The sequence below is a fragment of the Podarcis erhardii genome (assembly GCF_964252035.2).
Source record: "Podarcis erhardii genome assembly, chromosome: 8".
Taxonomy (NCBI): Eukaryota; Metazoa; Chordata; class Lepidosauria; order Squamata; family Lacertidae; genus Podarcis; species Podarcis erhardii.
In genome coordinates this window covers 78,733,329-79,310,044 of record NC_138499.1, presented here as the reverse complement: position 1 = coordinate 79,310,044, position 576,716 = coordinate 78,733,329, and the positions used below count along the sequence as shown (strand labels likewise).

Sequence of the window (576,716 nt, the reverse complement as noted above, 5' to 3'; positions counted from 1 at the left end):
TATAATCCTATACTCATGTCAGGGAACTGCCATCGGAGAGCAGGGTGGTGGAGAGGCTCTCAGACGCTGGGGAAGGAACCAGCAGGGAAAGAGGGAGATCTTCCACTGAGGAAGAAGGGAAGGAGGAGGAGTCGGAGGGAAGGCGCAGGGACGCTTCCAGCGAGACCAGTGGAGAGAGCTCAGGACCTCCCCTGGGGACGCCCACTCTGCGCAGAAAGCTGTCGCGCAGGGAATCCAGGCGGAGACTTTCTGTCAAGGAGCTCTTATGTTGGAAGAAGTTCAGGAAACGCCCACTGACAGATTCTGCCAGTGATTAAGGCAGCCACAAAGTAAAGGCTGTCCGGTCAGGGAAAGTTTTAGCCAACTACTCAGCTTGGAGCGGTTTGGCGCTTACGCACAAGCAACCCCTAATCCCTTTACAACTCATGTGCCAAGACTCCATGACATGCAGTTCCCTAATAGATTAGTAAACACACAGACAAACAGATTGGTCAGGCCGCAAAGCCATCCACCAAAAAGGTGAGCGGACTTACCTGGCAGGTAACCCCATTGAACTTAATGGGACTTCCTTCTGAGTAGGCACATGTGAGATTACACAGGTGTCCTGCTAGCCACAATTTCATTATTGGTAAATCAAATGGTTTTCTTCGTGGGAGACTTGTAAAATATATCTATATTCCAAAACACGTTGCAGGTGACATTGCCAACAGTTGCGCAAAATATCCCCATAATTTCATTTCGCCAAGATGCCTTTTTGACAGTGTTAAGTGAAAATTTTCCAGACATCGTTACCAAACCATCTGGTCTCCTCTTCCATATGAATGCATTTTGCATCTCGCTGTCATGCTGCGCCACATTAACAAACAAATTTGTATGATACCAAATCATGTAAACACCCAGAGGTGCTTTATAACAGAAATGATTACCATCACTAGAAGAAGAGACCAATGCAACCTAATGTGGCATTAACACTGGAAAGCAATGAGTTACACAACCGCTATTGAAATCGATTGCTCTAAAATCAGCATTATTAAAACATGAAAGATTGCAGCCTGCAACCACAGCAGCAGCAAGCTTTGCATTTCCCTCTAGGCAGAAGCAGAACCACAAAATCCACCAAAAGAAGAAGAAAAAACCTTAAGATTGCACTGACCTGGAAGTAAATATAGTGAGAAACTAAACTCCCCCTTCCCCAAAAAAATAGAGTCCTTTTTGCTGGGAAAAACCCAGACTGAAATCCCAAGATACCAAGAATGGTTATTCACATACACAACAACTGCAGCCCATGTTTGGTTAGCCCAAAAATGGAAAGTAAACAAGGTCCCAACTAAAGAGGATTGGCAATTCAAGTTGACAGAATATGCACAATCTAATGGGGTATGGGGGTGCTTGTGCGTAAAGCGCAAACTGCTCCGAGCTGAGTAGTTTGGACAAAACTTTCCCCCCAGGCTGGACAGTCAGTACACCATGACTGTCTCAATCACTGGAAGAATCCGTCAGTGGGCGTTTCCTGAATTTCTTCCAACATAAGAGTTCTTTCACACCCAATCGTCGTCTCCCTTCTCTGCGCGAAAGCTGTCTGCGCAGAGTGGGCATCCCCAGAGGAGGTCCTGTGCTCTCCCCGCTGATTTCACTGGAAGAGTCCTGGAGCCTTCTCTCCGCAGCTCCCTCAGACTCCCCTTTCTCCCTGGTGTCACCTCTATCTCCTTCCCCAGTGGAAGCGTCCTCTCTCCCTCTGCTGGTTCCCTATCCAGCATTATCATTGGGGAGCCTCAGCGCCACCCTTGGCTCCGATGGCAGTTCCCTGACACACAACTTGCAGATTTAACATACAGAATGAGAGCAAGAAGAACATACGTTTAAAGAAGACTGGAAAACTCTCAAGGGACTCTCAAGATTCTCCTCCAGCACCATAATCCAAAATTGCAAAAGTAGTTCTGTGCTTAAATGGCACATTTTCAAGCACTGAAGTTCTGTTATCTCAGCCTTGCATATCTAAAGGCTTAGCTGAATGGGCTACATAGAATCAGGATAGGCTTTTGAATTATGGTGCTGGAGGAGACTCTTGAGAGTCCCATGGACTGCAAGAAGATCAAACCTATCCATTCTTAAGGAAATCAGCCCTGAGTGCTCACTGGAAGGACAGATCCTGAAGCTGAGGCTCTAATACTTTGGCCACCTCATGAGAAGAGAAGACTCCCTGGAAAAGACCCTGATGTTGGGAAAGATGGAGACCACAAGGAGAAGGGGACAACAGAGTACAAGATGCTTGGACAGTGTTCTTGAAGCTATTAGCATGAGTTTGACCAAACTGCGGGAGGCAGTGGAAGACAGGAGTACCTGGCGTGCTCTGATCCATGGGGTCATGAAGAGTCGGACACGACTAAACGACTAAACAACAACAACCACTTTTGCAAGCATGAAGCAAACCTTTTACTTCCTCTGTATGACAATGCAGTGGCATCTGATGTCCACTAGACTTGGTAGGGCTGCTAGATTGTCAGGGGTGTGTGGTCAATGACAATTCACAGGTGCATGCCCAGATTCTGGTTTTCTCAGCATATTCCTCCCTTAAGTGTTACTGTTTTACAAAAAGCGCCCAGTGAAACTGAAAAATGTCTTACTTTGGATTCAGAAGGGGTTCCTACTATAACTGTTGCTTCTGGGCTGAGAGAACAGTTTTGTGGCTTCCATCTATTCTGGTTCTCTCCATATCCTCCTCCTTTGCAAAGAAACAGTGGACATTTAACACACTGCAGTTTTAATAATACTTGGCATTTAAGGGTCTTCCCTAGGTAAAGAAGGGGTCTCTGCTGTCGCAATTTCTAGTGTGGAAATTGTGCATTTCTCAGACACAAGCCCCACAGAATTCCATAGGATTGCTCCCTGATATGTACAGGATTGTGGCCTAAACTGCTTAGTCTTAAAGGTGTAACACAGGACTCCATAGATTTCCATATCTATCAGAAACCATTATTCAGCAATCTACTCCCGTGATATTCATTTCTTTCCCCCCCAGAATGTGCAATAACAGACAAGGATATCAAGTGAACCAGGACTAGAGAGATCAGGATGAAAATCACCACTTGGCCATGAAATTCACTTTGTCTCCTGGAGTCAGCTGCTGTCTCCCAGTCTGTGGAATTCAAATTGCAATGCAAAAAAATGCAACGCAAGAAATAAAAGCAATAAATATATAATTTAAAAATCACACTACGTCTGGTACAATTACCACAGCAGGCATAAAAATCATTATGTGGTCTCAGCAAAGACCCTCAGCAATTTTCAGGTGGTCCCTGGAAGTTTGGGAACTACTGATTATGAAGGGACACAGTTCTTTCAGTTTTCATTGAATGTGGGTGAGAATTGCAATTGCTGCCATAAGTTTTTGCACCATGCCGGAGGTTGCAGGCAACAGCTGGTAAAGACGCACAGACACTGAACATCTTGAATCATTTAACACAACGAGACTTAAATCTGAATCTACATGTACGTGATTGCATTCCACTTAAATATATTTCAGTGTTTTGGGGGCCACAACTTGATAAAATACTTTTAAAATTTAAAAGAAAATGTTAAAAATGAGCATCTGTGGTCCCCCCCCCCGTAGGTAAAATCGAATCAATCTCACTGTAGCCTCAAGTCACAAGATGCTAGCCTTAAAAAGTCAGGTTGACTGTAGCTCTTACTGGTTTGCCCTAACATGCAACAAGCTTGAGATAAGCTTGAGGAGTGAGGATCTAATTAAACTTTCCTCTTGACACTAAGTGGGTATCGGGACAACTTTTGTTCCCATTTCCAAGGTGAATAGCATTTCAAGATATGAGGGAAAGAATCATGATTTACCCCTCTCTTCTACCAGTCATTCCCTCCCCCCCTCCCATATTCTTTTATTCTTTTCTCTCTTTTTTTGACAAAGTAATAAGAATAAATAAATAAGAATAAAAATGTGCACCCCACCACCGAGTCCATTCCATTGCAACTATCCAACCTCCAAAATTTCAACACTTCTTGCGATGGTTTGAGCCCTTTCTGTTTTAACAGTACAAATCCTACAAACACACCTTCCATATCTCCTCAAAATCATTTCTCCTGCGTATTCCCCGTCTTACCTTAATGGCACATGTTAATTTATCATTAAAAGCTATATCCCACACCTCTTTATACCATTTCCCATTTTATATTCTACTTGCCCCTTCCACTTCCTAGGTATCATAAGTTGTGCAAATGTCAATAAATTTGTGAGCAAGTCCTTCATAGCCTGCGAACCTTTCACCCCATCGTAAATTGATAATAATGCTACCCCCACCCAGATATCCTGTGTTCTTGTTCTCTTTCCTGTATTAGTGTGGGTTCACTGGCTGCGGAGTTGAAATTTCATCACAAGAATATGATCTAGCATGTTAATCAAAGTTAGCTCCGGCCCTCGAGCTGATACGGCTCATCTTGGCTTGAGCCCAGCAGAGTATAATCCAGAGTCCGCAACGAAAGGATGAGGCAGGTATGGCTACATTGCTAAGCTTTATTTCTAAGCTATACCGAGAACATACAAATATACATCTTGTCTCTGTGGAAGCAGAGAGCAACTCCAACAAAGAAACGACAGTACAAAGGAAACAGGAAAACAGTAAACGTCTGGACTGTGGAATGAAAACATAGTCTTGTGACTACCAGCAGCTGCTCAGTGAGGGAAACAGAAACTAACAGTAAGCAAGACATAAGCCCTACTCGTGTTTATGGCATGCTGCTTGGAAGACCTGTGTAAGCCAGCAAACAGCTCTGTCTACTGACCATTCTCCCTCTTAGCCACTAGCCCTGGGCAATGGAGAAAAACCAGGTTTGTGAATTTCTACTTGCACTGCATATTCTCGAGATAGCTGGATCACAGATGTCATGGGTCAATTTTGAAAAGCACTGAAAGCAAATGAACAGACCTTTTCCCAACCACTTAGTTGGAGCTTAGCAATTTATACATAACTCAGTGGCTTCACGAGAAAGGTTTTCTGAATTATGAAGAGCATTAAAGCCAGCGAGGGATTTTTTCCTCCAGCATCTACACTTTGGCCTTACAAGCCTACTTCATATTAATACAAAGTCCATCTCTAGTAAGGGGAGAGCCTTTGGCAAAAGCTGTGCATCTGCAGAAGACAGCAATTTTTGTAAGCGGTCTTGACAGGACATTTCAAACAGCTTGTGGGAGGAAAAGCTCATTTGGTCGCGGTGTGTATATATTAGATGGAATCTGACCTTGCTAGAGAAAATGTAGACACCTGTTGATAATTTACATACTGCAACTCCTGAGTCCAGTATCTTAGGGGGAAAGAAGCATTCTTCATGTAAGAGATATTTAAACATTATTGGCATGTCTCTCAGTTTGTGCATCAAAACTACAAATACAGCTGTCCATGGGAAAGCTATCTGCTGGCTGGGTGAGATACAGTGTAGACCAACATTGCCTTTTGATGGGTTCCCACTAGCCTCAAAACACGTACCAGCAATTATAAATGCCTCTGAGCTGACAATAAAATACTTTGCTCTGGTAGCAGCATTCACTAGCTTAACTGTAATTATAGCTGTGCCAAGAGGATATAACCAAGTCTTTGTACAATGGGATATGTCAGTTTAGATTGACACTTCAGGAACGAAGCATCTCGAGGATTGCTTTGGCTCTTGGGTAATGTTAATGCAATAAAAGGTTACAATTAAACACACTGTCTTCCAGTAATTGATCAATTGCTCTACCACAGAAACCATATTCAAAGCATAGTGCTGAAGCTTAAAATGTTGATGGATAGAGCCAGCTAAGTTAGAAACTATAGCTGCTTGGAGATTTTTGTGAGTTTTTAATTATCACCTGGTGTTAGCCAGGGACAGCATCTGTTTGCGAAAAATATTAGAAACTCAATGAATGTTGACATTTACTTGCAATTCTTATGCTTTATTGAGACCAGTGGGAAATGTCGTAATGCCCTGGTATTTATCTAATACTCATTTCCATCATTTACCAGTAGTGAACATTTCCCATGATTTGTTTATGATATCCATCAATACATCTCAAGAATCACCAGGTGCTTTCAAGAGCACAGTCAATTTTCACCTCTTAGCATTTACGAAGCATTGTCAGCATATACTATTGTTCTCATGACTAACAAGTTTATTGATTTCAGCAGGTCTACTCTAAGTATCACTTAGTTGGATATAACATAAAAGATCAGCTGTATCATGAGTGGTACGAACTGTTGACCTGACATTGGATTATCAAGAACCAAACTGTTACCATATGCAGGGATGAGCCAGAATTTCTCAGCAAAGAATATTATTAGAAATTCTCTGAGAATATCCAGTTGTGGGTTGACCCCAGGCTGCTGAAGAATTCTAGGCCCCACTCAAGAATATTCAGTGAAATGGCCTTCCCAACTTATCCACTCATATATAGGGTGGGGGACTTTGAGCACAACTATGGAGCAAACCTGTAGTATCTTGATATTGTTGGAGTAAGGGATGGGCTTGGACCTTATTCCCTACTGCTTCCTTTATCTATCATTATGAGCAATAGAATTTCCTTCAACATTAAGTGAGCCAAATTTTATTTTTTTAAAGGGAGTTTTCTCATAACTTTTCTGGGAATTTTCTTTTTTCACAGACACCCATCAAATAGTTGAAAAATTACATTTCCCCTCTCTAAGAATATTTGGCAAAATTTCACAAACATCCCCACCCATGAATAACATGGGTAACTGTGAGAGGCCACATTCATACTGTTCAGTTTTCAAAACAGCCATGCTCCTCTGAATATGAAAGAAAATTATATCGCTATGATCCAACAGGACACATATGAGGCCGAAAAACAAAGGCTTAACAAAGTAGCTTTCAGTTCAGTGTGTTGTGGGAGGACCATAGCTTAATGTTGGGACACATGGGTTACACGACTGAGGTTTCAGGAACGATCCATGCCACCTCAAGTTAAAGTATCTTAGATAACAGGGCTGTGAAAGGCTTCTGTCTGGAAAGTTGGAGAGCCACTGCATATTGGAGCAGTCAGCACAAATAACCTGACTCAATGTGCATAAGTGTGATAGGTAAAGGTAAAGGGACCCCTGACCATTAGGTCCAGTTGTGGCCGACTCTGGGGTTGCAGCGCTCATCTCGCTTTATTGGCTGAGGGAGCCAGTGTACAGCTTCCGGGTCATGTGGCCAGCATGACTAAGCCGCTTCTGGCGAACCAGAGCAGCACACGGAAATGCCGTTTACCTTCCCGCCGGAGCGGTACCTATTTATCTACTTGCACTTTGACGTGCTTTCGAACTGCTAGTTTGGCAGCAGCAGGGACCGAGCAACGGGAGCTTATCCTGTTGCGGGGATTCGAATCTCCAACCTTCTGATTGGCAAGCCCTAGGCTCTGTGGTTTAACCCACAGCGCCACCCGCGTCCCTATAACATAAGTGCGATATACTACAGCAATAGCGAACCTGTAGCATCTCCAGATGTTGTGGACTACAATTCCCATCACCCCCAAGCAGCATGGCCAATGGTCAGGGATGAGGGTTGCTGCAAGAAGAGAAGAAGAAGAGTTTGGATTTGATATCCCGCTTTATCACTACCTGAAGGAGTCTCAAAGTGGCTAACATTCTCCTTTCCCTTCCTCCCCCACAACAAACACTCTGTGAGATGAGTGGGGCTGAGAGACTTCAAAGAAGTGTGACTAGCCCAAGGTCACCCAGCAGCTGCATGTGGAGGAGCAGGGAATCGAACCCAGTTCACCAGATTACAAGTCCACCACTCTTAACCACTACACCACACTGGCTCCAACAACATCTGCAAAACCACAGGTTCAACATCCCAGCTAATTGGGAAGAGAATGGATTTCTTTGGTGTCTATTTGAAGAGTGGAGTCGTTCTTTCATAGATTGATTCCACAAGGCTGATGTGATATTTAAGCAGCTGCCACCACATGGATAAGATGATTCGGATGATGGTAAGCAGCTTCAGTGTACATTGAACAAGGACAGTAATATGATACTAAATTTATTAATTAACTCTTGGGTCTCTATTCCTTGGATGAGTTTGCAGACCCAGATGCAGTGCACCCGGGGACGGGAAGAGGTGAAGCAGTGGAGTGGTGCAACAATGTTCTGCAGTTAAAATTGGCCACAAATTTATTGATTACAGATGTAGGTAGGCCTTGGCCTGGGCACTGGGTAGGAATTCTGAATCAGCCTCCCATCTGATGGCTGAAATTTAAACAGGATTGTCCCTGGGTTAAGGGCCACCTCATGATGGAGGTCAACTAAGCTGGTCCTCTCCTAGCCACCACTGGATGTCCTCTAGCCCACCTGCTCACCTCGAGCTTCAGGGCAGGAACTTCCACCCAGGACCCCTTTACCAGGGTGCCCTGAGATATCACATCTGGTCAAGGGAATGGGAGTAACACACTAATTCACCCCCTCCCCAGAAAAAGCCTAAGGCCGGACAACTTTCACTCTTGGGTCTCTATTCATTGGGTGGGTTTCTGACACCGACACTTTTAGCCTCTCTCTTTATGCGAATGTCTTTGGCAGTTTCAACACTGCAAGTACCTTTTTTAAAAATCTTCAAATGAAGTTCTTCTTTGCTCCAACACAGCGTGACTTCCGGCCCTCAAGCGGAGGGGATTAATTCCACAGCTCCCCCTCCCCCCCCTTCTCTCTGATTTTGACAATCATTTGTGTGAATAGGTAATTGGGCAATTTTGTGGTCTCATTACAATCAGCTCAAGAAGTGACCTCATTGGGTGCTATTCACCATTCTCATCAGAGCCACAGATACAAGAGTTAAGAGATCATCACACAAATTTGGTGTCCTTCATCATATTTCCCCATGATTAGAGTGAGGAACAGGGCTTTCAAATGAAACATGCTCGCTATCACCTACAGCTGAGCCAAAACTACTCCCTGCTTTTTGTGGCTACATTTTTTGTTCAACAGTGTCCCCCTCCCACAAAAAACCCCTCCCTTATTTGATTATTCAAATAATAATCCCTGATTGGGTGGGATGACTCATGTGGACTTAATTCAGGAAGCAGCAGCTGCAAGTGATAACAAGGACTCCAAACAGAACCCCCCTTTTTCAAAATGTGATAAATAAGTTTAGTTTGGGTTTTTTGAAGGAATTAATTTTTACCTGACCAAAATGCTTAGTTGTATCCCCAGCCTCTCAAAGTGGAAAATATCTGGTGCAATTTTATTGTCACCTCACATGTGTTTCTCTGCCATTACTGCCCCCAGGCAATGGTCCAGTCCTTGCAGAGTTTCGCCTGATTCAGAAGACACTATGTGCTCACACTAGGCTTAAGTGCAGGCGCATGAATTACCTGGAGCAGACTCTCCATCTACTAGACTTTATTCTCCACTGCATATTTTAAAGGGGGGGCACATGTTTCTAGAGTGCAAAGAGGAGAGGGAAGACAAATAGAAGCAGTTTGTGTCACCTGAAACAGCTGGAACGTTTGATGTCGGAACAGCAGCACAGCTGTGCTCATACGGAGAGGTGTATAATTTTTTTTTTCTGGAGAAAGGCTGTCAAAGGCTGACTGCATTAACCTTGAAGCATTGTATCCTGAGGCTGTAAATTTTTGGAGCCCTGTGATGCAGAACTGTTTGGAAGAGACAGACTGAAGGGGGGGGGGTCTGATTTAACATTCTGCTTCCTAGTCAAACTGTGGGTGGAGAGAGTGATTGCCCAGAGAAGGAACCCAGTCTGATTCTTCTAGAGGAATGAACAAAAGGCTTGGAGACATAAAGTAAGCTTAGGAAGATGCTTGCATCCCTACTATTTATATCAGCCACAGAGAAACAAACCTGTCACCTGAAGACTCATAAAGCAAAGAGTGGGGTCCGTGATCCCTTATCTTAGAAGGGTATATGTCTGCTATCCTCCTTATCGGCTTCAATGACTTGCTACCATCAAGAAAAAATTCAACACCTCTCAGGAAGTGTCAGAATACAGAGGATGACTTCTAACAGTGTTCAGCGTAGGAATCATTGCCCGCAATGTAAATACTCTTTTCTTCTGTCCCACTGTGCTGGCAGTCAAATAGGTTTTGCAGGCTTTTTGAGAAGGAGAAAACCTGTGGGCAGAGATGGCAGTGGAGCACACCTTGGACAATGATGCCTTTATCATCTTAAGCACTCTGGGGGGGGGGCACTAGTCTTTCCAGACAACGTGCAAGTTTACTCAGAAGTAACACCCACTGCGTTCAGTGGGGCTTGTTCTCTAGATACATGTGTTTAGGACTGCACCCTAAGGACACTTGCTATGGGAGTAAACCACATTGGATTTGATTTATTTCTGCCTAAGATGGTTTAGGATTGCACTGCACACTTCATATAAATCCGCTCCCCTTCCCTGGGGGGTAAGTGTTGTGGACTGGAACCTAGGACCTCCAGTGACGCAGATTGGGGGTGAAGGGATGCTGCCCACATCATGGGGATTCCTGGTCATGTCACGCCCCCAACCGACCAATCGGGCGGCTGGGGCGTGGCCTCATTTTGTCTTCTCAGCAGGTCTCCCAGCCCACCCGCCCTCTTTTTATGTGTTGCTATGACAGTGACCTTGCTATGGACATATGTCGCCCGCCATATTGATGGCACCAGGTAGGAATTTTTCCCCTTGGCAAATTGGTACCTGCCACTTGGTTTTCGCCCACCTTGTCGCAATCGTCACAATTTTGTGAGGTTAGGCGTTGGGTAAGTCTTTGTGATGGGAGGGGAGGTTGTTGCCTCTGCCTGCCACTCCTTGATAAGGGTATCCTGTGAAAAGGATCCGGGGTGTGGATCTTGTATGAAGTGTGATCGTGGGCTAGGACCATACCACAACCCACCAGGGACCCTGATTTGACATATGTCAAAGGGCTCCCCCTACTGGTGGTTAACCCTTAGTGTGACTCCCTGCAGATGGGCAGGAGTCAGGATATTGTCTGGTTCCACCCAAAGCCCAAGCCAAACCACTCACATCTGTAACCAATAAAGTTGTGGCCTATTTTTGCCCATTAATCTAAATTATCGTGTCCGTGTGTGTTTATTATATATTAGGGAACTACGGGGCCCAGGGCCTTGTCACACAAATAACACTGAAGGCATTGGTAGAGCCAGTGTGACATAATGGATAGAGTTTTGCTTTAGACTAGGATTACCAAGACGGTAATCCTTTCTCAGTCATGTAACTTCTTTCAGCCCAACCCGAGGATGAAAACGGAAATATCTGCTGTCTTGCTACCCTGATCTCTTGAGAGGATGGATGGAAAGAAATGCGATTAGATGGACAGCTAGATAGGATGTGTAATTCTTTGATAGTGGACAGAAGGTGCAAAAGTCAGACCGCAGACAGATCCGGCTTACTTAAAAACCTACACCCTTGTGGATCTTACCTGGTGGAGAGGCAGCTGTCAGCAACCTGCAGCCAAAAGCATTGTTATGCTGTGCATCTCCCAACACTGTGGAAATACATTCTGAACAAATGAAAAAAACAAGGCAAACCACAGTCTGCAATAAAAAAATGGAATATTATTGATTTTTTTCTTAAACTGTCCAGCCCCACAATCACTGTAGACCTGATTGCTAATCATGGTGAGCAATCATGTTACTTCACCTACTTAAATCCGCTTCATTAGGAATCCTATTTTCACTGTATGCTATGGGCAACAAGGGAAGTTGATCTTTAGTGTAAGCTGTGAGCTAGGAAGTTGCCCATTCAAATTTCCCCTGAGCCAGAAACTTGGTGTGTAATCTTAGGCAAACCATAGTTTTCTCACTTCACCCCTGCATCTGCAACATGGAGATAATAGCACCTCTGTGCTCTATCCTTGGGGTGTAGCTGGGAGCTCCATCTCTTACCTGTTACTTCAGGGGAAGCATGGAGGGTCATTGCAGGTCCAGACATTTGTTCTGCAAAGCGCAGGGTTCTTTCTGAATCTGGAGCCAGTGGATGAAGAATAAGCAATGCTTTATTTGCATAAGGTTAACATAGCAGCAGGTGTGATGGCCTGGGATTCGGACTCAGAGGCTGAACCGGAGGAATCACAGCCTGTGCAGGAGTCCCCGCCTCCAGAACCAGCGGAGCCAGGGCTGGGGCTTGAGCCTGAAAGGTCCTCACCTGTGCTGGATCCTCAGGTGCAGGCACCAGCCGAGTCTGCTCTGGCTCCTGAGGTGATGGAGGACCCATTGCCTGCAGGTGCTCCACTCTCAGCCCCGTCAGGGGAAGAGGAGGTTGCCTCTGGGTCCGGTAACCCTCCAACCTCTCCTGAGCTGCAGAGGCTCAGGGCAGAGAGGCGGAGGGAACTAAGTTCCTGCAGGAGGAGTGCTCGCCTCCAGGCCAGGAGACATGAGTCACTTGTGGACCGGGGCTGCCCTATGCCTCTGGGCAGATAAAAGCCAACCAGCCCCAGGTTGCGGGAGCAACATTGTTGGTAGCCTGTTCTTGCCTGCACCCTGTCCTGCTCTTCTGCCAGAGTTCCTGACCCCACCCGACTTCCCGCCTTGGACCCAGCTACAGCTTTGACGGACAGCCTCCATGCCTCACCATCGCCCTTGGAGTGGACTCGGACCTCGCCTCTCGGTTAGCCCTCGGGACCAGCACATATTATAGCATACCAGACAGAAGCCACACACAATCTCCCCTTCAGCAACCCAGAGCTCTAGGTAGAGCAGCGAGAGAGACCTCAGCCAACAGTCTCACAGAATCTGGTACCTCGATCTGTAAATAAGCTCTCTGAGCCCCTTCAGCCTACAGCTCTTATAGCCAGCTTTGATTGACTTGATTGACTGCACCTGGTTAGCAAGCATCACTCATGATCAGCCCGGGACAAGGGGTGTGACTCAACAGGAATTATTATTATTATTATTAAATGTTATTTATACCCCACCCTCCCCAGCCAAGACAAGGCTCAGGGCGGCTAACAACTGATATAAAAACAAATTGATTGAAATACAACTTGAAAACAAGATTAAAATACAACATTAAAACATTAAAATGCAGCCTCATTTCAATGGAAACTCAAATCAAAAACTTTTGGGGGGATGAAAACATCAGGTCTTCACCAAGGCTAACTATCCAGACATGGGCCAGAAAAAATCCAGGGAAGTCCCCAAATAGGAGTTCCATCACAGGAGGAGAAAGGAAAAAAGAAAGAGGGGGAGGGAATCAAATTGATTCCAAGCCAAAGGCCAGGCAGAACAACTCTGTCTTACAGGCCCTGAGGAAAGAAATCAGATCCTGCAGGGCCCTGGTCTCATGAGACAGAGCGTTCCACCAGGCAGGAGCCAGTGTTGAAAAGGCCCTGGCTCTGGTTGAGGCTAATCTAACTTCCTTGGGGCCCGGGACCTCTAGGGTGTTGCTATTTATGGACCTTAAGGATCACCGTGGGGCATACTGGGAGAATGCGGAGCAGCTGAGAGTCTCCAAACCCATTCACTACACCCAGGGCCATCTTAAGCATATCTTGTGCCATGGTGCAAAGATCCCTCAGGTGCCCCCCCACCCCCCATTTCCCAGAGTTGTCAACCTAAGCCTCTGCGGGGATTGCTCTCCTCCCGCAGAGGCTTGGGAAGGAAGGTGCACACCCACCCGCCATATAGTCCGAAGCCTATGGAAGTGAGGGCCTAAGGCACGCCCCCTATCGGTGACTCCAGGAGAGTTCCTAGCTGGTTTGCATCAGCAGGACTCACCCAATGGTGGTTAACCCTTCCCGGACTTCAAGCGGATGGGCTGAAGTCGGATATAGTTGGTTAGGACCAATGCCTAAGTCAATACTGCTCATCACCTGTAACCAATAAAGTTGTGGCCTTATTTAGCCCATTAACCTTAATACTTGTGTCATGTGTCATTATTTCCATGGGGGAGGGGGTGGGAACTTGCCACGCAAACAAGTTATGCCATCATGAATCGGCAAACATTAAACCAGGGATGTAAAGGGAAAGAGACATGTCATCTAACTCCTCAAAATCACAATGGTCTTCCGTGTTTCCCCTACAGCATTGTGCTCTCCAGTCCCCAAGCCCCAGACAAATAAAAGACCACTAAGACTGGTTTGGGACGCGGGTGGCACTGTGCAGTGGCGTAGCGTGGGGGGTGCAAGGGGGGCCGGCCGCACCGGGCGCAACTTCGGGGGGGGCGCACTCGCTGCCTCCGGAGTCGCCGAGGAGCCGCTGCCTGCCATGCCGCCCTGGCTGCTTCAGCCGCGTCCGACAGCCGGCTCGAGGTTCCTTCCGGCCGGGTCTCCCGACGGGGCACTACGGGCGGAGGCTCCGGCACCAAGCGCCACGCCGCCCAGGCTCGGGTCGCTGTCTGGACGCGCGTAGCCCGCCAAACGCGCCACCGGCGGCGAATGAAGCGCCCAGCCGGAGCCACCTGCACTCTAGTGCCTGCGCGCCAAGACCGCCCACCCGCCCCGACGGGGCCCACCCACCCGCGCCGGATGCTGGCCGACGCACTGGCCCCAGAGGCGCCCCCTCCCCGCGCCAGAAAGAAGCTGCGTTGGGGCTAGCCGGGCCGGGGAGGGAGACCGAGAAGGCTGCGCCGCGACGCCCAAAGACGCGCGTCTTGGCGCAAAGGGGCCTGCGGCACTCAGACGCGGAAGGGACCCTCTCCCCCTGACCCGCCACTGAACTGCAATTCCCAGCTCCCTTGGCAAATCCCAGTCCCCAATCCCCAAGATGCTTTATTTGAGGCAGGGGTCCTTTAATTGCAAAAACAACACCACGGAGGGCAGTAGTCACCACGGAGTTTGCCCCAGAGTAGAGCCGTCAGTATTAATGACCATGGTTAGGGGGTAGGGGGCGCAAGTTACTTGCCTTGCCCCAGGTTAGGGGGCGCAAATTACTTGCCTTGCCCCGGGTGCTGACAACCCACGCTACGCCGCTGGCACTGTGGGTTAAACCACTGAGCCTAGGACTTGCCGATCAGACGGTCGGCGGTTCAAATCCCCGTGACGGGGTGAGCTCCCTTTGCTCGGTCCCTGCTCCTGCCAACCTAGCAGTTCGAAAGCACGTCAGAGTGCAAGTAGATCAATAAGTACCACTCCGGCGGGAAGGTAAACGCCGTTTCCGTGCGCTGCTCTGGTTTGCCAGAAGCGGCTTAGTCATGCTGGCCACATGACCCAGAAGCTGTACGCCGGCTCCCTCGGCCAATAAAGCGAGATGAGCGCCGCAACCCCAGAGTCGGCCACGACTGGACCTAATGGTCAGGGGTCCCTTGACCTTTACCTAAGACTGGTTTAGTTTGAAACAGATCACAACTTTATTGAATACAGATGAAAAAGGTTTGGCTTGGGCACAGGGCAATCAAAGTACTTCCAGCCCGCCTGCTGGAACTGACACATAGGTCAATTCAGGCAGGGGTTCCTGAAGAGAAAATGATATGAAAATGATATATTGGAGGTACCTAACACTGAGTATATACTTTATAGCGGGAAGGTAAACGGCGTTTCCGTGTGCTGCTCTGGTGCCAGTTTGCCAGAGCAGCTTCGTCACGTTGGCCACATGACCCGGAAGTGTCTGCGGACAGCGCTGGCTCCCGGCCTCTAGAGTGAGATGAGCGCACAACCCTAGAGTCTGGCAAGACTGGCCCATACGGGCAGGGGTGCCTTTACCTTTAACACTGAGTAAATTGGCAAAAATGTATCAATCCAAATCAAATACGTGTTGGAAATGTAAAGCAAAAGAAAGTTCTTTCTATCATATGTGTTTGTCTTGTAGCAAGGTTAGAGCTTACTGAGAAATGATATATAATGAATTGAAAAATATGTTTAAAATAATATTTGTAAAGAAACCAAAAAGCAGAAGCTTTCATTTTGGGAATTACAGTGGTGCCTCGCAAGACGAAAATGATCCGTTCCACGAGTCTCTTCGTGTAGCGTTTTTTTCGTCTTGCGAAGCATCCCTATTAGCGGCTTAGCGGATTAGCACTATTAGCGGTTTAGCGGCTTAGCGGCTATTAGCGGCTTAGCGGCTAAGTGGCTATTAGCGGCTTAGCGGCTTAGAAAAAGGGGGGGAGGTGAAAAACTCGCAAGACTCACAAGACGTTTTCGTCTTGCGAAGCAAGCCCATAGGGAAATTCATCTTGCGAAGCGCCTTGAAAAACGGAAAACCCTTTCGTCTAGCGGGTTTTTCGTCTTGCGAGGCATTCGTCTTGCGGGGCACCACTGTATAGGGACAGAACTACCCAAAGTGTATAGAAATTTATTAATGTATGGGACTACAGGAAGAATGTTACTTGCCTAAAAATGGAAAGAAGAAGAAGACGTCTCAGCAAAGGAAGAATGGATACAAAAACTTATGGAATATGCAGCAATGGCGAAACTTACCGGAAAATTTAGAAATCAAGATAACAAACTTTTTACATTAAAAAATGGAAATGGTTTATTGAATATTTACAGATAAGTCATAAACAGATAAGAAGATTGGCAGGATTATTGAAATAACCTGCAGTTTTATAAGAGTATATATTTAAATGAGATGAATAAATGAGCAAATTAAGTTAATTGGGATATGCAGAAAATATTTTAAAAATAAATTTAAGGAACCACAGAAAGGGGGGGGAGGAAGTCAAGTTTTGAAATGTTGAAATGATTGTAAAATTGGTGAAATGTATAAAACTGAGGATTGGCAGGAGTTGGCAGGAATGGGAAATATCAATGAAAATACCACTGAGCAAGCTTTAGGGTTCTCCAGAGCTCTTCATTAGGCTGGATGATAAGCCAAGTAAATGGGGCAGGGGAAATAAGCTGATTTGATATTGAAACTACCAAGTCTCCAATTAGTCTTAAAATGGAGCATAGGGAGAGATTGTTGGCATCCGTCTGTCTCAGGAGACAATGGAGAAATGTACCTTCGGTGGTAAAATCAAACAGGTACAGAGTTACTGCGCCTGCTGTGGCTGTAGAGACTGATACAGGAGATACATGTTTTATTGCAGCTGGGGCAGATGGAGGTGTCCAGTTTTGCTGGGGGGGGGAGTGCATTAGATTTATCTGCTTTGGGATCCACTTGAAGCTGTTCAGGTTTCAGGACATAGAAGCAAATAATGGCTGATACCCCATTTTTGAAAATATAGAATCCAGCAGCCGCCTGGATTTTTATCTAGCCTTAAGTGAAATTCCCAGGTTCCTCGAGTGACAGAAAACAAAAGGGAGAAAAATAAACCTAGCAGCTCCTCTTTTCAGCCAAGTGCTGATGCCTAGCAGTTCTCTAACTAACTCCTCACCGATGGCTCCCAAGTGTGTCTTTTGAAACATTTTATCTAAATCTAAAATTTCTATCATGTGCTGAATGTTTGTGTAATTAAGCTCTTATATTATTAGACTTCTTGCAAAAAATGATTAGACTTCTTGGTCAAAATGATTTAAATAAAATTATTCAAAATGTTTAGGCATTTCCTGCAAGTTCTTACTTTGTAAATTAGGGATGGGGATTCCGATATCTTCCATCAGCCCCTGCTAAGCTGTCAGTGGTCAGGGATGATGGGATCCCAGCGAGATCTTTGTCCCTGCTGCAAAGGCTACACAAATGAGCTTCTTTTAAAAAATAATAATGTTTTTTATTGAATGGTTTTATGTTACAAAAAACAATACAGCCATACTACCACTAAATATAATTAAGAAATAAAAATTGCATACATCGATATTTAGTTTATTATTTGTTATTTACCGTCTTATTTCCTCCCAAACATTGCATGCAACAACACACATATGTGCAGACACCCACACACCCGCACACAAAATGATAATAATGAAAGTAAATATTTTTTTTCCTTTTATCTTCCAAAATCTTTTCTTCAGCTTTGACTTCCTGTCAAGTCCCGTTGCATATAATTTATCTTACATTTGAATGTACACAATGGCATTCTGACAGAAAAAGGAGAGAATTCTACAACTGTAAAATCATCAACAGGTCAATAAAGATTAACGACTTCTATCTCTCAACTAAAGAGGGCTCCTCACTCCCCCTCAGACACCAATCCCCCAGAGAGAGCCTGAAATAACCTGAAAAAATATATAATCCCCTGTTCCTACTTTCAGCTTTCCCATCTCTGTAACAATACTTGCTGATCTACACCTGCCATGTCCCACAGCAGAATTTCCCACCTAGCTGCTTATGTCTTACTGGGGAGTTTTCCTCCTTGCTTCACATGTCACAATGTTCAGACCCCAGTCTCCGTGGAAACGAAGAAAGCTTTGTGGATGGTCAGGCTCAGTGTACAACCAACAGTTAGGGTGGATTACCCTGAGAGTCATGGTGAACTGAATGATTTACGAGATATTGTCCTGAAACTACCACCGGCAAACTGCATCATCTCGGCCTCTCAGAAATGGTAGGAGGAAATCAGGTCCTCAAAAGAGGCCAAACTCAGATCAGGTAAGAAGATTCATATGGCTAGAAACAGATTTTAAGGGGAGGGCTGGGGTAGGTGCAGGTTAGTTTGATGGATACAGGAGAATGGAAAACCGATGAGCGGATAGGGGTTGGGCAGCTTTCTATCAACAATGGTGTACGTGTGGAGTGGGAGATCTGAAAGCAACAATGAGAGGAAAGAGAACATCTGTGAAGAATAGAATAGAATAGAATAGAATAGAATAGAATAGAATAGAATAGAATAGAATAGAATAGAATAGAATAAAGAGTAGAGTAGAATAGAGTAGAATTTATTATTTATACCCCACCCATCTGGTTGGGTTTCCCCAGCCACTCTGGGCGGCTTCCAACAAAGTATTAAAATACAGTGGTCTGTTAAACATTAAAAGCTTCCCTAAAGAGGGCTACCTTCAGATGTCTTCTAAAAGTCTGGTAGTTTTTCTTCTCTTTGACGTCTGGTGGGAGGGCATTCCACAGGGCGAGTGCCACTACCGAGAAGGCCCTCTGCCTGGCTCCCTGTAACTTGGCTTATCACAACAAAATAAAAAAATTCCTTCCAGTAGCACCTTAAAGACCAACTGAGTTAGTTCTAGGTATGAGCTTTCGTGTGCATGCACACTTCTTCAGATACACTGTGTATTCTTCAGATACACAGTGTATCTGAAGAAGTGTGCATGCACACGAAAGCTCATACCTAGAACTAACTCAGTTGGTCTTTAAGGTGCTACTGGAAGGAATTTTTTTATTTTGTTTTGACCATGGCAGACCAACACGGCTACCTATCTGTAACTTGGCTTCTCACAGTGAGGGAACTGCCAGAAGGCCCTCGGCGCTGGACCTCAGTGTCCAGGCAGAATGATGGGGGTGGAGATGCTCCTTCAGGTATACAGGACTGAGGCCGTTTAGGGCTTTAAAGGTCAGCACCAACAATTTGAATTGTGCTCTTAAATGTACGGGGAGCCAGTGTAGATCTTTCAAGACCAGTGTTATATGGTCTCGGCAGCCGCTCCCAGTCACCAGTCTAGCTGCCGCATTCTGGATTAATTGCAGTTTCCGGATCACTTTCAAAGGTAGCCCCAAAGTGAAGAGATAAGTTCTTTCGTAACAACTTGTACATTGTTTTAATCGGTTTTAAATATTGTGTTTCGATGTTGTAACCAGCCCTGGGGCCTTAGGGTGAATGGTGGGTAATAAAGAAGAAGAAAAGAATCGGAGGGGAGGGGATATAAAGGCTGACAATGTACAGTCTAGGGCCTGTCATATATGTCAGTTTTGGGTATGTTCTGTCAGGCGGCAGTAACCCCCACAGCAGGTTGCCAGAAACGATAAAACAAGGGAAAGTTCTTACCATCTGCTTTTTATTCAATATTTACAGAGAAGGGCTTGAGAATGCAGCCTCTTGGAATAATGGTGTTACTCTGAGTAAATCTCCACACACACCCCCTTTTCTCCCACTTCCTCATTGGTCAACAACAACACCCCTTTATGCTTGCTACTTAGGGCCATCTGCATCCAAGCAATTTGCTCTCCTACTTTTAAGGCTCGCTGGGTTCTGGGAGATGGTGGGTCTGGAATGCTTTCTAGTGATAACGTGTCAGCCAGTTGCTCCAGCTGTGTCTCCTCCTCCTCTCCCATTATTTCCCAGCTTTCCCCCTCATCTGCCTCTGAGCTGTGACCTCCCTTGAACCCCTGTTGTAATTCTGAACTGTCTTCTGTTTGGGAAGCAATGTTACTCCTCTGCTATTCTGTTTGTTAAGGTAAAGGTAAAGGTAAAGGGACCCCTGACCATTAGGTCCAGTTGTGACCGACTCTGGGGTTGCGGCGCTCATCTCGCTTTCTTGGCTGAGGGAGCCGGTATACAGCTTCCGAACCAGAGCAGCGCATGGAAATGCTGTTTACCTTCCCGTCGGAGGGGTACCTATTTATCTACTTGCACTTTGATATGCTTTCGAACTGCTAGGTTGGCAGGAGCAGGGACCGAGCAATGGGAGCTCACCCCGTCATGGGGATTCAAACCACCGACCTTCTGATCAGCAAGTCCTAGGCTCTGTGGTTTAACTCACAGTGCCACCCATGCCCCTATATCCTGTATGTATCTAGTTGCTTTTTTTCTGAAATACTATGCTTTCGGAGTGTTTCCCGGCCAATGTGCTTTAATCCACATTGGGGGGGGGGACACCCTAGCTGTGTTTTTAAGCCTGAAATGTGTACGCAGCCACAGATTGACTTGACTCAGCAGTGGCTAAGTTCACCAACCAAAAAATAAAAATAAATGGCAGCAGTTACCCACTAATATTTTTCATTTGCCATTGTGACATCATAATAATTGAGACAATTACAGAGCAGAAGAAGTGATCATCATGGGGGAAGGGGAGGCCCACTCGTTTAAAGGAACACAGAGGAAAAATTGCTTCTTCTCAAACAGTCTGGCAAAATTCCTTTCTAAACCAGCCAGCCATTAGATGTCAGAGAAACAAGGAGGAAAACCAAAGCATTTGGATTCCTGTGGTGTTATTTCAATTATTTAAATGGCTCAGTACTTACAGACAAACAAATGTATGCATTTATTCATTTAATTCCTTTCATGAACCACTTCCTGTAAAATACCTCAAAATGATTTAACAATAAAAACATCAACAATAAAAACAATTGCATATAAAAAACAACCATTGAAACAATTTCATATATTAAAAGCACTTTGAAATCCAGTGCAAATACAGACAGGGATAAAAATTGCCACTTAAAAAACTTGTTGAGAAAGGAAGGTCTTCAACAGGAGCCAAAACAGAACATTAGAGGCAGTGCCTATCTCTTATGTAGCAGGAGATAATTCCAAAGGGTAAGTATTGCCACATGAAAGGTAAAGGTAAAGGGATCAGAAGATCGGTGGTTCAAATCCCCGTGACCGGGTGAGCTCCCCTGCTCCTGCCAACCTAGCAGTTTGAAAGCATGTCAAAGTGCAAGTAGATAAATAGGCACCGCTCTGGCGGGAAGGTAAACAGCGTTTCCGTGCGATGCTCTGGTTCGCCAGAAGCAGCTTAGTCATGCTGGCCACATGACCCGGAAGCTCTACGCCGGCTCCCTCGGCCAATAAAGCGAGATGAGCGCCGCAACCCCAGAGTCGGCCACGACTGGACCTAATGGTCAGGGGTCCCCTTTACCTTTACCTTTACTAGCATTCCGAACTTAGCTCAGTAACTAACTATTAGCAATATATCCAATATTTTACATTTACTATGTAAGCAAATGTTGAATTCTTCTGCACACTTACTGTACGGCTCTCTTGCTAAGTTCTGGCACTGACCAGTAAATATGGAACAAGGAATCTACACAGCTATAATAGGACCCTGGAACTTTTTTCAAACACCAGGACCTTAATTGTTGTTTGGAGAATCCAACTGGATAGTCTATTGACTGCAAATATTTTCATGCATGATGCAAACAGTATACCTGAAGGAGCATCTCCACCCCCATTGTTCAGCCCGGACACTGAGGTCCAGCGCCAAGGGCCTTCCGGCGGCTCCCTCACTGTGAGAAACAAGGTTACAGGGAACCAGGCAGAGGGCCTTCTCGGTGGTGGCGCCCGCCCTGTGGAACGCCCTCCCATCAGATGTCAAGGAAATAAACAACTATCTGGCTTTTAGAAGACATCTGAAGGCAACCCTGTATCAGGAAATTTTTAATATCTAATGTTTTAGATTTTTTTATTTTTATTATTAAACTGAATTATGGGAAGTTTGCACTGGTACGCATCCCTTCTCCCTTCCCTGTCACGCAGCATTTGTTGCCACACCATCTCATACATCTCTCTCATGCCAGAAGCCCTCAACAAAAACTTTCAAAATTCTCCACAGAACCCCAGATATGGCCCATTTTGCAGCCATCATATATGGTCAACGCTGTAACAGAACTGGGCTTCTTTACTCCCTGATTAGTAGAGATGTGCCTTTAGTACACTCTAGATGTGATACAGATAAAGGGAACTCTCCTTAAAGTCACCTGACACCACCTAACATCTTCAGTTGCCATGGCTATATAACATAGCAGTACAGTGGTAACTTGGGTTAAGAACTTAATTCGTTCTGGAGGTCCGTTCTTAACCTGAAACTGTTCTTAACCTGAGGTACCACTTTAGCTAATGGGGCCTCCCACTGCCACCGCTGTCCAATTTCTGTTCTCATCCTGAAGCAAAGTTCTTAACCTGAGGTACTTTTTCTGGGTTAGTGGAGTCTGTAACCTGAAGCGTCTGTAACCCGAGGTACCACTGTACTAGGGGTTCCTAACTCTGGTCAGTTTGCTCACCAACCCCACTTAACATTCACCCTTCCTCACTCTCCAACTTTTCTGTTCTGTTGTCATGCTGTAGTTTGTAACCCTACCTGTCAAACTGCATTGTGACGATATCCTTACATTTTTATTATATAGTAATATGGAATAACACCAGCAGCGGAGGAGGAGGAGCCGGAACAGCTGCAGAATAGGTAAGCTTTTACCATTCCCTATTCTGCTTTTTCTGCTGCTATCCCTGAAAGGAGAGGAGAGATGCAGTAACATCCATGGAGGACCACCACCACCCAGACTTACAAAAGCTGGGCTTGACACTAAACTTCTGGGTGGGTAGATTTTTAAAAAATAATGTTGTGTCGATATGCATATGTTTTGGGCCAGGAAGCAGGTGTCGGTTTTGAGTGTTTTGTTTTTATATGCTGGTTAATGGGTGGGAGTGTTGTTTTGTTTATTGTAAGTATGCTGCCAATATTTTCAATCACTGTTATGCAGGGTTTCTTTAACCCCCCACCAAAAAAAAATATGTTGCATGGAATATTAATGTGTTATATTATTTTGCTTATTTCCATAATGTGTGTTTGTGTTCCAGTGGAAGTCACTTAGAGATTGTTTGTGCAACAAATAAGGTTGATAACTAATAACAATAAATAATAAATGTGGCTAAGCACACTGCTTTTTCTTCAGCTTTTAAAATGGACCTTCTTACTAGGATGATTCGATTAAATGTGAACTTCTGAGCTCTGTTTTATAGCTGTCTAGGGGCAATAAAATGTGTCTTTTGCTTGAACTGCCCCATAACGGATTTTCAGGATGTAGCCGTATTCCATAAAGCCTATACAGTATGTCCACAGTGCCTCATTCCAGCAACCTCCAGCAAACCTTCCTCATAAAATGCACACCATTCTGATGAGCCAGCTAGGGTCCCATTCAGTTCATTGTTATAGCTCCATATTCTCCTGCGGTGTTTGGATTACATATGCAAACAATGACAGATACAATCTAAACAAGATGGCCTTTGCAAAGATCTCCCTGTGAGATCATCCAGTAAGAGGATAACATACTGCAACAAAATGTTGTTGTAATAATATACCCTGCTGACTTAAGTGCCTTTTTTCTTTTTTTTTGTAAGATGGCTTTTCTGAGGGTTTCATGCTAACGTCTGAAGGAAATAAGTGAACTTAATAGTAGAAGGGGGCTGGCTTGCCTCTCAGTGTTAATTTTTGGATGTTCACGCCCAGCCTCAGTAATCAAGTTTCTTGCTGGTAGGTGGAGCCGACAATAGCCAAGCAGTCGGCTCTGGAGATTCACCCTCCCAACCCTCCCTTTGTTTAATGTTTTCTTGTTGCAAGTTAACTTTTTCTTCCTGTGTAGCGGGTGCTGCTACAGTCTTTGACTGGTTGCTGTTGAAGGACCAGGAAGAAATTTTCCTGCATTGGCAGCTTTTGTCTTCCCCATAGCAATTCGTCACAGCTTTGGCAGTTATGGCCTTAAGTAGTGGTGCTGTGGGTTAAACCACAGACCCTAGGACTTGCCGATCAGAAGGTTGGCGGTTCAAATCCCTGCGACGGGGTGAGCTCCTGTTGCTCGGTCCCAGTTCCTGCCCACCTAGCAGTTCGAAAGCACGGCAAAGTGCAAGTAGATAAATAGGTACCGCTCCGGTGGGAAGGTAAATGGCATTTCCGTGCACTGCTCTGGTTCGCCCAAAGCGGCTTAGTCATTCTGGCCACATGACCCAGAAGCTGTACGCCAGCTCCCTCGGCCATTAAAGCGAGATGAGCGCCGCAACCCCAGAGTCGGTCACGACTGGACCTAATGGTCAGAGGTCCTTAGAATCCTTTAGTCTTTTCTTCCCTATATTGGGGGGGGGCATGAAGTGGTGACTCACCCCCCCCCCCACGCGGTGGAGATTCCAGGATCCCCTCTTAAAGGGGTTACTGGCCATACACTGAAAGGTTGTCAGTGAACTACCCTGCATGTGGGGTTGATGGGCTGGGCTGCCTGCTACACTTATGTCTCACAGAGCACCCCCATATCCCATTCACCCTGACGTGCCCCAGTTCCCCCGGCTGTGGGGCTTGGAGGGATACACACCCAAGGCCTAAGCCAAGGTCTTCCTACATTTGGAAGTTTAATAAAGTTGTGGCCTAATTTTAATTCCATAACACGTTGTCAGAGCCTTTATTCCTTTCTTATGATCTCTGGGGGCTGGGGCTGTCACGCCTGGTCACACAATGACTTTTATATTTAAATGAACCATCAGAGGTCAAACAGTATAAACAGAACTTTCATGTCACCTCAGATCCATTCAAGGTAGTAAATCTCAATGGAGGCGATTCATGCATTTAAATGCTAGTCATCAAGTGTCCAGTCCTCAAGGAAAGAGAAATGAACCGATATACCTTCATGTGTGAACCAGCTCTGTGACTATTTGATTTTGCACCTTCTGATTTTGCATCTTTTTCTCCTTCTGGTTCACAAACAAGATTGTAGTCAGTTCTATAATGCAACTGTATATATTTGCACATGTTCAGCAGAGTTCTGCTACTTACTCAATCTTTGAAAGTCACAAAGGATATATATTGTAAACTAGCATTAACATCAAAAGTTTGTACACTAAAGACATAACCAAGTTTTCTGGCTATTATTATAGGAACACAGACAGATCATGCTATATATTTTGAGGTATGCTACTGACACTGCCTGTTCACATGCTGTTTTAAGTATCATTCGGCAAGGTCACAAGTCCAATACAAAACAAAAACCCAACTCTTTAGATTTAAAGAATATCAAATCTACAGAGAATTTTTAAATAAATAAATAAATAAACAGCTAGAATGGGGCTGCAACATGGGCCCATGTCACTGAAATCGGTAGAACTTACTTGTAAGTAAATATGCATCAGACTGGATTGTAGGTATTCACTCCTAAACGTACTTACTAGTGCATAAGCTTCATTGCATACTCACAAGAATAGGATTGCTCTGCATCAGGACTGTTAAAATGAATTTGAAGGAAATTCCTGAGGCACAAGCCTCCTAAATTAAACTTGACGTAGAAAATTTCTTTTAGATTCTTCTTATTGACTATCAAAGATTCTGTTGGATTTAGCTGTTTTAGAAGAAACAAGTTCTCAAGCACCAAATCTAGCATCCATATATCATCGTGTACATTTCTATAGCACTTTTTCTAAAGTGTTGCACAACTGAAACAAACATCTGCACATGAAGAACAAACGTTGCAGGTAGCTAAAACATTATGATGGGGGGGGGGGAGATGCCACTTTTTGTGGTCCTTAGAACTGATAAAATGACACCATCCTTTGTCAATAGAATCCCCTGCACCAACTTTCAATTACTGCCTAAAAATGCAGCATCAAAAATATTATTTAAGCCCCTGTTTTTCCCCCTGTGGGGAAAAAAACAATGTGAAGAAGGCCTCTCTATCTTTTTCTTTGGCAGGGAAAGTGTTATGCACACCCCTTTTGACTCACTCTTCCTCCAGATCTTGAATGCAAACTTGGGTAGTGCCAGCCCTACCATTAGACAAATTGAAGTGACTCCCAAAATGGCAGACAATGAGGGTCATCAGTAGCAGCTGTTCTTTGGGGTCCCTTTCTGCTCAGTGGCCACATCTGGGCCCCCTAATCTGACGTGCTAGAGGAGGATGCTATCTTTTCACTGATATTGAAGGAAGACTCGGTTGACATATGGTGTGGCGTTCGTACGGAGCCCCCAGTCGTCTCACAGACTATTGACCACTAATCCGCTGCCACCAACCAGGTCCACCCCGGTAAAATCACTTCAGCCTCAGTCAGGTTCTCAATTAATAAAGAAGAGTACATTTTATTTCAGACACAAACAAACTTTTCCGGCATTCCAAATGTTGTTACTCTTTACTTTCTTATTTTCCTCTCTCTCTCTCTTCTACCTCCCCTCACTCAAGAACCCACTGCCCTAACTGTCTCTCTATTACCAACTGCCTGCCAACTGCTTCTCCAAATGCCTTTCCCAACCAGCCAACCCACTAAAACCAACCAACTACCCACCAACAGCTTCCTACAAAAACTAACACAAACCTCGCGCTAAGCCCTTTTATACACAGGTAGGCTCCGCCTCCGGCTTTCCTATTGGTCTATATTTTTAAGCCTATCTCTCCCCGTACAGACAGGCTCTAAACAAATGGGCAAACGCCACATATGGAAGTGAGAGGGGAGCACAGTCTTGTTCTTTGCCTCAGGCAGCAAAATGTTTTGGGTCATCCTCGTCTTGAGGGGGAATGTAAACAGATGTGATGGCCTGGGAATCTGATTCAGAGGCTGAACCTGAGGAATCCCAGCCTGCACAGGAGTCCCTGCCTCCAGGGCCGGCTGAGCCGGGGCAGGGGCTTGAATCTGAAGGGCCCTCACCTGTGCCGGATCCTCAGGAGCAGACACCAGATGAATCCACTCTGGCTCCGGAGGTGATTGAGGACCCATTGCCTGCAGGTGCTCCTCTTCCAGCCCTGTGAGGGGAAGGTGAGGTTGCCTCTGGGTCGAGTAACCCTCCAGCCTCTCCTGAGCTGCAGAGGCTCAGGGCAGAGAGGCGGAGGGAACTAAGTTCTCTCAGGAGGAGTGCTCACCTCCAGGTCAGGAGAGGCGAGTCACCTGTGGACCGGGGCCGCCCTAGGCCTCAGAGGAGATAAAGGCCAATCAGCCCAGTCCCAGGTTGCAGGAGCAACATCACTGGAAACCTGTTCCTGCCAGCACCCTGACCTCCTCTTCTGGAGTTCCTGACCACACCCAGCTCCTTGCCTTGGACCCCACTTCACCCCTGACGGGCAGCCTCCAGACCCTCGACCCAGGACCGGACTCAGACCACACCACATGGTAAACACCCCCCCCCCCGGACCAGCACAACAAACCTCAGTCTCACATTTCCTTTAGTCCTTCATCTCAGTCACTTAAACACACTTTGCACCCTGAAACGCAGCTGCTCTCTCCCCAACGGAACCGAACCCATGAAGATTGTGCTTCTATAAGACGCCTCACAGCGGTGTGGACGATGGCATTTCTTTATTAAAAGGCTGAGGATTTTACAGTTGGTATTTAGGTGTTTGATCACGAGAACGCGGGAGGCTATTTGCTTTCTGACACTTTGAAACTAATAGAACTGTATCGATGTGCTAAGGGATTTCGACAGCAATTAATGAAATATGCTCGTTCCAATCTAAAGGTCAGTCTCTATCTTTAAAAAAGTAGTGAGATTTCAATTAGGCTAAAGGGGAAATAAGGACGAACAGGGGAAGAGATGGTGTATCAATATTTCAACTGATGTTACCCTTTCCAAGGTTTCCACCCTAGGGAACATTGATCTTTTTGCTGAAGGCCAACACTTCTTTAAAATATACATTATCGTGCCATAAGTGGGAAGCTTATCTTTATACACCTGCCATCACTTCTGGTCTGGCTCTCCTGTCTAAGAATTCCCCATTGATAATGAACAGGAAGCAAGAAGTCATGTGACAGCCACCCTGGAGATTGGTGTCATCACAATGGGCTTTATGCATATACAAGACGTAACAGTTAGCAGGATCAGGGCCATCACAGACTGCCCTTCCCCCATCAGCAGAGGAGTTCTGGCAACTGATACTCAACGAATTAAGGCAGATCTGAAAAACGTTGTACAGTTCTGGGTGCTGCCTGCTCCGTGGGGGAAACTTATCTTTTAACACATTTGAGGTGAGCATTCCCTATGAGAGCCATTGTGGCATAATGGTTAGTGTTAGACTAGGAGCTGGGAGACCAGGGTTTGAATCCCGAATCAGCCATGAAGCTCTCTGGGTGGCTAGTCACTGCCTCTCAGCCTAACCTACCTCACAGGGTTGTTGTGAGGGTGAACCAGGGGGGAGGAGAACCATGTAAACTACGTTGAGTTCCTTGGAAGAAAAAGGTGGTTTATGTTGTTGTTGTTTAGTCGTGTCCGACTCTTCATGACCCCATGGACCAGAGCACGCCAGGCACTCCTGTCTTCCATTGCCTCCCACAATTTGGTCAAACTCATGCAGTTTGGTCAAGGTAATAAATAGCAAGAATCTAACAAACTGCATTGATCCAGTATTAGTTTTCGTTCACCAGGACTGCATACCTGTCAACATTTCAGGGGTGAAGGTAGGGAAAGTCTTATGTACATGGTAATCCTTTACATCTCACACCAAGGGATCACTGCCTGATTCCCCCTTTTCCACCCATATTGCATTGCTGACTCGTGTGCCATTTGCAATTGTCCCAACCCCCTCTCTATTCCTTGACATTTGGCTGTTCGGCATACGAATCAATATGGCTGACTTTCCTTTTTTCAAATTTGGTTTTACATACAGTGGTACCTCGAGTTAAGTACTTAATTTGTTCCAGAGGTCCTGAGGTACCTGAGGTACCACTTTAGCTAATGGGGCCTCCCACTGCCGCCACACAATTTCTGTTCTCATCCTGAAGCAAAGTTCTTAACCCGAGGTACTATTTCTGGGTTAGCAGAGTCTGTAACCTGAAGCGTCTGTAACCTGAGGTACCACTGTATTCAAATTTACAGTCAAACCATAACACATCCAAAGCTACAAGATTCCCACAAATCTCTGAACTTCCCACTTCCCCCTCCCATGGGTCCACTTGTTAAACTTTTCCTTCTGCATCTTTTATAATAGTCTAAATTTGTCATTCTTCTCTGGTAGGGACTTTGTCTTCTTTCCATCTCTGGCCTAGCAGCATCCGCACAGCTGTTATCGACGAATCAATATGGCTGACTTGACCCAACAACCCTCCCAAAAAAACAAATTTCACAGCAGCCAACCAAAGGCACACAACCATGCCCTGGGCCACTCCCCAACCTCTCTCACGACCAAGGAAATATAACAAGAGAATAGAAGAGAACCTACCCAAATGATGCTGACACAAAACTCCGCACTAAGTAAAAGATGATGAGCTTTATCATCCCCATCCCCTCTCCCCCCTTTCCCTCCCAACCTTATACTGAGTATAACACAAATGTCTAACAACAAATGTAATTGATCAGTAACTTGTAACTAGCCTTTATTGGCATAAGTTAATGCAGTAAAATCATATAAAGTCATCCAAATACATTGATAATCCAAATACATACAATATATAAAAGACTAGATAACCACCACTGAATAAATCGTGCAACTTTAGATTTAGCTTTAAAGATCTCAGCTAGGTACCCCGAAACAATCTTGGTAGTTTCAGGAGTATCATCCCTCAACAAATATTGAATTACAGACTCTTTGCAAAATTGATTTGTAGAAAACACAACCTGAAAAAAGAGACAATGCATGTACTTTTGTAAACTAAGAAAGAATTAAGAAAAAACATTTGGCTGCTCAGAATCTCCAAATGAGGAGCAGTCTGTTCACCTGTAACTCATCTCTAGTATCTCAAGCTCCCTCGTTCTGTTGTAAGCTCTCAGCAGAGAAGAGGCAGAAGCTGGAGACCACACATTAGACTGCCAGGATTGAAGCCAATATTATGCTCCTCTAAATTCTTACTAACTGACAGCTAAGCTAAGGGCTTGGGCATTCAGCTGAACTGCTCAGGCCCCTTTTAAGACTTTGAGAAGCCCAGAGGCAGAATGCTCATTTGAGGCAGCCCTTCCTCATAATGTCGGGTTGCCATATTTCAAAGAGGTAAAAATCTGGACACAAAAAGTTGCACTTTTTTAGGGCAATCCTAAGTCTGGCCCTTCTGTTTCCCTCCCCTTACGGTTTTGATTTATGGGCTACTTTTAAAATGAGGCTACATTTTAAATTGCATTTTAACCTGTATTTTAAATTGGGTTGTTTTTTTCTATTATGTTTTTATTGTAATTTTACTGCTGTTAGCCGCCCTGAGCCCGGCTCTGGCCGGGGAGGGCTGAGTATAAATATTATTATTATTATTATTATTATTATTATTATTATTATTATTATTATCAGAGCTGCCCGAAGTCCCAGCTCACAGAGGACCAACGCCAGGTCGTTGTTATATACAAAAGTCTTTATTGAAGTTCAGTCTCTATTTCAAAACCGTGGCGCGCAGCTCTACGTCTTAAACCCTAGACCGCCGAAGCTCCGTCTGAATCTCCTCCCCTCTGACACCAGTTTAAGACTCTAGACCTGCTCCACCTCTTCCTCTGCTCTCTCCTCCTCTGGGTCCTCCTGTCCGCTGGGGCATTCCCCTTTCTGGACTCTTCTGACGCTGAGTCCCCTGACTCCTCCCCCTGCCTCCGGGGGGCTTTAGGACCTGGTTCCCAATCCGGGTTCTCTGCTGTCCCGCGCGCCTGTACATTTGAACTTGGCTCTCGCGCCAACCCAGTGACCTTCCTCCTGACCATTACACTGCTTCTGTCACTACTTCCCTCTTCCGGGAGGCTAGCTGGACCTGACCTCCCCTCCCTTCCCTGACTCTCTGATGGAGGCGTGGTCAGCCCTGACTCATCTTCTCTCCCTGCTGGGGGAGACGCTGGCCCCGAGATCTGGGACTCTTCCCCCCCACTACGCTCTGGTGGGGAAGCTGGTCCTGATCTCCAACTGCTGCTCTGGGAGTCCCCGCTGGCCCCTTGCTTCTGGAGTGTCCCCTTTTGGACCCCCCTTGCCCTGGCCACCGGTGCCCCCTTCTGTGAATCTTCTGATTCGCTGGAGAGGCTCATGGAATCTCTCGGGCCACTGTCATCTTCTCCTACGCTGCCCTCAGATTCTTCCCCTTCACTCTCCATTTCCTCTCTTCCCTGTGCCTCTGCTCCTGAGCCCCTGACAATTATTATTATTATTATTAATCACCTGATAGCCCCTCTGCCACTGTCAAGTCCTAGCCTCCCATTCTCTCTCTCTCTATACACACACACACACACACACACACACACACATACACACACACATCCCAAAATCCAGGACATTAGCTTTAAAATGTAAAATTCCCCCCGGGTGGGCAAGCAGGACCCCCAAAAGAGGCCATGTCTGGGAATTCCCAGAAGTATGGCCACCCTACGTAATGTCAATTCTCCCTCAAATGGGAAGAAAGCCCAAAATATGCATATAATTCTTCTTATTAATTTATATTTGACATCAGAAAAAGTTTATTGAGATTTTAGGTTTCCAAATTACAAGGAAAAATTAGGTTGGATTGACTTGCAATTTATCCAAAATCTTTTTCTTGGTGTAGGACCCAAAAAATTCTGACGGAGTTCGTTATAATTCATGCACATTGTGCATGCTGCTGCAACATGTATTTAATTGCACATGTATTTAATTGCACATTGCGATTGTATTTAATTGCACATTGCTACAATATACCTGTACATTTTCCTGAAATGTTTGGGTACATGCACGTACTTCATTACTTGAAATTGCATCCCATGTCATTGAGAAGCCTATGGAAGATTGGCACAAAACCATCAGAACTGGGAATTAGATAGGGCTGACATGGAAAAGTGTCTAAGGTATTGTCCTAGAGACACAATGAATGTCAACCAAACCTGGAGTGAGTTAAGACGGTGGGGAAGAAACAGGTGCACAAACATATTACAGCAATCCCTGTTAAGAATGTAATGTTGGATATTTTTTGGCATCACTGCCCTTATCAAACCACTAACAACTTCATATGACTTGTCAGTTAAGGTGCTCCCCTGCTCTAGAATGATTTTCTACATCTTGAAAACCGTAGTGAATACTCTGTGGAGAGGAGCAATGTAGAATGCTTTTTCTCCTTCACGGTTGGAAGCTATCAGCAGAGAGGAGAGCGAGAAAGGCTCTAATTGGTCTCCCTTCTCTCTGCCTCATGTCTAGTTAACTCTTCCGTTTTCTAAGTCTGCCTTCAAATTTTGGCAGTGAGGGTTAGGGCTGTTAGGATATTGATGTTCCGTTCCACCCTAAAACAGATGTGCGGATTGTTATATGTCACATGTCTGTTTACTCTCCAGCACAGCTTGCTGGGAACTTCCGTTGTGTGTATAGCTTTTGCTTATGCTGTTTGCTTGGACATGAAGGGGAGAGGACATGTTTTTCCCTTTGTCCTGATGCTGAATAAAATGCCTGTAAGTATGCTTTACACAGCCTCGCTCTGCCCTTCTGTTGTGAAGAGTTACCGTATTTTTTGCTCTATAAGACGCACCAGACAACAAGACTTTTTGGGGGAGTTTTTGGAGGAGGAAAACAAGAAAAAAAATATTCTGAATCTCAGAAGCCAGAACAGCAAGTGATAGCTGTGCAGCCTGCATTCGCTCCATAAGATGCACACATATTTCCCCTTACTTTTTAGGAGGGAAAAAGTGAGTCTTATAGAGCAAAAAAATACGGTATTTTCTCTGCTAGCTTGCATGCTCAGCCTCTGAAGGTTTCTGAGGCTCGTGTCACAGTTACATGCTGATCCAAGGACCGGAGATCGCCCAGTTGCCAGCCAGTGGGCTGGAGCCAGCTGAGGGCCTGCCAATTGCCCCCGTTCCCTTGGACGCATCCCAACAAACGCGCCATTTTGTGGGTTGCTGTGAATCGTGGGGTTTTCACCGCCAAACGTCGCAGGGGGGCTTTCCCCACCATTTGGCGCAGCTTTGGAGTGAATCGGACGACATTGGATATTCAGCAAAATCTAGACCCCACGGGTTAGGACACTCATTTTGTGAGGTGCTGTGAAGTGTAGAGTTTTCACCGCTGAGCATTGCAGAGGGCCTTCTCCCTGCATTTGGCTCCGATTTGGTGTCAATCAAATGACATCGGGTTTTCGGCACAATGTTGATCCCACAGGTTAGTGTGCTGAGAGCTCGTTTTGTGGGGTGCTGTGAAATGTGGGGTTTTCACCACCAAACATTGCAAGGGGTGTTCTCCCTGCGTTTGATGCCACTTTGGACTCAATCAGATGATGTATGAATCATGTGGATGTTGTGTGGCGAGTTCCCGCCTCCCCCCAGGGGAAATAAAGACACATGACACAGATATTGAAGGCTAATGGGCTAAATATGGCCACAACTTTATTGGTTACAGGTGATGAGCGGTATTGGCTTAGGCATTGGTCCTAACCGACTATCCGGCTTTAGCCTGTTTGCTTGAAGTCCGGGAAGGGTTAACCATCAGTAGGGGGAGTCCTGCTGATGCACATCAATTAGCAACTCCCCCAGGGTCACTGCTCGGGGGCGTGCCTTAGGCCCTCACCTCCCTAGGCTTTGGACAGGGCCACACCCCCCGGAATCCTTTATCGGACTACCCTTCAATATGCGGGGGAGGTGATGGCGCTTCCTCCCCCCATTCCATCTACATAACAATACCAATACCAATGCCTAACCGCCAATACCAAGGAAGTTGTGACAATTTGCTACGAGGTAGGTGAAAAACCAAGTGGCTGGTGCCAATTTGCCAAGTGGAAAAATTCCTACCAGGCCCCTTAACGGTGACCAACCGAGGTCCATAGCAAGGTCAAAGACGAAAAACATTAAAGGGCAGGAGGGTGGGAAACTGGAGCAGCTAGAAGCGGCAAAGAGGGAGATCCCAGGCCGCCCCTGCGTTAAATGGAGCAGGCCATGCCCCCCAGGCCAGCCAATTGGCTGGCCAGGGGATGATGCGATTGGGATTCCTTCAATCACGCGGAGGCTGAGAGCCAGCCCCCGCACGCATGGTGGGAGGGTGAAGCCCGCAACCCCACCTCCTTCTACGTCGGATGTGGCTTTATCGCCAAACATTTCAGGGGGCCTTGTCCCACTCATAGATGCCACTAACCCAAGTGGAATTGCATGTCAAATGGCACACTGCAGCCAAGTTCAGTGATCTGCCATCTATGAGCTCGTGCTGAGCAATAAGTAAGAATGCACAGAGAGAAATTCAGGCCAGCCTCTTCCTGGATTTCACACAAACATTACTGGATTGTGGCCTAGAGGTGAAGAAATCTGGTCAGACCATTTTTTTCTGGCTCGTTGGGAACGCTATATCAGGGTGCCAGGATCGGGAAAAGAATACCCCAAAGGCCTCCTTTTTCCTTCCACAAAGGTCGCCTTTTGCCCACCGCTGGAAATTTGAAAATGGCTTGGCTCTCTGCAAGCGATGAAGCTGGTACATGAAGCTATCCTACAGAGAAATTCATCAAGAGCTGTGAAATTATTCCAGATGAAAATATAGGCTTTTCTCAATAGCTACGCCAAAGTCGTGAATATTTATGTCATTAGGAAGAAGCAGGACGGCACTTGTGTCACAATGGGCCGCCGGATGCCAGCTGGTAACCATGGAAACCAGTGGGCAACATCAGCTTAGTCACCTTTGTGTGCAACTTGGTGTTTTCTCAGAAGGAACCTAATGAAGAAATCTGTTCTCCGCAGCTCCAACAGGCTGTAAGCAAAGATGGTACCCTAATTTATGTGTATGTTCTTGGGGGAAGTTCAACTCAACGGAGATTCCTAGAACTAGCCATTCATGACTGGCTGATGAAGAAGGTACAAGGAAGCTACAAGGAAAATTGCCACCATAGAAGAACATGCCTTGACTTGACATTCCTCTCAGCAGTTTATCAGCAACTGGAACAGGAGCTGGGCTGACTGGGTTCGGATTATTATGGGAGGTGACAGTATCTGTAACCTCCCATAACCGCCACTGTAACCATTTAGCATCCAAGTCTTATTGCTGGATACAAAGGAGGTGCCCAATTAAACACAGAATGAAACATTTCTCCTCTCCCTGGTTTTGATGGCGGCACTTTAAGTCCCCCTTTTCCAAGGCATTGAAATATCCTCCTCCCTCTTCCTCCAGACATAATGGGGATGTTTTGTGACATGTCCACTAGGCCGATGTGAATGCTTCCATCGGAAACACTTTTAGCAACCCTTCAACACCTCCTGGCGATCTGGGACCAAAAATATAGGTCAGTGGAAAAGCTTTTTCCCGGGCTTTACCACTTTAGGCTCCAGATATGGGCTTGCGTGTTTTCCCACCAATCCCAACCGCCCATAAAAGTTCATGTCAGGGGAAATGTTTCAGTTTATGCGCTCTCTGTGCTGGTCTACCTTTTCTGAGTGCAGGTGGAGAGCTCATTGATTCAGCTGGTTGTACATATAAGGGTCTTGTAGAGACACAAGAAGAAAGTACTTTAAGGCCCCATCTGCACTGTAGATGTAAAGCACAATTGTACTGTTTAAACACTCATGACTTGCCCCTAAATTCTTGGGAACTGTAGTGTGCTGAGAGTTGTTAGAAAACCTACTCCTCTGAGAACAGGTGCAATTCTCAGATTGGCTAAACAACATTTTCCCATAGTCTCCAAGTGTCCCTATTTTCCAGGCATAGACACAGAATAATGGATACCACCCCAGCTTTGAGCAGAATTTTGGCGGACATCCTTACTTTTTAATTTCAGGTGTCCGTTGAAAACTTTTGTAAATGCCATGAGGCCTAGGCAATTGTCTAAAAGGTAGTAGCCAGCCATTTTTTAAAAAATGTTTATTTGGTTTTCAGATCAAAGTTTTACAATCACATATACAATATACAGCATAAAAACAAGATTCCAAAGAATTTCCTGGACTTCCCTCCTCCCCTTTGTGGGTCCTATTGCTAATCATTTCCTCCTGCATCTTTTTTGATAATCCAATTTTTTTGGCATCTCCATTATGTCCAAAATTCACCATTAAACTACAAGTGTTGTTCCAGTTCTACTAACAGTTTTAACTGTTTACAATGGTTTTTAAGATTATAAATTATCCCCATTCCTTATTAAAATTCTGGTCTTCCTGATTTCTGATTCTTCCAATCATTTTTGCCATTTTGGCATAATCCATCAACTGAATCTGCGAGTAGCCAGCCATTTTAACAGCCATTGGTAGTGTTTTCAGATGTTCTTAAAGTGTGGTGCACCATCTTGATGTTTTGCATGAGAGTGGTATAGAAATACTTTATACACCCTCGATTCAAAAATATGCAACAATAAGCAGAATGTAAGTGGAAGCAGGGACTGAGCAACAGGAGCTCACCCCATTCGAACCGCCGACCTTCTGCTCAGCAAGCCCTAGGCTCTGTGGTTTAACCCACAGCGCCACCCGTGTCCTGTTGCTCGGTCCCTGCTCCTGCCAACCTAGCAGTTCGAAAGCACGTCAAAGTGCAAGTAGAAGGTAAATGGTGTTTCCGTGTGCTGCTTTGGTTCACCAGAAGCGGCTTAGTCATGCTGGCCACATGACCCAGAAAGCTGTACGCTGGCTCCCTCAGCCAGTAAAGCGAGATGAGCGCCACAACCCCAGAGTCAGTCACGACTGGACCTAATGGTCAGGGGTCCTTTTACCTTTTTAAGTGGAAGCAGACACTTTGACAGCAGGGAGCAGATCCTTATCTGGCTGCCTAGCTAACTCCAACTAGAAAGTCTCAGCTCTCTTTCTCTCTGGTTCTGCCTGTTCAAAATCCATTCTGCACACCCCTGCCACCACTGGTCAGGAATGATGGAATTGTAGAACCCCAATATTTAGAGACTTATGAGTATCCCATGCTTCTTGTCAAGATTACAGACACCATGTATGTGAAATGGTTTGAACTCTCTAAAGCATTCTCTCAGTCTCCTACTATATTTGGACCTTCAAAATGAGACAGATTTCTTTGGACCATTCCAGCTGCATTTTTAAACAACATCTTCGCATGATGTGAATCCAGTGCTTTTTTTCCTGGGGGTACACAGAGGTACGCATACCCCTAAACATTTTGTGAATCTTTGTACTTTTGTCCATTTATACTGTATTTATTTTCCCCGATTTGAACTATAAAATAGTGATTTTCTTGAGTCAAAATGAGAGTACCCCTAAACATATTTTTTTTAAGAAAAAAAAGTACTGCATGAATCCATTCTGGGACATGCAAAATGACTAGAGATGGGATGAAGACCGAAAAACTGAAATCCATATATCTCGCCATGACAGCTGTGCTTGTTATTTATACAATTTGTTCATGCATGGATAGCTTCTGGAAGAAGAAGAAAACCCATTGCAATTGTAACAGTTGAGATAAAGAGGGTTTATTTAAAAGGGGCATTTTTAATTGAAACACTCAAATGAACGAAAGCTACTGGGTCATGCGCTGAGATGGATTTAACATTCCCCATGGCCTACCGACCAGTAAAAGAGCTAGTTAGTGCTGAATAATTTATCTTTTGTCAATGCAACATATATACTCTCATTGGTAAAACAAGTACTGCAAATATGGAGGATGACAAGTTGTTTAGAAAATGCTTGGAGCTTTGGATAGGCGAGACGGATAACAACTACACCGTTGCCAAGGTGGCGACAGGTGTTAATTGACTTAGCTAAGTCAGATCACTACTGGAAAAGTACAAAGCCAATTTAGTGCAGGACACCTGGGACAAAGAAAGTTACGTCTAATAATAATAATAATAATAATAAATTTTATTTATATCCCGCCCTCCCCCGCCGAAGCCGGGCTCAGGGTGCCTAACAACAATCAAATAATCCAACATTCTAAAAACATTTCATTATAAAGATTAATTAAAATCAAATTGATCACAACCATTAAGCAAAATTCTGTGCAGATTGCCAGAGGAGGGAGTCAGGCTGCGCCCTGACCAAAGGCCTGGTGGAACAGCTCTGACTTGCAGGCCCTGCGGAAAGATGTCAGGTCCCACAGGGCCCTAGTCTCTTGTGACAGAGCGTTCCACCAGATTGGAGCCGCAGCCGAGAAAGCCCTGGCTCTAGTTGAGGCTCTAGTGATCTCAGGGTGGAATCCTTTACTTCAGCGATGCCACTGGAGGGAGTTTAGGCAACAGTGGATTTGATTAAATAAAAGCAGACTCGTAAAGCTGATATGCTGATGGAACACCGGGATACGCCGGAGAGACATTCCACCAGCAAAGCTACATAATGTCTCTTCAGCGCAGCCAAGGTCCTTCTGGACTGGACATGTTGTTCAGATGCCTGATTATCATCTTCCAAAGCAACTGCTCTATTCCAAACTTAAAAATGGAAAGCGTAATACTGGAGGTCAACAAAAGAAGTTTAAAGACTGTCTCGAGGCAAATCTAAAAATATGTAGTATAAACACTGACAACTGGGAAACACTGAACTGCGAGTGCTCCAGTTGGAGAACAGCCTTCACCAAAGGAGTCATGGACTTTGAAGATGAAAGGGAGAAACGTGCTAAGAGGAAGGCACGCTTGGCAAACCCTCATCATGATCAACTCCCACCCGGAAACCTATGTCCCCACTGTGGAAGGATGTGTGGATCCAGAATTCGCCTCCACAGTCACTTACAGACTCACTGTTAAGACCGTGTTTATGGAAGACAATCTTACTTGGCTACGAGTGAAAGAAGGAGAAGAAGGAGAAGCAGAAGAAGCATGTTTTTATCCTATGTCCTACGTGCAGAGAATTGTCTCTCTTCTCAGCCCCATTTCCGGACAGATAGCACCTCTCCTGCTTGCTGAGGGCCTCATCAGCATCTCAAATGCATTTTGCACAATACATGTATGTTGCAGGCGCACCTGCCTACCCCCAACCAAACGCAGAGTATGCAGGCTGAAAATTAGAGTGTGTGGCTTCCCTTAGCGTGTGAATCTACACACACACACACCACATGTTCGCTGTATCCACTAGCCTTACATGCCACCTCTTGTAGTTTTAGCAAAAGGTAAAAATGGTGACGTAACAGTTACCACCAATGGTTACCAACAAAGCAATCCATCTTGGCAGTGTAAACCAACTTGGCTTCCAGCTTTATTTATTATTTACTTATTCCACTCACCCTAACCAGAAGAAAAAAACTCAGTTGCGTCGTGGAAAGCAGCAGTTAGCTTTGATGACGGATTCTGACTCCGAAATTAAGCTATTCTGCCTAAAGTTCCCATTCACATTTTAGTTTTTCGTGGCTGGCTTATCCTTGGATTTTCAGCTGAAAGTACCATGCTTTCTCATATAATGCCTCCCCCCCCCCCAATTAGGGCTATAAAAAGCAACTCAGTAGGGTGCTGGGATTAGATTGGACTCAATGCAGAAGCAGGGTGTGTGAGCATTTTTTAAGATATCGAGTGTGCTGAGTGGAAGGTTGGGAGAGAGAATAGCCAGTACTCTGTCATACCCTCCAAGTGTCCCAATTTTCCAGGGACAGTCGCAGAATGACAAAAGCCATCGTGGCTTCTGATTTGATCCCAGAATGTCCCTATTGTCTTCATCGGTGTTCATCCGGCATAGTGGCCCCAAGGGAGCATCTCATGGCCTCCAATGCTGGCCTCCTCCCTTGGGCAGGTCATAGCAGCTGCCGAAGGGCAGATGAGGAAAGGGGGCTGCAGCCGCCAAAGCCCACCCCTGCATGACACGCTGGCTCTGAGGATCGTGCAAGCATGCAGGGCATCCCTGGGCCGGAAGAAAGGGGCAGAGGAGCTGGGTGCAAGGAGCCTTGATTTATTTATTTTAAGTGCCTTGTGTATCCACATCTAACCTTGCCCCTTTCTAGAATGTTTTTTCTTTCTGTAAGCTACCAAATAATAAAATATAATAAAATTGGGATTAAGAGCTTTTCTCAGAATGGTGGAGGTTGTGTGTTGTGTAGTTGTGTTGGCACTCACCCTTCTTCTGATAGGAAATGCTTTGGGGGGTGTCAGGGAACTGCCATCAGCTCAGAGGCGGGAGGTGGAAGGGCAGTTGGGTTACAGGGAGCCGCCGAAGATCGAAGATGGTGAGAAGCAGCTCTTCCTCTGGGGAGGAGGGAAGCCAAGCTTCCAGTGGGGAAGGGATGCAGGGCTCGGAAGATGCAAGGGAGAGCCGCAACACCGAGCCTGAGCAAAGCAGGGGGGAGGCAGGTCCCCCTTTGCCCACGCCCTCACTGCGCAATCAGTTTACACGCAGAGAGGGGAGGCGTAGGATGGGGTTCAGAAGAATGCTCTGCTGGGGAAAGTTTAAAGACCGCCCACTCCCAGATTCTGCTAGCGACTGAGCAGTCATGGAATTAAGATGCTCTGCATTGTGAATGTTTTGGACAGATAATAAAGCCTTGAAAAGACCAGTGGGAGTCTTGCCTGTTCGCTCTCGAGCAACGACACCGGCATTCATAACGGGGGGGGGGGGGGGGGACGACGACAAAAATGCGGGTTCAAGGGAGGTCAGTTGTGGGGGAGTGAGAAATGTCCCTATTTTCATCTGAGGAATGTCATGGGGGGTTATGTACTCTACTCACCTTTTTGTCCTTTGTGACGGGTCCTGTGCAAGTTCAGCCCCCCCCCCCCCATGCGAAATGGAGGTCTTTTGAACCAAGGTGATGGGGCAACACTTCCTTGCGCTTCCTTGGCAGAAAAGAAATGGTGTAGCTAACCATCTATCAACCAAAAATAAAATAAAATAAAGGAGAGTGCATAGGTGAGCCATGTACGATGGAACTTAAACACATTTAGTTTTTTGGAAGCTAAGTTTTGTTTTTAAGCCTCTACTGTAGTTGGATAAAAATACAGCAGACACAGCAGACAAAACTCTCAGAGCATGACATAGCTTGAAGAGAGAGAGAGTTAGTAAAGGAAGTTTTTTTCCTCCGGATAGAGCACGACAAGGAACCCATTAAGGGTGGGGAAAAGCTAACCATATGTTCCACTAGAAGGGATACGTTTTGGAAAAACAAAGCACTAAAATGAGAATGGTCTTTAGATCGAACAGCTTGATTTTGCAAGCAGAAGCTGGTGACTGCTTTGTATGAGCCAACTGAGCTTTTTTTATTTCTTGGAGGGGGAAGGGTGGGATAAATAAATACTAAATGTAATTGAAAACCAAGTTGCGTCAACCACCCCTTGTGCTGCAGCAAAATGAACGGTTGTACTGTGAGAGAAGTCTGGACTCTTAAGATTCCTGGCAGATATTTCTCTGCCAAACTGGAATGCACTTGTTAGGAGTCTCAGCCAGGAGTAGCCAGCATGGTATCCTCTCGATGTATTGAACTACAATTCCCATCACCTCCAGCGAGCAGGGCCAATGTGTTAATGGGAGTTGTAGTCCACAACATCTGGAGTGCACTGTGCTAGCTACCACTGATCTAGATTAATAGTCTTCAACTTTGTCTGACCCAAGATTTGTAACACCAGAGGGGCCCAGCTTTGTATCCATAGCTCCTCCCACATCATCGAAGCACAGAATGATGATAGTGATGCTCATGTGGTTGACCGTAGGCTAGGATGGTCTTCAGCTAAAGACCAATTGGCTTAGTCCATGGGTAGGCAAACTAAGGCTACCCAGCCCAATCGCCTTCCAAATCCGGCCTGCGGACGGTCTGGGAATCAGCGTGTTTTTACATGAGTAGAATGTGTCCTTTTATTTAAAATGCATCTCTGGGTTATTTGTGGGGCCTGCCTGGTGTTTTTATATGAGTAGAATGTGTCCCTTTATTTAAAATGCATCTCTGGGTTATTTGTGGAGCATAGGAATTTGTTCATTCCCCCCCCCCAAAAAAAATATAGTCCAATCCCCCACAAGGTCTGAGGGACAGTGGACCAGCCCTCTGCTGGAATGTTAGAAGGAATGTTAGAAGGTTGTTGGAATGAAGTAATGTGGTTTTAGCAGAAATGATATAAAGGATTAGGTTAAAATTGATTTATTAATTGGTGAAAGACGAGAATTACAGTATATTAAGATAAATTATTAGGATAAAAACAAAGCTGGAAAGGATTTGCTGAAACATCTGACTGAACTAGAATACAAAAAAGGGAGGTGTGAGGAGGTCAAGGAAATAAGCAAAGGAAAGAAAGCTATGTAAAGGTTTGATCTGTTTTTTTAATTGTTTGTTTGTATTTCTTATGTCTTTTTATTTTTATTTTTATTTTTTTGTTTTTTGTTTCTCTTTGTAATCTTTAAAATTTGAATAAATACTATTTTTAAAAAAAGAAAAAAAAAGTTTGCTGACCCCTGCCTTAGTCAATATGGGGTATAATGCCAAACAAATTGCAGCAATTGTGTTTCTCACATCAAAATTTTTAGAGCCCATCTTTCCACAATATCAGGGGTATACTGATATCACACCCCATAATATTCCCCCTTTACTTTTTTAAATAACCAGCTTTCTTTTCTACTTTTGCTGTATAAACATGACTTGAAACAATTAAAATATACGAACAACTAAAAAAAACCTGCAGCAGAATCCATCTTCCTGTGCATTTTGGCATAAAAATGTTTTTGGTATGATTTAGTGGTGAAACAATATTTTCAGACTGTCTGGGTCCCGTATATGAGCCTGGGAGCCTGGTATGGATTATGCCAAGATTGTGCCTATCCACGTACTTGGTACCCATGAATTAAGGAGCTAATGAGAATGCTGGGTCTACCTTCAGCCTATTGGTTCCAACGCACATGTTGGCAATGACCGCTCCCTGCATAAAAATGGGGGGCGCCCTTTGCGTGGACGCGCGCAGCCCCTGGATCTGGAGCGGCTCCATCAGCATAGGCTTGGCTTCGCCTTCCCTCAGGTGGGATACCTGGAGGTTTCCGCCTACCTCAGTCAGTTGTCCAATCCCGCCTGGGGGAAGCGTTGCCAAGGAGACCAGGCCAGGTTGGGGAGGGACTACCTGCCCACACAATAGAGGGAGGATCTTACCTGGGAATCCTGACTTGGCTCCCGAGCTTCTCCCACCCTACCCACTCTCAGTTAATGTCTTATTTTGCAGGTTAACTTTTCTTCACAGGTTTTGCAGGTTAACTTTTCTTCACAGGTATGCGGGCACTGCTACGTTAAGGTCGCTATTAAAGGGCCGGAAAGGAATTCCCCTGCATTGGCAGGTTTTGCCTTTCCCGTAGCAAAACGTCACAACTTTGACGGTATCAGGCCTTGGGCGGAATCCTTTAGTCTATCTTCCTCTTTGCAGCGGTGATACCAGGGTTCCCCGTTAAAGGGGTTTCTGAAGGGAGGCTTTGACCGTACGCCGAAAGGTCATCATTGCTCTCTCCCTGAGACAGCGGCGTAACGGGGGCAGCTATCTCTGCTTGAACATATGTTCTCCAGAGCCAGCCCATCCCCCCCACACACACACTGGTTAACCCTGATGCTCCCTAGGTCCCCGGCTGGGGACCGGGGAGGGATAACACCCAATGCCTGAGCCAAGGTGTACCCACATCTGAAATATAATAAAGTTGTGGCCAACTTAATCCCATAGCACGTTGTCTTGAGTCGTTATTCCACATGACGGGGGGGGCTGCTGGGGATCTGGGGGGCTCCGCCTGTCCACGCAATGCCATCCCTGGGTTGCTGAAGTATGGTGGTGCTGTGGCCTAAACCACTGAGCCTCTTGGGCTTGCCAATCAGAAGGTCAGCGGTTCGAATCCCCACGATGGAGTGAGCTCCTGTTGCTCTGTCCCAGCTCCTGTCAATCTAGCAGCTCAAAAGCACACCAGGGCAAGTAGATAAATAGGCACAGCTGCGGCGGGAAGGTAAACGGCATTTCCGTGAACTCTGGCTTCCTTCACAGTGTTCTGTTGTGCCAGAAGCGGTTTAGTCATGCTGGCCACATAACCTGGAAAGCTGTCTGCGGAGAAATGCCAGCTCCCTTGGCCTGAAAGCGAGATGAGTGCCGCAACTCCATAGTCACCTTTGACTGCACTTAACCATCCAGGATTCCTTTACCTTTTTACCTATGATGAAGTTGAATTCAAACAACACACAATACATTGCTATACTTTCTTAAGCTGCTGTAAAATTAGGATTTCCAAATGAGTTCAAGCATCTTTGCTCCTAAGCCCATCACACATTAAATAGAAACAAATCAAACCTGTTAACAAAATTCTACCGTATGGAACACTCCTGTTCAGGGTTCCAGCCAGCTGTGCCATCTTCCAAAATACTCCATTCTATTTCTCCTCCTAGTTTTGCATTTTCCCTTTAAACAGCCAGTCAGCATTCTGTGGCCACTGGGCATGAACTGCTAAATTCCATTAGTGGGGGTACCTAAGCAAAGCTAACCGTATGCACTTTCACTGGGAAAAGCTGGTGGTCCTAACAGAAGACATTGCAGTGTTATTTATTTGCAACATTAAAATCCAAGTGGCATAGCTTGCAAAATAATTGCTCACATCACTGTTCAGCATTGTATTAAATCTTGAAAAAATATGCAGCTTAATTTAATATTATTCCATTTTCCTCATATAGAACCATCATTAGAGCTCGAATATGCTCTTGTGTCTGGACTTGGCAGAAACACTTGCTTTCAGCAGTAAAGAATGCAGTTTTAAAGTACTAGTTACAGGATCCGTTCTTCTTCCTTCTTGGCCTCCATATCATGGCTTTACAATGAGCTATGCTGTGTACATTGAATGCCTGCTTGGTATTCCTCAAGGTAAGGACCACTGTAGCATCAAATTGGCATGCAGTCTCTGTTGCAGATATTAATACTGAGCAGTCTGAAGCGACTGGAAGCATAAGAAGTGACTGCTTTTGGAAGGAAACATTGTCCGTGCCCATAAAAATATTATTCACACTTTTACTGGCTGAACTCTTCAGAAACAGAACATACAAGCATCAAACATACACTCCATATCTTGTGCTGTCCAGCACAGGCTCAGCATCTTAGAAAATACAAAATAGTTCAAATAGACCTAGAAGCAGAGGTCTGTCTCTCCCCACAACCTGCTTTCCAGCCTCTGTTGGCCTTAGGCTGTTTATTTGCCCTTCAGGAGAGCTTCATTTACATCCTTACTTATGAGGTTTGGGAGACAAAGACTCAAAGGCAACTCCTTTTCAAAATGGAGATTTGTAACTCAATACCTTCATCACGTGATCAAAGGTTCTCTCTTTTTAAAAAATTAGTTTTTCAGATTTTACAATTTACAAATTTACAAACAATTATCCAACAGCCAACATAAAAAGAGAATTCTGAAGGATCTCCTGAACTTCCCTCCCCCCCCCCTTTTGTGGGTCCTTATATTAACCATTTCCTCCTGCATCTTGTCTATTAATCCAAATCTTTTAAATCTCCATTATACCCAAAATTCAACATTAAACTACAAGTAGTATTCCAATCCTACTAATAATTTTAATGGTTTATGAGAGTTTTTAAGGATTGCAAGAAGATCAAACCTATCCATTCTGAAGGAAATCAGCCCTGAGTGCTCACTGGAAGGACAGATCCTGAAGCTGAGGTTCCAATACTTTCGCCACCTCATGAGAAGAGAACACTCCCTGGAAAAGACCCTGATGTTGGGAAAGATGGAGGGCACAAGGAGAAGGGGACAACAGAGGAAGAGATGGTTGGACAGTGTTCTCGAAGCTACCAGTATGAGTTTGACCAAACTGTGGGAGGCAGTGGAAGGCAGGAGTGCCTGGCGTGCTCTGGTCCACGGGGTCACAAAGAGTCGGACACAACTAAACGACTAAACAACAGCAACAAGGTAAATTATATATTTTCCCCATTCCTTATTAAAATTTTGGTCTTCCTGGTTTCTGATTCTTCCGGTCATTTTTTCCAGTTCGGCACAGTCCATTAACTTAATCTGCTACTCTTCTCTGGTAGGGATACTGCCTTCTTTCCATCTCTGGGCTAATAACATCTGAGCAGCTGTGGTCGCATACATAAATTGTCTTCTGATTCATTGGAATTTTGTCACCTAGAACTCCTGAAAGAAAAGCTTTGGGGTTTTGTTTTTTTAAAAAAAAAAAAAAGGTTATTTGAAACTTTTTTTTCAGTTCATATTATATCATCTTCCAGAATTCTTTTACTCTCAGCACAGAGTAGAAAACAATCAACAGTTACTCATTAAGGCATTAAGAAGCTCAGAGGCCTTTTGATAACAACATTGAAAAAAACCAAAATGTTCCCAATTATATATAATGACTTGAAAAGGATGTTCAAAATAACTTTGGTAAAAAAAAAACCCAGAAGCTTTTCTTTTGGGAATTATAGGGACAGAACTACCTAAATTGTATAGAAATTTATTTATGTGTGCTACTACAGCAGCAAGAATGCTACTCACCCAAAAATGGAAAGAAGAGTAAGTCCCAGCAAAGGAAAAATGGATACAAAAACTTATGGAATATGCAGAAATGTCAAAACTTACCAGAAGAATAAGATATCAAGTTAACAAACATTTTATAAAGAATGGAAATTGTTTATTGAATATTTACTGCTAAATCTGCAAACAGATAAAAACAATGGCAGGATTATTGTAATAACCTGCAGTTTCCTAAGAGTATATATTTAAAGTAGATAATTAAATGAGCAAATTAAATGAATTGGGATATGCAGAAGATATAAAAAAATAAATTTAAGGAACCGCAGAAAGAGGAGGAAGGAAGTCAAACTTTGAAATGTTAAAATGATTGTAAAACTAATGAAATGTATAAACCTGAAAAATATAAATAAAAACTTTAAAAGGGGGGGGGGACCCAATGTTGGCAACACACATTCAGCCATTTTCCATTTTAAACCTTCATTAATACACATACATTTTCATGTCAGTGTTGATTAAACCAGCTATACCTAACAGTCTCTCCTCTCACAGGGAGAGTTAAAGCATCCTGCCTGGTGACCATGTGATCTTGATCTCACCTTTGTCTTTCTCTTAAAGTTGAGGACAAGAGTAGTCCACCGGCCTTTGGCTTACCTTGCTGACACTTGGATAACCACTGCTGTCACAGGACTGAGGCACTTGCTGTTGTACTGTTTAAGAGCATGGTCTGTGTTAAGAGGTTTCTACATGAAAGCCCAATGACATCTCATCTCACGGGATAACAGCTGGCAATACAAAAAGGTTTACCCCCCACATTAAAGTCCTATTGATTTTCCCAGCCCTTGTCAAGAAATGCCTCTCCGCTCCACAACGTAATAAATGGTGGCATGAGGACTTGCCGAAAACTTCTCCAATTCTCACTCTGCTTTCAGAAAGCTTAATATAACTGTGGGGTGGAAGAAATTGCTAAATAAATTGTAACCCAGTCGTGATATCTTAAAGGAAGGGGATTTTTAGAAAGAGAAAATAGGAAACAGGTATGCTTCTCACTTTCTCTTTAAGCATGTACAAATACTGAAAAATGCACCCAAGCTTGCAGTGTTTTCGTAAACTTTTATGGTATGAATGAAGATGAGGTAGGAAATGACAGCAACTGCCAGTACAACGGGCCTCCTAGCACCGCCCTATTTTCCTCAGGTTAAACCATGCAGAAGTAAATACACTGCAGAAAGATTTCTACATCTTATCTGAAATAAAGTAGTATTACTCTCAGACGACATGATACGGCATCGCTAGATTTTGCTGCCACCAAGTGGTCACCCCTCATAATAATTATTGTTATTATTACTTGCAACAGCCTATTTTTGAAACTGGAAACCTTAAAGGGCCACAAATTGAACAGGCCAGATATTTATAGAGTACATGTTAAAGTTTTAGTTGCACCCACACCCTCGCAAAGGCGAGACATGACCCAAAATTTGGGAGTTTTGAACGGCAAAACATGCACTGGGTTATTTTTAACTGGATCTGCAAATGGGACAAAATCCTTCAGCCTCAGGTATCTTGGGCGGAAATTTGAGCTACCTAGGCCCAGATTCTATTGACACCCCTGTCTGGGACTGGCAACACCTGCCTGCCTCATGTACGTTCTATGGTACCCTTCCCAAACTTTCAAATTCAAGTCTCACATCATCAATTAATTCAATAGATAGCCTTTGGCAGGGCACTTTTCTTTCAGCCTAGTCCCACCCGATTTGGCAATAGGGAGATAATGGCCACTCCGCAGAGCTGCTAAAAGAATTATTGAAGTTGAAAGAAAGGCATGCACTGAAGGTGGCGAACGTGCTTTCGGCACACTTTCCACCCAGAAAGCAAATGCTTCAGAATGCCATGAAAGTGTTTCGAACTACTTCTACAGTCTAGAATGAATTATATTTTCACCATGAGGTGAAGCAGCCTGAACATTCGAAAGCGCTATAGAGATGCCCGGTCCGGTATTGTAACTGTTAGCTTTGGAAAAAAATCACAAAATGTTACAAAGTTTCCTAAAATGTACAGACGTGGGTGGTGGTGAAAGCGAACTTTTATCTTGTTATAAATAGAGGCTCCCAGACAAACCCATTCAGTTTGGTCAGGCTGCATTTGATTGAAGACCCAGTCATTCTCTTGTGGATCAGATGTGAAGAAGCTATACCTACCTGGTTAAATGACAAAGACACATTGGCAGCGGCTGAAGAAAGCCACAGAGGCCTTTTCTTCCTCTCCCAACAAAATCCAGCTATATAATATACAACGGTCCCAGTGTGGTACATCACAAAAACGTAACAGTGCAGAATGAATTCCAAGGCTGTGAAGACCAGCGTTCCATAATAGATTAGCACACACTTTGAAAAACATTATATGATCCAAGTAAAGGAAAGTTTCCAGTGGTGCTTGGGAATTCTTAGAAACCAGAACAATGCTGAGATTTGTGAATGGATAAGGCATTTTGTTAGTTCCTAGGGCTGTTAGCTCTCTCCATCACCACCCTGACCCAGGAAACACCTGCCCCTGATCCTACCCCAAATCAATTGTTAATGTTATTGTAGTCATTGTATTATAGAATAGACAGCAGCTGCAAATGAAAAGCAAGGCAGACAAATGTTATTATGACACCTCTTTATTTGGCATGGATAGGAGGACCAGTTGCGCAAGAGGGATGTTTACAGGACCTTTGCCATGCAGGAAGTTTATGGCAGACATTACTGATGAAAGCCTTTCGGTTATAATTGTCAAAACTACAATCCAGCCCTGCTACTGATTCTTCTTTTTAAGACTACTAACCTATTACTCCTGAAATAAAGATTTGCTGAAAGCGGCATTGCATCTCCCCGCACCCGGCATATTTTCTTTTCAATGTGGCAGTGCTCGACATGGTAATAATGTAGATACATGCACAAACGAAAGCTTCACAGTTTTCATTGCCCCAGAAGTCCTGTCAGTCAGGCTTCAGTCTTGTGTTTGACTTTTCCCTCCACCCCAAATAGAATAGGTTCTCACTGTTGCTCTGCTATCACCTTCTTGGAAGCTTTTTGCCTTAAAATAATGATAACATCTCAAGAAATCATATTCACCCTTCTTGACATCTCTTGCCAGACAAGGATATATAGGGCTCATTTGGTAATATTAGGAATCTGCAAGAGTTCACAGCAGAAATAATGGCTTGGCTGACAAGTCAAAGGTATGAGCCTCTGCTTCAAATGTTTGCTCTAAGTGGCAATACACTACACGTTCTTATTATGCTTATTGAGAATCATGCTGAGGAAAATTGTGGGAACTGGTACTGTGCATTGGAACTGACATACAAATGAGATCCAGTGATGAAAGAACCTCAGGAAATGCTTCAGTTTTAAAACTAAAAACAGTGCAGCATGGAAGCAACTTTATATTTCAGCATTTGCTCAAATATCCATAGCCCACCCCTTCCATCCAAATTATTGCCTTCCAAGCAAGGCAACACACAATTCACCATTTTCATGGAACAATTTGGCAACTCTCAGTCAACAATGAGTACACATAGCAAACATCGAATTTTTGAATCGGCAGCTCCCCACAGCTTCAAGGCCCTACCAGTTTTTTGGCCCCACACCTTTACACTCAACCCCAATAAAAATACAAAAGTTATGTTCCCCTACAATAGAACACAGTGGCCTGCTTTTGACAATTGCCGGTCATTAAAAGCCAAGATATAAAGAAGTATTTTAGCCACACCCATAAGGCCTTTCTCCTCCCTTGACATGAATGGCAATTAAACAAGAAGTCTCTAATTAACAAGGACTAGGAAACAGTCATTTGAAATCTTGCTTTGTTCCAAAGTTCCTAAGCATGGGGAAATTGGGGGCTTTCTAGTCTGAGAGCTACACACATGGGCAAAATGCACACTCATAAGTCAGATTTCTTACCCAAGATACAATCATTCATAGTAGACCAATATTGTTTGCTCAATTGGAAAAGCAATCTTTCTCAAGAATTCAAACCTAATAGGGTTAGGAATGTATTCTGGTGATCCCTATTAGAAGGTGCCACATCTATCCACCAGAGGTAAAATTCACACAGTCTTCTCAAGGTGATCACCATTTGAGGGGAAAGAATATCCTAGCGTACCACAATTGACACGCGCAAGCCTCATTCTAAAACCAAAAGCCTACCATTTCCATTTGGGGAACCCAGCCCATCCTTCTGGATGTTTAACACAAATAAACACTTCTGTGTGACAGTGCAGTTCACCTTTGAAATTCAATACCATAAGATGTGATAATGGTCATTAGCCTGACTTTTTTAAAGGATTAGAAAAATGGCCAGGGGGAGAAGTCTATCAACTTCCATATTCAGAGGCAATGCAGTTGATTTGATCCTGCAAGGCAAGCATCACATTCTTAAACCATTTCCCCCATAACTCCATATTCAAAAAAATACAAACGCCTTCTTAATAAGCAATGTTGCTGAAACGTGTAAATACCCGAGGCACACCTTTTTCCTGGCTAAAAACGGGAGAAACTTCACTCTTGTATCCAAAAGTGTTCACTTTTAGAGAGAATAAGGCTGGGTGCACACTATAAAGCACCTTCGAAATACGTTTCCTCCCTCAAAGAATTATGGGCACTTTAGTTTGTTCAGGGCTGCTGGGAATTGTAAATCTGTGAGGGGTAAACTACAGCACACAGAATTCTCTGAAGGAAAGAATGTGTGCTTTGAATGTGCATTAAACATATAGTGTGATGTACAACAAAACTTTGCAGTGTATTCCCACTCCCTAGGAGGCCTGCTCCTGTTCATAAAGGTAAAGGGACCCTTGACTATTAGGTCCAGTCGTGGACGACTCTGGGGTTGCGGCGCTCATCTCGCTTTATTGGCCAAGGGAGCCGGCGTACAGCTTCTGGGTCACGTGGCCAGCATGACTAAGCCACTTCTGGTGAACCAGAGCAGCACACGGAAACACCGTTTACCTTCCCGCCGGAGTGGTACCTATTTATCTACTTGCACTTTGACGTGCTTTCGAACTCCTAGGTTGGCAGGAGCAGGGACCGAGCAACGGGAGCTCACCCCGTCACAGGGATTCGAACTTTGCAGTGTATTCCCACTCCCTAGGAGGCCTGCTCCTGTTCATAGCTCCAACCAAAGCTGGAATTAGAGCACAATTGTGCTGACTAGGGACAGGAGCAAGTTTCAGAACTTCAGAGAGAATAAAAGTCACAATGCTCTATGGCTTTTACAGTCCTAAATTCTGAGTGTTTTATACCTATGTAACGGGGGTGGGGGACACACATTTCTGGAGATGTGAAAGGCATCACCCCTTTAAATCTAGTTGTCTTGCCTCCAAGATATGAACCATAATGGCTATGTTCTCCCTCCATCGTTGGAGGCTGAATGCCACTAGATACAAGTCACTGGGAACCATAAGTAAACAGAGTACTGTTGCACTCAGGTCCTCCTATTGCAAGGTTACCAGATTTTTTTCAATGAATAGGGGGACACTTTCCAATTTCAATGGATTTTGTATGGGGACTGATTTGTTAATCCGGGGACTGTCCCTGAGAAACGGGGACGTCTGGTAGCCTTATCCTATTGGGCTTCCCATAGGCATCCGGTTAGCCACTGTGAAAACAGATTGTTGGACTAGATGGGCCTTTGGCTTGATCCAGTCCCTGCTGTGGCCTGAATTTCTTATGTTCTTATACTTTGCTTCCAACTCCGGTGGCTGAGCGCATATTAGCGGGAATGTAGAAAAACAGCGAGAGCTATTCCGTGAGAACTTAAGGTGCTTCCAAACCGTCACTGTTTTGGGGTGGGATTCAATCATACGCCTGCAAATTCAGCTTGCACCATTGTAATTGATTAGGAGGTCTTGCGCAGCAAACCCGCTCCCCCCCCCCAAAGATCTGACTTTTTGTGGTAGGGAAAATGATGCAATGTTGCTGACGCAAATGTTGCAAGCACAACAAATCCGCATAAGCAAATCAGAATGAATGCTCATTGCTCAGTCGGTAGAGCACGGGGGACTTAATCTCAGGATTTTGGCATTGGGCCAAAGATTCCTGAATGGCAGATGCTTGGACCAGATGACCCTTGTGGTCCCTTCAAGTCTGTGATTCTGAGAATAGCCAGTGTCATCTAATCTCCCTGCAAGAAGAAGAAGAAGAGTTTGGGTTTGATATCCCACTTTATCAATACCCGAAGGGGTCTCAAAGCGGCTAACATTCTCCTTTCCCTTCCTCCCCCACAACAAACACTCTGTGGGGTGAGTGGGGCTGAGAGACTTCAGAGAAGCGTGACTAGCCCAAGGTCACCTAGCAACTGCATGTGGAGGAGCGGGGAAGTGAACCCGGTTCACCAGATTACAAATCCACTGCTCTTAGCCACTACACCACACTGGCTCCTGCAAAACCAACGAGGATGAATGCACAAGAAACGGGTTGTCTGGAAGCGCCCTTAGAACTGCACGAGTCACTGTTCTAGGCATGCCTCACTCTACTATGTCTCATCATTGGGAGGGATTATATGATCCAATCACCCTGAGTTGAGGCTGATTGGAAAGAGGCAATCCCAGTAAATCATGCAGAGATGTGGGCGTCAGTCTCTTCTGGGCACTTTGGGATCACGGGAGTCTTTTATTTCTTCTGGCACACTAGAAGTTCTGTTGCATGTGTGCCCTAGCACAGAGCTTGGGACTCATTGCGATAATGTAATGCATATACTGTATTGTTCACAATCTGGAAAGGAATTTACAGCAGTTTTAGCAATTCCTACACAGAGAGATTTTAAAACAAGACGAAACAATGCATGAATTAGTTAACAGCCCTTGAAGCTGATGTTCTTCTTCTTCCAAGTATTCGTAACGCATCATAGCTGGCTACCGTATGCATGCCACACACTACAGGGTTCAGAATCACATCAAGGAAGCCTCACAAAGCACACTTATGCAGAAATCAGGGAAGAAATTGCAAGCTGCATAGGAAAAGGAAAGCTGAAGTTTCTATTTACTAGTCAATTAGATGGCCAATGAAATAGCACTCCGAAAAGAAGACATTTCTCTGTACATTTAAGTGGGCAGAAAATTAAATTCTTCTTTGCCTGTCTGATCTGGGTTTGGGGGGAATGTATTATCATTTAACAATTTCTAAGCAGTGATTTCCACCATCACCGTCTCCTCATTACCTAATCATTTGTGCATTATTTCTACTTGAAATACTTCTGTTATTATGCTAACAAGTCGGGAGATTTGCAGCCTGGGCCAACGAGAAAGGAAACTTCCACGACAACTATCTGAGCTCATCATGACAACTTGTATCGGGGAGGTAATCAACAAAAGGGAGGAGGCTGTTCTGAGATGGATCCACAATATTAGAGGGGGGAGAAGACACAACAGCTGCCCAAGTTGAGGCTCTGAGTCAAGATCTTTGGGCAGCTGAAGACCCATGAAATACAAAGATCCCATACTCTGACCCACACTACCCATTGCCTACCACAGTTCCATGACTCACCCAAGGCTGAGCAGGGAAGGTAGCTGCATGGACGTTAGTGGCAGAGGAGAAACCAAGAACAAGCTAGGCTGGTGCTCCAAGATCTGAAGGGTGAATCCTAATCCATGTTCCAACACTGGTGCTTTAAGCTGCTGTCTACCCCACCACATTAGGTGGACCTGCCTTCAAAACAAGGCCTGTCCCATAACTCAGAATCTACCAGAGCTGCACTTAATACTGTTCATTTCCACATTTCTCTTCAATTATTATTATTTTTTAAATCAGGGTGGTGGCAGTGGTAGAAACCTGTTGTTATTCAAGACAACACTGACATAGGACAGAAATGCAATGCTTAGAACCCTGTTCCTGGGGTTCTGTTGCATCCCAGTGTTATTCTCTACAATCGTGGCCCAAAGCATCATCCAGGATAGGGTAGGCAAGGTTATGAATCAGTTCTCAACAGCTTTCACAATGTTCAACAATACAAAACGAATTAGCTGCTCTCCTCTGACACTCATGCTCTGAGTTGCCCTGACCCCTTCTGCAACTTCATTGGTGGGGGTAGGAAAACTCCAAAGCAAGATTAGGGTGCACCACATATTTTGTGAATTTGGATTATTACCAGGGGAAGAGGCAACAATAAGTTGGACTGGAGGAAATTCAATGACTATTTGAATAAATATTGTAATATAAAAAATTAGAAATTACTTGAAAGAAACAAATAGGCCTAGGACAAATTAAGTTATAATTAAATAAATGGGATTCAGAATGTCAAGAAAAGTGAATAAGATGACTATAATTGGAAATTGTTTTAGTTTAATAATGATATTGGAAAGCTGTTACTTTTAAATTACAAGGAAACTCAGAAGGGAGGGATTTGAGGAAGTCAATTAAGGTGTTTAAAAAGTTGGATTTGTGAAGAATTAAGTTTGTTATTATTGTCTATTTGTTTATTGTTCCCCCCCCCCCTTTCCCCTTTCTTTTTTGTTTTTTTTTTTCTTCTCTTTTTCCTTTTCTGTTTTTGTGTATCATTTTGCTTTGTGGTTTGTGTTATTATGGTGGAAAATTTAATAAAAATTTATTCAAAATAAATAATAATAAAAGGGGTTGGACTCCTGTTTTCCAGGGAAGCCCTGCATCTGCCACAACTGTCTTGTTGTGGTCCAATTTTCCTGATGAATCTTAATTATTTTAGATTTTGAGCAGCAAGGAAAGGATTGTTGCTTCCACAACACCATCCTTCAGTACTGCAGAGGCATGTACATTTCTTCAGTGAGCTGGAGGTGTAATTAAAAATAGGTGGTTGTATGAAGGACATCATACATTTGCCCAGCAGAACAATCCCTCTTCTTCCTCTCCTCAAGCACTGTTTTGGGGTTCTCCTGACCTTCCAGGGCTGATTTTAGGAGGGTGCAGTTGGGCATGGGAAATGGGGGTGTCCCTTTGCTTTAGAAGAAACTGTTGCACTTATTTCCGCTAGTGCAATTATTCATTTAAATACATCCCAGAGGTTCTACACAGTATTTAAAACATTATCTAAAACAGCCAAGCTTTTTCTATATTTATTACTCTCAAATAACTCTAGCAAGGGACCCTTTCCAATGTTAATTAAAGGCTTCCTCCTCATAAATTCTTGCTCTCTAATCTCTTCCTGTTCAGTGATGCATTTCCCATTGTCAGGTTTTGCTCACACAGGGAAGAGACATCATGTACTTATTTCCATCCATTAGTTTCCCCTTCTTATAGCAAAATAAGCACCAGAGTGGCTGGGGCAACCCAGTCAGATTGGGGTGGGGCAGGCGTGTGCAAATAAAATTATATAATTAATATTAATTATATAATCAATATTAATCATCATAATTATTAATTATTAAATTATTATTTAAGGTGAAGGAGAAATTATGGGAGGAAATCAGTAATTTTATCTACCCACCCATTGCTACGGGGAGCAATCCATCCCTCATCTTCCAGATATACTAAAGAGGAAATAAAAGAACGGGCTGATCTTGAAAGAAATAAACTTTCAACTGAAGACACAACCATCCTAAAAAAAAACCACCGGTAGCACCTAGCCCATGGGTAGGCAAACTAAGGCCCAGGGGCCGGATCCAGCCCAATCACCTTTTCAATCTGGCCTGCGGACGGTCCGAGAATCAGCGTGTTTCTACATGAGTAGAACGTGTGCTTTTATTTAAAATGCATGTCTGGGTTATTTGTGGGGCATAGGAATTGGTTCATTATTTTTTTTCAATATATAGTCTGGCCCCCCACAAGGTCTGAGGGACAGTGGACTGGCCCCCTGCTGAAAGAGTTTGCTGACCCCTGACCTAGCCTATCCACATTGGGCAGATCAGCCCTGCAGTTTATTTTATTTTATTTTATTTTATTTTATTTTATTTTATTTTATTTTATTTTATTTTATTTTATTTTATTTTATTTTATTTTATTTTATATTTTATTTTATTTTATTTTATTTTATTTTATTTTATTTTATTTTATTTTATTTTATTTTATTTTATTTTATTTTATAGCACTGTCATTGAGGTATGGAAAAAATGTGAGGGGACAACACAGAAAAATTTGGAGTGCAATAATTTGGCAACAACTACTTCTGGGTTCTCCATAAAAAGCGAATCAGCAAAACACGGCAATTTCAAAGAAAAGAACTAAGTGTCATGTTGCACAGCATAGAGACATGGAAGGGCTTCGCACTATCTATTCTAAACAACAAGAGAAATGTATCATCGAGGACGCAATCCCTTCCCAACATCATTGACTGCTTACCATGATTCTGCGGCTAATGCCACGGAATCCCAAGGACCAACAAGGCAAAGAGTTAAAAACTGGAAGAAATGCTGAGAAGCCTCTCGTCCCTCTCCCTCCTCTGCCCCTTCCTTTGCCGGCTGTCGAGGTAGTGAATGACACTCATTACACTCATCTCCCTGTTTTTGGACATAGGAATAGTTATTTAATTCACACACACAAAAGTCTACAGAAGCTTTACATTATTGGCAGGAGGCCTTGGGGGACAAGACACTGATTAATACGTTTCCCTCAATATTTTCATTTTATATTTTTGCATTATAGCATTATTTTAAGCTTATAATCCTGCAGAAACTAGTAGTGGATGAAGTTTTCCTTTTTAGCTTTTGCGAGAGAGAGAGAGAGAGAGAGAGAGAGAGAGAGAGAGAGAGATCTCAATACTTCAATTTTTGGAGTGTGGGGAAAGGTAAACCACACACAACAAAGGCAGAATATTTGTGATGTAGTTCCTACAGCTGCTGTTCAAATCTGCTGCTTCTTGTATGGACAGCATCTAACAACATCCAGCTAACATCTTTTGCCATGAAAACAGTTTTCATTTCACTCTGAATACTTTCACAAACACAGACACACACACACCCCTACACCTGTTTTAATTCAAAAGCTCCTATTTCCAGCATTTTAACCCTCCACACTTTTGTAATATCTGGCCCAAAAATGGGTTTAAGCAATATGTAAAATTTTCTGCCCTAACACGTACCATTTCATACTCCATGTATTCTACTAAAATAATGGAATTTCATCCTGCCTATCCAATGAGGGCCGGTGTTGTTTGTGTTTTAAGAGTTTCATTAAAATGGCACTGGAGTCTTTGCAATCACAGTGAAAGTGAATTGGGGGAAAGTGAAACACCGCAAGCCTAAAGTAGGTTTCTGAGGTAGGATCACCTCAACATATTGTTTATAGACATTTAGCACCTCAAAAGCCACCTTGTATTGATACAGAAGATAGGATAAGAAGGTATTAAATTATCCAGGTGATTTTGAGTTTCTGGAAAAAGTATTTGAGTTAAGGTATCAAGAACCTGTTATATCCTATTGTAATTTATATTACAGACCATTACAGACCTGCAGAAATTATTCCTATAAACCCTTGGTACTATACACAATCATCCGTAATGCTATCTTATATTACTGCATTAAAATTGGATATTTCTCCTTGGAGCTTTCAAAATCATGGCTATATTGGAGGCTGCTTGATCCTGAAAGAAGTGAGTTAAACTTAGCAAAGTACTTAAACAATTGCATAGGACGGTTGAACTTAGACAGGCCAATTAAAAAAATGAATCACCTCCATGTGCCCTGTGGTGTGCTGTTCTTTATGTCATCCCTTTTGCCCAGGCCTTTGGAAGGTGTGGGTGTAACAAGGATAGTTGCTAATGAGCACATAGATATCCTCCTGCATTACCATAACTTTGTGAGGAATTTTTATTTGATGTTTTAAAGAGTTTTATATCGTAATGGTCACCATGATCTTGATTTGTTGTGCAAGTTGTAAACTACCCAGGGATAAAATGAAAGGAAGGAAGACTTTTCCAGGTGTATGTCATCTAGCCTGGTGAGAAGTCCTCTCCCCTCTTAATTAAGCTAGGCGGCTGATGTTCCCTGGGATATTTTCTGTTTAAGAATTCTGAAATAATACATGCTACAAATATTTTTTTAGAACATTATTAGCCGAGTGTTGCCTGTGGTTGTTCCCTGGGATTCAGCAGCACTGGCACCTAGAATTTTATGGTCAACCTTTTTCTTTTGCTTTGTATTTAAGCCTAGTTCATATCTCCTGTAGTATCAAATATATTCTGTGTTTATTTTTGTCCTTTTGGAATTTATTGATATGTTTTGTTAACTGACTTCTCCCAACCCCATGCTCTGTATTTTGACATTTGGAACGCTTGTTGTAAGCTGCTTTTGGGCACCTCTCGCTATGAAAAGATGGCATATAATTAGACTCAACTGATCAATTCCGTATCACCAGCAATGACTTACCAAGAGTTTAATCGGTTAAGGAGTTAGCAAAACCCTGGCTTCTTAACACATTGTTCTTGGCTATTTTCAAACTCCTGCAGGGGAGGGGGGATAACTACAGAATACAATGAACCATGGAATGAGGAAAGGATGGCAAAATAAGATGAGTAAAAATCAAGTTTCATGTTGAGATGGGGCAAAGGATGTGAGAATAGAGATTAAGAGGTGACAGAAAGGGGAAAAGGAAGGGAAGAGCTGTAAAGAGAACAGTAAAGCAAATTTGCTGAAAAGAAAAGTGGACTCAATCTCACAATTATATTTAGCAATTACATTCTCACTCAGTGCATAACATACAGGGCAAGATAAACTCACAATTCCTGGGGGGTTTTCCCCCAATTATTGAGTAAAATAGGTCCTTTGCAGTCAGAATTCAATGGTGAATGAATTTCCTACCTGAACTTTAGACGTATATTTGTGGTGATTCGCAGGTGAAGGGAAGGTAAAGATCAGAGCTATATATTGCTTTTGAAAATAGCATAGTGCAGAATGGGGCTCCATGATTTCCTTGTGCTGCTCAGAAAATGCAGTAAAGGCAAGAAATGTGCTCAAAGACCACATGTGGACAGGCTCAAGCACAGCCTTCACTTTGATTTTTCTATTCCAAACTCTGTATTTGGAGCTGAATGGAGAAAGCAGGAGAGCAAAACAAATTTGAAAGCAGCCAAGAGCTACATGCATGTCAGGTTTGCACAGCAGGTGACCCACCAAGTCCAGATCAACACACCAGACATGCGCTGTGGTCTGTTAGGTTCTTAATACCTCCAATTTCTTGCAGTCTCAGGCACAAACAGGCTTTTCCTCCAAGACCTTAGTGGGCCACCTTGCATAGTTGGTTAGTTGTGTTCAGCTTAGTGAGTCACAAGCTCTCCAGGCCTGATGCAGACCAAGAACATCTGTCTGGTTATCTAGAACAGGAGCTGCCAATCCCTTATCTGCCTACCTAAATAACAAAGAGGCAATAGAAACTTTCTAAAAAGGACTTGCTCTCGTCTGGTACCATCAAAGCAGATTTGCCAGTGCAATCTGCAACATCCCATACTGCTGGAATAAACAAAAAACTGTTCACATTCTTCTTCGAATGTGTTCCAATATTAATAAATTTGACTTTGTATTTAAATGCTTTCCACAAGCACACAAATGGCATTCTACAATGTCAATCACTTATCAACACGCCAATTACAATCAGTGGTTCGAAAACAGATTTCAGCGTTCATTTTTTGTAAAAGTAAAGACTTCTCTTTTGCGCATAATCATAAATGGAAATGTTAGATTCCTACAAATTCGTGATTGTGTATTTGTGTTCATATACAAAGCAGTGTTTCCTCTGTTTGGTCGCTCTAGCTCTTGATGTTCTCCGGTGATATATGCAAGTCACTTTCATCCTACTACCTGCAAATATTTTCTGGATGCGAAAATATCCGCTAACCACTGCAGCACCCCTTACAATGATGAGTGCACTATGCTATATCTGCCTCAATTTCAGTCCTCATTCAGAATTTCTTTTGCCAGCAGAGTCCTGTGTCAAGTGAATCCATGTACAAAGTGTGACTAACTTACGCTGCTCTCCATTGTCAATGTCTTTAAAGATCACTAATCAATACAAAAGAACCAATAATTCTTCACCCTCAGGAAGGTGAAGCTCTATGCCAAGATAACACAGCAACTCACTCTGAATCAATTAGGCACATTTCCACAAAGTGTTTTGCAATATTTATTCAGTTTCAAAAGTTCAAATCATGAAAGAATTTGCATATAGGGGAACAGCTAAAGCAAGAGAGGGAAGACTAGGGTTTTTTATATAGGTATTTGGATTAAGAAGATCACTGAACAGTTGCTATGGGAGAATGGAGTCTGGAGGGCAGTGAAATGTCATGTATCAGCCGTGCCTTGTCTCAGTTTAGCTCCTGGACATTTGAACAATATCCATGCATTTCAGAGCTTTACCCTGAATATGTAAGGTGTCTTATATATTAAGTCAGACCACTGGTCTATCTGACCAATATTATCTATTGACTGGTCTTAAACACTCAAAGGTTTAAGGCAGAGGCATTTTGTAGTCACAGAATCACAGGGCTGGAAGGGACCCCAAGGGTCATCTAGTCTAACCCCCTGCAATGCAGGAATCTCAGCTAAAGCATCCATGGCAGAAGGCCAGCCAACCTCTGCTTAAAAACCTCCAAGGAAGGAGAGTCCCCAATCTCCCAAGTGAGTCCAAGGCTATTTCTAACTGGAAGTGTTGGGGGTTGAACCTAGAAAGTAATGCATGCCACTCATATACTGAACCACTGAAAAATGGAGGGCTGGCCACTTGGATTTTTTAAAAAAGTTCAGGGTTATCAAATATTTGATTCTGCAACGAGATAGGAAAACCACAGACAAGAAGCATATAAAAAAAGTTTTGAATTTTGATGCCTATGAACAAAAACACTGCACATTAATTTTAATGAGTTTCTTGCTATCCACAGGCTGCTTACATACATGGAAGTTTTAAAATATAATCAAAACACATTTGGGATTTGGACTTTTCTTTCATTGAGACTGAGCCAGGCCGCTTTGAAACAAATTCTGGACACTCTCACCCAGTAGCTTACAACTGAGAAATAGGATTTGACATGAAGTGTGACAGAGTCAAATTGCTTGGCATGATTTACATTTCTCTTCAGCTGACTCCAAACATGAAATGTTAACTACACTAGTAGTGAGAAAGGTTTGAAAAGGGGAACAGGATAGGAATGATGAAGAGTGAAGATACGAAAATAAAATGGCACAGAAAGAGATGGTGGTAGCGTCCCCCTTCCCCATTTTGGGGCCTTCAGTAATTCTGGTACAACAATCCAGAACTTTGCTTAAGGACTCCATTCCCTATAATTATGTCAGGGAGAGTGGGTATAATCCAGAGGCTGTTTGTGCATAACTTAACTCCTGATTGATTTCAACAGAGCTGCAGCTCTATCTGAATTGCAGCCCATTGAATTTCAAGTGTTCCAGAAAGAACTCCCAAACCTGGGTTAGTTGAAGAAACATCGCAAACCAGCCTTGACAATGCCAAGAGTTCGGTTTAAACTGCTGTGCGTATGGGGGGTACATTTTATGTGGAAAGTGGCACTCCATTTTTTTTCCTCTATAGAAATTGCCATTTATTTATCACACTAGAGGGTCACAGTGACAAAAAGCTTGCTCTGCGTATATACTTAGTCACTTAACTTGATGTTTACAAGCACACTTCAGCGACACACACAAAAAGTCCCTCAGAGATAAATGAGGGCATGTATTCAGCGAGCTTTCTAGTTCTGGGAAATTTGATAAAGCCTGTTAACCTTTGAAAGAAAGTCAAAGTAGAAGAATAGAGCAATACTCTTGATATAATTGATATTTAAAAAGCAACAAGCAACCCTGTGACCAGTCACCTAGCTATTTCCTTGTGATGTGGATGTTCAAATGAAGAATGTGAAGAAAAAAAAGGCTGTTCTAAAAGCCTTGGGTGGGTGGGGGGCAACACTTTAAGAACATGCAGGTGTTCTCTTAACATTACTTGACATCACACAGAAGGGCAACTCCACGCAATATCCAGTGCTCAGGAGGTTGGGTAGTCCGGAGGTCCACTGCGGCGATATAATTCAGATCTGTCCGAACTGGTTTTTTGTAGATTGGGCAAGAGTACAAGCGTGGATCTCTCGAGGCTAGGGAGATGAAGGAAGAAAACACTTCATTGTCATTGGGCTATGAACAGAGCAAACATCTTATAGGAAAAAACCCATATGAAATTAAAATCGGTGTCCTATCTGGAACTTCCAATTTAAAGAGAAAATTGCCACCGAAATGCAGCAACAAGAACGTTGGGCTTGGATGTGTCAAGATTTAACATCAGTTCCTTGTTCTTTCCCCTTACAGGAATACAATCATACAAGGGGGAGCAGAGGAAAATTTGCAAACTCCACCCCTTCTATAAAGGTAAAGGGACTCCTGACCATTAGGTCCAGTCGTGGCCGACTCTGGGGTTGCGGCGCTCATCTCGCTTTATCGGCCAACATTTGTCCACATACAGCTTTCTGGGTCATGTGGCCAGCATGACTTTTGGTGCAACGGAACACTGTCTCAGAAACCAGAGTGCACAGAAATACCATTTACCTTCCCGCCACAGTGGTACCTATTTATCTACTTGCGCTGGTGTGCTTTCGAACTGCTAAGTTAGCAGGAGCTGGGACAGAGCAATGGGAGCTCACCCCGTCACAGGGATTTGAACCGCCGACCTTCATATTGGCAAGCCCAAGAGGCTCAGTGGTTTAGACCACAGTGCCACTTATGACCCTACACCCCTTCTATAGCACATCACCATTCCTATATTTAAAGCCCTCCACAAATTGAAGGTCAGAGACCTCACGTACATTGTCTGAAGGGAGTTGGCATCAACACTACTTTTGAGAAGCCACAATGGGCACCTTCTTTTATCTAGCTACTGTAAGCAAATGGTGTCTAGGCACGTTAGAGACAGAAGTGTAAAATGAAAGCGTTGCAGTTTCGACGCAGATCTCTTCCAATATGGCATGAAATTCCTCTCCAGAAACACACAGCAGCAAAACTATTTTAAAAGTACTGCTTTTAAAACTGCAAACCAAGGAATTTTTAGCAAATAGTTAAATTTAAGTCTATAGCAGAACTCCAAACTGTAGTTAGATGCCCCTCTCTGAAGTCCTGAAGATGCCTTCCTATAACCAACAGGTAACATTCAGACTCATCTGATGCAGAGTTACCTCATTTCAGTGGGTAAAGGACCCCTGACAGTAAAGTCCAGTAACAAATGACTCTGGGGTTGCAGCACTCATTTACTGGCCAAGGGAGCCAGTGTTTGTCCGCAGACAGCTTCCGGGTCATGTGGCCAGCATGACTAAGCCGCTTCTGGTGAAACCAGAGCAGCACATGGAAACGCCGTTTACCTTCCCGCCGGAGCGGTACCTATTTATCTACTTGCACTTTGCCTGCTTTCGGACTGCTAGGTTGGCAGGAGTTGGGACTGAACAACGGGAGCTCACCCCATTGCGGGGATTTGAACCGCCGCCCTTCTGTTCGGCAAGCCCAAGGCTCAGTGGTTTACACCACAGCGCCACCCATGTTCACTTCTACATTGGATCAAGTTGTTGGTCTCTGACTGCAGGTTTCAGCACTAAGGAAGTTAGAAACAAAGACAGTGACCAAACCCTTTAGGGAAAGGTTTGCTTTGCTTCCAGGTGGCCTCTTTACTGCACATCCATCCTGATTTGTTTGCAAGGGGATTAGACAATGCTGACTATTTAATGAGCATTTGTTCTGATTTGTTTGTGGGGAGATTAGATGTCACTGCATCCCAGTGCATTTCCCCTTGACCTTCCTTACTCCAAAAAATCCAGTTTTGGGGAGAAGCAGGCTCATTGTGCAAGCAACTACAACTGCATGACCAAAATTTACCGGTATCGAATTGACCCCCACTCAAAAATAGGAAGAGTCTGGAAGCAACAAGGAATTATAAGATCCAGGGACTCAATCTTATGCTGACATGGGCAGATTTATCAATATGTCAGCAATATTAATTCCCCCCCCCAAGTGACTGCTATTCACTCTTATGAGGAAAATATATAATGCCGCACTTGGAAACTTGGTTGTGGTGGGGGCAAACCCCACTTCCTACTTCTGAGAGGGACCCTACAAGAGTCTTGCAATATTCAAGCCCCTCACATAGCTGCAACTCATACCTGAGAGGCTTGCTTACCTCTAATAATCTCCATTAAGCAAACAGCCTTAGCCATAGAGTTGACTGCACTAAAAAGACAAAAACCCAAAGTAGGAAAATAGCCCACAAGACTGTGCCCTTCACAGCTTTTATATTTCTTTCATGTTTGGTTTTATTTCTCAAACCAAACTGACTGTTTTCAGGCAAGCAGCACAGGCTGAATTCTACAACGCCAAGCAGCCTGGGCTTTGGGTGTCCATCTCTCCAACCCACAATCCATTTTGACAGCTGCTTCCTTCCTACATGAACCCCAGAGGTCTTCTCTTCACTTCTAAAGTTGCTCTTTCAATCTTTTGACTTGCTTGCTGAAGCAGATCCAAATTCCGTACATTTAGCTGTCAAGACTAGCTCCAGCCGACCTGGTTACAACTTGTAGCCTCCCCAGTATATATTCTTGCAAGAGTGAAAAGTTGATTTTAAGCAGATTGACATTCCTTCTTTTTTTAAAATAATAATAATAATCATCATTTAAATTAAACCATGAAAGAATGCATAATGGTTCCCATCTCTCTTCTGATATTTTGGATTTTCCTTTAGCACATTAACAAGTTTTTTTACTCTTCACTTCCTATCCCTGGGTGCCATTATGGCTTATAAAGCTGATCTAGCCTCCCAAAAGTCAATGCATAAATTCATGCTTATTAGCTACTTCCTGTTTATTGGCCAATACACTTCAAGTCGTTGCCAGGAAAGCCACCCAGCATCTGGCAGAGGGGGAAAGGAGCATCAGCCTTCTTGGACCAAGCATCACTTGGCCCCTTTCCTTCCAGCCCAGAGTGTCTTGGCAACCAAGCCCACCCCTGCAGTTGGCAAAAGGAGAAGGGAGCGTGAGGCTCTTCTGTTGGCCTACTGAGACCAAGGGTCTTTTTGTGCTTCTGCTCACACCAAGCAAACTTCTTCTGCCATCTGCGCTTGGTCTTAATCCTGAAAATGGACATGCAGGATTCAGGGGAAATATACTTACAAATAAATACACCAGGGCTGGTGGGCAGAACATAGATCAGGATCTGCTGGCAGATCTCTAGGAGACTGACAAGACTTTCTGATTCTCAGTTGTTTAGAAATGGCAGCAACAAAGAAGGTGGCTGTATCCCCTGAAACAAGGGTGCTGAAGCAAAGAAAACTTGGGGAAGTCCTGGAGTAGAATATTTTTTTAGAAAGGCTGGTAAGGTTAAAAACACCCTGTTCTTTTATTCTAACTATTTGTCTTTAGCACCTGGCTCTGGTTGAAAGATCTAGGGCTTCCAGGAAAAACAAAATAGGGCACACTAACATATAGTCCAATCTTATTCCCAGTTGTAAATGCTTAAAGGTAAAGGGACCCCTGACCATTAGGCAGTGGCGTAGCGTGGGGGTGCAGGGGGGGGCCGGCTGCACCGGGCGCAACATCTGGGGGGGGGGGCGCGCTCGCCAACTCCGGAGTCGCCGAAGAGCCTCAGGCGCAGGCTGTAGCAGAGCCCCATGTCTTGCGGAACCGACAAGCTGTGCGCGCATCCGGGCTGAAGGCGTCTGGCAGGCAGCGGCTCTCAGCGCTCACCGCGGAGGGCGCGCCAGGCAGCCCCTCCTCACAGCCCCACCGCTGCCGCTGCTGCTGCAGCTGCTGGGCCATGTTGCATTTTCCTCGCCTCTCTGCCCTCCTCCTCCTCCGGGCAAGCGGCATCATTTGGGCGGCAGCGCCAGCGGCAACTCGCCTCAGATCACCTGACACGGACCCGCCGCCGCCACCGTGGCTACCTTACCGTAAATACCCCAGCACAGGCAGCAGCAAGAAGAAGCTGGCAGCTGCGGCAGGTTAGGGGTTAGGGGCGTAAATTACTTGCCTTGCCCCGGGTTAGTGGGTGCAAATTACTTTCCTTGCCCCGGGTGCTGACAACCCACGCTACGCCGCTGCCATTAGGTCCAGTCGTGGCCGACTCTGGGGTTTCGGCGCTCATCTCGCTTTATTGGCCGAGGGAGCCGGTGTACAGCTTCTGGGTCATGTGACCAGCATGACTAAGCCGCTTCTGGCAAACCAGAGCAGCGCACGGAAACGCCATTTACCTTCCCACTGGAGCGGTACCTATTTATCTACTTGCACTTTGACGTGCTTTCGAACTGCTAGGTTGGCAGGAGCAGGGACCGAGCAATGGGAGCTCACCCCGTCCCCGGGGATTTGAACCGCTGACCTTCTGATCGGCAAGTCCTAGGCTCTGTGGTTTAACTCACAGTGCCACCCACGTCCCTTGTAAATGCTTAGGTCCATAGACTTCAGAAGGGCTAAGCAGTGTTGCATCCACAACCAGTGCACAATAGTATATTCCACAACGACAGAGTGTCATTGGCCAGGAGTCAGTTTCACCTGCTGAATGACATCCTGAAGGGGTAAGAAGGCTCAGCTGATCAGCCTTCAAGTACACAGAGAAGGTGCTGATGAGAACCAGCTGGCTTCAGCCTTCTTAAGCAGAGCTTCCAGCAGCAGTCAGATGCTGGAAACACTTGTAGTTCCCGGTCCTAACTTGCTGCTTCCTGCTCATCTTGATCCTTGATCATCAGATTCCCTGACCCCTAGACCATCCGACCACGTGGATTGACCCTAGGACTGGACTGACCGGACTTACTTTGGATGCGGACTCTGCCAACCAGAGACCCTTCTGGTGGGCTGGTCTCCCACTCCACTGAGCTCTGCACACTGTTGCTCAGCAACGAGACTACAACACCATTGTTCTCTAATCCACACAATTTGCATAGATAGATCCATAGACAGATAGATACATAGATAGGATAGTGGCATGCAAGACTATCGTTTCAAGGAGTATGACATTTGTTTCCTCCTCTACAGCGGACTCTCCTTTTGAATTCATGGCCAAAGTACTGAAACAATGGTTTAAGAACGACCTTTTCCCCTGCTGTACAAACCAAGATGACCAATTACCCTGCATTTTGTTCCTAACATGTGGTGAAGACATCCTTACCTCTTGGCAGGATGAAACAAATAACCAAGTGACCTTAGCTTGTGAGTGAAATAGAAGACCCAGCGGGAGGCCTAGCCTAGGCTATATGCACGGGCTCTGTGCTCATGAATGGAGAGGGGTTCCTTTTCTGCATTACTAATTATAAACACAGAACCAGATGGTGGCAATTATGATAATTAATCCATCTGGAACAAAAGATGTGGGTTTTGCAGAAACTTTTGCAAAAAAAAAATGAAGGCCAACGACTCCAGTTGCTTGTGCTTGCAAGTGCCCCTGAAGAAGATATTTCAAATGTAATTATGAGCTCGATAGATACATTTATGTGCACCTAAAGGCTACACACACACACACACACACACACACACACACACACACACACTTCCCTGTTTCCAGGGGGGACTTACCATTTTTATTTTTAGTGCATGTGCTTTCTTATTTTAGCTGACCTATGTTCACAGGAAGGAAGGCGATCTTGAAGGAATAACTAGTTCTGAACCCAGAACAACCTAGGGACGCTCACAGAACCCTGCAGAGGGTTCTTCTGCTTGATCCCAGTAAGCCCTTCTGACTGCAGTTCTGATCTTGGCTTATTGTATACAGATCCCGGTCAGGTCTTGAACGTGAGCAAGATGTTGCATTATTAATCCATTCTCTCACCCTTCTTAGCAATGTCCTAGTTCCTTTGTGAGCGAGGCCATAATGCATGCATGCTAGCACTACTGATGCCAGGGATACACTGGTGCAAAGAGTTGACACACAATTTGACAATACTATATGTAGTAAGGGCTACTTCTTAATAAGTCAGCACGTCAGATAAGACTTTTCAGCTGCCTGCATTCAGGAGAGGAAGCATCTAAATTGGTCCTTGGAGGAAGACATCATAACTCACTATCATTTGATTGACAGCTCAGCCATGCCATGAAATCTGTCGGCTATGAGATAATGGGCAGACACTGCCACAAATTTAAAGATTTCCATATTCTGATGTACCAGTATCGACTTAACACTTACTGTTGTTTTCTGCATATATCCTTATCACGGGCATCAGTTCGAAGAGGACCTTGGGCTTTGATTCTATTAGTTTCATGTTCCTTTTGTCCCATCCTGCTCCTTCTAGATAGAGGCCATAGACATAGACGCCCTCAGAGGGAGGAGCTGTGATGTCATCCTTCATCCACTTGGTGACCTCATTGCACAGAACTACGCTGTCAAGTGCCCATCCCTTGTTCGCTCGGGTAATTTCCTGTAAAAAGCAACACAGCAGGAGCTGAAAGGTGGGACCATAGATTTCAACGGGCAAAGGCATTACATAACTTCAGACCAATCAATAGGGCCAGGTGAAGTCCCATTTACCGTAGCTCACACATTCCTCTCTTTTCCCTCTGAGGCTTAGTCAAGGTGTTCATCTCCTAATAAATCATTTTCCCCACATTGCACATCAACATTCCTTACAGACACTCAAACATTTCATTAAATTTCTATCTGCCTTACAAGCTAAGGGAAACTTGACAGGCTCAGAGGGACACTGACACCTGATTATCAGTTTCATTGCCCTGCCACCCAGAAGCAAGGCATGTCAAGTCTGATCCGGAAAAGGCAGTTAACAGAACCCAGAAGTAAAAAGCGAGCTAATTTGAGTATTTCCTGGAGGGACCAAGAGTTAATTCAGTTTCACAAAGTAGACTTTTAATTACTTAATCATCACGTAAACAGAAGCCCCCATGTCCCTGTGGAAATCGCAGGCTGAAGCAACCTCGAAAGAACGAGAAGGGAATACCTGTGGTTCTTCAGATGGTGTTGGGCTGCTTCTCCCATCAGCCACTGCCAGCACAGTGCATGGCTAGGGATGATGGAAGCTGTAGTCCAGCAATCTACAAAGTGTTATGTATACAGTGGTGCCTCGCAAGACGAAAAGAATCCGTTCCGCGAGTCTCTTCGTCTAGCGGTTTTTTCGTCTTGCGAAGCAAGCCCATTGACGGCTTAGCGGATTAGCGCTTTTAGCGGCTTATCGGCTTAGCGGATAAGCGGATAAGCGGCTTAGAAAAAGGGGGGGGGAAACCCGCAGGAACTCGCAATACATTTTTGTCTTGCGAAGCAAACCCATAGGAAATTCGTTTTGCGAAGCACCTCCAAAACGGAAAACTCTTTCGTCTAGCGAGTTTTCCATCTTGCGAGGCATTCGTCTTGCGGGGCACCACTGTATATTATATAAATGTATTACTGTATTTTAATATTTGGTTGGAAGCCGCCCAAAGTGGCTGGGGAAGCCCAGCCAGATGGGCAGGGTATAAATAAATTATTATTATTATTATTATTATTATTATTATTATTATTATTATTACATTTTGATGATATGCAAAGTAGCAGAGTAGCTCACAGCTGGGAAGCTAAATAACTCTTCTAGTTGATTGATCGCTTCTTTGTAAAGACTATCATAATGTCCAGGCTCTTTGTATTCAAAATGACTTTACTTTCATAAACATCTAACTGAAAAAATACATTTGCAATCTCGTGCTTATTCCAGCATGGGTATATTCTCACTTGAATTGTAGATTGAAGTCTTCTTACTTAAGACTTATAAACAAAACTGTGTTAGGACTTACACCAGAGTTTTACCTCACTCGGTTCTTACAGTTTCTTATGAAAGATTCTTTACTTTCACCTCAGCAACACTCTCTTTGTTCCTTACAGAGAGATCCTGCACAAGTTTCTCCCTACTAACATTTAGGGATCTTCCTCTGTCTGTTTCACTGTCTTGTTTCACAACACTGTCCTCAGCAGTATCCTGAGAAGCCTCTCTCAGCAGCCCTTCTCCCTCTCTCACAAACAAACAGACAGAAGCAGAATGCAGTTAAAAATGACAGTTACTGGAATAACAGTCGCAACAGAATGGAATGCTTCTCTCCTTGCCAACTGCATTGCTGTGGGCAGCTTCAGCCTACTTTTATGCCCAGGGAGTGGACCTGAGGGAAGACTGAGTTCCTCAGGTCCACTCCCCCAAACCCCGCCCCCCAGGTTGCCACGGATAGAGCAATTTGAATTGTGGAGGGGCGGCAACAGCTGCTGGGAAAATGGCAAGGCTCCTCAGCGAAAGGTGGCAATGCGGCGGACCACAACCACCGCTCACCGTGGAGAGAGGTAAGCAGCCATTATATTAGGATAAATTGTTTGCAAAAATGTGTACATTAGTCAAAACTGCATACAAATATTTGTTTATGAGAAATTTTTATGTTAAAATGCTGAAGAATTTTCATACCAATCTTTTAAAAAAAATTAAAAATCGCAATTTGCTGCAAACTGTGCAGAACTGATTTAAAGAATGGACACATGAGAAACAGCGAACTGATATTGACAGATCCATCCGTAATGTGGGGTATAACCACACTTCCCAGAATTCCTTGGGGGGGATACCATATTGTCAGGGAACTGCCATCAGGGCCAGAGGGAGAGAGCGGGCTCCAGAGGGATTCCAGAGAGCGTCCCGGGATGGGGAGAGGCAGCCCATCTTCTGGGAAAGAGAATCAGCATAGCACCAGTGGAGAAGGGGGGCAGATGGGGGAATCGGCGAGGCGGTCCCATGACTCCTCGCCGGGGACCAGCGGGGAGAGTAAGGGTCCTCCGCTGTCCCACACCCTCCTTGCGCAGAAGGCTTCCGCGCAGGGAGAGTAGGCAGAGACTAGGCGTCAAAGAACTTCTTTGCTGGAAGAAGTTCAAGAAACGCCCACTGACGGATTCTGCCAGCGATTGAGACAGCCACGGGCGAGTGGCTGTCCGGACAGAAAAGCTTCACTCAGGCAACCCAGCCAGGTGTGGCGCCGGTTTATGCACGAGCAACCCCTAGAACCATTACACATATGCTTTCAGGAGGCAAAAGCAATTCTTTCCATATGAACAGATATTATTTCTGTTACTATCCATTTCAGATGGTAAGAAAAACATGAACATGAAAAATGCACACACACAAAAGATATTTTAAAGGCTTTCTATAACCTGTCTCATTGCAGTTAAAAATCCTTGCGGGTTGAAAAACCCTGTCATCCAAAAGCAGTTTGGTCGCCCTTCAAAAATCCAACAGTGAAACTGCTTATTCCTTTCAAGAAGCTCAGTAAACCAAAATCCAAGAGTGCTGGAAGCCCAAGATGCCTAGAAAGAGAGACAAAGCAATGTTTTGATGATGTAAAGGCCACAGACATGTCCCAAAAGATGATCATAGAATTTAGATTCCAAGGCCTAGTTCTAACCAATCCTCTAACAAACACGGGGATAAGGAACCTGTGATTGAAGGAACCCAAATATTGTCTGATTACATCTTGCATCAGTCCTACCTCATACGACTTAGGTTAAGAGACAATGGGAGTTGTAGTTCCTCAATAACTGGAGGCCCACAGGTCCCCCATTCCTTTTGCAACACAACTTTGCAGACCAGATCATCAAGAGCAGAAAGTTGTGTCAGGGTTGTACCACTTCAAACTTGAAGTGTCTTTAACACCAGCAGTCACATCTAGACCAAAGGAGCATTTCGGACCTGTTCTTGAGTTTGTTTAAAATCTAAAACAGCTTATCGTGTATTCCTTTCTTTGAATTTGTGCTATGTACTGTATTTTTCGATCCATAGGACGCACTTTTTCCCTCCTAAAAAGCAAGGAATGTGTGTGCTTCTTATGGAGCAAATGCAGGGGGGAGGCAGATGGGGAAGGCCCCCAAGAGTCGCACACAAGCTCCGTGCAGCTCTTGCGGGCTTTTCCTCAGGAGGGAGAAGGGACTGACTGGCCGCATCAGTCCCTTCTCCCACCTTGTAGAAAAGCCAGTAGAAGCCGCGCAGCCCCTTTAAAGAGTGTGCAGCTTCTGCAGGCTTCTGCAGAAAAGCCTGGAATGCATACAGGCTCTGCTCAGCGCTCCCTTTAAATAATATTTTTTTTCTTGAATTCCCCCTCTAGAAACTAGGTGCGCCTTATCATCAGGTGCACCTTATGGAGCGAAAAATACGGTAGGTTTTTTTAAACCTTTCTGGAAAGGCAATACTAGAGTTTTCACAGCTGAGTCCTCAACTCCTTATTACTACTGCTTGGCTTTCTTTAAATAGGGCTGTGTCTAAAACTTGCTATTTAGGTTTTCAAACCTTTTTTGTAAACTCAGGGGAGTGTTTCAACCCTGTTCTTGAGTTTGTTTAAAATCATTTAAGGTTTATGGTTTCTCTATTTCCTTCTGAGGAAACTGAATAGTTCAGTGAAACGAGGTTTGTAGCCGGCATCCCATTAAGGCTTTGTTCAAATCTAGGTTTTTCTAATTTTTTCCTTAAACTTTTTGATTTTTGTTACTTAGTTTAATTCTATAAGATAATATTTCTAGTCGATTACTTTTCATTTCAGGGATTTTCACGGTATTTCATTTGTTTGTGTAACTACATAGAAAACAAGCTTTCAGGAAGGATAGCTAGGTTTGGATCCTTCTCCCTGTATGGAGGAACATTAAATCATGTGAGATCTCACCTGTAGTCTAAAGCGGTACAGTCCAGAAAAAGATTTACCACCTCTTTGAGAATTAGGCCCAAGTGGATTTATAAGATTGTGCTGTCCATATGTTAAGTGCGTTTAAAAAAAATTGTTGTAGAACAGGGATTGGGAACATATAACTCTTCAGATGCTGAACGCCATTAGCTCCAGTCAACCTGACCAATTGGGAGATATAGTCTAGAAACATCTGGATGGCTTCAGGTTTTACTTTCCTGCTGTAGACTCTACAGACACTGAATTGATCTGACAGGAACAATGTGGGGGAGGGGGAAATCACATTTTACCATCCCTCCCATGTGATCTAGGATTCAGAGTGGCATAAGATCAGGGATGGATTTAGGTTTGATGAGGCCTATAGCTACTGAAGGTAATGGGGCCCTTTATATGTCCAGCTGTCCTTTGTCAACAACAAATTGTCACTGTTTTTTGTGTTGAATGTATGCTATATGGTAGTTTATGGATATCTAAAGCCATTTGCACATAACAAAACCTAAACCTAATAGATATCTAAAGCCATTTGCACATAACAAAATATGTATTTTATCAAAGTAATTGTTGAACTGAAATACAATTAAGAAGAAGTGATATTTTAGGGAGCAGGCTAGCCCAATGCTTACATCATAGGAGCCTACACAACACAAAACACTGTTGCTATATGTAGGTTTTATTTTATTTGTTTTTTTATCTTATATTTTGGAAATGTACATCCAGGGTTATTTTTTCCTTTAATTGTTTTGGGGGGGCCCCAAGCGAGTGGGGCCCTAAGCTACAGCTTGTTTAGCTTATATGTAAATCCGGCACTGCATAAGATACAACCATGCTGTTCAGGTAGGGCAAAATGAGTCATAAAGTCAGTCATAAAGAGTCCATTTCAGAAGTGTGTGCATGTTTAGATGCTCTGGAGCACATGATGACTAAATACAGCATATTTAGTGCAGAAGATTGATGATCTAACACCATTTTTTTTTCCCAGTGAAGGAAATAGTACCACCAACCTTCCTCCAGCGTTCAGGAATCCTTGCATCGTACATACAATCCAAAGCATCTCTGAGGTTCTCGCTCATGATGATGGTCCCATCAATGGCAAGTTTGAGGTCTGTCAGAGTGTTCCGCACCAGAGCAATAATCCTCTGCATTCTATCGATCTCCTGTCGCAGGAAGATGTTCATAGGCTGGAATGGGCCCATTTGCTGCAGCCTTTCCTTTACCTGACATGAGAGCACAGAATACAGCAAGCTGCCAGGAGTTGTAAACAGCTTCTGTACTAACTTAGATAAGTTTTAATTGAGTAGAAGGGGAGGCAGGAGGAGGCAAGCAGGATAGTACTTTAGGCTGGGTGCATGAACCACATTTTCCTCCCCTCTTTGAACCTGACACATTTTGCAGCTACAACTCATTCCTCAGCAGCTGGATTTATTTTATTATATTTTAAAAAAAACATACCTATACTTTTCAAGTTTATGCATTTCACTGGATTTACAATCATTTTGACATTTCAAAACTTGACTTCCTTCCCCTTCTTTCTGTGGGTCTGATTTATTTTTAATATCTTCTGCATATCCAAATTAACTTAATTTGCCCATTTATTCATCTCCTTTAAATATTTACTCTTATGAAGCTGCAGGTTATTACAATAATCCTGCCAATGTTCTTATCTGTTTACAATTTATCTGTAAATATTCAATACTGTATACCATTTCCATTCATATATCTGTGTGTGTGTGTGTGTGTGTGTGTGTGTGTGTGTGTGTGTGTTTTCTTGATTTCTTATTCTTCCAGTAAGCCATTTCTGCATATTCCATAAGTTTTCTATCCCTTCTTCCTTTGCTGGGACTTCTGCTTCTTTCCATTCTTGAGCAAGTAACTTTCTTGCCACTGTAGTAGCATACATGAATAAGTTTCTATACAGTTTAGGTAGTTCTGTCACTATAACTCCCCAAAGAAAAGCTTCTGGTTGTTTTTTTACAAAGGTTATTTTAAGCATCCTTTTCATTTCATTATGTATCATTTCCCAGTAAGCTTTAACCTTACTACAAGACCACCACATATGATAAAAAGAACCTTCTTTCCCTTTACATTTCCAACACGTATTTGATTTAGATTTATACATTTTTGCCAATTTAGATACCATCGATATATAATTTTCTATTAGACTATATCAGCAGCTGGATTTTTTAATGTAAAAAAATCCAAAAACAAACCCAGAATAGAAAGGCTTTCTTTCAATTGGGCAAGTCTGCAGAGAAAGCAAACCCAGCTGATTTTAGACACCTACCTCAAATGGAATGTAGTCGGGAGGAAGTTTCTCCACCATATCATCAGCCAGTCGAGCAACCACAGCCTCTCTGGTCTCACCTCCTCCACTGGAGCTGTCTTTGGGTTGGATGCTGAGGATGGTGTCCAACACATCTTTTGCAAGTTTGCTCTGGTAAGTAATGTCAGCATTGGGGTGCAACCCAAAGACTTCTGGCGTATCGTAAGCGGGCAAACCCTAGGTGGGTAAATATAAAGGTAAAGTCCAGAAGATCAAGAAATGCAAGCTTTACGAAGATAGGTGGCCAGTGTGTGTGTGTGTGTGTGTGTGTGTGTGTGTGTGTAGAATAGGTTTTCAATATGAACCAGATTTTTTCCCCTTTGCTTTCAATTAGAAGAGGAATGTCATCTTTGAAGAAAAAACAAATAAAACAATTACCATATTTTTCGCTCTATAAGACGTACTTTTTCCCTCCTAAAAAGTAAGGGGAAATGTGTGTGCGTCTTATGGAGTGAATACAGGCTGCGCAGTGATCCCTCTTGCTGTTCTGGCTTCAGAATATTTATTTTCTTGTTTTCCTCCTCTAAAAACTAGGTGCGTCTTATGGTCTGCTGCGTCTTATAGAGTGGAAAATAGGGTAGGTATCACCATGTTCATTTCTTACTGATAAAAGCCTTTACATTACATTTTGAAAAGGTCAGGGAAATAGTATATTGGAGTACAAAAGAATAATTCAAATAGATGCAGTTTAAAAGCCATGGCACTGCTATGCACATATCCAGGGCTTTTTTTTTCAGCCAGAACTTGCCAGACCTCAGTTCCAGCACCTCTCCGGTGGGCACCATTGCCATTTTAAGAGAACAAGGGAGGCGTTCGTGGTGAGCTCTGGCATCTCTTTTTCTAGAGAAATAGCACTGAAGTATCCACTAAATATATGAACTTTTGAATTGGTCTCTTACATGGTTTGTAAGAGTGCAGCAGTTCAGCTAATAATGCCTTCCATAAACACTTTCAAGAAACCCTTGAGTGAAGCAGGAGAATAATAATAATAATAATAATAATAATAATAATAATATTTTTTTTATTTATACCCCGCCCTCCCCAGCCAAGACTGGGCTCAGGGCAGCTAACAACCAATAATAAAAACAAGTTGATTAAAATACAATTTAAAAGATTAAGATACAATATTAAAACAATTGGGGAGCAATCTCATCATAGGAGGAGAAAGGAAAAAGAAAAAGGGGGAGGGAATCAAACTGATTCTGAGCCAAAGGCCAGGTGGAACAACTCTGTCTCACAGGCTCTGCGGAAAGAGATCAGATCCCGCAGGGCCCTGGTCTCAAGAGACAGAGCGTGCCACCAGGCCAGAGCCAGCGTTGAGAAGGCCCTGCCTCTGGTTGAGGCTAATCTAACTTCCTTAGGGCCTGGGACCTCTAGGGTGCTGCTATATATGGACCTTAAGGTCCTCCGTGGGGCATACTAGGAGAGGCAATCTCATAGGTACAAGGGTCCTAGGCCATGAAGGGCTTTAAAAGTCAAAACCAGCACCTTAAATCTGACCCTATACTCCACCGGGAGCCAATGCAGCTGGAAAAGCACTGGGTGAATATGCTCCTATGGCAGAGACCCTGTGAGGAGCCTCGCTGCAGCATTCTGCACCCGCTGGAGTTTCTGGGACAGCTTCAAGGGCAGCCCCACGTAGAGCGAATTACAGTAGTGAAGCCTGGAGGTGACCATCGCATGGATCACTGTGGCCAGGTCAGGACGGGAAAGGTGAGGGACCAACTGCTTGATGCGGCGAAGGTGGAAAAATGTCGCCTTGGCTGTTGTTGTAACCTGCGCCTCCATGGAAAGGGAGGCATCAATAATTATACCCAAACTCTTAACGGAAGGCAATGGCACTAATTGGGCCCCCGCAAGAGAAGGGAGTTGGTCCCTCATCCCCATACCATCCCGACCCAGCCAGAGGACCTCTGTCTTCAAAGGATTTAGTTTCAATCGGCTCCCACGAAACCATCCAGCCACAGCTTCCAAACATCTGGTCAGTGTGTCAGGGCTCGAGTCAGTATGGCCATCCATCAGCAGATAGAGCTGAGTGTCATCAGCATATTGGTGACAACCCAGCCCAAAGCTCCAGATAATCTGGGCAAGGGGGCGCATAAAGATGTTAAAAAGCATCGGAGAGAGGATTGCGCCCTGCGGCACTCCACATACCAAGGGGTGGCATGACGACAACTCCCTCCCTAGTGCCACCCTCTGTCCCCGACCATTTGATATTTAGCTCCACTGCCATTCTTCCCTAGCTCTTCAATAGTGGGAATCACAGACCCCATACTAGCCTCCCCAATAGAGGGGTAAGATCTCCTCAATAACAAGTCATCTCTGGGCCAGGACTCTTGGGTCAGAATGGTATGGGGAAGAGGTGAAAGTTTGATAGGGTAATTATCCCTAGAAGATAAAACCCAACCAACCGCACCCTGAGCAAAGAAGATGTTCAGTTCCTCTGCCAATGAGGCATCAGTCTTAGCCATGTTCCTTGTATTGCCCTTGTAGTTGGTTAGGTGCTGCAGCCGTTGCCACACTTGTTTCATGATGTTATCAGCTAAATAATTTTCCACCTTAAGCTTATACTGTTGTTTTGCTGCCTTAATGCCTTTTTTGAGATTTATTCTCGCCTCTCTGTATATGTCTATATTCCCTGTCTTAAAGGCAGAATCCCAGATTTTCAGGAGTCCTCTTACTTCAGCAGTCATCCATGGTTTACAGTTCCCATAGAGTCTAATGCATCTCTGCGATACTACATTATCGATGCACACTTTAATATAGGAGAGTATAGCATCTGTGTATCTATGCAGATCTTGATGTTCAAACACACTCCAATCAGTGCTTTCAAAACAATCCTGACTAAGAGCACCCTCTAGCCAAATTCTAACTGTTTTTATAACTGACTGAATTCTTCTCCTGAGAGGGATGTACTTCGGACATAGAAAAACTGAAGAATGGTTGGATGAGCCTAAGTGGGGGAAGGGGATTGCCCTGTATGCCTGTTTCAAGTTGGAATACGCGAGATCTAGAATATTTTGTCCTCTAGTGGGAAATTTCACAAACTGTTCAAACTTAGGAAAAACCGTCTTTAGGCAGGCTTGATTGAAGTCCCCTGCCACAACAAGGGCGCCCTCTGAGTGGATTTGCTGCTGCTCGGAGATGACATCATATAGCTTAGAAAGTGCCGCACTGACATTAGCATCGGATGGAATATAAACAGCTATAATAATTATGACAGTTACTTCTCTAGGCAAATAAAATGGCCGACACATAACTGCCATCAATTCTAGATCTGGGGAGCAATACTTGTAAGCTACTTTGCTGTTAATGCACCAACCATTGTGTATGTAAATACAGACTCCTCCGCCCTTAGCTTTACCAGAATCACTGTTTCTATCAGAGCAATAAATTATTCGATTTATCAGCTCCACTGCCGCATCTGGTACTGCTGAATGTAGCCATAATTTCTGTAATAATTACCACACAGCTCTCACAAAGAAGCTTGTTTGCTGCCATCAGCAACTGTAGTTCGTCAGTTTTGTGGACGAGAGATCTGGTGTTGGTCAGGAAGACACTTGGCAGTGCTGGTCTCGTGGGTCTTTTTCGAAGCCGGGTTAACAGACCAGCTCTGCAACCACCTTTTTGCTTTCGCTCTTTTCTCTTTCGCTTCTTTCAGCACTTCCCCCTCCCGTCAACAATCCACAGAGATCCTGGAGGTCTTACTATGCAGTTTGGTATACAGTGGGACCTTTGAAACTCTCTAGTTATCTCTATTTTTCTTGTGAGCCCGATGTTTGCCAGTTTTGTGCGTGAGTAGGTAAGGTATTGGGAGCTCAGAGCCGCAGCGTATGAACGCACCGCCATCTTGGAACGGAAATAGTACTTAACAGTACTTAACATCTGTATAACACTTTCAAACATTCAAAAGGCCCTACTCGCACTATTTATTTGTAATCCTTATAGCAATCCTACAAAGTATGTCAGTTTATCCCCTCCTCACCCTACAGAATGGGGGGGGGCCTTCTGGGAAATGATATATAATGAGTTGAAAAAGGTATTTAAGTATACCTTCACTAAGAAACCAGAGGCCTTCCTTCTGGGTATTGTCGGCCAGAGGGTGTTAAAGAAGGATCGAACATTTTTCATGTATGCAACAACGGCAGCAAGGATTCTCATCGCAAAAAATTGGAAAACTCAAGATTTACCCACACTGGAAGAGTGGCAGATGCAGCTGATGGACTATATGCAACTGGCCGAGATGACTGGCAGAATCCGAGATCTGGGAGAAGAAAAGATGGAGGAAGACTGGGAGAAATTCAAGATGTATCTACAAAAATATTGTAATTTGTTTGAATGTTAAGAAGGATGCTAGATTATAAAAAATTGGCCACCACTAAACTAGATTTAAATTTGATGTTAAGTGAGATTAAAGAAAATATAAAAATTTTATTGGAAAAAGTGTTAGATTATATTTGAATGTGTGGACATGTGACTGTAAACAAGTTGATAATTTGTTTGGAAAATTTTTTTTTTTTTAACGACGTAAATGGGAGAGGGGGACGTGAGGGAGTCCAAAGAAGCGAAGAATTTGTTGTGATAGAAGCAAGATTGTTTTATGTGTGCATTTTATATCTAAAAAAACCTTAATAAATATTTTTTAAAAAAAAAAACAACAGAATGGGGGGGGGGGTTTCAGGTTGAGAGAGTAGCTTGCCTAAGACCACATAGTAAAGAACCCCTGGATGGTGAAGTCCAGTCATCTTTGGTTACCAGATTTTTTTTTCAATGAATCCGGGGCCACTTTTCAACTTCAATGGATTTTGTAAGGGGACTGATTTGTAAATCCAGGGACTATCCCTGGGAAACAGGGACGTCTGGTAACCTTAGTCAAAGACAACTATGAGGTTGCGGTGCTCATCTCGCTTTCAGGCTGAGGGAGCTGGCGTTTGTCCACAGACAGCTTTCCGGGTCATGTGGCCAGCATGACTAAACCGCTTATGGTGCAACAGGACACCGTGACGGAAACCAGAGCGCACAGAATTTACCTCCCCGCCACAGTGGTACCTATTTATCTACCTGCACTGGTGTGTTTTCGAACTGCTAGGTTGGCAGAAGCTAGGACAGAGCTCACCCTATCACTGGGATTCAAACCACCGACCTTCTGATCAGCAAGCCCAAAAGGCTCAGTGGTTTAGACCACAGCGCCACCCACATCCCACATAGTGAATCATGACACAGGCAAGATTCAAATTGATGACTTCCTGAGCAGCAGTACAAATTTGTATCTGCCCACTAATAACAAATTCCACCCATCTCTACATCTAGGCATAGAGTCCTTTATATTTGAGACACCCTTGTGTATGTCCTCAGCTTTCCCACCTACAGAATTTTCCTACAGGAAACTAAATTAAAGAGCAAGTAAAGCAATATAGTGGCCTCACAAAGGAGGGAAAGCATTGGAATGGCAAATTCCGACAGAGCCTCTCTTAGGTTTTCCTTTTGAGAAGTCTCTGCTAACTATACAAACCTGTATATACTGAAGATACTGGTCCAGCGCAGCACACTTGGGTATGCTGTAACCTTTGTAGAAGGAGAAGTCCTGGCCAAACATGTTTTCGCTGAACCACACTTTAGCAAACGTGTTCAGCAGCCTTTTGTCGTAGTCATCCGTAACTCGGCCACCATACTGAATCTCCCCTATCATGTAACGAACAGTATTCCAAGACACACCCTGAAAGAAAAACAAAAAATGTGCGGCATGATTTCATGCAGCAGGACACTAAAAATGTGTGTGTATGTCTATATACTGATGGATATAAATATGCTGATTTTGAAAATTCCGAGACTTCTGAGAGTCAAACTCGAACCATTGCAGTCAGATCACTTCCCCAATCCATCTCCTGACCCCTCAACACCTGCTTCTTCACCCTACATAATCTGATCTCCATCATTTTGCGGGAGATGAAACTCTAGTATTACATCTGCTCAACAACCAAAGCTATTTTCCCCCCTCCCACTCTTATTTCAAAGCTATTTTTGTCTCTGTATCAGGAAGGCACCTGCCAACTTAGTTGCCAATAAATATTGCTGCAGATATTTCTGGGATCATAGTCTTTCTGATGAGTGGCTCTTCTCCAAGTTTGTTAATTGTCTTACTTTAAATGTTGTGAGGTTCTTGAGCCCTTTTAAAATGTGGTTTTTTGGGGTGGGGCAGTTATTGGGTTGTTGTTTTTATTTTGATTATGTATTTTGTGCTTTTATATTTTGATTTTACTCTGTGAACTGCCCTGAGACCTCCCCGTATATAGCGGTATATAAATTCAATAAATAATAATAATAAATAAGTTAGGCAGCAGCATAGACGGTAACAGTGCAGAGAGTGTTGAAGTCTCCACTCTGCACATCAAAGTTAATGGGCCTTTAATCTAAGTTTTAAAGGTGATGGTAAATGCACCAAATTCAAAAGGTGCTAGATTTTGACTACAAGGAAAGAACTGGGTGCGCATTCTCTCCCAATTCTTCCTTTGCAACCACATGCATCTGATGTCATATGACACGAGGAAGATATAAATGTGGCTGTGATTGGCCCCCAAAGGTGTGACAGCCCTAGTCAGGCCCACGTGCCATAGGTCACAACTGATCAACTTATACACAGACGTACAAGGAAGAATCCATTTGCTGAAACAACAATTTGATTGTCCACACTACAGTGGTACCATGGGTTAAGTACTTAATTTGTTCCGGAGGTCCGTCCTTAACCTGAAACTGTTCTTAACCTGAAGCACCACTTTAGCTAATGGGGCCTCCCACTGCCGCTGTGCTGCTGGAGCACGATTTCTGTTCTCATCCTGAAGCAAAGTTCTTAACCCAAGGTACTATTTTTGGGTTAGCGGAGTCTGTAACCTGAAGCGTATGTAACCTGAAGCGTATGTAATCCGAGGTACCACTGTATTTCAAATACCACCTAAGTTGCTAAACCGCGGAGCCAAGTACCTTTTTGATGTCCATGTCATCCAAATGGTTCTGAACAAACTGTACTGTGGCATTGAAATCAGCTTGGTTGAACTCGTAAGGAATGTTCCATCCCAGAGGTCCAAATTTCCTCCTTTCCTGGACTGTGGAGTGTAGGAAGGCTACAGCGTACAGCATTGGTTTCCACTGAACCATGTTGCTGATATCCAACAGATCCTGACTCACACCTGTTACAAAGACACTTCTACATAATATCCATAACACCAGAGGAGTGGCCATGTTAGTCTCATGCAGCAACATCCCATGAAGCGTCATGCTCCACCTTAAAGATGAATACATTTATTATGGAATAATGAACTCAAACCCACTTTGTCAAATGCGTGGATCTTAGCTGCCACACACACAAAGGAGAAGGTTGTATTGTGGGAGTTGAATGGCAATTTGATGCAAAAATGACATGTGGTAAGCTTACAAAAATGTTAAATAGGTACACCTTTCATAGTAGCAGATGGGTGATAATTTGCTCAGCATTACTGAGATAAATTAGGAACTTTAGTTTTTATAGTGCCTTATAAGAGGACCATATTATAGCAAGGTACTTACATTTTGTTTTCTAGAGCTACATTTGTTAGTCCTATTCCAGTTCTTCAAATACTTCCATATGACAACCACTTGTACAAAAATAATATACACCACTTTGTTTTTTAAGGACCCAGACTAAATATTTAAATATATGCACAGAGTATAATTCCTTGTAGAAACTGATCACTCATTATGCCCCTATTAAAAGCTACCGGGGGGTGGAATGGCAGAGATACTGAAGGGGAGAGGGAAAAGCAAGTCCCTCACCTCCATAGGTTCTCTTCAGGCCAGCTTTGAGTCCTTGGGGAGGCTCATTGGTGAATTTTATAGACATCTGTAGAAGGGTGATGGGGAAATGCTTGTGGACCTCCGTAGTCATCCACAGACGGAAGGCCTCATGAACATTTTCTGTTTCAACAATCGTGTCCATCAACTCATCCATAAAGTCAAGACCCAGGTGACAATTCTGCAAAAGTGCCCATCCACCCTAAGAAAGGGAAATCATTGAAGAAACTTGATTTGATATTAATTTTGGAAGTCAACACAACCCAAACCAATTTCGCGATTGTTTTCTGCTGGTGATACTACAGTTCATATGCCTACAATGCTGTCCTAGTTCTTTTCAATGCCAATGTGCATCCTTTTCTTGCTCTCCGTCCTCATACAGATGGAGACCAAGCCCAACTAAGCTCAGCCTCAAACCTCTTTCTCCCCAATCAGGGTGGATGTTCAAACTCTTACCATGTAGATTCTGTTCTTGAAAGAATATACTGTTCAATTAGAGGCAATTAGCTTTATTTGGGGACGGGGAATTAATTCAGACATGAACAACCAGCTGACTATTCAACCTAATTCAAACATGAACAACCAGCTGACTATTCAACCTAACATGCAGCACACAAATGTATGTCTCTACAAACAACAGTACAAATAGCAACAGAGTTAAAGTCTTGGTCAGGCTTCCTCAAACTCGGCCCTCTGGCTGTTTTGGGACTACAACTCCCATCATCTCTGGCTAACAGGACCAGTGGTCAGGGATGATGGGAATTGTAGTCCCAAAACAGCCAGAGGGCCGAGTTTGCCTATGCCTGGTCTTGGTTTTTCCTGTTGAAATTCCTCTCTCCTACCAAAGCTGGCAATTCCATTGTCACTGGTGAGGGTAACTGATGTGAATATATCTAGCCTTAGATGGAAAAGAACAATTGGTCTTACCTGAAGAGCAGATTTGATAGGTTGCTGATGACCTGAATGGATTGGGTATGATCCTGTCACGTGATGAGATTATGCCCAGCCCATTTAGGGCATCAGCAACCTACTCAATCTAGACATTATAGCAAGTGCATGAGTGCCAAACTGGCCATTCAACATCTAATTTAAAAACTCCATTGAAGAAGAGTCTGCCACTCTCTGAGGGAGTCTGTTCCACTATCAAACAGCTTACCTTCAGAAAGTTCTTCTTGATATTTGGTTGGGAAAAGATTCCCCACCCCTGCATTACTGTGAGCACGTGAATGAATGCAGCAAGCCCACACTATTTCCCATTCTCCCACTTGTAATGTGCATTTGTCATTTCCTTGCCCCACTTCATAAGCGGCCATGAGAGTAGGGAAACTCACAACATGATAACGTCATGCCTCCCATTGTAGGCTACCATTCTAACTAGCAAGTAAGCCACTCAAATACAATGGGACTTAATTCTGAGGAATCTCACACAGCATCATATCTCAAGTTTACTAGACATTACCAGGAGAAGGTGGTGTGAAGCTGTTTCTGTTGGTGGTGCAAGGTCTCTGTAACCATAGCTCTGGCCTTTGTGTGTTCCCGATTACAAATAATCTTATTTAGGTCTTATAGGAAGAAATGTAGGAACCAATTCTGCATGGATCAGCAGCCAATTATGCCTAGCCTAACCTATGTTGATGACCGATAAAATCCTGGAAAAATTCAAAGATTGATCTGCACTAAAAGAAAGTAGAGAATTTGTCTCACGTGTGCCATAGTTTGCTGCAGAAGTTTGCGGGCATGAACCTCCTGCCCCTGGCCCATGGACACATAGCGTGTCTCAATCTTCAGCCTTTTCCCCAGAGCAATGATGAAATCAGTGGGATCAGAGCCCATGGAAAGGAAGCAGATGAGAGGAGTGCGAGGATCAGATTCTTCCCAAGTCTTCTCCAAATCTAAGATGGCCCCTTCTGCATATTTCTCCCCCATGGTATCCATAATGTACTTCCTAGCCTAGTGGAAAAGAAAAGGAGATGTGACCAGTTTTCCCACACTGATTTTCATACCAAGTTTTCAGTTCTTACGAGACATCAAACCGTGGTTACAACTATATATCTCAAGAAACACAGGTTCCCATCTTCATGCCTTCCTGGTAACACAGGGTATTGGTGGGTGGGCATTTTTGGAGCATCAGCAGGTAAGAGAGGTACTGTTGGGAATGGGAAAGATTCCTACTGTGTTGGACTGCAGGAGCTTTGACATGTAAGGATCTCTTCATTTGTAATGCTCACTTTAGAACTGCTTTGAGCCACCACCTGTTGGCATTCTATTCCCATCCTAGTCAAAACTTTTGGCCTACCTGAGCTATCGTTCTATCAGGACACCAAGACCTTATGAGGAGGAGTCGTCTGAAGCAGTCCAGAGATTGGTCATAACCACTGGGAACAAGTTCTTCTTCTGGTTTTTCCTTATCAAACCAGATTTTCCACTGTTTTTCTGTCCGTGAGATCTATTAAGCACAAATAGGGGAATATGTTTATTAAATAGCACAGATAGCAAGATATATATATTTTTTAGTTTCAGATATCTTAATGGAGGACTAGGGGTGTCCCTTTCTAGAAAATGTCCATGCTAATGGCAGCATCTCAGCTTGACCACTGTAATGTGCTTTGTGCATTACCACTCTTGAAGACACCTCAGAAACTTCACTTGGTCCCAAGTGTGACAGTATGGCTTTTGTCTTAGGTAAGCCTCATGTGCATATTGAATCAATGCTTCAATAGCTTCATTGGGTACCAGTTAGTTTTTGAGCTAAATTTAAGGAGCTGTGTAACCTTGGACTTTACAGCCAGGGCCTGGGATATCTGAAGGAATGTCTTCTTCCATATATTCATCCCTGGGCTTTGGGATCTGTAAATGTTTTTATGGTTGCCACCATCGTGGAAGATGAGACTGGTCTCTATCTGCAAGAGGACCTTTTCAGTAGTGGTCCCACAATTTTGGAATTCCCTTCTTTCGAAAATGGTCCACCGGAAACAGAAAATCTGCTTCCGAAACATCTGTTCAGCATGGAGATTTAGGCCTTCCAACACGATTGTCTTAACACATGCCAGTCAAATGGAAAATACATTTTGAGGCAGACTTGGACTTCACTTTTCTAGGTTCACATCAGCAGTTCCTCTGAAGCATAAAAGGCATGACGACATTGAAATATCTACAGAATCCTTCAAGAGAATGAAACGTGTCACACTGCTTAATCCTTGCCTCCTGTCAATCACCTACTTGGTCAAGAACGTCTGAAAATTGTCTCAGTTTACTGAGCTCCACCAAGTTCAGCCAAGTCATATCCAGGATCCATCTAGCTGGTTTAGGTGGACAAGCTTTCAGATCCAAAGAAGCACCACCTGAAAAAAGACAGTACAGCAAAAACCAGTTGAAAAGAGCTGCTAAATATATAAAGCCAGATATTTAAAATTCTATTCATGGTGGATGGGCTGTGACTGCGCTGCCCACTTCCCATGGCACAATTGCTCCACCTGTACCTCATGTGTTGGACTTTGAGTAGAGGCCTACACTAGGGCAGAGCATTCTCCATATCCCCTACTGCAGAGATGGGGGCCCTGTAGTCCTCCAGATGTTGCCAGACTACAATTCCCATGACATCCATTCCTAGCACAGGCTGAGGCTGATGGGAGTTGTAGTCTAACGAGATCTGGAGAGCAACAGGTTGCCTGTCACGTTGCATGCAGAATTTGAACATTTGCACTGGGTTGAAACACAGTAAGTTGAAGAAGAAGAAGAAGAAGAAGAAGAAGAAGATGAAGAAGAAGAAGAGTAGTAGTAGTAGTAGTTTGGATTTGATATTCCGCCTTTCACTCCCTTTAAGGAATCTCAAAGCGGCTAACATTATCCTTTCCCTTCCTCCCCCACAACAAACACTCTGTGAGGTGAGTGGGGCTGAGAGACTTCAAAGAAGTGTGACTAACCCAAGGTCACCCAGCAGCTGCAGGTGGAGGAGCGGAGACACGAACCCAGTTCCCCAGATTACGAGACTACCGCTCTTAACCACTGCACCACACTGGCAGTAGCTCTGACCTTTAATCAGGGTCAAGAACTCCTCGTGCTTCACTTTGCCCCGCTGTAAGTCAATCTTCAAGGTGAGGAGCAATGTGAACAGGAACTTGTGCTCCTCGTAAAGCCCTCGTGCAGCGTACTTATATACTTCATAGGTCATATGCTCAATGATATTTGCTATTCTCTTGCTCGTAATGGGGCTCTTGACAGACCTGTTCAAAAGAAAGTGGGGAAAGGAGAGAATGAAAGCGTAATCTAGTGCCATTGGTGAGGTTTTTGAAAGCCTTTTCTTCTGAAAAGAAAGCATTTTCAAAGCTGCACTTCATAAGCCCGAACATGTGCAGAAACAGGCAGTCACAGTGGCCAAATCGACATATAAGCTGCTCAGTCACCGTGATCCAACAGAACTCTTACTACACTAGACCTAGTAAGGGAGCTAAGCTTACTACTTACTATGACCATGCAGGTGGCTCTGTGGTCTAAACCACTGAGCCTCTTGGGCTTGCTGATCAGAAGGTCAGCGGTTCAAACCCCTGTGTCGGGGTGAGCTCCCGTTGCTCTGTTCCAGTTCCTGCCAACCTAGCAGTTCGAAAGCATACCAGTGCAAGTAGATAAATAGCTGCTGCTGAGGCAGGAGGATAAACAGCATTTCCGTGTGCTCTGGTTTCCATCATGGTGTCTCGTTGCACCAGAAGCGGTTTCATCATGCTGGCCACATGACCCAGAAAGCTGTCTGTGAACAAACGCCGGCTCCCTTGGCCTGAAAGCGAGATGAGCGCCACAAGCCCACAGACGCCTTTGACTGGACTTAACCATCCAGGGGTTTTTTACCTTTTACCTTTGGACCTAGTTAGGTAGCTAAACTACTTTATCAATAGATGGAAGAATAGATGGAAGGGCACAGTATTTCGGCTTCAAATACTGAACTCTATTATCTTTATCCTTATCTGTTCTGCCTGATTTTTATTTTTTAAAGAAAACCTGGCACAGGTGAGCAGCTTGTGAAGACAGAGTTCTATCTAACAAAGTCACCCCACTGCAACACCGACTGCTACTGCCCCACTGGTTCCTTCCAATGCAGTTGGAAACACATGCCTCGAAGGTAAACTCAAGGGCCAGCAACAGGACCATCGCACACATTACTGTGTGTCTGCCTGCTGATCATATGGACAAATAAGTGAAGGGCAAGCCGTTATTTTGCCCTTTATAGACAAATTGCTTCTGGTTAACCAGGGTCCCCTAATCTCTGTGGATGACATATTATTCAGTTGCTTCTGAAGTGATTTCCCCGTCTTAAACAACGGAAGCTCAAGCCCTTGAACGCAGCTTTAAGCTTCCGATGTCAGTACACAGCTTAAGAGGATTTTTGTTTTCCGGGTAGGATTTCTGTTTCCTTTCATTACATTGCTCACTATCTCTCCCAAGCTCCTGATAGTTTGGAGACAAACACTGGGAGAAGACTCCAGCCCTTGAGAGGGATAGAGCGGGGAAGCTTAGCAGATGCAATCAGGAATTTACTTAAACTGAGAAATTGTGTGGAAATCAATACAAAAAGGATTGTACTATAATGACAGCATTAGGTTACTTTGCCCATTCAATGGCAAACGCGAACACAGGGGAAATAGTCATCAAGCAAAACCAAAGACTCTAGATCTTCAGACAGTTAAGACAAATGATAGTGCTGTCATGGATCACGGTTTGTGCACTGTTTTCCCTATCCAGCTGTCATTTCTGGTCAAATGGATTTGCTAAGTTTTTGTGCAATGTCCACGCCATGCCAAACCTGTTTGACAAACGAAAACAGTGGAGCAAAGTGAATGAAAGAGCACTCCAAACGATGCTGGCTTCCTTGCATCCCGTCCGACTCCTTGACCATCTGATTATATACTGTTATGAGAATTCTAAGGTTTCAAATACAGAATAAATATTCATAAATGCACATATATCTAAATATATGAACCGTGTGTCTGAAATAGAATGAGGAGTGCAATCCTGAAGCCATTCTGACGCTCCCAATGACCTCAAATATTCCTCTGCTGTAAGGGAGGCAAATGGAGGGAAAGCCGTCCCATTGTCTTTTTGCTTGCAAATCCTGTCTTATGGGCATATTTGTGTATGAATAGGTTGAGCCTATTACCTGGACTCAGGAACTAAAGTATTAACCATCACAAAAGAATGGCCAGGCTGCCCAGGTAATACAATCAGCGACCATTATCAGATATCCTGGCAGACAGGATTTCTGCTGTAGACCGTCTCCTTCTATGATGTATGTATGATGTTTTGGGGGGGCTACCGAGACGTGGGTGGCACTGTGGTAGGACTTGTTGATCAGAAGGTTGGCAGTTCGAATCCCTGCGACGGGGTGAGCTCCCGTTGCTCGGTCCCTGCTCCTGCCAACCTAGCAGTTCGAAAGCACCTCAAAGTGCAAGTAGATAAATAGCTACCACTCTAGCGGGAAGGTAAATGGCATTTCCGTGCGCTCCTCTGGTTCACCAGAAGTGGCTTAGTCATGTTGGCCACATGACCCAGAAGCTGTACGCCAGCTCCCTCGGCCAATAAAGCGAAATGAGCGCCGCAACCCCAGAGTCGGTCACGACTGGACCTAATGGTCAGGGGTCCCTTTACCTTTACCTTGGGCTACAGGGTGGGCCATTTCAAAAGTCTATATAAGGGATTGCACACCATTGTTCAGGGTTCGTCTCCCTCTGCGTGTGGTGAGTGGGAACCCTGTTGCAACAGTTCCTTGAATAAAGATCACGCTTACTAACCGCTTTGCTTCTCAATATAATCTGGTTGGCCTGTTTTCTCCTACCGATAGGAAACCCACTTAAAGACTCTACACAGGCTCCGGAATACCCCATAAGGGAAAGGGAGCAGTTCTTCTTATAACAATACCAATCTTCAGAAAGGGAAAGATCTCACTTGTCATAGTTACCTAGCAAGGGAAAGGTCAAACAGGCCCAAGAACTGTCGGAGTGAAGTCTGATACATGACATTGACCATACTCATCTCGGTTATCAGGAAATAGAGAATGCTGCCTCTTGTTGCAACTGAAGAAAAGAAAAGTTGGATATGATCAAAATACAGGAAGCAAAACAAAAGCTGATGGTCTTCTGATGGACAAATAATAACAAGTTGTTCGTGGTTAACAGAGGGCTCATTTGCACCACATTTTAAAGCTCTGTTGATGAATTTTATTATTATTATTGTCCCAGCACTTTCCTGAGGAAAAACACATATTTTATTGCTGTTTGCTCCAATTGCCTGGTAAAACATGGGTTTTCCCAGGCAAAGCACTGGGACCAAAAAAAAAGAACACTTGGATATGGGTCACAAAAGGAAGTCTGAATGAGACCTGATAGAACATTGTTTTCAACAATAAGCTCCATTGCCTATATACTGCAAATAGAAAAAGTCCAGACCTCTTTCTTTCTGTCTTAATGCTTTGCAGCAAGCCACACATCCACATATTTTAAAACTGCAGTGTGTGCTCCAGATTTCTGCTTTGCTGTTCCATGGGTGAAATTCCACCAACACACCAATTCAGGAAGTCGCGGAAAAGCAATGCATCGCAATGATGGCATGAACCCCAGGATTCTGGGAGTTCAGCCAATGGATTTTTGAAGTGTGAACTCCCATATCTATTTTTGATCAGGGCACTATGGGGTTTGGGAACCCGTTTCAGGTTGCAGCACATCTGAAGAGCCCACCCCGGCAGGTTGGAGAAATGGAGAAGGTAGAGGCGGGGCCAGAATCCTTGCAGAAATATCTTAGACTCTGGCAATCAGCAATGAGATTGGCAGCCTGATCCATTCCAGAATCAATTTACAGTTCAGATCATTTTCCGAATCTCCAATGGGCATTCAACAAAATAATCCAGTTTCTGTACATTTTCCCCTAGTGTGGATTAAGCCAGGAGCATCTATCACAGATACAGCTCTCCCCCCAGTGGCTTCTCAACAAAGAGCACGAGAGATGCAACATCAACACAGTAATAACGCTTTGCTGAATCTCTACTGTTCTGAACAGACTTCCTTGTTGTTTTTATAACTAACTGCTTTTCTTACTTTTATAACTGTATATTATATTATGGCAATCTGCCTGGGACCATATGGTGATGGGTAAGTAAAAAAAAAATCTCATAAATAAAATAAAGTAAAACAACATAAAATAAAATACACCATTGGATAAATCTTATAATGGACTTCATACATAAGACTGTACGTAATATGTAGATGTAACAAAGGCGTAGAACATTTTTGGCCTGGCAGCCAGCCTTGTAAGACATGGACCACTTATAAACACCATCTCCAACTCCTCAAAAGATTTCATCAATGGTGTCTCTGAAAATTTTTACACATCACTTGGGAAGACAGGCGGACTAATGCCAGTGTATTGGAAGAAGCAAAGATCACCAGTGATGAAGCGATGATTCTTCAATATCAACTTCGTTGGACTGGTCGTGTTGTGTGGATGCCAGATTATCGTCTTCCAAAGTAACTATTAAACTTAAACTTAAAAATGGAAAGCATAATGCTGGTGGTCAACAAAAGAGGTGTAAAGACTCTCAAGGCAAATCTAAAAAAGAAAATGTAGGATAAACACCAACAATTGGGAAACACTGGCCTGTGAGTGCTCCAGTTGGAGAACAGCCTTTACCAAAGGTGTCATGGGCTTTGAAGACGCTCGAACTCAGGATGAAAGGGAGAAAAATGTTAAGAGGAAGGCACGCTTGGCAAACCCTCACTGTGATCAACTCCCACCTGGAAACATATGTCTCCACTGTGGAAGGATATGTGAATCCAGAATGAGCCCCCACAGTCACTTCCAGACTCACTGTTAAGAGACAATCTTACTCGGCTACGAGTGATCGCCAAGAAGAAAAAGATTTCTCTCTACTTCTGCAGACAGGTGGGTTGTGCAGGTGTTTTTGCACAGCACTTTCCAAGTGCCCAACACCAGCTGGTTGACAGGCACTTAGGAACAGCAGCAGAAGGGGCTTTGACAGCCCTATGCCTAGGACTTCAACCCTGCTTTCTTCTGGGATCGGCTGCATGATTGAATTCCATGTGAGGAAATTGGTCATGCAGCTGTTCCATTAAGGATGAACTCCCTGCCCCTTAGCTGATGGGTTTTGACTTCAACCATGCTCCCTGCAGGGTTCAGCTGTGCGACCAAGTTCCCCACAGGGACCTCTGTCATGCAACCGATCCACGGATGTCATCAGGTGTGGGGCAGGTGGGCGTGGTTTGGGGGAAACAGCCTTATGGGCCAAACTGGGTCCCATGCCAGGCCACAACTAGCTCACAAGCTGCAGGGTCTGCATCCCTGCAGTAAGTACATACAGATAAATTAAAACAAATCGGTTGGGAGTGAAGAGGAGGAAAATGGAAGACACATGAAAAATGAGAGGCACAAATACAAGATGGGTGACACCTGGCTTGAGAGCAGTACATGTGAAAAGGATCTAGGAGTCTTGGTTGACCACAAGCTTGACATGAGCCAACAGTGTGATGCGGCAGCTAAAAAAGCCAATGCAATTCTGGGCTGCATCGATAGGAGTATAGCATCTAGATCAAGGGAAGTAATAGTGCCACTGTATTCTGCTCTGGTCAGACCTCACCTGGAGTACTGTGTCCAGTTCTGGGCACCACAGTTCAAGAAGGACACTGACAAACTGGAACGTGTCCAGAGGAGGGCAACCAAAATGGTCAAAGGCCTGGAAACGATGCCTTATGAGGAACGGCTAAGGGAGCTGGGCATGTTTAGCCTGGAGAAGAGGAGGTTAAGGGGTGATATGATAGCCATGTTCAAATATATAAAAGGATGTCACATAGAGGAGGGAGAAAGGTTGTTTTCTGCTGCTCCAGAGAAGCGGACACGGAGCAATGGTTCCAAACTACAAGAAAAAAGATTCCACCTAAACATTAGGAAGAACTTCCTGACAGTAAGAGCTGGAATTTGCTGCCAAGGAGTGTGGTGGAGTCTCCTTCTTTGGAGGTCTTTAAGCAGAGGCTTGACAACCATATGTCAGGAGTGCTCTGATGGTGTTTCCTGCTTGGCAGGGGGTTGGACTCGAGGGCCCTTGTGGTCTCTTCCAACTCTATGATTCTATGATTCTATGATTCTATGATTTTCAAGTACCCCATGGAATGGTGAAAGTATGTACTGATGAGGATGGAAGGATGCAGCAATGATATGGACTGATCGTATGGGCAAAGTCAAGCGGGACCAGGAAAACATCAATTCCCAAAACTATAGACTGCCAGACACTATTTTCAAAGATTAACAGATCTCTGTATTAGCTATATAATCTAGTTTTTCCCATGTTTCCTTACTGTCATCTCCCAGCTCCAATCATGATTCTGACCACTGACTTAAGACAGTTGGGTCACCATCACTAGAGGGCATTCCGCTCACCAGGTCTGTATTCCTCTCGGGCTGAATTAATCTGTACTTCAGTCTCTGCAGAAATTTGCAATTTCTGTGTCACCTCCTCTGCCGTCTTCTTTGTGTTGCTAAGTACAATGATGAGGCTCTCATCTTCCACCAGAGAGCCTTGTGTGCTTGTCAGCCGGTACAGCAAGTTATCTTCCAGTTCTTTCATCTTTCTTTTGTTAGCAGTCACATCTTCCATCAGATCCGTTCTCTCTTTCTCCAGCTCCTGTTAAAGTTCACCATGAAGCCACACATCAGCGAAATGCTTTGTCAGAAGCAGGCTCATTAATGTATACAATACACAAAGTCAAAAGTATAGGCAGTGCAGTAATGGGTATAACAGGCAATGTAACTGAGACCCCAAATGTGGCTCTCAATATATGATTTTTGGACTCCCCATTAGCCCCAGCTAATTAGCAGCCAGCAAATGGACAGGGGTTATAGGAGCTGTAGTCTATAATAATGTCTAGATGAGCACAGCTTTCCCCTTCCCCTTTCTACAGGGAGACAGGCATGCCTTGATACCTGATTTTTATTTCCACTAGGAACATGCATGAAATCCAGACTCCGAAGAAAACCAGAGTGGTCTGCAGAACTCAACCTTGCAACTCATCCATCAATGTGGCAAAGACCATTTCAAAGCCTCAGACCAAACCAGATCTCACTTCACATAGTGTTTCTGAAACAAAGCCCACTGGAAATTGATGGGTCCAATTTCACTCCCCGAAATGGAGCCACTTGCAAGTGGAACCAGAGAATCCATCCTGAACTCCAGATGGAATTAAATCTCCTGGCATTCCTAGTTCTAGCAGATCTTGAACACTATGGAATCCATGGCAAACACTTCACTAGGTAGCCAAACTAGATGGTGTGGCAGCTGTCATGTCACAACACCATGGGGAAAATTCTGGAGTTTTCCCAGCCACACTGCAATGACTGATCTTACAAGCAACCTGTTATGCTACATAATATTTATGCTTGGATAAAACACTACAATAGATCCAACTGTTGCACAGACAGGAATGATTAATTTCCCATTGTTAGTGCCATCAGAAAGTTAATTTGCATCTAATTCAAAAGTGGGCTTCATTCTGCAGGATGTGACTTGACCATAACGAGCTAAAAAATCTTCCTGCATGGAAGACAGACCTATGGCATGTACAATCTGCAGAAACAAAAGGAAATGTAATTGGGGATTGTAAAAGTAATTTATGAGAATTATGAGTTTTCTTTGGACAAGCCGTGATAGGAAATCTGAACATTAAAAATGCAAATACCTTTGAAGCAAAGGATGAAAAGGTAATCCAGAAAGAAATGAGGGAACATTTGCTCATTTCATTTGTTTTAATTAGTTTCCATTTCAAGATGAAAAGGTTGCAGAGGCAAAACGTCTCCAGAATACAAACAGGTGTAATTGCAACATTCTAGCACATGGTCTCATGTCTACAAGGTTTTCTTTTCTTCTTTTTTTTCTGGACAACAGCAGTAATTTTTTACACAGAATTTTTACATGCATATATATGGCCATTCTAGTACTATACTCCAAACATCATTGTGCAAGACAATCTCATTTTAATGTAGACATGTTACACGCCACTGCGTAACATAACCTGCTAATCGAGACACTTAAAGAAAGTATTAAAACTGGAAGCACAGATGTAGCCCATTACACAAATTTCCAAAACTGATACGCTCTTCAGCAAAGCCTCAATGAAGCAATTTTTTTATGAGTTGATTGCCACAAGTCAACAACAGTTAAGAGCATTAATGGGGAGCATGGGGAGGTCAATGCATGCTATCTTATGTCACTATGGTTTGTAGGGCAAGCACAATCCATAGTTTTTCAACTCAGGTACAATGGTTGCCTGAACCAGGAAATCACAGAAGAGATGGGAGGGCTCAAACCCAACAGCCAAATCATGGTTTGGCCATTATGTCAGAACCAACAGAGTGTCTGGTACACAGCCAGGAAGAAGAATATTATTTTCCTTATACATTGTGATACTAAAAAGCTTGTAAAATACCAACAAATTCATCATTACTCCCTGCTTCTTGGGAAACCAGTTCTAGGATGAGGCTACCAATGTCCCACTCTGAAGTTTGCGAAAAAACTGTGTCCTGTAGTGGTTAAACAGGTTTAGGGATGAAGGACTGATGTGGCCTTAACCTCTCAAGGTTAATAAAGAAAGATGGATGAGATTTTGAAATATTATGTGAAAGGGAAATGCTTGTGATGGCCATCCTTCTTCAAACCTTATCAGGTGCAATCCCAGGGTCAAGGCAGCCTTTGCTTTGAATATGTCTTACACACAGAATGTCCCCAATAAAGTCCCATGGCATCTGTTAAAACTCCGAAGCCTGTGGGCACTTTCTGAAGTCCTTTCGCATGCAACTAGGACCAGTTTCTTCACCTCTGAACGTCTTCTATGACGCACAACTTAGCAGAGTAGTGCAATTTTTCCTAGGCAACGATCGAGACTGCTCAGTCAGGAACAAAGCTGATGACTGGCTTTGTAGTTTATTATATACGACAGTAAACTCACAAGCTATATACAAGTTACTATATACAGACACAAACTTTATCCCTCTCCAAGCACTCCAGGTTACTCCTAACTAGCCAAACAATGCCATAGGCCATGATGCCTATATAAGAGACCTCAGCCAATCACCGAGCTGTTACTAGACCCTCTTATCTGCAGGCAAATTTCTCCTGCGCTCTTGTCTCCATAGCCTGTAGTTAAAACACTAATTGCTCACTTGCCAAGCTGCACGTAGACTATGAACTCCAACAGCATCATCAGTTAAAGAACCTCAGGTTGGAGGGATGGGGAAAGGGCCCTGAAGTGCCACCTGTCAGTCAAAATGGACAATGGGCATGACTCATGCAGATTCATATGTCCATATTCAATGTAAAAAAGTTTTTAAATATATATATATAAAACACAGAAATAGTAGGTGGGAAAGCGGAGGAGATGTATGAGAAAGAAAGCGCTGCTGAACTATGTTGATTCTGCTTCAAGTATCTCACTTATTTTACTGGAGTGTTGTTTTGTCTGGTCCCCACTACATCTCAGGGAGCTGTGAAGCTCATCATTCCAATGTTATAAAACAGAAAAAAATCACCACGGTAAACGGCAACAAAACTCTGTACAAATGATAGTTCCAGAATTGTCAGAGATTCTTTCTCACTTACCTGTTTTTCTGTTAGAATGACTCTCCCCAGCAGCTGGTCTTCTAGACCCTTCATAGTGACAGTAAAATCGATAATGGAGGTACGAGCACTAATCTCGGGGGTATATGCTGGATTCGGGAGCTTGGTGGTAATATAAAGTCTGAAGCCATTCATTACATCCATTTCTTTATCCCCAACTTTTACCTAATTAACAAAAGCGATGATGGGAGTAGAAGAGAATTAGAAGCCCCGAAAAGCTTTACTGTACTCTTTCAAGCATCGGCTTGTTATTTAGGGTACAACACCTAGCTTCAGTTATTGTTTTACTTTAGTAAAGCAACACTTGGTATTTCAGACAGTTGCCATGTAAGCAATTACACCTTTGTTAATGCAGCAGACAGTAAGTTTCAAGAACATTTTTACTTCCCTCACCTTGTATGTAGAGCCTGTTTTGATGAAGTTTCTTTCCAGTACATTGTCCAAAGCTGGATCCAGTTCTTCGCCAACATCTTCAATTAACAATGGCCTTCCAAGAGACAGGCTATCCTCCAAGTGGTTTCTAAAATACTTGTGATTCAGAGAGGTGATCTGAAAAGAGAACCATTCTGATCATCTATTAAGCTGCTTGTTCACCAGGGGGAAAACCAACTCTCTCCTCTGTCCTATGCTCCCCTTGACTGTGTGAGCTATTTTTTGGTGCTGAGTGGGATCATGCATGGTAGTCTGAAGAAGGGAGCCAATGTCACCCCAAGCCCAGTTCAAAGTGTTGGTGCTGTCCTTCAAAGCCCTAAACAGCTTCAGACCCATACACCTGAAGGAGCATCTCCACCACCGTCATTCAGCCCAGACACTGAGGTCCAGCTCCGAGGGCCTTCTGGCAGTTCCCTCACTTTGAGAAGTGAGGTTACAAGGAAACAGGCAGAGGGCCTCCTCAGTAGTCACATCCTCCCTGTGGAATGCCCTCCCATCAGATGTCAAGGAGACAAGTAACTATACAACCTTTAGAAGACAGCTGAATACAGGGAAGTTTTTAATGTTTGATATTATGTTTTTGTATATGCTGGAAGCCACCCAGAGTGCCTGGGGCAACCCAGTCAGATGGGTGTGATACAATTATTATTATTATATATTATTATTATTATTATTATTATTATTATTATTATTATTATTATTTTGCGAGGCACTCTACTTCATACTGTATCTAAGTTATGTACAGAAAGGGAGTTAGTCTTTGTGTCGTTTGCCCATTCCTTGTGATTTTGTTTGTACAGGTGGATGGAAATGGTTAATGTAGATTGACCAATGAGAAAGCTCAGAGCCGGAGCCTACCTGGTTTTGAGGCTCAGCCCAGGGGCTTTACCATTGGGAGATAGAGGAGTCAGAGCCAGACAGAGCCCGTAAAAGGCAAACATAGCGGTTGTGACAGCTAGAGTGAGAGACAGGGATAGAACTGAGAGAGGAGAATGTGACAGTGTGAGATAGTGCCACATCTAGTTAAGGGCGCGCATTTGAATATATTTAAAACTTGTTTGTTCTTCAATAAACTTTAATCTCCGTTGTTGACTTTACAACCTGACTGAGACTCAGTATTTCAGCAGAAGAAACCTGGTTGGTGGCAGCGGAAGAATAAAGCAGTGGTGTACAGGTCAACAGTCCGTGAAACGACCGGGAGCTCTGTACAAACGCCACAGTCTATCCCAATATTGATTATTTACAAAATGCACCCAAATTCATTTTTAGTACCCATACGTTCTTTATTAAAATGTTATTTTGGAATATGTGATGTATGCTACGGGTCGCATTTTCATCGCTGCTGACTAAAATGCCTTTACAAATGAGCAGGAATATAAGCAAAATGGAATCTGGTTTACCTGAAGTTCATTCCTGGTTTCCTTGTTTTTAATCCAGATCTTGCCTTGAGTCTGAGGGTCAATCAGCAAAGGATAACGAGCTGCTTTTGTCACTATGATGCCGTTTTGTATAGACAGGTCGTCATTTGGCAACCCTTGAAGGTTCCATTCGCTGACCGTGGGGGCATCTATCAACATCTCTGTGAGATTCAGATTGTTTCCAAATGGGATTTTCCTGGTTTTCATTTCTTTTTGCCAACCGGTTAACAACAGATTTCGGAACTCTTGGTTAAAAGGACCGGAATAGGACAGAAAGGCCGTGGCAAGCAGCACATCCCCTAAATTAATACACACAGAGAGAGATCACATTTGATAAATGCTGAAGGAGCAATATCAAAGCGCTGTTGAGCAAATTGCATGTGCTGGCAGTGAATACAAACACAAATATCTCTAAGAAGCGAGAAGCAAAAAAACTAAAATTTAATGGGCCTCTCTCACTCAATTTATGTGAATATCTGATCACTGTTCATGCAGAACAGAAAGCACGTAAGAGGCATTTGTAATGAGAATAAGCATTATGGCCAGTACAGATGTTAGATTCTCATTGCAAACATGCTCTCAGAATACAGAAACTAGAGCAGCTTTAAGCCTAATGTGTTAGAATGTTGGATCCAGAATTTTCATGAGCGGAAAAAAGACGGGAGCTAGTTTTTGCAGACCCCCCCTGGAAAGCTGTTCTGAAAGGTTGAAGGACCCTCTGAAATATGAGTGTGGGAGGTTGGTGTGTGTGTGTGTGTGTGTGGCAGCCTCTCAAATTTGCACTTTCTGAAGCAATAGAAGAACTGAAATACAGGCATCTTTCAAAATTCACACATATCTGAATTTTGCAATGCAATTTCCCAGCCAAACAATGGTGACAAAAATACATATGAACGGGGAAAGTGTGTATAAAAATTAAATACATAGGTGAAAATAACATATAAAAATGCATTATATTAAGAAAATCTGCTTGCAAAAATCACAGAATCATTGTAGAGTTGGAAAGGATCCTCTAGGGGTCATCTAGTCCAACCCCCTGCAATACAGGAATCTGAACTGAAGCCTGCATGACAGATGGTCATCCAGCCTCTACTTAAAAACCTTCAAGGAAGTAGAGTCCAGTACAGTAGTACCTCGGGTTATATACGCTTCAGGTTACATACGCTTCAGGTTACAGACTCCGCTAACCCAGAAATAGTACTTCGGGTTAAGAACTTTGCTTCAGGATGAGAACTTTGCTTCAGGATGAGAACAGAAATCATGCTCCGGCGGCGCGGCAGCAGCAGGAGGCCCCATTAGCTAAAATGGTGCTTCAGGTTAAGAACAGTTTCAGGTTAAGAACAGACCTCTGGAACAAATTAAGTACTTAACCCGAGGTACGACTGTAATGGGAACATTCATCCAAACAGGCCACAAAAATGTGCTTATTAGGAGAAATTCACACCAAAATGCTGATGAATTTTCATGAGCCCTCCCCTCCCCCAGCAAATTGCTGCGAAATTCTGAAGAACTGAATTTAATATTTGGAAGAACTGAATTTAATATTGGAAAAGTGAGAAATGAAGAACCAAAATTGGCAGGTCTTTCCATCCCTAACTGCCGCCTATGGGAGTGGGTCAACACTGATGAACTGTTGCTCTCCCATCGCTGCCAGTCACAGCTTATCCAAAAGAAGTATGCCTTCAAAAATTAAAATAAAACAGTGCATTCAGAAGACTGGCTGCATTAGCCTGTTTGTTGTTTGTATTACTGAGTCCTGTGACACTTAAGAGGGCTACGAAATGTATTGTGATATGATCTTTCATACGCTCAAGCAAACTTGAACATAAGTTGGATAAAGGCAGCTTTAGGCTACCAGAGCTCTCGTCTATTCAAGGTTATCACAAAGCTCTCAATTGCTTTTAACCAAGGCATTGAAAATGTCCCCAGCTAGACAATAACACAAGTTCTTGCAGTCCGCAGCTGATGAAACATAGCCATTGCGACTGACAATTTTACACAGGGCTGAAATGGCAGTGCATTCACCACATGTGGTGGACGTGCAAGATGACAAAAGTATTCTGGGAAATGATTTATAATGAGTTGGGTTGGGGGGAATGTTTAAAACTACTTTTGTCCAAAAACCAGAAGCCCTTTTTTATTAGGAATTCTAGGTCCAGAAGTACCAAAGGAGGAAAAGAGACTGTTTATGTACGCTGCGACAGTTGCGCGGATGCTCCTTGCCCAAAGATGGAAGGAAGATAAAGTACCTACAAGAGAAGATTGGCTGCTAAAAATGATGGACTGCGCCGAAATGGCAAAAAGGACTGGGAAGATCAGAGATCAAGAAGAGAACAAATTTAATGAAGAATGGGGGAAATTTGTAAGTTGCTTAAAAGAACATTGTAAACAATTAAAAACATTGGCAGGATCCTAAAAAAACACTTGCAATACAGCTAGAACTATGGTGAGAATTAAGTATTAAGGAAATTTGGAGAACGTTATAAGATGCAGTTGGAAAAGATGGAAACCATGGAATGGTGGAGGGAAGCCCGGGGATTCAGAGAATCCTATGTGTCTATCTATTGTGGGATGCGGGTGGCACTGTGGGTTAAACCACAGAGCCTAGGACTTGCCGATCAGAAAGTCGGCGGTTCGAATCCCCGCGACGGGGATTCAGTTTGAAAGCACATCAAAGTGCAAGTAGATAAATAGGTACCGCTCCAGCGGGAAGGTAAACGGCATTTCCGTGCGCTGCTTTGGTTCACCAGAAGCAACTTAGTCATGCTGGCCACATGACCCGGAAGCTGTACGCCGGCTCCCTCGGCCAATAAAGCAAGATGAGCACTGCAACCCCAGAGTCAGTCACGACTGGACCTAATGGTCAGGGGTCCCTTTACCTTTACCTTTTTATGTGTCTATCAGGCACATCCAACTCCCAAGAGACTGTGATCTACTTCCAGTATAAAACAAACTGGCAGTGATCTACCCATTGCCATTGAAGGGGGGAGAGACCAGAGTTACTGAGCTTTAAGGCAGCAGTTGTTGAGCTTTTTTGAGTGGGGGGAGCCAGAGCTGCTGAGCTTTTTTTGCGGGGGAAAGCCAAAAGTAGCTCACATGTCATATCTCGTCAGCTAATGACAACAAACGACCACCCATTTGACACAACGGAGGAACACAGAAAGGGCGGGGGGGGGAGACTTTCATTCCTCTTTTTTTTTTTTTTTTTTTACATCCAGCGATCAAAAGGGATCCCACGATCGACCATGATCGACTGCCAGCATCCAGGGTCATCTACCTGTCGATCGCGGTCGACCGGTTGGACATCCCTGGTGTATATGATTATGATTTATTTGTGATGATATTTGTTAAAGGCAAAAATATTTCAAAACCAGAGAAAAGAAATGGCACTGCATTCGCCTTACCCACAAGCCTCTTCGTTTGCGCAGCAAATTCTTTACTTTGATCAGTCCATCTCTCCTTCTCTCCGGCTAGCCCGCTAATAAGACTAGAGGCCGTCTGCATTTTGTGCCTGCAGCGTTCTGCGTCCTCAAGCAACGTCTGCCCAAAGCAAATACATTAGCATAGCTAAGTAGAGGAAGCAGCTTGACCCAAATGCCATCTGCAACAGTTTTATGGCACATGGTGTTTTGTAGATGATGCACTTCCCACTGATATAAGCAGCCTATAGTTCGCACCTATTTATACATTACATTTACATATCACCTTGATCTTCCATGGATCTCAAGGTGGGGTACAGGGTTTTCCTCCTCCCCATGAAGTACTTCACCCTGTGAAGTAGGTTAGGCTAAGAGATGGTGACTGGCCCAGCGAGCTTCACAGCTGAGTGGGGATTTGAACCCTGCTCTCCCCAGGTCATAGTCCAACACTCTAACCATTACACCACACTGGCTCTCTCTGCATCGGGATTTACTTCCTGCAGATACTTGGGATGCAGAATTTCATTGCCATTGGAGTTCTAGCAAAAGAACAGAGATTCTAGCCACAGTACTTTGAATCTGGATGGCACACAAGGATGGGCACTTGCCTGGGTGCCCAGATTATTTATTTATTTATTTGTTTGTTTATTTAAAGCATTTTTATTGCACTCTTCAGTCAAATATGCTCTCAGGAGTGCCTCAGATAAAATCTATAAAAACAAGATGGTATGCCTGGAACCGCAGAAAGAGGGGGAAGGAGGTCAAGTTCTGAAATGTCAAAATGATTGTAAAATTAGTGAAATGTATAAAATTAGTGAAATGTATAAACTTGAAATATATAATAAAAATAAATGCTTGTCTCTGTGAAACGCCTCCCGGGCAGAGTGACATACCTGTTTCTCTCTCATCGCCTTCTCATACTCAGCCTGCACAATATCTAGCTCAGTTTGTTTGGCGTCCAATTCGGCTTGAGCTTTTTGGAGATCCAACATGGCGGTGGCCAGACGGTTCTCTTGTACTGCCAGGTTAGCCTAGAATACACCCGTTCACAGAGAACAACTGTCATAAATTGCTAAGCAGGATTGAATCCCTTACCAAAAAGATAGATAGATATAGATATAGATATAGATATATACTGCTGTGCTAGTTTCTAGTTTTTGCAAAGAGGGTTTGCTTTAAAAAATATGTGTGTAGAGGAACATTTAAAAATTTGCAATCCTTCCCAAAGTCTAAGAATACCCTTGAGCCTCATCCAGAGGCTCCAATTGGTAGAAAATGCTTTGGCTAGGCTGTTGAGAGAAATAGACCCTCACCAGCACGCAACTCTGGTGCTCAGAAACTTGCATTACCAGCCCAAGTTCAGCATAGCATTAGTAATTTGTAGAAGCATAATAATTTGGTCCTGGATACGTCAGGAACTGCCCAATCCTTTATATCTCTAATCAATCACTGAGGTCCTGAGGAGAGTCACTGTTTGGTGGTCCGTTCGTCCCCCCCCCCATGGCACAGATGCACAGCTCATATCCACAAGGAGCTGTGTGTGCTCATTACTGTGGCCCAATCTGCTGAACTCCCTTCCAGTTGAGGTCAGACAGCCCCTCCTCGCCCCCCGCCCCTTGAACGTCCAGTGCTTACTGATGACTTTTTATTATTCCAGCAGGCTTCTTAAGTGAATTCTGATTTTATGCTTTAAACTTGCTTTTAACCTACTTGCATCAGGTCTTCTGTACCCCGTTTAGAGACGACTGTGATTAAGAGGTGTACAAATTGGGGGGCAGGGAATGGCACAGTTCTTTCTGCAACCCTAGGACTCATGTAAGTAAAGGTCAAGGGACCCCTGACCATTAGGTCCAGTCATGGCCGATTCTGGGGTTGTGGCGCTCATCTCGCTTTATTGGCCGAGGGAGCCGGCGTACAGCTTCCGGGTCATGTGGCCAGCATGACTAAGCCGCTTCTGGCGAACCAGAGCAGTGCACGGAAATGCCGTTTACCTTCCCGCCTATTTATCTACTTGAACTTTGATGTGCTTTAGAACTGCTAGGTTGGCAGGAGCAGGGACCGAGCAACAGGAGCTCACCCCGTCAGGACTCATGTACATCTAGCCTAGAAGGAAGGAAGGAAGGAAGGAAGGAAGGAAGGAAGGAAGGAAGGAAGGAAGGAAGGAAGGAAAAGAAAGAAAGAAAGAAAGAAAGAAAGAAAGAAAGAAAGAAAGAAAGAAAGAAAGAAAGAAAGAAAGAAAGACTCTCAGAAGATGAAGACAAATAATCAGCTTCTTGCACTGCATGTCCCAAGACCATATGCATCAGGTGATTTGGTTTCACTCCAGTTTCAGCTTTGTCTTATTAATTTGCGCTTACCTTTAAAGGCAGAACTTCCTTGTTGATCGCAAAGAAAGCAGCCATCGCTTTGGTCCACGAGCAAATGCCAGCCACGTTTCCACAAACCCGCCTAGCTGTCTCAATATTGTAGTCTGACATTTCAAAGTAAGGGCTCAAGAGCTCCACTACTTCTTCGTTTATTGTATCTTTGGGAAATTGCTAGAGATATCATGGAAAAGATAGTTTAGCTCCACTGACTCGCCCAAAATGAAACGTACTTTGACCATCCTAAATTAATCTCTATGCGCGCTCACACTAAGAAAGGCAAATGTTACTATTTTGCTTAATGTATGTAGGGTTTGGAATCAGTGTTGCTTGTGCAGGTTCTCTGCTGTTCACTTGTGTTCCTTTGGTGGTGAGAGAGGTTGGGGTTGGCCTAGGGTGTGGTTGCTTGTTTGTGATTGGCTGTGGTGATCTTTGTTTTCGTGTGTGAGTGGGGTGGGTGGGTGTTTTGGATCAGGTTAGCCATATTGATTTGTATGCTGTTAGTGGATTCTTGTCATTGTCTTGTTGGGCTGTGTATGTGATAAAGGGGAGCCATACCGGGGTAAAGGCGTCTTCTTCTGTTTGTCCCCATGTCAATTTCAGTTTATTGGTTAATTTTTCTAGCAGGGCTGTTTCCCATACTATTTGGTACCATTGGTCCATGCTTACTCCTGACAGGTCTCTCCAGTGATATCACCATCTTGTGAAACTGTTTTGCTAAATAGGCCCTCCCCCTGTGTACTTTATTTAGATTCTACGTTCTGTCAATAACATATCCTCCTTAAGGTCATGCTTTTGTAATTGCTGGGAGGAGAAATCCTGATTTAGCAATCACTAAGTTCATCACTTCTTTTAGTGTGATGTAGATGGTGATTTGAATAATCCTATAAATACCTACACACAAGAGTGTTGCTACTTCTAAATCAGTCCTAGGTCCTGTTTTTCTTCTGCCAAACCTCCATTGAATTACCCTGGGTGATGCCTTCGTATCTCCTTTCTTCCCTAGCAAGTCCATGCTGTTCTTGTAAACACAGTTTTCCATTTCAGCCAAGTGTCTAAATGGCCTCCTGAATCATCCTAAGGCTGTTTCCTTTTATTGCACTTGCAATACAATCACTCCTGTTCTGCATTGCATCTTATGTTCTTGAATTTTACACCTTTGTAATCTGAATTTTACACCTTGTTTTATGTCAACGCAAGCTACTATTTCGGTAACATTGCTGTCTGCGTTAATAAAACCTGGGCTATTTAATTTTCCACATATACGGTTGTCAGGGTTTTAGGGAGAGAGGAGACAGAGAGCGAGGGCGAGGAGGAAGAGGACGACAACGAGCCGAGGTTGTCCCAAAGTCCGTCTAGCGAATCAGAGGATTCCCAGAAGGGAGCCCCCCTGGTCAGGCCAAGGGGCAATAGAGAGGGAATCAGTCAGAGAAAGGGGAACGAAGAGGGAATCCCCAGTGGGAGTGGCAAAGCGGGACCAGCTCCCCCGTCGGAACGGAGTAGAGGGGGGGGAGTTGCCAGTGTGTCAGAAAGAGCAGGACAGGAAGGAGGAAGGGGGAGGAGTTCGGAGCAAGACGTCCTGCCTGAAAGGGAGGAGTGTAGTACCGAGAGCAGCGTAACTGTAGAAAGGAAGGTCAGAGGCAACGTACGCGCGCCAAGTTCAAATATAGAGGCGCGCGGAAATGAGGAGAGCTCTGAGGAGGAGCCTGGTGCCAAAGCACGAAGGAGGGGGGAGCAGGCGGGAGAAGACTCAGCCTCTGGGGAGTCCCGGAAAGAGGGAAGACAGGGGGGCAGGAAGACCCTGCGGAAAAGGAAAGAGAGGAAAAGGTGGAGCAGTACAAGCCTCTTAAATTGGTGCAGGGGAGGGACGGACTCAGAGGGGACTTCTAACATCTAAGGGTAACAGATGCGGAGCCACGGAGTTTGGATGTAATGACGACAATGATCTTCAATAAAACCTTTTGTATATAGCTTGGACTGGACTTTGGTCTCTTGTGAGCTGGGACCCAGGGTGGCTCTGACAGAAAGTCCCCTCCAAAGAACGCAAAATTTTTTTTTTTGCAAAGCTCACGAACGGTGACAGCCATGACTGCGGAGGAGCAGTTGACAGCGCTGCGAACTACAGTTTCCGAACTCACTGCTGCAGTCCTTGCGTCTCAGAAGAAGCATGACGAAATGGAGAAGCGCTGCCAGGACCTGCAAACAAGGTGGGAACGTGCAAGCAGGGAAGGGTTCCCAGGGTCCAGATCAGAGGGGATTGGACTTGGACGGAGGGGGGGCAGCCTAGTCACCCACTTCGATGGGAACCTGAAGCACTACCCCAGTTTCAGAGCAGACGTTTTGTATGCATTGCACTTGCTTCGTCATGACTTTAAAGATGAGGAGGAGAAAGTGGGGTTTATTGTTTCTCACTTGCATGGGCCGGCCAGAGACTGGTTGCGCAATTTGTGGCGTGAAGATGGCCCTGCCCGCCGCGATGCAGATGAATTCATTAAAGCGATGGATGCCTGCTTCCAGTCTACTGTAGATGTGGATCTTGCACGCAGGGAAATTTTTGGATTGCGGCAAGGCAAAGCCACTGTGCGTCAGTACCATTCTAGATTTTTTGCTTTACTGACTGCGCTAAGCTGGGAGAAGGATTGTGCACCTGTGAGGGATTTGTTCTGGGAGGGGCTCAGCGGTCCCATTAAGGATGAACTTGCCAGGGGAGACAGACCCCAGACCCTGGAGGAGCTTGTGCAGAGGGCTTTGGCGATTGGGATACGGCACGAGGGACGTCCTTGGCACACTGAGGAAGAACGTCAGGTGCGTCCACCAGCGAGGACGTCTTCTTTCATCCCCAGGGAGTTCAGTCAGTCACATCCTTCGCCACTGGGAAGGCAGGGGGAGGAGCCCATGGAACTTGGTGGTGCTAAGGCTCAAGCAACAGCCAGAGCCCCAGCTTCCGGTGCAGTGAAGGCAAAGCCTCCTAGAGGGACCAGGAAGTGTTACATTTGCGACAGTGCACAGCACATGGCGAAAGAGTGTCCCCAGAGGCTGCAGAAACACACTGCAGCTTTAGCAACTGTTGCAGCAGAAATGATGCAAGCAGAGCAACCTCAGGGAAACGACAGTGCCTGGCTGGAAGCAGAGCTGCTGGGGCTCAGCCAGGCGAATCTGTAGAGCAGTCCCCAGCGCTTTTGCAACGCACAGACCCTTTACCACCCAAGCCAGCGGTGCAGCTCACTGCAACACTTCAGTTGCCGAATGGAACCACCCTGGAAGTCCCCATCACGATTGATTCTGGGAGCAACGCAGATTTTGTGGGGACGCACTTTGTCAAGCAGCATCGCATAGCGCTTCTGCCAGCGACAACACCTCTGAACGTAGTCACGGTGGATGGCAGGAAATTGCTAGGAGGACAAGTTGTGCAACAGACGCCTCCCATGGTGATGAGGATTGGAAATCATCGAGAAGTCATCAGCTTCAATGTCACCCGCCTTTCAGACACGCCTATAGTATTAGGCATGAGTTGGCTGGAGAGACACAGTCCTGCTGTAGCGTGGTACCAACGGCAGATCACCTTTTGCTCATCGTACTGTGCTCAACATTGCATCCAGTCCAGCCAGGAGGAGGGAGCTGAGCAGCAGTTGCAACTTGGCATGGTGCAGGCAGTACCCCGCAAGTACGAGGGGTTCCTGGAGGTTTTCTGCGAGAAGGAAGCTGACCAGTTGCCGCCCCACAGGCCTTATGATTGTGCCATCGACCTGGTGCCAGGGGCGCAGTTGCCGACTGCAAAGCTGTATTCCATGTCTGAGGACGAGATGCAAGAACTCAGGGAGTTCATAGAGCACAATTTGAAGCGCGGATTCATCCGAGAATCGAAAGCGGTGGGGGGCAGTCCTGTTTTCTTTGTAAAGAAGAAAGACACGCCCCAGAAAAGACTCATTGTGGACTATCGATTCATAAACAGTAAGACCAAACCCAAGGCCTTCCCCATGCCCAAGATAGATGATCTCCTGGCAACCGTAAGGAAGGGGAAGATCTTCACCAAATTGGATCTGCGTGGAGCGTATAACCTCATACGCATCCGGGAGGGCGATGAGTGGAAGACGGCCATGTTCACGCCTCTGGGCACGTACGAATACAGAGTTATGCCATTTGGTCTCCAAAATGGATCTCACGTCTTCCAAGCATTTATGCATCACGTGCTAGCGGGACTTCTCTACAAGAAATGCGTGTGTTTCCTCGACGACATCCTGATCTTTTCGGAAACGGAGGAGGCCCATGAGAAGGACGTAAAGGAAGTCCTGCAGAGACTACGGGAGAACAAGCTCTACGCCAAGTTAGAGAAGTGCCAGTTTGATGTGACGGACGTGGATTTCCTAGGCTACAAGCTGTCCGACAAGGGGCTGGCCATGGACAGCGCCAAGGTCCGCGCGGTGTTGGACTGGAAGAGCCCTCGCAATCGGAAGGAAGTCCAAAGATTCATCGGCTTCGCCAACTTCTACCGCAAATTCATCAGAGGTTTTGCAAAGGAGACGGCAGCGATCACGGACACTCTCAGTTCCAAGAAAAAGAGGTTCGTGTGGACGGAACAGGCGGAGCGCTCTTTTCAGAAGCTTAAAAGCCTTTTCGCCTCCGAGGAGCAGCTGCTGCACGTGAATCCAGGCAAGCCCATACGACTAGAGACCGACGCGTCAGACAGAGCGGTTGGAGCCGTACTCCTGCAAGAAGATCCACATGGAAACTGGAGACCCGGTGCCTTTTACTCCAGAAAGCTCAGCAAAGCGGAGCAAAACTACACCATATGGGACAGGGAGCTGTTAGCCATTCACGCAGCTTTCAAAGCGTGGCGACACTTCCTCATAGGAGCCAAGCACACAGTACAGGTCCGCACGGATCACAAGAACCTAGAGTATTGGCGCACGGCGAAGCTCCAAAGCCAGAGGCACATGCGCTGGGCGGAATTCTTCGCGGATTTCGACTTTCGGATAGAGTACGTCCCAGGAGATTCCAACGTTATAGCCGATGCGCTATCCAGGAAACCGCAATATCTCGATGAAGCGGCGCCTGTAGCAGCCAAGCACATTTTCGCACCGCAGGCGTGGTCGTGCGCTGCCGCCACAGTAGATCTGGACGCGGTGCGACGCGCGTTGCAAGTGGATCAGTTCGCACAGTCCAAGATGGAGGAATTGCGCAGAGGTGTGCAGAGTGGCGAAGAGTTCCAACTACGCGACGGGCTGCTAACTCGCAAAGGTGCCCTCTACGTGCCAAGCGACGAGCTTCGCGCAAAGGTTCTGCAGCAGTTGCACGACGCCCCCAGTGCGGGCCACTTCGGTAAGGAGAAGACAATAGAACTGGTGGCAAGAGACTTTTGGTGGCCCCGGATGCGTGGAGAGGTAGCGGATTACGTCGCCAGGTGTGACACTTGTCAGAGGTTCAAGCCAGTACACCAGAAGCCAGCGGGGCTGTTGGAACCGCTGGAAACGCCACAGCAACCGTGGGAGAGGGTAGCTCTGGACTTCGTTACTGACCTGCCCAGCTCCAGGGGGAAGACGGCGGTACTGGTGGTTGTGGACCTGTTCACCAAGATGGCGCACTTCATTCCATGCGCAAAGGTGGCGACGGCGGAACAGACTGCCAAACTCTTCATCGATCACGTGTTCAAGGTGCATGGGCTGCCGCAGTCCATCCTGTCCGACAGGGGGCGCCAGTTTGTTTCCAATTTTTGGCAGAAGCTTTTAGGTATCCTGAACGTCAAGATCAACCTCACGTCGGCGAGACACCCACAAACCAACGGCCAAGCTGAGAGGGTCAACGCGATCATGCAGCAGTACCTGAGATGTTACGCCAACCAGCGACCAGCAGTTTGGGTGGACTACCTGCCGATGGCAGAGTTTGCCTATAACAACACGAAGCACGCGTCCACGGGGGTGACGCCGTTTTTCGCGAACAATGGTCGTCACCCCAGAACCTTCCCGGGGTTCGTGGCACCGGGAGAGGGGGTGCCGCAAGGAGCCGACCAGTTTGCAGCGGAGCTGCAGGAGGTGCACGAAGAGTTGCGGAGACATTTAGAGCTGGCCAAGCAAGCATATAAGGTGCAGGCTGACAAAAACAGGAGAGAGGGAGAGGAGATCCAGGTGGGGGACTGGGTGTGGTTAGCGGCCCAAGCGATGCCAGCCAAGTCGTTGGCCAAGAAGAAGCTGGGGCACAGGCAGTTAGGGCCGTACCAGGTGGAGGCTAAAATCAACCCTGTAGCCTTTCGACTAGCCCTCCCCGAAGGTTCCAGAGTGCACCCGGTCTTTCATAGATCGGTGCTCACTCCCTACAAGGCACCGCACAGGTTTCAGGAGTCTGACACAGTCACGCAACAACACACTAAGTCACAGGAGAGGGAGAGGGCGCCTAGGGCCGAACCACTCAACGAGGTCACAGAGATCCTGGACTCGAGATGGGGGCAAGAGGGAGTAGAATATTTTCTAGTCAGAGAGGGTGCCCCAGTCAGTGCCAATGGTTGGGTGCCGGGCTACGCCTTAGACGAACCTCTTTTAAAAGACGAGTTCCATGCCCTTTTCCCTCATAGACCCATGCCAGCCGAGTACTTTGATGACTGGCTCTTTACGCCCACATGTTCAGGCAGCACTTTCCACGGCTTTTCTTCAGCTGAAGAAAGGTCGCCGGACTCCAACTCGCCCAGGGGATCGTGTTCGGGGGTGGACACAGAACCCTCTTATTGGTGGGACGAGCAACCAGAGGAGGACTGGCGCAGGAAATGGCTGACGGGACCTTGGCAGGCAGCACCGGACCAGGTACCAATGGAGGAGGGAGAAGAGAACACCTTGGGTCAAGAACCCGAATTCGAACACTCGTACAACGAACTGCAAACAGAGGAGATGGAGGTGCAGAATCTGTATCCTGCGTCCGCCTCCAAAGAGCGGCAGCTTCCACAACCTGCACCCGATGAGCGGAAGGGGGGAAGGGGGGGCTTCGAGGGGGGGATGGATGTCAGGGTTTTAGGGAGAGAGGAGACAGAGAGCGAGGGCGAGGAGGAAGAGGACGACAACGAGCCGAGGTTGTCACAAAGTCCGTCTAGCGAATCAGAGGATTCCCAGAAGGGAGCCCCCCTGGTCAGGCCAAGGGGCAATAGAGAGGGAATCAGTCAGAAAGAGGGGAACGAAGAGGGAATCCCCAGTGGGAGTGGCAAAGCGGGACCAGCTCCCCCGTCGGAACGGAGTGGAGGGGGGGGAGTTGCCAGTGTGTCAGAAAGAGCAGGACAGGAAGGAGGAAGGGGGAGGAGTTCGGAGCAAGACGTCCTGCCTGAAAGGGAGGAGTGTAGTACCGAGAGCAGCGTAACTGTAGAAAGGAAGGTCAGAGGCAACGTACGCGCGCCAAGTTCAAATATAGAGGCGCGCGGAAATGAGGAGAGCTCTGAGGAGGAGCCTGGTGCCAAAGCACGAAGGAGGGGGGAGCAGGCGGGAGAAGACTCAGCCTCTGGGGAGTCCCGGAAAGAGGGAAGACAGGGGGGCAGGAAGACCCTGCGGAAAAGGAAAGAGAGGAAAAGGTGGAGCAGTACAAGCCTCTTAAATTGGTGCAGGGGAGGGACGGACTCAGAGGGGACTTCTAACATCTAAGGGTAACAGATGCGGAGCCACGGAGTTTGGATGTAATGACGACAATGATCTTCAATAAAACCTTTTGTATATAGCTTGGACTGGACTTTGGTCTCTTGTGAGCTGGGACCCAGGGTGGCTCTGACAACGGTCTTCAGGGGAATTCCAATTTAATAAACCGTGGCCAGTCCTGGAACTGGGGATTGTTTGTTTTCATGAATCTTAATCAGGCCCCTAGTTTTTAACAGTACTTCTGGAGGAATTAATTGGGGGCAAAATCCTCTGCGGGTTTACTGGGAATGCAACAGTCCTTTCACATGAGATAGTGGCATACTAAAGTGGGCACATGTATGCATCAAATTCCACATCACTAACACACATACACCTCAGTGCTGAGGGATCTCTATGGTTGGAAACAATCAAGAGCTGAAAGTGTGCTTCTGATAGTTCCTTGGCAAGCAGAGCTAGCTGACAGCACAAATCAGCTGATTGGCAGTGACAGTGAGCCCCTTTGAAATTGTCCATTTGTAGGTGCTCATTTGTCGGTTCAGTTTGTTTTCGAACAGCATCTACCAATGGACATAGCCAGGCTCAATGTAAGCACCAATCAGCTGACAGCATGCTCCTTTGAAGTTGTTACCCAACATCATGCAACATCAGGTGATTTACAGATGTGTGGCTCTTTTTTAGACCTGAGAAGCAGGTAAAAATGCTTTAAATAGGTTTGGGAGAAGGTATTTTGCTGAGGGACAGATGGCAAATTCTTTGGGAGGCTAGATTTGTCTTCCAGTTGTCTCAAGGCAAATCAAATGTAGTATAAACACTGACAACTGGGAAACACTGGCCTGTGAGCGCTCCAGTTGGAGAACAGCCTTTACCAAAGGTGTCATGGGCTTTGAAGACACTCAAACTCAGGACGCAAGGGAGAAACGTGCTAAGAGGTAGGCACGCTTGGCAAACCCTCACCGTGATCAACTCCCACCCGGAAACCAATGTCCCCACTGTGGAAGGACGTGTGGATCCAGAATTGGCCTCCACAGTCACTTACGGACTCATTGTTAAAACTGTGTTTATGGAAGACAATCTTATTCGGCTACGAGTGATCACCAAAGAAGAAAAAGAAGATATACAGTGTTTGGGCTTCAAAAATTCGCTGAATATACTTTGTTCCGATGCATCAGGCCCACACGCACTGTCTCGGGTTCTGATCGCATCAAGGCTTTTGACACACCTGCAGGTTCTGTAAGAAGTTCCCTGCTGTCATCAGCTTCAAGGACTCTTGCCAGGAGGGAAAGGTGCAGTTTTTCTCCTGGTCAATTTTGACAGCGTTTACCCTCCTCTGGAACAGCAGCAACACACAATCCATGATGCGCATGATAAGATGAGGTGGTCGACCCAAAGTGCGGACAGTGGCAATGTCTGCAGGCTTGATAGTCTGGGGTATTGAAAACAGCATAGAATTAGGAGGTGCAGTTTGACATCTGAACCATCTATCATTGAATCCTCACCGACAGATCTTCTCCTGACAAGTGAAGATTTATCTTCAAGTCTTGTGTAAGGCGTCCATTTTATCACAAATAGCTAACACTTTCTACTTGTCCTGCACAAACCTGCAAAGCAGCCTCAGCCTCTTCTAAGGCAGGCTTGGCGGCCTCTAGTTTTTCCTCAGCGATACCCTTGTCTGCCGAAATGTGGTCAACAATAACCTGGGCTTTGTCTTTCACTTTCTGTACTTCCGCCTTCACCTTTTCAGCAGCCTGTGCTTTTACAGTGACTTCTTTTAACACCTATTGAGGAAACCAAACACCAACAGAAAGAAAGCAAACATAAGAGATCTTTGCTATTACAATAGAAATGTTTCCTGGGCAAAATATTTAATTTTCTTTAAGGGTTTTGTTTTTTCATGTTTCAATAAACAAGCAACAAAATCCCCATGACTCCTCTTCATAGGGGCCTTTCTTTCCACTAAAGCATGAAAATCAAAGCTGGCCTTACCATATCGGCTTTTTCATTGGCAACCTGCAGCTCTTTCTCTTTGGCTTCCAGCTCTTTGCTCAGAGCAGCTACCGATTCAGAGGCCTCTTTCAGCTTCTCCAGTCCAGTATTCATCCTGTATTTTAACGTACATCAAATAAAAACAAACACGAAAATTCCAGCAGGATCAAAGTCCCCAAAAGGCGGAAGTATCTTTCAAACCTGACTTAGGTGAACTGATCAGAAGTCAAATTTCACAGTTTTGATCCTGAAAACAAAGTATTTATGATATATATTTTTTCAACTAATGCATCTGTTAGCAGCTCACCAGGGGGTGGGGGGCAGAGCCACAAACCACCTTTTTTTGACAATGTACAGCATCACTCACCAATTCACCACCATCACCGCTAACACACATTAACACTGCAACATATAGCAACTGTGGCCGAACGTCACTATTATTGACATTTACAATATTTCATCTAGAAGGCACCCAGGGCAATGCACAGTCAGTCAAACCATGTACACTCTTAGGTACATTTCACCTGACTCTCCGGTTTGGCCCAGAATGTGAGAATTCAGAGTAGTCCAATGAGAAGTCATACTGAGAATACTGGCTAATGTGTAAAAATATTTAGAGAAGAGTAAATGAAGGGGGAAATATTGAAGCAAACTCTTCACCTGTTGGCCAACGTTTGCACTTCAGCATGTTTCTCCTTGTATATCGCTTTATACCCCTGAATAAAAGACAGATAAGATTTGGGGGTCACGTGTGTAGACCGACGGTATCTCTGGAAGTAGTCAACACACTTCTCGGCAACTCCATCCTGGAAGGAGCCCATGCACTGCACCATCTCACTTTTGATCTCGTCGGTGCAATCAACTTCGTAGGAGGACAAGAAATGTTCAGACACTGGAAGGGGAAAGGAAAAGAGTTTCCTTCGTTTATGTACAGAAGAAACCTCAGAGATGTGGAACGTTTTTGAGCCACATTCACTTCTGGGCAGACATTTAGGGCCAGATGCCCGCAAGGGGCAGGACCAAAGGCAAAAATGGGTGGAGCAACAAAGGTTAACGTTACCTTTGGACCATAGGCCAGCTTGTAAAGGCACTCTCATTCCCCTCTGAATCCCACATCTTGATAAGCAAGAAGCATTATCGGAGTTCAAGAAAACATTCCAGGCACCCAAAAAACACTCAGAGTGAGGAAACAGTGGGGAGTGGCTTGGAGAAAGTTCAAAGGGCCAAGTGTAGATGATGATGATGATGATGATGATGAAGAAGAAGAAGAAGAAGAAGAAGAAGAAGAAGAGTAGTAGTCAGTGGCGTAGCGTGGGGGGTGCAGGGGGGGCCGGCCTCACCGGGCGCAACATCTGGGGTTAGGGCAAATTCACTAGTTAGGGGGCGCAAATCCACGGGTTAGGGGGCGCAAATTACTTGCCTTGCCCCGGGTGCTGACAACCCACGCTACGCCACTGGTAGTAGTAGTAGTAGTTTGGATTTGATATCACGCTTTATCACTACCCTAAGGAGTCTCAAAGCAGCTAACAATCTCCTTTCCCTTCCTCCCCCACAACAAACACTCTGTGAGGTGAGTGAAGCTGAGAGACTTCAGAGAAGTGTGACTGGCCCAAGGTCACCCAGCAGCTGCATGTGGAGGAGCAGGGAAGCGAACCCGGTTCACCAGATTACGAGTCCACTGCTCTTAACCACTACACCACACTGGCTCTCTTACCCCTGATTTATAGGTTTAATGCTACAGAGAAAATGCCTCAGGGGCTTCCCCCTTAATTTCACTTCAGCCACCATTGAGCTCACTCCAGAAATGAACTGTGAAGAAAACATGGATAACTAAGCCAACTCCTCCTCTTCCTCCAACCTGGACAATCCTGAAAGTTATCCTAGATTGATCCCTTACATCCCTACTCTCTTGGATCTCTCCTCTCCTTCCTTGTCAACTTCATTCCTGGCCTCATGAGAGCTGGGCCCAACATGCAAGCCTCTGTTTCCTCACAAGGCCTACTTTTGCTCAGGCACTACAATGCATTTCTAATTTCCCACCAGCAGTAATTCACGGATACGATATACGTGCAATTTTGCAACATCAATAATTTTAACCCAATGACAACCATGCCACTCCAAATAACTGAACAGTGTGCCCACAGAAATCACAATTTTTAATTGCTGCACTTGTTTGGGCAATGCTTGTTTCTTGGTTTTTTTCAATTTTATAAATTCTTATTTCTGGCTTTTTTAAAATTTGCATGTCACAAGGCTCTCTGGTTATCCTCCCAGAAGTGAAATCATCTTAGCGCTTATCTCTTTTCACTGCTGGGTAATCCTCTTTTTGTAATTATTGGGTAGTTATGCTGGTATTCTTGTCTTGATGGGATTAGGAATCCCTGTGCTGAGAGAACAGGTAAGTGGGCTTCACTATTTCTGGCATTTGCATTTCTCACATCAAGGCACTTGTTTTAAGAAACTAAAATGTGCAATAGGTTTTATAGATGCTCTCTCATTCACTAACATGCAGACTGCCCTCTCACATTTTAATAAATAATTTTATTTATTTATTTATTTATTTATACATACATACATACATACATACATACCCTGCCCATCTGGCTGGGTTTCCCCAGCCACTCTGGGTAGCTTCCAGCAAAATATTAAAATACAATAATTCATCAAATATTAAAAGCTTCCCTAAACAGGGCTGCCTTCAGATGTCTTCTAAAAGTCAGATAGTTGTTTATTTCCTTGACATGGGAGGGTGCTCCATAGGGCAGGCGCCACTACTGAGAAGGCCCTCTGCCTGGTTCCCTGTAACCTTGCTTCTCACAGTGAGGGAACCGCCAGAAGGCCCTCGGAGCTGGACCTCAGTGTCCGAGCTGAACGATGGGGGTGGAGACGCTCCTTCAGGTATACTGGGCTGAGGCCATTTAGGGCAGGGGTCAGCAACTGTTTTCAGCCGTGGGCTGGTCCACCGTTCACCAGACCATGTGGTGGGCTGGACTATATTTTGAAGAAAAAATTGAACAAATTCCTATGCCCCACAAATAACCCATTTTAAATAAAAGGACACATTCTACTCATGTAAAAACAAGCTGATTCCCAGACCATCCGCGGGCTGGATTGAGAAGGCGATTGGGCTGCATCCGGCCCACGGGCCTTAGGTTGCCTACCCCTGATTTAGGGCTTTAAAGGTCAGCAACAACACTTTGAATTGTGCCCGGAAACCTACGGGGATACGTAAATAAAATATTAAAGGCAGGAGTTTATGCAGGATTACTTAGAGGATTCTTAGAAAAGGTGTTTTAAGGACACATTGAATCATCCCAAACATTTCCAGAACCTAGTGAGCTATGTAAAAATATCAACTTTTAAATATATTGTTCAGATGGATTTGAGGACAAATGCTGACATAATCAACTTTATATATGAAATGAGAGATGTTCCTTGGTACCCTATCAAATTCTGCCACGATTTTTCAAAAATTATGCCACCAAGGAGGTTCCAACCTCATTTCCCAGAAGAAAACCAGATCCAAAGTGAGTTCAATTTGCTACAGGCACAATCCTTCTACTGCTGAAGCCATTACCTATCATCTATTGCAGAGATGGGATGCGGGTGGCGCTGTGGGTTAAACCACAAAGCCTAGGACTTGCCGATCAGAAGGTCGGCAGTTCGAATCCCTGCGACGGGGTGAACTCCCGTTGTTCAGTCCCTGCTCCTGCCAACCTAGCAGTTCGAAAGCATGTCAAAGTGCAAGTAGATAAAGAGGTAGCGCTCCAGTGGGAAGGTAAACAGTGTTTCCGTGCGCTGCTCTGGTTCGCCAGAAGCGGCTTAGTCATGCTGGCCACATGACTCGGAAGCTGTATGCCAGCTCCCTCGGCCAATAAAGCGAGATGAGCGCCGCAACCCCAGAGTCGGTCACGACTGGACCTAATGGTCAGGGGTCCCTTTACCTATTGCAGAGATGGCAAACCTGCAGCCCTCTGGACATTTTGGACTATAGCTCCCATCATCCCTGACCATTAGCCATGCTTTCTGGGGCTGACGGGAGTTGGACTCCAACACTGGGACTTTGCTCATCCTCTGATCCTCTGATCCATTGCAAATCGGCTACAACATAGATCATTAAGACTCACCTGCAACCAGAGCATCTTTCGGCCAGCGGCTGAACCAATCTATAGTGCAACCAGAAATCAGCGCAGGGAACTTCAGAGCTCGGTTCCGGAATTTTTCACCCACTGGTGAAAAGCAAAGAACTATGTGCAGGTTCTGACGCACGCGAGTCATGAAATAATCATACAAGTTCTCATTGGTCGGAGGCCGGCGTGGGTGCTCCTTCTTCATAACAGGTATGAGATCACCAGTGATTTCATCTATTTCATCACGGGCAAACAAGTTGGAAACCTTAGGGTGAAAATTTTTTTTTTTAATGCTGATGTATTTCAATTACAGCCAACTACTAGAAAATTGTGGAACTTTCAGTTGATTATGCATCTGATTTTTAACCGATCAGTAATTAATTCATATATTGCCCAAAAAAAGCAACAGAGGTGTCTTTTTGATATACTGGAGACAGAGTACTAATAGCTGAAACACCACCTTTAATTTTATTTTTCACTTGCTGTTATTTCAACACACTAACAGCTCACGACCACCACATATGATAAAAGATACCTTCTTTTTCTTTACTTTCCAGCAGGTATTTGTACTTGTTTTATACATTTTTGCTAACTCACTAGGAGTCAAATACCACAGGTACATCATTTTCCTATAGTTTTCATTCAGCGTCCAACATGCCAAAAATTTCAAGTCTGTTTTCCATAACCTTTCCCAATCTGAAAGCTGAATATTATGCCCCAAATCCCTTGCCTAGTGTATCATTACAGATTTAACCTGTTCATCTTTTGTATACCAGATTAATCATCTGATTTTTCAACTGATCAGTAATTAATTCATATATTGCCCAAAAAAAATCAACAGAGGTGTCTTTTTGAGATACTGGAGACAGAGTACTAATAGCTGGAACACCACCTTTAATTTTATTTTCCACTTGCTGTTATTTCGACACACTAACAGATCAGCTGGTAAGATCATGGTGCTGATTATGTCAAGGTTGCAGGTCCCTATGCGTGACAGCTGCACATTCCTGCATCTCATAGGCTTGGACTAGATGATTCTCAGAGTCCATTTCCAACTCTACAGTTCTAGGATTCTAGGAACCAAAATATCATCAACAAACAAATGTGTGTGTCTCTAATAAGAATTCCCACCAATTAGGATTTGCTCCCACTGATTAAAACTGCATCCCCCTAATTAACTGCCTAAAGCTTTACAGCTTTGCACTTTTACTCAGAAGTAGGTTCCATTGTGCTCAGCAGAGATGATTTCCTCGTATGTGTACTTACGAATGCTTCTTAATGGGTAAATCTGCCATCAAAGCATCTTGCCCTAACTTTAAGCAAAGCATCTAATCCCACTATCATTCGGAAGCATTCCCTCTGCAAGTCCCTCTCTTGGCTGTTTGGTCACCAAGGGCAGAAGGAAGGAGCAATGAACGAAAAAGGAGCAGGGGAGTGTGGTGTTGGGGAAGAATATCGTACTACCTAGCCGGAATTAAGATTGCCAGAAGAAATATCAACAACCTCAGATATGCAGATGACACAACATTGATGGCAGAAAGTGAGGAGGAATTAAATAAACTTTTAATGAGGATGAAAGAGGAGAGCGCAAAATATGGTCTGAAGCACAACATCAAAAAAACGAAGATCATGGCCACTGGTCCCATCACCTCCTGGCAAATAGAAGGGGAAGAAATGGAGGCAGTGAGAGATTTTACTTTCTTGGGCTCCATGATCACTGCAGATGGTGACAGCAGTCACGAAATAAGCGTGCTTCTTGGGAGGAAAGCAATGAGAAACCTAGACAGCATCTTAAAAAGCAGATATATCACCTTGCCAACAAAGGTCCGTATAGTTAAAGCCATGGTTTTCCCAGTAGTGATGTATGGAAGTGAGAGCTGGACCATAAAGAAGGCTGATCGCCAAAGAATTGATGCTTTTGAATTATGGTGCTGGAGGAGACTCTTGAGAGTCCCATGCACTGCAAGAAGATCAAATCTATCCATTCTTAAGGAAATCAGCCCTGAGTGCTCACTGGAAGGACAGATCCTGAAGCTGAGACTCCAGTACTTTGACCACCTCATGAGAAGAGAAGATTCCCTGGAAAAGACCCTGATGTTGAGAAATATGGAGGGCACAAGGAGAAGGGGACGACAGAGGATGAGATGGTTGGATAGTGTTCTCAAAGCTACCAGAATGAGTTTGAGTAAACTGTGGGAGGCAGTGGAAGACAGGAGTGCCTGGCATGCTCCGGTCCATGGGGTCACGAAGAGTCGGACACGACTAAACGACTAAACAACAACAGCATCATACCTCTCCAGAAGACAGGACATTGTTCATGTACTCCAAGAAAGCCTCATCTTTTATCTCATTATCTGTAAAGATGAAGCTGATGCCTTTTCCTTGCTGTCCAGCAGTCCTATACAGATGCTTCAAATCTTCCATTAGGTTGGATGTGTTATAAGACCTTTGGAAAGAGAAAAAACAAGGGCATTAGTAAGCGAAGCTCCCTGGCCCCACCAATGGAAAAATCCATGCAAGGAAAGGCGCCTCCCAGCAAACATGGCTTTTTTTTTTTTGCCAAGACCTTTTCCTTCAGATTATTCTTCTTTTATTGTCTGTTGTTTTTTGAGCTACACAATACAATCCTATGTCTCTTCACTTAGAAGTAAGTGCCATTCAGCTCAGTTGAACCTCTTCCTTGGTAAGGATGTGCAGAATCCCAAGTGTGCAGAACAGGCCAAGTGTGTAAAGCTGTGATTTCACAAATTAAATGTGCATGACTTGTGAGTCAGCTTGTGATTTTCTGTTCCACATCATCACCTGTCAAAAACTAGGTTAGTCATATTGCTGTCTGCTGTAGACAGTTGAAGGGGAAAGAAGGAATATGCTTCACTGGAAACCTTTGTCATACGAGCGGGCCTCATGCATGCATACCTCAGCAAACCTTTAGATTCGTTAAGAAACATCACAAACCTTTAAGTTAGAAAAAAGGTGGTATAAAATCACTATCTCTCTCCCTCTCTCTCTCTAAATGTAGGGGGGGGTTAGGACTTTCTGAGAAAAGGGGTTGGGGCACCTGTCATTTTTCATATTGATGAACATGAGCCGAGTACGTTTCCGAGCACAATTCAAAGTGTCGGTGGTGAGCTTTAAGCCCTAAACAGCCTCGGTCCAGTATACCTGAAGGAGCGTCTCCACCTCCATTGATCTTCCCTGACACTGAGGTCCAGCGCCGAGGGCCTTCTGGCGGTTCCCTCCCTGCAAGAAGTGAGGTTACAGGGAACCAGGCAGAGGGCCTTCTCGGTAGTGGCACCCGCTCTGTGGAACGCCCTCCCACCAGATGTCAAAGAGAAAAATAACTACCAAGCTTTTAGAAGACATCTGAAGGCAGCCCTGTTTGGGGAAGCTTTTAATGTTTAATAGGTTATTGTATTTTAGTGTTTTGTTGGAAGCCGCCCAGAGTGGCTGGGGAAGCCCAGCCAGATGGGCGGGGAATAAATAATAAATTATTATTATTATTATTATTATTATTTCCTTCTCAGAGTTCTTGTTCTTCCAGAAAGATGTCTTAAACATGAGAACTAGCACACAAAGAGTTTTCTTCCCTACTAGTAATTGGTTGTGTATCCTTGTTTTGATTTTTACAAGTTAAACCTTTAGTTGATATCCTGAACAGGCATGGCATCTTTCTTCGCATCAAACTTTTTTAATCTTTTTTTTTTTAAAAAAAGGAACATCTGATCAAGACCTATGCCAGGGAGAACAAGTTCCGTATGAGCCAAATGCATGTTCTTTCATTCTAAATGATGCTCAAACCACGATTTTGTTCGACAGCCTACCTTGTTAATGTGATCTGGAACATATCGTAGCCAGCTATGAATGATGCCAGCTTAGTCAAACTCTGCTTTCCAGACCCGCCAACTCCGACAAGCAGAGCATTTCCACGAGGAGTGCGGATGACTCGAGAGATCTGCAATACACCACAACATTGATGGTGAGGTACATAGTTCTAACCACAAGATACTAATCAGGCTTCTGCGATGGTTTTAGAAGACATCTGAAGGCGGCCCTGTTTAGGGAAGCTTTTAATGTTCAATAGATTATTGTACTTTAATATTCTGTTGGAAGCCGCCCAGAGTGGCTGGGGAAACCCAGCCAGATGGGCGGGGTATAAATATATTATTATTATTATTATTATTATTATTATTATTATTATTATTATTATTATTATTTTCCTGCAATTGCAGATCCCAGAGGCCTTGCCTTGACCCTTAAACCTAATCTCCAGAGCTGTCCAAGACATTTTGCTGCCCGAGGCAAAGGACAAGACGGCTCCCCTTCCATTTCATGAATGGACTGGCAGCTGAATTTCAAATTAACACTGGCAATGGGACAGTGTCTTCCATACCTAAGGGCAACAGACTAGCTTAGATATCATGCAGCTCTGCCTCCAATAAGTTTCTACCACCCACCCTCTCACTGCCGGCTCTTCAGACTTCCCCCAACCTGGTGTCCTCCAGATATTTTGGGCTGCAACTTCCATCAACCTTGACCACTGGCCACACTGGCTAGGGGGAATGGGACCTGTAGTAAAAAAAGTCAAAAAAATCTGGAAGCTGTGGATAATGACCTACACCATTTAAATATGGAACTCTAAGGGCTTAATCTAAGGGACGCGGGTGGTGCTGTAGGTTAAACCACAGAGCCTAGGGCTTGCCGATCAGAAGGTTGGTGGTTCGAATCCCCGGGACGGGGCGAGCTCCCATTGCTCGGTCCCTGCTCTTGCCAACCTAGCAGTTCGAAAGCATGTCAAAGTGCAAGTAGATAAATAGGTACCACTCCAGCGGGAAGGTAAACGGCGTTTCCGTGTGCTGCTCTGGTTCGCCAGAAGTAGCTTAGTCATGCTGGCCACATGACCTGGAAACTGTACGTCGGCTCCCTCAGCCAATAAGGTGAGATGAGCGCCGCAACCCCAGAGTCGGTAATGACTGGACCTAATGGTCAGGGGTCCCTTTACCCTTTAAGGGCTTAATCTAAAAGAGTCTATAACCTTTTTACTCTTTCTGTTTGAAGCAACTTCAGAGTTTGTAGATGTGAGACTAGCCTAGTTCACTTAACATTTTCAGGATTAAGAATTTCTGAAGTGAAATGGATCGCCATGGCCATTGGTACCTTTACTAAATGAATCATCGCATCTTCAAAAAACACCAAGTCCATTCCTGTCCCACGGACACTCTCATTGTATATTTGTAAAAACATGTTCAAACGTTCCTTCAGGTGCTCAAAGGAGGCAATGGGTTCATAGATTTTAGGCATGTCAACTTCTGTTTCATCCGGCTCCTCTCCTGTGATCAAAAAATAAATAAATGACAAGTTCATATCAAGGACAAGGGGCAATATTTTTTTTAAAACGTACTGCTCTGCTTTTCGGTGTCCTAATTGTAATGTCTTCTCTTGACCATGAGGAATTGAGGAAGAGACTACTGGTCCAAACAGAACCACCTGTTTATGAATAGTGGTGGTGTGGAAAGTCAGTGGCGTAGCGTGGGTTGTCAGCACCCGGGGCAAGGCAAGTAATTTGCGCCCCCTAACCCGTGGATTTGCGCCCCCTAACCCTACCCCTAACCCTAACCCCCAGATGTTGCGCCCGGTGCGGCCGGCCCCCCCTGCACCCCCCACGCTACGCTACTGGGGAAAGTAACAGTAATAGAAATAATAACAGTAGTGATTGTAAAGGCTGTTTCAATGAACATTTAAAGTGACTGATAAAACAAATTAACTAGATTTGTTTTGGGATAAAATGTCCAATTCAGGATCTTTAAATGAAGAGAGATGTAGGCCACAATTCTGTACCCACTTACCTGGGAGTAAACCACAATGAACTCAGTGGGACTTACTTTTGAGAAGGCATGTATACAGTTGCACTGTTAAATACTTAACTTTCTCATTTAAGTCAATAGGGGTGCAAAATACTTCAATTTGGCTGAATCATGGCTGTTATGCTTTACTGTATCGCAGAAACATGTGCATTTATTTCTGTGCTTGCAACAATTTATTCAACTCAGAAGGACCATGTGCTTTATGTCATTTCGGGAATAATAATAATAATAATAAACTTTGTATTTTTAATTAATTGCAATATTTGAATAGCTTAGTTCAACTTTTTATAGCTGCTGGTAAACATTTGTGTAAAATGCATTTTTCTCACTAAAATTGGCTCAAATAGTTTAGTTATTCTAATTACTTCTATAAACATTGATATAAACTCAGGGCATCATGCTTGTGATATTATTTATTATTAATTTATGCAACCATCCAACAGAATAATATGCATATAGATGTATTTTTCCCCCTTTGGGGCACGAATTAGGATTAGCTTTATACACTAAAATATGCAGAAAAGTGTACAGTAAAAGTTTAATTTAGACATGTGGTATTTAAAATCCCCCCAAGGAAAAATATTAGTGCTTAAGCATTGGTTTTTATCTTTTTAAACAAAAAATTCTTTTGAAAAATGTCACAGTAAATGTTTAATTGTATGTAAATTCAGCTTGTTTTGTATCAGGATAAAGCTTAAAATGTGCTCTTTCAGACAGTTTTTTATTCATTCATTTCAAGAGATAATTGCATTTTATATACAAGCAAGTCAAAAAGCTAAAAAGATACTGGATGGGGTAGTTTTCTGACAGCGGAGACAATTACAGAGAGGCTTTTTGCATGTGTTAGAGTACGTCTTCTCAAATATTTGGTAATAAAGACATGGTTTCCATTGCAAGTCACAGACATGGTTTCTGTGGCTTGATGCCCCAAAACTGGTCATGTGTTGTTTTGGCTAGCTCAGACACTGCCTTTCCAGATTATTCTATCCTGTTTCAGACTGGCTATATGTGTGAAAGTGCTCCCAGTTCTTTTACAGAATAATAGTGCGTACCAGCACACAGTTTTGCAATTTCTGAGACATGGGTGCTGGGAGATAAAAGGCAAGTTGGTCAAGTGAAGGAATAAGCTACAGGCTACCTTGGTTACTGAAGCATTGAGGGGAGGGATAGGAATAAGATTTTTATTATTAAAGGAGCCCAGGGCAGCAATTTGATTGCTGTGGGCGACTTGCTGCAGGTGGAGAAGAATCAGTAGAGCCTTTAAGGAGAGAGCAACAACGTCTGATCTAAAACAAAAATAAAAAATCGCTTTTGTGAAGTGTGAAGTTTTGCCATTCCTGCAAAAGACGTTTTAAACAAACAAGACTGAAGCATTTTTGAACATTTAAAAGTGAGCTATTGTTTTGCTGGTATTCAAGCCACGTTCCTGCACTTCACTTCCCCAAGAAAGAATTGGCTAATTCCCTTCCCACTTCACCTGCTCCTAATTCTTTCCGTGCCAACAACGTTGGCTGCTTCATGTAAGGAGCTACTGAGCACTTGGAGCAAGGCACAGCAACCTGGATGCTACAAAAGGAGGAAGAAGGAAGCCTCTCTCCCCAAGCATAACGTACAAATTCCAAAGAGTGCTGCTCTGCAAGAAACATTTCTCTACATGGTGTGCGTTGTTTGCATGCCAAAGCTCACTACTTTTAGCATAAACTCATGTATATGAAAGCAGGTCTGCATTTCCCCATTAACAGTCAACGAAAGTAAAATCCCACAGTTAGTAGCTATTGAAACATGCAAACGCAGGGCTTTACCTGCTGCTAATTGTACACAATAAATTCATCTCAAAAGCTGAATCAAGGATTTCATGCCGTTATTTAAATCGGCTTCTAAAAATGTTGGTAGTCATACCTTGGTTCTCAAACACCTTGGTACTCGTACGTTTTGGCTCCCAAAAGCTGAAAACCAGGAAGTAAGTGTTTTTGAACGTTTTTTGGAAGCTGAACATCTGACACAGCTTCTACTTGAGTGCAGGAAGTTCCTGCAGCCAATTGGAAGCCGCACCTTGGTTTTCGAATGGATTCAGGAGTCGAACGGACTCCCGGAACGGATTAAGTTTGAGAAACAAGGTTCCACTGTACTGTAAAATTATTCAGATTACAGAATTTCTGGTTTTATTCCTCCACCATAGGAAAGGTCCTATAAAATGCCATCCTATGAATACTTCGCAGTTTATAGTGGTTTGTGTAGTTTTTCTACTTCTTCTTCTTAAATGTTATTATTCATTGAGGCACATTTTTGAAGCAGTTACCTTTCCCTATATGGAGAAAGCTCAATTACAAAGCTGAAGTATTTACATCTGCTGAACAGGATAGCAATCCTTAAATACAGCTCTGCCCTTATCAGCCATCAAGATGAAGGTTGTGTAAGCCCAAACATGCTATGTGCTTAAGTTACTCCCTGTTTAAGCTACAGTTGTTTCAAAGCAAATAGGATAGTGATAATTCAAGACCACCGTCTCTGAACATATTAGACATGCTTAAGATGCACCGACTTCTATGAAACTAAACATGCACAGCTGGATACAGAACTCAAGCCCTTAAAAAAAGAAATTCTAGACAAATATCTAAATTCCAGCTGACTCAGGCACCTGCAGCTTACCTTTTACAGATTTGTCCTTCTCCACACCTAGTTTGAAATAAAATATGTTTCTTTTGAGGAAAAAGAACGAAAATCGCATCCTTTTTCCATAGAAAGCATTTTTGTGAAGAACAATGAGGGGTGGATGAAATGTGTCATTTTCAGATTCTTTCAGTTTCTCATCCCCCCCCCCCAATCTTGAGTTCAATTCGCCACATTCAAAGTGTTGGTGTTGACCTTTAAAGCCCTAAACGACCTAGCCCAGTATACCTGAAGGAGCGTCTCCATCCCCACTGTTCAGCCCAAACAGTCCAGCTCCAAGGGCCTTCTGGCAGTTCCCTCACTGCGAGAAGTGAGGTTACAGGGAACCAGGCAGAGGGCCTTCTCGGTAGTGGCACCCACCCTGTGGAACGCCCTCCTATCAGATGTCAAATAGATAAGCAACTATTTGACTTTTAGAAGATATCTGAAGGCAGCCCTATTCAGGGAAGTTTTTAATTGCTGATGTTTTATTGTGTTTTAAATATTTTGTTGGAAGCCGTGCATTGTGGCTGGGACAACACAGTCAGATGAATGGCACATAAATATAACAACCATAACCAATGTGGAAATAATAATTATTATTATTTCCACATTTGTTGTTGTTTCCACATTGGTTTTGAAGCCATCCTTTCTCCTAATGTGCACAATTTTGTATGTAATTTTGCCTGATGCTTATGATGATGGACTCATTCCTGTGTTGAATTGGAGATCTCCATTGCAACATTCAGAGGTATACATTTGACAGATGGCTGTGTCTCGTATTATTTGGGAAAACGTGAATTAGGCAGATTGTCATTAAAATTCAAACAACCAAATCTCTCCCCCATCCATGTTAACAACTATATTCGATAGAGTTCTAGCCTATGCATGCTTCTTTATACTCTGGTACCTACACCTAAGTAGCAAAAGCTACTTTCTGTAGTGTGACAAGACAGACTAGTGTGTTGTTTGCACCAACACATTAGTTGATGCCAGCAGCCCAGTGCTTCACTTTTGTGCTCACTCTGAGCTGGCAGTGCCAAGAATGGGAAAACTACTAAAGCATCCTTAGAATCACAACACAGTGCCTAGTTATCAAGGCAATGTTATACATTGTAAATATTATGATTTTATTATTTCCCCGTTTGCTGTCAAGATACCATGTCTTTCCAAACTAGACATCTTGTAGACATCCCCTGTCCATGACCCCTTCATTTTCCTTATGTCAGACAGATGGTTTTCAGTCTCGATTTTTACCTGTAGCTTCAGGGGCATCTCTTAAGAAATCCACAAAGTATGCATCCGTGCCAGGATCCACCAGGGTCTTTTTATCACTGCCAAGTTCCCCTTCAACAAGTTTTGCCAGTGCCAGATCAAACCAAGTAACATCTTCGGGAGTTGTGAAGCGGTCAGCGATAACACGCTTACATTCATGCTTCCACAGTTTTATGAGCACCTGTCCAGAGATAAAAAAGGAGAAAAGAAAAACTGAATGTTCCTTTTTGCTTCCGATTAGGTTTTTTCTTCCCCCAGCATCCAGATCTCTCTTTAAAAAGCAATCTCTATCTCTCTCTCTCTCTCTCTCTCTCTCTCTCTCTCTCACACACACACACACACACACGAATGTGGTCTACTAAAACATGATGATCATTACAATAAAAACATCACAAAGTGGTAACAACTGAGTAAGACCTGATTTGCAGGTGCATAATGTTCACCTAAGGGCATCCCCTGACGATCAACCCATGTTAATTTGCTAATTGGCCATCAAGGGTTTAACGCAACAGTGATCCGTTCCTTGGTGAATGGACTTACACAGAAAAACTTTTCTTGGCACCTGTGCTTAAGAAAAAAGGAATTTGAGCAGACTTTCTCGCCCTTCATCATAAGCTCCCAGGGTAGGTTACAGCCGTGGGAAGATACAATAGTGTATTACAATCAGACAAAACAATTTTCAATTGGAGAAATACGGTGTGTCAAAAAAAACACATAGGAAGTGTCAAAGGCCAGGGATAGGATGCCATCTTTGAATAGAATCAGAAGGGGGAAATTCACACACACACACCCCTTATTTGTCTTCTTTACCTCCTATTTTAAGCTGCTTCTTTATCTAATCTAATGTTTTGGGTCCCAATACTGCTTGATGGTTGTCTTCTTCTTCCCAAGTACATGACTGCAGTTTAACTGGTGATGTAGGGAAGACTTGGGGGCAGGAAACATTGCCCTTACTGAACATGGGTTGGGGAGGGGGGAGCATGGCCACCCGGCTCCATAAACATTCCTTCCAGCTGCAGACATGGCCTTCCAAAAATCATGGAAACCATAATCAGTTGTACTGCAGGGGGAAAAACCAACCTTCCAAGAGTAAACCTTTGGAACTCATCAGGGTCTTCTTCCTTTTACAGTGGTACCTCTGGTTACATACTTAATTCATTCCGGAGGTCTGTTCTTAACCTGAAAGTGTTCTTAACCTGAGGTACCACTTTAGCTAATGGGGCTTCCCACTGCCGCTGGCACGCGATTCCTGTTCTCATCCTGAGGTAAAGTTCTTAACCTGAGGTACTATTTCTGGGTTAGCGGAGTCTGTAACATGAAGCGTATTTAACCTGAAGTGTATGTAACCTGAGGTACCACTGTATTTTATCATTTGTGAATGTAAACCAGTGTTCAGTTTACTGAACAGGGCTGCTTCTCTGATTCCTACTGTACTGTGTTTATCATCAAAGTATCCCCAAAGTGCAAAAAACCCGAAGCATCTCAAATGAATCATGATGCCAATCCACAATATGTGAAGGCACCACATGCACTACTTACATTTGATTCATTGATTACTTCTGAGGTGGTATTCAGCATCCCTTGCCAAATCCTGGAAAGGTCTCGGAGATTGAACACATAATGAAATTTGGCAGGGGTTGGCAGCATCTTGATCTTAGTCATTTGCCACAGCTTGCGGGTCAGTGGCACCAGCTTGGAGACTGTAGCTCTCACTTCTTCCATAAAGCCTCTCTGGCTACAGTAATGTCCTACTCCAATCACACCTGGAGAACCCAAACATGATAGTTTGGAGAGAGAGAGAAACCATGCATCTCAGAGCCCCATGCCACCTTCAACTGATGCAATTCAGGCAACAGCACGGCAAAACTAGAGAGAGACTCCAGGAGACTCGAGGCCACACCTGCTACAGGTACCGTATTTTTTGCCCTATAGGACGCACTTTTCCCCCTCCAAAAATGAAGGGGAAATGTGTGTGCATCCTATGGGGTGAATGCAGGCTTTCCTCCTCCAGGCTTCAGGAAGCTATCCGCAAGCCTTGGGAGCTCCGCGGGAGTTCCCGCCGGGCTCCCAAGGCTTGCGGATAGCAGCCTCCAAACCTGACCCCCACCACCAGCCCCACAAGCTAGGGGGACAGCGGGGAGGCGGAGCGCGCCTTCCCGCTGTTCCCTGACCTGGTTTGGAGGCTGGCGGTGGGAGCTGCCTGCATCCCGAAGCCTGGGGCGCGCTGAGCCACGCGCCCCGAGCTTCAGGAAGATATCTGCAAGCCTGGGGAGACCGGCGCGACTTCCCGACGGGCTCCCTAGGCTTGCGGATAGCAGCCTGTTCTGGGGGCTGGGGTCGGGGGAAGCTCGGGCTTCCCCAGCCCTGCGCCTGGGGGGGGGAATAAAAAAAATATTTATCCCCCCCCCAAAACTAGGTGCGCCCTATGGGCCGGTGCTCCCTATGGGGCGAAAAATACAGTAAATACAAAGCCTAAGGAAGAAACAATACTCCAGGGTTCCCTGCTCCTATAAACAAGGGAAGCAAATTCTCAAGGTTGGCAGTCTCTTAAACTCTTCATCAAGTGTAAAGAAAACTTAAGTAGCATATACAGTACGAACAACAGAGTTTAAAAGCTCTCCACATTACCAAAGATCTTGTCGATGGACGAATTAGAAGGCAGAGTGCAATTGAAAACAGAGAATTGCCTCTTCAGTCTCTGAGGGATGTCATTGCGTCCGCCACCCGGATGAATCATGGCAGCCAAGAACTGGATGTCCACAATGTTGGTGAACTCTCCAGGCTTCTCCAGGTTATAAAAACCATTCTGCTCCATCAGTTGCCTAACTATCTCATTGGTGACCTGTGGGGAAAATGGGAGGCGTTTTATAAAATTTGGGGTTTGTGCTTTGCTCTTAAGAGGGGCTCCTTTGGGAAAAAGGGTGGGATATAAATTCAGGCAACCAATCAGTCAAAGACTTGGCATTAAACAAACAAACAGGCTGCAGTCCTGTTCCCACTGACCCTTTGAATTCAATAGGACTTACTTCTGAGTGGACTTGGTTAGGGTTACACTGTAAGTGAACTTCTAAGTTTTTCAGATTTGCAGAGCTCCTTTAATAAATTGACTCATCTCATATATTTTTATTCCTATATTGTCTCATGCAGTACTATGGTGTATTTACATAAGAATGAAATAATAGCATGAGCATATTTGATTGTGTCAGAACACTACTATTCCTTCCCCTTTAGGTCTTTGTAGGATAACTAAAACTAACCTAGGATTTTTGTCATTCCAAATAAAATCAGGCAATGTTCTCTGTCAACTTAAGAGGAATTGCTTTGAAGCAACATTGGAACATTTTCCATTATAAATAAAAAATCTTGGTAAAATATTATCATCTTCATACTGACTACTGATTCAGATCAATGCATTGAATTGTGTAAAAGAAATATCCTATTCATTTAAGCTGACCTGGTCTCCCCATTCGTTGATTACAGGCATATTCACATCATCAATGAAGACTGTCATTTTCTTTCCTGCCGGAGGACCATAAGTTGTGCCCATGCGTTTGTCCACATAACTTTCAATTGTGCGCTGGAAGAAGAACATGCATGTTTGCAAAAATCTAAGCATCTCCCCAAGCCTTTAAAATGACAGGCATGCCTTCTGCATGCTATTGCTTAGTCTATGAAGGAACGTGAAGGCAAATGGAGATAGCACACAAAACATGTTGTGGTTTTTCAATAGCTGTGCTTTATTTGAGTATCGTATACCATGCGAAATCCTAAATAAGAAGTTTCTTCTATATACATCATGATTAGAACTCTCATAGTCAGTTCAGTTATCAAAAGATATTCCTATTAAAAGCAAACCTATACACCAATTACATGAGAGGTGGGGAGAAATGCTGCTGCTATACCAGTGGAAAATCCACCTTCTCCCACTGTCACTAAAGCCAACGGGACCCGTGCAATGATGCATCATGGGTGGGAGAGTGACCATGGTTTGGGTGAGAACTGGATATGATGTAAGTGTCTCCTTCCTATGCCAACCCCATCTCGCCCACGACTCTGCTCCATTTTGGTCATCCTGCTGGTGTATCTCCTCAACTGGTATAACTCAAATACAGTGGTACCTTGGGTTACAAAAACCTTGGGTAACAAACACTTTGGGTCACGGCAGCAGCAGGAGGACCCATTAGCTAAAGTGGTACCTCAGGTTAAAAATGGTTTCAGATTAAGAATGGACCTCCAGAATGAATTGAGTTCGTAACCAGAGGTACCACTATACAGGTCTACAAACAGTTAATGAATGCTTCGGACAGCAAACTCTGCAAAACCAGAAGTAGGTGTTCTGGTTAGCGAACTTTGCCCCGGAAGACAAATGGAAGACGAACACCGGCGATGGGAGGCCTCATTAGGGAAAGCATGCACCTCAGTTTAAGAATGCTTTGGTGTAAGAACGGACCTCCGGAATGGATTAAGTTTGTAAACTGAGGTACCACTGTATAGAATTGCCCCCGAAGACTGCAATCCTTTACACACCTTCCTGGAACTAAAGCCCATTTAACTCAGGGCTTATCCACACTTGATTTTTTTCTTCCCCAGTTTCAATGTTATGGTTCCTGCAACACTTTTATGGCTTGTATCCTATTTAAAAAGGTAAAGTTCCCATGACAGTTAAGTCCAGTCACGAAAGAGTCTGGGGTTGCAGCGCTCATCTCGCTATACTGGCTGAGGGAGCCGACGTTTGTCTGCAGACAGTTTTTCCGGGTCATGTGGCCAGCATGATTAAGCTGCTTCTGGTAAAATCAGAGCAGCACACGGAAACACCATTTACCTTCCCTCCGGAGTGGTACCTATTTATCTACTTGCACTTTGACATGCTTTTGAACTGCTAGGTTGGCAGGAGCTGGGACACAGCAATGCAGGGATTCGAACCACCTACCTTCCGATCGGCAAGCCCAAGGCTCAGTAGTTTACACCACAGTGCCACCCGTGTCCCTTTGTATCCTATTTATTCTCCCCCCCCCCCCAAAAAAAAAAAAAAGTTAAGCAAAACTTAAGGAGATTTAAATTTGGCTGCTCTGCATTCCATAGAAAAGTCGGCAAAACAGAAATAGTGCTGGAACTGTCCTGGAATATGGAAACAACCAGGAGACCTGGAAGAGATTTAGGAATTAGGAATTGGATGCACTAACACATCTTTAAATGGTATGCATAAGGAAGAGATGGCATCCCAAGAGAGGGGCCATTTGGCCACCAAAGACACAAGAACAAGATTAGCAGGCTATGGGAAAGATGGACCTTTGACATTTAATAAAAAAAAAAAAATTGAATAATCTCATTCTGGTATACAGTCAGTGAAGTGAACCAAAAGGCTCACTTCACTTTCAGCTTAAAAAAAGATAATTCTAAGGAGTACCTGAAACATTAAAGGAGTTGTTGCCGATGAAAAGTTCAGACTCTTGGCCATGTGGCTTTCAGGATTATATTTTGACATGTAGCCTTTGATGATGACAGTCTTAGCGGTCCCTTGTTCACCAATTAGTAGCACTGCCTGGAGATGAGGAGAGAATCCAAATGTGTTGGGGAATACTTGAACTGAGGGCATTGGCAAAGGCTCAAGTCTCAAAATTATTCTTTTCAAGTAATATAGAAGAAGAAGAAGAACATTCCAAAAAAATACATCACCACTTGCAACATTAGTAATTTATTTTGGCAGCACCCATCCCTGACCAAAATGGAGTTAGCTGTACCAGCAAAATCTATATTGTAATGCACAAAGGGATTTTGTGATGAAGCCTCTGGCACTGATCAGCTGAGCTACTCTAATGCCAAGAAGGGGTAGCAGAGAAAGAAGGTTCACTGGCTCCTATTGATAGAGCACCTCTGGTCCTAGAGAAGAAAAGAGCAGGTAAAATGGCCTATGCAAAACGGTAGAGAAATAGGCGTCAAGGAGGAATCAAGAGCCTGGGCCTAAGAATACCATTGCATGGAAAGGAGGGAGAAAGAACAGTCCTGAAAAAATAATGAGGTGGAGAATGTGGCCATGGTAGAAAGAAGAAGAGGAAGAAAGAGTGAAAAAGAAAATAGGTAAGAAAATGGGAGGATGTATACATAATGGCATCTGCCCACGTTCTTCCCTTCCTCTCTCTGTCATTTCCCCATTGTTTATTTGAGATCTACAAGCTCCTTTGAAGCAGGGACCTATCTATGTTTTCTGTGTAACTCTGAAAGGTGTTGTGCACACACTATAAATAATAATCGTGATTTGAAACCGCCATACTTACCTCTAGTGCTACTCATAAATCCCATACTATACCATTTGCACAACTAAACATCTGCTATATTTGGTCACACGGGTTAATCAACTCTAGGAGAGCTAAACTGACATGAACAGAAGGGGGACAAAACAAGATATTTTGTTGTTGTTGTTTAGTCGTTTAGTCGTGTCCAACTCTTCGTGACCCCATGGACCAGAGCACGCCAGGCACTGCAGTCTTCCACTGCCTCCTGCAGTTTGGTCAAATTCATGCTGGTAGCTTTGAGAACACTGTCCAACCATCTTGTCCTCTGTCGTCCTCTTCTCCTTGTGCCCTCCATCTTTCCCAACATCAGGGTCTTTTCCAAGGAGTCTTCTCTTCTCGTGAGATGTCCAAAGTATTGGAGTCTCAGCTTCATGATCTGTCCTTCCAGTGAGCACTCAGGGCTGATTTCCTTCAGAATGGATACGTTTGATCTTCTTGCAGTCCATGGGACTCTCAAGAGTCTCCTCTAGCACCATAATTCAAAAGCTCAATTCTTCGGCGATCAGCCTTCTTTATGGTCCAGCTCTCACTTCCATACATCACTACTGGGAAAACCATGGCTTTAACTATACGGACCTTTGTTGGCAAGGTGATGTCTCTGCTTTTTAAGATGCTGTCTAGATCTTTTGTAGGCACAATGAAATAGCTAGTGCTGGATATGGATGCAAAAGTCCCACATTCAAATCCTTATTGAGCCATAGAGCTGTGGCTGTGAACATGTCACTATTCTTCAGCCTAGCCTGACTCATAAACCTACCCAAGGAAGTAACCATTGTAAAGGACTTTGAACAATTGGAGGAGTTCGATAAAACTGCATACAGCAATGTCAGTTGTGTTTACAAAGTAAAAATCCCCAGCCCTGTTGATCATCCCTCCACCAGGTGACATTACTGAAATCCCTGTGTGAAACATCAGAGAATTACCTTGCCTTGCTTTGCAATAGTATGCATAAGGAAGTCCGTTCTCACATTGTCAACATTTGGCACCAAGATGGAGCCATACTCTGGCGTGCTGTTGGTGGGATATACATACTCATCAATGCGAGTATTCCAGTGCATCCATTTGCCTAGTCCAAAGGAAAAGCAGTGAATTCCCCTTGAAACATGCCTTGTATTTAAACATATGTGTAAGAAGGTAGAAGGTAAGAAGGTAGTCAAGGAGAACTAGAGAGACATTTTTGGCAGCTTTCCAGATCTGAAATCTACAAAAGCAGGGATGCAACTGAAACCTCTAATCCACATTACGTCCAATTTAAAACAGAACTAAGTCATGGTGTGGTGGATATTCATGACCTATTAAGTGTGGTGGACATTCATGACCCATGAGAGTAAAAGGCATGGCACAACTTGGCAAAAGCATATGACTGGCCTATTTCTTATGTAACACTAAACATAGATTTGCATTATGAGGGCAAAACACACAGAATATCAGATTCAGGTAGGTAGCCATGTTGGTCTGACGCAGTAGAAATATATATATATTTTTAAAAATTGTCCAGTAGCACCTTAGAGACCCCTAAGTTGATTTTTGGTATGAGCTTTCGTGTGCATGCACACTTCTTCAGATACACCACTTGTGTATCTGAAGAAGTGTGCATGCACATGAAAATCATATCAAGAACAAACTTAATTGGTCTCTAAGATGCTACTGGACAAATACACACACACACACACACACACACACAAACACACACACACACACACACAGAATATCAGTCTTGCATTATTCCCCCTCCACTTTCCTACGGAGCAGCCACAAGAATTTCAGAAAATTCCACCTCCATTTTAGATTAACTTCAGTTTAGCATGTCATCTGAATCAGTGATTAATATTAACTATGGTTTGTTGAAACAAGGCAGCTTGATGAACTATGGTTTGGCCTGTTTCTACTAACTATATTCAAAATCAGTAGCAGTTTTCTGGGTTCGGACAGCACAGCAAGCTGAACATGAGGAGGGAACAAGGTGGAAGTGTTAGTTCTTATAAAGCTAAATTATGGATTAGCATTACTTCCACAGCAACCCTCTGCTTTCTCGTCCCAACAAAGTGTCTTAGAATTGACAGGGTGATGACTGGAGAAGACCCAAGTATAAACAACACAGGTTTTTCAAATCTGAATGATCTTCAGCTGGAGGTCTCTGATCGCTGGAAGTTACATCCAGCAAACTTCATAACCCAAAAGCTTTATAACTTATTCATACTAAACCTTTTGAAGCCAATAATGAGCCCCATATAGTGACTTCTCAGGAGTTCACTAACCGTCATTGGTAACATAGTAGTCAAACATAGTGTCTTCACTTCCTTCCGGGATGTTGGGGAGGTCAAGTTTTATAGTTTCGTGATTCCGAAGCCAGTGCTCCATTTTGCAACGGTCTTCCAGTTCCAGCAGTGCCCCAACACTCCACATCAAAGAGAAGATATACAATCTTTCCAGGTACTCCGCTGTTATGTCTCCACCCTGTTCCTGAACAGCAAAGCACCATTGCCATTAGTGACTAAATGGTAAAATTATTGTGCACCTACTATGAAAGCTTAGCTAATGAAAAAAATATTATTATTATTTTGTTTATGATTTTCAATTTTATACTTTCCAATAATTTTACAATCAATTTAATATTTCAAAACTTGGCTTCCTTCCCCCTCTTTCTGTGGTTCCTTCAATTTATTTTTTAATATTTTCCACATATCCGAATTAACTTAATTTGCTCATTTATTCATCTACTTTAAATACTGTATTTTTTGCTCTATAAGACTCACTTTTTCCCTCCTAAAAAGTAAGGGGAAATGTGTGTGCATCTTATGGAGCGAATGCAGGCTGTGCAGCTATCCCAAAAGCTAGAACAGCAAGAGGGATTGCTGCTTTCGCTGCGCAGCGATCCCTCTTGCTGTTCTGGCTTCTGGGATTCAGAATATTTTTTTTCTTGTTTTCCTCCTCCAAAAACTAGGTGAGTCTTATGGTCTGGTGCGTCTTATAGAGCGAAAAATACGGTATATGCTATTATAGAACTGCAGGTTATTACAATAATCCTTAGCTTAGCTAATGAAATTGTGGGAACCAGCTGGAAAAGTTAGCTTAACAGAGTATTTACCTATAAGAGATAGGGGGAGAAGGATAGAAGATTTTATCAAAAACTGGAGACCCTTTTTAAAGTTTATGGGGGAGAGATAGAAACCAACCATTAATAGATGCAATATGAATTAGAAAACTGTTAGTGGCATTCACATGACAGCGTTATACTTTACGTCATAGACTTGGGAACTTCCCTGAGGAGTGTTGACAATACCTTATTTGGGGACAGCCAGCGGACACAGATAGACCACTGTCCTCTGACTCAAAGGATGAATCTCCTGCAAGTCCTTCTATCTCTTTAGCCTCATAGGTCAAATAAGGAGAGGGCCCTTTCACAACCCAGCCACCTCCTCCACGGAAGAGGAGCTCATCACACTCCAGGGTCTTGTCAGTCTACTGAAGGTTTCAGTTGGCTGCCTACCTCCCTGCTACTTTCAGCCAGCAGAGCACCATTGGAGCTGTCCAAGGTCCTGTTTTTGCCTGCCTTTGTATATAATCAGACTTTGGTCGGCCTCCCTTGTGACTCAGCTATATTGTGTTTAAAAAACCCATTGATGCATGAGTAGGAAAAGATGGCTGCGCATTTCTTGATAATAACAAGTTAGTGCAAGGTGGATTGCATATATGGAATGTTGGGGCATGTATTTCCTCGATATTATATATAGAATCAGAAGTTTGTATATGAATAGACACAGACACTTCAGTGTTGCATTTATTCCAGCAGAAGTTGATTTATACTAATAGTTCAAGTTCAAGTACTTTATTACGGTCACAGACCAGGTACTAATAGAAAAGCTTGCCAGTATGTGTACTTCTTTGCTGTTATTTAAGGAAGGAGAATTTTGTACAAAGCACTTCAAAAGGCATTATGTATTCTTATTGAGGGATTAATAATATTTAATGTGTGCTATGCAACTATGCCTGATATAATGTATTAATTTAGAATACTGGTATTCAAATGAAGGGCCCTAAAGTATTTGCTCATTTGACTTTGCACACCCAGATACAAACAAGATCTCATGCTTATAACAAGGGTCTTTTCCAAAAATTGTTTTTCAAAAGCCTGGAACAGCTTACCTTGTAAGGGATCAAGCCCTGCAGCATATTAATGCTCTGCATTATCACAAAGGCTTCCAGCATCTCTATCTTATATTCTAAGGACTGAATGCTATACCGGTAGAGGTCTGGGAAAGACGTTGTGTACAGATGACGCAAAACGTCAGCTTCCTGTGTAGAGCGTTTCTTCAGGAAGCCCTGGGCAACCAAGAAAGAAGAGCCAAGTGACTTGCAAAAATATGTCCAAATTCTCACTATTAGAGCTGCTCTAAATATTATCCAGGCCTGCCACCAACCAAGTTCAGTAAACCTACTGAAATTGATTGGCCTAAAGTTAAGCATATCGATTAGTTTCAATAGGGCTATTTTGAGCAGAACATTGTATACAACCATCCATTTGGATTTTTAGGTGGAAATAAGTAATTTCCGCCCCTAGAAAACACTTAGATTGTGCAAGAAGCAAATCATCTTTTGGCTCTGGTGAAATTTTTCCTTGCCTGTTAGTCAGATTATTGTTACTGTTATTCATGTCATTTCTATACCACTATTTTTAAGGGGGCGGGAATCAAAGCAGTTTACAACCCACATTCAAACATCAAATAAAACAATCCAGAATGAAACCTTACTGACTAAAGTCAAGTAATGTATAAAAGGTAAAGGGACCCCTGACCATTAGGTCCAGTTGTGGCCGACTCCGGGGTTGGCCGAGGGAGCCAGCGTACAGCTTCCAGGTCATGTGGCTAGCATGACTAAGCCACTTCTGGCGAACCAGAGCAGCGCACGGAAACGCCGTTTACCTTCCCGCCGGAGTGGTACCTATTTATCTACTTGCACTTCAACGTACTTTCGAACTGCTAGGTTGGCAGGAGCAGGGACTGAGCAATGGTAGCTCACCCCGTCGCGGGGATTCAAACCGCCGACTTTCTGATTGGCAAGTCCTAGGCTTTGTGGTTTAACCCACAGCGCCACCCGCATGGTCATAGTAAGTAGCCCCCTTACTAGGTCTAGCCCCCTTACTAGGTCCCAAGTAATGTATACTTTGAAGTATATATTCAAAGCAACATTAATTAACAGGAAACTGAAATATTATCTTAGAAATTTCAAAATAAAACATTGTTAAAGGAAGACAAATATAAAATGCACATTTAAAACAGCCTAATTAGCAAGAGAATAATGTATAGGTGACAACACCCAGTTGCATGAATGAGATGATATTACAAGACATTGAGGCCTATCAGATTTGGATAATTGCAGGCAGACACAGGCAGGTGAGGACAACATTAAATCAACAGTATGACTGCTAAAAGCTCCCAAAAAGGCAGGTATATTTTGACACTGCTGAATTTATTTATTTTGTAACTTAATTCGTTTAAGTCAGCTGTAAACATGCCCTTGATCTGACATCCATCCCACAGAATGATGGGCTTAGATATGGGAAAGCTACATTTAAGATCCTGTCCCGCTTTTATAATCAGTGTATAGGGAAGAAGAATTTTTTATCAGGCTGCTGAAGGCAATATTCAGGATGGCAAACTCTCATCCATATTAGCCAGCTAAATGCACGTCCAGGAGACGTTGCAGATTATTCCACAGTTCCAGTTTGAACTGCCTGAAGGGAATTAAGGCGCTGATGGTGGAGTTGGCCCAAGGAACACATGTAAACATTTATACCTCAAGAATAGGACTCCAGTTGAGAACCGAGGAGCTCATAAACACCATGCCATTCCTTGACACAGTGGCGGGAGAAGCGTTGTCAATATTATGAGGTTCGAAGACAATTTTACAGTTTGGCGCCATAGGGATCCGATCTCCATTAGCAAGCGTTAACGTTTTGTTATCGTCAAGCACCGAGTTCAGGTTCTCAATCCAAATTGCGTCAACGGGACCATCAAGAACTATCCAAATGTGTTCCCCTATAATTCAAAGGTTCCAAAACAACAACAGCATGCCATGTCATGAGATGATTTTGTTATACAACAAGGGTGTTTAATCGCCTGAAATGGTTTGGCACCCTTGCATAAAGTTAACCATGACTAAGAGGGACATATACAATAATGCGCCTTTATTATTGGCATGCGATCCAGTTAAAATCCACTTGAAGTACAGGACCCAAATAACAGTACCCAAAAGATGCAATTTCTCCATTTTAACCAATGTTGTCTGCTGACCTCTTAGGTATGCCAGTGTGATCTAATAAGTGCACTATGTGTGAGGTGTATAGCTGGTTAGAGCCTTGTATGGGGCAGCTAAATTTTCCTGCATTTCAAGGGGTTGGACTAGATGATCCTCAGGGTCCCAACTCTACAATTCAAATAACCTCACAACCATGAAGTTCACTGGTTGACCTTAGATGAGTTGTCACCTTTCTGCCAAAACTAGCACATCCAATTGTTGTGAAGCTGAAATGCCTCTTGAGGTTATTGCGGGGAAAGTAGGATACAAAGTAGGAAACAAAATGCAGCAGACCTGAGTGCCATTAACACTTGACTTTGACTTCTAACCAGAAATCCCCCACCCCCCAAGCTCAAAAGGGACATTCTGTCTTAAGTGCATTGTTACACCTCTCAGAGCGAACAAGAGTACGTTGCTGGAAAATTATTCAACTTTCTTTTTCATACTGTATGTAAAAGGTAAAAAGGTAAAGGACCCCTGGATGGTTAAGTCCAGTCAAAGGTGACTATGAGGTTGTGGCGCTCATCTTGCTTTCAGGCCGAGGGAGCCAGCGTCCATCCACAGAGAGCTTTCCAGGTCATGTGACCAGCATGACTAAACTGCTTCTGGAGCAACAGGACACCATGACGGAAACCAGAGTGCATGGAAACGTTGTTTACCTTCCCGCCACAGCAGTACCTATTTATCTACTTGCATGCTTTCAAACTGCTAGGTTGGCAGGAGCTGGGGCAGAGCAACAGGAGCTCACGCTGTCACAGGGATTTGAACCGTCGACCTTTTGATCAGCAAGCCCAAGAGTCTCAGTGGTTTAGACCACAGCACCACCCGCTCCCTGTTTGTAAAGGTCTAATATGGCAGTAGCTCTCTTTGGGAGTTGGTAGCTCATCCAATGAGGGGAGAAAGGGGACCGTGACTGTTGACCATACCCTTATATTTCTCAGCTCTATTGCCCCTTCCATAAGCTGTGGGGAGGAAAGTCTGCATGATATTATTATTATTATTATTATTATTATTATTATTATTATTATTATTATTATTTCATTTCATAAAATGTATATACCGCCTGATTGTAAAAACTCACAGCAGTTTACAAGAAAAGCCCAAACAATTCAAATCTTAGTAAAAACTAATAAAACAGACAGAAAATTAAAATCAGCAATCAGCTAAACACACACCACTATTCTAGATATCTGTGTAAAGGTAAAGGGACCCCTGACCATTAGGTCCATTTGTGACCGACTCTGGGGTTGCGGCGCTCATCTCGCTTCATTGGCCGAGGGAGCCGGCGTACAGCTTCCAGGTCATGTGGCCAGCATGACTAAGCCGCTTCTGGCGAACCAGAGCAGCGCACGGAAACGCCGTTTACCTTCCTGCTGGAGGTATTTATCTACTTGCACTTTGACGTGCTTTCAAACTGCTAGGTTGGCAGGAGCAGGGACCGAGCAACGGGAGCTCACCCCGTCGCAGGGATTCGAACCGCTGACCTTCTGATCGGCAAGTCCTAGGCTCTGTGGTTTAACCCACAGTGCCACCCGTGTCCCTACTTATTTGTGTAGTCCTCTTTTAAAGCCATTCAAATTGCTGACCATCACTGCCTCCTGTGGGAGAGAATTACATAGCTGTTGTTGTTAATTTGTACCCTGCCCATCTCACCGCGTTGCTCTGTGTGGAAGTAATAATAATAATAAAAATTTATTATTTATACTCTGGGCGGCTTCCATAGAAACCAAAAATACAGTAAAATATCACACGTTAAAAACTTCCCTGAACAGGGCTGCCTTAAGATGTCTTCTGAATGTCAGGTAGTTGTTTATCACTTTGACATCTGATGGGAGGGTGTTCCACAGGGCTGGCGCCACTACCAAGAAGGCCCTCTTCCTGGTTCCCTGTAGCTTTGCTTCTCGCAATGAGGGAACCGCCAGAAGGCCCTCGGCGCTGGACCTCAGCGTCCGGGCAGAATGATTTATATGTACTTATAAGTACTTTATATGTTCTGAATCTTCCAAAATGCAGTTTCATTGGACGTCCCCAAGTTTGTAGTGTTATCAGAGAGGGGAGGAAAAACTTACTGGTATCCACTTTCTCCATAATTTTATAAACTTCTATCAAGTCACCTCTTACTTGCCTTTTAAGTCCCCGATGCTGTTGGTTGCTGAGTTTATCTGATTGCTGTGATGTTATGAGCCACAATACGGTGCTCTTTCCCCTTTGAATAGCCTGCTAGTTTGAGGGTGAACAATGGCTGCTTCCTTCAAGCTGGTGATAGATTTCCAAGCTATCTAAAGCCTTTTGTGTAAGGTACCTGAAACTGTATATCCATCTAGGTGCCGGGGGAAGTTCGGAAAGGAACAGCTTGCACACTTGAATATTTGGCTGAGGAAAGAGAAACTTTAGACTCTCTGGGTGCCAAAGCAGACCTGAAGTTAAATGAAGGCATCTTTGCATCTAACATGTAATTTTCTTTAAAATGCAGAAGGCAGCACCTGTGGGTTTTTTGGGGGGCAGGGGGCTAACAATTAATGGGATCAGAGCAGGGGTGGTGGAAGAGTTATGGTCCTGAAGAAAACACCTCTCTTGAAACTGGCATGGACTTTTAAGGAGGGAATTCCTCTACGCCAGCAGAAGATGTGTAAGTGAAGATGTTAGCTTTCCCCAAATATTTGTAGCTCACACAGTTGCCACCGCACAAGGGTAAGACGGGAGCTGTGTTCATTGCCTCCATCCACTCCACTAAGCTTCCGACTGGCATTGAAGCCTGTGCAATCAGGGCTCTAGGGTGGTGGCATCTTTGGAACTCCCTGCCTATTGATACCACTGTATTCCTTTTGGTGCCTGCTAAAAAGGTTTTTATTTAGACAACCCTACACAGATATCTGGGGATGCGGGTGGTGCTGTGGGTTAAACCACAGAGCCTAGGACTTGCCGATCAGAAGGTTGGCGGTTCGAATCCCCGCGACGGGGTGAGCTCCTGTTGCTCGTTCCCTGCTCCTGCCAACCTAGCAGTTTGAAAGCACATCAAAGTGCAAGTAGATAAATAGGTACCGCTCTGGCGGGGAGGTAAACGGCGTTTCCGTGCGCTGCTCTGGTTCGCCAGAAGCAGCTTAGTCATGCTGGCCACATGACCCGGAAGCTGTAGGCTGGTTCCCTTGACCAATAGAGCGAGATGAGCGCTGCAAGCCCAGAGTTGGTCATGACTGGACCTAATGGTCAGGGGTCCCTTTACCTTTACCTTACACAAATAATTAACTTAAAAGAGGACTGGACAAATCATGAGAAGGCCACCAGTGGGTACTAGTCATGGTAGTTATGCTTCTGAACAGCAACTGCCGGAAGCCACAGGAGCAGAAAGAGCTCTTTTGCTCAGTTTCTGCTCGCTGGTTTCCCACAGGCCCATTGGCCCCTGTGAGAAAGGGATGCTGGGCTTCAGGAGCCATTGGCCGGATCCAGCAGACTCTTCTTATGTTGTTACGAGTAGCTGATGGACTTCCTCTAGGGCGGGGTGTGGGGAATCTTTGGCCCTCCACATGTATTGAACTCCAGCTCCCATCAACTGCAGCCAGAATGGCACAATGGCCAAGATGGAGAGGAACTGTGGTTGAGCAACAACTAGAGTACTGGAGATTACCTGGTCCCTGATTTAAAGTTCAGCACTGAGGTTTTCGTTTTGTTTTTGTTTTTAATAATTTTTTTATTAGGAATTTAAACAAAACATATTATCTTGAAACATATCATCCTTAATTCCTCCCCATTTTTCTCCCTCCCCCCTCCCTCCCATAAAACAAGACCCTGACTTCCAATCTCTGGTTTCTCTATAAATGCAATTCTCTTCATGTTACAAAATTGTATAGATCCTTAATTTATCTAACTGGTTATTATCAATAAAAAGTTTGTGAGTCTTTATTCAAAACCTGCCAAGGAGTCCAGTTCACTTTCTTGCATCTTTAAATACTTTGTAAAAGGTTCCCATCCATCTTTAAAAGCACTGAGGTTTTAAGTACCTTTCTTAGCTCTCAATGTTTTCCTCCAAAGAGTGGAAAAAATCCCATCTGTCCAGTCATTAGTTGCGACATCGAGGCGTCCAAACATCTGTGGTGCAGTGATGGCCTTCGGATTCATTCTCATTTCACGATGAGGCTGCCCACAGTCTGTAGAAGTTTCAAAATGGAAGAGGAAGAGGAAGAGGAAGAGGAAGAGGAAGAGGAAGAGGAAGAGGAAGAAGAAGAAGAAGAAGAAGAAGAAGAAGAAGATTATTTCAGGTACCAGAGAATAGCATTACACTGGATTGTAACTCCCTTCAGCTCAATCACGTGACCTGGCAAAACTTACACTGGCAAAAAGAATGGTGTAAGTCAAACTTGTTTAAAGGCTTGTTTTCTCTCTTCCAGGTCTGCGCTGGCACAGGTAGCCAGAGCCTCACTCCTGAACAGAGAATCTAGCACACTTTATGTCATTTTAGCTTAAGCCGGCACAAATTATGCTGACTTCCAAAAGCTAGGTTTATACCCTGAATCGGCATGTTAACTTAAAAGCCTGCATTTATATGCTCAGGCTTTTAAGTGTATCACCTATACTGTACTTAATACTGATTTCTGAAATCCAGGAGCACTGCTGCCCGCCAGTATAGAGAATATTGAGCTAAATGAACCAGCGGTTTGCCTATGTGCCTAGCAAAGTCTCTTCCCTTTCCTTCTGCTTCCCACCCCAGAGTTTATCTCTTGCAGGCCTCATCACGGATTCTGAGTACATCTTTTGGGGAGAGGAGTCTTCCATAGGGAAAAACACCACTTTCCCAGTAATGAGCATGTGCCCATTGTTTTATTGGCCACCCTAGCTATCCACGGAGGTGGCCCTGGAGGAAACTGTACATCAACAGTACGTTGCCATCCTTTCCTCTCCCCAAGATTAACATCCTTTGTTGTTGTTGTTTTTACTATTATTACAAATTTTAATAGTATTTTCCACACAACAACACAAAAAATATTTAAAAAATACATAAAACACAAAAACCAACATTCAAAAACAAAAAAATTCCATATCTGACAAGTTAATAATATAAACACTAAAAAGAAAAACAAACATTGACTTCCACCAATCCCACAGCACCTCCTTTATCTCTCATTGTGTCTTCCTGTTTTCCTGTTTCCCTCATCTGTATCCTAGCATCTAGATATAAATCCCTACTTCTTATCCTTTCACTTCACAAGGTTATTCCAGACTCAGTCAGATTTCTGTCCTCAAACCTTGATTTTTAAGGTATTCATTTAGGCACTCCCATTCTTTTTTTACTTCACTTTTTGGTTTTTGTCTTGTTATGTCTGTCAATTTGGCTAATTCTAAATATTCTGAAACCTTACATAACCACTCTCCCCTAGTGGGTAACTGATTCCTTTCCAATACTTAGCCACCAGGATTCTTGCTGCAGATGTCGTGTATAAGAAAAAATTTGTTTTGTCTTTTGGAATATCATCATTTAAAATTCCTAAAAGGAATGCCTCTAGCCTTTTACTATATGATATTCTTAGTATTTTCTTTATTTCTTTATTTCATTAGCTTGCATCAGGCATCCTACTGGGAAGACCCAGTTTTCTGAGTGCATGTTCTGGAAGTTGGGCAATAGGGGCAGTACAGGATTCCTTTTGGTGTACCGACCTCCCCGCTGCACCAAGGATTCCCTGTCCGAGCTGCTTCAGGTCGTGGCGGATGTTCTCCTGGAGACACCTAGTTTGGTTGTCCTAGGGGATTTTAACATCCACACCGACACGACCTTACTAGGGGCCGCTCGGGACTTCGTGGAAAGCATGGCCTCCATGGGGCTGTCCCTGAATAAGTCTGGCCCAACTCATAGTCATGGACATGCCTTAGACCTGGTATTCACCTCTAGTGATGTGGGTGATCTAACACTAAGTAAAAGTGAAACAAAAGAAGTGCCATGGTCAGATCACTTCCTGGTGCAACTGGACTTCTCCACGACCCTTCCCCTCTGCAGGGAGGTGGGACAAATTTGGATGGTCTGCCCTCGCCACTTAATGGATCCAAATGGTTTCCAGAGAGTGGTAGGGGATGCTTTATCCCATGTTGATGACCTTTCAGCTGATTCCCTGGTGGCCCGCTGGAATGTGGAGTTAACCAGGGCTATCGACTGTCTGGCTCCGAAGCGCCCTCTCCGATTGCATGGAGCCCGGACAGCCCCGTGGTTTTCCTCGGAGCTGAGGGCAATGAAACAATCGCTGAGACGGCTAGAGCATCGGTGGCAGAAAACTCACTCCGAATCTGACCGGACACAGATTAGAGCTCAACGTCGAGCCTACCAAGTGGCAATAGCGACGGCGAAGAAGACTTTCTTCACCGCCTCTATTGCATCTGCAGAAAATAGTAGCAGGATACTCTTTCAGGTGGTCCGCAATTTAATGGAACCACCTTTACCACCGGGGCCTTGTAAAGACCCCATATCTCCTGCAATGATTTTGCAAAGTTTTTTGCAGATAAAATCACTCATATTCGGAGGGAGCTAGACACCACCGTGGGAGCAGGGCTGGGGCGGGAGAGTGCTAGAGCCCTGTCTGGTCAAGTTGCATGGAATCAATTTCAATCCGTTACCCCCGAGGATGTGGACAGGCTGCTTGGATGCGTGAAACCAACCACCTGTCTCCTTGATCCTTGCCCATCCTGGCTAATAAAAGCAAGCCGGGAAGGGCTGGGCGATGGGCTCTGCAGGGTGGTGAATGCTTCCCTCTGTGAGGGAACATTCCCAGATCTGCTGAAAGAGGCGGTCATTAAACCGCTTCTTTAAAAAACCATCTTTAGACCCGGCCAGTATGGCCAACTATCGCCCAGTCTCAAATCTTCCATTCTTGGGCAAGGTGATTGAGCACGTGGTTGCTGAACAACTCCAGGCACGCCTGGAAGAAGCGGACCATTTGGATCCCTTCCAGTCGGGATTCAGGCCTCATCATGGGACTGAAACTGCCTTGGTCGCACTGGTTGATGATCTCCGGCGAGCTAGGGACAAAGGTGAGAGTTGTTTCCTAGTTCTGCTGGATCTCTCAGCGGCCTTTGATACAATCGACCATAACATCCTTCTGGACCGTCTAGAGGGGTTGGGAGCTGGGGGCACTGTCATACAGTGGTTCCGCTCCTTCCTCCTGGGCCGTGTTCAGAAAGTGGTGGGGGGGGATGAGTGTTCAGACCCTTGGGCCCTCACTTGTGGGGTGCCTCAGGGTTCCGTCCTCTCCCCCATGCTTTTTAACATCTATATGAAGCCGCTGGGAGAGATCATCAGGGGGTTTGGACTGGGTGTCCATCAATATGCAGATGATACCCAGCTCTACCTCTCTTTCAAATCAGAACCAGTGAAGGCAGTGAAGGTCCTGTGTGAGTGCCTGGAGGCGGTTGGAGGATGGATGGCGGCTAATGGATTGAAGTTGAATCCTGACAAGACAGAAGTACTGTTTTTGGGGAACAGGGGGCAGGCTGGTGTGGAGGACTCCCTGGTCCTGAATAGGGTAACTGTGCCCCTGAAGGACCAAGTGCGCAGCCTGGGAGTCATTTTGGACTCACAGCTGTCCATGGAGGCGCAGGTCAATTCTGTATCCAGGGCAGCTGTCTACCAACTCCACCTGGTACGCAGGCTGAGACCCTACCTGCCCGCGGACTATCTCACCAGAGTGGTGCATGCTCTAGTTATCTACCGCTTCGACTACTGCAATGCGCTCTACGTGGGGCTACCTTTGAAGGTGACTCGGAAACTACAACTAATCCAGAATGCGGCAGCTAGACTGGTGACTGGGGGCGGCCGCCGAGACCACATAACACCGGTCTTGAAAGACCTACATTGGCTCCCAGTACGTTTCCAAGCACAATTCAAAGTGCTGGTGTTGACCTTTAAAGCCCTAAACGGCCTCGGCCCAGTATACCTGAAGGAGCGTCTCCACCCCCATCGTTCTGCCCGGACGCTGAGGTCCAGCGCCGAGGGCCTTCTGGTGGTTCCCTCATTGTGAGAAGCAAAGCTACAGGGAACCAGGCAGAGGGCCTTCTCAGTAGTGGCGCCCACCCTGTGGAACGGCCTCCCATCAGATGTCAAAACGATAAACAACTACCTGACATTCAGAAGACATCTTAAGGCAGCCCTGTTCAGGGAAGTTTTTAATGTATGATATTTTAGTGTTTTTTGGTTTCTATGGAAGCCGCTCAGAGTGGCTGGGGAAACCCAGCCAGATGGGCGGGGTACAAATAATAAATTCTTCTTCTTCTTCTTCTTCTTCTTCTTCTTCTTCTTCTTCTTCTTCTTCTTCTTCTTCTTTGTGGATCATGCTCCAAAATTTCCCAATTTTGGGGCATGTTCACTACAAATGGTAGAAGGTTCCTTTTTGTTTCTTACATCTCCAGCACTTATTATTATATGTTTTATTCATTTTTGCCAGCCTTTCTGGTGCCAGGTACCACCTGTGATTCATTTTCATATAGTTCTCTCTTATTAGATAACATGCTGTACAATTTATAATTTTTTGTCCATAGTCTTTCCCATTCATTATATTCAATTGGATTAACATCCTTTGAATTTAACATACCGTCTAACTCATCTCAGAGTTAGCTAAGCCAACCTATCCAAAACCAGACATTTAGGTAGGCGCTAATGTCCAACATTGACTATTTACTGGTAGTTCGCCGATGGGAAAACTATTATATTTGGAATCTGGCATTTTAAAAGAAAAAATACTGGTATCCCACAATACAAAAGTTCCTCAGCTTTCTTCCCATCTTCCAATCATTGCTACCCTTCGCAGGTACTCTCTGGTTACCACAAAATCCTTAGTAACAGCGATCCGTTTAGATTCTGCTGCTACCATAGTAACTCACTTCTGACACCGTCTGTCACCACCATTCCCCAAAACAAAGAAAACTCAGCATCTTCAGAATCTGTCTCTACACTGTTTAAAAATGGGATCGTCCTCAGAAGGTGGTCCTTCTTGCGACTGGGCCCCTGGACAGACCCCTGACTAAGTAGGTGTCCTTTCTAGGTGTTTCATTTCTCTAAATAGGCATCATGGGTCACAGCCAATCAGGAAAGGGGTGGGGGTGGTTAAGGAATTATATAAGCATCAGCGCAAGAGTGCCCTAGGCACTTGATTGGCGCTGCTGAACACCCACCCTCCCGCCCTTAGCGTAGGTTCTTGGCCTTGCTTTGAACTATGTGTGAGTCGCCTGCCTTGGGACAGGGACCGGGGAGGGATTTTTATCCATTTGGCAAATTAGCACTGGCCACTTGTTTTTTTGCTACCCCCTTAGCAACCGTCACAACTTTCCAGGTTTGGAGGTTAGGCATGGGCTTAATTTTGTGTGTGGAGGGGAGATGTGGCCATTACCTGCCCCTCAATGATCAAAAGGTATTCCGTTAAAGGAATCTGGGGGTCCCGGATCTCATCCGAAGTCTGCTTGATGGGCTAGGGTCGTGCCAGCATCACAGGAACCTCGCAGTAAGCTTCTGTCGGTCAAAACCCTGATGTTGCTGCCCCGATGGTTTTACCTACATAGACTCTGTCAACTGGGGCAGTAGTCCGTTATAGTCTTCAGCCAATGCCTATGCCAATACCACTCACATTTAATTTGCAGTCAATAAAGTTGTGGCCTTAATCGTACCCATCAACCTTAATTCTGTGTCCGTGTGTAGTTATTTCATGGGGGGCTGGCTTGGGGTCCCAAGATGCAATATGTTTTAGTTGAGTAAGGCTGGGTCCTTTGAACACTGAGATCCAACACGTACCTCTAACCCAACGTTACCACAGTTACATCCTTTAAAAAGGCATCGTTTTACAGATCCTGTGAACAAGCGTGTTTTGCATACCTGTCATAGATTTCATCAGCGTGTGGATGCATGTTGTTTTCCCTGCACCACTGGGACCCAGAGCCATCATGCCATGCCTCACCCTTTGCGTCTCAAACAGCTGGATAACTTTCAGTCTCCACGGAGGGTGGTTAATTAAGCCAGCCTCTTCAACCTGTCGTGATCACCAAGAATCATATTGTGATTGACTGCTCCATCTACGCAGCTCATTGGCAGACACTTCCATTGAATTCAATGAGAGGGAAACTCTGTGTCAGATGCAGAGACGCAGAAAAGTTGCACCATCACTAGGGTCTGGTAGAGGATCTGGTGGAAGCGTGTCCCTCCCCCTCTGCTGCTCCTATCCTGTCCACGACTCAACCCTTTTTTTAGCCATTCTGCCAGTTTATCTTCACCAGTGGGGTTTATCTACACCAGCAGAGGGTTCCACCGCCATATCCAGGCAGTTCCACTGGCAAATCTGCTGGCCCAGCAGGCAGGGCTTCTGCCAAACCAGGAAACCCTCAATTGGTGAGGACAGGATTGCAGCCTTAATTATAAGTTTCTCTCTTTTTTGTATAATTTTTTACTACATTTTCTGTTTTACAATTTAGAATACTCATTCAAGTCTCCTTAAAGTATGAATGACTTCCCTTCCTCTCTTTCCATGGTTCATTTTGCATATCATAAATCCCTGCATATGTTACATAAACTAAACCATTCAATATTACATCCATCAGAACTTATTTACATTGTTGAATTTATCTTAATGCTACCAACGTTTTCAAATGTACACAGCTTTTCCCCATATATTCAATAAACATTTTCCAATCTTCTCTAAGCATGTGTTCTCCTTGTTCTCTTATTCTATATGTTAAGTCTGCAAGCTGCACATATTCTGTCAGCTTAAGTTGCCATTCTTCTTCTTTTGCTCGTTTTCCATTTTTGAGCTAACAGAACATGGGCCGCTGTATTGGCATACATAAATAACCTTTTTTGACACCTGGGAATTTCAGTCTGAATTATTCCCCAGCAAAAAGGAATCTGGATTTTTGAGCGGAAGTACTTTCAAACATTTTTTTCAATTCATTATGGATTATTTCCCAATACTCTTTTAGCCTTTTACAAGTCCACCAGATGTGAAAGAACATTCCCTCAACCTCTTTGCATCTCCAGCACTTATCTGATTCAGCCTTATACATCTTAGCAAGCCTAAAAGGTAAAGGTCAAGGGACCCCTGACCATTAGGTCCAGTCGTTGCAGTGCTCATCTTGCTTTATTGGCCGAGGGAGCCGGCGTACAGCTTCCGGGTCACATGGCCAGCATGACTAAGCCGCTTCTGGCGAACCAAAGCAGCGCACGGAAATGCTGTTTACCTTCCCGCCAGAGCGGTACCTATTTATCTACTTGCACTTTGACTTGCTTTACTCGGAGTTAAATAACGTTAATTAGAAGTTTCAGACCCTGATACAAAATACGATCTTACAACACTTGAATCTTTGCTAAGCAAGGAGGGGAATGTGGTACGCATGAGGTGCAAGTAGGAATTTAAGATGGCATCCTTTTCCATTCGCCTTCTTTTCTCCCATGCAACACCACTTCCATTCCACCACAGCTTGCCTTGCATTCAGCGATATGCTATTAGGACCCGCTGTCTGCTGCGGCAAAATGGAATAACTGGCCCAATGTAAGCAATCACATAATTCCATTTTCATTAAATTCTTCCACTCTGTTCATTTCCGTGCAAAGGAGACACAATGCAAATAGAAGAGGGATGTAATCAATTATGTATTGTTTGTGCACTTAAAGCAATAACAACAAATACTCATATTTGTCGGACTCTTGCCCATTTTGGACCTGGGATAAATAAGCGAACTTCAGACATTTCTGCTCCCACTGCCATCAGAATTCTCTGACATTCCTAGAGGCAAGAGCATGCTACTTTCTCCTTTTCTAGCATGGTGTTATGTACGAGTGTGAGAGATGAGTGTGAGTGTGTGTGTGTGATCAGGGAAGAGGAAGAAAGAGACTGTGTCTGTGTGTGCATGTCCTCAAACATAGCCCATTTTGAATATTCATTTATAATCCAAAGTGAAGGGACACGGGTGGTGCTGTGGGTTAAACCACAGAGCCTAGGACTTGCCGATCAGAAGGTCGGTGGTTCAAATCCCCGCAACGGGGTGAGCTCCCATTGCTTGGTCCCTGCTCCTGCCAACCTAGCAGTTCAAAAGCATGTCCAAGTGCAAGTAGATAAATAGGTACCGTTCCGGTGGGAAGGTAAATGGCATTTCCGTGCGCTGCTCTGGTTCGCCAGAAGCAGCTTAGTCATGCTGGCCACATGACCCAGAAGCTGTACACTGGCTCCCTCGGCCAATAAAGTGAGATGAGCGCCACAACCCCAGAGTCGGTCACGACTGGACCTAATGGTCAAGTCTCCCTTTACCTTTACCTTAATCCAAAGTGAAGATAAACTTCCTGGGATTTTTATTCATGCTTTCAACAAAGCACCCACTCAATTTATTTTTTGTGTGTTGGGGATTCAAGTTTTTCCCCTCCCAAGGGATTCATTCATTGTGTCCAGCCGAAGAAGCAGTATGTAAACATTTGTAATCATTACCTGTTTGCTAATAGCAGCTTCGAGCTCCGGATAGCCTGCCTTGTCAAGTTGAATACTTGGGAAAAGGTCTTCAATCAGACTCAGAAATAAGGGCTCGTCTTCATCGATCTGCCAAAGCAACACAGAAATGTCAATAGAAAAGGTATTGCTTTCTGTAACGCAATGCTTAGCTTCATTAAGATCCTTAACAATAATGTGTTGCCAAATCCACTATTTTGTACCACACAGGAGAGCGTCAACTCACCAATATGCCTAACATTTCCACAGCATTGCTGGCAAAGATAAGACACAGTTTCCAGTCTAAGCAGCCTGGAGAGGGCGAAAAGGGGAGGACATTGATAGGCAAGAGGAAGGACAGTGCAAGAAAAAATAAAGCGGAGAAGGTGAGGGAAATATCTGAAAATGACGGGATCCAGAGGCATTAAATGAAGAGGTCTGGAAGCTTGTGATACAGCAACCCTATTACTGAAAGGTCTGCTGCATCAGGCCTCATCTAGCTCAGCTGTCACCTGGAAGCAGACACTCCAACAGGTTGTCTCATTTCATCAGTATCTCCCGCTTGGACTACTGCAATGCGCTCTATGTGGGGCTACCTTTGAAGGTGACCCGGAAACTGCAATTAATCCAGAATGCGGCAGCTAGACTGGTGACTGGGAGTGGCCGCCGGGACCACATAACACCGGTCCTGAGAGATCTGCATTGGCTCCCAGTACATTTCCCAGCACAATTCAAAGTGTTGGTGCTGACCTTTAAAGCCCTAAACGGCCTCAGTCCTGTATACCTGAAGGAGCGTCTCCACCCCCATCATTTAGCCTGGACACTGAGATCCAGCGCTGAAGGCCTTCTGGTGGTTCCCTCATTGCGAGAAGTGAGGTTACAGGGAACCAGACAGAGGGCCTTCTCAGTAGTGGCACCCACCCTGTGGAACACCCCCCCCTTCAGATGTGAAGGAAATAAGCAGCTATCCTATCTTTAAAAGACATCTGAAGGCAGCCCTGTTCAGGGAAGTTTTTAATATTTAATGCTGTACTGTTTTTAACATTTGATTAGGAGCCGCCCAGAGTGGCTGGGGAAACTCAGCCAAATGGGCGGGGTATAAATAATAATAATAATAATAATAATAATAATAATAAGAAGAAGAAGCCCTGCCGCAAGACCAGTTCCATTGGGTGCTTCCTGCTTTTGCCCTGTTTCCATTCCAGCTGGTCATTATAAGAACTGCTGTTTAACTTTCAGAATTCCCCCCTGTAGGGATGGGTCTCAGGTTGAGGGCACACCCTCCCCTGCAGTATAAGACAAGCCACAGCTTGTCTAGCCCCCATGCCCACTCCTTCACCTTTCGTCTCCTCAGCAGTGTTCCGTGCCCTGACCTTTACCTCCTTTGCAAAGGTATTTTCCCCTGCAGTGGAAACATGACATGGTGGAGCAAGTTGCATAGATAACTAGGCAACACCCAGGGGGCTCGGGATTGGATAAGTGTCATGGGCAAAGCATGCTTTTGAATTCTGGTGCTGGAGGAGACTCTTGAGAGTCCCATGGACAGCAAGAAGATCAAACCTATCCATTCTTAAGGAAATCAGCCCTGAGTCCTCACTGGAAGGACAGATCCTGAAGCTGAGGCTCCAATACTTTGGCCACTTCATGAGAAGAGAAGACTCCCTGGAAAAGACCCTGATGTTGGGAAAGATGGAGGGCACAAGGAGAAGGGGACGACAGAGGACGAGATGGTTGGACAGTGTTCTCGAAGCTACCAGCATGAGTTTGACCAAACTGCGGGAGGAGGTGGAAGACAGAAGTGCCCGGCGTGCTCTGGTCCATGGGGTCACGAAGAGTCGGACATGACTAAGCGACTCAACAACAACAAAGGGCAAAGCCCTGAATGTATCTTGCTGGTTTTGCATATCTTGCTAATAAAAAGAGGCTCTGCGTAGCTCAAAGCTAGCTTGCTCCTGCACAGCTCACTTCCATCATCAACTCCTGTGTCGTTTGTGTTATTTCTACACACACCTCTTCCCTCCTTGTTCCTTTTTCCTTTTGTGCTGTCTTTAGAATTGTAAGCCTAAGGATTGGAACTCTGTGTGTGACAGAGAGGGGGGAGGGAGGGAGGGAGAGCAGGGTACAAATGCTATAAATACATATTTTATATCTGTAACACTTAGAACCAGCACTTTGCACTCTTTCTCAAAACATATTCTATCGGCTGTCACTCATCTCATTGACAACACTAACATGGACACAAGGATGGGTGCATTGTGAGTGAAAAACTGAGTTTCAGGAGCCGCCATTTGGTGGCAGCGAAGGAGGAAGGGAAAGGTAAAGAAGTCTAGAAAAGATAGAAAATGCTCCTTCATCAATAGAACAATGGATTTAATACTCACAGCTGCTTAAGCAAATCAGAGGATAAGTAGCCAGCTGTTACATAAGTTATTTTGGAAGCACAAATTAAGACAAAGGAATTGCCTAAGAAAAGCTTGCTGCATTGATTATTCCAACCTATTTCTCCATTCAGCTTTCCAACAGACCAAAAGACTGAATTTGCACAATGTATTCATTCACTCACTTGCTATGCCACCTGCAGAATTGCTACTACCAAGGCAACTAGCACAAATAAGCATATTAACAATAAAACATAATATATGCCTTGAAAACAATGTTATCAAAAGCCGCAAGGCCAAGGGAGGTGGGGGAGGGAACCCTGAATAAAATCGCAGAAATGGAATAAAGCCTCAAAACTCAAGCCATCATTTTGAAAGGCTTGCAGAAGTCAGGAGACCTTCTTCACCTGGCACCAGGAGGACACTGAGCGGGCACCAGACCAACTTCCCTGGAAATAGCATTTCATAGTGGAGAAAGCCCTTCCTTGGATTCTGGGAAGAGAAGCACTTCGAAGTCCTTTCCAGCGACTCATGAGAGGGTACATTGTGTCAAACAGGCAAACAACTTGAGCTTTCTTTCCTCTGTAATCCCCAGTGTTCCCATCACAGCCCAAGGTACAACAGTATTTCCTAGCATTTTTAAGGGAGCTCTCCTCTCCTTCCAGTTCCATAACCTTGAATGAGTCCACAAAAAATCCACTTATTTCTTAACCACCATCACAAGCATCTGGGGGTTGTTTTCGGGGGCTTTCGGCTTCTGTTTCTCTGAGGAGGGTGAGAGGTGACCATGCCCACAGCCCTGGTCCATGTTTCCAAGCACAATCTCCTCCTCCTTTTGGTGGCCCTGTTGTTCTCCAGCCATGATTCTCCTTCCCTTCCTGTCTTCTGTCCCTTCCGACTTCTCTTCTCCATATCTGTTGACTCCAGCCTTCCCATTGCCTTTCTCTTATCCTGCCTGACTCTGCTCCCTCCAGCTCTCCTCTTGGCTCTGGACCTCCTCCCCTCCTTCTTCCCACTCTCTCATTTCTTTCTTCTTCTTTTTTAAAATAATTTTTATTGGATTTTCCACTTAAATCATATTCACATTTTGTTACATAATTCTATAGCTTAATATATTACTCTGTAAGAGCATCGACCTCCTTCCCTCCCTCTTTCTGACTTCCATATTCTTCGCATTTCTATAATCACTTATTTCCCCTTAATCAAATTATAATGTTTCCCCCTAATTATCGGTAAATCAGTTCCTTATATTTACATTACAAAACATTTCAATTCAAGCCTACAAACGTTTTCAAATGTTTACAATTCTCTTTCATATAAAAAAAATCATTTCTAGCTGGTTTTAAAGACAGTGGTACCTTGGTTTACGAACTTAATCCATTCCGGAAGTCGTTCTTAAACCAAAGCATTCTTAAACCAAGGTATGCTTTCCCATAGCAGCGGGGGGACTCAGTTTACAAATGGAACACACTCAACATATTCTGCTTCCAAGGCAAGGTTCACAAACCAAAACACCTACTTCCGGGTTTGCAGCATTCTTAATCCAAGTTATTCATAAACTAGGTAAAGGTCGTGGCCGACTCTGGGGTTGCAGCACTCATCTCGCTTTATTGGCCGAGGGAGCCAGTGTACAGCTTCCGGGTCATGTGGCCAGCATGACTAAGCCACTTCTGATGAACCAGAGTAGAGCACAGAAATGCTGTTTACCTTCCCGCCAGAGCGGTACCTATTTATCTACTTGCACTTTGACATGCTTTTGAACTGCTAGGTTGGCAGGAGCAGGGACCGAGCAATAGGAGCTCACCCCGTCGCGGGGATTCGAACTGCCCACCTTCTGATTGGCAAGCCCTAGGCTCTGTGGTTTAACCCACAGCACCACCCACGTCCCGTTCATAAACTAAGCTGTTCTTAAACCAAAGTACCACTGTACCTCTGGATGACTGGCTTCCCATACTACCATAGCCTCTCTCCACCAGGTTGGTCCATATCCAGGAAGCCCTAAAACTCCTGGTGCTCATTCCCAGAATCACTTGCCAGTTTCCAGCCCAAGGTGGCTCCAGAAACATCAGGGAGGTAGGGCATACCAAACACAGCGACAGCTGATGCCCAGTCTTGGTTCATTAGTGGTACTGCAATATATCTGGTAGCACATTTGCAAAGCTAAGCAGGGTCCAGTATGGTTTCAAATTGGATGGGGGCCATGTGTTGAGATTCCTGCATTGTAGGAGATTTGGCTAGATGGCACACGGGATCCCTTCCAACTCTACAATTCTATAATTTTATGAAATTAATCTTTGAGGATTGGGTCACCTGATGAAGGACCTCCAAAACATTTTTACTGCACAGGCAGATCTACGGCAAACTTACCAGCTTAGAAAGATTCATGTCTCTCAACACACGCATGACGATAGTGGATTCCGTGTCATCAGGGTTTGACCTTTTGGCAGCTCCCAAGGTTCGCAACACTGACAATATATTCCTCAGTCCAAAGTCATAATGTACCTGAGAACAGGTCAAAAGTTTTTAGAAAGGCAAGCAAAACTGGCCCCCCTTTGCACCAATGACAGATCGCTCTATAATCTGTGACAGAAATTTGCAAAGAGTAAATGACAGCTTTGTTCTAAGGTTTGCTTCTGAGCATGCAATCCTCGTTTCAGAAATCTCCACCAAAAAGGAAGATGAAGGAGATGATTTAACGCCACACCATAAGTGCTGTCATGACACTTCAGTCTATCATGAAGTGCAATTGACTCCCACTGAGGATGAGGACCCTCTATTTCCTTTTTAAACATTGAGCAACTGGCTTCATTTGTCCTTTGTTACATCGTCATGACATAGCCCAATAGCCAAATCTGAATGACTGCATAATGCCATGCATGCATAACTGTCAAGTGTCCCTTATTTGAAGGGACAGTCCCTTATTCCAGCACCATGTCCCGCTGCTGTCCCTTATTGATAGATGTCCCTTAAAAGATGTCCCTTAAATTTCAAAGCAGCTCCTCTCCCTCCCTCCCTCCCTGCCGGCCAGGGAGGAGGGAGGCTCCAACTGTGTTGCTTGGCTGTGTTGCTCACCCAATAAGAAGTCTAAGAATGACTGGGGGGGTGGAGCTTGCATGCCTTGTGTGTGGCTAGTTAATGCAAGCTGAGGGAGTTTTTGAATGCTGGACGCCATTTTGTTGCATGTGCTGCTACAAACTTTGCAATGCAAAGCCAGGCCGGGGAGCCAGCTTAAGTTGAGGCTGCATAGGCCTTGTGGTGCATGTGATTCAGATTCTATTCAGTTGAACCTCTGGTTACAAAGTTGGTTGGACAGTGTTCTCGAAGCTACCAGCATGAGTTTGACCAGACTGCAGGAGGACAGGAAGACTGGAGTGCCTGGAACAGGTGAGGCTGCAGGTCCCTTATTTTGGCTGCTGGTCCCTTATTTTCAAGGCTGCTGGTCCCTTATTTTCAAATCTGTAAGTTGACAGCTATGCATGCATGACATCTTCACATTCACCACAAAGTGGGTAAGGTCAAACAGAGAAAGAAAAATTGGCTGTAAAAAAATGGCGCCAATGGCAGCAGAAGATCAGGGCAGGGAAGAGGCAAGAAAGACCTCATATTAGGAAGTTTTTCCAAGGAGATTTTTGTATCCCTCAAGAACACTTCTTGCCCTAATTTTACCATTTATTACACATGTATCCAAGGAGAATAAGCCATTCTATATTCACAAACAAGCATTAAGCTGACAGACAGTGGCTGGTTTAGGGTTGCCCAGTGAGAATGAATTCAAAAGCAAGTAATATATTTTTTTTAAGTAAGTAAAGCATTTCAGTTGGGTGGGGGTTATTTTTCTTCCAGATGAATGAAATGTTCCAGTGCTATAGCAAGAAAAACAATTAAAACAACAAATAAAGCTTTCCCAGAAGAAAATGAATTCTTTTTTGAGTTTTCATATTTTATTATTCTACTTCCCCCCCCCCCCCAGAGGCATGCAGCAGCACTGTGGATTTTTTTGCCCACTTTTTATTAAAATAACATTCCTGCGGAAGATGGGAAACATATTCAACTCTTTTGTGCACCAAAACTTTTTTAAAAAATAAAAATCTTCCAGAAAACAGGGTCTTGCTCTCCCTTCTTTTTAACACTAGTACACTGTTGCACACACACACACACATACACACACACACACACACAAATTTTAAGCCTCAAAGGATCACATCTCTCAACATCACTATCTATTTAAAATCCCTTCCTGCCGCAGCTTCGGTTCATTTTCAGTTAGAGTAAAAAAAATCATTGATGTGCTATTCCTTGAACATCAAGATAACCCAAAAGGAAACATCTCATGGATGTTCTATAGCACTACCAACATTAAACAGCAGATTATCTCCAATAGTGTGTCCTTATGCAGTACTGGTTGTAATTTGATTACTATCTATCTGTTCAGTGATTCATATCCAGAGGCAGTTTCTATTTCTTGGTGTCTGCTCTTCCATCCTTAATATCCTCAAGTAATCCTATCCTTTTCAATTTGATCAAAGCTGACAATGTAAGATTTTTGGGGGTTTTTGCAAAGTATTACTTTTTTAAAAGGTAAAGGGACCCCTGACCATTAGGTCCAGTTGTGACCGACTCTGGGGTTGCGGCGCTCATCTCGCTTTCTTGGCCGAGAGAGCCAGCGTACAGCTTCCGGGTCATGTGGCCAGCATGACTAAGCCATTTCTGGCGAACCAGAGCAGCACACGGAAACGCCGTTTACCTTCCCACCGGAGTGGTACCTATTTATCTACTTGCACTTCAACGTGCTTTCGAACTGCTAGGTTGGCAGGAGCAGGGACTGAGCAACGGGAGCTCACCCCGTCGCGGGGATTCAAACCGCCGACCTTCTGATCAGCAAGTCCTAGGGTCTGTGGTTTAACCCACAGCGCCACCCGCATCCCTATTATTATTTTTTACCCTAATGTTGAAGAAGGAGGAGGAGGAGGAGGAGGAGGAGGAGGAGGAGGAAGAAGAAGAAGAGGAAGAAGAAGAAGAAGAAGAAGAAGAAGAAGAAGAAGAAGAAGAAGAAGAAGAAGAAGAAGAAGAAGAAGAAGAAATAAGCCAGCCAACAGCATCATCTACATTGCGGTCACAACATATAGAAAGGCTACTGGTTCTTCAGCTTTATTGGTAGAATGAAGCTTTCCATAGCGCATGACTACGCCTACCTGCTTAGATAACTGTTCCTCGCAGAGTTTGTACAGGGTAAAGAACTTCCTCGCAAGCACAATGTTATCAATGAAGCCGCAGCTAGCTAGCTTGACACGGATGATGATCTGCCGATCCGGAACCATCATTGCCACCGAACGGAAGTTGATCTTCAGGTTTTCAGGCAGCTCTTGACGGCCCGCATACCCTGGGTTCTGGTTTATCAGATCATTAGTTATCAATCAGACTACTACTATGGCGGCTATTCACATCATCCTCAACCTGAGAGCAATCCCCACTGGCTGCACCATGGACTCAGTCTGGTTTAAGTGTGTTTAAGGTGCATTATACAAATGTATAATGCACATTAGGTGCATTATATTCTATTATAATGCACATTAGGTGCATCATACAAATGTGATTATACAAAGGAGACTCTTGAGAGTCCCATGGACTGCAAGAAGATCAAACCTATGCATTCTGAAGGAAATCAGCCCTGAGTGCTCACTGGAAGGACAGATCCTGAAGCTGAGGCTCCAATACTTTGGCCACCTCATGAGAAGAGAAGACTCCCTGGAAAAGACCCTGATGTTGGGAAAGATGGAGGGCACAAGGAGAAGGGAACGACAGAGGATGAAATGGTTGGATAGCGTTCTCGAAGTTACCAGCATGAGTTTGACCAAACTGAGGGAGGCAGTGGAAGACAGAAGTGCCTGGCGTGCTCTGGTCAATGGGGTCATGAAGAGTCGGACACAACTAAATGACTAAACAACAACAACAACATACAAATGTGACACTAGATGGCGATGGTGAGCTTTTGGCAAATTCAATATATTTTTCAAAATGTTGTTTTTTTAAAGCATTTTCAGCGTTTTCTATATGTGTCTAGATTCTACCTAGGAAGTTCCTTAGATGACCCCAGACATGTCTTATGTAATATCAGGTACGAGGCAAGTGGAGGTGTTTTCGGAAAATGGCCTCCCTGGCCGAGCCTAATTCAATAAATGTGGGCCAGAGATTCCCTACTGCTGGTTCACCAAAGCACTTCCTTGACAGTGTTTGAATCACTTGCACTGAAAAACTGAGTGAATGAGCAGTACAGCACAACTAAGGAAATACACAATACAGTTGTACCTTGGATCCCAAATGCCTTGGTACTCGGACATTTGGTCCCCGAACGCTGTAAACCTGGAAGTGAGAGGTCCGGTTTGCGAACGTTCTTTGGAACCTGAATGTCCGACAGCACTTCCACAGCTTCCAATTGGCTGCAGCCAATCGGAAGTCTCGTTTTGGTTTCAGAACGTTTTGGAAGTCGAACATCTGGAACGGATTCCATTAGACTTCCAAGGTACAACGGTATCTTCCTCTCAACAACAGGTCAGTCAGCCCTCATTCTTCCATGGTACATAGGCAAGGGCTTCTTGGTCAGGGATGTAACTTCTGAGCAAAGTTCAACTCTGACACATATTTCATGAGCTAACCACAGAGACTGCAAATTCTGCAGTTTCTCTGAACTGACAACTATCGCTTATCAAAATCTTCAGAGTGCTTACCATTGTCAGAAAGAGTCCGAATTCGGGATTCATTTCCACACTGTCACCATCTGTAAAAATGAAGGTCTTCTTGCGCTCCTTCTTGCATGTCAGAACAATTGCAATTTGTTGTGCGGCGACGGACAACACCGGTAGGTCAATGCGGTTAAACTCGTCAAAGCAACCCCAGGATCCAGACTGAGCAAGACCTGAAATCAAAGCAAAGCCTTATGATAAAGAAGCCAGTGTTGTGGTCATTTTACAAGATTTAGAGATAAAGGGCACTTTGAATGCTTTCAAGAGGGGAAAAATACATTAACTCGAAGTGAGTTCTAATGAATGCACACTCAAGAATGGAACACAACTTCAGATGATATAATATTGAGAGCCAGTGTGGTGTAGTGGTTGAGAGCGGTAGTCTTGTAATCTGGGGAACCGGGTTCTCGTCTCCGCTCCTCCACATGCAGCTGCTGGGTGACCTTGGGCCAGTCACACTTCCTTGAAGTCTCTCAGCCCCACTCACCTCACAGAGTGTTTGTTGTGGGGGAGGAAGGGAAAGGAGAATGTTAGCCGCTTTGAGACTCCTTAAAGGGAGTGAAAGGCAGGATATCAAATCCAAACTCTTCTTCTTCTTCTTCTATTATATATAGTAGTAGTAATAATAAAAATAATAATAGTAATTTATTATTTATACCCCGCCCATTTGGCTGGGTTTCCCCAGCCACTCTGGGCAGCTCCCAACAGAATATTAATAATAAAAAGCAATAAAACATCAAACATTAAAAACTTCCCTAAACAGAGCTGCCTTCAGATGTCTTCTAAACATCAGGTAGTTGTTTATTTCCTTGACAACTGATGGGAGGGCATTCCACAGGGCAGGCGCCACTACTGAGAAGGCCCTCTGTCTGGTTCACTATAACCACATTTCTTCAAGTGAGGGAACCACCAAAAGGCCCTCAAAGCTGGACCTCAGTGTCTGGGCTGAATGATGGGGGTGGAGACGCTCCTTCAGGTATACTGGACCGAGGCCATTTAGGGCTTTAAAGGTCAGCACCAACACTTTGAATTGTGCTCGGAAACGTCCTGGGAGCAGTACTCGGCAGCCAGTATTTTATAGCCTTATACAAGTAGGATTCTACTCACGCAAATATCTATCATCCTACATACAAATGATTTGGTAAGAGAAGTTTTGTGAGCTGAAGAAACATCATGCAACAGGAATTGAGAAGGCCATGGTGTTAGAAATTTTAAGTGCGTGGTAAATCGTACCTTTGAAAATGTCTGTTCTTTCACATCACTCATTTCCACTCCCACAAGCAAATATAACATGCACGTGGTATGTCCTAACTTAAATATGAACACCACGTTTTATCAAAGGTCATGGTTTCTATAGCAGAAATCATCCTGACCTTTAAAGATTCTCCCCAGTCCTCGAAAATCCATCTGGTCAGAGCAATTGAAGACCACAACGTATTTCCCAAGGCATCTCCCCATGTCTTTCGTCGTTTCTGTTTTGCCAGTTCCTGCGGGACCTGCTGGTGCTCCCCCCATGCTCATGCCTAAGGCTTGCGCCAACGTAATGTAACACCTGAAAGAAAAGGAGCACAATAGAAATATCCCTTTGCCATTTGGGCATATTGTGCCCAGTTGGAAGTCTTAAAAGCAGGGCTGGTGCTGGATTGCAAGGGGCCCTCAGCGCACACACCCCAACACAAACCACTGTGTTTCATGGATCTATGGACTGGGACATTGCATTTTGGCTGAATTAAAATGATGGGTGGCCACTGCAGATGCAAACTGAGCTTGGCTCCCATTTAAGTGTGTCGCCACTGCCTGCCCAACACTAAGATAGCCATCTGCAGGCCCAAAGGGGAAAGGTGGGGCCAGCCCAAGACATTTCACCACCTGAAAGGCAGAGAGGCAGCATCACCCTAAATGCGCCCGGCTTCCTGGGTTGCACGTGGTCTCTTTGGAGACCCTGCCCAGTGCCGGAAAGAGTGCCCTGTCTCCGGCGGAATGGAGTCGCTGGGAATACGAAGGCCGAGGGCCCCGCTCTCCCATTTCCCTGCCCACCTACCCAAGTCCCTTCTCGCTGCCTTACTCCATGATGGCACCCTCTGTTCCCCGGGCAAAACAAAACAAACTCCTCCTCTTCCTTTGTCTTTCTTTCTCACCCACATCTAAAGTACTGATCCAGCCCAGATCCACTCACTGCGTCCTGGAGAGAGAGAGCCTCTGGATGCAAAATAAGTTCGGGAATCAAGGGCTTTTTTTGCCCCCTCCCGGGTATCTGTTGTCTCTCTTTGCTATGTCTCTGTCCCTATAGGAAGCTCAACCCTGCCAGGCTGAGCAGAAAGGATTCCGGAACATAGCTGTCAACCGTCCCTTCTTTGGCGGGAAAGTCCCTTATCCCAGCACTGTGTCCCGCTGCTGTCCCTTATTGATGATGTCCCTTAAATTTCCCGGGTTTCAAAGGCCAGGGAGGAGGGAGGCTCCAACTGTGTTGCTTGGCTGCACTGCTCACCCAATAAGGAGTCTAAGAACGACTGGGGGGTTGAGCTTTCATGCCTTGTGCCGATCAAATTGGCCGCGTTGCCTGGGGACTCGCCTTTGCTCAGTACTTCCCAGCAGAGAGGTGACGGTGGTTTTCTTTGCTGCACCCCCTTTGCCGGGTTGCTGTGCTATGGGAACCACCGCTTGAGGCTTCGTTTGGCTGCTGGCTGGGCTTTCTGCCTTTGGCTTGGAGGGGCTTAGAAGTTGAACATACCTGTGCTTGGAAAATCCCTTATTTTGGCTGCTGATCCCTTATTTTTGAGGCTGCTGGTCCCTTATTTTCAAATCTGTAAGTTGACAGCTATGTTCCGGAGGGCAAACTCCTCCCCTCTCCTCAGTTCCAAGGCAGGAGTTGGGGACCATCTGGTCATCCAACAGCCAAGAAACATGATTTGTGGCAGCCACAAAGACTTCTCCCCCAACAATCGACCGCCTTCTCAACCGACCAGCGCAACCCTTGTCCGGTTAGCTGCATGGGTACCCGGAGCGGCAGTCATGTCGTGCACCTGGGGGTGTGGGGCGAGCTGTGCAGGGGGCGCCATCCACCACATGGGGGTGGCGGGGCGAGCTCCCCGCGGTGTGCCTTTTTGTGACCCCCTCATGGAAGACACCTGGGGCAGACCACCACCACCCCTTCCTACGCCCCTGCCTACCAGTGAAGAAGTGAGTCAGGGAAAACTGACATCAGGAACAAGTGGTGATGGGGAACAAAGATCAACATTGAGATCTGCTGCGCCTGTGGACCTTGCCGCCTGAGGCAGCTGCCTCGCCTCATAGGTAGGCCGGCCCTAACAGGGACAGAATAGTCAGGTCAGGCTGCTGAAAGGCCCACCTGAGCCACTGGGGTCCTCAAGCAATGTTTGATTTGACTGGCTGTGGCTGCCAAGCCTCAGTTACATGCAACTCAGTTACACGCAAAGAAAAGCCAGAATACTGAGGAATTACAAGGTATAATACCTAAGAAATCCAAAACCTAACATGCAGACAGGGAGGGAAGTTAGATTGTGCCCTCTTTTACTGGGTTTATTTTTAACATCTATTCTAGTGCAAATAGCAGTACAGGCTACAGAAAACGCTAGCTTCACATAAGACATAATATTAATACTATTGATGTTCTACTAACCTGCTGATGTCTTGATTTTTACTTTATATTTTACTATTAGCTATCTTGGGTGAGAAGACCAAAGGCACATTTAATAAATTTAAAGATAAAATAAATGTGTCAGCAACAAGTTTTCATTTTTAAATTACTGTAGTCAAGCGCTAAGAAAACACATAGTGATTAGCAAACACACCCAAATCTCTTCTGGTTTTAATCCAGAATAGCCAGACTAATTCCCATAATACCCACAGGTCATTAGTCCCTGTTGTATTGTGCATTGTGGTAAACTCTAGATGGTCTGAGTTTCAATCTGAAATGGATCCCCCAATTGGACACTTGGAATCTAGAATCCAAACCCCTCTCCTTCCTAGAAATATGCTAAAGACAACCACCATATATTGGCATTCCAGAGTGAAACAATGCCTCTTTCATTGAAGGTGAATATGAATGTACTGGTACTTCTTTTTTTAATATATAAAAATGTTGTGAATTATAAGGAAATCTTTCTTCTCTGTCTTGATTTCAAAACCTTGCACAAACCCTCGCAGTTAATGCTCCACTAGAGTAAGACGGAATGAGACTCCGAAATAATATGCTGGAGAATGACATTGGCATACAGAACATCTAATCCTTCAAGCAGGCGGAAGGACAGAAGTATCTCTCACCTGTCTGTGAGAGGGGTGATGACAAGCCTGTCTGTGCAGCCCAGAAATTCATTCTGATACGTGAAGGCCACATCCGTGATGTTAATCATCATCTTGTCCGCATCTTCATTGAAATAAAATCTGCATTGCTTCAGCCACTCAAAGTCTGTGGGGTTCTTGATATGCATACGGCACTAGGAACAAGAGACCATGTTGCCATAGGCTTTATAAACAGAGTTTCTGAGAAGGAATCTGGCAGAACTAGCAACTGACTCGAGTGTGTGTAAGGGAGAGGGAAACCAGGTGAATGCCAACTGTGGAAAAAGCCTTGCAATGATAATGTCTCTTGGAGAGCAAGGTTGCATGGGCAGTGGCATCAGAGCACAACAAGAGGCAGATCTGATAATAAGGTAAAGGTAAAGGTACCCCTGACCGTTAGGTCCAGTTGCGGACGACTCTGGGGGTACGTGCTCATCTCGCTCTATGGGCCGAGGGAGCCGGCGTTTGTCCACAGACAGCTTCTGGGTCATGTGGCCAGCATGACTAAGCTGCTTCTGGCGAACCAGAGCAGGGTACAAAAACGCCGCTTACCTTCCCACTGGAGTGGTACCTATTTATCTACTTGCACTTTGACGTGCTTTTGAACTTTTAGGTTGGCAGGAGCAGGGACCGAGCAACAGAGCTCACCCCGTCGCGGGGATTCAAACCACCGACCTTCTGATCAGCAAGCCCTAGGCTCTGTGGTTTAAACCACAGCGCCACCTGCGTCTCTGATAATACAAGACTGCAAAGCCTTACATATGAACCATAAGCTAAAGCAGTGATGAAAACACGTTCACAACTGGTCTGCTAGGACAGCACCAAAAACATATTTTTGCCCTAGTGGATTATATTTACTGAACGGATTTAATGTACATTCCCTATTGAGCATACTTCTGCTTTTCCCCTTTGGTTATTTTCAATGCATAAAAAGTCATTTTACCAGGTCGTCAAATATATCCCGTTGATGCACATGAATTGTGATCAGTGTCTCATATTTGATGCGTTCTATGGGGCTCAGGTCCTTTGTCGTCATATCTATCAGAGTATTCAAGAGGTCCAAGAAAAACTGGTTTGTTTTGGGCATTATTTTCTTGTCGTACTTTGCGTTGGTCAAAGCTTCTTCAGCGTCTCTGGTCCAGATCATTTGAATTCCCAACAAGCCAACCTTAGGGGAAATTTTTTTTCCAGAAAAGTTATTTAGAGTTCAAGTCAGGTTCTTCAAAAAGCCATTTCTGCTGATCGACAGAGCCGGCCCACACATGAGGCAGGGTGAGGCAGCTGCCTCAGGCAGTGGAAATGGAAAAGGCAGAACTCCTGCAATTGTCCTACCCTTATCACCACCACCGCAGAAGCAACCCAGGTAAGGGAGACTTTAGCAGCGGTACAGCATTCTGCCGCCTAGCTTTGCCACCAGGCAGAAAGGGGGCTTCAGAAAGCACTTCTTCTTGTGGAGAAGTGCATTCTGAAGCTCTTCCTTGGCAGATTTGGTGAGGGCTTCTCCTTGAGGACTTCACACAGACTCCACCACTACAAAAGCTTCTGTAAAGCAGGAGTGCAAGGGGCAGCAAAGGAGCAAGCTCTCCTCAGGAAGAACACCCGCCATCAGCTTGCAAGGAGGTGGCCCAATCCATGATCCCTATTCTGCCTCTATGTTTGGAAAAAATAAGGTAAACGGTCAAAAAAGCAACTCTGAAAGGAAAAGGTCACACTACAAGGTAGGAGTAAAGGCCACTCCTCTGTGATATGAAGAGGGCCAGTCATGGAAACCAATGGACAACTTGGGTTTCTTTTCCCTCTTACAGCTGTTCCAATTCCTTGTTTTTGTATTTTGGCAAGTCAATCATCACCTTTGCCAGCTGGGATCTGATGGTTTTACAGAAATCCACTCCAAGGATCAAAATGGGTCTTTGGCTTGAACTTTGAGGTTGGCTAATGAGAGGATTTTCTAGGAATAAATTCTGTGTGTGAGCGAGAGATACACACACATACTGTATATGGAGCTGTTATGAATAATTCTCCAAGCCCCTGACCTTGAAAGGGATTGATTAAATGAATGAAGAATGAGCGGAGAACTGTTTACTGACAGAGAAACCCTGAAAAGTACATAACTTGTTTACCAAAGTCTGAAGCCCATTTGGCAGAGAATCTGTGCTGTTTCGCATGAATTTTATTATTACTTATCTATTTCTATTATTAAATGTCTATCCCGCCCTACCTCGCAAAGGAACTCAGGGCAGCAAACAACCAGCAACAAAAGAATGACAATATCTTAAAGTACAAAACCTTAAGTTTTTAGAGCTACCGGAGTAAACTTCCTAAATGACCACTAGAGTGGGTGTTTGAGAAGTAAATATCTGAGAGACTTTCTGGCAAGTCTAGGACTTCTTGTGCCAGAGACAGCTTCTATTCACATACACAGCAATATACTTTGCTCTTTATATCAAGCGTAATCCTTGGAAAAATTGGAACCATCATCCCATAACTGTTTTTTGTTGTGGGGCGGGGATTAGAAACTTGCCTGGGCAGGGTAGGAAGAAAGAAAGTCAATCAGCTGGAAGTCCGCTTCCTGGATGCTTGCAGCTGCCTGCCGAATCACGAGATGTAAAGAGCCCTGGGACTCCTTTAAGAGGGAATTGAGCCACACCTCCACATTACCTTCTGCCATGACGGGCTTTTCCAGCTCAATTGTCTCACCTTCCCGAGAGGAGATTGAAAGGATCCGATCATAAACCTGAAAATTATGCATCTTGTGTGACAAAGTTGCACGGAACCAGGGATAGCAATTGTACCCTTCCTGATGTTGTTAGAAGAAGAAGAAGAAGAAGAAGAAGAAGAAGAAGAAGAAGAAGAAGAAGAAGAAGAACAACAACAACAACAACAACAACAACAACAACAACAACACAGTTGTACCTTGCAAAGTTAAATGACGACTGGAACAAATTTATGGTATATATTGAAGGTAATTTTAGAAACTTACCAACTATAGCAGGTATGGTTTAAAACTTCTGGTGTACAAGATAAATACCAACACCAGCGGTAAAAAGGAATCTAGTAAAACTGGAAACCCGAAATCAGCAGGGAAGGAGGTCAGGCGATATGTGTCAATTGTTATATATTCTAAGTTTCTTTTCTGTATTTTTCTCGGCCTTTTTGCCTTTTTTCTTTGTGTGTGTGTTGTTTTTTTTTTCTAAACTCACTTGTTACTGGGATAGTGAGTAGCCGCACTATGTGTTTTTTTTTTCTCTTTGTTTTTCCTTTAAATGTTTTTTCGTTTTTCTGTTTTGGTGATGTTTGTGTTATGATGAAAGTCACTCAATAAAAAGAATTTAAAACAACAACAACAACAACAACACAGTTGTACCTTGGATCTCAAATGCCTTGGCTCCCGAACAAATCGGCTCCTGAATGATCGAAATCCAGAAGTGAGTGTTCCGGTTTTCAAATGATTTTCGGAAGCCGAACATCCGGCACGGCTTCTGATTGGCTGCAGGAGGTTCCTGCAGCCAATTGGAAGCAGCGCTTTAGTTTTGGAAGTCAAATGGACTTCCGGAACGGATTCTGTTCAACTTCCAAGATATGACTGTAATACTAACAACAATAATTTATAATATATATTTCGTGGAGATTGGGGTGGCATGTAACAGTATCCATTCCAGCTTTGTGGGAAGGGAAGAGGAGTAGGAGGGATGGGTTCTGATATTCAAAAGGAAATAAAAATCAGTCAGTGCTGTTTTGTGCTCTGCATGACCTGAAAAGCCAACCCCCCTTTTCTAGCCTAAGCTCAACAGAGGAGCGAGAACACAGGTGAGACCTGAGCAGCCAGGTAAGTGCTTTCATTAGGTTCCAAGATGGCTTCCTGTGTTTTGGGTCCTCTGAGGTTAGGGCAGGGTGTATAAAGGACTGGCAAGTGTCCAGGAATTCAGATAACCACCGCTTCCTTTCTAAGAATTATGTTACCAGCTATGCAAACCTTTTCATGAAATTTCACAGACTTGATGTTATCAAAGACATTGAGCAAGTGGGCCTGTATTGTGTGAGAATCTGAAGCCTGGCCCAGGATTTCCAGCAGGGCAGGGTCTGACACAAAGAAGAAACGTGGAAATGAAAGCCGCTTTTTCTCCAGGTACCTGAATTTGAACAAAAACAGAATGAGTGTGGTGGTGAGTGGTGCAACACAGCTCTTGCCTGCCAAACTTCATCATAGCCTCTCAGAGACCCAGATCTTCTCCTTACCCATTATAGACTTCCCTGTTAATGGCAGACAGTGAGTCTCACCTTGCTCCTAGGGACTTAAAATGCTTTCATCTTGCTGCCTGGTATTACAGACCATTTGCAACATGAACTAATGAAGGCTGCTGATCCCCAAGACATGCTTAATTTAAATGATGAAGAGATAGCAAGAGAAAGTCAGAGCCACTCCGCAGGAAGATGAAGAGGCAGGCAAGAAGGGATGTGGAGGTTGAGACAACACAGCGAAGGAAAGCCCTTCCCTGTCAGACAGAAACACAGGTGGGATTCAGTTGCATAGTGGCAAATTCAGGTTGTACACTTAAAGTAGATTTGGCACTCTTATGCAACAACCCTGCTTCACAAAAACAAAACAGCAAGCATTTTGCTGTAAGAAAAGTGATGAAGAAATGTAGTAGAAAGTGTGGGAATAGCTGCTTGATACAACATTGCAAGTCCCCCGCAAGCATGCGAGAAGGAAAGCTCAGATAATCAGTCTGTGTTATATAATCTCCTTGCAAACTTTGTTTGAACAGTTCAATAAACAGATCATCTAGAAGCAACTGCTATCTTGCTTCGCAGAGATTGCTGTGAATTAAGTTTTTTCTCTGGCATAATTGCCTCAGTTTCTAGTTCTGACCATGATAATATCGACAGTTGCAGGCCTGATCTTTTTCAGCCACTGAAGGGAACGGCAAGCAGTGGCAAATCCTAGCAATAAGCAGGTTTCAATTTCCTCTGTTGTAACTGATTGCCCGAAGCTGAAGGGTTTCTCTATAAGCAGCCTCACCCTGTAAGAGACTTTTGACAAATTTCCAGCTGATCCAACAAATGAGGCAGGAGTTGTCCCATAGTTTCATCTCCAACACAGCACTGGACCACATTGGGTATTTCATGGGCTCGCGTCATAATCTTCACCCACGATTTGTCAATGTTGGAGAAACGCTTTGCTTCCTGTGTTAAGGTACAAACAAGGGAGGCATGGTTTTCAACAGTTTAGCGTCTCGTGCTATTCTCTTGTGGCCACACAAAGTACATGTTCAGGGGTGTGTTATGTTGCAAGGGATAATCATTTTAAATACTCAAATTGCCCTGAACACACCTGCCGATTCCATCAGACAAAATAAAGACATTTACCTTTGGAAGCTGTTTGGCAATGTCTCCACCTACAAAGACAGCCTCTAAATAGATCCACAAATTCTGCACTGTCATCCAATTCTCAATGATATCAGTAGTGTTAGAGAGGTACTGTACCCACTTTTGTATTTGAGCTTTGAATGGTGTGTTGTACCTGAAATAAATGCACATGTTTAGACAGATTATTAAAAATGATCACATAAATAACTTACCAGAAGAGAAAAGGAGTCTTCCATATTACCTGTTGCTCATTAGGGAACCCAAAATCATCAAGCTGTCCTCCATGCTTGCAATGGTTTCGGAAGTGCTGTCTCCCCTCAAGAGCAGCTCCCCACGAGTTTTAAAGTTAGCAAAAGTAAATGTTTTGTTGTCCCACTCTGCAATCACTTGTTTCAGCTTCTGTTCAATGTCTCTCTCCTTTACTGCACTGATGCAGATATCCTATCAAATCAATCAACATTTTTTTGCATAGAATTTAACAGCTTGTCATAGCATCACCCAATACGCATGACTTAGAGGGGCTGCACACATCACTTCAGAGAAGACCCCCAAGACCTGGCCGTGTGGCTGTTTCAGCTCTTGATGTGGCCAGCAAATAGGTACATGCAGTGCTTTTTTTTTCTAGGGAACGCAGGAAGACGCATACCCTAAACATTTTGTGAATCTCAGTTTGGCCTCATTGAGGGGCAGTATTTCAATATGAGTTGGAAAATGAGAGTACCCCTAAACATTTTTTTAGGGGGGGGAAGCACTGCGTACATGATTAGTGCTCAGCAGCAGCAGTTCCCATTTAGAGAATGAGCTGATGCCCCTGCTGGATGACCAAGTATAGTGCTACACTGGAAGTTGGTGGCTTAACTCTGCATGAATTGGCAGTATGCAGTTAATCTTGGCTTAGCCCAGACTCTTAGCATTCTTTTTCTTAAAAAGCAGGTCAATCCAATGTCTATAAAGAAAGTTAGAAAGCAAAGTGTGGAGGCAACATTCAAAGATTTATTATGCAGATATGGAGGTGCTATAAGCAATCAGGAGGAAGGAATGGAAGGCGTTCCCTGCATCTTCCCTCCTGAAGAGACTCACTCTCTTCCAACAGGACTTCTTCCAACAGCAAGAAGTACAGGTAGAGGAATGAAGCAAACAATGCTTTGTGTCTTTAACAGCTGTGTGACAGGCAGAAATCAAAGTGGGTAACCAGTTGACATTCTCACTAACAGACATCTTACTGTATCCTTGGTTTAATTTCAGACCCTACATGTCAGTACAGCAGCTTGTAACATTCTGAATACTGAGGGAAACGCCAAGAATAAACCTTTTACAAACTAAACAAGTTTGCCTGGATGAACTTGGATGGAACTAGTTTGTTTTGTAAAAAAAAAAAAAAAACTTTAACTGGAACTAATTCCTTATTGGACAGGATTAGACAATTTATTTATTTATTTATTTATTTATTTATTTATTTATTTATTTATTTTATTTAATAAAATGTATATACTGCTTGATTGTAAAACACAAGCAAACATCAAACTGTTTTACAAAAAGAACTAAAACGGGGCTTTTTTCCCCAGCCAGAACTCAGGTGGGTGCCATTGCTAAGAGAATAAGGGAGGTGTTCATGATGAGTCCCACCACCTCTTTTTCTAGAAAAATATCACTGACTTGAACCACTTCCTTTTTAACATGAACTTTCTTAACACTGGGTATGGGTAGGAATTCTTTCTGCCCTTTCTTCCCTCTCATGGTCCAAACCATGTACGAGCATGTGAATAAGACAAGTGCAGGTATCATTCTAAATATAACAAGATAGCGTTCCTGTCCTACCTTCCGTTCTTCTGGTACAGAAGCATTTGCTGACAAAGATGCTAATGTTTCCTTTGTGATTGGATGCAAAGGAAGATTAAATAGGTAGATCCTAAATTTAAATACTGGAGACGTCACGTCACTTACCAATGGGCTCATCTCAGTACTGCCAGCATTATTCATACCTCAATTTCCTCTTTGTATTTCAACAAAGGTGCTTCCATGATGTTTCTCAGTTTGAACGACTCATTTTCAACATCGAAACTGTGATCAGTGAGATCAGTGATGCGCTTCCAGTGACGCGCCATCATGGCTTTATTGGACATCAAATCAAGCAAAGGGCAACATTCATTGAAGTCGTCAATTGTTTTCTTAAGGTCCAGAAATGCTTGCCACTCCTTCAAAGCTCGAGGCAGCTTGCGGCACCTAGAAACACACACACACACAACAACCACCCAATATTTTAACATGATTTCAAATATTTCCACAGTGCAATTCAAACGTTATGGTCCACAACTCCCATCATCCCTAGCTAGGAGGACCAGGGGACAGGGATGATGGGAGTTGTAGTCCAAAAACAATTGGAGACCCAAGTTTGAGAAACACTGACTCAGATGTAAACCCTGCTGGGTTCAAATTCTTCCTAGCCTGCAATCCCATACACATTTACCTGGAAATAAATCCCTCTGAATTTAGTGGGACTTTTTCAACAACAACAACAACAACAACAACAATAATAATAATAATAATAATAATTTTATTTATATCCCACTCTCCCCAGCAAAAGCTGGGCTCAGAGTGGCTAACAACAATAAAATGATACAACATTCTAAAAACATTTCATTATAAAATTAATTCAAATCAGATTAATGGCAACCAATTGGGCTACAGTTCTGTGAGGATTGCCAAAGGGGGGCGTCAGGCTGTGCCCTGCCCAAAAGCCTGGTGGAACAGCTGTGTCTTGCAGGCCCTGCGAAAAGATGTCAAATCCCGCAGGGCCCTAGTCTCTTGTGACAGAGCGTTCCACCAGATCGGAGCCACAGCCGAAAAAGCCCTGGCTCTGGTTGAGGCCAGCCTAACCTCTCTGTGGCCTGGGACCTCCAAGATGTTTTTGTTTGAAGACTGTAAGTACCTCTGTGGGACATACCAGGAGAGGTGGTCCCATAGGTATGAGGGTCCTAGGCCGTATAGGGCTTTAAAGGTTAAAACCAGCACCTTAAACCTGATCCTGTACTCCACCGGGAGCCAGTGCAGCTGGTATAGCACCGAATGAATGTGATCTCGCAGCGAAGACCCCGTAAGGAGTCTCGCTGCGGCATTCTGCACCCGCTGGAGTTTCTAGGTCAGTCTCAAGGGCAGCCCCACGTAGAGCGAGTTACAATAATCCAGTCTGGAGGTGACCGTCGCGTGGATCACAGTGGCTAGGTCAGGGCGAGAGAGGTAAGGAGCCAACTGCTTAGCTTGACGGAGATGAAAAAATGCCGCCTTTGTTATAGCTGCAATCTGCGCCTCCACGGAAAGGGAGGTGTCAAATATTACATCCAAACTCTTAAAATAGCACTGGCAAAGAGGTTTCTGGCAACAGGTTGTCGTTGTTTTTTGGCATTCCCCCCCCCCCCCCCGGAAACAGTAACTCCATATTAAATGGGAGGTGGGATGCAGGTTGGCATTTTGATGACAACAATGTGGTGGGGACATCACAAGAAATGTGTTATCTATAGCAGGGAAAGGGAAGGGGAACTCCAGCTCCCATTAGCCCCACTCACACTGCCAGTGGTCAGAGATTATGGAAGTCATAATCTCTGGGAGGCTCCAGCTTCCACGCCCTCCTCCGCCAATAAGAAAATCCAGTTTATGGTTCTCTTAAGAAGCGGTAGCACAATCAATTTTCCTATTTGTACTAAAGGCACAACTGCTTCTCACATTAAGAAACAGTCACAACACCTTTATAATTATCAGAAGTGTTGAACACTTAATCGGAGAGCAACACCTCGAAAGATGAAAATGAAATTGGTGACAGATTCTGCCTGGCAAGTCAGGGACTAAAGAAGATTAAGTAAAAAAAACAATCAGCTGAGGCTCAATGTTTGTTCCATTGCTCTTTCAGAGATTTGCTGTAAGCAGCTAGATATTAGCACCAAATTTGAAGGAGTAAATAACATGGCCCATGTTTAATGCTCAATGCAGTTTTCTCACCTGTTCTGAAACTCAAGGAGTTCATTGTTGATCTTCTCGATGTTCACTTCTGACCAGAGGATATCATAATAGCCATTTACTGTTTCAATGATATTGTTGTACAGGCTATAAAGCTTCTGCAACAAGTTCAGCTGCTTCTTTATTTCCAGAAGCTGAGGGTACTGCGTCACAGGTAAACCGAAAAGCTCTTCGCCCCCAGTGTAGGTGATGTATTTCCGATAAAGGTTGTCAAATCGGTTCTGGAGTTTAAAATCACATTTGATCATACGGTGCTTGAAATTGCGAGAAATAAAACGAACACAGCTCAAAGAGGCCACTTATCTAAAATAGGAATAGTTAGCAGCTAAGGGAAGCAAGAGCTGTAAAATGGAATGGAGAAAGGACCCTGCAGCAGAGCTAAATTCTGCATGTGGAAGATCTCACATTCAACCCTGGGCAACCTCAGTTACAACTGGGAAAGGTGATGAATGTCTCTGCCAATCATTGTAAACTTCTGACCTAGGAGAAGGTGGGTTCTTCTGAATTTGTCACAGGTTTAGTCTTCCTTCCTTGCACTAAAAATTCCTCTAAGTTCCCAAGAACATGCTAGTTTTAAGACACACTGAAAATCAAGCCAATTTAGTTCAGGGCTGGTCAACACTGGGGAAGGAAGTGGGGTGCGGTGGGTGCGGCCCCACACTGGGGAAGGAAGTGGGGTGCGGTGGGTGCGGTGGGTGCGGTGGGTGCGGCTCCCTCGGCCAATAAAGCAAGATGAGCGCCGCAACCCCAGAGTCGTCCACGACTGGACCTAATGGTCAGGGATCCCTTTACCTAGGTGAAATATACTCAGAGTCGCAAAGTGATTTCATGCTCTTTATTCAGCTCATAGTGGTGAGGAGGAATGAATGAATGTCCCCTCAAAGTATCTGCTTTATATACATTATTTACACAATGGGCTGCACATGATTGGCTAATTCCAGGATTCTACTGTAGGCCAATCAGGTTGTGGATTCACTTCTATCTGGAGCATGATTGGGTGGTTCCTGCTAACCAATCATACTGCTGCATTGTTCTAGGACCAATCAGACTGCTGCATTCTGAATCCTATTGTTCTAGGACCAATCAGACTGCTGCCTTTTGGAGCCTATTGTTCTAGGACCAATCAGACTGCTGCAGTTTGGATCCTATTCAACTCAGTACATAACACCCCTCCCCTCTAAGTTCCAGTCCTGCCCGGAAGGTCGCATTCATAGTCCTCAAGGTACGCCGGTGGCCTACGTGTGCGTTGCGGCCTGGGGTGTTCCCTGGTCCGGGGTTCAGGTTCTGGCTCGTGTTCCAAGGATGGGGCTGTTTGGTCTGGCGCAACCGGCTCGCTCAGTCGTGGTTCTGGTTCCGGTGTCCTTTCGGCCTCGCGGGTCCTCTCTGTATTTACTGATTCTGCCTCTCCTGCTTGCCCCTGCTGCTCTATGGGCCTCACTGCCCCACTGTTCCCTTGGGACTCCTCTGACCTGTCCTCCTCCTCCTGGTTTTCTCCCGGGAATCGTCGCCGTATCTGGTCGCAGTGGCGGCGCCAGCATTGCCCCCCATCTGTTAGCACCTCGTACGACACGGGGCCCGTGACCCTGGTGACTGTGGCAGGTACCCATGCAGGGCCTGCCCCAAAATTCTTTGCGTACACTGGGTCCTGGGCCTCGAAGGTCCGGGGGTTCCTGCCTTCCCCCACCACTACCTCATCCTGAGCTCTATCGGGGTGAAGGCGGTCCAATCTGATTGCAAGGCGCCGACCCATTAGTAGTTCAGCGGGGCTCCGGCCAGTCGTTGAGCTGGGGGTGCTGTGCTGTGCTAGAAGGAATGTGGCAAGGCGGTACTCCCAATCCCCTTGCGTCATGCGGCGAAGGGTGTCCTTGGTGGTCCGCACCATGCGTTCTGCTTGGCCATTGGTGGCAGGGTGGAATGGCGCCGAACGGATGTGGCGGATGGCGTTCTGCACTGTGAAGGTTTGAAATTCTCCTGATGTAAATGCAGTCCCGTTGTCTGAGACGAGAGTGTCAGGGAGCCCGTGGGTTGCAAACAGCCTGCGTAGTACCCGGATGGCTGCGGACGTAGAAGTGGACGGTACCAGTGCGACTTCCAGCCATTTGGTGTAGGAGTCCACCACTATGAAGAATGTTTTCCCCTGAAAGGGGCCAGCGAAGTCCACATGCAGGCGTGACCATGGTGCTCGGGCGGACTCCCAGGACTGGACTGGGGCCCTTGGGGGATCTGGGCGGGATTCCTGGCAGGCCTGGCAGTGTTTGACCCAGGCCTCTATCTCTCCGTCGATCCCCGGCCACCACACATAACTCCTGGCAAGGGCCTTCATTCTTACTACCCCTGGGTGTGTCTCGTGTAGGGCTGTGAGGACCCTTTTGCGGAGGGGCTGGGGAACAACGACCCTGCTTCCCCATAACAGGCACCCCTTGTGGGCTGACAGTTCATGTTTGCGGGTTGTGTAGCCGGCGAATTCTGGCCCGGGGCTGCGGCTGGGCCATCCCCTCCACACCCAGTCCAGGACCCGGGAGATGACCCTATCTTTCTTGGAATGGTGTGCAACTTCTTGTGCCTGAATGGGGCGGTCAGGAAGCAGCTCCAGGCTCATAACCTCTTGTGCAGGTGCTGGGTCGGGGCCTGTTTCCGGTAGTGGTAGCCTGCTGAGGGCGTCTGCATGGCCCATCGCCTTTCCAGGGCGGTGAATCAGTGCATACTGGTAGCTGGCAAGGAAAATTGACCACCTGAGGACGCGAGGAGACAGCACTTGGGGGGTCTGCTTTTCGGGGGCAAACAAGCCAAGCAACGGCTTGTGGTCAGTCACCACGGTGAAGGGCCGCCCGTACAAGAAATCATGGAATTTTTTTACTCCCTTCACGATTGCCAGACCCTCCTTGTCGATTTGCGAGTAGTTCCGCTCGGTTTCGTTGAGTGTCTGGGAAAAGTATGCTACCGGTACCTCTCTTCCATCCGGGAGTTGGTGTCCCAGGACAGCGCCGATGCCATAGGGCGAGGCGTCGCATGCTAGCACCACCGGCAGCCTCTCGTCGAAGTGTGCCAAGACCGAGTTTGAGACAAGCAAGTCCTTGACTGCCTGGAATGCGGCCTCCTGGCGCTGGCCCCACACCCAAGGGGCCCGCTTGTCCAGGAGTCTGTGTAGGGGCTCCGCTACCGCCGCCTTGTGGGGAAGGAAGGAATGGTAAAAGTTCAATAATCCCAAGAAGGCCTGAAGTTCAGTCTTGTTCTTGGGCGCTGGGGCATCACAAATGGCCCGTACCTTGTCCCCAGTCGGGTGAACCCCTTCTGCATCCACCATAAATCCCAGAAAGTCCACTTGAGGCACTCCTAGTAGACATTTTTCCCGCTTCACCTTGAGACCCGCCATCTGGAAACGGTGCAGAACAGTGCGGAGGCGGTCCTCAAACTCCTCTGGTGTGGGCCCGGCAATCAACACATCATCAAAGAAGGGGGTGACACCAGGAATCCCTTTAAGGAGAGAGTCCATTAGATTCTGGAATATGCCTGGTGCCACGCTGACCCCGAATTGCAGCCGCTTTACCCTGAACGCTCCTCTGTGCGTCACAATCGTCTGTGCCTCTGCTGTGGCCTCATCTACTGGCAGCTGTTGATATGCTTGGGCCAAGTCCAGCTTGCCAAAAATTTTCGACCCAGCCAGGGTGGCAAGGACATGGCTGACCACTGGCACTGGGTATGCATGGGCCATGAGGGCCTTGTTTATGGTACATTTGTAGTCTGCGCAGATGCGGACCGAACCATTAGGCTTGACGGGTGTGACGATTGGGGTTTCCCAGGGGGCATTAGGCACCGGCTCCAGCACTCCTTGCTCCACGAGTCGGTCCAATTCCTCGTCTATACGGGGTTTCAGGGCGAATGGGACCCGGCGGGCCTTGAGCCTGACTGGTCGTACTGCGGGGTCAAGCTGTAGAGCAATGGGGGGGCCCGTATACTGTCCCAATTTCCCATCGAAAACCCCCGGAAACTCCTTGCATATGGCGTCCACGTCCACTTGTAAGCTCATGTGGTTCACCCCGGTGATGGCTAGTCCCAGTGGTCCAAACCATGCCAACCCCAGTAAGCTAATGTAGGGGCCCTTGACCACAAGCAAGTCCAGTTGCCGCGTCCGCCCTCGGTATTGCACCCTGAAGGTCCCCACCCCCATTGTGGGGACCTTACGTTTCTGGAAGTCCCGGAGGGTGAATGGGGCCGGCCTGAGTTTGGGACCCCCAGTAGGACACAGTTTCCTTAAGGTCCTTGCCGAGATTATGGATAGAGTTGAACCCGTGTCAAGCTCCATGCGGCATGGGGCCCCCTCTATCTGTACCTCTACATAAATTTTCTCTACGTTGGGGTGGGGCAACTGGTATACCTGGAAGTCTGTGAGCTCCGTCGAGTTGCCTTGGTGCGTTGGGCCCCGGGACCTGGGGCTCTTGGATTGGTCATCTGATGCCTGGCTTCGGGTGGGCCGAGCCCGACACACCCGGGCGATGTGTCCCAATTTTCTGCACTGCCTGCACTCTGCGTTGCGGAAACGGCAGGTCCTCCTCTCGTGACTTTCTCCACAGCTTGCGCAGTTCCCTCCTTCTCGTTGAGGCAGCTGTGGTATGTGGGCTGCTTGAGTGCGCTGCTGTACTCGGTGCACCTCCTCCCTGTCGGATCCCGAGTCGTTGGTGAGGTCTTCGTGGTGGACCCTCGGTTGGGACGGCTGGCTCAGCCGTGCCTCTTGCGTCGACCTCTCAGCAGCTTCCGTTGCCAGGGCCTCCTCCAGAGCGACCTGGAACGTTAGGTTCTTCTTAGCGTAGAGGCGTCGTTGCAGCTTCTCATCCTTCAGGCCACCGACGAGGCGGTCACGAAGCATGTTCTCCAGCTCTGAGAAGTTGCAGAACCGGGCAGCTTGGCGGAGAGAGGTCACAAACCCAGTTATGGTTTCCCCAGGGGCTTGCCGCTTTGCGTAGAAGGCATTTCGACGAGCCACCACTGAGGGCTGTGGCGAAAAGTGCCCCTTCAGCTGTTCCATTATTGTTTTGTATGGAACAGTAGCGACGTCTTCAGGCGCAAGGAGAGCCCGGGCGATTTCAAATGTCTCCTCTCCGCAGACGCTGAAGAATATTGCCCTCTTCTTGGCGTCTTCTTCATCGGTGACCCCTTTGGCTTCTAGGAGGAAGGTGAAACGGGAGGCGTACGCTTCCCAGTCTCCAGATGCTGGGTTGAATGGCGAGAAGCTGCTGTCAGTTGCCATTCTGAGTTCCTTGTGTCCCGGAGCTGAAGCCTGGATACACGGTGCGAGGCAGCGGTGCGGCAGGTGGCGGTGCTGCGGTGCTGTGTGTGGCAGTCAGCTCAGCGGGATCCCACCTTCGTCGCCAGTGAAATATACTCAGAGTCGCAAAGTGATTTCATGCTCTTTATTCAGCTCATAGTGGTGAGGAGGAATGAATGAATGTCCCCTCAAAGTATCTGCTTTATATACATTATTTACACAATGGGCTGCACATGATTGGCTAATTCCAGGATTCTACTGTAGGCCAATCAGGTTGTGGATTCACTTCTATCTGGAGCATGATTGGGTGGTTCCTGCTAACCAATCATACTGCTGCATTGTTCTAGGACCAATCAGACTGCTGCATTCTGAATCCTATTGTTCTAGGACCAATCAGACTGCTGCCTTTTGGAGCCTATTGTTCTAGGACCAATCAGACTGCTGCAGTTTGGATCCTATTCAACTCAGTACATAACACTAGGTATGATTTATGTTATGAAAATAAGGTATTGTGTTGTGTATATGTAGTGTGTAAATGTAAATGTATGTGTTCTATATGTTAATAAAATATTTTAATAATAAAAAAGATAAGGGCTAAAAGGTCAAAGAATACCTGGAACATGATGAGTCTGTCACTAGCTTCCTGAGGTTCAATACCAGTCACCATGGGACCATTCTGGAAGAGAGAATTGACATATCCTATAAATAAAAGTCCCATACATTTGTATACCTTTCAGCAAAAATAAATATCATTCTTTGTTTTAAGAACCTCTCCATTCTGCCACCCCATTCTGTCTATGTCATAATTTTTTTAAAAAAAAAGTTTAGTAAGTTTCAGATAATCTGTAGAACTGTTGAAAGATTATTAGCTTTATTTCCCTTGTCACATGTAGACAACTGCTTCAAAAGCTCCCAGATTTGATAGTGGAGTGGAAAAATCAAGATCTCCCTCAGTAAAATAATTATCTCTTTTCCCCACTCCAGGACACCCTCCTGCATTCCCCAAGGATGTCAGTCCCATAGATTAAGCTCTGGGCACATGGATCAAACTTGAAACCTGTACAGAATGGAGCTACAGGGTACTACAATAACAGTGAGTTACAGAGTGAAGTTGGGAAAGATTGAGGGCACAAGGAGAAGGGGACGACAGAGGACGAGATGGTTGGACAGTTTGACCAAACTGCGGGAGGCAGTGGAAGACAGAGTGCCTGGTGTGCTCTGGTCCATGGGGTCACGAAGAGTCGGACACAACTAAACGACTAAACAACAACAACAGTTACAGAAAACTGGTTCGCACATACAATGGTGCCCTATATGAGGGAATGCATCCCTATAAATTGAACACTCCAACCAGTATGTTCGACGCCACTTCTAACACAAAGCTTTGCAACAGAGTTGGTTCACATATTTAGCTACAAGTCACCAATTGCACAGTAACCAGGTGTACAATACAGTGGTACCTCTGTTTTCGAACAGCTTAGTTTCTGAACAACTCGGAACTCGAACGCTGCAAACCCGGAAGTAGGTGTTCCAGTTTTCGAACTTTGCCTCAGAAGCCGAATGTGCTCCTGAGCTTACTGTTGTGCAGCTAATTTGAGTCCCCCCCCCCCCCCATGGTAATTAAGGCTTTTTTCCGCCCGTTTTTACCCTTGTGCAGCTAATTTAAGTCCCCCGCCCCATCGTAATTAAAGCCTTCCATTTCTGATTGCAGTGTTCTGAGGTGATATTTGGTGCTTTTGTTTCTGCTTAAAAAAAAAAAATGTGTTTTTGTTTCTGTGGCTTGCATTTCGTTTTATGGGACTCTTGACTTGTGACTTCGTTTTTGTAACTTGTTTTTGTGACTGGAACCCAGTTCAGCCACTGACTGATTGGTTGTGTGACTGTGGAAATGGATAAAAGCCCCCCATCCAAACAATGACTATCATCAGTACAGATAAGGGGGGGGGTTAATTTTTATCATCTACAATACTGTCTTATTTATTTAATATTACAGAACATTGATTATTGCTTTCATTTTATGGATCAGTGATCTTGTTAGATAGTAAAATTAATGTTAAATAGCTGTTTTAGGGGTTGTTTTTAAAAGTCTGGAGCAGATTAATCCATTTTGCATTACTTTCTATGGGAAAGTGCGCCTTGGTTTTGGAATGCTTTGGTTTTGGAATGGACTTCCAGAATGGATTAAGTTTGAGAACCAAGGTACCACTATATAGTATATGCATGTATATATGAACCAACCCTTATCTAAAATCAGGAGTGGGGAGTCTTTGGTCCTCCTGATATTGCTTGACTGTAAGTCCCATCATCTTTGACCACTGACCTTGCTGGCAGGAGCTAATGGAAATTTGAGTCAAACAACATCAGAATGGCCACAGGTTTCGCACCTCTATCTTAGAACCATCTGACAGTGTTAACCCTTCCCAAAGGCTTAAGAAAGGACACAATCTTATTGCATGACTTTGGAATACCTTCCCTATTAGAAACTTCCAGAGCCTGACCTGGAGATAAAAACATTCATATAGTTATAGTTTTGTTTGTCGGCTGACGTTGGCCTTTTAAGACAATGCTGTTTATGTATGGGACTGTTTAAATGTGTGTGAGTGCTTTGTTTTGTTACAAACTGCTTTTCCATAGGGATGAAAAGGCAGGTTATACATTTTAAACACACGCTATCAATTAGAGAAGGCTGCTTCGTTGCAACCCATTAAAAAGAAGGCATCCAAAGACCAAAAGAACCTAGCCAACCTTTTGCCTGAAGTCTAGCTATTTTCAGTCCATAATCCAATCCCCTTAATGGAATTTGGGTTATCAACACCCATACTGGTTCTGTATAAAAAACAACAGCCTGAGATTATTCTTCAAGACAGAACATAGAATTGTGGAGCTCGAAGGGACTCCAGGAGGATGTATTCAACTAAAATATACTTTCAGTGTTTAACACTTAGCGCCTTTTCAGGCAGCTTCCCCAAAAATCTATACCTTACAAATAACAAAATGATACCCCACCCCACCCCAGTTTACTATGATCCTTCACCTTCTCATAATCCAAGTAGTACTGATCGCAGTCTTCCACAAATATCTCCACTGTGCTTATGAGCTCCCCTCTGAATTTGGGTTGCAAGGCTACTAATTCATTCTGCACTTCGTTTCCTCGAACCAGTACTTTCTCCCAGGTATAACGCAACGTATCCACCTTTTCCATCTCTTCCTTTGCCACCAAGAGCTCATACTTGTTTAACATTGCATAGGACTCCTGCCGGGACAAAAGGTGGTTATCTATGACCATCAAAAATAAATAAATCTGCATGTAAGTATGTACATAATTAAACGTTCTTTGGGGAACTCAAGATCAAAAATATAGCAGGTGGTCCTGCTAGAGATGCAAAGGAGCTAGGCTGGTGGAACAGGTAACTTAAAATTGACGGTGACATGGAATTTTAATTAGCTGTACTTCTAGTTCGTCAACATGGCACCAGGGATGCAACGGAAATCTAAGAATTTCAGTTCTGAGAGTGAATCGTATTTACAGCTACAGATATGTGCCCCAGCGGTACCAGGTTGCCCCCAGGATTGAGGGGGCCCGGAGCTCAGTGTGTGCACCTGATGTCACACGAGCCATACATCACACGAGCCCTCTATCAAGAACAATTTTCTGTTTATGATGAATGATGGGCATATGTAAAAATAAGAAGATATCCATGCCAAATGAATAGAGATATATAAATTGGGTTAGTACAGCTTAATATTGGTGTTGGTGCTGACCTTTAAAGCCCTAGATGGCCTCAATCCAGTATATCTGAAGGAGCGTCTCCACCCCCATCGTTCTACCTGGACACTGAAGTCCAGCGCCGAGGGCCTTCTGGTGATTCCCTCACTGTAAGAAGCCAAGTTACAGGGAACCAAGCAGAGGGCCTTCTCGGTAGTGGCGCCCGCCCTGTGGAACACCCTCCCACCAGATGTCAAAGAGAACAACAACTACCAGACTTTTAGAAGACATCTGAAGGCAACCCTGTTTAGAGAAGCTTTTAATGTTTGATGCATTACTGTATTTTAATATTTTGTTGGAAGCCGGGGTATTATATAATAACTCCATTTGCACAAGCAAGCAAAATAACCAGATAGTCTTCCATTAATGATAATTTCTCATTTCACTCAAATTGGGAAACATGGATCAGTGGTTTCAGAACAAGACAGAATAGTGTTCTAAACCCACTAACCATAGTTACCCAATCTGGGTGATATGAGAAACTATAGTTAATGGTAGAGTTCTTGGCTTGTTTGCTTCGTCATGCAAAGGGAGGAACAAATGGAGTATGTACGCAGCCAAAGGCTTCTTCATATATGATTGTCTGAACAGTAATGCTAGGAGGATCTGAAAGGATCTGCTAGAAATCAGAAAAACCTGCCTTGCAAAAATTGCATATCCTGTCTTTTTTCTAGAGAATTCAATGTCGCTTTTCAACATCCACCAAAGCAAGGAACATTTTGCACAACCTGTCATGTCACTAAACAGTTAAATAGTGACCAAGGTAAAATCATTAACATCTCATGTGAAACACTGTTGTCCAAAATGATTTCAAGCCATCCTTTCGATGGACCCTGTACTACTGTGTTAGTTGAAGCGATAATGAGCCCCATCATAAACATACAATAGCAGATTAAGCCGTGGAGAAATATATAAAATACCTAATTTGTTTGTAAAATGGAGGGGAGGTATAAAGGAGTCCATAACTTTGCATCAACATCAGGTATGGGGAGGAAAATTGGTTTGATCAGCATTTAAATTTAATTTGTTTTTTTATGTGCCATTTTATTGTTTTGATGTTCTTAGCTGCCTTGAAATTTCACTAGGAGAGAAAGGCAGGATATTAAATTGCATTGGGGGGAGGGAATATATAAAATAAACAAAAGAGCACAGCAGACTGTGATAGGACCCTGAGTTGAGGGCCAGGATGGGGCCGCAGGGGACAGACACAATTCAGCACCAAAGATCACATCAGGAAATGGGTACAGGATCCCTTTCCAACTACCTCAATTGGTCCCACTTGGAAGTCTATGGGGATCTGCTGCTCTCGGATCTCTTTTAAGGCGGCCATTGCTATCCTTATGTCATCCAAGTCTTTAATCGGACGGTTCAGTTTCTTGCTGATTTCCTCTACAAAGGTAAATATGTTTTCCATCTCTGTCCTGTACTTCTTGTTACAGTGACGTCCAAACGCAACCATCCAAGCCTTGGTTTCTGTTGTTAGGGCCAATTTCAGATCCGCTGAGGGAACAAAAAAATCATTCAGTGACAGCTAACTAAGGAAGTAGTGACACACCCCTTCCTGAATCCACCCCTCCTCCTTTTTCCATTCCATGAATTTGGAGAGAAGGGACCAAAAACAAAATAGCTTTTATAATGCATTGTAATAATACAGTCATGGGATGCGGATGGCGCTGTGGGTTAAACCACAGAGCCTAGGACTTGCCAATCAGAAGGTCGGTGGTTCGAATCCCCACGACGGGGTGAGGTCCCATTGCTCAGTCCCTGCTCCCGCCAACCTAGCAGTTCGAAAGCACGTCAAAGTGCAAGTAGATAAATTCCCGCTCCAGTGGGAAGGTAAACGGCGTTTCCGTGCGCTGCTCTGGTTCGCCAGAAGCGGCTTAGTTATGCTGGCCACATGACCTGGAAGCTGTACGCCGGCTCCCTCGGCCAATAAAGTGAGATGAGCGCCACAACCCCAGAGTCGGCCACGACTGGACCTAATGGTCAGGGGTCCCTTTACCTAATATACAGTCAACCCTTGGTTTCGGAACAATATAACTCCCGAACATGTTGGCTCCCAAACGCCGCAAACCCAGAAGTGACTGTTCTGGTTTGCAAACTATTTTTGGAAGCTGAACGTCTGACGGGGCTTACACAGCAGCCAACCAGAAGCCGTGCTTTGGTTTCCGAATGTTTTGGAAGTCAAATAGACTTCTGGAACGGATTCCATTTGACTTCCAAGGTACGACTATACGTTCATTAGAACCAATAGGTAGAGCAAAAGGAGTGACATTTACAACACAAATGCTATATATGAGTTCAATGGGATTTACTCTCAGGGAGGTGTGTGATGGATTGCACCCTTTTTGTTTTAAGCAAGATTCGGAAATGCAAAGGAGACTAGCATGAATTTGATGGCATTTGAATATTAAATCACCATACCTGTAAATAGCGCAACTGTTCCCACACATATGTATTCAGGCTCAGAGTTAATTTCGAGTTCTAAATCTCTGTAATATAGAATTTGGGATTCAAATTCAGAGAGCAGAGGGCTTCCTTTGATGAAGTTTTCAATGGTTTCCTCTTTCTCTCTCTGCCAGATGTGATGGTAACATCTGAAGCGCTCCAAGGCTGCAAGGACTTCCTGAAACATTAACAAGTCACAAAGTAAGGCGGCTGAATAAGCTAGCTCCACTACAATGTTTTACCTGGTTCCTAGGAAAAATGTGCAGGAAGAGTTAAGATTAGAATGAAAACAAACCCAAATAAGTTGTGAACCTTCAAAAAGGAGTATATTTAATTCTGATCAAAAGAAAGGCTTTGCAAAAGAGGACTCAAAATTCAATATTACAATAATTCAGAATAATAAGAAATTGTTATCTAAAACATATAATCTCCTACTGGACTAGGAATTGATGGATGAAGAAGTGAAAGAAACGATGATAAAATGGGCCCAAGATGTTGGCCATACTATTTATCTAGAGCAATGGGAGAAACTCTGGCAAGAAGCTATTCGATTTACCACCTCATACACAATCAAATAAAATTTTGTTAAGATGTTCCACAGGTGGTACCTAACATCAGCTAGGTTGGCAAAGATATATAAACTGAAATTTGTTGGAGATGTGGTAAAGAAATAGGAACAACAATACATATGTGGTGGAGATGTGAGGAAATCAAGAAATTCTGGACAGTAATACATGAAGAATTAAAGAAGATGCTGAACATATCAATAATTTTAAAAACCAGAGGTATATCTCCTTGGATTGATGGAGAAGAAATAGTACGACAGCTAGAGTAGTGATTGCTGCTAAATGCAAATCACAAACTCTACCTTCAAGGGAGGAATGGATTTGTAAATTAAATAAATACTTAGCTTTGACAAAACTAACAGATATTATAAGAAATCAATCGAATCAAAAATTTAAAAAGGAGTGGAAATGTTTTGATGAATATATGGAAAAATATTGCTCAAAAAAAGATATGCTAATATGCCTAGATGAAAATGTAAAGTATCTGAGGGAATGTAAGTTAGTAAGGAAGGACAATAAGTATACATAGATGAACTGAGAAGTTTGCAGAATGCAAGATAAATGTAATCTCAGAATGTAGAGGAAATCGAGTGGGGGCGGAGGGAAGGGGGGGAGGAACAAAAGAATATTACGTTTGATTGAGGATATAAATGATAAATATATGTGGGGATGGGGATGATGTGAGGATGGCTTTGGTATATTTGCATTGTGATGTAATATGGAATAAAATCAATTTAAAAATATTAAAAAGAAGTTGCAAACCTTCAAAAAGTGTTCTTAGGAAAGGTTTGTAATGTTGCTTTTATTCAAGTAGCTTAGCATGGAGTTGTGTGCTCAGTCAAAGCAACATCCACAATCACAAAAAAAAAAATCTAATTTACAGTATACATAAATTGCAAAAGGTTAAAACTACATGCTCCCAAACATGCAAACAGACCAGCATTGCGAACCAAGAAAAAGGTCCTATCTCAACTGGCTCTTATATAGTCCAAAAAGGTCACTATTTCTTTCTAGCTCCTGTATGCGAACCCTGCAGTCTTGAAGGGCTTAACGAACAAACAAAGATGCTCTCTGCAGAATGGCGGAATCATATGCCGTGTTGCAATATGGGTTTGGTTGGCTGGAAATGGAAGGGACCCAGAACAGCCCTTCCATTCCTGGTCTGGTACAGAAAAGGCCTTCAGGCATGTATTGAGACAAAGCTCTTGATAGGGTGTTTTCCTTCACAATGTAAGGAAAGTCACAAAGCCAAAAGCAAAAGTACCGTATTTTTCACTCTATAACACGCACCCGACCATAGCACGCACGTAGTTTTTAGAGGAGGAAAATCCGTAGGCATGCCACCCGTAGGCATTCCCTCCATAACACGCACAGACATTTCCCCTTACTTTCTAGGAGGAAAAACGTGAGTGTTATGGTGCAAAAAATACGGTAGTTAAGCACCTATAGCCAATGAGATTTATTTGTTGTTTTCCCCCCCATTTTGGTGACTGTGGAATTCTGCTAGCTCAGAAGGCTGCCCAGGTCAGACAATAGTTGCATTCTGCCACCCTCTCCTTGTTATGGAAATTCTACTCAATATTGATCCAGAGCAGATTCCGACATATAGTAAAAACTTAAATACGTGACAGGATTCCCAAAAAATAGACCAGAGGCAATTGTATTTAATCCAGCAGAACTTTACTGCTACTGAAGGCAAATGAGCACAATGGTAACAAATCCAATCCAATCAGGATTGGCACTGTCCGTAAGAAATCCAGTTGCAGCAGACTTAAACTTACAATAACTTATAACAAAGCTGGAACTTAACACTAAGCATACTATATACAGAACACACCAGAAGGGAAGAGATAGAAAGAGTGAAACCCAGGCTCCTTCTGGCCTATTACTATAGTCAGCATGACCTTGACAGAAGAGATAACAGGACCAGTTTAAGCCAGCTGTACTCAGCTTCTCTGAAGGAATAACCCAAACATCATGAACCTTCTGCTTGTTTCTTTCACATAGAGAAGCTTCCAGAACCCTCTTGAACTAATTAGAATAGGAAAGATCTCTACACATCAGATCAATACTTTCTGCACTAAGAAATGCAAACTGACACTCCTTACAATGCTTTGCAGTCCCATTTTTCCATTGACTTCTGCCAATTCCTTCCTCCTCCTCCTCTTCCTCTTGCTTTCCATGTACTTTCCTCCCCATCCCTTTCTGTGACTCTTCCCAATTTGGTTGCTTCCTTTTCACCAGCCACCTCACTTAAAGATCCCCTGTACACATTTACTTACCCTTTTGGTGGAATTGATAGATGTGCTAAGAACGGACATCAGCTTAATTATTTCCTTATTCTCTGAAATGCTTTTGTAGTAGTTCTTGTTTTGGACAGAAGAAGGCAAGATCAGAGAGGCTGTATCTGAAGCAGTGTCTTGAGCGGGAAAAAGTTGCAATCGTCACATTAATACATTAGGCCTCAGAGACAAAATCACGAATTTCAAAACACATCTTCATTATATATTGTGCTGACCGTTCTAAAAACTTAAGCACAGCCTAAAATTACATGCTGATAGCTTTGCAGTATATTGATGCTAAGTTAAGTAATAGGCTCTTGGTTCAATTGCTTCCTTGAGAGCATTTCAATCTTCTCCTGGTGATTCTGTTATCTTATTTATTTGTTAAATATGGATTCCAAACCAGGTCTCTTGACATTTATTTATTTTTACGTTGACAAGCTACACCTCACTTCAGGCTTTGAGGGACTCCATATATTATAGAATGTGGCAAAAAATACACATGGGGACTAGTGCATCTGTTTTTGCTGATGTTTTAACATGCAAAAATCATCCTGAGTTGAACACGTCAGCCTGCTTGCAGGATCCTGCTCAGGAATTCCTCCAAAATTATGCAGAACCCTTGTAAACTCCACTTGCTTAGGAGATCTAAGTTACCGTGAAAGTTCCTTAAGTTTTAATAACAATTTTAAAAGTACAGATTTCTGCCAGTATATCTAATAAAGGCAAGATTCATACAGAATCGCTGCAAAGTATTACCAAGGATATTTCCAACTTCAGTTTGTCTCATTTCAGTCTCAGAATCGCTGTCTCCTTCATTTCGCAAAGCAGCCATTTTACTTTCTAGCATCTTTTGCTGGGCAGAAACAAAGGGGAGAGGGAGATTATGTGGTACCCAAACCTGAATGTATCTTATCAGGAAAGTTATCAGAAACACAGAGGTGCCATACCTTGGATAGCCTCTCCTTGCTCCACTGGCCAACTCCTTTCATGACGCTTACAATGCAGTCCACAGCCTTGTTGAGCGTTTGCTGTACTTCCTCGAGTGTGGGCATCATAGCAAAATTTGGAATGGAAAGGATAACACTAGCCTTAAAGATGGGCTGAGCACTCTGTCTCTGCTTGGAGGCACTCTCCTTATCTAAAAAGAAAGGCTAGTGTCAGGCTTCGGGGAATCAGCTTTCTCCCCCATGGCAGTAGATAAGCAGGACAAAGGAAAAGAAGTCTTCTTACCAGTTAGAAGCTATAATAATCATAGCGAGAGAACAAAGAACACATCTCCTAGTAATGGCGGTGCTCCCAATTAAGGATTCCACCCCCTTCTGTCCCTATTAATCTACGTCACTTCTGTATCCCATAATCTGAGTTTATACCCTCTGTGTTTTCTGTTCTGCCACTTTCTGAGCTCTTCTCGACTTTGGGGAGGGCGGTGGAGGAATGCTGTCTAGAGACTGTGAATCTGTTAACCCTCTCCCTTCCAGTTTTTCGCCTTCTAGCTTCTGCCTTCTGAACTATGTCCCTCTGCAAACCACTGTTCCAAATCTATATTGTCCTCCTGCTCCTGGGAAGATGCAAGATCCAGATCAGGAAAGGGGGGGGGCAAGGCTCCCAACATTCCTCCTCAGTACAGCCCTCTGCAGCACAGTCCCTGACAGCAAGACAGACAACCCATTATTAATTCAGGACAGTCTGCTGAAGAAAAATAAGAATCTCCCAGGTGTCAAGACGTCAGGGAACCCTATCCCTCCCCCAGTGGCAGCCAAAAATGCAGATAAATACAAAGAGTCCTTACCACATAATTTATTCAGTATTCACAGAGAGGGAGAAAAAATGTAGCCTCTATTCAATGATGGTGTTGCTCCAAGTAAAGTCCCACCCCCACCCCCCTATGTCTCCCTTATTTGACGTCACTCCTGCGTCGGTTAATCTGAGCTTTCTGCCTCTGAGCTCTCTGTTCTAATACCCTCAATGCCCATCTGGTCTGGGGAGAGCAGGGGCAGGAATGTTTTCCAAGGACACTGAGTATGTCAGCTGGCTCTCCCCGGTACTTCTCCTTCTTCCTGCTCTCCCCTTCCAGTATTTCCCAGCTTCTGCCCTCTGCAGCCTCTGAACTATGCCCTTCTGCAAACCACTGTTCTAAATCTATACTATCTTCCTGTTCTCAGGAAGGTTCAGGAGAAGGGGGCGGCCCCCACCATTCCTCTTCAGTCCAGTCCCTGACACAGATGACTTGGTGACACTCCAAAAGTGTTTCCACTGGAGGTGCGCTTGGTTCTTGTTTGGCTTGGGGTGGTAAACTAAAAAAAGAAATATTCCTAGTAAATCCTTATATGACTCAGCACAGACAAACCCTGCACACATGATGCCCATTATCCACGTCCACCAGCTCATGCTAGCCATGCAGCCCTGAAGAGGAGATGACCACCATAACAATCTGACAGTGGAGATTAGATGTGCGGCAGAAGCACACCCAACACCCACCCAATCCTCAATAGACGTTCCCATGATGTGCCTTCACTAGAACAAATCTGTATTGCGGGCGTATGCTAGGATTTGCAGCACTTGCGTTGTGGCCCACACACTGTGTCTCAGTGTGCTGGCAAACAAGGTTGCGTGTGGTGTCCATGCTGAGAGAGCATAAGTCTGCTTGACGCCATATCGTCTCTGATTAAACAGCAGCATTCTGTCAACATAGACATCTAGGATTATTTAACCATGCTCCTCATCAAAACCCACAGCGGTTCATAAAGAAAGCACTAGCATGTATTTTCAATGCACTGCAGAACTTCAAAGCACCTTTGTCCCCAATCTGTCTGCATTCTTTCCCCCTTTTGCATGAAAGAGCAATATTCAGGAAGCTACAGTCCACCTCCATTAGCATCGGAGGAGGTTATCCCACTGATGTCAAGGGGAAGCAGATTGTGTGCCCTGGGAATCTTATCTGCTCTGTTTGATTGCTAAAGTCTGCTTTGTGCATAGACTATGGTGTAGCACACAAGTCGGTGGGAAGATGCAGAGGATGGAATAATCAGCCTCAATGCTAAAAATTAAAACTTGTCCAGGAGATAACGTATTTTTTGCTCTATAAAACGCACCAGACCATAAGACGCACCTAGTTTTTGGAGGAGGAAAACAAGAAAAAAAATATTCTGAATCTCAGAAGCCAGAACAGCAAGAGGGATCGCTGCGCAGTGAAAGCAGCAATCCCTCTTACTGTTCTGGCTTCTGGGATAGCTGCGCAGCCTGCATTCGCTCCATAAGATGCACACACATTTCCCCTTACTTTTTAGGAGGGAAAAAGGGAGTCTTATAGAGCGAAAAATATGGTAAGTCCATTGCCGGTTCAAATAGCAGCATGCAGCCTGTTCTGTATCCCCTAAGGCAGGCTTCCTCAAACTCAGCCCTCCAGATGTTTTGGCCTACAACTCCCATAATCCCTAGCTAGCAGGGCCAGTGGTCAGGAATGATGGGAATTGTAGTCTCAAAGTATTTGTGATGATCAGATGACGTTTGTAGGTTTGCAAGAAGTTCTGTGAGGAATAATATTAGAAATATTGCAAAAATGGAGAAGAGATGCGATATGTTAAGAGATGTAAAGGCAATAGTAAGTTAGGAAATGCGTAAGAGGTGATTAAGACGGAGGATTATCAGAGGTGCTCATGGAAGTCCAATAAGAATGTGTTTGTGATAAATTGTGTGGTATGTTTTATAATTTTGTATGTTAAAAACCAATAAAAATATTTTTTTAAAAAAAAACATCTGGGGGACAGTGAAATACAGTATGTTAGGGGAAAGATTCAGCTGCCAGCCTAATGAGCTTTTCAACATGGAATTGGGGAAGTAAGGCAACAGCTAGCCCTTTGCCTCAGGTGGCAAAATCTCTTGAGCTGGCCTTGGCTGATCTGGTAAAGCTTTAAGCAAGCCAAATATTGTACCACTCAACTGTGCAGTCTCACCTAAGACCACCAACAGCCAGTTCCATCAACAACAGCTTGTAAGAAGATGGGATGTTTGAAATTTTAACCGTGGTTTTGCTATGCCCAGCTGTTTCTGCTGAGCATGGCGCGAGACTTACCTAAGAAGCTGAACATAGAAGAGGCTTGGATGCGCCTCCGCATGGCCTCCAGGGTGTTGCGAGTAACTTTCAGAAGAGCATCCACGTTGCGGTGGTTGAAATGGGACAGCAGCTCTTGGGCTTCTTCCTCTAGCATTTCCATTTCCCTCTTCTTTTTCTTGGTCAAGGGGGAAGACAAGCCTGCTGACATCTGGCTAGCTGTGTGCGAGGATGCTAAGGGATCTGATGGCCCATCCTCTTCCGCTCCTGGGAACAGTAATCAGTGAGTGTTATGTACTGAGTTGAATAGGATCCAAAATGCAGCAGTCTGATTGGTCCTAGAACAATAGGATTCAGAATGCAGCAGTCTGATTGGTCCTAGAACAATGCAGCAGAATGATTGGTCCTTAGGAGCCACCCAATCCAGCTCCAGGTGGAAGTGAATCCACAACCTGATTGGCCTACAGGAGAATCCCGGAATTAGCCAATCACGTGCAGCCCATTGTGTAAATAATGTATATAAAGCAGATATTGTGGGGGAACTTCCATTCCTCCTCACCACTATGAGCTGAATAAAGAGCATGAAATCCACTCTCGACTCCGAGTATATTTCAGTGGAGTTAAGTCAGTAGCCTTCTGAGCAGACAGTCCTTAATCTTGACTGTGTTGCACAGCAAAGGTGCCTGAGTCCTCAGTCGCACAGAAAGTTCTGTGTGGATATGAATAGAAGCTTTATGCAGACCTTCCCTGTGCAATAAGGGGAGGGGGGAAGCACTCACAATGAAATTGGGACTAGTGATTACACATGCACCCGCCCCCTTACAGATCTTTGGTGTGTGTTTGTCTGTCTGTCTCTGTCTCTTTCTCTCACTTTTTCTTGTCAAACACTTATGTAATTAGCTAGTTAATATGAGTCAGAACTGATATGCCCCATGTTATACATTGGGCTGTTCATAATGGCTCGTAACGATACTGTGATGCTTCAGGAGTGCAGACAATCCACACACAAAATTGACCAGGTACAGAATTGCCTGAGAACCTCAACTTTCCTTTCTCTTTTTAAGAACAATTTTTTTAGAACTTTTGGTTGCAGATATAAGCCTGAAAGTGTATGAGCAATGCCTAGTGCAGTTTCAGACAGGAATTACTATTTCTTTTTCTCTTTTTAAAAGTTAGTATTATTATTTTCATTAAACATTACAAAGAGCAACTACAACTGCACAGAATTATTTCAGTTACTAGCTTGTACAAAACACAGCACAGTACAACAAGGAAATTATCCATCAATGTCATATTATGAGCACTCTGCTCGCATGCATTTTCTGAAATCTCAGTGTTGAGTTTCTCTGCATGGGGCGCCCACCTGTCAAAACCTCTTTTGCTCTGATCTTAAAAGGCAAGTGGGAAGAAGCCTGCGCAAGCACTTTTGCGTGGACAGGCGGAGCCCCCCAGATCCCGAGCGGTCCCGTTCCCCCCGTCATGTGGAATAACGACTCTAGACAACGTGCTATGGGATTAAATTGGCTACAATTTTATTAAATTTCAAATGTGGGTAGACCTTGGCTCAGGCATTGGGCGTTCTCCCTCCCCAGTCCCCAGCTGGGGACCTAGGAAGCATCAGGGTTATCCAGTGTTTGTGTGGGGGATGGGCCGGCTCTGGAGAACATATATTCAAGCAGAGATAGCCGCCCCCGTTACGCCGCCGCAGGGGAGAGCAATGACGACCTTTCGGCGTACGGTCAAAGCCTCCCTTCAAAAACCCCTTTAACGGGGAACCCTGGTATCGCCGCCGCAAAGAGGAAGATGGACTAAAGGATTCCGCCCAAGGCCTGATACCGCCAAAGTTGTGACGTTTTGCTATGGGAAAGGCGAAACCTGCCAATGCAGGGAAATTCCTTTCCGGCCCTTTAACAGCGACCTTGACGTAGCAGCGCCCGCATACCTGTGAAGAAAAGTTAACCTGCAAAACCTGTGAAGAAAAGTTAACCTGCAAAATAAGACATTAACTGAGGGTGGGTAGGGTGGGAGAAGCTCTTGAGCCAAGTGAGGATTCCCAGGTAAGATCCTCCCTCTATTGTGTGGGCAGGTAGTCCCTCCCCTACCTGGCCTGGTCTCCTTGGCAACGCTTCCCCCAGGTGGGATTGGACAACTGACTGAGGTAGGCGGAGACCTCCAGGTATCCCACCTGAGGGAAGGCAAGTCAAGCCTATGCTGATGGAGCCGCTCCAGATCTAGGGGCTGCACGCATACACGCAAAGGGTGCCCCCCGTTTTAAGTGGGGAGCGGTCATTGTGGGTCCCCCACCCCATAAAGATCGGAGCAAGATCGGGGACTTAAAAAGGAAGGCGGGAGACTGGCAAAGGTGTATGCAAGTCTCCTCCCATTTATCTTTTAAGTCCTTTTCCCTCTGAACTTCAGGGAGAGGAGACTTGCAAAAGCCTTTCTGAGTCTCTACCCTCACCCATTTAAGACTCACATTCTTCTCTTGCAAATGGCAGTGACAACAATAAGGTAGGGGGTAACCTTTCTTCCGACCACCGACCACCCACTTTCAAAAGAAATATTTGAAACCTCTTGGGTAATGTTTTTGTGAAGCATTTTACAGCAGCTTCCACAGCCCCATTTCAGCTGAAACGAGACTGAAGGAGCTGCCTTAAAGCGCTTCGCAAAAGTGCTGTTTGAAGCAGCTCGCGTGCTTCTCCAGTTCAGCTGACATCCTGCTGCCTTGGCTATGCAATCCTCTTCTCTGCTGGGAATAGGGCATGCAGCGAATGCCCCATCCTCTCACCCCTCAGCTGACATCACTGGTGACGTCAGCTGATGGGTGTGTGGGCGTGGTTGGAGGGGAAATAGCCTTGCAGGCCAAGTTAGAACACATGGATAGCCAAGACTGGCCCACAAGCCAGAGATTTCCCATACCTGAAATAGACTATGAGTTAACATATGGTGGAATGCCAGTCCTTACCTTCATGCATTTCCTCATTGCTGCTTCCACCCAGAAACTTATTGCCAGAATCCCCTCTGATTTGCCCCTCCGTGTCCAGTAACATGTTGATAAGCTCATTTGCTGCTTCCTCCACCAATGAGCTTTTCAGGTGCAAAGTGCATGCTCCCTTCATACAGAGTTCCTGCAAAAATGCCAATATCATTTAAATTTATTTTATTCTTTTCTTTTTTCTTTTTTAAATCTTCTTTTTTATTTTGACAAAGTAATAATAATAAACAAATAAGAATAAATGTATGCACCCCACCACCGAGACCATTCTGTTGTAACTATCCAACCTCCCAAAATTTCAACACCTCTTGCAATGGTTTGACCCCTTTCCGTTTTAACAGTACAAATTCTACAAACGCCTTCCATATTTCCTCAAAATCATTTCTCCTGCATATCCCCGTCTTAGCTTAATGGCACATGTTAATTTATCATTAATAACCATATCCCACACCTCTTTATACCATTCTTCCATTTTATATTCACCTAGCACCTAGACAGAGGGAAGCGGGTGGCGCTGTGGGTAAAACCTCAGCGCCTAGGACTTGCCTATCGTATGGTCGGCGGTTCGAATCCCCGCGGCGGGGTGAGCTCCTGTCTTTCGGTCCCAGCTCCTGCCAACCTAGCAGTTCGAAAGCACCCTTAAGTGCAAGTAGATAAATAAGTACCGCTTCATAGCGGGAAGGTAAATGGCGTTTCCGTGTGCTGCGCTGGTGCTGGCTCGCCAGAGCAGCTTCGTCACGCTGGCCATGTGACCCGGAAGTGTCTCCGGACAGCGCTGGCCCCCGGCCTCTTAAGTGAGATGGGCGCACAACCCTAGAGTCGGACACGACTGGCCCGTATGGGAAGGGGTACCTTTACCTTTACCTTAGCACCTAGACAGCATCTTAAAAAGTAGAGACATCACCTTGCCAACAAAGGTCCGTATAGTAAAAGCTATAGTTTTCCCAGTAGTGATGTATGGAAGTGAGAGCTGGACCATAAAGAAGGCTGATCGCCAAAGAATTGGTGCTTTTGAATTATGGTGCTGGAGGAGACTCTTGAGAGTCCCATGGACTGCAAGAAGATCAAACCTATCCATTCTTAAGGAAATGAGCCCTGAGTGCTCGCTGGAAGGACAGATCCTGAACCTGAGGCTCCAAGACTTTGGCCACCTCATGAGAAGAGAAGACTCCCTGGAAAAGACCCTGATGTTGGGAAAGATGGAGAGCACAAGGAGAAGGGGATGACAGAGGACGAGATGGCTAGATAGTGTTCTCGAAGCTACCAACGTGAGTTTGACCAAACTGCGGGAGGCAGTGGAAGACAGGAGTGCCTGGCGTGCTCTGGTCCAGGCTCTGCCTAATCTTCCTCTCCCATTATTCCCCAATTTTCCCCTTCATCTGCATCTGAGCTGTGACCTCCCTCAAACCCCTGTTGTAAATCTATATTATCTTCCTCTTCCTCCTCCCTGGAAGGGTCAGAATGGGGAGGGGGTCTCCACCATTCCTCCTCTATCCAGTTCCTGACAATTAGTTTTCTTTAACAGTGGAAGCAGGTTTTCAGATTATACGCAGCTCTTCTTCAGGCTTTGATTATGAGAGCAAAAATTAAACATCCAATAGTCTAGATAGAAACAACTGGGTAGTCAGCCTGATGGTTACTTGGCTGCAGAAGTTTACTGGCCATTGCTGTTGGCATGGAGATAGTCTAGGAGGTTGAATGCAAACATAACATTCTGATGTCATGTGTGATGTCACAAAGGGGATCTGCTTTAAGTCTTGGTTGGTAAAGCCAGAAACAGTTAACAGTCAGACTGCATCTCAGCCCTGTCAAGATGGAACTCCATAATAGGTGATGAATAGTTTTATTTGGGGGATATATAAACTTTTACTATTGGGGAAAAGTTTTAGATTGTTTTGCCAGCTTGTGCCCCATCAAGTTGAGGCCAATAGATATACACACAGCCCTGTACCCATCAAATAATCAACTATATGTGTGACTTTGGGACTGATTCATACAACCACATTTCCTTTATCCACTCTATAGCAGCTTTTTCTCTGTATTTGAAAAAATAACGAAGGAGAAGATAAGGAACCAGGAATAAGATTTGGATGAGGATGGTGAGGATCTAAGCTTTACAAGTGAGGGGGCTAGGAAGATAGCTTTGTGGTCCAGCATAGGAATGATGGGAGCTTCATATATCATTGAATTCCTGTTCCACAAAGAAGAAGTCTTTGAACTCTTTGCTCTCCTACTTTTAAGGTTCGCCGGATTCTGGGACAAGTAGGGTCTGGAATGCTTTCTAGTGACAATGTGTCAGCCAGCTGCTTCTCCGCTCTGCCTGGTCTTCCTCTCCCACTATTCCCCAATTTCCCCCCTCATCTGCCTCTGAGCTGTGACCTCCCGCAAATCCCTGTTGTAAATCTATACTGTCTTCCTCTTCCTCCTCCCTGGAAGGGTCCAGATGGGGAGGCAGTCTCCACCATTCCTCCTCCTCTGTCCAGCCCCTGACAATAGAGAACAATGGGAAACTAAAGCTAATTTTTACTATATTTCTGATTTTGGGGGAGTAGATAAAAGCCGGATGAGAATCATAATTGTAAAAACTAAAAGAAAGGTAAAAAAAAGAAGAAGACTAAATTAAAATGTTAAGTCCTGTATACCCTTATATACTCCATAATGACCAATTTTGGAATAAATTTTAGAAGCAGGAAAAACCAAGGGGTAGAATATGATTTTCAACATGCAAATCAAGTATAAAATTAGGTAATTGGCATCTTCATACCCACACCGAAATCAGCTGAACGTTTTTTATTGCACACTTATATTTCACTATAAAGCCACCTCTTTGAGTCCCTGTCTAGGGAAAAGGTGGGACATTAACAACAACAACAACAAATTTCAATGGCCTGCAATCATTTTTTACTATGAGTATTTGCATGAATCCAAAAGAACCTAGCTCTGTTCAGAAGGAACCTATGACTCCATGATCACTGCAGATGGTGTCAGCAGTCAGAAAATTAAAAGACGCCTGCTTCTTGAGAGAAAAACAATGACAAACCTAGACAGCATCTTAAAAAGCAGAGACATCACCTTGCCAACAAAGGTCCATATAGTTAAAGCTATGGTTTTCCCAGTCGTGATGTATGGAAGTGAGAGCTGGACCATAAAGAAGGCTGATCGCTTAAGAATCGGTGCTTTTGAATTATGGTGCTGGAGGAGACTCTTAAGAGTCCCATGGACTGCAAAAAGATCAAACCTATCCATTCTGAAGGAAATCAGCCCTGAGTGCTCACTGGAAGGACAGATCGTGAAGCTGAGGCTCCAATACTTTGGCCACCTCATGAGAAGAGAAGACTCCCTGGAAAAGACCCTGATGTTGGGAAAGATTGAAGGCACTAGGAGAAGGGGACGACAGAGGACGAGATGGTTGGACAGTGTTCTTGTAGCTACTAAAATGAGTTTGACCAAACTGCAGGAGGCAGTGGAAGATGAGTGCCTGGCGTGCTCTGGTTCATGGGCTCATGAAGAGTCGGACACGACTAAATGACTAAACTGTCAGGAGCTCATCCTACACTTAAGTAGGACCCTGGCAGAGACACATGCCCACTGGCATGTTCTCTCCCTCCTGGTCATTTGTATGTTAGCTTCAAAAGCTTTCTTCTGCCCAAACATCACAGCGACCGATGCTAACAGACATCGGCACACTTAGGGATTCACAGAGTCTTCACAGCTTGCGTAACAGACCTCAGCAACTCAGCATTTTGGCTAATCTACTTTATTTACATATAAACACACACAGAGCACTGCAACATGGCTCCCTCTCTCTCTAGCATCAAACAGCAAAGAGAAAAAGAACAAAGGACAATAGACCCACTTCACGGAACACAGTAACACAAACATCCTATCTCCATCACTTCCCACTCTGTGGAGTCAAAACATACACCATCATGTGATAGACAAAAACCCCATGACTGCAATCATGGAGCAGGAATTCTAACAACAAACAACAATGACTCTGTAGTTTTATCTGAGGTCATAGTTCTACACCTGATCTGTTACACCATACTGCAGGTAGGCAATCATGTGATTTGTAGACTTCACCATGCAAACAGTCCCTTTTTGAATGCATTTATGCATTTATGAATGCAAACTCCATTCATAAAACTAGAAGTAAGGAGGTGAAGCCTAGTCTTTTCCCTGACATGCTTAATTTCTATGTGCAGGGAAGTGTGTGTGTATATTTAAGGACATGCAATAATGCAAGCAGCTGAAAGTGGCGCAGCTCAGGCACAGGTTTGATTCCTCAGTGAAGGCTAGGTGTACATGATGACTATACCTTTGTCATGTGAAGGAATTGCTCGCAGGTCAGTGGATCGTCTTCAGGGAGATTGCAAAGGGGCACAGTGCTCATTTCTTGAAGAACAGCATTGATACGAAATTCTATTAGGTCATTTACTCGATCAAGCATCAACTCAAGGTCAGCTTTAAGGGCAAGGAAGAGAATGAATATAGTTAGGCCAAGTACTTTCAGAAGCCACTTTCCCCTCCCATTTAAGCATGAATGGACTGATGTGTTAGGAAATTCTTAAAACCATCATTATGGGGTTTAACGTAACAGCCAACTGAGAGGGCAGAGAGGGTTTTTCATCATTAAAATCTTGAAGAGGACAGTTGAAAAATATAATTTTTTTATAAAAGTATGGAAATAGTTTATTGAATATTTACAAACAAACTGTAAATAGATAAGAACATTGGCAGGATTGTTGTAATAACCCACAGTTTTATAAGAATCTATATTTAAAGTAGATGAATAAATGAGTAAGTAAAGTTAATTTGGAATATGCAGAAGATATTAAAAATAAATTTAAGGAACCACAGAAAGAGGGGAAAGGAAGTAGAGTTTTGAAAAGTTGAAACGATTGTAAAATTATTGAAATGTATAAAATTTAATAAATAAATGTATAAATAAAAAAAATTAGAAGAAAAATATAAAAACCAATCACTTTTTAAGAGTTTCAGAAGTGAAACAAAACTGCACAGGCTGAGACTTAGACGGGACTCAGCTACACGGCTGCAAATACAGTGTTTTAAGTGTGTTGTAAGTGTATTATACAATTGTGACACTAGATGGCACTGGTGAGCTAATGGCAAATTCCACATATATTTTATTTTTATTTTTTTATAAATATTTATTAAGGTTTTTAAATATAAATGCACACATAATAAACAATCTTATTTCTGTCATAACAATTTCATCACTTCTTTGGACTCCCTCACGTCTCCCGCTCCCATTTGCATCGTTAAAAATTTTTCCACACAAATTATCAACTTGTTTTCAATCTCATGTCCATTCATTCAAATATAATCTAGCACTTCTTCCAAAAAATTCTATATTTTCTTTAGTCTCACTTTTCATCAAATTTAAATCTAATTTAGTGGTGAGCAGTTTTTTATAATGCAGCATCCTTCTTAAGATTCAACCAAATTACAATGTTTTTGTAAATACATTTTGAATTTCTCCCAGTCTTCCTCCATCTTCTCTTCTCCCAGATCACGGATTCTGCCGGTCATCTCGGCCAGTTGCATATAGTCCATCAGCTGCATCTGCCACTCTTCCAGTGTGGGTAGATCTTGAGTTTTCCAGTTTTTTGCGATAAGAATCCTTGCTGCCGTTGTTGCATACATGAAAAATGTTCGATCCTTCTTTAACACCTTCTGGCCGACAATACCCAGGAGGAAGGCCTCTGGTTTCTTTGTGAAGGTATACTTAAATACCTTTTTCAGTTCATTATATATCATTTCCCAGAAGACCTTCACCTTAGGGCATGTCCACCAGAGGTGAAAGAATGTTCCTTCATTTTCTTTACATTTCCAACATTTATTATCAGACGAATGGTATATTTTAGCAAGTTTAACTGGGGTCATGTACCATCTATATATCATTTTCATAACATTTTCCTTCAGAGCATTACATGCGGTGAAGTTCAGCCCAGTGGTCCACAACCTTTCCCAGTCCTCAAACATAATGTTATGCCCAATGTCCTGTGCCCATTTTATCAGAGCCGATTTAACCATTTCGTCTTGTGTATTCCATTTTAACAGCAAGTTATACATTCTAGATAGTACCTTAGTCTTTGGTTCTAACAATTCAGTTTCTAACTTCGATTTCTCCACCTGGAACCCTAACTTTTTATCATTTTTAAAAACTTCTTTAATCTGAGCATAATGTAACCAGTCTCGCACCTTATCCTTCATTTTCTCCAAACTCTGCAATTTCCAATTGTCTCCATCTTTTTCTAATATTTCCCAATATTTTGGCCATTTGGCCTCCATATTGGGTCTTTTTAGGGCCTTAGCCTCCAGAGGTGAGAGCCACCTTGGAGTTTTATTTTCCAGTAAGTCTTTATATTTTGTCCAGACATTAAACACTGCTTTCCTGACAATATGGTTCTTAAAGGCCTTATTGATCTTAACTTTATCATACCATAAGTATGCATGCCAACCAAAAGCATTGTTAAAACCTTCCAGGTCCAGCACGTCAGTGTCTTCGAGAAGTAGCCAGTCTTTTAGCCAGCAAAAAGCTGCGGCTTCATAGTACAACTTTAAGTCTGGCAGGGCAAAGCCCCCTCTTTCTTTCGCATCTGTTAATATCTTAAACTTAATTCTGGGCTTTTTGCCCTGCCAGACAAATTTGGATATATCTTTCTGCCACTTCCGGAAGCACTCCGTTTTGTCCACAATCTGCAATGTTTGAAACAAAAACAACATTTTTGGCAATACATTCATCTTAATAGCAGCAATTCGGCCTAACAAAGAAAGCTTCAATTTTGTCCAACTATCCAAGTCTCTCTTAATTTCAGACCAGCATTTTTCATAGTTATCCTTGAATAGACTCAGGTTTTTTGCTGTTATGTTTACCCCTAGGTACTTTACCTTTTTAACCATAGTTAATTCTGTTTCTCTCTGAAACCGTTCTGACTCTATGTCTGTCAAATTTTTTCCCAGCACTTTGGTTTTCTGTTTGTTTAATTTAAATCCCGCCACCCGACCAAAGTCCTGTATCAATTGTAATACTCTTTTCGTACTAGATTCTGGCTCCTGCAAGGTCAAAACTAGGTCATCTGCAAAAGCTTTAAGTTTATATTGTTTCGCTCCGACCTGAATCCCTTCCACCAACCGGTCCCCTCTGATCATGTTCAAGAGCACCTCCAGAACCGAGATCAAATTCCACATATATTTTAAAAACGTTTTTAAAAAGCATTTTCACAGTGTTTTTTACATATGTGTAGATTCAGCCATAGAATGGCTGACACTACAAGACGTGGAATGGCTGATGCTGCCACACAGCAAAGCAATACGGGGAAGGTATGATTTGAAGAATGGAAATAGCAGGCAATGGATCAGGTCTTTAATCTATTGCTTTCCTCTTTTCCCTACACATATGCACAGCTTCTCTGAAAATAAGAAGCTTTCTTATTGTTTTACAATGGTTTGGTCAACAACTGGTTTTCCCAGCCCCATGTCTTCTCCTAAATATCTAGTTTGGCTTTAAAAATAAAAAACCTATCACACTCTGTATCGTTATAATTTCCACTCATAAGTAAGAATAAAAGAATGAGTAATCCAAAGAAATAGTGATAAGCTTTCTGAACTCCTTCCCGGAGTTCAAAGTCTTTAACCTGGCACTAGAGAAGACAACAAAGATCAAACAAAAGAACAATTGTCCTATAAGTCTAGCTGGCCAAACACTAATTTCTTCTTGATGTCATTTAACACACCAATGAACGTCTGTGCTTTGCACTTAACAGTATACAGTAAGTCTGCAACTTATGCACATTTAACATGTGTGCATTCAGCAAAAAAAAAAAATGAATTAATTTAAAAGGGTGGAAAGAAAAAATGACTTTGGCAATCTCACCCACCATTGAATCTGATGGGTTTTGACCATACATGATTATGGCTTTGGGTGCGATCCCCGGAACATAACCCCTGTGTTGCAGGCTTGCAGTACCACCAAGACTGAACAGATCACATGCAGAGTTTGAACCGCAGTCCTGATCATTAACAAGGCACTAAATTTGTGTGCTCATTGGTTATAAAGGTCTTATTCCTAATGATATGACTTACCAAGCTTATCCAAAATATTCTGTAAGTACTTCTCAATATTCAGGGATGTCCAGGTCAGTGTGGTCAAACCAGGCTGGATCGCATCATCCACTTTCGCCAAATGAGGAGCCATTAGCACATGAAGGGGAGTTTGGATTTTTGATTTCACTCTTTTGTACTCTGCCAGCATCATCTGAAATGAGGCCCAGGAAGAATTGTAAACATGGAGCATGAGAATGGCACTCAAAGGTACCAGCATCCCTTAAGATACCCCAAAAGAATCTCAGTATGTGCATTATTCCCACTGGTGGGTCATGTCCCCCCCATTTCATAGTCCTGTCTCTTTTCAATGCGGCCACCATTTTGTGTTATGCCGTACACCCTACGGCAGCCATTTTGTATTATGACACACCGCACAGCAGCCATTTTGTGATAGGCACCCACAACATGCTCTTAAAATCCCATATGTGCCTGCTGACCCCCAAAAAAACTTTATCCACATTATATTGTCAAGTTCTGCTCTACAGATTAAAGACATATTTAGACTACGTTCAACTGACTGGGTCACAAGTTGTCCATCAACCATGTATTGTGGCCTGGCAAGATATTTTATAACCATCTTGTTTTTGCTTTCCTGGACAAGCCACTGTTGGAACTCAGCTACATTAGTAAAAATAAAACATTATAAATGTGTTACAACACTGTGACACCAGATGGAGCTGTAGAGCTGAAATTGGAACTCTATGAAGTTTTCCATTGTGAGCTTTAAAACCGTTTTTTTCAGAGCATTTTCAGAGTGTTTTTTATAGTTGTGTAGATACAGACTTTGTAAGCCATCTATATCTGACAGGGTGGGTCACAATATGTCGAGACCTGGTTTAAAGGCTATCAGGATACAAAGAATATGACAATTTGCAAGGATACTCTTTTATTTTATTTTTTAAAAGGTGGGGTCAGTTTTGCTGTAGTTCATCTCATCATTATACTTGATAAGCCTCCCAAGTTTACTGGAGGGAACACCTAATCAAATTTAGTGACATATGAGGATATAGTTTGAGTTCCTCACTTGTAGTTTTATAAATAATTTAATGTGTCAACACGAATAGAAGTTACGAATATTGCAGTTGCTGTACAAGGGATTATTATTATGACTGGAATGTAATGGAAATTAATAAGATTTTGGAACACAGAAATAAAGCAAATAATCCATCCATCAATTCTAGCACATGGGGGCCACCTTATCTAAATTATGTAATTCGGTATTTGAATTATTGGTATTAATAATTGAATTATAAATTGATATTGTTATAATGAGGCTGTTATTGAATTGTAACTGAAAATGAATAAAAATGATTATCAAAAATAAAAATAAAAATTTAGCGACATATAGATAAATTCAGTAGGAAAGTCAACATAGCAATTTAAACAAGACAGGATTTCAACCTGCTGGCACATCCAGGAGAGCCTTAAAAACTGTTTTATCTCTAAACAGTCATATGTAAACAGCGCATGAAGTAAACTAAAAAGACTGCATGAGGATAGTTTATCCTGAGACATCAGGTATCTTCTTAAACCAGCAAGATGACTTTCCCATAGATGCAACAGTTAGGTGGAAGAAATCCAAGAATACCTGCAGCTTATTGAAGTTCTGTTTGTAGGAGTCACGTTTCTGTTGAAGTGCAACAGCAAAGGGTGGAATGTCTAGTCCCATGCGTGACATGCACTCTGTTTCCCTTATTAAGGTGAGGATCTCTGGGTCAAAATTGACAAATATTTCTCCTGGCTCTGGAGCTTTCACCAATAACGAGGCCTGAAGCCCGGCTCTAGTTAGGTGGACCTGCAGACAAGAAATGTTACATACATTAATGTCATCAAGACTAGCTCACATCTGGCTTTGTCCAAAACTATCACCTTACACCAGAGGTTTTCAACCTTTTGGGGTCCACAGCTCCCTTGACCAACTGCATTCTTTCTGAGGCAGCCCTGTGGGGCTCAGGAGCCGGCAGCCCTGCACCCTTTTTTGAGCACCCTCCCTTGTGGGCTCAGCCTACTCTCCACTCCCCTCTCCTTGGGAGTCCTCCGGGCAGCCGCAACTGCCACCCCTGTCTCTAAACTGCCCCAGCCCCACCCCAAAGAGTGGTGCCTCCTCCCATGACCCCACAAGGGCCTGGGAAGCATCCCCTGGCCAGCCCCAGAGACACTATTCACCTGAGGAGCTTTTAGCCAGGGCTGCTGCAACAAACAGCTGTGCAAGCCTTTGGGAGGCAGAGATGCCAGAGGGCATCAGAGGAAGGGAGGGAAGGAAAGGGGGACAGAGGCCTGTGTTGCCCGTGGCTCCCCTGACCATCATTCAAGGCACCCCAAGGTGCCATGGCTCACTGGTTGAAAACCACTGCCATGCACAAAAGCAGGCGCAGCCCAATCTAACCATCTGAGCAACTGGGATGTAACCAGTCTCAGAATCCTGCTCTTCTAACTATCTGGAAGCTTTCCATAGACTTTTGATTGCTATAGACTGGCTTGAGGATGAAGTTAGAAGACACAACTAGTTGATGCCTTTTACGCTATGCACTTGAGGAAGCCATCCTGCATGGAAAATACAGTCCCAGAAGCCCTTTTCGGTAGCCTGGAACCCCACAAAAAAACCTAGCAGAATCCTTCATGTCTGTGGGTGGGATTCAATGCTCCGCTCTTCCAATTGTTCTGTCTGCGCAAGCGTTTCAGATTTCCAGATGGAATGATTCCCCTCTCCTCCACCCGTGTGTTGCTATGGGGGTTCTCCCAACACACACACCCAAGTAAATTTATGGGGTCGTAGGGGAGGCGAGGGGGAAAACCCCATTGGGCAAGCAGAAGTCCTTGCACTGCAATTCCACCGATGGGGCTCATTAGGTGAATCCCACCCCAAGTCATGAAGCAGAGGCAACATCTCAGCAAGCTACTGAGCAGTTCTGTAGTTCTATGGTTCTAGCAAACTGCAGTTCAACATTCACATCCAGCAAGGTTGGAGAATAAATGGCGCTTGCTACACTTCATGGCGGGACATGGGTGGTGCTGTGGGTTAAACCACAGAACCTAGGACTTGCCAATCAGAAGGTCAGCGATTTGAATCCGCACAATGGGGTGAGCTCCCGTTGCTCGGTCCCAGCTCCTGCCAACCTAGCAGTTCAAAAGCACACCAGTGGAAGTAGATAAATAGGTACCACTCTGGCGGGAAGGTAAACAGTGTTTCCGTGCGTTGTTCTGGTTTGCAAGAAGCGGCTTAGTCATGCTGGCCACATGACCTGGAAGCTGTACGCCGGCTCCCTCGGCCATTAAAGCGAGATGAGCGCCGCAACCCCAGAGTCGGCCATAACTGGACCTAAGTGTCAGGGGTCCCTTTACCTTTACTTTACACTTCATGGCTACACAACAAGCCCAGCTCTGAACGAGTGTTGATCTTGGTTCTCCTCTCCCACAGTTCCTGAAGCAAGGAGCCCTATTTCTGTGCTAGCTGTGCTAGAGACAGAAGCTGCTGTTGACTCATTGCATGCACATTCTCACATGCTGTATACTCAGAAACCTTTCACTGAATAACCCATGTGAACATAGAGGAAAAAATCATACTGAGTCAGAACACTGGTCCAGCTAATCTTATACACTTTAATCTCACTGATCATGGCTCTTCAAGACCTCAATCAGGAGTCTCTCTGTCCTGCTATTTGAGAACCTTTTAAGTCAAGATATAAAAGACTGAACTTTCCACAAGCAAAGTTTATATTATACCACTGAATCCTGGCAGCAATAAACCCACCCAGATTAGTAAACAATCTAATACAGTGGTACCTCTAGATAGGAACGGGATCCGTTCCGGAGCCCCGTTCGCATCTAGAAGTAAACGTAACTAGCGATGGCACGTCTGTGCACACACGCGTCGCTTTTCGCCGCTTCTGCTCATGCGCGTGATGTCATTTTGAGCATCTGTGCATGCGCAAGCGGCGAAACCCAGAAGTAACGCGCTCCGTTACTTCCGGGTTGCTGAGGAGCGCAACTCGAACACGCTCAACTCGAAGCGTATTCAACCCGAGGTATGACTGTACTGTATAGTCATTCCTGCTGAGCAATTTCACTCAATATAACACTTTTTGTGTACTATTTTCACCAATCTACACATTAATGTACCCACTTGTGTCCACTAGACATTAATGTGCCCATTGTGGTACATGCTACTAGCTGGAGAACCGCATTGCAAAATTCAGAGATGTGTAAATTTAAAGGGGACAACTGTGTTTCTGTTCATGTAGTGTTTCAGAAAGTGTGAATTGCATCAGCTTGCCTTAAACAGGAACTCAAATTTCTCCCCATCTCTAGCATCAATTCATACCGCTTGAATTCCACTACGGAAACAACAAGGATGCCATCTTACCTGTTGAAGCCATGCCCGGTGGTAGACAACCTCAAACTCCAGAAGGACTTTGGCCACCCTGTTGTAGTTGCGGATTATGGACTTGGCTTCTGCTGTCTGCAGAACGAGGGGGTGCTTCTGGAAGAGATCCATGGGTTCCCGGATCCTGTGGAACAGCTGCCGAGCCCACAAGATCTTACCAGCCACGGGAGGAAGGTTGCGCCCCAGCGGTGGGTCGTTCTTTTGCTTGGAGTACAGCTTGGAGACCATCTCAATGTCATGACCATAGTTTTGAAGGATTATCTTGTATTTCTCATCAATGCCGAGGTTAGGAATTCCTAGTCTGCACAGAGAAAGCATCACCGTCAGGAGAGGTTTGTGAAGACGGAGTTCGTTCATCAGTTTCTCTTCATAGAATTATCGGACAAGGTTGCGTACTAAGGCGCTGTCTTGCCAAATACAAGGTGGTTCTTACACCATCAAAACTTAACACAAGAAGGAGGGAGGGGGAAGGAACAGAGCCAAGAAGGGTAACCATATTAGAATTACTACCTCCTCGATATACAATTGGTCTTCCACATGGGTTTCCCCATACTGGCACCCGAGCCACAAAGTTCCCAGGAGAACAATAAAACACACTGACATGAAGTATTTTGGTTTATGGCTTCAATTAGGCAACAAGTTTATTTATTACAGGTGTGAGCGGTTTGGCTTTGGCATTGGGGTGAAGCTAGGCTATATCTTGACTCCTGCCCATCTGCAATGAGTCCACTTAAGGGTACACCACCAATAGGGGGCACCCTATGACTTATATCACATAGGGGCACCCCAAGGAGTCCCCATAGGGGCTGTGACATGGCCCTAGCCCACATCCAGGCTTCTGACAGGATTCACACCCCAAATCGCTTTAACAGGATACCCTTACTGAGGAGGGGCAGGCAAAGGCTACAACCTCCCCTCCATCCAAACAAAGACTTTAAAAAGGTAAAGGACCCCTGACAGTTAAGTCCAGTTGCAGATGACTCTGGGGTTGTGGCGCTCATCTCGCTTTACTGGCCGAGGGAGCCGGCGTTTGTCCACAGGCAATTTTTCCAGGTCATGTGGCCAGCATGACTAAGCCACTTCTGGCACAACACAACACCAAAAGCAGAGCAGCACACGGAAACACTGTTTACCTTCCCGCCAGAGCGGTACCTATTTATCTACTTGCACCTTTTGGCATGCTTTTGAACTGCTAGGTTGGCAGGAGCTGGGACCGAGGAATGGGAGCTCTCCCATTGCGGGGATTTGAACCGCCGACCTTCTGATCGGCAAGCCCAAGAGGCTCAGTGGTTTAGACCACAGCGCCACCCGCATCCCCAAAAACAAAGGCTTACCCAATGCCTAACTGCCACTCGAGCCAAAAGCCCACCCTGAAAGCTGATTGGCTGAGGCAGTCTCAAAGGGGGCAGACCCTAACAACGACAACAAGAGGTGGCATCCTTCTGCCCCCTTGGCCAGTAAACCGTTGAGACCTGGCCGCCTGGCCACAATGCTGCCCACCAGGAAAGGTGAGCAGACTTCACAAAACAAGTCTTATCAGTGGAAGCCCTAAACGAGGACTTTGCTTACAATGGGACTTTCCTTCCTCTCCACCCCCGTGAACCCCCAAAATTGACTCCAGGGGGCACAGGAGGACCCTCAGAACAGCTTACAGAGCAAGGAGGGGGTCATTCCCTCTGGCAAGCTGAAATGCTTGGGTAGACAGGACATTTATCCTAGGATGACATTGCATTCCACCTACAGAGTTGGAAGGGACCACAAAGGCCATATAGACTCTAGATGATATACTCATACGCCATGGGAATTCACATTCTTTTATCTGTGAGCAATTAATTCAATAATAAAGGATGAAAGGGTTACAGAAGTACTGGTAGTTTCACATTAAACGATTATAAGTAATCATCTTTACCTTTCGAACTTTGTCAGCATACTAAGGGCTCTTTCAGTGTTTGTAATCTTTTCAAAGGTAATATCCATAAATGCCTGTAATTGTTGCTGCAGGAGGAAAATATGAGGATGGAAGATGTTTATTAATTATATTCTAAATTAACTATCACAACGAAAGGGCCGCCTCTTTCCGTATGAACCTACCCAGACCCTGAGATCATCTTCTGAGGCCCTCCTTCGTGTGCCCCCTCCTTGAGAGGTCCAGAGGGCAGCAACACAAGAACGGGGCCTTCTCTGCAGTGGCTCCCCATCTGTGGAATGCTCTCCCCAGGGACATTCACCTGGCGCCTTCATTACACACCTTTAGGCACCAAGCAAAAACCTTCCTTTTTAACTAGGCCTTTGACTGATTTGATTGACATCCTAGGCCCTTTTAAAATGTGGGGGTTTGGGGGCAGTTATTGGGTTGTTGTTTTTATTTTGATTATGTATTTTGAGGTTTTGTATTTTGATTTTCTTCTGTGAACTGCCCTGAGAGCTCCAGGTATAGGGCAGTAGAATAATAATAATAATAACAATAGTAATAATAATAATAATAATAATAGTTATGTAGGGATGTGTTTATTCTCAGTGACGAGGGTGATCGAGAATAAAATTTGTGAGTATCAAACTTACATGAAGATCATCTGTTTGCTTGCAGAACTCTTCATAGTCTTGATCAAAATCAGTTTTCCTCTGATCTAAAAAATTGTACTGCTTTTTCTTCATGGTGGCAACAATACTCTAAATATAATTGGGAGTGAATATTGTTATAAAGGTGCATTAATCTCATCAGCATAGGACTAAACATTTACTTTTTCTCCCCCAGTGCCCAACTAAAAATAAATCTTTCACATGGGGGGTGAGGGGACCTACACAGCTTATATTTACTATAGTGTAGCTGATAATGCTAAAACGCAGGCAGCATTCATTAACTAGATAATAAAGTCTTGCACACAAAAAAGGCTCAGCCCAATGAGTTCTCATTTAAAAGCCACATTTCTTTCAAGGAAAATAAATACTCAAACATGCAAAAATGTGCAACACTTCTGTAGAACACACACTGGTGCAATTATTTATTTTGACAAAGGATATATAGAAGTAGAAACATAAGAGTTGAAACACAGCGTCCCAGTGTTCTTTCCTTTCATTCAAAGGCCTCCAGTGAGAAGCAAAAAAGTCATATTCATAACTACAAATCACAGCATTAAAAACCCTGGCACAAGTTACCTCCCATTGCTCCTGCATTGCCGTGGTCTGTACAAATGAAAGTACAATAAGATGTCTTACTACATTAATAGTCAGCAACTGCAAGGGGGTGAGAGGTCTCTAACGGATTTCTTGACAACCTCGGCAAACTACAATTCCCATGATTCTTGAGCAAAACCTATTACTGTTCAGCTGGTTGAAGACCAATATAAAATGTGCAGCAAGTGAAACACTGGATTTGGATCTAAAACCCCCTCTTTGGGTCTTGTTCTCCCTCGGGTGGTGAACTATGCAATGCATCATGTTTTACTATGGGAGGAAATGACTGAGAGCCCCTTTATACAAATAATAACCAATTCCCATGGGGAAACCGGCCAGTGCAGTGTTCCACAGCACCCTGAGGTGCTTTGAATGATAGTCAGGGGTGCTGTGGGCAACACTGGCCTCTGCCCCTCTTTCTTCCCTCCCCTCCTCTGATGCCATAGCTGTCAACTTACAGATGTGAAAATAAGGGACCAGCAGCCTCAAAAATAAGGGATCAGCAGCCAAAATAATTGATTTTCCGGGCTCAGGTATGTTCGACTTCTGAGCCCCTCCGAGCCAAAGGCAGAAAACCCAGCCAGCAGTCAAACAAAGCCTCAAGCGGTGGTTCCCAAGCGCAGCAACCCGGCAAAGGGGATGCAGCAAGGAAAACCACCGTCACTTCTCCGCTGGGAAGCACTGAGCAAAGGCAAGTCCTCAGGCAATGCGGCCAATTTGATCAGCACAAGGCATGCAAGCTCCACCCCCCCCAGTCGTTCTTAGACTCCTTATTGGGTGAGCAACACAGCCAAGCAACACAGTTGGAGCCTCCCTCCTTCCTAGCCAGCAGGGAGGGAGGGAAAGGAGCTGCTTCCTTTGAAACTCGGGAAATTTAAGGGACATCATCAGTAAGGGACAGTAGCGAGACACGTGCTGGGATAAGGGAGTTTCCCGCCAAATAAGGGACAGTTGACAGCTATGCCTCTCGTGTTTCTGCCTCCCAAAGGCTTCCACAGTGGTTTGTTGCAGTGGCAGCCCTGGCTACAATGTGCTCCCCAAGTGAATGGTGCCTCTGGGGCTGACCAGAGGGTGTTGGTTGCCAGCCCTCGCTGTTTGAAATGGACAAACAAGCGGGAGGCTGGGAAAGTAGGCTGACCTTTCTTGTGCTTGCTGTGTGCATGGCCTACCTGGCAGCCAGGTGCCCGGTGCTGAAGGGGAGCCTTTCCGCCATGCAGGGAGGGCATTGCCCACCGCTGCCTCCCCAATCTTTGGCCAGTCTCTGTCAGGCCGCTAAGGCTGGGGGCATCCTCTTCCCAGACCCTTGTGGGGCAGTGTGCAGGGGCACCTCTCTTTGGGGCAGACCAGGGTAGTGGCGGTGGTTGCCCAAAGGACTCCCACGGAGAGGGGAGAGGAGAGGAGGCCGAGGGAACCCCCCTCCCACAAGGGGAGGGTGTTCAGGAAGGGGCAAGGGGCCACCGGCTCTGCAGGCAAGGGGGCACATAACTGGGCTCCTGAGCTCCACATTGGTGCCTCAGAAAGTATGCAGTTGGTCAGGGGAGCTGTGGACCCGAAAAGGTTGAAAGCCTCTGAACTAGAAGCAAGAGCTCATGCCTAGCATTAGGGAATTAATGCATGGAGAAATTTAGACAGGCTTGGTGCCAGCTTTTGGCATACTTAGGCAAGTGTTTGGCTGCAGCGGTCCTGTCATGAGCATGACAGTGGCAGAAAGCTGGAAAATATGGCTCTATGACACAAACATCCTGGGCCTAGAGGGCTCGAAACCCACTATGATGATCAAGGAGAATCAGGGGGAAGTGAGGCAGGAAAGGCCTTCCCTTATCCCAACAGCATGCCATATCATCGCCTTGACAAAATGCTACCTTATCCTAAAATGCATTTTTTCTTAAATTCTGTCCCTTAAGATGTACATCTGAGGATCTACAGGTTTGAAGGTAGGGACAGTGCTTTGGGGGGGGGATGATGACAACAACAATAATAATAATGTGCCGGTACTCGCATGTTGATGAAAATGCAGTGGGTGCCAGCACAAAATGGCTGCCTTGGGCAGCGATACAAAGAGCTGGCTGTAGTGTAGGAGAGAGCGAGAGAGCGAGAGAGAGATGAGGTTGGGCTCAACTAAAGGTAAAGGTAAAGGGACCCCTGACCGTTAGGTCCAGTCGCAGACGACTCTGGGGTTGCGGTGCTCATCTCGCTTTACTGGCTGAGGCAGCCGGCATACAGCTTCTGGGTCATGTGGCCAGCATGACTAAGCCACCTTCTGTTGAACCAGAGCAGCGAACGGAAATGCCATTTACCTTCCTGCCAGAGTGGTACCTATTTATCTACTTCAACTTTGACGTGCTTTTGAACTGCTAGGTTGGCAGGAGCAGGGACCGAGCAACGGGAACTCACCCCATCACGGGGATTCGAACCGCCGACCTTAAGATTGGCAAGCCCTAGGCTCCGTGGTTTAACCCACAGTGCCACAGCGTCCAACTATAGATGACTAAATCCATTTAGGTTGGCATTCTGCATACCTGGTATTTAGTGGCCATCACTTCTAGTCCTTCCATCTTGGAGTCTTGCAAAACTGAGTAGGTTGTGATGGTATCGAAGATGTGCATAATCTTAAGTAGGCGGCGGTGAAAGGTTTCAAATTTTCCAAAGATATACATCTCACTGAAATCGAACTGGCGCTCGGATGGACTCTGTTCCAGTTTTTGTTTGGTCTTGTGGAAACAGTTCTGGTACTCCTTAAGAACGTGAGCCAGGAAATAAATAAATAGATGGATAAATGGAATTGGGCACCATGACAAAAATGACATGCTTGTTTATGACACACATGATCAGCAGTATACTAGGTTGCTTTGATACACTGACTTTAGGTATTTCTTTGCGTAAGTCAGAGAGGCTCAGAAAAAGATATATCTCTTGATGAAACACTACTACAGTGGTACCTCGGATTAAGACCTTAATTCGTTCTGGAGGTCGGTTCTTAACCTGAAACTGTTCTTAACCTGAGGTACCACTTTAGCTAATAGGGCCTCCCACTGTCGCCGCGCCGTCGCTGCATGATTTCTGTTCTCATCCTGAAGCAAAGTTCTTAACCCGAGGTACTATTTCTGGGTTCCAGAATCTGTAACCTGAAGCGTCTGTAACTCCTGTGGGCCCCCACCCCACATTTTAAACTATTCTTATTCTTATTAGGTTTGTATTCTGCCCTTTATCCAAAGATTCCAACATTAAAAGAACATAATTTATGCAGCATAATAATAAAAGCATGATACAGAGTATTATAATAGCATAATAATAAAATAATCCTAATAACAGCCTCCGCCCCCACATTTAACAGGCCAGACTATTTAATATCCAAAGTCTTGAAGAAAAAGGAATGTGTTCACCTGGCACCTAAAAACAGACATGCAATGATGGAACCAAGCGGGTCTCTCCAGGGAGAGCATAATGAATAAGGAATGATTTTAAAATAGTGGGGAAATGTCAGATAGCCTTGAGGACTGCAGTACTCTCGACACCCACTTTAACCCTTCAGCCACACCCACTTTGACATGTGACCCACGCAGGGTCAACCATGGCTCATTGTAACGGTTAGCTACCCTGTCTTATACCACGTTATAAGGTTACCTGCTTAAGTCGTATAGCGGCCTGTATTTTTTCCAGAACCACATCTTGCGGCTGATCCCAGATGGTTGCAGTGTTATTATTGGTGATATAAGCTTTGCAGGCAGTTATCATTTGATTTGTAACCTGCAGGTAAAACAAGAAGCTTAGTAGTCTCAGTCAGCTTTTTTGTGAAATCAACAACTGTTGTTTTGGCTTGATCCAGGCCATGCATTTCGCTTAGTGTAAAAAGCATTCCATCCCCGGCTGCTCAGAAATATAAGGCTCTATCCCCAGTCAAAGAAATCTGGAGGGGCTTGAAGTCATAATGATAAGGGAGGAGCCAGCCACTGGATACATCCCTCCCCCTGGTGCTTATTTTTCATGAGCACCCTTGATGCTACTCCAAACTACTAGGAAAAAGAACACACAACAAGAGACATTTCACATGATAAGCATAGTGTGAAGCCATATCCAAAAAAATGCATCTAGCTTCAGTAGGCTGCAATGAAATAACATACAAGCTATTGAAAATTAGGTCTAAGAGATTTATCAGTGACTCAACGGATCTCCATCCCAAAACTGAACGGATCCTAATTTTGGCAATTTAGCTTTCTACTTTGCATCTTTTCGCATTATTTCTTCATATGCTATATTTTCTATTGAAAGAAAGCTCATTTATCCAGTCATATGATTAATTATGGCTGTGTTTGCACATAATCCTAGGCCACGGTTGCTTTAACCATAGTTTGTTCAAGAAACCATGAGTTGTTTCACAGAAAAGCAAACAAGCCATAGCTTGTTTCTCAAAGCTTGGTTTCTTTTCCTGATGCTCTTACCTTGTGCATCTGTATGCAAGACTGTTTGGTTCAGATATAACGCCATTGTTAAAACAAGTGAGGTTCAATAACCAAGAGCAAGCCATGGTTTCACATCATGATGTGTTGTCGGAAAACAAACCATGGTTTAGGCATTCAAAACACATATACTTTTGCTAAACAAACCGTGGTTTAGCATTCTAAGTCTTTTAATTGTTCACAATAGCCAAACTTCAGTTCCCAAGAAAAAGGAAATAATTCAGCACAGTCTTTGTACCTACTTTCACAAACAAAGACGTTATCTTCTCCGAGGTGTTATAATAGCGTGAGATACTGTGGATCATTTTGATAGCATGTATGAGTCCTGGAATAGCATCTACCATCGTCACCTGAAATGCCAACATGTCAGTAAGTGCAAATTCTTGTGTGTGTCATTTGGCCAAAGTGATCACTTAATAATATTATTCAACATGGACCAAGAGAGGTATCATTTTGAAGACACAATGCCACATGCTGTTAAAAATATAAGGTTAATAAGCAAAAAATGTAATGTTTGTCTGCATTGTGTATGAAAAGATTTTGCAAAGAGAAGATTGCATTAGGCAGTAGGTTAAACACTAGGTAAATTTAACAAGGAGAAACTGGAGATTTTCCATTTCACTGAGTATGATACTGTAACTGATTACTCATTTCTGGAGGTGAAACTTGAGAACTCAGCATTACAGCAGGAGAAAAAGCCAGCAGCTGCAGCAGTAGGAACTTAGCTTGTTGAACAAGCAATAATAATAATAATAATAATAATAATAATTTATTTATACCCCGCCCATCTGGCTGGGCTTCCCCAGCCACTCTGGGCGGCTTCCAAAAAAATATATTAAAATACTGTAATACATCAAACAAGTTACTTAGGTTCTCTCTCTGGGAGCAGAGAGAGGCAATTATTGAACTGAATTAAGCACTTAAATAAGACTGGGATCCATTATTAGTATGTTTAAGAGCAATGTTTTACATTTTGTAAAGTTTATTTGTAACTATTGTAAGACTGTTTTCAGTAAAGCTTTGAAACCCATTCTTGTGGACAACAAATTCATTTTTCTACTCTGCACAAGGTCTAGATCAGGGATTTAGTTAGCAGTGACTCTATTTGCAAACAGTTTAATTAAATGTTAGGATTCACTATCATTCACTTGTGGCCTGGAAACGCCTTGGCTATATCTTTATAACACTGATTTGTTTTTTAAAAAACTTACAGGGTCACTGTTGTATAGAGGGTCACAACATTTCTCAAGCGTATACAGATACTTCACATTATCTTTTGCTTCATTTGCTGCATCTGTGATCCGAGTGTCCAGCTCTCGCCAACTCTTTGAAAATTAAAATGCAAAAAATATACTTTACTTTTTTTAAAAAAACACCACTTTTTTTTTAAAGGGAGAATTTCTGAAATGCTTTTGCCCTCAACAAATAATGAACAGAAATCTCAGGTCAAAGAACCACAATAGCTCACCCTGTGAAAGCAATAAGAAGCTGATTCAGACCAGCCTTCCTCAATTTAATTATTTTCACATCTTTTGAACTACAATCCCCATCATCTGCAACTATTGGCCATGCAAGCTGAGACTGATAGGACTTGTAGTCCAATCCATGCGGATGGCACCAGGTTCAGGAAAGCTGCTCTTATCAACATATATTTACCCCTTACCTATGCGCTAGGAAATTGCTGCAGGTCAATTAGGTATAATTAGGGGTGTGATTTATTAGGGGTATAATAAGGCCGAAGATAAGGGACATGGGTGGTGCTGTGGGTTAAACCACAGAGCTTAGGGCTTGCCGATCAGAAGGTCAGCGGTTTGAATCCCTGCGACGGGGTGAGCTCCCGTTGCTCAGTCCCTCCTCCTGCCAACCTAGCAGTTCGAAAGCACGTCAAAATTCAAGTAGATAAATAGGTACCACTCTGGCGGGAAGGTAAACAGTGTTTCCGTGTGCTGCTCTGGTTTGCCAGAAGCGTCTTAGTCATGCTGGCCACATGACCCAGAAGTTGTACACCGGTTCCCTCAGCCAATAAAGTGAGTTGAGCGCTGCAACCCCAGAGTCGTCAGCGACTGGACCTAATGGTCAGGGGTCCCTTTACCTTTACCTTTAAGGCCAAGGATATATCATTCATTTTATTGTATCAAAGTATATATCAAGCATAAGGAACATTTAAGAAGCAAGTTAAAGCCTTTGTTTTTCAACAGGCATAATTTCCTGTGCTAATCTTCATGAATTGTACAGCAGTTTTATATACAGTGGTACCTCAGGTTACAGACGCTTCAGGTTACAGACTCTGCTAACCCAGAAATAGTACCTTGGGTTAAGAACTTTGCTTCAGGATGAGAACAGAAATCATGTGGCGGCAGCAGGAGGCTAAAGTGGTACCTCAGGTTAAGAACAGTTTCAGGTTAAGAACGGAGCTCCGGAACAAATTAAGTACTTAACCCGAGGTACCACTGTATATTTGTAATAGTGCAATTGTTCTGTTACTGGAATGTTGTACATTATACTATCAGCTCTTTTACATTTTATAAACTGAGCTGAAAGGCTCTCCCTGTGTGTTACTATATATATGTGTTATTTTTTTATTGTTCTAGTCCTGAAATGTACATTTTATTACGAGCTGCCCTATGGACTAACCCCAAGTGAAAGGCTCAGTGCGTGTTGCTATATACAAGTATTAATTTTATAGTATTTTATTGTTCTGTTTATGGAACATGGCACATTTTATTATAAGCTGCCTTGTGAGCTTATTGGGTGGAAAGTCTCTCTGTGTGTGTGTGTTTGGAAACAAGTATCACCTTTAAAGAAAAAGGAACGGGGTTCTAATTCTTATGAACACACCAGCAATTAACCAGCAGACTTACTGTCAGGGAACTGCCATCGGAGAGAGAGGTGGTGGATAAGTTCCATGAGAATAGGAGAGAATCTGCAGCAGAAGGAACCAGCAGGGGGAGTGCAGGAGTCACAGCGGAGGGGAGGCTCTGGGATACTTCCAGTGACGACAGCGAAGAGGTAACAAGACCCCCGTTAGGAACTCCCACCCTGCGCCGGAAACTGTCACGCAGAGAGTCACGAAAGCGCATGTCTGTCAAACAGCTTTTATGTTGGCGTAGGTTCCGTAGACGCCCACTGTCAGATTCTACCAGCGACTAACGGAGTCATGCTTTGGGGAGCTCCGTTAGTGCCTAGGTTGGGATGACCAACCAAACCCCAGAGGGATCAAGCTTTACGCACAAGCAGCTCATTATCCCATCACAGCAATCTGACAGTCTCTGAAAGCAGCTTGTGCAAGCAGAGGGCATCATGAGCGAACCAGCTGGAACCGGAGGTGCAGGAGCTGGGGCTGGAGGAGGTCCAAGCCTGGAAGACAGGTACAGGGCGTTGGAGGTCCAGCTCGCGCTGCAAACGGCGAGGCTCGAGGAGAGGAGGGCTCAAGATGCGGATAAAGGGAAACCCACCCCACTTGCCAGAAAGGTGCCTGGATTGGTGCAGAAATTTGGGGGGGATCCCAGGAACTATCAAGCCTTTAGGACAGAGATGCAATATGCTCTTAACCTACTGTTTGATGACTTCCCTGATGAGAACTCTAGAGTGGCGTACGTGATCGGCCATCTAGAGGGAGGGGCGAGGGACTGGGTGCGGCCCCTGATGGCAGCCAATAATGAAATCTTAAAGGACACTATGAAGTTTTTTCGCGCCATGGACTTGATGTTTTCCAGTGAGATTGAGCAAGGGGTGGTGCGGAGGCAGTTAATGGCGTGTAAACAGGGGAGCCGATCTGTACGTGAGTACTGGACTGAGTTCAGCATGCTGATTCATAGACTGGGGTGGGACCTTGCGAGTGAACCTATTCAAATGCTGTTTGAAGAAGGGCTCTCTCCGGCAGTGAAAGATGAACTTTCCCGGGCGCCCAGGGCGGAGTCTATGGATCATCTGACTAAATCAGCGCTGTCCATAGGAGCGCGCCAGGAGGCAAGGGCTTTGGAAAAGCGGGAAGGAAAAGGGGAACGTTGGAAGGATTTCCGCATTCCAGAGATTCCGGAGCAGCCTTTCCCGCCAGCAGAGCCGATGGAAATTGGAACAGCGTGCGCGCGCGCAGTTTCAAACACCAGTGAAGGGCGGAAGAAGGAGGGGAAGGGCGCCAAGAGATGTTATCTCTGCCAACAGCCAGGTCACTTTGCCAGAGTCTGTCCGCAAAGGAAGGAATGGCAAGGAATGGCGGGAACTGTTGGGGGGAAGGAGGAAGGAGAAACAAGCAGCGAGCAAGTAAAAGCCAACGCCTGGCTGCCAGCATCAGGGCACCGCAGTCAGGCAGGGGAGAAGTGAATGTGCCCACGCCGGAACCTCCAAGACCAGCGCTTGTGATAGAGGTGTTGCTGGAACTGTCCAATGGACACCCACTAAAGATAAAAGCGCTATTGGATTCAGGCAGCTCCTGTAATTTCATGAGTAAGGAGTTTGCAGCTGAACACCAGATACAGACTATCCCATTAAGTAAGCCTTTGCAGGTTACCACGATTGATGGGAGGGAACTGTTGGGAGGAGAAGTGAGCCAGCAGACTGTTCCAATGGTAATGAGGGTGGCAAGACACACAGAACTGATAGCGTTTAACGTAGCCACTTTGGGAGGAGCTCCCATTATTTTGGGAATGAGCTGGCTAGCACTACACGATCCTCTAGTAGGCTGGCATCAGAGAGTGGTTTCCTTTGGATCAGCACATTGCCTAGAACACTGCAAAGAGGGAGAGGTTCAGGCAGGGGCCAGGGCCACTCTAGCAGGGGTGGAAGTGATGGGCAAGGGCAAGGTGCCACCACAATATGCTGACTTGATTGACGTCTTTAGCGAAAAGGAAGCAGATAGACTGCCCCCGCACAGACCCTTTGACTGTCAAATTAACTTACTCCCAGGAGCACAATTGCCAGTGGGCAAGCTGTATGCAATGTCAGACAGTGAAATGCAGGAGTTAAGGGAGTTCATTGACAAGAATCTCAAGCGAGGTTTCATCAGAGAGTCACGAGCGGTGGGGGGCAGCCCAGTGTTCTTTGTGGACAAAAAACACACGGGCAAACCGAGGCTTGTATGTGACTTCAGAAGCCTAAATGCAGTGTCAGAACCAGTGACTTTCCCTATGCCTAGAATTGATGACATTCTGACACAGGTGAGAAAAGGGAAAATTTTTACCAAGCTGGACCTTAGGGGGGCATATAACTTGATACGTGTGAGAAAGGGGGATGAGTGGAAGACCACTATGTTCACCCCCTTGGGGGCTTTTGAGTATTTAGTTATGCCTTTCGGATTACAAGCGGGCTCCGCCTGCTTTCAATCATTCATGAATCACGTCCTGGGGCCACTGCTCTACAAGAACTGCGTAGCGTTCTTAGATGACGTCCTGGTGTACTCAGCGAATGAGGAGCAGCATGTGCGAGATGTAAGAGAGGTACTGAGCAAGTTGCGAGAAAATCGGCTGTGGGTGAAACTGGAGAAGTGTCAGTTTCATACCAGGGAGGTGGAATTCCTGGGGTACCGGTTGTCTGACAAGGGGTTGGCCATGGATCCCAGCAAGGTTCAAGCGGTACTGGAATGGAAAACACCAAAGACCAAGAAGGACGTGCAAAGGTTCCTGGGCTTCGGAAACTTCTATAGGAAGTTCATCAAGAACTTTGCCCATTTGACAGCGCCTATCACAGATTGTCTTAGTAGCAAAAAGAAATTTGTTTGGACGGAAGAAGCGCAGCGGGCGTTCGAACGCTTAAAGCAGGCGTTTGCGTCGGAAGAGCAACTGTTGCATGTGGATCTACAACAACCAATGAGAGTGGAGACTGACGCGTCAGACCGAGCGGTGGGGGCCGTTCTTCTCCAGCCGGGAAAAGATACGTCTGAATGGAGACCGTGTGCATTCTTCTCGCGGAAGTTGAACAAATCCGAGAGGAACTACACAGTATACGACCGAGAACTGCTCGCCATTCATGAAGCCTTCCGGAAATGGCGGCACTTGCTGATTGGGGCGCAGCACAAGGTTCAAGTCCGAACTGACCACAAAAATCTGGAATATTGGAGAACAGCCCGAGTGCTGAACCAGAGACAAGTACGATGGGCCCAGGAGTTCTCCAAATTCCACTTTGAGATTTGTTACGTGCCCGGATCCGAGAACGTGAGGGCGGACGCTCTTTCCAGGAAACCTGAGTACTTAGAGGGGGAGGGAGCGCCCGAGGCAAGGCATGTAATCCCTGAAGACCGCTGGGTGTGTGGGGCGGCATTGGTGGGGCAGAGGGAACTGATAGAGGGTACTGAGAACGATGAATACGCCCAAGGGAAACTCAGAGAGCTCCGGAGGGCAGAGGAGAACACAGGGGGGTTTGAAGAAAAGAACGGGGCGTTGTATTACAAAGGGGCACTGTACATACCCGACGGGGAACTGAGGGGCAGAGTACTCAAGCAGTTGCATGACAGCCCCACCGCGGGACATTTTGGACAGCACAAAACCATGTGGTTGGTTACCAGGGAGTTTTGGTGGCCCAAGGTGAGGGAGGACGTACGGGAATATGTCAGGGGTTGCGTCAGGTGCCAGCGAGCAAAAGGAGAGAGGGTGGCGCCAGCGGGGCTATTACAACCCTTACCCACGCCCGAAAGGCCATGGGAGGCAGTATCCATAGATTTTATGACGGACCTGCCAAAATCCAAAGGCAAAACAGCTGTCATGGTGGTGGTAGATCTATTAACCAAGATGTGTCATTTTATAGCTTGTTCACATGCAGTCACAGCGGAGGAAACCGCCAAGTTGTTTGTAGAACATATTTTTAGGTTGCATGGCGCCCCCTTGAGGGTTTTGAGCGACAGAGGGAAACAATTTACTTCCAGGTTCTGGAGGAAACTGATGAGCTTATTACACGTAGAACTCAATTTCTCAACTGCTCGGCACCCAGAAACCAATGGGCAAGCGGAAAGGGCAAATGGGATTTTACAACAATACCTGAGGTGTTATGTAAAAGACAGAGAAAATGATTGGGTGGATAAGTTACCTCTAGCAGAATTTGCCTACAACAACGCGGAGAACGTGTCCACAGGGATGAGTCCCTTTCTGGCAAATTATGGGTGTCACCCCCGGGCATTCCCAGGAGAGGGAGGGGAGAGGTGGAGCGTGCCGGCGGCGGAATATTTTTTTGAAGAGATGGAAGCGATCCACCGTCAGCTTCAACTTAACTTAGAGAAAGCCAAGGAAGAATATAAGAAGCAAGCAGACAAAAATAGGAGGGAAGGTGAAACCATAAGGGTGGGGGACCGGGTGTGGTTATCCACCCAAGGACTACCGTTCAAAGGAGGGTGTAAGAAATTGAGACCCAAAAGATTGGGACCCTTTGAGGTCATACAGCAGGTCAACCCAGTAGCATTCAAACTCAGGCTGCCCAGTCACATGAAGTTACACCCAGTATTTCACAGGTCATTACTGTCGCCGTACCGAGAGGGACGTGAGTGGGGGGAGCATGAGAGAGAGGCCACCCAAACGCCCGTGATAGAAGAGAGAGAGCGCGACATGAACGTGGCAGGAATCATTGATTCCAGGTGGAAGGGGAATCAGGTGGAATATCTGGTAGAATGGGAGGGGGAAGTAGAGTCGGAAAACACTTGGGTACCAGCAGAGGTAGTCAATGACGAGGTTTTAATAGAAACATTTCATCAGCGTTTCCCAAGAAAACCGCAACCCGTGGCACGATTTAGAAGGGAACACTTTGGTACCACCGATGAGGAAGGAGAGTTTGAAGGGTTCCCTGAGTCAGGGGTGGGTGAGGAAGCCGACTCAGACGAAGAAGAGGAAGACGGGGAGAGAGACGGTACGCCGTGGCTAGAAGTGTTTGAATCCTCGGACGACGAGGAGAGTTCCTTCAGGGGCTTTCCGTCCTCACCGCCAGTGGGAGAGGAGGCGGGAGGGGGTGAAGGGGGCCCTGGGGGGGAGGTGGATGTCAGGGAACTGCCATCGGAGAGAGAGGTGGTGGATAAGTTCCATGAGAATAGGAGAGAATCTGCAGCAGAAGGAACCAGCAGGGGGAGTGCAGGAGTCACAGCGGAGGGGAGGCTCTGGGATACTTCCAGTGACGACAGCGAAGAGGTAACAAGACCCCCGTTAGGAACTCCCACCCTGCGCCGGAAACTGTCACGCAGAGAGTCACGAAAGCGCATGTCTGTCAAACAGCTTTTATGTTGGCGTAGGTTCCGTAGACGCCCACTGTCAGATTCTACCAGCGACTAACGGAGTCATGCTTTGGGGAGCTCCGTTAGTGCCTAGGTTGGGATGACCAACCAAACCCCAGAGGGATCAAGCTTTACGCACAAGCAGCTCATTATCCCATCACACTTACCTTCAGAAGTTTCGATTTAGCAGCCGTAAGCACTCCGAGCACAGCCTTCACATCTGAGGTCTTCAGCTGGTCCACCAGGTAATTAAACTTGGACAGACGTTTCTTCCAGTGATCCAGCTCTGCGCGTGGCCCCAGATCATCTGCTTCCTTCCGCAGCTGGCTATTTTCCGCAATGACCTACAAAGTCACACAGGGGGTTATTACCAGGCGAATATACGAAAGCTAATTGCTCTCAGTGGACTGTGTGCAACCTGCTGGGCTTTCAGTGTTAACATCTTGAATCTGGTTGGATGCTGAGTCTTAATGCTAAGCAAGCTAGGAAGAAATTGATGGTTTACTTGAGAAATGCACTTTTCTCCTAATGAATTTCCATTAAAACTTCTGTCAGAAAGATACACGCAGTCAGCAGTCAGCAAGGCCCTTAGTATCATAATGATGAATTATAGGTTTGGTTTTTTAATAATAATCATCACAATGTATAGTAAATTATTCAAACCTGGAATGCTGTGCCCAGTTCTGGACACCACAATTTAAGAAGGATGTTGAAAAGCTGGAATGTGTGCAGAGGAGAGCAACCAAGATGATAAAAGGTCTGGAAACCAAGCCTTAGGAGGAACAGTTGAAGGAACTGGGTATGTTTAGCCTGGAAAACAGGAGACTAAGAGGAGCTATGATAGCCATCCTCAAATATCTTAAAGGGCTGTCACATGGAAGATGGGGCAAACTTGCTTTCTCATGCTCTGGAAGGTAGGACTCAAACCAATGGCTTCAAGCTACAAGAAAGGAGATTCTGACTCAACAAGAAGAACTGTCCGACAGAGACTCTCCTCCCTGGAAGAGAGGGGAATGGTTGTGGGTGGGAGCCCGAGCTCCGCCTCTAGCAGGGGGCATTAGCCCCCTGCCTCCCACTCACCTGGCTGGCGCCCACGCCCATCGGCAGGCACCCAACCAGGTGCCTCCGAGGGGGCGTGTACAGCAGCCTAAATGCTGTGGCGCCAGCCCCTCCTCGGCCTCACTCTTCGTCGTCCCGTCACGAGTCACCCACCCTCCACTCCCTTTGAGCTCAGGGTCTTAGTTTTTCTTGGCCTTGCTATGGACCTTAGGTTGGTCGCCCTGGTTGTCCAGGGGGGCTGGTAGGAATTTTTCCATTTGGCATTAGGCTTTTTGGTTTTTTCGCCTACCTCGTAGCAATCGTCACAACTTTCGTGGTATTGGTGGATAGGTTAGGCATTGGAATAATGTGTTGTGGTGTGTCGAAGGGCTAGGTGTGGCCATCGCCTATGCCTTCAATTTTGGGGTATTCTGTTAAAGGAATCTGGCGGTCGAGTATTCTGTCCGATGCCTGCTTGGCGGGAGGCCATGGCATGACCCTCGGTGACATCAGGGGAGAGCCTATAGTTGGATTAGCATCAACAGGCTCCACCTACTGGTGAATAAACCCCCCTGTTTTAGACTCACCCCTCTCTGAGGGGGTGGAGTCAGCTGACGTAATCCAATGCCTAAGCCAATACCTTTTCACTTGCTGTAATCAATAAAGTTGTGGCCTTTTCTTGCCCATTAACCTTATATCACGTGTCCTTGTGTATTCATTCCACATTGCGGGGGTCGGGTCCTCGAACCACAACGAGAGCTTTTTGACAATGGAACAGTCTCCCCTGGAAAGTTATGGCGTCTCCTTCCTTAGAGGTTTTTAGTAGATGTTGGTTGGCCATCTGTTGTGGATGCTTTAGCCGAGATTCCTACATTAAGTATACCTGAAGGAGCATCTCCACTCCCATCATTCTACCCAGACACTGAGGTCCAATGCCAAGGGCCTTCTGGCGGTTCCCTCGCTGTGAGAAACCAAGTTACAGGGAACCAGGCAGAGGGCTTCTCAGTAGTGGCACCCGCCCTGTGGAACGCCCTCCCACCAGATGTCAAAGAGAAGAACAACTACCAGACTTTTAGAAGACATCTGAAGGCAGCCCTGTTTAGGGAAACTTTTAACGTTTAATGCATTACTGTATTTTAATATTTTGTTGGAAGCCACTCAGAGTGGCTGGGTATAAATCATTAATAATAATAATAATAATAATAATAATAATAATAATAATAATAATTGATGACCCTTGGGGTCTCTTCCAATTTTACAGTTGTAGGATTCTACAATTCATCGAAACATCACCTGTTCAATTTGCTTAATCCACACTTTCATGCAGGCCTCTATCCGTTCCAGAGTCTCCGTACTATTTGATGCCACCAGGTAGTCTGCAGGTCCCTTGAGCGTTTTCAGATCATAGGTTTCACACTTCTTCAGATTCACCTAAGCAATATTTTAACCAGTTATTGTTCCATGTATACGTTCAGTAACCCATTCACCCAAGGAATTGTGGCTGTGCACAGACTCACCCCAAGGCTATTGTCTCTGCAAAACGTAAGACCCAGTCACTTTGAACTTCACACTGCCCTGCTCTAGACTTCAGCTGAATAAGGTGAGGTAAAGGTAAAGGACCCCTGGATGGTTAAGTCCAGTCAAAGATGACAATGGGATGTGGTGCTCATCTCGCTTTCAGGCCAAGGGAGTCAGCGTTTGTCCACAGACAGCTTTCTGGTTCATGTGGCCAGCATGACTAAACCACTTCTGGCACAATGGAACACCATGACAGAAGCCAGAGCGCACCAAAACACCATGTACCTTCCTGCCACAGTGGTATCTATTTATCTACTTGTGCTGATGTGCTAGCTTGGCAGGAGCTGGGACAGAGCAACAGGAGCTCACCCCGCCACGGCGAGTCGAACCACCGACCTTCAGATCGGCAAGCCCAAGAGGCTCAGCGGTTTAGAACACAGAGTCACCCGCTGAATAAACTGCATTAGCAGCATACCTCTGCTGCAGAATAACAATGGGCCGTTGCCCACCTGACCTGCTTATGAACTTCCCTGAGGCATCTGGCTGGCCACTGCAGAAACAGGATGCTGGACCAGACAGGCCTTTAGTCTGATGCCACAGGGCTGTTCTGACATTCTTAGCATATAATTTTCAAATGATGCTCCCAGTAAATGCTGGCAATGGACACTCAAGAAACCTTGGGAGCTTGTCCATTACTTAATTCAAAGAGTACAATACCATTGGTGCATACTTCACAACTATGTCCTGTTTTAATAATAATAATAAATAATTTTGTTATTTATATCCCGCCCTCCCCAGCCGAGTCCGGGCTCAGGACGGCTAACAACAATAAAATAATACAACATTCTAAAATCATTTCATTAAAAAATTACTTCAAATCAAATTGATGGCAACCATTGGGCTAGAGTTCTGTGAAGATTGCCAAAGGAGGGAGTCAGGCTGTGCCCTGGCCAAAGGCTTAGCGGAACAGCTTTGTCTTGCAGGCCCTGCGGAAAGATGTCAAGTCAAGTCCCACAGGGCCCTAATCTCTTGTGGCGGAGCATTCCACCAGATCTGAGCCACAGCCGAAAAAGCCCTGGCTCTGGTTGAGGCCAGCCTAACCTCTCTATGGCCTGGGACCTCCAAGATGTTTTTGTTTGAAGATCATAAGTTCCTCTGTGGGACATACCAGGAGAGGCGGTCCCGTAGGTACGAGGGTCCTAGGCCATATAGGCAGTGGTGTAGTGTGGGTTGTCAGCACTCGGGGCACGGCAAGTAATTTGCGCCCCCTAACCCGTGGATTTGCGCCCCATAACCCTACCCCTAACCCTAACCCCCAGATGTTGCGCCCGGTGTGGCCGGCCCCCCCTGCACCCCCCCCCCATGCTACGTCACTGCATATAGGGCTTTAAAGGTTAAAACCAGCACCTTAAACCTGATCCTGTACTCCACCGGGAGCCAGTGCAGCTGGTATAGCACCGGGCGATGTGATCTCGCAGCGATGACCCTGTAAGGAGTCTCGCTGCGGCATTCTGCACCCGCTGGAGTTTCTGGGTCAGTCTCAAGAGCAGCCCCACGTAGAGCGAGTTACAATAATCCAGTCTGGAGGTGACCATCGCGTGGATCACAGTGGCTAGGTCAGGGCGAGAGAGGTAAGGAGCCAACTGCTTAGCTTGGCAGAGATGAAAAAATGCCGCCTTTGTTATAGCTGCAATCTGCGCCTCCGTGGAGAGGGAGGTGTTAAAGATTACACCCAAACTCTTAACGGACGGTGCTGGCACTAATTGCGCCCCCGCAAGAGATGGGAGTTGCCCCCTCAATCCCATATCGTCCCGTCCCAGCCAGAGGACCTCTGTCTTCGAAGGATTTAACTTCAACCGGCTCCCACGTAACCATCCAGCCACAGCTTCCAAACATCTCGCCAGTGTGTCTGGGGCCGAGTCAGGATGGCCATCCATCAACAGATAGAGTTGGGTGTCATCAGCATACTGATGGCAGCCCAGCCCAAAACTCCGGACAAGCTGGGCGAGGGGGCGCATAAACACCTATGCACCTTGCTCAGCTAATATTCTTCTAATACAAAAGCAAGAAAGTCTACCTTCTCCATCAGGCTCTGCTGAGCCCCCGAAAGGACACTAACAAATCCCTCTAGAGAAGCAATGAAGTCCTGCTTGATGTTAGCCCCTTTCTGTGGTCCACTCGACTCTCCCCAGCCGTAGTTCATTGTCTTCAGAGCTGGGATGAAGATATCAGACAGCAACTGCTGGACACTGTTCAGTAAACCCCCGTGAGCTGTATCCATCATGTTGAAAGCCACTTCCTGGCAACAAAACAAATCAACACATCACATTGTTAGCTTGGGGCTTATTATACTACTGAAAAGAACACTGAGGACTAGAGCCTTGAATGAGGAGATCAAGCATGCAATCCCAGTCTGTTTTGCTTGATAAATGGCAAAGTGCAAATCAGACTCAAGATGCACAGAGGGCAGTTCCCCTACATGCAATCATAAGTGCTCATGAATGCGACTAAAAAGCGGGACATACTCACTCGATTAATATTTTCCACAGTGATTGGTTTGGATGGGTTAGTTCTGATGAAGAAAATGCATATGCCAGTTAAAGCGACATCCTTGCCTTCCGTCACAAATAATTTAGGCCCTTTGCTCTTAGCCGAGTGAGGGATAGCTGCCGTAGAGCCTCCATGTCCTGGAACATTTTTTGGGGGGGGGACAGTATCAGTGCAGCCAACTGAACACTATGCTCTGGTTATCTCCTGCTTGGACTACTGCAATGCGCTCTATGTGGGGCTACCTTTGAAGGTGACCCAGAAACAACAACTAATCCAGAATGCAGCAGCTAGACTGGTGACTGGGAGTGGTCACCAAGACCATATAACACTGGTCCTGAAAAACCTACACTGGCTCCCAGTACGTTTCCGAGCACAATTCAAAGTGTTGGTGCTGACCATTAAAGCCCTAAACGGCCTCGGTCCAGTATACCTGAAGGAGCATCTCCACCTCCATCGTTCTGCCCGGACACTGAGGTCCAGAGCTGAGGGCCTTCTGGCGGTTTCCTCGCTGCAAGAAGCCAAGTTGCAGGGAACCAGGCAGAAGGCCTTCTCGGTAGTGGCACCCGCCCTGTGGAATACCCTCCCACCAGATGTCAAAGAGAACAGCAACTACCAGACTTTTGGAAGACATCTGAAGGCAGACCTGTTTAGGGAAGCTTTTAATGTTTAATAGGTTATTGTATTTTAGTGTTTTGTTGGAAGCTGCCCAGAGTTCCATGAAGGAGATGGGGGGAAAAGTCTCGAGATTCAGAGCAATCTCTAGATATGGATATGCATTTGGATTGTTGTAAATTTATATTTATATTTGTAAAATCAAATAAAAATGATTTTAAAAAAATAAAATAACCTTTTAAAGAGCACGTCCTGTGTGTGTAAAGAGCTGATGGGTTGTATCTTTGACTGCCAAATAAGTATGGGCAATACTTTCCCTACCTGTTTCCATTGCTTCCATCTCTTGATAGTAGAACATGACGTGACGAAAGCCACCAGCAATGAAGAATTTATCAATACGCTCTATCTGTTAAAAGTTCACCATTTGTAGTTAACAGTTTAAAGTTAAATGTATATCAGTGCCTTGCTATGAGAAATAGCAAGAGCTAAACATGTCCATGTGCCAGATTTATTTGCATACATTTGCAAAGAGTATGGAAATCAGGTCTTTCAACAACCTGCACATGCTTTCAACACCTTGGGGGCCTATCTGCTCTTTCCAGGCATGGGTCTGTGCTTAAAAGCTCTGTGCCGAAGCATTGCATTTTATTTTATTTGCACCAGAGCTTTCTCCGCGAAAACCCACTCTTTAGTGCTTCATCGGAGCAAACATCATGTTTCCCACAAATTGCCGTTTCCTCCGATTGAGCTTTAAAGAGCGGGTTTTCACAGGGAAAGCTACGAGGTGAAAAGGAGCAGAGAAAGGGTTAGTGTGGACACAGCCATGGAGCAAGCTGATCAGGCGCCTGGGGTGGCACACGTGCCCTGCGCATAGGGTTGCGGCCAGCCGCCCATGGGGTGGGGCAAGCCAGGGTAGGATGTTCCGCAGGGCCTCTGAGGCGTCTGCCTGGCTCCTCCCACTCAGCCGCCCTACAGGTGGCAGGCAGACCATTTGAGGCAGTGGGCCTGCGGGCTCCCAAGCCACCACGTCACTCCCAGGAGAGACATGTGGCTCGGGCACACTGCAAGCCCTGCAGTGACTGCCGCCCGGCATTTTGTCACCCCCCTCAATGGTGACACCCAGGGCGGACTGCCCCCACCGCGCCCCCCTTCCTCCACCCCTGTGTGAACAAGCCCTGATAGTGTAGTTGAGCCTGCTGAAGTTTTAAGCTCATTCCAGGCACAACTAACTGTGCACGGGTCAACGTTGCCCGATGGTGTGTGACCAGGAAATAATTGGGGAGGTCTGAGTGGCACTTCCCTGTGCTCTTGTCTGCTCTCATGGGAAGGAATCGTACCACAGGATCTCACAAGGAGAAGAAGACCTTAAAACAGTGGTTCTCAACCTGTGGGTCCCCAGATGTTGTTGGACTGCAACTCCCACCATCCCTGAGCTCTGGCCTTGCTAGCTAGGGGTGTTGGGAGTTGTAGTTCAACAACATCTGGGGACCCACAGGTTGAGAAAGGCGGCCTTAAAAAGGCCTTGCCCACAAGGGTTTGGGACTGTTTTGACACCCAGGCTTCCCACTCACCCTTGGGTAAGGCCCTCACTGAGCTACTCAGGTCACGGGTTGATAGGATGTCAGAGACTGGCTGGATGAGGAAGAGCGGTGGGAGCCACCTGCCCAAGATGGCAACTTGGACCCCAGATCATGGTGGTGGAACTCTGAGGGTGTGCTAGAAGCAGAAGGTTTGAGCAATCAAGGGCGTCAGGAGAAGGGCCTTCCAGGACAGGATTAGAGGCTGAAAGTCACAGTGTGAGTGGCGACTCAGACAGAGAGCAGTCAGACGTTGCCCTTGCTACACAACACCAGGGCAGCCCCAGTCCTGCTGGCTCTCTTGCCAGACAGGCCCACAGGGAGAGCCCACCGAACTCAACACAGCCTTCGTCTGCTCAGGAGGAATCCAAAATGAGAGGCTAGAGAGGGAAGGGTAGGGTGAGTGGTCAATTTTAGCAATGTCCCAGTTAAATTAATACAAGCCGGAGGACTCTGCTGTGTTATTTTCTGCTAATAAAAAGCTAATTGCCATTTCATGCCTCCAGTTCCTTCCTGCCCTGTGGATGACCTGGGCTCGCTTGACAACCTCTCAACCTCAATTGGCACCTTAGAAATTATGGATTTTTGAGAGTGGTGCAGAAGAGTATTAATCCAAACTCCCCTTAAATATAACAAAGCCACAGCCCCAAGGAGCCTCAGTTGGCCTCGGGTAGCCAAGGTGTCCGGCCGGCTACAGCGAGCCATCCCTCTTGGAAATGGCTCTGTAGCTTTGTGACATCCTCACACTCACAATGTGATTTGTACCAAGGCATAAACTGCCGTCCTGGAATCCTAATAGGATGAAGGGTGATCTATAAATATTTTAAATTATGTTCCTGACTCACTAGGATCATCTGTTTCCAGGAAGATGACCCAGAACTGAGCAGGAGGAGAGGAGGAATGCTAAAGCATCAGCAGAAGCAATAAACTGGCGTACAAAACATCTGAAGGGATTTTTCGAAAACCATTTTGCTCCATTTACAGTGAAGCGAGTGAACATTTGGCGCAGGCCAACTTGCATGTTCTTAAATGCATCCACAATCAACATGGCATTAAATCCGTTCCGCTCCCAGCAGGTTTCTGCCTTCTGAAGCTACAGCCATTAGCCTACCTGATTTCCTTCAAGGATTGCATCTTCCACTTCAGCCTTCTCTAAATCCACGCAGGAAGCAACAATCGACAGGATATAATCATGCCTGCCATCCAGGTGAGCACGCTTGGCCTCTTTTTCCTCCTTCAGCTTTTGCTGGAAGGACAAAATTCCCATTAGTACCTTAGAGGGAACTTAGCGTTTCTTTCCAGGCCCTGCATTAGAAGCTCAAAAATTCCCGATGCTTGAAAAAGCAAAAACTCCATGTGATATTCTTGGGGGAGGGGAAAATCTCACTGTTCACTGGGTAGGGCTGCAGTCATATGTAAGTTCCTTCGGATTCATTCAACGGGAACTTTCCCCCAAGTATAAATGTGTTATGTTATGTACTGAAGTTCTCACCCTGGGCAAGCAGGGGGATACTGTGGATAGTTTTCACTCAGGTCCACATATGTAAATAAAGGATTGAAAGTGACGTTCAGTGATTGGACAGTTACAGAAAGTGGTTACTGTTGCATTGTAGTGGAGCTCTATATAAGCAGGCTGGCTGAACCCTTCAGTTCTGTTCTGTTCTGTTCTGTTCTGTGAATAAACAAGAGCTGTTTGAAGAATCGCTGTGTCGTCTGATATGTTCACCCACAACTTAACACGTTATATGAAAGGCTGCCTCTGAAGGTTCGGAAACTTCAGCTAGTGCAGAATTCAGCAACCAAGCTGCTCACCGGAGCAAGACGGTTTGAGCATATTACACCGATCCTGGTCCCACTGCAATGGCTACCAATTAGTTTCCGGGCCCAATTCAAAGTGCTGGTTTTGACCTATAAAGCCTTAAATAGCTTAGGACCGCAAGGACCGTCTCTTTCCATATGAACCTACCCAGAACCTGAGATCATCTTCTGAGGCCCTTCTTCATGTGCCTCCTCTTTGAGAGGGTGGCAACACGAGAACAGGCCTTTTCTGCAGTGGCCCCCATCTGTGAAATGCTCTCTCCAGGGAAGTTCGCATGGCGCCTTCATTATAGACCTTTAGGTGCCAGGCAAAAACGTTCCTTTTTAACCAGGCCTTTGGTTGATCTATAACCTTTTAAAATGTGGCTTTTTTCTTTGGGGGGGGGTGTTATTGGGTTGTTGTTTTTATTCTGTTGTTGTGATCTTTTCTGTGAACTGCCCTGAGACCTCTGAGTATAGGGCGGTATATAAACTCAATTAATCATCATCATCATCATCACATCATGTATAGAATTGGGCTCTGAAGCTGTCAAGGGAGTTAGGAATGCAGATGGACTCCAAATCCCCAGTGGCGGAGGAAGGGGGGTGGTCCGCCCTGGGTTTCATCCCTGAGGGGGGTGACATTGCCGTGCCGGGCCCCCCCCCCGGACACTCACTACAGGCAGCACACACACCCCCCCCGGGATGCTTGACGCTCACCGTGGGCAGCAGCCCCCTGGGACGCTCGCCATGGGCAGCACCCCCTATGGTGGCTAGCCCCGCCCCCATGGTGGCTAGCCCCGCCCCTGCAGGAGGCTAGCCCCACCCCTGGGTACACAGCATGTGTGCCGCACCAGGTGCTTGAGCAGCTAGCTCCGCCTCTGCAAATTTCATCAGCCCCGGACAGTATGGCCAATGGCCAGAGGTGATGTGAGTTGTAGTCCAACTACCTCATGGTGCAATGAATCAGTGTGTCCGGCTGTTAACCAGAAGGTTGGTGGTTCGAGCCCACCCAGGGACAGCTGTGGGCAGGATTCCTGCATTGTAGGGGGTTGGACTCAATGACCCTCTTCCAACCCTACAATTCTATACATCTGGAGGGCCACATAGGCTTTGCCATGTACCCACAGGAAGGGATTGGTTAGGCACTGTTTTCCTGACAGCTGAGGGGACAGAATGATTTCTTCGTTTATTTCCAATGGATTCCAAAATGCCTGCTTCTCAAAATGAGATCTAAGCGGGCTTTCGATTGTCGCCCAAATGAGCCATGCATCATTTGACTTCCTGAAAACGTCCTCGCCATGGGGTTGGAAAACAAAAGCCAATCATTTGATAAAAGCAACCTGAAAGATGGAGAGATCTCATTTCACCCGGGCAGCAAATTGCCTTCGACCGTTTGACAATAGCAGCAGCAGCTGCCAGAGCTGCTAAGCAACAGGTTACCCAAGCTGCCACAAACAAAACATTACAGAGGGGGTGTGCCAGTTTCTAGTCTCAGGCTATCGTTTTCGGTCGTGGTCCAAGCTTCAGAAAGCCAATAGGGGTGACGCAGGGGGGTGTCTTTGCATTCAAAAAAACATGAGAAAGGATATCACATTTAAGAACTAACATACTGTTCCCTTCAGTGGCTGGCAGGAATCCTGACAAAGCCCACAATCAGCAACATGAAAACAACAAAATTCTCTGTAGTTTTTGGGTTTACATTTAGTTACCATGGCTAATAGACCTATTTCGCTTATAACAAAAGGAGGGGGGACTGCAACTCTCCAATGAAGGTACTGAGACAAAAAGCAATCCATCATGAAATAAATAAGACTGCAATATCAGCTCATGAATCACAAGATACGGTATTATAAGGATTCCAATATACACAGCTCACTCCATCATCTACGTTAAGTATCTCAAAACAAGCCGTCATTCCATATCTAAAGACCTTCTAGAAGACGCGGCGGTCTTTACGGTGGGAATTTTTTCCCATTCAGAATACATAAATCATCAGAGCCCATAATGGGCGGAAGTTTAATTCATGAGGTAATAATAAAAAATTATGCACTAATAATGATCTGTCACTCTTCTTCAAATGGAAAAAGGGGAAAGGATTAAAAAAAAAATAAGAAAAAGAGAAGAAGCTTCACGCAAGAAAACAACCATCTATCTGTTCTCCAGGAACTCTTTACCTCATGTTAAAACAAGAAAGTTCTAAGCAATCCTGTGCTTTCTCTCTGTGTGCAATCGTTTACCATCTTTATTGTTTTGAATCAATAAAATGGTTATTTTGGGGAGTGGAAGGGTATCCTTTGGGATTCTGGATGTAGAAGGGGAGATTTAGAACTAAGAGGCCCAAAAGAGCATCCCTACCTTTTGCGATGCCCATCCCCCACCCCAGCTACTGGTTTTTGAAGAATAGGGGAGAAAATCACATGCCCATACTTCCACTTGCAGCTTTTCCCCAGGAAAACCCAATCTTTACTGCTGAATTGGAGCAAACACCAACTGGGTTTTCTGCATATTGACATTTGCTCTGATTTAGCGCATATTTTCTTCAATAATTATTTTTATTTGGACCATTTATATACCGCTCGTAGTTAAACAAAACTCTTAAGTGGTTTACAGCATAGGTCTTAAATACCTTAAATAAATAGCAAATACCAAAACAAAAAAGAGAGAATTTCTACGTTCTATAAAACTTAACTAAATAGAGCATCAAAATAAACATTGCCACATAAAAGTCAGCTGCAAAAAAAATGCTAGGAAAATCCATAGTAAAGGACTAAATCCAAGCATCCTCTAAAGATCAGGAAGCAAAATAATTAAAAATGAAAATGAGCTTAAAAGTATAAATTTCACCTTTTTTAAAAAAACTAAATTAAAACCTCAGTCACAATGAAGCAAAAGAAAATCAACTCATTCTTCCCCACCGCCATACGTCAATCAATCATTCCATTAAATGCTGATTATTGAGCATTCGTTCCCATTTGCTCTCCTGTACTTTTCAGCACATTTCCCCCTCACTTTCCTTACTGCAAAGGATTCAGGGAGGGAAGTAGGTTTGTTGCCCAAGAGCACCGAATCCACTTGTATTGCACAACCAGAATCGGCTGGTATGCAATTCCCAGCCGCAAAACAGCAAGGGTCTCTGGCGCTTACCTTCAAAACTCTGCTGATGCTTTGTTTCCAAAGTTGTCTCTTCCCACTTCTGAACATTTTGCTAGCTAAAGTTCACTAACAGTTAATCGGAAGCCAACATTTGCTTTGTTGCTCCAAGTCCCTTAGTCGAAACTTTTGGGGCACGAGGATCTCTGGCTAAGATTAGGTGCCTTCAAAATTGGTTTAGATTCCGGAATGTGGCCAATGTTCACAGCTAAAACAGATTGTGAACAGAGCCTAGCCCACCCAGAGAAGCCAAACGTTGCTCTAGAACTCAAGAGTCTGAGCTGCTGAGACAAGCCCAACATAGGTGTGGTGTTGTTATGGTAGTGTTGACTTCTGAAACTACACCACCAAATTTGCATATCAATCTTAGCTGTCCCTGTTCCAGTCCTCTCTTTTCTAACCACACTTCATCCTTGGTCTTGTTTGCTCTATGGGTCTTGGGTAAACACTTTCCCCTTTCTTTCTTTCTTTCTTTCTTTCTTTCTTTCTTTCTTTCTTGTGCTCTGTGAGGCAAGACAGGTGAATGGCTGTCAAAAGATGTCAGACCTTACACTGGATTTAATTAATACAGCCACAAACAGAAGCCCAGTCTCTGACTCAGAGCTCCATGAACGTTACTACGATCTCTGGCCATCTTGATCAGCCTGCCTCACAAAGCTATTCCCATTCCTAGTGACTGTGTGAAGTTTAAATACCAGCCAAACTGACAACTCTCTATCCTCATGGGAGATGGACATGAAACATTGACAGGTTTGTTCCCTGAGCTGTTGTAAGGTTTATCAATGTTATGTGCCATCAAGCCAGCTTAACTGATCAATGTCAGAGAAGCGAATGGCCTTGATGCATTTTGAGGGGACGAATTCTACGTTTCCTGTGTTCAGAGACTAGTTTTGCAAACATGGAAAAGACAGAGCCAATAGCCCTTAAGTTTGGATATAAAATTAAATTGGTTCATGCTGTGCAGTACTGTGATAATATTGTGCCAGGACGAACAGCTCATTGCAGCTAAAACCAGCTTTCGCTTTAAAACACACAGCCAGCAGGATGCCACCTACAAGGCTATGAGAAGGCACTTGAAAAGGGGTGAGTTTCTCTTGCCCTGCAAAATGCAGAAAAGCAATACTGTGGTGCCCCCCAGTGGCAAATACATTGTATTATGTAAACTGCAGTATAAAGAAACAACTCACACACAGTTTAAGAAAATGATTTAATATTCCTTTGTGACATGAAGATTACAGCTTAAGCTTTCCATGAAAGTCAACAAGACTGTGCCAACACAAGAAAAAAATCCTTGCGCCCAGATATGTGGTGAAACATTCAGAATTTTTGCGCCTGGGCATATAGAATAGGTAAGTTGAAATAGCAGGCTGGGTGTAAACAACATCATACCATGGTAGTCCTGATCTTTCTCTAGGGACAAGATGCATCAAACTCCCAATTTATGCCCAGTTTAGAATCTCTCCCTCATTATAACTGGGAGAGCATATGGATTCTTCTTCTTTAAGACTGGAAATCAAGTCACACTCTCTGGTTAATTAATTGATCTAGATATCTAGATTCATCACACTCTTGTCTCAAGGAGCTCAGAGCTATCTCCCACCCCTCACCCTCACAAAAACTCTGTGAGGTAGGTTAGACCGAGAAGGTGGCTGGCTCGACGTCACCTAGTAAGCTTTGTGGCTGAGTGTGGGTTCAAACCCAGATGTCCTTGGTCTACTACTATTAATCCTTCCCTGACTTTGACTCCAGTTTTATGTTCCTGCTGGTTTTCAGCATCGTCTCTCAACTCCTATATGATTCCGAGCAGAAGAATTGCACTGAGGGCCATTTGCTTGCTGAGTAATAAAAATTGTGGCCTCCTTCTCTCTCTCTAATTGAACTTATATATGTTCAGTTGCAAGGATGTCGTGGGAGATTTCAACAATGGGCAAGATTCAAGGAGGTGAAAAGGATTGTGGACATGCTGAGTGTGGACGTTTGATAACATTTGTTACAGGGTTTAAGAGTACTTATTGATTATTTCTTTAGGGTGGGATTCAGCTAATAAGTCCTGTCAGCAGTAGCCCTGTGCAAGGGCTTAAACATCCAGCCTACCTTCCTTAACGAAAGGCAAATTGAAATTGAATGCCTTGAAAGCCATTCTTCTTTTTCTTCTTTGGCAATCACTCGTAGCCAAGTAAGATTACCTTCCATGAACACGGTCTTAACAGTGAGTCCGTAAGTGACTGTGGAGGCTAATTCTGGATCCAAAACCCTAAAATGTATTTTATATAATTGACTTTTTATCTGTATTTCTATTCTTTATGCATCATATTTTTTTTATTGCTATGGCCAATGGCTGATGCAAATAAAGATTCATTCATTCATTCTGCATCCACACGTCCTTCCACAGTGGGGGCATAGGTTTCTGGGCAGGAGTTGATCAAGGTAGTAAAGGTAAAGGGACCCCTGACCATTAGGTCCAGTCGCGGATGACTCTGGGGTTGTGGCACTCATTTCACTTTATTAGCTGAGGGAGCCGGGGTACAGTTTCCGGGTCATGTGGCCAGCATGACTAAGCCGCTTCTGGCAAACCAGAGCAGCACATGGAAATGCTGTTTACCTTCCCGCTGGAGCGGTACCTATTTATCTACTTGCACTCTGACGTGCTTTCGAACTGCTAGCTTGGCAGGAGCAGGGACTGAGCAACGGGAGCTCACCCCATCGCAGGGATTTGAACCGCCGACCTTCTGATCAGCAACTCTTAGGCTCTGTGGTTTAACGCACAGCGCCACCCGCATCAAGGTGAGGGTTTGCCAAATGTGCCTTCCTCTTAACACGTTTTTCCCTTTTGTCTTGAGTTTGAGCATCTTCAAAACCCAAGAAACCTTTGGTAAACACTGTTCTCCAACTGGAGCACTCACAGGCCAGTGTTTCTCAGTTGTCGGTATTTATGCTACATTTTTAAAGATTTGCCTTGGGAGAGTCTTTAAACCTCTTTTGTTGACCACCAGCATTAAGCTTTCCATTTTTAAGTTTGGAATAGAGTAGTTGCTTTGGAAAATGATCATCAGGCATCCACACAACATGACCAGTCCAACGAAGTTGATGTTGAAGAGTCATCACTTTGACAATAGTGATCTTTGCTTTTTCCAGTACACTGGCATTAGTTCGCCTGTCTTCCCAAGTGATGTGTAACATTTTTCAGAGACACTGTTGATGGAATCTTTTGAGGAGCTGGAGATGATGTTTATAAGTTGTCCATGTTTCACAAGCGTACAGTAAGATTGGTAGTATGATAGCTTTGTAAACAAGCATACTGGTTTCCCTGTGAGTGTCCTGGTCTTCAAATACTCTGCACTTCAATCGGGAGAAAGTTGCAATCGCAGAGCTCAGGCGATACTGGGTTACTCCGATGAAAATAGGAAAATCCTATTCCACACCCTCCAACGTTTCTCTGATGAAAATAGGGACATCCTACCACACCCTCCAACATCTCTCCGATGAAGATAGGGACGTCCTAAGAAAAAGCGAGACATTCCAGGATAAAATCATAAACCAGGATGGCTTCTGTAAATTCGGAACTGTCCCTGGAAAATAGGGACACTTGAGGGGTCTGGAAGGCCCACCTAAAAGAAAACAAGGAGACAAATGTGCCTCCCTCCAACTCTATGAATCTATGGCTGGCAGATCCACATCAATGGTGCCATCACTGAAAAGGCCCTGTCTCTCGTGCCTGCCAATCTGATTGTGTCTGCTGGTGGCTTGCAAGCAAGCCCTCTGCAGTGGATCATAAGCCCCAGGCAGGTTCACATGGAGGCAAGTGGCACTTCAGACAAGCTCCTTGCAAACTATCTGGGGCCTTAAAAGGCCAACATTGGCCTTTTAAATTGAGCTCACAAGCAGTCAGGCAACCAGTGCAACTGATACAGAATGACTGTATCATTAATTATTTCATATGTTCCAAGGTTCAGCCATGGGACTGAATATCAGTTTCTGGGCTGAGCCCAGGCACAGATTCATAGCTGTTTCATCCGTGGTTTGTACTGGAGCTGATCTGAGCTTTCTCAGAAATAAAAAGCTCCCATATTTTAAAAAGAAGAAATGCAGTTTCAAGGAGGAAAAAAGTGAAGCCACAGGATCGACAGTATCTGCAAGAGGTCCTCCCCATTCCACTCCTACTTATACCAGTGGTCTTATATTTCATAGAATTGTAGAGTTGGGAGGTACCCTGTGGATTATCTAGTCCAACCCCCGCAATGCAGGAATCTGCAGCTGTCCCGTACGGGGATTGAACCTGCAACCTTGGAGTTATCAGCACTACGCTCTAACAAACTGAGCTATCCAGCCTTCCACTATTTAACAGACGTTTCTCCACTGGCACCTGGAAATAATGTGGAATAGATCAAATACAGGATAGACTTTTACAGGCTGGGAGCTAGCACATCAAAAAGGGATCACAGTTAACTGGGGAAACAGGGGGTACTTCAGAGCTCAACAGACCTCAGTCATGAAAGTGAATGCAAGTAACAGATAATAATACATGCACCCTGGTTTATGGTAGTGCAAAATGCAGGTTGCCACCAGCAGACCTGATAATGAAATTGATTTGCACTCTGCTTTCTTTTTTTATGAGCAATTGACCGACATTAGCTAACAAGGGTGGCTTTTAATTAGAGGCTGTCGACAACTAGAGTTTCATGGCCATATTGCCAGATGCAACTCTAAATTTAAGAGGGCAGGTGGTCTTGTATGAAGAAGCGCTCAACGGGGGGGAGAGTTGGATTTCTTGGGAGACTATTTCTGGGCTCACTCGTTAAGTGTAGTAGAACTTGCTCAGGGAAGAAAGAAAATACAGTGGACCCTCCACATCTAGAGGTGCCACTTCTGCACACACACACACGGCGCAATAGAGCATTTCTGCACATGCGTGTAGGGTGAAACCCGGAAGTATACACTTCCAGGTTTGCCGCGTTTACAACCCGAAAGTTATGTTATCCAAAAGTAACATAACCTGAGGATCCACTTTAACTTAATGCATTGCAAGGCAGCTCAGTGGCCTGACTGGCACCTTTTTTTGTCCTTCAGATCTCTCCTCAAAACCCATTTTCCTTAAAGCGTTTGTTTTTAACTCCTTAGACCCAGTTCAGGTACCTTTTGACCACCATGGAATCATTCCCCTGTGAGAGACCCCTGGGCATCTTTTGCAACTCAGACAAGATAATGCAGTGCTTTGAACCAACGTCTTCCCCATGGTGAGTGTGTTGTAATATACAGGTACTGAATCACACTTGCGTGCATGAAAGGGTTAATGAGCCCTGAGCTGAAATTACTAGAGTGGGTGCGGCCTAGCAGGCTCTCAGCATCCTCTGATCCCCAGCCCTTCTCAGTCTCTTTCGCTGTGTGTTTCCTGGAACAAGCAAAGGAGCCATGCAGCCATGGCTCCCTGTAAGTGAAATGAATCTCTACAAAATGAGATTTTATAGCCTGCACTTTTGCTAACCGAAAGATTGCACAATCCTTTTTGTAAGGAAATTAAGCACTTATTTTTTAAGTTGTTTGGAACCTTTCTTCTTCTACTTTGTTTTACTGCCAAGGGATGGAGATTGTTTGATAAAACTTCTAGAAGCCCTGAGTTAAAATTTAAAAAAGCCTCACTTATTTAAAAAGCAAAGCATCTGTGATTTATTCTAGCCTAAGTATTTCATGGCAAACTTTTGTTTAAAGGTGGATGAGGGCAGATGCGAATCTAACCAAGTTTTAATGTGCTTGCTGCAATCACCCTTGTGTTTAAGTCTGCTATGCGAGAAGTAGAGATCTCTCTTCCAAGCCTCTCTCTCCAGCAGAATGGACATGTGGCTCCTGTGACTTACATTATAGCAGCAACTTAAAAAAGGTTTGCCAAAGCGTCTTGTTTTGTTTCAGTGACCAAGGACAGGAAACCTTCAGCTAGAATAATTAGCAAATTGCTGACCCACTCTGAGCCCTTAGAAGGTGGTAGGTTCATAACCAATCTCATCTAATGACTATCCTGCTCCCATAGTCAATTGCATGGGAGCCAAGAAAACACCTCAGTGAGGTCTTGGTTCTCATTCCAAACTACAGCAAGGACTAAATATATGCTGAACTACAACTCCCATCAGCCCCTGCAAGCAAGGCCAATGGCCAAAGATGATGGGGATTGTAGTTCGGCAACATCCTCTTCTCACAGTAGCCACTAGATGCCAACACTTCAGCATCCCAAGTCATGTGGCACCCCCATAATCTTCAAACCACCATAAGTGAAATTTTACTCTCTTCCTTTTGGAATTATAGGACTTTGTGTCATGGAAATCTACTCAATATTGATCCAGAGTAGATTCCAATATATAATAAGCATGATTCCCAAAAAAAAGACCAGAGGCAATTAATATTTCATCCAGCAGAGCTTTACCGCTACTGAAGGCAAATGAGCATAATGGTCACAAATCCAATACATTCAGGATTGGCACTGTCCATAAGAAAACCAGTTGCAGCAGACTTAAACTTACAGTAACTTACAGTAAGTCTAAACCTTAACACTATAGCATACTATGTATAGAATGCCACACCAGAAGGAAAAGAGTTAGAAAGAGAAAGCTCCTTTTGGACCTACTTTTATAATCAGCATGACCTTCACAGAAAGAGATAAGAGAACCAGTTTAAACCAGCTGTACTCAGCTTCTCTGAAGGAATAACCCAAACAACATCAAGTTTCTTTCACACAGAGAAGCTTCCAGAACCCTCTTGAATTAATTAGAACAGGAAAGATCTCTACACATCAGATCAATACTTTCTATACTAAGAAATGCAAACTGACACTTTGACCCCAGAAACCACAAAAAGCCACCTCACTTTTAGCCTGTATTGTCGATGCAACACACTACCACTGCAGCACAGACACCTGCTTTTGAGTCACCCATTTTTTTCTGGTTTTGCTATCTGTACTGCCCATCCTATGCTCAAGTTTGAGGATCATATCTTAGGGTGGAGCAGTCCCTTATCCTTGGAGTATTTGACCAACCAAAACCCATATTAATTCCTTACAGCTCAGACAAGGCTTCCTTAACATATTTCCACACTCAACATTTGTACACTTAAGTTTAAATTCCTCCTTCCCCTCAATGGCCCTATCGTTTCATTAGCATCGTATTGCAATTGTAGCACTGAGGCCTGTGACAGAAGAGGTAGCAGTAGGTGTAAGGAAACCTCAATGTTGGTGGAAATAAACTAAAATTGGAAAGGGAAAATCCCTAATGAGGGAAGCAGCCCCCCCCCCCAAAAAAAAAAACACAGAGAGAACTATATGTGCTCAGTGTCCACAGAGTATTGATGAGGTGGGAGTAGAAAATCAGATGGGGAAGTGGGCATAAAGTTGTATGAGGGGACATCGCTAGTTGATAGTGCAGTCCTATACATGGCCACTGGTCCCATCACCTCCTGGCAAATAGAAGGGGAAGAAATGGAGGCAGTGAGAGATTTTACTTTCTTGGGCTCCATGATCACTGCAGATGGTGACAGCAGCCATGAAATTAAAAGACGCCTGCTTCTTGGGAGAAAAGCAATGACAAACCTAGACAGCATCTTAAAAAGCAGAGACATCACCTTGCCAACAAAAGTCCACATAGTAAAAGCTATGGTTTTCCCAGTAGTGATATATGGAAGTGAGAGCTGGACCATAAAGAAGGCTGATCGCCGAAGAATTGATGCTTTTGAATTATGGTGCTGGAGAGAACAGACTATGGACTGCAAGAAGATCAAACCTATCCATTCTGAAGGAAATCAGCTCTGAGTGCTCACTGGAAGGACAAATCGTGAAGCTGAGGCTCCAATACTTTGGCCACCTCATGAGAAGAGAAGACTCCCTGGAAAAGACCCTGATGTTGGGAAAGATGGAGGGCACAAGGAGAAGGGGACAACAGAGGATGAGATGGGTGGACAGTGTTCTCAAAGCTACCAGCATGAGTTTGATCAAATTGCGGGAGGCAGTGGAAGGCAGGAGTGCCTGGCGTGCTCTGGTCCATGGGGTCACGAAGAGTCGGACACGACTAAACAACAACAACAACAACAACCTCTGAGGTAAGCCCTATTGATTGTAATGGGACATTACCCAGGTATGTGCAGCCTAAAACGCTAAACAGAAGCACTCAAACATTTTGTTGCATATGCCACTTGAGTGGGGGTAAAACGTATTTGGCCAAAATGCTCCTTCACATTACAGGTGGCTGAATCTTTGCATAAACAGTGCAAGAGAGGCTCAAAGATCATTTTGCTTTGTCAACTATTAACCAGACTTGTTAACCTGCCGGCCCTTCCTCCAGGGAACTCGGCAATAATTTTCTCCGATAGCTTGGGCTAACGCAGGGGTCAGCAACCTTTTTCAGCCATGGGCTGGTCTACCGTCCCTAAGACCATGTGGTGGGCCAGACTATATTTTGGGGGGGGGGGGAATGAACGAATTCCTATGCCCCACAAATAACCCAGAGATGCATATTAAATAAAAAAGCACACATTCTACTCATGTAAAAGCACACTTATTCGCGGACCGGATTGAGAAGGCGATTGGGCCTCATCCAGCCCACGGGCCTTTGGTTGCCTACCCCTGGGCTAACGGATACGAGCTGGCTTTGCACCCAGCAAGTTTCATCACCAAGAATCCAACACTCCAGCCGCCACACAATAGCAGCATCCCCTTTTCACACCTCTGGCACATAAGCATGTGAGAGAGGGGGGGAGGGAGGGAGAGACAGAGGGAGAGAAAGCATGCCACAGTTTACCATCTGCATGCCCAGATCTTCTAACATTAGAAGCTCTGGATTCATCATCTACGGTAACTATTGTGTCTGCTTGATCCCTTTTAACCAGAGCAGTCCACATCCAAATTACATCGTCCTTACAATAGCTGGGTCAGGGCCAAAGAAAGCGGGCTCTTAAATGAGCAAGAAGCTGTTCTCAAAAGTAAATAATGTGCACACATATTCAGAGGTATTTGGCAACATCTAGCAGTCCCCTTGGCAGAAAAGGGTTGCTAGTCAGAAAATTGGCAAAGGAGATTGGAAACCACCAGCTCAGTCCCAATATCCAGAAGGATGTACTAGGGATAGTTGGAGAACAGCCTTTACCAAAGGTGTCATGGAGTTTGAAGACACTCGAACTCAGAACGCAAGGGAGAAACGAGGAAGGCACGCTTGGCAAATCCACACCGTGATCAACTCCCGCCCGGGAACCAATGTCCCCACTGTGGAAGGATGTGTTGATCCAGAGTTGGCCTCCACAGTCACTTACGGACTCATTGTTAAAACCGTGTTTATGGAAGACAATCTTACTCGGCTATGAGTGATAGCCAAAGAAGAAGAAGAAGACTAGGGATAGTACACAGCTCAACTATAGACATCTGGTTTTTTTCAAATAAAAATTGGTGGTTCTTCTGCTTTTAAGTAACCACAGACAACCTCTGTCAAATGGATTTGTGAGAGGGGGCTTTCAAATCCCAAAGTATTCTTTGCAAGCAAGTTTAAGAGATAGTGTCTCTCATTTTAAAAACCAAGCAGTGTTTAAAAATTAGAGCCAGTAGAGTGATCAGGTTATTGGAACAGGGTTGGAGAGTGCCAGATTCAAACCCTAATCAGTCACAGAATCAGAGAATTGTAGATTTGGAAGGGAACTCTGAGGATCATCTAGTCCAAGACCCTGCAATGCAGGAATATGCAGCTGTCCATACGGAAATTGAACCTGCAACCTTGGCATTATCAGCTTCATGCTCTGACCAGCTGAGCTATTCAACTGGCAAAGAAGAGATCCTTTAGGGCTTGAAACCCACAAGGCAAACACCACAGAACAATTGCCTTACCACTGAGCCACAGCAGCAATCAATGGGAGTTCCTTCAGATGACCAACTTACTGAGCATTAATCCTGATTTGTTTGCACCAAGCTTATGCAGTGGTTACACTACATCCGGTCTTCACTGAGCATTCATTTTGTTTGTGGGGTAATCATATAACAATGTGCATTCATCCTGTTTAAATTGCAGGGTGTTTACACATCCTTCCACAAATAATTTGTTCATTCCACACTTTTCAGTACATTTCCCCGTTACTTTCCTAACTGCAAAAAGTCTATGTTGTGTGTGTGGTTCTGGTTTTAACTTGCACTAGGGCAACAAAGCACTTTATTCCATAACTGTTAGCTGCACAAATCTAAACTTCTGGCATGGGCTTCAGTCCTTTCCACAAAATACTTGGCAATCTGGGGCCCTTGATCTAGTCACTCACTCATTCTCAGCTTGAACTAACTCAAAAGATTATTGTGATGCTTAAAAATAAAAATAAGAAGTGGGGTGGAGGGAGAGAGTCAGGGCCGCTGTCTTGAGCTAACAGGGCTTCCCAAATTTGGGTCGCCAGCTCCTTTTTGGGACTATAACTCTCATAATCCCTAGCTAGCATGACCAGGGGTCAGGGGCAATGTCCAAAAACAGCTGGAGACATAAGTTTGGGAAACCCTAAACTAGAAACTAGGAAACTAGGACGTGGGTGGCGCTGTGGGTTAAACCACTGAGCCTTGAGCTTTCCGATCAGAAGGTCGGCGGTTCGAATCCCCACGACAGGGTGGGCTCTCGTTGCTCAGTCCCTGCTCCTGCCAACCTAGCAGTTCAAAAGCACACCAGTGCAAGTAGATAAATAGGTACCGCTCCAGCGGGAAGGTAAACGGCATTTCCGTGCGCTGCTCTGGTTTGCCAGAGGCGGCTTAGTCATGCTGGCCACATGACCTGGAAGCTGTATGCCTGCTCCCTCGGCCGATAAAGCGAGATGAGTGCCGCAACCCCAGGGTCAGCCACGACTGGACCTAATGGTCAGGGCTCCTTTACCTTTAAGCTAGACGAAAGGTTAGATACAGAAATGAATATACTAAATTCTAAACTCCCCAAAGTTCCTACAAGCAGTTGGGAAAGATATGACACACAGCAGAGGTAAACACCCTCAGGGAAATAGAGTGATCAAATTTCAAGGTGCTCTTGCGCTCAAAACAGGTAAGAGCCTCTCCTTACACGTTTCTGGGCAGATTGTGTGCAATACAGTGTATGGGACTCTTCCCCAGCTGACATTGCCGGAAGGCAGTCAATATTCTTCAACCACCTTCTCAAATGCCCGTTTCTTTCTTTGCATGTTGTTTTCCAAGTTCCCTCCCTCCAGCCCCCCACCTCCTTCCTTGTGAGTACATTTCGTAGCGAGGCAAAGTTTGTTCTCGCGCAGCAAAACAGCACCAACTCCGAAGAGGTATGGGAAGAAGGAGTTTCTGCGGGTGCAGCTTCTGACGCCCTGGAATGTCAAGCAGCTGCAAAAATAAAAAAAATTTTAAAAAACTCTTCCCCAGTTCTAATAACAAGAAGAAATCCCTACCCTACACGTCCACAGGTTCAGATTGCCACCCGGGAGGAGGGAGCTGTATCCCCAGAAATCCCCTCTTTTTGCATGCTTTGTTAAAGACCCCGGAACAAACTCGGCTAGGAGATCCGGGCGCAAAAGCAGCTTCCCCGCCCCTGCGTCTCCAGGGTCCCCCTGGAAGGGTCTTCTTCGCGCAGCAAAAGCATCCCGGAGAGCAAGGAAGGACCAGCACGAAGATTCTCACCTGCATCTCTTTGATGTTCTCCATCGGCGCGATGGGCTGAGTCGGTCTGGGATGCTGCGCATGGGAGCCCAACTTGCTCGCGGCGGTGGCGGCGGCCGACGCTTGGCGACCCCCTTCCCCCGTCTCCATCTCCGGCCTTGGAGAGAGAGAGAGCGAGAGAGCGCAAAACGCCTCCTGCCGCTGCCCACTTGGCTGAAGCGCCCGCTACCCGGGCCTGTTTGCTGCCGCTGCTGTTTCCATGGTGAGCCTTGAATCCTCAGACACTTTGCAAGGCTGCTGCTGCTGCCGCTCTTTCTTGCTTCTCTCCAACCCGCTTTTCTTGGCCTGCCTCTGAGGTGCCCCTTCCAGAAACATTCCTAGTGAATCCTCAAAAAAGGCCTGTCTATCAAGTGCAACCTTCTTTTTTAAACGCTGCTTGCACACACCCTCAACAAAAACATACAACCTTTCTCTATTTCTTATTATTCCTTTGCCTGCCTCTGAGCTTTTTCTCTCCCCATCAGGTTGCTGGAGAACATACAGCCTGGAAAATGGCCTGTTCTACCAAGAGCATCTATGTGTTTTATAGATGATAGATAGATAATTTTTATTAAATTTTCTGTTTTTTCACTATTTCAAATACTCATTTTACATCCTTAAGCTGTCAAGAACTTCCCTTCTTCTCTTTCCATGGTTCACTTTACATACCCTAAATCCCTGCATATTTTACAAAAACTGTACCATTCAGTATTCCATTATTGCATCCATCAAAACTTGTTTACACTGTTTAATTTATTTTAATGCAGCCAGCATTTTCAGCTGTGCACAATTATTTCCCATATATTCAATAAACATTGTCCAATCTTTAAACGTATGTTCTCCTTATTCTCTTATTCTATATTGTGAAGTCTGCAAGTTCTGCATATTCTGTCAACTTCTACCAAGCGCATCCATTGCTTCGTCCACAGACTTGCAAGAATTCCAGCTATGCGTGTGCAACATTTTCATGCTGCTTCTGGCCACCACTACAGCCCACCCCATTACAAATTTGCTTAGCAACGTCAATGAAATTTCAAAGTCCTGACCAACCCTTAGGAAGCTGCAGGTAGAGGCTTTGAAAGCGACCTACCCCCCGCCGCCACCGCCGCCAGCTCCCCATGTACCTTTTAGCCTGGAACTGAAAATACAATCCAGCCAAGTCAAACTTTTCATTGATTAGTTGGGATCAAAAGCGTGTGTTTCAGTCTTGTTTTTTAAATCAATGCACACTTCACTGGGTTCTTCACTCTTCCCAGAAGGAAGGCGTGAGCCACAGAGTAGGAAGAAAGAGACAGGGAACTTGCATACCTCCTTTGGAAATCATAACATGCAAGATTCTTCAAAGCGCTGTCACCAGACTAAACAGAAAGCAGCATTGAAAAAGAAGATTAGAAGCCTCTGGAATTTAATCCTTCTCTCCTAACTTTTTTCATTTTAGCAGGATGAGGGTCCGCATTGATTTGCTGAAGAATGAACACACAAACGCACACCACTGGCACCAGGATTTGTGTGCGGCGCAGAGGATTTGGTGATGTGTTCCAGTCCACATTTTCAGGTCCTATGACTGATAACTTAACTGCCCCAGGGTAGATCTCTCCCTGTCAAGTGGCAGAACTGTGCATCAGGTGGAGAGGTGCGATAGTCCAGCTAAGGAGGACCTTACATCTGATGATATATTATGCCGTAATAAATATATAGCAGCCATCTAACGTATTATTAATTATTGTTATTATATTATGCCATAATAAATGTGTTTAATATAAACAGGATAAAATAAAATTGTTAATTTAGAAAAAGTTAAAAACAACAATTTAAAACCTTTTTTATAAAAAGATCAACAATTGTCAGTAAAGCATGAGACTCTTAATCTCAGGGTTGTGGGTTCAAGCCCCATGTTGGACAAAAAGATTCCTGCATTTGCAAGGGTCTGGACTAGATAACCCTCATGGTCCTTCAAACTCCACAATTCTATTATTCTAATAAGCTAAAAACCAGGTTAGCACTCATGTAAACATTCTACATGTCTTCAGTACCAGGCTATTTTGTGCCCTGGAAAAAGCTAGCTACTTGCACGCACACACGCACCCCAACATTTGCTAATTTCAGTTTTCAAAAACAGATGTCTTGTGGGGGGGAATGAAAAGCACAAAACTTGAGACCGCTGCATTTATTTTAAATTGCAAGAATAAGTAATGCAATTAATAATGTTTAATTTTCTTTCTCCAATACAAAACAAAATGTTTTAGTGCACCAATCGTTTTGAATAGCCTTGTGAATGGTGATGTTAAAATTTAAGTTTCTTAAAAGTTTTAATTTCAGGCACATCAAAATCTCATTTTGTGTGCCTTTTCCCTTGCAATTCCTTCAGTTCAAGCACTGTTGCTTGGGCGTGTTAAAGATCTGTTGAACCAATGTGGGGAAAAACTAGTTGCTTTCAGACAATACTTAGCAGCATCATTAACTACAAAGTTTAAAGAGTGTGCATTGCAGGGCCCCAAGAAGGCAAGTGGGTTTATGTCCAGGGCTCTCTTTGGTACACCACTCAAATTCGACTATGGGGTGCAGAGCTCATCTCTGCTTTCAGGCCGAGGGAGACGGTGTTTGTCCACAGACAATTTCTGAGTTATGTGACCAGCATGACTAAACCACTTCTGGCACAACGGGACACTGTGACGGAAACCAGAGTGCACAGAAACGCCATTTGCCTTCCCACCAGAGCAATATCTATTTATCTACTTGCATTGGTGTGTTTTCGAACTGCTAGGTTGGCAGGAGCTGGGACAAAGCAACAGGAGCTCACTCCATCACACAGATTTGAACTGTCAACCTTACAATCGGCAAGCTCAAGAGGCTTGGTGATTTAGACCACAGCACCACCAACGTTCCTCTCTTGCGATAACCTCAGGCTCAGATATCTAATTATCTATTGGTTTGATAACATCAACATAATATACAGTCATTGCCATTTGATCAAGGATTTTAACAATATAGCTGCTGTATTGATGACAGCCAAGAGAGGAGCCTGATAGAATTGGAATTCCAACATGCTGATGGTAAAAGGTAAAGGACTCCTGGATGGTTAAGTCCAGTCAAAGGCAACTGTGGGGTTGCGGTGCCCATCTCACTTTCAGGCCGAAGGAGCTGGCGTTTGTCTACAAACAGCTTTCCGGGTCATGAGGCAAGCATGACTAAACCGCTTCTGGCACAACAGAACACCATGACGGAAACCAGAGCACATGGAAATGCCGTTTACCTTCCCGCTTCAGTGGTACCTATTTATCTACTTGCACTGGCGTGCTTCCGAACTTATAGGTTGGCAGGAGCTGGGACAGAGCAATGGGAGCTCACCCCGTCACAGGGATTCAAACCACCGACCTCCCGATCAGCAAGCCCAAGAGGCTCAGTGGTTTAGACCACAGTTCCACCTGCGTCCCTCTCCTCTAGCCTGATAGAATAGTTGCAGTAGATGGCAATGACAACATAGACAATTTCAGGTCCAGGGAAGGTCTATGCTTTTCAGCCTGAGGTAATACATCAGGCATTTGTCAGCACCTGTCAATCCCAGTGCAAGCTCACTGGGGAAAACTAAGCCCTCTCACTCCAAAAATCATCTCTCTGCCATTCTGTTCCAACAAGCATCCAACACAGTGGCTCAGTGTTTCAAGGCAAGCTTTGGAGCCTCTGAAGGCAAGTTCACACTACCTAGCAAACATTTGGGGATCCCTAAATTGTGTCCCTTAAAAGCCTGGTTCTCAGGTCCACCTAGAAAAGCAACAAAGCCTATGTGTTTTTAAAAAGCAGTGTTACATGGGAAACTCTTAATTTCAGAGACTTTGCAGACTAGCCACTAGAGGGGGAAGAAGATCCCAGCAGGAGAGCAATCTGTAGCTATGTCACAATTCAACACCACAGTTCCTGATTTAGTGGCGACAGTAGCCCTTTTCTGCTGTTCTTTCAATGGGCGGGGGAGCAGGATTCGACTCACTGCTGCCTTTCCTGTGTTCATTGCAGGAAAGGAATAGAACCTACTTGTATACAACTATGCTTAAAAAGGTAAAGCTAAAGGGACCCCTGACCATTAGGTCCAGTCGTGGCCGACTCTGGGGTTGCGGCACTTGTCTCGCTTTATTGGCTGAGGGAGCCAGCGTATAGCTTCCGGGTCATGTGGCCAGCATGACTAAGCCGCTTCTGGCAAACCAGAGCAGCGCATGGAAACGCCGTTTACCTTCCCGCCGGAGTGGTACCTATTTATCTACTTGCACTTTGACGTGCTTTCGAACTGCTAGGCTGGCAGGAGCTGGGACCGAACAACGGGAGCTCACCCCATTGCGTGGATTCGAACCGCTGACCTTCTGATCGGCAAGCCCAAGGCTCTGTGGTTTAGACCACAGCGCCACCCGCATCTATGCTTACCTTATTATAAAGTGACAGTGTACAAGGGATTTTCAGTTGCGCACAGATTCTATCCTGACCTTCAGCGAATGTGGGGGCAGCTGTTTTATTACAAAAGAATTTCAGAAATAGACTTGAAAGAGAAGTTGCTGAATTACAACTTATTACTAAACTGAAAGAAGGGACGCGGGTGGCCCTGTGGTCTAAACCACAGAGCCTGGGGCTTGCCGATCAGAAGGTCAAAGGTTTGAATCCCTGCGACGGGGTGAGCTCCTGTTGTTCGGTCCCTCCTCCTGCCCACCTAGCAGTTCAAATGCAAGCACATCAAATGCAAGTAGATAAATAGGTACCGCTCCAGTGGGAAAGTAAACGGCGTCTCCGTGCGCTGCTCTGCTTCGCCAGAAGCGGCTTAGTCATGCTGGCCACATGACCCGGAAGCTGTCTGCGGACAAACGCTGGCTCCCTCGGCCTATAGAGCGAGATGAGCACCGCAATCCCAGAGTCATCCGCAACTGGACCTAACAGTCAGGGGTACCTTTACTACTAAACTGAAAACTATGGAGAGACCTGGTCTGAATAGAGATATTGGATTCTTGTCTCATTACACATGCTAAAGCTATTTTTGCTCATCTGCATACTATCCCTTGCTTTTTCCTGTAGGACTAATTGCAGTCGTTAACAGTCGTCAACAGGTTTACCATATCCATTGAGTCAATCACCCATCTCCCACTACCCTTCTGAGAAAAACCCCAGCCCACCCACCCACTATATATAAGGGTCTGGTGACTGAAATGGAGCTCATAAACTGCTAATTTGTTTCATGGTTTCCCCCATATTCTGCATGACATTAACGTCGCATAGAAGCTGCCAAGAGAAACCAGTGCTGAATAGCTACTCAAGCCTTTTTGAATTATAAATATATCAGTTCGTTTTTCAACTTGGACTGAGCTCATCCTGAAGGAATGAAACTCTTCTGCCTGGTCCAACACTGCCCTCAAGAGGCTTTTCCTCACCCTTATACCAATTTGCAATTCTCAGCTCAAAAACATATCCAAATTGCCTGTTACATGCTGTACTGTTTTTGTTAAAACGAATAAAACGTTGGCTTTTTTTAATCAAAGAAAAAAACATGCAAAAATGTGTTGTTGTTTTTAAAAAGCATGTTTTAGGATAAAATAAGGCTAGAAACGAATACACTGAAATAGAATGCGCAAATAATAATTGCTGTGTGCGTTTTAATAATCTGCAGGCAGGATAGAAGGAACTTATAAATGAATATATGTGGAATTGGTATGCAGACAAAGAAACCTGGAAACTGTAGTTTCCATTTGTGTATCTCCACCTTCACACCTAGTTTCGCATTGAGAACTGAGGAATCATTGATTGTGTGTTCAGACCCAGAGACCTCCCCCCTAAATAAATTCACACTTGACTCAAACTTTAGTTTTGGTTTTTGGCAGAATTTAGGCCACAACATTATTGATTACAGAATGTGACTGGTTGCATAGGCTCTGGTGAAAAGCCAGGAATAGACTATGTTCACCACCCAGATGTCCCCCTGGACGTAGGCACGGGCACAAGCCCCTCTCAGGGGTTGACCAAACCAGCTGAGTCCCTGGATTCCTTTAATGGAATACCCTTCACATAGGGATGGCAAGACCGCTCTCCCATCCCTATCACCTGAACCAGTGCCTGAACCAGTGCCGTCTGGAGGCAGTTGGAGGATGGATGGCGGCTAACAGATTGAGGTTGAATCCTCACAAGACAGAAGTGCTGTTTTGGGGGGACAGGAGGCGGGCAGGTGTGGAGGACTCCCTGGTCCTGAATGGGGTAACTGTGCCCCTGAAGGACCAGGTGCGCAACCTGGGAGTCATTCTGGACTTGCAGCTGTCCATGGAGGCACAGGTCAATTCTGTGTCCAGGGCAGCTGTTTATCAGCTCCATCTGGTACGCAGGCTGAGACCCTACCTGCCCGCGGACTGTCTCACCAGAGTGGTGCATGCTCTGGTTATCTCCCGCTTGGACTACTGCAACGCGCTCTATGTGGGGCTACCTTTGAAGGTGACCCGGAAACTACAACTAATCCAGAATGCGGCAGCTAGACTGGTGACTGGGAGCGGCCGCCGAGACCATATAACACTGGTCTTGAAAGACCTACACTGGCTCCCAGTACGTTTCCAAGCACAATTCAAAGTGTTGGTGCTGACCTTTAAAGCCCTAAACGGCCTCAGTCCAGTATACCTGAAGGAGTGTCTCCACCTCCATCATTCTGCCCGGACACTGAGGTCCAGCGCCGAGGGCCTTCTGGCGGTTCCCTCGCTGAGAGAAGCCAAGTTACAGGAAACCAGGCAGAGGGCCTTCTCGGTAGTGACACCCGCCCTGTGGAACACCCTCCCGCCAGATGTCAAAGAGAAAAATAACTACCAAACTTTTAGAAGACATCTAAAGGCAGCCCTGTTTAGGGAAGCTTTTAATGTTTAATAGGTTATTGTATTTTAGTGTTTTGTTGGAAGCCGCCCAGAGTGGCTGGGGAAACCCAGCCTGATGGGCGGGGTATAAATAATATATTATTATTATTATTACTATTATCTGCCACACGAGCACCGCACTCACCGCCAGCCACTCACACATGTAGCCAATCCCTTAATCCCACTGACACGGAGGTCAGCCACAAATCATTCCCAATTACAGACAGATGAACCCCATCAAGCCTGTAAAGGGACGCATCACGGAAGGTAATGTCTGGGTGACGGATCACCAGACCCTTCTTGGCTACTTTGTTCTGGACGCGCCTCCATCTCTACGCCTCTTCGCCTTGCATTTGGAGCGATGACTCCTCTGCCGCTTGCCACCAGATGAAGGGACTCTAGGCACCGGGAGATCCTGCTCAGAAGACTGGACACTGAGTGCCTCCCTCGAAGGTACAGACCGAACCTGCACAGAACTAAAAACATGTGAAGAGCTTGGCAGGGAGAAAATTCCCCCTCCCACATGCTGTGCTGGCTGAGGCCCTGAGCTCCCAGAACCTGGGGGTGCTGACTGCGAATGAGGTAGCCCTGACAGAAAGATCTGCTGTACCAAAGCACCCATACTCCTAGGATGACCCCTAGGACTAGCTGGGACTGGGATTCTGGAAGGCTGAAATTGGGAGAGCAAGGCCCCCAAAGGGTCATAAACCTCGCTCCCTTAGCTCACATCCGAAGGACCATGAGCCCCGAAAACAGTAGACGACGTGGAGGGGCCCAGCTGAGCGTCAGGCTGCTTCCCAAATTGTTGGGCCAACAACTCAAGTTCTGAATTGAACCTAGTCATGGCAGCAGGGTCTGAACCAGTATTAGCCATAACTGCACTTAAGCAATCCAGCATAAGCTGAGGGACCGCAGGGGCCGGCGCTGAACGCAGTGACTGAGACAGACCTCTAATCACCCTCTTAGAAGGAAGAGCAGGACTGCGATTCCTTTTAATAGGCATTGCGAACCCTTCCTTACCGGGTGGGGGTGTACTAAATCAATGTTCACACAACAGGACCCAGGCCATTAAGATGGCGCTCCCGCCAAAACTAGGCAGGGACGAACCTGTCCTTGCAAAAGGAACCCAAAATGGCGGCCGGAATAAAAGAAGGGGGATGTCCTGCCTTTAAACAATACCCAACCAGGCTTATTCAAAAGGGAACACACAGAAATCGATATTGCAAGGAGAGGGAACTCTCAATGCAGCGAAACTACTTAAAGCGCTTAACGAAAGTGCCCAGAGAGCGACAATCGCAAATTGCCCCAAAGTTGCGTTAACTAAAAACCCCAAAGCTGCAGCCGCAGCCAGGGACACCAGCTGTTGCAAGGAGTGCTGAGTAGGCAAAGATCAACAGGCAGCGGCAAGCTCCACAACTGGGAGCGCTCAGGGGCTGGAGCCCCTGTGGGGCAAAGCCCCATTAGAAGGAAGGGAAGGAGAAGGAAGGGGGGGAGAGGACAACTCAGAAAAGGGGAAGAATAAAGAAAGCAGTAATGAAAAGGGGGGAAATAACAGAAAGAAATCACCAAGTCGATCCGGCGAAGGTAAATCTGTCGGCTGCACAGAGGACGTGCTGATAGCTTGTTCCGAATGCACGAGCCGAAAGAGGAAGCTCTGGGTCACGTGCATGGGTATATATAGGTCCCTCGATCCATTTAGACTGCGCCCCATTGGCCAGATTGAACCCAACATCAAGGGACCTACCAATCGGGTGTTGCGGCTGACCAATCCAACTCACCCACAACACAGGGGGTCAGTCTCCGGGTCTCACCGCAACAAGTGCCCTCTTTTAGGGAGGACACGGGTTTTACTCATAATCATTGCTTAGTTTGCCTTGGGTAACCTATATAGGGTATCTTTTTGTTCATCTAGGTGTTGTGCAACTTGAAAGCTACGTCTTACGATTCCAAGGCTATAAGGAGTCTGTATGAAGTCACCATGGTTGCCTCTCTCCCTTTCACAGCTGGTCTTTCTGAATAATGTGTAGCTAAGTTTTTCTCTTACTACCCCAAGTCTGTATGACTCTTTCTATAAGGGTGAAACCTTGGGAGGCTGGAATTCCATTGTCTGAGGATGCTTGGCCGAGAGAACAAACCCAAGCTTGATAGTCAGATGACTGAGCCCCTCCAGTCAGCGACAGCATTTTGACGAGAAGAACTACATAACCACATGGTTTAATTTTTGTGGCGCCTGGAAGCTTATGAAAAAAGAAATGTACATATCATGTGGATGATGGCTGTTCTGTTAGGTTAGGAAGCAGAAGTGAAATCGCCGTGTGCTTCCAATTTTACCTGATCAGAGATTATATTCATGAATTTTAAAATTCTGGCCGCTTTGCTGTTGCATTCCAGTGTTGAGTGTATAACCAAAGAGGCAAATTAAAAATGAATTGGAGCTTTCAGTTCCCCCTCCTGTGTAGCTATCCCAGGTGAATTCAAGTGGAAAAATGAATAAACCTCTATTTAATGAATGCTGATCTAGCATGGAACGCTTTAACAGTCTGGTGCCATTGGATGTTCGGATTTCTTTCCTACCCGCCGCCCCCCCCCCCGCCCCCAGCCCATGGGTTATACAAGAGCCAGTCTGCTGAGGTTCTCAAAACATTGCTTTGAAACCACAGCAGCTGCTTGACCTGAACATCCAATCCTACAGTGAATATTGTAAAGAACAGACACACACCGCTTCCTCTGGGAACACTGAACGCTGAAGGGAGTCATTGAAGACTTCCTCGCCAGAGTGGTGCTTTGTATTTGGCAGAATCAGATAGGAATGGAATGACAGAGACCCAAGTGGTAGACATGGTTATAGCCCTATTCATGTAGTACACATCTAATTCGACCTTCAGGTTACAGGTTGGGAATTGGTTCCTCTACATTAGAGAAGCCCTGCAAGTAGAAAGGGAGCACAGCAGGGAGACTGCTGTCTGACATGCTCACTCCCTGTAATTAGGCTCCTTTTATTTCATCTTGGTTTCCTTAGAAATCTCTTGTTGTTGTCGTTTAGTCGTGTCCGACACTTCGTGACCCCATGGGCCAGAGCACGCCAGGCACTCCTGTCTTCCACTGCCTCCCGCAGTTTGGTCAAACTCATGCTGGTAGCTTCGAGAACACTGTCCAACCATCTCGTCCTCTGTCGTCCCCTTCTCCTTGTGCCCTCCATCTTTCCCAACATCAGGGTCTTTTCCAGGGAGTCTTCTCTTCTCATGAGGTGGCCAAAGTATTGGAGCCTCAGCTTCACGATCAGTCCTTCCAGTGAGCACTCAGGGCTGATTTCCTTCAGAATGGATAGGTTTGATCTTCTTGCAGTCTATGCGACTCTCAAGAGTCTCCTCCAGCACCATAATTCAAAAGCATCAATTCTTCGGCAATCAGTCTTCTTTATGGAGAATTCTCTTAATTTGGTTAAAAATAAGCTGAATTTTTTTTCCCTTGAGAAGTACACAACGGGACAAAGTTGAATCACTCACATCATTTGGGGGCATGTACAGAGTTCCAGCCGAACTGAGCTACTCGGTAACACAATTCGCTCTGGGTAAGCAGCCTCTCTGTAATGAGTAGATCATGTCATTTCCCAGAACGTGACGATAAAGCAGTGATCATTTGGACAAGATTGTCAGATGCTAGGCTCTCTGCCATAGCGTAGAGGCACAGATGACACATCAGTGTAATGACAAGAATTCACAGTAGACAACAAGAGGTTCTGCTAGAGGTTATAGGGCGGCGAGCTGCGGTTTTTGTAAATCTGGGTTTGAAATTACACTCCACTGGGTAACACCGAACCAGTAAGAAAGACTGCAAATTCAGAACTGTAGCTGAAACAAATTAAACAGTTTGTTGAAGCACAATGCTTGGTACAGAGACAGTGGAGGAATTACAGTGTGACTAAATAATCTATCATTTCTATTATCTCTATTTTATTAAATAGGCATTCGAGTTACAATATTTAGTCACACACTATGATTTCTCTACTGTATCTGCATTGAGCTTTCGGCCTCGATAAACTGTTTAATTTGTTTCAGTTACAATTTTGAATTTGAATTCTCGCTGGTTCAGCTTTGCCCGTTTTGCAGTGTAATTTCAAACCCAAATACACGCAAACCCAAATGTCAAAATACAGACTCAGGGTGGGTGGGCAAACACCCTGGAAATATACAGTTGGGGGCGTGCAGATACCATGATGTTGGGACAGAGACAAACAACACCATTTCAGCCACATCCTTACTATACATGTGGACCAGGAAAAAACCCTCGAATCCTACTAAGGTGTTTATCTTATACTTATCTTATAATTAATTCCTAAATTTAGATGTCACTTGATTGTTGTTGCTATTTTAAAAACAAACAAACAAAAAAACCTCAAAGTGTGTTAGAAAAGGGTAAAAAGTTAGAACAGAATAATAAAAAGATAGAACAGAATTTTAATACTCTTAAAGATGCATTGGTTTGAAATGCCTGCAAAAGTTCTACCTTTTTTTAAAAAAAGTTTTTTTTATTTATATTTTTTAAATTTATACATTTCATTAGTATTACAATCAATTTAACATTTCAAAGTTTGACTTCCTTCCCCTTCCTTCTGCGGTTCCTTAAATTTATTTTTTAACATCTTTTGTATATCCTAATTAACTTAATTTGCTCATTTATTCATCTTCTTTAAATATATGCTCTTCTAAAACTGCAGGTTATTACATTAATCTTGCTAATGTTTTTATCTGTTTACAATTTATCTGAAAATAGTCAATAAACCATTTCCATTCTTTTATAAAAAGCATGTTATTTCGATTTCTTATTCTCCTGGTAAGATTCGCCATTTCTGCATATTCCATAAGTTTTTGTATCCATTCTTCCTTTGCTGGGACTTCTGCTTCCTTCCAAACGTAATGCCTACCTACATTCACACACAATGCAACTAGAGGTGAACCAAATTGGGATGGATGTGGGGAAGCATCTGATTAAAATCGTAGCTTGCTGAAAAATGTGGCCCCCAATTTGGTTGAGGGCGGGCTGTGAAACAGGACAAACATCTGCGTCCAATCAGATTGAGGACAAGAAACACTGCCCTCAGTCTGATTGGCTTTTGTCACCATGATATCATGAGTCGTCCATCTCAGTGGTGGCTGATGCCTATTGGGAGAGGGTGGAAAGCACTGGTAGGAAGACCAACAGAAGCTGTCACCGGATCCAGTTAATTCTAGTTTTGTCCCCATCCGCCTCTCTGCTGAGTTACAAGAGGGGAACGATGAGGCTAAAGAGAAGAAAGTGATATGTAATTCCACTTCCTGGGCTGGTTGTAAGAAGGTAGGCTGAGGGCAGAGTTGAGATTGGTGGGGCAGTGCCCCATTCTCCTTAATGGGGTAGCCTCCACTGCTACAACTAGCTCGAAATTCCAAAATTAATGGTCTAATCCAATGGTAGTAAAGGTAAAGGGACCCCTGACCATTAGGTCCAGTCATGACCGACTCTGGGGTTGCGGTGCTCATCTCACTTTATTGGCCAAGGGAGCCGGCGTACAGCTTCCGGGTGATGTGTCCAGCATGACTAAGCCACTTCTGGCGAACCAGAGCAGCGCACGGAAATGGCGTTTACCTTCCCGTCGGAGCGGTACCTATTTATCTACTTGCACTTTGACGTGCTTTTGAACTGCTAGGTGGGCAGGAGCAGGGACTGAGCAACAGGAGCTCACCCCGTCGCGGGGATTCGAACCGCCGACCTTCTGATCAGCAAGTCCTAGGCTCTGTGGTTTAACCCACAGCGCCACCCACATCCAATCCAATGGTGCTGATGTTTAAATAGCACACAAAAACAACCTTGCACCCAAGATGCATTTTTTTCTTTATTGCAGCTAACACCAGCTTGGCCACAATGGTGGGTTGTCTATTTGTGCCCTTGGGGAGCTGTATTCATCAACTATACATGCGAATCAAGGCATTTTAGCAGATGGGCCTGTCTGAAGATATCCAGGAGGTTGCATGTGTACCAAATGTGGATGAATTCTGGCAGGACTCCTGCCAGAATTGGCCAAACAGCTGCCCATTCTTAATTTACACGCTGGTGCTTTCATCAAACCCGGGGAGAGTCGGAAACACGACGGAAAATTATTCCTGTAAAGCAGAGGAGAAACTGTCAATTTGCGAGATCAGGGTTAGCAGTAGCGTTGCATCTTTTCGTAAACTGTTTTACAGGATATACATGTCAAGTTCATATATAATCTGTTCTTCAATATAAAAAAGCAACGAGATGGCTACATTAAATTAAAAGCATGCACATTTGTTGACATGTCTTCTTGTGCCAATAATGAATAAAAGTAAGCAAATTCCCAGGTGATTCATTATTGCCTTCCATCTTTTGACTTAATATGGAGGCAATTTCAACAGCACAGCATTCAGGGAGTTTAAGTTCCAGCATTTTATGTAGCTTACCATGCAATATTATGCATATTTTCTCAGAACTCCGCTGAATTCATTGAGACTTATTTCCAGTTCTGCGTAGGACTGCAGCCTTATTCTTGTCATTTAGGAAATAAATTCCTTAACATGAATGATATAAATTATATACAAGATAAAGTCAGGATAGCTGCAGGAGATTGTGATTAGAGCAACAAAAATATGAGTGGATCTCAAGGATGCTTTATCACTGTTAACCTAAGCATGCTGGATCAGACTAATGGTTCATCTAACAGGGTAGGCAACCTAAGGCCCGGGGGCCAAATGTGGCCCATTCGCCTTCTAAATCCGGCCTGCAGAAGGTCCGGGAATCAGCATGTTTTTACATGAGTAGAACGTGTCCTTTTATTTAAAATGCATCTCTGGGTAATTCGTGGTGCCTGCCTGGTGTTTTTACATGAGTAGAATGTGTGCTTTTATTTAAAATGAATCTCTGGGTTATTTGTGGGGCATAGGAATTCGTTCCTCCCCACCCCCCCAAAAAAGAATAGTCCAGCCCACCACATGGTCTGAGGGACAGTGGACCAGCCCACAGCTGAAAAAGGTTGCTGACCCCTGATCTAACCAACATCCTGTTTCTTAGAATGGCCAGGCAGATGTTTTTGGAAAGTCCACTAACAGCTTTTTCTGCTGTTTGTTCCCCATCAAACAGCATTCAGAGATGGTCTACCTCCAAACATGGCTACAGTGGTACCTCAGGTTAAGTACTTAATTTGTTCTGGAGGTCCGTTCTTAACCTGAAACTGTTCTTAACCTGAAGCACCGCTTTAGCTAATGGGGCCTCCTGCTGCCGCCAAGCTGCTGGTGCACGATTTCTGTTCTCATCCTGAAGCAAAGTTCTTAACCTGGGTTAGCGGAGTCTGTAACCTGAAGCGTATGTAAACTGAAGCGTATGTAAACTGAAGCGTATGTAACCCGAGGTACCACTGTATTCAGTTTAGCCAACATGGCCAAAACCTGTTGCAACATGAATTTATCCAATCCAAAGCTATAAGCCGGCAGCCAATCAGTACATCTTTGGACAGTGAATTCTGGGCATCAATTACATCTTTGGGGGGGGGGATGTACTTTTCCCCATCTGTCCTGAATCTTTCCAATATATCTCATTTGGGTGACCCTAAGTTGTAGGGTTATAAGGGGAGAAAAATATTTCTAGTAACTTTCTCACATTCACATCATTATGAGTGCCTACTATGTACCAGTTTAGTCATCCCTTTTTCTAAACTAAAACAGGTGGAGACAAGAGAGCGATCAAAATTGTTTCCCATCCTGGACTACCTCTACCTCTGTTTTATCCCAAATGTATAAAGGTAAAGGTAAAGGGACCCCTGACCATTAGGTCCAGTTGTGACCGACTCTGGGGTTGCGGTGCTCATCTCGCTTTATTGGCCGAGAGAGCTGGTGTACAGCTTCCGGGTCATGTGGCCAACATGACTAAGCCGCTTCTGGCAAACCAGAGCAGCGCACGGAAATGCCGCTTACCTTCCCGCCGGAGCGGTACCTATTTATCTACTTGCACTTTGACGTGGTTTCAGACTGCTAGATTGGCAGGAGCAGGGACCAAGCAACGGGAGCTCACCCCGTCGCGGGGATTCAAACCGCCAACCTTCTGATCAGCAAGTCCTAGGCTCTGTGGTTTAACCCACAGCGCTACCCGCGTTCCACTATCCCAAATGTAAAACAAATTACTAATCAATAGTGTACTTCTAATACTTGATTAAAAAAGTATTAATTAAAAATATCAGCTGGAACGGCTGGAAGTCAAGTCACTTGGTGGGTGTCCGTGTGGGGTAGGTGTGTAGGTATGTTGATATGTATAGTATAGGTAGATATTTTATAGAGTAATGTAGGTATGTTTTATGTTATGAAAATAAGGTAGTGTGTTGTGTATGTGTATTGTGTATATGTATATGTATGTGTTTTATATGTTAATAAAATACAAAAAATTTTAAAATCAGAACAGTATGTTTGTGTGTTTTGTTACATTATATACCACCTTTATCTTCCAAGGATCTCAAGGTGGTTCTCCTCTTCCCCATTTCATCTTCACAACAACCCTGTGAGGTAGGTTAGGCTAGGAGGTGGTGATTGGCCCAACGTTACATAGTGAGCTTCATGGCTGAGTGGGGATTTGAACCCTGTTCTTGCAGGTTCTCTAGTCCAGCATTCTATCCATTAAGCCACGCATTGTTGTTGTTTAGTCGTTTAGTCGTGTCCGACTCTTCGTGACCCCATCACTCCAAATCATATTCCTGGTTTCTGTTGTTGTTGTTGTTTAGGCGTTTAGTCATGTCCAACTCTTTGTGACCCCATGGACCAGAGCACACCAAGCACTCCTGTCTTCCCCTGCCTCCCGCAGTTTGGTCAAACTCATGCTGGTAGCTTCGAGAACACTATCCAACCATCTCGTCCTCTGTTGTCCCCTTCTCCTTGTGCCCTCTATCTTTCCCAACATCAGGGTCTTTTCCAGGGAGTCTTCTCTTCTCATGAGGTAGCCAAAGTATTGTAGCCTCAGCTTCACACATAAACCCATACAATTAAAAAAAACCATATAGACATTTTATATTGCAAACATACATTCCACTTAGTCTAAGTAAGATTTGTAAATTAACAGAGTCATTGTTCAGTTTCTACATTGGTCTTTTGACTTATCATTTGCTCATTCCATTATACCATTGTAAGGCAGTCTCATGGTACAGTTCAATATCTGGCATAGCCAAACCTTCTTTTCTAGCATTTAGCGTAGCATCACTTAGCCTTCCGATTCTCCTAGGAAGAGCCTAACAAAAACCTGCCTGGACAGGCTTTTATACTTGAATAAGTTAGCAGAGGTAAAGAAACTTGTTCCGCAGGCTTCTTGCCAGCATAAAGTAAGTGATATAGCTTGTTAAGAGCAGCTATGTGGAATCTATGCATTTCCGCATGGCAGAGTTCGGTCCTTGTGGGACTCATTATTCATTGCTTTCTGTTGGTAAAATTGTCACCGTCCCACTGAAATTAAGCATTCCATTTTGTAGATTCGGGGGGGGGGGGAGGTTGAGTATAGTAATTTAATTCACTGAAATTGTAAACGCTTGTATGCATTACTATGTGTTTAAATTTGATTGGTCAGTAACGGAATTATTATTATTGGTTTTTCAGTTATGCTTTATTATACTTACAGCTGTACAACATAAACTAAAATTCATTGTTACCAATAAACTAATACATTAAAAAACACAAAAAACCCAAACATTTTGACAATCAATTTTCTTCCAAAGAACGGAATTCTAGAGTTCTCATACAACTGGCTAACATTGGTCACAGGGGAGGTATCTAGTAAAGGAGAGACTCCATTTTATTTGAAGCAGTATGGTGGTGTTTTAGAATCCACTGTGAACACTGCTAAGTTGAATGGAGTGTTGGAGTGCTTCTTCTCTGCTTGAAAGAGAGTGAATGTGCTGGTCCCGAGGGTTAACTGTGCAGCGAGGTCTGAGTCCAGTCCGAGGTCGAGGGTGCGGTATGGAGGCTGTCCGTCAAAGCTGAAGCTGGGCCCAAGGCAGGGAGTCGGGTGAAGTCAGGAACTCTGGCAGAAGAGCAGGACAGGGTGCAGGCAGGAACAAGCTACCAACAATGTTGTTCCCGCAACCTGGGACTGGTTGGCTTTTATCTGCCCCGAGGCATAGGGCGGCCCTGGTCCACAGGTGACTCGCCTCTCCTGGCCTGGAGAGCACTCCTCTTGTGGGAACTTAGTTCCCTCTGCCTCTCTGCCCTGAGCCTCTGCAGCTCAGGAGAGGCTGGAGGGTTACCGGACCCAGAGGCAACCTCAGCTTCCCCTGACGGGGCTGAGAGTGGAGCACCTGCAGACAATGGGTCCTCCACCCCCTCAGGAGCCAGAGCAGACTCAGCTGGTGCCTGCACCTGAGGATCCAGCACAGGTGAGGACCCTTCAGGCTCATTTCGTATTTTCCCTGTTACAGTCATACCTCGGGTTGAATGCGCTTCGGGTTGAGAGCGTTCGAGTTGCGCTTCTGGGTTTTTTTGGTTTGGTTTTTAAGAAAAAACAAAAGCTATTTTGAACATCCCTTTCTATTCATTGTATATGATTTTGGCAAGGTTTATTTGTGAACCGTTATTGTTCTGGTAAATGAAGGGTGGAGAATTGGATCTGGCCGAAGACTGGATTTGTAACACCCCCATGGGCCAACTTTGACAGATGAAAGCAGTCATTACAATCAGCTCCTCTGAAGACCATCTGCAGGTGTGGTGTGATGGCCTGGGATTTGGACTCCAACGCTGAACCTGAGGCATCCCAGCCTGCACAGGATTCCCCGCCTCCAGAACCAGCTGAGCCGGGGCTGGGGCATGCGCCTGAAGGGTCCTCACCTGTGCTGGATCCTCAGGTGCAGGCACCAGCTGAGTCTGCTCTGGCTCCTGAGGGGGTGGAGGACCCATTGCCTGCAGGTGCTCCACTCTCATCCCCGGCAAGGGAAGAGGAGGTTGCCTCTGGGTCTGGTAACCCTCCAGCCTCTCCTGAGCTGCAGAGGCTCAGGGCAGAGAGGCAGAGGGAACTAAGTTCCTGCAGGAGGAGTGCTCGCCTCCAGGTCAGGAGAGGCGAGTCACCAGAGGATCGGGGCCGCCCTATGCCTCGGGGCAGATAAAAGCCAGCCAGCCCCAGTCCCAGGTTGCAGAAGCAACATTGTTGGTTGCTGGTTCCTGCCTGAACCCTGTCCTGCTTTCCTGCCTGAGCTCCTGACCCGCCCTGGCTCCCTGCTTGCATGCCTGTTCCTGACTTCACCCGACTCCCTGCCCTGCACCCAGCTTCAGCTACTACGGACTGCCTCCATGTTGTGCCTTTGACCATGGACCGGACCTGGACCTTGGCTCAGGTAACCCATGGGACCAGCACATGTGGTTTGGATTCAAACTACACCTGCAACTGGACAAAGCAGAACTTGTTGACAGCACAGATCAGCTGACTGGCGCTGGCAGTGAGCTCCTTTGGCTGCAATGGAGAATTCCAAATGGGCAGCTCTTCGGTGCAGCCGATACAAGTGGAGCTTGCTATTGAGGAGCCCCATTTTGTTTGTTTGCATGCGTGGGTGGTATGAATCCAAGCCACCACTACAAAGGGATTTGCTGTAATTAAGTGGGGAGTTACTTAATACAGCTCATCCTTGCATGTCGAGGTCCCCAAGCCACCCCCTAAATAAATCACAATTCACACAGAAATTTTTGCTTAAGGTTTTTGGCATAATTTTGGCCACAACTTTATTAAAATACATAATGTGAGTGGTTGCTTAGGCATTGGTTACGACTATCTGTCCCCCCGGCTGGGGACAGAACTGACTTCTGGATTCCAGCAAAAGCCAGTATGGGAAAACAATACAGTGGTACCTTCGGTTACATACGCTTCAGGTTACATACGCTTCAGGTTACAGACTCCGCTAACCCAAAAATGGTACCTCAGGTTAAGAAGTTTGCTTCAGGAAGAGAACAGAAATCGTGCTCCTGCGGTGTGGCAGCAGCAGGAGGCCCCATTAGCTAAAGTGGTGCTTCAGGTTAAGAACAGTTTCAGGTTAAGAACGGAACTCCGGAACGAATTAAGTACTTAACCCAAGGTACCACTGTATTGGGGAGAGAATGGGGCTGGGCACCATACCGTCACCCCTCCCTGCATGCTCCCAGGGGCCTGCACGGCCCTAGCCCCTTGCCGGGGATACGGACAAAATTATGGCAAACCCCTGGATTCCTTTAACAGAATTCCCTTGCAGCAGCAGCATTGGAGGGGCAGGCATAGCCAACCCTTACCCCTCCACCAACCAATTTTTAACCAATGCCTAACCGCAACCTTACAAGTTGTGACGATTTGCTACGCAGTAGGCAAAAACCAAATGGCACCAGCCAATCTGCCAAATGGACAAAATTCCTACCAGGCCCCTGCCCCCAAAGCAGGCGACCCCATGACAGGCATAGCAAGGTCAAACACAACAGCCCTAAATTAGGGAGGGTGGGCGGGCAATCTGATGCACGCAGCAAAAGAGACTGAAAAAACTGTGTGCCAAGAATATAAAACCTTCAGGCCATCCCTCTAAATGGTAACATCAAAATCTCCCCATCAATCCAAATTGGCCCGATCACAATCATGGCCATCCAAACAGTCCTGCCCAGTAACCAAGAGGGGGTGTCCTGTTAGACCCCACTGCAACACGTGCTCTTCTTGAAGAAGACGCTTTGTATGATCACTGACTAGTGGTGACAGCGAGCTCCCTTGGCTGTGGTAGGGAACTTCCAGTTGGGGAATTCCTGAATGCAGTCAATTCCAGTGAGGCTGACTGGTGCTACTGCAAAGTGCTGCTTACAAAGGAACCAGACAGGCCAAATTCGTGGGCCAAATTCGTACTCTTGTTGGGCTCACCAGTTAGCGGTTCCTTACCCCTGCAATATATATTTAAAAAGGGGGAGGGTAAAAGTAATTTCTCCTTTGAAATTGGCACAGGACACAGTATTGCAGCGAGTATAAAATAAAGGAAGGGGGAATTAGCAGCAGAACAAATATAAATTTGCATTATGTGGACCACATCTTTAAAGTATGGCATGAGAAACAACATTTTACATATGAGCAGGAAAGCTCCAAAACCACAAGGTGGTGTTCTCAATGTTCTGTGGCAAGCTGGTCCATCAATCTGAAAAGTTATTAAATCAGGAGCAGAATTGGAGCGAGTACCGGCAGTGGATTCAGTTCTGTTTCCCCACTGAAAAGGCACAGCAGCTAACAACAGGAAATCTGTTGTGCATCTCTCTCCATAGCTACACCCAGACAATGTTCCTCTTAATGTTGCATGAGATCATCTACAAATAAAAATGTAGTAAGGCTGCCATATGGTCTGGCTCTCTATATGCAACATAATAAATTAAGATTTGCTTTTGTTCTTTTTTAAGTACAATTTTACAGCTTGAAAAATGAAGGAAGATTGAAGAGACCTGTGTTCTGGAAAGCTGAATTTGTGTGTGAGAGAGAGATGAACAGTATAAGCTAAACAAGCTATAGCTTAGGGCCCCACTCACTTGGGGGCCCAAAAAAAATTAAAGGGAAAAAACTGGATGTACATTTCCAAAACAGAAGATAAAAAAATAAAAATAAAACCTACATACAGCAACAGTGTTTTGTGTTGGGTAGGCTCCTATGATGTACGGTAAGTAATGGGCCCCGCCTGCTAGCCTGCTCCCTAAAATATCACTGGTTTGCTCGTTTATATATATAGGGTGCCTACATTCTGCATGGACTAGTTGCATGGCAACATGTGCAAATGGCTTTAGATACCTATTAGGTCCATAAATTCCATCTAGCATATATTCAACACAAAAATCAGCGACAATTCGTTGTTGACAAAGGACAGCTGGACATATAAAGGGTCCCATTACCTTCAGTAGCTATGGGCCTCATCAAACCTAAATTTGGCCCTGAGCATGGGCCAGCTACAGTATCTCTTGCCTTCAGGCTGTCAACAGTTGCAAAACCCTTTCTCTGGTAACTCCCATGGAGGTAACACAGTTTATCAGATCTTTATATAATTGATTTAATGCGTCATTCCCCAATATAAGTACCTTATACAGGGTATAAAATCGGGAGCTGCTCCCTGTAGAGCCTGCTGCAACACCAATGAGAGGTGCTTAAGGTAAAGGTAAAGGGACCCCTGACCATTAGGTCCAGTCGTGACCGACTCTGGGGTTGTGGCGCTCATCTCGCTTTATTGACCGAGGGAGCTGGCATACAGCTTCCAGGTCATGTGGCCAGCATGACTAAGCCGCTTCTGGCGAACCAGAGCAGCACATGGAAATGACATTTACCTTCCCGCCAGAGCGGTACCTATTTATCTACTTGCACTCTGATGTGCTTTTGAACTGCTAGGTTGGCAGGAGCAGGGACTGAACAACAGGAGCTCACCTCGTCGCGGGGATTCGAACTGCCGACCTTCTGATCGGCAAGTCCTAGGCTCTGTGGTTTAACCCACAGCGCCACCCGTGTCCCTATGAGAGGAGCTTACTTTGAACCAAATAATAAAGACATGTTGTACCCTCAAGAAAAAATACTCAAGAGAATCTCTAAAGATCAGCTTGTAAACAGACACATGCGAGGACTGATAATACATTCTCAAACCCTGTGATAATAATTCTAGCAAAAGAACATATAGGTGACCATTTCCACCATAGTCCCATTATAAGGGCAACCAGTGCTTTTTTCTGGGGGGACGCAGGGCTACACATATCCCTAAACATTTTTGTTAATCTTTGTACTTTTGTCCATTTACTGTATTTATTTTCCCCCATTAGAGTTATAAAATGGTGCTTTTCTTGAGTCAAAATGAGAGTACCCCTAAACATTTTTAAAGGGAAAAAAAGCTGTGAGAACAACATCTGAAGGAACTCCAGCAGCAAATTTACAACCTAGAAGGTTTGAAGTTAAACCATTAAAATAGGCCAATATTTAGGTACAGATTAAAAAACATTAAGACATGTATTCAAGAGTAGACCCAAGCCACCCCCTGTGACTGCCATATATGACCCATTGGTTAATGTGTTTAGCTTCTGCAAATCCCTTGTTTTAATTTTCTTTTTAGCTATACAGTGGTACCTCGGGTTAAGTACTTAATTCGTTCCGGAGGTCCGTTCTTAACCTGAAACTGTTCTTAACCTGAAGCACCACTTTAGCTAATGGGGCCTCCTGCTGCCGCCGGGCCGCCGGAGCACGATTTCTGTTCTCATCCTGAAGCAAAGTTCTTAACCCGAGGTACCATTTCTGGGTTAGCGGAGTCTGTAACCTGAAGTGTGTGTAACCTGAAGCGTATGTAGCCCGAGGTACCACTGTACATTTAGCTTGCTTCAAATCCACCGACACAAACAAAAGGGAAAAGAAGCAAGGCATTTCTCCCTGTTAACTCTTTTACATGTAGACACTTAAGAGCCTTTCAACTCCCAGTGACTTGGAGGCGGCAGGAGAATAAATTCAGAGCCAATAATTAAGATATATCTGGGCCAAATAAACTTATATATGGATAAACTTATTTATATGTATACACTTATTTAGGCAGATAAATAGAACCCTCCTCTGTACCTGGCTCAGAGCTGCCCTTGTGTTGATAGTTTCAAGAAAATATTGGAAAGGATTCAGGTATTCCACCTTACCTCCTCCTTCCAAGTCCCTATAGCACTGTTCTCCTTGATATCACTGAAACACAGAGCTAAACACTTGGTTTCATATCCAATCTCTCAGCGGTTATCATAATTCCCTGTTTTGCTGTCTTTGTATCTCATGTCAGATCTCATGAGAAATACCACCACAAGTGACCAGGACAGAACAAGCCAGCATTGCCTTTTATAGGCTAAAGTCTTGTGATTCCTTTCTTTTTTTTTAAATTATACTTTTTCTTAAATTTCTGTTTTACATTCTAGAATATTCACGTAAACACCCTTAAAATATCAGTGACTTCCCTTCCTCTCTTTCCATGGTTCAGTTTGCACAACATAAATCCCTACATATTTTGTACAGACCATTCGGTAGTCCATTATAACATCCATCAAAACTTATTTACACTGCTGAATTTATCTTAATGCTGCCCACGTTTTCAAATATACACAGTTTTCCTCCACATATTCAATAAACATTTTCCAATCTTCTTTAAACGTATGTTGTTCTTGTTCTCTAATTCTATATGTTTGATCCATAAACTGCGCATATTCCATCAGTTTCAGTTGCCATTCTTCTTTAGTTGGGACTTCGTTCATTTTCCAGAAGTCTTGTCATTCTTAAGATCCCATTTTTAAAATGGCAGGCTTTTCTCGACCCTTTATCCTTCAGATGGAGGCCTCTGGTAGAAGCCTTTAGGTGCCATCCTCACAGAAGATTGCAAGGGACCAGAACACCCCCTTCTATATTTAAGTCACCAATTACTTCCCTGTGAACAAAAACTTCCCACCATAAAATGAGAGGCCCTAGCCATAAATTGGGCCTTTCGTTCCCTGCATTATTCTCCATTTAGTTGCTGACCACACCCCTCCTTCAATGGAGGAAAGATGCAAACCCCCACATTACTTGGTGGTATTTGTCATTGCAGCTCTATACTTTTACTATTGCCCATCAGAAAGGCTCACAACCAGCCCACTCCACTTGTCAAGGATCTTGGGATGACACTTTCCTGGCAGAGAATCAACACGGCCTGATGTCCCTCTTGTGTGAAGTGGTACCTTGGCGTTCGCTGCCACCAGATGAGCAGGCTGCCCCAATGTTGTCTCTGCTGAAGTTCCCTTGAGCTGGATGCGAGTTTGGCTGCTGCCCAACAGCAGGGGAGCCAGTTGTTTACTGGCTGCTACGCCAACCCAGGAACTAGGAAGGAACCCAGCTGCTCAATATTGAAGAAGGGGCAGGGTTGCCAAAAAAGCGCAGCTGAATGCAAACAGTGGTCAGTGCTGCAGAAAGGAAGCAGAGTTAAAGGAAGCAGTAGAGGACAGGTCTAAGGAATGCGGGTGGCACTGTGGTCTAAACCACTGAGCCTCTTGGGCTGGCTGATCGGAAGGTTGGTGGTTCAAATCACCGTGACAGAGTGAGCTCCTGTTGCTCTGTTCCAGCTCCTGCCAACCTAGCAGTTTGAAAGCAAGCCAGTGGAAGTACCACTGCTGCAGGAAGTTAAATGGCGTTTTTGTGCGCTCTGGCTTCCATCACGATGTTCTGTTGTGCCAGAAGCAGATTAGTCATGCTGGCCACATGAGCCGGAAATCTGTCTGTGGACAAATGGCGGCTCCCTTGGCCTGAAAGCGAGATGAGCGCCACAACCCCATAGTCACCTTTGACTGGACGTAACCGTCCGGGGTCCTTTACATATTTTTTTTTAAAGGACAGCCACCCACCCAAGCAGAATGGGGAGAGAAGGAAGGGAATAAGAGAGTCACTGAGCCAGGAGCAGAAGAGGCAGGCTTGGGTGAAAGGGAGCCTAACATAAAATGCAAGAGGAAGGATGGAAAGATTAGAAAGAAGCAAACAGGGCTTAAGCTACCCTGCTTAGGACCACAAGCAAGGCACTCACCTGTTGCTGGAATTGTAGGAGGCTCCTCCCCATCTTGAGTACATAGGAGGCAGATGGGATACCTGCAGAGCCTGTGCAGAAAAGGGACTGTGACTGGCTGCAACACCCCCCAGGCAGTTGGTCCAACTTCCCATATGGACAACATCCTCTGCAACACTTACAGGAAGCTGGACTAACTGCATGTGTTGTGGTAGATGGCCCCTTTTCTGCACAGGCTTTGTCCACAATGGTCACTGAATGCTTCGATTCGCCTCTGCTTGCTGACTACTTTGCAACAGCCAACATCTAATGCAGGCATAGGCAAACTTGGCCCTTCAGATGTTTTTTGAGACTACAATTCCCATCATCCCTGACCACTGGTCCTGTTAGCTAGAGATGATGGGGTTTGTAGTCCCAAAAACATCTGGAAGGCCAAGTTTGCCTACGCCTGATATAATGAATTGTCCAATGATGGATTTAAAGTGGTAATTCTACAAGTCATGCAACCGGTTCTAATGCAGGAAATACGCTTGATGAGCTTTCTTGCCAACTTAAATTGCAACCTTCGCTGCCCCAATCTTGGTTTGAAGAAGAGCAGGGAAGGGACTTCTGTTGTCCTGCAGCCATCATCACTGACCCATTGGTCATGCTAAAATTGTAGAGTTGGGAGGGAGGGACCGGGAGGGTCATATAGTCCAAACTGTGCAATACAGGAATCTTTTGCCCAAGGTGGGGCTTGAACTGACAACCCTCAGATTAAGAATCTCATGCTCTACCGGCTGAGCTATCCACAGGGCTAATGGAAGTTGGAGTCCAACAACATCTGGGTGGCCCCAACTTCTGCATCTCAATGTACAGATGTAAACACTCCCTTAAAAAAGCCACCGGACCTTTAAGGTGAAATAAATCAGATTAGCAAAGTGGGGTTTTGGGGGGCCAGCAAAGTGTGTAGATGACCTTTTAAGACTGATAAAAAGAGAATTGGGTTAATAAATTTGGGGAAGATTTCCGGCAAGCTGTCATCACTCCGCAGGTGGCAAAATTTGTTAAGGCCGCTGTCGCTCCTCTCAGACTTTGCCAGCACGTAGCTTGTCACTCTCTTTAATCTGCTTTACTTGAGGCTGTGATTTTTGCATTTCGTGTTAATGGCCCGTTGGCAGTAATAAACGAACTGCTACTTACTCCCATAATTGTAATTGCACACGTTGACAACTGATTCGGGCATCTTCCTCAAACGAGGCTCCTGCTAATAATGAAAGGTTAGATAGCGGGGGAGGCTGCGAGCACTTTCACCTTCCAACGCTCCTCACTGCTCTCGGCTTTAAGAGTTTCACTTCTTCCATAAAGGAAAGGGGACTTGACCTGCGGCTTCGCTTTATGGGCTCCCCTTGGGGGGGGGGAGGAACCACACCTTCCAATGGCCTCCCCAAGAGAGAGGGCGCGCTCTGCTCCCCACCCCCCTGCCATCAAGGCGCATTAAATGCATACTCAGGCGCTGAGGCATTAAAGGGGTTTTCCCCGCTTGCACATAATGCACCCCCCCCCAGCCAATAGCAAAATGATCTTTCGCTCCGCGCCCCAACTGCCTCTTTCCTGTGCAGCCTCGCCGAGCGCGCACGGAGCTGCCCGGAACTTCCCGACAGGCTGCCGCTCCCCTCCCTCTCTCCTGCCCCGCTCCGAGGCTGCTTTCTCTCTTCCCCCAGCCAACCCCCGGCTTCCCTGGGCGGGGAATCGCCTCTCTTCCTTCCTTCGCTGTCCCCACCCACCTTTTGCAATGGCAAGCAAGATGGAGGAGCGGGGCGGCTTCGGCGCCCTCCCAGGGCGCTGTTGTTAAAAAAGCGCAGCTGCTCCCCAAAGGCTGCGGCGCCCTTGCTGCCCCCCACAGCGCCCCCCGCTGCCCCCGCTCTTCCCGGATTGCATCCCTCCCTCCCCACCCTCTCCCCCCATGCGCCCTCCCTCCGCTCCTTCCTGCAATTGTCTTTGCTTCTCCTCCCCCCGATCCCGCATGCACCCATTGCTTATGCACGCGCTCTCTGGAGAGGCTCTGCCAGAGCTGTGATCCCTCCACGCGCGCGCCTCCATCTATTATTATTGCGATCCTTTGGCTGCCGCCGGTGCAACCGGATCGATCCATCCACCCATCCAGCTGCCCCTTTCTTTTCTCTCTCTCTCTCTCCCCCCCCCCCCCAATTTCCCCCTTCCTCTCCCCCTCCCTCCTTGCGCCATCGTCATTGCCAGCGCCGCCGCTTGGATGGATTTCTTCTTCCTGGGTGTTTTTGCTGGAAGGTGAAGCCGGAGCCCCGGAGCCCCCCGAGGTTTTAGATCTCCTCTTCTTCCTCCTCGACCCCCCCCCCAGCTCCTGTCAGCGATCCAGGCCGAGAAGGGAGCGAGGAGCCCGGTCAGCGTGGCGGTGGCAGCGCGCTCGGGTCCGGAGGAGCCACCGACCGCGTCTCGCAGCCATGAGCGGCTCCACCGCCGCCTCCTCCACCAGCGGCAACGCGGCCGGCGAAGGGGCGGAGGACGCCGCCAAGGATTCCGCGGACATCGCGGCTTTCTTCCGATCGGGTGAGCGCTCCGCTTGGCCGGAGGGGAAAGGCGGTCTGGCGTTGGGGAGGAGAGGGTTGGCCTTTCCAGGGAGTTTGGAGAAGGAAGCGAGGGGGAAATCTCGGTCGTTCCGATTTGATTTTCCCCGTCCGGTGGTTTTGTGCGCTTTGGAGTGTCGCTGCTTTCCGTGCCCAAGAGCTAAAAAAAAAAAAGGGGGGGGGAGGGAGGTATCAATCCTTGCCTCGGCAAGCCTCATATTTTTGCAGGATTTCTATGGCCGTGCGTTGAAAAAGGCCAAGTGTTCCTGGACCAGCCATATGTACCGCTGTATGCGTTTTACAGGGTCTCTTTAATATTTGGTCGATGGATCTGGCTGTCAACTCCAAAGCCCCGATATAGATTCTCTTTTAGCCAGTCGGGGTACCTTATCGTGCCCCATTCTTCAGAGCAGCCTCACCTCCTTTAAAGACTAGATTTCCCCTCCTTGATAAAGTCAATAGACCACAGAAGGCCAAGACTATCTGTGGACTGTAGCATGCGTTTGGGTGTCATAATCCACAGCCTTTGTCACTGTTTCTAGACAGCTGCTGTAACCAAGGAATGGCAACCCAGCCGCATCCCCATCTTTCCCTTCCTCCATGGGGGGGGGGACCGAGCATTTGTTTTCTTGTCTAGCTTTTGGCTCCAGCTCTGGGTGTGTGTTTATTTCTATTAAAATGAAAAGCTTCTCTCTCTCCATCTCTGCCTGCCTGCCTTTGCGGTTCGAATGCAAGTCTTGGAAGAGCAGGGTGTAAATAATCTACAGAGAGGCTAAGATAGAGTTGGCTTTGTTTGTCTGTTTTTTTCTTTTCTGGGGAGCGTGCATTTTAATTTTTATTTTTAATACAAATTTGGCCTAAGGAGTGGACAGTTGATTGTCTTTGTGCATTGATTTTGGTAGATGGTCGGATTTGGGGGGGGGGCTGTTGGCAGAGGAAGACATGCATCTTGCATAGTTAAGCTGTAAGGGAAATACTTTGACACAAGGCAGGTGCTGGGAGCCTCTCCTTACATGGTCACTCCAGCTGTTGTCCAAACCTCCTTGTATCCTGTTACCCTAGGGTGGTAAAACTTTTATTATTATTATTATTCTCGTTATTGAGTGCTTGAGATGGGGTAATGGCTGCAGCTGGGAAACAGAATGGATAAGGCGCAGAAGGCAGGCGATTCCTCCAAAACAGAGCTTTTCCAGAAACCCTACAAGTGCAGAAAGGTAACCTGTACATTAATGATGCCTGCCCTGTGTGTGAAACTGCCATGTTGCAAGGCTCCCAATGAATCCATTGCTTATGGCCACAGGGACTGTGTGATTTGTATAAGACAGTAAGGGGTGGGAAAGGAGTAGTTAGTTGGGCCTGTATGTTTCTGGGCTTGCAGCTGAACTGAAAAATCACTTTCTCCCCTTGGAAAATGGGGTGGGGGAAAAGGGTGGTTGTTGGGTCATATGTGCAAGTCACAGACATCCCTTTGCTTCTGGAGCAAACCTACCCGGTTCTGACAAATCCAAGTAAAAAAGGAGGAGGCTCTGTGGATTCAGGTGGGGAGGGATATCTCTGGAAGGAGGGAGGGAAAAGGCATGGGGTTGTCCCAACCAATGCCTGCCTGCTGTTGGGGGGGGGTAGGGGGAGGAGGCTGAAGGGGAAGCCCAGCAGAAAGGCCCCCTGTAACGGCTTGCCTGTCAGACTTCTCCCGAACACTGCTTTAGACAGAAGCTCTCGCTTTGGGTTTTCCTCCCTCTTGCCAGAATTTGTTTGGTTCCTCCTCCTCCTCCTCCTCCTCTGCTGCTGATATGCCGCTCATCATCATCCTTCCAAGGAGGTGGGGAGAGGGGGAGATAGGACAGCGGGCTTCTTCACTTGCTTCATCTGCATGCCTTTAAAAGGACCGAGCCTAGGAAGTGGGGATAGGTTGGGGGGGGGGGGAGAGAGAAAGAGAAGAAATGCAGACTCATCTCTGGAGAACCGAAGGGGCGTCTGAGTTAGGTAGGTATTTTGCCTCTATTAGTGAAGGAGTAGACCAGGATTGCTTGGAATAAGTGTTCGTTTGCTAGCGTTTGCCCTATTTGACGGAGAACTGGGACAGTGGGGGGGGGGGAGGCATATGGAGAAGGGAAGGATGAAAACTGTCAGTCGTTGGGTCTCCCCTTTATTCTCCTCCTCCCCACTCCCCGAGTTGGTTAAAGTCAGGGAACTTGTATACAAGGGTGATCACAAGCTTCTCGGCTCACAGTCCCTTAATCTGGGCCAGATATGATCCTTGAGGGTGGTGGCTATGTGGACAGGTGGCTGCTTTTCTCGTGAGCTCTGTTGTTGTTGTTGTTGTTGTATGAAATGGGCTCCCAGGATAGACTGCATGGATAATGTTCCTCGGGAACCCATAATCCCTGTTGGACATCACTGCTGTGGTTAGACTGTCTCGTAGCACTGAGTTGCAGGGAGACCCATTCATTCTGCATGGCTTCAAGGGTGAGTGTTTTGCTTTCCTGGGCATTTCTGGCGTCGTGGGAATTGGGTGAGTTGCTGCCTAGGTACACTAACCAGCCCAATTGAGGTTGCTTTCCTCTAGGTTTGATCTGTGCTGCGTGACAAAGATGTTCTGGTGTGTGCCCGTTGCGAGACATAAGTGAATTTTTTACTGTTGAAAAGACTTTCTGCACTGGGGTTATGTCAGAGCGTTCTGGCTTCTCTTCAAGACAGGCTTTCAAATTCATCGGCAAAATTTACTGGCCTTCATACCTGTCTATAGATACTTGTTTTGGGCTGTATCCACTGTCCTGGGGTTAAGACTGTTTAATTCAGCAGGATTTGAAACCTGACAAAGGCAACATATGATTTCCCTGCCCTGGGCCACCTCCAGTTGATTCTTCTTGCCTCAGAGAAGTGACTACAGTATTTGCAAACCTTGTACAGAATGTGTTATGCCTTGGTGGTTCTGCTTCAGGTTTTATCTAATTTCTGATTCACCTGTATTGCTACCCACTTTGAGCCATTCTGCAGTGAAAGCATCCCTGAGAATATTGGTAGTGAGAAGACTGGGAGAATTAGAAAGGCTGTTAAACAATAAACACAGGAGCTAATCATTGACAAATCCTTCTCTTTAGAATCCACTTAGATCAGGCATGCAGAGACACACACCAACTTGGGCTGTGTGTTAGATTTAATCCCACCTAAATCATGTTTTGGGACGCGGGTGGTGCTGTGGGTTAATCCACAGAGCCTAGGACTTGCCGATCTGAAGATCGGCGGTTCGAATCCCCGCAATGGGGTGAGCTCCCGTTGCTCAGTCCCTGCTTCTGCCAACCTAGCAGTTTGAAAGCACGTCAAAGTGCAAGTAGATAAATAGGTACCGCTCTGGCGGGAAGGTAAACGGCGTTTCCGTGCACTGCTCTGGTTCGCCAGAAGCGGTTTAGGCATGCTGGCCACATGACCCGGAAGCTGTATGCTGGCTCCCTTGGCCAGTGAAGCGAGATGAGCGTCGCAACCCGAGAGTCGGTCACGACTGGACCTAATGGTCAGGGGTCCCTTTACCTTTACCTAAATCATGTTTTATTTTTTTTTTGTAAAAGACCTGATTTGGCTTTCTTTGTGTTGATTAGCTATTGACTTTGGGAAATAGGGAAAGGCATTCAAATAAATACATGTCTCTGTAGGAAAGTCCTGGTGGTATGGGTAATAATAGACAATGAATGGGGTGGAAAGTGCAGCAATAGGAAACGAAAAAGGGGGGGGGGACTGGGAAGAACAGGGATGGGTGGATGGAATACCAGAATGGCGTTTCAAGCATGCAAGTAGGAGTTTGGGTGGGCACCATGACTGGTCTTCCAGGACCGGCAAAGAGGGAGGGGGCTTTGATTTTGGAATGGTGCAGCTGCTATGGGAGAGTATCTCTGAGTCATTGGGATGGGTGAACTTTTTATGGCGTGGAATGTACTAACTGTGGACTGCTGGTTGCTTCCACTTGACAAGCAAATCAAAATAGGTCCTTGGAGCCTCAATGCTGAGGCCTGTAGGTGCTGCTGAATAGCTTGAGGACCTATTAAGATAAAGCCAGAGATGGAATATGGTGGGGCCAGCATGCTGTACAATGGCTGGTTTGGTGCAGTTAATAATGGTACGTCACTCCCATGACGTTTGCTTGTTGCGGGAAGTGGGAAGAATCCAAGAAAGCTACTAAAATCATGCTTTAAAAAATAAATAATTAAAAAAAATCAGATGGCTCTGTTGCATATTGGAGGTAGGAATGCCTCGTTTCGCCTATAATATAGGAATGACCTTTTTATTTAGCCTTAAAATGTTGGTCTCTTGTGCTATAGGAACTACAGACTTTGTGACCAAACTATATGAGATGCTCTCTGATTAGATTTCCATAAATTTTCTGGGGAAGGTGGAAAATAGTTGTGGGGGGCCCTATAAATTGGATTCTTGGGGAGAAGGGGTTTCTGACTTCCTTTGCCCCCTACCCAGTCTGCCTCCAGGGTTAGAAACTCAGCTATATAAGCTGGGTGCCAAATGGGTTGCAGTCACTAAAACAGAAAGCCAAGGTGCCGTTTTGGAGCCAAGTGGCTCGAAAGTCGTATTTTTCAGTGCAACTTTTGGGTTCCTGAAATTCATTCCCATCGTGCAGATAAAATATAATGGATAGAATTCCACAGGGTGTGTCGCTAGCGTGTGAAAACAGTCAAGGTCCACGGATTTCCAGGCAGGCACCTCCAATTGGTGTAGATGTCAGGTGCCATCCTTGCGCCCGGGCATCTTCACTTGGTCACAAACGGCCAATAAAGGTAAAGGGACCCCTGACCATTAGGTCCAGTCGTGACCGACTCTGGGGTTGTGTACTCATCTCGCTCTATAGGCCGAGGGAGCCGGCATTTGTCCGCAGACAGCTTCCAGGTCATGTGGCCAGCATGGCTAAGCCGCTTCTGGCGAACCAGAGCAGCGCACGGAATCACCTTTTACCTTCCCGCCGGAGCGGTACCTATTTATCTACTTGCACTTTGACGTGCTTTCGAACTGCTAGGTTGGCAGGAGCAGGGACCGAGCAACGGGAGCTCACCCCGTCGCGGGGATTCGAACCACCGACCTTCTGATCGGCAAGCCCTAGGCTCTGTGGTTCAACCCACAGCGCCACCCGTGTCCCTTTAAATGGACAGGTGCAAAATGCGCCTGGCGAATTTCAAGCATGGTTTGCCGCCCATGGGAAGCATGTGTGATTTTCCCAGCTGGGCAAACAGCAGATTTGGCATTGTGGAGGTGGGCAATTTATTGATCAGGATAGTGGCACGAGTGGAAAAGGGATAGCCCTTCTTCCCAGTGCCATAGCCCCGGTCCAGCGTGGCTGCTTTGTATAGATCAGAGCTCTGATCTCAGCTCATCTCTGTTGGCTTTCCGGTAGTAGGCCGTGGTACCTCAAAAGGAAAGAAGCACTTCAAAGCAATGCAGTGCTTCCCGTTTTCTTGGAAAGGGTAGACGTATTTCTCAGCATGCTGTAACTTGGGTGGAAATGTTTCCTTAATGCTTGAAATAACAGGCACAGTAACACTTTTGGCCCAATCCAATACGCACACTTTGAACGGATGTTGTTGCGCTTGTGGGCTTAATACTTTGGCATGCGCGCTGTTCCTGCCACTTTCAATTTCCTTATTTTTATTGGCAGAGATCAATATTGGTAGCACGATACTGCCCTCCACATTAAAAAGGCGGTGCGAGGGCCTTTCATGCGCTGACTTTTCGAGCCTGCTGTGATGTAAGCGGGACCAGGAGAAGCGAAGACTTCCTGTGCTCTCGTTCTCCCCTCGTTCTTTCTCGTTCCCTGCAATTATATAACTGGGCCCACTCGGTTTGATGTGCAGTATAGCACTTCGTGGTCTACATTTTTTAAATGCCTCCTAAAAATAGAGGGAGGGATGACTTTGAAACAAACTAGATCGAGGAAGTTGTGTAACGCTAAGAGTTCTTTTGCTATTTCAGTGGGTAATTTGAACTACTTTGAAAGCAGGGTTTTTCCCCTCTTGGGGGGCCACATTCTCTTGCGGGGTAATCTATTTGGGGCCTCATGCTGGCTGCGGTCAGAGCTGCTCCCATTTCTCTCCCCCATTTCTTTCCCTTTTCTTCCCCAACTCTTTTGGTTGCATGCAGAAGGTCAGAGGTTTGAACTGAGAGTTTGCAGAGAGCTTTGTCCTTCAGTCCATTTCAGTTTTGCTTCCTTTCCACCCTCCTTGTTTCCCTCTGGGTTTTCCTCACCTGCATGGAAACAGGTCATTTTAATGGAATTAGTTTACTTTTATTAAACCTTTTTTCAAAAAAACCCAAAATGCCCAAACTTTTGAAATACACAGCGCATTTCAACTCTTGTTTGGATTCGTGATTCCTGGATATAAAGTAAATATTTGCCCGGACACTTTCTAAGCCACTAGCAATCAAACTTCCTACATTCAGATAACATCAACTTGTCTCAAATAAATGCTGCATATTGCTGAGAATTCTAGCATGCCCAGTTGCAGCTGATTCAGAACTAACACCAGACCATAGTGCTGTGTGAAAAAGCAATCAAAAAACCCTGGGCGGCTCTTCTCAGATGTGGTGATGATTCCCTATCTCTTTTCCTGTAAAAAAAACCAGCTGTAAGTAAGTCAGAAATTAAATTGCTATAACAAATGAAAAAAAACCCCACTATGTAAAAATCAGGGTTTTTTTTGTTGTTTTTTTTTTTTGCTCTCTGGCACCATTTGGTGTTGCATGTTTGTAGCACATTCCAAACCTTGTGTGTGAGGTTTTTTAAAATATATATAACTAATGTAGCTGAGTCCCTGGTTTGAAGTCAAAACACAGTTTGCTGTTTCAGCCAACCCAGCAACCTACAGTTTGTACTTCTGCAAGCCATAGTCTGCTAGTTTGGATAAAGTATGGTTTGCCTTAATCCTGGTGTGTGAAACCAAGGCTTCTTGACTGCTTATTCACAGAACACAGAACCATGGTTTGACATTGCACCAGAGTTTTTTGGTCTCACCGTCTTTCTCTCTTAGTCTTAAGGTGGGGCATGGCAGGAGCACAACTTCTCATTTTTATGGCTTGATATCTTTTCAGATAAGAGAGAGAGAGAGACTACCAACAGACAGAAAAGTAAGAACAGAGAGAGGAGAAGGGCAAAAATGTATGGTAAAAATGGTCCAATCTTTCAGGCTAGGGTGAAACGTGGATCTAGGAAAGTTTAGATATTTATTACATTTGTATATCACCCTTCCTTAGACAGTCTCAGGGCAGTTCACAACAAAATAAAACACAAAATGAATAATAAAAATAAGAGCAAAACACCCCCCAACCGACACATTTAAAAGGACCTAGAATGTTGATCAGCCAAATACCTGGTTGAAGAGGAACGTTTTCACCTGGCGCCTAAAAATATAAATAATGAAGGTGCCAGGTGAGCCTCCCTGAGGAGAACATTCCACAACTGGGGGGGCCACCACAGAAAAGGCCTGTTCTCGTGTTTCTCACGGAGGAGGTGCATGAAGAAGGGCCTCAGAAGATGATCTGAGAGTCCAGGTAGGTTCATATGGAAAGAGGTGGTCCTTGTGGTATTGCAGTCCTGAGCTGTTTAAAGCTTTATAGACCAAAACCAGCACTTTGAATTGGGCCCAGAAACTAATTGGTAGCCAGTGCAGTTGGACCAGGATCAGTGTAATATACTCAAACCGTCTTTCTCTGGTGAGGAGCCTAGCCACTGAATTCTGCAGTAACTGAAGTTTCCAAACCGTCTTCAGAGGCAGCCCTATCATAGAATCATAGAATCATAGAGTTCGAAGAGACCACAAGGGCCATCGAGTCCAACCCCCTGCCAAGCAGGAAACACCATCAGAGCACTCCTGACATATGGTTGTCAAGCCTCTGCTTAAAGACCTCCAAAGAAGGAGACTCCACCACACTCCTTGGCAGCAAATTCCACTGTCAAACAGCTCTTACTGTCAGGAAGTTCTTCCTAATGTTTAGGTGGAATCTTCTTTCTTGTATTTTGGAACCATTGCTCCGTGTCCGCTTCTCTGGAGCAGCAGAAAACAACCTTTCTCCCTCCTCTATGTGACATCCTTTTATATATTTGAACATAGCTATCATATCACCCCTTAACCTCCTCTTCTCCAGGCTAAACATGCCCAGCTCCCTTAGCCGTTCCTCATAAGGCATCGTTTCCAGGCCTTTGACCATTTTGGTTGCCCTCCTCTGGACATGTTCCAGTTTGTCAGTGTCCTTCTTGAACTGTGGTGCCCAGAACTGGACACAGTACTCCAGGTGAGGTCTGACCAGAGCAGAATACAGTGGCACTATTACTTCCCTTGATCTAGATGCTATACTCCTATTGATGCAACCCAGAATTGCATTCGGTCAGTCAGCCAGTTACAAATCCATGAGTGGTAGCATAGTCAAGTCTGCATTTTACCAGCTTCTTTACAAGAATATCATGGGGCACCTTGTCAAATGCCTTGCTGAAATCAAGGTAGGCTACATCCACTGTGTTCCCTTCATCTACCAGGCTTAGATGAAGGCTTAGATGTATAACGCGATGCAGTAATCTAACCTTTAGGTTACCAGAGCATAGACTACAATAGTTAGGCTATCTCTGTTCAGATAGGGGTGTAGCTGGGCCACTAGCCAAAGCTGATGGAAGGTGCTCCAGGCCACTGAGGCCACCTGAGCCTCAAGTGACAGCAAAGGATCCAGGATTTTCCCCAAGCTATGAACCTGCTCCTTTAGAGGAAGGATAACCCCATTAAGAACACGCAATCTCCCACCCGTCTGGTCTGTTTCTATTATGTAGAATAGCAGAGTAGCAGAGTCTGGGACAATTCCTACTGAGATAGGCGGTCCTTGAGTAATAATAATAATAATAATAATAATAATAATAATAATAATAATAACAATAATAATTTATTATGTATACCCCGCCCATCTGGCTGGGTTTCCCCAGCCACTCTGGGCAGCTTCCAACAGAACATTAAAATACAATAGTCTATTAAACATTAAAAGCTTCCCTAAACAGGGCTGCCTTCAGATGTCTTCTAAAAGTCTGGTAGTTGTTTTTCTCTTTGACATCTGGTGGGAGGTTGTTCTACAGGGTAGGTGCCACTACCAAGAAGGCCCTCTGCCTGGTTCCCTGTAACTTGGCTTCTCGCAGTGAGGGAACTGCCAGAAGGCCCTCGGCACTGGATCTCAGTGTCCGGGCAGAATTGCGGCCCTGAGCCATTTAAGACTTTATGGGTCAAAACCAGCACGTTGAATTGGGTCCAAAAACTAATTGGCAGCCAGTGCAGTTGAGGACTGCTACTCAAGATACACACAACATTTGTCTGAGGTTGCTTGTTGCAGGCGAAGTTCGGTGGTTCTGTGCAAAGCTATATATGCTTCTTGGGTCATTTGCAGTCTTCCAAATGAGTAAGCTTCTGAGAAACATTGGGGTTCCCTGAAACATAACTTTGAAAGCCACTGCTTGTGAATGGAGCCAACATGCCTTCTGATTAAGGAAGGAAAACCTTTGGTCTTCGTTTTTTCCTTGGTTATTTCCCCAGGACATCAGTTCTGTTGCCAGATACTGCCATTATTTTTTGCTATTTCAGAAACTGTCCGTTTTTGTTCACACTTCGTTTCTCATCTTGGTTATCATCATCATCATTTTTAATTTGTATACCGTCTTTCTATCTTACAATACTCAAGGCGGTTTACAAGCTGAAGAAACAAAAAATGTACATCTTACCACAATCTAATGCTATACAAAAATGTGATAATAAAACATAACTTTAAAATAGGCAACCTACATCAAAAAAGTAACATTCAACAATCATTAGAATAGTATAAAATAATAATATTAACATATAAAAGTTAAACAGAAATCCACTCAACTGTTACAATAAATAATATCTAAACTATAGTCAATAAAACAATGGCAAGCCACAGTACATAAAACAATACAATGCGCATTGAGAAGCGGAGACTAGAGAGTAGACTAAGGCAGGCGGAAGGAGGCCTTGCCTGATGGAGTCTTTCCCCTCATGATTCGTTTTTTCTTGGGGGGGGGGGGGACTTCCTTCCTCAATATAATCTTTTGTCCGCAATTCTGCACTTTGTCCTGCTCACCATGAGATGCTGCTAGTACTGTTAATATTACAGTGGTACCTCGGGTTACAGATGCTTCAGGTTACAGACGCTTCAGGTTACAGACTCCGCTAACCCAGAAATAGGACCTCGGGTTAAGAACTTTGCTTCAGGATGAGAACAGAAATTGCACGGCGGCAGCAGGAGGCCACATTAGCTAAAGTGGTATCTCAGGTTAAGAACGGACCTCCAGAACGAATTAAGTGCTTAACCAGAGGTATAGGTAAAGGGACCCCTGACCATTAGGTCCAGTCGCGGACGACTGGGGTTGCGGCGCTCATTTCACTTTATTGGCTGAGGGAGCCGGTGTTCAGCTTCTGTGTTATGTGGCCAGCATGACTAAGCCGCTTCTGGCGAACCAGAGCAGTGCACAGAAACGCCGTTTACCTTCCCGCCGGAGCGGTACCTATTTATCTACTTGCACTTTGACGTGCTTTCAAACTGCTAGGTTGGCAGGAGCTGGGACTGAGCAACGGGAGATCACCCCGTCGTGGGGATTCAAACTGCCGACCTTCTGATCAGCAAGTCCTAGGGTCTTTGGTTTAACCCACAGCGCCACCCATGTCCCATTAACCAGAGGTACCACTGTATTATTAGTTAATAATAGTTTAATAGCTGTCCTCCACCTTAACTTCCAAGGGTAGGTTGCAACAATTTAAGGAATACAACACAAAAAGTGGTTTAAAACAAATTATAATCACAAGAATAGGGTGGGTTCTAAACATTTATATTTCAGGTGTCTTTGGGTAAAGAAGTGTGTGTGTATGTCACTCTCATGTCACTTCCATCTTTTATTCTAATCACTGACATCCAGTTTTGTTTTGTTTTCTTCAGTTTACATGGTTGCGCCCTGCCTTTTGGAAATTCCCCACAAAGCAGCATTCTAGCGTTCTTTGATTCAGCTCCCCTTTGATTTCTCATGAGGTTTCAGTTTTGACTGTGGCTCTTTTCTTGTTAAGGCAAAGATCTCGTGTTCCACATGCTTTTTTCTCTGGCCTCTTCCTGTGCTGGAATGGTTGTTCTGAACATATTTTACCATATTTAAAAATGACGTTTCCAATTTATCCAAATCGAATCTTTTTGAACATGTCACCCTTGATACTGCTAAGAAATTAAAATTACCAGGATGTCATAGATCCACTTTGCCATCAAATTCCACTCTTGAATATTAATACAGTACATCATTTTGCAAACTGCTGATTTATTCCCTTCTAAACTACAAATGGAATTTTCTACAAAAAAGCAGAAATTGACCCGCCCAAATATGAAATACAACAAACGCGTTATCTGCAGTTCACTATGATATTCCTGTCCTTGCAACTCTTCTGAGCTTTTGAGCCTCTTTGGAGATAAAGGGTGGGCTTTTAGTCACAGGACAACTTGTTGCTTGGTTACATGAATTCTAAGGGACGCGGGTGGTGCTGTGGGTTAAACCACAGAGCCTAGGACTTGCCGATCAGGTCGGTTGTTCGAATCCCCGCGATGGGGTAAGCTCCTGTTGCTCAGTCCCAGCTCCTGCCAACCTAGCAGTTTGAAAGCACGTCAAAGTGCAAGTAGATAAATAGGTACCGCTCTGGCGGGAAGGTAAACGGCAAAACTGCTGTTGAACAAGTCTTGAGAGATTTGAGGTGGTGGAACAATTATTTTGATCTCTCGCAGCTTCATGAACCATGGTTTATATAGTGGGGGACAAGCATCAGGACCAAGTGCTTCTCCCATGATCCCCCACCTCACGTTCTGGAACTTTATTCCTGACTTTTATTAATCCAGGGTTGCTGTTACTATCTGAACTGTGAACTATTGCTTAATCTTGGGTAGCAAACCAGGATAAGTCAGCCGATACGCGAGTGAAGGGGAAGAGTACTTGAACCCAAAACTTGTTCCTAGCTTCAGGAACAGCACTTAATCGTTTTGTCAACGCAGACAAAACACATACCGGGGAACTAATTGGTTTGTGAAGCTGGGAAAGATCACCCAGACGATACCAACATGTGATTTTGTAAGAAAACTCTGGAAAGAATTGGGGTGCGGCTGTGTTAGACCTGTGAAGGCAGCCCCAAGTGTACCACCCTAAATTATGGAGGAAGGGTGCAACAAAAAAGCAGTGTCATTAATCTCAAGTGTAAATAAGGTCACTGGGCACCTTGTAATTTTACTTTTCCAATTCTTGAAGTGAGGAGAAGCCGCCATCTTGCGGGATTCCTGTTCTCCAAGGCTACGCTGCTTATGAATAGAGCCAGATTGTCGCCTGACTGGACTCTTGGAGCTCTTTGTGGCAAAAGGGATGGGTTGGAAGAGGAGCTATGGGAAAGCATAGCCTACTTTTTATGAGCCCAGTCATGTGACCATTACATCACCATGTGGAGTTTTGAGCCTAGCCATGTGGCTGTTGCATCACAAGAGGAGTGGGTGGGGCTACAGCAGGTTGAGTTTTTCAGCCATCTTTCTTTAGCCTAGTGAGCACTTGGTTACTTGCTTACATTGAGGTGAAGTACCCCCATGTGATTCACCACTCCAGCAAAGGACCAGGGCTACTGCTGACCTGATACTCAGGCAAGACGCCAAGCAACCATGTACTTCAGTGAGGGGCACATGCTTCTCAGGCTCAGTTGTGGACATCTCTGTTTAAAGGCATTCTGGAAGTGGGAATGGGCAGAATCTGTTCCTGAAGCCTTGGAGAGTAGGGTAGTACAGTGGTGCCTCGCAAGACAAAATTAATCCGTTCTGTGAGGCTCTTCGTATAGCGGTTTTTTCGTCTTGCGAAGCAAGCCCATTGACAGCTTAGCGGATTAGTGCTATTAGCGGTTTAGCGGCTTTTAGCGGATCAGCTGATAAGCGGCTTATCAGCGGATCAGCTGATAAGCGGTTTAGCGGCTTAGGGAAAGGGGGGGGAAAGGGGGAAAACCCGCAGGAACTCGCAAGACATTTCGTCTTGCGAAGCAAGCCCATAGGGAAATTCGTTTTGCGAAGCGCCTCCAAAATGGAAAACCCTTTCGTCTAGTGGGTTTTCCGTCTTGCGAGGCGTTTGTCTTGCGGTGCACCACTGTACTAGATTAGGTGGGTGATTGGTTCAAACTCTACGTAGATCAGCTGCTTGCATGTTTGGTTTGCAGTCGTCTTACACAGCCAGAGAATGTGAGTATTGCATAGTTTATTTCTAACCTCTCTTTTTCTTGGATATCTTTTTGAAATAATTCTAAATGGTTCTTCATCCCAACAGATTCCCTCAGTGGTGAACAATAATAAGTATTCAATAGAAGCAAAATGTGATTCATCATAAAACAATAAAAGCTAAAAGGCAGCAGCAAAAAGCAAGCACTGTGCGCAAGACAAATGGAGCACCTTTAAAATGCCTGAGTAAGCGAGAAAATCTTAACCTGGCATCTAAAATATTGTAATATTTTTGCCAGTTGAGCCTCCAAAGGGAGAGTGTTCTAGAGTTGAGGTTCCATCTCAGGAAAGGTCCTCTCCTTGTTGGGAACGTATTGCAGATCAGCAAGCGATGGAACCTGGGGAAAGGCCTTAGCTGAACATCTTAATGCGTGAGTAGGACAAACATGGGATGAGCTATAGGGTTCCCAAGCTGTTTAGGACATTAAAGTGAATGATTAACACTTTGAATTGCTCCTGGAAGCAGATTTGCACCCAGATTAATTCTTTGAGAATTGGCATTACACAGCCCCATCTATGCACAGGAACATTTGGGTGGACTGAAGCTTTTAAGCCATCTTCAAGGGCAGCCCCAAGCGTGACCCATTACAGTAGTCCAACTGGGTGGGCACCAGAGTATGGCTCACCATAGCTTAGCAATCCCTACCCAGGAATTCTAAGCGTACACAACTGTTCAGTTCTATCGGTGGCTGTTGGTTACAATAGTCCCAAACAAATACCGTACTTTTCTGTATGTAAGACGAGGTTTTTTTCCTTTAAAAACCATTTTAAAAATTGGGGATAGTCTTATACATGGGTAGTGCATTGTGGGGATGTGGGATTGGTGGCCGCAACGAGTTGGAGAATGTTGTTGGTGGCTGCGTCAAGGGGCTGGTGTTGATTGGCTGTCGTTGTGACAATTGGGTGGTCGATTTGCTTCTTTTTTTGACGAAGGGACAGAGGATAGGTGTCTTTTGCAATGCCAGCAGCGGCGGATTAAGGAACATATACATTTCCCCCCAAATAAATAGGTTACCTCGATAGCCTTGGTGCATTTCTGTGTTTGATTCAGCAAGGGACCTTTCTAAGTTCTAAACAGAAATCTAAAGCCAGTTCTTTTTGTGTAACTTTTATTATTTAGAAAGCTTGAGGTGCTTCCCCCCACCCCTAATTAAAACAGGGATTGGTGTGCGAGTCGGAACTGTGAGAGGGGAAAAAATAAAAATAAAATGGTGCTTCTGTTAATGCTTCTGAAACGACAAGTTGTGTTTTACCAGAAATCTCCTGCAGAGAATTATTAGCACTTCATTTTTATATTTCTGGGAAGCGTATATCTGTGCGGATGCCTTCCAAAAACATTAACTCTTTAGGAAGAAAAACCTGTTGTGGTTTTCATTACCAATATGGGAAAACATTTTGGATCTTCAGAGCAGAGCTTGGGCCTGTTTCTTACTGTGAGGGGTTGCCACGGTGAGAAGGAGGATACTAGGCTAGATGTGCTGTTGTTGTGATCCATCTGGCTGGTAATGTTCATCTGTATCCTGGTTCTGGTCTTGTATGTCTTCAGCCTGAAAGTTCTCACATCCCAGAATGTTCCTCCACATGGAAAATTGCTTCTTGCTTTTTCTTCAGGTGTCTGCAGAGGGTTCCTCCTGGGTGGGAGAGCTGTCCAGAGAACAGGGGCCATAGCAAAGACCCGCTTCCATGTTGCTTCTAGATGGGCACAGTTAGCGGAATCTCCTTTGATGATCTGGGTGACCACAAAGGTGTCTCTTGGGGAAGGTGGTCCCACTCAATCATCTGGTTCCAAGTTGTTCGTGTGTGTTACTAGCAAGAGATGGAAAGAAGATAAAGTCCTGTCCGGAGAAGAATGGCAGATTAAGTTGATGGATTATGCCGAAATGGCAAAAATGACCAGAAGAATCAGAAATCGGGAAGACTAAAATTTTAATAAATGATAAATTATTTCCCCATTCTCTATCTTAAGAACCATTGTAAACAGTTAGAATTGTCAGTAGAATTGGAATAACACTTGTAGTTTAATGGTGGATTTTGGATATAATGGAGATGTAAAAGATTTGGATTATTATAAAAGATTCAGGAGGTAATGACTAACAATAGGACCCACAAAGGGGAGGAGGGAAGTCCAGGAGATCCTTTGGAATCTTGTTTTTATGTTGTATGTTGAAGATGTGATTGTAAAACTAATTTGAAAAGCCACTGCATTCTGAACTAGCTCTAGCTTCCAAACCATGCTCAGGAGTTCATAAACACTATTCAAGTTGCAAAGTTCCCAGTGTGGACCGCAGTCGCTAAGCTCTCTCTGTCCAAGAAAGGGTGGTTGATGTGTCAACCAAAGGTGACCATCTATTCTCCTTTCCTAGGGACAATAGTGGAACCTGGAGAACGCCCCCCCTCCCCAAAGTACGGTCATTGGGAAGCTCTCCAGCTCATTTCTTTGTGTGCAGAAGTTCCAGGTCCAATCTCCTTCATTTCTAGGCATCAATTCAGGTCACACACAGCGGTTTTGGATTCCGATGTTACAGACAAGTAGAACTGGTTGTCATCAGCGTTCGAAATTCGCCAGGCGCATTTTGCACTTGGCCACTTGCGACCAAGTGAAAGATGTACGGTGTCTGACTCCATCTCCTCCACCTGGGGATCGTTGGATGTTGACTGTTTTCACACACTAGCAACGCATCCTGTAGAATTCTACCCTTTATGTTTTATCTGCGCAATCAGAATGAATTTCAGGAACCAAAAAGTATTGAAAAATAAGATTTTCAAGTCGTCTAGCCCCAAAATGGCAACCAGACATTCCATTTTGGTGATTGCAACCCTGATTTAAGGAGCCATTTGGCACCTAGCTTATATACCTGAGTTTCTAGTCCTGCATCATTGCATGGTGATACCTTGGTTCTCAAACTTAATCCGTTCTGGAAGTCCGTTCCAAAACCAAAGCGTTCCAAAACCAAGGCATGCTTTCCCATAGAAAGTAATGCAAAATGGATTAATCCGTTCCAGACTTTTAAAAACAACCCCTAAAACATGAATTTTACCATCTAATGAAACCGTTGATCCATAAAATGAAAGCAATTATCAGTGTACTGCACTATAAAATAAATAAGACAGTATTGTAGATGATAAAAATAAAAATTATTATTTTTTCTTACCTGCACTGATGATAGTTATTGTTTGGATTGGGGGCTTTTATCCATTTCTGCAGTCACACAATCAATCAATCAGTAGCTGAACTGGGTTCCACACAGTCACAAAAACAAGTTAACCGAAAAAGCCTCAAAAACAAAAGCACAAAATAAATAGCAAAAACAAAAGCGCCAAACTTAATCCGTTTGACTTCCGAAATGTTCAAAAACCAAGACGCAGCTTCCGATTGGTGCAGGCACCCTGGAAACAATAGCCGACAGCCACATTGGACATTCGGCTTCTGAAAAACGGAACACTGACTTCTGGGTTTTCGGCGTTTGAGAACCAAGGTACCACTGTACTCCAAAATCTCCTAATGACAGCTCCCTGCATCTTAATATTAGATAGCATCTGAGTTACAACAGCCATACTGTACCATCAAGGTTTGTATTGGCTCCAGTTATCCCTCTTTGCCGGTTCCCCATCTTCCTTGAGAAGGATGGGGAAATTGGCAGTCAACCCATTGCAAGTCAGAACTAAAATTTAGGAGGGGTTTAGGCTCAGTTTATAATGGGACCTCCCACTTCCAAAATTTGCCATCATCTGTATTGGCAACTGTTTTCTTATTTTCCCCACATGATAACGTCTAGTTTGAGTCTTTCCTATGGATACTTTGCTTACTGGCAAGCGACCCAATCAAAAGCATTGTGAAAATGAAGGATTCTGTTGCATATTGTACCGCTTTTCTCAATGGGATGCAAAAAGAAGAAAGTGTTGTTGTTGTTGTTTAGTCGTGTCCGACTCTTCGTGGCCCCATGGACCAGAACACGCCAGGCACTCCTGTCTTCCACTGCCTCCCGCAATTTGGTCAAACTTATGCTGGTAGCTTCGAGAACACTATCCAACCATCTCGTCCTCCGTCGTCCCCTTCTCCTTGTGCCCTCCATCTTTCCCAACATCAGGGTCTTTTCTAGGGAGTCTTCTCTTCTTATGAGGTGGCCAAAGTATTGGAGCCTCAGCCTCAGGATCTCTCCTTCCAGTGAGCACTCAGGGCTGATTTCCTTAAGAATGGATAGGTTTGATCTTCTTGCAGTCCATGGGACTTTCAAGAGTCTCCTCCAGCACCATAATTCAAAAGCTTAAGGGCCCTCAATTTTCACCCTCCCTGCCCAGCCTGTTTTCTCTGAAACATAGGTAGGGAGTTCTCTGACGCAGCTAAACTTGGAAGTTCTAAATGGAAGTAGGTAGGAAGAAGGACTGTGATTCAGTTTGCTACCAGCCCCTGGAAAGCTGAATCACTTTGTTCAGGAAAAATGCTGCATGACTAGGAAGTGATTCATAGTGCTGGTGACTTCCTTGCAGCTCTGGTTTGGATGCTCAATGTTACAGAAGGAGAAAAGGGGGGACTGGAAGGGGAGGAAAACCTGGGTTGAAAAAGAGACTCCAGTTTGCACCTTTAGACTGTATGAGCTATTCTGTTTTTTTGTTGCTGGGGGAAGTGGGCAACGCTTTCTTTCCCACGGGGGTGGAAATGAGTCAGTGCAGCCAGGTAGGGAACATGCAAGCTGACTTTTGGCTAGTGGGAGTGTATCTGCGACACCAGCCCACCTTTCAATAATATGAGTGGCTTAAGAACTGTAATTTTTCCAGACCAGATGGCTTTTTGGGTTGGGCTTTTATTATTACACGTGTTTCAGGCTTTCTTTCTTTTTTAGTGTTTTGTGCTAGGTTAGGGTGGATCCTAAATTCCACTAGCTGCAGTGCTTTTGTTCTGGAAAAAAATGGTGGTGGTGCTGCATACCCTTGCGTTGAGTTGAGTTGGTGGTGGTGCTGTGGTCTAAACCACTGAACCTCTTGGGCTTGCTGATCAGAAGGTCGGCGGTTTGAAACCCTGTGATGGGGTGAGCTCTCGTTGCTCTGTCCCAGTTTGAAAGCACACCAGTGCAAGCAGATAAATAGGTACTGCTGTGGCAGGAAGATAAATGGTTTTTCTGTGTGCTCTGGCTTCCGTCATGGTGTTCCTTTGTGCCAGAAGCGGTTTAGTCATGCTGGCCACATGACCCGGAAAGCTGTCTGTGGACAAACGCCGGCTCCCTCGGCCTGAAAGCGAGATGAGCGCTGCATACCTTTAGTCACCTTTGACCAGACTTAACCGTCCACGGATCCTAGCTTTACCTTTTACCCTTGAGTACCCCCAGAAAAAACCACTGCAGCAAACACTCTGTGAGGTGCGTGAGGCTGAGAGACTTCAGAGAAGTGTGACTAGCCCAGCAGCTGCATGTGGAGGAGCAGAGACATAAACCTGGTTCACCAGACTACGAGTCCACCGCTCTTAACCACTATGCCATGCTTGGCCTGGTTGTTGGGTCCTGCTCGCTCCATTACGTGATTGTGATAACTTGAGGAGATAATGACTGAAGGGGGCTTATGAAGCTCACCAAGTGGCTTTGGGCCAGCCACCGTCTCATGGCTTGACCTAAACCTTGATGGTTGTGAGCCTAAAATGGGACAATCGTTTTGGACACTTTCCTGAGCTCCTTGTAGAAAGGGCAGGTTAGGAACAGGATACATTTGTATGTGTGCGTTTGTCTGCTGCCCTTTTTGCATGCGACGAAAACGTCAGCATTTGGTCTGACTAAGAGGAACATAATGTATGTCTGGCTTTAATCTGGTCGCTCATGTCAGAAAGCAATTTCTTCACCAGGTTGGCTGCAGATAGGAGCAAACTACTGTCCTGGGTCCATGAATTAAAGAGTCTGGCTCCAACTATAAAAGGGCGGTGTGGGGAAAACAAAATAGTTTTATAGCTCCTACAGCTAAGTGCCTACTCAGTTGCTTTGACCATGGAGGTGGAAAAGCCAGGTGAGATGTGGTCCAGGAACGAGCCCTTTGTCTGCCTAAGGACAGGTCTTGTTCTCTTCACCCCTTTAGGGGAAGTGTTGAGGTAGAACTCCCTACAGTGATGAGCTTTCTAGGATCTCTTCCTGATAGATTGATCTGCTGTGGGTGGGAAGACTGTTACTTGACATGAGCTCTTCCCTGATGTCTGGAGAGGAGAGTGCTGTTGCCCTTGAGTCCTGTTAATGGACTTCCCGTAGTCATCTAATTGTCCTCTGTGAACTCAGGATGGGCCACTTTTCTGATCTGTCAAGCAGTTCCTACATTCCACTTTGCAGCAAGAGACATGGAGGGCTCCAGATTCGAGGTGCTGATCTTCCTAGGACAGAACCCTTCCATCCTTGATTTCATGTCCCTTCTGGACCACACAGGGGCCTGTGAATGTTCCTCAACCAGCTTGCTACTGGTGAATATGTCTTTTAATCTGGCGAGATGAGCTCAGTGCAACATTGGGTAGGGCTAGGCGATATCTGGTTTTCAACATTGCGATCTATCACCAGCTAAACATCGCGATACACTGATATATCACAATGTTTGAAATAAGGATGGAGTTATGTAGACGCATTGTCTGGCTTCCTGATTCGCGATATATTGCCAGGTCAGGAATTTCGAAACCGATATCAGGATATGGACTTCAGACCAGTTTTGGACGATATATTGGTGTATAGCCCAGGCCTAACATAGGGCAGAGTTCTTGTCCTAAAGACTTTGGAGAAAGGCAGTGGTGGTGGGGAGGTGGCAGCCTACGTGATGGGCGTAAGGTTTAGCGGACTACCAGGGCCAGCAACTCATTCTCCATACAGTAAGACAAATCTGTGTTCAGGAGGCTCAGACCCAAGAGAAGGTAGGTCCCTGGAGATTTAACTCCCCTACAGGGATCAGTCTGTCTCAGTGTGAGAAATCCTCTTTCCCTGCCACAGCGTGTGGAAAGGTTTTTGCCGGGTAAAACATACCATTTAGGCTTGATGAATGAAAATAGCTACTAAGGTTTAAAAGGAGGCGAGGATTCCTTGAACTTCAGCTGTTAGCTCTGATTGCTGTGCTTTGCTTGTTATGTGGTTCAGAGCACACAAATGGACTGCGGAATGTAGAACGAAAGCATTAAAGGCATTGGGGGAGGAGCTGCTGGAAAGATTAATATAATAATATTAATAATAATCCCACAACCCACCCACTTGCCTGTTAGATGTCCGGGAGAATACCTACAGCAAGCAAAAGGATTATGAAAGATGGGCAGTGTTTTACCGCGAGATGAAAGGTTTAAAGAGATAAGATTCTGAAGCCTTGTTTATCCAGGCTAGTCCCTATTAAGTTGCAAGCCCATCCATTAGTGCGATATGTCCAGTAAAGACAACTGTATGGGAAGAATGTCTCGGATGCTTAGTGTGCAGTTTAGGAGACAATATAGCTTTTGTGTGTTAATGGCTTTCGGAACTGGCTTGCCAAATAGCTACACAACTAGAGATGAGAGTGTCTGGGGGAATAAAACAAAAAGAATACCAGGGTGCTTGTGTGTGCATAAGAGAGAGAGGGCATGTCTGTCTGCTTTCTCTGCTTACCCCTACTTTGCGAACCAGTGTTTGTAGAAATTATTTCACGTCACGGACATAAGAACCTTTTTTTCTGGAACATGACAAATCTCCAGGCTTACAATGTGTTTTTAATGCACTCACCATTTATGTATGGAATACAGTGGTACCTCGGGTTACATACACTTCAGGTTACAGACTTCGCTAACCCAGAAATAATACCTCGGGTTAAGAACTTTGCTTCAAGATGAGAACAGAAACCGTGCTCCGGTGGCGCGGCGGCAGCAGGAGGCCCCATTAGCTAAGGTGGTGCTTCAGGTTAAGAACAGTTTCAGGTTAAGAACGGACCTCCGGAATGAATTAAGTACTTAACCCAAGGTACCACTGTAAGTTTTAGATACTAAAACATTACTTTCCTTTGTTATTGAAATGTTGAGTGTCTGGTGCTTGCTGTGTGTTTTTGCTCCTGAATCTATAAAGTCCCATATACACCGACATAGTAGCAGTCATACAGAACAGGCACCAAATGCTATAGGTTTGTGACTGGGGCTGCAATCGTAGCCCGACCTACCTGGGAATAAACCCCATAGAAATCAGTGAGATTCACTTCTGAGCAGCTGTGGCAAGGAGTAAGACTTGTGCTGTAAGCTTAGTCTTGCTGTAAAATAGTCCTTTTTTCTTAATTTGACGTGAGCAACTCCCTGGCATATGGGGAGGGGGGCGGTGTATGTCAGACTTGGTACATCTCTCTCCCATTTACCCCAATGGCATTATGACTAGAAGGTTGATCCCATTTTTTATTCTCTACCTTGAAACGGGCAAAGCTCTTGGGTTCCCCTTTTGAAATGGTTTCTGTACTTTCCTGAGATATTTCCCTATTTCAAGAAAATGTATTCCTTGTTTCAGTATTCTTTAGTAGCTAACCGGTTCTTTAAAAATGCCCACTCATCCTGCAGCTGGCTTCCTCCTAAGGAACTAGAAACGTGAAGGGAACAAAGCATGTGTGTGTGTGTTCAAATGTGTAAAAATTGCTTATGTACAGGTGGCAGATCATTTGAAATGAAATACACCATCTTCTTAAGCTCCTTAGCGTAGCTTAATTTTGACAAAAGCTATTTATGTATGACCTTACTGCCCCCTTTTTATTCCGGAGGGAGGGAACTAGAAAATAATGGCTTTTCCATGTCTTCTGGGACAGATTTGCCCTGTTATCTATTGATTCGCACTGTTTGGCCATGTAAAAACTGGACTAATACTGTGATTTTCACCTTCCTGAAGTTACTTCATCTTTGTGAACAAACAGAAAATCCTGGGAATTTTCTACCCCATTTCCAGTTCTGAACCACAGTAAGGAGAATATGATCCAGATTCTTGGTATGTTCCCAGTTGATGTCAAGGAGAGGCACTTAAGGATTCTCTTTGGACCCCATTCAGTTATTTTTGGCTTGTAGTTTTGCCGCTTCTAATCAGTGCAGAATCCAAACTTCTGTTGTGTTTTAAAAAATGGAGGGGGTGAAGCATGCATACTCTCATCTATATTTTACGTGCTTTGTGGGTGAGGTACATAAACGCTATCTGGAAACTGAATTACCTTCTTTACGTTACTTTGACATGCCAGTCTGGATTTAGCTGGTATTAAAACTACACGGGGAGGTGGGGGAACATTATAGCTGCATGGCAACACAACGTCAACTGTGGTTTAGTGTTAACATGAACAAGCCTAAGGCTTAGGTGCTCCCCCATTCCTCTAGTTTGCCCACAACAAGGATATTGAAAGCTTTTGTGTCTACTTTTAATTAACTTCAGTTCTGTGTTATGTCCAAACGTAGACAAAACTGTGGTTAGTATTTGCTTATGGCTTAGTGAAACAAGCCAACTTCAAACTAGGATCTACAGAGTTTGGCTTGTTTTAACAAACCCTTGTTAATATTAACCACAGTTTAGGGTGTAACAGTAAACTGCGGTTAAATGAAAACACCACTTGTGGTTCCACCAGAAGAACAGAGAGGGTGGAGAGCACACAAGCCAGAGACATAACATGAAACAGCAGCTTAGCATCACATTCGAATCGGGTGATTGACCAGACTTGCGCTGGAACAAAAGTTCCCCTAACAGTAATCTGTACCTTGGATTATGACTTTGGCCTGCCTACATAAATGGAGCATCATATGAAAAAAACTGTTCCTGTACCACTTCAGAATGCCGATGTAGGATGTATATTTAAAAACTGCTTTATGGAAGAAGCAGACAACAACAGTTTCCGTATGGATATTTATACTCTGTAAATGGCCCTGTAAGCTACAACTTAAATTTCCTAAGTGGGTGTGGGGTGGGAGGAGGAAATTTAAGAAATTGGTGAGGGAACAGGAAATGAGCAACTTCACTTACACCATATTGAGATTTGTTGAGTTTGGGGAATGAATTTCAGAAGTGAAGCCCTGCAGGACAGAGATTATGGCCTGGGATCTGAAGGTAAAGAGTATTAGTTCTGGGAGAAGTTTCCAACCAGAAATGTATCACCAATCCTTTGATTGCCTTGTTAGCATGGAACGAACGCCATTCGCGATTGCTGTTTTGCGATAATTTTTTCACAAAGTGGTTATGTGCCGATTGCGATTATCGTCACTTTTGTTCTGGAGGTTCATACTTAACCTGAAACTGTACTTAACCTGAAGCACCACTTTAGCTAATGGGGCCTGCTGCTGCGCCGCTGGAGCACACTTTCTGTTCTCATCTTGAAGCAAAGTTCTTAACCCAAGGTAATATTTCTGGGTTAGTGGAGTCTGTAACCTGAAGCGTATGTAACCTGAGGTACCACTGTACTGGCCTTCGTACGAGAGGAAATACTGAGGCGTTCTTCTCAAGACGTTCCATGTTCTGACTTAGTACATTTATTTAATTACTGTTTCGTCTAACTCAATAGCCTGAAACCTGATGTTTTGAGGGTGGTTCTTCCTGTTCACTGATGCTATTGCTTACTGGTTTGTATGAAAAAGACCATTATCTGCCTTCCTCTGAAGATTCTGGCTGATTTCATCATGGCCGAGGACTGTTGTATTCTTTCATTTCCTTTTGGGTGTTGGGAGCGTTAGTTTGTTATCCAGCTTTGCCCAAACAAACCTTGTGCGTTGCTAAAAATAGGACACTCCGGGTGCCAACTTTCTCTTTGAGTCATGTCCTACACAGGTCATTCAAAAGAGGGAAACTTGTGTGAGAGAGAAAGGGAGCAGCTGCAACTGTAGACTAATGACTTTGACATCGTTCTTGAACGCCTAAGTGTAAATGGTGTGCATCTGTTGGGTGTGGCCCTATGTTTGTAATCATTCATTGATTTAGTTATAAAAGGTAAAGGTAAAGGACCTCTGGATGGTTATGTCCAGTCAAAGGTGACTATGGGGTTGCAGTGCTCATCTCACTTTCAGGCTGAGGGAGCCGGCGTTTGTCCACAGACAGCTTTCTGGGTCATGTGGCCGGAATGACTAAACCGCTTCTGGTGGAATGGAACACTGTGATGGAAACCAGAGTGCACAGAAACGCGGTTTACCTTCCCACCACAGCGGTACCTATTTATCTACTTGCACTTTGTGCTTTCTAACTGCTGGGTTTGCAGGATCTGGGACAGCAACGGGAGCTCACCCCTTCGTGGGGATTCAAACCGCCAACCTTCTGATCGGTAAACCCAAGAGGCTTAGTGGTTTAGACCACAGCGCCCCCCTTTTCCCATGTGTGTGATAAATAGGTACTGCTGCGACGGGAAGGTAAATAGAGTTTCTGTGCACTGTGGCTTCCATCACGGTGTTCTGTTGCGCCAGAAGCAGTTTAGTCCTGCCGGCCACATGACCCGAAAAGCTGTCTGTGGACAAACGCTGGCTCCCTAGGCTTGAAAGCAAGATGAGGGCTGCAACCCCATAGTTGCCTTTGACTGGACTTAACCGTCCAGGGGGTCCTTTATTTAGTTATATACCTCGACATCAAGGAGATAGGATGTTGTGGTCACAAATGCCCATTGCTGGATCTGGATGCTGGCCTTTTAGATCAAGAGGCAATTGTTCTTTCAATGGACTCTTAGAAGTGGGTACATTAGCTGTAGATCAGGGGTCAGCAACCTTTTTCAGCCATGGGCCGGTCCACCGTCCCTCAGACCATGTGGTGGACTGGACTATATTTTGAAAAAAACCAATGAACGAATTCCTGTGCCCCACAAATAACCCAGAGATGCATTTTAAATAAAAGCACACATTCTATTCTACTCATGTAAAAACACCAGGCAGGCCCCACAAATAACCCAGAGATGCATTTTAAATAAAAGCACACATTCTACCCATGTAAAAACACGTTGATTCCTGGACTGTCCACAGGCTGGATTGAGAAGGCAATTGGGCTGCATCCAGCCCCCAGGCCTTAGGTTGCCTACCCCTGCTGTAGATTATTTGTCGTTGAAGTGGCATCCTGGGGTCACTCGCACAGAATCCCCACGCTAACAGCACAATGATCCACATTTCTCTTTATTGCACACCTGGGACAGCAATAGTACACCTTTGCTGGGAGCAACCAGTGTTCATCATCTGCAGCCCAAGCTTCCTCAGAATACATTTTAAACCTTATAAACCTTTGCGGGGCAGAAGCATCTGTTCCCCACCGAGGTTCTTCTTCTGCACCTTTCACTTCAGTGCTGTTCTCATCGATCTTCCCCTCACAGTTTTGCTTTCAGCCCTTCTGCTGGCTGGCAGGATAGGTGGACATGGGGTCATGTAAACCTCACAAAGTGTGTGCCATCCAATTCTTTCCTGTGGGGCAGCTTCAGATATGAGGGTCAGCACCATAAACCCCTGGCTAACAGTTTAATTAGATTAACTCGCTTTGATCACTCAACAGGGGGTGAGTTTTAATTAGCTTTCAATCCTCTGTGTGTGCAGTTGTTTTGCTGTTCCCACACAATTTGTCTGTCTTGCCCTGTTTCTTGCCCACTTAATTCTCTGATGCAGATTGTCAAACCAGTTCTGCATTAAATCCATTTTTTCTCTTAACACCATGTGCCTACTGTTCTGTTTTTACTGGAATGGTTTTACTTGTTCCTTTAGCTGTATTTTTTATTATTATTAATTACTGTACAGTGGTACCTCGGGTTACATACGCTTCAGGTTACATACGCTTCAGGTTACACACTCCGCTAACGTAGAAATAGTGCTTCAAGTTAAGAACTTTGCTTCAGGATAAGAACAGAAATCGGGCTCCGGCAGCGCAGCGGTAGCAGGAGGCCCCATTAGCTCAAGCGGTGCTTCAGGTTAAGAACAGTTTCAGGTTAAGTACAGACCTCCGGAACGAATTAAGTACTTAACCCGAGGTACTACTGTATTATATTATTGCAACCTGCCCTGAGACATGATGATGAAACGCAGAAAAAGACATCTTATCCATCCATAAATAGGTAGCTTGAAAACTACATTCTCTCCTTTCCAGGATATCTGTTTTGCAATGGAAACTTTTGAGGCTGACTTACCTATGTTACTGAATGGGCTTGAAAAAAAGGACCCAGGGAAAACAGGGAAAGGAATTGGGAGAAATTTTGTAATGTATTGAACTTGCTGTGACAGCAAAAAACCCACTTCTGATAGTACGTATGGGAGAAGCGGAAGATGGGACAATTCCATCCTGACTGAGAAGAGAACATTTAAATGGGGCATCCACTTCGTTCCCTTCATGCCTTCTCTCATACAGTGCATAGTTATTCGACATCACAAAATACGGTGATGGTCCCAAATTAGATGGCTTTAAAACAGGATTAAACAGATTCATGGAGGATGAGATTATCAATAACTGCAAGTTCCTCTTGAGGTTGGGAGACAGTATGCCTTCAAATTCCAGTTGCTACAGAGCAGGAAAGTGCTATTGTGACCATATCCTGAGACACCTTATGGGTCACTATGGGGTGCTGGGCTAAATAACATCTCATCTGATCAAGCAGACCTGCTATGTTGCAGCATGGTGACTGAGGTTTTAGTTCTGTGGATTTATGATTAGAAGAAGGGGGTTCAGTTGTCTTCTGAGACTTAGGTTGGAGCGAACTGGTCTCAATTTTTTATTGTTATTATTTTAAAAAGTTGATGTGATAAAAAATATTAGCTGTGGTGTTTAGCTCTTAGAATCATAGAATTGTAGAACTGGAAGGAACCCTGAGGTTCATCTAGTCCAGGGGTCAGCAAACTTTTTCAGCAGGGGGCTGGTCCACTGTCTCTCAGACCTTGTGGGGGGCCGGACTATATTTTGAAGAAAAATAATGAACGAATTCCTATGCCCCACAAATAACCCAGAGATGCATTTTAAATAGAAGCACACATTCTACTCATGTAAAAACACCAGGCAGGCCCCACAAATAACCCAGAGGTGCATTTTAAATAAAAGCACACATTCTACTCACGTAAAAACATGCTGATTCCCAGACCATCCGTGGGCCGGATTTAGAAGGTGATTGGGCCGGATCTGGCCCCCGGGCCTTAGTTTGCCTACCCATAATCTAGTCCCAACCCCCACAGTGCAAGAATATGCAGCTAGCCCATACGGGGACCGAACACATGAACGTGGCGTACCAGCACCACACTCTAACCAAGTGAGCTCAAAGCACTTGGTATTCACTTCAGCCATCCTTAAAACAGCCCCGCAAAGTAGGTCGCTGTTATTCTCAGGTGTCTGAATAGAGGGATGAGATTGATTGAATGATTGCTTACTTGGCATCAGCTGGTGGCCCAGAAGATGCTTCCTCTCTCTCTTTTTTGTAAATATTTTACGAAAACTAAACCATTCAGTACAGTGGTATCTCTAGTTACGAACTTAATTCATTCCGGAGGTCCGTCCTTAACCTGAAACAGTTCTTAACAAGAGGCGTGCTTTCGCTAATGGGGTCTCTTGCTGCCGGCACACAATTTCCGTTCTCATCCTGGGGCAAAGTTCTCAACTCGAGGTTAGCGGAGTTTGTAACCTGAGGTGTTTGTAACTCGAGGTACCACTGTATTCTATTATTGCATCCATCAAAACTTGTTTACACTGTTGAATTTATCTTAATGCTGCCAGCGTTTCCAGCTGTACACAATTGTTTCCCATATATTCAATAAACGTTTTCCAATCTTCTTTAAACATATGTTGTTCTTGTTCTCTTATTCTATATGTTAAGTCTGTGAATTGTGCATATTCTGTCAACTTAAGTTGCCATTCTTCTTTGGTTGGGACTTTGCTCGTTTTCCATTTTGGGGCTAACAAAACACAGGCTGCAGTAGTAGCATACATAAACAACCTTTTTTGGCACTTGGGGATTTCAGTCTGAATTATCCCCAACAGAAAGGACTCTGGGTTTTTTTTGTTGGTTTTTTTTGGAGGGGAGGAGTACTTTTAAACATTTTTCAGAAGATGATGCTTCTGCGGTTCAAAGAATCAGCACTCCCAATCTTTCCATACTGTGCTCCAGGGTGGAAATACTTATTTATTTATATCACCCTTCCTCTCACAGAGGGGTAGGGTGGGTCATGCAGTAAAAAAACACACCAATTGCAGTGGTGCCTCGGGTTACATACGCTTCAGGTTACATACGCTTCAGGTTACAAACTCCGCTAACCCAGAAATATTACCTCGGGTTAAGAACTTTGCTTCAGGATGAGAACAGAAATTGTGCTCCGGCAGCACAGCGGCAGCAGGAGGCCCCCGTTAGCTAAAGTGGTGCTTCAGGTTAAGAACAGTTTCAGGTTAAGAACAGACCTCCAGAACGAATTAAGTTCTTAATCCGAGGTACCACTGTACAGTGAAACATAATAGTAAAGAAATCCATTTGCAGCAACTAAGCTAACAGTAATACTTCAAACCCTGTGTGTGTGTGTGTAAAACCATTTTATTGGCAGCGTGATCCCAGTCTACATTTACCCCTGGCACCCCAAAAATTCTGGAGGTTCCTGAAACCCTCTGGAGTAGTTTTAGGGAGGTTGCAGGAGGGGAGATATGCTATGCATGCTGAAATATTGCATTGGTAGAACATCTTGGTTGAATACCACCCATGAGAGACAGTTCTTCTTACTGGGGGAAGAAATGGCTGCTCTGGAACCCCAGAAAGCCCTGGCTTTCTCCTTTAATTAATAGCTGTGTTCTTAAATCATAAGATGAGAATATCGGTGAAGGCCCTAACCCACCAATGGTCCATTTGTGTGGGGAGGAGGAACTGCATCCCTGCATTGAAAGCTAGCCCTTAACTTGTATTTTTCAAACAAACGTGAGGCAGAATTTTTCTTTACGACCTCTGGAACTTGAAGCAGAAGTGAATTCCGTAAAGGCTTATTTGCTGCCTCCAAAACGGCCGCCTTCGTACACTTTGACATGTCGCCTCACTTCTGAGTCTTGTGTTTTTGGGAGTGGGTGGAGGCAAATGACGTTGGGCTTGCCGTTCGATAAATAGAAGTATTGAGACCCAGCCAAAACACGGGTCATAAGGGAAGTACTGAATCAGAAGCTCATTCCTAAATAAGGCGTCTGTTTTTAAAAACACAAACCTTTTGCCTCCTGTATCTGCTGCTCCCTGGATGGCTGAATCGCTCGTTTTTATACATGAGTAAAGTGTGACTGGTGCTGTGAATCATCATTTGTTAACTCTCCATATCTGGTCTGTGTTGAAACTTTGCTTGTAAAGACCTAGAGAAAGTCTTTGTGCCCGAGATTAAAAAACAAAAATCAAACCCATGCTCAAAACTCTCCCTGTTTTGAGTTGGTGAAAGAATCTTTCTTTTCGCAAAATCCTCTGAATCAATAATTGCTTATTTGCCTTGCTTCTGCTCCTCCTCATAAAGACGCATTGTCTGTTTGGCATTTAGTGAAATAATCAATGCTGGGTATGTTTGAGTATCTCCAACGAGGCGGCACAATTTGACGAACAGCCGTAAGGAAAACGGAAATATCAAACTTTCGGCGTAGCATTGCTCTGAAAAGGGTAGATTTTGATAATGACAATGAAAGGAAGTGTGCTTGTGTATGCATGTTTAGACTCCATTGTCCGTTGGTGGCGTTCAGTGAAGTCGGTGGGTTCTGAAACTTTTTGGGAAGACAGCAGGCCTTGCGTCCAAGGGGAGATCTTGAGTCTCAGACTTTTCTTTCGTGGAAGCACCTCCCATGAGGCAATGAGACAAATCAGGTTCTACGAGGGATGGGAACCTTTTTGACTTGAGGGCCATGTTCCTTCATGCACCCATTTCTGTGGTGCATTGTGGCCAGAGGCAAACAGTGGGTTGAGCAACAGATGCAACTCCTCCTTTAGGTGACTTTCCAGCTATGCAGGAGTCAGATATTTCTACAGAGAGACACATCTCTCCTTGCCCTTATCCAGGCAAGCTAGAAACATGTTCGCGGTTCAGGGATGCATTCCTGGCAGGCAAAAAACACTTGAGGGCGGGGAGCAGGGCTGATGAGTATTGTTATTATTTTCACTGTTACATTATCTCGTTATTTCCTCCAGGAAGTTCAAAGTGGTGTGTAGGGTGTCTCCCTCCCCATGTTTTCTTCACAACAGCCCTGTGAGGTCGGTTGGGCTGAGCGACAGCGATTGGCCCAAGGTCATCCCAGTGAGCTTCATGACCATGTGGGGATTTGAACCCATGTCTCTCGTGTTTCTAGTCTAGTACCACCCAGCTTGTGTTATCTCTGAGGAGATAGACCCACTGACTTGGAGGGTTTCCTCCCCTCTTCATAGAAAAGGTTCTGTGTGTGTTTGTGTACGAATGCAATAAAAACTACCGTATTTTTCGTCCCATAGGACGCTCCGTCCCATAGGATGCACCTAGTTTTTTTTGGAGGGGGGGAATAAAAGAAAAATTTATTCCCTTTATTTCCCCCCCAAAACCAAGTTGGGGAAACCGAACCAGGTCGAGGAACAGTGGGATGGCGGCGCTGTGCCTCCCTGCTGTCCCCCGAGCTTGTGGGGCTGGCCGATGTCTGCCCGGCACGCGGGGCGCTCTGCTTCAGCGCGCCTTGCCCGCCGGGCGGCAGGCTGCTACCCGCAGCGTGGGGAGCCCTGCGGGGAACTCCTGCAGGGCTCCCCATGCTGTGGATGTCTGCCCGGCGCGAGGGGCGCTCTGCTTCAGGGCACCCCTCGCACCGGGCGGCAGGCTGCTATCTGCAGCCTAGACAGCCCTGCACACCGACCCCTCTCGCTCTCCAAGCTTCAGCGAAAGCCTGCATTCACCCCATAGGACGCACCCAGATTTCCCCTTCATTTTTGGAGGGGAAAAAGTGCGTCCTATAGGGCGAAAAATACGGTAGGTTAAGATGGGTAAATGTTAAATTGTAGGTTTAAAGGTGATGCAATGAGATATGGGCTGCTTTTATGAACTGCACAACTAATATCTTCAGTATCTCTTTGTTAGGTATTATGGACACTAATTAGTTGGTGTCTGATTTGTACTCAGTGTTGCCATGTACTTGGGTTTAATTTCTTTGGAAGAACTTGTATTAATTCATCTTGTATTTTTATGCTGAGATCTGCGGATGAAAATATAATTTAATACATAATAATATCTCATTTAATATAATGAAGATGATATAAATGGTAGTAAAATGCTTGGGCCCTGATCCCGGTGAAGTCAAGCTCCTGTCAGCAGCAATGAGACTTGAATTATTTTTATTTTTTAAAACAAATTTCATATATACACCACTTGATGGTAGGTAAGACAACCTCTAAGGAGTTTAAAATATATTAAATGCGTACTGCTGATGCTTAAAGCTGCACGCTAGGCAGCAGAAGGACGCGGGTGGCGCTGTGGTCTAAACCACTGAGCCTCCTGGGCTTGCCGATTGGACGGTTGGCGGTTCGAATCCCCATGATGGGGTGAGCTCCTGTTGCTCTGTTCCATCTCCTGCCAACCTAGCAGTTTGAAAGCACACCAGTGCGAGTACATATAGAGATACCGCCGTGGTGGGAAAGTAAAAGGCATTTCATTACAGTCTTGCTTCGTTGCACCAGAAGCAGTTTAGTCATGCTGGCCACATGACCCGGAAAGCTGTCTGTGGACAAACGCCAGCTCCCTTGGCCTGAAAGCGAGATGAGCACCGCAACCCCATAGTCGCCTTTGACTGGAGGTCCTTTACCTTTATTTTTTATTTAAAAACCCCAAAACAAACAAACAAACAAACAAAACCTGCTAGGCGATGTGCTTCTTCAACTCTGAAACATTTTCTAAACGTCTCGTTTCCCATGCTTTATTGTTTGCCTTTGAATTATCTGGATTCACCTTTTCTGTGCTCCTAGGTTTGTGATACACAAGCAGTTGGCACCCTAATGCATTCCTGAAATATCTTGGTGTAACCCAGGAAGCTGGATGGGTTGTCAGCTGCTTAATTGTGTGTTGAGTATCTTTTGCCCATTGCCAAAGGTCTTTGGCTGCAATCCTAGATGCACTTACTTGGGGGTAAGTCCCACTGAACTCAATGATGCTTCCTTCTGGGTAAGCATACCTAAGGTAGTCCTACATTACTTAACAGCAGTCGGGAACTAAAAAGGGGTGGGGGAGAGAAAGGATACTTGCATCATTTTGACTGATGGCACTCCTTCTGAGAAGCTATTCCAAAATCAAAAGCAATCTGAAAAACAATTTGGGTGTAGCTAAAGGTGAGAGGTATGAGTTAACCTGTTCCAAATCAGGAGGTCTCTATAATATTCTGAGCCAATCAAGGCTGCTGATCAATGAAAGGTGGCAATTTTTTCTTCAACAGGAAACATTGCATTTTCACTTGACGGTGCTGTGCTGGCTTTTGCACACGCGACTCCTAGTAGCAAGAAAATTGCATAGCTTGGCATTTTCTAAGGCTTCGCATTAGTAATTGCCCCCGCTTCGTAATTGCACTGCAATTCACTGGCTCAATTGATTGTAAACACACTAAAAACAATACTTCCCCACATCCCAGTTGCCAGCATAGCACCTTGCCTTACGGGGGGGGGGGGGGAATGCCTGAGGGGTGTTCACTGAATAATTACTACCATTTAAAATTTCTGCGTTGAGCATATGTAAGAATTTTGTTCGAGGAAAGTAAATCCATCTTATATGTAACATAGATTGACTTCAAAACTGCTTCCTCCAACTCTCCCCTCCATTTAACTGTTGTACAGTGTTAGGTTGCCTTTGACATCACGGAATCAAGGTTTGAAGCTGGTTCCAAATCGTGATTGATTGATTGATTGATTGTACTGCCCTTCATCACAAGATTTCAGGCTGAAGTCAACAGTTGTGTTGGCAGAGTGACCCTCCCTGAGGCACAAGCCTAGGCACTGTGTCTGGAGGTCCTGGGCTGCCCAGATGACAACACCCCGTTCCAAGCCTCGCTGATGTGGTCCACAGGAAAACAGAACAATACGTTTGGCTCCAGCTTGGCCACAGGAGTTGGCAGAAGGAGATATACAAGGTGCCTTCCAACCGTCATAGATATTCCACTTTGGATTTCTGTAGGGTTTACTACTTCTCCTTTCCTTCTCCCAAAGATAGCCCCCGCAAAGCGGCAGAGATTTAGGGTGAGAGTTTTCCTTCTCTTGGATAGGCTGCCTTCCAGTATATCTGAAGGAGCGCCTCCTCCCCCATCGTTCTGCCCGGACACTGAGGTCCAGCTCCGAGGGCCTTCTGGCGGTTCCCTCACTGCAAGAGGCCAAGTTACAGGGAACCAGGCAGAGGGCCTTCTTGGTAGTGGCGCCCGCCCTGTGGAACGCCCTCCCATCAGATGTCAAAGCGATAAACAACTACCTGACATTCAGAAGACATCTGAAGGCAGCCCTGTTCAGGGAAGTTTTTAATATGTGACATTTTAGTGTACTTTTCATCTTTGTTGGAAGCCGCCCAGAGTGGCTGGGGAAACCCAGCCAGATGGGCGGGGTACAAATAATAAATTATTATTATTATTATTATTATTATTATTATTATTATTATTATTCCCAGGTTGCTGCACCTTACTTTCCTATACAGCATGTGCAAAAACTGCCTTTGTGACCCACAAATGGTCCCGTCCACTCAATCCGCCAGAGCCTGTCTTTGTATGCAGAGCCAGTCCCTAACTTGGCTACCCTGTCCTGGTTTAGCTGCCCGGTTGAAGCCATTCCTGCGCTGTCACATGCTGACAGCTTCTAGGAGCCACAGATGAAAGTTGAATGCAGACTGTGGACCAAAGCTGGACAAAGTACCCCAGATGGAGCACGACATGTTCCCCACCAGATTTAGTACCCTGCCTTCTTCTTTCTTTCTTTGGCAATCACTTGTAGCCGAGCAAGATTGTCTTCCATGAACACGGTCTTAACAGTGAGTCCGTAAGTGACTGTGGAGGTCACTTCTGGATCCACACGTCCTTCCACAGTGGGGACATAGGCATAGCTGTCAACTTACAGATTTGAAAATAAGGGACCAGCAGCCTTGAAAATAAGGGACCAGCAGCCAAAATAATGGACCTGCAGCCTCACCTGTTCCAGGCACTCCAGTCTTCCTGTCCTCCTGCAGTCTGGTCAAACTTATGCTGGTAGCTTCGAGAAGACTGTCCAGCCAACTTTGTAACCAGAGGTTCAATTGAACATAATCTGAATCACTTGCACCACAAGGCCTATGCAGCCTCAACTTAAGATAGCTCCCCAGCCTGGCTTTGCACTGCAAAGTTTGCAGCAGCACGAGCAACAAAATGGCGTCCAGCATTCAAAAACCTCCTCAGCTTGCATTAACTAGCCACACACAAGGCATGCAAGCTCCACCCCCCAGTCGTTCTTAGACTTCTTATTGGGTGAGCAACACAGCCAAGCAACACAGTTGGAGCCTCCCTCCTCCCTGGCCAGCAGGGAGGGAGGGAGGGAGAGAAGCTGCTTCCTTTGAAATTTAAGGGACATTTAAGGGACATCCATCAATAAGGGACAGCAGCGGGACATGGCGCTGGAATAAGGGACTGTCCCTTCAAATAAGGGACACTTGACAGCTATGGACATAGGTTTCTGGGCAGGAGTTGATCAAGGTGAGGGTTTGCCAAGTGTGCCTTCCTCTTAACACATTTCTCCCTTTCGTCCTGAGTTCGAGCGTCTTCAAAACCCATGACACCTTTGGTAAAGGCTGTTCTCCAACTGGAGCACTCGCAGGCCAGTGTTTCCCAGTTGTCGGCGTTTATACTACATTTTTTAGATTTGCCTTGAGAGAGTCTTTAAACCTCTTTTGTTGACCACCAGCATTACGCTTTCCATTTTTAAGCTTGGAATAGAGTAGTTGCTTTGGAAGGCGATAAATAATCAGGCATCCGCACAACATGACCAGTTCAATGAAGTTGATGTTGAAGAATCATTGCTTCGGCACTGGTGATCTTTGCTTCTTCCAGTACACTGGCATTAGTTTGCCTGTCTTCCCAAGTGATGGAATCTTTTGAGGAGTTGGAGATGGCGTTTTTAAGTGGTCCATGTTTCACAAGCGTACAGTAAGGTTGATAATACAATAGCTTTGTAAACAGGCATTCTGGTTTCCCTGCAAGTGTCCTGGTCCTCAAGCGCTCTGCACTTCAATCGGGAGAAAGCTGCAGTCGCAGAGCTCAGGCGATGCTGGATTTTGGCATTAATGTCGGCCCTTGTGGAAAGATAACTGCCGGCGCCCATCTCACCTGGTTTCACTAAACAGAGAGCCAAGACAGTGAGGCCCTCTACTTCAGAATCATAGAAACATAGAATTGTAGAGTTGGATGAAACCCTCTAGACTAACCCCCTGCAATGCAGGGATATACAGCTGTCCCGCACAGGGTTCGAACCTGCAACCTTGGCATTATCAGCAGCGTGCTTGAACCAACTGAGCTATCCTGACCTGTCATGTGGCTTTTGCTCTGCTAGGACCATTTCATTTTGATCACAAGTAACATCATGAAAGTGCTAATGCCTAGAGGTCCTTCTTTGTCTCTCTACCAAATTCTTCACGCTTTCAAAAATGCTGCACGAGCTCTCAAAATCCACTATTGACAAGCAGCACAAAAAAGAGAGACACCCCCCCCTCAAAAGAAACGGCTGGTTATCCTATTCCATTAGAACAGTTTCCTGCTTTGCATGGATACATAAAAGATAGGAGTGAGTCTAATAATCTGAAAGTGGCTGCTCAGCTCTTAACAGGTGGCACTATAATATCTGTATTGCGAGAGATTCTGTATAATGCGCTAGTTACTTAGGAACTGGGATATTGCTTCTGTGATTGTGTAAACTAGCTTAGAGAACATGCTGGAGAAGAAAAACAATTTAATTGTTTTTGGTAGCGTACTCCTGCTGGACTGCCGTTAGCTCTGGGAAAGGCTAATTGCAGGAGCAAGAAGGCTTCCATGGGAAACGATATTCTTTTAGGTACGTATTCTGGACCACACCACCACATTTCAAATATTCTTCGACACAGAGCACATTGCAGTTATTTAATTTAGAGGTAACCAAAGGCATGTCTCACTGTGGCCAAGTCTGATCTTCTTAGCAGTGGGTTTATTTAGATGCTGGACCTAAGCATCCTTGGCCATAACTTCTACTGGAGTATCCAAGAGCACTCCCAGACCAGAAACGTTTAATTTTGAGGGGAACACAATGGCATACAAGACAGGCTGAAGCTCTGCTCCCAGATCAGTTGACGGCCTTTGTTCTTCCTGATTAGGCTTCGTTTTGTTAGTCTTCGACCAGTCTATTTTTGCTTCCCAGAACTGATTCAGAATATCAGCAGCTTTTCTGAAACTGAGAGAGAAAGCCGTGTTGGGTGTATTCATGGGAGAAGGTCACGTCCATTTTATAACAGCTGCACTGGCTTCCAGTAGGTTTCTGGACACAATTCATTAAAGACCTAAAATGCTTTGAGCCCAAAGTAGCTAAAGGACCAGCTTCTCCCATATAACCCTGCCTACTTTTTAAGACCTGCAGAGCAGGGTTTCCTCTACATCCCATGATTTGGGGAGACACAGCTGGCTGGGGCACTAGAGAGGACCTTCTTTGAGGCAAATTGATTTGGTCCCCTTTCTTGGCATTATATTTGCTTCCCTCACCACCACACCAACCTGTCAGTGCACGTTCTCCAGACAGATGACAAATGCTGGGGTTTGGTGCTTTGTTTTTGAAAATTGAATATTACTTGCCTCACCAGGCATTGATTCTTTCCCCCCGCCCCCCGCCACAAACACATACATAGGCTTTCTTATGAGAAACAGGTCACTTAGTCAGTGCTTCCTGGTCAAATAAAACAATGTTGTGACACGCAAACTGGCTTCATGATGACGCCAGTTCCACAACCGTAGCAGAAGCACTGCTTTGAACCCGTTTGTGATGTCTTTATGATGCTGCAATGAATACACCTGGTTTTCAAACTTTCTGTAGTGTCTCATATGCTAAGGACCCCCTCAAGCATTGCAGGGGATTCTGGGCAATTTCGACGCATATCATGTGGCAAATTGGCCAGGCTTAGGCCTCTCGGTGGCCTTGTGTGAGGATGAGCACATGCAGTGCTTTCTGCCATGTTTGCATTGGGGTTTTTCAGTGGTGGGCAATGTTTCTTTTTTATAATTTTTTATTAAGTTTTCTGTTTTACAATTTAAAATACTCTTTTTTCCTCCTTAAGATAGCAACGACTTCCCTTCTTCTCTTTCCATGGTTCATTTTACATATCACAAATCCCTGCATATTTCACGAAAACTTGAACTGGTGGAGCTGGAGTGGTTGCTGCAGCTTCTCCATAGGGCCCAGAACTGGAACTAGCTGCCCGACACTAGGTTGGTGCATATAGCCACCCAGAGCTATAGAAACAACTGTGGTGTCTTTGACCATAAAGAGTTAACTATCTGCCGTGTGCATTCCTTAGCTTCCATGCTTCAGGTGAAATACTTGAATTTCTGTGCTTGGAAGTTCAAGTTAATAAGGAAGCTGAGCCACTGCTGCAAAGGAGGTGAAAACGTCTATTCTAGTACAAGTGTTTTACTAGGAAGAAAGGGGGGGGGAATGCTTTCGGATAGCAAATGCTCCAGTAGAAAGCGCCACTTGATGACTTTATTTTCCTTAACTTGGTGTTGGCTGAGATTTCAGAAATTGCCTTTGAAATCTGGCGAGAATATGCTTCTGTGTAATAACAAAAACGTCCTCCAATTGCTTCCTTTTGCATGCTCTGTAACCTATCATTATCAGAAAAAAAATTAGTTGGTTTTTTTACTGGTCAAGCTCATCTGTCTGTAGTTAGGCGGAGAAATCTGTACGCCATAGATGAGTCATTTTCAGCACTGACTCAGATCCTTTTCTCGACTCTTTTGGAAGGAGATGCTCACTTCAAAACCTTCTGGAACTGAAGGCTTGGCTGCCGCGTTTGCCTCTTAATAATGCGCCATGTGAGCAGAATCCGCTTCTCTTCCTGAACAGGCCTCTAGGGATAGGGAGTGGGGCTCCCTGTCCCCTAAAGCAGTGTTTCCCAACCTTTTTTGGGCAAAGGCACACTTGTTTCATGAAAAAATTCTCGAGGCACACCACCATTAGAAAATGTTTAAAAAATTAACTCTGTGCCTATATTGACTATATATACAGTGGTGCCCCGCAAGACGAATGCCTCGCAAGACTAAAAACCCGCAAGACGAAAGGGTTTTCCGTTTTTTGAGGCACTTCGCAAGATGAATTTCCCTATGGGCTTGCTTCGCAAGAAGAAAGCCTATAGGGAAATCTCCAGGGACCTCTTTTAAATGCTGGCGGTGGGGAGCAAAGCCTTCCCCCCCCCTCCGGCCTTCAGATGAGGTCCAGGAAGGCCGGCGGGGGCCGAAAGGCTTTGCTCCCCACCGCCAGCATTTTAAAAGCAGTCCGGGATAGCAGGGAAGCGCTTCCCGCTATCCTGGACGGCTTTTGAAGGCAGGCGGGGGGAGCAAAGACTTTTGTTCCCCCGCCCGCCTTCAGAAGAGGTCCAGGACCTCTTCTGAAGGCGGGCGGGGGGCAAAAGTCCTTGCTCCCCCCCTGCCTGCCTTCCCGGGAGAGCGGAGAAAAGCAGCGTGTTTCTCCGCTGTCCTGGACGGCTTTTGAAGGCAGGCGGGGGGAGCAAAGACTTTCGCCCCCCGCCCGCCTTCAGAAGAGGTCCAGGACCTCTTCTGAAGGCTGGCGGGGGGCAAAAGTCTTTGCTCCCCCTGCCTGCCTTCCCGGGAGAGCGTAGAAACGCAGCACGTTTCTCCTCTGTCCCAGACGGCTTTTGAAGGGGGGGAGCAAAGACTTTCCGCTCTCCCGGGAAGGCAGGCACGGGGGAGCAAAGACCTTTGCCCCCTGCCCGCCTTCAGAAGAGGCCCTGGACCTCTTCTGAAGGCGGGCGGGGGGCGAAAGTCTTTGCTCCCCTCTGCCTGCCTTCAAAAGCTGTCCGGGACAGCGGAGAAACACGCTGCGTTTCTCTGCTCTCCCGGGAAGGCAGGCAGGGGGGAGCAAAGAGGTCCTGGACCTCTTCTGAAGGCGGGCAGGGGGCAAAAGTCTAATTCTAATTTCAATGAGTGTGCCCTCCCACGGCACACCAGGCAACGTCTCGCGGCACACTAGTGTGCCGCGGAACACCGGTTGGGAAACACTGCCCTAAAGCCAAAATGGGCAAGGATTGCTTTGGGTCAGTTGTACTGCTTTGCATTGCAATTTCCTTAGGTAAGAGCAGGGGTCGGCAAGGTTTACCTCGCCTGGGCCGGTTCACTCCAGCACCGACCCCTCCGTGGGCCGGATTGCACGCATGCCCTGGATTTCTGGCGCAGACGTGATTCCTGGTGCCTGCGGAAACAAGTCCACGTGCCGTGCTGCGCCGGTTTAGCGCAGCGCATGGGGACTCGCCAAACAGGCGACTCAGTTGGGGGGCGGCTCATGGGCCGGTTAAACGACCCCCGTGGGCTGCTTGTGGCCCATGGGCCTTAAGTTGCTGACCCCTGAGTTAGGGCATAAGGAACCCCCCCCCATTCAGTAGTGGTGAGGTTATGTTGTTGTTGTTTAGTCGTTTAGTTGTGTCCGACTCTTTGTGACCCCATGGACCAGAGCACGCCAGGCACTCCTGTCTTCTACTGCCTCCCACAGTTTGGTCAAACTCATACTGGTAGCTTCGAGAACACTGTCCAGCCATCTCGTCCTCTGTCGTCCCCTTCTCCTTGTGCCCTCCATCTTTCCCAACATCAGGGTCTTTTCCAGGAAGTCTTCTCTTCTCATGAGGTGGCCAAAGTATTGGAGCCTCAGCTTCAGGATCTGTCCTTCCAGTGAGCACTCAGGGCTGATTTCCTTCAGAATGGATACGTTTGATCTTCTTGCAGTCCATGGGACTCTCAAGAGTCTCCTCCAGCACCATAATTCAAAAGCATCAATTCTTTGGCGATCAGCCTTCTTTATGGTCCAGCTCTCACTTCCATACATCACTACTGGGGAAACCATAGCTTTAGCTATACGGACCTTTGTTGGCAAGGTGATGTCTCTGCTTTTTAAGATGCTGTCTAGGTTTGTCATTGCTTTTCTCCCAAGACGCAGGCGTCTTTTGATTTCGTGGCTGCTGTCACCGTCTGCAGTGATCATGGAGCCCAAGAAAGTAAAGCACCCGCAAAGGTGTTCCATGAAGCTGCCTCCCTATTTAAATGTTGCTTGCTGTGGGTGCTGGGCCACTTGCTTCTGCACCGGTGGAATATCCTCCTGTGACCCAGGCAGTCTGCATGCTGCGCCATTTGTGTTGGACAGAGCCTATTAAAGTCTTAATAAGACAATAGCTGTGGGAAACATTTGGGCTCCATCTGCACGAAGCATTTAAAACAGCATCGTACCACTTTAAATGGTCGTGGCTCCCCCCGCCACCGAGTACCCTGGGAACTGTAGTTTGTTAAGGGCGCTTAGGGTTGTTAGGAGACCCCCGTTCCCCTCACAAAGCTAAAATTCCCAGATTTCCCAGAGGGATTTATTGTTACACCACTCTGGGAACTGTAGCTTTGTGAGGGGAACGGGCGTTTGCTAATAACTCTCACCTAGTTCCCCTACCCGCTTACCAGGCAGGTGGGGTATAAATAATAAAACTGTTATTATAATTTTTATTTTGCCTTCTTGGGGCAGTTGGGACTCTGCTCAGATAATGAGCGGAGGAAGTCTATAAGGTAATCTTGGCGGTTTTGCTACTTGCCTTCTCTCATTCCTTCAGCAGAAATGATTTAGTACAAAATGTTTAACTTTCTCCCCTGTCCAGGCTTTGTTTTAAAACGAGCTGCTTAAACCAATGCGTGTGTGTGGTTGTTGTTGTTTTTTATAGTACAGGTCCAACCAGTCTGAACCTTTCTGCTTTCCGTAGCGTTTTAAGGATTGTGTAGTTTAAGATCCAAATTGTCCTGAAATTGGCAACTGCCTGGCGCCTAGGCCTTACTGGGAGGGGAGTAGGCCAATTTCCTGCAAGTACCTTATAGCAAAGTTTCCTACGTTTACTGTAAATCATCTCTCTAAGGTCAGCTTTTAGAAGCTGTTTTGCATAACATGAAGCTGCATGTGGGGAGAACATGTATGCGCTTTGCAACTAATGTGGGTCCAATTGAGACCACATGGAGATCTCTGAATACCAGGCTGGTGACTAGGGAAAGCAAAATGTCACTTAGAGAAGGATCTGAAATATTTTCCTTTAATTAGTTTTATTCTGGATTGTTTTGTTTGATTTTTTTTTCTTTATGCGTTGCAAACTGCTTTGGGATTTGTTCTTTGAAATATAAAGCGGTATAAAAATGGAATCAATAATAATAATAATGATAATGATAATATCAGGGAAAGGGGAACAGTGTCTAGACCATGGGTAGGCAAACTAAGGCCCTGCGGCCGGATCTGGCCCAATTGCCTTCTAAATCCGGCCGGCGGATGGTCTGGGAATCAGCATGATTTTACATGAATAGAATGTGTGCTTTTATTTAAAATGCACCTCTGGGTTATTTGTGGGGCATAGGAATTCGTTCATTATTTTTTCCAAAATATAGTCCGGCCCCCCACAAGGTCTGAGGGACAATGGACTGCTGAAAAAGTTTGCTGACCCCTGGTCTAGACTTTCCATTGTGGTGACTGCAGCCCAGGTTTAAGGTGTCATTTGGTGATTAGATTTTATGTCTTGAGTTTCTAATCGTGTGTTTGTGTAGCGCTGAATAAAGCACGTACTGTTGGCATACTGTGGGCAGATAAACACTGACCAGCACTCCTTTCCAAAGCAGTAATATTAATGATAACAGAAAGTTTTAGCTTAAGGCAAAGCATTAACAGCAGACCAACCAGTGGGTAAAATGTTTGCATGCATAGGCCTTAGTGTTCACACATGCATAACCCTCAGTGTTCAGTGCACACAAATTAAACCTAAGCGAGTTTCTTTCTAGCGTGTTGGTTAGCATTCTTAATTCCTGCAATTCAGTTCTCCTGTCAGCAACCTCTCTTTCTACAAAGATTTGTTTGCAGCCCTTTCACTACCCCGGTCTGGGACCTTTCCCTATAGCAGTACTGGCCATGTCCTGTCGTTAGCTGTGAACAGTTGCAGCTTGGTATTACCAGGGGATTAAAAGCAATCATTGCCAAAGCCTATTTGGTAGCAAATCCAGTCAAAGCAACTGTTGAGCAAGCTGACGTCCTCACAGGGTCTGGGAGGAAGATGTCGAAGCAGACGTTGTGCGCCGGGCTATGGGTGTCGTGAAGACCCCAATCTTTAAGGCACAGCCATGGTGGAAGAAATACTGTATCTTCAAGATCTGCTGTTTCAGGAAGAGAGCAAGACAGAAAGGAGGGGAGGTAATTTAAGTTCAGCAAGAATTGGCTTTGGCTAGCCAGACGTTTGGCGCTGACCTAGTTTGTGCTTGCATTGAAGCAGTGAATTCCTAGAACCTGAAGCTGCCCTTGTCTTCCCTTTTTAAGAAGGGACCGTTTTGTTTTAGCAGTGAGCTTCAGGGTCTATAAGCAAGTATATTGATTTTTTTTTAAATTTAAAACCCCGTTTTTAAAGTTGTTGCTTTGATTATGCTTGAGATTTAGCCCTGTACTCAGCTGTTGCGTTTAGCTTCGTGTGTGTGTGTGAATGCTAATTAGCATTAAAGGGCTTGGTATAATTTCCTCTATCTTAGAAATATGTGACTCTCTTTTTTTACCAAATGGAAGCCAAAGAAAATGGAGGGTTGGTGATACTCTAAGAATGGCAGGCTGGTTTGTTGGTTAATAGTCATGTAGCTTGCTGAACCTATAAATGTATTTAGTGTTTCATCATTTCTTCAGTTGCAGCCTAGGATCCATTGTCTTGGTGATTTTCTTCAGGTGATTTTATATTATACCAAATAGCAATGGTTCATTCCTATATGCTGTATAGAACATGCTCTATATATTATAACAACCTTATTATTAATTGAACAGTGATTCATTTTGATGAGCCGTTTTAAAAAATATAGTGCTGTCAATGTACAGGTCGTTTTGTTGAGTACCACAAGCCAAAACCCCATTGAGTTTCCAATTTAAGTGTTGACAAGCGGAGGGGAGCAAATGAATAAATGCCTACATCATTTCCAGTTTGGTGCAGGGTATTTGTGTGTGTAACTGTAGAGACCATACAATGCTTTGTTGTTAAAAACGTAGAAAAAAGAGAATCCTGGCCCGGTGACGGCATTTGGTTTGGCCTAAGAGGTGTCAATGCGCGTCTAATTTTAGAAAATGGTGGCAGCATTCTTACTTGACACTGTTTCCTGGTAACCTTTTTGTTGATCCTTTTGAAAGGCATCTGAGAAGGAAAGTTACGCGAGAAAATGCCTGGTATGTGACCTCATTTTCCATTTCTGTTTCCAGATGTAACACTGTAGAGTCTCTTGAAAAAATAATAATAACGGGACTCTGGTCGTGTGATGGAAATGGCTACAGGTTTAATAATCTGATATTGCGGGCAGAAAAGAGCTAGGAAGTAATCAAGCCTATAAATGGCTTTTTCGGGGGTTGGCATGATATGTGCTTCATCTTTGCCATCTGATAACCTTCTATGGATATTTAAAAGCATAGGTCTGAGAAAGAGTAATACAAATGTGATCTTTGTTGGAGTGGCCACTTATGCCGGAAAATTCCCAGCCAAGGAGACTCTTGGAAGATGAAAATGCTGAATAAAAATATTGACTTTGCCACTAGGCTGCATTAATGCGATTTGCTTTTTAATCTTTTCATTTTGAGTCCCGGCCTTAATACATATTATAACATGAAAAACTGCAGTCGGGATTCCTGTGCTAAATATTACTGGCCTCAGATGCTGTGCGAAATTTCTGCGGCTTTCACAGTCAGGTCCTCGTCTTTTTCATGCGTGTGTTCCTGCCTATCGACTTATCTTTAGCAGCTCTCCGCTCTTCTTTACTGTCTCATTATGCAAGTATTTTCAAGTGAACATAGATCTTCAGACAGATTCCCCCCCTTCCTTTCCCAACTTCCTTTATGCATCTGTATCTAGGCCAAGCATTGTCGGACTCCAACTCCCATTAGCTGTAACCAGCATGGCGAATATTCAGAGCTGTGTGCTAAAAAGCAAAACAAAACATGCCACTGCTGGTTAGGAGGAATTAAAACTATTTCCTTGTCTAGAAGAGGGAATCAACTTGAAGATGTACCACACACTTGTAGGTGGCAACTTCTAACATTAAAAAAAAAACACACAATCTATGCTTCCGTGCTTGTGGTCAAATGTTACCATGATTGGAGTAACCTCACGGCTTTCCTGATAGTCTTCAAAGTGATTGCTTGATAAGCAAGCTCAGGTGGAGGATTCAAACACGTTTCAATGATAATTCAGCTGCTCCTGTTAGATGCTTAGCAAGCAGCAGCTGCTTACAGGCCCTGCCCATTGTTTGATACAGTGCAAGGCTTTCTCTTTATGTTGACTATCGGTGCAGCCCAGCAGCACGGTTTGCAAGCATTTGTTTACCTGGTGGAAGGTGAGGAGTTTGCTAAGTGATGTGTGTGCAACTGATGTATCCTGCTTTGGAAAGTGTACTTCGAACTTTATACTCTCGGTTTGCCCCACCCCTTGCTGCAAAGCCACAGGCCCATATTGGTGATCTCAACCTGTTGGTTTTACTGTTGTGTTGTGATTACAGTCCTATTACAAAGCTGTATACATCTGTACAGACACAGCAAATGAATTTGGGGGCATTGGCTGGTACTTTGCATCGGGATTTGAAGTTCAGTGGGACCACCAGGACTTTTTAGTGAGCACTCGTCTCTTTTCTCTCATATGGAAGCCGTATTTGGGGGTCCTTTGAATGATGCTATAACCTGCTTCCTTTCTGGTCTGAAGTTGCGGGGGGGCAAGAGGTGTGAATTTTGCTTCTCTTTGTGCTATTACAGTAGTACCTCAGGTTACGAGCTTAATTTGTTCCGGAGGTCCGTTCTTAACCTGAAACCGTTCTTAACCTGAGGCGCGCTTTCGCTAATGGGGGCCTCCTGCTGCTGCGCGATTTCTGTTCTCATCCTGGGGTTAAGTGTTCTTAACCTGAGGTACTACTTCTGGGTTAGCAGAGTTGGTAACCTAAAGTGTTTGTAACCCAAGGTGTTTGTAACCCGAGGTACCACTGTATTACACTTGACGGTAGCGTGCATATTTTGCTACAGTGAATTGGCTCTACAATTTTGTGTTGTTGTGGATTAATAGCATCTGATCGTGTTGACTTAGCACAGCGTCCTTAACTTTTCTATTGTGAGTCTTTTTCCATTGACAAAAAGGAAGGCCAGAGGTCAGGTTAAAGCAGCGATCGTATACAGTGCCCCAGACATTAGCAGTAGCATTGACACATAGCTTATATTTGGTTCTGGATCATGTCCCCAAGGTTCTGATTGTTGCTTTCCTTTTCCTCCTGTACGATTGTTGGACTTTTTAGGTAGCTAGGTAGTTTTCCTTTGCATATGACCTGGCAGTTCAGCCTGGCCATAGTCCTTCCGATGGCAAATTGTGAGCAGGCGTAGCTGTCAAAACTTCTTGTCTTGCCACAGTCCTATAGCATCACTGTGTAGTTTACCTGTTGCTTGGAAACGTTAGCTGTTACCTCTTTTGAGTTAGGTCCACAATCCACTCTCTTTTTCTTGTGGGTAGAAGTACAGTGGTTCAACAGTTTCCAGGTGTTTGTATACTTTTGGAATTAGACATCTGCTTCCATTGTTTATGATCAAAGTTGTACTCTAGTCTTTTTTTAAAAAAAACCAATAGCCCCTTATAATAGGTCTGGTCTCCATTTTCACTGTAGTACAATTGCCAATAGCTTCCAGTATGGATGAGAGATGCTTTGGGCTGCATCCATTTATGACAACTTAATGGTCAGCATCTTAAAAAGCAGAGACATCACCTTGCCAACAAAGGTCCATATAGTTAAAGCTATGGTTTTCCCAGTAGTGATGTATGGAAGTGAGAGCTGGACCATAGAGAAGGCTGATCGCCAAAAAATTGATGCTTTTGAATTATGGTGCTGGAGGAGACTCTTGAGAGTCCCATGGACTGCAAGAAGATCAGACCTATCCATTCTTAAGGAAATCAGCCTGAGTGCTCACTGGAAGGACAGGTCCTGAAGCTGAGGCTCCAATACTTTGGCCACCTCATGAGAAGAGAAGACTCCCTAGAAAAGACCCTGATGTTGGGAAAGATTGAAGGCACAAGGAGAAGGGGACGACGGAGGGCGAGATGGTTGGACAGTGTTCTTGAAGCTACCAACATGAGTTTGACCAAACTGCGGGAGGCAGTGGAAGGCAAGAGTGCCTGGCGTGTGTCGGCCAGAAGGTGTTAAAGAAGGATCGAACATTTTTCATGTATGCAACAACGGCAGCAAGGATTCTCATCGCAAAAAATTGGAAAACTCAAGATTTACCCACACTGGAAGAGTGGCAGATGCAGCTGATGGACTATATGCAACTGGCCGAGATGACTGGCAGAATCCGAGACCTGGGAGAAGAAAAGACGGAGGAAGACTGGGAGAAATTCAAGATGTATCTACAAAAACATTGTAATTTGTTTGAATGTTAAGAAGGATGCTAGATTATAAAAAACTGGCCACCACTAAACTAGATTTAAATTTGATGATAAGTGAGACTAAAGAAAATATAAAAATTTTATTGGAAAAAGTGTTAAATCATATTGGAATGTGTGGACATGAGATTGTAAACAAGTTGATAATTTGTTTGGAAAATTTTTTTTTTAATGATGTAAATGGGAGAGGGGGACGTGAGGGAGTCCAAAGAAGTGAAGAATTTGTTGTTATAAAAGTAAGATTGTTTTATGTGTGCATTTATATTTTAAAAAAAAAGAGTGCCTGGCGTGTTCTGGTCCATGGGGTCACGAAGAGTCGGACACGACTAAACGGCTAAACAACAAGAGTTGGAACGGACCTCAAGAATGTATAATTTGCTGTTGAAATGGAATACACGGGATGAAACGGTGAAATCAGCTATGATTAAATGGGCACAAGACATCGGTCATGACATTATGTTTGCTGACTGGGAACAGTTATGGACCACTGGTGTTAGATTTACTGCATGTAATGCCTTGAAAGAAAATATAATGAAAATGATCTATAGGTGGTACATGACCCCAGTCAAGCTTGCAAAAATCTATCATTTGCCCAATAATAAATGTTGGAAATGTAATGAGACTGAAGGTACTTTTTACCACCTTTGGTGGACCTGCCCGAAGATTAAAGCTTTTTGGGAAATGATCTATAATGAAATTAAGAAAGTCCTTAAGTGGACCTTTCCTAAGAAACCTGAGGCTTTTCTCTTGGGCATGGTTGGCCAATTGGTGTCAAAGAGGGACAGGAATTTTTTTATGTATGCTACCACAGCAGCAAGAATTCTTCTGGCAAAGTATTGGAAGATGCAAGAACTACCTACTCTGGAAGAATGGCAAACAAAGGTGACGGACTTTATGGGACTGGCTGAGATGACTGGCAGAATCCGCGACCAGGGGAAGGAGACAGTGGAAGAGGACTGGAAGAAATTTAAAATATATCTTAAAAACTGTTGTAAAATTGAGGAGTGTTAAGATGTCAAGGGGTAAGAAGCAAAGAATTACAGCTGTAATTAACAACTTAAAGAAAACTTAACGAAAGGGAATTATAGATAAATTGACTAAAGGGTTGCTAAAGAATCGTAAAACAAGGATGCAGTGATGGGGAGGTATGGGGAAGTCGAAGGAAAGAAGGTGCATGAAAATAAGATTATGAAGTTATACATGTTTAAATGTTTTGTATGTTTTTGTTTTGTTTTTCGTTTGTCTTTATTATGTGTTTGGAAAATGAATAAAAATTATTATAAAAAAAAGAAGAGTTGGAACGGACCCTGGGGGTCATCTAGTCCAACCCCCCAGTGTTGCAGGAATCCGCATGTAACTCACGGGCTCTGCCACTGAGCAAAGCCCCCCATCGAAACACAAACCAGAGTGAATAAGTCTCGCTACTCACTGCTGCATTGGTCCTAAATGGATTCCATTTGGGAGATGTACCAACATAGGCAAGCTTTTGGGTTTGTTGGGTTAGGGGCTCCCCAAGAAGGCAACCTTTTCCTTCAGGATGTGACAAACGTTTTGGCTTGGTTTGGGATCAGATTGCATTGCCTAAAAGGGAGGATTAAAAGAAGCTTTTTCCAGCAATGCTGTACAAGTGAAAAATATGTTACCTTGGAACTATAGCAATGATTATTAGCTTGGTTAGGAGTTAGTATCAGGGTGCTTTTGAGCCCCAGAGAGAGTTCCTGGATTAGCAGGAAGAAAAGTTTATGCAGGTTCTTGTGTGGCAGGTGGTATGGGATGGATTTCCCCCCTTAAAGTAAGGTGAAAAGATTCTCTTCTCAGATAGGAGTAATAAGCAAGCTCAGAAGAAGTTTTCTGCACTTTCCAAGAGAAGTTTTCAGCAGTCTTTCTTCCTGTTAAATGTTAATCCAGTGCCCCCAACAGACTGTGAACTTTCTGTGGGAACAAACCTAACCTCCTTCCTGGCTTTTGCGTGTTCCCCTTTTCTTCTCTGATGCTGCTGTGAGGAGGAGCTCAGCTGTTTCTCCCTCCATTTTTTATTAACCACAGTTTGTCCGAACCAGAGAAACCATGGTTCACCTTAACTGCTGTTAGCGGAGACGCGCTTATGAAACTGGCTTGTTTTCATGACGATTACCCACCGGTTGTGGTGCACCAAACTGCACTTAATCTAAAGGAGATGCTTCTGGTCTCCCTGAAGCCCGTTTAGGAGATGAAGAGGGGAACGGTTGAGCCTGGGATAGAGGCTCCATCCTTGTAATGCTGAACTGTGGTTTAGCATTTGCATCTGAAGGAAGCTGCCAGTGGGAGGCTTAGGGGTGGGGAGGGGAATATGGTTACAAAGCATTAGAATAGTAGGAAGCAGTGTTAGAAACTTAGGTGTATAGCTAGAGGGCGCATGGTTCCTTAAAACAAGGTCACAGTCACCAATATGGAATATCTCGTTGCTGTTTTTGGGCAAGACTGTTTTCAAGTCTTATTTTTCAAAGGATGGACTGATCGATTCAGAGTTAAACATCTGGCTAGCTCTGATGACAACCTTGAGCTAGGTTAAGAACTTGGAGAACTTAAGGAAGAAAAGTCACTTGATCCAGGGAGAGTCCACACAAATATTAGCCTATTCCTACCTCTTAATGGTAGGACGCAGGTGGCGCTGTGGGTTAAACCCACAGAGCCTAGGACTTGCCGATCAGAAGGTCGGCGGTTCGAATCCCCACGATGGGGTGAGCTCCCGTTGCTCGGTCCCTGCTCCTGCCAACCTAGCAGTTCGAAGCACATCAAAGTGCAAGTAGGGAAGGTAAACGGCGTTTCCGTGCACTGCTCTGGTTCGCCAGAAGCGGCTTAGTCATGCTGGCCACAAGACCCGGAAGCTGTACGCCGGCTCCCTCAACCAATAAAGCGAGATGAGCGCCACAACCCCGGAGTTGGCCACGACTGGACCTAATGGTCAGGGGTCCTTTTGCCTTTACCTCTTAATGGCTGCACAGATCATTCAAAACGTAGGAATATTCTTCACAACTGTGAGCAGGGCAGTGGGGTGGGGTGGGGGAAAGTGAAGACAAGCTACAACAATTAACTATAATGTTGCTCCCTGCTTCCGCTCAGGTTGCACAGAAGCTGCATTTTGGTTCCTGAAATGCATTCTGATCGTGCAGATAAAATATAGCTGATAGACTTCTACAGGATGTGTTGCTTGTGTGTGAAAACAGTCAAGATCCAGTGATTCCCAGGCATGCACTTCCAGATGCTGGAGACATCAGGCACCATTCTGGCACCTGAGCATCTTGGTCGCAGGTGGCCGATAGTCAGGTGGAAAAAGCGCCTGGCTAATTTCAAACGCCATTAGGAGCTGATAAATTACAAAGCAATTTACAAAGGTGACAGTTGTGGCTGTCCTCACTTACAGTCAGGGCTGCTGTGGCTTTCCTCCCTCTCACATATTTATAGAAGAGAGCTATATTTCTATTTATCGATCCGTTGTTATAGCTGTAACTCTTGACCAAGTGCCTAGCAGACAAAGGTCTTCAGACATTTATGGTTGCTGATGATAACCTAAGAGGTACAAACAGAGGCAAAACGGTGTTAAAGTTTTGCAGAAGGAATGGTTCATAACGTCTCTGTGTGTGTGTGTGTGTGGTGCATTCACTCGTGAATAACGCAGGAAAATGCACACAGACTATTTCATCTCCAGACAGTGCTTTGCGTAGCAGAGGTGGATCTTAAGAAACTAGCACAGACCATGCAGACCTTGTAAGAGCCACATGGTTAAACAAAAGGTAAGCGCTGCATTTTTGTACTGATGAGAGGGCTGATTTGTGTGTTCTCTGAGCAGGGAGCTGGCTACAGCCGACTGAATTCAGGCAGGCAGCAAGAGCTTGGAAAAAATGGGTGTTCCCTTAGTGTGGCTTATGTCACTAGTGTTCGCCACTGGCCAGAGCGCTGACTTAATAGGCAAAGCACAATGTAAGTGAAGCAGCCGGCTGGGCTGAGCAACAAAGGGAGTTGCCACCAGTTTTTTTGTGTGTGTTTTTTAATGCACATCTGGGGAAAAGAGTGTTTAGTGCAGTGGAGTTGCCTCACCCTTAGGAAGGAATTTTTTTTTTTTTAATGACAAATGGAAAAGGGAGTGACCTTCCTGTCCTCCGTTTACAAAACTCCACCCTTTGAATTCGTCCAGAAATCAGGTTGCCGTCCCAATTTTGCTGTGAGTTTAATGCCATCTGTGGCTCTTGCTTGAGGTTTTAAAAGCAGGTTTCATCAGATTGCTTTGTTTGGGGTGGGAGAGGGAAAAACAGGTGTGTTTTTTGTGTGTGCTGAGTTCTTTCTGACATCTGGAAGCCCACGTAAAAAGAGGGGGATCAGGGCAAGGGGGATCTCTCTCTCTCTTTTTTATTTTATTTTGTGACATTTTCAGCTCCAAAGGTAGGAGGAGGCAGGTGATAACTGCAGGAGCAGAAGAGGCAAAGCAGCTCCATCTGGCTGGGTGCTTTTGGTTTAAGCGTATTCACTGGCTCAGCTCTGCAAAGCGATGATGTAATCCGTTCTGCTGCAAGGGCTGCTGACTGTGGGTAGATGTTCTGTTGCTGCATTTTGCGCGGATACCCGTGGCATTGTGCTGCTTCATTATCCAGAGTGGTTTCAGAGCTATCGTAAAAGGCGGCAGGTAGATTTTTGCCCCTTTCCCTTTGGAGTTTTGAATGATCTCCAGCATTGCGTCGCCTCTGACTTCTAGCAGGGCTGTGTTTGCTTATTAGAGAGGCGAGGGTTATCCCATGTCCTCACAACTTGCCACTGTCAACATGGAATCTTTGGGACATCTGCCTGGGGATTGGGTGCTGCCCTTATCCTCGGCTTTAGGGTGAGGCGGGGGAAGAAAGATGGGTTGCTCATAGCAACCACTTGCCTACATAAAAAGTGCATTTTTTCCTCTTTTGTGTGTAGCTCATTTTTCTTGGGATCTGAAAACATGTCACATATGGGTTTACTGCAGGAAAATCACGGATTTTATTTTTTATTTTTTTGCAATAAAAATGTGTTTTTCTTTTAACCAATGCATTTTTTATCGGGATTCAGATGGTGCTTTTGAGATAGGGATATTGGGGTGGCAATTTTCCAGGAGTGGTTTGAAAGGAATTCTGCAGTTTAGCACCAAACCTTTGTGCACAAATGCACAGCAACCAAAACTCTTCAAATCGTAGCGGAGGGAAGCAAAAAACTGATAAGAAGGAAGATGAGCTAGCGCAAAATGAGCAAATTGGGGGAAGAGTTCAGGCATCAAATTGGGTTTCTTTACAATTGAAATCGGGGCGGAGGGCTCCTTAATCCTTACATGATTGTGCTTCTCTTACTCAGTTTTGCAATTGCTCTTAACCGTTCCCAATACCACTTTCAGTAGGGTGGGTTTTTCCTAAAGCATTATATGGGGAGTTGGTGTTTCTCCAGCAGAGATGGCACACTGACTTAGAATCATAGAGTTGGAAGGGAGCCCTGAGGGTCATCTAGTCCAACCCTCTGCAATGCATGAATTTCAGCACATGGTCTCCCATCCAATTTGAAACCATACTGGACCCTGCTTAGCTTTGTGAACGTGCTAGTGGTTTTATCGCTGCACCGCTTTTGGTGGTTTTATAAAAATCTGACAATGCTTCAACCCTCCCCTAGTCAAAAAAAGACAGGATGTTTTCCTTTGGTCCTTAGGACAGAAATAAGTTTTTAATTGTTTGGACAGTGTTTGGTGAAACTTCTTAAGCAGGGAGCAGAATGGCCAGCAAGCTTTCTAGTGATTGGAGAATGAGATGTTATTGTCTACCTTAGGACAAAAAGCTAGGAGGGTAGTAATTCACACGATTCATTGTTGCAGAACTGCACTCTTCTTGGTGTGGAATGTCAAGAGCACACAATCCTGAAAGGATTGCCAGTTATGTAGCTGGGGATCACATAAGAAACATTTATAGTCCCCGAAAGGGGTTAGAATTTGAACTCACAGATTTATGAAGTGTAGTGTTTATAATTATCTGGGTTGCTGTGTTTTGAAGTTGGAGCAAACATGGATATCTGACACCTGCTTCATCCCCTTAAGATGCTCCAAAATTTTAGTTACACGTCAAGTAGGATTTAACTTGTTCACCCAAGACCCAGTCCCTTGCACTATTCTCCACAAAAATCTCACCTAGAAATATAACTCCATTTCTTCAATTTCCCATAATCTTTGACCTGTTGGTGTGTTTGCAATTTCTTTCTTTTTAAATAATATTTTTATTAAATTTTCAACAAAAACAAACATCAAAAACACAACAACCACCAAAAACAAAGAAAAATATACACAAAAACAATATCAAATCCATAAAATGAGATTCTGTTGGACTTCCCTCTCCCCTATTGTTAATCATTTCCTCCTGCATCTTTTATGATAATCCAAAATCCTTTATCTCCCCATTGTGTCCAAAATTCACCATCAAACTACAAAATTCACCATTTTCAAGTGGACCACTTGGGATTGCTGGCTACCAGGACTCTTGCAATGATTGCTGGGCTGGGTGGACCTTAACCTGACCTGTTGAGGAACTCTTTATCATGTTAACAAAGAAAGCATGTGAAGGAACATTTAACACTGATTAGTTGTGCCTTCAGTACTTCGTTGTTGTTGACATCCATCTGTCTTAAGAGGGCGCCTCCAAGGGTGAGGTCAAACCACTGGATTGGCAGTACTGAAGTGACCTTCCATGGTACACGAGGCTGATCAGTGTGTCTGAAGGTCCTGGACTGGCCAGATGACAAGACCCTCCTCTCTGCCTCACTGATGTGGTCCAAAGAAAAGCAGAACAACATGTTTGGCACCTGCTTGGCTGCAGGAGTTGCCGGAAGGGGGCATGGGGGCATCGTATTAGGGATTCCACTCTGGATTTGTGTAGGATTTACTCCCTATCTTCTCCTGAAGATATCCCACAAGGCGGCAGAGTTTTACTTTACTACTAAGGGATAAGAAATTAAGAAGAAAAGGTAAAGGACCCCTGGACGGTTAAGTCCAGTCAAAGGCAACTATGGGGTTGTGGTGCTCATCTCACTTTCAGGCCAAGGGAGCCAGTGTTTATCCGCAGACAGCTTTCCAGGTCTAAATTACTTCTGGTGCAACAGGACACCATGATGGAAACCAGAACACACAGAGACGCTGTTTACCTTCCTGCCGCAGCGCTGCCTATTTATCTACTTCACTGGCGTGCTTTCAAACTGCTAGGTTGGCAGGAGCTGGGACAGAGCAACAGGAGCTCACCCCGTTGTGGGGATTCGAACCGCCTACCTTCTGATCGGCAAGCCCAAGAGGCTCAGTGATTTAGACGGTAGCGCCACCCACGTCCCATTACATCTTGGGGTATTTCACTATGCTACTGCTCTGTCAATTCAAAACTAGTGCTGAGAGAATATGGCCTTCTAAAATTCTCAGAAAACTGAGAAACTCTGATTCTCTTTATGTTCAAAGGAACTCTGTCTTGGTTCATATTGTTGGAAGAAGGTAGCTGGCGTTGACCGGAAGGAGTAGGGGCCATGCTCATTGTTTCCCTTGCCCATATTTAGATGAAATTAAGACTATTAGGTGGCGCTGGGTGGCGCTGTGGTCTAAACCACAGAGTCTAGGGCTTGCCGATCAGAAGATCGGCGGTTCGAATCCCTGCGACGGGGTGAGCTCCCGTTGTTTGGTCCCAGCTCCTGCCAACCTAGCAGTTCAAAAGCACGTCAAAGTGCAAGTAGATAAATAGGTACCGCTTCGACGGGAAGGTAAACGGTGTTTCCGTGTGCTGCTCTGGTTCGCCAGAAGCGGCTTAGTCATGCTGGCCACATGACCTGGAAGCTGTACGCCGACTCCCTTGACAAGTAAAGCGACATGAGCGCTGCAACCCCAGAGTCATTTGCAACTAGATCTAATTGTCAGGGGTCCCTTTACCTTTAAGACTATTATAACTGGATCTAGTTTGCTGGATCCAGATTTCTCCACCTTCTTACCTGGTAAAATGGGAGCTACAGTTTCGCTGATTATTATCCAGGGGATGACTGACAATCCTCAAAAGTTTGGTAGGGCCTTGAAAGAGAACAATTTTTTTTAAATTGTCAAGATTTTCTGGTAAATGTCAAACGCTTTGGCAGTTTCTGGGGGTTTGACGGTGAAAAGGACTGACTGCAAAACTGAGGAGTGGGCTGGCTTCTATTTTTGTGTGGGCGGCTCCCCCCCCTCCCTCTAATCCGTCTGTGGCCCACCAACCTGTTTTCCAGCTAAGGTAATATTTAAAAGGCTCTGTGTATCTACTTCATAGTGGGTGGAATTTTGTGTGCCTTTTATACAATCTGGAACCAAATGATCTCATCCTGGTCGGATGCTGCATTACGAGAAAGCACGCTTTTATCCTGACTTTCAGATGAGCTAGGATTATTTTAAATATTATGCTTGGTGGGGGTTTTTGTTGTTGCTTTTGGCAGTAGTGGTCTCCTTGGCTTTTTTTTTGCTCAAGAAGAGTTGGAATGCTTCCCAAGTTTGGATTGACTTGCATGTTACGTTACGTTAATTTGTTTGAGGTCGAGACGGCATTATTCACTCAGATGGCACAGTTTAGTCTTGGTTTTCTCTTGTATAAATCACGAATTTGGAATGACTGACTCTCAGCAGCGATGCTCCTTAGGAAGGAAAATGGGCAATAAATCTGCATTTGGGGCCGTTCTGTGTACTTATCTTTACATTGTGGCGATTACAGTAATTGACTGATAACAGGAAAGTGTGATGCTCTGGTCCCAGTGCTACTGGTAAGCTGAGCATTTCCTCTCGCTAAAGCAAGCAGGTTTGCAACTTCAAAACTCCTAATGTTGATCTGGCCATTGCTGATGGGTTTGCACAGCCAGCAAACTAGAAATAATATAAAGGGCAATATGGTGGCATGCTCAGCTGCTAGAAACTACAGTCCTTTGATATCAAAGTGGGGAGGAGATTTGCAGGGACTGCGTTTAGTGGGCTTCCTCCAACTTGGCCCTCCAGATGTTTTTGGCCTACAACTCCCATGATTCCTAGCTAGCAGGACCAGTGGTCAGGGATAATGGGAATTGTAGTCTCAAAAACATCTGGAGGGCCAAGTTTGAGGAAGCCTGGCGTGTATGGTGCAATATCCTCATTGCACGTAAAAAAGAACACCATGCATTTAGATAATGCATATTCAGCTCCAAAATTTACATCCTCACTTTGCATAATCCTGGTTTTGGTAGCTCTGGGGAGATGCAAGGAACTGTGCCAAGATGCTTGCCTCTTCCCTCCACCCTTCCATGTGTGTTTCATCCTAAAGTTTTGGTATTTTGCTCCATTTGTAAAACGGGCACATATGTGCTGTGCCACTGGCTCTTGCTTAAATATGGTGGCTCATTCTAGACCAGAGTCAGATGGAAAGTGAAGGTTCTGTCCATAACAGAATCTTCATCCGAACCAGCAGCCTATTGGAGCTAGTGATTCTTTGCAGATTCAACCTTGCTGCTGAATATAAACCTGGCGAGTTCTGATTAAGAGACATCTTGTTAACAGCTGCCTAAAGGTGATTTCCTCCACCCTATCCTTTCGGCTCTCCAACTTTGAGTCCAATTCTTGTGTGGAGCCAGGGCAACCATCCCAAGTTGCCAACTCTCTTTTTTTGCTTAGGAAAGCTTGCCTGTAGATTCCTGTCCCCCTTCTTGATTCTTCCTTTCCTGCTATTGCTGCTACTTTCTCTTCCCTGCTGTCCACACCTAGTCCCTTTCTAGTCAAGCTTGTGGCTATGCAAGTTGTGTAATATTCACACTGAGTGCTAGTAAATGGAACTATATATGGCAGCAGGAAGAAGAAGAAGAAGAAGAAGAAGAAGAAGAAGAAGAAGAAGAAGAAGAAGAAGAAGAAGAAATATTTATACCCTGCCCTTCCCGGTTCAGAAAACCGGGTTCTGGGCGGCTAACAACAAATTTAAAACACTTAATTGATGCAACAAAAAAAACATAAAATACAGTATGAAACGTGAATAACAATCAATTCAAAATTCAAAAATCAATTTAGGGGGGAAATCCATCCAATAAACATTAGATGATCACCAGGACTAGCTGGCTAAATTAGTCCTATTTGGGCCAACGAGGAGACCAGGGGAGAATTAGCTGTGGGATCCAGAGTGGGTAATCTTCATAAAAAGGGGAGGGGGAGGGAAGGAAGGGGAATAAAAGATCAGGCTAAGTTCAAATTGAAAGCCAGGCGGAATAGCTCTGTCTTACAGGACCTGCGGAAGGAAGTTAAATCCTGCAGGGCCCTGGTCTCATGGGACAGAGCATTCCACCAGGTCAGAGCTATCGCTGAGAAGGCAGCCTCCTGCAGGTTTTAGTCATCAGAAAAAACTGCTTCAACCCAACCTAACAATATGTTGGACTAACTTTGAGCCTGATCCTCAAAGTGTGATACTGATAGCTCCTTGTATGCAAACTAAGTAGCCGCGGTTCTGTGGCTTTTGTGACTCTTGAAGGAGTTTGGGCTGTAGTATCAAAGTTCAAACACCAGTTACACCACCACCACTTTATGTCCTCTAAGAGTCTAGGTAGCTGAAATTGTTTAAAGAGTTTGGGGAATAAAGGCAGCCAAGCAAATTAAAACTTTTTTTTTAACAGAGAAATTAACTGATTAAGAAATCCAATTAATCATATTTTCTGATCCCTTGTCCCCAATGTTCCTTCTCCCCAGCATCACCATCAAAAATGGAAAAAAAAGCTTAAAAAAACAAGACTTTTCTGGCATGAGTATTCCAGAGTTGGTTTCTGTTAGGGCTGGTTAACAGGCAGAAGAAGACTTTGGGCGCCCTAAGAAAATTTGCAATGGTTTTTCGTCTTTCCCTTTTTCAAGTTTTAAATCACTGTACTTTTCCATGTATAAGACGAGTTGTTTTTTTAAATAAAAAAGTATGTTAAAAAATTGGGGTCGTCTTATACGTGGATTGTCAGTGGCTATTTGGTGTGTTATTGGTGACTTTGTCAAGGGCTTGTGTTGACTGGCTGTCGCTGCGGCAATAGGGCGGACGATTGGCGGCTTCTGCCGGCGCGGGGACAGACGATAGGTGGGTTTTGCGACAAGTATGAGTGGCAGTGTAGGTCAGGCTGGTGAGCGATTTTTGGCAATCCCCCCCCCAAAAAAACTCAACAACTCTGGGCCACCCCCTGCAAGAAAAAGCTCAATAATGCTGAGCAATCTCCCCCCATTTTCTTAATTTGGAGTCCCCCAAAATAGGGGGTGTTTTATACACGGCGACGTGTTATACACGGAAAAATACGGTAAATCGTTCAAATTCAACCGAGCATATCGGATCCAGTCCATACCATCTACTCTCAAGAGTATCTTATTGAAAATGCACCCACAGAGCACCCAGGATGGTGATCTGTATGGCTATCTCTATGTAGCTTTTTTGGAGTGGTTGGTCATTTACCAGAGAAGGTTGTAAGATGGGGGGTCTGAGTTCAGTCCCGGGTCCAGAGTGGTGAGTAAAATCAGTGTCAGGGAACTGACATCGGAGCCAGGAGTGGAGGCAGAGCTCCCAAACAATGCCGGAGAAGGGGCAAGCAGGGAGAGAGGGAACTCTTCGGCTGGGGAAGGAAATCAGCGTAACACCAGGGATAAAGGGGGGCGGTCAGGGGAATCAGAGAGGGGTCTCCAGGACTCTTCGCTGGAGACCAGCGGGGAGAGCACAGGTCCTCCTCTGCCCACAACCACCCTGCACAGAAGACTTCTGCGCAGGGAAGGTAGGCGTAGACTTGGCGTCAAAGAGCTTTTGTGCTGGAAGAAGTTTAAGAAACGCCCACTGACGGATTCTGCTAGTGACTGAACAGCCACGAAGTGAAGGGCTGTCCAGCCAGGAAAGGTTCAACCAGGCTACCTAGCCAGGAGTGGCGGCAACTTACGCACGAGCAACCCCCATACAACCATTACAATCAGGAAGTGCTTAACTGGAGTTGGTAAGAAGCCCCTGCAAAGATCTCATAGAATCCATCCAGAATAAATTGGAAAAAAATGTTTAAAAGTACTTTTCCAAAAAAACAACAACCCAGAGTCATTTTCATTGGGGATAATTCAGACTGAAATTCCCAGCTGCCAAAAAAGGTTATTTATGTATGCTATTACTGTGGCCCATGTTTTGTTAGCCCAGAAATGGAAAACGAGCAAAGTCCCAACCAAAGAAGAATGGCAACTTAAGCTGACAGAATATGCGCAGCTTGCAGACTTAACATATAGAATAATTCTCATGGGGATGTGGTGGCCACTGTGAGAACAGGGTGCTGGACTAGATGGGTCACCACTAGGCTCTTTTGGGTGTTTTTGTTTTATTGTGAAGTGGGGACACTGCCCTCCATTAGGACATCACTGTCAAGATGCTCAGTGAACTGATACAAACATAGGGCATGACTTTTCTAGATGGTTCAATAAATTCAGTATTTGGTGAAACTCCCAAGTACTGTTCTTAAAAGCTTTCTCCTAGTCTTCTTCTTAGGTTAGTCTTGTTTCATACCATTATTGCAGCTTGTAAAGGTAAAGGACCCCTGGAAAGTTAAGTCCAGTCAAAGGCGACCATGGGGTTGTGGCGCTCATCTCGCTTTCAGGCTGAGGGAGCCGGCGTTTGTCCTCAGATAGCTTTCCGGGTCATGTAGCATGACTAAACCACTTCTGGTGAAATGGAACACCACAACGGAAGCCAGAGCACACAGAAACGCCGTTTACCTTCCTGCCACAGCACTACCTATTTGTCTACTTGCACTGGTGTGCTTTTGAATTGCTAGGTTGGCAGGAGCTGGGACCGAGCAACGGGAGCTCACTCCGTCGCGGGGATTGGAACTGCCAACCTTCCAATCCGCAAGCCCCAGGCTCAGTGGTTTAGACCACAGCGCCACTCACGCTTGTACCCAACAGTGAACTGATTAGGGTTGCCAGATTTCTAGAAGTAAAATTGAGCTTTTGGGGGGAAATGAAATTCAAAGTTGCTGAACTTTTTTAAGGAAAAAATTCTGGATGTATGGCAACTCTTGTACTGATGGGATATTAAGAATTACAGTGTTAGTGGCTCACTTTTGAAATGTACATAGGATTAGCATTGATTTCATATATCTAAAGGAGATTATAGCTTTATAGATCTTAACCTTTTCCTTTTAGTTGTCTGAAAAGCTTTGAAGACCACCACAGATGGGTTAAATATTTTTGCTGATAGTTTTAGTTGCTCTGGCGTGGCTGCACATGCATGGGTGCTGCATTCATTCACATAAAACAACAACAGGAGATTCATCTATGTAGGTGAAGGAATGTATGCTTGAGTTTGGCCGCTGAAATGCTTCATTGACGGAACGGAAATATTAGTTCATTGACTATATTTCTATCCTGGTTTTTGCAGGTGGGCAGCGAGTTTGCCTCTCAGAACGGCTTATGACAATCTAAGCGCTAAAATGCATCTTAAAAAATTATAAAATACCCAACAGTAGTAGCGAATCAACAGTAATAAAAGAGGAAAGATTGGGATCTGACTGGTTTAAAACAGTGAAGATAAATGTTCATCTGCTGTGAGTTCTTGGACATCACAGAATGGTTTCTCTGCTTTTTCAGGCTTGGCTTCTTAGGGGATCCTCATTTTGAGCATCGGCTCATCTGTCTTTCAGCGGAAGTGACTAGTATTTCAGAGAGTTGAGTGTAGCACCCTTGAAGTATAGCTTCTCAATTGCAATTGCACCTTTCTTCTCTGAAATAGAGATTTGACATGAGATGTGATGAGTAAGTTTTAGAAATGAGTCCTTGGAAAGTGCATGCAGTCATACCTTGGGTTAAAGACGCTTCAGGTTGCATCCTGCGGCGACTCGAAAGTAACGGAACGGGTTACTTCCGGGTTTCGCCGCTCATGCTTGTGCAGACGCTCAAAATGATGCCATGCACAGAAGCAGCAAATCGTGACACGCGCAGACACGGGTTGCATTCTGCTCAGGTTGCAAATGGGGCTCCGGAATGGATCCCGTTTGCAACCAGAGCTACCACTGTAATTCAAAAAGCAGCCAGACCCCTGAAATGGAGGGTAGAGGAAAAGCCCATGCACAGTTGTTGTTGTTGTTGTTGTTGTTGTTGTTGTTGTTGTTGTTTTTAAAAAAACAAAACAAAACCAGAGGCCAGTCCATCTAGTGTAGGCATAGGCAAAGTTGGCCCACCAGATGTTTTGGGACTACAACTCCCATCATCCCTGACTGCTGGTCCTGTTATCTAGGGATGATGGGAGTTGTAGTCCCAAAACATCTGGAGGGCCGACTTTGCCTATGCCTGATCTAGTGCCTAGAGTGGATTGCTGCTTCCCTGCTCTTTTTGTTCCTCCAAACTTTGGGCTTGGGAGGACAGTTTTGCAGGTGATAGAACTTGAAAGAGGAGAAGCCAGCCAAAGGGGTGAAAAACAAACAGGATATATGCTATAATATTGTATGGGAGCAGAACAAAAACATCTGTAAAGTGATGGGCAAGGAGATTATCCATGCTTCCTCCAGGTGCTTCCCTGTGCTCAAATCCTCCTGAGATGGCAAGGCAAATGGACAAAAGAATTATTATTTCCTTGGACTTTTATGTCCGATAACATTACTGTTGTGAAATATGGACACAGTGTGTAGAACGAAGCTTAGAGGGCAGTTTATTCCATTTTCACGACTTTTCCCCAGCCTAGCTGTTAAGTTCCGCATTGTATTTGAGGTTTCACGTGACGTAAAAGCTACTTCTGGAACTGTAGTGCTCATTTCCTTGTTACTTGCTTCCAGAAGCAACCCATTTGCAAATAGTACAGACATGCGTGCTAAACATATTCCACTGTAGTTGCAGATAAAATATGGAAATTGGAATAAACTGGCATGTGAATGCAGCCTTAGAAAATACTGGCTGGAGTGGCTGTACTGCATTGTAGGGCTCTCTTAGCCAAATCTTTTGCAGGATGCTTAAGGAATTATTATACCTGCATTTAATGGTAGATAAGAATGTCATACTAGAATGTTAAAATTGCTTAAAGAGAACAGATATGGGTGTATGAAGGCATACTTTTGTGATTTTAAAAAATGTACGTGATGTTCAAGGTTATATGCATTGAACGGCTCAGGACCGCAATACCTCAAGGACCTCCTCTTTCCATATGAACCTACCTGGACCCTGAGATCATCTTCTGAGTCCCTCCTTTGTGTGCCTCCTCCTCGAGAGGTCCACAGGGTAGCAACATGAGAAAGGGTCTTCTCTGCAGTGGCTCCCTGTCTGTGGAATGTTCTCCCCAGGGAAGTTCGCCTGGTGCCTTCATTATACACCTTTAGGCGCCAAGCAAAAACATTCCTTTTTAACCAGGCCTTTGGTTGATCTGATTGACATCCTATCCCCTTTTAAAATATGTTTTTTTGTGAGGAGGGGCTATTGGGTTGCTGTTTTTATTTTGATTGTATATTTTGTGGTTTTATATTCTGATTTTGTTCTGTGAACAGCCCTGAGACCTCCCCTCCTTGGGTATAGGATGGTATATAAATTCAATAAATAATAATAAAATGATAATAACGGGGGTGGGGACGAAGTATCAAATAAGATCAAACAAAGTTTGGATCGCTTATGGGGGGGGAGTGTGTTGCCTAAAAGTACTATTCCTTGCCTACAGTGGGGTTTATTATCTTGGCTGTTTATAGCGGAGAGTTTGTTATCTGTGACATTTGTGGTTTGCGAGGATAAACAGAAAAGAAGCATTGCAAAAATGGGCAGTTCTCGCCACACTCATGAAGCAAATTAGTTGTTTCATTGTTCCTGCGGAAATCTTGTGGCCCTGTTAAATTCAGGCTTGTCAAAGCATAAACGACTGTGCTTTGTTAGGTCAGGTAGGAACGACGTGAAGCCCAGTTCATGAATCGATACGGTTCAAGCGTCGGCATGGAATAATGAGAGAATAATTTCCCTCCCGTGTGCTGCGTGCAAGCGGGATTCAAATAAGGGAGCTCTTTCTGAGCTCCCCAGCTCGGATCTCGGCTGCACTGCCTTGCTCTCTCGCAAATCCGGCGAATACTGCAGGCATTGCAGTGGAATCAGGAGCTGCAGACTGCCCTGATTTTGAAAAGATGACATCATCTCTATTAATGTGCGGTGCTGAGGATGCTGGAGGGAGGGATGCCGAGCCAGTGTGTGAGTAGAGATGGATGCAGATATTTATGGATCTGTACACGCATGCAGCAATTTTCAGAAACCCTCCTTGTTCAGACCTCAGCTATAGATGTTCTGGTGTTATTTACTTTAAAAAAAACAACAACCTTGTAAATGGCTGGTGCTTGGCGTGAATTTCATGGAACACTTAGAGGGGGGGAAAGAGGCACAATTTGTTTCTGGGTAAATAACTAACAATGAAATGCGGACTACTTTATTTGGTAATGGTTCTTGCTCACCTGGACTGGCATCCATGCTGGAGGGAATCATTTTAAGGCAACCTTTTAAAAGACATGGAGTGTTGATATATTTATTTTATTCTTGGAATTTAATGAAAGGGCATCCACAAAACCACCCCCTCCTTTCCCCTTCAGCATGTGTAGAACATGTTAATTTGGCCATAAATGGGTATTCTTGTATTTTATTAAGGCATTCCTCAAGAGTTGGGAGATACTGATTTCTTTGGATATCTGGAATAAACGAGCTATATATTTAAAAAAGGGGGGGGCGGGACTTACATGCTTTTACCAAATGTAAAAAGCTGGTCAGAAGAATTGCCCACAAAAATGCAAGTATGGAAAAGCTGGCTGCCTCCCAGAACAAAGGAAGCTGAGAGGGGGAATAGAATTAACAGGTAACACTGAGAGTAATGCACTAGGGAGGAGAGAAGTGTGCAGATTTAAAGCTCGTTGATTTGCTACTGACCATCCTCTCTGGGTCCAACTCCAGATAGTTGGGTGGAAAGTCTGAAGGCTAGGGGATGGTGCAGATGATGCATTTGTGTGTGTCCCCCCCCCCCCCAATGATTTTCAAAGTATTTCCAGCGGAAAAGTCTGAAATCATTTTGTGTGTTGCATAAACGTATGTCATTCTGGGGTACAGTGGTACTTCGGGTTAAGAACTTAATTCGTTCTGGAGGTCCTTTCTTAACCTGAAACTGTTCTTAGCCTGAGGTACTGTGGGTTAAACCACAGAGCCTAGGGCTTGCCGATCAGAAGGTCGGCGGTTCGAATCCCCGCGACAGGGTGAGCTCCCGTTGCTCGGTCCCTTCTCCTACCAACCTAGCAGTTTGAAAGCACGTCAAAGTGCAAGTAGATAAATAGGTACCGCTTTGGCGGGAAGGTAAATGGCGTTTCTGTGTGCTGCTCTGGTTCGCCAGAAGCTGCTTAGTCCTGCTGGCCACATGACCCGGAAGCTGTACGCCGGCTCCCTCGGCCAATAAAGTGAGATGAGCACCGCGACCCCAGAGTCGGTCACGACTGGACCTAATGGTCAGGGGTCCCTTTACCTTTTACCTGTACATGTGGGAAACTCCCAGGCTCCTTCGCTCACCATTTCAGGGCACCTGGAATGTGAGAGGCAATGCCTCATAAAAGATATTACATGGTGCAGGATTCATACAAAGTCAGTCTGGATTGGATCAATTTTAAATCATCGGCAATTTCCATCCGCTTCTCGCATTTCCAAACTCATACATTATCCCAACAAGCATGAGTACTAATTGGCCGCTAGAAGAGTTGAAATCTATTTTCTTGCAGCTAAATAAAGCATGGGTAGCTACCAAGGAGCATAATTCGGAACATCTGGCCGTGTTGCCCGTTTCCCTTTTGTGCCCTGGAATGCATGTGTGTTGGAATTGATGAATTGATATAGAACGATGCTGTTGCTATGCAAGCACTCTCCCCATCATAGGTGAGGCCTTGTGCAGGGCTCAGGCTGGGAGCTATAAGACAGCTGAGCTTTGATGTTGCTTTGGCGGAGCAGCAGTCCTCTCCTTGTTGCCAGCTCCACCTTTACTGAAAGGTGTCCCTTCAGTTAGAGGAGCCCAGCTTGCTCCAGCAGTCATGTATGTTAACAGAGTGAGGGAGATCCTGGTGGCAGTGGGGCTTCTAAGATGGAGTCCTCTGAGGGACGGCAGTGTGACATCCTTGGGCCAGAGGGGTGCACTAATATCATAGGCTCAACTCGCAGATGTGGCCGCCGAGATCATATAACACTTGTCCTTAAAGATTTTCATTGGCTCCCAGTAGGTTTCCAAGCACAATTCAAAGTGCTGGTGCTGACTTTCAAAGCCCTAAACAGCCCTAAACAGCCTTTTTTAAAAAAAAATTATTAATTTTCCAACACAATTATACATTTTTATCCAAATTTTAACAAAATAACCTCGGCCTAGTACAGTGGTGCCTCGCAAGACGAAATTAATCCGTTCTGTGAGGCTCTTCGTATAGCGGTTTTTTCGTCTTGCGAAGCAAGCCCATTGACAGTTTAGTGGATTAGCGCTATTAGCGGTTTAGCGGCTTTTAGTGGATCAGCTGATAAGCGGTTTAGGGCTTAGGAAAAGGGGGGGGAAGGGAAAAAACCCCGCAGGAACTCGCAAGACATTTTCGTCTTGTGAAGCAAGCCCATAGGGAAATTCGTTTTGCGAAGCGCCTCCAAAACGGAAAACCCTTTCGTCTAGCGGGTTTTCTGTCTTGTGAGGCGTTTGTCTTGCGGGGCACCACTGTATACCTGAAGGAGCGTCTCCAACCCCATCGCTCAGCTCTGAGGTCCAGCTCTGAGGGCCTTCTGAATGTTCCCTCCCTGCGAGAAGTGAGGTTACAGGGAACCAGGCAGAGGGCCTTCTTGGTAGTGGCGCCCACCCTGTGGAACGCCCTCCCATCAGATGTCAAGGAAAGAAACAACTACAGTGGTACCTCTAGTTGTGTTCCGCTCTTGTTACGGACTTTCAGCTTACGAACACGGCAAACCCAGAAGTGTTTACTTCCTGGTTTGCCACGCACACATGTGCAGAAGCGATCTGCATGCTTCGTGCATGCGCAGAAGCGCTTGGTTGTGCCGCACACATGCATGGAAGAGGCGCTCTAGTTGCGGACTTTTTGGGGTGTGAATGGCACTCCAAAACGGAATAAGTCCATGACTAGAGGTACCAGTGTACTTGGCTTTTAGAAGACATCTGAAGGCAGCCCTGTTTAGGGAAGTTTTTAATGTTTGATATTTTATTGTGTTTTTAATACTCCGTTGGGAGCTGCCCAGAGTGGCTGGGGAGGCCCAGCCAGATGGGAGGGGTATAAATAATTCAGCATCATCATCATCATCATCATCATCATCATCATCATCAGGGGATTGCCCCGCATGCAGTTCCCCTTCTGACATTAGTCCTTAGTTTCATTCCCTGAAGAAAGGCAGTCTGCTTCCAGGATCATGACATGCACAAGGCAGCTTACAAAAGAGGTGAACTGTACAACCTTAACACCAAACAAATTAACAAGCAAGCAGAGGTTTTAAAAAGCAAATCACACAACAGAAGATTGAAGGCGATGGGATTGCACTCTCCTCGCCTTCCCTGGCTTTAGTTTATCCTGCCAGCCGTAACCAGCACTGTTTGTTTACGGAAGTAAATGTGAGATTAAGAGGTTGTGTTTTGCCATTCCATAGGTATCTAAGGACACTAAGCAAGATCACTTACTCGCAGACTAAAGGACCGAAAGTTTGCATGAGGAAAGGCTGTTGGTTATCTGGGCAGTATAATGTGCCTGTCGTGAAAAATAAAATGTCCACGTTGTTTTGGATAATGATTTTAATCGATTATCTGCACTTTCTGGAAACAGTTGAAGACATTTTGTTCTGACAAGCTTACCCAGCTGGATAAAAGAGTTTTTACCATCAGGGTTTTAGTCTTGCTTTAAATATACTTGTGTTTTAACTGTTATTAATTATCTTACCTGTAAATTGCATTTAGAAGGTGATTTATAAGGGAATTAATAAATGTAATTATAATAATAAATAACAATTTTGCAGCCTACCCTGAAGAGTGTCACACTGTCTTCATTGGTGTTTAGCTCCTATTAAGTGTGTTTTTGGATTGCAGCCTAAATATTTGCAGCACAATGATAAATACGTGGCAATACGTATTGTGTCATACTTATAGTGCTTGACCTCTCGGCTCATATTTTGGACCTGTTTATGTTCTCTTACGGGCTTTTAACTCAAATATATGTGAGAGGATAATGGACTCAGATTTAAGATTTTATAACTGCAGTTGTTAGAGTATGCTTTTTTGCATGTGGATGACATTTAAACTAAGCTGTTTTTTAAAAAATCTGATTTTAGGGCTGCTGTTCTACTATAGCTGCATTGAATAGGGTAGAGTTTTTCATGGGGAACTGTCCAATAAGCAGTCTTCTTCGCTCTCCGCAGTGTAATATGAAATGGTACAATCCATAAAAAAAGATATACCATGAAATGCTATAGTCCCAGAAACTTTTGTCTTTGTTGAATATGTATAGCTCAGTTCTCTTCTGGAAAACACATATTGATTTTATTTTATTTTTTTAATAATAATTTTTATTGATTTTACAACATAAACAAAAAACAAACAAACATAATGCGACTTCCCCAAACCTCCCCTTCACTGCATCCAAATTTCAAAATTTTTAGCAATTCTTCATCCCATTTTTATATTTAATTCTCTTTAAAAAGAGTTTCTGCTTTATAAATTTCGATTTATAGCTGTAATTCTTTGTGTCCAATCCCCTGACATCTTAACATTCCGAAATTTTACAACAATTTTTAAGATAGATTTTAAATTTTTTCCAGTCCTCCTCCACTGTCTCTTTCCTCTGGTCACGGATTCTGCCGGTCATCTCTGCCAGTCCCATAAATTCAGTCACCTTGGTCTGCCATTCTTCCAGAGTAGGTAGTTCTTTAGTCTTCCAATACTTCGCCAAAAGGATTCTTGCTGCTGTTGTTGCGTACATAAAAAAGGTCCTATCTTTCTTTGGTACCAATTGGCCGACCATGCCCAGGAGAAAAGCCTCCGGTTTCTTTACGAATGTCCACTTAAGGATTTTCTTAATTTCATTATAGATCATTTCCCAGTAGGCCTTAATCTTTGGGCAGGTCCACCAAAGGTGATAAAAGGTTCCTTCACATTCATTACACTTCCAGCAATTGTTATTGGGCAAATGATATATCTTTGCAAGCTTGACTGGGGTCATGTACCACCTATAGATCATTTTCATTATGTTCTCTTTCAGGGCACTACATGCCGTAAATTTAATACCTGTGGTCCATAACTGCTCCCAGTCAGCAAACATAATATCATGGCCAATATCTTGTGCCCACTTAATCATGGCTGATTTAACCGTTTCATCTTGTGTGTTCCATTTTAGCAGCAGATTATACATTCTAGACAAATTCTTAGTATTGGGTTCTAGCAATTCTGTTTCTAACTTTGACCTCTCCTTCTGAAATCCTAGTTTTCTGTCCTGCTTAAAAGTTTCATTAATCTGGTAGTAATGTAACCAATCTCGGACTTTAGGTTTCAATTTCTCAAAACTCTGTAGTTTCAACTTTTCACCATCATATTCTATAATTTCACAATATTTTGGCCAGTCTGTATCCATGTTCAGTCTTTTTACCGCCTTAGCTTCCATTGGTGACAGCCACCTGGGGGTTTTACTTTCAAACAAATCTTTATATCGATTCCATACATTATACAATGCTTTCCTAATAATATGATTTTTAAAATTTCTATGTACCTTTACCTTGTCATACCATAAATATGCATGCCAACCAAAACTATTATCATAACCTTCCAAGTCCAGAATGTCTGTATTCTCAAGAAGTAGCCATGGTTTCAGCCAGCAAAAAGCTGCTGCTTCATAATAAAGTTTTAAGTCCGGCAGGGCAAAGCCCCCTCTATCCTTTGCGTCAGTCAAAATCTTAAATTTAATTCTGGGTTTTTTGCCCTGCCAGACAAATTTAGATATATCTTTCTGCCACTTCTTGAAACAGTCCATCTTATCTAAAATTTGCAATGTCTGGAACAAAAACAACAATCTCGGCAATACATTCATCTTAATTACAGCAATTCGGCCTAACAAGGAAAGTCTCAATCTTGACCATATATCGAAATCTTTCTTCACTTCAGCCCAGCATTTCTCATAGTTATCTTTAAATAGGTTCACATTCTTAGATGTTAAATTCACCCCCAGATATTTTACCTTTTTAGTAATTTCCAAACCAGTTTCTCTTTGAAACCTGTCTTTTTCCCCCACCGTAAGATTTTTTTCCAACACCTTTGTCTTGTGTTTATTCAATTTAAAACCTGCTACCTGACCAAATATTTCAATAAGTTCCAGAACTCTTTTTGTGCTAGTTTCTGGCTGTTGTAATGTCAAAACTAAGTCATCTGCAAATGCTCTTAGCTTATAATGTTTAGTTCCGACCTGTATACCTTTAACCAGCTGGTCTCTTCTAATCATATTAAGGAAAACCTCCAGTACCGATATAAACAATAGAGGGGAAATTGGGCATCCCTGTCGTGTCCCTTTCTCTATTGGAATTTCATCCATAACCATACCATTTACAATAAGTTTAGCCTTTTGCTCAGAATAAATTGCACTTATACCATTTTCAAAGTTCTTGCCTACCCCCATTCCTTGGAGATTCCTCTTCATAAAGCTCCAACAAATATTGTCAAAGGCTTTCTCTGCATCCACAAAAATCAAAACAGCTTTTCTATTTATATCAGTTTCCAAAAGTTCTAGAATATCTATAATATTCCTCACATTGTCTGACAATTGCCTGCCTGGTAGAAAGCCTGTTTGGTCCCTGTGAATCTCCTCTAACAAAACTTTTTTGAATCTTTTTGCTAGAATGTCTGCAAAAATTTTATAATCCACATTCAAAAGTGATATAGGGCGGTAATTCTTAACTTGATGTTTCTCAGTTTCTGTCTTTGGTATAAGTGAGATGAATGCTTCCTTCCACGATTCGGGAGCCTTTTTCCCCTCCAAAATTTGATTGCAGACTTCTTTCAGTGGTTGTATTAACCAATCCTTCAATACTTTATAATATCTCGCAGTTAGTCCATCTGGTCCTGGTGATTTTCCCAGCTTCATATCCTGGATGGCACTCTCTATTTCTTGATCTGTAATTTTCTCATTTAAACTCCTTCTGTTGTTTTCAGAGATTTTTGATAGTCCGTATTTTCCAATAAATTCTTCTATCTCCTGTTCATTTTTTGGCCCTTGTTTGTATAATTTCTTAAAGAAACTTTGAAAACAATTACTTATCTCATTTGGTTTATTAATAGACTTCCCATCTACTTCGAGTGATGTCACTGTATTCAGTTTTTGTCTCTTTTTCAGTTGCCAAGACAGTAGCTTCCCACATTTATCTGCAGACTCAAAAGTCTTTTGTCTCATTTGTTTAATTTTCCATTCTATTTCCTGGTTCATCAATTCCATATATTGTGTTTGATAAAATTTTATTTCTCTTAATATCTCCTGGGATTTAGGCTTAGATCTCAGTTTCTTCTCCCCTTCTTTTATTAGATTCCAAATTTTCTCTTTCTTCTCATTCTGTTTTTTCCTCTTTATTGAATTCTGTTGTATTAGGAAGCCACGCATCACGGCTTTACTTGCGTCCCAAATGATTCTTTTTTCTGTGTCTGATCTCAAATTGATCTCGAAGTAGTCTTTAAGTGTTTTTTGGGCCTTTTTGCAAATTTCCTCATCTCCAAAGAGGGTGTCATTCATTCTCCATCTAAAGGTTCCAGCTGTTGTCAGTTTCATTTCCATCTTGACAGCATTGTGGTCAGAGCAGGTCTTTGGGCAGATTTCTATTTTTTTAACCTTTGATGCCAGATTACTAGAAATCCATATTTGATCAATTCTAGTCCATGTCATTTTTGCTTCAGAGAAGAAGGTCCCCTCCCTTTCCAGAGGGTTCCTAGTTCTCCAAATATCAATCAGATCCATAGTGTCAGTCAGGTCAAAAAAAGTCTTTGGTAGTCTTCCATCATTAGATATTGTTTGTCTTTGGGCCTTATCCATATTTGTAGAGACGACTCCATTCATGTCACCCATCATTATAATTTTAAAGTCCAAAAAGTCCATTAAAGTCTCATGCAACTTCTTGAAGAATTCAGCCTTCCCCTCATTTGGTGCATAAACTCCAACAATCAATATTTTTTCTCCATGAATTTGGATTTCCACTGCCAGGTATCTTCCTTGATCATCCTTAAAGATCAATTTTGGTTCAAATTTTTCCTTGACATAAATCACAACTCCTCTTTTCTTGACTCTATCTGATGATATAAATTCTTGTCCTAATCTCTTGTTTGTTAAAAGTTTTCTATGTATCCTGGCAATGTGGGTTTCTTGTAAACAGATTACATCTAGATGTTCCTTCTTTAATAAATGAAATACTTGGCCCCTTTTTCGAGGGTGGTTCAAACCATTGCAGTTCCAACTGAAGAGTTGCAGAGACATTTTGGTTACTGGGTAGATCTTCCACCGACTGCACCAAGTTGTTGTTCCTCCTCGGTCGGTGCTCGGTTCAGTCCAAAAGATAGATTTGAGATGTCCGGTACTTCCTCCTCACTGACAGTTCCTTTCTGAAGATCCTCTTGATTTCTTTCCAAAAAGAACTCTTTATCCTGGTTTGTTTTTATTTTAATTTTCTTCCCTTTGTAGCTAAAGGACAGCCCTTGTGGAAATTCCCACCTGAATGGGATATTATTCTTCTTAAGTAGATCAACTAGTTCTTTAAATTGAGATCTAACCTCCAAAAAATATTTAGGAATATCCTTGAAGATTTGAATCTGAGAATTTTTAATGACCAAGGCCTTCTGGAAGTGTAGGTTCAATATTTTGTCTCTTTGTTCCTTTGATCCTAAGGTAATTAAACAATCTCTTGGCTTCTTCCCTTGCTTCCTGCCAATCCGAAAGGCTGAAGTTATCATAAATTCATCTTCCTCTCCATCTAGCTCATCATTCCAGAAGTCTTGAAATTTATCTGTGAGGAATTCCCCAAGCTTGTCCTCTTCCTCTTCTGGAACCAGTCTTAATTTCAGATTCTTACTTTTCCTTTCCAGTTCTAGTAGGGCTAATGCTGAATCATGTTCATGTACTTTTTTTACAATAGGCGCAAACTTTCCTTTGGTTTCTTCAGCAGTGGACCTAGCACTCTCAGCTATTCTCCTTGTTTCCGTAGATTCTTGAACCAAACGGTTTATAGAATCTGTATTAGATGAAATTGTTGTTGTATTCAGGTCTAGTCTTGTTGTCAACTCCGTCAGTTTCTTAGAGTTCTCTGTAGACTGTTTGGTAAGTTCTGCAGATTGCTTAGTGAGTACTTCTAGTGACTGATTTATTTTAAGCAGGGCCTGTGTCATTGACTCCATTGATGCTGCTGTTATTTTTTCTTGTGCAGCTGCTGCTCCTGATAAGGAGCCTCTTTTTTGAGCTTGTTTTTGAGCCTGCTTTGTTTTACTTCTTGTTGAAATCTCTTCTGGCGGGTTGCTCATAACTCAAGGTCATTCACACAGGAAAGTTGCAAGTGGAAAATCCCACTGGATACACCGTAATGTAACTAAAGCCCTCTAGAGGAGGAAATTGTAACCATCCAAAGGCACCCAGAACAAAGAAACAGAAAGTCCAAAGGCAGAAGTCCCATTAAAAGTCTTTAGTTTGTAGCACTTTACTGTTAAAATTGTAATCCACCAAAGTCCCGAGTATGTTTCAAAATAAGTCTTATTTTGTAGCCGCTGTCCTTTGACAGCTCACTTGACAGTTCCTTTTTTCAGGCGATCGCTGCTCCGGCAGCCTGGCCAGAAGTATCGGCAGCAGAGGTTTTTTATTCCTTATCCCTTTCTTTTGCAGGTTAAATTAATTCTGTTTCCTCCCCCCCTTCTCCTGCACAACAGGGGGGAGATCCTTTCGATGTCTGGTTTAATAAGAGTTAAAAGGAAAGTCCATTTAAACACAGCTTAGTCTTTTCATTGCTCCGTTAATCATGCAGTTCCGGGAGGCTGACTTCCTTAATTTTGCCTTCCCGTTTTCAGCCAAATCTTCTAAATTTTTTAAGTCCCGTTTTACTTTTGCGATCTTACTCACGGGTATTGTTGTTGCCAATCGTTGATTTCAGAAAGGAATCGGCGCTCTCCGTTAATGGCGACGCGGCTTCACTCCGTAAGCTGGGTAGCGATCCTCAGCACCGCGCTCACCCCGATGCCGCTCCGGAGCCTTTAAAAAGGCTCTTTCACGATGCCGGGGGGGCGCAAAGGTGCCCACCGAATCTCCTTGCTCACAGGCTTCAGCGCCTGTGATTTTAGGGGTCCCCCGCTTGCCGTAGCGGGTAAGACCCGAACTTACGGAGCAGTCCTGCCTCGGAGCTCGAGGCTAGGACCGCCATCAAACGCTGGCGCCGACCGGAAGTCCCACATATTGATTTTAAAGCCAAATAACCTCCATTTTATTTATTTCTTCAGGATTTCGTAAAAATGATGAAATGAAAGCTATGGAAGTCCTGCCAATCTTGAAGGAGAAAGTTGCATACCTGTCAGGTAAGGCGATGCATTTTGTGTACAACCCTCATCTGTATTTCATGGATATTTATTCAGTGCTCACCAGCAACACAATGTTGTCCATTTTTTACTCAGCAGTCAGGCTCAGTTGGGTCAGTTGAATTTACCTGCATGGGAACGTGTGTTGGGCTTGCAGTCTAGGACATGAATGAGGTGTTGGCGGCAATATAAAATATAAGATGCTTTGAAGAAAAACTTAACCAGGTTTTTCTCAAGCCATTCTCCTTTCCATGTAAATAACAGAAGTGTTTAATTTGTATACATCGGAACCTCAGTTTTCAAAAATAATCTGTTCGAAACGTAATCCGTTCAAAAACCTAAGGATCAGTGGGCGGTCGGCAGAATCCATTGAAAATGGAAGCAATTACTTCCGGGTTTTCGGCGTTCATGTTCCGAATTGTTCGACTTCTGAAACGTTCAGAAACCGAAGTTCCACTGTATAAGCAGTTCAAACAACTTAATATTTTTAGAAGTGTTGTCCTGTTTTTAAATTTACCTATCTAACAAATATTTTTTGTCTTTCTTTGTTTTGAGGTAGGGGGTGCATTCCAAATACTCATTTAAGAGTGGATCACTCCTGCATAAAATTGCTCAGGAATTTTTAACTTAAAAAAAGGATATATATTTTTTGTTTCTCCCGATATGTATACTCCATAGTGCTACCTCTGAGAATGTCCGTTTGGGGTAGCCATTAGGGTTTTAGACTGGAACCTGGGAGACCAGGGTTTGAATCTCCACTCAGCCACTGGGTGACCCAGAGCTAGTCTGGGTATCTCAGCCTAACCCTATGGGGAAACACCATCTTGAGCTCCTTAGAGGAAAAGAAGGGTGTAAATGTAATGAACTGTTCTTCATTCCTCTGAATCTTCTCTTTTTGAGAGAGGTTAATAGGACAGTCTCTTCTGTATTCATTTGTTGTCTTGGGCTTATTAATCCAAGAGCCAGGTGAGACATCCTAAACAGTTTCTGATGGGTTTGCCTTACTGGTAAAAAAGAAAGAAAAAGGTTAAGGACCCTTGGAAAGTTAAAGTCCAGTCAAAGGTGACTACAGGGTTGCGATGCTCATCTCACTTCCAGGCCGAGTGAGCCAGCGTATGTCCACAGAGAGCTTTCTGGGTCATGTGGCCAGCATGACTAAACCGCTTCTGGCACAACGGGACACCGTGATGGAAACCAGAGCTCACGGAAACGCTGTTTACCTTCCCACCACAGCAGTACCTATTTATCTACTTGCACTGGTGTGCTTTTGAACTGCTAGGTTGCCAGGAGCTGGGACAGAGCAACGGGAGCTCACCCTGTTGCGGGGATTCGAACCGCCAACCTTCTGATCAGCAAGGTTCAGTGGTTTACACCACAGCACCACCCACGTCTACCTGAAGCTGTTACGACATTTCAAAACAGGCTAGTTTCTAAATCTGTGGAAGAGCGGGAACTGAAAGCCAGCTGGTGAAAGAATCGGACCCTAAACATTGAAATGAGCTTTCTACGGCCCCATACGTCGCTAGGTAGCTTTCCAGAGAGCAGCACTCAACGTGTTTTAATGGTTTGCGGCTGTTAAATAGACTACGTCTGTGACATTCTTTCAAGTTTAAACACTTTAAAAGCTGTTGGGATTATCGTGGAGCAGTCTTTTTGCCCACAATCCCTAAGCAACTGACTACTTAAAAGGATGTGTTCTGCCTCCCAGCTCTGTTTGGTTTAGCGGTGTGAAATTGCAGAATGCAAAAAAAGGGTTTTAACTCTGTCCTATCGCCGCGGCCCAGATTTGCTTGAAAAACCCACTTGCTGGGCTCAAAACAGCACCCTCCCCTTTGACGCATCCCAACAACAAAAAAAATAAATGTGAATGCTGCTTATATAGTTGTGTTATTGTGCTCATAGGAAAACATTTAGCTCTGTATACGGTAGTACTTTTCAAACTCAGAAATTTCTGGTTTGAATCTCATCTTATCCATAAGTAGGCTGAGGAAAATTCCAAAGCCGAGTTATGAGGATAATTATTCTGATTTAGAGACATGAAGCTCCTTTTTTGAAAGGGGGGGGATGCAAAAAATAAATAAATAGGGAACCCCCCCCCTTTCCCCTAAAAACTGAAAAATGTTGGACTATGAGAAGCTTGTTTCAGTCTGGGCAAGCTTTCAGTTGTTGTATTATTATTATTATTATTACTATTACTATTACTATTACTATTATTATTATTATTACTACTACTACTACTACTACTACTATTATTATTATTATTATTATTATTATTATTATTACTGCCCTTCATCTGAGAATAACAGGGTGGCAGGGTGGTTTACAATAAAAAAACTCAATAATACACAACAAAGTAACAAAACCAGTAAGACCCTGCCACACACACAATTTAAAAGGACATAGATTGTGTCAATAGCCAAAGGCCTGAGACAAGAGGAGTCCTAGAAATCCATGATAAATATAACAAATATGAAGAAGCAGAAACTGAACGATAGCTCAGGAAAGGGGATTTATAATATTTCATGTAATATTTCATTGAGTCTTGGTTTCCTCCCTTCGCAGCTCTTTTTATGGAAATAAGTGCTTTATTTCTGCTTGACACTTAGCTCATGGTGCCCAAGGTTAGTAAGGGTCACGTGTTCCATGTTCTGCCACCGTGACCAATGGCCCCGACAGGAGTTACCACCTTTTAGTGGAGGAGAAACAATAGAGAAGATTTCTGAGATCCCCAATTCAAGCATGATTTGTCTGATGGTTGCGCAGGAGCCCAGAAAAGCACTGACGCCGTAAGTCAAGACACACAAACTCCCTCCCAACCCCATAACTGTACTTGGGGGGTGGTGGACTCAGAACCTTCAAAGTGCTACATGATCAAAGTTAGCTCCGTACCCCTCGCCCAAGTTTGGGGCTGGCAGTGGGGTATCCGATTTGTAGACATTTTGAGTGTTAGGAATATGGTTCCGTCTTTCTCGGTTTCTAAAAGTCAAGGTGGCGTATAATAGCCATTTTTGTTGACCTTTGTTTTACTCCAGACACTGCTTGTGTGTTGGTTAGGACAAGCCTAGACTTGTATGGGCCCTCAAAGTGTGAGATAGAAATTTCTCTATAAATAAGTCAGTCAGTCAGTCTTATACCAGTGAACTATTCCCAAATCAAGCGGAGCTCTCAAATCAGCCTACACACACACAGTTGTACCTCAGAAGTCGAACGGAATCCGTTCCGGAAGTCCATTCGACTTCCAAAACATTCGGAAAGCAAGGCGTGACTGGCTGCAGGACCACATTGGACGTTCGGGTTCCATAGAACGTTTGCAAACCGGAACACTCACTTCTGGGTTTGCGACAGTCGGAAGCCAAAACGTTCGACTCCCAAGGCGTTCAGGATCCAAAATACGACTGTACAGCCTAGGCTTTAGTTAGGGTAGTTTATGGTTAGCAGAAGATATGCACCCTAGATTCCATGTTACATCTTTCACCAAGATGGACCTCAGTTTCTTACTCAAAATGTCTGCCTTTTGCTAGAGATCTTCTGTAGCTGCATAAGAGGCAGCCTACCTGCCTTTTATGTCAGCCGGTGAAAGTATATGGAGCTAGAACCATTTTTCTCTTATTGTTTCTTGGGCTGCAGTTCTGTGGTTCTTTTGTCCATTGTTCTTGGTTAAACAAGACTGTGTTTTCTCATCTGGGAGAGTCTGACTAAGCTCAACTCACCCTAGGTGTAAGTCTTTCTCTGCTAAACCAAGTTAATGGAGCAGCTGGGTAGTTAGACTTTGGAAGTTTAAAGTTTCGCTTTGTTATCCCGGTAGTGCCTCTCATGATATATGAGTCCAACAATGCTTTAACCCCTGTAAGTGTTGGTATCTATTGACAATGTCTCTCTCCTGTGTTAGAATATCTTTAGTTTTGGCAGTAAAGCTGGAATAACTGAGCACCCATCTAATCTGGGCTTCTACATGACCCCTGGAGACCCCAATGGGTTCTTTCTGTTGTGTTTCAGGGCAGAGGTGTTGTTGCCCTGTGTGTAAAACTGGGTGGCACCATTTTTTCTTGGTTTACTGTACCCCAGAAATGTGTGAATCCTAATCAGATATGACTGTCAAACATTAGTGCTGGAGAGAGATCAATATCTTATTGGGTTTGGGTTAATTAACTGTTGCACATTCCTTTTCTCCCCCCACCAAACCCACATTCCTGGAGATTATAATTTTGCAGTAGCGTTAAAATAAAGAAGAAAAATACCCTTTCCCCCCGTTTTTTAAAAAAGGCTGTGTAACTGTATAGATAGGTTTGTTTAATTTAAAACATTTATTATGAGCTTTTCATTGCAAATACAATTCCTGAGCAGGTTACAAATGAAAGCAGTTTAGTACCTGGATACAGGTACTAAAAAGCAAGGCAGGTGGTTAAGAAACCAGCTGAAATAAACCTCAGTGCTGGCACCAAAGTCCACAAACTGCTGTGTTGAATAACCAGGCCGTCATCTGGTTTCGAAAAGCTAAAGTAGTGGGTGAGTCTCCATGACAGAACTCTACAAATAGCATGGATGTGCCATAATTGATTGGCTAATTTAAGTAGAGTGAGCTGGAAAATTGTCCTGGGGGAGATAATAAAAACAGGTAAAGTTGCGCAGTTGTGGGAGGAGTTGAAACTGATGAGATTGCTTTTTGTGCCTTTGCTCCACTGCAGTAAGTCCAACAAAAATTGTCTTCTGGCATTGCTTCTAAGTCATGGGTCGGCAACCTAAGGCCCATGGGCCAAAGGGGCCCACAGGGGTTGTTTAACCGGCCCCCGAGCCTCCCCCGAACCAAGCCACCCGCTCGGCGAGCCCCCACCCGTGTTCTAAACCAGCGCAGTGACTTGCTTCCGCGGTGCTGAAAATCACGCATGCTCTGACACTGAAAATCGTGTCTATGCAGACACTGGAAATTGCGCACACATGATCCGGCCCACAGAGGGATCTCCGCTGGGCTTAATGGGCCCAGGCGAGGTAAACCTTGCTGACCCCTGTTTTAAGTGGTATAGTAATACTGATGTTAGTGATGGATGCCTCTACTTCCCCATAATTGGATCTTAAGTTAAGCACGTAGCATCACCAGGAATGCAAATAGTCCCCTGGACGTAAAGGAAATAGTCAAAGCAGTGGCCACAGACTTTCCATGTCAGGTTTGGCACATGTCCTTTGTCCTTTCTCAAAAGGGGGCCAAGGTAGGAGATGAAGGAATGTTTGATGAGGTCATAGCCAGTTCTGGCTCCATGTCATTTCTCACACTGTGCATGCAGCTGACTCCACCATGTGTTCATTGCTGCTCAGTGTTTTGCTGTCTTTTGCAAACGCCTCAGCTTCTATCTCTTGTAGCCTTCAAGAGCCCCAGTAATGGAGGCAGAATGCGCATGATATAGTTGCTGCTGTGAAGCTAAGGTTTCTGGGATCAGGCCAGTGTCTGCATGGAAAACTAACTGGGAACTCCGTGCAGCCTTCTCTATAAAGTCCTTGGAAGTAGAGACAGGGTTGTTGGTTTTCTAGCTTCGAAGAACAATCCTGGTCTGCATGTTTTTGTAGTGGTCATGTTGCTCCAATGAGTAGCTTTCTGTTCTCGGCCTTTCCAAGTGGTATGAGAGGCATTGTAGAGTGTTATTAGGAGTACCAGTAATTTATCTACCACTGTAAGTGTGCAAAGTGGTTTATAGACTCCCAGTTAGCTTGCCATCAAGACTGGGCAGTGGGGACAGGAGGGAGAGATGGAGGGAGCAACAGAGGGGTGTGGTCAGGGACTGGCTGGACAATGAGGAATTGTAGGAGGAGCCACCCTAGGGAAGCTTCAGAAGAGGACACGGTGGGACACGGGAAGACAGATCAGAGGATGAAGCGGGGGCAGAATGGCTGGATGCTGAACAAGTAACTTGCTCGAGTGAGAGAGAGGAGGAAGAGGCAGAAAACACTGCAGACGTAGGACAGGTAGCTGAGGAGGAGGCTGAGGCTGCAACAAATTCACAGGAGCCTGCCAGTCCTACTGTATTCTGCTCCTGAGAACTCGGAGACTTTTTCATGTAGCAGAACGACGAGCACAGAGGTCTCACTGCCCCCTCCCCGAAGGAGTTTTAAGACTGCAAGGAAAACAGCTGGACAGGGAGGAGACTTAGGGGGAAGTGGGAGGCTGGATTGTCAGTTCTGGAACCTGCTTGCCGTAGCTTTCTTTGTATTCTGTTTCCTTGAATAAGGAATCAACTTTACTGCTCTTCTTTTAGTCTCCATGCTGACCTGCAGCTCACAGGTGTGAACAATAGATAGTGTCGGCATTGGGAGTGGAAGATCTGGGTTCAAATCTCCATTTAACCTTCCAAGCTTATTGGTACAAGGTCCCAGGGTATGGTTTGAAGGCACATGAGGCCACCACCTTGCTAAAAACTAAGCAAATTGTAGTCTGATCCATGGCTGGATGGGTCACTGCCTGAGAATCACATCTACGCTTCCTTTGGTTCCATGATGGAAGGAAGGCCAGATACAAATGCAATAAAATAAAGCACAAAATAAATGTTCTGCGTTGTTTGGGGAATTAACAAAGGGTTGCTCTGTGAATGCTGATCTTGAGTCCTGGGACAAAGGCTGGAATGCCAATGTGATCAGATAAATATTAAATATTTACTTCCAGCATGTTTAGCATGGTTCTTGTAGACCTGAAAACAAGACCTTTTGTAAACTGCTTGTCCCCTGGTGGTGTGTGTGTGTGTTTTTGTTTTCAGCAAGATCTTAAAACATATTGGCAACATCTTTTTATTGAGCCAAAGCCACACTTGTAGAAATGAACATGTGTAGAATCCCGTGCTGTCTTCTCAAATGCGTACTGTCAGATTTCATCCCTCCCCTGGGCAGAATCTCTTATCGCCAGTGCACACCGTAGCCTGCAGTTGGCACTCAATATGTTTCTTTTTCAGGTGGAAGAGATAAGCGCGGAGGCCCCATTCTAACATTTCCAGCTCGCAGCAACCATGATAGAATACGACAAGAGGACCTTAGGAGGCTCATTTCATACCTAGCTTGTATTCCTAGGTAAGTGCATCTTCCCTATATTATGATCTGAAGCTGTGCTACTTTGCCTCGCTGTGTCAAAACAGTTTAAAAGGGAGTCCTGTGTGGGTTCATATCAAGTTCATGTTCCTCTAACCTTCCAGTTGTTTGAGGAGATGTAACTCAGCAACCAGGCATGCCGCTCTGGAGAATTCAGAATGCTTTCAAAGAAGAAGCAGATCGCCATAAAGTTGGAGTAAGGTTGTTTTTCTGCACCACCTCGCCCTGAACGATCGGGGCTGCAATTAATAATAATAATAATAATAATAATAATAATAATAATAAATTTTATTTATATCCCGCCCTCCCCAGCCGAAGCCGGGCTCAGGGCGGCTAACAACACTAAAACAGTACAACATTATAAAACATTATAGGAATGGATTAAAATGAATTAAAATCAAAATTGATGGCAACCATAAACTAAAGTTTTGTAAAGATTGCCAGAGGAGGGAGTCAGGCTGCGCCCTGACCAAAGGCCAGGTGGAACAGCTCTGTCTTGCAGGCCCTGCGGAAAGATGTCAAGTCCTGCAGAGCCCTTGTCTCTTGTGAGAGAGCGTTCCACCAGGTTGGAGCCGCAGCCGAAAAAGCCCTGGCTCTAGTTGAGGCCAGCCTAACCTCTCTGTGGCTTGGGACCTTCAATATGTTTTTATTTGAAGATCGTAGGTTCCTCTGTGGGGCATACCAGGAGAGGCGGTCCCGTAGGTACGAGGGCCCTAGGCCGTATAGGGCTTTGAAGGTTAAAACCAGCACCTTAAACCTGATCCTGTACTCCACCGGGAGCCAGTGCAGCTGGTATAGCACCGGATGAATGTGATCTCTAAGCGAAGACCCCGTAAGGAGTCTCGCTGCAGCATTTTGCACCCGCTGGAGTTTCTGGGTCAGTCTCAAGGGCAGCCCCACGTAGAGCGAGTTACAATAATCCAGTCTGGAGGTGACCGTCGCATGGATCACAGTGGCTAGGTCAGGGCGTGAGAGATAAGGAGCCAACTGCTTAGCTTGGCGGAGATGAAAGAATGCCGCCTTTGTTATAGCTGCAATCTGCGCCTCCATGGAGAGGGAGGTATCGAAGATTACACCCAAACTCTTAACGGACGGTGCTGGCACTAATTGCACCCCCGCAAGAGATGGGAGTTGCCCCCTCAGCCCCCTGTCGTCCCGTCCCAGCCAGAGGACCTCTGTCTTCGAAGGATTTAACTTCAGCCGGCTCCCACGTAACCATCCAGCCACAGCCTCCAAGCATCTGATCAGTGTGTCTGGGGCAGAGTCCGGGTGGCCGTCCATCAACAGATAGAGTTGGGTGTCATCAGCATACTGATGGCAGCCCAGCCCAAAACTCCGGACAAGCTGGGCGAGGGGGCGCATAAAGATGTTAAAAAGCATTGGGGAGAGTATTGCACCCTGGGGCACACCACACACCAAGGAGTGGCGGGATGACAATTCCCCCCCAAGCGCCACCCTCTGTCCCCGACCGGAGAGAAACGAGCGCAGCCATTGAAGGACTGTGCCCTGGATCCCCACGTCGGCAAGGCGGTGGTCCAGGAGTTCGTGATCGACCATGTCGAAGGCTGCTGACAGGTCTAGAAGAATCAGCAGCCCCGACCCGCCTCGATCCAGCTGCCTGCGGAGATCATCTGTTAGGGCGACCAGAGCCGTCTCAGTCCCATGACCAGCGCGGAAGCCGGACTGGAATGGATCCAGAGCCGATGTTTCATCCAGAAACCTACCAAGCTGTTCAGCAACCGCTCTCTCAATCACCTTACCCAGGAATGGAAGATTCGAAACCGGGCGGTAATTGGATAGATCTAAGGGATCTAATGATGTTTTCTTTAAGAGCGGGCGCACCACTGCCTCCTTCAGTTCCCCTGGGAATGTCCCGGTGCCAAGGGACAGATTGATGATATCCCCCAGGGGGGCCCGCACCTCGTCTGGACACGCTCTAATCAGCCAGGACGGGCACGGGTCGAGAGGACATGTGGTGGGCTTTCCAGCTCGGAGGAGTCTGTCCACATCGGCTGGGGATATCCGGTCAAAGTGGTCCAATACTGAACCCGAGGGCAGTCGAGGGGCCTCCAGTTCCTTTATTGTATCCAAATTGGCAGGGAGGTCATGGCGGAGCAACAAGACCTCCGCAAAAAAGCTCGCAAATGCCTCACAGCTGTGTGTCAAATTGTTATTTAAATTTGGCTGTCCTTCGAGGGACGTTAAAGACCGAATTATACTAAATAATTGCGCCGGGCGAGAGCTAGCGGATGCAATGGAGGCCGAGAAGTAAGACTTCTTAGCGGCCTTCACTGCCATCTCATAGGTTTTCATAAAAACCCTATAAGATGTTCTTGAGGCTCCGTCACGGGCACCCCGCCATACTCGCTCTAGCCGTCTGAGGTCCCGCTTCATTTTCCGGAGCTCCTCGGTAAACCAGGGAGCCCGGTTTCTGCGGGGTCGCAGAGGGCGCTTAGGTGCGATCTCATTGATGGCTGCCAGGAGCTGGGTATTCCAGGCCTCAACAAGCTCAGTCAATGAGTCAGTCAATTAACGACGACAACAACAGCAAATGCATTATTCCAAGAGGATTGCCCTTAACCAGGAGTGCAAAGTGAATTGTGGCGTGCAGCCAAAGTCTGAATCACTATTGCTGCATCTGCTAGTGTTTTTCAGGTTGCAAGACTAGTTTATACAACTTGTGATAAATTCAGATGATAAAAACAAACCTATCCTTGGACTGTACCACTTCCTGCAGCGGGTTTGTGGTAGGGGGCACTTGTCTCTGTGCATGCATATGAACACTATTCCACATTTACACACAGAATGAAAACAGCATGTCAGGGAAAGAGTTCACCCTAGTCATCTCTCTGACGTAATTTTCCCTGAGGGGTGGGAGTGTGTGTGTGTGTGTTAGCACTGAACTGGGCAACCTCACACCTGCTGCCTGAAGTGGCAGAGTCCGGGAAAAGCTTCACCACTCGATTCTGTGGATTTATAACCTATTCCGAATTTATGAGCTTTCTGGCAAAGGAAGAAACCAGTGTTCCAAGGAACAAGGGAGAAAGTGGCTTTTTGCGAACCGTAGCTTCTTGAGGACCAGCCTTGTTGAGAGTTATTTGTGACTTTGGCCAGTTTCGGTGCTTTGGCAAAGTGGCAAGACTTAAAAGATGTTTTTCCTGGTTCACACTAGGCCGAAGCTGCTGCTGCTTCTTTTTTAAAAGTGCCAGTTTCACAGGGGGAGGACATTTCGTTGAACCGACTATTAATTCCAGAGTAAAGTTTGCACCTTATAAATGGTACTGAACATGACTCTGCAAGACTGCTCTTCAACCCAGAAATAGCTCACATCTGAGCTGGCTGCCTCTCCTTCAGTCGGTCAGAATAATATTGAGTGAAGTGTAAATTTCCTCCTAAGGGCCAGCTGGCCTTACTGTATCTGGTTATGCTTTCAGAGCTTTCCAAAAGACTTGGCGTGGACCGAATGCCAGGCTGACTTTAGGCACTGGTAGCATTTGACTCGAGTAGTCAAGCACACAGCTCTTTGTTTTTTCTTTTGCCACTTCAGTAGGTTGTTTGGACAACGGGGAAGTCAGCAAGGCACCTTCATGAAGGAGGGAGCATTGTGGGATGGCTGACGAACATTAGAGAGTAGTTTTTGTCAGCATTGGAAACTTGGGCAGCTGGTTTAGCCGCTCATTTGGAGGCAGCTGATAGCTGCTAACTTGAATGGCTTTAAAACAGGGTTAGGGAGATTCATAGGATTAGGCCAGCTCCTGTAAGAACAGGGTGCTGGACTAGATGGGCCATTGGCCTGATCCAGTAGATTCACCCTAAATTGTTGCATACACAGGATGAGGTCCACTTGCACAACCAGACCTCCCTGCCTCCTTCCCCTCTGCCCCCCCCCTCCACCCCCTGAATCTGCTCTTGAGGGCTGGAGGGAGAACTCAGAACAGGATTAGCAGGGCACTGGGATAAGAAAGGGAGGGGGAAGCCCTGCTAGACTAGTGGAAACCCCTGCGCTGGATACAACCCACCCCTCCGCCTGCGCACCTTTTTAATGCTAAAAAGTAGAGCATTAACATCGTTGCTGTTTCTTTGGCGATCATTCGTAGCAGAGTAAGATTGTCTTCCATGAACACAGTCTTATTAGTAAGTCCATAAGTGACTGTGGGGCCAATTCTGGATCCACACGTCCTTCCACAGTGGGGACATTGGTTTCCGGGTGGGAGTTGATCACAGTGAGGGTTTGCCAAGCATACCTTCCTCTTAGCACATTTCTCCCTTGCGTCCTGAGTTCGAGCCCGTGACACCATTGGTAAAGGCTGTTCTCCAACTGGAGTGCTCGCAGGCCAGTATTTCCCAGTGTGGTGTAGTGGTTAAGAGCGGTAGTCTCCTAATCTGGGGAACCGGGAACCGGGAACCGGGTTCGCGTCTCCGCTCCTCCACATGCAGCTGCTGGGTGACCTTGGGCCAGTCACACTTCTCTGAAGTCTCTCAGTCCCACTCACCTCACAGAGTGTTTGTTGTGGGGGAGGAAGGGAAAGGAGAATGTTAGCCGCTTTGAGACTCCTTAAAGGGAGTGAAAGGCGGGATATCAAATCCAAACTCTTCTTCTTCTTCTTGTCAGTGTTTATACCACATTTTCTTAGATTTGCCTTTGAGAGAGTCCTTAAACCTCTTTTGTTGACCACCAGCATTGCGCTTTCCATTTTTAACTTCAGAATAGAGTAGTTGCTTTGCAGTTCCGCCTTGACTGATCTTTAAAGGAGAAACATCCACCACGGAGCCAAGGCCCTATAGCAGATGGCTGAGAGAGTTGAAGCAGTAGCAAAAGTCTGTGGAAGGTCTTGTGAAACAAGCAGCTTGCAAGGATGCCTCTTCCGAATTCTTCACCCAACCAATATAACATGGAGGGGTGGTGCAGAGGGGGGAAGGCGGGAGAAAGCAAGACCTCGTTGGCTGCACACATACTTAGTGGTACCCCAGCGTATTTTTATTGGGGAGCGTGGGGAATATGAGTGCTGTCACCCTGGCCTAGGGGACGAACATTGCAGTGTATTTTCAGCCCTCACAATCCCAGAGGGAGAGATAAATAGGTTTTCAAGGAACTAGGACAGTCCATCAACAGACAATTGGTTTTTTGTTTTCTGAATCTCCCTAGGCTGAGTGTCATCAACATTCTGAAGTCAATAGGTCCTTGTTAGACTATGTAGGAAGTGTTTAAATTAGAGGGCATCTTAACAAAACAGAACTATTGTCTCACTGATATCTGGCTCTGTGACGCTACGGTTGCCTCTGTGCTGAGTTTTAAATGAACTGTTAAAATTTTACTGAAACCTATGTTGTGCTTTATCCACTAGTGCAGGGGCACTCCAATAATAGAGGTAAACTAGGCAGGTGCCTGGGAATTGTAGAGTCATAGAATTGTAGAGTTCAAAGGTACCCCAGGGGTCATCTAGTCCAACCCCTCAGTGCTTGAATCTAAACTAAAGCATCCAAGACAGATGGCCTTCCAGCTATGAATACCTGTTGCATACGTTCAGATGTTCTGCGGAAAGAGGGAAGAGAGTGCCCCTGAATGTTTGAGGAGATGCACCAAGACATCTTGGCATCTGGTTGCCTGGGTGATGTACATTATGTATGTGTAAAATGTTCATTCATCTAGGGCTGGCCGTGCACTAGTGCGTAATCCTACCAGGTTGTGCAAAATTCCAGTGAGATGTCCCTCTTCTACAGGTGAAGCTCCCACCGAGTTGACGGATGGGAACGAGAATAGAATTGGCAGGCAGAGTAGCCAGGTTGGTGCCTGGGGACCATTCCTGCCTCTATTAACTGTTGTCTTGTTTGCTTTCTAGTGAAGAAGTATGTAAACGAGGTTTCACCGTTATTGTAGATATGCGTGGATCTAAATGGGACTCTATTAAGCCACTTTTGAAGATCTTGCAGGAATCCTTTCCCTGTTGCATTCATGTTGCACTGATAATCAAGCCAGATAACTTTTGGCAGAAACAGCGGACTAACTTCGGCAGCTCCAAGTTTGAATTTGAGGTAAACTTCTCGATAACCAATGTTGGGTGCCCAAAGTGCTGCAGGGAAACCCGGCATTTGAACAGTATTTTGGGAAATGTTGTAAAACTAGCATTTGGTACATTAAAGTCTTCCATTTCAACGTCGCTGAGGAAACTTACGGAGCTTAAACTCCTGTACTCCTCCATTGATGCTCAAGAGGGCAGGCGGGAAAAATAACCCCAAATGGCAAAACAAGCAAACTAGAAATAATTCCTCAGTGGCCCTGGGAATGCTGGCTGTGTCAGCGATGACTATGTCAGCGATGATGCCCATCATAGTTGTCAACAGTCCCTTTTTGGCGGGAAACTCCCTTATCCCAGCGCCGTGTCCTGCTGCTGTCCCTTATTGATGATGTCCCTTAAATTTCCCAGGTTTCAAAGGAAGCAGCTCCTCTCCCTCCCTCCCTGCCGGCCAGGGAGGAGGGAGGCTCCAACTGTGTTGCTTGGCTGCATTGCTCACCCAATAAGGAGTCTAAGAACGACTGGGGGGTGGAGCTTGCATGCCTTGTGCCGATCAAATCGGCCGCATTGCCGGGGGGCTCGCCTTTGCTCAGTGCTTCCCAGCAGAGAGGTGACGGTGGTTTTCCTTGCTGCATCCCCTTTGCCGGGTTGCTGCACTGTGGGAACCACCGCTTGAGGCTTTGTTTGGCTGCTGGCTGGGCTTTCTGCCTTTGGCTCGGAGGGGCTCAGAAGCTGAACATACTTGTGCTTGGAAAATCCCTTATTTTGGCTGCTGATCCCTTATTTTCGAGGCTGCTAGTCCTTTATTTTCAAATCTGTAAGTTGACAGCTATGATACCCATATGTTGCTCACACGTGGAAGGAACCAATGAACTCAGGTTGCTATGGACACATAGCAAAACTCCCTCTGCACCAACACATACTTATGACATCATAATGCTCATCAGACCATCAGTTTCAGTGGCCCAGCCATGCCAAAGCTTAGGTGATCCCTACAGGCAGAGGTTCAGATCTCTCTACATGGTTAACCACAGCTCCCCCATAGCTCCCTGGAGTTTGGTTCAATGGAATTGTACATTTCCAGCGCTTTACATGTATCTCGTTGTGTGGTTAACCTTTAACCGTTGTTGCTTTTCAGACCAACATGGTGTCTCTGGAAGGCCTTACCAAAGTTGTCGACCCTTCTCAGTTAACTCCCGAATTTGACGGCTGCTTGGAATATAACCACGAGGAATGGATAGAAATCAGAGTTGCCTTTGAGGATTACATTAGCAATGCCACACACATGCTCTCCAGGCTGGAGGAGCTGCAGGACATATTGGCCAAAAAGGACTTGCCTCAGGACTTGGAGGCGGCTCGGAGTATGATCGAAGAGCACTCGCAGCTGAAGAAGAAGGTCATCAAAGCGCCCATTGAGGACCTGGACTTGGAAGGGCAGAAGTTGCTGCAGAGGATACAGAGCAGCGAGACCTTCCCCAAAAAGAACTCTGGGTCTGGAAACGCGGATCTGCAGAACCTCTTGCCCAAAGTGTCCACCATGTTAGACAGGTTGCACTCGACGCGGCAGCATCTGCACCAGATGTGGCATGTGCGGAAGGTGAAACTGGACCAATGCTTTCAGCTCAGGCTTTTTGAACAAGATGCAGAAAAGGTAAAATGGCGGCAGGGGGTGGGAGTATTTCTTGGTCAACTTCTTAAGTTGATGGGATGCGGGTGGTGCTGTGGGTTAAACCACAAAGCCTAGGACTTGCCGATCGGAAGGTCGGTGGTTCGAATCCCCGTGACAGGAAGAGCTCCCGTTGCTCGGTCCCTGCTCCTGCCAACCTAGCAGTTCGAAAGCACGTCAAAGTACAAGTAGATAAATAGGTACCACTGCGGTGGGAAGGTACATGGCGTTTCTGTGCACTGCTCTGGTTCACCAGATGCAGCTTAGTCATGCTGGCCACATGACCCGGAAGCTGTACGCTGGCTCCCTTGGCCAATAAAGTGAGATGAGTGCCGCAACGCCAGAGTCGGCCACAACTGGACCTAATGGTCAGGGGTCCCTGTACCTTTATGTGTCAGCACCCAGTGGCACTGTGGGGGTCCGCAGGATTCTTTTCCAAGGAAGGGGCCAAGTAAAGCAGTCAAAAGATACTTTCTCAGAATAGAAATGTGAAGGAGGATGTCTGTACATTTTGCCTCGCATTTCAGGTTCTACAAATGCTAGAAACTTTCTGTTTTTAAAAAATGAAACCTGGGATTGGCGGATTTTGGTTCATCGGGAAACAGGGTAGAGCTGTCCCCTCTGTACTGCTCGCCATGCAGATACCCATTGATTGCTCTGTGCAATGGACAGCTGTTGGAACACCCAGTACGGCTGGACGTGTTCCCCTTTAGGAGCCTTGGATTTAGTGCCTGTGTGACCGCTCAGGCTTGAGGAGGAGCTGGCTGCTCCTGTATGGAGCCAGTGTGGTGTTGCCCAGAGCCTGCAGCCCATAACCTCCAGGAAGCAGATGTGGTCCATCAATTGGCCCTTTAAGTCATGCTAAAATGGAATTCTGAATGTTTATCTTTTTTAAAAAAGGTAGGGGGGCAATCGGCAAGCATAAACTAGCTTCCAGTTTTCATAGGCGTGAAGCCTCAAGCTTCATTATAGTCATTGAGACCTATCCATGCTTAATTTAGGATTGGGCCTCTCAGACTGCCGTCACGCACTTTGGGGAGTAAGTCCTCTTGAACTCTGCATGCTTCAACTTCCAGATAAAACACACACATAGGATCTGCCCCTAGCTAAGCGTGCCGTTGTGCAGTTTCATGTTGGTGGCCCCTTTTTTCCGTTGCCGTAATGACTTATTTAGTGGGACGCTGGTGGCGCTGTGGGTTAAACCACAGAGCCTAGGATTTGCCAATCAGCAGGTCGGCGGTTCGAATCCCCGCGATGGGGTGAGCTCCCGTTGCTCGGTCCCTGCTCCTGCCAACCTAGCAGTTTGAAAGCATGTCAAAGTGCAAGTAGATAAATAGGTACCACTCCGGCGGAAAGGTAAACGGCATTTCTGTGCGCTGCTCTGGTTCGCCAGAAACGGCTCAGTCATGACCCTGAGCTGTATGCCGGCTCCCTCGGCCAATAAAGCGAGATGAGCGCCACAACCCAAGAGTCGGTCACGACTGGACCTAATGGTCAGGGGTCCCTTTACCTTTACCTAATGACTTATTTAATGCAGATACCTCTATGATTTAGGCAAATTAATCGTAACAACTGGGATTTGAGAGAGATGCTTTACGTTCTCACACTGCTTTTCAGCGCAGATCGGCTTTCGAAACAGATAACAATTAAAATCTGGCACGCAACAAACAAAACCCTAATAAAACAGCAAGCCTCTCAATGCAGTAATTGTGGTTTACATCCCATGACCCCAGACTCCTTGTTCTAGTTTTTACCAATTTCTTTTAACTCAACTCCTCTTTCACTAGAAGGGTTGGGGGTATGCAGGCAACTGAAAGCAACACCTTTGACCTGAGTCTCGAGAGAATAAACGAACCAGGGGTCATGCCCTTTCCCTAGCTTGCTCCTAAAGTGACCACCACAAAGGTTGTTGCTCCTTTGGGGTGGGGTGACCTGCCACCCTTGGTGGGCCCAGTGTAAATAACCTCTCTGGAAGTAATTGCAGAAGCAGATGTTACAGCAGGGGTGGGGTAGGGCAGGCCTTCTCTTCTGCCATGATATTTGCTCATAGTAGACCACATAAGCAGCACACAAAACACTACCAAACCATTCTACGTTCTAAAATTTACATTAATAATCCAAAACTTGAGAAAACAATGTACAAGATCTACTACAGAAGCCACAAACAGAAACCTCATTCAAATTGTGTCCAAAAGGAAGATTCAGTCTTTAAAGTTCCTTTAGCCAGGCTCCTGTAGATTTCAACAAAGGTAAGTTTGATCAAACGAAGCATCGGCCATGTTGCGCTCAAGGGTTAGATATCAATGAAGATAAGTTTGATCAAACGAAGTGTTGGTGATGTTACGCACAAGAATTAGACAGGGTGCCGGCGTTTGTCACCTGTTTCACCCATGAGGAGTCTCGGGCTTTTTCAGTAAATTCTCTCTCATGGTTTTGATATATTTATAAACATTCAACTTCATATGCTAAGTTCTTTCTTGACTTAAGCATTTATTCATTTACATAAACTGGCAGTAGATATCACCACAGCATCAGCGCTGTAGTGTTCTGGATTTTCATGCCACTTAAGTTGTAAGTGTCAGCGCTGCTTGTCACCGGAATAATGTACGGATTATTTAGTAAGAACGTATGGACCACCCTGCTTGTCACAGGAACATGCCGGTCAGTTCAAAGATGGAGTTAACTCTTTATTAGCAAAAACACGGTCTCTGCAGACTTGGCTGAGTGTCAGGCCTAATGAGCAAAGCAGCTCATTTCCATTGATGATCTTCCATGAAAATCACTTGCCAAGACTGAAAGGCCCCGTCTCCTCAGGGCTTTCCGCAAGCAAGCGGAGACTGTGCCTGTATGCAGCCAACCTCCCCTCCACCCTTTTCACGCCTCTCCTGGTTCTAGGTTCATTTTGCCTTCCTGACTCATCTCTGCCTCTTGGCCTCCCTCCTTCTAGTCTCCTGCTTCCACTTCTGCCTCTGATTCTGAACATCTCTCTGCCATAGACTCTCCCCGCTCACTGAGCCCTGTTACCTCTTCAGCTTCTGATACCTCTTCTTCTCAGTCCTCTCCCTCTAACCACTCATGGTTGTCCCACCATCAATCCCCGGGCTCTGAGCCTTCTTCCCTTGGTGGTTCCTCAACTGGTTCCTCCTTCCTCTGCTTCCAACCAGTCCATGACACTGTCGGATCTGGCCAGGGACCAACCAGATGCCCATGGAGAAACAGAACCTAAGCACTACATGCTCCCCATGTGCAACTCTGCAACTGGTTTCATCGCCAGTAGCTATTGATTTATGTCTCCCTGTGCCAGGCTGCGTAGGTACAACTTCTGCGCTGTTACTGAATATATGCAGTCAAGGATGAATCTAGACCCCCCTAATCTATCTTGATTCCCACCATGGCTTTGCAAGAGGCATTTCACTAATCAAATAGATCCCAAGTAAGTTGTAGATTAAATAAAAGCCCACGTATATTTGACAGTGACTCCAGTTTAATATTGAAACATGGAATTGTGCTAAGCATTATTGCTTTATGTTGCAGGGTTACAACTACATAGGGATGGTATCAAGGGTTTGTAATAGCCCCCAAGAGTAATTCCAGTGGGGCCTTACTCATACCTTACTCATACATTTTATCCTCCAACTAAAAGGTACCTAGAGATAGAAATTAAAAATGTGAATAATGCGCATATTTCAATTTTTATTACAAAAAAGTAGGTATTGTGGAATGAATGTTTGGGGTCATTTGGACCGCAAGTCATTTAGACATGCAGTTTTCAATTTCGCATTTTCTTTCTGTTGCAATGGGGGTGTAAATGCTCGCAGTGCGCTCTCCTTAGTGAAACCCTCAAATTTAAGATAGAAAGCCCTAGAGGAAGCAAAACGATTGGCTTCTTTCACCGTAAAGTGTGCATAGACCTCAGATGCTTGGGAGGGTTTTAAAAGGTTAAAGCTGAATATTGTTCAAAGCTCAGGCCTGCTTGTCTAAGGACCAGTTCCAAAATCAGAAAGCCACCTCTCTCTTATCTGTATGCAATTGGCGAGCCTCTCAGGTTAGAACCCTGGCCATTTTCACTTTGCTTCTGCTGCAGTTAAAACGATGACTAGCAGGGGATTTCCTTTTGCAGAACGCTACGAAGCTATAACACTTCCTTTGGGCTCTTTCTGCAAAGAGAGTAGAGTTGAGAAGCTCCAGGTGTACTCATACCTGTTTTGCAGCCGAACCCCGCGGGGAGAGATTTTCCTATTTTAGAATATGCACATCCATCTAGCCCTTCCGCCCAGCCAGGGAACTCCTCCCAAGATTTAGGGCTCAACAGGGGCTGAGAAGCAGCATATGGAAATAAGAGATTCGTCCTCTCTGCCAATGACAACAGGAGATGATAACAGGAATTGGAGCCAATTCTGACATCATATTTTTTCCCCTCTAGCTGAATACCCGTGGAGGATTAACTATGAGAAAAGAAAGTTGCTAGAATGGAAAATGCATGTGGATTTTACTGTTTTTATCCTAAACGAAAGCATGTGTATATACAATGGTATTTATATTGAACTTTTGCTTACTAGTTTGGACACTCTTCATTAAGTTGGGAATGCGAGGGCCTGATTCAGTGCCTGCCCGTCCCAAGCAAATTGTTCCTGCCCGTGAAGTGCCATCCATTTTGACAGTGGTTAAAAGCAGGGGGAAATTAAGTAGACACCGTACAGAGGTGGGTGGAGTACAGCGCAAATTATATGCAAATCACGGGAATCAGAGAACACCCTGTTCCGCCCAAATGTCTCAGTTGATCTGCACAGATCACCTCAGGAGGAGAGGGGGACAGTGTGCCTGGCCTGTGTGTGTATGACAGAGATCCTTTTTCGGTCTACGCATACATTGCAAGTTTTGTCCGCAAGCTTCTTTCACAGGTGTTTAAGCCATCTGCAGGACCAGGGTGGTGATGAATAATAAAGCATGACGAAAGACCAACATTGGCAAAGGAATAAGACAGATTCTTTCACACAGGGGGTGGGGAATCTTCTGACAACTGGTCCTTCAACGTTTCCCTACCTTCCATGTAGCTATAGATAGGCTCAGGCGACCAAGACACAGAATCATAGCAGAGTTGGAAAGGGGGGTTTATATATATGGTTTTTCATATTAAAGTTTTACAATCACATATCCAATATACATCATAAAAAGAGGATTCCAGAGAATCTCCTGGACTTCCCTCCTCCCCTTTGACGGTCCTAATGTTAGTTATTTCCTCCTGCATCTTGTATAATAATCCAAATATTTTACATCTCCATTCTATCCAGAATTCGCCATTAAACTACAAGTGTTATTCCAATCCTACTAACGATTCTGTTTACAATGATTTTTAAGATAAATTATAAATTTCCCCCATTCCTTATTAAAATTTTGGTCTTCCTGATTTCTGATTCTTCCAGTCATTTTAGCCATTTTGGCATAATCCATCAACTTGATCTGCCATTCTTCTCTGGTCGGGACTTTATCTTCTTTCCCTCTCTGGGCCAATAACATCCACACAGCGCCTAAAATTCCTAAAAGAAAGGCTTCAGGTTTTGGTTTATGTTTTAGAAAAAGTTATTTTAAACATTTTTTTTCAATTCATTATACATCATTTCCCAAAATACTTTTACAACCTTACACGTCCACCACATATGATAAAAGGGGCCTTCTTTTTCCTTACATTTCCAGCATATATTTGACCCTGTTTTATACATTTTTGCTGGTTTACCGGGAGTTATATACCAACGGTACATCATTTTCATATAGTTTTCTTTCAACGTACAGTGGTACCTTGGTTATCAAATTTAATCCATTCCAAAACCAAGGCATGCTTTCCCATAGAAAGTATTGCAAAATGGATTAATCCGTTCCAGACTTCTAAAAACAACACCTAAAACAGCAATTTAACATTAATTTTACTATCTAACAAGACCATTGACCCATAAAATGAAAGCAATAAACAATGTACTGCAGTCACACAAGCAGTAGCTGAACTGGGTTCCACACAGTCACAAAAAGAGCCGCTTAAACAAAAACACAAAATAAATAGCAAAAACAGGCAGACCTCAGCTTAACACTCAAAATGGAAGCATAACACTCAAAACGGAGCATGTTCGACTTCTGAAAAAAGTTCGCAGACCGGAACACTTACTTTCGGGTTTGCAGTGTTTGAGTTCCAAGTTGCTTGAGTACCAAGGTACCACCGTATAACATGCTGTAAATTTTAAATCTCAATTCCGTAATTTCTTCCATGCTGTAAGTCCAACCCTCTTAAATGCATGGGCTGCAGATCTGCTCGGAATCCAGGATCAGATTGCAAGCCTTCTCTCCGAAGTTCTAAGTTTTTGTGACGTGAGGGCACTTGCAGGCAAAGCCTTTGCTATGCGAACCTTCTTTCTGGTATAGCCCTTGCCTGAAGACTCTACCATCTTAGAGCTGGCTGAGATGTAATAACATATAGGAACACTGAGAGCATGATGGTATCGTGATTACTATGCACATGTGCAAGCAAAGTGCATTAGTGATCATGCCAGTGGGGTTGGGGAGGAAAATTCACCGAAGAAAGCATCGCTTGGCAAGTGTTGTCTTTTCCATTCAGGGATGGAGACTTGCTGTGCAGAAATGAGGCCCTTTCTAGACCGGCCTTAGAAAGAGCACTAATTAGTTATGGATTAAGCATCAACATTGCTCACTTCAGGTGAGACGGAGTGGTACATCTCAAACCCAGATAAGGGATCTGTATTGGAGAGTTTTTGTGTTAGCCTGCTTGTTGCTAAACCATACCAAAAAAAGAAATCAGACAAATAACATTGGAGTTTTGTAGTGGAGCTCAAAAACATAGTGAAGGGGAAGAGCCGGCCGAGACAAAATAATTGGATGTTTTATAGAACTCTATAAAATTGCAGCTGTGCCATCTAAAGCACACTACTGACAAAGAAGCAAATGTAATTCATTGACTAATAAATAATTGCATCTTTTTACACAGACTGTGTTTATTCTCTCCCCCACCCTCCACCCCCATTTCTAACTAGCTGTGCCACTGTTTCACATGGGATTAGCTCCCTCACTTACAGCCAGCCTATACAATAAAAGGCTAAAAGCCAAATTAAAACAAAGATTAATGCCTAAGATGGATGCGCACGCACAGGGAATCGTAAGGTTGGCTTGTTAAGCGGAAGCGTCAGTGTCAAATTTTCACAGGAAGCTGGGTGCGTGGAGCTTAGACGTATCTAAAAATCACAATTTGATGCCCTGAAGATTTCACTTCAAATCTGCAAACTTCTTTATTTTAATTTTTTTTAAAAAAATAACCTGGTGAACTCTGAAATGCTGTGAAGTAGATTATTAAAAAATCCAAATTGAAAATTTCTCAAGGGCTCTCTTGAAGCCAGTCTTCCATGTATGCTGTTTGTTAAATTACTCTTCTTTAACGCAGGCAGGAAGAAATGATGTTTTGTGACTGAAGGAAATAGCTAACCCATTCCTTGCCAAACTGTACCAATTGATTAAGAAGGGGGTTTTTTTGGGGGGGGGGATCTAAGTCTAAATAGACCTTCAAGGCCATTTTGCCTGCTGCAGAAGCATAGCTGTTAAGCATCCCTTATTTGGCGGGACAGTCCCTTATCCCAGCGCCATGTCCCGCTGCTGTCCCTTATTGATGATGTCCCTTAAATAAGCTACTGAAGGTAATAGGGCCCTTTCTATGTCCAGCTGTCCTTTGTCAACAACAAATTGTTGCTGTTTTTTTGTGTTGAATATATGCTATATGGTAATTTATGGACCTAATAGGTATCTAAAGCCATTAGCACACAACAAAATATGAATTTTATCAAAGTAATTGTTGATCCCTTATTTTGGCTGCTGATCCCTTAGTTTTGAGGCTGCTGGTCTCTTATTTTCAAATCTGTAAGTTGACAGCTATGTGCAGAAGGCACAATGAAATACTCGAAGGGAGTAACTGATGCCCGAAGAGTGCAAACTATTAACGATGGCGGTGCGCGGGGCACCATTTGTGCTTGGGTTTCAAGCAGCGAAATGTCTCGGGCCTGCATCTGTGCTGGTAACGAACATATTGCTCCCCATTAATTAGAGCTGAAATGTTTAATCAAGCTTAGCTGGGCCAGCTCTGTTGCTGGGGGTGGTTGCCAAACGCCACCGGAAGCCAAGTTGGCCCAGAAATTTCTGTGTTTTTTGTGTCCGCCATTGCTGCTCCCCACATTTCCACGGCGGATGGAACTGAGAGTGAGCCCAGAGCCCAGCCAGGCAGGCTTTGTTTTGCTGCCAGTCCTAGAGACTCCTGGCTGCCAGGCAAGGATGCAGCTGCCTTAGGTTTTGTGTAGGTAGTGCCACAAGCGCTCACCTTCCAGCTCCCCAGTCTGCCAAGTTTGCACCATTCACAGATGTACAAAATAAAACGAGGGTAGGTTTCTTCCTCTGTGAACCCTCCATTCCCTGGTCTCTGGAAACGATGCCTTATGAGGAACGGCTAAGGGAGCTGGGAATGTTTAGCCTGAAGAAGAGGAGGTTAAGGGGTGATATGATAGCCATGTTCAAATATATAAAAGGATGTCACATAGAGGAGGGAGAAAGGTTGTTTTCTGCTGCTCCAGAGAAGCGGACACGGAGCAATGGATCCAAACTACAAGAAAGAAGATTCCACCTAAACATTAGGAAGAACTTCCTGACAGTAAGAGGTGTTCGACAGTGGAATTTGCTGCCAAGGAGTGTGGTGGAGTCTCCTTCTTTGGAGGTCTTTAAGCAGAGGCTTGACAACCATATGTCAGGAGTGCTCTGATGTTGTTTCCTGCTTGGCAGGGGGTTGGACTCGATGGCCCTTGTGGTCTCTTCCAACTCTATGATTCTATGATTCTATGGACCAGACATTGAAAAACAAGCTGGTTGGCTAACCCTTGTGATGTCGCCAAGAAACCCCTCTTCTGCCCCCCCTCCAACCCTCTACATAATCTTGTTTTCTAGCAAGACGACAACTTGCATGGACACTTTCTTAAAAAGCCCAGAGCAGACAGCCCGTCCGAAGCATGTCGGAAGAGGCAAGACTGACAGCTGTAGCCATGCTCGGTTTGATGTACGCTGGTCTGTCATCTCAGCTGCAAAACTAGTAAATGGACGTGCTGTGACCGGTCCTTTTTATATTGCAGCTTGTCTTTCCTCCGTATCTCAAAATGCAGACAACTGGATGTAGCATTCCCGCTGTACTTTAACTACTGCAGTTCCGGGTGGTCCGTGTGAACTTTCATACTGTATTCATTAGCAATTACTTGTTGTGGCCCTTTCAATGTACTCAGTTGCCTCGCAGTCCTTACGACATTTATTTCTGTGCTGGCCTCTGAGATGTCTTAGAAATGTGATGTCCAGTGCAACTGAGGCCTCCTTTGCTTTTCGAATAGTTCTGATGACTCCTGCTGCTGCTGCTGCTATTATCCTGAGTTAACCTAGTGTTTGTTGGTAGTATTCCTGCATAACTGGCCATCTTACTCTAGGTCACTGTGCATTTGTTTAATGTTCTTCTCCCTGCCTCTCTTTTAGCTGTAGGTTTCTTGTTTTTGTTTTACATTAATCTCTTCTTTCACTCAGTTTTCAGCCCAATTTTCCAGTTTATTAAGAATCCTTTGGACCCTGTCCTAACCCTCAGTTGTGATAATGGCATTTCTTCCCAGTTTTGTGGAGCCCTTGGGGAGCGCATGTTTGCTCCCTTTCAAACCAGAGAATTTGAAATGTTGGAACAGGATAGACACCCATAAGGCCCACCCTAATGCTTGCCCCTGTTGTTTTAGTCCATTGTTGAGCAAGTTGAGGAGTGTGGTGCTCTCACAAGTTAGGTATCCACCAAATAATATGGCCTTCTTCATAGTGTTTCTCTGTTTTTACTTGTGCTTTGCAAATGGGTACATAATGGACATTACTAGTAGTCCAAACAATGTCTACTTGCTTCACTAGTCACTCCTATCATTTACCATTTGGGGCATGTCGAAAGAGCCGACTCATTTCTTTGCAAAAGCTTCTCCCAGCTGGTTGCCTGGGGGCAGTTCTTCCTCACCACAGGGGACTAGGGAATTGGTTATTTACAAGCCCGGCTGGCAGAACTCTGTGCTTAAAGCTTTGCTAATTTGGAAAGTCTTTGCTTGTAAACATGCAAAATATGTTGTTGTTGTTGTTGTTTAACCTGGTGCCCTGTCCTGTGATGAGCATTAATTCCTGTTTTCTTTTAGATGTTTGACTGGATCACACACAACAAAGGCCTGTTTCTGAACAGCTACACAGAGATTGGAGCCAGCCACCCTCATGCCATGGAGCTCCAGACACAGCACAATCATTTTGCTATGAACTGTATGGTAAGAATATTGGAACTTGCAACGGCACTTTGTATTTGGCAAACATCTTGTATTTCACAGTGCAGAGACTCATGAAAGTCTGACCCCAGGTGCTGGCCCTGTCCGTATGCAGTGTGCTGGAGAGGAAAGAACAGAATCCAATCTAAATAAACAAGGTAGGAGAAGAGAAGGGAGGAAGACAGACTGAGAACAACATAGTTGCTTCGGGTTTTGCAGAACTATTACAGCTGCCATGGTAGCAACTTGCAAGCGACATGTGAACAGGTCCCCCTACCCAGAGGGCCTGTAATCTTCTTATTCAGTGGAGGCAGGGAGTAAACTGAGAGAGAAATAACTTTGTACATTATGGCATGAGGACTAGGGAGTTTTGCCCATGGCTAGTGAGTCATGCTGCATAGAAGTAGCCAGATTATAACGTATATGGACTCCTTCCAAATTCAGCGAAAGTTGGAGGCCTCATTCCTGTGTATGTGTGCTTTTGCCACAGGGATTGTAAATGGCTGTGCAGCGATAGATTAGCTAATAGTAATAATTCCGTAAGTTGCGAAACTCCGCTGAAACAGCTCAGCTTTCAGGAACCGTGGTCCAGGCTGTCATTTTTAAATGAGGGTAGGTAAATTAGAGCCTGATGGAGTTTTGTTTGCACTCAAGAGAATGGGGACAACTACATCACACACAGACACACAAACACACACACACCCTGAGAAGGCGCATGACAGTGTTACATGGATAAAACGAAACCAATCCTAATTTGATCCATGTTTGAACAGGGGGCAGCACTGATAGAAGAACATTGGCAGTTCTAAAAAACAGTTTGAAATGAACTAATATACCAGTAAGCTAGGATTTGCTAAAGCTTTTGTGGTTTGGGTTTGTCCTTGCTTGCATTGCTTTTGGTTTCAGATTAGGGATTCGAATGTGGCCTATTTTGACATCGTTTTCTAACGTCTTAATGATAGCAGTTCGTTGCAGAGTCCTGCATGGGCTTGCCTTTTATCAAAAGGCACTAATTACTGAAGTTAATTAGCATTTTGGACACCCTAAGCTGAGGATAGGGATTGAGATTGAGATGGAAACAAATGCTGACATGTCTGAAGAGTTCGTTCTAGGTGAGAGTTATGCAAAAGCCGAGCATTCTGCTTGTGTTTCTGGCTTGACATTCAGCCCTCAGGAGTCGAGTGAATAGAGGGGCCAAGCGGTCACTTGCCCAGAAATGTTGTCACTAACAAATCGCAGAGCAGGAGTATTCATCAGTCCAGCAGGCCATAGTGAACTATCTGTGAACCAGTGAAGGCAGTGAATGTCCTGTTTGAGTGCCTGGAAGTGGTTGGAGGATGGATGGCGGTTAACAGATTGAAGTTGACTCCTGACAAGACAGAAGTACTGTTTTGGGGGGATAGGGGGAGGCGGGTGTGGGGGACTCCCTAGTCCTGAATGGGGTAACGGTGCCCCTGAAGGACCAGGTGCGCAGCCTGGGAGTCATTTTGGACTCACAGCTGTCCATGGAGGTGCAGGTTAATTCAGTGTCCAGGGCGGCTGTCTACCAGCTCCATCTGGTACACAGGCTGAGACCCTACCTGCCTGCGGACTGTCTCGCCAGAGTGGTTATCTCTAGTTATCTGCCGCTTGGACTACTGCAATGCGCTCTACGTGGGGCTACCTTTGAAGGTGACCCGGAAACTGCAACTAATCCAGAATGCGACAGCTAGACTGGTGATTGAGAGTGGCCGCCTGGACCACATAACACCGGTCCTGAGAGATCTGCATTGGCTCCCAGTACGTTTCTGAGCACAATTCAAAGTGTTGGTGCTGACCTTTAAAGCCCTAAACGGCCTCGGGTCCAGTATACCTGAAGGAGCATCTCCACCCCCATCGTTCAGCCCGGACACTGAGGTGCAGCTTCAAGGGCCTTCTGGCAATTCCCTCACTGCGAGAAGTGAGGTTACAGGGAACTAGACAGAGGGCCTTCTCGGTACTGGCGCCCGCCCTGTGGAATGCCCTCTATCTTCTCTTTAAAAGACATCTGAAGGCAGCCCTGTTTAGGGAAGTTTTTAATATTTAAGGCTGTATTCTTTTTAACATTTGATTGGGAGCCGCCCAGAGTGGCTGCGGAAACTCAGCCAGATGGGCGGGTTATAAATCATCATCATCATCATCATCATCATCATCTCCCAGGCTGCGCACTTGGATTCAGTTAACCAGTCCTATCAGCAGAAGCGCTGCTCAAGGACTTTCACTTACGCAGTGAAGCTTCCCCCCACCCCCTGGTCACACACACATACACACACACACCTGGTGCAGCCCCTGAAATTGGGTCTCAGTGGGTGGCAGGAGAATCCCCCAGAACAGCATGCAGAGCAGTGGGAGGAACATGTCATCTGGCAAACAGGAATGCTTGCACAGGTGGCACAATTGAAAGAGTGAGGCATTGAAAATGACCCAGTGGGTACCTAGTAGTCTGGGATGCAACTCTGCCCTGAGAGTGAGGAGGAAGTTCTGTGCAGAAAGCCCTGAAAATGGGACTCCTTTTTGGCCATATCCTTTTTATTAACTTTACAATAATGCTTTCCATTACAATCTCTCCTCTTACATTATACAATTTGGCTTTTTAGGGCCATGACTTCCTTCAAACCTTCCTTATGATTTTCTATCTTTCATTTCAAATTTCTGCATTTTCACTACTTAACCATTGCTTTCAAATCAAAAACATCAAAGCATCATATTTTCTTATTCTTCCCTGCAGTGATTTTTATACATTTCCTTACAAAGCTTCTTGCAATCCTACCAACGTGTTTGATTGACTACAATTGTCTTTTAAATAATTTACAAATTTAGTCCAGTCCTTGATGAACTTATTATTATTTGAAAAATGGGGCTCCTTTGCTTTGTATAATGGTGCGTTTATATAGTATCGGTCTATAAGGTGTTGTTGTGGCCAATAGTTGATAGCCTCCTTGGATTTGAATGGAAATGCTACGGTAAAATCTCACATCCTAGCAATCTTATTTGAATACAGCATGAAGCAATGAGGTCAGATAAGGTTTTTTTAAAAAACAGTCCAAGAATAGGCAGTAAGTAGTTCTCCCTGAGCCCTGTTACAGTCCCTCCCAGACCTTCTGAAGGCTTAAGGTTTCTTTTTCTTTTTAAAAAAAACTTCTAATATTCCCTTTTAATTCACAAACCCGTCAGGCTGATTTAATAAGCTGTTTTTAAGCCCTCCCAAAGTTCCGTTTGAGGCCGCAGCAAACAAAAGTCACAGTGTTAATGGAAATCTGTGTAAATGAGATCAGTCCAAGGTACAGGGTGATTTTGCTGTTTCTGCAATGTGCTTTACTTGATCAAATAAAAGTAGGCTTTTGCTTGAGAGAGAGGTGCTCATTTTTCCGCCCTGCTTTGAAAACATGTCGCGGCAAAGGGCTTGGAGAAAGCACGATGGCATTTCGCTGTTGCTTTCCAGAAAACAACAGGGGGTGCTGAAATTGTGAGCAGTCAGTTGCATTTTGTCCCTGATGGAATAGCGAATGCTGTTTACCTGCTAAGTGCACACACCCCTTTCTTCCTGTTTTTAAAAGGGAATATAGGAAGCTGTGAATTCTGCCAGAAGCCTTGGAGTTAAGAGGGGCTGTCTTGTGGTATGCCTAATGGCTAGAAAAAAACCTTCCCCAACCTAGTGCCCTTGCTGGCTGGAGCTGATAGGAGTTGCTCTCCAAAACACCTAGAAAGCACAAGTTTGTGGAAGGCTGGCCTGCAATCTTGGTCCATGGTGTTCTCTGAAGAATAGTTCTCATGAGGGGTTGCTGCCCATTTGATGCCCCCATTCTCCGCAGCCCTTGTGCCTCGCCGGGCTTTGGAAAGGAGTTGTGGTGGCTCTGACAGTATCCCAGAGTCCTCCCTGCTTCCCAAAGTCTATTTAGTGCTTGCCCAACTTTGGGAGCCAATGTGGTGTAGTGGTTAAGAGCAGTGGACTTGTAATCTGGTGAACCGGGTTCGCTGGGTGACCTTGGGCTCGTCACACTTCTCTGAAGTCTCTCAGCCTCACTCACCTCACAGAGTGTTTGTTGTGGGGGAGGAAGGGAAAGGAGATTGTGAGATCACTACCTTAGGGTAGTGATAAAGCGGGGTATCAAATCCAAACTCTTCTTCTTCTTCTTCTTGGGAAGGAGATGGGAGGGCTCTAGGACCCTGCCAAAGCCTCGCGCCACCTTCCCAAAGCATGGTACCTAATTTATCCGGCTTTGGGAAGGCAGCATGGGGGGTGGGGAATTTTGTGCCAAGGTGACAACCGTTGTGGTTGAGTGGGTAGCTAGGGAGCAGCAGGAAGCCATGTTTTCCTCTGTTCTAATTACTTTGCGTTTAATGAAAGTTTAGATTTAATATTGCCCGTGTAAGCTCTGAATATTGCACCATACGAGTATTTAGCATCCTTCCAGCCTACTCGCTTGCTTTTTAAAATAATAATAATAATAATAATGGATGTTCAGACTTTCTGAGGATGTCAAATTCAGGATACTGAATTCTGAACTTACACAAAATGCGCACGGCCCTGGTTATCACGGCATAAGGATATGAGCGAAAAGCTGGCTTGCAACACAATAGACTCTTGCTTTCTCAGAGAGGTCTGCGGTATGCCTGGCATTCTTGTCTAATGTGTTTTGTTTCCTCTCTTTCCAGAATGTGTATGTAAACATAAACCGCATCATGTCTGTAGCCAACCGTTTGGTGGAATCCGGTCACTATGCCTCGCAGCAAATCAAGCAGATTGCTAGCCAGTTGGAGCAGGAATGGAAAGCGTTTGCTGCAGCACTGGATGAGCGGAGTACCTTATTGGACATGTCGGCCATTTTCCACCAGAAATCAGAGCAGGTCAGTAATTCTGCACAGCAGCGACAGCAGACTAAGCATGCACGGTCTCATTTAATCTTTAAATGGGTTTTGCCTCTCATGAGCCCCAGTTTGTATGCTTGCCTCTTAAAAGGGCTTTGGGACAGGGCAAGTTCCTGGTTTCTTTTTTCTTTTAGAATAATTTTTATTAGTTTTCAATTATATCCCAATAATAGCCTCATTATAGCAATGCCAAGTGATAATGCAATTATTAATACCAATAATTGTAATACCAATAATTCAAATACCAAATTATATGATTTAGATAAGGTGCCCACCCCCATGAGCTAGAATTGATGGCTTGATTATTTGCTTTATTTCTGTGTTCCAAAATTTCCATTGCATTCCAGTCATCATAATAATCCCTCACACAACAACTGCAGTATTCATAACTTCTGTTCGTGTTGACACATTAAGTGATTTTTAAAACTACAAGTGAGGAACTCAAACTATATCCTACAAGTGAGGAACTCAAACTATATCCTTGTTCTTCCTCTGTGTGGCAGTTATCTTGTCCGTGGTGTTTCTTCCTGTCCTTGTAAGATGTTATGCCTTTCTTTCCCCCGGTTGTTGCTGTTATCTATCATGCCTTGGGCGAAGCTGATATCCCATTGTTGTTCCAGAAATTTCTCCATTGCTCCGGCAAGTTCCTGGTTTCTGTTGATCCTCAAACCTGCTCCAAGTCCCTTTGGCTTGAGATCCTTGCTTTGGACAAAGGATAAGGGCCATCGCTCCTCAACACATCCTCACTGTAGCCGTAACACCTCCTAAGGAACAAGGAAATCCTCGTCTTGATTTTGGTTTTTCTTGTTCCCTCCAGCAAAACACACACAAGCTGCATAGGTCTGCCCATCGTCCTCAAAGCATGGGCAAGTTGAAGGATTTCATGGCAAGCCTGCCTGTAACTTGCCTGTAACTGCTTTGGGAATTGGTGGTCACTAAAAGCTGTGGGTTAAACCACAGAGCCTAGGACTCGCTGATCAGAAGGTCAGCGGTTCGAATCCCCGCGACGGAGTAAGCTCCCGTTGCTCGGTCCCTGCTTCTGCCAACCTAGCAGTTCGAAAGCACGTCAAAGTGCAAGTAGATAAATAGGTACTGCTCCGGCGGGAAGGTAAACGGCGTTTCCGTACGCTGCTCTGGTTCGCCAGATGCGGCTTAGTCATGCTGGCCACATGACCCAGAAGCTGTACGCCGGCTCCCTCGGCCAATAAAGCGAGATGAGTGCTGCAACCCCAGAGTTGGTCACGACTGGACCTAATGGTCAGGGGTCTCTTTACCTTTACAAGCTACAAATAAGCTTTTTTAAAAAATGTGATGCCTTGTTAAGAGGCAAACGTACGACGTGGTCTTGGAACTCACCTGCTGGTGAGTAAAAAAGCATAAGCAAAAGCAGTTGTTTGTGCCAATAAAGTTCCAGCGTCTTGAATGGCATCATGATAGTTCCACCGTCTACATTATCCATCAAACGTTTTGCAAGGATTGTAGAGGATAACTAGAAAGCTGAGGACGCTGGGATGCAAGATTAAAATTAAAAGTTTAACCTGAGGCAAGCGTTTGACTAGGGTCTCTAGCTGCAGGCGTTCTCGGCTATTTAAAGTAACAGTTCTAACTTATGCGTAGCCACAAGTGAATTAAAAACCTGATTTAGTGAGAAGCAGGCATAAATGTTCCTCTTATCCCCTGGAGGGCTGTCTCTATAAGTAGAGCATGTCTTCCTTAAGGGAATGAGCTGCTCACTTGCAAACTCGGCTTTGAGTTGCCCGTCAGTTTTGTTTCTGTTAGTGGTGTTACTTAATTGTCCTTTTATTTAGCTAAACGAAAGAGTGAAATATACGGAGCGGCTCACTTTGACTTGCTGCGGTTGAAGTTTTGTATTTGACTCTCTAGATGTGATTTTTTTTTTAATTCCATTTTACAATTAAGATTAACATTCAAATGAAAATCATAATCATACACTTATAAGATTCCCTGAATCTTTGGGCTTCCCTTTGCCCCTCCCTGGGTTCCATTGTAAGTCTTTTTTCATCTGTGTTGTATAATGTTCTCCATTTATCAGTTAACTTTCATTTTTATCACAGTTCTTGTTACGTTACAAGTGTTCTTAAAATCCTGCCAATGTTTTTAATTGTTTACGGTGTTCTTTAAGGTAACTTATAAATATCCCCCATTCTTTATTAAATTGGTTGTCTTCTTGATTTTTGATCTTCCCAGTCATTTTTGCGATTTTAGCATAGTCCATCATCTTTATCAGCCATTCTTCTCTGGTAGGGACTTTGTCTTCCTTCCATCTCTAGGCCAAAAGTAACCTCGCAGCTGTTGTTGCATACATAAATAGTATTTTCTGCTCCTTTGGTATTTCTGCACCTAAAATTCCTAACCAAAAGGCTTCTGGTATTTTCACAAAAGGTTATTTTAAATGTTTTTTTTTTAATTCATTTTAAATTATTTCCCAGAATGCTTTAGTGATCTTGCACGTCCACCACATATGAAAGAAGGTGCCTTCCTTCTCTTTACACTTCCAACACGTGTTTGTAGCAGTTCTATACATTTTTGCTAGTTTAGTAGGAGTGATTTAGCCCATCAAACAGCGAAGAGGACCAGATTAAAGGAGAGCAGGCGTCTCTATACCTTCAGTAGTTGTGAAGAATAGTCAATATTTCATATAGTTCTAGAAGAACTATATGAAATATTGCAGAAAAGATTTATGAGACTGGATTTTAAGCTATGGGTTATTAGAAGTAATAGTTAGGATAACAAATGTAAGATTAAGAGATGAGGTTTGAAAATCATTAGACGTGGTTGATGGAAGTCTCAGGCTAAAATAGCCAAAATGTTGCATGAGATGAGATGATATGTTCTGTTTGGAAAATATATGTAAAAACTAATAAAAATGTACCGTATATTAAGAAATAATAATACTCAATTCTGGCAGGGGCAGCTTCTTAAAATAGCTGCACATAAAAATGCTGCAACCTGCCAAGGTAGTATATTAATCTTGTTTTTAAGTTGTATTCATTCAACTTGTTTTTATTATTGCTTATTGCTTGTTAGCCACCCTGAGCTTGTTAGCCACCCCTTGGCTGTGGAGGGCGGGGTATAAATAAAATTTATTATTATTATTATATTGCTATTAGTAGAGCAAAAGAGGGATGAATGTGGCACAGATGGGAGACTTTGTACCAAAACTGAACATGGAACTGGGTTGATTTTGCTTGTTGTGGAGCAGTGGCTAATAAGACATGGAAGACCCAGATTCAAATCCTACCTCACCTAAAGGAAAGCCCTGAGCAGGTACACTATCTCTTGCAGAGAGAACTGAGGTCCTGAGTTCAGATATCACAACCTGCCCAGGGCTGCTGTATGGGGATGATGATAAATGCTAAGTGTTTGGGGGAGGGATCATAGCTTAGAATACATGGTTTGCATGCAAAAAGTCAGTTCTTGGGGTCTTTAGCAGAAAAGCTGACCAGACTGGGAAAGAGAGAGACCTCGAAGACAGTTGCCAGTTGGGGTAGATGGCATTGGACTGGACCCAATGGCAGGTTCTTCATCTGTCATCTTCAAGGGGTTTGGTGCTTACCTATGTTGTGAGTTCAGATATTGGCGATGGGTTCGGTCTACCAGGAGGCAGGTTCCTCCGTAAAGCCAGTCAGTTTCCCCTCCTTCTGCTGGAGATAGTTGAGGGTTTTAGGATCTGGTTTGCTTCCCAGTTCTGGGCCATGATTCCCTGGCTACTGCTGCTGCTTTTTAGTAGATCCTATGAGATTAAAATAACACCATAAGGAATTTGGGTGACAGGAATGCATGCCACTTAGGCCTATAAGGGATGCATATGATGGTCTGCATACAGCAAGGGTCAGCAAACTTTTTGAGCAGGGGGCCTTGTGGGGGGCCGGACTATACTTTTTTGGGGGAAATGAACGAATTCCTATGCCCCACAAATAACCCAGAGATACATTTTAAATAAAAGCACACATTCTACTCATGTAGAAACATGCTGATTCCCAGACCGTGCATGGACCAGATTTATTTATTTTTTATATATCATAACAAAATCTCATAACTTCTTTGGACTTCCTCACGTCTCCTGCTCCCACTTACATCGTTGAAAAAATTTTTCAAGCAAATTATCATCTTGTTTACAATCTTATTTCCACTCATTTAAATATAATCTAACAATTCTCCAAAAGGTTTATGTTTTCCTTAATCTCACTTATCATCAAATTCCAGTCTAATTTAGTGGTGGTCAATTATTTTATGATCAAGCATCCTTCTTAACATTCAACCAAATTACAATATTTTTGTAAATAAATCTTAAATTTCTTCCAATCTTCTTCAATCCTTTCTTCTCCCAGGTCTCGGATTCTGCCAGTCATCTCCGCCAATTGCATATAGTCCATCAGCTGCATCTGCCACTCTTCCAGTGTGGGTAGATCTTGAGTTTTCCAGTTCTTTTATATATATATATATATATATATATATATATATATATATATATATATATATAATTTTTATTAAGATTTTTGAATACAAATACCAAATAATAAACAATCTTATTTTTAACACAACGTAGTTTCATCATTTCTTTGGACTCCCTCACGTCTCCCGCTCCCATTTACATCGTTAAAAGGTTTTTCCAAGCAAATTATCGACTTGTTTACGATCTTATATCCACTCATTTAAATATAATCTAGCAATTCTCCAAAAAAATTTATGTTTTCTTTAATCTCACTTATCATCAAATTCAAATCTAATTTAGTGGTGGCCAATTTTTTTATAATCTAGCATCCTTCTTAACATTCAACCAAATTACAATATTTTTGTAAATACATCTTAAATTTCTTCCAATCTTCCTCAATCCTCTCTTCTCCCAGGTCTCGGATTCTGCCAGTCATCTCGGCCAGTTGCATATAGTCCATCAGCTGCATCTGCCACTCTTCCAGCGTGGGTAGATCTTGAGTTTTCCAGTTTTTAGCAATGAGTATCCTTGCTGCCGTTGTTGCATACATAAAAAATGTTCGATCCTTCTTTAGCACCTTCTGGCCGACAATGCCCAGAAGGAAGGCCTCTGGTTTCTTAGTGAAGGTATATTTAAATACCTTTTTCAGTTCATTATATATCATTTCCCAGAAGGCCTTCACCTTAGGGCATGTCCACCAGAGGTGAAAGAATGTTCCTTCATTTTCTTTACATTTCCAACATTTATTATCAGACGAATGGTATATTTTGGCAAGTTTAACTGGGGTCATGTACCATCTATATATCATTTTCATTACATTTTCCTTCAGAGCATTACATGCGGTGAAGTTCAGCCCAGTGGTCCACAACCTTTCCCAATCCTCAAACATAATGTTATACCCAATGTCCTGTGCCCACTTTATCATAGCCGATTTAACCATTTCGTCTTGTGTATTCCATTTTAACAGCAAGTTATACATTCTAGATAGTACCTTAGTCTTTGGTTCTAACAATTCTGTTTCTAGCTTCGATTTCTCCACCTGGAACCCTAACTTTTTATCATTTTTGAAAACTTCTTTAATCTGAGCGTAATGTAACAAGTCTCGCACTTTATCCTTCATTTTCTCCAAACTCTGCAATTTCCAATTGTCTCCATCTTTTTCTAATATTTCCCAATATTTTGGCCATTTGGCCTCCATATTGGGTCTTTTTCGGGCCTTAGCTTCCAGAGGCGAAAGCCACCTCGGAGTCTTGTTTTCCAATAAGTCTTTGTATTTTGTCCAGACATTAAATACTGCTTTCCTAACAATATGGTTCTTAAAGGCCTTATTGATCTTAACCTTGTCATACCATAAGTATGCATGCCAATGAGTTTTCCAGTTCTTAGCGATGAGTATCCTTGCTGCCGTTGTTGCATACATAAAAAATGTTCGGTCCTTCTTTAACACCTTCTGGCCGACAATACCCAGGAGGAAGGCTTCTGGTTTCTTAGTGAAGGTATACTTAAATACCTTTTTCAACTCATTATATATCATTTCCCAGAAGGCCTTCACTTTAGGGCAAGTCCACCAGAGGTGAAAGAATGTTCCTTCATTTTCTTTACATTTCCAACATTTATTATCAGACAAATGGTATATTTTGGCAAGTTTAACTGGGGTCATGTACCATCTGTATATCATTTTCATTACATTTTCCTTCAGAGCATTACATGCGGTGAAGTTCAGCCCAGTGGTCCATAACCTTTCCCAGTCCTCAAACATAATGTTATGCCCAATGTCCTTTGTATTTTGTCCAGACGTTGAATACTGCTTTCCTGACAATATGGTTTTTAAAGGCCTTATTGATCTTAACTTTGTCATACCATAGGTATGCATGCCAACCAAAAGCATTGTTAAAACCTTCCAGATCCAGTACGTCAGTGTCCTCGAGAAGTAGCCAATCTTTTAGCCAGCAGAAAGCTGCGGCTTCATAGTACAGCTTTAAGTCTGGCAGGGCAAAGCCCCCTCTTTCTTTCGCATCAGTTAATATCTTAAACTTAATTCTGGGCTTTTTGCCCTGCCAGACAAATTTAGAAATATCTCTCTGCCACTTCCGGAAGCACTCCGTCTTGTCCACAATTTGCAATGTTTGAAACAAAAACAACATCTTTGTCAATACATTCATCTTAATAGCAGCAATTCGGCCTAACAAAGAAAGCTTCAATTTTGTCCAACTGTCCAAGTCTCTCTTAATTTCAGACCAACATTTTTCATAATTATCCTTAAATAGACTCAGATTTTTTGCTGTTATGTTTAGCCCTAGGTACTTTACTTTTTTTACCATAGTTAATTCTGTTTCTCTCTGAAACCGTTCTGACTCTATGTCTGTCAAATTTTTCCCCAGCACCTTAGTTTTCTGTTTATTTAGTTTAAATCCCGCCACCCGACCAAAGTCTTGAATCAATTGCAATACTCTTTTCGTACTAGGTCAAAACTAGGTCATCTGCAAAAGCTTTAAGTTTATATTGTTTCGCTCCGACCTGAATCCCTTGCACCAACCGGTCCCCTCTGATCATATTCAAGAGCACCTCCAGAACCGAAATAAATAACAGAGGGGAAATCGGGCAGCCTTGTCGTGTTCCTTTTTCAATATTAAACTCTTCTGTAACCACATTGTTAACTATCAGTTTTGCCTTTTGTTCTGAATATATTGCATCAATTCCATTCTCAAAACCCCGTCCCACTCCCATTTCTTTTAGATTTCCCTTCATAAATTTCCAAGAGATATTATCAAAGGCCTTCTCCGCATCTATAAAAATTAACACTGCTTTTGTATTTATGTCTGTTTGCAAAAGTTCTAAAATGTCAATAATGTTCCTTGTGTTAGCAAACATGTGTCTACCTGGGAGAAAGCCTGCCTGATCGTTATGAATTACTTCATTTAAAACTCTTTTAAGTCTGCTTGCCAAAACGTCAGCAAATATTTTGTAATCCACATTTAAAAGGGGACGATAGTTCTTGAGTTGTGTCTTTTCAGTTTCTGATTTTGGTATCAATGTGATAAAAGCTTCCTTCCACGATTCCGGCGCCTTCTTTCCCTCCATAATTTCATTGCTGACCTCCATCAATGGTTGTATCAAATAGTCTCTTAATGTCTTATAATACTTGGAGGTCAGGCCATCTGGCCCTGGAGATTTGCCCAGTTTCATGTTCTGAATGGCTTGTTCGATCTCTTGTCGTGTTATTTTGCTGTTCAGGAGTGATCTATTTTCTTGTGACAGTTTTTTAAGTCCATTTTTTCCCAAAAATTGTTTAATCTCAACCTCATCCTGCGGCCCTTGAGTGTATAATTTTTTGAAATATTTCTGAAAACACTTTCTAATCTCCACGGGGTGTGCATGGACCAGATTTAGAAGTTGATTGGGCCGGATCCGGCCCCTGGGCCTTAGTTTGCCTACCCATGACATCCAGCCTTCTTTCTCATTCCTGGTTTGCGTTATAGTGCTTGCCTTATAGTACTAATGCCAGTTTGAGCATGGTTCTGTTTCACAAGCAAAAGTTTGCATTGCATAATTTCAGAACAAAAAGGGTGAATCGCTTGCAGCCAACTTGCTATTGGACAATGCGTCTACCGTCCCCCAAGTGCGCCTGGTCGTTGTAGCATGAGTGCCCAATTGATTAAGAGGGAGAGACTTTCTATTTTCTTTCAGTGTTCTCCTCTGTGTAAAATAGAGGAGAAATAAAAATAGAACATGTAGGCGGAGTCTGGGACTAATTGAATTAGCCTTATTAAGGCATCGTTTTGCTGTGTGCTTAATTGTAGTGCTTTCGCCACAGGAAAACAGGCTACGAATTATAAGCTAACACCATGACTCTGTATGTTAGGGAGCGTGTTAACAGTGAGGATGATCGGACTGCCTGATCCGACAGGATTTTCTCCTGCCAGAAATTGCAGCTAAACCCTTTAAAGATTTTTGGATGCATTTAGAACTGTCCTGTTTCGCATGTCAATTGAGGTTTGGCTTCGGATTGTTTTAGTGCTTCCATATGTGTTTGTTTCCTCTCCCAAGCCCCTCCACAGCTTAACAAAAGAGCTCTCATTTTACTCAAGCCATGTTTCTCCCCCCCCCTTCTTTTACAACTGTCTCTCCATTGCAGAGGATAGCAAAATAAACGTGTAATTCTTCTTACTTCTTTTTTTTCTGAAGGCATCCTATTCTTTGATCTGGATTAAGCAAGGGCAGAAACGAATCTGAATTCATGCTAGTAGCTAGCCGAAGAGGTTCCTAAGGCATTCCTGCTATTCCTCATAGACTTGAGCGTTTTCTGGATAGAAGAGCGCAGGGTTTTAAAGGCAGGCGGATAAAAAGCTTGCCTTCAGGAGGGCTAGTTTGCTCCTTGATTCACCCTTGTTTGTCTCATGTTATGCACGAAGCCTAATGCAATCTCTCAATTTACATTCTGGTGCAAATAACTAGGATTTTCTTTCCTTCCAGTACATGAGTAACGTGGATTCCTGGTGCAAGGCCTGTGGAGAGGTAGACCTCCCCTCAGAACTTCAGGACTTGGAGGACTCCATCCATCATCACCAAGGAATATATGAGCACATTACTCTGGCATATTCTGAGGTAGGTAACACCGCTGCCCCTATCTTTAAGTGGATTGTTTGTCGGACTTAATCTGATGCAAGGACTGCTTCGCACATTTCACTTTTTAGCACCAAAAAGCAGCAGTTATAATAACAGTTATAAAGGCATAAGCTTGTGGGGACTGGCGACTCCTTCATTAGATACATGTAGTGTTATCTTCAGTCGACGGCACGCACACGTGAAAACAGAGGTACTCGGGGCAGAGGAGAAGTAATATGTCTGTTGTTTACTTCTCTTGTACAGTGGTACCTCGGGTTAAGAACTTAATTCATTCCGGAGGTCCGTTCTTAACCTGAAACTGTTCTTAACCTGAAGCACCACTTTAGCTAATGGGGCCTGCGGCGGCGCCGGAGCACAATTTCTGTTCTCATCCTGAAGCACAGTTCTTAACCCGAGGTACTATTTCTGGGTTAGCAGAGTCTGTAACCTGAAGCGTATGTAAACTGAGGTACCACTGTAAATGCAGTCAGTGACCATTTTGTGTGGGGGTTCCATTCCTGGCCCCCGCATGCGTTGACGGGGTGAGCATAAGCCTGCCCCCTTATGCCCCTGTTCTGCCCTCTCGCTGCCCTTTTCCGGGTCCAAAAGGACCCACATGTCAGTCACAGGTCAATTGGATGTATGCAAAATGGTTGCCACCTGTATTTCCAATTGAGGATAACAGTTGGTTCAACTGATGAAAAGGGTTCTAGTTTGCAAAAGCTGGTGCCCCACTCCCTTTCCTGGAGGGGCCATTGTTTTTGTTGCTGCTTGGGTGTTCTGTATTTTATTGTTAGGTATTGTTTCAGCCTTCATTAGCATGAAATACTGGTTTGCTCTTGGTTGATATTAAGAGTGGGTTTTTGTTAACGTCGTTTCCTGTTTTGCAACTGTTGATTCATTTTCTTGAAATGTTGTTAACTTTTATTCCGCATGTCACTGTGCTACGTTGAGCATGGTTCTGTCATTATCATTATCATTTTATGTTTTTAAGAAAAATCTCAAAGCGGTTTACAGCACATTAAAACATCAACAAAATGATCCAGAATTAAACTTTACTGAAGAAAGTAAAATATGAAGCATACAGGTTCAAAGCAACGTAATGAACAGGAAACTAAAATATTAAAGATTTCGAAATAAAATGTTACAAAGGAGGTCATCTACAGAATACATATTTAACACAAACATGGTTCTATCAGCATGCAAATAGACTCATGATATTAATAATAAATACAAACGTGTTGGAGTAAGGTTACCAGATTTTTTTCAAGGAATCCGGGGACACTTTTCAACTTCAGTGGATTTTGTATGGGGACTGATTTGCAAATCTGGGGACTGTCGTCTGGTAACCTTACGTTGGAGAGTATTCTGCTTTTGCTACGACAGATTAACCCCGTTTTTCTTCCGGAAATGTTTAAGCTTTTTATGTGTACACAAAGATGCTGTGCAGTGCAAATGTCAGGCATTCAGTTTGCAAACGTGTGCGATACGAATTTGCTGATTTGGGAAGGAGCTGGGATTGGCTGCAGCTCCCTGTTGAGAGTGCATCTGTAGCAAAGCCAGATTTGCTTCTGTGTGAAAGGCCCTAAGGGCTGAATACTACTAGGGACATTTCATGCTGTTTTTCTGTGGGCTGTGTGCAAGCATAATGCCATTAATTAATTTGACTTGTTGCCTCATGGATGCAGCATTGATTTGATCATTCGGTTTGGGCCTCACAACAAATGCTGGCTTTGTTTCACGTTATCTTGGCGGGGAGGAGGTGCTATAGTTGTTAGATATATTGTTAGATCAATAAAACAGCTGACCTGTGAATTTCACCGCATTTGTTGAGAAGATGGGTACACTCAGTCTTTACCCAGGTTCCCTTCCTTGCTAGGGGATGTTGCTGTTGTTATTACTGTCATAAATAAATGAATGAATGAATGAATGAATGAATGAATGAATGAATGTTTCCCACTCTTCACCATAAGGTCCCAGGGCATATAGAAGCAATGAAAACAGTGCTATTTAAAATAAAACCAAGCAACCATCCACAATGGGTATCAGGTTAATTTCTGGTTTCCAGGTGGGTCACAAATACTTTTCAGCTGTCAAAGGCAAGGGTAAAGAGATATGAAGAAAGCAGAATGATGTGATGCTAAATGAACCTCTGTAAATTTCACAATTTGGGGGATACCTGAAAGAAGCCTCCTTCTGGGCTGCCCCTCCTTGAACTTCTCAGGTTGGTGGAGATATGAGGACAGCTTCTTCTGCTGAGCTTCACACCTAGGATGGTTTGTAGGAGAATCAATTGGTCTTTTGGGGAAATGTAAGTCTTTTCACTCTTCCTGGCAGCCTTCAGTCCCCTTCCCCCTGCCGCCCTTACAATGTGCTCTACCTTTACACTTGGAAAGCTTTCCATTCTGTGCTTTTTCTTCTCTAGCTCTTGACTACAGAACATTCTTTGCATTTTTCTCTTCCCTCCACACCCAACTGCTTTTTCCTAAATCTTCACAGTAATTGCTGTGGAAGCCTGAGAAGAGGCAAGTAGAATGATAGTTTTGTTCACGAATCGGGTAGTTGTGAAGTGTCCCTGATCCTCTTTACCAACGTCAGACACCCGTCAGCTTATTAGTGTCCCTCAATATAGTTTGACAGTGATAACCTTGAAGACTTGTTTTAGTAAAGTATTGGCCTTGTTCTGTATACTGGCCAGAGGAGGCATAGATCTAACCTCACTTGCCTATCCTTTGAGGTTGAAATGTTCCCGTCAATTTCTTTCAGTATCCATCTTGCCTGTCTTTCGATTAACTTCAGTGTGTGGGCAGGAACACTAAAACAAGTATTTTCTGTGCTTCTATTCTCCAACCGTTATATTAAACAAACAAACCTGTGAAAAACCAGAAATACTGTGTGTACAACATCCACCCTTATACTCAAGAGATCCAGAGCAAGAGAAGAGCAGTTTCTGTTTATCAAGAGTCAATCAGGTTGTTGGTAAATACAAATGTGACATCTCACATTCTTGTGGGATAGCGGTCCATCATGACTCTACCTGTTCTCCAAAAGCAAAAAATGCACCTAAACCTGAAGGAAGGTGGGCATTGGCCTTCCTCAACCCCAGCCCATTTCCTGCCTTCTTAATTTTGTCTTAGTCCTTGCTTCTTGCGAGTTAGTAATGTGGCCTCTCACATTACTATCTGCATGCAGCAAAGGGAGTTAGGTGGGAGTTTGCAATCTGCTCCCGATCTCAGAACTCCTGAAGGCTTTGAAGAGTAGGGAGAGAATTGGCATCTGAAGGCGCACCAAAAATAATCCCTCGTTTTGCTCAGTCAGTCGTTGCCATCTGTAGCTGAAATATGAACGCTGCACCTTTGACTCGGAGCTATCTTGGCAGAGAGGAAAAAGGACACTTCTTCTAATAGTGCATGTTGATACAAACTGAAGTCATTTCCCCCCCTCTAGAAGAGGCAGCCAACACCTTAAATGAGCCCCGTGGCCACTTTTTCTCTACTGGAGTCAAATGAAGGAGACGCAGGGAGAAATTCAGTGTTGCACTAAATCAGGCTTCCTCAACCTCGGCCCTCCAGATGTTTTCGGCCTACAACTCCCATGATCCCTTGCTAGCAGGACCAGTGGTCAGGGATGATGGGAATTGTAGTCTCAAAACATCTGGAGGGGCCAGTTTGAGGAAGCCTGCACTGAATAAACATACGTTCCCTCAATACAAGCATTTCCTATTGACCTCACCCTGCCCTATGTTACGTTCTGGGGGTCTTCCCAACCCCCTAGAGCAAGTTGGGGTGGCAAAAGAGGGGAGAAAACCCCACTGCTTTTGTGAGAACCATTGTAGTGGCTCCTAGCAGTACTACTTATTTGAACCTGGCCTTCAAAATCCCAGCCTTTTGGGTGAGCCAGTTGCTGTTCCTTCACCCCCAGTGCCAGAGATGAAATCACCGCTTTGCTATAATTTCAGTACATAAATGCGCTGTGTGCCATTGGCTATATGTGGGGGTTTGCAGCAGTTGGCGTCCAAGAAGCAGCTCTCTGTAGTAAGCTTTCACAGCAGGAAGATGCTCTAGGGCAAGAGTGTGGAAACCTTATGTCCCCCGTGGGCCAACTCTGACAAGTTGTTGCCCCGAGTAAGTAATGAGGTTTCTTAAGAACCTACCCAATACAGTTACAAAAGAATAAAAGTGTCCTCAAGGAGAGTATGTAGCTTTGTGTCCTTTTAAGGTTCCTGACTAATGCAAAAAACAACAACAAAGGGAGATGAGGTGAGGGAGCAGGATTGGAGAGGCAATGGAAGGGCGATAATAAGAATGATAATTTTATTATTTGTACCCGAGTCATCTGACTGGGTTGCCCCAGCCACTATGGGCAGCTTCTAACAGATATAAAAACGTAATAAAACGTCAAACATTAAAAACTTCCCTGGACAGGGCTGGCTTTAGACGCCTTTTTAAAGTTGTATAGTTATTTATCTAATGGGAGGGTGTTCTACAGGGCAGGTGCCACTACCAAGAAGGCCCTCTGCCTGATTTCCTAGGATCTCGCTTCTTGCAGTGAGGGAACCAGAAAACCCTCAGAGCTGGATCTCAGTGTTCGGACTGAACAAGTGGGTTGGAGATGCTTCTTCAGGTTTACAAGGATGATTGGGGTTGGAACGATCTTCCCTCATGAGGACTGAACAATGTGGTCTCTTGGGGACAAATAATTCAATACTTAGATTCCTGAGGGGGAAGGGCTATCTGAGGCGATAGGTGAATTTGAATCTGGCCGTTCATAGGGAAAGGGGATTTTCCAGATGCACTGAGTCACACAAGGTATGGCAATCCAATTTTCCCCAATCACAAATAGAGAGGGTGGTCTTAGAGAGCCAGAGGCAAGAGCCATGAACCAATTATAGTAGTGGACCCGACATTTGTACCATCCTTGGAACTTCAGTGCCGAATGCAAAATGGCGGCATCTGTGTACAAGACAGATGAAGAACACTTAAGAGATGAAAGCGACTGCTGATCAGTTTACCGTTAAAGCAAAGTCACTTAGAAGGGAAAGTTTTCACCTCTGAAGCCGCCTTTATTTTACTGCAGTTCCTTTTAATGCAGGGATGAAGGAGCGAAATAAAATCTGTACTAATTGTGCATCGCCTCTGCTGGCTGCTAGATTTATATTTAAAAGCAAAGCAGATACGCTGTTCTTTTTAGCTGGATAAATATCACATGCAGCATCTTTAAAATAATAAAGTGAGAGTCTTGTGAAAGGTGGGAGGCGTCAAGTCTCTAAAAATGTTTTCAAACGAAAAACCAGGATATTTCTGAAATATGGTGGTGTCGACTTGTTGCCATATGGACTGGTTAGCAGCTAACCTGTATTGGGGACACTGTTTTTCAACTTGGCATTGGCAGAAAGGCCAGAAATGTAAGCTCTGCCCACTCATTCACACCTACGCAAGCCCAGGCCCAGGCAAAGGGCTTTTTAATCCCATCTCTCTTGTGTGTGTACAGCAAAAGCAGTTTGGGCAGAGCCCTCCCCTTAATACACACACCAGCTGCTATGGGCTTGAACTTAGGAATGGGTAGCGCATTGTGCGTAATTGGGGGCAAAAAGGTGCTATCAAGGTGCTTAATTGAGCTGGCACTCTGAGTATGCCCTTGATCATTTAGCTTCCTTCAAGAGTAGATGAACCAAGAGAGAGAAGGCTTTGACAAATGCACAGGTGCTAGTGAACCCTGGCATACCTTAACTATCCTCATTAATATCAGGCACACTTTCCCTCTGTATCTGAGAGGGGCAAGAGCTCCAGATATACGCAAATACCCGACTCGGCACTCTTTATCAGTTTCCCTACTGCTAACAGGACATCGATTAGCCCTGGTGTGAAACTTTGAATTGGCAGTCCCACACAAATCAGGCTACAGTGGTACCTCAGGTTAAGTACTTAATTCGTTCCGGAGGTCCGTACTTAACCTGAAACTGTTCTTAACCTGAAGCACCACTTTAGCTAATGGGGCCTCCCACTGCTGCTGCGCCGCCAGAGCCCGATTTCTGTTCTTATCCTGAAGCAAAGTTCTTAACCTGAAGCACTATTTCTGGGTTAGCGGAGTGTGTAACCTGAAGTGTATGTAACTCGAGGTACCACTGTATATCATTTCAGCAGGCAGGAGGCAATTACGATGGCTGAGGATGTAAAAAATAAAATTAAACATGGGAGAATCTTCCCCATGCCATTCCTTGCACCTTTAACAACATGGTGCCCTCCAGATATTCTGGAACGGGGTCAGCAACCTTTTTCAGCAGGGGGCGAGTCTACCGTCCCTCAGACCATGTGGTGGGGCGGACTATACGGGGAGGGGGATGAACAAATTCCTATGCCCCACAAATAACCCAGAGATGCATTTTAAATAAAAGGACACATTCTACTCATGTATAAACACGCTGATTCCCGGACCGTCCGCGGGCCGGATTGAGAAGGTGATTGGGCTGCATCCAGCCCCTGAGCCTTAGGTTGCCTACCCCTGTTCTTGACTACAGTTCACTGTATCTTAACACCTTTTTTTTTTATTGTGCACGAACATTCAGACATTTATATCACCTAGCTGCAGTTTTTAGTGCTATTATCCAGTAATAGACTGTAATTTCTCTCAGTATTAAACAGCTATTTGACATTGCTCTTTCAGTCATGTTAATTTGGGAGGATTTCCCCCCCAATTAAAAACAAAAACTCCCAAGAGATACGAACATTGTGTTGAAAAACCAATTCTTTAATCTGTTAGAATGTGTTTCAAGAGGGAGGGAAGTAAGCAAGTCAGGGTACAGAGTCGGTTATTGTCATTGGCGTGAAGCGAGAAAGAAATTAGACCCCATTTCTACATAATGTAAAAAGGAGCTATGAAGATTAAGGCAACCATGTTTCTTTCCTTGTGTTCAATAAACTTTAATAAATTGTAACTAAAAGATGTGTTCACTCAAGCATCAGATTGATCACTGAGTGAAAAATTACTGCTGCCACCACTGTCATACTTCATATTTGGCTGTTCTTTGAAGATAGATGGGCAAAGGAACCAGGTTTACTGAAGACTTTCCATTCTTCAGACAAAGCCACTGCAAGCACTCAGCCTGGTGAGGCTGGAATTCTTAGCTAAGCAAAATGCATTCAGTTAGTCAAGCTAGATGCCGATAAAACTTTTCAATGAAATCGGTTTCGAGCAGACTCAGTTCCTGTATGGCTTCAAAATTCAGAGAGAGGCAATCTTGATTCTTGACATTCCTTGCCAAATATTTCTTAATGCCCAGGCCTTAAAAACCCACCACGTAGTCAAAAGCCTCCAGGTGCCTGTAGCAACTTCTGTTTTGGGGAGGTGTTCGTCAGCTAGAAGGCCTCATTTTTGTGCCCCCTCTCTACTTTTTGTGTGCTGTTTCTCATCTGCTTGCTTGGTCGCCTGTCGTATACAGGTTCATTTTGCAGAAAGGAAGCTGCTTCGGTGGTGCTTCGTATGGGTTCGGCTGGTGGTGGCACTTGTCAGAACAATTGTCTTCTAACCACACAAAGACAATTTGGAGGTTTTACCATTTAATGCTAAAGTTCAGCGATAATGCAACAGCTGGAACACACTGAAATACTTGTTGCACTTGGCCTAATGTGTAGCTATCTGATGACAGCTAACAACTGGCTGAATAAATTTATTTGACAACGATGGCACTTTCCCACAATTGTGTGATGCTGCATCTAAACCGCAGCCTGCCCGTTGCTCCTCAGACTTAAATATTATGTATTGAATGTAAAGTATTGACTTATTGAAACTAAGGCCCCTTCTGCACTGTAGATTTAAAACACTGTTATTGCATGACTTTGAACAATTTTGGCTTCCCCCAAAGAATCATGGGAACTGTAGTTTTTTTTTAGGGCCCTGAGAGTTGTTAGGAGAGGCCTGTTCCTCTCACAGAGCTACAATTTCCAGAGTGGTTCAACAATCGGTCCCTCTTCCCAGGGAACTCTGGGAATTGTGAGTGGAATAGGAGTCTTAGAAAGGGCCTGACTCTTCCACTGTATCCACACCCACCCCTCTACTTTTGGATCCGCTTCAATAGTAGATGAGATAATTAAATATGACCATTACCTTTTAACAAGTTATTAAAAAATGTCTATGGAATCATTTGTAAGATGAACGCTATAAGATGATAACCATATTTCGTGTTCCGTAAAGGAGGGGGGGGGGGAATCCTGCAGTTACTTTTAAAAAAAAAAATCAGCAAAAGTAAGGTGACAAAGCTATTTGTGTTTGAAAAGCTCTGGGTTTTTAATGGTGCCTGCTTTTATACAAGTGTACTCAAGAGACCATATGTTGTTGCTGCTAGTTAAATTTGTATACCTCCCTATACTCACTGGTTTCAGGGTGGTTACAACATAAAAACACAAAATAAAAACACAAAATACATAATAAAAACAACCCAGTGCCCCACCCCATACTCCACAGACCTTCCTTGTTTCTGTGTGTGTCTTTCTGCCTCTCTCCCACCCCACAACCCCCTGCAGCTTGGGGGATCTTTGAGAGCAGGAATGGGGAACCGGTTGTGGTAACAACAGCTATGATTATTTATTTATTTATTTATTTATTTATTTATACATACCCCGCCCATCTAGCTGGGTTTCCCCAGCCACTCTGGGCGGTTTCCAACACAATATTTAAAAAACGATAAAACATCAAACATTAAAAACTTCCCTAAACAAGGCTGCCTGTTATTACTATTACAGGACTGCTGGTTATTACTATTATTATTTAATATATTACCTGCCCTTCACCCTAAGGGCCCAAGCAGGATTGCAATGCTTTAAAACCCAACATTTAGACAACTTACAATCACAAAAATAGAGTGGGTCCTAAGATGATGATATCATCATCATCATCATCATCATCATCCAGACATGGTTGGACTACAACTCTCATCGTCGGGAGTTGTAGTTCGGCATCACCTGGAGGGTTGGGTCACAGGTTTCTCCACCCCTGCTCCGGAAGAAGAATTTATTGTAGCGAATGGGACTGTGGCTGAAAGAGAAAAGCTGTGCTCCCCTCCTTTGAACATAGTCGCCTTTTAATTCCATCCATAATAAGTAACGCCATGCTTCCCGTGCTTGAGGTGGAGATATTCTCCTTCACCGTTAGATGGGTAAGCGACTGTGAAATTCTAGTGCCACATCCTGGAAATTTGCGTAGCCTGCAGGTGAGCTCTCAAATTCTTGTCTCGCTGAACAGGTGAGCCAAGACGGGAAGTCGCTGCTCGACAAGCTGCAACGGCCTTTGACTCCTGGAAGTTCAGACTCCTTAACCGCTTCCGCGAACTACTCCAAGGCGGTGCACCATGCCCTAGATGTTATTCACGAAGTGCTGCATCACCAGAGGCAGCTGGAGAACATCTGGCAGCATCGAAAGGTCCGCCTGCATCAGCGGCTGCAGCTGTGTGTCTTCCAACAGGATGTTCAGCAGGTCAGTTTGTGGCTCCTAGGGTCGGGAGATGTTCTGTTGCAGATGCTTGCAAGGGGTTTTTATTTTTATTTTTTACACAACCACCTGTTTCCTATACGTTGCCTTTGACTAAGAAAAGAAGAGAATTGGGGGGAAATTAGAGTTCTCAGCCAGTGTGCTTCGGATCCCCTTTCAGTTAGCCAAGGGCGCTAGATGCAATTAAAATGATTATTGGGGGCGTGGGTGGTGCTGTGGTCTAAACCACTGAGCCTCTTGGCCTTGCCGATCAGAAGGCCGGTGGTTCGAATCCCCGCGACAGGGTGAGCTTCCGTTGCTCTGTCTCAGCTCCTGCCAACCTAGCAGTTCGAAAGCACACCAGTGCAAGTAGATAAATAGGTACCGCTGCGGCAGGAAGGTAAACGGTGTTTCTGTGCGCTCTCGTTTCCATCACGGTGTCTCGTTGCACCAGAAGTGGTTTAGTCATGCTGGACACATGACCCAGCAAACTGTCTGTGGACAAATGCTGGCTCCCTTGGCCTGAAAGCGAGATAAGCGCCACAACCCCATAGTCGCCTTTGACTGGACTTAATTGCCCAGGGGTCCTTTACTTTTTACCTAAAATGATTATTGACAGTTTATTGAAAACTAAGCTAAAATTGAAAACCAAGGCCGAGAACAAATATTAAATTTCCAGCTGAGAAGAGAGAATATTATGGCACACTGTTGATGGATGGGGATATTTGGCACTCTCTATACAGTAAGCCAGTAGTGCAGAAAAGAAAATGGCGGCCGATTCTCGCTGAGTGTTTCAAGGCCTACAACCTGAGAATCTTGTGCATCCTCATTGTACTTTCATATTACAGAACATGCACATGAATACTATACTTTCTGAGTTGTGTGCAGATGCAGCGGCAAGGCATGTATGATGAAGGCAGATTTGCTTTATATTTAATGGAAATTGTAAAAACAAAGAACAAGTGTACACCTTGGCTTCCACAGAAGGCCTTGCTTTCTTCCTCTCCCCAACCTTTTGTGCGGAAAATTCCAAGCACGCTCAGTTGAAGGAAACTGGGAGACTTCCAAAAGGAGGGTGCATATTAAAGGACTGAACTTAAACTTTCAGTGAGGTGACAGTTGATTCCCGGCCAGGTGACGAAAGAAAAGCCTAGCCAGGTATCTTGCATTTGAGTGAAGGGGGGAGATCACATGCAGAAACACACCTCTGTTTGCTTTTGGTGATGTGGTGGCAGTAGAAACTCTCTACCTCTCAACGCAAGTTAGTGGAATAAATAGGAAGATGGCATGGACAGGGCAGGTTTGACTGTTAAGTAAAAGACTTGAGCATCAGCCACCAGAGCTAAACTGACAGAGGAAGAAGCAGGACTTTGAAAACCTGTCACTGCATCGTCCTTACCAGCCAATCTCCCAGGACCTTCCAGCCTCTTCAAAGTAAGTGATGCATGTCTAGGGCTCTCGGTGGAGTATGGAGGGGAAACCCCTACCAAGCTTGTCAGGCAGCTTCAAAAGATCCCTTTAGGGACCTATTCCCCAAGATCATTTGTTGGCACCATGCAGCCTCTGACAATTATAAAAATGACTAAGGTGACCCACTAACCTGAAATGGCCTCCTTTCCTTGTTCCCTCCCCAAGCCTCACTGGCTTTCGTTTACATCAGGGGCCCATGCTATAGCTCTTCCCTGACAAATAGCGTCTCCCACATTCACACCTGCATTTCCTAGTGGTGGATTAAAAGGGGGGGGGGGAGAGGAGGAAAGGAAACGGTTTTATTTTGTCACCAAATTGACAGGTGTAATTTTGAAAGTGGCACTGCTGTCATATCGTTTGATCTGCACATACCAGTTTGTTGAAAGCAGCGGTTGCCTGTCATCTGCATCAGTGACTATCAGATGAATTAGGGTGGCTTTGAATCCATCAAAAATTGACCTCCCGAGGAATGCAGAGACCCAGAGTGATTTCACTGTTTGGGCAAAAGCGTCATCTGTTGTAATGTTTTGCCACTTTCTGTTCCCATGTCTACCCTACATGAATTCCCTAGGTGTGCAAGTTTCATATCCTCCTTACACACACACACACACACACACACACACCACTTAAGCAATTTTTATCTGGCCTGATAGCTCACCAAATTTTAATCAAGTTTGCGCTACATTCTCACCGACTGCAAATAGGTTGCATCTTCTCAGCATGTAGGATTTAGCAGAAATGGTAAGTTCTTCCAGATCTAGCTTTCAAGCACCGTATCTTTTCATCCTACAGCCAGGGACCTGTAAAGTAAAAAAAAAGATGAAACAGTATACAAAATAGTTGAAGCTTAAAATTGTACGTGATGAAAAAGCTTCATTTCACAATGGGTTTTTCTGCTGCCTGGTCCCTAAGCAAATGATGTCATCCGGCTCCATGTTGTTGGAGAGCGAATGTGGCTTAGAAAACTAAATATAAGTTCCAATAGCTATTCAGGAAGCTGCTGAAAATGCTCATAGCAAGGATATATACACACTCATAAAAACTACATCTGTTTCTTTTGAAGCAATGAGGAATTCTTAGATGGAAGGATTTTGGGGCAGACCAGGGAGACCTGCTCCTAATATCTTAACGATGTTGACTGGTTAGGAAATTCTGGTTAAGAAAGAACCAGGGTTAGTCAGAACGCCAACAGCGGCCTTAACAATGATTTAAAACGCCAGTGGGAATTTCTGCATGAGGAGAATTTCTGCATGGCTGTTCCATACACTCCTGACCTCTTAACCACGGTAAAGAGACCAGGTACTTTACTTACATTTGCACTAGTCTTTTTGAATCGTCATAGAAAACCGCACGCTCAATTCAAAATTATAGTGCAGTGTTTGAAGACATTCTTTCTTCCTTTGCGCAGAACTGCTTCCTTTGTTCTTCATTCTTCCTCCTTCGCAGACCTGCAGTTCTCTCTTTTTTCCTCTAATTTGAACAATGGTTGAACTTCTGGCTAATGCTCAAGGCTTTTGCTATAGTCAACCAGGGAAGAATCTGTAGAATGAATGTTTGCCCGAAGGCTGTATAATATCTCTGACTAATATAAGCAGAAGCGGAATGTCTGATGAATGAGGCTTCGCTGTGTTTGCAGACTCCAGGGTGGAAGTTGGCTCTCAACGTTACATGCAATTCCTGAAAATATTACTTGGACGGGCTTGAATTAAACTTTGCTTTTAAGGAAGAGCTCTTCAGTTGCACTGGAGCCTGCCAGTATGATGCATCTGTAGAGAATTTGTGGAGTAGGGGAACATCTTGCTTTTGTTACCGTCTTAATTGCAATAGCATTGTGATGTGTCTGTTGGCTTCAGATCCCAGAATGTTTAGCTGCTGAGTAGATTTTGATTAGTAAAAACTTTGGGGCCCGATGTGTATTGAAAGCAGAGTTCTTGCCCGATGAGACAATTAAAGCCTTGCATTTGATGGTTAGACATGCAAAGCAACATCTCAGGATAAGATATAGTTCTACTTAATTTCACTGGTTTTCAAATGTGACGCCTACAGGGAACGCTTTGTATGAACTTGTCTGCCAAGCAGGCCTTGCATATAGACCTTGGAGTGTGCAAAGGATTCTGGGGAATGTTGTAAAAGTGCACATTTAGTTCACATGAGATATTTGTTGGCAAGGCCTGTTACACCTTGCCATCACTGTATACAAACTGTGTGTACGTTTCGAACGGCAATTAGTGCATCATATCAGTAGAATGTAGTGTAGGTGGCCACAACAACGAACTATGAGATCTCTTAGGAATAATATGGACATTTTATATGAATTAGCATTTATGCAGTTAGTACTCGATGGGGCCATTGCCTTGGTCAGGCCACACCTGGAATGCTCTGTCCAATTCTGGGCACCACAATTTAAGAAGGATGTTGACAAGCTGGAACGTGTGCAGAGGAGGGCAAGCAAGATGATAAAGGAAACCAAGCCTTACGAGGAACGGTTGAAGGAACTAGGTATGTTTAGCCTGGAAAAGAGGAGGCTGAGAGAAGATAGCCATCTTCAAATATCTCAAGGGCCATCACCTGAAAGAGGACACAGCTTGTTTTCTCCTGCTCTGGAGGGTAGAACTTGAACCCATGGCTACGGGTTACAAGCAAGGAGATTCCCACTAAATGTCAGGAAGAACTTTCTGACAGTAAGAGCTCACAGTCTCCCCCGGGAGTTTGTGGTCTCTCCTTCCTTGGAGGTTTTCAAGCAGAGGTTGGATGGCCATCTGTCATGGATGCTTTAGCTGAGATTCCTGCATTGCAGGGGGTTGGACTAGATGTCCCTTAGGTCCCTTCCAACTCTACAGCTCTATGATTCTATGTAATTGAGAATCCTGGCATGTTTGGGGGATTTTCAGTTATGGAAAGTACATTTGATTGATTGATTGATTGATTGATTGATTGAAGTTCCTTTTATATTGCCTTTCAGGATCATAGATCCTCCCAAAGCAGCTTAGGAAAAATCAGCCATTGCCGACCTCATGCCCTCCAGTTGTTTTAAACTATGGCTGGGGACTATAGAAATGGCAGCTCAGAACATTGGATTCAGCAGCTCAAGCGACACCTAACCCCATAGGAAATCTTTTACTTGCTTGGTTCTCAAACCCTCCAAGGAGCATCTCTCCCTTTGGGGACTTGACAGTCTGAGGTCCAGTGCGCACGATACAGCTGCCGAATTATACTGAGTCCATATCTGCAGCAGCTTCTTTCATGGCCAGTTGACTCACTGTAGAGTTTTGAGAATATATTTTTTTTGACGTCACTGCAGACTTTAGCCAGAGAATTGCCACAAATCTGTGTGGTGGACTTGTGTAGACAACCACTTGGCGGATCGTTTTTAATGTAGCCTCTATGCAGCAGGTTTTTTTTTTTATGTGCAGAGGCCCGAGACCAGGATTAATCTGAGTTGGGAGTTTTAATAATCACTAGGCTTTAATTTGATTTTTACTTGGCTTTTATTTGGGTTTGGATATAGATCTATATACACAAAATGTTGCCTGTCCTGGTCTTTTGGGATATTTTTTTTTTGGGGGGGAAGGAATTTAGATAAACCTGGAACTTGATTGTGGTTAAATTGATCTGCCCTGATCGTTACAGCAGCAGTAGATGCCATTTGAGCCGCGTTGTAAGCATATAATTGGGATTCCTTCATGCTGATGTTTTCTTGCAGGTGCTGGATTGGATTGAAAACCATGGAGAAGCTTTTCTTAGCAAACACACAGGGGTTGGTAAATCGTTGCATCGAGCCAGGGCGCTGCAGAAACGCCATGAAGACTTCGAAGAAGTGGCACAGGTAGGACTCACCCATGAGATCTTCATTTTAGCATGTCGAAATTTAGCTTGTAAAATAATGCACTGCAAGCCTTGGGGGGGGGGGGAATGGAATAGTTTGGAATTTTGGCTGATATATCGTGCAAAGAGCAGCAGTCCCCAGAGCTGGGTGATACCATGATTCATTGTCTGAACCAGCATGGCATTCACATTGTGAACTTTTTGAGCTGCCGGTACATTGTGACTCCCCAGCCACTGCACCTCAAACCAAGAAGTTGCAGCTGACCATGATTTTAAAGTTGGCTTCTGAATCCTGGCTTGTTTGGGAGCCGTTGAAAGTAGTTCCCTGAACAGGAAGCTACGGCTAACGACATCCCAAGCGACCTAGCGAAAAACAGATCTGTAAACCGCTGATCATCTTTATTGAGACAGAGCTTTACTTTTGTGGTCCATTGAGTTTAATCAGAACTGTTTGTGTTTCAAATATAAAGCACTAGAATTCAGCCAGGAATTCGGCCAGTTCTGGAATTCCTTTCTTTCATTCTTGATGTTCATGGTGGCGGTGTGGAAGAACTATTCATCTAGGATTACTTGTCATTGGCATCTCATCAGTTTGGAAATAGCTCTTGTCAGTGGGTTCTAAGTTCTGTGCTCCTGGTCTGTGTCTTGTGTTCTCGACAGAGATTTGTTTTCCAAATTGCTAGGCCGCCTGTCAGAGCTGACCCTCCCAAGGCAGCTCACAACACTGCAAACACTAACAATTCACAATACAGTCGTACCTTGGAAGTCAAACGGAATCCATTCCGGAAGTCTGTTCGACTTCCAAAATGTTCAAAAACCAAAGTGTGGCTTCTGATTGGCTGCAGGAAGCTCCTACAGCCAATTGGAAGCCACGGAAGCCCCATTGGACATTCGGCTTCCAAAAATCGTTTGCAAACAGGAAAAGTCGCTTCCGGGTTTGTGGCATTTGGGAGCCGAAACGTTCGAGAACTAAGCTGTTCGAAAACCAAGGCACGACTGTAATAGATTACAATCCCTAAAGTTGCAATATAAAAATGTTAGCCGCATAAAACTCTATCAATATTAAAAAGTATAAATAAAAAATATAAAAACAAGCAGGGTGGAATAAAAAATAGAAACAGCAACCAGGAGCCCTCTGAATGTTGAACGGCTGTGCCATGCATTGGATACAAAAATTTAGAGGAACTGAACAAAGTTAGCTATGAAAATGATGAATTTCAGTGGATCAGGTGCTTGTGGGTTGTTGGTTTTTTTGGGAAAACTTGGGGGAATCTCTTCCTATGGATGTGTTGTAAGATTATGGTAGAGATTAGCATATTTTTCTGTGTATAAGACTAGGTTTCCCCCCTAAAAAATAATGTCAAAAATTTGGGGGCGTCTTATACACGGATACTTCTCCCACCATTTTCTTAAATCAGAGTCCCCCCGAATATACATGGGGGCGTCTTATAGATGGGAAAATACGGTAAATCCCTGCAGAAATTTCCCTTTTGCAATAACCCTTGCCCTGGTTTTTCTGTAGAATACATACACCAATGCAGACAAGTTGCTAGAAGCAGCTGAGCAGCTGGCGCAGACAGGAGAGTGTGATCCTGAAGAGATTTATCAGGCGGCACACCAGCTGGAAGACCGGATTCAAGATTTCGTTCGGCGTGTAGAACAACGCAAGATTCTCTTGGACATGTCCGTGTCTTTTCACACTCATGTTAAAGAGGTAAGTGAGCAGCAAAATGTATACGTCAATGCTAGTTCTGGGACTGTAGTTTAATGTAGGCCAGTTTCAAACTGGCTTGGGCAAGGATGACTTCAGATTTGATGGAGTCTTTGCAAACTGTCCTCTGGCGGACCTCCTCTTCTGACTGTGCGCTTTGGCAAGCTAATGCTTTCCCTGGGCCTAAGTTATATTTCCCGGAGCTAGGGGACTCGTTATTTTTATTTATTACGAAATTATATCCCACATTTCTGCAAAAGTACACAGGGCGGCCTGGGCAAAGTTGAGACGGTGCAAAATACGACAAATATGCAACCTAAAAACCATCAACAGTTAAAAATGAACAAACTGATCACGCAGTCGAAGATTGGGAGTGGTGGAACTGCAATCGTTTCCCTCCGCTGGCTCCCAATATCTTTTGCCACCCTTAACCAGGGTTACCTTTTAACTGAGATTTGAAGCCAGGTTCTGGATCTGCTTCCACAGTTATGATCTCTGATAACAAGTGTGTCAGGAAGAAGCGAAGGCTCTCAGCCGAGGAAGGGCCTGGCGCTTTTCACAATTCCTGCCTGACCAGGATTTTCAGCTCGTTGTCAGAAGCACTCAGGCTCTTAGCGCTTGTGTTTTGTTTTATCCATTATGTATTTGTCAGCTTCTTGGTGTGGGCATTCACCCCGAAAAGCGGCCTGAAGATATTTTAAGGAAGAAAACCGTTCTCAGCAAGCTCATAAAACCTACCATTGCTTGAGGCAGTTTGAAGCCATGCCATTAAGTTTGTAGCATATATCTGCTCATCTTCTGCATAGAGTATGAATCTTCAGTGCAGGGCTGACCCAATGCATTTTCTTTTTGCCTGAGGTGAAGGCCAAGAATTCCCTCATTCCATGTGCAGAAGTCAACTGGACTGACAGTTGAATGTTACTTCATTGTTGGTGACAGAAAAACATCCCCCCCACTATCGCCATACCTAGGAGAGCAGGCTAGTTTTGGAGGCGCAAGGCAAGGCATGTGTCAGCTGCCTCACTCTTCCTAATAGCAGAGCTGGCCCCCACATAAGTGAAAATCTCCCTCTGTCTTCTTAAACTCCAAAGTCAGTTGTTCTCAGCAGCCTTAATCATAAGGTTTACTGTACGGAGAAAAATGTAGTTTCCCTTTTTCCAGGAACAAAATCATTGTTCCCATTGCTCTCTTGTGCCTCTGAGCTGCAAATTAGGCCATTTTCGAAGTTCAAATGCTTCCCCTTGGCACTTGAAGCTACTTTCTCTTACCTCATTACATAGCAACTTCCTGTCTGTCGTGTTCTCACCCCTACTCTGGATGTAACACGCAAACAGCAAGCTTGGCTCTGAATCAGAATGGCTTTTATGATCTCGGTGTAGCATTGCTCGATTTGTTTGCCCCAGAAAGCGTTGTCTATCTTTCCATTATTCGCTAATGGCAATCTCCACTTTGAGGTGGGAAGGTTTCTCCGTTGTTTGTAGGGGAGGAAATGATCAGTTGAATTTTGTTTTACGGTGTCCATTTATGCTGTATTTGCAGCGTGTGTTTACAGTGGAACCTCATGTTACGTACTGTCCTCCTTGCGAACGCTTCAGGTTACAAGCTCCTCTAACCCGGAAGTAGGTCTCCTGGTTGTGAACTTTGCCCTGGGACACGAGCGGAGGCAGCGGGAGGCGCCATTAGCGAAAGCGCGCCCCATGTTACGAGCGGTTTCTGCTTAAGAACGGACCTCCGGAACTAATTAAGTTCGTAACCGGAGGTACCACTGTACATAGATGTGTCCCTGCCTTCCTGCAGACTTGGGAGAGAAAAGCTGGGTTTCAGTGGCAACTAAAAGTAGATGTCTGCCTGTGTCCATATTTGTTAGTGTTTGTTCTAAGACATAAGTTGTTCCTTGGTTCTGAAAGGGCTTGCAACTAATTCTGGCAAGAAGGCATTGATTGAAAGGAGCTCGTGCCGTGATGAAGGTCACCTGCCAGAAGGATCTTAAATAAAGCCTTAAGATGTACTACTTGAGTAAAAATCGGAAGCTGCTTTGATGGAGGATACAATTAGATGTGATTCATAAACGTTGGGAAGCCAGCGCAGATGTATTGGAATGGTGCCTAGCTTCCCCCCAGTGCAAAGAAATAATACCCTGCCCCCTCCAATTTCTCCGCATCTATTCCTTGTCTTAGTTATGGCAATATTCCATGGTGTGTTAAGGAAATATTCTATCTAACCTACCAACAGTGCAGCTGTAATTTAATGTGAATTCCTGGTGCTGTTTTTAGCAACCCCTGTGATAACCAGAATGAGTATATTGGAGGTGGATCAGGGAAGCTTAGGTTTGAATCTCAGTTCAGCCATCAAGTCCACAAGGGGATCTGGGACCAATTTGTCTTTCTCAACCTAACCATCAAGGTGATCGTTGGCAGTAGGGGGCAACCCAATGCTGCTTTGAGCTTTATGGAAGAGAAATGGGATACAGGTGTGGTTGATAAATAAGCAACCAGGCAGGAGCCTGAGAGGAGGATATGATAACCATCTTCAAGTATCTTAAGGGCTGTCACATGGAAGATGGAGCAAGCTTGTTTTCTCCTGCTCCGGAGATGGATTCAAGTTGCAGGAGAGGAGATTGTGAACGAGCATCAGGAAGAGCTTTCTGATGGTGGGAGATATTTGACATGGAGCAGACTCACTTAGAAGGTGGTGGAAACCTCCTTCATTGGAGGTTTTCAGGTAGAGGCTGGGTAGCCACCTGTCATGGATGCTTTTGTTGAGATTCCTATGTTGCAGGGGGTTGGCCTAGTTGACCCTCAGTGTCCCTTCCAACTCTACAATTCTAGGATTCTGTGCATATTAATTTGTGCTGAGCTGAGGTAAGGCGTGTGAACTGGGTTTGAGTTAACTATCGTGGCATTGTTCTTCCTGCTTGATTGCAATACAGTGGTACTTCGGGATGCGAACGGGATCCGTTCTGGAGCCCAGTTCACATCCTGAACAGAACATAAGACGCGCCTGCATGTGCGCGGGTCGCGTCTCGCTGCTTCCACGCGTGCGTGTGACGTCATTTTGGCTGTCTGCGCATGCGCGAGCAGCAAAACCCGGAAGTAATGCACTCCGTTACTTCCAGGTCGCAGCAGAGCAAAACCCGAAAATACTTATCCTGAAGCATATTTATCCCGAGGTATGACTGTAAGATGGTTTTCTTGTGTTGCAAGAAAAGTGATGGCACCCTGTGGTGTCATTGGGAAAGATAGCACTTTGTACCTTGCTTATTGGAGGAGACGGTGATTTCTCTGCACCAACCTTGGATATTGTCAATGGAGTCCATTTGCACGTGCAAGTGGGAATTGCACACAGACCTTCCCACATTGGTGAGGGCGGCCCATCCTGTTTTTGCCGCCTGAGGCGAAACGAGAAGGTACCACCCTGTTTGCGTGCCACCCACCCTCCCCTTGCCACTATAGTTACTCAAATGAGTTCACACGCTTTACCTCAGCTCAGCACAACTTAATATTGTACTAGCGCCCCAGTAAGGCTGTGTGAGGACTTCGTGACAGGATTCTCGCTGAGGTCTTGCCAGAACCTGGAAGCCACTGTAGCTGCGTCTCCTCCTGCAGAGACGGCCCTTGGATTCTGCCGCCTGAGGCACTTGCCTCAGTCTGCCTCATGGGTGGGCCAGTCCTGCACATTGGCAACAACCAGATTAATAGTGGGTGCCATTCCCAAATGTTCACAGATTTGTGTTTCTTGCAGTGTTCATATTAACCAGGCCCCTAATTCCTCGCCTCAGATGTGGAAGGTGAACTTAACTTCACAAGTAACTGGAGAGCCAGTGTGGTGTAGTGGTTAAGAGCGGTGGACTCGTAATCTGGTGAACCGGGTTCAATTCCCCGCTCCTCCACATGCAGCTGCTGAGTGACCTTGGGCCAGTCACACTTCTCTGAAGTCTCTCAACCCCACTCACCTCACAGTGTTTGTTGTGGGGGAGGAAGGGAAAGGAGAATGTTAGCCGCTTTGAGACTCCTTCGGGTAGTGATAAAGTGGGATATCAAATCCAAACTCTTCTTCTTCTTCTACTTAACACTGATATTCGTTGAATGCTCAGTGGCCCAAAATTATAACCTGGAGGCAAAAGTTCAAAGCATTTTTGCGAGCAGGCTCACAAACCAATTTAAACCCAAAACCCAAAGAAAAAACCCTGACCTTTCATGGGTGGTTATTCTTTCAGCTTCAGTGCTCAAATGGATCGTGAACTGAGCATCTTGCAACGGATCTGGCTCTGCCTTGTGCCTGTAGTTAGGAGCTGAGAGACTCTGTCTTGAGCAAGATGAGTAGGAAAAGGAGTCTTGTTTACAGCAACAGTTGCTTAGATGGAAACCCCAGGGGAGGGATTAATGGCAGAAAACCTTCGGCCATTTCCCAGAGTGCCGCTTATCAACATTCCCTGAGTAATGCAAAGTCGGGATGGGAGGTTGTTCAAAAGGTGCTTTGAGTAATGTCTGCATGTGTCTCCGCTCATAACGTTTTGACTGTCAGCCGTACAAATGTGCATTTAAATAACTCCCTTTCCTCCAATGGGAAAAGCTGGAACGAGCGCTGGCCAGGTGTTTGCGCAGCGGTGCCAAAGCGCAGGGAACAAATCAACTCTGTCAACTCTTTGTGGAAGATTTCAGCAATGGACCCATAAGTGCCTTAATATTTTTTTCGTGGTGCTTGGTACACCACACTCCTCGGTGTCTTGTGAAATGAGCGTCCAAATACTTTTTGTGTCAAACTGCCTGTAGAGTTTAGAAAGCCATGTCAACTACTTTATCGGTCGTTGGTGCAAGTGTCTTCCTCCTGTTTTTCTGCAGAAGTCCAGACTAGATTGGAAGAATAGAGGCCTTTATTGGCATTAGATGAGGATTAGCAGGCACTTATTCCTAAAGAGTCTGAAGCTTTCGCAGTCTTGGGAAATGAGACTTCACTGCAGAAACCTAATACAAATTTATTGTTTGCTTTTCTTGCCACATTTTCTGTGTTTGTGTCACTCGCATGCAACGAATCTCGTGTGATTTTACAGCTGTACGATCAGAAGGGTTTTTAGCACTTAGAGAAAAAGTGCTGTGCCAAACACAAAGCAGTCTGTTTCCCAATCCGCTTTTTGGGGGACATTGCTCCCCTTTTGCTTTACGTTAAAGATGCAAATGGGAAACCAGAAATGGCGCAGCACTTCTGCAACGTCAGAATAGTCAGGGTGCAAGACAGCCACATGGAACAAGTGTCTGCTCTCAGATTCTTTATATCAAACTCTTGAACACTGAGGTAGGGGAAGTAACTCTGAAATGAATCTTAAATTGCTTTAAATTCAAATTGCTTCTGGAGCTTTGATTCCTGAAAAGAGATGGAGGTATTCTGCAAAGTATTCGGTTACATGATTTTACGAACAGGTGGCATGCTCTCTCAGCGAGGGCAGCATGCAAATTTAATTAATTAATAACAGCTCAGAATCTTTACAGCCTCAGAAACACAGTAATATAAGTAACACTATCTCAATATTGCAGGTGGAGGGTGGGGAACTGGAATTAAAAAACACTGGCTTGCCTCAGGCTCTCTAATGTGTTCAGACCGAGGTGAGACTTGAACTGGGGACTTTATCTGGCTCATACTCGGAGCCACTATGCTCTACCAGCTGTGAGCAAGGAGTCTCCAGTTTTAAATCTCGGCTTTTCCTGAAGATTCGCTGGGTGACTGTAGGAGAGCCGCTGTTTCCCCCCCAATGCTCCTCTCCCATCTGCGGCACAGACTGAATAATACTCGGGGGCTGTATAAATGCTAAGTAGCATTATATTCACATCGCAACCAATTTTCCGTAAACTGCCAGCAGGAAAATGGCAAAGGGAGGGGGGCTGGGAAACCCAATTTGTTTCCCGGTTTGTTTTCCTCAAGCAGCCTGTGGGGCTTCTTTTTTTCCCTGATTTTTCTTCTTCCTCCCGCAGCTCTGGACGTGGCTGGAAGAGCTGCAGAAGGAACTGCTGGACGATGTCTACGCGGAGTCGGTGGAGGCTGTGCAGGAGCTGATCAAAAGGTTTGGGCAGCAGCAGCAGACCACGCTTCAGGTGACGGTGAACGTCATCAAGGAAGGCGAGGATCTGATACAGCAGCTGAGGTAAGAGGTTGCTTTCCCTGGAAAGAGCAGCCCTGTGTTATGTTCTGTGCCGTTCCTTCTGTAACACGCAACCGAATGCCTTTTGTCTGCTTCGGCTGGTGGCCCAGCTACATCCCTATCTGGACAGGGATAGCCTAACTACTGTTCTCTATGCTCTGGTAACCTCAACATTGATCCGGAGCAGATTCCAGCATATACCATACTTTTCGCTCTATAAGACGCACCAGACCATAAGACGCACCTAGTTTTTGGAGGAGGAAAAGAAGAAGAAAAATATTCTGAATCTCAGAAGCCACAACAACAAGAGAGATCGCTGCACAATGAAAGCAGTGATCCCTCTTGTTGTTTTGGCTTCTGGGATAGCTGCGCAGCCTGCATTCGCTCCATAAGACGCACACACATTTCCCCTTACTTTTTAGGAGAGAAAAAGTGAGTCTTATAGAGCAAAAAATACGGTAGTTAGCAGAGTAGAACCTTAAACACACTGCAGGATTCCCAGAGGCGATTAATTTCATCCAGTAGAGCTTTACTGCTGCTGAAGTAGCATAATGGTCACAAATCCATCACATTCAGGATTGGCACTGTCCATAAGAAATCCAGTTGTAGCAGACTTAACTTAAACTTACAATAACATAGTAAGTCTAAAACCTAAACACTAAGCATACTATGTACAGAACACCACACCAGAAGCAAGAGAGATAGAAAGAGAAAGTGAAACCCAGGCTCCTTCTGGCCTTTCTTTTATAGTCAGCATGACCTTGACAGAAAGAGATAAGAGAATCAGTTTAAGTCAGCTGTACTCAGCTTCTCTGAAGGAATAACCCAAACATCAAGCACCTTCTGCTTGTTTCTTTCACACAGAGAAGCTTCCAGAACCCTCTTGAATTACAGTGGTACCTCGTCTAGCGTCCGCTTCATCGAGCGCCTGTTCCATCGAACGTCCGTGGCAAACCCGGAAGTACCGGAATGGGTTACTTCTGGGTTTGCCACATGCGCAGAAGCGCAAACTGCTCTGCCCGTGTACGCAGATGTGGTGCTTTGTCCAGCATCCTTTTCAGCCAGCGACTGGGGCTCTGGAACGGATCCCAGTCGCAAAATGAAGTACTACTGTAATTAGAATAGGAAATATCTCTACATGTCTGATCAATACAGTGGTACCTCCGGTTAAGAACGGGATCTGTTCCAGAGGCCCAGCCATATCTCGAAAACTTTGTAACCGGAGGCGCCCTTCTGCACATGCGCGCACGGTGAAACCCGGAAGTATACACTTCCGGGTTTGCTGAGGCCGTAACCCGAAGATTCTGTAACCTGGAGGCTACGCAACATGAGGTACCACTCACATTTCTGCACTAAGAAATGCAAATTGACAGACCCTGTGCCCACCCTGCCTTTAGGGACAGACTTTCAAATTCCAAGGGCAGCCTGTGAGAGCCCAAAATTTTGTACCCCAACCCACCTCCCTCCTTCCGTTCTGCTCAATTTATTACGTCATAGTTGTGGCGCTGAAGAATCCTGTGAGTGTGCTGAAGAATCCTGTGCTAGACACCCAAGCTCTGATTCCTCAGCCCTTGAGGAGACGTGGAAAGGGTTTCCTGAGGGAAGAGAATTTGAAAACCAGTGGCAAGGGCTGGCTCTTCCTCTTCGACTCCCGCAGGACAAGAAGGGCAGTGGAGACTACTGTTCACGTACACACGTTTCCTTTCAGGTCCTGTTTTCCTACTTAAAAGTTTTTCTCCCCCCTTTTTAATAGGGATTCTGCCATCTCAAGTAACAAGACCCCCCACAACAGCTCCATCAATCACATAGAGACGGTCCTTCAGCAGCTGGATGAGGCCCAGTCACAGATGGAGGAGCTGTTTCAGGAACGCAAAATAAAACTGGAGCTCTTCTTACAGCTGCGGATATTTGAGAGAGACGCCATTGATGTGAGCCTTCAATTTCTGCAGAAATGTTGTGGGTTTTTTCCTCCTTTCTCGCCTGAAGGGTGGGCTGGGTTTAAAATGGGGTTTTTCACTAGAAGAGCAAAAATACGAAGCTGTTGGTTGTTTCCTCTGATTGATTTCGTTTCCTTTAACCCCCCACAGAAAGAGACATGACTGGGTACTTAAGGATTGTAATCTCAGTGCTAATGCAGACAGTTACAGCCCTGGGAAAGTTCAATCTATTTTGCTGTCAAGAAGTCTGAATTTACAGCCATCCTCTACCTGTTTTTCAGGAATGTGGTGTGAATGAATGAATATATCTGTAGAGACCAGAGAGAGAGAAAAAAATATAAGTACTCCTTACAAGTTGCTTTGTTAGTTATCTTCTCCTTTCTCCTGTGTACGTCAGTATTTTAAGTATCAATATATTTATCTCTGCATAAGTGCTCCTGATGTTCCATCTGTTTTACTTTTGGAAAGCTCCACGGACATTGGCAGTTTTTCATTCTATTCTTTTAAATTGCAAGCACAAAATGTACTGAAGATAGAGGTAAAAACTTAACAATAGAAAATGCATTTTGAGGGTTTACATCAATAATCAAATAATAGGACTTATTCTAATTGCCCCTGCTAAAAACCTCTGAGCAGATGATCCCCAACGACATACTCAATGCTTCCCATGAAATCCATTTTAAAACTTCAGCTGAGGCGAGTGTGAAGTCTGTCTTCCTCCATCCGATATCAGTGTTGCCCACCGATTCTGCCTCTGTTCTTCAGTTCATGTCCCTTGATTTGTGTTCCAGCCAGCTGTTGAACATACAAATGAATGCCTCTGTCCTCCTTCAAACATTGACTGCAAACTAAAGTCTTCTCCCTATGAGTTTATGAACAGCCGCTTTGAGATAGATGGCTTATATAGATTTCAGGTCTGGTTTTCATTTGCCAGCTTGTAATCAGCCCCTGTCCTTTAAACTGTCCAATCTGAGTGCTCCGTGGAACTTGTCTTTCCCTCGGAAGTGAAGTTCAAAACGTCTCTTACAATCTTTTAGTGCCAGCAGTCTGATTCCAGTTCAAGGAGACCCCACCTTTTCAAATACCGTTTCTCCTATCCCTAAAAGCCTAAAAGCTTCTCATTGACCCATCAACCCCTTTCACAACATTGAGACCTTAGTCTTGTTAACTAGACCTGCACATGAAACAAGAACATCCCATCTAATAATCTTGGTCTGATATCTAGGCTTCTTTGACTACAATACCCATTGTCTTTGGTTTTCACACATACCACGGCTACCAACTCCTGCCAAACGTGCTTGGAAAAGGACAACGGCTTGTTATTCTTAGTGACTTCCTACATCTCACGATGATGGTCTCCTGTTCTCAAGGCATTCATTGTCCACAATGTTTGCATCTCTCCAGTGTACCTGAGATTCTCATGTGGGTTCCTTAGTTCTCTTGATCCCCACCGCCAAGGTGTTCCAAAAAGCAAACTTGTTCTTGGAGAGTAGACTGCTTTGTTATTTTTTAAACCAAGTGATTGATCCTCTGATGCCTTTTGAGTTCCACCGGATAGCCACAGCCTTTGTTGTTTTTACTCATGTGCTCAGTGTGTTTTCTTCTTCTTCAACTTCTCCCGCTTTAGATCATTTCAGACCTTGAGTCCTGGAATGACGAGCTCTCGCAGCAGATGAACGATTTTGACACCGAGGATCTCACCATCGCTGAGCAAAGGCTCCAGCACCATGCGGACAAAGCTTTGACCATGAATAACCTGACCTTTGATGTCATCCACCAAGGGCAGGATCTCCTGCAGTACGTCAATGAAGTGCAGGCTTCTGGTAAGATGCATGCGTCCCACCTTAACCAGGTTAATGGATTTATAGAGATTATCTAAGCTGATTTAGGGCACCTAGGGCTCCGCTGACTCTTGAACTGAAAGAATCTCTGAGAATTAGGACGCACCAGGTTCTGCACATTAGAGGAAAAAATACCTATTTATTAAAATACATTTCAGTATGGATTAACACATATTCTGTTTTTAAATATAGACAGGCACAGTCAGGGCTTTTCAGCTGAGCGGTTTCGGCTACTAAGCTCTGCCCTGAATAAGTTCCTGGCGAAAATGTTAACTAATGTAATCTTGAAACTGTAAGCACAGAGGATATGATCCACTGTGCCCTTTGGTGAATCCAATAGCTTAAGCACATGCTGCCTCTTTTTAAAGGACCTAGTATGTTTTAACAAATGTCTTTTGAATGTATCCCATTTCCCTTAACACCCCCCCCCCCATCCAAAAGCAGTCCGCCATTTCTTCTTGTGGTTTGCTGTTGGCAAAAGAGAAGCCTACAGTAGTATATTTTTGCAGAGTTCTGAAAGGCAAGATTGACCCTAAGGAAAGAATTTCATGTCAGACAGAAATAAAATATTTTGGGCACTTAAGAGACCCTTTTCTCTCTGGTTTATTCTTGCATTCATTGCCTTCCCGCTGTTTTTGGTTTTGTGGTATCAGCTGGTTAGTCATAGGCACAAAGGACAACCAAGCCAGAAACCAAGGGGAGTATTGCTTACAAGCACCAAGACCAGAAGTAAAGTCGTGTCTCTGTTTAAAATAATGGTGGTTAACAGCAAAGCTGATGTATTTGAGTGTCTCCAACAGGAAAAGATTGAAATGATGCTCAGTCTTTTGCTGTGTGATTTTTAATTGCACTTTTATATTTTTAGGGCTGTCCAGGACAGAATTAGCATGTCTGGATTTTTGAAATTTCCCCCCAAAAAAGCTCAGCAACTTTTTGTGTCCGGAGTTTTACTTCTTGAAATATGGCAATTAAAACTAAATTAATTTAAAATTAAAATTAAATTAATTTTAAATTAAAATTCCGTCGATTTCAAATAGAATATAAGAAGAAAAGAACGGTAAAATTGCAGCTAAAAACAAATACGAACATTTAACATAATGGATGTGCTGTCTGCCGTCTTTGGCCACAAATGCATGGGCACACCGTGGACAATCTGAATGATGCATGTGGTCTGCTGGTGATCTGAGGAGCATCCTGCAGCCAATGAGAAACCGCGATTTGGTTTTCGAACGTTTTGGAAGTCGAACGGACTTCCAGAACGGATTCCGTTAGACTTCCAAGGTACAACTTTATATATTGGGTCGGCAAACTTTTCCGCCGGTGAGGCGGATCGCTTGCACGCAGGAGCGCGCATACCCATGTGCATGCACACACGTCCGTTGCTCTTTCCCCGCTGGCTTTCGGAGCTTCTTGCAGCCAATAGGAAGCTGTGGCTGCGTCCCGGAAATTAGTCCCTGTGCAGAGCAACTGGTGCGGCGCGGGGACTGACTGAGCGCGCAGCAAGGGCCAGGGGCCGGTTTAACGACCCACTCGGGCCGTAGTTTGCCAAGGTAAAGGGACCCCTCACCATTAGGTCCAGTCATGGCCGACTCTGGGGTTGCGACGCTCATCTCGCTTTATTGGCCAAGGGAGACGGCGTACAGCTTCCGGGTCATGTGGCCAGCATGACGAAGCCGCTTCTGCCGAACCAGAGCAGTGCACAGAAACGCCGTTTACCTTCCCGCCGGAGCGGTACTTGCACTTTGATGTGCTTTCGAACTGCTAGGTTGGTAGGTTTAACCCACAGCGCCACCCAAGTCCCTGTAGTTTGCTGAACCCTGGTATATAACATCACACCAACACAAAAGGCCCCAAATTTTCACTGGCACCTTGGCCTGATCAAGAGCCAGATTTTACAACCTGTATGAATTAGCATCTTGTTTTCTGCTGTCGATAGGGGCAGTGTTTTAGGTGGAGCTCCGAAGCACCACGGCAACACTTCTCCCCTTCCTTGTGCTGCTTCCTTCTGATATGCCAGCAAATAGCACCCGCACGGGTGGCGCTGTGGTCTAAACCACTGAGCCTCTTGGGCTTGCCGATCAGAAGGTCGGCAGTTCGAATCCGTGCGAGGGGGTGAGCTCCCGTTGCTCGGTCCCACCTCCTGCCAACCTAGCAGCTCAAAAGCACGCCAGTGCAAGTAGATAAATGGGCACCACTGTGTAGGGAGGGTAAATGGCGTTTCCATGCGCTCTGGTTTCCGTCACAGTGTCCCGTTGCACCAGAAGCAGTTTACTCCTGCTGGTCACATGACCCAGAAAGCTGTCTGTGGATAAACGCTGGCTCCATCGGCCTGACAGCAAGATGAGCACCGCAACCCCATAGTCACCTTTGACAGGGTTCTTTTACCCTTGTTTTTTTTAACCCGCACTTATCCAAATCCAATTTTTCAGGCACTAGGGCTATGCACCCACCTCTAAAAAGGCATAAACCTGAGATATTATGCACACAAATAAATGTGCATGTTACAGTCAGGACACTGAGAGAAAGAAGTATTGGGAAGTCCCAAAATAACTGCTGCGAAAGAATAGGGAAAGATTGTAATTGTAAAACTGAAAACTCGGGGGGGGGGAGGTATTTCTATGTGATGCTGTGAAGGAACTTCAAATGGTACCTGTGTTTGCCGAGGTGACATTTGCGAATGGTGCTTGCAGGTGTCGAGCTGCTCTGTGACAGAGACGTAGACATGGCAACGCGGGTTCAAGACTTGCTGGAGTTCCTTCACGAAAAGCAGCAGGAGTTGGACCTGGCGGCTGAGCAGCATCGGAAACACTTGGAGCAGTGTGTGCAGCTGCGCCACCTGCAGGCCGAAGTCAAGCAGGTACGAGGCAGTGCAGTGCTACGTGCCCGTCTGTTACCGGTACACAACCTTCTTCATAAAATGGTCACGGGGACAGCGGTTGTACAAGCCTGTTTGAAGAAGCAGCAACCATGACACAACAGCAGTTCCTGTTAATCATTCCACTCTCAAAATCAAATACCTTTCTGGGTCTGCATCCCTCCCCCACAAGTACCAAAATACCATATTGTTCCCTGTGTGGCGATATTTTTTTGCTTAATTTTTTTTAGTGCAAAATTGGGGAGCGTGCTATACATGGATATTCTCCCCCCCCCCAAAAAAAAGCTCTTAATTTTTGGTTCAGAAAATAGGGGTCATCTTATACTTAGGGGCATCTTAAACACAGAAAAATACAGTCCTTTTTACATACAAAAACATGACACTGGACTCCATAAAAGATATAGGAGTTGTCTGTAGAAAGTTGCCCCCGGGCAAGTTCCATCGAAATGAATGGGAATTGTAGCATAGATGATGATGAATTATTTTTTTATATCGCCCTTCATCCAAGAATCACAGGGTAGTTTGCTCTATGAAGCCATAAAAATGGAACAGCATAATAACAAACAAAGCAATACCCTCAAAACAACAACAACAATACACAAGTGGTTTGAAAGGCCATAGATTGTTTAAATAGCTGGAGGTTTTGGAGAAGCGAAGCGTTTTCACCTGGCACCTAAAGAAACATAGAGACCTCTCATTTCTGTAACTGAGCTATGCTGTCAACCAGTGTGGCAGAATGAAACCAGAGGCAACTGGCTAGCCACTGTTAGAAGCAGAAGCTGAAGCTGTGGCTTTCAATCAGTGTGCCTTGGCACCCTGGGGTGCCTTGAATGATGGTGGGGGGTGCCGCCAGCAACACTAGCCTCTGTCCCTCTTTCCCTCCCTCCCTTCCTCTGAGTCCCTCTCGCGTTTCTGCCTCCCAAAGGCTTGCATGGCTGTTTATGGCAGCAGCCCTGACTACAAGCTCCGTAGGCAAATGGTGCCTCTGGAGCTGGCCAGTGGGTTCTGGTTGCCAGGAGCTGAAGCAGCTGCGGAATCGGCAAGCAATTTGGTGAGGGAGCCCAGCCAGTCAGTCTTCCAGCCCTCGCTGTTGGGAATGGACAGATAAGTGGGAGGCCGGGCAAGCAGGCTGACCTTTCTTGTGCTTGCTGTGTGCAAGGCCTGCCTGGGGGCTGAGTGCCCGGTGCTGAAGGGGAGCCTTTCCGCCATGTAGGCCACTGCCTCCCCAATCTTTGGTCAGTCTCTGTCGGGCTGCTAAGGCTGGGGGTGCATCCTCGTCCCAGGTCCTTGTGGGGCAGTGTGCGGGGGCACCTCTCTTTGGGGCAGACCAGGGTAGTGGCGGTGGCTGCCCAAAAGACTCCCAAGGAGAGGGGAGATGAGAGAAGGCCAAGGGAACCCTCCACAAGGGGAGGGTGTTTGGAAAAGGGAGAGAGGCTGCCAGCTCTGCAGGCAAGGGGTGACATAACTGGGCCCCTGAGCCCCACAGGGCTGCCGCAGAAAGTATGTGGTTGGTCAAGAGAGCCGTGGACTTGAAAAGTTTGGAAACCTCTGAGCTGAAGAATTACGACAGTGCAGCGACTTTTAGCTAAAGGGATCCCACAGAGCTCTGCCTACGTTCTTAAACTTTACGTCGGAGCTGTTCTCAGCAGTTTGCTTTGTATGCATCATGGCACCGAAATTTCCTTACTCTTTTGCTAAAATTGCTGCTCTTAATAACTGCTGGGATATCACTGTATCTCATCTTATCCTTCCTGCGAAGTCTTTTTGAGTGGTGGTGTTTTTAAAAGAAAAGTTTGTTACTTATCAGCCGGCCAGCTTGAGCACTCAGGACATCTGAACATATATGCAGCTGATGCATCTGGTAAATTTTGCCCCCGTTGTCAGAATTATTATTATTATTATTATTATTATTATTGGCATTTTGATTTTGCCTTCCGGCAGATGCGTTTGAGACAGCTGACAAAAGCTAAAAGTCATCAGTATAAAATAAAAACCAAATGCCAAAAAACAACAGCAAGCATTACTACCCTCTATGAGTGTAATCTGTAAGGAAATTCACTATAAACTTCAACATGGCCAGCAGAGTTTCCATGTTTGCTCCTTCTCAAGAAACTTCCTTCACAGGGGCTCTGGTGGAAACTTAGATTAGGAAATTAGATAGAGGAAATTTAAAATAAACTAGTCAAGTGTTTCACATTTGCATTGTCTCATCTATGAGACAATGTTCCATATTCATGTTGAATTCAGTAACCTAAAAGCTCTTAAGTTACTGTTTGCATTGTGAATTTAAACATATTAGGAGGCCAAAATAGTTCTATTTCCCCTCTTTTATCAATTTGCATGAAGTTGGATTGGTGGAATTTATTCACAAAAGACCAGTGAATTAGAAAACCCCCAAACCAGATACATTGATCCCAATTCTGTAGTCTTCCCAATGAAAAGGATTCCTGAATTGAGTTTCTTCTCCACAAGTCTTACGTTGTAAGCCTTTTGGGGGGTGGAAAGCTCTTTTTTATCTGTTGACATAAGTGACCTTGATGCAGAAATACACATTTCATTCTTAAGCCAGGAAGGAAGATGTCTTGCTTTGTTTTTCCTCTGAGATAGAAAAAGCTTTGCAGCTCGGCAGGTGTTCAGCCAGACAGAGAGAATCGCGTGTTTGCTGTTTGTTGTGTTGGCTTCCTGCGGCACTTGATCCACAGTTCCTTTAGCTAATGACCCCAACTTCCTGCCAGATTTGCTGCTGCTGGACTAGGGGACAGAAGGATACTTTCTTAGTTGGTTACACCAAACTTTGGCTTCGCTAAAATGGCGGGTGGTACGAATAATCTGATGAGACATGCATTACTATTTTTTAAAAGTTTGCTGTACAAAGATGCAGGCAGTTGATAGTTGAACACTTTGTATTTCTGGTGTGACGTTTCCCTCTGTTCTTTGTGCCCTTTAAAGCGTGTCCCTAACTTTACCCTTTATGGCTCACGATTTTTGCAGGCGTAATTTCTTTTGAATTAGGTTTCTTCTGTGCAGTCAAGGTAAAAGCAGCCATGCTCTGTAAATACAACAATAATAGTACAGTTTCTGTCTCCGTTGGACGTTTTTCCAGACAGTCTATTTTTAATGTTAATCTTACTTTAATAAAGTACATATCTGCATATCTGGTGTTTTATCTCTTACCAGAAAAAAAATGCAGCTACATGTTGAGCTGCCACTAATAAGAATGTTGTGGCTTTGTTTTCTAGATAGTGCTGAGTTTATCCAAAGCATCCATTAACAGGACACAATGGGATTGATCTCCTTTGTTCTTTTTAATCTTCCTTGCAGAGAAAAAGGCTCTGTACTTTTGCGACCATTACTGTAAAATGGTGATCTCTGTAGCACTTGGTCCATCATTGCGAAGGTGCATTGTGCTTTCAAGATCTAGTGCAGTTGCCACACTTACTAGCATGGAGCGATCAGGTGTGAACCAACTTACCCTGCTCCACCCTTGCACATCGTCTCCCTCCTCTGCTAGGGCGCCCTGCGATACTGAACAATTGTTAACCCTGGCCCATGATGCACCTTTTAGAATCCTGATTAAATTTCCATTCATAGCAATCAAATGTATGGTAAGCCAGGATTTGAGGAGGCGGGAGGAGGGATGGGAGTCCACAGCCCCAAGACATAGTCCCAACCAGGAAATATGCTGTTTCCTCTACGGAAAAGAACAGAAAACCAAAGTATGTTTGACAATAAGCTGGTGAAAGCTGAGCTTTGGAATGGTCTGATGTTGGCACCATTGTTAACATTGCAGCGTGAAACAAATTCCCCCATCTTTTTGAGTATTGCTCTTTAACAGTAGGAACGTTTTCAGATGTATTGCTCTAGTCCAGCATTTCCCAAACTTGGGCCTCCAGCTGTTTTTGGACTATAACTCCCATCATTCCTAGCTAGCAGGACCGGTGGTCAGGGATGGTGGGAATTGTAGTCCAAAACGAGCTGGAGACCCAAGTTTGAGAAACTGCTCTAGACGTAAAGAGAACGTTCTAAACCAGCAGTTCTCAAGCTCCCCCCCCCCCCCAGGTCACGCTTTCAGAATAAGAATTTGCTTTCACCGCTCCGAATTTTATGTTGTTAAGAACTACATTGGAAAACCAAAAGAAACAATTCCTAGCGGTGCTTGGTTTATAACATAGAGCACAACTACTTTATCATATGATCGCGGGACATCAAGAAAGTATAAAACAACGCAGGTACATAAGAACATGTATCATTCCCAAAATATAAAGATAAATGAGTTTTATTCAGCACACTGTTAGAATGGTGCTTCTGGATCACAACTGAAATTGTCTTCAGTATCACCCATCCATATTCTGCAAATAAATAAATACAGTGGTACCTCTGGTTACGTACTTAATTCGTTCCGGAGGTCCGTTCTTAACCTGAAACTGTTCTTAACCTGAAGCTCCACATTAGCTAATGGGGCCTCCTGCTGCCGCTGCGACGCCACCGCATGATTTCTGTTCTCGTCCTGAAGCAAAGTTCTTAACCCGAGGTACTATTTCTGGGTTAGCGGAGTCTGTAACCTGAAGCGTATGTAACCTGAAGCGTATGTAACCCGAGGTACCACTGTACTCTGATACTATACTGTATTATACTATATGGAAATGTTTAAATGTTTGGTTTTCCTGGAATCTTCCTGCCACCCCCTTTGAGAACCACTGTCCTAAGCTGTGCTCTCTCCTCCTGCATTTCAGGTATTGGGCTGGATCCGAAACGGAGAGTCCATGTTAAATGCCGGACTGATCACTGCCAGCTCGCTACAAGAGGCTGAGCAACTTCAGCGCGAACACGAACAATTCCAGCATGCAATAGAGGTAAAAGTGTTTTGGGCTATTACTCTCGGCTTTGCGGTCCAGCAGAGCGTGCAGAGATACCTTTCGTTCTCTTTTTGCACTTACACTAGAGCAGGCTTCCTCAACCTCCGCCCTCCAGATGTTTTTGGCCTACAACTCCCATGATCCCTAGCTAGCAGGACAGGTGGTCAGGGATGATGGGAATTGTAGTCTCAAAAACACCTGGAGGGCCGAGGTTGAGGAAGCCTGCATTAGAGGAACAACTCAGTTTATAATTTAAATTTGCTGGTTATTAATCATGTGTCAGATTGATAGTGTTTAAATCTCCCAATGACCGTAGATAGCTTCAGAAACAAGGCAGTCCTTGCCTGATTTTTCATGAGTCTGCCGCTAACTATATTTTACACAAGAGGAGAGATGTTAGTCAAACGCCCGTTTGCCTGTTGATGTGTATCAGCCAGCAAAAAAACGACTAAGGTATTTGTCGACATGGCACAACAACCTGTGAAGGTTTCCTAAAGATGCGGAAATAGTATTTTGACTATTGCTTAGTGAAAGTCTTCATGCAGAATGCCCCAGATTCAGTCCAGGTCTCCAAAAGACTCTTTTGTAAAATGCTGGAGATCTGCGGCCAGTCAAGGTGGACACAATATTGAGCCTGATTGCTTGCTAGTCGGACTCTGCTTAAAGCAGCTTTCCCGCCTGTTCATAAATTTGATTTCTGGTTACCTCTTGAGCAGCATTTGTGGCTATCACTGTGCATTTCACTGGCTGGAATTCATTGCTGAAGATTTATTAACCAAGAGATAGTTTATTTGCTATGGGGGCATCATCATTTTCCATTGCTAAATGCCACACACTACCATGAAGGAATAATGTGGAAAGCCCTCATGCCACTGCTAACGTGCATCTTAATTTAATGTGCTTCTTTAGTTTAATACAGCTGCCAGACTGGCGACTGGGAGCAGCTGCCAGGACCATATAACACCGGTCCTGAAAGACCTGCATTGGCTCCCAGTACATTTCCAAGCCCTATTCAAAGTGTTGGTGTTGACCTTTAATGCCCTAAACACTTTCGGCCCCGTAAACCTGAAGGAGTGTCTCCACCACTGTCATTCAGCCCTGAGGTCTAGCTCTGAGGGCCTTTTGAGGGTTCCCTCACTGCGAGAAGTGAGGTTACAGGGAACCAGGCAGAGGGCATTCTCGGTGGTGGCACCCGCCCTGTGGAATGCTCTCCCTTCAGATGTCAAGGAAATAAACAACTATCTGACTTTTAGAAGACACCTGAATGCAGCCCTGTTTTGGATGTTTTACCATTTGTTGTGAGTTGACCAGAATGCCTGGGGCAACCCAGTCAGATCCGTGGCATATTATTATTATTATTATTATTATTATTATTATTATTACCACCACCACCACCACCACCGCTACTACTACTACTACTACATGACCAGCAACAACCAGGGTGTTCAAGTAACTTTTAAATCCTGTTCTAATCTTCACCTTACTTGGGTTAGGTGTCTTGACTAAAATAGAGGCCCAAAGCATTGAAAACGACTGCTGTACGATTAAACTTTTTTTTCTGGTAATACGTAGTGAGACGTGAGTGCTTAAGATTGCTAAAAGTAAAATCCTTTGCTTTTATCCATTGGGAAGCTTTTTATTTTCAGAAATCCTTGGTGCTACAGTAACTGCCTTCTGTTCTACTGTCGTTCTGCGGAGTTTTCCGTTTTCCCTTTCTGTTGTTCACAGTTTGCAGTGTCTGTGTCCTCACTCTTGGCAGCTTTGGTAAATTTTCGGTATAACATTCCTTCCCTTTAGAATCTGCAGTGTAGATATTTGTCCTTTTAGGGGATAAATGTGTAGGAACTATAACCGGGGGCTACTTTGGTAGAATGCGATAGAGCGGGCTATATACTGGTTATACTTAAGAATTCCAGAGCAAAGTTAGATTTCAAACCTGGAAAAACTACTTTCCCTCCAGCACACCCTCTCTGCATCTCCTTTTTATTTATGCATTTGTTTTCTAACGTTCCCCTCTTTTCTTCCATCAGAGCCCAGGGGTTTTTACGTGAGTTTTCTCTAAAAGCAGCAAATGTCTTAAGTCAAAAAAGGGGCCAAGGAATCTGTGTGGCCACAGAGCACTTAATAACAACCTGTAGCAAAACAGTTCGGTACATTTATGCTCTGCTGCAGTTCTTAAACAAATATCTACTCTTCATTGCTGTAAAGAAGTACCTGGTTACTAATGCCGGCCTATCTCACAGGGCTGTGGTAAGGATACTGTGAAAGTATCTGATAACCACTTTGAACACTCAACAGTCATAGGATTGAAGCTTGTTTGAAAAGTGATATTTAAAATTACATAATAGCAGTAATAAGGGATGCGGGTGGAGCTGTGGGTTAAACCACAGAGCCTAGGACTTGCCGATTAGAAGGTCGGCGGTTCGAATCCCTGCGATGGGGTGAGCTCCCGTTGCTCGGTCCCTGCTCCTGCCAACCTAGCAGTTTGAAAGCACGTCAAAGTGCAAGTAGATAGATAGGTACCGCTCCGGTGGGAAGGTAAACGGCGTTTCCGTGCGCTGCTCTGGTTCACCAGAAGCGGCTTAGTCATGCTAGCCACATGACCCAGAAGCTGTACGCCGGCTCCCTCGGCCAATAAAGCGAGATGAGCGCCGCAACTCCAGAGTTGGCCACGACTGGATCTAATAGTCAGGGGTCCCTTTACCTTTAATAGCAGTAATAAAGCATTTTGGCAGTGCAGGTGGAGTACAGTTGTATGGGCTTCCTTCTACACATTCAACGAACCCATCACGTATGATTGGGAGAAGCATCGTAGCTGCAGGACCCCCCCTTCAGTGCATGCACATTATTGGGGTGTTTTCAGTCGGCCCACATCCCTCTCCAAGCAATCAGGAACACACCACCTGGGAAAAATTCCTGGTCTTGCTGAAAGGGGAATGCGTCTGCAAGCATAGGCATGCGATCCTATAGCAGACAGGTGAAAAATGGCCACATGGCAGGGGGAAACCTGCTCCCCCTGCCCCCCCCCACATCACCACCACCTTACTCCACAACCCATGAGCGTTCCAGAAGACCTGATAAAAGTGGGACAAACTTACTCCCAAAGTGTCCCACGTAGAGGGTATAGAGAGGTCCCCTTTTTGCAAATATGCCCACATCGTATACAGTGGTGCCCCGCAAGACGAATGCCTCGCAAGACGGAAACCCCGCTAGACGAAAGGGTTTTCCGTTTTGGAGGTGCTTCGCAAAACGAATTTCCTATGGGCTTGCTTCGCAAGACGAAAATGTCTTGCGAGTTCCTGCGGGTTTTTTTTCCTCCCCCCCCCTTTTTCTAAGCCGCTTATCTGCTTATCCGCTAAGCCGCTTATCAGCTGAGCCGCTAAGCCGCTTATCAGCTGAGCCGCTAAGCCGCTAATAGCGCTAATCCGCTAAGCCGCTAATGGGCTTGCTTCGCAAGACGAAAAAACCGCAAGACGAAGAGACTCGCGGAACGGATTCTTTTCGTCTTGCGAGGCACCACTATAATTCAGGCAAGTTGCTCCAGGTGTGGTGCTCTGGTTATGGCATGTGAAGTTTGTGAGCACATAAAAAGGCAACCAGTTACTCCCAGTCTCCCGACGCTGCTTGAACTGGGATCCAGTATGCAGAGCAACAAGGGCCTGTTGCCTAGTGCACTCTGCTTTCCCTACCTACCCAGTTTAAGGGTGTGTGACCATTTATTACTCTTCATTCGCCTGCCATGTAGTCCCTGTTACAACCTAGACCTGGAATCCTTAACTATAATCAGGTGAGAGTGCTCTGATTTCTGTCTCGTGGGGCTTGCTTTCTCTCGCTGCTGTATTGTTGCAGCTGTGTGTAGACTAGATGTAGATGACACAAAAGGTGTGTGCTGAGAGCATAGCTTTTTGAGGGGGGTGCTGAAATATGAATGCTGTTATCAGCTTCTCAACCATTCCAGCAGTGGCTTTCCTTCCCCGTTAGAAGAAGCTACACAGAACCAATGGAAAGAGAAATACTTGTCTCCGTGTAGTTTCGTCAGTCATAGGTGACCACTCCCTGATTTTCCACCAACATTTCATAGGTTGCCTTGCCATTCCTGGTGGGAAAACACCCCCTCTCGATGTGAAAAAAGCCTACCATCTTGAACCACATTATCAGAGAGCTTCTGGAGCATCTCTTCTGCTTCGCTTGGGGTTTGCTATATGCAAAGAGGAGATTCTGTTCTCCTGCCATGCCTCTGTCTCATGGCTTCTGCTGGTGGTGCTTTGGCTTGGCTAAGGAAGACTGACAGAAAGCCTCAAAACAGGAAACACCTACCAAGAAGAGAGCCCTGTAACTGACCTCGTTTCAGGGATTATGGGATCTGTGGCGTTTTTTGTGTCACAACCTCCTAATTTCTCCTGCAAAGTTACCCTTCAGAAAGTGGCTGCTCTCCCACAGATCCTGAACTATTTCATTCTATCTGAACGCAAGAGACCGTTCTGGTGAAATGTTCCGGATTCCTGTGGGACAATGCTTGGAACTATTCGCAGGTATCATTCCATGTTGGAGAGGGGGGGGGGAGACAACGCTTCATGATGCTATACACATAGCTCAAGGGGACTCACTTGAATTATTATTAGTAAGAAATAACTCAGCCACTATGTACATAGTGCTGTTTAGCGTATCATAAGCAATGGGTGTTGGGGGAACATGAGTTGGTGCCCCAACAAGCTCACAGTTTAAGCTACTACAGCAAGGGAAAAGATGGGGTTGTAGTAAGTTTAACAAGGTGTGCATGGTTCACATTCTTTTGTTGGGGATGAGGTCAGGTGCTGTGGTCTAAACCACTGAGCCTCTTGGGCTTGCCAATTGGAAGATTGGCGGTTCGAATACCTGTGATGGGGTGAGCTCCTGTTGCTGTGTCCCAGCTTCTGCCAACCTAGCAGTTCAAAAGCACGCCAATACAAGTAGATAGGCAAGTACTGCTGTGGCAGGAAGGTAAACGGTGTTTCCGTGCGCTCTAGTTTCCGTCACGGTGTTCTGTTGCACTAGAAGCAGTTTAGTCATGCTGGCCACATGACCCAGGAAGCTGTCTGTGGACAAACGCCGGCTCCCTTGGCCTGAAAGCGAGATGAGCGCCGCAACCCCAGTTGCCTTTGACTGAACTTAACCGTCCAGGGGTCCTTTACCTTTATAGCTTTGAGAAGGATTTCTAAGGCAGAGGTGGCACCTAGAAGTCATTCCTAGGTTCTTAACTGTTCTGGCTCATGGATAATTCTTTAGTAACACTTGTGGACAACACATACAACTGATGCCACATTTTAGAATACACCCACAGGGATAGCCCCAAAAGCCAGCACTTGGATACAGATTGCTACATTGCTGGGTTGGCTTCTTTGACCCAAAGTTGGCCAGAGTTAGGAGGAGGGAGAAAGAGGAAAGACATTTCTCTTGCAGTTGTCAGATTAATGAGCATTTAGCTGGTGTGCAATCGCCATTTAACTGACAAGAGGAGGGCGCGAAACCATTTTGAAAATGTGTGGAATGCTTTTCACGAATTAAGTGGCGTGTTCTGTTTGTATTTGATCAGAAAACGCACCAGAGCGCATTGCAAGTGCAGCAGAAAGCTGAGGCGATGCTGCAGGCGAATCACTACGACATGGACATGATCCGGGACTGCGCGGAGAAAGTGGCCTCTCATTGGCAGCAGCTGATGCTGAAGATGGAAGATCGGCTCAAGCTTGTGAACGCCTCTGTGGCCTTTTACAAAACATCTGAGCAGGTAGAGGACAGTGGCTCGCTGAGCCAACAGTGTGGCTGCTGGTAAATGGTTTCAAGGTCCGGTTTCACGACAGATTGGTTTTAAAGCCCAAATTCACTCAACTGAGGTTAATAAGAGAAACCAATTCCATTTTACAGACTTGGCTCATTTGCTTTTCTCTAAATGTTGCCATCCAGCAGTTGCCATCCAGCAGTCACAATACTTGAAAATGGAAACACGTTCCTAGGTGTAACTTGAAAATGAGCATGATCTCTGTGTGTATATTTTTTGTATAAAACAAAACACACCATTTCCTGAATGAACTGGGTTTCAGGTAGTAGGTGTATAAGTCCTAAAGCCTGCTTTCTAGAAGTTTCTCTACCACTCTCCCTTTAACCTCAGTAGTTTATTGATTCCAGTTTAAATTAATCTAAGGCCAAAACTAGACATTAGTGAAGGCGAGAGGGTCCTGTTGCTGTCCTTAACTTTTTTTTAGAGCTTCTTAACTTTTCTTAGGCTTCTTAACTTTTCAAAGAGCGAGCCTTAAAAGTAATTGCAGCTCAGGAGCAATTAAGCCGTTCCAGTGCTAAAGATGGGCTTGCTCACATTACCAAAGGCTTACTAACAACTGCTTTGTTCACTTGGCTTTAGCAGAATGGACCTGTGGTATTGAAGTAACCTCTGTTTGCAAACCACAGGTGCGGGAAGCTGGGAGTAGTCAAGAGACGTAATGTTGACCCAGTGTTTGCATTGTGTGACTTCTGAGGAAGCTGTCAAATCAGGTTGTAGATGTGAAGTGAATGCCAGTCATTTCAGTCTTCTTCTTCTTCTTTGGCAATCACTCGTAGCTGAGTAAGATTGTCTTCCGTAAACACGGTTTTAACCATGAGTCCGTAAGTGACTGTGGAAGCCAATTCGGGATCCACACGTCCTTCCACAGTGGGGACATAGGTTTCCGGGTGGGAGTTGATCACGGTGAGGGTTTGCCAAGCGTGCCTTCCTCTTAGCACGTTTCTCCCTTTTGTCCCACGCTCAAGCATCTTCAAAGCCCGTTAAAAAATTGTCCAGTAGCACCTTGGAGACCAACTAAGTTTGTTCTGGGTATAAGCTTTCATGTGCATGCACACTTCTTCAGATAACAGACAACTGTTAACGACTGCAGTTAGTCATACAGGAAAAAGCAAGGGATAGTATGCAGATAACCAAAAACATCAACAGGTTTACCATACCCTTTGAGTCAATCACCCATCTCCTACCACCCTTCTGATATAAACCCCACCCCACCCTCCCACTATATATAAGGGTCTGGTGACTTTCAGTGTTTCAGTGTATCTGAAGAAGTGTGCATGCACACGAAAGCTTATACTCAGAACAAACTTAGTTGGTCTCTAAGGTGCCACTGGACATTTTTTAAAAATATATATATATATTTATTTCGGCTGCATCAGACCAGCACGTCTACCTACCTGAATCTAGATTCAAAGCCCATGACACCTTCGGTAAAGGCTGTTACCAACTGGAGCACTCGCAGGCCTGTGTTTCCCAGTTGTCGGTGCTTAGATTACATTTTTTAAGATTTGCCTTGAGAGTCTTTAAACCTCTTTTGTTGACCACCAGCATTACGCTTTCCATTTTTAAGTTCGGAATAGAGTACCGTATTTTTCGCTCTATAAGACGCACCAGACCACAAGACGCACCTAGTTTTTGGAGGAGGAAAACAAGAAAAAAAAATTCTGAATCTCAGAAGCCAGAACAGCAAGAGGGATTGCTGCGTAGTGAAAGCAGCAATCCCTCTTGCTGTTCTGGCTTCTGGGGGATAGCTGCGCAGCCTGCATTCGCTCCATAAGACGCACACACATTTCCCCTTACTTTTTAGGAGGGAAAAAGGTGAGTCTTATAGAGCAAAAAATACGGTAGTTGCTTTGGGAAAAGTTAATCAGGCATCCACACAACATGACCTTTCAGTATTGATAGGTTAGCCCTCACCCTGCAACAGAAACCCTTACTCTGTCTTTTCTTGTCTGTTGGCCAATAGGTATGCAGCGTACTGGAAAGCTTGGAGCAAGAGTACAAGCGAGAAGAAGACTGGTGCGGAGGAGCTGACAAACTGGGCCCCAACTCGGAAACAGACCATGTAACGCCTATGATAAGTAAACACCTTGAACAGAAGGAGGCATTCCTGAAGGTAACAAGGAGAAGTTCGTGTGCCTATGAACACTATATTTCAAGGCTGGGTTTTGCAACCGTGCATATAAAACGGGCAGACAAGATTGCCTAATCCATGGATAGGCAAGCTAAGGCCCGGGGGCTGGATCCGGCCCAATTGCCTTCTAAATCCAGCCTGCCAATGGTCTGGGAATCAGTGTGTTGTTACATGAGTAGAATGTGTCCTTTTATTTAAAATGCATCTCTGGACCAATGGTACGAAATACTATAGGAAACAGCCCTACTAGAAAAATTAACCAATAAACTGAAACTGACACGGGGACAAACAGAAGAAGACGCCTTCACCCCGGTATGGCTCCCCTTTATCACATACACAGCCCAACAAGACAATGGCAATAATCCACCAACAGCATAGAAATCAATATGGCTAACCTGATCCAAAACACCCACCCCCCCCACTCACACACAAAAACAAAGATCACGTCAGCCAATCGCAAACAAACAACCATACCCTAGGCCAACCCCAACCTCTCTCACCACCAAAGAAACTCAAATGAACAGCACGAGCAACGCTGACACCAAACCCTACATACATTAAGCAAAAAAAAAATGCATCTCTGGGTTATTTGTGGGGCATAGGAATTCGTTCATTTCCCCCCCCCCAAAAAAAAATATAGTCTGGCCCCCCACAAGGTCTGCGGGACAGTGGACCAGTCCCCTGCTGAAAAAGTTTGCTGACCCCTGGATCATCCATTACGGAAGGATTGCCTAATTTGTGAAATTCTCTCCCCCTTGAGATAAGCCATGCCCGTTTGTTTTATTTGCTTTTTGACACTGCCCCAAACCCATACCTTTCCACCCAGGCTTTTTGGTAGAGTTGTGCGAGTGCTCCACTGCCTCCTAGTGATGATCCGCTGAGATCTGATTATTATGTCTTTATCTTAATGTGTTTTAGCTGATGTTTTGCCCTTTTTTTATTGTATGGTCTTATCATACACTTAAGTTGTACCTACTATACCCTACCCAACCTTAGTCATCCTTAGAGTAGTCCCATGGGAATCAATGGAGTTCTCTAACTTGGGTCCATCATCCTAAAGGGATGGTGCTATACAGCGTGGAATCCTGTTCATGCTCGTGGAAGGGTTTTTGACCCTGCTTCCTCCTAAAGAAGAAAAGGAGAGATTGTTTTTGTCTCTTTCTTCCTCTCTGTGCAGCCCTCAACACCCCTGAAAACTTGCTATATTTTGTTGGGGGACCCTCCAGAGAAGGCAGCAGGAGGAAGGGAAAAACAGCTAGAAATCACCTCCCCTTCCTCGGCCATTAGCAGCAGGTGTCCATCGAATCAAAAGCCCATCTATCAACTTAAGAGCACCAATTGGATCCTCATACCTAATAGAAAATTCAAAAGTGGGTCCCTGGTGTGGCAAAGTTGAAGCCAGCAGCTGTCAATCCATTTTACTGTTTCTGTAGAGAAAAGGGACAAGGAAAGATGGACTGGAAAGCTAACGGGCGGGCGCAGGATATAGAAGAAGGTTTGCGGCTTCTCAAAATAGCAAATAAAAGCTGTCAAACACAGTGCAGTTAGTTAATTGGAGCAGAAGGCTGAAGAAGCGAAGGAAGCACAAGGACATCAATCTGCTTGATTGCCCATTTAATATTGAAGCAGGCTCGTTTTTTGCCGTTTCTGGCGGCACTAAAAATAAAGCAAAGCTTACGAGATACCTTGCGAAAACAGCAGAGTCTTGCGGCGGTTTTCAAAATTAATAGGTTTAATTGTGGCATAAGCTTTCGTGGACGAAAGTCCGCTTTGCCCATGAATGTTGTTGAATGAATAAGAACTCTCAGGCCAACGTATAAAGGGCTTAACATAGTGACTTGACCGGATCAGGGGCTTCCAGCTGTCACCTCTGCTACCACTTTTCCATTTTTTACTAGTAATCTGTTTTCAGATATCAGAAGCTCATTTTTAGAGAAGAGAGAGAGGCAGGAAAGGCTGCAGTGGTTAAGGGGAGTGTGTGTTCTATAGTGTAAACTGATTGCTACTTTGTCCATTTAGGTGAAGGTGACCAGAAAGTGAACCTCAATTCGTACCATGCATGAAATGCAAAATGCTTCCCTTTATTTCTATCGGCTTTTCAGCCGCTACTAAACATGGTTACTCAGAAGTGAACCTCACTTGAGTTCCTAAATCTACATTTAGGGCTGCAGCCTTTATTATATCAGTGGGCACCTCTGTCTTCTGCCTCCGATATTCAGTTAGTCTCCTTGATTAGTAGCTTCAAGAGAGTTCAACAGAACTGAGTGCTGCTTGGTTTTCTTTTATGTTAGAGCTTGTTTTATTCTTTTGCCTGCTACCCGAAGAACTCCAAATATTCAAAACAAGCGCTCTTGCTCTTTAGAAGCTGGTATAATTAAGAGATTTTTGCACTTATGTCCTTGTCTGCTGGTGCCTGCACAGTGATCGTGCTCCTCGTTTATAATCTGCAGATTATGAGTCCTAGCAAATGTAATAATTGAGGGCAGCTGGTCACATCAAGCAACTATTTCCCCATTAGTATTTAAGTGCAAAACTCAGCATGAAAATGCTGTGAAAGGATTTACTTCTGTTCCTGAATCCTGAGTGTTGGCAGCCTGCTTAAGGAAGAGAGAGCTTAACCGCAGTCTCATGTTTGGATGCTGCACTAAACCAGACCTTGTTTTGGCTGCCACGGCATGCTAAAAGACTCCAATCACTGAGGTCCTTCGATGGGATGCTTCTAGTGGTTCTCTACACCCCTGAGGTTCCTTTGGTCATCACTAGGGACCAAGCCTTTAGTGTGGCAGACCCTGCCCCGTGGAACTCCCTGCCACAGTACAGATTCAACAGGAAGCATCCCTCCCTTCCTTCAGACAACTGTTTGTTGAAGCACCTTACAACATGCATTTTTTCCTTTTCTTTTAACCAATCAGTATTTATTGATGTATTTAATGACGCCTTAATGACCATTTGGCTCATTTTTATTTATACATGTCTTGCGATATATATATTTTTATGAAAGCACAGATTATAAGTCTGCAAATAAATAAATAAATAAATAAATAAATAAATAAATAATGGACGGCCGGACGGACTGGGGTAGTGTAATCTCCGCCTCAGGAACCAGTGTGCTCAGACTAAGCTATGTTTATTGGCTCAGCATTATGTCTGAACGTGGCCCATGTAAAAATATGACCAGTGACTGTCCTATAAACTTAACTAAACTGCTTTCCCCCCTCTCTAAACCACTGTGATGATGTTTTCCTTGATCAAAAAATAGCTTGACAGTTGATGCCCTGCAGCCACACTCTGGAAAAAGGCCTAGCATGTGTTACTAGGAGAACTGAGGTTGGGGAACAAGGATCCCACTTGCCAGCCATGGAACATCCATGGAAGAACAAGGCACAGAGGAATTGAGCCTTCCTACTTGCTCATAGAAGGGACGCAGGTGGCGCTGTGGGTTAAACCACAGAGCCTAGGACTTGCCGATCAGAAGGTTGGCGGTTCGAATCCCCGCGACGGGGTGAGCTCCCATTGCTCGGTCCTTTCTCCTGCCAATCTAGCAGTTTGAAAGCCCGAAGTGCAAGTAGATAAATAGGTACCGCTCCGGCGGGAAGGTAAACGGTGTTTCTGTGCGCTGCTCTGGTTCGCCAGAAGCAGCTTAATCATGCTGGCCACATGACCTGGAAGCTGTACGCCGGCTCCCTCAGCCAATAAAACGAGATGTGCACCGCAACCCCAGAGTTGGCCACGACTGGACCTAATGGTCAGGGGTCCCTTTACCTTACTTGCTCATAGAGAAGCATCTGTGTTGTGCAGCCCACGAGGAATGGACCAAATTTGCTTTGTTTGTTCAAGCCATTGCACGTGGGCTGTAGCGGAATTTAAATTTCCACTTGTAGTGCCTAAAACGACAAGCTCAGTTAGCATCACCTTGCGTTTGCCTGCCCTGATGTGTCTGTCTGTGGTCTCTTCCAGGCTTGCACGCTGGCTCGGCGAAATGCTGATGTCTTCCTGAAATACCTGCACAGGAATAGTGTCAACATGCCAGGGATGGTGACTCACATCAAGGCCCCTGAACAGCAGGTGAAAAGTAAGCATGCACGATGGGCTGGCTACCTGTCGATCATAATAGAGTTCAACCATTCCGTTGGTTAAGGCGGTGATACAGTTCTGGTTTATGCGGGTGGTACCCGCGAAGCACACACAGAACAAGGGTGCAAATCAGCTGTGCATCAGCTGCCCCTGTTAGCATCTCAAGCCATGCTAAGAGCAATAAAGAACTCCTAGCTGTGGTTGTCACCGGGTAAAAAATATGGTAGTTTTTTTAGGGGGAAGCACAACAGTGGAAGTTTGGGAATTTTTTGCAGCTTGAGATAATGTATTAATAACAAATGACAACGGTGCCAAACATTTAAGCATGTTTCCTCTGTTTGTGTAAATTACACACTTACCTGTGCCTGCGTGTGAAACAGTTTCTCTCCCCCCCCCCTTTTTGAATAAATTTTATCAGGTTTTATAAAGAGAGAAAGAAAGATGATAATGAAATATCTTTTTTTGTCCAGGCTAAAACTTTAATTTAGATCAGTGGTTCCCAAATTTTTTTTGGCCATGCATCTCTAAAATCCTAATGCCCCCCCCCCATGACATATACCATATCTTTCGCTCCATAAGACACAGTTTTTTCCTCCTAAAAAGTAAGGGGAAATGTGAGTGCGTCTTATGGAGCGAATGGCGCTGCGCAGAGAGGGAGAACTGCGCAGCGCCTCTTCAGCGATACGCCTGTCCTGCGAAGCCAGAGGAGGAACAAAAGGGGCTCCTTCTGTTCCTCATCCCTCTTGGCTGAAGGGGCGCTGCGCAGCTCTCGCTCTCTGCGCGGCGCCCCTTCAGCGAAGCGCCTCTCCTGGCTTTTGCCTTAGCCACACGCAGCCTCTTCAGGCAGGGGGAGCCTTCATCCTGCTGCCCTGAAGAGGCTTGGCGCAGCTATCCCAGAAGTCAGAACAGCCAGAGGCTATCCCAGAAGCCAGATCCCTCTTGCTGTTCTGGCTTCTGGGATTCGGAATATTTTTTTTCTTGTTTTCCTCCTCCCAAAACTAGGTGCGCCTTATGGTCTGGTGCGTCCTATAGAGCGAAAAATATGGTAATTCTTATTATTCAAAAAGTGAATGCCTATTCACGTGGACGAAGCCTAAAAGGCCATTCACTGTTAATAACTCATTCTCAAATTGTCCCCCTTAAAAATCAAATTGCCCCCCTGTGGGGCATGTGCCCCACGTTGGGAACCACGGATCTAGATAAAATGAAAACATCAATTGGGCAGGGGGGGGGAGAGAAAAATAAGAGGAAAAATGGAGAGAACAAGAAAGGAATAGATAGAGAGAGATAGCATTAAGAGAGAGAGGGGGGCTAAAAAACTAAGAAACTTCCAATTAATTGTCTGTCAGCTATATATAAAAATACACAGATTTTCTAAATATTTCGTGCAAATAAAATATTCCACAAACCCGGCAGCACATTTATTTATTGCAAACTGCTAAATAAAACAAAATAACAGCTGTAACAGACATTAACACAGAGAAAATGATCAAGACCTATCCTTAAAATAAGCAGAAATCAGAATGCACAAAAATAATGAAATCAGTGTCCTATGTAGTGCTTATAAAGCCTTCTATGAAGTTAGTTGGTGGCTGCATTTTAAAGCCCTGCACAGCTTGGCTGACGTGGGTCCCCAATAAAACATCTGTTCCTACAGCAGCCTGACATACACTCCAGTTGTTTTCAAAGTCCCTCCTCTGAGTGGCCACACCATTGGAGGTGAGGCAGGTGATGACTGGGGAGAGAGCTTTTTCAATTGTGGTGTCCCATTACTAGAACTCTCTCCCTAGGTGAGCTTGCCTGGCACCTGTGTTAGTAACTTTTTAAGTGCATGGTGAAGAATTTTTATTGCCCTCTCCCCGGCCAGATTTTTAACACCTGGTTTGTTTGGTTTTTTAAGTGATTGGTGGCTCTTTTTTTAATGCTTTTTCTGCACTCTGTTTTATTGACTGTTCCTTTCAATAAAAAAAGATGGTTGTAAATTGAAGGGTGTTACAGAAATACCTTAAATGAATAAATAGACGGATTAATGTGTTTGAAAACAGCAAGCTGAGGACCAGTTATGAGTATGGTGAACACTTTGGAGTGCGAAAATAAATTGCAGATCTCAGTGAGGAGCTGAAATGGCAACACTTTGCTTCATTTATTTTATTTTATGTGTATATACATAGCTTTGTATTTTTTTCATGCTGTTCTGCTGATCTGCCATGATTTCTGGGACACTCAGTGGCCGCCTTTGGATGATTGTATCTCCATTTAATAAGCCAAGATACAAATGGATCTAGTATCTGTGCACTTCTCCCTTTGTACAAGCAAATGAACACGCCAAGAAGTCTTCGGTTAACACTAGTTTCTCATTAGGTCTGAACTGGGATGCTACGGCCAGGGGTTTCAGAACAAGCCAGGATATGAATCCAACTCTAAACTATGATTTCATATCCTGGATTGTTCTGAAACTGTCGGCCTTACGTTCCTAGTTTGGATGCAGTGGAACACATCGGTTAACGATAGGAAGATTTGCTGACTTGTTTGTTCACTTACACAAGGGGAGGTGGATGTGTGCAAGGGTACTAAGCTTGTTCATATCACAGCTTATTAAGCCAAAACCCGGAAGTACCGGAATGGGTTACATCCAGGTTTCGGCGGTCGCACATGCACAGAAGCGATAAATCGCACTTTGTGCATGCACAGAAGCACCGAATCGCAACCAGCGTATGCACAGACACAGGTTGCAAACGTGCATCCCGCACAGATCACGTTCGCAACCCGAGCATCCACTGTATATGATAATCCAAACACAGTTAGATACCTTGATATCCCAAAAATTCAAGCAGGCAGCACTGGGTGTAGAAGTTATTGCTTGTGAGAGTTGCTTCATGCATTGACCGCTTGCCATAACAACATAAAGGCCATATTTAAATGTAAGGCACAGATACACCAGACACTTTAAGGATGTGGGTGGTGCTGTGGTCTAAACCACCAAGCCTCTTGGGAGTGAGATCCCATTGCTCTGTCCCAGCTCCTGCCAACCTAACAGTTCAAAAGCACACCAACGCGAGTAGATAAATAGGTACCACTATGGTGGGAAGGTGAACGGTGTTTCTGTGCACTCTGGAATTTGCCACGGTGTCCCATTGCGCTAAAAGTGGTTTAGTCATGCTGGCCACATGACCCGGAAAGCTGTCTGCAGACAAATGCCAGCTCCCTCGGCCTGAAAGCGGAGATGAGCGCCACACCCCAAAGTTGAATTCGACTGGACTCAACCGTCCAGGGATCCTTTACCTTTACCCTTTACACCAGACACAAGAGATTCAACCTTCCTACAGACAAAGAATCCCTAATTTGTATTGCAAGAGCAACATGTGAGATTTAATGAAACTTGTTTTTCAGTCTGTTCTCTTGCCACTGCTGCTTGTTTTCAACTATTGCTGCTGTATGCCTGACTTCCTTATGTTCATTTGATTTACCGTATTTTTCGCTCTATAGGACGCACTTTTTCCCTTACAAAAATTAAGGGGAAATGTTGTGTGCGTCCTATGGAGCGAATGCAGGCTCCTTGGCTTCAGCGATAGCAACGCGAAGCCTCCAAAGCGCAGAGGGAGCGCTCCCTCCGCGCTCCGGAGGCTTCACGTTGCTTTCGCTGAAGCCAGGAGATCAAGACTCTCCTGGCTTCAGCAGAGAGGGAGAGCTGTGCAGCGCCCCTTCAGCCAAGCGGGAGGAGAAATGGAAGGGCTCTGTTTCTCCTGCCGCTTTGCTGAAGGGGCGCTGAGCAGAGAGGGGGAGAATTTTTTTTTTCTTGTTCTCCCCCTCTAAAACAAGGTGCGTCCTATGGTCCGGAAAATACGGTATCTCAACGGCTTGCCAGATATATCAGTTCCATAGGCCTTTGCTTTTTTGCTCAGCGCACCGATTGATTTGGCCTCTTTATGATCCGGCAGATATCCTGAATGAGCTCTTCCAGAGGGAAAACCGTGTCCTACACTACTGGACAATGAGGAAAAGACGCCTTGACCAGTGTCAGCAGTATGTGGTCTTCGAAAGGAGCGCGAAACAGGTCAGGGCCTGTATTTTAAGCAGCCTTTTCTTCCTGACGCTGTTGGATTGGAATGCCCATGTTTGCTTGCAGCCCTTCTCCCAACAGGCAGCCGAGAAGCGAGCTGCACCACGTCTCCCTGATTTGTATAGCCTGTGCTAAAAAAATGCCCTCTTGTCCCTTTTCTCCGTTGCGGCAATGCTGAATTTGCTTGTGAGTGTGTCGACACTCTAACCTCTAGTCCTTTTGCGCCACAAGGAGTTTCAATCAGCACTATGCTGCTTGCAAGGAGGCCATAGTGTGCGAAGTGCTAATAAATCCCTAAGTATAAATGACTTGGGACGCGGGTGGCGCTGTGGGTTAAACCACAGAGCCTAGGGCTTGCCACTCGGAAGGTCGGTGGTTCAAATCCCCATGACGGGGTGAGCTCCCGTTGCTCGGTCCCTGCTCCTGCAACCTAGCAGTTCAAAAGCACCTCAAAGTGCAAGGAGATAAATAGGTACTGCTCTGGTGGGAAGATAAACGGCGTTTCCGTGCGCTGCTCTGGTTCTCCAGAAGCAACTTAGTCATGCTGGCCACATGACCCAGAAGCTGCACGCCGGCTCCCTCAGCCAATAAAGCAAGATGAGCGCCGCAACCCCAGTCGGCCACGACTGGACCTAATGGTCAGGGGTCCCTTTACCTTTACCTTTATAAATGACTTGCTTTTAAACTACAGTAGGTTGTATGCTGGTGGCCCACTAGCAGAAAGTTGGAAGCACATAACTGGGATCTAAAGGGCCAGGCGCAATCTTCTGCTTTGCAGCCTCAGAGGTTTTCAGGTCCTGCATTCCCTACTCATCTCCCAAAAAGCCGCTCGTGAGGGACCCGCTAGCATCTTTTGCAGCACCAGGGAATGTAGACTGCCAGCGACTCTCAAGCTGGAGTTGGCTGTTGTTCTCCTTAATTGGCTGCGTTTACTACAGCTGCTGAGGCATGGCTGGAAAGATCCAACGGGCTGGTTCTGGAGATAGCACAGGTAGGGAAGGAGACGCAGGGACCAAGCAGCCTCTTAACACCAACCTTCCTTGACCCAGCTGCAAGATTTTATGAGCCATATACAACAACAACAACAACAACAATTTATTATTTAAAACTCATCTGGGTGAGTTTCCCCAGCCACTCTGGGCGGCTTCCAATCAAGTGTTAAAAACAATACAGCATTAAATATTAAAAACTTCCCGAAACAGGGCTGCCTTCAGATGTCTTTTAAAGAGAAGATAGCTGCTTATTTCCTTGAATCTGCTCGGAGGGCGTTCCACAGGGCGGGCGCCAGTACCGAGAAGGCCCTCTGTCTGGTTCCCTGTAACCTCACTTCTCGCAATGAGGGAACTGCCAGAAGGCCCTCGGCGCTGGATCTCAGTGTCCAGGCTGAACCATGGGGGTGGAGACGCTCCTTCAGGTATACAAGTATACAACAGAGAAAGGAAAAAGCGAAGGGCAAAGAAAGAGCGAGTATGTACCGGTGCCATAGAAAAGATGGTCCACTCGTTTGGGTAGTTCTATGGGAATGGAATTTTGTATGTTGGAATTCACCAGCTAGAGTGTTTCTCAGAGTTCAGGTTCCTAGTAACTTTATTTATCACAATCCAGCTTTTACCAAGTTTTCTAGGTGGCCTGTTAGCTGGGAGTATCCATTTGTGGGGGGGGGGGGGCTAGGGGTGGTAGAGACACAAAGATGGAATGAAAAAGTGTACAACAGCCCAGATTGTCTTTTATATATTTTAATATTATACAGTGCAGTCATGGCAAAGAAAAAGAATGTAGCATTAAGATTATGGTGTCATTTTACATGGTCTTAAAACATTGGCAGTCCGTATAGATTCTCCATGGACAGGTTTGGGAGGCTGGTGGGAGAGCTTTCCTTTCTTTTCCCCTTACATATGAAAAAAAAGGTTTCATCAAATATATTTTCCTTTATAACCCCATTTGCAACTCTTCTAAGCCCAGTTAGTTTCTTTTCTTCTTTTCTTTCTAGACATCTTTATTGAAAGTTCAAAAAAGTACATAATTATATTATATGTGTGCTAAACTTGGTGAGACGTAAATAAAAGAGGGAAAAAGAAACAGCACCCATGTATAAGGGAAAATAAAGGAGGGAGGGGGGACAACCCAAAACTGTATACTTTGCAGTATACTCTGCAGCTAGTGGCACATTTTAACAGTGGCTTAATTGGGTTGTATCCAGCACTGCACAATTCCATCCATGCAACAGAACGTTCCCCTTCTCTCCCCTGCAGCTTCCCACACACCCTCCAAATCTGACCCAGAGTTTTTTGGGGAACCCTTTAGAGCAGATTTTGGGAGCATGCGAGGAGAGGAGGGAAAGAGGAAATCCCGTTGCAAGCAACTCAATGAGTCGTCCTTCCCCCTCTCCAAAAGAACTCTAAAATTGTCTTTTTGTTGGGGTGCTAGGAGTAAAGATGTAAAGATGGCCAGCGCCAGCACAACGGTAAAAGAGGTTTGAAAAGCATTTCTCTCAAATTTGGTTGAAATGGATTCAGACGTGATTTAAATGTAATGTAACATACTGTATTTTTCGCTCTATAAGACTCATTTTTTCCCTCCTAAAAAGTAAGGGGAAATGTGTGTGCATCTTATGGGGCGAATGCAGGCTGTACAGCTATCCCAGAAGCCAGAACAGCAAGAGGGATTGCTGCGCAGCGATCCCTCTTGCTGTTCTGGCTTCTGGGATTCAGAATATTTTTTTTCTTGTTTTCCTCCTCCAAAAACTAGGTGCGTCTTATAGAGTGAAAAATACGGTATTTCTAAAATGAATGGATTTAATACAGCTGTAGGAACTGATTCCAATACTATAGAAAACAAGCTTTCAATTAAATATAATAAGACCAAAATAACTGAATGCACAGAAAAGTGGTGGGAGGTCAAGCTTTTTCTGGGCAATATCAGCAGGGATTGGTGGGGCAGATTTCAGTAAGTTTTGTTTCAAATGAGGTACGGATCTCTGCAGATTTTCTCATTTTTCTGATCTCATGGAAAATAAGCTATTCTGTATTGAACTGCTGGTCCAAAAGCTGCTGTTCTATTCTCAGCAAAGTCCCGCTGTTTCGTTTTTGTAAAATTATGTGTTTGAACATTGATGCTCTCAACAACCAAGCTTCTTTGATGGTTGTATTCAGCTCACTTTAGCTGGTAGATATTCTAGTGTATAATTTTTGGTAGCTGGTATGGAGCTTGAATTGCAGTGTAAAAAGTCCCTAACATCTCTTTATATAATTCTCCAGAACATTGTATTCTGCCTGTCGCATCTCAAGTATTTCTGACCTAGAACTAGCTGTGCATTGTGCATTTTTAAAGTGCTGATGTAGTTTCATCCTTGAAAAATGTTAAAACAGAGCAATCATAACCCTTTTTTACTCAGAAGTAAGTCCCACTCAGTTTGATGGGAACTACTTCTCAGGAACACTGGTGGTGCTGTGATCTAAACCACTGAGCCTCTTGGGCTTGCCGATCGGAAGGTCTATACGGGACACGCTCCTTGATTTTCCACCAACATTTCAGAGGTTGCCTTGCCTTCCTGGTGGGAAAACACCCCCTCTCCCCAGTGCGGTACCCCCTCTTGATGTGAAAAAAGCCTACCATCTTGCAAAATATTATCAGAGAGCTTCTGGAGCATCTCTTCTGCTTCCCTTGGGGTTTGCTATATGCAAAGAGGAGATTCTGTTCTCCTGCCATGCCTCTGTCTCATTGCTTCTGCTGGTGGTGCTTTGGCTAGGTTAAGGAAGACTGACAGAAAGCCTGAAAACAGGAAACACCCACCAAGAAGAGAGCCCTGTAACTAACCTCGTTTCAGGGATTATGGGATCTGTGGCGTTTTTTGCGTCGCGACCTCCTAATTTCTCCTGCAAAGTTACCCTTCAGAAAGTGGCCGCTCTCCCACAGATCCTGAACTATTTCATTCTATCTGAACGCAAGAGACCATTCCAGTGAAATGTTCCGGATTCCTGTGGGACAATGCTTGGAACTATTCGCAGGTAGCATTCCATGTTGGGCGGGGGGAGACAACAATGCTTCACAATGCTATACACATAGCTCAAGGGAGTCATATGAATTATTATTACAGTGGTGCCTCTGGTTACGTACTTAATTCGTTCTGGAGGTCCGTTCTTAACCTGAAACTGTTCTTAACCTGAAGCACCACTTTAGCTAATGGGGCCTCCCACTGCTGCCACGCCACTGGAGCACAATTTCTGTTCTCATCCTGAAGCAAAGTTCTTAACCCGAGGTACTATTTCTGGGTTAGCGGAGCCTGTAACCTGAAGCGTCTGTAACCCGAGGTACCACTATAGTAAGAAATAACTCAGCCACTAGGTACACAGTGCTGTTTAGAGTAACATAAGCAATGGGGGTTGGGGGGAACATGGGTTGGTGCCCCAACAAACTCACAATTTAAACTACTACAGCAAAGGGAAAGGTGGGGATGTAGCAAGTTTAACAAGGCGTGCTTGGTTCACATTCTTTAGTTGGGGATGAGGTCAAGTGCTGTGGTCTAAACCACCGAGCCTCTTGGGCTTGCCGATCGGAAGGTCAGTGGTTCGTATCCCCATGACAGGGTGAGCTCCCGTTGCTCTGTCCCAGCTTCTGCCAATCTAGCAGTTTGAAAGCATACCAGTGCAAGTAGATTAATAGGCACCACTGTGGTGGGAAGGTAAATGGTGTTTCCATGCGCTCTGGCTTCCGTCACTGTGTCTCGTTTCACTAGAGGCAGTTTAGTCCTGCTGGCCACATGACCCAGAAAGCTGTCTGTGGAGAAACACCGGCTCCCTCAGCTTGAAAGAAAGATGAGCACCACACCCCATAATCACCTTTGACTGGACTGAACCATCCACCCTTTACCTTTTACCTTACTTCCCAGAAAGACTGGTGTCCAGTTGTTGCCCTTGCAGTTACAAAGGGCTTTTAATAGAATTGCAGAGTTGGAAGGGACCGTGATGGTCCCCCATGCAGTGCTGGAAACTTCTGCCCAATGTGCACCTCAAACCCTTGATCCTGAGATTAAAGAGTCTCATTCCGTACCGACTGTTCTGTCCCAGATACGATCTTCACAATATTTGAGCAGTAGTATATTTGAATGGAGAAGAAGGAAATCTCTGTATTGTAGAAACCAATGGCTACATCTCCCCACCACTTAACTCCAGGCCTTGATGTTCCAAGGATCGTTCACAGGTTCTAATCTGTTTCTCTCTTTGCAATTTGTGGTTTGTGCCATCAAAGCCTGCCAAAAACCTTTGAGCAACAAGTATCTCTATTCAAAGCACATTCACTTTGATTTTGATCCAATGGATGCTTCCACTATTGGAAGGAGGAGGGCAATTTTTGCCAATCTCCCCTCTCCCTCCCATCCTGCAGCCTCCAGTTTTCCCCTGGAATTGGAGACCCGCTGCAATAGGGTGACATGTGGCAGGATGCTGTTACAGGAGGAAGGACAAATTGGCAAAAAAGAAAAAGAAAACCATTTAAAGCTCTTCCATGAACAGAAGGGTGTCAATTGAGTGCATTTATTTATACTTGGTGCAATTGTACCCCGCTGTTCAGCCAAAACAGACTCCCAGAGTGGCTAAAACGAAAATAGACCCTAGAATCTAAAAGACACGGCACGTAAGGAAAAAGGGACGGGGAGGGAAAAGGTGTAAAAAGCGATTGCTGGCTCCACTTCTTGAAAGTTATATACAGTAATAGTTCTTAATGTGACCAGCTGAAAACAATTCAGGGGTAGGAACTGCCTAATGGAGCTGATTTTTCAGGAGAGGTGACGCGACGAGCTCTGCTTGTCATCTCTCCCACTGAGGCAGCCTGCTTGGATAATGTTAGGAGATGCCTGGGCGATGTTAGGACAAGCCCAGGAACAGGTGACCTGAGTTTCGAATGGGATTCTACACCTAGGAAATAAGTTGCCTTTGCTGAAAGGTAGTCTAACTCTTCTTCTTTGTGATCTTTTTCTCCCTTAGGCTCTTGAATGGATCCATGACAATGGAGAATTTTATTTATCTACGCACACTTCCACCGGCTCCAGTATCCAGCATACTCAAGAGCTGCTAAAGGAGCATGAAGAATTTCAGATTACGGCCAAGGTAAATTGCGACGGCGGTTAAGGTCCCCTGCCATTTTCTTGCTGTGTCTTGTGCCTGTTTTTACCTCTTTGGGAGAAGTGGAGCCGCATCGTCGATTGAAAGGGGTGTAGGGCAGGCAGGTATGTTCCCTCTTCCCAACCACATGTAGTCTCTGCACCTGGATTGGGGGGGGCCCTTTTCTATCAAAGGCCACTTTCCCTTAGCATGCAGATGAAGGATGGAGCCAGAGACAAAAGTGACTGAGCAAGCTTGCAGAGAGCTTTCTCCTTCATCCTCCTTACATCGCCTCATCTTTTGGGGATTTCTCCACCATGATTTCCCCCTTCTTTTCTCCAGCCAGGCTCTGAAATTGAATTGAAGGGTGCATGTGACCCTTAGCTCAGCGGTTGCCTACCCCTCCTCTACACACTAATAATAATAATAATAATAATAATAATAATAATAATAATAATAAATAATACAGTCATACCTCGGGTTACAGACGCTTCAGGTTGCGTTTTTTCTGGTTATGGACCACCAAAACCCGGAAGTACCGGAACGGGTTACTTCTGGGTTTCAGCGGTTGCACATGCACAGAAGTGCTAAATTGCTCTTTGCGCATGTGCAGAAGAGCCCAATTGAAACCCGTGCATGCGCAGACGCGACACTGCGGGTTGCGAATGTGCATCCCACACGGATCACGTTCACAACCCGAGCGTCCACTGTAATAATAATAATTTATTATTTATACCCCGCCCATCTGGCTGTGTTTCCCCAGCCACTCTGGGCAGCTCCCAACTGAATATTAAAACCATGATAAAACATCAAGCATTAAAAACCTCCCGAAACAGGGCTGCCTTCAGATGTCTTCTAAAAGTCAGATAGTTGTTTATTTCCTTGACATCTAACAGGAGGGTGTTCCACAGGACGGGCGCCACTTCCGGGAATGTGTGGTTCCCTGTAGCTTCACTTCTTGCAGAGAGGGAACTGCCAGAAGGCCCTTGGAACTGGACCTCAGTGTCCGGGCTGAATGATGGAAGTGGAGACGCTCCTTCAGGTTCCAATGAGTTCTTTGAAATGATTGTGTGTTTTGGGGTGCTGCTGCTCTAGTTTGCATTATGCGTCTTGCCCACTTGTGCCAAAGTTTCTTGTTAAAGGGGAAAAGAAGACGGCAGCAACACCAGTCGCTCTTTTTGCTTTGTAACAGGGTCCTCTGTGTTCTGAAAGCATAAAGGGTTGGCTAGCTAAGCATGTAGGGATGTGGGTGGCGCTGTGGTCTAAACCACTGAGCCTCTTGGGCTTGTCGATCATAAGCTCGGCGGTTCGAATCCCTGCGACGGAGTGAGCTCCCGTTGCTCTGTCCCAGGTCCTGCCAACCTAGCAGTTTGAAAGCATGCCAGTGCAAGTAGATAAATAGGTACTGCTCTGGCAGGAAGGTAAACGGCGTTTCCGTGCGCTGTCTGCGGACAAACACTGGCTCCTTCGACCTGAAAGCGAGATGAGCGCCGCAACCCCAGAGTCGTCCGTGACTGGACGTAACTGTCAGGGATCCTTTACCTTTACCTTTACCTACGCATGTAATGAACAACTCAGCACTTGACCACTAAACCGCATTCTGCTTATATAGGAGCAAGCAAAGATTTTGTGTGCTTTGTAGTTGCAGGTATTTTGTACCTACAGAGTCAATTCCACAATGGATACGCATATTTGAGCTATGTTGTGAAAAGAACGCAAGAATACATTTCACTAGTTGATAGTGGTATCGAAACAATTTGAGTATGGTGTTTATCAGTAATGTGTTTCAGGAAATGCAGGGTCCAGAGGAAGAACTGTGCTTGAGAAGTAAATGAATTATATTTTATTTTATTTACGACCTGTGTGTGGTGCCTCAGAGCATGCCCTCAGAGCCAGTGTGGTGTAGTGGTTAAGAGCGGTGGATTCGTAATCTGGTGAACCGGGTTCGCGTCTCCGCTCCTCCACATGCAGCTGCTGGGTGACCTTGGGCCAGTCACACTTCTCTGAAGTCTCTCAGCCCCACTCACCCCACAGAGTGTTTGTTGTGGGGGAGGAAGGGAAAGGAGAATGTTAGCCGCTTTGAGACTCCTTCAGGTAGTGATAAAACGGGATATCAAATCCAAACAACTCCTCCTCCTCCTCCTCTTCTTCTTCTTCTTCTTCCTCTTCCTCTTCCTCTTCTTGTAGTAAAGAATTTCAACAAGAATCTTTGCTGGTTCTGATACTGGATCCCACCTTTTATGCTCTTAGCTGTGCCACTGAAGTTTGGTTTAAGTTGAGGCTGTGTCAGAGAGTCAGTCGCTTAAAAGACAACACCAACATCACATTTTCTATTCTTCTTATTCCAATTCTTAAGATTTAGGCCTTCTAGGATGGTTTATGTAAGGAGGGCCCATAAAGCAATTGGCATGTGATGAACAGGAAGACAGGGATTAGTTTGGCGGTTGTTTAGGAGAAAATAGAAATTGTAGGGGTATATAAATATGCTGGCTGCGAGGAATCCTCCTCCCTTACTTCTGCAAACCTGTTGAGATATTCCTTGGCTTTCCTCTGCCACCATGAGGACTAAAAACTTCAGCTCTCTGTTCCTTGCTCATCAGCAATCTGGGGTAACATAAACTTGAGCTGTGAGGCTGGAGGAATAGATTTCTAAGATAAATTCTGCCTGTCAAATCTTTACTTTGTAGGAGCCCGAAAACTCAAAATACAGTGGTGCCCCGCAAGACGAATGCTTCGCAAGACGAAAAACCCGCTAGACGAAAGGGTTTTCCGTTTTTCGAGGCGCTTCGCAAGACGAATTTCCCTATGGGCTTTGCTTCGCAAGATGAAAACGTCTTGCGAGTTTTTTTCCTCCCCCTCCCTTTTCTAAGCCGCTAATAGCGCTAATCCGCTAAGCCACTAATAGCCGTGCTTCGCAAGATGAAAAAAACGCAAGACAAAGAGACTCGCGGAACGAATTATTTTCGTCTTGCGAGGCACCACTGTAGATGGATCCTCATTTAAATGGATGGTTTGAAATCAAATAACAATCCTGATTTTTTTGTGTTATGGCAAGAGCAACAGAGAGCTGTTCAGAGATGGCCTCGTCTGTTTGCAAACTATCTGCTAAACATCTTGAAGGTCCCAGGCCACAGAGAGGTTAGGCTGGCCTCAACAAGAGCCAGGGCTTTTTCGGCTGTGGCTCCAGTCTGGTGGAACGCTCTGTCACAAGAGACTAGGGCCCTGCGGGACTTGACATCTTTCCACAGGGCCTGCAAGACAGAGCTATTCCACCAGGCCTTTGGCCAGGGCACAGCCTGACTCCCTCCATTGGCAATCTTCACAGAACTCTAGCCCAATGGTTGCCATCAATTTGATTTGAATTAATTTTATAATGAAATGATTTTAGAATGTTGTATTATTTTACTGTTGTTAGCCGCCCTGAGCCCGGCTTCGGCTGGGGAGGGTGGGGTATAAATTATTATTATTATTATTATTATTATTATTATTATTATTATTATTATTAAATCACTTGTGCGGATGCTTCTTTTACTGGATAGTTGTCATTCTGCCACAGTTCTACCTTTCTGCCTTTTGTGTTTCCCACAGCAAACCAAAGAGAGGGTGAAGCTGTTGATACAGCTGGCAGACGGCTTTTGTGAAAAGGGCCATGCCCATGCAGCGGAGATTAAAAAATGTGTCACAGCGGTGGACAAAAGATACAGGGACTTCTCTCTGCGCATGGAAAAGTATAGGACCTCTTTAGAGAAAGCCCTGGGGATTTCTTCAGATTCCAATAAATCGGTAAGTGCTGCAGGGTTTTTTGGTTTTTGTTCCTCTGCTAGCAGAAACGTGGGCTGGCTTAGTGCGGTGGCTTAAGCTCCTTACTAGACAGCTGCCTTTTCTCTTTCCCCTCTACCTCTGCTAATTCTGTTGTCTTCCCCCTCTTAATTCAGAGTAAAAGCCTGCAGCTGGATATAATCCCAGCCAGTGTCCCTGGGTCAGAGGTGAAGCTGAGAGATGCTGCTCACGAGCTTAATGAAGAAAAGAGGAAGTCTGCCCGCAGGAAAGAGTAATGCAGTGTTTTCCACACTCTATAGAAATCTTTGTGCATGGTTTAGCTTCGTGTGTGGTTTGATATCTCCCCCCCCTCCTCCATTTGTGCTTTTCCACTTCCCAGTACTAGCCTTACACATTGAAAGGGGGTGGCTTTTTGAGTAGATGAAATGTTTTGTTTTGTTTGTTTGTTTAAAGCTCTCTTCCTATATAGATGGTAAATTTTAAGTTCTCCTTTTGGAAATTCTCCATATAAATGATAAAAAAGGACAGTAAACCAAGCATGGTGTACAGAAGAAAAAGGGAGAAATCAAAGGGTTCCAAAAATACATGGTTTATTATTTTTTTAGGAATCTGACTTCAGTCTGGAAATCCCAATGCTTTCACTTCTCACTTTTTGTGTGCATTCTTTGGATATGCTTGAAGTGATTTATTTTCCTGGTTTGTTCACTGACTTTACAGCAGAGTTCCCCGGTTCAGATATAACGGGGAACCCTGGCTTAATCCAAGCTACCATCTCCGTGCCAAATCTGTACCAAAGCTGGTGTTCAAGGGGTGAGGGAGAAGTCTTCATAAACCATGCTTTATTCAGTCTTGGACTGTTGACCCAACGTTGTCTCTGCTTAAGAATCGGCAAAAACAAATAAACTCCCCCCTCTCCCCCCCCCTTGTAATTCCTTTGTGTTTGTGTTTGATGTTTCCTTTCTGTTTCAAAGGTTCATTATGGCGGAGCTTATCCAGACAGAGAAGGCTTACGTGAGAGATCTCCGAGAGTGTTTGGATGTAAGTGTGTGACCATATGGGATGGGTCTCACGTAGAACTTTTGCAAACTGTAGAATTGAAGGGCCAATTTGTGCCATCTTACATCTTAAGCAGACCTGTTTGTCAACTGAATTGTCCTAGGCAGCCATTGTTGACTTGGCCAGAATCTTGTTTTGCTGCTGCAAAACTCCTATGTTAGCTGGACACGGGCACAGTTTGTTTACACTTTTTATTTTTTATTTTTGGGGAGGAATCACCGTGAGCGGACTGCTGCCTTTGTTTAGGCTTTGGTGTTTTCTATAAAAGAGATGATCCTGTGCTAATGCTTCCATTATGTGTATCGCACATTCGAGAACCGGCTCATTCTCTTTGAACAGAAATGCCTGTTCACTGTTAAAACCAGAGAGGAATCATATTCCCGTTGTAGCTATTGCAGTGCTTGGATTTTAAACTCTTATGACTTCATGTATACCATGAAGTATTTTGCCTATGGTTAGAATTTCATTTGTATAAAACCAGACCAGAGTTTACAATAAAAGCTAAAGTGGCCATACATTACAGATATTGGTGTGATCTTGTATATCTCAGTTTTGGAAAGGTTGCTTTTTGAGTTGTTACCGTCAAGCAAATTCACAGTTCACCCTTTTTGTCTTGTGCTTTTGACCAGACATATCTATGGGAAATAACAAGTGGCGTTGAAGAGATCCCACCTGGTATTGTCAATAAGGAACATATTATCTTCGGAAACATGCAGGAAATCTACGAATTCCATAATAAGTGAGTATGAAGACCTGATGTCAGTAAAGGCTGACTTAATGCATTTTTCACACTTGTAAAGAAATATATGGTTGTTATTTCCCCGTAAATGTATCGAGAGAGTATGTAGCTGCAACGGGTGAATCTTCAGTTTCTGTGATATCCACTTTTTGTTAAACAGCTGGTTAAAATAGACTTTAAATCTCTAGGCCAGAACGAAAGTGCAAAATGCCAGGTTGTTCAGTCTGGTAGAGAATGAGATATTCTGGATTTCTTTTTCTTAGCAGATCTGCATAGTCCATAAACGAATGAGTGTGACATTTCATTTTTCATTTATGGGGTGATAGCTGCAGAAAGCTCTTTTCAGATATCAGTAACGGTGAACTTGCCATAATTGGAGCACACAGCCTGAATTCAGGATTTGTATGAAGCCTCATGCTCAATAGAGGTGCAGAACAAAGAGTATTTGCCAGGGAGGTGGGGATATAACTGCACCACAGTGCACAAAAATCACGCCTAGGCCTCCTGTTAACAAAATACCAGTATCACCTGCTGAGAGGAGTTCAGGAATGTTAGTGCATTGCGTTGACAAAACGATGTTGCGTTTCTGTTTTTTAAAAAACATTCTCACAATTTCTGAAGTGCTGCCCTGAACATAAGAACAAATACAGCTCCTGTTACCAACCAGGCCTTGCAAGCAAAACAGTCATCTGATGCACACTTGTGTGGCGGAGGAGCCCTATTTTATGCAAGATTTATCTTTGCCAATTCTGCGCAAGCTGGAAGGTCAGGAACATGCTTGTGCTGGGGTCCCCTGTGTGTTTGGAATGGAGGGCACCAGAAACAAGCTCTGTGCCACCCAAGTTCTCTTGCCCTCCTGCACCTTTTAAGGAGTGACATTCAGATCTTAATGTGACCTGTGTGGAGACCTGTCACGGGACTGCCAAGAAATGCCTTTGGGTTGGAGGAGAAGAGAAGAGTCAGGGCAGGAACAGTCAGAAGGAGATAGAAAGGAAGTGACGGAAGGGGAAGAGGGAGAGAGCCAGGAGGCAGAAAGGCTCTCCGATACTGAGGCAGAGCCCCAGCACTGCACAGGAAGCTCAGGTACAGATGGGGAGCCTATGCCTGTGCCTTTGGCACAGGAAAGGAGAGGATTAAAGCGCAGGGATCAGAGATGTCTCATGAAGCTTCCCCGCCTTTTCTGTTGGAGGAAAAGCAGAAGACCACTCCTTGAATCTGAACCAGAAGATGCAGATGCATGATTGTACTGTGCTGATTGTACATATGTAAAATAAAGAACTGTAAATATTTCTCTGAGTGAGCAGAGGGTGCTTATTGCGAAGAGCATACACAAACCATCACAGCACCTCTGCTCTGTGTGGACATATACACAGATTTGGGGCTGTCTGTAGGCCCTATCTTGGCTCCTCAGTATGCTACCCAGGATTATAGCCAAACCAGTTCTGAGTATGTAACTAAGAATCTGTCATTTGCTCATCTTCACTGTTGTGCTGAAACTAGATCAGGATGGGAGATACAGTGGTACCTCTGGTTACGAACTTAATTCGTTCCGGAGGTCCATTCTTAACCTGAAACCGTTTTTAACCTGAGGTACCACTTTAGCTAATGGGGCCTCCCGCTGCCACCGCACGATTTCTGTTCTCATCCTGAGGTAAAGTTCTTAACCTGAAATACTACTTCCAGGTTAGTGGAGTCTGTAACCCAAAGTGTTTGTAAGCCGAGGTATTTGCAACCCGAGGTAAAGGTAAAGGGACCCTGGATCATTAGGTCCAGTTGTGGCCGACTCTGGGGTTGCGGTGCTCATCTTGCTTTATTGGCCGAGGGAGCCGGGGTACAGCTTCCGTGTCATGTGGCCAGCATGACTAAGCCGCTTCTGGCGAACCAGAGCAGCGCACGGAAACGCCGTTTACCTTCCCGCTGGAGGTATTTATCTACTTGCACTTTGATGTGCTTTCGAACTGCTAGGTTGGCAGGAGCTGAGACCGAGCAACGGGAGCTCACCCCGTTGCAGGGATTCGAACCGCCGACCTTCTGATCGGCAAGCCCTAGGCTCTGTGGTTTAACCCACAGCGCCACCCGCATCCCCAACCCGAGGTACCACTGTATATTAATTGGGTTTCCACAGTGTGCCATAATTTCTAACTCTGTTATAACCCACTGTGTGTTCAAGGCCCAATTGGGGGCAGCTTGAGTTAGCCCTTAGTGGTAGAGTAGAAGCGGGTCTTTATGAAGCTTGGCTGCTGCTGTCATCACACTTTTCCTGTAACGTTTTGGTTGTGTGGTCCAACCAAAGTAAAGCAATTTCAAAGTTGCATTTATTTCTGTGAGGGAATCCGTAGCACGTAGCATCCTTTTAATTCTTCTGTTACTATTAGTTGAACGTAAATAATTCAGCTGAAACTGGATTTTACAGATAGTTTTTCACAGGTATATGTACGTATATGTTTATGGTCACTACTTAAGATTTTTGGGTATCCTAATGAAAATCTGGCAAGGACTTTGAAAATAATTTTGTCACTTTGTTGTTGTTTTACAGTATATTCCTGAAAGAGCTAGAAAAATATGAGCAGCTTCCTGAAGATGTTGGTCACTGTTTCGTCACTTGGGTAAGAGAGCTGGTTTTTTCTATAGCAAATAATCAGTTATGAGTGTGTGTGAGAGAGGGGGGGGGTATTAAAAAAACAACAGCCCTCTGTCCATGTGACACCACCATCCTAAAAAAAAAAGTCAGATTCAGAGACATGATACCTGCGTTATGAGAAGCTGAAGACTAATGGGGTCCATCAGCTCTATAAAGAGCCAACTTAATTTTTTTCTGCCATTTATTTCTATTGATTTTTCAAATTAATACAAATAATTGCCAAATTGATACAATCTGAAGAGCCAAATCTAAATGGTGTTGGGGCATAGAAAATGGTTTGCAGAATGCGAATAAGAATTCTGTGTTTCAGTTTTAAAGAATACAAAGAGGCACAAAACAGGATCAAAATGCAGCAATGTTAGAATGAAATTAAGGCAACTCATGGTGGATCCTTGGAAGTTATTGATGCAGAATAGATTCATGGTTAGAATCTTCAACTGCTAGACGAACACACATTTGTTAATAACATCTGAATGGATGAGTGTCAGAGGGCCTGATTCAGTTTTAACTTTATATTCTGACTTTTCTTTCCTCTTTAATTGCTCTTGCAAATTTCCTTATCCAGCTGAGTAGGATAAGAAAATGATCCTTTGCAAGATAAAGTTTGAATCAGATGTAACGTTTGGAAGAAAACGCTCAAAATTTGTTTGTGTTTTTGCAGGCAGATAAGTTCCAGATGTATGTGACTTACTGCAAGAACAAACCAGACTCTACCCAGTTGATACTGGAACACGCAGGTTCTTATTTTGATGTAAGTACCAGGACCCTTGTGCTTGAATTAATCTCTCACCCTTTTGAAAGTACAGTGGTACCTTGGTTTATGAACTTTATCCATTCTGAAAGTCCCTTCTTAAACCAAAACCATTCTTAAACCGAGGCACGCTTTCCCATAGCAGTGGGGGACTCAATTTGCAAATAGAACACACTCAACAGGAAGCGAAACATGTTCTGCTTCCAAGGCAAAGTTCACAAACCAAAACACCTACTTCCGGGTTTGCAGCGTTCTTATTCCAAGTTGTTCATAGACTAAGCTATTCTTAAACCAAGGTACCACTGTATGTTTATGAATGAGACACCTCTGTGTCCGTGTGTGTGGCTTTTAGACAGTAGAAGTTCATAATGAGTTGAGCAATATCCTATTAGTTGTTGATCATTTTTTAAAGTTACCAGCCTTCAGACTTTGTGATGCTGCTATTATATTGTAAAGTTATTTAGCACCCACCAGCCACAGAACTTCTCTGTGAGTGGAATTATAAACTGCCCTGTAGTCATTCTATCCTGGACATTTTAAAATAAAATAAAAACAACTCAGCAAGAATATAATCAGTGTCTCTAGTTGTGTGTACACACACACACATATATCAATATGCTGTTATTTCAACAGATGGAGCAGAAATTGCTTTTAAAATATGGTGCTTTGTTCCTCTTTGAAATTATCAACTGTATTGTGCTTGTAGGATTTGCAGAAATAGGACAAGGCGCAGTATATCTCTGCCAGACATAAATGAAAGAAGAAATCTGCTTCTGGAAGCACGAACTGCTCAGGAATACATATAGGGGCTTAAAACATTATATTCTGAGTATTATAACTTAGTCCAGCTGGTATAGAGTGAACAGATCACTATATTAAAAACTCCTACCAATGTGTTGGTACTGTAGTGAGTAGTGAAGAATAAACACACATTTTACAGGCTTCCCACTGTGAGAACAGGATGCTAGACTAAATGGACTTTAGACTTCACACAGGCGCTTCTCTAAATGCAACCCACCACATTCATACATTATTCTATTTGTTTTTGAAACTCGTAGCTCCCTCTGCTGGCTTTCAGGGTCTTCTAAAAGGTACAATAAGCAGTCCTTAAAACAGCAGATCGCACTCATAGGCCGTCGCCCTCCTATCCAACTCCCAATGTTCCCATTTCTGCAACCAGAATAAATACTGTAGAGGAATGGTTGATTATAGTTTCCTTGGAATGGATGAGAATACGATGCAGCATGTAAATGAAAATAGTAAGTGTGCGGGTGGCTGTGGGATTTGGTATATCATATTTTGTGTGCGTTTTCTTTAGGCATGTGCGTGCTTAAGAAAATTATTTCATTAAAAAGGAATTAAAAGGAAGGTAGTCGAGGAGCTTACAACACCAAAGATAGAGACTGCAGGGTCTCAAGAGAGGAAGGGGCTTTGGGGGAAAGAATCTGAAAACTCATGCTAGGTTCTCATCATAACTGCAACACATCTGAACATTTCTGTGTTATGCTGATGAAAAGCAAGTAACACTTGCCTTCTGTTAACACTACCCAACTTTCATGACATTGCACTATTAATATATTATTATTATTATTATTATTATTATTATTATTATTATTATTATAAATTTTATTATTTGTACTCCTCCCAGCTGATTAGGTTGGCCGAGCCAACCAAGAGTTCTGTGTATTATTTTTTTAGTTGCCTCTGTCTTTTTTCATCCTGCCCATGGTGGGAATTCTAGTAAACAATGCTCTTCATAATGAGTGGCTTACTTGCAGCCATAGTTCTGTTTTGTGTGAAAGAGGTTACAGTCCTGTTTGCACTTGGATAACCCCCATGGAACTTAGTGATACTTGCTTTTAACTAAACAAATGGAAACTCCACCTACAAATTGTAAATGGACTTTGGGTCTCATAACTACTGTGAGATCCGCTCCCATTCTTGAAACAGAGAATGTTGCAGCAAACTTTCTAAGTTGGCTACTACTCTCATATATTTTTCTTTCCAACACAGGAGATACAGCAGCGGCATGGGCTAGCCAATTCAATATCCTCATACCTTATTAAACCTGTCCAGCGGATAACAAAATATCAGCTTCTTCTAAAGGTAAGCACCATTTTCTTATTGGCAAAGCCCTCAGATGTGTGGGTGGGTACCTTTTACACTCAAAAAGATGCTGCTTCAAACATCTTATGTATCTGAGTGTGGATATTGAGGTACAAAATAGGATTATTGTGTCAGTTATGAAGGACATAAATCCTTTACTCTTTAAAAAAAAGGGTGATAAATTGTCATTGGGTTCTTTCAGAAAGTACATTTCTAAAGTGCACTGCTGCAGTCTACACTTCATGCAGGCAACACGATTCCTAAAACATGCACAGCAGTGCAGTTCTACATCTTGTACATGAATCCAGGACACCTGTCCAAACAGTGTATGCATGTATGTCTTCTATAGGTTATGTACTGCTTCCTGTTTTGCAAATGTTTGATGGGATGTACCAGGAAAAATAGAGCGGTGACGTTCGCCATGTGAAGCATGTGTTCTGTGCTAAGTGGATTTTCAGGACCACATTTTGATTTAGGTTTTTAATGGCATTCAATTAAATGTTTTTAAATAATATATAGCTTTTTTTAAAGCATAAGTGTTTGGGGATGAGGAAGATTAAAAGTCTTTAATGAATAAATGAGGAGCTTCAATCCCATGCAGTTGTACTTTGAATCATAGAATCATAGAGTTGGAAGAGACCACAAGGGCCATCGAGTCCAACCCCCTGCCAAACAGGAAACAAAGGGCCCCACTTGAAGCAATTTACAGCAAACCATAAAATACAAATTTAAAACAACAGTAAACAGCGTAAAATGTTCAGCAGCACAAAAACAAAACGATCAGTCAGCAGAGAGTCAGACAAGGATCTGATCAGAGCGAACGGACCATTGAAGCCCCGTTTGAACTTCCTGAAAGATGCTTGATGAGCTTCTGGGGGGAGGAATTCCCAGAAAGCCTCACTCCCCATGCCGCCCTAGCAGATCCTGTCCCAAAGAGCTTAGTAGACAGGGAGAATCAGATAGGAGCAAGCAATGCTTTAAATACTGCACCCCAAACCATTTAGGATTTTAAAGGTGACATCCAACACTTTTGAATTTGTCTCAGAAACAAGCCAGGAACCAAGACAGATCAAATAATGTCAGAGTGATGTGCCTTTGGCACCTAATGTCCTCACCAGCTCCAGTCTGTAGCACTCTTCAGAGGCAGCCCCATGAGCGGAGCATTGCTGTAGTCCACCCTAGATGTGGCAGCGAGTGCAGGCATCTGATCTCCATTTGGGGCACAGTCTGTCACCCCCTTTTAACATATGCCGATCAGCATGGTTACGTTGACCCCCGAGGCTGCTCCCACACTGGCCAGTGTGAACACTTTCCTAGCCATGCAGCTCCTCTTATTACAGTCATACCTTGGAAGTTGAACGGAATCCATTCTGGAAGTCCCGTTCGACTTCCAAAACATTCGGAAACCAAAGCGTGGCTTCTGATTGGCTGCAGGAAGCTCCGGCAGCCAATCGGAGGCTGCGGAAGCCCTGGCGGACATTCAGCTTCCAAAACAGTAGCATTCACGTGCTTGCTTCGGCAGCACATATACCAAAACAGTGGCATTCAGGAGCCAAAATGTTCGAGAACTAAGCTGTTTGAAAACCAAGGTACAGCTGTATAGTGTTTTGGGCATACAGGGCAAAGGACCCATATTTTCAGACATGAGGCTAAACAAGCTGCTAAATGAACTTCGCACGTTGTTGTTTTAGAAAATTGTATACTGCCCTATATCCATGGTCTTGGGGCAGTTCACAATATACGAAGCACAAAATACAAAATAAAAATAATCAAAACAATAGATCAGCACTGATGTATACACACTTATAAACAACACACTTCGCAATAAAAGCCCCTAAACAATACTCCAGCCCACAGATGGAAAAATCTAAATTAACATATAACATTTAACAACAATTTAAAACCCAACCCTCCAAATAAAACAGCACCCACACAAGTTAAACCCTCATCCCTGTTAAAACAGTAATAATAATAATAATTTTTTATTTATATCCCGCCCTTCCCAGCCCAAGCCGGGCTCAGTAATTTTAACACAAGGGGACTGGCCCCACACCCTTGTTCCACCCTCGAAGTGCTGCCACCCCAGAGACGACGCTCTTTGGTGTCTCCCCTTTGGCGGCGCCGACCCCACCAGGAAGTTTTTACTTGGCAAGCAGCCACAGAAAAGTCAGTTACTGTGTCAGTCAATTCATGCAAGGAGCGCCTTGCTTGGCAAGGTTTCCTTTGGTTTGTGAAGTCGCCGGGAGGAAAAGTCAAGGAAGAACTGGGGGTTCATCCCAACTGGCCTGAGCGTACGAAATCGAAAGGAAAAGTGCCCTTGTTTGGCTCCTCTTCCCGCCTGGACAAATCAGTGTGCCTAATAAAATCTAGAATATGTAATGGGAGACAACTAAAGGGGAACATGCATAGCGTATGCGTTACTGCTCTTTCTTATTCACAGGCACTTCACTTTATTCATAAATAAAGTCTTCTTGTTTGCTTACAGGCTTGCCCCCACCTCTCTATCATGGTTTTAATTAAACATGTTGCTTCCCTTCCCTTGCATCCCTCCTTCCTCTGTGTAGTCAGCAGCAGAGAGGGATCCCGTCTTTCCAATATGCTTCAGAGAGCAAGGTTACTGCGCACCTGCTCAGCAGAGTGTCCAGGGACCCAAAATCCATTAAAAGCAATTAAAGAAGGCTTGGCAGATGGCAGAAGTTGTGTATGAATAACTAGGCAAGAGACTTGAGAGCCTGCCCATGAATGAAATTGTCTACCAAATGAAATTTGTGACATCCAGGCAGCTTTTCTGTTTGTATTAGATGCACTTAATCCATCTCCTTTGAATCCTTTTCAAGTGTCCCAGTATTTTGGGGGGGACCCCAAAGTAATCTAGCTTTTTTCTGGAATACATTAATAGTCCTTTGAGAAACCTCAGACATTCTTTATACCAAAAGGCCGAGGTGCTGTTTGCTGAAGTTTTTACACTAGCCTCTTAGATAAAAGCAGTGGGGCTTGTTTATAATTAAATGATGGGGCAGAATTCTAAATGTGGGGAGAAATTCAGACCTGTGGTATAGCTGAGTAATTTTAAGACTTCAGGCTTAATGTCCATGATATTTTTTTATTTTTTGGAGAGTGCTTTTTAAATGGCAATGGGTATCGCTTGGTTTGCTTAAAAACATGGTAAGATAATTCTACTGTGCTTTCTGTCCCCTGCTTCTTCCATTGACTGAGTGGGGTCCTGAACTTCTGCCCCAGAGTCCTGCTCCGACAGGACCACTGCTTCGCACATTGATTTCCTGACATCCAATGCCCCTCTCCATCTGGTCCAATTAGGGTCAAGCTCAAATCCCTTTGGGACTGACCTACCAATTTCTGACCACAGTGCCAGCCTTACCTGCCATCTCTTTCTTCCCTAACTTTTTGAGACACTTGGGGTGTTGGCACAGCATGCTGATATCCAGGCCCTGAGTTCTGGGAATGTGGTTATATGCTCATAAATAGCATTCATGCAAAGCCTTGCCAGTAGCGTAACATTGCCCCATCCTGCTGTTCTCCATTTCCCCAGTAATTTGGGGAACAGCGGAGATCACACTGGGCTCTGCAGTAGGGACCTGATATGCTCCAGGTCGTCTTTGGAGAGTAAGTGAGTTTTCAGTTGTCTTGACATTCAGAAAAGCGGTCTGTGCTTCCTGAATTATTTCCAAATGGTACTGGGGGCAGGATTTGTACATAACGCTGCTGACTTTTGTGCCAGTTTCCCCCCCTGAAGTTTCCCCTTTTGTGACAGTTCTCAGGTGCTAACAAGCTTTACTGTTGGTTTTTGTGAAAGGAATACAGTGGTACCTCGGGTTAAGTACTTAATTCGTTCCAAGGGTCCGTTCTTAACCTGAAACTGTTCCTAACCTGAAGCAACACTTTAGCTAATGGGGCCTCCCACTGCCGCCAGGCCGTCGGAGCACAATTTCTGTTCTCATCCTGAAGCAAAGTTCTTAATCTGAAGCACTATTTCTGGGTTAGTGGAGTCTGTAACCAGAAACGTATGTAACCCGAGGTACCACTGTAGCAGGAGAGCAGAGTTTCCAATACTTAAGACTGTTTCTTAGCCTCCTCTGAAACCCTGGACATTGTGACCTATGGAGATGAGCCATAGCTGAGCAAAAGTGCATGCTTTGCACTAATAAGATCCCACATTTGAACACTCGTATCTCCAGTTAAAAGCTCCTGGGTTACTTCCACTGGGAAGGATCTCTGCCTTGAGGTCCTGTACAGTCACTACCAATCAGAGTAGACTGACTGACAGCATCACAGTTGGGGATTGTGATTCCATCTGACATCAGACAATCTCCATCTCCTGAAGGTTTCAAATGGGCCTTGAAGATTTTAGTACAGCCTTTAGCAGCTTACATTATCTTGAGTTTCAGAGCCAGTATTTTCACCTGATTTTGCTAATTTTATATTATGCTAGATCAGTGTCCGTCCTCTTGTCATACAGTAATGTTCTGAAATCTGTTTTGAGATTCACATGGTGGAGTTTTTTGTATTATTTATTGAGGCTTGAATTGTATTCTATTGTATGTTTGATCTGCGGCTTGTAAACCACTTTGGAAATAATTTTTCTTTGAAACGCAGTATACAGATTTTGTAAAAACAGAGAGATCCAAGCGTGATAAGCACTGTAATAAATGATTCTGTTGTCTTTGCAGGAGCTGCTCACCTGCTGTGAGGAAGGTAAAGGAGAAATTAAAGACGGCTTAGAAGTGATGCTAAGTGTGCCAAAGCGAGCAAACGATGCCATGCATCTCAGCATGCTGGAAGGTAGGGTCCAGGGCATTCACTGTGAAAACTTATTTCTAAGAACTCAACAGCAGCTCTGGGTAAACACCTATTTACATGACCGCCTGTGGCAAGCAAAAATCACCTCCGGGTGACCAGGGAAGGTTTTGTAACCTGGAAAACAGCTTTAGAAATTGTGATTGCCATTGTTCCAACCACACTGAAATAGTCTGCTGGACCATGAGGTTCCACTTCCACAGTCTGTGTTCAGGTTGTTCATACATTGGTAATAGGGAAGGCCTTTTTATTGTACAACTCATTTCTTACCAGTAGAGGGATATGTAACCAGATAATAAGAGATCAGGCCCATGGTGAAATCACTAAGCAGCCAGTTGGTGGCACACAGTCCATTTATATTCAAACAGCATCTTGGTTGTGGTAGAATCACCACCAAATTAATACTTTGAAATGAATTTTGAGGGTTCTGCGGAGGAGAAATTTATGTAGGTATTTCATTGGTCAATTAAAATATTTGTTATAAGTATCAAAAAATGTGTGTGATTGCTGCTTTTTTCATCTTTTACAATGACAACCAATAGAAGGGTTCTGTCTTTAATAACGTACCTGGTCAATGCTTTCTAGAATATTTCATCTTAAATCTTTATCTTGACCTTCCCATAACTTGAGTTCCTGCTTAAAAGATGTCACGTGTTCATGATTTTAAAAAAATAAAAAAACTGATGGCCTCTGATTGAAAAACCACCTTTCGCAGTTACATTTTATGTGAATTATGCCTGTCTGCATGCTTAGTTTTTTGAAAGTTTTTTTAGTTCAAAAATGAACTTTTTTGGAAACCTTTTCCTCAATAAACAATCACTTACCTAATAAACCTTTTATTCTTGCTTTCATGGTCTGTCACTTTGCACAGTTTCTAAACCCTGAGTAATTCATATCAGTAGTAGTTTGTGAGGCCTTTACTACCACATATTTAAGCAGAAATGTTGCAGTGACCCTGAAGTCTAGTATTAGTAGTTGCCTTGTCAGGAAGCATGTGGGCAGGCTTTATGGAATATTCCAATATTTCTTTTACACAGGTCAGCCTTTTAAACAAGCTCTGTTGAACATTTGCATAGTTGACATGTTGACATCTCAAGTGAAAGCATTTCCTTTTAGGAGCTGATTTCTACGGCTCCAAATCCATCTGTTGATACTTGTGTCCTTTGATGGATTATATATTAGGCTTTATTAAAGTGAACAGTTCCTTACTACCATATACATACATTTTCAGTTTGGCGAGGCAGGGATGGAAGTGATGGAAATTGTGTTTCACTATTTCAAGCCGGTTCTGTCTTAGGTTGATGCTCTTTGGAAAGTATAAAAAGCTTCAGCCACGTTAAACCATTGGCTTGTGTCTTTACTGTGGACTGAATACCTTTTATATGGAGCTAATAAATGAAAGCATCCCCCACTTAATAATAGGGAATGAACTTTTAAGTAATCATGATTGATTCCCCTTATTTTCACAGCTCCTTTATGGGTTTGTAAATTCAAGGTAGCAGCTACATTCCAAATGGCTATTTGGGAGACACTAGTTTTAAGAACTGCTACATGAAGCCATATTAGCTTTTCTAAAGAGGCATTGTATTTATGCATGCAGTCCATCCCTAGCAGGTTGAAATGAAGCACAATTTTGGAAGTTCTGGAACCATTTTTGGTTGAGAATCAGTTGAGTCAAAACTGTTATTAGAAATTTCCATTGCAAAGTAGCTTGTAATCACATTTTTTTTTGGGGGGGGGGGGAGAGACAACTTCATTGAAGTTTTGCAAAATGGAAATATTGTTTAGTGTGAAATTAAATGCTAAATAATACATTAAAATATGTTGGTAGCTTTATTGAGTACTTACAAGACTGTAACAAAGTATTGAGGCAGGGGACTTCCAATTCCGCTTTTTCAGGAAAACCCCTACAAGGACATGTTGATTATGTAGATTATTTATCTTAGAGGTACCTAGCTTGTCCACCATTAATAACCTTGTCATGGGGGGTGCATTAAAGGCTTCTGAGGAAGTCCAATGATTTCCCAGAACTAGTTCAAAAACTGCTAAGGTAAGAGAGTGTAGGAAGCTTTGTCACTAAAATAGAGCTTTTTGGCTCCCCACCAGCCTCCGTTTCTCTTTGCTTCTTTCAACTGTTCCAACATTCTTCCTAGGTTTTGATGAGAACATTGAATCTCAGGGGGAGCTCATCCTTCAGGAATCCTTCCAAGTGTGGGACCCCAAAACTCTCATTCGTAAAGGTCGCGAGAGGCACCTTTTCCTCTTTGAGATGTCGCTGGTCTTCAGTAAAGAAGTGAAGGACTCCAGTGGGAGAAGCAAATACATCTACAAGAGCAAATTGTTTGTAAGTTTGAAGCGAAAACACAGCCAAATCTAGTTATTAATGACAAGCAGATGGGCTCGGATGTTGCAACCATGCAGAGCTTTTCGGTATAGTGTGTCACTACCCTTCCAGGCTTTCCTTCGAGGCTGGAGAAAGGAAAAGAGCCATTTGAAGGTTAACTGTTTGCTGTAATAGGGCCATACTACTTGGCAGCTGTAGAGAAAATGACAAATCTTGCAAATCCAAGGGGAAAGATAGCTGAAGGAGCTCAGATCCATTTCAGAGGCCTCATTCTCTGCACATCACTGACACGGACTGGCTGGCCCATTTGCTAGCCAAACACTTGGTTGTGGCCGCTCAAAGCCTGGCCAATTAACTTCAATCTTCATTACTCCAGTTTTGAAGCTCAGACACATGGTGCTCTCCAGACGCCATTTTGCCTCTAAAGAATCAACAGCTTTTTAAGGAAACTTTTAAGCTTTTTAAGGGTGGAACGATGGATGTGAGAAGAACTTGGGCAAAAGGTGTAGGGAGTGGAAGTTAGTTATTTGCAGTCTCCTCTAATGGACTGATGTGAAAAGGGAGTGGCTTCTGTTTTTCTCCTTTTTTGCAGATCAAGTGAGAAAATTGGGTATTTTAGGGTCTTTCTTTCTCTTATGTTCTGATGAGGATTCCTACTTTTTAGGGGGTTCCATACGGTTTTACAACTTTGTGACAAGCTGTAACAGAGCAGGTGGAACTTTGTCATATCGTTTTAAATGTCCAGGGGTGAAGAGGTGGTGCTGTAGTCCTCATCTAATAAAGTGAAAAGCTTTCCAAGTTCCCAAATCCAAATAACAATTCTTCCTTTGTGGAAATCATCAATTTTTGCAGATCCAAGGCAGACGTCTATTAAGAGCTGCAGTTTTTCCTTGTGCATTTCTGACAATTCCAATGTCAATGACTTTCAGGGAAAGTCTTCCTCCAATGGCCATTTCAATGCACAGATTCCCCCACGTGGAAAGGGCCTTTAAATGTACCTGTTTAGAAATGGGTTCTGTATTGTGATTCTTAATTGAGAAGATTGTGGGTGTCATTCCACATAATTAAAACACCTCAAATTTATTAATAGTTGGATGATTTGAGTAGTACACAGGTTTTTTCAGAGTGTCCCATGGAAAACATATGGTGGTTTATGCCCTTTCATTGCAAAAGGAACTAATATTAGTGTCGGAAGCCAGAATGAGGGAGCTGAAATACACTGAAACAGTCACATATGCACCTCCTCGCATGGTTCTACAACTGTGACCTAGAAATAGACCCAACATTAGACAGAAGAATAACTTCAGGGCACAGACTGCCAGTCACGCCAATTTGCGTGAAAGCTTTTGACTGATGCAACCAAACATGATAGCTTTTGTCCTAAACCAGGATTTGACCTAGAGCTTTCAAAGGAAGAGACTCACAAATTTATTCCACTGAACCATGTAAAGTGAGAATGATCTACAACCGATTGTCAACTGCATCATGTCAAGGAACAAAATCCAGACATGTCATCTTTTGGCTTTTGAAATTATTCCAGTGTTCTGCTTTATGTCCAGAATTATTGATAGAGCCTCTCTTTGTCCTATGTAGAGTTAAGATCCTGAACTACTTTATTCTGCAGTATCCTGTTTGACAACTGAAACAGAATGCAGAAAAAAAGTAGAGAAATAAACATTCCTAGAAGGGGGCTACAGAAATCTTCTGAAAATGCCAGAGTACTGATTGACACCCACTCTCACGAGAGAGAGAAAATACACTCTAACAATTTTATAGCTAACTATAACTGTGATCCTAATATGTAACTACTCATAAATAAGTCCTATTCAGTTCACTGGGGTAAGTGTGTATATGATTGCAGTCTAAACCGAAGCATTTTTGGATAGTCTTTGTCCCAGTAATGACAAAGTAGATGAGAAAGGAAGGTAATTATTGAAGCTTACTATAATACTCAACCTATCATAAAACACCCTATAAATCAGTAACTGACATCACCTGCTCATTCTTTTATCTCAAAGTAGCAGGATTCTGAGATTAGCAATTGGAAATTAATTACTGTCGAGCAATACCTGTGTCATGTTTAACGAGCTGTAGCTTTCCCAAAATCAGCAACCTCTGTCCATTCAGAGCATTCAAAAATACAGTAGAATTTTAGCAATAGCTTGGTCAGATTGCAAAATACTTTTTATTTAAGATTATGGCAAAGCAGACATTAGAAATCACTTAAGAAGTATTTAGTATTCTGGACTAAGGGGGGGGGAGGACAGACTGTCTGGGGAAACTCAGCCAGATGGGCGGGGTATAAATAATAAATTATTATTATATAATTATTATTACTGAAGGTTGGCCATGGAATATGGATAAAATACAGGGCTGTTGCCAACAGGAAACCAGTCAGGGAACAATGGAACCAATTGTTGTTTGTCTGAAAGGGCATTGACCAGAAGTATGCCTATGACTATTCTAAAAATCTGAATTATATTCCTCTAATCTCTTCTGATTTTCAGACCTCAGAGCTGGGTGTCACAGAGCACGTGGAAGGTGACCCTTGCAAATTTGCACTCTGGGTTGGTAGGACTCCTACTTCAGACAACAAAATTGTACTAAAGGTAACTGTGGCGTGTATGGATACTCTTTAAGTGTGTGTGAAATCATTTTTGAATAACTGTCCCCCCTTCATCCGGCCTGCAGAGCACATTACCAACAGTTCTGAGCCTTATACATGAATTCGGGGTTCAGAAAGATGGCTTCGAGAGGAAAAGAGCAAGCAGTTGAAATGTCCTGCTGCATTATGCTTTAACTGTCATTGAAATTCTACTCAGTATTGATCCATAGCAGATTCCAATGTATAGTTAGCAGAGTAAAAACTTAAGCACCTTGCAGGATTCTGCCAAAAATAGACCAGAGGCAATTAATATTTCATCCAGCAGAGCTTTACTGCTACTGAAGGCAGATGAACATAATGGTCACAAGTCCAATACATTCAGGATTGGCACTGTCCATAAGAAAACCAGTTGCAGCAGACTTAACTTAAGCTTACAATAACTTACAATAAGTCTAAACCTTAATACTATGTACAGGACACTACACCAGAAGGAAAAGAAGTAGAAAGAGAAAGTGAAACCCAGGCTCCTTCTGGCCTTACTTTTATAGTCAGCATGACCTTGACAGAAGAGATAAGATAACCAGTTTAAGCCAGCTGTACTCTGCTTCTCTGAAGGAATAACCCAAACATCATGCTTGTTTCTTTCACACAGAGAAGCTTCCAGAACCCTCTTGAATTAAGTAGAATAAGAAAGATCTCTACACATCAGATCAATACTTTCTGCACTGAGAAATGCAAACTGACATTAACTCTGTGTGCAAACCAGGCAACTGTATGAAGTATAATATGAACATCTCTTTTTCACAACTACTGTAATATAATTAAGAAATACCATTTTGCAAATCTAAACCATGAATATGCTACTGTAAATGACACAACCAGGTTTGCTTCACCCCTCCTTCATACATGGAATTGACTAGTGAAGGTAACATAAAAAAAATAAGTTGCTTATTTTGTCTTAAAGGCCTCCAGTATTGAAAACAAGCAAGACTGGATCAAGCACATCAGAGAAGTAATACAGGAAAGAACGATTCATCTCAAGGGAGCTTTAAAAGAGCCAATTCATATCCCCAAAACTGCACCAACAACAAAACAGAAAGGAAGAAGGTTAGTAACTGCAGAGAATGTCAAGGTATACACTTCCAGCCTGTCATTCATGATATTTGTCTCAAATGTATGGAAGGCTGAGCTCTTTGGGAAACATGGTTTGTTTTTTTTATGTTGCTAGTTAGATCTCAGTACTGAACTGTAAGTTCTTCAAATAATTACACAGCACAGAAACTTGAGCACATGCATTATTTTGTTGCATGCTATTCAGACCCTTATTTTATAAGTTGCTGTGCTTAGCTTTTGAAGAAGTTGACACATGTCAGATGTACTAAACAAACAAGCAAGCAAGCTGCTGACACTGTACTGAAATGTATTGCATAGCAAATTGCACTCACCAAATGTCTGGCTCCGTAATTTCAGAATGCATAGGTTTAACACATTAGCTCCCTTTATTTTGGGAAGTATGGGGGGGTGAGTGGGATGTGGCTTGGAGAATGTGCATAAATTGTCAACCTAAACAGGGATTTTTGTGCTTTCCCCTGTTCATAAACTCCTGATATATAGTAGTCAGTTTGTGCTAATAGTGATGGACAAAGGAATTTATTCATTTCATACATGCCAAGATCAGTATACTCTCCAGTGAGCATTGTAAAAACAAAACTCCTCCTCCCTTAGGCTCACTATTTGTATGGATTTTCTGTACCTTCATATGAACTTGCAGTTGATAGTGTTTGTGTACATTCTTTATCCAGTTTGCATTATCCATACATTATAGATTAACCACAATCGATTTTAAAACTAAGTGATGTAACTAAAAGTACAACGGCATGTTTGATTTCCTTCTCTTGGGTTTTGTGTAGCATATTATTGGCCTCCTATTTGAATGTCACGGGTCACGGGTGGCGCTGTGGGTTAAACCACAGAGCCGAGGACTTGCCGATCAGAAGGTTGGTGGTTCGAATCCCCGCAACGGGGTGAGCTCCCATTGCTCGGTCCCTGCTCCTGCCAACCTAGCAGTTCAAAAGCACGTCAAAGTGCAAGTAGATAAATAGGTACCGCTCCAGCGGAAAGGTAAACGGCGTTTCCGTGCGCTGCTCTGGTTCTCCAGAAGCGGCTTAGTCATGCTGGCCACATGACGCTGGCTCCCTAGGCCAATAAAATGAGATGAGCACCGCAACCCCAGAGTCTGTCACGGCTGAACCTAATGGTCAGAGGTCCCTTTACCTTTTACTATTTGAATGTCTGCTTTTGTACATGGAGATGAATATTAACATCACCCTACACAGAAAATGTTTTTCCAGCTAATGACTCTTAATTTCCTATGTTTTTAGAGATGGAGAAGACTTGGATAGTCAAGGAGATGGAAGCAGTCAGCCAGATACTATTTCAATTGCGTCACGAACCTCCCAGAATACACTAGACAGCGATAAGGTAAGACAAAAGTGTAATTAGGTTTTTGGTAAAAGTTTGCTTATGCCTTTTTTTTCTATAATCATTGGCAAGTGATAGCTGTGACTGGCTTTACATTACCTCTTCATATTTGGGAATCATGCATGGTTTTTTCCTACAGTGGGTCAAAATGCCACATGAATGGGCGTACAGAATTCATAGGCTCAAAATCCGATCTTCGTGTACCTAAGAATGGAATTGTATGCTTGCTTTACTTGTTTTTATATCCTGTTCTTCCTCAAAGTAATGTACAGCTGCTTACATATGGTTCCCAGGTGGTGTGCTGTCCAGACATTGCTCATGGCCCCAACCCTTTAGTTTCAACAGTCAAAAACCGTACAGTGGTCTTCACACCATTCCCTGGGCCAATATAATGATCTGTGCAAAAGGACTCTAGCTACTGATCTTTTAATAGGTCTCGTGGATGCTTTCAGTGCAGCTGTATATAAAATATAAGAGGATATTTTCACATTCCCCAGTAAATCAATTCCTAAGTTTCTCTAGTTTATGGTTTACTTTTGTTCAGCTTGGGCCTTAGCCTAGTAGAGTCATACTTTGTTTTGCAACCAGGATCCATTCCGGAGCCCTGGAAGCTAGACGAAAAGGATGTACAACAAAGGGCCACTCTGCGCATGCACGCGGAGCAGTTTGCGCTTCTGCGCATGCACAAGCTGCAAACCCAGAAGTAACCCATTCCGGTACTTCCGGGTTTGCTGCGGACGGTCAGTGAAATGGACGCTTGATGAGGCGGACTCAGAACAAGGTACCACTGTATGCAAAGTTTTTGGTTTCTTCACATAGGTGTTGTTGAGCGCTTCCATCACCGGAAAGCAACTTTTCTTCTTAGAATTTGCATCAGGGGATGGTTGTCGGAAGCAAAACTTATTTTTCACTATGTAATTGAAAGGTTTGGAGGTGTGGATCAGCTGGCCTGATCCACAGCTTTAAAAATATTTACAGGCATTCTCCTCTTCTCTCTGCCCTCCGCAGCTCCCTTGCATACAGAGAGCTAGCTTGAAAAGGGAGAGCTTTGAAGGTGCAGAATTATTTGTTCAGACTGACAGCCAACCTAGTACAGGGTCTTTGCAGCCTACCCGTTGCTGGGCAGTCTTACACCTGAGAAGTAACCCTTCTGCCTTCCAGTATTTTGGCTAATAACACACATAAAAATTAAGATTACTGGTGGGTGCATTTTTATTAAAATTGTGCTGTTCGAATTATGTACAGTTTAATGTTAAATTCAATGTATTGGACTACTTCTACACAGACTTCTTCTGTTTGGCTAATTAATGGTACCCTGCAATTGTACCTTTGAGGCTCAACGTTCACTGCAAAATTTATGACTCCAGGCCTAGCCTTTCCGTGTTTGTGTCAATATTTGGACACTGCCAGGATACCTGTGACTCCTGAGAACTATTTTGCCATAGGCAATTCCAGGGCAGCAAATCTGTCACCTGAGTGTCACAATGTAAAATTATTATAAATATCTTTTCTGGCATCGCTGTGCCAGTAGCAAAGGTGAGATTTATTTGTTTGCTTATTTGTTTTGGAACAATGCTGTCAGAGAAACTATGTCAGTTCTGTGTAGGAGAAACCTCTTTTTAGTTTTCAGTCGATGATAGGACCAGTAGATGATGCCGTGACATGATAAATTTAGACCCTTGGGAATCGCCTAGCTTTTTTCATGGAAAGTAAAGTTTTCCTCCATATCCTCAGGAATGTTGGATACAACTTTGAGCACAAAGCGCTTCATAAGGAAGATTTTTCAAGAAAGGGCCTTTATGGGTGCACAAGTATTTATTATTTGTGCTGAATTCACATAGCCGCTCATTCTGAAATCCTACACCTTTGACTCAATATTACTGTGCAAGCAAGGGGCAAATAAAAGATTCAAGTGACAAGTCCTCCTGGTAAAACAGGGGCTCAACTTTTATCTTAAGCTTGAGCCAGTAAATAGTACATTGTTATTTCTGGGTGAGCAAAGTACATAGGGCTGGAGACTCAGCTACACAGCTGCAAATAAAACGCTTTAAATGTGTTGTAAAGTGCAATATACAAATATGACACTAGGGGGCAACAGTGAGCTATGTATTTTTTAAAACTTTTTTTTAAAGCATTTTCAGAGCATTTTTTTTTCTATGTGTGTAGATTCCACCTTGGTGTGCACAACTAGTAGAGTAAGTAAGTACTAGCTGGCTGGACCTGGTTACCTTATGAGGGTAGCAGTGTGTAACAGAGCTAATGCAGCTGAATGATGTTTGGATAATTTGCTGTGCAAGATGTTTTACACTATATCCTTATTCTGATATGAAGGCTTTACTGAGAACTTAATGGCTCCAGAGTAGATTTTTAGTTGACAAATACACACACACCTCGAAATAATGTTTTAACAGGGGCTGACAAGCTTGTGACCCTCTAGATGTTGTTGGGATTAAAGCCACAAAGGAGGAAACTAAGAAGAACTCTTTATTTTGGGAGATATTTTTACATATATAAATCATAATATGTGGCTTACTGTGAGTACGCAGGCAAGATGCCTATGTGTTTTCTAGAAAGGCAGTGTGGAGGGAAACCTGGACAAAGTTTCTGAAGTTGTGATTTGCAAATTCATTAAAAGTTGTGAGGTTGAACTGGTATTTAATTTCATTTTTATTATTCATTAGAAATATTTATAATCTACCATTCAGCAGAAAGTCTTAGGGCAGAAAGATACATTGGCCCAACCAACAATTAAACACTAAAATGCAAAATCCCATTACAAAGAAAACCAGCGACCAAACTCAAATGCCCACTTCACCTCACTTTTCAATTTTTCATATTTGTTTCCACATTACTGTATTTAGGATGTTCAAATCTTTGTTATGCAGCTTATCAGCAGAATGTTTATGAAGTGATGAGCGAAATCTAATTTTTTGATTTTGCAGGAAGAGGAAGTAATGAGGTGGATTTGGATTTTCGATCGTTTCACTTTTGTTGTGATGCGAGCCGTTTTGGGCATATTCGTAGGGGAAAGCAACATACAAATAGTAAATAGTACATAAATAATAAACCTAAAAAGCTGAATAAACTAAACGCTAACTTGCGGTTAAGAAATATTGTTCAAAGCATCATACAATAAAGACTAAAAACAAGAGTCCTTAACATCTATTAACAGATACCAAAACTCCCTTAGAAATGTATCTAATTATTTTCAGGCCCATAGTACTAAGATGGGACTGCCCTAATGAAGACTCAGGCCTTCTTTTCATGCTTAATGGCACAGACCTAGTTTCCTCAGGAAGGTGACTAATTCCTTTTAAGACCCAGATTGGTTCAGTTTATGAGTTTCGCTTTTGATGGGGGCAAGATGCATTTAAACTGCTATTTTTATTTGCTCCGCAGCAGCGCTGCGCTTCAGTTTTGCTTCCCTCCTCCTTTCCACTTTCTTTATCACAATTGCTTTGATGTTTTATGAAACTTCGAAGGCCATCTGTGGCAGAAACGCAACACACACACTTTGTAGATTAAGTGAAGTGGTGGGAGAGCCTGGATGAGGCATAGGCCTGCGGATGGCGGTTAAAAAATAAACTGTTCGCCACATTCTAATTTGAGGCATGACTCTAATAGTAAAATGTCAGCATCTTCCAAAGGGCGGTGATGCTTGCTGCCTTGTAAATCGGCAACTCAATCTTTTTTTGTGTGTAATAGTTTTTGGGACTTCTCTGAAGTGTTGCCTTATGCTTCTTCTTTTTCCCCCCGGTTGGTAAATCATACACAATCCTGAGCAGCATTTCTTGGGTAATCTGTACATTCAAAAGACAAAGTAGGGCTCGTAAAGAAGCCCTGTTTCTCTTGAACTTCGAAACTGACCCCCTTGAAATAGCTGTTTATTGGGCTTGCCTGAGGGCCACAGCAGCCGTATATTTTAGGATCTTATGTATGGTGTTTGCTCTCGCCCAAGTCAAATTTTGCCTGGCGTGCTCTGGTCCATGGGGTCACAAAGAGTCGGATACGACTAAATGACTAAACAACAACAAAGTCAAATTTTGAAGGTTGGGATTTGCATGTCTCTTTATGAAAGCAACTATCAGCTTTGCATGGGCTCAGAAGCACTTGAGGTACCCTGATTGTTGTTGTGTTTTTTTACACAAGTTGGCAACCCTAGGGTTGCATTCTCAGTGCTAACAACAGGAGCCACTTTTCCATAAGTGTATGGGGAAATGTTCCCTCCCGCACTGCTTGCAGTATGGTGTAAGGTAAAGGGAGCCCGGACTATTAGGTCTAGTCGAGACCAACTCTCGACTAGAGTTGGGGTCTAGTCGAGAGTTGGTCTCGACTAGTAGCGCTGGGGTTGCAGCGCTCATCTCACTTTATTGGCCGAGGGAGCCGACGTACAGCTTCCGGGTCATGTGGCCAGCATGACAAAGCCACTTCTGGCAAACCAGAGCAGCACACGGAAACGCTGTTTACCTTCCCGCTGGAGCGGTACCTATTTATCTACTTGCACTTTGACATGCTTTCGAACTGCTAGGTTGGCAGGAGCAGGGACCGAGCAACGGGAGCTCACCCCGCCGCGGGGATTTGAACCGCCAACCTTCCAATCGACAAGCCCTAGGCTCTGTGGTTTAACCCGCCACCCACATCCCCGCAGTATGGCGTAGGAGGCCTAATATAAAAATCAGAGGAAGGGGCTTTTAATATAAGGGGATGCGACTTGATCAAGATCTATAAGATCATGTATGGTGTGGAGGAAGTGAACAGAGGGAAGATTCATCCTCTCTCACAGTGCTAGAATTCTGGGCCAACCATTGAAGTTGAATGTTTGAAGACTCGAGACAAACAAAACGAGGCATTTCTTCACACGGCACGTAGTTAAAATACAGAATTTACCGCCACAGGAAATAGTAATGGCCACTGTTGGACTTTAAAAACAGCCCTGTTTAGGGAAGTTTTTAATATTTAATGCGGTACTGTTTTTAACACTTGATTGGGAGCCGCCCAGAGTGGCTGGGGAAACTCAGCCAGATGGGTGGGGTATAAATAAATTATAATTATTAGTAGTATTAGTATTAGTATTAGTATTAGTATTAGTATTAGTATTAGTATTAGTATTAGTATTATTGGGGGTTGGACAAATTCAGGGAAGATAAGCCTATCAGTGGCTAATGGCCATGATGACTGCATGCTGCCTCCTGTGCTGGATGCAGTAGGCCATTGGAAAACAATGGCTGGGGAGCAGAAATGGGCCGCCCCACTTGCTAGCAGGTTCCACAGGGGCAGGAGATCTTGCCTCCAAGGAATGCGTCGCCCACTGCTGCCGCCGCCACAGGATCAGTAATGGCTGTGGCCTGTTCCTTGGAGTCAAGATCTGCCTCCTCCTTGGCAGCCTCTTGGATTCGTCAAGTCAGATGGATGAGGTTCCCCTCTTTTTCCTGATGCAGATCTTCACTCATCCCTTCTTCCCTGGTGGAAGGGGCTCCATTTTGTGGTTCTTCTCAGGTGCCAAGATGGCCGGGCTTCTAATAGTCTATTTTGAGCACTGGTTGTGGAACTAGGTGGATCTTTGAGCTGATCCGGTAGCACTCTTCTTTTGCTAAATCCTCAGTGGTTAATACTGAAGAGAAACTCAGAAGCTGTTAAGCACCTTAAAATTGCACTTCCTGGGCTGGATTCCCTGCCCTGGTGCATTTTCGATGCACTTTTATGCAATTTACTCCTAAGTCAGTCCTGCTGTGCTCCATGAGGCAAACTCCCCAGCGAATATGACTGGGATTGCAGATTTCCGGTCTTGAACCCTTACTTCTCAAACCCCAAGAGAAGTGAGCAAGGCTGGGCTTCTATCTGCCCTCAGAAATACCTCTTAGCTAAGTCATTGTGCTTTGCAATGCACTGTGAAGAGCAAGCTTTTATCTTTATGGCGTTTCCCACTTTGATACAGCTTCTTCGGGAATGAGCATAGTATCTCTGAGGCAACAAGAAGCACTTTGAAATGCTCTTCAGTAAAAAGGCTTTCATAAGTATGTGTTTAATTTCCTTCTGTGTTTAAATTCCAGCTTGGCTGACTGACTACCTTGGGAAGGCTGTAAACAGGCAAATGTTTCGGTCAAGAAAATAGGATAAAGTTAATAATTCTGTCATGATTTTTGAGGTGTGCCTTTCACTTAGATAATTATAGAGCATAGTTTTTTTTTCCTCCAGTTGCTGCTAAATTGTCAAAGGATACCAGTAGCACAGTAAGGTTCCATAATCTGGAATATATTCTCTCACACAGAATCCAGAAAATATATTTCCTTCTTAAAGCAAGCTTCTAGTCCTTATGATTTTTTTAAAAATAAATTTGAAAAGGCTTTAGCAAAGCAAAATGATACTGCTCATGCAAATACCCTTCCACTTGCTCTACTCAAACCTCTGCCATTGCTTAAATCTGCCATTTTTTCTTAGTATTCCTCCCTTCTTGTTGTACTCAAAGCTTCAGCTCAGCTGCCTTGTGTGTGTGAGAGACAATGGGTGCAGAACCCTCAAATATTGCACAATACTTCACTCAATGCATTTTATTTCTGGAAGGGGTCTGTGTTTGAGGGAAAGTTGAGGGAGGGAAAAGGGAGCTGAATGTGAAAATGGGGGTTGCAGAAAAGCAAATAAGAAGCATAGGACTGGGTGTGAAGGTGGAATCGGGTGTGAGAGAGGCTGCAGAGTAGGAGACAGTGGCCTTGTAACTGGGTAGAAGTTGAAAGAAGGTCTTAGTAGTTGCTTTTTTAATTTTTATAATAATCTTTTATTAGTTTTCAATTGCAGTCCAATAAAAGCCTCGTTATAACAATACCACTTTATAATACAATTATTAATACCAATCATTCAAATACCGAATTATATAATTTAGTTAAAGTGGCCCCCCGTGTGCAAGAATTGATGGTTTTCTTTATTTCTGGGTTCCAAAATCTTATTAGTTTCAATTACATTCCAGTCATAATAATAATCCCTTCTACAACAAATGCAGTATTAATAACTTCTATTTGTGTTGACACATTAAATGATTTATAAAATTTCAAGTGAGGAACTCAAACTAGATCCTTGTTCTTTCTGTGTGTGGCAATTACTCTGTCCTTGGTGTTTCTTCCTGTCCTTGTAAGATGTCATGTTTTCCCTGATTGTTGCTGTTAATCCATCATGCCTTGGGTGGAGCTGATTTCCCATTTTTGTTCCAGAAAGTTCTCCATCACTCCATCATGTGCTTCATTGTTTTGCACCGAGAACTGTCCCAGTAAATAAGCTGTTCTCACCACTTTTCCTCTCAGCAAGGAGTGGTCTGTGGAACTGCAGATGACTCAATAAAGAACCTTATCAGTTCCTTGGCAGCTCATAGATGCCTTTCATCCTTCCTTCCAGCTGAAGATATATGACCATTTATCCTTCCAATTGTATTAAATTCCAAATCCTCTTAGTGTTATTCAGTTCACTTCATAGATACTAAAGGATGGGGAAAAGTCAGTTCTAAGTTTCCATCGTAAACCTTTTGCAAAATAGAGCTTCCTCCCTTTTTCCTTTCCCCCCCGTTTTTGCACACACAGTTCCATTTGAAGATATATTCCATATTTATAATCCAATTTCCTCCATCCTCGCTTGTACAATTATAATTTGAACTAACATTCAAAGGAGGGTTGCCAAATCATAAATGTAGAGAAGAAAACTTTAAATAAAGAAACCGTAGACTTCCCTCCCCCCACCACCATCTTTTGCACCGAATGAAGTCTTATCTCAAATTCAAACCTTAAAGTCCTTGCAGTTGGTTTGTTCCGCAGTTTCTGATCTCATCTGTTCTAGCATGTGTGTCTGTACATTAGTCTAAATTAAGCTCTAATTAACAAGAGAACCTCTGCTTCTTAATGGCGGCATTGAAGGGTTTTCGGCAGGAAAAGTGCTTTTGCACTCAGCGCCTCCCTGCCCCCCGCATCCCATGCCAGAGCGAGAGCCAGGTACCAAGACAAACTGCGAGTGAAGTGTGTTTCCCCCATCCCCAGGGCAGAATTTGCAAGGATGATTTACCCTCAATCATTCTTGTTTTTCCTTCGTCAACGATCTCCTGCTGTCGTGGGGGCTGCCTCCAGTAAGGCCTGGAGGAACCGGAAGCCCTGGTCTTAGACATTGCAGTGTGCAGTAGGAGGAGGAAGAGGCAAGAGATTCCCATGGGAGTCGTCTGTGTGCAACAGGGGTGTAAAGCAGGGCTGCAGAATACAAGACATGGCTTCAGAAATGGAGTTAGGAAGTGGAAAAGTGAGGGCAGTAGTTGAATAGGATTGGAGGCTCTAGGGGGTTAATGTAGGGGTGATCGTTGAGTGGAGAAAACAGGGGTGCACCCCCTAGTTATACAAACAGAGGACCTGCCCTAAGTCCCCCCTCTCCCTTCCATCCTTGTTTTTCATTTGCACTGCTTGTTTGGTTTAATACACCAGCGCCCAAACCTGCAGGAACGCCAGCTTCCCACGTGGAGACAGATGTGTTCCAGACGCTTGCAGGTTATTTGAGCCTTGATCCTCCAGGACAAAGCTGGTAGAGCCCAGTTTTGAATGATCTGTTATTCAGGCTGATATTCAGAATGTTCTGTTCGCAAAGTTGTCGGTGTGCGTACGTTTGAGGGAGGCCTACGTTTTGACGTTTTGTGGTCAAACTCTAAATCAAAAAGGCCCTTTTCTCAGAGCCTTCGGGCATACAGCTGTTTTCAATTGTTCCTGACTCCTATCTAGGGAGAGCCATAAAAATAAATCAGTGCCAAAAAAAAACTCAAGAGCTTTCCTTTGCCTCCCCCCTCCAGCCCCTCTCCCAGCCTCCCTTTCGCATAATTTTGAATGGACTGAGAGCAAATATATAAGAGAAGTAGGGTTGAGGTGGGAAAGGGCACCCCAGCTCACATTTAACAAGCGAGAAGGCAGCTTGTTTCTGAAAGTGTGCACCTCATAACTTGAGTAGAGACTGTCCAGAGAGACTTAAGTAGGAGCAGTATGATTAATTCCTGCCTGTGTCTTGACGGGTTCAGGCTGATTTATTTTACTTCATTATGAGAAACATAAGGCTTCTCTTTACCTCCCCTCTCCCCCTCTCCCTCTTCCAGAACTAGGATTTAGGAAGCAAGGCGGGCAGGCAGTGGTCATGGGAAAGCTCTGAGAGAATTGCAGACATCCTGAATAAAGTTGTGTCACACAGAGTGTGGAAAGGAAGGGAGGAATTGACCCAACTTTTTTTTTTTTAAAAAGTGACTTCGTAGCAGATGGCTTCTTGCACTTTTCCTTAGCATGGCATATCAGTGTCCTTAATGACCAAATACATTTCCCTCACAAAATCGCCTGTGCCTTTCAGAGTTCAGAAATGACACCAACCGGTTTAACGAAATTGGCACAGTAAAATCACTTTCCTTGCAATGTGTTAGAACGTGGCCGAGAATTGCTTTTTTGCCTCTGCTTGTTTTATGACCATTGTAAGAAATACTGAAAATATATTGATGTGGGTGGCATGCCCCACCAGAATTCGTAAGCCTACGGTACTAAAAATTTCTCTGTTTTGTTGGCTTCTTCTGCAGCTCTCTGGTGGGTGTGAGTTGACCGTGGTCATCCACGATTTCACGGCATGCAACAGCAATGAGCTGACAATCCGCCGTGGTCAGACAGTGGAGGTTCTAGAGCGGCCACACGATAAGCCTGATTGGTGCCTAGTACGAACCACCGACCGTTCCCCAGCTGCGGAAGGACTTGTACCCTGTGGGTCTCTCTGCATTGCTCACTCTCGAAGCAGCATGGAGATGGAGGGCATCTTCAACCACAAAGGTAGGAGAACGAGGACTTGGAAGTCATCTACCCTTATATTTCCCCACGTTTTGTTTATCAGTGCTCTGAGGGGGTCTTTAGAAATTGGTGCACGGCTTAGGAGTTACAGGGGTTCATGCCTGTTAAATGACCATCACCTCAGCCCTGCACATGTATTTATTATTATTATTATTATTATTATTATTATTATTATTATTATTATTAAATATTTTTATTAAGTACAAATTAGAAAACATACATATTCACAACAAAAGAAAATACAAAAGAAAAAGAAAATACATCTAACCAAGGGGAAAAAGTTAGAGAATATTTTGTCTCCTTTCATATTTACAGTTATTTATACCTCTATAAAATGCTATTCACAATAAAGCAGTGAAATGAAAGATAATATATCAGAAAAAAGAACAAAGAACAAAGAAAGAATAAAGAAGTAAAAGAAAAAGATCATAGGTGCAGCCCTGCACATGTATGATGAGACTCTGTGACCATGTTTTGTAGATTTTGGGTTGTGACCTTAAAGTGGAGCTTCACACTGAGTATTCCAACACTGTCCACACTGAGTATTCCAACAGCTCCATGGGTGTGACAGATAAAATATGGGTGGTAATTTGGCTGTGCTTGTTGAACAGCCCTATCGGAGTGGTTGAAGAACTGCGGGACGTACCACGTGACTTCTCAAAAAATTGCAATAGTTCCACACAACTCCCAAATGTAAAAGCATGTATTGCCATATAGCTAGATGACTAGGATCTACAAACCGAGAACCCTCCGACAGCTGCTGAGATCCCCTCTCCCAGTTCTCCCCTGTGAATTGCGGAGGAAAGGAAAAGGGTCTATTCACAGGTTTGCTCGCACAACACACTGGCCAGACCTTGGCTTAACAAGACTGCATGAGTATGTGAGCTCCCTTTTTACAGCCAAGCCATATTGAACCAAGCCAAGGTTCAGCATAGCCTGTCATCCAAACTGAGTCTGGTGGTTAAGCTCTCTCCTCGCTAGCCGTGAGCTATATAACCAAGATCTGGGTTTATTTAAACGTTGTGGCTAGTGAGGAGGGTGGGTAACAAGCCCTGATTTGGTTGACATGCTAATCCAGACTTTGGCATAGTAGCCAAAAGGACCAGAAAGGAGAAAATCAGCTGTGAGTTCCTCTCCAGGAGCCCATGCAGTCTCACTAAGGTGCAAGGTTTGACTTCACCTGGTGAAAACCAGGCCAGTGTGCCAGGAGCGAGAGAACGCAGCTCCAACTCCTCAACATCCACGTTGCCCAGAGAAAACTTTGGAAGCTGATCAAGGGGGTCAAGGTTCGCACTGGTCTTTGGAGAAAGGAGTGGTGAAAGAGATTTATACTGCTTTTCTCCTGAGGTCAGCACAAAAGTGTGAGAGAGATACTCCCACCTTGAATGCAGCAAAGAACTTGAAGGCGCTGGGTAAATAACGCCCACAAATAATGTCTGTTAACACCAGCGTGATATTTGTGGACCCTTGCGCATGACAATCTCGTGCTTGACAGTCTGAGGGAGTTAGAGAAGTTTCAGGGTAGCGCCGTGTGTTTAGAACAAACCAAAAGATATATTATATGTACTTGTAAAACAGACTTACCCAGCACAAACTGCTTGTTAAAGTCTGAGCCGTTTGTTCCATACTTAATTGGTATAAGACATCCGTGTACTCAGAACTGTCTCGGTGTTCTGTTTAATGTATTTGTCAGACTCTTCATAACAGTTTGCCCTGGAGAGAGAATGCAGCTTTCAAGTGTCTCACCACCACAACTTTCTTACATGCACTAGGAAGAGCTTGCAGAGTAGACATAGTAAAGTAAACTGGTTTTAGATACTTAGCTTTGAATGTTTTCTCCGGTTTTAGAGAGAACCAAATCATGGAACAACTTATCATTAAGTTGCAATTGTTAAGAATTTTTCCCGGGGGGAAATAAACCTTAGCATATATTTAAGACCGTGTTTGCAGCCTATCTGCTAAGCAACTGAGCTGTGAACCAAGAACTCCCAGGTTTTAATCTTGTCTCTGGCCTGAGTATCCTTCAGTAAGCCAATAATTCTGAACCTCGCCTGCAATCTGTGGATACTTTAAGGACTGTTGGACAGTTTACTGAGAGTTTATGAAGTGCTTTGAGTGCTCACATCTTTGAATGCTTATTATTGATAATGTTGTTATTATTACAAAGAAAACCTTTTATAGCTAAACCTTAGGATGGTTAAAACACCAGTATGCTAGGCTTTGTTTATTCTGCTCGCTTGTTCTTCATCTACCAAAATATGCAAGCTGTCATATTGCTGGGGGCATATTTCTGTACAGTATTGGTTTTTAATAGCTCTCAATAAAAGGCTTTGTGTGAACACCGGGCCTATCGCACACACTTAAATATACAATCGGTTTGAGTTCCTGGGCGACACTTGACCATGCAGCCAGATGTGTTGGTGGAGTGAAATCAGGTTGTGTATGTGACAGGATGGCTACATTTGCTTCTGTCTCTTTCTAAAGTCATTTCAACATTAGCAGAGAATGTTCTGAAATCAGCGGGTGTCAGGGCCACCGGATTCTGATGACGTAGCAACAGCAACTGAATTGACTGGTGTTCCTAAAAATCACGGTTGATACGCCAGCCCATGATAAACAACTGCCTCTCAGGCCTTGAAGGACTTGATTAGCTTATGATACCCTGTTTTAAGTCAACTATGTCAATGTATTATTTGTTTCTTATCAGGTTTATACCTTGTCCTTCTGCACTAGGCTTTCAAGGCAACTGACAAAAGGACATAGCAATCTAGTATAAAAAGAGTTATTAAGGTGTAGGAACCACAGTCACTACAGAAGAACAATAAATTGTTCAGCTGCAGAGAGAAGGTCTTTGTGTGCTTGCCTGCATCAGATTGTTCTTGCTTCTTAAAGTAATTTAGGTGATAAACACAGCATTTCTCAAGATAGCTTAGCAAATTTATTTTGCAGCTGTTTGGGACTTCTTGTTTCCGTGTTTGTCCACAGGGCTGCTTTGAACATTGTGGCCAGTCTTTCATTGGGAGTGCAATTAATTCCACGTGCCACTAGGCCGCATGACAAACTGTTTCTGATGTTATCAGGACTTTGAAAAGCAGTTTGTGATATAGCGTTTAAGGGCTTTTATGGATTAAGAGGACTTCCATAATAGCACCTGAGTGTCTTCTAAACATAAATTTAAAAAATCCATAACAAACTTGCAGAAAAATGGCAAGCAGTTCAGTTTTAGTGATTCTGATTCTTGGGCAAATGGTGTTTCAAATCTCTTGCAACTTTTGGGGTTTCAGTAACATAAGTAAGCTTATTCCTGGCCAGCATTTACCATAAAACATAACTGAATCATTTGGTAAGGCAAAAGGATTTAGGTATTATCTATGTTGGTTTATTCTGTATTTCCTTGACAGTGCCTTGAAAAATTAAAGCAGAGTTGGGGATCTGTATGCTTGAGTCATAATTTTCCCAGTAAGTGTTCTAAGGCATGCATATTCAGAAGCTCAGGATTTTGCTTCCAATTAGTCGGCTAATTAATTGCTTAGTTGTGAATTGCCACACTTTCACCACTCAATTTTGGAGCTCCTCAGAGAACGTGAATGGGTTAAATGAAATCCTAGTTAGTCATAAATGTGGACATTCTGATGTCTTGCTCAGGGTTTTTTTTTTTTTTTATCTCCCATTGTGCTAATGTCTCATTCACTTGCATCAGTTTTGGCAAGATTTGTAAAGTCAGGCGAACTAGAAGCTGAGACGCATTTGCCACACCTGAATGTTCCTTGTTCCAGCTGTGGCTTCATTTAACAGTCCACATTTGAGTAGTCACTTCTTTTTCACGAACAACAAAAGTTAGAAGGCAGAATTCTTTATGCAGTCTTTTTGACCACCTTGAAGCAATTCCTGGGCCTTTCAGGCCATCTCCCATCAATTTCGAAAAGGCCTTTAATAGGATACTGTAAAGAAAGCAGAGCTGTTGGCTGTGTCTTGCAGGCAGGGGGTGGGGGGGGTGGAGATGCAGTGAATTATTGAGCACTTGGAAGAAAAGGCCTTTGGGCCATTTGCACTCAAATGGGTCATCATCTGGCTGACCCAGTAAAAAAAATTGCTTTTGTTTGCAAGGATGCAAAGCTACATGAAATAATACCCTAGATATTTTCCAAAAGAAACAGTTTTCTAGTCATTCAGTTCCTTTGCAAACTGGCTTAAAAAAAAAAAAAATCTGTAGGGTAGAAGGAACCGCGAGAATTCAATGAACAGGGCAATCTTTGTGTTTATAACCTAAGAAACCAAAACCCTACTGGGTGCAGCTGTGCTGGTGGTGCTGAAACTGTAGGCACATTGTACAGTAAAGGCAAGAAGAACTCTGTCCAGAATTTGTTATAAAGTCACATTGTGCTTACCCAGAAAGTATTGACCCCCAAAATGATTTACCGAAGCTTTCTTGTTGGGGAAGATTGTGCAGCTTTTTTGGCCGAGGCCAAGGTAGTTAAGGGCGGAGAACAAAGATGATGCTGGCAGGATGGAATGATTCTTTGCTGTTGAGTTCATGAGCAAGCCCTCCCTGCCTCTCTCCTTACAGGAAATGTGTACTGTAAATAAAATTCCTGGTAATTTGTGTAACTTGCGTTTTAATCCAAGCATTGAACAGTTGCGGCCTTATGTTGGACCTTTTGACTTTTGGGATTGGGTGGCCTTGCGTCCTGTGAGTTTGAGCAATTCAGCATGATTTCCAAGTTGCATTTTGCCAAAATGACAAATTGTGATTTATAAGACTAGGGAATTATTGTAAAGTGCGTAACAGAGAGAAATTTGTTCAGTAGTTCAGTAGAGTGGCATGGAGCCTCCCTCCCCCTCCCGCACCAAATGCTCCATCTATTAATCCCGTATTCTCTTCAATATAAAATTCTCAAAAATGAGGAGCAGTATTCACAGTAACATACATCAAAAAATCAATGAAAGCAGGAACTTAAAAGCAGGCAGAGGGACAACAACTACTAAGCCAATATTTTAGCACTGAAGGGCTGCATAAATAAGGAGTCTTTGGAGCCTTTATAAAACGTAACCACCCACCTAAGCTTTCTTACACAACCAGCGTTAATTGGGAAGGGTGCAGGAGGGGCCATACTTGAAAATTAGATTCTGCAATTTCATGCGGCTTTCATGGACATAATAATCTAGAGAACGTCCTACGACTATGTCTTACAATAAAAGAAGAAAAGGTGGGTTTTGCTGGCAAACCATGTTTTCTTGGCAAGGTGGAAGGGCCAAGGAACAGAGAAAGGTCCTCTAAATTCCCAGCTCCTTCTTGCCATAGCGTGTCAGGTTTACTGCATGTTGGCAAAGTGTTTGTTGTATAGATTGGACCAGGGGTAGGCAGCCTAAGGCCCAGGGGCCGGATACTGCCCAATCGCCTTCTCAATCCAACCCACAGACGGTCCGGGTTTCAGCATGTTTTTACACGAGTAGAATGTGTCCTTTTATTTAAAATTCATCTCTGGGTTGTTTGTGGGGCCTGCCTGGTGTTTTTACATGAGTGGAATGTGTGCTTTTATTTAAAATGCATCTCTGGGTTATTTGTGGGGCATAGGAATTCCTTCATTTTTTCCCCCTTCAAAATATAGTCCAGCCCACCACATGGTCTGAGGGACAGTGGACCGGCCCACAGCTGAGAAAAGTTGCTGACTCCTGGTTTGGACCAAAGGGGCTGTTGTCTCTGACCCCCATTGTCCAATACAGTTACTTTAGAAGGGAAGACTCTGCCTTCCTTCGTCCCCCGTCCCCCCAAAGCAGCTGGTGTGGGGAAGGATTTCTTTGCTGTAATTTATAAAAGAAGGCCTAAATAATTAAATTGCAAAAAGAACATCAATCACATTGGCTACAGGAGTTGCACAGTGATAATACTTTCAGCCATTGTGACACTCAAACTAAGATGAAAATATGTCTTCAACAAAAGTTTTGTGATACTTCCATAAATATATAGTTGCTAATGGCTGCATCCTGTTCAAGAAGGTAGAGCTTAAAAATAGCACCTCCTATTGACCACTTCCCACACAGATATTCCATATATACACACAGAAACGCATATGTATGTGATGCTATATTTGACAGTGTACATACAGGCTTTCTCATAATATTTGAAGAGACCTTTGCTAGTATAGGAAAAGTTCCCAAGGAATGGTAGAATCATTTCTGTATCATAAAGTGGTGTGGAACCATTTTTTCCCTCCGTTCTAAACATTCACTAGAATCGAAATAGCCAAAAATATATGTGAGCATTTACAGTAACCAATCACACACAAAACAGTGATATGTCGTGGCATTTTCTCCCTCCCTTTTGGCAAGTAGCTTCTGGTGTTTATGATTGGGATAGCCATAAGTTGAAAAGTAAGGTAGCATTGCAAAAGAATGCCTAACTCATGATTTTCAAGCTTAATTTCATGATACAGCAATGTGCTTTTTATTAGCTTGACTAGGAGAAGGCCTTTCTGCTGGATGGGCTGGTCCCTTGCTTTTGCACCGTGAAATTAACCATCCACGGTCCTTTCTGCTCACTGAATTGCATTCTAGCCTCCCAGAGGGAACGAATGAGCTAGTTGTCGGCGGAGCCAAGGATTTTTCTTGAACTTCAGCTAGGCTAGTTACGGTAGAGGGTAAGCCATTGCATCTGGCTATTCCCACGTGTGAGCCTAAAATCTGGAGCTGCGCTGTGCAAGTGAGTCAGAGGAGAGCATCCCCTGAAGGGAGTCGCTGCATTGAAGCTACGGCAAGGGGCTTTAAAAGAGCTGTTATTCTGCTCTCAGTTCTTAGCTAAGGAGTTCTCAGAGGGAAGGAGGAGGAGAAGGAGGAGAGCACAGTCTGTGGAAATCCTCTGCAGGAGTTTTGCAGCAAGCTAACAGTTTGCCATGTCAAACGGAGTAGAGCAAATTGACACCCTGGAATCTCTTCATTCACCGTACTGTGGAAATGGGCAGCCGGGCAGCTGCAAATACTGGATCCTGGACTTAGGTACAGATGGCAGGCAAATATTGGTTTGGGCGGGAGAAGGGCAAAGGGTTTCTTCCTCTCCTTTTCAGAAGCAGATGTGTTTAGGCGAACAATATAGCATGCTGTGGGCTTAATACAAGCAAAGGGGAGAGCAAGTGTACTTCAAATAATTTCTATCAGAATCTTATTTCTAAAAGATACAAGCACAGCGATGCGATTCTTTCCATTCCTAAATTGCTGTAAAGGGAGACAGGGGGGTGGGGGGTGGAAATGAGGATTTGCTAGCCAGAATGGGGAAGAGTAGCATAGCTGTTCCTGTCCAATAGTCTACCTAAGAATATTTATCTGTAGCAAAATGAAGCCACTTTCCGTTTGCATGAAATGAAGGTTGATGCGGGGGGGGGGGGGGAGAGATGCATGATCTAAAATGTCATTTATCTTATGCAAATTTTTGAAAACCTTCTCCAGTAAGGGGAAAAAAGATTCAAACATCTACAAATCAAACATTTCCAATTAAATATGATCAGGCAAGTCAGGAATAAAAAAGGAGACGGTCTATTAATACATCAGTGCTAACTGTGTGTCTTCTATACACTATCACAAAGATACGCAAACCTATCAGGGATCAGATTTTTCTGTTTGCCTGTTGTACCAGACCAGCCATCCAACAAATGGGTTGATTGGCTTTCAATATTATCAGATGCCATTATCTGTTCCAAAACAAGTTTTATCTTCTTCTGTGGCGTTGTTTAGTCTGCCCGCATGAGCAGCCATTAACTTAAATCTAACCAGGGTAATAAATTTTAAAGGTCTGTGTTCCTTTGGGTGAATGGAATGGGACACTTGAAACTTGCTTGATGAATAGAAATTACAAGGATTTGCACTAGAGACTGTTGAAACCCATTGTCATAGAGGTTGATTAAAATGTATCTGGATCTTTATGTTTCCCTACTTATCTTGAATGTAATCTAAAAGCAGCCACTGGCATTCTAAGGATCTAAGGCATTCTAATGTTCATGTGCAGCCTGATCCTGTTTATAACTTAAAGGTAAAGGTAAAGGGACCCCTGACCATTAGGTCCAGTCGTGACCGACTCTGGGGTTGCAGCGTTCATCTCACTTTATTGGCCGAGGGAGCCAGCGTACAGCTTCCAGGTCATGTGGCCAGCATGTGGCCAGCATGTGGCCAGCATGAGTAAGCCGCTTCTGGCGAACCAGAGCAGCTCACGGAAAAGCTGTTTACCTTCCCACTGAAGCGGTACCTATTTATCTACTTGCACTTTGATGTCCTTTCAAACTGCTAGGTTGGCAGGAGCAGGGACCGAGCAACGGGAGCTTACCCCGTCGCGGGGATTCGAACCGCCGACCTTCTGATCGGCAAGCCCTAGGCTCTGTGGTTTATAACTTACTCAGAATCAAATCCCACTGGCTTCACTGCTGCTTACCAGTTAGGATTGGAAGCTCAAAGTGAATTAGGAACAGTTTGGGTAGACTGAACCTGGGGCATGCATCTGGGCTGGAGGAGTTTCAACTGTGGAAAAATTACCGTAAGGTACGGCTGATATGTGACAAATGTCTGAAATGAAGTGGAAACAGCATGGAACTGTGTACCTTTCATGTGCTTTGCAGTGGAAGAGTTCTTGTGCCTTTTGAAAAGTCTGTAGATCTCACTGTGCTGTTCATGATAAATTCCAGCTCCAAAGATAGCATAAGCTTCTCTGAGGAACATCTGACAACCTCCCAGATGCGTTACTTAGCAGGAATGTTTCTCAGATGCCTCAGCCTGCAGTGTCGTTCGGATAGATGCTGTACCAAACCAGGTAGATAAAGCACATTCCGTTGTGCATTGCATTTGCCAGCTTAGGCTCATAGAGCATGCTCACGCTGGGCACAAGCAGCAGGAAGTAAGTGCACCTGGCTAGATGGCACATTTTTAAAAGCATACTGGATCTGTGAGCAACCTAAGAGGGAAAACGTGAGGCAGAAATGGATTATAAGAGAATTTTGCTTTCATGCAAGAATCTGATTATCTCAAGCTCATGTTTGTGGCCATTGCGCTATGCATGCTGATGACTATCTAAAAATTAATTGAAACTATTACTTCCATGCATTGGCATTTAGGCTTATTCATTTTTCCTCTTTTCGAGGTCTTTCAAAGCCTCCTGACTTTATTAATCATTGTTGCACATTTTAGTGCAGAAATCAATATTTCCAAGGCCACCCTAATGTTTTCCCACTTACGCCTCAAGTTAAAAATGGCTAGCAAATGGCTTGCATTCCAATGATCTGAATCACCTGGCAGGAAGTCTATATAATTCCTGGGTGTTGTGCAGTCCATTCTGGTTTTTTTATCCTGTTTCCTTTTGGTCTGTGTAGAACTCCTCACATTGTTAACACCTATAGAGGATGCTCTGGGGGCAAGTCAGCAGAAATGACTGAAATTGTGTAAACCGAAACCTCATTAATTACCGTTGTACATATTACATGTTTGTAAATAAGAACTGAAATTTGTAAGATTCAACCTCCTCTTTGATACATGGTCACTTCTATTTAAAATAGACAGAGGCCTTTCAATATGATTCTCCTCCAGACATCTATAGTTGCTATATCACACTTTGCAGTACTGGGATGTTGGCTGCAGCTGCGCAGCAAGCATGCTTTTCCACCAAACTTTTTCTTTGAGTATTAAAATTCATACATGTTTTAAAATCTAGATTAAAATCCTTTGTTACTACATGACAATGCCTTAAAAACAAAACAGTCAACAAGTTGTTATAGAGAAAGTCCTCTCCCAGGAAGAATGAGAAGAGAAACTGTTACCCCATTTTCTGCCCCAATGTAAGATTCTTTAGGGAAATGTAACAGGGAGAGATTAGAGTAAAACAAAAACATCTTGTTATCTACAGATGAAGGACTGTATACAAATTTAATAAATTTATAATAATAGATTTTTTTTTTTCCCACTGTAGGGAGCAGTGGAAATGTACAGTCATACCTCGGTTTACAGACCCTTCAGGTTGTGTTTGTTCAGGTTATGGACGCTCTGAAACCCCGAAGTACCGGAACGGGTTACTTCCAGGTTTCGGAGGTCGCGCATGCACAGAAGAGCTAAATCGCGCTTTGTGCATGCGCAGAATCACTGAATCGCAACCCGCGCATGCTCAGACGTGCCGCTGCGGGTTGCGAACGCTGCGGGTTATGAATGTGCATCCCGCACGGATCACGTTCGCAACCCGAGCATCCACTGTATATTGGATTGTGTAATGGACACACTTGATTTTTATTTTCAAATAACCAGAGGCATACCTTCCTACTTCCTTAACAGATCATACGAAGCCATGTTTCCCTGGTAAGTTTCAAAGGTAACATGGAACAGTATGGATGGAAACTGAAAGAAACATGAGACGTGTTAATGCATTCTGTAGTGTAACAGGAAATAGTGGGAGGAGGGTTCCATTAGTTTTGCCTTTTAGTTAATACAAAATCCTATTGACCCAATAATAATAATAATAATAATAATAATATTTGTACCCCGCCCATCTGGCTGGGTTTCCCCAGCCACTCTGGGCGGCTTCCATAAAAACCAAAAATACACTAAAATATCACAGATTAAAAACTTCCCTGAACTTAAGATGTCTTCTGAATGTCAGGTAGTTATTTATCGCTTTGACATCTGATGGGAGGGCGTTCCACAGGGCAGGCGCCACGACCGAGAAGGCCCTCTGCCTGGTTCCCTGTAGCTTTGCTTCTCGCAATGAAGGAACCGCCAGAAGGCCCTCGGAGCTGGACCTCAGCGTCCGGGCAGAACGATGGGGGTGGAGACGCTCCTTCAGGTATACTGGGCCGAGGCCGTTTAGGGCTTTAAAGGTCAACACCAGCACTTTGAATTGTGCTTGGAAACGAACTGGGAGCCAATGTAGGTCTTTCAAGACCGGTGTTATGTGGTCTCGGCAGCCGCCCCCAGTCCCCAGTCTAGCTGCCGCATTCTGGATTAATTGTAGTTTCCGAGTCACCTTCAAAGGTAGCCCCACGTAGAGCGCAAATGGAGACCCATGAAAGTAAGCCTGGGCTGCCTTATGTTTTCCAGAGCAGGAATTGCTCCATTCTTGCCATGAGACTGCACACACTGAGTATTGCCAAGCACTGCAAGACATGTCCACGTGGGACTATCGTTTTCGGGGAGCTGTAGCGCAGATTCAGCGCATCTGATCCCCACAATCCAAATGCATTCTGATTTTCCACTTCATTTATCTGTTTATAAAACAGACAAAACAATTATAAAACAAAATCATTCCAAATGGAAGAGAACAGTATAAATTGAGGAAAAGAAACAGGTCTCACAAGTCTTTAAGATCCACAAGCATGAGACTCGTAATCTTGGGATTGTGGATTCGAGTCCCACGTTGGGTGGAAGGTTCCTGCATTGCAGGGGGTCGGACTAGGCGAACCTCCCTGGTCCCGTCCAATTCTACAAATCTGTGATTCCGTAATCTAGACTGGGGCATCTGTATCCCTTTCTGTGGGGGCACCGCTTCCTGTTGTGTGCGTTTTATCGCCCTGCAGAGAGAGAGAGAGCTTGTAGCTGCTACATAAAAGGTAAAGGGACCCCTGACCATTAGGTCCAGTCGTGACCGACTCTGGGGTTGCAGCACTCATCTCGCTTTACTGGCCAAGGGAGCCAGCGTACAGCTTCCGGGTCATGTGGCCAGCATGACTAAGCCGCTTCTGGTGAACCAGAGCAGTGCACGGAAACACTTGTTTACCTTCCCGCCGGAGTGGTACCTATTTATCTACTTGCACTTTTTGGCATGCTTTCGTTGTTTTTTTAAAAATAATTTTTTATTAATTTTCCACACAAATAAAAACAAAACAGTCAACACACACAAACAAACACAAACATATAAACATGTATAATTTCAAATCTTTTTTTTCATAACCTTGCTTCTCGGACTTCCCCCTCCCTCCCCTTCTCTGCTTCCCTATTTTAAAAGTTTCTTCAACAACCCTTCAGATCGGTTAATTAATCACTTATTGTCTTTTTAAATTTCTTCTGGTAATTAATCTTTCGAACTGCTAGGTTGGCAGGAGCTCACCCCGTTGCGGGGATTCGAATCGCCGACCTTCTGGTCAGCAAGTCCTAGGCTCTGTGGTTTAACCCACAGCGCCACCCGCGTCCCTTCAGCTACTACATAGAGAGGCTGAAAAAGAGTGGGGTTAGGTGTTGCTCACGTAGGGCTCTCATATTTGTGCCCAGGATTTGTTGCCGTAATTGATTCCGGCTGTACTTCAGGTAAGATTTATGGCTCAAATGGAACACACGAGCTTTCCTCGCCAAGTACTTTTTTTTAAAAAAAAACATTCACATCCAGTATCACGATGGTGCGTGCATGTAATATATCTCTCCATTTCTACTTGAGGGATAGTGTTACCGTGAAGCGGTTGCTGGGAAAGGGCGCTCAGGAAAAGAGGGTGAAGGCTGGAATGCAGTAAAGTATCCAGTGTAGCTTGCAGGGTGGTGTAACTCTTGGATGTGTGCCAGTTCTGAAAGAAGTGCGTAGTCCTAGCCTTTGTGGCACAGATGGAAGTTGTTAAATGTGTTGCTGTAGACCCTCGCCAGAGTCGGCCAGAACAATGGGCTGCAAAATCTCCCCTGGAACAGAGCACATCTGGGTGCTGTGGATAGGCATGTCTGTTGGCTAATGCACTGCAGGCCTGTGTTTCCTACCTTCTCTCAGTGGGGACCGTCTCTCAAGCGTTCTTTTGTGCACAATTCATAAACAGGAAGTTCCAGTTGAAATCTCCCTTTTAACGAACTTGAAGGTCTTTTTTTTAAAGAAAAAAAACCTATGTTCACGTGTGCCCATGGAGAGGGGAGGAGGGTGTCTAAGGAAATAACGATTTGCTCCTGAATGGGCTTTTGTTAGCTTGAGTTTAGGGGCACAATTTCTACCTGTGATGGATGTGGTCTGAGGTTCGAATTCTTCCAAAGAGCTTTAGAAGAGACGGGGGCCCAACCTCATTGCATGTAAACCACAATAAGGTGAGAGACCCCCATCGTTTTCTTCCCACCCACTTGCTCCTTTTAAATATCAGTTCCCCCTAATGTATTGTAGGGCTAATTCATGCATGTTAGGTTCATAACTTGGTGGTAATAAAAAAAAAGGGGAACTCGCATAGGATTTGAGCCATCGCAAAAAACATAATACTAAGCCATGGTTTGTTTAACAAACCACAAGTTTTTCTGCAGCTGCTCAAACAACCCAATAGCTTGTTTCTCCACAGTTTGTTTTCTTTCCAACTACTCTTTGTAGCTTGATGAGTGTCTGAGGTGGGTAAATTGCTGGCTTCACACATAATACCATGCCATAGTTAAAGCATAGTTCAAGAAAGTTGAAGAAAAGTGGTGATGCTTTTGACTTTTGTTTATCCTTCAGGGTGCAGAGAGGAGCAGTGGCATGTTGTTGTTGTTGTTGTTGTTGTTGTTGTTGTTGTTGTTGTTGTTGTTGTTGTTGTTAAAAATGGATATTTCATGCACGTAGCAGCGGCTTTATTTCATCAACTGATTCATCATTTTCATTGAGATTTGGAGCAAAAGGAGCTAAGAAACAATTCAGTGGCAAATGCTGTAGAGCTTTCCCCCCCTTCAGAACATGTGTGTTTTAATCAGAACTTGTCATGATCTTGGAAGTGCAGAAAACCAGCCGTACCACAAAAATATATCGGTTGAAACATGGAACTCTTGGCACTCCTGCTAAAACAAGCCCCACAGCACAGTGATGGGTTTTTTTGCCAGAAGAAAGCCCTTAAGTAATATCCGTATAAATCCGAAACCTCCGGTTTTAATCTAGAGAGAGGGCTAAAGTTGGCTCTATTAACTGCATCACATAAAGTGATGCCTGATTCAGTGATGATGGAATCCTTTGTTCTTGGCTACTAACAACATGAATGATACTTTTCCTTTTGTTGTTTGGAAAGCATCCTCTTTGGAGGGGAAAGGAGATTTGAGTCCCGTTTCCTCTTTGGTTGCGGTCTAAGGTTAAGAACTCATAAAAGTACATGTTTGGGACATGGCAGTCACTGTACAGCATATTAACATGTATGGTTTTCCCATTCTCCTTGCCCAGTTGTACTGTGTCCTTGCTTGGCTTCACTGTTGGGCAGGACAAAGGTGGTAAATGTAGGTTGAATGCTGTTAATGCCTGTTTCCAGGTTTAGGGCAATCAGCAGGCAAATGCAATGCCCACGCTCAGATGCAGAGCAGCATGCCAGAGATCCAGCAGGGGGCAGTAGTCTGTTTTCCTTTGCACTTGCCCTTGTTCCCAAGCAATGGAGACCAGACTCTGAGTGGGTTCCTCTTAGATCGTGCAGTACAGATGTTCTCCACCAGCCAACACTGCTGATGGGAGCTGTAGTCTAAAACAGGGAAGTCCAACAGTTCGGTCGCAATCTACTGGCAGATCCCCGAGAGGTTTTGGTAGATCGCGGTCAATCTCTGGTTCCCTTTCCTTAGCGTCACTAAAACTGACTCCTGCCCTGCCCTCCATTGTTGTATGATCTCTGGAAAGGAAGATGGGAGCTTTCTCTGTGCAGCTGTTTTGATCCATAGCAATCTTTTTGTGAGTGACTTTACCCCCTTTGACCCTTGCCTTTAACTCCCACCCCCCAAAAAGTTACCCCCTAAAAATGGGGCTTTTCTCCTCCCTAAGGAAAGCTCAACAACTTTGAGCTAAACCCCCCCCCCCCAAAATAGGGGTAGATCACTGCCAGTTTTTAATTCTGAAAGTACCGTATTTTTCGCTCTATAACACGCACCTGACCATAACACGCACATCGTTTTTAGAGGAGGAAAACAAGGGAAAAAACATTCTGAATGAAACAGTGGATGTATCATTTTTGGGCTTCATGCTGTGGCCACAGACATGTGATCTGATGGTGAATTTGGGGTGACCCAATGCAAAAATCCTGAGAATTCCTGTGGATCCATGCTTTGTAACCACGTTTTTGCACCATTGCAGCCCCAGGCAACAGTGGGTGCGTGATTTTTTGGGTGCAGGCTGTAGCCATGGACATGCTATGTGATCGGATGGTGAATTTGGGGTGACCCAATGCAAAGATCCTGAGAATCCCTGTGGATCCATGTTTTGTAACCACGTTTTTGCACCATTGCAGCCCCAGGCAACAGTGGGTGCGTGATTTTTTTGGTGCAGGCTGTAGCCATGGACATGCTATGTGATCGGATGGTGAATTTGGGGTGACCCAATGCAAAGATCCTGAGAATCCCTGTGGATCCATGCTTTGTAACCACGTTTTTGCACCACTGCAGCCCCAGGCAACAGTGGGTGCGTGATTTTTTTGGTGCAGGCTGTAGCCATGGACATGCTATGTGATCTGATGGTGAATTTGGGGTGACCCAATGCAAAGATCCTGAGAATCCCTGTGGATCCATGTTTTGTAACCACGTTTTTGCACCATTGCAGCCCCAGGCAACAGTGGGTGCGTGATTTTTTTGTTGCAGGCTGTAGCCATGGACATGCTATGTGATCTGATGGTGAATTTGGGGTGACCCAATGCAAAGATCCTGAGAATCCCTGTGGATCCATGCTTTGTAACCACATTTTTGCACCATTGCAGCCCCAGGCAACAGTGGGTGCGTGATTTTTTTGTTGCAGGCTGTAGCCATGGACATGCTATGTGATCGGATGGTGAATTTGGGGTGACCCAATGCAAAGATCCTGAGAATCCCTGTGGATCCATGTTTTGTAACCACGTTTTTGCACCATTGCAGCCCCAGGCAACAGTGGGTGCGTGATTTTTTTGTTGCAGGCTGTAGCCATGGACATGCTATGTGATCGGATGGTGAATTTGGGGTGACCCAATGCAAAGATCCTGAGAATCCCTGTGGATCCATGCTTTGTAACCACATTTTTGCACCATTGCAGCCCCAGGCAACAGTGGGTGCGTGATTTTTTTGTTGCAGGCTGTAGCCATGGACATGCTATGTGATCTGATGGTGAATTTGGGGTGACCCAATGCAAAGATCCTGAGGATCCATGTGGATCTATGCTTTGTAACCACATTTTAAGTGGGGAGCGAAGGAAAAACAAAGAAGGGACATGAGAGGGGTATGCAGAGAAGCAGCTGGCTAAGAATGCAGGAGAGGGATTTAACGGGAGGGAGGAAAGAAAGGCAAAAGTTTCCCCCCACCCAAGCCAGCCATCTCTCTCTCTCTCTCTCTCTCTCTCTCTCTCTCTCTCTCCCTCCCTCCCTCCCTCCCTCCCTCCCTCCTTCCCTCTCTCTCCCTCCCCCCTCTCTCTCCCTCCCCCTCCCCCCCTCTCTCTCTCCCTTCCCCCCTCTCTCTCCCTCTCCCCCAGCAGCACAGAGAGGAATTCCCCTCTGCTTGCCTGGAGGGGAGGGGCTTTCCCTGCTCTTTGTTCCGTTTCAGCAAACACAGCAACGAAACAGAGGAGGGTGGGCAGTAAGACCCTGAGGCAGAATGCAGGAAAGCAGCCACTTCCTCTTTTCAGGTTTCGCTTCTCCGTGCAGCGCTGGGATTTGATTTTTTGCCTGATTTTTGCCTGATTTTTCGGCTCCAGGGACCACACATTCGCTCTATAACACGCACAGACATTTCCCCTTCCTTTTTAGGAGAAAAAATCTGCGTGTTATAGAGGGGAAAAATACGGTAGATCACAGTCTCTTGAAAGTTGGCCACCCCTGATCTAAAATATTTGGAGGGCACCAGATTGGGTTTTTAGCTGTCAGATCTGTTCATTCACCATATTTTAAGTGTCAATAAGAACCGTCCACTGAAAATGTGTAGCAAAAATGTTACACGATGGGAAATGAGCATCAAACGGCTATGCTAGTTGAGGAAACAATATTGGTTATGACTCTTGGTTGTGTTTAGTCACAATAGCAAACCAGGATTTGCTTTGTGTAATGTGTGAAATGGCCCTTCCTTGTTGTTGCACCTTCCCCGTCCATTTGCCAGTTTCAGTTATCCTTCCGTGGCCATTGACATGTGGAGTGCTCCATGCTTCTTATGTCGATAGCGTGCTCTGTTGGCCATAAATTATGCCTTGAGGGGATACACAGCCCACTGTCTCAGTAGTAGCATATGTGTCACATCTGGCTTTTAGAAAGCATACCGTGGAGGAATTGGACCCTTCTGCTTTTATGTCTGCCTTGAGTGGAATGCTAGGTTGAAATTAAGGTCCCTTTGGGGGGGGAAAGAAGCTTGTATCCTTGGGCTTTTGTTGAACCTTATAACATAATATTTTCCTTGCTTGGAGGACCATACCAAAGATCCACTTAGCACAACAGTTGTATCCTTTCTAACACGCCTGAGAAACATTTAAGCTGGACTTGACTATCTCTTGTTTGACCTCAGCATCTGGTACTCGGAGGTACAGTATATCTGCAAATCAATTTAGCCACCTTTGCTAATAGCCATGGATATGTTAGATTTCATGTTAGCTTTCGATCAGTCTTTAGTGTCCTTTTCTTCACATAAGTAGGCTGGAAATTATGATAGGCCCTGGAAGGTCTAATGAAAACTGTCCATCTGTCTGCATGCGTAGGGAGCACTGCCTTGACCCTTGAGCCTTTGGAATATGTAGGGTACAGATGTGAGTAAGTTTTGCCACAACCAAGCTCCTTAAGTCAGGAGAAAAACATAGAATAAGCTTGTACTAATGAGATTCCCCAAATCATGGCGTGCCCCAATAAGAATTTTGTGCTGCTTAAATGATGGCTTGTTGCTTTATTTTATTAGATTCTTTAATTCTACTTCAAGGAAGCCACGTCAGCTTCCATACTCATTCTCATTCTCTCTCTCTCTCTCTCTCTCTCTCTCTCTCTCTCTCTCTCTCATATACTCAATTTTGTCTGCAAGGTAGGTTAGGCTAAGAGACAGTGATGTGGCCAAGACCATACAGTGAACATGAATAAGAATTCTAACCTAGGTCTCTACGCCCATCACAACACACTATTTACTACAGCACATTTTGTCATAGAATCATGGGAGTTGGAAGGGACCCTGATAATCACCTGCAATGCAGGAATATGCAGCTGTTCCACCTGGGATCGAACCTGCAACCTTGGCGCTATCAACACCTCGCTCTAACCAACTGAGCTATTCAAAAGGTGGCTGTAACCATGGGAAGGAGAGAAAATGCTGCAATGAGGTAGAGAAGCAAACACCTCCGGTGTTCAAGTCAAACCTTCAATTTAGTATTATTATGACTTGACCGGAAAAAGAGCAATTTCATATGAGTTGAGAAATGGCCTGTTTCCCATATCAACAAGAAAGGAAATGACTTCAAGTTGGACTCTTTCCAGCACTCTTTCCAACACAGTTTGACTGTGAGGGACTCGGTTGTAACCACAACGTTCATTGGTTTCCCTTCCCTACAGGTAATCTATATGCAGGACGTCTTGTGTGCTTAATCACACACAGACACACACACACGAATTTTCAAAGCACTTTATATATGCTGTCTGTAATTTCTGCTATGGTCATGTAAGGTTTGCCAGTAACATTCTGCATGTCACAGATGGGGGCCTGAGAATATGCTAGATGCTTTTTGTGAACTATAATAGCTATATTACTATGCAAGAACATACAGGTGGGCTTGATTGACAGCAGGGCAGGCAAGTGGAACATGCCCTTGGGGAACTAATTTGATGTTGAATTGTAATATTTCCAAACAGGTTAACCTGTGGCCAGTTCCCCGACCTAGTTTTGGAGGGAAAATAAAGGAAAAACATTTTTCCTTTATTTGCCCCCCCAAAAAACTAGGTGCGTCCTATGGGACGAAAAATACAGTATCTTCAGAGCCCAGCCCATGACACCTTTGGTAAAGGCTGTTCTCCAACTGGTGCTCTCGCAAGCGTTTCCCAGTTGTCGGTGCTTAGACTACATTTTTTAAGATTTGCCTTGAGAGAGAGTTTTTAAACCACTTTTGCTGACCACCAGCATTACACTTTCCATTTTTAAGTTCGGAATAGAGTAGTTGCTTTGGAAGACAATCTTCAGGCATCCGCACAACATGGCCAGTCCAGCGAACCCAAGTTGAATACCACCTGAGGAGTTTTGTACATTATGCTGGAAATAGCAAACAGAGGAAAGGGAGAGAGAATGTGCTTTTGCATAGGTAGATTTAGAAAGCAGGTATTTCATCTCTGGACACCAAATTGTCTATCCCAGTATTGATCCTAAGTGGACATACAGTCGAGCATAATTGTGTAGTAGCAAGCGTTAGCTCTACCCTATATGAAGCGCACATTCAGTTAAAGAAAGGGGCACTTGGATGTGTGTTTTGTTTGGCAGAGGAAAATTAAATATATCTGTTTCATGGGAGGAAATGGGGTTTTTGTTGCCTCTGGCCGCGTCTTAAATATTATTAAGTTGTCTGGAGCTCAACAGGAAAATCTGAGGCAGATGCCTTTCTTTCACCAAACAACAGGGCATGATTAAGGAGATTTTACACACATACAGTGAGCCTGCAACTTTAGTGCATTTAACTTCTACGCATTCACATTTACGCGCATGGCAAAAAACTAGAAAGGGTGTAGGATTCCCGGAAAAATGACTTTGGCAATTCCACCCACCATTGAACCCAATTGGTTTTGACTATATGTGATTTTGGCTTTAGGAGCGATTCCTTGAACGTTACCCACATAAATTGTCATACAGATAAACAAGGTCGGATTCCTTGGCTTTGGGTTTAGAATGAGTACTTGGCTGTAAAATTTTGATTTCCATCTCTTGTTCTAGCTTAACTATTCTGCTTTCGCTTCAGTTCCTTTGTTTTGTTTTATTAAATGGACTTTGCCTAAACTCCGACCTCCATTAGCAGAGGTACATATAGAGCTGTACTTCGAGCTTTTGGAGAATGTAGTAAATTATCCCTTGGAGGGTTTGTGGCTAGTCTAAACAAAAGTGCACCCTTGAGATATTTGATAAAAGCGAGTTCCAAAGGCTCATCTGGTGTCTGTATTTATGATTAGTTTTATGAACTTGGACAATACCCTTGACTAGCCTTGGAGAAATGTGAGTTACATTCATAGACTTAACAAGTGGGATAAATATTTATCATCTTGTTAATGGAAGATCTGGGAGACTAGTGGGTGGACATCTTCTTAAAAATTCACAGGACATTAAAATGGATGCAGACGCAGTAACTAATCAGTTTCTTAGCAAGTTTTATATAATAACTGAGGGGCATTTTTTTTACAATATAATCTAACACCACTATCCACACACCCACACATGCAAAAAAAAGAGATAATTCCCTCAAACAGTATTAGGACTCTATGTGCTAAATTGCTCCCTGCTGACATCCCTTTGACATGTGAAGATGTCTTAGTCCAGGCCTTTAGGCAGAGATGAAGTTTGGACCTGAAGGGATATTACAGGTTTTTGTCCACCCACTGCTTTTTAGACTGTTTTTGAGGTTTTATGTCTGTGTAATGTTCTATATGTTTTACTTCAGAGTTATTGGTTTTGTGTTTTTTTGTTTTTGTTTTTGTTTTTTTGCTACGTGCACCACGGCCTAGAATGGTGAGGGCAAAATTAATACGGCAATGAATAAAAACTCATAGAAGGCGAAATTGGCGCGCAATTCAGTTCCGTAGGAAAGGGAGCTCCCCCCCTCCTTGCAGCTTCTGCCCCTTATGAATGTGGAGATAAGGGCTGCATAGTTTATAATTTCAGAATAATTGTGAAAGTGTAAAACGAATTGTGTAAGATAAGTTATGCAGTTGTGCTCAGTTTGCCCAGGTTGTGTGAGTCCTGAGTACAGAATTTTAATTGTTGAGTGCAGAATACACAAAGCAGCAGCAATTTTGTGCCTGATGTGGAAGTGACAGGTATAAAAAGCTAGGCTAGAACTTGTCTTCCTCATCTGGTAATCGGATCCAGGGAAGTTTTTGTGGTTTTGCAGGGAAGGGTTTAATAGAGAGGCATTCAGTCGCATGAGTCCCAACCAGCAGTCTAACATAATGCAACCCAGGCCTGGGTTAACAACCCCAGTAATGAGGAGGCCTAAAATAAGGTAGTGTTTTTATCCCTGTAACTTGTAATTCAGATACTAGGCATTTTGGGGGTTGGTTGCACACCTGTCCCAATCCAGTGTACAGCATTATTTTCACCCCATGTAGAATACAGTGGTACCTGAAACCGTTCTTAACCTGAGGTACCACTTTAGATAATGGGGCGTCCCGCTGCCGCCGCACCACCGCCGTGCGATTTCTGTTCTCATCCTGAGGTAAAGTTCTTAACCCGAGGTACTATTTCCGGTCTGTAACCCAAAGTGTTTGTAACCCAAGGTGTTTGTAACCTGAGGTACCACTGTACACTTAAGTTTACATACCAATATTCATTGAAAATCAGGCACGATTGTCAAATACTAAGGCAAAGCATATATAAACTAAATTATGTGTCTGGGCAGCCTTGTTGAAACAAACAAAGAAGGGTTTTAGCAGGAATCTAAAAAGCATAGGGTGAGAGCCTGCCTGATGCTAGAATTAGAAAAGAACTGTGCAAAAGGAAAAGGAGAAATATAGCTTGCATTTTTTGTGGGGCGGAGGGGAGAGAAACTTGGCTAATCAATATCAGCTACTAGTAATGCCGGTTTATATGCATGTGCTGTTACAGCACGGTTCCGGGTTGTGCTTGGGTGGAGTTCATGTCACAATATTACCACCTCCAGCCACTCAGGCTGGGTCAATGTTGTACAGAGTCCCCACACTGACATTATATCTACCTGGGAGCCAGCAGTACTGGCGTGGAAACACACCCCCCCTTGCAATCCAGCTGGCTCACATGGTTGCCGCAGGGAACCCTCCGTACAACAGCTGACATGTCATAGTGCCTATAACTGAGTCTTGTGTCTGATCCATGCATACAACGGCAAGTGACAATATGGTGTTCCGCAATGACCAAGGTTGAGTTCACGCCAGTTTCCTTGCATTTGGATAAATTCCAGAAAGCGGCTTCGACGTTGCAGTTGTTACCCGTGGCTCTCGCCATTCCTCACATGAAGTCAAGTCTACCCAACGGGCGTGGGTGCTGAAAGATCTTCCATTGATCATTCCATTCCCTTCTCTGTTTCAGATTCTCTTTCCGTTTCCAGCAATGATGCCAGCCCTCCTGCGTCGGTAACATCGCTCCAGCCCCATATGATTGGGGCACAGAGTTCTCCAGGTCCAAAGCGCCCGGGTAACACCCTGAGGAAATGGCTCACCAGCCCAGTGAGGCGACTTAGCAGCGGAAAGGCAGATGGGCATGTCAAGAAACTGGCCCACAAGCATAAGAAGAGAGGCGAAGTTCGCAAAAGCGCTGATACTGGCTCTCAGAAGGACTCCGATGATAGTGCTGCTACACCACAAGATGAAACTATTGAAGAGGTGTGTGTTTTCCAAGTTTTTCTTTGAATATTATATAGGTACACTCAGTTGAAATAGGAGTGTTGATTCAGGTATTATTATTTTTTGGCCCTACCTACAGCATCCTGGTAGGGACGCGGGTGGCGCTGTGGGTTAAACCACAGAGCCTAGGACTTGCCGATCAGAAGGTCCGCGCTTCAAATCCCCACGACGGGGTGGGCTCCCGTTGCTTGGTCCCAGCTCCTGCCAACCTGGCAGTTCGAAAGCATGTCAAAGTACAAGTAGATAAATAGGTACCGCTCTGGTGGGAAGGTAAACAGCGTTTCCGTGTGCTGCTCTGGTTTGCCAGAAGTGGCTTAGTCATACTGGCCACATGACCTGGAAGCTGTACGCCAGCTCGCTTGGCCAATAAAGCGAGATGAGCGCCGCAACCCCAGAGTCGGTCACGACTGGACCTAATGGTCAGGGGTCCCTTTACCTTTACCTTACAGCATCCTGGTACTTTTTGTTTTGTTCTTGGACACACTGGCCACACTGGGAGAAGCACCACTGCCTGGGTCTGTTGTTGTTGTTTTTTTATGACCAGAGAGATACTTCCTTGTTTTCCGTGGCTGCCAGAATCCTTAACAAACAGTTTGTTTTCTAAGTCTTCCATGGCACTCTTCCATAAACAGCCACATCTGGTTGTTTCCATTCCTCAAAATGTGTTGCCTCATTTCTCTTCACTATGTTTCACTGCAAAGAGAGGGAATCTCATGGGACATCTTGACTATTCAGAAACATCTATGCTTTGTGATTGCCGTCCTGATCTATACTATGTGATACATTGCACTCTGATCCTGCAGAGTTAAATCAGACAGTTGTAAAAAAATAACTGTTAACTAACATTAGCTAACAGTTTAAGTACCAGCAAGATATGATCTCTGATTGAGGTTTACTATACGTGTTTTAGCCCCTTCTCCCTTAGTAGTTTTAACATGGAAGCACGAGCCCAATTTTGCTATATTGAAAAGACATACTTGCATGTGTCTGTAGTGTACTTTCAGTACACAGACGTGACCATTCTGGCCCAATTCAGACATACTGATCCCAGTTTGATGACCCAAGACCTGTGAAACTGGGGTCAAGGTTTGTGCTCAAACACCCTCCTTGCCCCCTTCCCTCATGCTCCCAGCTTGAGCAAAGTTATCTGTTTCTTAAGCCCAGCTTCGGCTGGGGAGGGCGGGATATAAAAAAAAAAAATTATTATTATTAAAACGCAGTGTCCCACGATTCCAAAAAAGGTACCTGTTTTAATGGCTTCCTATAAACCAGGCTGAGGTCAAGAATTCTAGGGAGCAGGTGTTTGCTCTAGTATGAAATAATCAAAATTTGAAAATACAGTGGGTTTGTTTTAAAGTGGAAGCTTAAATTCTCCAGGGAGGGGAAGGAGGGTGTGAGCCCAGGATTCGCCATGGCTTCTTCCATAACACATAAACTGTGGGTTATTTGCTTGTCTGAGCTAGGACATAGTCAAGCCCACTCGATTTTGAACCAACATTGGGTTGTTCTTTTAAGGACATCAAACCCCTCTTCATAATCCAAATTCAGTAACAGAGTGAACTTCCATTCTATTTTGTATGATGGGCTTCCAGTTAAAATTCTCATTTGTTATCAGTACTGCTGCCTTTACAAGTTTTACTGTCAATTGACATGTTTCTTAAAAGCACATTTTGGGGAGGCTTGTCTTCTTCCACCAGAAGGTTAAAATGAGCTGAACTCTCCCAAAGGATATATGAATAGTGATGGGGTCTATAGAGTGCTCTCGGGTTTGATAATTTTCATGCCATATTAGAGAGGGAGATGAGACCAGTTTTTCACAGAGTGTAAGAGACTGGGCTGTGTACCAGAAATTCTGACCTTCAAACATTGTAAGACTGCTGTAAGAAGATGAGGCTCTATGAAGTATTTTCCATATTCTGAAACACTATATAAATGCTTAAGTACTGTTAACGTTGCATTTGTAGAGAGGGCGTAATGAGGGTTTGAGCAGTGGCACGCTCTCCAAATCATCCTCGTCAGGCATGCAGAGTTGTGGAGAGGAGGAAGGTGAAGAAGGGGCTGATGCTGTTCCACTTCCCCCTCCAATGGCAATCCAGCAACACAGTCTACTCCAGCCAGATTCGCAGGATGACAAGGTAAATAAATGAAAGGAGGGAGATCCCGTGGCAGAATGGTTTGACTGAAATGATTTGTGTTTGGTAATCAAAGCTGTTCGATGTGCAGTGTCTCATGTCAAACCCGAACATTTTGCAGAGCAGTATGGGCTCCCTGTGAACAGACCAGGAAGAGAGTAGTAGGTGGTTCATATCCAGAAGCCTGTGTGGTGGTGGTAGTGGTAATAAAATCCCTGCGCCACAAAAGTTTGAAGTCTACACAGTTAAAAACAATAAAACAGCAAGCCAGACCCACAGCACAGAGTAGAGCAACCTCACTCCAGTTTCTCAAAGGCCTCCCTGAAGAGGAACATTGTCATTGATCTTCTGAAGGCCTGGGGAAAGAGTTGGTTGGGTGTGCCTCCCTAGACCTTCAGAACATCATCCTGCCTAGCTGTTCTCATTCCTGCATCTCGCCCCTCCATCACTGTGGCATGCTGAAGTTCCTTCCATCTTTTTGGATGTTTGTCTGCCTTTGTCCTTCGTTCATCTCAAATTGGAAGGCTTTGTCAGCGCAAAGTTTTGCTAAGCAACCTGATTCTTCACATGTTGCATTTCACTCGACGTTCTGCTGCTTTCAGGCTTATCGTTTGAATTTTTAAAAAACACACCCACTCGGCATAATTTTTTGCCTTCTGACATAAACAAAAATTTATGATTCACACCTAACTTTTCGAAAATACAGATTTTGTTGTTGTGTATATAGTTTTCTCATGGACTTAGTTCTGCACCAAATACTTATTTTCCAAATGCACTTTTGAAAAACCAGTGACTTTGCTTTTTAATATTTTCCTCTTCCTTTTTTTGAGGGGCGGGGTATTTTTTTATGTGAGATTATGGCTACGTTTTCTTGGCAACAAGCCACCATTTTGGGCAAAGCAGATGTTTTCAGCATTTGGGGGTTTCCTACCCCCCCTTCCACACCCTTGTGGTTTTCTTGAGGATCTTAATCATTGTTAAGGTAACCACATCCTGACTAGCAGTGGGAATTTCCTGCATGCTCAGTAAAATTGACTCCCACAGTGTATAAAAGCATGGTAGAACCCAAAGTGAAATGTTCCTAAAGATGGACAGGAAGACCCCAAATTCCTCCTGTCCTTAGAATAAGTTTGATTCTTTTGCACATTAAACATTTGAGCCCCTACCCAGATGCTATCACAGGGCTCCAGCCAACAGAAGGAGCCCTACCTGGGCCAGAGCTTTCTCCATTCAGTGAGTTGAGGAATGTCGTGTCACAGCTGCTGCTAAGAACTTCCATAGCATTGGAGGCCGTGCTTCTTTTGGCTGAGATGCTAGCTCTCGTGCTAAATGTAAATCACCTAAAATTATTTTGTCACCCTTGGGAAGGATTTTGCTTCTGTTTCTCATCTCTGTGCATGGGGAAGTCTGGAACAGGTCTTTAAGGTTCATGTGCTTCCATCTAGACCCTTGCTCTCCTCACCATTTGTATTGTCTGGTGGTTTTAAAATAGGAAGTGTTAGAGGAGATCTGGAATACAGTGGTACCTCGGTTTTCGAACGTAATCCGTTCCGGAAGACCGTTTAACTTCTGAAATGTTCGAAAACTGAAGAATTTACTTTTGGAAGCATTTACTTACAGAAAGCTCAATACGTTCAACTTCGAAAAAATGTTCGAAAACCAAAGCAGTTACTTCTGGGTTTTCTGCGTTCGAAAACGGAAACATTCAATTTCCGAGATGTTCGAAAACTGAGGTACCACTGTATTAGAAACACAGGAGCTTCTGTCTTTTTTGGAGCCATGTTCTGTATGCTGTGAGAGGACTGGGGAAGAATATGCATGAGCCAGAGACGTTGTCTCAGTCTCGCCATACATAGCAGTGTGAAGAGGGAAGCAACAGTCCTAAAGGTCTGGAAAGTAATTTGACAAACCATTAAAAGTTAATTTCCACCCATTCCTCCACATTTCTCCATTCTGAGTCCCGTGTGTCATATAAACTTGACACTGCTAGAGGGTGCAAGTGTCAACTACTTTTTAAAGGGATTTTTTTTTCTCACAGGACTTCTCTGTGCACCAGTACAAATGCCAGAATCAGTTGCATGCTTGTGTTTTGCTACGGGGCAAATAGGGCTTACACCTTGGCCCAGTCATTGCTCACACATTCTCTTAGAATATGGTGAGAAAAATACATGCATGACGCTTGATGGACACCATGTAAGCTTTGTGATTGGCTATCCATGTCACAGAAACGCAGAAAAAAAGCAGCATGGGGTTTGGAAATGCATTTCAAAACTTCCTTTACTTTTTTAAAAAAACTCATCTGCTTTCCTAGTTGGGTAGACTCTACTTAAATGGTTGACATACGTATAAGGCAATATTAAGAGTTCTAATCGCTGTTTATTGTGCCAAATGGCTTTTCCATTCTGTTAAAACACTTGCCCAGGCCTTTTTATGGTGCGGGAGTGGCCCAAACCTGCGTGCACACTCATATTTACACACGCAGTTATATAACAGGGTGCTCCAAACTGACACCCACACTCATGCTGACTCATAATCGTACGTGTGGTTTGTTCCCACTCAACAGAAGTCTCGCATGCCGGGTGTTGGTGTGATTGGGTGTTGATGTGAAGCACCCAGTTCATAGCTGACATCATTGCACAGAGGAGGGCTGAGGGAATCGCTCCTCCTTCGTCTAAAGTTCTGGGCAACCATCTGAACTGAGGCTAGAATCTAATGTGGGCTTTATCGTTAACCCTTCGATCGCCAGCACTGATACTGTTTTGTGACTCTTGATACCCCCACTCCTAAACACACTTCCGCCAGTCTTTTAACCTGAAATGCCATCTTTCGTAGGCCTGCTAAACAGTCGTCCGGGCTTGTTCTCTGTCTCACTGGAGCCAGAAACACAGAAAGTTCATTGAAAAGTAGCTTAGGGTAAGAGGCCGGCCTCTGTGCAATTTATTCACTGCCCCTCGTTACCCTCACAACCAAGAACTCTCGTTGTGCCATAAACCCACCTTGAATTGCTATGTCCCTAGCTAAATCGTCAGAAGCACAAATGAATCACATCCCATTCCCGCCCCCCATTTTCTCCCGTAGTGATTTAAAGGGAACTTGTGTAATTTCATCCTGATTGGATTTAACCCCCCCACCCCCCACCCCAAAAATGTGGCAAGCTCTAGTTGACGTATTCAAGCAACTAGGTTTGGCTGAGTTTTCCTCTCCCTAGGCTCAGTAATTACACTTGAAATCTTTTATTATGTACAAAAAAGCTTTTGCATTATAAATATTTTGCTCTGTTCCATTTGGAAAAAATAATACTAAATATGGGAAAAACTAGTAAAAGGTGATAAGATTACAGAGAATCTTTCTCTTTCTTTCCATGTTCAATAGGTTGACCATAAAGCATTTCCCCTATTTCCTTAATATTTTTCACCCTGACAGGGTGAAACAAAAACAAAAACATGCAGGTCTGGCAGTCACATATTTCCTTATTGCAGCTTTATTGCAAGGTCTGAGATAATAGTATAACTGTGGTAACCTGTCCAGTTCTCAGGTTCTTATCTTCTAGTTTCTTACAATGCTTAGGAATTCAACATAACCTTGCTGTTCGGACTAAAGCAACCAAGAATGTCTCTACCACAAGGATTATTTATAATTCCCACAATCTCTGGATCAGTTTTCACAACTAGGCCTAGAATCAAGGTTTTCCTCATCAGATTCCAGTCAGGCAACAGGCGAAATTAACAATTATCTCAGCTCCACCTTCAACATGTGACAGCGTTCAAGTTGCTTGAGCTTCTCCTTTTCCTACTTTTGTAATGTTTGTACCATTCCTTAGTTTGAACTCCTTAGGGCCATGGTTTCAAGCTGTGTTCCAGGGAATTCTGGATTCCTTGGAAACGTCATGTAGGAATTTCTCAAGTAGAAGATCAGTAATGGTGAACAAGCTCTCTGGAAAAAGGCTTCTTTGCAAGTACAGTACTGATCTTCCCCTGTAATGCATGCGTAGCTACATAGCAGTTTTGGTCATGTTCTGAGGAAGTCAAATCTCCGTTCTCATGCGGCTATGATGAGGTCCACAGGCTTCGCCAGTGTATCTTATGCACGGCCTTGTATACTCAGGAACATTTCCCAGAATTCTCTAGAACTTGTGAGGGTGCCTTGGCAGCCAAGCTGATGTGGGGGGGAATCCCTGAAGGAAATAATAATAATAATAATAATAATAATAATAATAATAATAATAATAGTGATATATAGCAAATTTCATCTGGGCAGGAATGGGCATACTCTAGTCTCAAGCTGTAGTGGGCTGCAAGGCATATGTACCAAAGAAGTGCATGTTTTGTTTTAATATGTAGCCATTAAAAAGACAATTCACAAGTAAGTATGCACCTCCCATTTTATGATGGCATTCCTGTTGGAATTAATTCTTCTCCAACGTTTTGGTGCTACACAACCAAGCTGTTAATTGCTTTTTTTTTAAAAAAAGAAGGTATCTCCTGATTTGTATTTCAAGTCAGTCATTGTGAAAGAATTGCCATTCTGATACACATCCAAGGTTTACCCAGTTACAGTGAGCAGAAAAGAAGGAGACAACAACAATGGCTGCCTCAACCTATCCCTTTAAACTTGCTCAGGTGACATCCCTGTCCAGCCACTAGCACTTAATTCGGTGTACCTAAATAACAACCACTTCCATCACAGGATCTCAAAGATTCTTCAGTTTTCCATTTGGCGGTGCCAAACATCATCATGAGTTGTGCTTAAATTGTAGCTTCTGAGTTTTCTTCTTGTTTTGGATAGAATTGCTAAGAGAGCTGCTATATTACTGTATAACTAATCTTTTTTTGTTTTTGTTTTCCTTTGTTTCTTTTCTTTCTTTTCTTCTTACTCTTCCTTTAGCATTATGTTGATTTATGTTCTGTCTCTGCTTTGGCCCAGTTTCCCTACCTCTCCATTTAGAGTTTCTTGTGTGTTCTCGCATTTGCCCCGCTCCCAATGTCCCCTGTCTCATTGAAGCTAACTCTACAGCACATGAAATTTGCATATTATTATTACTATTCTTTAAATTATGGGAGCTAATCTTTCTGCTCCCATAGATGAGGTTGAACAGAGTTCCGTGTTCTGAAGCATTGTACCTGTTGGTTTAACATGTCCGTCCAGTGGTGAAGAACAACGTAACCTGTGTTTTGCATGCTGTACATCCCTGCTGGTCCTTGTAATATGAAGTGAGGTTCATATTATTATGCCTTGTTTAGCTTCCAGTTACTTAATGGTACATGTAATCTGCAAACAGGCTTGCATGTTTGCTAATTACTGAAAGCCAAATTCAGTGGCCACCAACCCTCCCAATATCCTTTTGCTGTCAACACCTTTTATCCTCAGTTGCAGCCATAAATTGGCATCTTGTAGCTTTTGAGGACAGAGATCTTCTAGACTCTGCACTTACCTTTGGGGGAGATGGATGGCACAAGGAATGGTGAGCAAAAAGACCCTGCTCCCTTTTAGAATCATCAATTGGCTCCTTGTTTAGTAGTCTTAGCCTACTCTACGGTTGATTTATTGTTTCGTTCATTCATTGCAGTTCTTTTCCCTGCGGCTTTATAATGTGAGTTGAATTGGGAGGGGTGGGAAAGGATCCTTAGATAATTCGGTACATCCGGCATTGGCTTTGCGTAGTAGCTTTGATAGGTTCTAGAGAAAGAGAAAGATCAAGGCTATCCAAAAAAATATTCCCAGTCATCCAGCTGCAAACGGAGCATTATGAGTTCCTATCCAGGTATTATAAAAGCATTAAATGGACACAGGCAGATTAATGTTTGTCAATACCAGAGTTTATTTAAAACTTCCTTTGGTGCTTGTGTCAAATAGAGGGGTTTTAAAAAAAAAGAAGTGGAAAGAGAGGCATTTTGTTCATTAGCAAGATGCCTCGGGGACAAATATTGATAGTGTGTATAGCCTCAAATTGATATTGGGGATGCCTCTTTTCCTGCTTTTCACCCCATTGTGCAGGCATCTTCCCGGTTATTGGTACGTCCTACCAGCTCAGAGACTCCCAGCGCAGCCGAACTTGTCAGTGCAATAGAGGAGCTTGTGAAGAGTAAAATGGTGAGTCTGGTTTGTTTGATGGCATGTTTTCCTTCCTTTTGGGGGAACCCTAGAGGCCCTCAATACGTTGTTGGACCACAACTCTCATCATCCCCAACCATATTAGCTGGGACTGATGAGAGCAGGATTCCCACAATATGCAGACGGCTATGGATTCCCCAGCTGAGGTCCAGCTCCGAGGGCCTTCTGGCGGTTCCCTCACTGTGAGAAGAGAAGTTACAGGGAACTAGGCAGAGGGCCTTCTTGGTAGTGGCACCCGCCCTGTGGAATGCCCTCCTGTCAGATGTCAAGGAAATAAACAACTATCTGAGTTTTAGAAGACATCTGAAGGCAGCCCTGTTTAGGGAAGTTTTTAATGTCTGATGTTTTATTGTATTTTAAATATTTTGTTGGAAGCTGCCCAGAGTGGCTGGGGAAACCCAGCCAGATGGGCGAGGTAAAAATATTATTATTATTATTATTATTATTATTATTATTATTATTATTACCACCGCTGTTTAGAGCAGGGTGGAATCCTATCAAAACATGTGGTTCTAAGAGCCATACTGGGGAATCAGACCAGAAGTCTCCCCTGTTGTTTTGTGTCCAAGTATTTGGTATTCAGTGGTACACTACTTCTGAACATGAAGATTCATTTAGCTCTGAGAGCCAATCCAGATTACAGTCACCTAAGCTAACGGCCATCGCCACTTATTGTGGTAGTAAGCTTCACAAGATAAGGAACTTGTTTCATTTATCCAGGCTTCAGCTTTGATTGCTGGTATCAGGCCCCTTCCTGGAACCCTGGACTTAGGCACAGTTAGCCTGTGTTGGTGTGGACCTGAAAGGAAACTGCTTGCTGGGTGCAGCAAGGAGGGCTGCAGAAGGACCTCTGGTGCCTGCAAATGGCCACACACATTGCAACACATCTTGCCGCCACCAGGGAAGGAGAGAGTTGTGAATACCCGTACACAGTTGACAAAGGTGTTAGAATAATAAATGATCAACGTGTTCTTAAAATAGATAAAAGTACAGCATGTAAACGGCGTTTCCGTGCGCTGCGCTGGTGCCGGCTCGCCAGAGCAGCTTCGTCACGCTGGCCACGTGACCCGGAAATGTCTCCGGACAGCCCTGGCCCCCGGCCTCTTAAGTGAGATGGGCGCACAACCCTAGAGTCGGACACGACTGGCCCGTACAGGCAGGGGTACCTTTACCTTTTTTTACAGCATGTGTATGTGAAATAGATTGTGCTGATGGTGTTGCCCCAATCTCACTTGTTTATCGTTTTCCTCTTAGGCTCTGGAGGATCGTCCAAGCTCACTGATGGTGGACCAGGGAGACAGCAGCAGCCCATCATTCAATCCTTCAGACAACTCACTTCTCTCCTCCTCTTCACCCATAGATGAGATGGAAGAGCGGAAGTCCAGCTCTTTAAAAAGGCGACAGTAAGACTAGCCCACGAATCCCTTTCCCTTATATGCTTAAGAAGAGCACCTGTCCTTTGCCTTCTGTGTTGTAAAATCTGTGTTATTGTAGACATTAGTTTTTACCTCTTTTGTTCAGCGAGTTAAGACTTTGATTATTTCAACTGTTGGAGGATTTTGCCGGAAAGCCAGATGAATTGCAATAATTTCCCCTGTCTAGCACATTAGCCCCCATTCTTGTGCTTGTAATGCTTTTAAAAACTTAGTAGGAAAGTTGAGAGTCTCAGAAACATAAAATGTTTACTTTGGGGGGCTCTTCAGTTTACACTAATGGTAGCTGCAACAACCAGTTAGGCCTTTAACGATGCCACTTTGTGGAATTTTGATTATATTAAATCCACTTGGCATGCACACTTCAAATTTCAGTATGAGAAACATTAGTTTCTCATATAACTCATATAACTATTCTTGAAATAAATAGATATATTTTTTAAAAAATCTCATGCTGCTTAGTCACACCATATTTTACCATAGTATTCCCTACTGAGCCCAGCCTTGGCTGGGGAGGGCGGGGTATAAATAATAAATATTATTATTATTATTACTGTTGTCACATTATTTGCATGCATAGAAATTGTTCATATCGCAAAACGCGACCCTTAATTCTTCTCACTTTTCGTAACTTTGCAGCTATGTTCTACAGGAATTAGTGGAGACGGAGAGAGATTATGTGAGAGATCTTGGTTACGTAGTAGAGGTATGTCTTTTTAAAATCAGTGTGCTGCTTACAGTCGGATCAGAAACACAAACTTCAGAAGGGTAAAGAGGAAAGCGCCATTCCTCTCCACCAAACACCTTTGGAGGATGCTACCAGCAATGCTTGGAGAAATCTACTTTGTCACCTGTTATATTAGTCTGTTTTTAGCTAGTTATGAACTAGGTTAAGATTTGTAATTACTAGACAACAGTTTCCAGTGTTATTGATGAGCTAGCAATAATTCCATATGTAAAGTATCTTTGAGAAGGCGCTTTTTACAAGCTGCCAACTTAACTGCATATGGACAGCTGAAAATGTAAATTCTGAATCCTGGCTGTAATTAGTTTCCATTCCAGCACGAGATCAGGACCGCCTGCTGTTTCTTGGCTCTTCTGTAAAATAAGCTGTTGAATCTTTAAGGCCAGCTTGGTAATATATTTGCAGCGAAGGGGCCTGTTCAGTCCTTGTGCAGGAATGTAGGCAATGGAATGGCTGGCAGTATTTCAGTTTTAGAACGGACAGCTGGAACACCTTTTAATAAACAGGCCTCTTAATAGATTTAGGAATGACTTCTGAACGTGGCAGCAAATTAAACAAGTACAATAGATGTACTTTAAAAATGGATTCAATTAGATTGCTTTGAGTTGCTGCTTCTGTTGTCCTGAATTTATGATCTGGAAAGAATCAGCAGTGTGGGATCACGGGGCTCACTAGGCTGAGTTACAAATTGCATTGAGTACCCCAGCTTCTGTGTTCCAAATTGCGTTCATTCGTGCAACCTAACTGAGCAGATTGTTGCCCACACCAGGGCTGCTCTACATATAGGGCTTCTTGGCGCCCTTTATGGCACAGTAGACAATTTGTATGCTTGCATTCCTTACACTTGCAGATTTACTTGCTCCTGCAAAGGCTTGTTTCAGGCTATTAAATCCCCCTACGCAATAATATACACAGGTTCATGACCAAACAGAAAACAGTTTGTATAAGCTGGATGGTATGTGTAGTGAATCGTTAGCTGTTGCTGGAATGTGTGCAAATACACTCGTGGAGGTAGCCGTGGGTTCTGCGCGTGTATCATTCTGGTTCACAACTACCGTATTTTTCCGTGTATAACACACCCCTGTGTTTAAGATGCCCCCTATTTTGGGGGACTCCATTTTAAGAAAGTGGGAGGAGATGGCCTGAAGTTGTTGAGCTTTGAGGGTGGGGAGTATGTGGCGATCACACAGGGTCCCCGGACGTCTGACTGTCTATTGATCCCTGTGCCACCACTGTGCTCGCTTCCCTGCTGCCACTAACCCGTTACTCTCGGGTACTCACTGAGTCCAGACAGTTGTTAAAATTAAATCAAATAAACAATGAAATTGATTGTGAAAATTGACAGTTAACTTCCATTTACTGAAAATAATACTTCCACAGATTTTGGAATGCAGAGATTTTGGAATGCAGAAATAAAGAGAATAATAAAATCTAGCACATGGAGGCCACTTTAACTAAATTATAATTATAAAATTTGGTATTTGAATGATTGGTGTGAATAATTGCATTATAAATTGGTATTGTTATAATGAGGCCAATAATAATTGGACTGTAATTAAAAACTAATAAAAAATTATTATAAAAAAAGAAAATAATACTTGCACACGTATCACACAAACTGGCCCCCAGTAAGGCACAATAAGTCCCCATAAATCTGGATCCAGCATGAATTTGCTGTCAAGATTCAGATAGATATTATCCTTTTGCCTTTCTGAGCTGCTTTTCCCACAGACTTGGTCCTGGGAGTTGTTGTGTCAAGCCAGACAAGGAGCAATGTAACATTATACATAAAGCACACAAACTGATAATATGAAAAAGAGTAAATCGGGATTTGTTACGAGCTTCAGTACTTACTTGACCACAATGTGGAAGCATGTTGGAAAGGGATTTTCAACTACGCTGTTGCAAAAATGTTTGGCTTCCCATTGGGTCTCTTGTGTTTTTTATGTTCTAAATAAAAGCATGGCTTATGGCAGGTGTGAGCAGAAGAGAGATAGTCTGTGGACCACTGGCCAACCCTGATGGCTGTTGATCCTATCCTGCGAGGCATTTCTTAAACAAGAGTTCATACTCAGAATCAATGAATGCATATTAGTTATGCCATTAGGACTTCATCCTGAATACAGTGGTACCTCGTGTTACGTACTTAATCCATTCTGGAGGTCCGTTCGTAACAGGAAACCGCTCGTAACATGAAACACGCTTTCTCTAATGGTGCCTCTCGCTGCTGCTGTGCCACCGGAGCACGACTTCTGCTCACATCCTGGGGCAATGTTCACAACAAGGGGCATCTACTTCCGGGTTAGCGGAGTGTGTGACCCACAGCATTCATAAGGGGGATGGTACATAACACAAGGTACCACTATATGTACTTTCAGCCACCCCCCTAGATAGATAGATAGATAGATAGATAGATAGATAGATAGATAGATAGATATTATTAAAAACACATCAGCTGGCAGGGGGATTTGGGGGGGGGTGATAAAGGGCCCAAGATGATACTCAGCAGTTTGCAATGTTAAAAGTAATAAAAAAGTGAACAGCTGCACTCATGTTCATTTTTCTTACTAATTTACTCCAGGGTTACATGGCACTCATGAAAGAAGATGGTGTTCCGGATGACATGAAAGGGAAAGACAAAATTGTGTTTGGCAACATTCATCAAATATATGACTGGCACAGAGAGTATGTATGTTTTTGTTTTTGTTCATAACTGGTTTTCTTTCTGGTTCTCATCTCGCATAACCAGCTGAAGAAGTGGACAAAAACCACCCCAAGCAGCATAAAAATATTATACTGGAAAAATTCAGTTGAGCACGTTGTAAAGATTGACATAGAACCATAGAATTGTAGAGTTGGAAGGGACCCCGAGGGTCACCTAGTCCAACCCCCTGCAATGCAGGAATCTCAACTAGATCATAAGTGCCAGGTGGCCATCCAACCTCCGCTTAAATATCTCCAGCGAAGGAGAGTCCACCACCTCTCGTGGGAATTGGTTCCATTGTCAAACAGCTCGTACTGTCAAGAAACGTCTTCCTGATGTTTCGTTGGAATCTCCTTTCTTGTAACTTGCATCCATTGGTTTGGGTCTTATCCTCTGGAGCAGGAGAAAACAAGCTTGCTCCATCTTTCATGTGACAGCCCTTCAGAGACCCTTTTCCAAGTCTCAGGCAGGGAGCTACTGGATAAGGGGGTCTTTTCTCTGGAGGCACACAAATTATGTTTTTTTTTCAACCAGGCATCCACCATTAGGTTCCAGGCAAAGGTTGCCCTGCTCTCTTGTGCTTTTTGTAATGAACGGATACTGTTGGAAGGCCATTCCTGTATATGCATCTGGTGCCCAGTTTATTTCAGTAGAAAGAAATTACTTTGGTTTTTACCACTTGGGGGCAGTTTCCAATTTACAGCATGCCACAGGTAGAATTATCAGCCAGTTATTTTCAGCACTAAGGTGGTTTAGCTGTGCCTTGTTTCAGATGGAAGTCTGACCTCTATATTGCAGTTTGCTTCTTAACATTTGGACATGTCTGGTACCTAAGGATGGAGCCATCGGGGCCTTACTAGTCCTAGTTGTTCTAGTAACAGGGATGCCCTTGATTTAATATAACTTTGTGGCTCAAGAATGTGGTCTCAGCTGAAAGTTTCATTTCACAATTGCGCACGGTCTGCCATAAGATGAGATCTTAGATTTTGGTTCTGTTCTATCTGAGCAGCAATTGCTCCTAGTGCCTGGGAGTCTTATATTTGGAAAGTCTACAGACAAGAATAACTGTCTGGTGGACTATTTGGACTATTGCAAGACATTTCTGAATGGATTGATTTATCTCTGCAGAATCTGTGGATGGAAGGCCTACATTGCAAACATTGTTAGGGCCCCGCAAATGGCCTTCTGTGTCTTCTATCCTTTTAGTATCTCTACGAACGAGTGGTGGCAACTACATAATAGACAGACCTTGGATTACAGCCAGTTCCTCAACTGCTAGTGCAGGTTCATGTAACATGATTCATCTACACTGGAATTTCCCTTATCCCTAGATAAAGATAATTTTGCAATTTGCTTTTGCTCAAGTTTGAAAGTAATATGAGTTCATTAACATGCAACTCTACACACTGTGTTCACTACTCAGTTATTTGTCACTGTGATGAAGAAGACATGGCATATGTGTTAGTTGAGCTCTGATTCTGAGGAATCCCAAGTTAGGGCAAAGCTTCCTTGCTGTTGCTTGTTAACTTTCATTTCGAGGAAACCCTACACTTTCCCCAGATGTTCTTCGCCTGGGCTCAGAATTGTCCCAGCCACACAGTCAAACCAAGTGGCTGGTTGAGACAATTATAATTTTAAGGGAACTTACTCAGCAGCGTCCAAGCTGAGAGGGGCACCCTGGGATTTCTTGCAGCATAACACTGGGGCAATGTGATAAAGCTGCTGACAAATGACAAAAGTGTCTTCAGCCAATCCACTGATGCGTCTTCCACAAACCTTTCTATTTCCGAAAGTGGATGGCTCCCACAGAGGAAATGCAACCAAACTGTTGTCAGCTGTTGAATCAGTTGTTTGTTGCCATAATGAGGCTAACAATAATATTTTTTTTTGTACTGCTCAGTTTCTTTTTAGGAGAATTAGAGAAGTGCCTTGAGGATCCAGAAAAATTGGGATCACTTTTTGTTAAACATGTAAGTATGTTCCTCCTCTCCATTGCATATATAGAAGCTGCGTTGATCATAGATCTGGATATTTGACAACATACAAGCAGCCCTTATATCTTCACCCATGTATTCTCCATTCTGTGCCTTTTTAAAAGATGCATGAACTTACTTTGCTTTGCTTCTTTGCCTTCCAAAATGCTTAGTTAGAGTGTCAGGAATAGTAAACTTGGGGGAGATATAAAGAAATTATGCACAGAACAAATTCCAGCACTAACGCTTCCGTTCTCTCTTAAATGTGTAGGCAGTGACAGAACGTGCAATCTGTTACACTCTCACTTAGTTTCCTGATTTTTCTACTTAGCCAGACTTTTGTGGCTTTCCATATGTACAACGAATCTTAAATATGCTCTTAAAGAACAGAGGTTATTTCTTCACTTCTTTATTTGGGCCATGACACATTTCCTCATGGTGGGGGTGGGAGTCTCCTCAACAAGATCAGCCATGGTGGCCACGCTTCCTGATAGATGGAGTTGGTCATTACTGTCATTTTAGCCCTTCAGAGCACACAGCCAGGGAGGAATGTTGGACCTTGTTCTGACTCAAAGTGTGCCCTAGAATGCCCACAACCTTAGAGTAGACTCTGGAATTCTTTGCAACATAAGGAGGGTTCATGACTGGCTCTGACAGTTCCTTGGCAGTGGGAAGCAGTTCCTGAGGGCACAAAGTTTGGGAGCAGCTGCTCTCATGCACAAGCCTGCATATCAAATGGATTTATTAATTTGGGGGCAGCAGGGAGGATATGCCTTGACAGTAACGTGGGTCATAATCCTCTGCCAAACGTCTCTGGGCACAAAGTGTAGACTTGAGGCGAACGTAGATATGACCACCAGCAGGCTAATTGTGTAAAAGGTGCTCTCCGTCAGTTGCAATTATTGTTGTTGGCTGTGTTCGTGTACGGCAGTCATGGGGAACCTCTCAAGTTCCTGCTGTTGCTGAACTGCAATGGCCATCACCTCTGAGCATTGCCCATGCTTTCTTGGACTGATGGGAAGTGTCGTTCAGCAACATCTGAAGAGCCAGAAGTTCCCCACACCTAGTCTACAGTCTGTTGCACACTTGATTTATCCAAGCACTTGTGAGCATATGCAAGGAAGAGAGTAGGTGAGACAGTATGGAAAATGCAATATCTTATATGGACCATTATATTCCTGTAGAATATGGTAGCTTTTGTTCTAATGATCTGTGCTGTTCTGGTCCGTGCCAAGTATGCTTTACGTTTTCATGAAATACAACATCCTTGTTCTTTTCCCTCTGCTGCAGGAGAGAAGATTGCACATGTACATAGTTTACTGCCAAAACAAACCAAAGTCTGAGCATATTGTCTCGGAATACATTGATACTTTTTTTGAGGTAAGTGCCAAAGGCAGGGGGTTGGCTGTCTCTTTCTGGACAGAAGAAATATACTCATAATCTTTTCCAAAAATTCTTGTTCTTTGCAGTCTCTGAGACATTATCTCTCTCAGGATCTGTGGCTGAGATCGAAATTAGTTTATTGTTACCAAATGAATAAACTCTCTCCCCCCCCCCCACCCCCCCAGTTAGCTCTAGGGTTTAATAATTCTGTACATGAAATTCTGCTTCAAGGTGAATTACAGCATGGAATCGGTTTTTTTGTGATTTTACCATACAATACTTGTGAGACATCAGGAAGCCGAGAGACATCGACTCGTTTAACTGGATCTTAAGATGTTGTCATAGCAACCTGAATTCAAATCACTAGCTGCTTTCACATACCAGGCCAAAGACATTCAAATGAGGGGGAAAGTTTAAACCATTGTTTCCCAAGCTTGGGTCTCTTGCTGTTTTTGGAAGGTGCTCCCATCATCCCTAGCTAGCAGGACTAGTGGTCAGGGATGATGGGAATTGTAGTTCAAAAACAGCTGGAGATCTAAGTTTGGGAAAACACTGGTTTAAACGAAGTACTACTTATTCAGATGTGGCTAAATCTCTGTTTACCATGTTGATTCTGTCAGCTTGAAGGTACAAGCAAGGATAGGTGTTGGTCCCTAGATATGTATGAACACATGATGCCTCTGTACTGACTGAGCATCAAGTGTTAATAGAAAACTAGTTTTAGCCCAACAGACAATCCAAGGGAATAGTTTACTTTTGCATCCTTCTTTTGCCAGCCAATCAAAGTCTGGAAAATTCAGTAGGGCCAAAGTGAGTCTTTCTAGTCCCAAGCTGGACTGAGGTTGCTGCCACCATCATCCCCCTTTCCTATTAAAGTTTAAGCCCCCAGGTTATTAAAATGTAAGCCCCCCAGGTTTGGCATCCATAGATGGTCTGGCTGTGTGTAACTAAGAATAACTGTCGTCCTTTAACAGGAGGGATGATAGGCCCAGACAGGATAAAGGGGATGAGACTCAACGGATTTCTTTGGGATATGGATAGAATGAAGTCATGGAAGACGTGAGCCCTACTGAAAAGCAAACTTCTTCTTTTTTAACAGTTCATTTTGCTAAGTAATTTAGAGAGTTAATCTAAGGGAAGCTGTTAGGAATCCTGAAGGGAAATTGGAGTGGCTGTCAAAACTAGCTTCCTTGATGATATTTCCTCTCAAAATAGAGAGTTACAGGATCTGCTCTGAACTTTTATTTTACTACTACTAGGACCTGAAGCAACGTTTGGGTCACCGACTTCAGCTCACCGACTTGCTGATAAAACCAGTGCAAAGAATTATGAAATACCAATTGCTACTAAAGGTAAGGCACTTTGAATGCTCTCGGTTGGGAGTTTTATTGCTGTATAGCATTTGGAACACTTAAAAAAAAAAAAGATTGTTTTGCATCTTATAGATATAGGCAGATATTTCTCAGAAAGTACCCACAAAAATGTTCTTTGTTTATGTTGGAGCACTGTGTGTCTGCTAAGGTAGTTTACATAAGTATGCCTCAGGAAATAGTAAATAACTAGTGTTAATTCTGATCTGAAAATGTTTCATTTCCTCTGTTTGCCAATTTCAGAGAAAGCAGAGCCCTTTGTGGGGATTTAGCTACTTGTGAATAAAATAATATTTGTTTAGCTTTGTTCGATTTCTTACCTCCCTTATAACATATGGTTACAACCATAAAATATACAACTTAAAGCACTTGCCCATATAAAACAAAAACACAGTAAATATGCAAAACAATTGAAGGACAGTCAGGAAACACACTTTGTTTTTACTGTTTGATTTCTTCGCCTAAGCATTTTATTTCTGATATGCTGTACATCAGGGCTTCCCAGAAGTCCCAAAATGGGATGGTAGATAAATGCACATTTTATTATCATCAGCAGTTTCTGATCATCAGGACTTCCCAATATATATGCATACACATATATAATTTTAATGGAATATGTCAACTCATAGTTCTTTCTTTTTCTTTGCAGGACTTCCTTAAGTACTCCAAAAAAGCTAATCTTGATACAACAGAATTAGAGGTACTTAGAAATACTGTTTTCTTAAATATTTATGCCAGCATCAAGACAGCTGTTGTAGCAGAATTATAGCACTCTTTCTGTATCTGTCTGCAGTCTGTGGACCTCCTTCACAAAGATTGTTCTGTTTTTGTTTTTCCACATTGGATTTATTCTGGAATTAATGGTTAAAACAGCAGGTCCATCACTTTGGGAGAATTCATCATGGAGATTACAGGAAGTGGCAGGGTGTTCCCAGAAGCAGTCTCCCAACAAATTTTATTATATAGCCTGCCTCTTTGATGTGTGCAATCAATCTTGGTAGTGGCACCTTAGAGAATCTGAAAAGAATAACTAAAAGGCATTGCACAGTTCACTGTTCTAATCTCTCTCTCTTTCTTGATTCAATAGAGGGCTGTAGAAGTAATGTGTATAGTCCCAAAACGGTGCAACGACATGATGAATGTTGGTCGTTTACAAGGATTTGATGTAAGTCCTTCCTTGGGTTTGGGCACCTTTTTCTTCACAAACAGCATCCTCCCATTACAATCTGGTTTCGAGTCACCTGGAAGCATTTTAAGAATAAGTGCATGTACTCTTAACATTTGGACTTGTTTCAGCTTCAAAATTACTCCTAAAATCCAATTGAAGTGCCTTTTTTCTTGTTAGAGGTTGAAAACTGACCATAGGGAAGTAGCCTTCTCACTCGCTTGCCCCTGCTAGGTCCCTGAACTGTAATGCTGGCAGGAGGGCAAAGCATAAGGATAGGAATAGTACAGGGAACCGTGCCCCTGTAGGCTTGCACCCAAACTTAGAACTCATGGCCTCTTGTCCCTGCTCTTTCATCCTCCTAAAGCATCTGGGCTGGATCTACACTGATCTGGAAAATGCTATTAAAAAATAGCTCCCAGTGCAATTTCCCATTGGCGACACATCGCTACTCTACAGCCCCCTCTGGTGTTACATTTTTATAACGCATTTTTAACGTTATAACTCACCAGTGTAGATTAGTCCCTGTTCTCATCTGACATGCATGTTGGATGTCACAGTTGTTGGAACAAGAGCCAGAATATAATGTGCAGAGATAATGCAGTGAGGCCGAATTCACATGGTTGTTGTGTAATAATGGCTCAGTTGATATACATCAGGTGGAAGTAAGGCATAGCTGTCAACTTTTCCCTTTTCTTGAAAGGAATCCTATTTGGAATAAGGGAATTTCCCTTACAAAGGGGAGGAAAGTTGACAGCTATGGAGGTAAGGAGCTGCATTCCTGAACCCCACTAAATTGTACATTTGCTAATGGGTGGGGCTGCTTGGTTGTGACATTTTGAGATGTGGCCCAAAGGAAGTGTGCACACAACCCATGATTACGTGGAATGGGAAGAGGCTTCCTGATGACCATGAGAGATGGTGTGATTTTCTTTCTATGATCTTAACTGTATTGATCCCACTGTTTCTGCCATTTTGTTGTTGTTTTTAATCAGTCACATGTCCCTTTGGATTCCCAACTTCGGTCTTCTACAGGCTACAGTCCTTCAGGGATAAATTTAGCAGAGCACCGTAAGAATGTAGATATAGTTTGAATCGGAGAGCAGCACTAATTCTCAGTAACATAACCATGTGGAATGTAAAAACGTTGTTAGCCATACTTTCTTTGGTAATATAACTACTTGTTTCAGCTGGAGCTGGATCCAGCAATGGGGCAAGTTGATCCTGTGCCGCTCAGAGAGGAAGGAATAACAAGTAGGGAGAGCACCCAATTAACTCTTAATTGCAAGAACGGTTGAGCATATCTTCCAACAAATTAGAGGTATAGCCTCTCAAATAACCCAATTATCCAAAGAGGTCCACAGTTTATCAGTTAATAACAAGCAGGCATTAACAGAACACCATAGTACCAAAGTGAACTGGCGACAACAAGAGCAGACCCCTAACCTCAACATAGAATGTGCAGAGGCTCTTAAAACAAACTCTTCTTATTTAATCTTCCAACCAAAAAAGATCTGCATGACAATTTGTGGAAGGCCAGATCAAACTCCTAACTGGAAAGGTACCCAGTATTCCAAACGACATTTATCAGACTTGTTTCAGCTGATGGACTAAAAAGGGTTGACTCAACTTGTTCTGGCCCCTCTTTTTTAGGGTAAAATTGTTGCCCAGGGTAAGCTGTTGCTGCAAGATACGTTCATGGTTACAGATCAGGAAACGGGACTCTTGCCGCGTTGCAAAGAAAGACGGGTGTTCCTGTTTGAACAGATTGTTATATTCAGTGAACCACTAGATAAAAAGAAAGGCTTCTCAACGCCAGGATTCTTATTTAAAAACAGTATCAAGGTAAGTCTTCTGCATATGTTTTTTCTTTTAGTTATGCAGTGGGCTTGAGGGTTCAATTCCATTTTGACAGCAGTTTCTAATCCAACTGTGCTCATAGTCTGTTTAAAGGAGGGGGGGTGTCCCCTTCCTCTGGGAATAATCTCCTGATTCTGCAAAAAACACTGGGAAAGGGTTTATTTCAAAGCTTAGTGAAAATATACCAATGATCAGGAGGTGAAAGGCTAGCTGTGGGTTAAACCACAGAGCCTAGGACTTGCCGATCAGAAGGTCGACGGTTCGAATCCCCGCGCCCCTTCCGTTTCTCCTACCGCTTCGCTGAAGGGGCGCTGCGCAGCTTTCCCTCTCCAGCTTTCCCTGCGCAGCGCCTCTCCAGCGAAGCGAAGCGAAGCCAGGAGAGCAAGAGGGATCGGTGCGCACTGATCCCTCTTGCTCTCCTGGCTTCAGCGAAAGCAACGCGAAGCCTCCTGAACACAGTGGGAGCACTCCCTCAAGTGCCTCCCTCAAGTGCCTGGGTTTTAGGAAATGGTTTTCAGAGAAATTAAGTGAATTACAAAGCAGGAATTAACTTCTGTTGCCTACTTTGGCTGCAGCACAAATGCTTATTATAGCCAGAAATACCTCCAATCAGGTATGCCAGCATTTAGAATGCTGGACCACCCCATAGTAAGTCTGGAAATTGTAGATGGTGTCTTGTGAACGATGTGCCTCTTCTAAGAACCTGTCTAATGACATAAAGAATTTTATTGATTTATGGCAACATAACATTGCTCAACCCCATACGTCAACTGCAAATGATTGTTGTACTTCCTTTACCTGTTTTCTGTGCTGGTGTGCTTTTCCAAACCCCATTTTATTCATGCACATTCCCACTGTTCATCTTTTAATTTCAGATATAAGTCAATATCTATGTTTATATTGAAACTCCATGAAGGTTTACTCCATGAAGCAGTGCACCCTCCTCCCCTTTGTGTGTCCATAGCACACATATTGTGATCAGGCCCCTTGACCTCCCTGCCTTTTATTCACTTTTATCTCACCATACTTGAAAGCTGTAAATGTGCGTTTTCCCACCAGGTGGCCTCAACAACTCACTTCGCAAACTGGATGTGAAGATGTTGTATTCTTTATTGGCTCATCTGTTGGAACGACTTCCCGAGTTTGATTTCTGGGTTGTTTGTTCACACTTGAGTCAAGATCCCAAGCTGTACTTGGTCACTCCAAAAATTGCTGCAGAGAGCTCTTTAGTCTGTCAGCAAACTAACCTGGAATGGAATTTTATGAATCCCTCCCTTCCTCCGGGGAGCACAGAGTAGCAATTTATTCTCACCAGTGCCCTGTGACAGATGTTGGGTTGAAAGAAAAACGATTCAAACAAGGTCACCGCAGAGAGCTTCGTGACTGAGTGGGGACTTGATTCTAGGTTTGCCAAACCCAGCACTCTAGCTATTGCAGCACACTTAATGCAAAACTACTGTGTGTTTCAGCTGAGCTAAGAGGAGCAGGTGCAAGTTGGCAAATGGCCTGCTGTTAAATGTTAACCTGAGATGAAAGTTGGACTGAAAGAGGTTGTTCATTGTTACTGGCAGCATCTTGTATTTTTTTGTAGCTCAGCCTTGCAAAAGAGCCCGCACAAGTTACTGGCCTGTGCAAAAAATTATTAGTATGCTAAGAGACTAGTAGCCTGTTATTTCCATGCTGGCCAAAGAGGGAAGTAAGCATGGAAATACAGGCTAGTTTTAAAAGTTGCCTTCTCCCAAGAGGACTGGTGGACTCCACTGTTTCCTTGCTGATCACGGAAGAGGGAACTATCCCTCTTCTGTAGCCAGCACAGAAACCAAACAAGCTTGAACAGAAGGGATGGCATGACCCCTCCCTCCTTTGCCATCATGCTCACTTAAAGGTAAAGGTAAAGGGACCCCTGACCATTAGGTCCAGTCGTGGCCGACTTTGGGGTTGCGGCGCTCATCTTGCTTTATTGGCCGAGGGAGCCGGCGTACAGCTTCCGGGTCATGTAGCCAGCATGACTAAGCCGCTTCTGGTGAACCAGAGCAGCACACGGAAACGCTGTTTACCTTCCCGCCGGAGCGGCACCTATTTATCTACTTGCACATGCTTTCGAACTGCTAGGTGGGCAGGAGCAGGGATCAAGCAACAGGAGCTCACCCCGTTGCGGGGATTCGAACCGCTAACCTTCTGATCAGCAAGTCCTAGGCTCTGTGGTTTAACCCACAGTACCACCCGCGTCCCTATCATCTCACTTACCTGCATGAATTTCCTTGTCGTCTACCAGGCAAACTGTTAATTACAAGGCTGTTGTGATATCCACCTCCTTTGACTGTCCCCTGCAAGAAATTTCCCTGTTGCTGCATTCTGCAGCTTTCCTAACCTTTGAAATGGGGTTGAGGATTCCCATGTTAAGGCCACCAGCCCACTTTTATGTTTCATACCAGACTGGCATGGGATGCAGTCATAGAGGAGCTGCTCCTACTTTGCTTGGGTAATGACAAATCTGTAGGGACACGTGGAATGCTGAGAATAAGAGGCACTGTCTCATTCGACTGCTCCCTGGTTTAGCACTTTTTCTCATTTCTAGGTGTATTTGAAGCCTTTCGAGCAATTCCCCCTCATCACTAACAAATTGGTCAGGTGTCAAAGTGCAAATGGCTTCTTCTGTGCAGGGGCAAGTCAGAAATTCCCTTGGCAAGCAGGGAGGGAAGTTTTTAGAAACTTAAGAGAGGGTGCGTTTTTCCTTCTTTGCTGTCAGGCTGTTTTGAATGATTAACATAACACTGGCTGTCTAGGTAGGCTAGTGAAATTTGCTTGAAGACTTCAAATTAAGACATGACTATAACAATTATTATTATTATTATTATTATTATTATTATTATTATTATGTTTTCCCCAGCCACTCTGGGCGGCTCCCAACAGAATATTAAAAACATGATAAAATCTCAAACATTAAAAGCTTCCCTAAACAGGGCTACCTTCAGAAGTCTTCTGAAAGTCAGATAGTTGTTTATTTCCTGGACATCTGATGGGAAGGCGTTCCACAGGGCGGGCGCCACTACCAAGAAGACCCTCTGCCTGGTCCCCTGTAACCTCACTTCTCGCAGGGAGGGAACTGCCAGAAGGCCCTCAGAGCTGGACCTCAGTGTCTGGCCTGAACGATGGAGGTAGAGACACTCCTTCAGGTATTCTAGGCCGAGGCCATTTAGGGCTTTAAAGGTCAGCACCAACACTTTGAATTGTGCTCAGAAATGTACTGGGAGCCAGTGTAGGTCTTTTAAGACCGGTGTTATATGGTCTAAGCGGCCACTCCCAGTCACCAGTCTAGCTGCCACATTCTGGATTAGTTGTTGTTTGACGCTTTGTGTGGGCTGGGCTGTGGATAAAATGGACTAGAAATGAGTGTTACATCCCCAATTCCAGTGCCAATAGGCTCTGGTGCAACAAGTTCTCCAATTGCTAGTGCCTTTTCTGAGGTCACTTCTGGTTTTGGCTGTGTATAGTTGTGACCTTCTCGCAGAGTGGTCTTTATTGGGAATTCCTCGACATGGGTGCTCCTGCTAAGTTACCACATGCCATCTGATCAAAAGTAGTAACAAAAAGATGAAATTGGCATTTTCTGAAAGCTTTTCCCTTTTTCTTTTTAATGAAGGTGAGTGGCCTGTGCTTGGAGGAAAACATAGACAACGATCCCTGTAAATTTGCACTAACGTCAAGGGCAGGTGATGTTATGGAGACTTTTGTTTTGCATTCCACCAGTCCAGGAGTCCGCCAAATTTGGATCCACGAAATCAACCAAATCTTGGAAAACCAGCGTAATTTTCTAAATGGTAAAGTGAACTTCATTTCTACTTCCTACTAAAGTTTCAGAATTAATCTAATTCTCCAGACGGTTTCCTTTGTCTTGCTATTTTAAAAGTTCCCCTCTATCACTGTTCCGTATTTTGAGTTCATTGACGGGGCTAATAATTTTGCTTTCCTTATGGAAGCTTTTTGTCAGAGGCTTTAGTTCATTCCCCGTAACCTTCCATGCAGAATCACACTGAAGCTAAATTTTTTAAAGCCAGCCGTAATGGTTTGTCATGTCATTTTGCTTACCTTGCTTGCTAATTAATTATATTCGAGAGTGGATGTCCAGCTTCCTTTTTTTAAGAACTTCTGCTAAATATCTTGTGCAGCCCTGACTTCCTCTTTTTAGCACAGATAACCTAAATAATGTCCCACAATTTATTCAGTTTAAAATACCTAGATACCATAGTCTGATTTACAGATACATATTTCAGATAATCCCTTTTTTCCGTCCACCCAAAATTATTCACATGGTTGTTATAATCCCACTATTTCATATAAATAGATCATCAAAGCAAAAATACCCGGTATGCTTTCACTTCGACATTCTTGGACAAATAAGAAGTTGTCCATAGTATGTCCATACTGTAATTCAGTAACTCACACAACACAATGCTAATTTAATCACAGTTGTTTCATAAATAGTATTGTGTTCCTTTTCAAATGCATCAGATTTTTTTGCTGACATGAATATATTTGCTTTTAAGTTGCTTGGCTTTATCTGGGAATGATGGTGTGAGTAATACCTGCCAAAAAACATGGCGATTGTGCAAAAGAAGATACAGTCAAACCTTGGTTGTCAAACGTAATCCATTCTGGAAGCCCTTTTGGCTTCCGAAATGTTCGAAAACTGAGGCGCAGCTTCCAATTGGTTGCTGGAGCTTCCTGCACTCAAGCAGAAGCTGCGCCAGACTTTCGGCTTCTGAAAAACGTTCGAAAACCAGAGCATTTACTTCCGGGTTTTCAACGTTCGGGAGCCAAAATGTTCCAAAACGGAGGCGTTGAATTTGAGACCCTGTTTGACAACTGGCTTTGCATTGCCTTCCATTTTTGTGTGAACCCCTCTCGCTTTTCTCAGCCTTGACATCACCGATCGAGTACCAGAGGAACCACAGTGGTCCTGGTGGCGGCGGCGGCAGCAGCAATAGCAGTGGCCCTAGCACCTGCCCTGGAATCCCCAGCTCCAGCCGTAGCAGGCCTTCCCGGATCCCGCAGCCGGTCCGACACCATTCCCCAGTCCTGGTCTCCTCTGCAGCCTCAGTCCAAGCAGAGGCAGACAAGATGTCAGGTATGTCCATTCACAATTCCTCCCTGCCTCCCCACACCACCACCACCCTAGAGGCTGGCCTTAGCCAGGCAGGCAGGCACCCGGTACCAAACGCTCAGCAGAACGGTCCAGAGAGAGAACCAGAGAAGATCCCCAAGATGAAAGCGATGGAGAGCCCCCGGAAGGCATCGGGAAGCGCTTGCGGCTCGGCGGACACAGATCAGAGGGAATGCCGCGGGAACTCGGAGGAGATCCGTTCGAGGAGCAGCGTAGGATCGCTGGCGCTGGGGAAACCGAGGCCTGGAGCCGTCTCGCCAATAAATTCTCCTCCCGCAATGACTTTCCCTTCTCCTTTTGGCAAGGAAGCCTTTCCTCCCAGCAGCCCCCTGCAGAAGGGCTCCTTTTGGAGCTCCATCCCAGCATCCCCTGTCAGCCGCCCCGGCTCCTTCACTTTTCCCGGGGACAGTGACTCCCTCCAGCGCCAGGTCCACCGCCACTCTTCACACAGCAAGGACACAGACCGCATGAGCACATGTTCCTCGACCAGCGAGCAGTCAGTACACTCCACCCAGAGTAATGGGGTAAGAGCTGGAGCGCTTCTATCCTGCGAGCTCCTCTAAAAACAAAAAAATCTTCCCATGCTCCTCCTCCCTTCCTGTGCGTTGCCATCATTCTCCGTACTAACTTCTGGCTCTCTGGTGCTGCACCGCTGCTCTGAAATAATAATAATCAGTCGCTCCCAGTCTTTCTATGCAAATCTCAGTAGAAACGTATGTGTGTATACATAAGACATGAACTTGCAGTATGTATACAGACACGAAGAAAGCCTTTCTAACTCTAAATGTGACTTCCACCTCTGCTGGGAGGGAGAAAAAATCTGCTAGTCTGGTTTCTACTAACTTGCTGTTGGCTTCCTCCCCCTCCATCTAACACGAAGGCACAAATTAACATTCTGTGTACAGCTGCCCTGGTGGAGCTCAGTTTGCGCCTCACCTGTGTTTCCATAGGCAGGTTTGCTTAGGGATTCCTCTGCTGTTCATATACATGCATACAGTTCACCCCCCCGTGCCACCCCAGCGAGACTTTGAAGAAAATAAGAATCGCCCCGCTGGATCAAAGCAAAGATCCATTCTGTTCCCAACAGTGGCCAGCCAAATGAACCCAAGATACCCACATGGCAGTACATGAATTCAACACTCCACTCCTCTCCCCTGAACTCTCCGACATCCAGTATTCAGAGAACATGGAGGTTCTGTTAGGCTGTGCTTCCTGTGTTTCGGTTGAGCTGAAGCATTCTGTTGACTTGCTGTCTTTTAAAAATCCGTACCTGGTCAAGGAATCTTACAGCATCACAAAAATAAATCCTGATAAATACACTTAGTGCACACAAATAGAAGGCTACCATAATCAAACCTCCAAGCTAAATACCTTCTGTTCTCTAAGAAGCGCTGCGCTGGGGCCACCTGGAGATTTCATATTTCAGCCCACTCTGCGAGGAAAGATCAGGTTGTCGGCCAGCAGACCTCGGCTCCTTTTCTTTAAAGCTGCCAATCTGGAAATACAACATGGCAGTCAAAGGACACCTATTGTTATTTTCAGAATAATCATTCTTTGAGGGGGGGGTGCAATAGTTGCATCCTCAAACTCGATGCTGGTCTTAAAACCACACCCTTTTCCACACCCCAATTTAAGTGTGTGGTACACTTCTTCAGCTCCTTTCACAGCTTCCGCACAACCTCGATCGCACATCACTTGGCCTTCAGAACCTTTCTTGAAAGCATGCACTACTTGGTTGAATTTTTTTTTAACAATGTAGACCTCTTCTGATTTCCTCTTTCACTCACTGTATTGTAGCTGTAGGGTAAGAAATTCCGCTTTGCATGTTTGTTCTGTTTCTGAGCTCCTGTTATATTTATTTGATTTGGCTTTGGCATACCTCCTTAAATTGTTTTCATAGCTTAGGGAAATGTCAGCTTGGCAGCCAGCGTAAAAAAAAGGTTGTTCACTGTAAGGGGTGGGGCTGTTCAAGGTAGTATTTCTATGTGTTCTTAATATGCTGCATGGGAGGGGGGGGGAAATGCCATTTCTCCATATGGAGAAAATGTGCTGCAGAGGCGGATAGCTTCATACTAGGAACTAGCTGTCTTGGGTTCGAGACTATACCTATGCATCAGGCAAATAGCCAGAAGTGGCTTAAATTTAAAGCAAAACAAATCTTTTAAGAGGACTCGGCAGTTATTTGAAGGGAGATTGCCTTAATTTTTTAAAAAAATGCTTCTTAGACTCTTACACATAGGGGAAATAATAATTGTCCCTCCACCACCCATTCACTAAAGGTGGATACTGTTCATTTCACCAGCAAACAGGAACATTTGAAACAGGAATCTCACCATTAATGGAAACACCACCTTCCCCTTTAGGCTTAGCAGTATATTTCTTCCCCAATTAACTTTCCTTTTCCAGATATTGTATTGGGATAAAGGAACGACATGCTTCCCTGTATAAGTGGCTGAAAACATCTTGTCCCCAAGTCATTTTTGCAGAATCTGGGGATTTGTTAAATTACTGCCAATCTCTGATTTCAGCCAAATAAAAAAAATGTAGGGTTTTTTTTAATAGTTCAGGCATCTGGTGTTCTTGAGCCCAGAATGGGTACTATCCAGTGCTTTCTGGACAGAATGAATTTAGCAGCACTGAGATGGGCAGGGCATGCAGCTTACGAACTCTAGAAAAGGCAGTGTAAGGTGACTTAGTGAGCCATTTCTGATAAAATGATCCCACTAAACCATAGCTTATCACACCAGAAGGTAGTGTCAGTCCCACACCACTTGTTACTCACCAGCTTTAACTTGGCTATTTTAAATTGCAATTCCCTGTTGCATCTGAAATGGGGAACTGAGATTTAATGTTGGTTTACTAACCAATATCTTAAGCTGCTGTTGGGTACTGCTTTTAAGCTCCTGATGAGTAAACAGGCTGGTGCTTGTTTGTTTAATGGAAGGTTTACAGAGATTTTCTTAAGCCCAAACGTGCACCCTTTCCTGTCCTTAAGAAAGGAGGCTAAATTAGTGCATGAACATAAAAATAACAGGTTCACACTTAATGATGGGATATTAAGAACATAAGCCCTCCTCCAACTACTGGTCAGTTTAATTTACTTGCTCTGTTTATTAGATAACAGCTCTTTGGGGTCTATCTAGATTCTGAAAAATCTCAGTATTCATATGGTTCGTTTAATACAAGCTTATTGAAATGACGATTCTTAGGAGCTAATGTCATGGAAGAGAGGCATTCTCTCCCCCTTCTCCCCGGTATTTTTGTAAACTGTCTCCTTTTTCCTCCTTGTTTTCCTCTCTCTACCTGATTGGTTCACCGACAGAGTGAAAGTAGCAGCAGTAGCAATATCTCCACCATGCTGGTGACACACGATTATACGGCAGTGAAGGAGGATGAGATTAATGTCTACCAAGGAGAAGTCGTGCAAATTCTAGCCAGCAACCAACAGAACATGTTTTTGGTGTTCCGAGCCGCCACTGACCAGTGCCCCGCAGCCGAGGGCTGGATCCCCGGCTATGTCCTGGGGCATACCAGTGCAGTCACCATTGAGAACCCCGATGGAACAATGAAGTAAGTGTCTCGGGTGCTCCTTTTAAGGTGGACATTTTTGGTAAGATTGTTAGTTTGCCATGCACCCCAGAGGAGTAGCTGTGTTGGTCTGTTGCAGCAGGAAAACAGGCACGTGATAGATCTGGCTGGCTGTCATGGACTGGTTGGACACAAAGGCATGCTGGGAGGAACCAGCTGAGGAACTCCCCAAGGGAAGGAGGCTCAGAGCCTGGAGATTGGTGGTAGGACAACAGTGAGAAGACTGGGAAGATGAGATGTTAAAAGCTGAAGAGGTAACAGGGCTTAGTGAGCAGGGAGAGTTTGTGGCAGAAAGGAGTACAGAAGCAGGGAAGAGGGATGCCAGGAGGCAGAGATGGGTCAGGCCTGTGAAGAGTTACAGGTGTTTTCCCGCCCCCTTTTTTTTTCTTTCGTGGAAAGGTAAGTCTGAGGCCTAGTTTTCACTGAGGTGAAGAATCTGGAGTGGTTGAAGCTAGACGCAGATGGGAGCTTACATAACAGAGTGCTTTCTCATGCAAAAATAAATCAATCTTTTCACAAAGAAAACTTACATGTGAAAGAGGAAGCTGAGCTCAAATTCTTCCCCCGATATATAGTTTTCTATGGGAGAAAACTTTTTTGTATGGATGGGAAAAAATAACTGAGCCCTGCAGTCCGAAAGGGTGCAGCCTAGACACAGGTTTACAAATGCAGCAAGAACTAGGCTCAAACTAGTTGTTCCTGTAAAAATGATGACAGAATTCATACTCTTTGGGTCAAGGCCACCAGAAGAACCATGTCATTTCATCGATCATTTGTTCGTATACTCACTGTTTGGTGGATTATCCGTCAGATGTTCCTCCTTCTGCATGTTTTAATGTTTTCCAAGGCAAGGGTCCAGCTAATCACAATGTTCTGGCTTCAGGAAGTCGTCATCTTGGCACACAGCACTCCGTCTAAGGAAGAAATCTGAGAAAAAAGATAAAGACAGCAAAAGGGAAGGCAAGCTGGAAAATGGTTACCGTAAATCTCGAGATGGACTTGCCAATAAGGTTTCCGTGAAGGTAACCTTTCTTCCTCGTGTTCTTAGTTGTTCTTAGTCTATACAGTACAACAAGTATCACACTTTAACAATACTTTTTTTACTTGAAATACATTTGCACCAGTGTTCTTTTCTACCTTTCATTACTAGAGATATGAAGTGCTAAAGACCTGTTTTCATGTCGTGTTTTAGGGCAACTGTATATAATTCAGATTTGAGTATCCCTGGTCAGGCTAACCTACATACTGGAGAGTAAATCCCATTAAACTCAATCTTATTAGGATTGCACTGTAAATGTGATACCATTAAAAGGGGGGATATCAGCTAGTAGGATTCTTGTAGAAATATGGTGGGTTGCGCCTTCTGTATTTCAAAATCTGTCGTTAACATGCAACTAGAGCTGTGGTTGAAAACTTCACGTGGGAATAGGTAGTAGGAGTGAAGGTTTAAGATTGGAACTGGGTCCAGGAGAAGGAACTCTCTGATGTAGGTATTCTCAGGTAAAGGGTGAAAGCCTGGGTTGACTATAGCAGTGTATTTTTTTGTGTTGGGAGGGAAGAATGGGGGAAAGTTTTCATGAGGAAAAAAAGATGGCTGGACTCAGGAAAGGAGTAGGTGCAACAGCTTTTAAGAAAACCATTAACAACCAATAAAAGTTTTGCAGCCTGAACAAGAACAGTAGACACATTGTAGTAGCTTTGTTGTTGTTTAGTCGTTTAGTCATGTCCAACTCTTCGTGACCCCATGGACCAGAGCACGCCAGGCACTCCTGTCTTCCACTGCCTCCTGCAGTTTGGTCAAACTCATGCTGGTAGCTTCGAGAACACTGTCCAACCATCTCGTTCTCTGTCTTCCCCTTCTCCTTGTGCCCTCCATCTTTCCCAACATCAGGGTCTTTTCCAGGGAGTCTTCTCTTCTCATGAGGTGGCCAAAGTATTGGAGCCTCAGCTTCAGGATCTGTCCTTCCAGTGAGCACTCAGGGCTGATTTCCTTAAGAATGGAGAGGTTTGATCTTCTTGCTCTCCAGCACCATAATTCATAATTGTAGTAGCTACGTTTGTGCATTGCTAAGGACCTCATGTTGGAAAACGATAGGTGTACATTGTCTTATGGTTGAATTCAGCAGCTTGCCAGGCGAAACAATCCCCACCTCCACCCCCATCTGTCCCTGAGCCAATTTCAAGGGACACAGTGGCAAGGGAGGAAGAAGCCCCGTTGGGTAAGCCAGAGTCATCTTTGCACAAGGTTTCGACCGATGGGGCTCGTTCAGTGCATTTTGCACACTGAATGGCTGCCCGCTTTTAACAACAAACCCCTTCCTTCCTTATGGAACAGCAAAATGCACAAAGAGACTGCAGATGGTACAGATAAAGCTCGTTCAGCTTTGTTCAGGGAGTTATATTACAGAGAAGATTACTCACTTTCATTTTTTCTGGAGTGCATGAGTCAACTTTCAGAACACACAGGTTGAGCTCACAGGAAGCAACCGTTTGCTCAGAGAACAACAAATACTCTTGACCTGTTAGCAGTTTTAAGGCAGAAGTGCACATGCCCTATGTTGGCCAAACCGCCTTTAACATCAATCTGCAGTTCAGAAGTTAAAAGAAGCATAGGAGTCCTAATTAATCCTTTCAGAAGCAGTAGTAACAACCGCTTCCTCAGTGTATTGACAGTAATTTTACTACCATGAGTTAGGATATTAGATTATGTAAGAAGAGATAAATCATCTCTTTCCAGCAGAATTTTGTTTATCTGATGCAGCATCCATAACAGACCACAGGTGCATGACAGAAGCCTCCAAAAGTTTACAAAGCTTTAATATCAAATAAATCCCTTTGCCATGACTTCCTACAATAAATCCAGATCCATACTTCTACACCCCATTTTAAACATTTTCAGTACCCCAAAAAAGGGCAGTTCTCAAGTCAAATATATTATCAATATCATATATATATATATTATCAAGACAAACTGTTATATAAATATCACTTCCATACAGCTCTAACAGAATAATAGATGGAATTGTTACTCACTTTAAGGGGGGGAGCATTTCTGAACCATTGTAGGTGAGAATACTTTGGGCTAGACTTGTAGTGAATAAAATTCTCTCTGTATAACATCATCATATACAGTGGTACCTCTGGTTACGAACTTAATTCGTTCTGGAGGTCCGTTCTTAACCTGAAAGCGTTCTCAACCTGAGGTACCACTTTAGCAAATGGGACTTCCCGGTGCTGCTGCGCCGCTGGCGCACGATTTCTGTTCTCATCCTGAGGTAAAGTTCTTAACCCGAGGTACTATTTCCAGGTTAGCGGAGTCTGTAACCCAAAGCGTTTGTAACCCGAGGTACCACTGTAATATCATAGAGCCATCATACTAGCACTATGGTTGGGTGATGTCACAGATGATATTTGGTCACAATGGATCCACCAGGATTCTCAGCACTCCACAATTCCTGTGCTGAATGAAAAGGGAGTGTAAAAAGATTTTCATCCTGCCTGAATTGTACCTGGAGATTAGATCTGCAAAGGAGCAGGGGGCATTGTAATTTGGTACATCTTCAGAGACCCAGCAAAGGGGATATTTCTTGGTGGCGTTGTCAGTATGGGGAGGAAAAGGTACCCAGCCAGCAATGTACTGCTTTATCTTTTCAGGAAACATTTTGGCATAAAAATCTCGCTGCTGGTCTCTAAATGTCCAATTTTAAGGAATGTAGTGGAAAAGGTTTTGTTGGTACGTGTGCACAGAAAATACCACGTTGTCTGTTGATCATGATATGTTAAGTACACCTGGCTATGCTGATGATTGTTGACCTTACAACATCATTGAGCACAACTGCACACAGTCCTCTATGTCAACAGTTGACAGATGTTAAGACTTCAGTTTTTAACCTTATTGTCCTTAAGAAATGTCTGGAGACTTTGAAAATGCTAACATTTTCAACTTCCCTTTTCAGCTTCTCAACCCCAACTACATTTATGATGGTAAGTTGTGTTTAAGTTCACTGTTGCCAATAACATGAAAATACATTTTTTCATTACAAAGGCAGAGGAAGTCTAAAATGCATTTAAAATGCGGCTGGTGAGCCTGCAAAGCCAGCAGAGGGAAATATCTGTGAGGCTGCAAAACATCTGGGGAGTCGTGGATACAATCCCTCTTCAGTCATTTTCTACACACCATAATGGCCAAACCAGTGGGCACCAGAAATGGGCCTTGGTGCTGAACAGTAGTCAGTGATGGGTGAGCCACCTGATCTGACTAAAGTCTTTTCAGTTTAAATGTAGAGATGTATTTTATCAGAGAGGCAATAGCAGAGATACAGTTTCTCCAATATCTTGGTTAAGTCGTGAGAAACATTGCGTTGTCACAGGAAAAAAGGAGTGGCTGCATTTGAGAAATAACATTTTTTCCTAGCAGAATGTGAGACACAGTGCACTAATTGTGTCCGTCCCCCTTGACTAGGCAGGAACCCACATGACAAACTTTTTCATCACTTCCTCCTCTCCTCCTTTTGCTTTCAGTTAATTTCCATGTCAGAGCCAGACAGAGAAAACTGTTAAGAGGCAGCCTATAGAACCAGAACAATGAAGAGAAATAGAAACAAATAACATAAGATCTAAGGGTTCGTTCCTAGTCTCTGTATAGGTCACACACATCCTAATGGGCCTTAAGGCATATGCTGCCCTATATTTTTACCAGACTTAAACTGTACTGGCACTAACCGTATCACAGAGGTAACATGCAAACTGCATGTATTTAGGTGACAGAGAAGATGTATGAATTAACTCTTTAATGGCAATTGTTTCCTTCTCTTCCCAGTTCCCCCAGAATTCATAATACCATTAAGTGAGACAACATGTGAGATAGGAGAGACTGTCATTCTGAAATGCAAAGTCTGTGGTCGTCCCAAAGCTTCAGTAACTTGGAAAGGTCCTGAACATAACACACTGAGCAGTGACAGCCATTACAGCATCTCATACAGGTATCTTTGGCTTCTGTATTTGCATCCTTTATACTGTGTCAAAAAGGGGGATTTGTGAGATAGTTGGCAAGAAAGCAGAAAGAATATTTTGAAGGGAATAGATGATTGTGACTATAAATACCAGTTGAGTGTTTATAAATCTCACATGTTTACAAATTTACAATATTTTGCAGTGATTTGGGAGAAGCATCTCTGAAAATCATTGGTGTGACCACAGAAGATGATGGTATTTATACCTGTGTAGCTGCAAACGATATGGGTTCAGTTTCATCTTCAGCCAGTCTACGAGTTTTAGGTGGGTCTATCTCTGTGGCAAGGAGGCACAGAATAAAGATAGCAATGTTTTTCGCATGTTAAATGCTCAATGTAGATTATTTTTTCCACTTTTCAGGTCCTGGAAGTGATGGGATCATAGTAACCTGGAAAGATAACTTTGATTCCCTGTACAGTGAAGTGGCTGAGCTTGGCAGGTATGATTCAGCCTACTTATATAATCATAAATATTTTTGGAAAGAAATGACTTCTGTGTTGAGATGGGCATTCAGCTGTTCTAGCATACATTCAAGGACCCTGATAATGCAGAAATCAAGTGCTTTCTTAGAAAAGAGTTTGCATGGCAAGAGTAAACTCTAAGCTTTTGGTGCTGGGGTATGAAAAGTAGCCTAAAACAATGTTATTACTTAACGTATATTAATTAAAACCCGAGTCATGCATTGGAGCAACTTCCACTAAGGAAAAATCATGTCATTCAGCTAACATTAATGTGCAAAAGCTACCAAACCAGAATGAGATCAGGCAATTGTAAAATCGCCTCCACACCATTTTGGTTACATGTGAATCGGGCAAAATAAGCTGAACTTTGGGAAATCTTTGGACAGATCAATGTGCATTCAGAGAGGCTGCATACACACAACATAGTTTAGTGCTAATGTGCACAAGCAGAAAGGAACCTGCAAGAAACACCAAGCCTGTGCTCCTCTTCCCTGTTCATTCATAGGCAGGAGAATTAGTTTCACTTTTTATGATGGACCTCTTGTTGCATGTGATTATGGTTTAAAGCGAACTCATCAGTTTCAAAACAAGCCAAACCCATGGGGTATGCAGTTGGCTTGTTTAACTATCCAGAGTTTGCTTTAAACCACAATCTCTGGTTCACACAATGAGCCAGGAATTGTGAGAAATGAAACTTAATTCTGATGAACCCCTCCTCCTAGCCCAGAGGTAGGGTGGAACATATGAGCCCAAGTCTTCATAAGAGCAGCTTTCTACTCATGAATGTAGCTCTAAACTCTGAGTTTTAATTTTGTTCTTGTATCCTGTTATAGCTGGCTCACATGAAAATACTGATACATACACTTATCATAAGAGCATCATATTTGTAACCTGCACACCTGACTGTCCAGAACATGAGAAACAGGCCCAGGCTGATTTAGTATACTTCATATAAATAATAATTATTATTAAAAAGTATTTAGTATTGTAAGTGTCTCAGAAATTGGACATCTGGTTGCATTTCAAAGGGAGAAAGTTTTAATAGTTCAAGACCAGCTTTGAATATGTATGTTTGCAAGTGTGGGGTGTGAAAATAAATACATCTCTCTCTCTTGTATTCCTTGCCTTGTGGAGCTGACTTTCCTTTCACCATTTGTTTTGCAGGGGCAGATTTTCTGTCATTAAGAGATGCGATCAGAAGGGAACCAAGCGAGAAGTAGCCGCTAAGTTCATAAATAAGAAACTGATGAAACGAGATCAGGTCACCCATGAACTCGGAGTTATGCAGAATCTCCAACACCCTCAGCTTGTCGGCCTCCTGGACACCTTTGAGAGTTCCACCAGTTACATCTTGGTGTTAGAGATGTGTGTGCCCTTTTATGTTACCTAATGTTATGTTGTGGTTTATTTTATATGCTGCTTTTTGACCCAGACTCTTCCCACAGTGGTCAAAAGAATATTAATGCAAAGAAAAATGCAACGGTTGCATTACTGTTGAAAAATCAACCAAAACAATACAAAATCTAAAGAAAATCCCTATAATGCTAAACATAGAAGGAAAAAATAGGCAAACTGTTCCCAGTGCCAGCCCCACTAACCCCCCTAGCTCATCACCACTATTCCAACACACAGCACAAAACCTCCAGATAAAAACATGGCAAGCCAAAGGCCTGCACCGTCTTAAAGTCTTTTACAAAAACAACAAACCCATACTGACACAAGAAAAACAAGACATACTTGGAGACACCCAAATACCCTGGCTAACACACCACCAACTACACACCTCCTTAAACAATTCAACAGTAAAATCTGGTGCCACTAGGCCCGTGACCACCTTTGAAAATCTTCTCCTGACAGTTCTTTGACACAAAGAACAATGGGAGCATGACCTAGGCCATGAAATTAACCCCACCCAATGGACTAGAAAGTGGTCTAAACCTCCATCTCAGCCAAAAGAAAGGAACTCACTCTGAAACTCACATACAGATGGTACTTAACACTACAGAAACTGGCATTGATATGCCCAGGAACATCACCAAAATGTTGGAGAGGCAGCACCTCTACAGGCACATACCTGCACATGTGGTGGGAATGCCCCAAAATCCAACCATTCTGGACAGCCCTTCTACAAGAGATATGCAAAATAACTGAACAGGTATTAGAACTCACCCCAGAACTTGCCCCACTAAACATTTTCCAAGAGCATCATGACCGCTCACATGATAAAGACCTTATAATCCACCTACTCTCAGCAGCCAGTCACTGGAGAGACCAGTCAGGAGTGAACATGGACCAGTGGTACCAAATTGTATGGGAAACAGCCTTACTAGAAAAGCTAACCAATAGACTGCAACTGTCACGGGGACAAATAGAAGAGGATGCCTTCACCCCAGTGTGGCTCTCCTTTATCACGTACACAGCCCAACAAGACAACAACAAAAGCCCACCGACAGCATACAAAACAATCTGGTTAACCTGACCCAACAATTCCCCCACCCCCACCCCACAAACAAATCTCACTGCAGCCGACTAAACACAGCCAACCATTCCTTGGGGCCCCCACCCAACCTCTTTCACTACCAAGGAAATATAATAAACAAACAGAAAGAAAACCTACCCAAATGATAGGTTTACCATTTCCCCGCCTCCCACCAAGCAATAGTCCTCTTACTGCTACCTGCAGATATTTTGCTCCTACGTGAAGTTGATGATACATAAGACTCTCAACTTACACAGGGGTTGTGTTCAAGGGATAGTGCCTAATGCCAAAATTGCTTATAGTCAAAACACATTGAGTTGAATGGTGGGTGGGATTGCGAAAGTCTCTTTTCCAAGAAGCCTGCCCCCTTTTAAATATTTTGTGTGTGTGTTGTTGTTGTTGTTGTTGTTAAGCACATAAAACTGAATGCGTGCATGTTGCGAGTTATTCCTCGCTATTAACTTTTAGGAGGAAAAAAAATACATTCCTGTTTAGGTAAATGTAAACATTACTGTTTACTAGGGTATTTGATAGCTAAAAGTTCTGTCCCAGGCAACCCTGAAATTAATAGTTGCAGAGCAGGTGATTGCTTTTCAGTAGCTTTTTTTGGAAGGTAGTTTTAAACCATTTTTAAAGATGCATTAGTATGGATACATTTGCAGCCCTGGGCTCCTTTGGAGGAAGATGCGGGGTATACATCAAAGAAACAAACATCCCTCTAACCTCTCTTGCCTCACACATCTGGTTGCTTGGCAAGCCACTCAGTCAGGATGCCAAACAAACCAGGATTACGCCTGGATCCTTGGTTCAGACATGATGACAAACCACATTTAAAGCAAGCCGAAACTGATAAACTAAAAGCAAACCACGGTTTCAAGTTATGGTTTGTTGCCGTAGAACAAATGATGGTTATTTGTGCATAATGTGTTTGGGCGTTCAGACAAACCATGAATTAAACAAACTATGGCTTAGCTCCTGTATAATGTTGCGAGCCTCCCTCCATAGTTCTTCAGGCACTCTGTCCACCAAATCTAAATCCTTAAACCTGTTCCTCACTTCCACTGTGTATTCATAAGGGATTTAGATTGTATCTTACCAGCCCATTGGTTTTTCCTACTTTCTTCAGTTTAAGCTTGAATTTTGCTATAAGAAGCTGATGATCTGAGCCACAGTCAGCTCCAGGTCTTGTTTTTGCTGACTGTATAGAGCTTCTCCATCTTTGGCTGCAGAGAATAAAATCAATCTGATTTCGATTCTGCCCATCTGGTGATGTCCATGTGTAGAGTCGACTAAACAACAACAGCAGCAGCAGCAGCAGCAACAGTGGTTTAGCTCTACATTCAAACGTGTCCAATATGTTAGGCTCTTGATTTCTAGATGTTAAATGTTGAAGATAGGAAAATCTTACATGATTAGAATCTTACACTTATTTTGTGAGTACGTCTTCATAAATACACACCTGAGTTTAAATCAGGCTACATTTCTACTTCAAGTTAATCCTAAAAACAAGTAATCACAGAGCAATAATGGAGATTTCTCACTTTATGATGAGATTTGTGTGGGTTAAAAAAAAAAGTTACCGTATTGTTTGCTCTATAAGACTCACTTTTTCCTTCCTAAAAAGTAAGGGGAAATGTGTGTGCATTCTATGGAGCGAATGCAGGCTGCGCAGCTATCCCAGAAGCCAGAACAGCAAGAGGGATTGCTGATTTCACTGCGTAGTGATCCCTCTTGCTGTTCTGGCTTCTGAGATTCAGAATTTTTTTTTTTTTCTTGTTTTCCTTCTCCAAAAACTAGGTGCGTCTTGTGGTCTGGTGCATCTTATAGAGCGAAAAATACTGTAATTTATTTCTACACACACACACACCCCTCTATAATAGTTAGGACTAGCTCTACCATGCAGCAGAGTTAAATCATTCCCCCCCCCCAAATGTGGACAGATGATGATGATGATGATGATTAACATGACACTTATGCTTTCATAGTGCTAACCAGGGCCGCCTTCTGGACTACATCGTGCAATGGGGAAACCTCACGGAAGGAAAGATCAAGCTGTATCTGGGGGAGATTCTGGATGCTGTACAGTATCTTCACAATTGCAGAATAGTGCACTTGGACCTAAAGGTGAAATGGATAACAGGTTTTTCTCCCCCCCCCCCGAATACCGTCAATACCAGGATATACTTCAGAGCACCCACACATTTCTGACAGACTAGCTGGTGGTCCACTCTTGTGTGTGGAAACAAGGTGCATCCAGGGGACATATTATTCGCCCAGTCCCATCTCCTTACTGCACAAAGGCTGTAAGTGCTGTGAGAGCCTTGTGTGAATAGGAAGCCAACTCAAGGAACAATGTACAGTTGTGGCCAAAGCCCACTTTGAGCCTGATGTCGGGAACTGGCAGGACGCTAATGAGTGGGCATCGGGGGCAGGCGAGCTGGAGGCCGAATCGGGAGAGGGGAGCAGTGGGTTGGGGGGCGACCCATACCAGCCAGGGGGCAAGAATTGGAGGATGGAAGAATCAGAGGAGAAAGGAAGGTCAAGCAATGGAAGGGCTGGGTGCTCCCTCACCCTCTCCTGCACCACTCTCTCCCAGAACCAGGAGAGAGATGAAGCGGGAAGAGCAGAGGCAAAACCTGCCACGCAGGCATAGTCTCTGGCTGCGTGTGCACCGCCTGTCAGGGTGAAGTACTTAAAGTTGTGGAGGCGGAGTGGTCCCCTGTTGCTGCAACTGCTCCATAGGATGCAGACTCTGCATGTAGCTATCCAGAGCTGTAGAGAAACGACTAAGTTATCTTTGACCATAAAGCGTTAACTATCTGTTGTCTGCCTTCAATTGGCTGGAAAGTGCCCTTGACAGCTGTGTACACATCTCTGTAAGCCACGGTTTATGCTTAGCATGAACAAGCAGCATTCTGCTCAGTCATGTTTGCTCTACTCATGCTTTGTTTGGAAAGAAGCAAACTGCTGAGTGTTGGTTTTTTTTTTAAAAAAAAGTGAATTTGACTTTCTTTCTATATGCCGTACCTTGATGCTTAAAATAGGAGAAATTATTGTGACTTTCACATCTATACTTCACAATACTTGGTTCACAGGATTCTTAACGTCGGGGGCAGCCTGTCTACGAAGTGGAAGGAAATTTGACTTTTACCCTCTCCAATTCCCTAATGCAAATCTCCCCGCCATCCCTGCAAAAGAGAGCAGCAACTGCTGTTAGCCACAGAGGAGGAAACATAAAGGCTCTTGTATTATTCCTTTGTGTTTTCTCCTAGGTGGCTAACAGCAGCTTCAATAGGAGCATTTTTGACTATTCTGTAGCATTGAGGGGCTACAGAACCGCCTAGTTTGCAGTTCTGATCATCCTCCACAAACGCTTTTCCCAACAGCTGCTTTTAGCAAAATAAAAAGATGCTGCGAGATACATTCAAGTATTTCCTGCATCACATTTTAAGTTTTCCCTCTCATACGTTCAAGATGCTGCAAGATGCATTCAAGTTTTTCCCACATAGCATTTTAAGTTTTCCTCTCGTACGTTAAATGAGTAGATGATACGTTCATCTCGTTTTGCTGTGCGTTTCATTTCGGAATCTGTCGAACGTTTAGAAATTGTGCCGACTTTTCTAAGGCTTGAAAGTACAAGTTAGGTTGTTACGGGTGAGGCTGTTTAAACATGTGGCGCTTTGCTTGGCGTAACAAGTGACAACTTCCTCTTCTTCGTCTCTTCCAGCCTGAAAACATTCTGGTGGACAAGAGCTTGGCCAAAGCAACGATCCGACTGGCTGACTTTGGAGATGCAGTCCAGCTCAACACCACGTACCACATCCACCAGCTCCTTGGGAACCCAGAGTTTGCAGCTCCCGAAATTATCCTTGGAAATCCTGTCTCCCTGACCTCAGATGTGTGGAGCCTCGGAGTGCTCACATACGTTCTCCTTAGCGGCGTGTCTCCTTTCCTGGACGAAAGCGTAGAGGAAACCTGCCTGAACATTTGCCGCCTAGACTTTAGCTTCCCAGATGACTACTTCAAAGGAGTAAGCCAGAAGGCCAAAGATTTTGTCTGTTTCCTATTGCAGGATGACCCAGCCAAGCGCCCTTCGGCTGCACTGGCTCTGCAGGAGCAGTGGCTGCAGCCAGGCAGTGCCAAAAGTGCTGACAGCATTGACATAGCCAGACTGACTTCATTCATTGAGCGGCGAAAACACCAGAACGATGTTCGACCCATTCGTAGCATTAAAAACTTCTTACAGAGCAGGCTCTTGCCAAAAGTTTGACCTATCTTTGATGTGTTCTCTCATTCTCTTTCACCTGTCAGCTAAACTGCGGGTGAAGCTCTCCTGCCAATCAGCTGTTGACTTGAATTTGGGGTGAAGGAAAAAGAAAAAAAAAAAACAGAAGCCAATCAGCTGCTAGCGTATTCATCGTGTGGAAATGCATTCCAAGTAAATCTAAGCACGGTTGTACTTGGGACTAGCACTGCAAAACTATGTTGGGGTGGAGGACTGCAACATTGTACTCTGCAAAAGGCAATGAAGAACTTGACACTTACTACAGTATTTTAATTCAGGGTTCTGCAAAAAAAAATAAAAAATCCTTTTTTAAAAACGTCTGACGAGAATTGAAATTTTGCAACCGATCTTAACTAGCGTTTTCAAGATTTTAGACAGAGGGGAAAAAATATGCCTTTGTTCAAAGCACTGGTATTGAGAGACAAGGTACAGACACTGACACTTAAAAGACGACTGAACAAAATGGCTGCCCGTCTAGATGGTGTCCGTTTTGACCCATCTGATTTTATTTTATTTTTTTGGACTTGGACATAGAGCTTTCCAGTTGCCTCGCCTGTGTGTATCTTGCATAGCAGTGCACTGAGATCAGACTCTGCTTTTAAGTGCATCCAACCTCAAGATTTTTGCATACAAATAGAATGAACCATTTTGCTCTGATAAAATGTAGGCCTTACTTGTAAATAGACTGTTACCTGCCTTCAACCTGTGTCTCTTTAATTTCCCCCCTCTTCTCCTCTCCCTATAACTCCCCCCCCCCTAAATGGTGGTGAACCACTGTGTGGGTCTTCAGTTCAGGTCAGCCCTGGCTTGACCTATCAGAAAAGAACTCTTGGGTTTGGTGTCCTTAAGCCAACCTCTTATCGTCAAGCAGTATACAGCAGGAAGAAAATACTGTAAATGCACTCACTTTGGGATTTTTGTTTTGTTTTGGGTTTTTTTTTTAAAATTTCATATCATGTGCAATGTTGTGGCTTTAACATTTTATGCAACTATTTATGAGGACCCCTGTTGTAACTGTAATAAATATATAGAAAAAGCACATTCATAGTATGGCGAACTTTATGACTTTTGTGTTGGGGATTTCCAGGGCTGGGTTGGGGGGACTGGGTTGGGGTTTTATCACTGTGTCATTAACTTGAGCCTTAGCTTAGGACCTAGTTCGGAAGTCTTGCTGGTTTTAAAAGGATTGTAAAATTATTTTCATTTCCTGAAATGCAAACTGGATAAGGAAAACAAGGCGACATTTTTAAAAGACGGTTTGTTTTGTTTGTTCGAGATGCCAAAGTGTTATTTCACCCCATAATCGATCTCTACTTTTTAGAATTTTCAGATTTGTCTATTGCTTTCTGTACAATAACTGAGTGAATGGTGTGTGTGGTTTTTTTCCTCTTTGAAGAAAATACTGTTATAAATTGGACCGGAACCTGACGGAAAATAACTGTCTGCTTTTTTTAATGAGTTCCAAGACATAGGCAATATGTGAAATATTAAGTCATTGATGGTTTTCTGTGCATCAGTGAGCTAGCATGGATGTTCAGCCATCCATGTTTCTCTTTGTGCTTTATGCCTGTTGAAACAAACCTAGCCTACATCCCTTACAAAACAGACATAGCAGTCCGTCTTAAGCCATAATCTGGCTTTGGTTTTAATTTTAATAATTGCAACTTCCATTGTAATCTATTTATTTCTCTTTTTTGTAAAGTTGTACAGAAACTTTTTAAACAAAAAATTAAAATCAAAACTGGATGGATATGTATTCATACCAACCATAACTTTTTTTTTTGCTTGTGAATTATTATTATTATTTCATTCCTTATTTTAGTTGGATTTTTGCTTTATTTTGCATGTATATTTCTTTGTACAGCAACATTGCGTGTTTACACAGTATGATGTGATGTAAATATTTTATTTTGCCATCAGTTATTTTAAAAAAATTAAACATATTTAACAGATGTGCCTGATTATTACTATTATTATTTTAATTAGGAGCCTCTAGTATATCAAGCGCTATAAGTTTTCATTATAAGTATTAGAAACGTGTTCAGTGTTTTAAAAAAAGGAAGGTAGCTTCTTTCTCTTTACTAGGTGTGTGCCTGATAAAGGCAGGATGCCCATTACAAATGATGTTTGCACAGAACGATAAGCCTTTGGCTTAATAAACCACACTGTGCACAAACAGTTTGTTGGTACACATAGCCTGATGTGTACCATTGCTTTGCAACACCAGGAAACTGGATATCTTAACCTTTATGTCTGAACCCAGGGTCATGTTTTGTGTCTTCCTCCAAGACAGGATCATTAGCAAGCCTTAAATGCAAGTTTCATTGTTGACTTACCAGGGTGGATTTGATTTAAATCAAATCAATTTAAATCACGATTTAAATCCCAAGTCAGTAAGACTCGATTTAAAAAATCATCATCTTTTTTTCCAGAAAGACTCATTCTTGCTGGTATAATCTTACTATTTACAACCAGATGAAAGTTTCATTTTTGGAATAATAAATTTTCAGAGTAGTTTTTACAGTTACTGTATATCCAAAATTACCAGTACTGATTTGGTTATACTATCAGAAATACATAGACAGGTAATTATGAAATTATTGTGAGGTTTAATAAGTTAACTTTATATTTGGGTAACTTTTCTGCTGCACTTAATTGGAAGGAGAAAAATAATCATTTCCTTAATAACAATTTAAACAATTTATTTAACTAAAACAGACTTCTCAAACTCGGCCCTCCAGATGTTTTGAAACTACAATTCCCATCATCCCTGACCACTGGTCCTGCTAGCTAAGGATCATGGGAGTTGTAGGCCAAAAAACATCTGGAGGCCCGAATTTGAGGAAGCCAGAACTAAAACAATAATATTATAGCATATGTATCCATGTTTGTTAACTGATGTGGTTAAAAGATTTTTAAAATTAAAAAAAAAAAAAAACAGACTGAGCTTTAGCGCTCATGAAAAACTTAAAACAAATCCTTATTTCCTGGTGAATAGCCTTTCGACTATAACTTAAGTAGAAAACTATCTTTAGAAAGATTTTTTTCCTCCAAAAGCATTTTATTTTAAAAATCCAACTTAAATTTCAAAAAATCATTTTTTTAAAAATACAGTGGTACCTCGGGTTAAGTACTTAATTCGTTCTGGAGGTCTGTACTTAACCTGAAACTGTTCTTAACCTGAAGCACCAGTTAAGATAATGGGGCCTCCTGCTGCCGCCGCGCCGCCAAAGCACGATTTCTGTTCTCATCCTGAAGCAAAGTTCTTAACCTGAAGCACTATTTCTGGGTTAGCGGAGTCTGTAACCTGAAGCGTATGTAACCTGAAGCGTATGTAACCTGAAGCGTATGTAACCTGAGGTACCACTGTAAATAAAACCATTGATTTTTATCCACCCTGTGACTTACAAATCCTGGCTTGTTAGAAAGAAGCACACCATTATTCTGAGTTCAGACATAATGCTAAGCTATCCCCTTCCTGGTTCATTTGCTTGCTTTTGCAATGGGAGGAGCAATCAGGCTGCATGCCCCAGCACACAGCCTGCGAGCACAGTGTTAGTGTGGTTACTGCAAAGGATTCTGTTTATTAAGAGACCATAGGAAATACAGTTAGATGTATTTGTAACTGTGTGCACACAATCTATTTCAGGGGTAGGCAACCTAAGGCCTGTGAGCCAGATCTGGCCCAATCGCCTTCTAAATCCGGCCCGTGGACGGTCCAGGAATCAGTGTGTTTTTACATGAGTAGAATGTGTCCTTTTATTTAAAATGCATCACTGGGTTATTTGTGGGGCATAGGAATTCATTCAATTTTTTTTTTTCAAAATATGGTCCGGCCCACCACTTGTGGCCCATGGCTGAAAAAGGTTGCTGACCCCTGGTCTATTTGCTTCAGGTAGGTAGCCGTGTTGGTCTGACGCAGTCGAAATAAATAAATGAAAATAAATAATTGTCCAGTAGCACCTTAGAGACCAACTAAGTTTGCTGCTGCTGTTGTTTTAAAAAAGTGTATTGATCTGTTTTGTAGCGTAATTGTATTCTGCAGTTCAAACTGCAGTACAGTGGTACCTTGGGTTATGTACTTAATTCGTTCTGGACGTCCATTCTTAACCTGAAACTGTTCTTAATCTGAAGCACCACTTTAGCTAATGGGGGCTCCTGCTGCTGCCGCGCCGCCAGAGCATGATTTCTGTTCTCATCCTGAAGCAAAGTTCTTAACCTGAAGCACTATTTCTGGGTTAGCGGAGTCTGTAACCTGAAGCGTATGTAACCTGAAGCATATGTAACCCGAGGTACCACTGTAACATGAGTTCCCAATTGAGGCTCACCTCACAACTTTGCAACTTGGTGCCAACTTGGAACAAAATATTGTGGGGGCCCAGGTAAGCCCCACCCTGCATAATCAATCACATGTCGTAGTGAGCACACACAATTTGAATGGGAATGCCCATCAACTTTGTGGGGGCCCGGCCCTCAAATATTTTATTGGGCGGGGGGCAAAGGGCCCACAGCCCCTAGGAATTGGCTCATATGCAGCTTTGTCATTGGACAAAGGTACTTTACTTCTCCCCTGCCCCCAAGCCTTTAATGTTCAATTCCAGGCTGTTTGATCCCTGTAGTTCTCTGGGCCCATGGCTAAAGAACTGAACTAGGGCTTGTTTCCATTGCTCCACAAAGTTTACATAAAAGGTTTACTGGATGAAACTCTGGTGCGTGTATGAGGCAAGGTCACCCAAGAACTGCTTCACAGCGTCAGCATCAGCTGAGTAACGTGCAAGCAACGTGAGCCAAGAAAGGCACAATTTGAGTTTGGTTTGGATAATGGGACTGAAGAAATTGCAGTTCAAAAATAAATGGAGAAGCATAGAATCTTAATAAAGCCCAAGTCGCTTGGTGGTGGTGTTTTCTTTTCTTTTTTAAAAAATGGCTTGTTCCCGGGCATTCTGTTTTCGCGACTTAACGTGTTTTGCTTTCTCAGCCTTCCACGTCCCAGTAATCCCACGGTTTAAATAGCAAAGAGGGGAGCACCTGGGTAAATCGTGCATTGTGTGTTATACTTTCTCCTTTAACTGGGTGATCAATTTTGGATGGTATTTTCAAGAAGCTTTTTTAAGTAGGCATGATTTTCACAAGCTGTGGTATTTCCAAATATGCAATACAGTGGTACCTCGGGTTAATTACTTAATTCGTTCCGGAGGTCCGTTCTTAACCTGAAACTGTTCTTAACCTGAAGCACCACTTTAGCTAATGAGGCCTCCTGCTGCTGCCGCGCCGCCGGAGCCCGATTTCTGTTCTTATCCTGAAGCAAAGTTCTTAACCTGAATCACTATTTCTGGGTTAGCGGAGTGTGTAACCTGAAGCGTATGTAACCTGAAGCGTATGTAACATGAGGCACCACTGTACATATAAACAGTGCTTTTTTTCTGAGGGTACGCAAGGATACGCATACCCCTAAACATTTTGTGAATCTAAAGGGAGAAGAAACACATTTTAAAAAGATATTTAGTTTCTTCTCTAGCGTGGTGAATTGTCAGTTCCGTTGCTACCCCCGATGGCGGCCTTTTGTCCGTTTACTGTATTTATTTCTCCCGATTTGAACTATAAAATGGTGGTTTTCTTGAGTCAAAATGAGAGTACCCCTAAACATTTTTTTAGAAAGCACTGCATATAAAGTAGCGGTATGTTTGGAAGGTCCACTATTTGTGGCAGAGATGCCTGTAATGACGAGTGTGATGATGTGGAACCTCTCAACTACTCGGGGAGAAAAGCTATTGGTCATGCAAGATTCATAGTCCCAATTCTGCTGCCCTAGCTGCTTCTCACTTCTCCAAAAATGGAGGTCACCTGTGGCAACTCCACCCTGCTCAAGATGACGGCCTCAGTCCGCCTCATGGTCCTATGAATTACACAGAAAATGAAGCCTTTTTCAGAGGAAGAAAACTTTCAACAAACTATAGGACGGGGCTACAGCAACCATTTTGGGTTTTCCTTGGAGATTTAAGGAGTTCTTGTCATAGCCACTTCTCCCACATCCGATCTCCAGGGAGAGAGGTACCTTGGTTTACGAACTTAATCCGTACCGGAAATCCGTTCTTAAACCAAAACCGTTCTTAAACCAAAGTGTGCTTTCCCTAATGAGGCCTCCTACTGCCGGTGCCCATCCACCGTTTGGATTCCATTCTTAGACCAAGGTAAAGTTCTCAAACCAAGACACTATTTCCGGTTTTGCGGAGTTTGTAAACCAAATCGTTTTTAAACTGAGGTACCACTGTACTGTAGTTTTACACCTTCCTTTCAGACTCTTATCTTATTCCAAGCAGCACGTTCTCCATCTCACTGTCCCCCCAGCCCTGCTTCTACTGTTTACACACACACACTTAACGCATCCACCTTGGTTGAGAGACAGTAAATATATGATATCTTCCCCTGAAGACTTTCACACTTTCGAGATTCTAGAGTGGTCTCTGTACCAAGGAGTCATTTCCTGAACATCTCAGATCACAGAGAAACAATTTGCCTGGTAAGATATATGGCCAAGCCAGTACTCTGGTACCATTTGCATGAACAAGCAGTTTAGCGGTAAGGGGGGTACTCCAGGTATCTTGCAAAACCGTTAAAAAAAAAATTAAACAAGATACTCAAACTCTGACAGGAAAAGTGGAGTCCTCTGATTTCTGAATGAATGCTAAACATGTTTGCATCCTATCTATGCATCATTTACAGTGGTGGCCCGCAAGACGAATGCCTCGCAAGACAGAAGACTCGCTAGATGAAAGAGTTTTCCGTTTTGGAGGTGCTTCGCAAAACGAATTTCCTATGGGCTTGCTGCGCAAGACGAAAATGTCTTGCGAGTTCCTGCGGGTTTTTTTCCCTTTTCCCCCCTTTTTCTAAGCCGCTAAAAGCCGCTAAGCCGCTAATAGCACTAATCCACTAAGCCGTCAATGGGCTTGCTTCGCTAGACGAAAAAACCGCTAGACGAAGAGAATCGCGGAATGGATTCTTTTCGTCTTGCGAGGCACCACTGTATTCTGCCATGGTCTTGGGTTCAAGCTCCAAATCAGAGGAGGAGCCAGCTGAGTCCAGGGTTGTACTACCAAGTGGAGTGGGCTTCTGATGCTGATGGTTCAGTGTTTGAGGAACAGGAGGTTGATAGTTCAGAGCCCACAGAGCCTGAGCCAGGATCTGCTATCCCCAGAACCAGATTTTATCAAAGGATGTGCTTCCTGCACTAACACACCTGCCCAGTGGTGCAAGGAGCACACAGGCATGAAGCCACAGAGAAGTAAAGAAGCACTCATCCAGACTAAAGTCTTCAGGCCAAGGAGGTGGAGTTTGGGAAAGGGGGTCACGAGGAAGAGACGAATAAGACCTCAGTTTAACTTCAGTGTTTGTCGGAGCAAGTTGCTTGCTCAGAGCTATCTGCATTGTCATCACCCCTAATCTGCCTTGATCCTGTGGGTATCTAATATGAACGGGTCAGAACACTCTGCTGGTTCTCCTCACAAGGAAATGTAAGGAGACACATGGGGCACTAAAGCCTCACCCTCTGACTTGGAAATTGTACTTAGTGGCTTCCTGATATTACCTTTTTCTGTGAGATTTAGGTCAGGAATTTTGAAGGGGGGGTTGGGAGGGGGGTTATTGAAAACAATTAGAGTGTTTAGTTACTTTAAAGGGTGTTTACCTAGTTGTTCCTATCATGGGGGACATGAGTGGCGCTGTGGTCTAAACCACTGAGCCTCTTGGGATTGCCGATCGGAAGATTGGTGGTTCGAATCCCTGCGACGAGGTGAGCTCCCGTTGCTCTGTCCCAGTTTCTGCAAAGCTTAGCAGTTTGAAAGCACGCCAGTGCAAGTAGGTAAACAGGTATCACTGTGGCGGGAGGGTAAGCAGCGTTTCCGCACGCTCTGGTTTCTGTCACAGTGTCCCATTGTGTCAGAAGCGGTTTAGTCATGCTGGCCACATGACCCAGAAAGCTGTCTGTGGGCAAACGCCGGCTCCCTCAGCCTGAAAGCGAGATAAGTGCCGTGACCCCATAGTCACCTTTGACTGGACTTAGCCGTCCAGGGGCCCTTTACCTTTTTTACCTTTACCTTTTAATGCAGAGCGATGGCTTGTGAGAAGCCACCATTTGATGGGGTGTATTGGGTGCTTCATACAACCTGTGAAGGCCTCCCTACCTTCCTGAATTAGAATTCCACCTTGGACATAATCGCCCCTATGGACAAGGGCAAGTGCACAGAAGGCTCTTTGAATATTCCTGGTAGAAAAACCTGGTGCTGTTAATGGGAATGCAATCTTTTGTACACTGGACGGATTAAATTGAGCTCTCCTGCAGCCATCACAGAAAAGAGAAGCCTATGTTACGTTCAAATTCTTTTTGTGGTTTGCATCTGGAGAAGTATCTGCACAAACCATGAAATGTTTCTCAAGAAGTTTATCGGAAACGTAACAGGAAGCCTGGGCTCCTCGCTGTTCAGTCTGTAAAGATTATCTGTTTCTGAAAAGGCGGCTTTCTGTGGCAATGAGCAATTGAATTAAAGGGGGGAAAGAATTCTAGCTCGAAAGACCTTTCGCTCAGCTTCCAATTTAGAGGATTTAGAGATGTTTTGAACAGTTAGACAACCAGGATAATGATACGGCAAGTAGAAGATGAGTTGACAAGAGTGAAGATTGTTAGTTCAGCAGAAAAAAAAGGGGCGAGTTCCTGGAGCTGAAATGGTGTGTATGTTAAGAACTCTTAAGAATTTTAATCTGTAGCATTTCACAGTTGTTTAGGGACACATTTGCAGGCGAATATTACCATATTTGATGCTAAGGATGGGTATATAGTCCAGTATTTTGTACATAAGTATAAAATTTTGGGTGGTGGTTTCTTCCCCCACCCCCAGGCAGAAGCACCATTGGTTATCATACAACACTATTTTTTACTAGCCAAATGAAAGTCTTATAAGGCGGTTGAGATGTTTGTTGCTGAGCGCTATCAGTGTTTGCTGGCCAGCCTTGTACTGGCTAAGAAACTCAGGTTAAAAGCTAATCACCATAGTGGTATTGAGAGATGGTTTTGTGTATGGATGTATGTGCATGCGTGTTGGGGAGCGAGGATATATTTTGCCTTCTCTTGGTAGTGCAGCGTGAGGTGTTTGGTAAGCCGGAAATAAATTACAAATTGTTGATGGAAAAGCATTCTTCCCATGTCACTGAGAGCTAGTTTAAAGAGAATCAAGTGGTAAACCCTTTTCCTCATGCCCTGATCCAGCAGCAGGTATGCATGTACCATTTCAGAAGGTACATAGAGGATTTCATGCTTAAAACTCCCCTTGCCAAAAAAATAATAATACAAAAAATACTACCTGCATGTAGAAAACAAGAACACCAAATAAGTATTTGCTAAGCCTTTTCCTTGGTTGGCTGGTTTAGAACGTATATATGCTACCCAAAAACCTAAGCTGTCTCAGCTGCTTCCAGTCAAATTTTAAAAAATGATCATATTTTTTAAAAATGATCATAAAATCATAGAAACTAATACTGCAAACAATCCAACATAGTCTAAAAACAGCAGGAGAAAATATAAACAGGACAGTTAAACTCACAGCAGTCCCAAGCAGTTATTTAAATGCTATTTTAATAGGTGCACTTAGGACTTTCATATTTATGTGGGGGGTGGGTTAGTGAAGTATTACTCTTACCCTGGAGTAAGAGCAAGCTTTACCCCTTGGTCTTTAGTGAGAGCCCTCCCACATTTGCTGCTTCCACCTCAGTGGCAGAAAAGACAGGGCCATTTGGCACTACAAATAAGACTTTTGGGAAAACCTCCTCCCAAGAGCAGCTCACCAAAAACATTCCCTTTTTCTGTCAAGGCTGTTGAGCCCCTTAGAGTTTATTTTCTTGCAAACAGGAAATCAAGGGCAGATCCTGAATTGCTTTTTTAAAAATCATTTTTTAAAAAAAAAACTTCTCAAGATGTTGGTTTTGCTTTGCCTCACTGTAAGCCGCAGTGGCAGCCATGTAGGGTAAAGTTAATTATAAATCTAGATACATCAATCAGCTGCGCACCGTGTTTGCACCAGCCCTGAAAGCCTCGCCGGCCACCTTTTAATTGCTATTTGATTCCACTGGCAACATCTCATAAAAGCAAAATGTGAGCATGTTGTTCTGTACAGGAGTTACTTGGAAAATAAATCTTGACCTGGAAGTCTGTGTTTAATTTGTACATTTTAGCTACATAGATTTGCATGTAATGTTTCATAGTGGCTGCCACACTCCAAATTAAGGGAACAGTGGGTTCAGTCTAAAGCAATGCCTCTACAATGAGCAACACTTCCATTTTCTGTCTATATCTCCAGTGTCCCAAAAGTTTAACTAGTATCTGGGCCACAGTAACTTGACAGCAAATGATGATACTCAAGTTTCACCAGGCCTGAAACACTTCCGTTAAAGATTTGTCTTGAAAGCTCCCGACAACTGAAGAGATGGCTATCGACAAGAATTGTAATTTCTAGATCTGGCTGTGAAAAACCTTCTAGGCTTTTAACGCTGATCAGTACCTGCCCTACTGTGAACTAAGGTGGGATTTTGGTGGCAGCAAGGTAGAAGCCAGTGATCTGTGTTGCATCTTACTGGGAAGTTCTTGTGCACTCATTCCAGTGAACTGGAAGAACAACTTAGGAAAAGCACAGCCAAACTTCCTGATCGTGACAGAAGTGGCAACTGGCTGATCTTCCAGTCTTTCACAGGTGAATATTGGGACGCTCTGACAATTGAAAGTTTCCAGACTCCCTAAGAAGAGACAGTACTCTTTAACCAAAGCTGTGGCAGAGTAGATAGATAGATAATTTCTTATGGTCAGAGACTAGCTTATAAAACACACTTGGGGGTACAATCCTAGAAGGAAAACAAACATTTAAAACAATGTACAACAATAAATTTAAAATTTATAAATGCGATAAGCATATAGACACCTAAAACTTTAAGATACGCTACCACAGAAAGATGACCCAGAGTCACCCATGGAACTGAGTTTGGGGGTTTTCTTAACAAACTAGTTTAGGTTGGGGGGTGGTCTGTGCACAGAATCTGGCAACCATCTGGGTGGTCTTATGATCTTTGCCTAACAGGAAAAAGTCAAATTTTTGCTTTTCCGGGAGGTCAGCGAGCCTCACCAGCAGGGGATCAATGGTCTCACTTCGTGCCTCTTCATAAAAGGGACATCTAAAGAACAAGTGCTCTGGGCTTCCTATATCCCCCAATGAACAGGCGCAAAGTCTCTTGAGCATATGCAATTTTTTTAAAGGATCCTTCCAGGATCAGCAAGGGCAGAGCCAAGCTTCTGGCGAGTGTAAAAGCCCTTCTTGCATTTTTGGATACGAGAAAGAAGAGATATGCTGCCGGTGCGGCTATGTCTCTCTCAATTTCTCCAATTTTATAGCCAGGGAACCTTGAGCAGTCCTGTTGTCTCTCGGTGTCTATGATTCTTTGCCTGACTGTAGCTTTTGCCTGGCCCAACCCAAGACTTAAAAGGGCTTGAGGGGCAAAACCCAGTTTCTGAAGGGTGTTCAGGACTGCTGTCTGCCAGCCTGACTGGAACTGGTTGCAGAGGATCAGTGGGGCTATTCCTCAGGGGAGCAGATTCAATGTCAGCCATTTATAGATTGATGTTAGGTGGATATAAGCCTCCACTCTCATCATCCCTGTTTCTAGTCTAACCCATGCGTTTGAAACGCATCTGGGGACTTGTAGGAGAGCTCTAAGGAATTTGCTGTGGCAGAGTATTTTTTAATAATATAGACCTCTGAGGATTCAGAGTTGACAGCCTCAACAGGTCTATGTGTATGTGCGTGTGTTGATTTTTTAAAAAGCCGTACCTTGCAATTTGTTTATGGAACAGATGCAAAATATGGCCTTTCCCATAGCAGTACATGTAAAATACTGCATTTCCTGGAAACTAATTTCCATAATCAAATATATAGCACAGGGATGAAGAACATGGTTTCCTCCAGTTCTGTTGAGGCTGTCAACTCCCATCAGTCCCAGCTGGTCAGGGATGATGGCATTTGTAGTCCATCAACATTTGCAGGGCCACAGATTCTCTGCACCTGACACAGCGGCTAACATTTGAACTATCAAGCATTCTATTGTTATGAATTGGGGGGTGGGGGCTAAACCCTAGGAATTAATAAATGGTAGGATTTTGATTATTTTGGATGTGAAGGGATAATAGAAGCTGCAGAGGAATTCCTGGGCTAGCTTTTGCAAAATGACCTGGCCAGGCTAGGGCCATTTAAAGCAAAATACAGGGCCATTGAGGGCCACTGGCAGTGCAAGAGAACTGTCCTTCCCCACTGCCTTGAGGTGTGAACAGAGGTAGCAGATTTGGACGGTTGCCAGGATAACTACCGTATTTTTCGCTCTATATGACGCACCAGACCACAAGACGCACCTAGTTTTCGGAGGAGGAAAACAAGAAAAAAAATATTCTGAATCTCAGAAGCCAGAACAGCAAGAGGGATCGCTGTGCAGTGAAAGCAGCAATCCCTCTTGCTGTTCTGGCTTCTGGGATAGCTGTGCAGCCTGCATTCGCTCCATAAGACGCACACACATTTCCCCTTACTTTTTAGGAGGGAAAAAGTGAGTCTTATAGAGCAAAAAATACAGTAGGTGTGGAGTCACAGGAAGAGTTTGGGGCTTTTGACAGGAGGCTTGGAATAGCTGGAAAAGGGGCAGAACCATTTTGGCTGATGGCAGGTTGGGAGAGATGCTTTGAACTCCAGTGTTGCACTGCTGTGGGGAACAAGCCTCACTTGAGCAGACCATGCTGTAAGATCTGGACACCCTCTATGTAAGGTGTATGTATGTATGTAAGGTGTAAATATGTGTAATTAAAACACATTTCTAAAGGCACGACAGTTTCCACCATGTCTTGATTCTCACAGCAACACAGACCCTTGGTGAGCGCCTGGAATCTTGCCACATGTTGAGGGTGGAGTCCAACTCTTGCAACACTATTTTTTCAATAGCTACCAGCCAGATACAAATGAACCCGAGAAGATAGGATATTGCATTGGATAAAATATGAGGTTTCAATGGAACACAAGCTATATAGATGCATATTACAGCCATACAAGGGACACAGGTGGCGCTGTGGGTTAAACCACAGAGCCTAGGACTTGCCGATCAGAAGGTCGGCGGTTCGAATCCCCGCAATGGGGTGATCCCCCGTTGCTCGGTCCCTGCTCTTGCTAACCTAGTAGTTTGAAAGCATGTCAAAGTGGAAGTAGATAAATAGGTACCGCTCCAGCAGGAAGGTAAACGGCGTTTCCGTGCGCTGCTCTGGTTCGCCAGAAGCGGCTTAGTCATGCTGGCCACATGACTCGGAAGCTGTACGCCGGCTCCCTCAGCCATAAAGCGAGATGAGACCACAACTGGACCTAATGGTCAGGGGTCTCTTTACCTTTACCTTACAGCCATATAAACTAGAGGCCAATTTCAAATAACATTTCCCACCTCTGAGACTGTTGTTCTTAAATCTCCACCATTCAAAAACCAAGTAGTTTAGGTCATTCTGCATTACTTCTGTGCTGCTTTTTGTGGACTACTGAAGGAAATGGTTTGGCAGTTATTTACTGATGAAAATTATTTGGGCTGCTGTTTGTTTGTTTGTTTGCTAAATTATCAGCACGTACAATACGCAAGGGGGGTGGGCAGTTGTCCCTCCTGGATTAGCTATCATCTCTGGATTCCCAGATTTCTTAATGAAATGTTTTTTTGAAAGCAACTCTTGCCATCGTAGAACCTAAAATAATTGGCAAAATATGCAAGAACTATCATGCCCGTTCATTTTGTAACAAACTAACCTATTTCCTCAAATCAATGTGTTTACCCAACGAATGAAATCATGGTAACAACTGATGTCAGGAAAGCAATTGGCCAAATAATCACTTGAACAAAGAGAAGTTGAGAAGGACACACCCATTGTCCAGAGAAGAAACTTATTGACTCATTTTATAGCCATTTTTGGTCTTCCCTGGTAAAGTAATTGCTGCAATCTAGCTCAAGTGTTATTACGCCACTATCCCCAGCTAAACAGGTGCACAACATAGTCCTGAACCGTAGTCCAGTGTTGCTCTGTGTTCAAATTTGTTTTAGATGGGGCAATCAGGCCTGGCTACTGCTTAGCCTCCAGACCTACCAGAAATGATAGACCTGTTATCTGATGCTAGTCATATTTGGTTATAGTTACAGATATTTAGCCGTGTTGGTCTGCCATAGTCAAAACAAAATAAAAAAATTCCTTCCAGTAGCACCTTAAAGACCAACTTAGTTAGTTCTTGGTATGAGCTTTCGTGTGCATGCACACTTCTTCAGGTGGTATCTGAAGAAGTGTGCATGCACACGAAAGCTCATACCAAGAACTAACTTGTTGGTCTTTAAGGTGCTACTGGAAGGAATTTTTTTATTTTGTTTTGATATTTGGTTATGTATTTGGAGTATTTACTTATTCCTCCACCCTGCAAAAAAGCAAATCCTGGGGATCCCCCATAAGCATATTGCTCAGAGTGGCTCTTTCTGCTATAACTGCAGACTCTAATATAAACTTTTCTTCAGATCAGGCTATGAATTGTTCTAGTGACCGGAATTCTAGTTCTAGTTCAGATCAGGGCTATGAATTGTTCTAGATGGCCGGAATTCATGTAGGCCTTTTTCTGCGGAGCAGGCTGTGTTTTTAGAAGTCTTTGAGCTGTTATGTGCATTTATTCTGAAACTGCTGCAGTAGGAACAAAATAACTTTTGACTGCTAACACCTTAAGGCCCTTCATGGGCTCCTCTTTCTCATCTTGCACAACGTTTTCAGAATGTGGATGTCAAAATAGTACCATGCAGTGCATTTCACAAAACCTAGGTTCGTTACATTTTTTTTTAATGCTTTTCAACATGCTGTGTCCAGCAGCCTGTCAAACCCAACACAAACATTTTTTTAAACGGAAGGCGGGGCTGGTGAGGTTGCAGTATGGTTTGGATGCAGTGCGCGATTCTGCCTTCACAAAAATTGTGGAATACCTCCCTTCTCATGCCTTCCTTCCAAAACACGGCCAGGACCAATTCAAGAATCAATGGCAGTCTTTCCTCTCTTGTTTCTCGCTTCCGTGCCCTTACATCTACTTGTAACCTCGCCTTTAAAATGCCCAAGTGCGGTTCGACTCCAGCAGCACCAAGAGAAAGGGAGAAGGGAAAGTGGGCTGTTACTCCGCGAGGGATTTTCTGGCGATCGGGGCGTCTCTCCTGCCCGGGCCTCCAGCCTCCAGAGGCGTGGCCGGTGTCGCCTTTGTGTCCGCCAGCAGCGGGCGGAGTGAGGCTGCTGTCGAGCCTTCTCCCTTCCTTTCTGCCGCCTCCACTCACCCGCGCCCGCCCTCTGAGTGCGCCGCAGGCAAGAAGAGGCCCGAGCAGCTGCGAAGGCGGTAAGGAAAACCAGTCCGCTGTCAGCGGCTCTTCTCCGAGAGCTTCCCCGGAGGCGAGACCCGGGGTGAGGAAGGGGCGCTGGCTGCGCGCAATTACGCAAACAGCGGAAGGCAGCGCTTACTTCTCTCTTTCTGCACTTCCCTTCTCTGTCTGGCGCGCCCAGCTTTTGGGCTTCCTTTCCCCACAAGCAGATGTAGCTGAGGGCCCCGATTCCATACTTCCTCGGCAACTCCCAGCCCCACTTTTTTGCTGCCTGACCTGTGCGCTGGGAAAACTCGGGAAGCGCCTGGTTGTTTTTTTTGCCCGCGCGCAAAAGCGCTCCAGGCAGAGACTTTTTACGCGTTGCCTTTGTGTATAGGTGCGCGGTTGAGTTTTGGATAAGAAAGGGGAGGGGGTGGGTGCGTTGCTAGGTTTTTATTTTATCAGATTGCATGGGGGAGGGGTGGGAACATTTGCTTGTAGACTCAAGAGCGTTTGGCACTAGGCGTTATGTGCCAAAAATGGAAAATAGGGAAAAGTTCAAGGCCAGAAACATCCTTACTTCTCATACAAGTTGGATGGCTCAGCTGGTTAGAGCCTGGTGCTGATAATGCCAAGGTTGCAGGTTCAATGCCCAAATTGGGCAGCTGCATATTCCTGCATTGCACGGGGCTGGATCCTCAGGGTCTTTCCTAACTCTTATTCTAAGTCGGCAATGAACTACGCCTCCTCTTTACAGTAGAAGTTAAGACTTGAGGCAGGGGTGAGAGAGAAAAGCAGACTAAAAGGCATTGTGGCTAGAGCATAATCCTCACACATATGTGTTGCGTGTGATCGAGGATGCAAATGTCTGTGGTATCCTAATGTGGGTCGCAATTGCTTGTTACATTCTTTTGCGCACTCACACTCGCAGGGTAGTGTAGAGCACTGGCTGGCAGCAGAATGGGTACCTGTTATATTTCCGCCCACAAGTAAATAGCAGCTTCAGGGGGTGGTTTTAATTGAGAGGGGAGAGTTAACACTTCCCCCCATTTCCCAATCCCAATTCTGCCCCATGCAGTTGTTTAAAAAAATGTGGGAGATCTCATTCACAGATATTCTACATCACATCTGATTTGGCCTGAAAGAAAGAGCTGTATATTAGGAAGCTGTTTGCTCAAATTCATCACTATTGTTAGATTATCATTTTGGAATTCATCCCGGTAAGCCTCAAAACTCAAGTTTTGCTCAGAGCTCTTGTGTGGCAGTGGGATAGAGTGCCAACCAACAAGAAAAATAGACTAGCCCCTCATTGGTTTTATGTTATCACTCTGTCAGCACTCAGCCACCATTCCGTGGCACACTCATGCTCAGCCTTCATTGCTTTGGTTTGGAGTCCCCCTTTTAGGGTATTTTTTCCATAAAAGTTTTTAGTATGCCTAGAAACCTTGAAGGTTCCCCCAAACCTGCCTGAAACTTCCCTCTTGTGTGTGGCTAGTAGGATTTTGACTACATGAGGATCCACACTTGGATAATTGAGTTTGCTATTAGTACAGTGGTGCCTCGCAAGACAAAAAGAATCCATTCTGTGAGTCTCTTCATCTAGCAGTTTTTTCGTCTTGCGAAGCAACCCTATTAGTGGCTTAGCGGATTAGCGCTATTAGTGGCTTAGCGGCTAAGCGGCTATTAGCGGCTTAGAAAAGGGGGGGGAGCGAAAAAAATCGCAAGACTCGCAAGACATTTCGGCTTGCAAAGCAAGCCCATAGGGAAATTCGTCTTGCGAAGCGCCTTGAAAACGGAAAACCCTTTCGTCTAGCGGGTTTTTCGTCTTGCGAGGCATTCGTCTTGCGGGGCACCACTGTACAGTGGTACCTCAGGTTACGCTTCAGGTTACATACACTTCAGGTTACAGACTCCGCTAACCCAGAAATATTACCTCGGGTTAAGAACTTTGCTTCAGGATGAGAACAGAAATCGTGCTTTGGCGGCGCGGCGGCAGCAGGAGGCCCCATTAGCTAAAGTGGTTAAGAACGGACCTCCGGAACGAATTAAGTACTTAACCTGAGTTACCACTGTATACAATAAGCCCACAACTTATGTGGGAGTTACGTTCCAGGGATCGTGCCTTAAGCCAAAATTGTGTATAGTCAAAACCTATTGGGTTCAATGGCTGGTGGGATTGCCAACATCATTTTTCACAGAACCTCACCACTTTAATTTTTTGTTTAAAAAATTATCAAGTGTGTAAAGCTGAATGCACACAAGTTAAATGTGCATATGTTACAGGCTTATTGTAAATGAGGATGTAGCTACAGTGGTACCTCGGGTTACATACGCTTCAGGTTACATATGCTTCCGGTTACACACTCTGCTAACCCAGAAATATTACCTCGGGTTAAGAATTTTGCTTCAGGATAAGAACAAAAATCGGGCTCTGGCGGCATGGCAGCAGCGGGAGGCCCCATTAGCTAAAGTGGTGCTTCAGGTTAAGAAGGGTTTCAGTTTAAGAACGGACCTCCAGAACGAATTAACTACTTAACCCGAGGTACCACTGTACTTTATACCATTGCCAATGCCTGGGCTGCCTACTCTGGCAGTGGCTCTCCAAGGTACCATTCAGGTCTGCACCCTCCACCCGATCCTTTAGCTGAGTATTGATCTGGGACTTTCTATATAAAAAGCATGACCTCTGTCACTCTAAGCAACAACTATTTCCCCAAAGAGATTCTGCAGAACTGTGCCTCGATACTATCAGTTCTGTGTTATGCTGCTGTCACACAGTGGAAGAACTCAGAGTTTCCAAAATAAGGTTAAGGTTGTTTGTTTACAAAACACCTTAAAATAAAACGGTAGTTTTCAATGCAGTAGAGGTTGTCACTTTGAACTTGCCTTGCCATATGCCAGACCCAGGGGTAGCCATTGTGTTGGGTTATTAACTCCCATCATCCCTGACAACTGTTCGTGTTGCAGTTGACAACATCTGGAGAAAACCACACTGGCTCTCCACGTCCAACGCAATAAACGTTTATACAGTGGTACCTCGGGTTACATACATTTCAGGTTACAGACGCTTCCGGTTACAGACTCTGCTAACCCAGAAATAGTACCTCGGGTTAAGAACTTTGCTTCAGGATGAGAACAGAAATCGTGCAGCAGCGGTGCAGTGGCAGCGGGAGGCCCCATTAGCTAAAGTGGTGCTTCAGGTTAAGAACAGTTTCAGGTTAACAACAGACCTCAAGATCGAATTAAGTTCTTAACCTGAGGTACCACTGTAGATGCTTCTGGCATAGGGACATTCCACACAGGATCAGCCCATGCAATTGAAGAAGAGCTACAGAATATTGCAAGTTTGAGTGCTGGAGCAGAAAATCAGCCTCAAGGGCAAGAAGTGGGGGGATATCGAGCCCCTAATATGAAACAGCTGCAGGATTTTTAACAGACTTTTAGTGGGCACCTTATAGAAGCCTTTAAAGAAAAGAAGTGAGCTTGGGTGTGGCATGCAAATGCTCAGTCAAAATAGGCAGGCTTTTGTAGTTTCTGTTCCTCCCTTCTGAAATATCAGAATCCAAAGTCCAGGCTTTCTAGACCGCTCCCTTTCTGACAGGTATACCTAAAGCAGCTCAGTCCTGTGCATTTCCCTTAAAGACAGAGATAGGGAACCTGCGGCACTCCCATTGTGATTGGACAACAGCTCCCATAATACTTGGCTATTGACTGTGTTAGTTGGGGCTGATAGGAGTTGGAGTCCAACAGCATATGGAGGGCCACAGGTCCCCCCCTATAGGAACCAACTCCTAGAGGCCATGGTCTCTTCACCCACCCCCAATAAAATATTTGAGGGGGCTGCGACCCCCCCCCCAGGTTGATTGGCACTGACATTCAGATGGTATGTGTGCACACCATGTCTTGTGATCAATTATGTACCAATATTTTTTTCAAGTTACCATATTTTTCGCTCTATAGGACGCACTTTTCCCCTTCCAAAAATGAAGGGGAAATCTGTGTGCATCCTATGGAGTGAATGCAGGCTTTCGCTGAAGCCTGGAGAGCGAGAGGGGTTGGTGCGCACTGACCCCTCTCGCTCTCCAGGCTTCAGGCAGCTATCCGCAAGCCTTCGGAGCGCTCCAAAGGCTTGCGGACAGCAGCCTGAAGCCTGAAGCCCGGCAAGTCCGAGAAACGAGGTGTATGAAAATGAGGTTAAGAAATGATATTTTTTGGGTGTGTTTGTATTTGTTGATGTTTGTGAGTTGTTGCTGTTTAGTGTTAAAAATTGGAAAATTAATAAAAAATTATATATTAAAAAAAAAATGAAGCCTGAAGCCCGGCGAGCGCTGCGCCAACTCCCGCTGCGCTCGCCGGGCTTCAGGCAGCTATCCGCAAGCCTTCTGAGCATGGTGTGCAATCTTGCCACCGCTCCTGGACTGGGGGGGGGAATAAATTCCCCCCTTTATTCCCCCCCCCAAAAAAACTAGGTGCGCCCTATGGTCCGGTGAGCCCTATGGAGCGAAAAATACGGTAGTGCCCCTGCTTCCCACCACAGCTCAAAGGCCTCTTCTGAAAGCCTGAAAGGCAATTGCATATATTTTTAACCTGATTTATCAACCTCAACACATTACACACAGTTTGAAATTTAGGGACTCCCCAGACATCCTTTCTATTCTACACTCATAGTGATTTGTGTTCGTGATGATGTTAGAGTCATTATACATGATCCTGCCATTTGAGCCTTCAAAAATTTCGGAATGGGCATACTACATTTCCAATGTAGGGGACTTTTCATATGACAAACGTTCTGGTGTTTTGCTTGGGTTTTGTCCTGCTTTCACTGCACTACAGAGAAAGAGCACCTCCATCCAGACAGAAACCAAGTGGTAACATTGGGGAAGCATCGCAGGACAACTAATAAAGCAGAATGGGTGTGTGGACAGTCCAGTATGAGTCCACCCTTAATGCACCAGGACTGCATCAATAAAGACGCCCTGATTTGAATGATTTACTTCTGCTTTGCCAAGTTAATGAGGCAAGGGAAATGCCGTATCTCTTTGGAAGAGCACATGCCTTGCATTCAAATGTCTGAAACCCTAGAGAGCTGTGGTCCATCCGTGTAATGAGCTAAATGAACCAATGGCAAAACTTTGCATAAAGAAACTGTAAGGCTTCTTTTGGCAAGGTGTGCTTTTGTCGCCCTATATTTAGACAACTGTTTTATAAGCAGGCAGCTATCAGATGATGTTGCTTTTTGGAACATTAGCAATCAAGACAGGCATTTGCATCCAGCAGTACAAAGGTAAATGTAGATATTTCTTCTTCTTCTATCAGGTACAAGCTGACTTTCTGCACTGATGCCAGCAGCGAAGCAAACTTACTGAGGGGAAACATGATTATTTAAAGTAACCCCTCGATTCTTTTTAGAGTGCCTGTCTTAAAGCCGGAGGTCATTTCTCAGGAAATGGAAGGGCAAAGGGGCTAGAATGAAATGTTTAGAGATGATGATGAGCTTCCTTTCTGATTTTGAGTTACCTGGAAGTGATGGGAGGCAGGGGAAGCAACCAGATGAGCTTCTCGCAGCCTTTAAACATTCCACACTAGCAACTGTCTCCAATTTGACCTTTCAGCTGAAATGCCTGATGGTGGTCATGGGGAGACCTAAAATGTGAGATCTGAGAAAAGCAGAGCTAAGGAAGTCCTTTCCCAAAAAGAGGCCAACACTAGGCTTGCTACTTCACAGAATCAGAACTGTAGGATTGGAGGGGAACCCAAAGGTCATCTAAGTGCAACCCCTTGCAAATACAGGAATCTCTGCTAAAGCATCTGTAACAGATGGCCATCCAACCACTGCTTTGAAACCTTCCGAGAGAGACGGTTGCCCTGTTGCAAGCCATTTCTCAACCTTGTGGTCAGTCTTTTGGCTGGTTGACTTATTTCAGTTTCGTGACTTCTCAGTCACAAGTACAGGCTTCTTTCCACTTTTTGTTTACAAAATGGCATGAACTGCCAACAGTAAATCGAAAGATTTCCTTTGCACCATTTTTCTTTTCTTTTCTTTTTAAAAGGGGACTGGGAAAATCTGAACAGGGTCCCTGATCTGTAAATACTGCTTCTGTTTTCCTGACTGCCTGATGTTTCGTTAGTTACGAATGTGTCATTTATATGGTGGGGCAGGGCACGGGGGTCCATTGCTGTGTGCTTTCTAGGAAAAAGTGAGGGTATGCTGTTGTATGGTAGGGGATTCTGAAATGGTTGTACCATTGCATTGATAATACAGTAATACTTCTGTAAATGTCCACCCTGTCGACCATTCATTTCGGCGAACGTCCGTGGCAAACCCGGAAGTACCAGAACGAATTACTTCCAGGTTAGCTGTTCACGCATGCGCAGAACTGCTAAATGGCTCCACGCGCGTGCGCAGAGCGGCACTTTGTCAAGCGTCTGGGGTTCCGGAACAGATCCCGGACTCAAAACAAGGTACCACTGTAGTGCTGAGAAATTAATAAACCTTACATTTTAGAAGAATTACTTTGTCAATATATAAAAACAATGAAGGTTAATAATTCTTTTTTCTCTCCTGTTTTTAGGATAGAATGATGTACCCTCTTAGATCAGAGCTGTCAATCACCCCTACATGTTGCAAGCTGTAAAGGGACAGTTTGCATTAACCATGACTCTTCTTGCTGCTGCTCTGTGGTATTGCAGGCAACTCTATACATATATTGCTCATTTGCTAAAGTGGTAGGTTTTATGGAGTAATTCTTCCTCTGAAGTGCCACTGCCCCATTGTTAAAGTCAATGAGTGGGAGGGAAAGCACAATCAATGGTCAGTGCAGCCAGATATTATGGTGGGCAGAGTTTGCAGGATTGCATAGTTTTCCTCTGTGTCATCCCACCCCATCCCTTTTCTCTCATGTGTGCACATGCATAGAACCATGGAATTGTAGAGTTGGAAGGGACCCAAGTATTATTTAGACCAGGGATGTCCAACAGGTTGATCACGATCTACCGGTTGATCGTGGGGCATCCCTGGTCGATTGTGGTCAATCACATGATGCTTATTGATTGCACACACCACCCTGCAAAAAAAAACCCAGGTCCTTCCCCCCAAATAAGCTCAAAAACTTTGGTCAATATAATGGGTAGATCACTGCCTGTTGTTTTTTTAGTGGGAGCAGATCACAGTCTCTTGGAAGTTGGACATCCCTGATCTAGACAACCCCATGCAATGCAGCTGCCCCCTACATGCACATACAAACACACACAGAAAGAGGAGACAACAACAGGGCGCCGACTTATAAAAAATATTGGGGGGGCCCATACCGGGGTCCTGCCCCGGGAAGTTTTCTAAATTTTAGATGAAAATTAGTGAGTTTTAAAGTTTTTTAAAAGTATTTTAGACTCATATGATCAACATTAGAACCCCGAAAACTCGACTCTCTATAACTCCACACTCCGGGAAACTCGACAAGCCTGAAACACTTTTTGGCTTTGAAAAAAGAAACAAAACATAAACACGCACGGTATTTTCATAAAAAGCTAATTTAATTTACAGTAACAATTATGCTTATAGACAATTACAGAGCAGTGAATATATAGCTCTGAAAAGACTGAAATGATATTTAAATAAATCCTAAACTATCATTAAAAGAATAAAACATAAAATATTGCTGTCGCACAGTAATAGCACTTTGATTAATAAGTGAAATAGCTAATTTAAGCTTACTTTGAATAAGGCTGAGGGTTTATTAAATAAAAATAATATCTCAAAGTTAATGCTTTAATACAGTTAATAAAGTTAATACAGTATGCCTAATACTGTATGTAAATACTGTAATACTGTATGTAAATAACGGGCTTTAATTGGGTCTTACACCCTAAAAATATTTAAGTATTTGAAAATAACTAATACAGTACTATAGTAATATAGAAATACAGTACTAAACTAGTACTAATATTTCGAAACTGAAAATTTAACATTCTGTATGTATTTAATTCTCTATTTTATAAAGATTTTTAATATCTGACAGTGAGTTTGGAGTAGCCCAATGCAAAAATCCTGAGGATCCATGTGGATCCATGCTTTGTAACCACATTTTTGCACCACTGTGACCCTAGGCAACAGTGGGTGCGTGATTTTTTTGGTGCAAGATGTAGCCATGAACATGCTATGTGATCTGATGGTGAATTTGGGGTGACCCAATGCAAAAATCCTGAGGATCCATGTGGATCCGTGCTTTGTAACCACGTTTTTGCAGCATTGTGGCCCCAGGCCACAGTGGGTGCGTGATTTTTTTGGTGCAGGCTGTAGCCATGGACATGCTATGTTATCTGATGGTGAATTTGGGGTGACTCAGTGCAAAGATCCTGTGGATCCATGCTTTGTAACCATGTTTTTGCACCATTGCAGCCCCAGGCAACAGTGGGTGCGTGATTTTTTTGGTACAGACTGTAGCCATGGACATGTAATGTGATCTGATGGTGAATTTGGGGTGACCCAATGCAAAAATCCTGAGGATCCATGTGGATCCGTGCTTTGTCACCACGTTTTAAATGGGGAGGGAAGGAAAAACACAGAAGGGACAAGAAGCACAAGAGGGGTGTGCGGAGAAGCAGCTGGCTAAGAATGCAGGGGAGGAGTTTAATGGGGGGGGGGAGGAAAGGAAGGCAAAAGTCCCCCCCCCAAGCCAGCCCTCTCTCTCTCTCCCACCATGTTTTTTCGGCTGCCTGCGAGTCCCTAGAGCATGGAGAGGAGTAGGTGGTGGGCTGGAGCCAGCACGCAGTGTGACTAGGAAAGAATTAGAAGGAAGGACTCGATCCTTTCCTTAACCCTCTGCTTGCCAGGAGGGCAGGGGATTCCCTGCTCTTTGTTGAGTTTGAGCAAATGCAGCAACAGAAGCGGGTGGGCAGTAAGACCCTGAGGCAGAATGCAGGAAAGCAGCAGCTTCCGCCTTCCCTCCGCCCGACCGCCCGATCTTATTTTTGCCTATTTTTGCCCCTGCGCTCCGGCGAGTCAGCTCCAGGGACCACACATTCGCTCAATAACACGCACAGACATTTCCCCTTACTTTTTAGGAGAAAAAATCTGTGTGTTATAGAGCGAAATTTACGGTAATAATTTTCTTAAATTATTGGGGGGGCAGAGCCCCCCCAAACGAATTTTTGAGGGGGCTCGGGCCCCCTCAGGCCCCATGGAGTCGGCGCCTATGGACAACAACCAGTTGGAGCAGTCTGGAAAGCTAGAAGTTGGGTGTGCGGTGTCCAGAGATTCAGATGACACGGAGGGCTGCATAAGTAGGTTTTTCCAGCCCAGCATCAGAACCAAGTAACAGCCTTGCTAAAACAGATCATGAGTCCTTCTGGTCTAAGAGCAGGGAACCAGGTATCTCTGGAAGCTTCTAAGGTTTGGTATTCAGAGGTACAAGATGGACCAACATTGTAGCGTGGATTGATGCTGTTCAGCAGTCCAGCTACTCTGCTCCATTTGATTTCCCTCTCAGCTTTCCCTCTGTTTTTTAAATACCGTAGTTTTCTGTGTATTAGACGCCCCCATGTACAAGACGCCCCCTGTTTTGGGGGACTAAAATTTAAGAAAGTGGGGAGAGAGGGCACAGAGTGTTGAGATTTTTGGGGGGGGGTTACCCATGGTTGTTGAGATTTTTTTTAGGGGGAATTGCCGGAAATCGCTCACCCACATGCGGGGCACTTCCTCTTGTCTGTCCCCTCGCTGGAAGAAGCTGTCAATTGCCTGCCCAATTGCCACATCGTCAGCAAATCAACACCAGCCATTGACGCATCAACCAATAACACGCCCAATAGTCACAGCAGCAACCAATCAAACGTCCACCCTATGCACTACCCATGTATAAGACAACCTCCACCTTTTAGCGTAATTTTTTAAGAAAAAAACCTAGTCTTATACACATGGAAAAGTATAGTACTTCTGCAAATATCAAAATTCCCCCTGCCCCAACCTCTAGTGAGCCGGTGCTGCCATTTTGGGTATATAAACAATGGTCCTCACAGCCTGGACATTTGAAATAGAGAGCATTGGGCAGCCTGAATAGCAGTAGCAGAAAATTCCACATGGAGACTCCATTTTGCAATCAGGGCAAATACTTCTTTATAGTGCTTTAATTTTTCCTAATCCTTTCTGAAGGGCCGTCTAAGCTAGTGGCCATTTACCATATATTGTTTTTAGCGAACTATATTTGTTTTTGCGTTACACAATGAAGTGCTTCCTTCAGTCATTCACAAATCTCCTACTCACCAGCTTCCAACAGTATAAATTATTATTATTATTATTATTATTATTATTATTATTATTATTAAACAGTGCTTACTTGATGCAGACATTCTGACTACTGTTCTTGTTGTTTGGCTTACAGGTGGAGCAGATACCTGCAGAGAAAATTCACAAGTAATATATGCTGTACTGTGTTAATGTTCTTTTTTTGGGGGGGGGGGAATTCATATAATCTTAAACAGATTCATTTTATTAACTGATACCTGCGCTTATACTTAGATAACCAAGGTGTTTCAGCTGAAGCTGATTTGCTTGGCTACTGTGCAAAAGAATGGAAAGAGGAAACAGAGCAGGCCAAACACATGAGAAAGGTAAGACTAAGAATGAGAGGGGTGAGCTACTAATACGGAAATGGACACACTGCAGGGATGGCCGAGCAAAGTTCACCTTGCTTGTTTGGCCTTTGGTTTTGTATATTTTTAACACAGAATCTCTGCTAAATGCCGAGATATCAAGATGAGTTTGGGCACCTGCATACAGAACACAATTCCCTGTTGCAAATTAAAATTTCAGCTTGACCGACCCCTGTGCCATTTTCAAAGCAGGGAGGAAATTATCATCTATTTATTAAGTTTTCCGTATATACTGGACTTTCATTCGAGGATCACAAGACAATTTACAGTGTAAAGACACAAAAATATGTAACTTAATAAGAAATGAAGCAATACCCCCCAGTTTAAAAGGCCACAGGTTGTTTAATTAGCCAAAGCTCTGGGAAAAGAGGAAACGTTTTCACCTGGTGTCTTAATGAAGACACCAGGTGAGCCTCCCTGGGGAGCGCATTCCACAAGAGGGGAGCCACCACAGAAAAGGCCCAGTCTCATGTTGCCACCCTACAGACTTCTCATGGAGGAGGCACACAAAGAAGGGCCTCAGATTATGATCGCTGGGTCTGGATCAGTTCCTATGTGGGGAGGCGGTCCTTGGGGTAATATACTGCAATGGCTGTCTAATGGTTAGCTCCCATATATCGCATTGCAGTGAAGGAGACAGAACACAGGAGAAGGAAAATGAAACATTCTCAGTGTCTGGAATCTTTGCCATTCAGGTACAGTGGTACCTCGGGTTAAGTACTTAATTTGTTCCAGAGGTCCGTACTTAACCTGAAACACCACTTTAGCTAATGGGGCCTCCTGCTGCCACCGCACCGCCGGAGCCCGATTTCTGTTCTTATCCTGAAGCAAAGTTCTTAACCTGAAGCACTATTTCTGGGTTAGTGGAGTGTGTAACCTGAAACGTATGTAACCTGAAGCGTTTGTAACCCGAGGTACCAATGTATTAGAAAATTTGATAAGGTGTGCTTTATCACAAAATAGACACAGAGCTAAAATATTTTATTATCTATTAACTCCCACTTCCCCATATTTCCAGCTGCTGGCATGAGCTTCTTGATGTGATGATGCACATATTTGATACATACATATCCGCTGGCTTTCAGTTTTGAAAAGCAGACAATTCTGTGCCCCCACCTCTTCTGCCACCGCCATACCTGCCTCCTTCTTGCCAAAAACAAACATACTCCCACAAAGCTAAAATTCTGCACATACTGGAGGAAGATTCAATCAATCAATTCAGTTAATAATAAAATTTTAATTTTTTCCCTACTAATTAACATGGTGTACAATCCATTGGGAAGCTCTTCTTCACAAGATTCACCGAAAATGTGGTGGTCTTGTGTGAAACAACAACTGTGCTGCTACGCAGCTCCCATTTGCTTAATTGAGAATTGAATTGGAGGAATTTCTCCCCATGGGTTGCGTTCCAGTGGTCAGCTCTGACTGCCACCCATTCGGCTGCTCTTGCTGATACCCAAAATTTAGCCCCTGACCTTACCTCATGCAGAGCTGCTTGTGGTGTTCTCCTTTAGAATGGTCCTCGATCAACTGCTCCAGCCAATCATTTGTCCCCATCCAAAATTCAGGAAATACCATTCCTTGTTAATTTGGTATTTTCTCTCTTTTTCTTTTAAGGCTTATGAAGAGTTGTTTTGGAGACATCATGTGAAATATGTACGGCAGGTCAGGGGAGATAACTACTGTGTGTTGAGAGCTGTGTTGTTCCAGATTTTCAGCCAAGGTATTCCTCTTCCATCGTGGACAAAAGCAACAGATGTCCTAAAGGTACATCCTGAAACAAATGATTATATGCCAAGTGAATGATTTTCTAGTATATTAGTTCGTTTCCAAGCACAATTCAAAGTGTTGGTGCTGACCTTCTAAGCCCTAAACGGCCTCAGATCAAGTATACCTGAAGGAGCATCTCAACCCCCGTCATTCAGCCCGGATGCTAAGGTCTAACTCCAAGGGCCTTCTGGTGGTTCCCTCACTGTGAGAAGTGAGGTTACAGGGAACTCGGTAGTCACACCCCCCCTGTGGAATGCCATCCCATCAAATATCCAGGAAATAAACAACTATCTGACTTTTAGAAGACATTTGAAGGCAGCCCTGTTAAGGGAAGTTTTTAATGTATGATGTTTTATTGTGTTTATAATATTCTGTTGAGAGCCGCCCATAGTGGCTGGGGAAACCCAGTCAGATGGACACACACACACAGTGGTACCTCAGGTTAAGTACTTAATTTGTTCCGGAGGTCCGTTCTTAACCTGAAACTGTTCTTAACCTGAAGCAGCACTTTAGCTAATGGGGCCTCCTGCTGCTGCCGCGCCGCTGGAGCACGATTTCTGTTCTCATCCTAAAGCAAAGTTCTTAACCCGAGGTATTATTTCTGGGTTAGCGGAGTCTGTAACCTGAAGCATATGTAACCCGAGGTACCACTCTCTCTCTCTGTGTGTGTACATATATTATTATTATTATTATTATTATATTATAGTATACATAGTTCTTCCCCTTTCTGTTTTATCCTCACAACAATCCTGTGAGGTAGGTCAGGCTGAAATCAACTAGCGAGCATTATTGGCGAGTTGGGATTTCAATCCCGGGTCTTCCAGGTCCCAATCTGACACTGTACCCAATGCACCATGCTTTCATTCAGCCTGAAATCCTAAAATTCCCATTGAACTCCTCTATTGGCTATGTTCTCTTCTATTTCAGCTCCCGGAGAAACTTCTTTATTCGCAAGGCTGCAACTGGATCCAGCAATATAGTTTTGGATCAGAACAGTACACAGGCTCCAATACATTGGGAAAACTGCGTAGATGTATTGAAACATTGAGAAGTCAGGTGAGTGGGAAGGTATTAGCAGGATGGATGGATTGCCCATTGTCGCTATAAACTATGCTATGGATGAAATATTAGGGCCACAACCTTACATAGCAAACTGCCATATACCATATTAGCCCACTGGTCTATGTAACCCACCCAGTAATGTCTACACTGACTAGCAACAGCTCTCCAGGATATCAAACAGTGTTTTCTCCAAGCGCAAACTGGAGGCGATTGGGATTTGACCTGGGATCCTCATACAAAGCACATGTCCTACCACTGAGCAAATGGGAAGGAGACAATTGAGGCGCAAGGAGGCAGAACATTCAATTAGTTTAATCTGTAGATCAGTTAACAGACGCTCTAGTCAACTAATTAGTGGGGGTAATCTAATTGGATACGGTACATTTAATATTACAGGCCTGCAAAATAGAATTAAAATACACTTTTTGATGGGATGGGGAGTGGAGTTATTCTTACTACTTCATAGTTACTGAAGAAAATGTCCACACCTTTTTACAACCATAGTATCTCAAAAAGGCACCGCATTGAGTTTTCAGTGATGTGCAGATTTATTGAACCGATGTGGTTTTAAAAAGCGGGGGATTAAGTGCATCAAATAAAGGCTTGTCTCAAAGGGTACAGTTTGTTATTAAAGCTTGATAGCCCACCTTTAAGGACAACTACTCAGAGCAGTGAATGGCTGAGAGCTGAGTGGCTGAACCACAGATGTTTCAAGCTACCTTTTACACCTGTGAATCACCATTATCTGTGTGCAAGTGGGACCTGTAACAAAATCTTGCAAGGTACAAAATATTTACAGTGTTCCTGCACATGTCTTCCACAGTATTTCTCCTCACAATTTTATTTTCTTTACTTCCACAGCCAGTTGGCATTCCATGACCACCAATCACGCTCAGTCCTCACTGGGCCATTTTGGGATTTATTTACTTTTTTGCCACCTTAATAGTATGTTCTTGTTTTGGTATTCTGCAGTCCTTGGGCTTCACTCAGCTTGCTGGTGCCTTACTCCTACTCTTAGTGCCATTTTGGACCAGAATTCAGAGAATTTGAGTTTGCTGTTAGTATATACAATATTAAATACTTCAGCTAAAAATAAAACTGCTATTTGCTATTTAACTGTTTTATTCCTCAAACTAACTTTTTGCCCCCACCTCTTCTGCTTTTTGTTGTTCTGTGCGTTATAGTGGATGGAAGTCAGTAGTATTAAAGACCCATATGAAAGAGGGAACTTGTGCAACGCCCTTTTTGCTGACGAAAGTTTGGAGCACAAACTGTATGAGGCCATAAAATTCATCATGCTCTACCAAGTAATAGAAGCCTACGAATGCTTGAACAACAAGCAAGAGTGCATCCCAAGTTTTTTTAACCAGCTTTTTGTACGTGATACTTCCTTGGACCCTTTGAGCTACATGATGAATCATCTGAATGCCATAGGGGAGAGAAGAGGACTTGATCAGGTAAATATGAGCTGGAAAAACTAAATCCAACGATTCTGTAGCATTCAAGAAAAGCGTCAAATACTGCAGTACTTGGATGTGTTCATGGGGTTAATGCATCTTTGTCTACATCAAGAAAACAAATACAGTGGTGCCCCGCAAGACAAATGCCTCGCAAGATGGAAAACCCGCTAGACGAAAGGGTTTTCCGTTTTGGAGGCACTTCGCAAAACAAATTTCCTATGGGCTTGCTTCGCAAGACGAAAATGTCTTGCGAGTTCCTGCAGGGTTTTTTTCCTCCCCCCCCCCTTTCTAAGTCGCTTATCTGCTTATCCGCTAAGCTGCTAATAGCGCTAATCCGCTAAGCCGTCAATGGGCTTGCTTCGCAAGACGAAAAAACCGCTACACGAAGAGACTCGCAGAACGGATTAATTTCGTCTTGCGAGGCACCACTGTAAAAGGGCAAGCAGTGTGCAGTAAACAAAAAACAAAAAAAGGTTTATTTCTTCAAGAGACAACCTGAATTGTGCTTCTGCTTCCTCTAGCTCTGCTAGTCACAAGGAAGGGACAATAAATATATGGGCCCTGAAACTTCATCTCCTGAGCAGTGGAAACCTTATTTGGCCATATTTATTTTATCTGAGATTTCACAAGACATCTCCCATGCACTTTCAAGCCTATCTTATTTGGCACATGGATTAGTAACTGTTTTCTAAAATGAAGGAGCTCATTTTCTTTCTTAAGAAATTGAGTTCTACTCTTGCTAGTTATCTGAAACATATACCTGCATCTTTACCTCAGGAAAGCTTACAGAAGCTAACAACAGTTAGAAAACCATAAATTAACAGTTTAAATCACCCCTTGCAAGGAAATAAAAGAATATAGCAGCATTTTTAAATGAAGTCCAGAGACAGTCAAAGCTACTTCAATAAAACAGCAATTTACAACCCTAATGGAATCTCACCAAACCTTCTTACAATGCTTATCATTCACATACACGTTTTTTCTCACATCAGATTTAAATTTCCAGAGGTATATTAGTCAGTTTCATGAGGTTTAGTAGATATTCCAGATAAATAATGCCACCCTACATGTCACAAATAGAAAAGAAAAAAAGGGCTTGGGGTCACTCATGAAACTTCTATTCATGGGTTCCCATTTGTTTTTATATGGTACTTTTCTTCACTGCCTTTAAATGTCTGAGTTACATCTTTTAATTGCTGACATGACTCCAAATCAATGTCATGTTCACACTCAACAAACTCAATTTATTATGGTTTGCTAGCGTGTAATTCTCATTCTTTTCTGCTTAACAGGTCGAACTGTTTCTCCTTGGGCATTCTCTTGAAGTCAAGATAACCGTTTACAGGTTGTGCAAGTTTAATTCAGCCGTTTCCCAAGAAAGCTACACAGACGTGTATCAGAGGGACTGGCCAGAAGTCTTTCTTCTGACTGAAGATGACCGTCACTACCACATCCCTATTATCAGGATGTAAATCTAATTTCTGGGGATGCTGTCAGAACTGCCTGTCATCGGATCCCCCTGCTGAAGAACCATAAAATATCCAAACTTTTTTTTAAGAGTGACTCTAATGCCCGGCTTAAAACTATGATCCAGGCCATTTCTCAGCTTAAGCTGCCTCACAAGTTGTGAGGGCAACATGTTATAAGCCTGTATATTTCACTCTCAAGGTCCCACCAGCAGCATATGCCTATTGATAAACATCTTTGGTAATGGCACAAATTGGATGTGAGGGTCAGTTCACACAATATTGGTTTTGTGTGCTTTTTAAGATCAGATCACATTGGGTGTATCACATAGACTTGTAAACTAATAGCCATTCCTTTTCCCCAAGGAACTAGCTCTGTGAGGGAAGTGGGAATTTGACACATAATTCTCAACAATATCACCCACTTAAAATTTGCAGGGAAATCATATAGGGGCATTGGTGTAAAGCCGGTATTAAGTTTGTAATGTAAATGGGCGCTGTGAGGCTATGATGGACAGCTCGGTTTTACTTATATCAATCAGTATCGATTGATAACTATACAATCTCCAGGGTGGCCAATCTTGCTTATTTAACAGAAATAAGGCCCTGCATTGGGATTGCTGAAAGCAATAGTATATCAAGTCCTTCAGAAACATCACAGTATTGTTTAAAGCCACTTACTTGCTTTGCAGTTAAAGGACCTTGTTATACATCCTATTGTAAAAAATAAGGGGGGGGGGCGGTTACCATTGACTATACTTTGAATCTTGTCTCCTTAGCAACGAAAGTTGTTTGCACATGTATTTTCCACATTTACACCGTTCATTCTGTGCGAAATAGTCCACATGCAACAATTACATTGGCTCACAAAAATATGGCAGACAGATGTTGGGTTGCCATCTGACAATAAAGATGTTGGGAAGAGCTATTTGTGTTAACTCTGCTCAAGCACATCACTTCCACTGCCTATAGCTGACCCAGAATGTCATGGGATTTGATAGGTCATTACTGCCAGGATGGTTATGTTGTAGTAGTTTTGAATAGGATGCCTTAGAATATCCTATGTGGTAGAATTCAGAGCATTGCATTTAGCTGTCATCAGAGCTGTGCCTATGCTCCACATTCTGTGCCAAGAAAAGGAAAAGCCTGCCACCTAAGTAAATTTGCATAGTTCTGTGATTTGCACTGTACTGCATACTTTTTTCTGGTTTTGCCTGCCATTTAGAAAGCCAAAGAGTTGTGCAAGGCACTGCTGCCATATCAGTAGCCAATGGAAATCTTATTAAACTGCCCCGGTGACTGCCAAAATCTCACCTGCAAACTTTCAACATACATTCATAGCCATAAGGATTAGTAACCTACTCTTTATTATTCTTACTACTTTGAAAAAGCTGAGATTCTCATACTGCTGAATTATCCAATCAATGCCCCTTTTTGCACTCCTTGCACTCCTATGGAGTCGCAACATATGCAGAGCCTAGGCTGTATTCTTTTTTAGAAAGAGTAATTGCGACTATCTCAAAGTAATCACTGCAGTACCCTATTCCTCTCAAAATGTACTTAAATATTTTCTTTTTTTTAATAATAATTTTTATTGTTATACATTTTATAAAATTCCATCCAATTTTTCGTTTAAACCCGCCTACAGCAAATCTTAGTTATTTTTTACTTCCTTCAGCGTCTCTGGCAATCATCCGTGGTTATACCTTTAATACACATTCCCTTTTTTTGTATTGCCATTTTGCCTCCTTGTACTTAAATATTTTCAACTTGCATTTTTGGTGAAAATGTTAAGCCTCTGGCTTTGTAATACTGAGCAGATTTCATATTGATTCATTTCTTTGAAGAATGGTTTGTAAATCACTTGTGATCTTTACATCAGTGTTGTTTAATCTTCCTAAGAACAGATCATATTAAGCACTGTGTGCTTTTGGTAGCAGAAGCTAAATTCGTTCCATGTTGTAGAACAAATTTCTCTTTCCAGTTTGTGTATATATGCGTTGCGCAAAACCGTAATATCAAAATGAGTTGAAGACTATTGTAAGTAAGTTCCGGGAGTTGTGTTGATTTGATGTCTTCTGTGACTTTGCAAACTTCAAAACAAATCTAGAACCCTCTACTTGCTTAAATAAATATATTTATTACTACAGGCTTCCACTCCACACGTTGTCCTCGTACAGTGCATATTGCTGCCTAAAGGTAAAGGGACCCCTGACCATTAGGTCCAGTCATGACCGACTCTGGGGTTGCGGTGCTCATCTTGCTTTATTGGCTGAGGGAGCTGGCGTACAGCGTCCAGGTCATGTG

The 576,716-nt window shown here is 44.3% G+C and overlaps 3 protein-coding genes and 3 long non-coding RNA genes across 17 annotated transcripts; 3 read left to right on the top strand and 3 right to left on the bottom strand.

Annotated features, from left to right (window-relative positions):
* Window positions 1–60,602: 60,602 nt before the first annotated feature.
* DNAH5 (dynein axonemal heavy chain 5) lies at window positions 60,603–249,587 on the bottom strand (the record flags this gene model as incomplete). The annotated part of the gene is made up of 79 exons (XM_081873195.1): window positions 60,603–62,584; window positions 68,631–68,862; window positions 71,610–71,762; window positions 74,128–74,340; window positions 75,408–75,623; window positions 80,959–81,162; window positions 82,425–82,630; window positions 83,253–83,472; window positions 84,975–85,220; window positions 85,567–85,716; window positions 86,490–86,611; window positions 87,303–87,493; window positions 90,217–90,331; window positions 93,702–93,945; window positions 96,913–97,095; window positions 97,324–97,479; window positions 98,763–99,079; window positions 102,185–102,320; window positions 103,093–103,230; window positions 104,557–104,736; window positions 113,386–113,589; window positions 113,765–113,941; window positions 114,150–114,264; window positions 114,810–115,041; window positions 118,277–118,544; window positions 120,572–120,725; window positions 122,101–122,231; window positions 123,434–123,606; window positions 128,047–128,245; window positions 129,604–129,827; window positions 130,693–130,906; window positions 131,519–131,641; window positions 133,472–133,606; window positions 135,281–135,423; window positions 136,616–136,820; window positions 138,504–138,680; window positions 140,154–140,395; window positions 144,653–144,799; window positions 150,496–150,649; window positions 153,092–153,199; window positions 157,834–157,968; window positions 160,659–160,853; window positions 162,192–162,379; window positions 163,580–163,758; window positions 166,491–166,663; window positions 167,452–167,676; window positions 169,030–169,242; window positions 170,482–170,638; window positions 171,529–171,692; window positions 171,876–172,029; window positions 172,117–172,316; window positions 173,858–174,098; window positions 175,869–176,107; window positions 181,763–181,825; window positions 184,184–184,402; window positions 186,180–186,415; window positions 187,340–187,541; window positions 190,212–190,348; window positions 190,971–191,067; window positions 191,162–191,352; window positions 194,287–194,532; window positions 197,231–197,393; window positions 201,579–201,724; window positions 205,370–205,541; window positions 206,979–207,185; window positions 209,754–210,075; window positions 211,684–211,769; window positions 212,337–212,444; window positions 215,468–215,683; window positions 216,573–216,695; window positions 217,648–217,755; window positions 218,617–218,730; window positions 225,758–225,934; window positions 227,922–228,059; window positions 230,224–230,445; window positions 230,676–230,833; window positions 231,630–231,714; window positions 233,997–234,131; window positions 249,459–249,587. 79 exons carry the CDS (start codon window positions 249,585–249,587, stop codon window positions 62,433–62,435), a joined length of 13,962 nt encoding a protein of 4,653 aa, XP_081729321.1. The 3' UTR covers window positions 60,603–62,432.
* On the top strand, window positions 70,237–89,559 carry LOC309348099. Its single transcript, XR_014159146.1, has 4 exons — window positions 70,237–70,757; window positions 75,981–76,023; window positions 88,258–88,383; window positions 89,405–89,559. It is a non-coding gene; the product is annotated as an uncharacterized lncRNA (long non-coding RNA).
* Window positions 249,588–276,065: 26,478 nt separating the features above from the next.
* TRIO (trio Rho guanine nucleotide exchange factor) lies at window positions 276,066–544,542 on the top strand. 8 transcript variants are annotated; one of them, XM_081872947.1, is made up of 57 exons: window positions 276,082–276,419; window positions 349,763–349,837; window positions 356,770–356,884; window positions 362,743–362,935; window positions 364,055–364,567; window positions 374,818–374,940; window positions 379,612–379,803; window positions 388,754–388,885; window positions 398,123–398,353; window positions 403,521–403,643; window positions 405,165–405,356; window positions 411,320–411,489; window positions 413,240–413,414; window positions 415,051–415,246; window positions 417,955–418,121; window positions 422,873–422,992; window positions 428,568–428,759; window positions 430,774–430,923; window positions 434,899–435,013; window positions 438,954–439,069; window positions 445,057–445,179; window positions 448,762–448,956; window positions 449,109–449,224; window positions 449,925–449,991; window positions 450,639–450,748; window positions 453,285–453,354; window positions 454,051–454,140; window positions 456,154–456,246; window positions 460,935–461,046; window positions 463,215–463,405; window positions 465,913–466,014; window positions 466,975–467,117; window positions 468,392–468,491; window positions 478,060–478,303; window positions 500,411–500,703; window positions 502,689–502,859; window positions 508,851–508,946; window positions 510,222–510,370; window positions 511,040–511,106; window positions 513,727–513,830; window positions 515,750–515,819; window positions 517,113–517,202; window positions 518,465–518,557; window positions 519,225–519,275; window positions 519,663–519,740; window positions 521,394–521,585; window positions 525,244–525,421; window positions 526,519–527,288; window positions 530,087–530,334; window positions 531,236–531,374; window positions 534,309–534,336; window positions 535,172–535,334; window positions 535,508–535,629; window positions 535,726–535,804; window positions 536,991–537,191; window positions 540,291–540,429; window positions 542,033–544,542. In XM_081872947.1, the coding sequence occupies exons 1-57, from the start codon at window positions 276,314–276,316 to the stop codon at window positions 542,573–542,575; spliced, it is 9,216 nt and encodes a 3,071-aa protein (XP_081729073.1). In that variant the 5' UTR covers window positions 276,082–276,313; the 3' UTR covers window positions 542,576–544,542. The 8 variants fall into 8 exon arrangements, with proteins under 8 accessions (XP_081729080.1, XP_081729079.1, XP_081729073.1 ...); XM_081872950.1 differs by lacking the exon at window positions 276,082–276,419 and adding an exon at window positions 278,362–278,419; XM_081872949.1 differs by lacking the exon at window positions 276,082–276,419 and adding an exon at window positions 299,703–299,772.
* Window positions 424,256–443,123, bottom strand: LOC309348137. The gene is made up of 3 exons (XR_014159226.1): window positions 442,892–443,123; window positions 427,337–427,497; window positions 424,256–424,795 (listed from the first exon to the last, which is right to left on the bottom strand). It is a non-coding gene; the product is annotated as an uncharacterized lncRNA (long non-coding RNA).
* Window positions 519,681–568,395, bottom strand: LOC309348119. Of its 3 annotated transcripts, none has more exons than XR_014159182.1 (5): window positions 568,336–568,395; window positions 539,402–539,594; window positions 531,142–531,279; window positions 528,136–528,259; window positions 519,681–519,816 (listed from the first exon to the last, which is right to left on the bottom strand). It is a non-coding gene; the product is annotated as an uncharacterized lncRNA (long non-coding RNA). The 3 variants fall into 3 exon arrangements; XR_014159183.1 differs by lacking the exon at window positions 568,336–568,395 and adding an exon at window positions 540,161–540,233 and having other exon boundaries at window positions 539,402–539,898; XR_014159184.1 differs by lacking the exons at window positions 519,681–519,816; window positions 568,336–568,395 and adding exons at window positions 525,428–525,799; window positions 540,161–540,233 and having other exon boundaries at window positions 539,402–539,898.
* Window positions 551,034–575,126, top strand: OTULINL (OTU deubiquitinase with linear linkage specificity like). Of its 3 annotated transcripts, none has more exons than XM_081873157.1 (8): window positions 551,034–551,311; window positions 564,580–564,733; window positions 568,381–568,412; window positions 568,518–568,609; window positions 570,269–570,418; window positions 571,349–571,477; window positions 572,668–572,940; window positions 574,236–575,126. In XM_081873157.1, exons 2-8 carry the CDS (start codon window positions 564,627–564,629, stop codon window positions 574,413–574,415), a joined length of 963 nt encoding a protein of 320 aa, XP_081729283.1. In that variant the 5' UTR covers window positions 551,034–551,311; window positions 564,580–564,626; the 3' UTR covers window positions 574,416–575,126. The 3 variants fall into 3 exon arrangements, with proteins under 3 accessions (XP_081729283.1, XP_081729282.1, XP_081729284.1); XM_081873156.1 differs by lacking the exon at window positions 551,034–551,311 and adding an exon at window positions 557,894–558,045; XM_081873158.1 differs by lacking the exon at window positions 551,034–551,311 and adding an exon at window positions 557,942–558,110.
* Window positions 575,127–576,716: the final 1,590 nt, after the last annotated feature.

Excerpts from the sequence above, each read along its gene's own strand:
- OTULINL (XM_081873157.1), top strand. The coding sequence starts at position 564,627 with ATGTTGCAAGCTGTAAAGGGACAGTTTGCATTAACCATGACTCTTCTT. Across the intron at positions 564,734-568,380 it reads ATTGCTCATTTGCTAAAGTG|GTGGAGCAGATACCTGCAGA; the intron begins GTAGGTTTTATG and ends TTTGGCTTACAG. Across the intron at positions 571,478-572,667 it reads TTGAAACATTGAGAAGTCAG|TGGATGGAAGTCAGTAGTAT; the intron begins GTGAGTGGGAAG and ends TGTGCGTTATAG.
- TRIO (XM_081872947.1), top strand. The coding sequence starts at position 276,314 with ATGAGCGGCTCCACCGCCGCCTCCTCCACCAGCGGCAACGCGGCCGGC. Across the intron at positions 500,704-502,688 it reads AAGATGAAACTATTGAAGAG|AGAGGGCGTAATGAGGGTTT; the intron begins GTGTGTGTTTTC and ends TTGCATTTGTAG. Across the intron at positions 513,831-515,749 it reads ATATATGACTGGCACAGAGA|TTTCTTTTTAGGAGAATTAG; the intron begins GTATGTATGTTT and ends TGTACTGCTCAG.